At 37.5% G+C, this 576,716-nt stretch overlaps 22 protein-coding genes and 3 long non-coding RNA genes across 52 annotated transcripts in view; 14 read left to right on the top strand and 11 right to left on the bottom strand.

Annotated features, from left to right (window-relative positions):
• LOC128864279 (protein abrupt) overlaps positions 1 to 85,786 on the bottom strand; it is a 134,954-nt gene extending 49,168 nt beyond the window's left edge. Inside the window, exons 1-7 of one of the 7 annotated variants that reach the window (XM_054103862.1) lie at positions 48,568 to 48,868; positions 48,096 to 48,331; positions 26,157 to 26,635; positions 25,756 to 26,101; positions 17,262 to 17,537; positions 17,012 to 17,210; positions 1 to 481 (exon numbers count right to left, since the gene is read on the bottom strand). The exon at positions 1 to 481 is cut by the window's left edge and continues 302 nt beyond it. In XM_054103862.1, coding sequence (XP_053959837.1) covers positions 1 to 481; positions 17,012 to 17,210; positions 17,262 to 17,537; positions 25,756 to 26,101; positions 26,157 to 26,491 — 1,637 coding nt within the window. In that variant the 5' untranslated portion in view covers positions 26,492 to 26,635; positions 48,096 to 48,331; positions 48,568 to 48,868. Of the gene's footprint in view, positions 482 to 17,011; positions 17,211 to 17,261; positions 17,538 to 25,755; positions 26,102 to 26,156; positions 26,636 to 48,095; positions 48,871 to 80,972; positions 81,337 to 83,550; positions 83,962 to 84,990 lie in introns of those variants that run through there. The other 6 variants (XM_054103863.1, XM_054103864.1, XM_054103866.1 and 3 more) reach the window with 6 other exon arrangements.
• On the top strand, positions 71,784 to 184,762 carry LOC128864280 (voltage-dependent L-type calcium channel subunit beta-2). 5 transcript variants are annotated; one of them, XM_054103872.1, is made up of 9 exons: positions 71,784 to 71,875; positions 77,192 to 77,293; positions 113,813 to 113,929; positions 113,995 to 114,216; positions 114,276 to 114,381; positions 125,616 to 126,115; positions 132,049 to 132,216; positions 145,507 to 145,624; positions 183,757 to 184,762. In XM_054103872.1, exons 2-9 carry the CDS (start codon positions 77,228 to 77,230, stop codon positions 184,152 to 184,154), a joined length of 1,695 nt encoding a protein of 564 aa, XP_053959847.1. In that variant the 5' UTR covers positions 71,784 to 71,875; positions 77,192 to 77,227; the 3' UTR covers positions 184,155 to 184,762. The 5 variants fall into 5 exon arrangements, with proteins under 5 accessions (XP_053959847.1, XP_053959846.1, XP_053959845.1 ...); XM_054103871.1 differs by having other exon boundaries at positions 71,842 to 72,297; XM_054103870.1 differs by lacking the exons at positions 71,784 to 71,875; positions 77,192 to 77,293 and adding an exon at positions 105,913 to 106,131.
• A 22,433-nt stretch (positions 184,763 to 207,195) lies between these two features.
• LOC128862939 (uncharacterized) lies at positions 207,196 to 210,283 on the top strand. The gene is made up of 3 exons (XR_008454562.1): positions 207,196 to 207,390; positions 209,516 to 209,577; positions 209,673 to 210,283. It is a non-coding gene; the product is annotated as an uncharacterized LOC128862939 (long non-coding RNA).
• Positions 210,284 to 236,706: 26,423 nt separating this feature from the next.
• LOC128862937 (putative nuclease HARBI1) lies at positions 236,707 to 238,359 on the top strand. The gene is made up of 4 exons (XM_054101777.1): positions 236,707 to 237,011; positions 237,067 to 237,508; positions 237,566 to 237,710; positions 237,777 to 238,359. Exons 1-4 carry the CDS (start codon positions 236,896 to 236,898, stop codon positions 238,151 to 238,153), a joined length of 1,080 nt encoding a protein of 359 aa, XP_053957752.1. The 5' UTR covers positions 236,707 to 236,895; the 3' UTR covers positions 238,154 to 238,359.
• On the bottom strand, positions 238,258 to 239,557 carry LOC128862938 (uncharacterized). 2 transcript variants are annotated; one of them, XM_054101780.1, is made up of 3 exons: positions 239,471 to 239,544; positions 239,206 to 239,386; positions 238,258 to 239,144 (listed from the first exon to the last, which is right to left on the bottom strand). In XM_054101780.1, exons 1-3 carry the CDS (start codon positions 239,485 to 239,487, stop codon positions 238,452 to 238,454), a joined length of 891 nt encoding a protein of 296 aa, XP_053957755.1. In that variant the 5' UTR covers positions 239,488 to 239,544; the 3' UTR covers positions 238,258 to 238,451. The 2 variants fall into 2 exon arrangements, with proteins under 2 accessions (XP_053957755.1, XP_053957753.1); XM_054101778.1 differs by having other exon boundaries at positions 239,206 to 239,557.
• Positions 239,558 to 241,493: 1,936 nt separating this feature from the next.
• On the bottom strand, positions 241,494 to 259,063 carry LOC128862758 (cullin-associated NEDD8-dissociated protein 1). 2 transcript variants are annotated; one of them, XM_054101465.1, is made up of 10 exons: positions 258,898 to 259,063; positions 258,457 to 258,840; positions 249,708 to 249,997; positions 249,484 to 249,646; positions 243,486 to 244,853; positions 242,487 to 243,434; positions 242,148 to 242,391; positions 241,940 to 242,086; positions 241,677 to 241,809; positions 241,494 to 241,603 (listed from the first exon to the last, which is right to left on the bottom strand). In XM_054101465.1, exons 1-9 carry the CDS (start codon positions 258,937 to 258,939, stop codon positions 241,679 to 241,681), a joined length of 3,717 nt encoding a protein of 1,238 aa, XP_053957440.1. In that variant the 5' UTR covers positions 258,940 to 259,063; the 3' UTR covers positions 241,494 to 241,603; positions 241,677 to 241,678. The 2 variants fall into 2 exon arrangements, with proteins under 2 accessions (XP_053957440.1, XP_053957439.1); XM_054101464.1 differs by having other exon boundaries at positions 241,494 to 241,809.
• An 11,295-nt stretch (positions 259,064 to 270,358) lies between these two features.
• On the bottom strand, positions 270,359 to 289,532 carry LOC128863102 (ATP-dependent Clp protease proteolytic subunit). The gene is made up of 3 exons (XM_054102042.1): positions 289,418 to 289,532; positions 282,830 to 283,246; positions 270,359 to 270,833 (listed from the first exon to the last, which is right to left on the bottom strand). Exons 1-3 carry the CDS (start codon positions 289,457 to 289,459, stop codon positions 270,606 to 270,608), a joined length of 687 nt encoding a protein of 228 aa, XP_053958017.1. The 5' UTR covers positions 289,460 to 289,532; the 3' UTR covers positions 270,359 to 270,605.
• A 2,878-nt stretch (positions 289,533 to 292,410) lies between these two features.
• LOC128864725 (uncharacterized) lies at positions 292,411 to 293,784 on the top strand. The gene has a single exon (XM_054104475.1). The coding sequence runs from the start codon at positions 292,411 to 292,413 to the stop codon at positions 293,782 to 293,784; it is 1,374 nt and encodes a 457-aa protein (XP_053960450.1).
• A 9,735-nt stretch (positions 293,785 to 303,519) lies between these two features.
• LOC128865264 (60S ribosomal protein L9) lies at positions 303,520 to 305,252 on the top strand. The gene is made up of 3 exons (XM_054105418.1): positions 303,520 to 303,609; positions 304,548 to 304,807; positions 304,877 to 305,252. The coding sequence occupies exons 2-3, from the start codon at positions 304,567 to 304,569 to the stop codon at positions 305,206 to 305,208; spliced, it is 573 nt and encodes a 190-aa protein (XP_053961393.1). The 5' UTR covers positions 303,520 to 303,609; positions 304,548 to 304,566; the 3' UTR covers positions 305,209 to 305,252.
• A 102-nt stretch (positions 305,253 to 305,354) lies between these two features.
• LOC128865265 (uncharacterized) lies at positions 305,355 to 310,677 on the bottom strand. Of its 2 annotated transcripts, XR_008454777.1 has the most exons (4): positions 310,631 to 310,677; positions 309,489 to 309,729; positions 307,898 to 308,340; positions 305,355 to 305,913 (listed from the first exon to the last, which is right to left on the bottom strand). It is a non-coding gene; the product is annotated as an uncharacterized LOC128865265 (long non-coding RNA). The 2 variants fall into 2 exon arrangements; XR_008454776.1 differs by lacking the exon at positions 310,631 to 310,677 and having other exon boundaries at positions 309,489 to 309,966.
• LOC128865262 (alpha-methylacyl-CoA racemase) lies at positions 308,663 to 317,579 on the top strand. 4 transcript variants are annotated; one of them, XM_054105416.1, is made up of 4 exons: positions 308,682 to 308,770; positions 314,636 to 315,036; positions 315,513 to 315,598; positions 315,663 to 317,579. In XM_054105416.1, the coding sequence occupies exons 3-4, from the start codon at positions 315,548 to 315,550 to the stop codon at positions 316,683 to 316,685; spliced, it is 1,074 nt and encodes a 357-aa protein (XP_053961391.1). In that variant the 5' UTR covers positions 308,682 to 308,770; positions 314,636 to 315,036; positions 315,513 to 315,547; the 3' UTR covers positions 316,686 to 317,579. The 4 variants fall into 4 exon arrangements, with proteins under 4 accessions (XP_053961389.1, XP_053961391.1, XP_053961390.1 ...); XM_054105415.1 differs by having other exon boundaries at positions 314,636 to 315,302; XM_054105417.1 differs by lacking the exon at positions 314,636 to 315,036 and having other exon boundaries at positions 308,702 to 308,770.
• Positions 317,580 to 330,061: 12,482 nt separating this feature from the next.
• On the top strand, positions 330,062 to 350,721 carry LOC128865399 (importin subunit beta). Of its 3 annotated transcripts, XM_054105739.1 has the most exons (7): positions 330,095 to 330,305; positions 340,679 to 340,773; positions 342,864 to 343,105; positions 343,162 to 344,190; positions 346,658 to 347,584; positions 347,653 to 348,074; positions 348,154 to 350,721. In XM_054105739.1, the coding sequence occupies exons 2-6, from the start codon at positions 340,716 to 340,718 to the stop codon at positions 348,052 to 348,054; spliced, it is 2,658 nt and encodes an 885-aa protein (XP_053961714.1). In that variant the 5' UTR covers positions 330,095 to 330,305; positions 340,679 to 340,715; the 3' UTR covers positions 348,055 to 348,074; positions 348,154 to 350,721. The 3 variants fall into 3 exon arrangements, with proteins under 3 accessions (XP_053961713.1, XP_053961714.1, XP_053961712.1); XM_054105738.1 differs by having other exon boundaries at positions 330,062 to 330,164; positions 347,653 to 350,721; XM_054105737.1 differs by having other exon boundaries at positions 347,653 to 350,721.
• Positions 335,098 to 335,868, bottom strand: LOC128864724 (uncharacterized). The gene is made up of 2 exons (XM_054104474.1): positions 335,533 to 335,868; positions 335,098 to 335,391 (listed from the first exon to the last, which is right to left on the bottom strand). Exons 1-2 carry the CDS (start codon positions 335,866 to 335,868, stop codon positions 335,098 to 335,100), a joined length of 630 nt encoding a protein of 209 aa, XP_053960449.1.
• Positions 350,722 to 361,270: 10,549 nt separating the features above from the next.
• On the top strand, positions 361,271 to 392,760 carry LOC128863449 (homogentisate 1,2-dioxygenase). 3 transcript variants are annotated; one of them, XM_054102611.1, is made up of 9 exons: positions 361,271 to 361,580; positions 370,151 to 370,420; positions 370,480 to 370,660; positions 374,675 to 374,795; positions 378,406 to 378,533; positions 383,216 to 383,318; positions 383,379 to 383,497; positions 384,512 to 384,693; positions 392,425 to 392,760. In XM_054102611.1, exons 1-9 carry the CDS (start codon positions 361,566 to 361,568, stop codon positions 392,560 to 392,562), a joined length of 1,257 nt encoding a protein of 418 aa, XP_053958586.1. In that variant the 5' UTR covers positions 361,271 to 361,565; the 3' UTR covers positions 392,563 to 392,760. The 3 variants fall into 3 exon arrangements, with proteins under 3 accessions (XP_053958586.1, XP_053958584.1, XP_053958585.1); XM_054102609.1 differs by having other exon boundaries at positions 361,334 to 361,580; positions 383,216 to 383,497; XM_054102610.1 differs by lacking the exon at positions 361,271 to 361,580 and adding an exon at positions 362,254 to 362,575 and having other exon boundaries at positions 383,216 to 383,497.
• Positions 392,761 to 400,571: 7,811 nt separating this feature from the next.
• LOC128865242 (MPN domain-containing protein CG4751) lies at positions 400,572 to 455,405 on the bottom strand. The gene is made up of 8 exons (XM_054105377.1): positions 455,180 to 455,405; positions 442,215 to 442,276; positions 431,716 to 432,073; positions 422,366 to 422,453; positions 414,996 to 415,165; positions 407,087 to 407,335; positions 404,919 to 406,996; positions 400,572 to 404,843 (listed from the first exon to the last, which is right to left on the bottom strand). The coding sequence occupies exons 1-8, from the start codon at positions 455,262 to 455,264 to the stop codon at positions 404,307 to 404,309; spliced, it is 3,627 nt and encodes a 1,208-aa protein (XP_053961352.1). The 5' UTR covers positions 455,265 to 455,405; the 3' UTR covers positions 400,572 to 404,306.
• A 4,313-nt stretch (positions 455,406 to 459,718) lies between these two features.
• LOC128865184 (actin-binding protein WASF3) lies at positions 459,719 to 484,714 on the top strand. The gene is made up of 6 exons (XM_054105280.1): positions 459,719 to 459,894; positions 475,535 to 476,316; positions 481,716 to 482,267; positions 482,337 to 482,419; positions 484,130 to 484,361; positions 484,422 to 484,714. The coding sequence occupies exons 2-6, from the start codon at positions 475,581 to 475,583 to the stop codon at positions 484,598 to 484,600; spliced, it is 1,782 nt and encodes a 593-aa protein (XP_053961255.1). The 5' UTR covers positions 459,719 to 459,894; positions 475,535 to 475,580; the 3' UTR covers positions 484,601 to 484,714.
• Positions 484,715 to 490,680: 5,966 nt separating this feature from the next.
• LOC128865186 (thioredoxin-2) lies at positions 490,681 to 500,971 on the bottom strand. Its single transcript, XM_054105281.1, has 3 exons — positions 500,824 to 500,971; positions 494,211 to 494,357; positions 490,681 to 491,002 (listed from the first exon to the last, which is right to left on the bottom strand). The coding sequence occupies exons 1-3, from the start codon at positions 500,845 to 500,847 to the stop codon at positions 490,853 to 490,855; spliced, it is 321 nt and encodes a 106-aa protein (XP_053961256.1). The 5' UTR covers positions 500,848 to 500,971; the 3' UTR covers positions 490,681 to 490,852.
• Positions 500,972 to 505,543: 4,572 nt separating this feature from the next.
• On the top strand, positions 505,544 to 506,764 carry LOC128863737 (uncharacterized). 3 transcript variants are annotated; one of them, XR_008454624.1, is made up of 4 exons: positions 505,544 to 505,612; positions 505,783 to 506,035; positions 506,098 to 506,534; positions 506,595 to 506,764. It is a non-coding gene; the product is annotated as an uncharacterized LOC128863737 (long non-coding RNA). The 3 variants fall into 3 exon arrangements; XR_008454623.1 differs by having other exon boundaries at positions 505,593 to 505,666; XR_008454622.1 differs by lacking the exon at positions 505,544 to 505,612 and having other exon boundaries at positions 505,673 to 506,035.
• A 2,624-nt stretch (positions 506,765 to 509,388) lies between these two features.
• LOC128863736 (ER lumen protein-retaining receptor) lies at positions 509,389 to 511,000 on the bottom strand. Its single transcript, XM_054103046.1, has one exon. The coding sequence runs from the start codon at positions 510,859 to 510,861 to the stop codon at positions 510,223 to 510,225; it is 639 nt and encodes a 212-aa protein (XP_053959021.1). The 5' UTR covers positions 510,862 to 511,000; the 3' UTR covers positions 509,389 to 510,222.
• Positions 511,001 to 516,534: 5,534 nt separating this feature from the next.
• On the top strand, positions 516,535 to 518,370 carry LOC128863361 (ubiquitin-40S ribosomal protein S27a). 2 transcript variants are annotated; one of them, XM_054102485.1, is made up of 3 exons: positions 516,535 to 516,619; positions 517,794 to 518,134; positions 518,191 to 518,370. In XM_054102485.1, exons 2-3 carry the CDS (start codon positions 517,814 to 517,816, stop codon positions 518,338 to 518,340), a joined length of 471 nt encoding a protein of 156 aa, XP_053958460.1. In that variant the 5' UTR covers positions 516,535 to 516,619; positions 517,794 to 517,813; the 3' UTR covers positions 518,341 to 518,370. The 2 variants fall into 2 exon arrangements, with proteins under 2 accessions (XP_053958460.1, XP_053958461.1); XM_054102486.1 differs by lacking the exon at positions 516,535 to 516,619 and adding an exon at positions 516,651 to 516,739.
• LOC128863359 (ribosome biogenesis protein NSA2 homolog) lies at positions 516,536 to 517,735 on the top strand. 2 transcript variants are annotated; one of them, XM_054102484.1, is made up of 2 exons: positions 516,536 to 516,619; positions 516,843 to 517,735. In XM_054102484.1, the coding sequence occupies exon 2, from the start codon at positions 516,861 to 516,863 to the stop codon at positions 517,638 to 517,640; it is 780 nt and encodes a 259-aa protein (XP_053958459.1). In that variant the 5' UTR covers positions 516,536 to 516,619; positions 516,843 to 516,860; the 3' UTR covers positions 517,641 to 517,735. The 2 variants fall into 2 exon arrangements, with proteins under 2 accessions (XP_053958459.1, XP_053958458.1); XM_054102483.1 differs by lacking the exon at positions 516,536 to 516,619 and adding an exon at positions 516,649 to 516,739.
• Positions 518,371 to 529,337: 10,967 nt separating the features above from the next.
• LOC128863349 (prolyl endopeptidase) lies at positions 529,338 to 548,007 on the bottom strand. Its single transcript, XM_054102473.1, has 8 exons — positions 547,584 to 548,007; positions 547,260 to 547,530; positions 547,060 to 547,202; positions 540,853 to 541,012; positions 540,678 to 540,797; positions 535,196 to 535,276; positions 530,007 to 530,671; positions 529,338 to 529,939 (listed from the first exon to the last, which is right to left on the bottom strand). The coding sequence occupies exons 1-8, from the start codon at positions 547,964 to 547,966 to the stop codon at positions 529,543 to 529,545; spliced, it is 2,220 nt and encodes a 739-aa protein (XP_053958448.1). The 5' UTR covers positions 547,967 to 548,007; the 3' UTR covers positions 529,338 to 529,542.
• Positions 548,008 to 549,821: 1,814 nt separating this feature from the next.
• Positions 549,822 to 551,475, top strand: LOC128863991 (uncharacterized). 2 transcript variants are annotated; one of them, XM_054103447.1, is made up of 3 exons: positions 549,822 to 550,253; positions 550,320 to 550,904; positions 550,972 to 551,475. In XM_054103447.1, exons 2-3 carry the CDS (start codon positions 550,486 to 550,488, stop codon positions 551,012 to 551,014), a joined length of 462 nt encoding a protein of 153 aa, XP_053959422.1. In that variant the 5' UTR covers positions 549,822 to 550,253; positions 550,320 to 550,485; the 3' UTR covers positions 551,015 to 551,475. The 2 variants fall into 2 exon arrangements, with proteins under 2 accessions (XP_053959422.1, XP_053959423.1); XM_054103448.1 differs by having other exon boundaries at positions 550,308 to 550,904.
• LOC128863990 (2-oxoglutarate and iron-dependent oxygenase JMJD4 homolog) lies at positions 551,356 to 552,735 on the bottom strand. 3 transcript variants are annotated; one of them, XM_054103444.1, is made up of 2 exons: positions 552,137 to 552,735; positions 551,356 to 552,081 (listed from the first exon to the last, which is right to left on the bottom strand). In XM_054103444.1, the coding sequence occupies exons 1-2, from the start codon at positions 552,643 to 552,645 to the stop codon at positions 551,388 to 551,390; spliced, it is 1,203 nt and encodes a 400-aa protein (XP_053959419.1). In that variant the 5' UTR covers positions 552,646 to 552,735; the 3' UTR covers positions 551,356 to 551,387. The 3 variants fall into 3 exon arrangements, with proteins under 3 accessions (XP_053959419.1, XP_053959420.1, XP_053959421.1); XM_054103445.1 differs by having other exon boundaries at positions 551,356 to 552,086; positions 552,137 to 552,229; XM_054103446.1 differs by having other exon boundaries at positions 551,998 to 552,086.
• Positions 552,736 to 562,259: 9,524 nt separating this feature from the next.
• Positions 562,260 to 575,618, top strand: LOC128864417 (glutamate [NMDA] receptor subunit 1). Its single transcript, XM_054104064.1, is given in 7 exon segments — positions 562,260 to 562,756; positions 568,327 to 568,826; positions 568,889 to 569,159; positions 570,517 to 570,806; positions 575,267 to 575,322; positions 575,325 to 575,406; positions 575,460 to 575,618. Coding segments are annotated over 7 exon segments (1,695 nt in total). The 5' UTR covers positions 562,260 to 562,375; the 3' UTR covers positions 575,575 to 575,618.
• The last annotated feature ends 1,098 nt before the right edge of the window (positions 575,619 to 576,716 follow it).

Raw genomic sequence — 576,716 nt, 5'->3', positions numbered from 1 at the left:
GGCAAATTGGTGTCGTCACTAAACGCAAAAGTTTTAGCCATCAAGTTAGTATCCAAAGTGTTTTGGTGTTTAGTTGCTGCTTTCTGGAGTCCGCAAAGATATTCATATAACGGTAACTGTTTTTCATAGCGATTGTTATATTGCTGTTGCTCTTCTTGATGAAATCGAGGGTAACGTGGTTTTGGGTCATTATGTTCAAGTTGACTATTGTGACGATGCTGTTGATGTTCTTCCTTAATAACCATCTCTTGAAAAATAGTTGGTTTATTTTTTAAACGTGCAGTTTTTACCATTAATGACAATGCTGTCGATTTTGCCACAAAACTATCTATAGATAAATTGTTTTGATCACCAGAACTGCTACTATAGCCGTTTTCTTTTCCAGGTATGTCTTCATATTTCGTATTCCAGAAACTGTTGCAGAGAATTGTTGAATACGGATGTGAAGTCTTAAGTTTGCTCGATATTTCACCAGGATGCGCTGTTGTATGAAAGTTATTTACTCATTTGTTAATAACTTCGTTTTTATTAAGGTACTTAGGGCATATAAATTTGGCTATATGGATTATTGTATTAAAAAACTGCATAATCGTAACGTTTATATAAATCAGAAGGTAAATATGCGAAATTTCGATATCGTAATGGTACTTTTTTAGAAACTTATTATGTAAGGTTGCCCCAAGTGAATTAAGCTGTAGTTCTAATATTTCACAACTCACTACATGCAGTATTAAGGTTTAGTCTTGGAGGTAATTCTCCAACGAATAAAAATTGTGAAAATTCTCTGCAAAACTGAAAAAAAGTTTGCAAAATGGTTCAAAAAGTCGCCACGTGTTTTAGTCGTAACAAGACACACGCCCTTAAGGAGAGTAAGCGTAAGTAGCAAATTAAAATATCAGGTTGGTTCGTGACCCTTGTATTTAAAAGTGAGCAGTAACTCCAACAATTGAACCTTCTCACAGATTGTAGGATTTCTCGGTTGAACTTTTCTGAAGGGATAAATAAGTCTTATCTTTAATAGGATTATCTCACAATTGTAAAAAAAATTTATTGGATAATTCCTCAAAAGAGTGCACGTTTGTAAAAAAGAATGAGGCGACTATTGTACAATGACGGTTCTTTCGGGGTTACTTATTGTAACTTTCGTAAAAATAGTTACTTTTACTGTAAATGCAGATGTTAGATTATCTTGAGAAAATCTTTATTTAATCAAAAACAGCAATTGCAGTAATTGCTATTTTAACTTGATAAGACATAAATTAAAGATTATGGAAAATAATAAGAAACCCCTAGTGATTTATTACACAAAATCGGTCTTATATGAATATCTCAACTAAAAGTATTTGTTATAAATACCTCTTAGGAGGTATTACTACAAATTAAAACCCACTAAGGACGATAAATCTTACCTTGGTATCTTTATCCCTCATATTATTATACTTCCAGAACCGATCAGTCACTGGCTAAAAACGAACTCATACGTAATTAAGATTAAGGTTTTTTCAGCAGAGGGAAATTAGCTGTATCTGGAATGTAAAGTACCTCTAATTTACTTTACCTTCTTCGCAAAGAATCTTTAACAACACAATACTATTTCATTTTGGGCTGTATTGATAATCAACCTCCAAGTCACTCTATTTTAAGTTTGTATTAAAGTTCAGTTTCAGCCAAACCTAGAGTGGAACATTTAAAATCTTACACACTCGCATCAGCAAAAGGGAGCTAAGTATTATATGTATATGAATACATTTACTTGGGAGTTAAGGTACTTGAATAAAAATATCACTCAAATTGCATTATCTATCATCCCCAAAAATATTAAAAAATACCAAAATTAATTAAGTCATTTCCAATTTTTCTATTTTATTTAACACTTTACACATTCCTCTTATAGAAAAAAAATTGTATATTTGTTAATAAAGTATTGTGTTCCTCTTCTATAACTTCACCAAATGAACACGGCAGGGTATTGACTCTACCTGCTTTTTCAGGACACATACATTTTGTTCCATTACGCTTGGAAGGAACATATACTATGTAAGTATCATATGTAAGATGAAATTGAGATATGGGCCCAAAACAGGCTACTCTTACAAACTCAATTTGTTGAGAGTTAAACCCTGCCTTGGTATTCTTCGTTACGTGGGTATGTGTATTATGCTGCAGGAAAATACATAATAAATCAGAAGCAAAATCAAAAAGTACGCTTTCCACCAAATCTATGTAAAATTTCTCCATTTCGCTTTGCATGGTCCTACGTGGCCCCAATCTTTATGAAAACCATTTTGTCCGCCGAAATGAATTTTTTTTTTGTCACGGAGATTTGTGACAGATTCGAGTTTCATCTTGTATATTTTTAGAATATTGTTTTACGCACTTGCTTCTCATATTTAAAGTCTAACTCTTGTGTAATTATTTGGTGTACGTGCTGTTTAGTTATATCTGTACCAAGTTCCCCTTTGATTTACCTACAATTTATGTGGTTATTGGTTGCTAACTACTACATGTACACTTCACTTCGATCATCATTTGCGTATATACGGCTGCTACGTAGTTATAAGGCTGTCACAATGTTCCGTCCGTTCCGGCAACGCATTTGACTGATGTGACGTGTAAAACGTATCGTGGTGCCACAAGTATTGCCGCATATAAAAAAAATATGTTCTTGTCGTGAAAGCATATATAATATTTCGTTGTGTATGCGAGGTTTTTCTTGGTTGTGAAATGTATTATAAAATTAATGCTTATTGAAGCGAAAATGTGTTTTAATAAAAATTATGGTAGTCGTAGATGGTGGGTGCCACCACAACTTCGGGATCGCGACGCTCATTCATTTTTCAGTACCACTTTGTATAGGCTGGCCTTTTCTATACTCTTTTAAGCTTTTATTCAAAAGATAAGGGTGCATTTGATTTGAATTAAATTGTGAATTCCATTTATTTTCTGCATTTAATTTGTTATAAAACAACACCATCCATAAAAATTAGAGCGATGCAAAATTGTATTTCTTTAAACAGTTGCCATTTTCGCCGCACTTGCCGTAGGCCAAAAGTAGAAAGTTGCCAGTTTTTGTCCACTCCGGCATGGCGTACGTCAGGTATGTGGCACCTACGACTAAATTACGCATAATCTATTTTGTTGTCAGTCAAATTCGTTCCCGCAATGGACGGAACGGACCCATTGTGAAGGACCTATTAGTCATATGGAATTTTTTTAAACATTTCTAAGCGTATTCCTTTGGTTATTGATCAATCCACACTCCTCATCTGATAATTAAGTTCCGAGTGGCATTTTTCTAGAAATTAAAAAAAAAATTAATTTTATCTTACTGCTACTTTGTTTATTTATCATCCTTACTTTTTACTTCTCCGCTTTATGTGCTAATACAAGGCGAATCCATTAAAGGTGGTTAATTCGGATGTGAGCATAAATTTGAATTATTTGTAATTTGAAAATTTAAATTTTAAAATAATTTCAACGCGACGAATAAATCACTTCTTTGTCTTCTACTTTGACGTGACATTCTAATGTACAAAATATTGTTGTTGGCCTAGTGCTACCACTTTTAATGAATTCGCCTTGGGCTGATATGTTCACTTGGCACCCGTCAAAGACAAATAATTCATTTCGGACATATAAATATTTTATACGGGATTTGCGACTAGAAATGAAGAAAAAATTAACAAATGATATAGAAATACTTGTACATACATAGACACATAAGTAATCGAAACGTTGTGCATACCAAAAACTACTACTGTACCGAGTGAAGAATATAAGTAGATAATTATGTGACTCAAAAACTCGAATTGCGAGCCGTTTTCTTTGCTGTCTCCCTTCTTCCCTTTCTCTTTCAATCCTTCACTTTGAAATGCCCGTTTGCAATTTGAAAAGAGCCAGTGCAGGCACCCCAAAGACAATTGAATACTGAAGATGACGTCTTCTCAAAACAGTTACTTTATTTTTCGGGTCGTTCCGGTTACGTAAACTGTCATGAGAATTTCTTGTGTTTGGTAGTTATATTGGATTCGGAGGGCGCAAACTTAATTTTTATCATCCTTGCTGGCACCCCATTTCCACTTATACATATTGTGAGACTTATTTTTACGAAGTAAAAAGTATGCAAAAAAGAAGCAAGGCAAATCATCGCGATGAGCTGCAGAGGTGATGCATCATGTACTTGCCTCACATAAACGACACAGTGCTGTTATTCCATATATAAAATGAACAAAAAAGGAAAAATGGACGGATTTTGCTAAAAATTTGTTTCGTACTCTGAACCCGAAAATCGAATTTAGTTTATAGCTTTTATATTTTCCATGAAATTAAGATTATTAACTTACTCAACGCTTTACCTATTGTTGGCATTTTTATGCGAATTATTTTTTGCTCTTTAAGCTAATTTTTTACTTCAGTCCTATGCAGACATAATGTATTGTTAACAAAACTATTCACTCGGCCACGGATGCAAAGAGAGTTCAGCTCCCATTCACCACAGAATCAAATAAATAGACGACAACTTAAAACAAATAAGCAGTTACAGTTACCACACCGAAAGCACGTCTTTCGTTTCGCCTTATATGTATTTATATATTTCAGCTCTTATTTTCAGAATTAAATTATAAAAGGTTTTGGATAATTTTTTGAAATGTCTTACATGATAGTTAGAAAATCGAATCGCATAGTAAGCCGAATTTCTCAAAAGTGGAATAAGCCAAGGCGAATATATTCAAGGTGGTATCGGTAAATCAGCTGATTTGTTTTTTTTTTTCTTTCACCGAGTCAATGTAGCTGTCAGCACAGAATGAAACAAAGCGAATTTATTTTTCGTTTTCTACTCTTCCAATACTTTGCTGTGACAATCCCAAGTACAAACCATTATTGTTGGTCTAGTGCCACAACCTTAATGAATGCGCCTTGGAATAAGCAGAGAGAAAAATGTATTGGACTTTTCAAAAAAATTGGCCATATACTTATAAGCTTAGTATAAATCGGCTGTGAAAAACTCTATATATTCGAAAATTGAAAATACGAATATATTATTTTATCTAAAATGAAGAAAAAAACGATTTAAAGGTAATTGGAAAGTCTTCGGGAATGTTTGGTAAGGAATAATTTTAATGCTGAGGTGGAGCCAACGGAAGCACACTTATCCAAGGCTATACCGTAGTACGAAATCTCGGCTATGCATTTAAGCAACTTACACGTAACTATATTTCACTATTCTGTTACAAATTACTTTTGGGTAAAAAATTAACTCCATGAGATATGCGCACATACATACATGTTTTAACGAATAATTTTATGCAAAAGTTAAGCGCCAATTGAAAATTGTCATAATAATTGTGATTTAGTTGGTAATATCATAAAAAATTAAGATATTTAGTCGTGAAAGAAAGTCGTGTTCACCAATCGTAATCATCTAAAATAGAATATTAATATACTTTTGTTGTTTTTGCTTCTTCTCTTGCCTTGGAATAAAAAATATCTACGAAAACACAAAATGTCTGCTCCATTTCTTACAAAGCTTCTTAAATTACAAGTAGGTGACTTCCAAAAGGCATTAATGCAAAGCATTCGTCTCTTTGTTGTTGTACTAACCATATTCGTTGAATACTTGTGTCTAACTCGCGCAACCTAATTGGAAACTTGAATCTCATTATCTCTTATGTTTTAATGTCTTTTTGGTTAATGGTACAGTATTCTCAAATTAAGCATAGGCTAAAAATAACTCGTTATTTTATTTTAGTGAAGAAATGAGGTTGTATCTGTACGATCTTTTAGCCTTTTATAATACACCAACTATTTCGAAAGTAAGAAATTCAAAATCAATTGCTGTTTAATAACGCAAGCTTAAAACTAATAATTTAGAAAGTAATAACTGTAAATTTAACTATATATGTGTGCATGTATAATTGATATCAAAATAAACTTAGAGTTAAATATATAAATAGTCAGACACATAAATAGGTACATACAGAACTAGCCCTGTAAATTCCCTAGATACATACACACGAGTATGTCAGTGGTAGTACGTATACACTAGTTTGTTTGTGTTGGTGAATTTTGCTAAGTAAAATTTTAGTTTTGGGCACGGTTCATGCCACAGTGTTGCCGCGAGCGAAAAAGCAAAATTACCAAACTATGGAAAAAAGTACCCAATACACAACCAAACTTTCAATGAGAAATTAACATTTTATTCAATGAAATTTTATTTCAACAAAAAATAAACATTTATTGATGTATGTACGTGTAAAGTACATATGTACATGAGTTAAGTGAAATTCATCAAACAAATATTAAGTTAAACAAGTTTCGGTCTAAATATACCTTGGTCGATAGGTTTTAAGGAAATAAATGAAGAAATATAGGTTCAGTGCAAAATTAAAACATTTTCTAGATGTCCACATTTCACACACTAAATTACTTTTTGACAGTTTCATTCAAAGTATTATAACTTGTTAAATTTTTTTTAAGTCGACGAACTGCTGCCTGAGCTATTCAAACATAGCGACGAGGAGCTGGTAAGGCATGCATGCATCAGCTCCTGTACAAAATATGGTCGGATGAAAGTATGCCTGATGATTGGAATTTAAGTGTACTCTGCCCAATCCACAAGAAAGGTGATCCTGCAATATGTGCCGATTACCGCGGGATTAGTCTTCTAAATATCGCTTATAAGGTTTTAGCAAGCGTATTGTGTGAAAGGCTGAAGCCCACCATTAACTAACTGATTGGACCTTATCAGTGTGGCTTTAGGCCTGAAAAATCCACCATCGATCAGATCTTCACAATACGCCAAGTCTTGGAAAATACCCATAAAAAGAGAATCGACACACCCCATATTTTTTTCGATTTCAGAGCTGCATTCGACAGTACGAAAGGAAGTTGCCTAAATGTCGCAAGTTCTAAATTTGGTATCCCGGCAAAACTAATACGGCTATGCAAAATAACGCTGATCAAGTCCAGCAGCGCCAGAATTGAGAAGGACCTCTCCGAGTCGTTTGAAAGCAAACGGGGGTTTAGACAGGGTGACTCGCTGTCTTCATTAACCTGATGCTGGAAAATATCGTAGGAGCCGCAGAACTTAATCGCTCAGGCACAATTTTTCATTAGAGCGTACAATTGTTGGCGTATGCTGGTGATATTGAAATCATTGACCTTGGATAAAGAAGCAAAGCTGGGTCTGGTGGTGAACGAGGACCAAACGAAGTACCTCCTGTCATCAAACAAACAGTCGACGCACTCGCATATCGGCACCCACGTCACTGTTGACAGTTTTGATTTCGAGGTTGTAAAAGACTTCGTTTATTTAGGAATGCCAGCCTTGAAATCCAATGGAAAGTCTCTCTTGCCAACAAATGCTGCTTTGGACAATGTGGCAATTGAGCAGTAAAGTCCTCTCTCGACGAACAAACTTAACACTCTATAAGGCTCTCATCATAACCGTCCTAACATATGACGTTGAAGCTTGGAGTGTGTCCCTAGGAGTGTTTGAGAGAAATATTCTGCGTAAGATTTTTGGACCTTTGCACGTTGGTGACGGCGAGCATCGCAGGCTATAGAACAATTAGCTGTATGAGCTTTACGGCGATATAGATAGATAAAGATAACATAAACAAAGCGGATTCGTTGGCTGCGTCATGTCGTCCGCATGAAAACAAACGCTCCAGCTCGAAAGTATTCGAAGCGGTACCAGCTGGTGATGGAAGAGGAAGGCCTCCTCTGCGTTGGTAAGATCAGGTTGGGAAGGACTTGGCTTCACTTAGTGTTTCCAATTGGCGCCGGTTAGCACGAGAAAGAGAAAACGATTTGTTAAACTCAGCGAAAATCGCGTAAGCGCCTGAAAGATCCAAAAACTTTCGTACTGCGCCTATTGATTTGCAGCCGTTCATTTTCGTTTCAAATTCAAAAGTAGCTGTTATTCTCTCAAGCCAGCCATTGGATACAAAATTTGCAAATGCTGTCCATACATTCGATAAAATTCACAGTACACAAATTTTGACAAAGTATGATATCAAAATGCGGAATTTCCATTATACATATTTACAAGTTTTCATCAAAATCACCATTTTAGAAATATAGTAATCAATTAACTAAAGCGTTTGTTAAAAAATAAATATCCCACTTTTAGTTTCCTATGTTGTAAACTTTAAATGGACAAAAACATATTATAGGGGATACGCAAATAGCATTATGAATTTTCACATTGTTAGAAAGTAATTATAGTAACTTTAACTATATATAGTATGTTTGGAAGGAAGAGCAGCTTTGATGAGTATTTGGGGACCGTCAGACTTTGATGTGTTAGATCTTAACTTTTCGTAAAGGTATTTGAGAACTTTTAATTCCATGAACTTCCACATAAATATAACATTTCTAGCTGCCAGATAATCACAAATGTTTGGCAATGAATGACCGATTTTTTACAAATAGCTTCAAGGACTTAGACGTAACGCGTAGCATTATTAAACACATCATCAATTTTGTAAGATGAAGTAGAGTCAAGCTTGATAACTAGGTTCCATCCATCTCTAACGGTGAAAACGACGCTGAAATTCTTATATATATATATAATTGGCGCGTACACCCTTTTTGGGGGTTTGGCCGAGCTCCTCCTCCTATTTGTGGTGTGCGTCTTGATGTTGTTCCACAAATGGAGGGACCTACAATTTCAAGCCGAACGGCATATATTTTTATGAGGAGCTTTTTCATGGCAGAAATACACTCGGAGGTTTGCCATTGCCTGTGCTATTAGAAAAATGTTTTTTTCTTTTAATTTTGGTGTTTCACCGAGATTCGAACCTACGTTCTCTCTGGAATTCCGAATGGTAATCACGCACTAACCCATTCGGCTACGGCCGCTGAAATTCTTAATCTACTTTAAACAGTATACGAGAACACGTTACTTAAAATTTAATTTACATGGGCAGGACAACTCAAAGAATTAATAATAAAGCATACATTTTGTATCACCGAAGCCAACGAAACTAGAGGAGCCTGCCTTGTACATAACCTTTTCAGTTCTTCCTGTGAGCTAGCATAAGCTTGACTGATAACTTTGAAAATACGAAAATAACTGTTTCAGCATTTTGCAACAAAGGTCATGATTTACAAAATTAAATGCTTTAGAGAAATCCATAAGGCAAAAAAAAAGGTGACCATTGTCAAACTTTATCCTTATGTCGTAAAGTATTTCTAACATAGCCGTAGATCAATTATGCTTAGGTCTAAACCATGACTGCTCAATGAGGAGAACAAATTATGTCCCTGCACAAATTATGAAATTTGCCCTGCCATCAGAGACTCGCATATCTTTGAAAAATTGGTAAAATGCTTGCAGGCACTTACAGTAGCAATGCTCTTTCTGGCCACAGGAATGATGACAGCCTTTTTCCACACCCAGAATAAATGGCGGGACAAATTTCAAGGATATCCAATTCTCTCCAATGGCATTCGACTTAGCACGCATGGCAGATATGAAAACTTAAAATTTAAACTATTCTTTTAGAGCAAGAATGTTAATCAAATTTTGAGATGGGGAACATATTATTGCTTTTACAGGCGCTAGTAAAATAGTCATTAAATGTGCCAGAGCCCATGTTACATTCAGACTTCGATTTTCCAGGCACATTTAGGTTTTTTAAAAAACTCCCTAAATCTTTTGATACTAGTGCAGGATTCAATTTATATATGTATATCATATTTAAAGTACAACCGTATCGACTCATACAACTGAGTTTTTGAGCGCTTTAAAGACCGAACTAATGGAACATCCGCCTTACAGCCCCGATTTGGCTCCTAAAATGATAGGTCAACGTTTTTTAACACCTGAAGAATCTTTTTAAACCTTTGAACAGCTTGTTTTGAAGGTATCCACTTCTGAATGGCAAAATGAAAATGCTTTGAAAATTAGTTCAAGTGAATATAAAAGTATATTGACGTCCAACTTCAATATTTTTAAAATCAATAAAGCCATTTTCATTACTCGTATTATTTTACTGTGTGAAAAGCAGCCCTCGTATCCCAGTGAGCATTTGACAGATCAGCGAACAGATCATTAATATTTCCAGACCTCAGATCATGAAGTTCAGGATATTCATGTTCCTGTTATTGAAATTAAAATGTGGTCAAAGTCAAAATATAGATATGATACAAGTATCATAAACGATTGATTCGACCTTTTCAATTGGGAAGTTGTGATCAAAGAAGCTCAATGGGATCGCTAGAAAAAGGGAACGTGTGCATGCAAAATAACATATCCTAATGCACAATAATTCGCTAAAAGGTTTACATCGGTATGCTGAGGGAAAGTATATTACGAATTTTCTTAAGTTAAAATTCAAATAAATCTCTTACAATAACTCCTCTGAGTTCAATCACTAGATTGTCAAATGAAAGTCACAAATTAATGGCAACACACTTTCTTTACTTTACTTCCAACACTTTAATTTCTAGATCTGACAGTTCATATCTTCTGGAGAGTTCTGTTGTTACAGCAGCTTACTAAACCCTGTCTGTGCGATGTAATCACCTGTCATCTTCGTCTAACTCATCGAACGGTCAACCCAGAAAGCGTGCTCTGTCTCGCTAAAGAAGGTTTGTTGGAATATATAGCTAGGATTAACTTAACATATTTCCAAAGAGCCTACGTTTATGAGGATTAATGAAGTAGCTAGCTTGGTTTTGAATTTAATTAATGGCTTGTTTCCTTCGTACGGGGCCATGGCCACGGCGCCAATAACTGGCGGAATATTATGGTCGCCATGTTAAAGAAATTACAAAAATACAATTAGACCAGGAAACCGCCTTTGTTATACAAGTACAAACTACCTTTACTTATACATATGTACATACATACCTGTATGTATTATTAGTTAGTTCTGGACGGTAAACACAGTACGAGTTTGGAAATTGAATGGCGAGGAGTCCAAAGGACTTTCTGATTTCTTCGTATATCGTATTGGGGCCAAAGGGTTTTCGAAATAGCACATGAAGAAATGTAGCTCCATCTTTTCTGCGCTTTCCTGAGAAATAATTTGTACAGTTCCCCTTTAACAACTGTCGGGAGGATGCCGATGACCGAGTAGGAGGTCTCTGAGACCAATTCAGTCCCCTGTCTGGCAAGCTCTTCAGCAATCTCATTTCCCTCTACATATGTTCCTATGTCCTGGAACTCAGATCAGAGAAATGTTAATTGCAAGCCCAAGAGATTTGATCTCCTCCTTACAGCAACTTACTAATTTCGTTCTGTACCATGGCGTCTTCAGAGCCTTAATCGCGACTTGACTATCGGAGAAAATGTTAATATCTCATTCGCTCCCTAAGCATTTTGCATGCCTGCAGGATCGCAAAGACTTCTGCTGATAACTGTAGCGCGTCACGAAAAACTTTTATAACAAATAGTAATTATATTTTTATTTTTGTTAATTAAATATCTAAAATTTTAAAATCGACTTATTTTGTTTCTTGTTTACAGTATGTTACGATAAATTTTAAGCCAGGTTGTCAATTCTACCTATCTGCAGAATTGATACCAAATGAACTGAAAAATATATGATCAACTTATTGTGGTGCTTCCACTCGTTCAATCCTTGCTTGAAAGAGTTACATATACGAGTATTTAGAAATACAGTCTGTATAATGAAAGCATGACCGACATAACGTGAAAACCATTTGACCAATTCGATTCAAACAAACTGTATGAATGGACTTATCATATTTATAAAACGTAATATATTCTACAATGGCTGCACATCTTTGCGTCATACTTTGCGTTGATTTCTGCACACGTTGTGGAGGTAAACGGCTCCAAATCAGCCGAATTTTCCTTGATAACTGTTTGAGCGTCCATGTTTGTTTTTCTTTGAGTTTTTGCTCAACTCTTGCCCAAACATTTTCAATAGGGTTGGCATCAGGCGACTGTGAAGGTCAATCCAACATATCAACCCCATTTTCCACTCTGTTTCCACTTCTTATAACTTCGGCTTCGATACTTGGGATCGTTCTCCTCTTGTAAAACCCAAGGTTGGCTAGTTCTGCCAAATATCTTCGAAACTGATGGCAATAAAGCTTTTTATTAAATTTTTCCATCAAAATTGCATTCAAATCCTTTTTCGGGGATCAGTAAAAATGCAACTTAATTGGATTCTTAACAGTTCGTTGAAGTTGTCGATTATCAGAACAACAGGACTGACGTATGCAACTATACACCCTAGAGGAAGATTCATTCGTGAATATTACGTTTATCCAATTCCGTTGAGAATTTGTTTCAGCCCATGCTAGTCCTTTTTGAATGTGTGATAATGAGAGCAGAGGTTTTTCACCGTGCTCCAGAATTTGAGGTATTCTGCACGTAAACAACTTCGAATCGTGTATTTGGATACATTAATACCTTTTTTCCATATAACTGTTTCAGCTTTAACCAACGATAGGTTCGGCTTTGTCACAAACAAATCAAAGATCTTATGATCTTGCTTTGGAGAAATACTTTTTTAGGCCTCGTTCAGGGAAATCGTCAACGTTTTTAACTTCAGTATACCGTTGCACCAATTTATTTATGAACGTCTTCGACATCTCCTGATATATTGCAGAACGCGTACCTCTTTAGCAACATTTACTTTTTTTCACGGTCACGCTTTCATTTAACAAACTGCACATTTACTTACTATACATATTATTATATTACATACATGTACTATAGGTATGTATATGCTGTAGTAATAGTAGTAGCAGTGTACCTTTGTAGTGAAATCCCTTATGAAATAGTAAGAAGTTGCTAAAGAGAAAGAATTCGTAACCCAACAGAATAATCTAAATTTGAAAATAAGAGGGATCGTATTTTTAGGAATGTAATAATAAATTAAATACCCACCAAAAAACTAGAGACGCAGTGAGGAACAAGACGGACGGTTTTATCAAGATATAAAATATGCAACTATTGCTGTACTCAGTAAATATTTTAAGAAACGGGATGCTGTGAGCTAGTTCGACGCAATAAACACATACAACTATTAACAAAATCCACAGACATTACTTTTTTAAACGGAATGAAGAGTCCATAACGAAAACAAAAACAGTTCAAAGGAGTTTATGTAAGATAGACAAATTGTTTAAAAATACAAAGGTTATCATAAAATTAAATTATTTACGTTTCATTTTATTACACTGTTTCATTACACACAAAATTTTTATATCAAAAATCTAGGAAGTTACGCCGGTTAGGGGCAAGCTGAATTTATCGGCATTTGCCAGAGATCTGTATCAGGTCAAACTTTCGAGGTAAAAGATACCTACCATCACTTAGCTTTTTTCACTAAAAAGATTGAATACATGGTACAAACTTCACACAGCATAATAGGTTTCTAATGAAAGAAGGCAGTCGTGGCAACTGAACAAAAGTCCGATATTAAAATTTTTCTGATGAACAACCTTGAAGAAGAACTGAATATTTCCACCAGCCAAAAATTAATTTCAATATATGCTATTTTTTCTCTCTAATTTAACCATTTTAAATTTTTTCGATTAAGCTAGCTGAATTCAGCTTGTTAACCAAAGTTACAAGATAACCTGACGTTGATTGCCAAGGTGGTCAGTCATCCGTACATTGGCTATAGCAAGCAATACTACGCGATGACCGTGATTGAGGAATGACTGGACCTTGTCGGTTAGTCATTGACTCCGAGGCAACACAGGGGGGTGCGTTGACTGGAGGTATCACTTTCGTTGAAGGTCGCGAGACTTATGCCGATGAAGTAATAACAGTAGCGCAATTGGTAATTCTTAATCTCCATCGCGGTAAAGTCGAGTTTTGTGCTTACGTTGGCGTAACCCAGGTGAACTTTCGCTAGACGCTAGGAAGTTCGACGAAGCGTTACTGCAACATCACGAACGTTGCTACGCTAATGGAGCTTCAAAAAATGTATTACCTCACGGGTTGGCTAGCTATCATTGGTTGGTTTCCGGTAAGGATTTTTGTTAAGTGATACTTTGTCGCGCCATGGTTCCTTTTTAACCAAGTTGTAACGATAGGTATTAATTTATGAAGCCATCTACCTTTAGGCGATCTATTCCTCCGGTCTTTTCAGTGGGTGATCGAATTACATCTTTCTTCTGCTACAATATCTTTAAGCCTTACTCTAATGTGCCGTTCGAATAGCCTTACATATTATCTCTGCATTTCTTCTACAAAAATATGTCCATCGGCGCTAGTCCTGCTGTGGCGAAGGAAGCGTCAGAACCATTAGACATTGTACGGAAGTCGCATATAGTCCCAAAAGCGCTTAGCTGATAGACTGATATTAGTTTTCTTGTGTAGCTATTTACATATATTCAAATAGATGCGGCGTACAAAAGAAGCAAGTGGACTACTTTCTATTTTTTATGACTAGTGCCACCGTTGTTTGGTATTATTCCAGACAAATCGGATTGCATACTCGATGACTTCTTCACAGCAAGGGTATTCGGCAACAGAATTAGATTTAAAATTTAAAATTTCTCCCTAATCGCTGAGCGTATGAGCGGGAGGAGATTGCGATAGCTTCGTGAGGATTATGCAATCACGATGTCGCGATTGGATGGGTGAACAACGTGCGTTCGCAATCGAAGCGTATTTCAAGGCAAATGATTCGTGTACAACTGCTCGTCGTAGATTTTATTTAACGTTTACGTGATGCCACAAGTGAAGATTTGATTTGTTCATGGATATAAAGGTCTCGGGCAACAAATTTGATGGCAAACAGCTCACGGCCGAGGCCCAGCTGGACATCCAGACGAAATGAACAAATGCTTGCAATATAATTCGCGTTAGTCCATGCGCAAGAGATCGGTTGCCCAAAGAGGAAAGATCTTGAACTTCATCCCTTCAAGGTCGAACGATTCGATTTGATGTATGTTAAAAATGTCTACGAGACAATGTTGGAGTAAAAATACTATATTTTGGAGTGATGTAACCGATTTTCATTCAATGGAAGTGTGAGTAAACAAAATTGCCATTATTGGTCACCCAAATAACAAGCCCCACTATTAAAACATCAACCCCCCCTTCACAGTTCCAATGTTGGGTTGGACGGTTCGGTGGGCATTGTCAAGCAGTGGAATAATTAAGCCATATTTTTTTTTTTTTTTAATCGACAAGGGCAAGCAATTCCTCGGAACGGTGTCTCCTATCGACACATGCTGAAGGATTTTTTTGCCAATAATGAGAGGACATCCTTCCTTCAGTGCACACACATGGTTTCACTTTTCAGCGAGTGGTATATAGTGCGGATATCAGATTAAAAGAGTGTCGGGTAACGACCAACATTTAGAGGAAATGATTTAAAAAAAAAAATTAATAACCACACTTGTCTCCTTTGTAATAGTTATTGGCATACAATTTTATCATTACAAATTCTTTTTCAATTCCTTACTCTGCTATCGGCCACCCTAAACTTAATAGCGGGATTCGAATGGATAGTTACAGTCCTTACATTAAAATTTATAAATTCCACTGCCTTTCTGCTGTTTATTAGAACTACATCAGCTTTATGCTCAGATAATTCAAAGTTTGTGGACGTCAACCAAGGTTTTATACTGCTCACTGTTTCACTGGTAATCCTTTCAATTTCTTAGATGCGTTTTGCCGCTATTACCAACGCGATATCATTCAGTACTCCAATATCCTTAGTTCTTATGGTATATATGTAATATACCTTTATCTTCTGCGAATGATGATAGTCAGATACAAATAATTCTCTTAAGAATTTTTCCCAATGTGTCGAGCCAGCAATCGGTCTATAAGAAGTTTACCATGCGTAGGATTTGCCTTTTCCACCTCTTTGGAAAAGCGCCTTCATTAAGGCAGGTTTGGAATACCGCTAAAAATATGTATGGGTGTATGTATACTATTTCTTATACATAGCTACAAGAAGGTGGTCCGAAGATATTGATTGTTCTAATGTCATAAATCTTGTTTTGTACTTGTAGCTCATACAAACATCAAGTCACGCATATCGTTGCAATATCCAAACTAATTGCTTCGGTTGCGAAAGAAATACGCCAAAAACTCCCACTAAATATTGCGAGCTTCAAACTTTTTTACACCAGGGGCCAAGATTTCTACTGCTTTCAGTTGTTGAGCGCGGATGATGGACCTTGGCTTAAGTTGTCGTGCTATTATGTTCAAACGCTACTGAGCTATTTCAATGTGACTGCATGGATGCTTGATATTGGACGGTTGATACAGAGTCACAGTGGGGCTCGGCTCTCTTGGAATCGGAGGTGCGTCTGAATGTGGTAGGGCAGTTTATGCTGTTGGGTCACTTTTATACTAGTACATACATAGTAATTATTATTATTTTCGTGCTTGAATGGTTCAAACCAAATCATTGGTATTCCAAATTGCATGTATATATATGTATTGGCGGTTATTCATCCATCAATTCAACGCGAATGCAATCACTTGAAGTCTACATTTAGAATCACGAGAAGATTGAGTGAGTTTATCTCTTTATCAGGTTTCCTTTCTGGAACTTGGAAACAATCGCAAGTGGAACACCATAACCGATTGATATACCCACAATCCTGTTATATATTTTTAAACACATTTTTGTATATTATTTTAAAATCATAAAAAAATGTTCTTTAAAATAATTAAAAGCTTAGCTTTGAGAAAAAATGGTAATAGCTGAATTTTTTTTGTTAGTGGATAAATTTTGATTATGTATCTGTAAGTTTTTCTTCAGAAGAATTTTGATGCAGTACTTTTGTCCTATTTTTTTATATCCCTATTATAATGCACGTAAAAATCGATTTTCCCAAAAATTTGACGCGATACCGAAATCGGTGAGTATCGATCAACTAAGTAGGGTTGCCCCTAAGCGACAGATATTACTAGACCGTGGAGGTTAAGGTGAAGGTTACTTGTAAATAGTAGTAAAATCAACTCTTATTACGCTAAACTATGATATAGTGACTACAAGCGAAATACTTCGCATATTTATCAAAGATGCACATAGTAAAATTGACATACCAAAATCGTTTAAATTTAAAATAGGATGTTGCTCTAAAGTTTTTGGAACTCGTAGAAACGTATTATGCGTCGCAGGGCGTGGAGGGTCCATTGAGTCATTAATCTCAGGATGTCTATCTATCCGCTCTAAAGTCTCCTCGTCGCTGCTGTTAGACTTATCGTCGGCGCTTTCATCACCCATCGATTCGATATCTATATGCTATGATTTAGAGGTCAAGAGTAATGTTAAAAACTATAAACCAATACTTACTTGATTTTGTAGAGTTTTTTCTTCGTTCATTGATGGTTCCATGTTATTTTCATTAGTTCCTATACTTTGATCGCAGTCACTTATGAAATGCTTTCGATCGCGAGTAAATGAATGTTGTACAATCGCAGGAAACTCTCTTTCAGACAGAGCACGTTCCGAACCAATGCCATGTTGGGCACGAAACAAGTCTGCACTTTTTATACGTTTTTGAGGTGGTGGCGTTAAATGGTTTTTACGACTCCGAATCACATCGGTGTTATCCCATTGAAGGCATGCCTGATAATTAGAAACATGCATATTATTACGCATATTATGTTATGCAAAAACATATATTAAGTACCTATGACCTTATTTCAATATCAAAAATTCGTTTTTAAAATCATTAAAACCAGATTATGTTTATGATCATAGAAATATGATGTAACGTTTTTCTCCGACACAAAGTAAAACAAATAGAAAGAGCAAGGAGTTGGGGCGTGATTCTATAATAAAAGGTGAGCAGCTGTCTCGCTCCTTCTTGACAAAACGTCTTTAGTAGAAAAACTAAAACTTATGACTATGAATAAGTTCGTGCGGTTTTTTTTCGAAATTTGAAACTTTATTGACGTAAAATGGTTACAAATTTAATATTCAAAATATTGTCCATCGCTTACTACTACTTTTTCCCATCTTTCTGGCAATTCACGGATTCCCTTTGTGAAAAATTCGGTCGGTTTTGCCGCAATCCACGAATCGATCCATTTTTTGACTTCATCGTAATTACGGAAGTGCTGGTCAGCCAGGCCATGTTGCATCGATCGGAAGAGATAGTAATCGGATGGCGCAAGGTCTGGACTATACGGTGGGGTAGGACATCCCATTTGAGCGTTTCTAAGTATGTTTTGACCACTTGTGCAACATGTGGCCGAGCATTGTCATGTTGCAAAATAACTTTGTCGTGTCTATCGGCGTATTGCGGCCGTTTTTCTCGCAGTGCTCGGCTCAAACGCATCAATTGTCGTCGGTAGACATCCCCCGCAATCGTTTCATTCGGTTTCAGTAGCTCATAATACACAACACCCAGCTGGTCCCACCAGATACACAGCATAACCTTCAGGCCATGAATATTCTGCGCCGACGTCGATGTTGAAGCATGGCCAGGGTATCCATACGTTGCCCGACGTTTTGGATTGTCGTAATGGACCCACTTTTCATCGCCAGTCACAATTCGATGCAAAAAACCCTTTCTTTTGTGCCGTTGAAGCAGTTGTTCGCATGCCATAAAACGGCGTTCAACGTCTCTTGGCTTCAATTCATACGGCACCCAATGGCCTACCTTTCGGATCATTCCCATGGCTTTTAAACGTTTGGAAATGGTTGATTGATCAACTCCCAAAGTTTTTGCAACCTCTTCTTGCGTTTGAGCCGGATCTTGATCGAGCAATTCCTCCAATTCGGTATCCATGAACTTTGGCGGCGCACCCTCGCGTTCTTCGTCTTCCAAGCCAAAATCACCACTTTTAAAGCGTGCAAACCACTTCTGGCACGTTCGCTCAGATAGAGCATGCTCACCATAAACTTCCACCAAGATACGATGACTTTCGGCTGCTTTTTTCTTCATATTAAAATAATGAAGAAGAATTCCCCGCAAAAACACATTATTTGGCACGAAATTCGACATTTTCAAGTGTGGTAAAAATATTGTTGTTTACGCTTCAAATAAAAAACTTATACTGACGTTTGTGCCTTACGACAGTAGCTCTCCAATGAATGTTTGGAAATGTGGATCGATGGAATAATAATCAAGTTACGCCATCTGTTGTAAAACCGCACGAACTTATTCATAGTACTATTAATAAACTTGCTAATGGGAATCAAAGTTAAAATATTTGATGAACAAAACTTAGAAAACCAAATCCAATTATTTTGTAATTAAGTAGTGGTTTTCATTTAGTAGATCATAATATGTTGCTTCCTACATAAATCAGCAACAACAACAAATCATTGTTTTTTTAAATAATTTTTCCCAATACCTACAAGAAGTATGATACAATGGGAAATGGGGATACACGAGATTACAATGGTGCAACGTTGTATCAGATATAAGAAGCGATAAGGCATTTTTTATATTGTATTACACATAAAAAAACTAAAAATAGTAATAATGGTAATTCGAATATATACAAAAAAGTTTTGAAGTATGTCCGATAATCATTTATGCACAAATACTTAATAAAATCAAAAAACTATAAATAAATCAAATTGGAAAAATTAACATCAGGCAGACAAAACTTGAAATAATTGAATAATAAGAACTAAATGTCGGTCCGCAAGAAAGCTTCGATATCAGTGTCCGTATAGTTCAGAAAGGTTTCATATGTTGCAGAAAAGTTGCACAAAATTAATCACCCTATCGGAAGATATATAATATAATTTACGCACATGGCATCATACGTCAATCATATTTGAAGCTTGTGAACTAGACAGCTACAGTATGCAAACAAACAAGCGACAGAGACAATAGAGCGCTTACCGTCCAAATATAGATTTCTATCACTCAAAATAATTTTTTTTTGTTTGGTAAAAAAGTTATTCGAAAACAAAATTAATGATTAATTTTGAGCTACCTTGTATATATGATACTAGGATGCAGCGCGAGTAGCTCGAAACTCACTCATTGTTCAACTGCTGAAATGTTTATTTGCAATTTTCGAACTTTTGAACAGTTAGAACAGCTAAACAAAATTGTCAATTGTATGTAAATAATTTCCAGTCCCAAGTCAAGCTGAAATTGCCCTTTGATGCTGTGCTGCATCTTGCGATATTAATACGTGCATCAGTGAGTGATCCAAGTTCGAGTCAAAACTTTTAGTATCAAACTGAATGTTCAATCAATCAAATCCCGAATTTATCTTGTATCCGATGGTCAGTCAGTCGGTTTACCAGTTGAAATTGAATTGCAGCCTGCACGCTACTTAGCTTTATACAATACTCGTCCTTATTTCGTAATGAACCTTGAGCCTCATGTTGTGTGCTTCGCGTTTAAGTCGCTACCAATTAAAAAACGACCTTGAAAACGATTTAAAAGGAACAAATAGTCTTGAGATTTCAACTGGTGTCTGGGTAGACTGTAAAGAACATTTAACGTCAATGACTATTTTAAAGTTTAGACGGATACGAATCTAGTTTGGAATTCCTTTGTGCAAATTTCTTCATCTAAATGATGTTTTATTGTACTTTTCCTTAAAACAGCGCTTCCAGCCCTTGCGCTTGATAGCTGTATCTTCAGCAAGGTAAGTTTTTCCTTGCTTGGTAATTTTGTTTTATAAATATTTTATGTGAAAAGATTATTATAAATATGTGTAAAAGGCAACAAATGCAGTTTCGCTTGCAGTTCATGTACTCATGGGACACAACTACTGCTGGAGATGCCTGAGCAATTATGGTAACATGGGTGCAGTCAATAGCGCCTATTACTCCCTTAATGCTAAATTTGTTGCGAAGACTGAAAATGTTTTTGTTCTGGTAAATTTATATTTTGCATTGCATATACAACCTTGTTGTATATATGTAATTTTTGTTGCTTAACTATATTGACACGAAGTTCAAATGGAATTCTAAATTTCCGAGTATTTCCGATTTCGTCTAAAAAAACCTCCTGAAAGTATTCTAACAAAATTTGGCAAGTGGCCAAAACTTTCCTGTGGTCATTTCTAGGAGACAAACAAACTAATTTTTATTCGTGTTCATTAAAATATTACCTAGCTTCATTTTCGAGTTTTTTTTTTAAATCAACTCAAATCCAACGATCTCTCCATATTTTTCATTTTATAACCTTCCAAGATTTCACTGACAAACTAGAGATTATTTTATTAGTGTAGGAACTAAAGAATGCTTACTGATACTGGATTAAGTAAAGCTTAAATTATAAGATTTATTTTTTATATTATTAAAATTTTTTTAACCAGAGGCATTATTAGAGTATTTGCCGTGCTACTTATCCCACAAAGTTGGTTTTGGGTACTGGAAAAATAATAGTGACGCAGGATGATTGGGAGTTATTTGTAACAGACTGTAATCTGTAATTATTGTAAAAAGTTTGACAAGTTTTGACAACTTATTTGTTTCTTGTTTATTTAATTTTTTGTATTAATATATATATATTAATATATCCGATATATATATATGTATATACAAAGTTTCCAACTTAGTGAAAATTATAAAAATTAATAAATTTCCATTAAAATTTCACACTTAATCACAATTTTTAGAAAAATTTCGGATATGTAAATTAGTTTTATAGTTTGAATTTAGAATTGAATTTTATAATAATAAACTGCAAATTTCAAGGGGCTCAAAGACCTTTTTCTTTTTGCGGCGGCCTTGTGTGTACCATATTTTGCGGAGTACTTTTTGATTTTTGCATGTTTTTAGCCTAAATGTTTTTCTTTTAGTATGATAATAAGAGTTGAAATATGGTACAAACAACAAACAGGACTAGGAGAAGATCCTTGTTTTCCATTAGGTGTCGACGAGTAAAAAGGGTGTGCCCTAATCGGAAACGAGTATACATCTAAATATTGATCCTTTCCATATCAACTGAATATACAGGTGCATTATTTGTTTATAATGATGGGAGAAATTAAGCCAATCATTCTTTCGTTAATTAGAGAAGTGGTAAGTTTGTTATGTGACTTAGGGCGAAGTTTCCTCATATCTCAAAATGGCATTATTTTTAATGTACTATCGTGGGCAATTAATAAGCCACAAATTTTTGAGATATTCGCATTTCGATTGCTTTACTTGAGGAAAGAGAGCCGGTACATATTATGTGTTTTCCTGTTCAAGAGCCGTATGTTTTGAGGTCAAAGGTGATTGCTTCAGATTCTACGGAGAAGCCTGATTAATAGTGGTTTATCGAAGCAAGTTATATAATATTAAAATATACATTTACTACCATGGAAACTGTGCCCAAAGAGGTTTTTGAGACGACGTTGTGAGTCAGTTGTGGTATGTGTTCAGCTTTTCATAGAAATGAGCTATCAGGTGATGTTGAGCATTTATGAATGCCACAAATATTTAATAATGAAATTGTTTTTAAGTATTCAGGATAGTTTACAAGATATATGAGGTGATTGTGGGTTATTGCCAAACCTATTTCATGAGCTTGGAAGGCGTTACCCGTGTTGGGGGTATCCGAGTTAAGATATTGCGCTGTTTTCTCCTTCAGGCAATATGTTATAATTATGTGAATAACACGATGTTTGATCTTAGGAAGTTCGGATTCAACGGGTCATTATAATTATCAAATCAGAATGACTGCCTCCATGTAGATCTCTATCAATATCCCATGTTAAAAAAGGCAATACATTATACACACATATGTCTTAGAAAATGTAGACGACAGATCAACGTGAGTTAAGGTAGAATGTGACTAAATATGTATCGGAGAGGAGTTGTTAAGAGAGTAAGATTCTCTTGCGGGAAATAAGTTTTGATTATTTTACCTGTCTTGTCAGTTTTCGGTGAACCCCACAGGGCAAGGATGAAATAGTTAAAGTTTGATCAAACAATTAGAGGGCGTATAACACAAGTCTACATGTTTTTGCATTCTCTTTTTTTTAATATGAGATTGCTTTCCGTAGTAATTTTGGGCGCCGAACATTCTGGTGTCCAAAGTGCATATCACGGCAGGTCGACAGCTATGATTTAAATGTAAATATGCTCCAAGTCCAGTATAAAAAGTATAAATTACTAAATAAAAAGTGGTACAATTAAATAAATAAAGATGCTTATTTCAAGGACAACTCTAATCCCATATACCTGACGTCTGCTCTGTAAGTAATTGTTCATAGAAGCTGTATAAAACAATTCGCGGTGAAGTCATCGGTCAACGATGACTCCACTCCTAAAAGTATGCACGGCTCAACAATTTTTAGCATAATCAAGTTTCCAGAAGTATCACGGCAATGGCTTCAATCTTTGGGTGGTGCAACTTACGACGCTGGTAGTTTTTATTATTCAGTTATTCAACTACTTGAGGAAAAAATATGCAGAAAATTGATTATTGGAAAAATAACGAAAGAAGAAAACCTTCAAAAAAGGTCCTATTATTCAAAATCGGAATTTTTGGTGATGTTGGTATTCTAAAGTTAGTATTTAGATGCATTTCTGCTGAAAGAAGCTTGCACTATAAACCCGATAAAGCTTTTGCTTATCCACGTGCTTTTGACGAATTCACCTCCATTTTTGGACTTGCATCTCAAATTGTTACTTGGCAATATATTATTAATCCTTCAATAAAAAATTACACTTACAGCGCACGCTTTAAAGCGTGAACACAACCAAAACGTGAACAGACATGTTTGTGCATTGACTACTCTAAAACGTGAACAACCCCAAAAAGGTCTATAACATGAGCAATAAACGTTACAGTTATTTGAATGTTGTTTACATTGATCTCAAGTAATTTTGAAATTGGGGAATCCCCTAACTATAAAATAGGCATTTTATTCGTAATTGCATGTAAGGAGTAAAATATTACAGTCGCGGTTTTGGTTTCGCAAAGAGTGTTTCGTCTTATGTTTTCTGGTGAAAATGACTTCTAAAAAACCCGTCTGCTTGACATTAAAACAAAAGGCTAAAATTCTCGGCCTTTTAAAAGAGGCTCATCTGTGAAGATTTTAGCAAAGAAATATGATAAAAACTGGTCAGTAAGTGCTCTAATGTTGGAAGAAAAGGCAAAAACACTGCATGCAAAATTTAAAGAAAATGAAGGCAAATTTCGGCAATGTTTATGCCACCAAACGTTACTCCCCTCATTCAACCGATGGATCAGAATTGAGCCTTCTAGCTTCAATAGCAGCGACAAATTCTGATTTGCTCGAGTCGTTGAAAAAAATTAACTTAAAAACAGCTTATTTTAAATTTTGCGGTAAACAATAGCCCTTGGCCGTTTAAAAAGAAAAATGGGAAGCTGAACTTCGCACCTTGATGAGCAATACCGTCGATCTCCTTAGTAGTTTAAATCCTGAGGTTCGATCGTGTTCGCAGATATGCTCAAAGATATGTACATATGTGGCTTATTGAAAAAACTTTTTTTATTAAAAATTTCAAATTGAATGCACGTTACCAGTCATTCATGAATAGAACGAAGATATCGAGGAGGGCAATGCAGATGACGATCATCAACAAGACGTCGAATCCGATGATGACAGCATATCAGAGCAACTGGAGAAAATTAAGCCGACTGAAACAGTTGAAATTTTCAACAAAGCTTTAATATGGGCTGGCCATGAAGACGTCGATCAAAATTATATGAGTGTGCTAAGACGGTTAAGGGAGAAAGCTGTGCTTCAAGTTTTAGAAAAACAGAAGATACAAAAAAAGATGACTGATTTTTTTAAATAAAACCATCGTATGACTTAATTTTCAATTAATATGTAACGAAAACAAGAATAAAATGTGAATTTAAATGAGAAAAAATATATTTACTTAGTTTTTTTTGGGCATTCCAAGACGTGAACACATTTGTTAACGTGAACTGCTTTAGTTTGAATTAGTTCACGTTATCGAGCGTGCGCTGTACTTTAAATTTTCAATCTACATTTGCTCAGAGCACCTGCACAGCAACCACAAAAATGCAATTGGCAACATATACATACTATGTAACTAGTTCAGTTGGGAACTGTCAGTTGCCAGTCGCCATCTAAATAATTTCAGCAACCCTAATTTAAATACAACGATAAAACAATGAAAAGTACTAAAATATGTATTGATTCTTACAAGTAAGGTCATTTTAAGGTTTTTATTGTCAATGCCGTCAATATTCGAATACAGAACAGAAGTTAACAACACTTTTTCGTTTTCTATCGTTTTCCATACACAAGTCAACATTTTCTAAGAGATGTGAAGCATAAAAGTATACTCGTATACATAAATACGTCAACGATTATCCACCAATGGATACCGATTAAATATTTCAAAAGTGAAGGTGAGTGAAGCCAAATATATTGACAGAATTCACCCCTATATTCCTACTTCCATGATTCATTTTCACGAAGTTTTGTCCTTTTGTTTGTTAGTGCTAGTGCGTTCCAGTTAAACTAAGCTTAAAATTCCAATTTTGAAGGCTTAATCTCAATTTAAATAACTTACCGCATTTATATTAACACTGAAAAAGCGACGTTTAGTGCTTACAATCACAGAATACACGACTAAAGTTATCAAGCAAGGTGTTTCGGCAATTGAGAGCTCGGTGTACGAGTAAATACCGTTATTAAAATTACGAGTCTGTGTAAAACGCAAAGATTAATTTGCTTGAACGATGAGCTTAAATGGTTATAAATGGAATTATGGGGATGTTTTAATTAAACTTAAGCCCAATCGACTGAAATACTAAGTAGAGAAAATTGCCCAATTTTTTTATTATATCTAAATAAAGTTATATTAGCAAGTTTTCATCTTATAATAAAGCTAAAAAATAAATAATGGTAAACAATTTATATTTTCTTACTGTGGCAGATGTTTTTGATTCCTTCATAAGTGGTGTATTATTGCTTGTACTGCTACTGTAGTTGGTCACCATTGTGGACGCAATTGGACGTTCGGAAGTTGGCTTTGAATTTGGAAAAAAACTGCATTTCTCAGCAGAGTTTACTTCACAAATGTCTTTATCGAAATCACGCTTACATTTAGTATCTAAGGAAGTATCAATGGGTTTTTTTTCTGAAGAAATAAATCCAGAAGAATGCCAGCTTTCAGAAACGTCGGTTAAGCCTCGAATTTGCAACAAATGCGCAGTTTTCAAAAAATCGGGTAGTTGATCATGCCTTACATTTACCTCACCATTGTACATGAAACTGTAAAAAAGGTAAACATAATATCTTATTAATACTTATTAAGGTAAATAATTACCTTAACAGACATTCCATGTTCTCAGAGTGAACATCTCGTAAAATTACAATCGGATGTTTGCATGGATTTGATTTCAATAGCTTCCGGAAGTAAGGACTGCAGGCACTAAGTACTACTCTATGAGCATTAAAAGATCGCTGATCACAAGACAAAGTAACATCCACAAAGTCTTCTTCATCTCGCAAGCGTTGAAAGCAGTTAAGAATAGATGAATGAAAATCGCTCCACTTCAAAGCGTACTGTTGATGATGTTGTTGGTGAATTGTAAGTTTTTCTGGTAACGAAATTTCTTGCTTTTGTTCCATTGGTATTAAATTTGGTGATACCGAGCACATCCTTGGGTCTTTAATAAGGAAACCCCTTATAATGTATTAAAGTTGAAATATTACTTATTGATATGTGGAGCAGCTAAACATTGAACACTGGCATTATAAGTCCCACATTTATGTATGTTGTTTTATGTTATTGCCGGACGAAACCTGAAATAAAATAGCAATAGATGTATGTAAGTCTCTTACCTATCTTCATAATATTTGCACAAAGTTTAATTTAAATATTGCTTAAATATACACCTATAACTATTCCAAGCTAACAAACAAGTTTATTTATTCCTAGTTCTTATGTTTTATATCCAAGACATAATTGAGGAAAATTAAACGTTCACTGGGAACATCAGACATGCGAAAGTCACGCTCATTTGGCTGCGGCGGCAATATATAAGTATGTAGATCTCCATCTTCAATTTGGAATTTCAAAGAATAGTTGCTAGAGAAAAAAAGGCACAAATGGTCAAATACTGAACTAATAAACTCATTATTCTCACTTATTTTTCTGAAATGTACTCGTATCGGGAACTAACAAATTTAAAGCTAATTAGTTATGCCAGTGATCAACATCGCGTCGGCGTTTGTTCAGCTTCTCAGTGAATATGCTAATGTTTGACTAAAAAATATAAAGCAGATATACAACACAATACATAGTAAGTACACGGTGGCTGATGAATTTTGCTACATTAAGAAACTCAAATAACTTTTTTTTTAGTGTATGGAATTCATTTATTTATTTTTTTTCAAGTTGAAGGTCATTAAATTTTATTAAATGTATTGTAGCTTAACTAGTTTTAAAAATAATTGAATTTAAATGCCCCCATGCTCGTTGACACAAGTGCGGCATCTTAGTAATCAGTTGTTCATTGCTGCTTTGAGAGTTGCGACAGGAATAGCCGCAATTGTTGCCCGAATGGATTGTTTTAGTTCATCCAAATTTATTGGCTTTGTTTTATAAACTTCTTGTTTACATAAACCCCACAAGAAAAAGTCAGGTGCAGTAAGGTCAGGCGACCTGGGGGGCCAACGAAATTCGGAGTTTCTTGAAATCAGTTTATTGGGAAATTTTCGTCGCAACTCTGTCATAACAGTCTGGGCTATGTGAGACGTTGCCCCATCTTGTTGAAACCACACAGAGTTGAAAGGAATTCTCTTTCGGCGTAGTTCTGGATAGAAAAATTCTTTCAGCATTTTCAAATAACGGTCTCCAGTAACCGTAACGGTGTGACCATTTTCTTCAAAAAAATAAGGCCCGACAATACAGCGTGAAGAAACCGCACACCACACTGTCACGCGAAGAGGATGCAATTCCGTCTCGTGGAGTATCTGTGGGTTAGAAGTACTCCATATTCGACAATTTTGGTTGTTCACATTGCCGTTTAAATCGAAATGGGCCTCATCAGACATGAAAAGGCAGTTTAACTTGTTTTGGTCTTCTTCCACCATTTGCAGGATCTTCTGGCAAAATTCCAAGCGAATCGGCAAGTCTGCTGCATTCAGTTTGTTAACCATTTGAATTTTGTAGGGAAATAAGTCTAAATCTTTGTGCATTATTGTTTGCAAAGACTGTCGGCTGACACCAAGTTGAGCAGATAAGCTTCTTGTTGAAACCCTTGGATTGCTTTGTATAGCTGCAGCTACAGCAGCGATCGTTTCCTCCGTCCGAACTGGTGGGTTTCGATGATAAGGCCTTCTTGCGACTGTTCCTTGCTCAGCAAAATTATTCACCAGTCTCATTATGGTCCATCTGCTCGGGGGATCGCCGCCAAACATCCGCCTGTACTCTCTCTGTACCAAAACTACAGACTCCAGTGCGTGATAGCGGCGGACTATCCAAATTCTTGTTTGCGTGTCCCAGTTATCCATTTTAATAAATTTTAAAGATCAATTTGCAAATAAAACAAAAATGGAACAGATAACTTAAAAAGAAAAAAAGTTATTCAATTTTTTTTTGGTAGCGGCTTTCATCAGCCACCCTGTATATATGTCCGTTAACAGTGTTATGCTTGTCGTCTGCATACATACATATGTACACGTAACTACATATATACTCTTATTACTATTTAACTGTCAATACAGATATCATCATACTTTACTTTGTTATCCCTTATTTTCTATATATGGTTAACTTTTTCTTTCTGATTTATAACTCGTGGAGCTAAGGTTATTTTGAATTGTCTTATTAATAAAATGGCTTAATATTTTAAGGCGCACAGAAATTTATACAAAACTCAAAAATAAAATTTGAATTGCACCGAAAGCCCTAGTAGCCAGTGTGCTAACTAAGTTAGGGTTATATGTATTGATATATACCGTACAAATAATAATAATAGATGCTTTCCATTTCAATTCAACCGGGCTATTCGGGTCATGTTCTTCGATTTCGATGTAACTTAAATATGTTTGTCTCTGGTCAAAATAATGAGTTACGTATTCTTTTGTTCGCCCAAAAAAATTTTTTTCAAGAGCTATCGGCAATTTTGTTTTTCGGCTCAAACACGATTTTTTTTAATTATATAAGAAAACAATTGTTTTAAATGCCCATAACTTAGTCAAAAATGAACCTATTTTAATAATTCTGGGTTCAAAATGATCGTAATTACTTATACGACTTCGTGTAGAAACAATTGCAAAAAAGTAATTGAAAATTTTTTATTTAGCAAAAAAGAAAAAAAATTGAAATTTTTTCGAAATTCAATATTTCAAAAAGTGTATTTTTTTTTTTATAACTTTTTCCAAATCAAGAGGACACCTCAAACTTCAATTAAGCTGAATACCCAGTAGCTAAAATGCGTTGTTTTTGAGTAATGCATTTTTGAGTAAAAAACCTGTTTCGCACTTTTTGTTTTCTGCAAAATAAAAAATTTTCAACTACTTTCTTGCAACTGTTTCTACATGAAATCGCTCGTGTAAGTAATGACGATCATTTTGAACCCAAAATTTTTAAAATCGGTTCATTTTTGACTATGTTACGAGCATTTAAAAAAAAAAAATTTATATAATTAAAAAAAAATCGATTTTGAGCCGAAAAACAAAATTGCCGATAAAGCTTGAAAAAAATGGAAAGAATCTATATAAGAAAATTTTTTTTAATTACTCATAACTTAATCAAAAATAAGCCGATTTGAATGATTATGTGTTCAAAATAATCGTAATTACTTACACGAGCGACTTCATGCAGAAACAATTGCAAAAAAGTAGTTGAAAATGTTTTATTTAGCAAAAAACAAAAAGTGCGAAACAGGGTTTTCACTCAAAAATTCATTACTCAAAAACAACTCATTTTAGCTACTAGGCATTCAGCTCAATTAAAGTTTGAGATGTCCTTTTGATTTGGAAAAAGTTATAAAAAAAAAAATACACTTTTTGAAATATTGAATTTCGAAAAAATTTCAATTTTTTTTCTTTTTTGCTAAATAAAAAATGTTCAACTAAGAATAGGCAAAACAGTATTGCCTTCTAACTTTTTCAGCAAAAGTTTTAATTTCTACGCTTTTGAGTATTTTTTCTTTAGAATTTGCTCTGAAATAAAAAGTAGCTTTTCCAAGAGGACAACACGGATTTATAAAGTAGCTTCAAGATGGCTAACACAGAGTGAAAATTAGGCTACTTACATCACCTTTAATTATTGCTTCATGTATAAATGATTGAATTGAAATCAAAATTGAAATACAAAAGTAATATAATAATTATAAAGAGATGAACACGAAAAACATATGTATACAAAATACGTAAAATCCTGAAATAACTCCGAAAATAGTTCGTTTTTACGTTAATGGAAGTGTCATGAATTACATATTTATAATTATTTGTGTTAAAACAAATTCAAGTAAGCGATTATTTTAATAGAAGTTTTAAATAAAGTTTGCTTTTAGAATTTTCTCAAACCATCTTATTTCCTTTTCGGCGGCTTCTTCTTTTAACCCATGTGGTGTACATACATACATATAGCATTATAGTATGTTTCTTTTGAGAGTACTATCAAATTCAATCACACTTTGCTGAAAAAATTTGCATAAATGTAATTTTATTGAAAACTGGATTTTGGTTAATGTATGTAAATTTTATGTATGTAAATATGTATTTTATTCTTTGCTTTAAAAGCGTAGCGCATTCAATATAATTAAACTAAACTTGAGTTTTGATCTCTTTAGTGTGAGATATTTTAAAAAACTACTTTTGTTAAAATTAAAGGTTATCTTCGTTAATCATTATATTATTTTTATACGGCTTTAACTTATTCTGTTTGTTGTTTGACAAATTTGTTTTTATTACCCACATTTATGTTATATTAAAAATTGCAATATTTTATGAATTTCTTTATAATTATGTTTCTCGAGTTCATTACTTTTGTGTTTCAATTTTGAATAATTTCAGTTAGATCTAAATATTTTATTTATGCATTTTATACTGATTGTGCTTATTTTTATTATAAGATATAACCCTCTTGGTGTGGAAACTGAAAAATCCCAATTTTTGTTTAAGAAGCACCCAATCCATATTTCTTCCGGTGTGGCATCACTGACGAATGTTATAAAAATTTACATTTTCACAGCGCTCTCACGAGAAAAAGAGTTCGCATCTACTTATCTATAGGTCTGAACCATGATGCAAAGAATAATGAGATGGCGCCTATCGTGGTCCCGTTACTTTGCGCTCAGCGAATTTGACAACTAGTTACGTGATTTTAGCTCCAGTATGGCCAGATTACCATTTTCGTAACTTGATTTAGCATTTCTTTTTTGTTATTTTTATTATTTTTTGTCTCGGAGTTTTAGTTCTTTCTTCATGACATTTTTCTAGCTGTTCTAATTAAAATGTTATGTTTGTAATTTTGTAAAATATACATTTTTTAATAATTATTTAAATAATTCACTCAGTTTTATTTAGCTTTACTTTTATTTAACATCTGGTGGCATTGCCCGCGATTGCCGGTGTTGTTGGTGTTCTTCTGCTTTCGGCAGTCAAATCTCTCTCTCGCTACTGCAGAGTTGCCTAGCTTTGGATATAAAAACGCACTAAATGCCCATTTAAAGAAAATTTTGCTATATTTGAAGTTATGTAACTAGATAAGGTACTCTTTTTGTAAAAATGTCAGTATGGTTGCTTTAGTATTTTCTGGTATTTTGTTGCTTATTTTTACAATGAATACACCTCATGTTGACCTATGTCCTACTAAGGATTGATGGCCGGAAGAAACGATTACACCTCTATGGTTTTAATCCGCATTCAGTAAATTCAAACGCCTTTTAAAATGTGTAAAAAGTGTTCAATCTTAAAAGAAGCAAAAAATTAAATTCACACTTTCAAAATATCAAATTTTATAAAAACCAACTAATTTTCATTAGCACTAAAATCTTTTCAGAGTGACCTTTTTTACCCTTTTTTTGTTTAATAAAATAGTTTGTTTTTTAACCTAAAGTTTCGGTAGCCTTAAATTAAAAACAAAAAGAAACAAACACCAAACCTAAAAATTGTCGCATTTTCGGTATAAAAAAGCACTACATTTATTGCGAAGAGCAAATGGTTGGCAATACTGCACAACTCAGCAAACGTGACGTCACGTACGCTCTGATGGGCGCAATCTTCTTTCTATCATTCTTGGGTCTGAACAACGACTGATTGGACGAGTGTGTGAATACATGTGAAATGAGCGGATGGCCAAGCATTCCAATCTAACTTTGGATATGTGCGACAAAAGTGGTACCCTACTTACCATATATCAAACAAACAAATAAAGCGTTGGTGCATTCATTCCACTTAATTGCTTGGCAAATTTTTGAAACCTTAGGATGGTAGGGAGTATTCTTACTGTAAAGGCAGATCAGAGCCTTACTCACGATTAATAGCTGTGCCTTTCTAAAAAGGAGGTCGCAGGGCGTCTCGATATTGAGAGGCATTTTAGTAATGTCATCACGAAGGCAATCACAAAAGCTTCTGAATAATTTGAGAAGCGAAGCGAAAAGAAGCAACAGGAGGATTGTCCACGCGGATGTGCTTTTTTATAGAACGAGTTATTATTCCCGAGGCTTGTGTAGTTGTGCTCTCTAGGTTAGAAAGAGATGTACGTGAAAGCATGTTCGTATTCGCTTTAACAAACTCGATCGTACAGTTGTATTCATTAAGCTTTTAGAAGAGTGGCTGGAGAACTAGCGAATCAAGGAAAAAAATCTGACATTTACGGTCAATTCAAGTACATATCTAGCTTTGTCTTGAATTAGATAACTACTCCCCAAGAAAAGAATATTCTTTGGTCTACACGATGTACAGAATAAAGAGGTGTGACTAACATCAGACCGTTAACCGGCTGACATTATCTGACGTAACCTACTCGTTTACGATAACACTGAGATTTGGTTGGTGATATACAAAAAAAATTAACGTAGCCACTTCTTATATTGTATTACTTCGTTACCGTCTGAGCAACGACTGATTGGGCGAGTGTGTGAATACGTGTGAAATAAGCGGCCAGAATTCTGCTGCCGAACCCCGCATGACATGGCTGTCGAAATTACTGTCACAATTTTACTTCGGATGGCCAAACCTTGTAATCTATCACCCTTGCTTGGCATACACTGGCAAACGCCTTACCTGACAAAGAGATAAAAATAAATTTGAAAGCTTCAAACTTACGTTGGTCAATGAACCGGAAAGCTGCATTAAGCTACAAAACTACAAAGTCCTATTATATAATTCTGTTAAATTCTGTATAAAGCTAATAAGGATGTATGGTGTACAGCTTTGGGTCACTACCTGTTTTACTAAAATTGATATTAAACAAAGATTACAATCCAAGATACTTAGAATAATCTCAGCAGCGCCATTATACGTCTAAGACTCAAACATATATAGAGGTCTTCAAATACCCATGACTGATGACGAAATAAATAATAACAAAGAAAAATATCTAAAAAACACTTACAGTCGCACCGAACCCTCTTACTACTGCTCTCTCATACACAATCGGCGAATCACATGTAGAATCACAATTTCGCAACATTTCGCAAATTTCGCCAAACAAAGCGCATTGAATAAGTAAATGAATTTGGTAAAAAATCAGCACTCTACCCGCACTCAAAATAACATGTCTGAGCTATGTTGATTACTGAACAAAATTGCAGCAACCAGTAAACTTTTACCTAATCAAAATTTTTTGTTCGAAGTATTAATATAGCTTATCTAAAAGGAACGACTACGAAGTCATCGTCTCATAACTGTAAATCATCACCTCATATTTTATAAATATCCACAGAGAAGTTGTATGCAAAGCAGAGTAATTCGAAGAGTAAACGCAACCAACATCAGAAGGATTCAGATTTGTCACGCAGATTTTTAACAGGGGAGGAGTTAACATACTCGCTAGCACTCAGACTAGACTTCTCACGATCAGCCACTACACGTCTCGCAATGTAAATTTTTGTATGTCCATATACGGCCGCGTAGCGGAATGGGTTAGTGCGCGATTCCGGAAATGAAACTCTAAATTGTAAAGCGTGTTATTTATAGCGGTCGCCTTTCGGCCGGCAATGACAAGCCTCCGAATGCGTTACTGCCATCAAAAAACTCATGGGCGCGCTGCCCTAGAAGTAGCTATTTGAAACCAGGACAAGCCTGTTGATCCATGGAACTCCTCACCCTACGGAGTTGTCGCGAAGCATTTCATCGTGTAGGGGAAAAGGCGAATGATTCGTCACTCCTACGCGGTAGAGTTCTTAACATCTTCATCGTCTCTCCTATTACATCGTATTCGTGTCTGAACCGGTGGAAGTATACTTTTGTCCGGCTAGAAACCGGTCAAGTGAAAATCCATTTCTCCATATATGAATATATATATATATATATATATATAATTGGCGCGTACACGCTTTTTGGGTGTTTGACCGAGCTCATCCTCCTATTTGTGGTGTGCATCTTGATGTTGTTCCTCAAATGGAGGGAGCTTTTATGAGGAGCTTTTTCATGGCAGAAATACAATCGGAGGTTTACCATTGCCTGCCGAGGGGCGACCGCTATTAGAAAAATGTTTTTCTTAATTTGGGTGTTTCACCGAGATTCGAACCAACGTTCTCTCTGTGAATTCCGAATGGTAATCACGCACCAACCCATTCGGCTACGGCGGCCGCCGTATACAAGAAGTGTTTATAAAATTTGTTCTCAACTTTTCAGAGTCATTACCTTCATACGATACCCGATATCAGCTTTTGAGTTTAACACTACCGATACTTTATGTATTCCTATTCCTACCAACGTGGGTCAAATGACCCGCCTTTAAAATGTTATATATATTACTAAGTCTAGCGAAAAATATATCAATTAGGCCAATTTGGTACATGAATGAAACAATTGTTTTCAATTAATGATTCAAAATAGTTTATATATTAAATTTAAAAAACATAAAAATAGTTTATTCTTTGCTTTGTTTTTGCTCCTGTTGAAAATCTTCTTTCGGCAAGTTCTTCAGCTAATTAAAATAAAAATTGTTATCTAGAGGTGTTTTTGCCGATTGTTTCTCTATATAAAACTCTTGAGTTGATTCCAACCAGGTCAAGAATATTGAAGAAAATCTGCGCAGGTCATCTTTGCGATTTTGATTTCACTGAGTATTTTCTGGCCATCTGATTCGTCATCTCTACACCGTACTTAGTATTATTGTAAAATCTTATCGTTTCTGGTATACGCTTGCCATATGTTTCAATGCTTACAAATTTATGTTTTGCGCTTAATAAAAGCACTTTTTTGTTTGTCTTACTTTTATAAATGGTAAGTGAATAATGACTCGATTTATATAGTTTTGTTGAGAAGCGTGGCGCACCATCTTTCTTCTACTTGGCTAATTTGGGCAGTTCTCTTATGCTTCCGCGAATCGTTTCCAAAAGAGTGGTTCTTTTCTAATAGTTTCGTAGCGAGTGAAGCGCTTGTAAAGAAATTATCTGTAGTGACGCTTCTTTCGCATCCTGTGAACGGATCCATTAGTTTGAGAACAACGAATTTCGCAAGCGGAGTTGAAGCACCTTTTTTTTCTTCCTTTTCCAAATATGAAAATCCATTTATGATGTATTTAGTGCTGACATCAGATGCTAGCCAAAATTTGATACCAAACTTATTCGGTTTGTGCGGCATATATTGTGTAAATCTACTTTGTTTTCGAAGAGCTGTTAATCGATAGTTACATGTTACACAGGCTTCTAACAATTTTGGCTATTCTTGATGAATTTGTACCATACTTCTGAGATTAGAGCGAATTTATCATTTTGTAAACGTTGGCTTCGTTGCTGGCTAGACCCCATTTAGTGATAGATATGAAATGTTCAAATTTTTTGCCTGATATAAGCCACGTGCATATACATAGAAGACCAATAAATACATTTACTTTTGCAGGAGTAAAATTCCATTGAGCTCCCAATACTCGAGAGGCTTCTTCTTCTGTGCATTTTCTTATGTCTTTCTGAACTCGGTAACGGTCTTTTTCTCGTCTTCGCTTTCTTTACCTGAGGACTCACATTCATCTGTACTGTCAAATGAATTATTATATTGTACTATGTTATCTACTTTACTTTCAGACAGTTGCTCCTCACTGAATTCCGAACACTCTTCATTTATGTTATTTATAACTTCCAATGATTTCAAATATCTTGAATGTTTTGACATTTTTGGGATAAGAATTATACGTAAAATTATCAAATAAGAATTTTTGATTCACAAAATAGCACTATAACTTGAAATATTTACTGTAACGCTCGCTTGTAGTAGAACGAAATTGGCTATTCATCCGTCAGTCTGCAATAAATATAACTCAATGGAGCGAAATATATCACGTAATAGGAAAAACGGCTCAATCAAGAGACACAATCTGTGCATGGGTCAAATGACCCGTTACGGTAGTTAGAGCAGATCACATATATTTCTCGGTAAAACAATTAGCAAAAGAGGAGTAAATTTTGAAAAATACATTCGATGTATTTTTTAATAAAAGTCGTGAAAGAAAACGGCGATTTAATAATGTTATTTCCAAAATCTTCTGAAAAAAAAGTTTAAAATGGGCCATTTGACCCGTCATGGTAGGTTTAGTGTTAACATCACTACACAGTTTAAGAACACTTTTGTCGTGCTCATTTGTGCTAAATGTGCTAACAAGTGAACTTGATTGTACTGATATCTTAAGATCACCTATTAATGAACCTTCTAGAAATTTGCCCCCTTTTGACAAGTTTCATATGCAATTGAAAAAATTCAAGTATGCTATTAATGCACCCATTGCGTGAACCTTAAGTGAACTTAATAATGTCAAAGATGTCGACATGTCATTTACTGGAACAGAATTGAAAAATTTAGTGCTAAATAATATTCAAATATAATTGTATTCCATATTTAATTAATCAAATAAATAGTTAAAACTCCACTCGCCTGTACCCCTATCCCACGAATTTTCTCTTATATGATGTTAGTTTGGAGAAAAGTATATTAACTTTAAGCTTTGTACCTTTAGAACGTGTAGGGCACCAGCACAAACCGTACGCTGCGCCGGTTTCAATCTTATTTTGTGTGATGGAAACCCAAGTATCTATCTACAGTTTGATCGTTTCGAAGCATCACTTCGCCTGTAACAATGCCATGGTGCGCCTCTACCATATTATTAAGCTCTCCGACTATGGACTATGCACATACTGGATACTCAATAACATCAAATCAATCATCCTTAGAGCTAACCAAGGATAGATACTTTTCCTTGGACTCATGGTTTTACTAGCATGATTCCATGAGGAATGTTTTTGATACAGCGCCAGATTATAGCTAATTTCTGCTACATATGTACATATTTGCATCCGTTTTGCAGAAGAAGGATCTTGCGACAGCCACATATTTCAGCCAAAGCTTTTCTCCCCCAAATGACGCTCAACGGACCCGGGCCACTTTCTCGAACAAACACGTATGTGTCGCTAAAGTACATTGTATTGCATTGTATTAATTTGTGTATAACGGCCACCATAGACGAATGGCCATTCGGTGTAGGTTCGAATGCCCGTCCATGAAACACCAAAATAATAGAAAAAGTTTTTTGCAATAACGTACGTCCCTCAGCAAGCAATAGCAAACCTCCGAGTGTATTTCTGCCATAAAAAACCCCTCATTTAAAGAACAACATCAAGGCACACACCACAAATAGGAGGAGATATGGCTCCCTGCGACTTTTTTCTGTTTGATCGAGTCAAAAAACCTAAATCGGCTGCAGCTTACATGGAGAAAAATAAATAAGCACATCCTTAAATGTAGCAAATAGAATAGATAGAATAAACAGATCTAATGAATAAATAAAATATTAAAAAAATAAAAAATAAATAATTTTTACCTTTTGTTACGTTTATAAAGTTTGCAACTTACAAAGTTAGTTTTGGTTTTGTTTTGGTAAATTAATTCTAATCGAACTCTATACAATATTATTTTATATCAGAAACCAACCTACAAAATCTGCAATCGGTTGCAAAATACCAATAAAAAGTCAACTTGCAGGAAGTATTATTTTTCTTCTTCGTTGTATTTCAGTCAACTATTGAACTCTGTGATAAATTTCAATGCACCCTCATCCGGTCATTTATTGATTGTATGAAATGTTTAAAAATACCCTAGATTTTGGAGAAACAAAATTTTTTATACTTTTGTTACCATGCGAGCTAAGTTTTCTATTATTGAAATAATTGGTTTTAGGATAGCATCTATTTTCATTATCGCTATTAATTGCTTCCACAATTTTTTGTTCAATACATGCGGAAATTTTTTAAATTTTTTCTTTCTTTCAACAAATACCATAACTGATTTATATTTTTTACAACAAGCCGTTACATGCGTGTTTGATGGCAACTTGGCACCCAAAATATCAATTTCGGATTTGTCCACTAAAAATATTTATTTCTCAGAACGCAATCTTTGGAATGCCTGATAATGGTTTTACACAAATTTTTTCAATCGACTAATTCGTTTTAAGGTTTTGAACAATGAAATGTCGCAGTCTACTTGTTTGCATGGTAAAACTGGAAGAAGGAAAAGCACATTGTTCCAAATTTCTTGATTCCAGCCATGGCGGAATAATAAAGTCGAAGTAATAAGGCCGCATTCTCTGTTCATTTTCTGACATTCGGCTGCCTTATATTTTCCAATGTTTGCCTGTACTAAATAAAAACGTGGTCTCTAACTTATCTCTAATTAAAACAAAAAAAGAATAGTTACATGTGTTAAAAATTAGTTAATATAATATATGGTTTAAATATTTTTCTTAGTGAAGAATATCCCTTTAAAAAATTTAAAAGGCACACACTTCCAATAAAGCGGTGTCAAATCTCTCGTGCTTCTCTTATTACTTCCAAATTTTTTCCAGGGAATAATTAATTTTTACGTATAGATCAATCAAGCATATAAAGAAATACTGTTTAAAGAGAGTTTAAAATAGGTTTTATTGGAATAAAAATTACAATACTGTACTGTCTGGATATAGCTAAGGTCCTATATAGTGAACACTGAAATACTCCAAATAGTACTATAAGCGTAAATATCTAAATAATGAACTAATGTTAAAAGAAACTCCAAGCAGAAACCAAAGAAAAAACATACAATATAATCAGAAATGAAGGCAGATATTCCTCTAAATTTAACTTGGGTACTGTTATTTGACATTAGCGATTGCGGTTGATTAGATTTTTGGCGAGTGCAAACAGTTTGGGGTTTATGATTGCTATTAGTATTTCAGTATTGGCAAAAATATTTGGAGTATATAAATCAACAATATCGGAAATAAATAGAAAAGCGATGTAATATCATCTCTCACCAAACAACTTAGCATCTAAGAGGGAGACTCTTAGAAAAAAGCGTGTATCTACTCTAATGACAAATAAAACCAGTTTTTAAACAAAAAATGTAACCCTAATATAGTGAACAACCTGGCTAATTATGAGTTTACTGTATTCAGACACAACTGTAACTGCTTACAGATGCTAAAGATCATAGGTTGTTTATAGTCAGCTAAAGAAAACGGGTTTGTCTTAAGGTATATATGTATAAACAGTTAGTCACTTAAGTTAGTATTCTTATTATTATTATTTGCTGGATCGCCGGCTGGGGGCGCAAAGGGCAAGATAGTATACACTAGATATACATATGTATCTGCATTAATTCCGCTATTAATACTTTGAAATGAAACTCATCTTCAATACAGAATATTTACAAAATGTTTAAAAGTAACGAAATTGTAGCATCTTAAACAACATTTTATAAATGTTCATATCACAAAAGTAAGTACACAATGAGCTATATTTCATGATAAACTTATGAAGTAAAAAACATTCTTAAAATAAAGTCCTACTATTTGATTGAATTACCGTTAGATTTAATAATAGCTTTAAGTCATGAAGTCATAGATTTCACCAAGTTGTCAGTTACTGCAGTCATTATCTTATTCCACTCTTGAATGGAATTTTTTAATTATTTCTTATTTCGTATCAAATAAAATCGATTTTAAAATTCTTATCAACGTTCTATAGGACTCCTATCAAAGTTTTATAGGATTGAACTTTGTTTTGACCTTTCTCCATAATACTAAATTTGTCTTCATCTGAAAATATGACGTTGTTTGGTCATACTTTTCAGAATCTTTTGCGAATGCGATCCGTCTACGCCGATTACCACTAGTCACGAAAGGCTTTTTTCTGATATAACGTCCATGATGACCGGCGTACGATTACACTATTTTCCGTCAGCGAAGAGCGTGGGTGCCTGGAGCGCAACTTATTAGAGGTGTTTTCCACACTTTTATAATTATTTACCATCTTTTGAATCATAGTATAATTTTATCCACTAAACGCCCGATTTCACGTAAAGCATTCTGTCAAAAAGTACCGGGAATTGTTCAATAAAACACAAAATAATTGTTTAATCATTAAAATTTATTTTGTCGCCTTCAAAATAGGCTCTATTCGAAGCAATAAACATATGATAACGGTTAGTCCAGTCATCAAAGCACTTTTTAAAAGTGTTTGAAGAGATATTTTTCAGCTCCTTCAGCGAATTCTCCTTAATAGCCTCTATCGACTCAAAGCGGCGTCCGCAGAGTGGCAATTTAAGTTTTAGGAAAACGGAAAAGTCACAGGGGGTCGAAACAGTGTTCTCAATATGAGCCGGTGCGTTGTGGCGCGTTATGGCGCAAGATCAATCAGTTTTCTTTCCAAAAATTGGGCCGTTTCCTATGCACATTCTCTCTGAAACGTCACATAACTTCCAAATAATATTCTTTATTTACTGTAGAACCATTTGAAATGTATTCCGAGTACACAACACCATGTTAATCAAAGAAAACGAGTAGCATGACGTTCACTTTTGACCGACTTTGACGTGGTTTTTTGGTTTTCGGCTCATGTGGATAGCACCATTCAGCCGTCTGTTGACTGGTTTGCATGTCAAACTTATATTCCCATATCTCATCACCTGTTATGATGCGCTGGATAAACATTGTGTCCGAATTCATTTGCTCAAGCATGTCTTCACCCACCTTTTTCCGCTGAATTTTTTGAAAGAAATTCAACTCTCTTGCACGAGTCGAGCAACCACGCGACTCATGTCAAATTGATGGTGTAAAATGTTGCGAATTCTTCCGGGAGCACGAGCTACCTCCCTGAAACCATTTCCTTCACTTTATCGACGTTTTCGTCCGTTGAAGACGATGATGGGCGACCAGATCGGGGCAAATCTTCCGCGACTTCTCGGCCCTCTGCAAAAACCTTATACCTCCCGTAGACCCATGTTATTGATAAAGAACACTCGCCATTGGCTTTCTGCAACATTTTCAACGATTTGGCAAACGAAATCCTGTTCAAAACACAAAATTTAAGACAAATCCATAGTGAAAATTGCAGAGCACACCTGCGGTTGACTAATATAATTAAATGCCAAAACAAGCTAATTGAAAGATCACTCTCAAACGCTGCGGTACTATAGAGGACAATTTTACCAAGACTCCAGCAAAAAAATTTAGACATATGTGTAACACGCGCTTTTTAAATGAAAAATTCCCGATATTTTTTTGACAGAATGTATTTTTTTATGATATTTTATTTGGATTTTTCTAAGCCACAACGAAAAAATCGCGTTGTATTCATCAAACAACTGCCCACTGCATACAAATTTAATGTATACTAAAGTCTTCAGCTAAATTTGAGTGCATGTAGGTACATACGTACATGCTATGTGTAAAACTTTCCAAAGACAGAGCTTATGTATACTTACTTAAGTGGCTAACTGTATACATATGTATATTATATTCGTGTATACACGTATTAGGTAGATTTTACCTATGTTGCAAAATTTGTTTGTCTAAGACGGAAAATTTCTAATAGAAAATGTATAGATATTATTTATTTGTCAAAATCGGAATTGGGGGGAAACGAATTGCAAGTGATGGTTTTAAGTGTCAAAACAACTAGGCTAATCTCCGTTTTGAGTTTAGCTCAAATAAGGAAGATATCCTTAATTGAATCCTGACTTCATTAGGTTAAGATTTTAAATATTCACAGAAAAAGCTTATGTAAAGGTTTTTACTATGAAGAATTGATTTCTAAAGTTGTTTTATTAGCTATCATGACTATTATTAGTAATTTTTTTTCTTCAAATAAATACTCAAATTAGAGGCTTTTCCAGTAAAAACAAGCACTAGTGATGTTATATGGTATTTCATTTATCAGCTGCCATGTACTACTCGTTTGAGGTTCATGTGATTTAGGTAACACAATTTTATTATTTCCTTTGGTGGTCTTAATTTAAAAAATGTTGATTGTTAATTGACCTACATTACTGTGAGAATGTGAATGAGAATTTAAATATACCGCTGACACCCGCTATTCAATTAGTTCAACCGATCCAGGTAAATATAATCTTATTTATTTTTTTAATTACTTAAGATTGCATTGTGTTTGTTTTCTTCATTTGTCAAATGTTTCAAGATCACACAGTAAAGGATATGTACGCAAAAGTGTTTATCATGGTTTAAAGAGAAAAATAATACCAGCAACGATCTATGCCTAGGATAATGGAGTATCCATTATCTCATTGAGACAATTATTCATTTATTATTGAAAAACCACATACAAATGCTGGAGGCATTGATTCTGAAATGTTTACTTACAAGCGCAGGCCGCAAATTACCCAAGCTCGATGGGATCACATCGATAAGAAGCTGAGATTGTCGCAACGTCAAACCGATTGAATATTTTCTTAGTATAAGGACCATAACTCTCTTCTTGATCGCTTTCAATGCAAAGAGCACACATAAAATGCGGTGAAGTGGCATTTTTCGGCTTTATCTTTTTCACCTCACATTTGTCAACTTCCGTAGGTGAAATTGAAACGCCCAAAATATCCACGCTTATATTGTGCTCCGCATTACTAGTACTTTGTTGAGGTATGCCAGTAATGTCTATTGCGTTCTCTTGTTCTCTCCAGTATATTTTGCTCTCTAACCTTGTTACCTTTTGTTTCAGTGCTTGATTCTACTCAGACAACACAATCAATGTGTTAAGCATATCGTTGATCTGCCTTAAGGCAGCAATCTCTCCGTACGTGAGCTGAAAGTTATTGTCTTTTTGTTAGAAGGCTATTGACCTGTATTTTTGCTATTTTTACTTATACTCTTGTGATGCTTTTGATTTTGTTTTTGTTGCTCTATCAATTCGATATCCAGCGCTGAAATGTTAATGGAGTGGTCGGGAAAACATGGTTGACGCGAATGGAGTGTCAATATCTGAAGCAGGTATCACAGCAACATTTATCGCATTTACAGGTGGTACAAGTAGTCAACTATTTGTTCACAAATTAAGCACTTCACTTCGAATAAATGTAAAGAAGATGAAAAACTTAAAAAATAATAAAAACTTGGTTTTAGTGGAAAGTAAGATGAATTTCCAGTGTGTGGACTCCATACATACTAAAAACACATCTACACGTGACGACGATTTTTCAGCACTGACTTTTCCTTAGTACGTCTGGCGAAAAAACATTCCCTTCATTTCCAAAATTAAATTGTTTTGGCTATTGCTTATCTTTTATATCAGCTATCCTATTAGATATTGGAAGGACATCGCATTTGGAGTTATAATTCGGTAACATACTTGTTACAGTTCTAAAAATTTTATCACAAGCTAAAATATGTAAAGTAATTGAAGGTGGGGATTTAGTATCGAAAGCCATATGGTGATATCACTAGAGCAGCCCTGGATTGGAACCCCCAAGGCAGCCGCAGACCTGGCAGACCATCTAACACGTGGAGGCGACTAATAGAAACAGAAGTGCAACAAGCAGGCCGCTCCTGGCGGCAAATAAAATTCCTAGCTTCTAATAGATTTAACTTTAACTTGTTTATTGAGGCCCTTTGTTCCACCTAGGAACCACGGGAAAATATATATATTTAGTATCAAATGTGGCGTTCGCCCAGTTCTGCACAAACACTCTTCTCTTTGGACCTTTCGCTGTCATAAACTGCGTGCGATTTTGAATCCATTCGACAACTGATTCTCTGTAATTTTCCCAAAAAAACCGCTGCTTAATCTTCTCCAACGTTTCAGTGATATCCGGACTTTATATCCGAGCTTGTGGGACATGTAAATTGAGCAAAGGACTTTCGTACTATTCATCTCATGGGTTCCTCCATCGAGGTAGGCTCTTCAACTCCCACCCGATGGACTTTGTGTATTGGTTTGCTAAGGAGAGCCGCTGTTTCCTGTGCTAGTGCAAAAGACTACCTCAATAAACGTCCCCTTTGGTGCTGGGTATACCTCCCGTTTCGTGCCCGAATCGCGCATACCTCTTATGCATTCCACGCATTTCATACAATATTTTCAGTGAAGTATGCTATTTCCTTCGCATACGCAAAATACGCTAAACGCTCGGTCTCTGTTGCGTATTTCTGCTTTTCTCTGCTTTATTTCTCCTTTGACAGTGGTTCGTCAGCCCTGTCTGGAGCATTTGTTGGCTGTGGCAATTCCATTGGCTCCATTAGAGTGGTTACTTAGCCTTGTCAGTTTGTACTTAGTACTTTGGCCGCGGAACTCGTTTCGAACTTAGGCTTAAATATAGAGAGTGGTAGTGTGTGGTCAAAGGATGGAGCTTTTACTGGTTAAAATGTAGTTCACCGAGGTGAGTCTTGACTAGATCTACTTCAGCCTCAATCGCTCCCAGAATTAGTGCTATGTGTACTTATTTTCTGTGTTTCTAACTGTGGTACGCGTGTATCTTGTTATTGCAGCTGCGCGTTCATCTGCGACGGCCACTCCGTTAACAATTGTGAAATCCATTTTAATTGAAGATTCCAGTTGGAACACATGCAGCTCTCATTTATTTCCAGAAGCTGATACACGACGCTCTAGGATCTTGTTTTATGCGACTTTATTTAACAATCGCACTTTTGACATTCGATCACGGTATTGCTAAGTAAATTGCATAAACTAACGGCAACATAACTGGCTGGGTCACACGTTCAACTTAAGACATGAGCTTAACAAATATCGTAATTTCTAGATATAATATATCAACTCGCATTGCTGTTATATAGAAATTACTACTTCTGTTTAGTACCTCACTTGTTCGATATTATTGCCATACGTTTCGCGTATGTTCATGATTCATCACAACATGTTCTGCGATTCGTGTTCTTTTTTTACATATCTTCTTTCTGCACGAAGAAATTGTGGCTCCTTCAGTAGTTTGTAAAAATGGCAAAAACTAAAGCCAGAATCACTTCTACTAGACCAGTTGAGCAAATACCTCAAGGCTTACTTACAAATTCAATTATGCACCTTCCATTATGAAAGTTATCAAATCCCCATTTAATTAACTTAAGCACTTTCTTGGCAAAAAGGTACAAATAATTTGAAAACTCCAAACTTACATTGGTTAATGAACCGGAAATCTAGATTAAAATTAATCTACAAAGTGCCAATATAAATATGTGGTGTATAGCTCTGGGGCACTACTTGTTCAGTATAGAGATCTTCAAATAGCGATAATAGATAACGAAATTAAAAATAGCAGAGAAAAATATTTTAAAAAATTTCAGATGCACCCAACGTCATGTCTACAACGAAAATGTCGCCCTGCTTCGTTGGACATACGGATAAAAAAGTATAAGAAAATCGTTTAAGCCGTTCAAATCAGGAAGAAAAAGAATGTGACGAAATTGACTTGAATTCATCTTAGTACTAAAAACTAGAAACCAAATAAAGAAAAATTAAAAATTAATCCTAGACGTAATCAAGGTAAAATTTATAAAATATATATGATATTGGTTTAGAGTTTTAATAATGGCGACGAAATTATAATAATTAAATTTAAATATTTTTGAATGAATCGATAGATGACACCGTAAGTAATGAAGCTAATCATCCCAAAAAGTTTCTTAGAATCTATGGAACCGTTGATAAAATCATACATGAACATAAGTTAAGTTAAGGAAGTTCTATTAGCGAGCAGCTTAACATTTATAAACATGGCACGATTTCATTAAAATGAAGCGTTAACAGAGCAAACCGGATGAAACTCGTCTGCACTCTTTTCATTCTTAGGGAATGAGAAGCGTAGATTGGATTCGATATTATGAATAAGTATTTTTGTGCTTATTGATGTGCTTAACAAAAGGAGATTCCGAATAAAAGATCCCTCCTACTTCCACAGAGTACTTCAAAAGAATAAGATTTAGATAAGGTCATATAAAAACATTTATTAATATTAAGGACAGTTTATTTCTAATGCTCATATGAATATAAACATCCGACGGGAAGGTAATCGTATTAAAAAATTTCATGTTGTCAGTAAAAAGTAGAAATTTGGAATGACTAAGGCACAAAAATAAATAAAGCAGGACCAAGAATGCTACTCTGGAGCGCACCCGATGTTGCCACGAAAAGGAATGATTTAGTATTCTCGATTTCTACAAAGGATATTAAAATGTTATGCGAGACGATTTCTAATCCTTTTAAAAATCCGAATAAATTGTATTAACTTAAAATACGTTTTTAAATGCAGCGACGCGATACCTAGAAAAGGCTGTCAAATTCATGAGTGCTGGTGACTGTAGGGCCCACAAACAAAACCATGTTGATGTAGTTCCAAAATTATTTTGATAGAAAAGTACACATTTTTATAAAGTGTAAATTTGCCTAAAACTTTAAATATCATCCTTATTACCGGAGTACAAAATCGGTGTAGCCTATAGAAAAAGGGAGATTAAAAATATGAAAGAGAGGAGCTGCAATTCTTAAGCAAGGGAGAGGCTAGCCCATTAAAATATTTTTTAGAGTGTTTTTTAAGGCCAAAATGATGTTGATAACGTCAAGTTCAGTGATACCAAGTGCTGCAAAGTATACAGAGTTAGAAGTGAAATTTGTCAGAGTCGGTGACGAAATTCGATTTGAAAATAAACCGCAAGTAGACTTGCCAAAGTCAAGAAGTCAACTATTAAATATTAGGCCCATGGTAGGTATATATTTAACGCAAATTGGCGAAATTAAAAGTCACTTGAAAACCAGTTTTGTGTAAACTAGTAAAAGCCGTAGTTGTACCCGAAACTGTATAAGTTAAACAAGGGCAACCACCGTAGCCGAATGAGTGTGGCACCGCACCTCGAACTATCTATGGGCATGATATAAAAGGTAGAAATAGTTTTCTCTAATAGCCATTCAGCAGCGGCATAAAACTATAGGACCCTCCAGCAAGGACGAGCTTTTCCTCCAAATTATAGAGCTCGTCTTGATGTTGCTGGAGGGTCCTATAGTTTATAATATATCTATATATATATATTTATAAACTAGAGGACCTTCCAGCAACATCAAGACGAGCTCTATAATTTGGAGGAAAAGCTCGTCCTATATATATATATATATATCTAACAAGACTGCGAATCAAAAATCAATTAAAGCTATATACGTTTAAATAAACCTGCTTCATGTATGGTAAAAAAAGCATTGATAATATTTTATTGTATACAAAAAAAATTATTAACTTTTGTTTTTGAAATATGTAAGTATAAAAAAATGTCGAGAATGTTTCTTCTCAATCAGATAATTAGAGCCCACAAGTATAATCTTTACTAGTCAATTTAAAGTATGTATAGATTCGGCTAGATGCACTAAAAGGCATTTACCCATCTATTTGTTCAGTAATCTCTCAACCTGTTCCTCCTTCTTATAAAGATAATAATAAATTGTTTTTATTGTAATGAATATATATTTACTACACCAAATAATAGAAAAAGTTTTATAATAGCGGTCGTCGTTCTCCGGGCAACGGCAAAGCTCCGAGTGTATTTTGCCATGAAGCAGCTCGTCATAAAAACCATCTGCCGTTCGGAGGCGGCATAAAACTGCAGGTGCCTTAATTTGTGGGAAAGCATCAAGACGCACACCACAAATAGGAGGAGGAGCTCGGCCAAATACTCAATAAAGGGCATAAGAGCGAATTACATAAATATTACGGTTTGTTTAAGCTTAACTAAATTTTGAAATTGAATTACACAATCGTACAACGAGTATTGTTTATGTTTTCCATTAATTATGTAGTAAATAACAGAAAGAAATAATCTACTCACCCCTGAATATATCCTCTCCTTTTTCATTGGTCAATAATGTTTTAGTAATCTATATATTTATATATATTTTCTTATTCAATTCATAGTATTTAATCACAATGATTGTTAAGTAAAAATCGATATTGGATTAAAGCACGAAAAGTTCACAATTGAGGCGTTCGTACGCATGTAGCAAAAATATCTAACACAACTGAATAATGCAGTTTTTGTTAATAATAAGTATGTATATAGTGCCACTGCAAAACAGAATTATGTGATGTAAATTTATTGGAAGTAATTCATATTGGAGCTTGTGTCCATTTAAAAATAGTAAGGATCAATATTTCTTCTAATTTTATAATTTCTAAATCACACTGATGCCGATTTTATAATTATTGTTGTATATATGTACATGTGTGATTAAGAAAAGATATTTTATTAGTCTGCACTATGAATGACCACCTATGTATATATGTATATACTATATATTCACATTTATGTTTTGAGCATACGTCACATATGTATGGCAAATTTTTTATTCGCGTTTAATTTATCTGTGTGTACACGTGCAAGTAAATTTGAAACATTGTATTAAAGTCATCTGTTTTTAGTGAACATAAAAATATACTTTAAATTGCGTTTTATTGAGTTTGTCATATTTTGCGAGATTCAACCGTTGTGTTACAACCGGGTTACAGAAACTTATGTTTGTATGTATGTAGTGCAAACTTCTTTTCGTTTAAAGACCAAAAACGTGCTACCACTCTGCTTTCATTCGGTTTACTGTCGACAACTAATATGCATACATACATAAATATCTCATTCAATACTCGATAATATGTGTATGAGTGTGATGGTTTATACTGATTGTATTCTTCCTTTTCTTAACAACTGTTCTTATACATTCATGTGTGCAAATGAACTCTGGTCAACCACAATACAATAAAACACTGAGCAGTGATATGCTCATTGTCAGTAGCAACGGCATCGAAAAAAATGACAATTATACCCATCTTGGCATCTTGTGGGTAAATACCCGTATCCTGACTAAATACTTGTTTTTGATGTCAATTACCTAACATCAAATGCTTATAGTTTATTCGGGTACACACCTACCCAGTTGATGTAATAAGCCTTCAAGAAGCGCTGCATTCCACAATTTGTTTCAGCGCTGACTTACTATAATTTTCTGTCTTCGCGTTTGTGATACATACATTTGTATAAGTTTGTATCTGAAGCAGATTAATTGTATGCTACTATGATACTTAAAGATTTAGGAACTACGTGTTATACTTTGTCGATTGTTGGAGCGAAATACATATGTACTTATAAGCTTTGGTGATGCGCATGTTTAAGGTTATATAGGTATTATTTTAGAACCTCAACCGGCTTCGGAGAAATAATGTTGGCTCACAAAAGTTAAAATACTTCAAAGTGGGATCAAACGAAATGCAAACGGAATCAAAATATGTTTAATTCCAGTATAAGCGTTAAGAGTGGTTAACACAAAATTTTGAAAACATAACGATTTTAGTTAAATAATTAAGAATAAATTAATGTTCAACATTATGATGTGGGTTATAAATGAAAGTTGCTGTAAAAATTTGTATGTTATTATAATTTCGATCAGCGTATTACCTTCATTAAGCGTTATTATATATATAAGATATATAACTATCTTTTCATGTTGCTGCATCTAATAATTTTTATGCTCTAAGCCAAATATTGTGGGTAAAAAAACTAGTTTGTTTTGTTTAATAAATTAATAGAATATCAAGAATACCATACATGTCATAGTCAATTAATATCAACTACTGAAAGCCACATAAAGCGCTTATTAAGGAGCTACATGGGTTTCGCCGGGTAAAAAAAGGGCTATTTTCAATATTTTTTTCTTCTATGTAAAAAATTGTTTATTTAATTCAAACTTTTTTCTGTCTTTTAGATACATATTTAAAGAATAATTTCTGAAATTTTCAAAAAAAAAAATTAAAACTCCTCCATTGTGACGTCATTTCCGGTGACCCCTCGAAAAAAAGGTGCGTCCGCGTTGTCAGCATAACTCCTGACAGGCTCATCAAAAATGAAAAAACAAAAATAAGTTAAGACCATAAACTCGTGCTTGAACGAAGGAAAGAAAAAAAATAAAAATTGGAATGTTGGCAGACATTTTTGCAAAAAAAGGAAAATTTCGGTCAAATTTGCTTCACTTTTTTTTTTTTTAATAGTTGTAATTGAAAAAAAAAAAAAAATCCTTCGTTCAAGCACGAGTAAATTGTATTTCGAATAAATAAAAATAAATAAATAATTGGCGCGTACACTTCTGTTAGGTGTTTGGCCGAGCTCCTCCTCCTATTTGTGGTGTGCGTCTTGATGTTGTTCCACAAATGGAGGGACCTACAGTTTCAAGCCGACTCCGAACGGCAGATATTTTTATGAGGAGCTTTTTCATGGCAGAAATACACTCGGAGGTTTGCCATTGCCTGCCGAGGGGCGACCGCTATTAGAAAAATGTTTTTATTAATTTTGCCTTCACCGAGATTCGAACTAACGACCTCTCGGTGAATTCCGAATGGTAATCACGCACCAACCCATTCGGCTACGGCGGCCGCCGTGTATTGTATTTCGAATACCTGTGTAAAATTTCATCGAGATCGGTTGAGTAGTTTTCGAAAACATTTGACAACCGACTTTGAAAACACAGTTCCGAGAAAAACGCGTTTAAATTTTGAATAACAATAAAATTGACTTGGAGCGCACACATTCCAAAGGCTGTATCTCCGAATTTATTATTCGGACCGACTTGAAAATTTAGGATAATACTCCTGAGATGTTGTAGAAATTAATAAGCCAAAAAAAAATAAATCGATTTTTTTGAGAGTGGGTTTAAGGGGCGTGTGAATAGTTGGTTAGTAACGTGTGGGGTGCCTTCACATATCAGACCTATGTTGGGTATGTCGGGGTCGATTGTGGATAGGTAGGAGTTTAACCTACTACAATATCCTGAATGTAATTGCGCCAAAGTAACGCGGGTCTATGGAGGCAGTTGTAGCTCTTCGTCTGTGATAGGTGATAGTTAGATTCCGATGGCTGGCGATTTGAGGGCCTCTTTATGGTTTTGGATCTTAGTACTAACTGCGGTTGTATGAGCCGAGAAGGAAATCTAACTATCAAAGATGATCCTCAATATTTACGGGTTATTTACGGTCGATTTTTTCCGATTGCACCGAATGACATTTTTGTTATCCTGAACGAAACTGCGGATTGGATATTAGACCAAGCATGTGATCAAACAATCAAAAGCTAATCTTAAAATTGCTAGAACCCGAAGCAGAGCAACAAACCAATCTTTGGACCTGTATAGGGCAACGAAAAAATTTACGGAAGAAGGATCCATATGTAGAAGGTCATGCAAGTGGGGAAAGTCCCTGATCGCCATTCACTTAGGAGTAGGAAGGACGATTATTGTGCAAGGTTCAAGCAGCAGACTGATTCCATATGTAGAAGTCCACACAAGTCAGGAAAGGCCCTGATCGCGAGTGGCCACGACGATTCTTTCTATGATCCCAGCAGCTCACAACTTATGGGCTTCGCAAATGTATCCCCTGTGATCTACCCAATCTATAGGAAGAGTGATTCTGCAAATTGTGCAGTAAGCGATGGAACAATGAGCTGGATGTGCTTAACGACGACATAAACATAACGCAGCGAATAAAGATCCAGCGGCTACGTTGGCTGGGCCATGTCGACCAAGTGAAAACAGACGTTCCGGCTCTAAAGTATTCGATGCGGTACCAGCTGGTAGTTGCAGGGGAAGAGGAAGGCCTCCTCTACGTTGGAAAGATCAGGTTGAGAAGGACTTGACTTCACTTAGTGTGTCCAACTGACGCCGGTCAGCAAGAGAAAGAAACGACTGACGCGCTTTGTTAAACTCAGGTGAGCGGCTAAAGCGCTAGAGTAGGCGTGTACATTGTACAAAACATTGTACGCTATCCCAGCTGATATTGTTCGAGTTCGGATTTGTCGGAAAATGGACTTCGAGAACCAGCTGGATGACTCCACGCTACTCATCGTCCAGCACCCCGATCCGTCCCGTAGGTACCCCATGGGTGTGGAATTTTTCGAGAGAATACGTCTGTATCTCGCGGACTCATGGCACCCTTCCTCGCTTCCACAAAATCTCCTCCATGAGTCTCGCTTCGCTTTCCTAATTTCGGAGTTGTAAATTTCTAATCTTGGAGGATGGTTCCATATGTAGAAGTCCACACAAGTGGGGAAAGTTAATGATCGCCTTTACTTGGAAGTGGCCAATACGATTTTTCTACCGCTACCATGTAAAGAAGCGCAAATTCGTTGTTGGATTTGTTGTCTACTGCCGTTCACTCAGGTTGACGCGCGTCTCGCTATAATCCGCATCAAAGGGAGATTATTCAACATTTCGCTCTTTTGCTTTTCGCTTTGGAAGACAAGAACGATGCGACCAAAGATTCCTTCTATGAGCGCTTGGAACGTTCCTATGAGCGCTTCCCCCGCCACGACATAATTTTTAAGTCCTATAGTCGGAAACTTCAGCCTCCACAACGAAACATCCGGTAACGGACAGAGGCTGATCGACTTCGCGGGGGCTCGAAACATGGTAGTCTGCAGCACCAGAGTCCAGCATAAAAAATACACAAGTTACGTGGCTTTTTCCTGACCGAAAAACGGAAACCAGATCCATCATGTTCTGATAGAGGGAAAATACGCTTCTCTTGTTTTAGAAGTACGTACGATCCGAGGGCCCGACATTGACTCGGATCATTACTTTGTTGCGGACAAACTACGCACACGCCTCTGTGCAGCAAAAAACGTACATCTAACTACGTACAGAATGTTCGACATCGAAAAGTTGCAATCACAACAGACAGCGCGAAGATTTGCCATTAGACTCTCACTTCTGCTCTCAGAGTACTGCCCAACAATCCGGCAGGCACCAATAGGAACAACGCCCGAAAATTCTACCAGAAAGTTCGGCGGCTACAGAAGGTTTCGAGACCGGGGCGTTTTCTTGTAAAAACAAAGATGGCGATCTGGTGAATGACATTCAGAGCATGCTTGAATTATTGTGAAATAGTAACAGCAGCGCATGTCAAAGAGAATGTGAAACTGAAACGAAACTGAAACTGTGACGACCATTACGAAGTGAGAATAGCGAAATTGGGGCTGAAGAGCAACAAAGCCGTGGGCACCGATGGACTGCTGGCTGAGTTATTCAAACGCGGCAGCGAGGAGCTGGTATGGTGCATGCATCCGCTTTTATGCCAAATATAGTCGAAACTGCATTCGACAGTACGAAAAGAAGTTAACTATACGCCGCGATGTCTGAATTTGGTATCCCCGCAAAACTAATATGGCTATGCACGATAACGTAGCTCAATACCAGCAGAGCTTTCAGAATTGGGAAGATCCACTTCGAACCGTTTGATACCAAACGAGGTTTCAGACAGGGTGAATCTTTAACCTCACGTTGGAGAGGATCGAGCGAGCCGCAGAACTTAATCGGTCAGGCAAAATTTTTTATACGAGCGTACAATTGTTTGTATACTGCTTTTCCAAACTGGATAAAGAGGCAAACCGAATGGGTCTGGTGCTGAACGAGGACGAAACGAAGTATCTCCTGTCATCAAACAAACATTCGGCGCACTCGCGTATCGGCATCTACGTCACTGTTGACAGTTATGATTTCGGCGCTGTAAAAGACCTCGTTTATTTAGGAACCAGAATTAACACTTATAACAATGTCAGCTGGGAAATCCCACGAAGAGTCTCTCTCGCCAACAAGTGCTACTTTGGACTATGTAATCAATTGAGTAGTAAAGACCTCTCTCGACGAACAAAACTAACACTCTACAAGGCTCTCATCATGCTTACCCTAACGTATGGCGCAGAAGCGTAGACGATGACAATATCCGAGGAAGCTTTGGACCTTTGCACGTTGGCAACGGCGAATATCACAGGCGATGGAACGATGAGCTGTAAGATCTTTACAACGACTTAGACGTAGTTGGCTGGGTCATGTTGTCCGAATGCATATAAATGCTTCGACTCTGAAAGTATTCGATGCGATACGACCTAGTGGCAGCAGAGGAAGGCCTCCTCTACGTTGGAAACGTTAGGTGGAAAAGGACTTGGCTTCACTTGGTGTGTCCAACTATATTTTCTTGCGGTGCTTCCCTAAGAACATCCTGCAAGTTTCCGCAATATAGGCTCTAGTCCATACTCCTAAGATTCCTGCAGGAGGGTCTATTCGGTTTGGCTTCGTTTAGCGAAAATTGGATGTACCTGGGATCCCAAAAGGAGTGAGCGCTAAGCACCCGCCGGTCAGAAATACGATATGTCAGTGAGGAAGAAGCCAGAGTGAGGTCAAGCCACTTTTTAGATTGAAATCAAAAAGTGTGTCACCTCTTGCATTAATGTCCGTACCTCCCCAACAAGTGTGGTGGGAGTTCGCATAGGTATCATCGATGAGGCCGGTTTTCCTTTGTCTCGCCTCAGCTAGCGCCTCTGATAGCAGCATTGCTTCACCTCTCTTCGTGCGCCATATATACTAAAATCAGCCAGAGTCTCCCAGTATTAGGCCAGTATTAGGTTCCAAGCGTATTGTAACAATGTCATCATTGCTGAAATAAGGTAAAATAAATGATTTTTAGACCTTTGCTGATGAGTATACAGGATATAGGTTTACCTGTACCACTATGCACCATCAGTAAATAGTCTTTCGTCCTAATTCTATAAATACCGCTACTGCTCACCCACGGCTCCTGAATCAGAATTACGTCGGCTCCACCTTGGTCACAGTGGAATAGTAAACATCCTGATGCTGCCTGCCTCTTACCACCCAGTACCTCTGGATGGCATGTTGGATCTTCCCTGACTATGCATTCCGTCTATACTTGCCATTACAAAATTCACGACCCTCCTACCCTCGAGGTAAGGTAGGGCGAGTACATCCATGCATACACAGATAGCTCAAAGCTCGAGGGCAGGGTGGACGGAGGTGTATATTCCGAACATCTGTAGTGTCAGGCTGAACTGATGGCAATAATGAAAACCGTGACTCTGGTACAGTGTAACCTGGATTTGGTATCTACATTCTCACTGATAGCCAGGCGGCGATAAAATCCCTCACAAAGCAGTCGACATCCTCCAAGGTAGGCATGAAATACCGCACATCTCTTAACGAGATGGCTGATACATTTCACCTAATAATAACATAGGTTCCTGGCTATTGTGACATTGAGGGAACTGCAGAGCCGATGAACTAGCGAAAATCGGCACCAAATTTACCAATGAGTACATAGACAATGATATAGCTATACCCTTGCTAACATGTAAGCTGCTTATCTTAGAGGAAATTGTAAGAGCGGCGAATGAAAGATGGCGTAATGAAGCCATTTGCAAAATCGCCCGACAACTGTGGCCGACTCTGAATGCTAAACGTACGAAACTTCTACTAAGACGAGATAAGTACAGTCTTAGCACACTGATTTCAGTTACAACAGAAGTTGGAAGACGAGGAAGGGAAAATCTTGCCCCTTCGGTGCCATTGTCTCAGTTCTGGCGGAATGAAGGATCTTACAAAATTTTTGAAAAGTGATCACTAGTTTTAGGAGAGATTCTGGCGGCCTGTACATGGTAGCCAGCCACTCATCAACGCACACAATTCGCTTAAATGTACCAAATTTACGACCGACACTCTCACAGCGGAGGTACAGCGGTTCCTCTTAAGTTAGGTTAAATGGTTGCCCTTGCGGGCCCCTTGGACAAAAATTGAAAATTTGTCCGTTTTGGAACCATACAAGGGGAGGGGAGGAGAAAATAAGAGGGGGAGGAACCAGACAGATCGAGAAAAAAAGGAAGAAAAGGTTTGTATTAGAAGATGACGGTCAACAATGACGATTTACGTTTTTAACCGCTTCAAGATACTGATGAATTTCACTAAATGTGTTATATTTAAGCCCGCAATATCCGCCGGTGTAGCGAAAAAGTGAGAGCCCAGATGACCCCAGAGATGATTCCTTGATGTGTTAAGCAAGGGCAAGAATCACCGCATGGATACCTAACGAACAGCGTGCGGTGAATATACCTACCAAATTCGATAGCTGTGGCCGCGGCTAGAAGGATCCCGCGACTTTGTTCATTTGTGCACTATCCCAGCGCTCGCTGAGTTGACACAAGGCCCATATTCCCAATAGCAGACCCCAGGTTCTTAAGAGAACTCCAAACCTCTCATATTGCTCAAGGGTCCCCTTTCTAGCCAACTCATCGGCTCAGTTTCCCTTTCTGCCGCTGTGACAGGTAACCCAAATGAGCCTGATATCGAAGTATTTCTATGCAATCGAGAGGGAAGTCAGGCATTCCACGACTAATTTCGAGAAGACAAACAACGACTCCACGGGTGCCACATTCATGAGTGCTGGAGTAAGAGTGGTCCGAAGCCTCCCACTGATGTCATCCATTCCAGCGAGCTCCACCAGGCAAGGACTCCGTACAGCGAAATTGTGTTATAAAGCCAAAAAGTAATTTTAGAAAAAAGGCCCCATCTTTTGCCGATAGCGCCCCTACAACCATACAAGGCGACTGTGGCCTTCCTAATTCTCTCCTCAATGTTGGGCTTCCACGTTAAACCTCTGTCAGGGACAAGCCCCAGGTACTTAACCCTGTCGGAGAGCACAAACGGGAGGGAAGAAAGACTCTAGGTATTTTATATTTCATCGTAAATAAGACGACATCCGTCTTCAGAGAATTTACCGAGAGACAGCAATCTGCGGTCCATTTCACTACTAGATTTAGATAACACTGCATCAGTTCCATCAGAGTATCTAAAAAATCTTCTCTAACAATAAGTGCCACGTAATCCACGTAAGCAATAACCTTACAGCCTCTCCTCACCAGCTCCTCTAGCAAGTCGTTGAGCAAATTAACCCAGAGAAGCGGAGTGCCTCTGCTCACCTGCCGGCGTAGGGAGGCGCAGCCCCACGCTGCTGCTATCGTTCTATCGCTAAGCATTTTACGTATTAGCCTAGTAAGGTCGGTTCCGACCTCTATTTTATCCAAAGACTTAGTGATTGCCTTACCACTTTCATAAAGACTGCAGAGATAATGGAAGCTACTTTCTTCCATCCTTTCCTCCAGCCCTATCTCACCACGAGTTGCAAGCGGTTCCGCATGCGGCTGCCGACCTAAGTAAAGCTGCTCCCCTAATCATACTAACCTTAGCGCTGCCCCTCGGATCTAGCCAATTAGAGGAAGTGATTCTTCCTCTCTTCCCATGAGTCAGAAGGGTCTGGGGAGCCGCTATCTAAAACCTGGTGTATAGTCGTCCCAAAATGATCCCATGGTTATTTATGCCAAGATAGGAGGTCATGCGAGGGTTTTTTTTTGTTTGTTCCCTTCTCGAAACTACTTTGCATTACTTCGGGAAGGCTCAGAACGGTGTCCATTAAATGGATCCATACTATTCACCCACGTCTGGGTCCATCATATTGGTAGCCAGCTTCATGCTATAGGCTCGTCTTCTAATGTCTCTGCGCCATCATATCAGTGCTCCCAGGCTCCTCTCACATGGGCGTATGGATGTTATACTCTATCAAGGTTTCTTTTGCATCTGCAGCAAAACAGAAACATCGGAAGATGTTACGATAATATTATTGTCATGAGCAAATCACTCAAGCGTCTGTGATTAGTCGTCAGACAGTCCATCTTCTATCGAGGGCTGATTTTTTTTCTCTGCGTTTTGCCCTGCCACTCCGCGCGTTATAGGTGCAGTATTGTCCTCTTTGCAAAACTTTTAACTGCGTTTCAACAGAAGAAGGTCACGTACTATACGCTTTCTATTGCATTGTTGCAGCCTGGACAGAACGGAGTGTTCTCCATCTGAAAACGATGGAGGTACTCTAAGAAACATCCGTGACCGCTCAATATTTGCGTTAAATAGCGATCTATGTCTCCGTGTCTTCTAGTAACCCATTGGCTACTTTTGGGTATAAGTCTATAGGTTCAACGTCCGTTAACAGACGAGTCCGATCTGCTTTAACACTTTTCTAACGAATGCAGACGTTCTGCAGCTTTCGCTTCAGTTATCGACTTTTCTCCTTGTCTGTCATAAAGTTGTCACATTTCCTGCACAAGTATATCTATTGGGAGCTTTCCAGCGGTGACGCAAACCGCGTCATCTGATACGGTCCTGCATGCGCATGCGACTTTTAGTGCATTTCGTCGGTGCACTTAAGCTACGGGTCGAGCATTCGATGACTTTGGTCCTGCCCATAAGTAGCAGCATATAAGATGACTGAATAAACCACCCTTGCCAGGAGGTGCTTTCTTAAGCCTTGCGGTCCACCCATGTTTGGAAGAATTCATGTAAGAGCACCGTTGACTACCGCTGCTTTGGAACCCACACTTGCTAAGTGTTGCCTAAAGCAGAGCCGTGCATCAATCATTACGCCTAGATACTTTATTGCCTCTTGCGACAATATTTCATGCCACCTATCCGCAATTTCATGAACTCTTTTTTTCTTCGCGCAGTTACGAAGGCCGCTTCTGTTTTTTGTACTGCCAACTTCAGCCCCACTGCAGATAGCCATAGTTAAGCTCTAGCTGCTACATCATTATACTTTTCCTGCAGGTGGTCTAGCTTCTTGCCCGTGACCATGAGAGCGGTGTCATCGGCATAGCCTAGGCATAGCTAAGTCAGGATCTGCTGCCTTGTTGTCTTTTATACGTCTCAGCGTGCTTAAGACTTCTTCTGTTGTAACTGGGGGCATGTAGTCGATATCAGTCACCTTTGGTATCGGTCACTAGTTTCCTCCTGTTGGGGAAAAAGCTCCATTACCACTTGGCTGAGCAGGATGTGGCATATAGGTTCCGGCGCTCGCGGTCCTTTCACTTCCTGCATAGCGTTCTGTAGGCAAGGCCCTGGGGATCATTGTCAGCGCTGTTTCGCATTTTCTCAAAGCATCGAGTTTTGCTCTGTTTAGTAGCTGTTTTTTCTCAAACTTGCGTTCACAGTATTCGGCATTCAGCACTGTCCATGTTGGACGATGTCTTGCTCTTTTGCGCGTTTCTTCGTGCTTTATTACAAGCTTTGCGTATACTGGCTATCTCCGTTGTCTACCAATAGACGGGTTTTCTTTTGTTGTTGAATCTGCATTTTGGCATGGCTGCATCACATGCATCTTTCATGTGTTCGAAAATTTGTTCCGCCATATCTTCTGCCGCAGTGCGGGGGACAGTGGCATTTCTTCAAATTAATTGGAAGCTCTCGGCGTTGAAGGCAAGTCTATTCCATTTTTGTCTCGTCCTTCGTTGTTGTGACAGTTCTAAAGCGTTGCTTATCTCAATTACTATAGCCAAATGATCGCTGTACAAATGTACAAATTTTCGTCTACCATCCATTTTGGGCGGTTTGCTGTGGAGCAATCTGCAAAGCGAGGTCGATTATTGATCGCCCGCTGGCGCAGTCGAATGTGTTCACTCCTGGGCTGCTGAACAGGTGTTCACTCCTCGGCCGCTTTCCTCTTAGCTCAAATTCCAGTGTTGCTATCATGTGTTCAAAATCTTCTAAGCTCCACCTAGGTGATGCATAGCAGCTCACATAGTATAAACCATCTAGCTTCGGCCATGTGAATCCGGCATTCGCAACAGATATCCTATTCTGTATTACCACCCAATTACTGCAATTTTGGTTGCTGCTAGCTCGTCAGAATCGGCCATCCAATTGTACGAGTTGATGTCTACAAAAATGTCCAAAAGGGGAGAGCCACGTCCACTTTGTTTTCTACAACCGTTTGCCTTATCAGGCATTGTGCTGCATCACAGTGTTTGATGATTAGCTGCAAAATCTTCAAGTTCTTATTTTGTGTACTCCTTCTTGATAGCGTGAGCATTTGGCGTTACCTGCCGCATGCCCTCGCAAGTATGCATTTTTCAGCGTTTGTGCGAATTGCTGTCTGATGCCCATCCTTGCCGCATGACCTGCAAAGCTTTGTGCGATCTGGTCCATTGCATGTTGTCGCAACATTGTCATACTCCCAACATTTAAAACACCTTTTTGGTGATATAACCTTCGTTACCCGGGACTATACCCAGTCCACCTTGAGAAATCCAAGCGCTAGTACCATCTTAGCCTCTTCAGCCTGGAGCGCAAAGTAGACAGACTGTGTGCCTTCAAATGAAGTGCAGACACTTTTAATGGCTGTTTTATCCGGATTTATCACTTGCACCTGCTCTGTGAGACCTTTGCGTTGTAGTGTTACAGTGTGGATCTTCAGATTAACCGTTGCAAAGCCGTCCAGCGCTTTTCGAAGGCTTTCTGGTAATGGGTAGAGCCCCCGTCTTCCCTTTTTTAACTCTATTATAATCGAGTCAGATCAAGGTCGAAGCGATCCGTGGGTTTTTTAGCCTCTGTTGGCTTCTTTTCCTCTGAATCGTCTGCCATTTTTTTGTGGTCGCAGAAGATGTCGATTTCTGCGCGATTTTGACCTTTTTTTGGAATCAGTTCCTTCGTGTAGAGATGGGATGTAGTTCCTTCGTGTGCTATGGATTCTGGACTGGTTTTAGACCTCTGCCTTTTTTCTGACGAAGGAATGCTTTTTTCAGCCACTCTTGCTGTTTTGCGCGTCTGCAAAGGGCTGCGAATCACTTTAAGTACATGCTTTCCTTCCTTTAACTGCATGGCCACTTCCGTGTGTGCAAATTTTATTTTGCTAACCATTTTCCTTATGTCATTGTGGACATTGCAGTGTGTGTCGGTATATTTCATAAAACCGTCGATTTCCTTTCGAAGGCGCCCAATCAAATCAGTTACGGAAAAAGCTTTTGGCTCCGAATTGTTATTTGATGGCGATGTCAGGTTTTTTTGGTGGCTGTCCGTCACCCGCGGGGAGTTAAGTTGAGGTACCGGAGGTCCACTCAAGGATGGAGCTTGTATATACTGCCACGTCGTTGGCTCGCTTCCAAGAAAACTTAATTATTTTCAACTGCTTTGTTCATCGCCGGTGTGTTACTTGTAATAACTGCTGGTTGCGGTGGAGTTCTACTAATAACAGAACTCCTCTTAACACTGCAGCTCCTCCTTAATCAACAGCATTATTGTTGTTTTCTTCATTGCTTTTGGTTTTTTTGTTCTCAATTTTGTCCATGCTTTAGGGCCCAAACTCACAGCCGCTATCTCTGGACGTGTATGTAGTTTCCGTAAATCCTATGGCTATCTATGGAACAGAGAGGCCATACTATGGTGGACACTGGCCCACACTTCAAGCCCGAACTAGTGGGGAGTAATCTCAACCCAACCTACATGGTTACTTAAAACTACGCGCTTTGAGCGCTTGTAAAGCCTTCCAGGTTTTAATAGGGCGGAGAAGCAATAAACCCTTCTGTAAGTCATTTCAGTTAGATTTCACTCCGCCTACAGAGGTTTACTGCCCCAGCCCGATCACAATCTGCTTCCGATCCAGTATGGCATAATCAGAATCTGCACTGTCATATTATCACCAGCCGTTCCTAACATGGAGAACAGTGGATTTTTTTATGTTAACTGTTACATGATGAAGCGGACACTTATTTGTAAACGGCGGTGACGACTCGCCTCATCGGAACAGCTAGCTTTTATACCGATCCCTCCGTCTATGCCGCTCATTGTCGGGGGTTCCTTCATTTTTAAAACTTATTCACTACTAACCTGCTACTATACCATAGGCCGTCCGGCTATCCGCAACCTGCCGACCCCCAGGGTAGCTTAGAGCCTTGGTTAGTCGTCCGATTCCTAGGGAGCGTGGACCTCCGGGGGTTGATGCTCTTATAAAGCATGCGTTCAGAGCCAGATCAGACGAAAAGTGGGAATCATCTCAACCACACCTACACCAACAATCCAATGGCGATAGGCTTGGAACGTACTCCGAGGCCCGCCAACTTTTAATGGGACGGGGACAGTCACGTCATAAGCCCGCCAGCCATTTACTCGGGTGGCAGAATGCCGCAACCACAAGCTCTGGAATCAGCGATCAAGTTTGAGGTAAGAAAAAGGGTAATCCATAAGAAAGCAGGGTCGACAGTGCTCAGGTTTGGAAGGCCGTCAAGGCCGCAATTCATTTGGCATTATCTGGGGTGTATCGCGCAGATGCAACCTGCCCTACACCTCAAAAGCAGGCGTAACAGACCGCATAAATAATACAAAACAAGCTTTTGGCTCTCTTACAGCTATCTGGAAATCTCCATTTCGCTAGTAACTTTGTTTGACTTTAATGCTTTGTAAGTCTGTAAATGTCATTAGTCTAGTAGTTGGTGTAGTACTCATCTTTTTTTGGATATGTTGTCTGCAAACTTGTTACCTTTAATATCTGCGGGGCTTGAAAACCACATGTTTAATTTTCCGTGGATTATAAAGCTAATAATTTCAGCAGCCTCCATTTCAGTGATCGTCAGATCCGGTGAGCTATAGAATGGAATTAAAAACTAGTTTTGATGTTGCTTTCCTACAATACATGTTTATAGTCAAGCTGTAGTTTTTAAGAGAGGAACCGCTTACCTCGCTTCTCCGTACCCTAGGTTGCTGTATCAGTGCGATATCCACGTCTTCCTCCGATAGGAGAACGATTAGGTTGCCCGTTGTAGTCTTGGAGTGCAGCAAATTGATCTGAGCAACCTTGAGACCCTTACTTAGTAGTAGTTTTTAGGGGTATTAGTGTCGTCAAGCTGTGTGTCCGTATGTTGCTCGTTAGCGCCATCCTTTTTGGCAGAACCGGAGGGATCCTATTGCATGTACGTGAGCAACTTGTTGGCGTCTTCAACCTCGTCCTGCTCATCCTACAGATTTGCAGAACAGAAAAACTTCAGTTTCGCTTTCCTCATGCCGAACCGAAGTTTGTTATTCACTTTTTAAAGTGGCTCGATACTCTCTTCCGAGATTTGGAGAAGGAAGGACACTGTTCTTTTGCGGAGGCTCTGCTTTGATGATGCTCCAGCCATCCATCGGAACGGAATAGGTGTACGCTTGCAAGTATGGGATCCGCTGCTTTGCTTCGAACTCCATGTTGGATATTCTCGGCCATCGATAATCTCGCTAGCTGGAATTTATTTGAGCCTTAAACTTTCCTAGTCGATCTGGATTTTTTGCAGGAAATCAAAAGAGAGCTGATCGTCATATTTGATCATCCTGTCCACGGACACCTCCATTGCCAACGCGAAACAAACCTTATAGGGGAGTACCGAAACGAATGATCGAGGTGACCTTAACAGTATGTAATAGGAGTAGCACTCCGACTTTCACCTTTCAAAACATGGAATGCTATAGCGGATGAGCGGAAGTAATATATATAACATTACTGTCTGAAAATACTTCAGTGGGGCTAAAATATTAAAGGGTATTAAGCAAAAAGTTTTGGAGGTAGATCCACCCTTACCGTATCGTAATCCATTTAGAACAAATTGTACACGGTTTTAAAATGTAGTAGAGAACAAAATAGGAAGGATTCCGATCCATCAAATCACTCTTACAGGAAACATTGAGAGTAGGGTTACAAGATTGGAGAAGACATTCAGCAGGGTCTACAAAATGTCATATCCAATTAAATATAGAACAATCCTATCCTCCTTGGTAGAGCAATGAGCTCTCAAAATTATCAAATTTTAATCTCAGCTACTCCACAGGTAATTGGCAACTGTACAGGTCGAAAGGCAACTAGGGCCGCCAAGAAAAAGAACTGAAGAGATTTCTGTTCCTCCATCGAATCTGCCAGAGATTCTGCAAGGCTCACCCACATTTTGTCCAAAGATCATTCAATGACTTCTTGGGTCAAGAAACATGGTACTTGGACTTTAATACCGAAAGAATCTCTAGAACTTCTCTTAAATACTCATTTTCTGCTTAGGATAGCGATGTTGGGAGAATCCTGCGGAGCCGCTATAACTCCCAGCATCTTGCCGATGTAATAGTCACAAAAGAGAAAGTTGCATGGGCAATCAAATCATTTTCATCTTTCAAATCTCCAGGCTCTGACGAGATTTTCCTAAGATGTTACAGGAAACTCTTGATAGTATTCTACCATGGCCAATCGGAATTTTCAAAGCATTTCTAAGCCTACGCTATATTCCAAATAGTTGGAAACTTGTTAGAGTCGTCTTCATACCAAAGGCATGTAGAAGAGGACATGAATCATCATTTGCACAACATGCTTACCTCAAAGGCAAATCAACGGAGACAGCGCTTCACCAAAAGAAGGCGCTTCCGAATAAAGAAAGGCGCATTTAATGCTATCCAACATTCGCTAATACACTTAGAGGTGGACAATTGTTTCAGCAATTGGATTATCCCAATGCTGGAAACCAGGATCATTAGAGTTAATATGGGTAATATCAACATAAGTAGGTCCATAGAGGTACTCCACAGGGAAGAGTATTGTCTTCATTTCTTTGATTATGTGTGATTAGCAAAATCTTACTAAAACTTAATAGAAGTGGGGAAAGAGTGGTGGTGTACACTGATGATATAGTTGACATGGCATAAGGATCAGTCGGATCATTCAAAAGGCGCTAGGCGAGCTTAACTTTTGGGGCCAAAGGCTGTGGCCTAAGATTAAATTAAAACAGAACTAGTGCTATTTACCACCAGATATAATATAAGATACCAATTGTTACCCTACCAAATATTATTGGACAAACTTTCCCACTTTCAGTTAGTGCAAAGTACTTAGGTTTAATTCTGGACTCCAAACTTAGCTGAATATTAAACATTGAAGAACGGGTAAGAAAAGCAGACATTTCTTTATATGCCTGTAAGCATATGCTAGGAAGAAGGTGAGATTTTCAACCTAAGTATACATCATGGTTGTATAACGATCTGTAGTTTGGTAGAAAGCTCTAAGGAGAGATTACAATATCAAATTACTTAGCAGTATACTAAGATCAATCTGTGCCATAGCGGTTGGTGCAATCAGATCACGTCCTTGGAGGATGTACGTCTGGTTTCTGGTCTGCCGGAGAACAAGCAGCCAAAATTAACATACCTCACAACACACACTGTCACAGTTGTAAACAACCAGAGAAAAAGGAAACGATTTTCGATTTGCTCTGTGAATGGCTTGCCTTATGGAAGGAAATAATGTCAACCCTGGGTTCTTAAACAGAACGGATTGGATATAGCCATGATGTAAATAATTTAACGGTTATTGGTAACGAGCTGGTAACGAAAATGTGGCAACAAAATGGTGCGGAAGCGCTAGTTGGATTCTGGAAGAATCACCACTTCAACCAAACAACTAACAGTCGACGCAAATCGCAAAATTCGTAATTGCTTTGGTGGAAAGAATCGTCCGAATGAGTCAACAATTAAATGGTTGGTGAAAAGTTTCAAGAAACTGGTTCTGTCGAGAATAGAAAATGAGCTGGCAGACCAAGAACTGGACGTCCAGTGCAAGGTATAGTTGAAAAATGTTTAAAATTCATGAGCCGTAACTAAAGAGCTGTATTTTGAACAAATGTGGCGAAACCTGAAAAAATCTAAATTTGTACGTGTTTTATTTTTTTTAAAAGACGCCCCTTGATTTTTCAAGAGTGTTGCTGAAACTGCGCGTATATATCTTTGTAAAGCTGTGCTGCAAGCCACTGAGAGCAATTTTAACTAATTTTTAGTTCGATTTGCATAAACCTTCAAGCCGTACTGATATGTTGATACGAGCTCTTGTGACGTTGATCAACAATGCCGCATGGATAAATGAGCGCTTTGATGTCAGATATTTAACAATTTTAAGTTTCAAATTCAGAAAATCTATACTTATGTATTATCTAGTATTATACCTAAAAACTTTGTTTAAACATAAAGATAAGTAGTAATTTAAACATAGCGGAAGAAATTGAAGTGTCGGGAGATTGTGACCAAGTAGAGATTTGAGAAAGGATTTCTGGGTAAGTCCTCATAACAACTATATGTGCATAATTGGCGCTTATTGGGTGTTTGGCCGAGCTGCTCCTCCTATTTGTGGTGTGCGCCTTGATGCTGTTCCATAAATGGAGAGGCCTACAGTTTTACGCCGACTCCGAACAGTAGATTTTTTTTTATGAGGAGTTTTTTCATGGCAGAAATACACTAGGAGGTTTACCACTGCCTGCCGAGGGGTGACTGCTTTTAGAAAAAACGTTTTCTTCATTTGGTGTTTCACGGTGATTCGGACTTACGTTCTCCGAATGGTAGTCACGCACCAGCCCATTGGGCTCCGCCGGCTGCCTCATAACATCTTCTTGGTTGTAATTTGGTTGTATATAATAATATTAATATGCCGTCAGCGTAAAGCCGACGGTCGCAAATGTCGATAATATTAGAGAGAGCTCATCACACGCAATAAAGCATGGTATATAATCATAGATAAGGGAGAACCTTGTGAGGTACCATTAGCGAGAGAATCTGTTCACCTGGGGCGGAGATTAGAACATTTATTTTTCGGTTTATTAAGTTTATTTATTTATTAAGTTTATTTGAACAAGCATACCAAGAGAGTCTTGCAGCGATTGAGAAATGATTCGAGGTTATAAAAAGTGTCTCGAGGGCGGAAATCAAAGAAGGTAAGGGAAGTTCAATCAACCATTTTACATCGGCCAATGTTTTTTGTTGGGTATTGGAAGATGAACTAACACTGCTAGTAAACTATTTTTGCCATTTTTGAATCTTCTGTACTGGAGAAAATTTGATAGAGACCGGGAGCGATTGAATACGTAACATGTGGTTTTTTCTTTTGTTTTATTTCTGAATCTTCAATTTATCAACCTCTGACATTTGAGATATGGAAGCCCCAAAAAATAATGCACGCAATGAAATTACCTTCTAAATGGATAAAGGGATGTTGGGAAAAGATTTTTCAAATGTGTGCAAAAGCCTGATATGGAAGGGAAAAGGCGCAAGCTTTAGTAATTTTCCAGAGGGATTGAAGAGGGTAGGTTGTAAGTTGTACCCAAATTAGTTAAATTAAATAACGACACCCAGTTTACTGGATATATTGTGCGGTTAGTTGTGGAAAAAAGGAGTGTAAGCCTTAGGACCATAAGGAATGGCATTGGATGCAAGAGGAGTTTCGTTCAGAAGAACTATTTTTCATTAGGATTTCTAGATACTGAAAGTTTGTATACTATAGTACCCGTCTATGTTCGACCAAAGTAAAAAATTCGTAATAGAAAGACTAAAAAGTTGCTGTTATAAATAGCTCTGCGTAGTTAATTGTTCATATGTTCAGGTAAGAAGAATCTGTGAACGTAGTGGGAAGAATGGGAGAGAGGTGTTATCAGGTGAAGTGGTTAGTGAATTGCAAGAAGTATATATTAGAGAAATGGGAGGGAGTCAAACGTATGAAGCGAGAAGGAATATTCGAGGATGATAGACTACCAGGTAAAAAACGAAATTGAGCGAGTAACTTCAGCTGCCATGTCGCCCAGGGATGATAAATTTACCAGGTTTGTCCATTAACTACGTGGAAGAACAAAATTGTGCGAGCAATTGTGTCATGTCACCGGTCAGCAGAGTTCTGCGCACTCATGTTACACGTATTCACAAACAAATTGCTGTCAAGACGCCAGTAACGTCAACCAATCAGTTAATTTTTTCAATTTCCTGAAAGCCGGTTAACGGTCTGATATTGGCCACATTTTCTGAATTCTTTTCGCCATGCTTTAACATTCCAATCACCAAATCGCAAGAAAAAACAAATCCTTGGTAGTATAGAAATTACGACGTTGAGAAATAGAGAGAGAGGGATTGTTGTTCGAAAAGACGGATGGGATACTCGAGTTGTTATTAATTGTTGCTGAAGTATAAGTTTTGTAAAGAAAGTTATTAGTGCTAAAGTTTATTTTGCTTATGTTGGCTTCAGCGGATGGCGAACTTTTGGTAATGGGATTTTGCTTCGAGTATATTGAATTTCTCGCATATTTTGATATTTGTTGTGTATTGATAACAAACATATCAAACAATGATGAATGAACAATGTTAATATAGTTAATGTTAAAAGTTGCGAGCTTAAGAACTTAATAATCATGGGAACAGATATTCCATGGCACAAGTTAGAGTGCGCATTGTTCCAGGCTTATAAGAAATCGTAGTTGGTAGTTGTTGATTGCTATTCTTAATATGATATAATGAGTTGATGCTTTTAAGCTAGAGTTCATCAAGCTCATTTATATTAACCAAAATTAAATCTGTTTTTGAATGGAACCTCTGCTATTTTTATTTTTGAACATATGGCCACCATTCAATTCGAGTGAGTTTTGCTTTTGCTTAGAGAGGTTCAAATAGTATCGGACAGAGTTCAATAAAAACTGTAAAGATAATGATTTATAAGTCAAAAAGAAACACCCCACCCGTAAACATCACACCTTCATTACAAAACTTCCCCAAAAACAATGTATCGGGTTTAGTGGGTTGTTAATATCTCGAAAATTGAGAACGAAAATATCAGCAGTATCGCAAAGTTTTCAAACCAATAGTGTTGATGCATCTTTCGCAATACAATTAGAAAAAATGCAAAATCAGATTAATATAAGCGATGCAGATTTATCTATATCAGCAATTCTCATGACAAGTATTAACAAGCTTCCAGCAAAAAGATCTTTGTGTACGGCGAAGCATGACTGATAATGATAACACATGTTAGGATCGTTTTTTGCAGTCGGTAGAGCTGAATACAATCTTTCTAAAAGACACCAAGACTGTTAATTTTAAATAAACAAAAAGCATCAAATTGATTTATACCTATCAGGTCATTCATCATTTCATATCAGGTATTTTACCCATAATTTTACTTTTGTACGATTTTAGCATACAAAAAATTATTCGCAGAATATAACGGAACTATTTATATTTTCTTTGATATATTGTGCATTCAACAAGTGATTTTAATCGCGTCTAGAAGCACGTGTCGTTAAAAAATAAAATGGCATCTTCGAACGCGTATAAGAGACATATTTTGTATTTTTTTTTATAAAAGTTCTAAAAATACAACAACTGCTGCTGCAGAAATAAACACTGTTCACGGAGAGGATACAGTGAGTGTAAGGACTGCGCAAAATTGGTTTTCAAAATTCCGAAGTGGTAACTGCGACGTAGTGGATGCCCCGCGCGCTGGTCGTCCTGAAGTCTTACACTCCGACGCCTTGCTCGAACTCGTGGAAGCTGAGCCAAATTTGACAGTCGATATCATAGCTCACAGGTTAAATTCATCGCACAGAACAGTTCACTAGCACCTGGTTCAGTTGGGAAAGCTTTCAAACCTGGGAAGATGGGTTCCGCATAGATTTTCCGTCGTCAACCTTCAGCAGAGAGTGAATATGTGTTCTCAGCTGCTGCAACGGCTTGAAAATGAAAGTTTTTTGAACCGTATCGTTAATGGTGCTGTAAAATCGGTCCTTTACAATAATTCTGTTCGTAAACGCCAATGGTTAGATAAAGATGAAACACCAGAACCGACCCCTAGAGATGGCCTTCACCCCAAGAATATCCTCCTGTCTATTTGGTGGGATATGGCCGGTATTATGAACTTCTGGAACCAAACCAGACGATAACTGCTGATTATTATTCCCATCCGTAATCAAACCTGAATGAGGCACTTAACAAAAATCGACCGTCTTTAGTGAATAGTCGCAAAGTTTTGTTTCACCACGAAAACGCAAGACCTTATACTGCAAGGCAAACATTAGGCAAACTGAACGAGCTCGAATGGGAGCTAATGCCGCATCCACTATACTCTCCGGATATTGCACCTTGTGATTATCACCTTTTCCGTGGACTTGAATCCCATATGAGGAGTAGCCTCAAAAGAAGCTATAAAAAGGGATATCGAAGCGTATTTTGGCTCCAAGGACGAACAATGTTTTGAGCAGGGAGTTAAAACTTTGCCTAAACGTTGGAAAGACATTGTAAATAATGAAGGAAAATATCATACTGATTAATAAATACCTTAAATATCTTCTTTATTAATTTTAAAACGATCTTTAAAAAACGCACGAACTTATGGAATGACCTGATATAACTACAACTATAATAAGAGTGAAACTGGAATCCTCTATATATTTTACAAAACTGCTAAATATTGAATGGCAGCCGGGGTTTTAGCTTTATTTAATTTATTAATTTAGGAGGATGGTTCCATGTGTAGAAGACCACGCAAGTGGGGAAAGTTACTGATCGATATTCACTTGGGAGTGGCCAAGACGATTCTTCTGCACATAGTTCAAGCAGCTCCTAGCCCACGTATCCTCTGGGTAGCTTCCGAACACCCGTTGCGTATGCCGATGATATTGAAACCATCGGTCTTAGCAACCGCGCTTTTGGATCTGCCGCCTCCAAACTGAATAAAGTTTGTAATGAGTCTGAAGGTGAACGAGGAATGAGTCTGGAGGTGAACGAGGACAAAACGAAGTACCTCCGGTCTTCAAACAAACAGTCGGCGCACTCGCGTATCGGCACCCACGTCACTGTTGACAGTTATAATTTCGAGGTTGTAAGGGACTTCGTATACTTAGGAACCAGCATTAACACCGATAACAATGTCAGTTTTGAAATCCAACGTAGAATCTCTCTTACCAACAAGTGCTACTTTGGACTAAGTAGGCAATTGAGTAGTAAAGTCCTCTCCCGACAAACAAAACTAACACTCTACAAGACTCTCATCATGCCCGTCCTAACGTATGGCGCAGAAGCTTGGACGATGACAACATCCGATGAAGCAACGCTTGGAGTATTCGAAAGAAAGATTCTGCGTAAGAATTTTGGACCTTTGCACGTTGACAACGGCGAATATCGCAGACGATGGAACGATGAGCTGTATGAGCTGTACGACGACATAGACATAGCGCAGCGAATAAAGATCCAGCGGCTACGTTGGCTGGGTCATGTCGTCCGAATGAATACAAACGCTCCGGTTTTGAAAGTATTCGATACGGTACCAGCTGGTGGTAGCAGAGGAAGAGGAAGGCCTCCTCTGCGTTGGAAAGATCAGGTGGAGAAGGACTTGGCTTCACTTGGTGTGTTCAATTGGCGCCGGTTAGCATGAGAAAGAAACGAGCGCGCTTTGTTAAACTCGGCCAAAATCGTGTAAGCGGTTATCGCGCCAATTAAGAAGAAGAATTTATTAATTTGTGCATTCAAAAGCCGAAACTCTCTCTGACTCTCTGGTTGCATGTGTCAAACGTGTTAAAGGTGCTAGTCGAATTTCCGCAGTCTTTCCACAGGCGAATTTAACGTAGCTTAGGGTTGTCTATGAATTTATTCCCAAAATTGTTCCACAGAAGAAAGAAATGTCAAAAATTCTACCCAATCTCAGCCTAATGATGCCTACAAATGAAACTCTGATCTTCTAGCTTTGGTTCTTTTCCATTGCTGTATGATCCAAATATACATATAAGAGACTATGTCTTATAATATGGAGTTTAGATTTTTTTTATTCATTTAATTTGAGATATTAAAATTTTTTCTTGAGAATAGTATTTTGATCATCCTATAGATATGAAGGTATGATGTCGTTATAGTTAAAATAATTTAACTGTGAGCTTCCCTTATTAAAAATGATTTGAAAGTAGTTCCTACCTTACGTATAATTTTACATTTTTTTATTTTATGATTTTTCAAATGCAAAACACTCTCTTTTTCTTATACGACTTTTATAGCACATAAAATTGCAAGCGCTGTTCTCTCTTGCATCGCTTCCCTTAATAAAATGATCAGCAAACAGTTCATCTTAGCATTTTTGCAGTAGTGGATGTTAATACTCATAAAATGAACAAGTGTATGTGACATTACGGAATAGATTTTGTAATAGCATAAAAACTAGCATAATAAAATTCACATATAAATAATATTAAGTACCAGTTGTGGAAATTATTTACTAGAACGTCTTATAATACATTTTGCGACTTTTGATTTAAAAGTGAAATTGAAAATCAAGTGTCACATGTGTGAATAAACATTTTAATACCAAAGTTTTAAACTAATTTGCGTTAACTAATAATTCTACCTGAGTCAGTGCTGGTGCTTTTTTATATATAATATGTACACATATATCTATACGTCACAACGACGTACATAAATTATAGCTTCGATGCACTGACCAATTCTTTCTGAACAATTCCGAAATAAAAATGTAAAACATTCAGCCACTTTTTGAATCCCCGTCAACATTTACATATACGAGCACATACATATATACAGGTAATATTGATAAGAATAGCATTTCCTCGTGGCTCTGTGAGTCTCATGTGGAATTTGAATTACATACAACATAGCATCGTACACTTTTAAAATCGCTTTGGGTGATGCAAATTCAATGATCCAACATAAAAATAGATTTTATCATACAAAAAATATTGAAAGAAAATAATATTATATATTGATCCTAGTGCACTTAGTATATTACTACACTAATACAATTTTTTAGCTGTATAGTATTAGTATACTATGCACGCAGGAGCCAGGAGAGCCAAGTATAAACGGAACTAAATCGCTAAGCGGACTTCATCGGATGAAAGTTCGCACTGTAATTCATGAGATTGTGCATAATCAAGGCAACGGCGAAGATCGCCTTACGAAGTTTGTCGTGAATGGATTCATTTTTAATTTTACAGCTATCGCCGGTCGACAAATTTAGCTCTCAGTGAAGAATGTAAACAAATATTCTTCCCAAGCGATATTCATCTATCGCTTGTGATGTGAATCTCGTTTTGGTACTGCTGAACTAACTTAACTCCTCACCGTTTTGATCCTGTTTATACTATAACTCTAAAACAGTAGTTGTCAATTCACTTCACGAGTGGAGATAGACTGTGTTTGTCATGATATATGTACATATGTATTGTTTTCTTATGCTGAAATCCGAATAAATCCCTTACAATAGTTCCTCTGAGTTCGATCACTGGATCAAATTAATGGCAACACACTTTCTTTACTTTATTTAAAACACTTTAATTTACATGTACACGTCCACCTTAAGACTATTACCCTCTATTACTTTTCGTTTATTCGCTTACAAGTTCAACTTCCAACTAAATACCCCATGCGCATGCACCTCTGCTTATATTCATGTGCTTAATAACTATCGTAATTTGTAGATTTGGCAGCTCGTATCTTCTGGCAGTTCTGACTCCCCATCTGCTGTCTCCATCAAATCTAATTCAATTTTTTTGTTTTAGCATCTCGTTCGCTCGCCATTGTTGTCAGTCGGTTCGCGAAGCTTCACCGTTCGGAACACTGCCCTCCGCTTAGGTCTGATCGTCCCGAGAGAACACCAAATCCTTCGATCCAAATGGAACCAATTTCTCCAGATGAACCACTTTGACTTTCCCCTGTCCCACATCCTCTTTCCACCTGAGTTCATCTTCGGTTGGCTGGGTGGTTCTTCTGGTTGCCGGCCTTCAGCTTCTGGCTGTTATCAACTTCAACACTTGACGCGACTATGCTTTACTTTACATGTACACGTTCGCCTTAAGACTGAATTACTTTATTAATTCTCATTTACTCGCTTACACGCGCAACCTACGATTGATTACCCTATACGCATGCCCCTCTGCTTTCATATATGTGCTTAACAACTATCGTGATTTTTAGATATGGCAAGTCGTATTTCAAGCCCACCTGGTTTGGTGGGAAGCTCTTCGGAAGGGCTATAATATCACTAAATTGGAGAGGGTGCAAAGGGCTGCATGTATTGGTATCACCGGAGCATGTAATGCTGCCCTGAATGTCGTTTTGCACTTACTTCCCATTGACTTTTACGTTATTTCCCTCGTTGCTCAAAGAGCAATCAGGTTAAAGAAGGTTGGCCTCTGTAGACAATCTCTCAAGGGACATGGTAGCATTTTTGGGTAGTTAACACCATATTTCTGCGAACTTCGGACAGATCTCTCTATCCGCAAACTGGAGTTTGAGGGGCGTCCTAAGGAAATCTTTCCAAATAGGTAGGATTGTCTCGAAGGGAAAATCTGCACCGAACCTTGTACCCTTGTCTTCACTGACGGCTTCAAGATGGAATTGGGAGTCGCTCCGTTTTCTCTAAACCAACCAATTTAACTTTCCTCTTAAAATTGTCGATTACTGCTAGTATATTTCGGGCAGAAGTCCTGCAGGCTTGTAAAATGCTTAGGGAACGTGGGAGCAAGGAAAATATTAACATTTCTCCGATTGGCAAGCTGCAATCAAGGCTGTGATGGCGTGATGGTACAGAACCAAACTAGTAAACTCCTCAAAAGAGAATATCAAATCTCTTGGGTGTGCAGGTAACATTTCTCTGGTCTGAGAGGGAAATGAAATTGCTGATGAGCTTGCCAGGAAGGGGACTGAATTGGTCTCAAAGACCTCCTACTCGATCATCGGCATCCCTTTGACAGTTGTTAAAGGGGAATTGAACAACTTTTTCTCAGGAAAGCGCAGAAAGGATGGAGCTCCATTTCCTTATATGCTATTTCGAAGACCCTTTGGCCCCAGTACAATAGAAAGAAGACTCAGAAAGTCCTAGGGACTCCAAGCCATTCAATTTAGAAACTCGTAGCTGTATTTACCGGTCATTGGACGATCGACACATACGCGGAAAAGCTAGGTTTACTACTTAATCCCCATTCCAGAAGCTGTGGGGACCTTTCAAAGAAGGAGACTATTAAGCACTTTCTCCGTAAATGTCCGGGTTTGGCAGCTAGACGATTAACCCCTTGCCTTACGATTAAATCTCGAAGAATAGTACGCGTGCAAACAATTAAATTTAGTATAATTATCATAAAATAAAACGTAAGTATTTTTTTTAATCTATTACATAAAAGTAAAAACTATTTCATTTGTAATACAACAGGTTTATTAAGTAATGATAATATTAAATAAAAATAAAGACTTTAAGTAATAATAAAATTAAGATGAAACAAAGAAAATTCTTGATATACACAGAAAACCACTAACAACATATTCAGTAATATAATAATAAAATATTGCTTCTATTTTATGGAAATTAAGTTTGTGTTTGTTTGATTTTGAGGGATTTTGTTTGTTATTACTTGGAGAAACGCGTTCTGGAAAATGACCCCAATTCCTAGCCTGTAATCGAAGTGGAGTAATTAATAATAATTGCTCTGCAATATCAAGGCGAAAAGTCGCAAATCGTTGCTTTCTGCCGTGGATTTTGGAATGCAAGACACGAGCATCAATCATATAGAAAAAGATTTGTTTGTATCCTTTCATGAACTTTCATGTAATAGAAAAACATGCGAACAACTGATCCTGTTTATCCACGCCGTCCATTCCCTTATTATAGTCGATGACACACTCTGGTTTATAACATTCTCTACACTACTGGCTTCGTTATATCTTTTTTTCCTCGTGCTTGTCATATGATATTAACATTAGTATGCTTTGTACTAAGGATGTAGATATCTTTTCCCAAAAATCATCATTCAAAACTTCGTTTAATACATATAGGGCATCAGTTTTATTCCCTAGTTTACGTAAAACGCAAGAATTTATACCTGGAACTTCTGTAAACTCAGTTATTTCGGGAATATTGTCTTTATCTTCCCAGATTCATTCGTCCGATAAAGTGCTTGAATCATTATCAACTTCATCATTGTAGCTTCTTAGGCGTTTTTTCACGTTTTCTAATTCTGGGACCTACACTACTATCTTCCCTATTTGCATCTCTTTCACTTTCACATGAATTATCACTTTCACATTCCAATTGTTCTAATGTGTCTTCCTCATATATTTCACAGTTAGAATTATCATTTTCGTATGTATAATAAATTTTGAATTATTTCAGACATTTTTAGGATTATTTTATACGAATTGGATTTAATAAAATTTTAAAACTTCTTTTCAACTCCGAACAATTACGCTATAGCTAAAGAACTGAAGTAAGCTCGTAAAATATTTCAATTAGAAAAACTAACGGTTTATTAAAAAAAAAACTCTTAAAACCGTTATCTGTATTAAGGAAAATTTAGCTAGAATATAAAAAAGACCATGAGCAACAATAATAATATTTTTATTTTTACAAGTTTAAGGAAATTCATATGATTTTAAACATTAAAATATACTGCGGGCGACGCCCGTCAAATTCGAATTTAGTACAGAAAATCTTGGCGGGCGAGGCCCGTCATTTCCACTCAAGGGGTTAAGATCACTGGGTGCTCCTTCTGCGACAGCCTGGGACAGTGCACCAACCTAAATCCCATCAATCTTCTCCATTATATCCACAGCTCTGGCTGGCTGTAGATATCTGCCTGTTGGAGGTCTCATAATGGTATCAAAACGGCGCTTTAGTTCTGCTTAGGGACTACCTACCTATCTAACGCAATAGCGTGTTTTGTACCTACATAAATATCAGTCATTGGAAACAATATTTTCATTTCTTTAGTCTAGTTTTGGCCACCTGACTTTTTAGTTTTTTAATATTTATGTATTTTATACTGATTATGCTTATTTTTATTGTATGTACGCCTATACGGATGATATAGGCCTACTGGTGAACCGAGTATTCCATATTAATCTCGATGGTGGTATTGGAACCGAAAATTTCTAATTTTTGCTTCAAAAATACCCAACTAATGTTTCTTCCGGTGTGACATTGCTAACGAAAGTTATAAAAATGCACATTTTGACAGCGATCTTACGAAAAAAAAGTTTCGCATCTTGTCATTTGTGGTTCAGATGACAACGAAGTAGCATGGAAGTAGGCGGCGTTGATTTTTTCTGATATCACCAACACAATGTCTGTTTTGCTGTAAACAAATCGCTGTCGAATTCCCTGTTTCGTCAGCAAATCAGCTGATTCCTTCAAAGTCGCTGAGACCCGGTTAACAGTCTCGTGTTGGTCACGCCTCTGTATTCTGTACATCGTGACAGTAACTTTGTACCAGAATATAATTGTCCGCTCCAGCGACAAGGTGATTCGTGATGAAGAATAAAAGATTAAAGAAAAATTTTTAAGCGATTAATACTTATCACCAATGTCACCAATAGTCTAGGTTAAAATCACGTAGTACATATTGTAATTTATTTTTTTTTTTCTTGTGTTAAATTACTTTTTATTACTAACTATTCAATTATAATTACTTTTTATTTTCTTTAGTGTTTAGCCCGTAGAACTGGTTGGAACGCATAAATAATGAAAAGGCTGCGTTTAGGTGGAATGCAGAAATCTTCAAAGCTGCTCCACGATAAATCAAGAAGGGTAAGAAATTTGTCTTATTTTCAGTTTTAAAACGTACTTATAATTTAAATAAACGTATAATAAAACAGAATTTAATGATTGCCGCTTTATTTTGGAGGATGATTCCAAACAACAATTAATAAAAATAGAAACTAAGCTTCGAAAATATAATAAAAGTACCACACAATATACGGTGTGTTAAAAACATAAGGCGAATTTTCAAATTTCGCGGGCTACGATTCGACTTTCGATTATTATTTTTTTCTATGTTGGTACACACCTCTCGAAGATATGTTCACAGTTTTAGAAATATAGCATGTTTAGTTTGTTTGTGAGGGGCATAAATAAGACAAATGTTTTGCGTGTTCGGCGATTTTTTTCTATGGACTCTTGGCTCTCCTGGACAAAGTGCAAGCAGTGCTTCGGTTAATGCTTTCTGACCGTCAGTCGCATATGAATTACTATTAAGCCATCCAGAATCCCCACAAAGAAGAGTCAGTCGCATATGAATTACTATTAAGCCATCCAGAATCCCCAAAACGAAGAGAACGATTTTGAGTGGCAACTCAACATGAATACAGAAAATGATATTCTTTTCCACATAACGAAAAATATTTTAAGGGTCGCAATAGAGATTTCCATCACTTAAAATAATTTTTTAATAACGAATTTATTCAAAAACAAAATGGACGATTAATTTTCCGCCACTTTAATATGCAAAGTACCAGCATGTGACAAAAAAGTATTTCACGACGGTTATGAACAAGATCCATGGTTACAAAATATTGGTTGATGATACTCAAATAATGATTATAATTAACATGAAAACCAGAAGAGTTATTTAAACTATAGAGAGATTATCTTATATTCCGTAATGTATTCTTTGCAACCGACCTGCAAAAGAATGCTCAAAGCAGCTTATGTTTTACGATCGTGTAATCTGTCAAAATATACAGCAGTGGACACTGAAATCCGGACACTAAAAAATCCACAAAATTTTTATTGTATTTTTGAATACCTAAGACCTAGGCGAATATCATCGCCAATGTCATGGCATTGCCGTTGCAGATAAAGCGCAGCTTGAAAAACAGGATACATATAGGTATATCATAACTAGTTGGAAGCACAGCAGACATACTTAACGTAACAACTGCAAACATTACCTCGTAAAGCGCTGTCTCCGTCGATTTGCCTTTGAGGTAAGCATGTTGCGCAATTGATATACTAGAGCTCTCCAGCGAGCTTCTCATGTGTATGTCTAAAAGCCGTTCAAATGTTTTTAAAAGGAAGAACGACAGACTAATTGACCTAAAGTCCTTCGCTGATGCATGCCCCCTTCTCCCTACCTTTGTTATGAAGACGACTCTAACAAGTTAACAACTATTTGGAATATAACATAGGTTTAGACAAGCTTTGAAATTTTTTCTTAGCCATGGTATAATATTACCAAAAGTTTCCTGTAACATCTTGGCCTGAAGATTTTAAAGGTGAAAATGATTTGATTACCCATGCAACCTTCTCTTTTGAGACTATTACATCGGCAAGATACTCATTGCTCCGCCGGATTCTCCCAACAGCGCTATCGTGATCGCTACATCCCGGAGTGGTTATTTTATAAATAAGTATATAATACCCAGATAAGTTAAGGAAATGTAAAGTTACGAAAAATGCTTGAAAACTAAGAATTCTTTTTTTGTTGTTGGAACATATATTGGACTACAGAAACCGTATCAAGAAATACTTCCAACTAATAATTAACTTATAAGATTTGTGATAGCGAATAGAAAATTATTGGAATATATTGAAACATTAGAATCAAAGGATCGTGCTGGAGAGTCTACTTCAATAAAACCAAAATGGAAACAACTGGATTTTAGGTATTCTACAATATATTTCATTTAAAATAATAAATAATAAATTTAAATAGGGAATACCTAATAAAGCTTTCTTTGTACTTAATTGGCGGGCTCCGGTTATCCTCTTGAACCATGGAGCATAACGCCATATAGAAGGCTTGTGGTGAAACCAGTGAAGCCATTTGCAGTGAGGTGCATTGTTGAAAGGAGTATCGGCATTTTAAAAGACCTCTGAAGGATATGAGGGTTTGATAAGAGGGGAAGGTAGAACCCTTTTAAATTATCAAAGTTTTCAAATGTGTGCTCTTCAGAATAATTGCAAAAAACCCTTAAAACTAGTAATGAATTTCACTTTCCATACCAAATAATTGAAATTGTATCACATTTCAAATGACTCGGAGCCGAATAACAAAACCTCCTCACTCACTCACACTCTTCTCACTGGCTTGACCCGGGCAGCCTCGTGGGTCGATACCATTCGCAGTGCAAAAGGGTCGACCCCCAACATTGTCCCCGAGGATGTGGGCGGGAGTCCGCTTCTGATAGGAAGAGAGCCGCAAGCGGTTCCGCTTGATGTGGTAGGCAACGATGGGATGACCAGTAACAGTAAGGGTCCCCAAGTCTTCCGGGGGCTTCGAGGACGTCTTTTCAGGGGTCCTCTGGCCTAAACGGCAGCTAGAGCAAGGCAGGAACGCTTTTTCTGATCAGCGTATAGCTACAAAAATCCTGGAATGCTATAGGCCAAAAATGTTTCACAGTTATCTAAAAAGTATTAACGAATGCTTGGGTCGAAAAGGATGATATTCAGTGGTGCAGAGAAAGGCAACGGAGTACCGTCATTGGAATCGGGGTCATACGGCATTGCGCTCAAGAGAAGTAAGTTTCCCTCGTAAGGAGACCTAAGACTGGAGAAAAATTCTCAAATCATTTAACAAAGTCGCTAAGTAGGCGGGGTGCGTTATCCTTGGGGTTTTCGACAACAACAAGGAAGACAGCGCCATTTCAAGGTAAGAATAAAATGAAGTGGTTTAAGACGTTTCTGCAGTTTTGTGAAGAGGGGTCTGTGAAAGGATCGGGTGGCAATTTAGTAATTTCAAGCTGACGATATGCGCGTTTTTTAAGTAATATACAGAGCGGCAGTTGCCTTTGTGGGTGAAGCGAGCCATGCTGAAAGTAGTGAGAAAAAGCTGGTCGCTGTGAAAAAAAGGATCTGTCCCAGCGTCCGCGTATCTGTGTCTGGTTCCCCTATGAGTATTCACTCCAGAGGACATGGAAAAAGTCCTTCGCTATTATAATCCGAAATTTCCCAGCACACGCCTGGATCAGAGAGAAGTCCGTGACACCTTTCGTCAAGCGCCGGTTCTGGTACATGCATAGCCTCTCGAGTCTAAAGAGGACGAGGAGGTAGTAAATGTCTGAGACAAAAGAAAGGAAAATCGGCGTCAACATAGATACCGCCGAGCTATAGGCCGTAGTTCGTCTACCGTTATGCGATCCCAAAGTTTTATGGCGTTTTGCACAGGTTCTTGCTTCCACAATAGACCATACGCTGTAATCTAGTGGATTCAGATCCGGTGAGTAGGGTGGCGATTCTTGGGAAGTAATGAAAGAGGGAAAATTGACTTTGCACCACTCTTGGGTTGTTTTTGCTCTGTGGGCTGGTGCCGAGTCCTGTTGAAACGTCCACTCATCGTCCAGGGGCTTCTGTAGACCAATTTCTGTCGTTTTGATGATTGTGAGCGAGTCCACCGGCAAACAACTTCTCATCCGTAAAGACGATTTTTTCCCAGTCCGTACCTGCGGCCCGAAGTTGGAGTGAGCGACATATTTCGAGTCTTACTTACTTGTTTTCCTCCGTGAGCAGCTGGCATTTTTGTAGTTTATAAGGTTTAAGTCCAAGTTCTTTTTTTGCTGAACTGATTCACTATTGATGCCTGTCTCATGAGCAATTTTCTTCATCGAGACCATAGAATTTCGTTGAACTCTTTCTTTGATAATTTTTCGGTTGTTGGAAGTGTTAACAGTTCATTTTCTTCCTCTTCCAGGACGGTCACCTTCATTACCAAGCTCCTTAAATCGTTTGATTGCACGAGAAACCAATGAATGTGCAGTTCCAAGCGTTCGTGCTATCTCGCTGTTGCCTGCTCCTAGCTGATGCAGGGCTATAATAGCCGAGCGACAGAACACACACAACAATCACAAAATAAGAGCATTCGCTAAAAAAATTTTACATTCATTTAATTGCACAGAGAAGTTGTATACAGTTACATATTTTTTGTTACCCTGTGCAGTGCCCTGTCTTTTTTTTCGCGGCCTTATTTGTTGGTTTATATTCTCATTAAAATTTTGAACCACCAAATAGTATCATAAAAACAAAACGTGTACGAGGTGTGTTCAAAAAATAAGGGGAAGTTTTCAAATTTCGCGGGCTACGTACATTCTACTTTCGTTTCTTTTTTTTTTTTTTATGTTGGTACACTCGTTTCGTTCACAGTGTTATGTTCACAGTTTTAGCAATACAGCATGTTTAGTTTGTTTGTGAGAGGCATAAATAAGACAAGTGTTTTGCGATTTTCTGCTATCCACTTCTGGCTCTCCTAGACTCTTCTATTGGGACCATTGGGCTTTGCTTTCGATGTCATAACCATATACCCATGATTCGTCACCAGCAATGACTCTTTTAAGCAAATCTGGGACATCGTTGACGTCATTCAACAGTTCCTGAGCGATACTTACGCGACCTTGTTTTTGGTCAGCAAAATTCAGTAATTTTGGAACGAACTTCGCTGCCACACGCTTCATGCCCAAATTTTCCCAAATGATTGCATGGTATGAGCCAAACGATATGCTGTCATCCTCAGTAACTTCTCCAATTATTCAATGATTTCCATAACAACTTTCTTCACTTTGTCAACATTTTCATCGGTTGTTAAAGTGCTGGGGCGTCCAGAGCTGTGAAAAGCTTGTACCACATGTAAATATTTTTTTGACTCAGAGTACTCTCACGATATGCCACTTTCAACATTTCAAATGTTTTTGAGCACTTTTTATACAAAAGTTGATGCAACTTCTTTGATCCATTTTTTTCGATAGCAGAAAATTGCCGAAACTGCAAAACACTTGTCTTATTTAATATAATTATTCTCAAAAAAAACTAAACATGCTATGTTGCTAAAACCGTGAACATATTTTCGAGACGAGTGTGTCAACATAAAAAAAAATTATAATCGAGAGTCGAATGTAGGTAGCCCGCGAATTTTGAAAATTTACCTTATTTTTTTAACACATCTCGTACATGTTATTGGCGGTGTACAGAATGCCTAAATGAAACCCGCTACTTTTTTTTCGCCGGACGCCCATTCAAGCCTTGTTCACACTACAACGAGTAACATGAGCGACAGCTGTGCAGAGTTTTTCGTATACCACCAACACAATCTGAATTTTTTCATAAACAAACCACGGTCATGACCCCCGTAAGGCCAGCCAAATAGCTAAATATTTCGAATTCGCTGACAGCCGGTTAAAAGTTTGAGACTGGCTGCACGTTCTGAATCCTTTTCGCCGTGTAGTAAGAGCACGTCTATAAATAAACTTTCTTGCCAGGCGTTTTCCGCATAAAAACGCAAAAAACTGCATTTGGAGCCTTTATATTCATTTGTGGTTTAACAATTTAACACGCGGCTTTACGTTTGTATTAGTTTGTTTAGTTCTAATCTCACAAATCACAATATTACCAAACCATTAACTGAATTTTCACACACATGTAATTTCTCCTCCTTTTGTTTGTTTTGTATTGCGAAGGGTGCTGACGTCAGAGTTAAGTAACTGGGTTTTTTTAGCTACATCTCCAGTACTCAATTCGCCTTGCAATCTTTTATTCTATAATTCTTGATATTTCGTCATTCTTATATATTGTTGCTGCTCTAGCGAACTCACCTTCTATAAATTCGTCTTGTGTGGATTCTTTCATCAGACTTTCAAGTGCCGATACCCAAAAAGGCTTGGAATAAATGGTATCGATACTTTTACTTGGAAGTATCGATTATATTTACTAGTATTTAATTGTATCGGAACGTTCCTATTCGTATTGAAGTTTTCGCAGGATTTCATGTCTATGTATAGTTAATAAATTCTAATTATAATTGTTTTAAATTAAGTGATATGTGTAATTTTTTTAATCTGTGTTGAAAAGAGCCGGTATAGCGTTTTCAGTAATTAAGTGAATAAATAACACAGTGGACAGTTTTATGTTTCAAAAAAGGCATGTTTCCACTCCAAATATAATATAAGAAAAAAATCGTATACATGTGCATATGGATTGCTTTCTATAGGTATTGCGTATATTTATTGTTATATATATATGTATATGCATATACATAAACCCCGTTTTTACATTTAGAGAGACTTGATTCATTGTTTTACCTTGGGGCTATCGCGGGGTGCTATATTCTTTTTATTCAGACTATTTCTCTGAACCCAACTTCGTCAATAAATTTTATTATAAATTCAACTATTTTCCATCGTTACAAGCCGTTTCTGTTCCCGATTCGTCATTTTATTCGCCTAGTAGTGTTTAGTTAATGGTTATCTCACAGGTTGAGGTGTGGATTTTACTGGCCTTTTATGACAGGCATCCGTTATCTTAGGCTGATTCTAAGCCCGTGACCCTCTGGGACAAAGTCATTACCTATGAGTAAAATTCGTGACAACTCTTGTTATTAGAAGATCAGTATAGACAACTTGATTTGATCCTCTTGTATTTGCTTTCTGAACAAGAAAATTAAGAAATTACAAAAAATGTTCCCTTTATTTAGAATTAAAATATTTGTTGTGTTATTATCACCACTTCCAAATTTAAATCAAATACATCGGATGTAATATGTGTTGACTTTAGGGTATAAGTAATGAATACGCACCGTTTCTCTAGAAAAAAAGGTGGACATTTTATATTAATGACACAACTTTTGAAAAAAAAGTGATAAGGGGGTAAGTTTTTTCCCACATTCTAAAAGTGAAAACTTCACTCTCCGGAAAAGTGCGACCGGACACCTTAAAAACAAATAATATATGATTGAAAAATTTTGGCATACAGACCGTAAAGCAGATACTTACCAGTAATATTAAATTCCAATTTTCAAATTAGTTCTTTAATAATAACTTTCGATTCTAAGTAGAAATTGAATACACTACAATATCCTGAACGCCAAAGTAACGTGTTCGATTCTAAGTAGAAATTGAATCTACTACAATATCCTGAACGCTAAAGTAACGCGGGTTGTTGTTGTAGCTCTATAATTTGCCCAGCCAGTGTAGTGTAAATCACCAGTCGTCTTCATCTAACGGTAGACCCAGGAAACTTGCTGTTTCAACAGGTTGGGTCCAGAGGCAGAGAGGTGTTAGATACGTGGGTTTGGTGGGGCATGTGAAAAGGTGGTAGTGTCGTGGCACCCCACCGCTGCCGGACATATGTTTAGTATGTCGGGGTTTAACCTGCTACAGTATCCAGAACGTAATTGTGCCAAGGTTACGCGGAACACTCGGGGAAGCTGGAGTTCTTGTTGTTGTTGTTGTTTTAACAGCATAGGTAGCCCTGTCTGTGTAAGTATATCATCGGTCGTCTTCGTCTAGCTCATCTAAGGGTAGGCCCTGGAAACATGCTATTTCGACAGGTTGGGTCCAGAGGGAGAGGGGGGCTCCGACCCCATGTGTTCTCCCATCACTTCTTTTGAGAGAAATATTACGAATTTTTCAATGAAATTCACAGGAGATGTTCATTTCGTGCTTATTTTGCTAAAACTAGCACCAACACTATTCTGTTAATAATAGTTTTTAAGTTATTTGTTGATAAAATTTGTCTTTTACCTTCACCAAATTTTGATAGAATAAGTGCATTTATCACATTTATTTTAATAAATATTGAAACTATATTAACATACACACACGTTTTTAACTCTTTTTATTTATTTATACCACAAATTAACCATTTATATTGCATTTTTAAATTGCTAACTCCAAATATGCCAGCTAAATTTACAATAACTGAAAAGCATGGCTGAATGGAGTGCTGCCAGAAGCAAAAAATAAAAAAAAAATAATAGAATGCGATTGAAAACGAAGCAACATAGGAACATAATTTCCACACACTCTTTTCTGTTAGAATAATGAAGGAATGGGGGTTTACAACCTCTAAGGTGTATATATTGAGTTCATAAATATATATAAATACAATATCGATATGATTTTCGAAATACAGTTCCGCTTCACGTAAAACTCCTATGTGCAGCGGAGACGGTGTTGCACTATTAAGGGTTATTTTTTTGAAGTGCGGCCGTAGGCCGCCTACGCAGAAAAAAGTTTTACGCAAAATGTTTTAATTATTCTTTTTTATATATAGATATTTAATATATAAAAAAGAATATATATAATATATTCATAATATAGGGAAAATTTGGAATTAAAAATCGCGCGATTTTTTATTCCAAATTTTCGCCTGCGGCGCTTTTTTTTCTTTTTTTTTAAATATATATATGTATATATATATATCATATATTCATAATATAGGGAAAATTTGGAATTAAAAATCGCGCGATTTTTTATTCCAAATTTTCGCCTGCGGCGCTTTTTTTTTCTTTTTTTTTAAATATATATATGTATATATATATATCATATATTCATAATATAGTGAAAATTTGGAATTAAAAATATATATATCATATATATATGTATATCATATTTTCAAAATGCATACAATCAAACATACTTTACTGAAAATCAAGCACTAATATATATATGTATATGAATATATACATATATCCATAAATATACCTATATATATATATATATATATATATATGAATAGAGGTATATAATATAGAAATAATTTGTAAAATTTTGTATTTCTAGTCATTTATTATCTTCTAAAATTGTTTATTTATACGATGTCTGGCAGCACTTCGGCTGGTTGTAGTAACCAAAATAGGAGGATTCTTGGTCAATTTTACAATTTTTAAACTCAAATAACTTAAAAACTATGAGCCTCCGGCAGGTTCTGTTTTCAGTTTTAAGATGGGGATACACCCCTCTACCCCCCCTTATACCCCTTTTTTTAAAAGGGGCGGGAGAACAAATGGGGATTTCCCCGAGAGGGGGGTTAGATGAGTCGGTTTGAGGGGGCATGTGAAGAGGTGGTTAGTGTCGTGCGGGGTACCTTCACATGCAGGACATGTGTTTGGTATGTCGGGGTCGATTCTGGATATGTAGGAGTTTAACCTGCTACAATATCCCGAACGTAAATGTGCCAATGTTACACGAGTCTCACGGGGAAGCTGGAGCTCTTCATCTGCGATAGGTGGTGGTTGGACTCCGATTACGGCATTCACAGGACGGGAGTTCATGAAGGTGGTAACGGTCTCCGGGTGAATGTCGTTTATTGACTGTCTAAATACTGTCCGGTCCAGTAGGTTTCGGTCAGTTTTGTCCTGGAGTTCGTCAGCGTAGTCTAGGAGGTGTCTCCTGACGTGCCTGGAAGGCGGCTCAGGCTCAAGCAGGTGTCTGCAGGGGTGAAACCTGCGGTAACATCCCAGCAGGGACTGCTTGCTGAGCAGTTTGTTGTGCTCCGCTACTGGGAGCATTTGTGCCTCGTTGTGAAGATGTTGGATGGGTGACATCAGGAGGCACCCGGTCGCTGTCCGAATGGCGGTATTTTGACATGTCTGTAGCTTTGTCCACTGCGAATCACTAGTTCCAGGCGACCAGACAGGCGCAGCATAGTTTAGAACCGGCCGGCCAATTGCCTTAAATGTCGATAGCAACAGTTGTTTTCCTTTGCCCCAAGTGCTGTCGGCAAGCGATTTGAGGACCTTGTTGCGATTTTGGACTTTTGTGGCAATTGCGGTTGTATGCGCAGAGAAGGAAAATTTTGGGGTTATTTACCGTCGGAATTGGTGTGTCGTCGACTTTTACCTTAAGGGACAGCTTGACCTCCTTTGTCCAGGTGGTGAAAAGGGTCGCCGTGGACTTGGTGGGGGAAAGTTGGAGATTCCTCGCAGTGAAAAAGGGAGAAAGGCCGGTGAGGTAGTTGTTCACTTTGGAACACAGGCCATCGATGTCATTGCCCGACGCCATTATCGTGCAGTCGTCAGCGTATGAGATCAGGGAAACTCCCGCTGGTGGTTGGGGGAGCTTCGAGATGTAGAAGTTAAAAAGCAAGGGTGAAAGGACACCACCCTGCGGTACACCTTGCCTAATCTTCCTCTGCTTTGATATTTGATCTCGAAAAATCACTGACGAGTGACGACCGCTCAGGTAGTTCGCGGACCACCTCTTCAGCCCTGGCGGGAAAGTCGACTGATAAATATTATCTAGTAGCGTGGAATGGCTGACTGTATCGAAAGCCTTCTTTAGGTCCAACGCTACTAGGACAGTCCTCTCGCAGGGGCGGTTTTGGTTAAGCCCGCGATTTATCTGGGCGTTTATGGCGGTGAGTGCAGTTGTGGTGCTGTGCACTCGTCGGAATCCGTGCTGATGTGGGGCTGGGGCTAGGTGTGTCGTGTAGAGTGGGAGTAGGAGGGCTTCAAGTGTCTTCACTACTGGGGAAAGGAGAGTTATCGGCCGATAAGACTCCCCTGGGTTGGCGGGTTTCCCAGATTTCAGTAGTGGGACCAGTCTCCCTGCTTGCCACTTGTCAGGTATGATGAGAGTGGCCAGGGACAAATTGAAGACCCTTGTGAGGAATCCTACTCCCAGGGGTCCCAGATGCTTCAGCATCAGCGCGTTTAATCCGTTGTTGTTGTTGTTGTAGCAGTACCTTCGCCCTGTCAGTGTAGTGTAATTACCGGTCGTCTTCGTCTAGCTCATCTAACGGTAGGCCCAGGACAGTGGCAGTTTCGACGGGTTGGGTCCAGAGGGAGAGAGGTGTTAGATGAGTGGGTTTGATGGGGCATGTGAAGAGGTGGTTAGTGTCGTGCGGGGTACCTTCACATGCTGGACATATGTTTAGTATGTCGGGGTCGATTCTGGATATGTAGGAGTTTAACCTGCTACAATATCCAGAAGGCAATTGAGCCAAGATTACGCGGGACTCTCGAGGAAGCTGGAGCTCTTCGTCTGCGATAGGTGGTGGTTGGACTCCGATAACGGCATTCGCGGGTCGGGAGCTTAGGAAGGTGGTAAGGGTCTCCTGATGAATGTCGTTAATTGCCTGTCTGTATACTGTCTGATCCTGGAGTGGTCTGTCCGTTTTGTCCTGGATCTCGTCCACGTAGTTGAGGAAGTGTCTCCTGATGTGCCTGGGAGGTGGCTCAGGCTCAAGCAGGTGTCTGCATGGGTGAGGCCTACGGTGACACCCAAGCAGAAACTGCTTGCCGAGCATTTTGTTGTGCTCCTTAACCGGGAGCATGTGCGCCTCGTCGTGCAAATGTTGGATAGGGGACATCAGGAGACATCCTGTCGCGGTCCTGATGGCAGTATTCTGGCAGGTCTGAAGCTTCGTCCACTGCGTATCACTGGTTCCAGGCGACTAGACAGGCGCGGCATAGTTCAGAACCGGTCGGCCTATTGCTTTGAAAGTCAGCAGCGACATTTCTTTGTCTTTGCCCAAGTGCTGCCGGCGAGCGACTTGAGGACCTTGTTGCGATTCTGTACTCTCGTTGCAATAGCGGTTGTGTGCGCTGAGAAGGAGAGCAAGCTGTCAAAGGTGACTCCCAAAATTCTGGGGTTGTTTACCGTCGGTATTGGGGTATCATCGACGTGCACCTGAAGTGGCAGCTTGACCTCCTTTGTCCAGGTGGTAAAAAGGGTCGCCGTGGATTTAGTGGGAGAAAGTTTTAAGTTTCTCGCAGTGAAGAAGCGAGAAAGGCGGGCGAGGTAGTCGTTTACTTTTGAGCATAGGCCATCAATGTCATTGCCCGACGCCATTATCGTGCAGTCGTCGGCATATGAGACCAGTGAGACTCCCTCTGGTGGCTGGGGGAGTTTCGAAATATAGAAATTAAAAAGCAAGGGTGAAAGGACACCATCCTGTGGTACGCCTTGCTTTATTTTTCTCTGTTTTGAGGTTTGGTCTCGAAATATTACCGACGAGTGACGACCACTCAGGTAGTTCGCGGTCCACCTCTTCAGCCCTGGCGGGAGTGTCGACTGTAAAATGTCATCTAGTAGCGTGGCGTGGCTGACTGTATCGAAAGCCTTTTGTAGGTCCAACGCTACTAGGACAGTCCTCTCGCAGGGGCGGTTTTGGTTTAGTCCGCGGTTTGCCTGGGTGTTTATGACGGTGAGTGCCGTGGTGGTACTGTGCACTCTACGGAAACCATGCTGGTGCGAGGCTGGAGTCAGGTGTTCAGTGAGGAGTGGGAGTAGAAGGGCTTGAAGTGTCTTCACTACTGGGGAAAGGAGAGTTATCGGACGATAAGACTCCCCTTGGTTGGCGGGTTTCCCAGGCTTCAGCAGTGGGACCACTCTCCCTAATTTCCACTTATCAGGAATGATGAGAGTGGCCATGGACAGGTTGAAGACCTTTGTGAGGTATTCTACTCCCAATGGACCCAGCTTTTTCAAAATCAGCATGTTTAGTCCGTCGGGGCCAATGGCTTTAGATGGTTTCATGTGTTTGATGGCCTCCTGAACCTCGTCACTGGTGAAAGCAAGCGGTGCACTGTTGTAGAGCAGTTTGTGCAGCCGTCTGGTGGCACAACGTTTGGATCTGTCGACCGGAGGATGCAATATAAATTGCCGGCTAAAATCGCTCGCGCATCTCTTCGGGTCCGACGAAGTACGACCGTTGAAGGTGATATCCACCTTGTCGTTGTGCTTCGTCGGGTTCGACAGGCACCTTACGGTGGACCAGAGCTTGCTCACACCAGAGATGAAGTTGCAGGACTTCAGATGCTCTACCCATTTGGTCCGCTTATGTTGGGTGACCAGTTGCCGGATCTCCAAATTGAGATCCTTTATACGAGGATCCCCGGGATCGGCCTGGCGTAGGCGGTCACGCTCGTTTGCCATTACGGCTGCTTCGGCTGGGAAATTGGGACGTAATTCCCGGATCCGTCCAGCAGGTATGAAGCGAGCCGCGGCGGCTGTAATCGCCTTGCGGAATGCGCGTTCGCCTGCGCGCACATCGGTGGGAGTGGGTAGGGCTGCGAAGATGTTCTCAGTACATTCCGCGAATCTTGTCCAATCAGCTTTGTTGAAGTTGATGTATGACCGGTGATCCGCGGAAACAAAGTCGGCAGGTCTCTCGATCGAGATGATAATGGGCAAGTGGTCTGATGCAAGCGATAGCATAGGTCGCCAGGTTATGCTATTTATCAGTCCAGCGCTAGCAATTGTTATATCAGGCGAGCTGCTACAATTGCCCACTACCCTAGTGGGGGCGTCGTCGTTTACAGTGCCGAACGTCGAATCGTCTATCTGCTCTGCCAATAGCTGTCCCCTACGATCATTTGGCAGGCTTGAATGCTATGAACGCTAGGCCACCACCGTTGTCTCGCTCGCGGTCCTTTCGGTGCACATTGTAGCCGTCCCTGGTAATCAGGGGTGAGCTAGCGTGCAGTTTTGTCTCCTGGACCGCAGCTATCTTGATTCCGAACCGACTCATAAAGTCAACTATCTCGTCAATCTGGCTCGTGAGTCCGTTGCAGTTCAGTTGCAGAAGCTTAAAGCTTCGCGGGAGTGTCGTCGTAATTCGGGGGGTGAGGGATGCGTGATGTTGTCTGCGTTGGTCCTGCTGTGCGTTCCGCAAAATGGGGAATGGCCTGATGTTGTCAGATGGCCGCGCCACGGGGGGCGGTTGCGGGTGCAGAGCTCTGCAGCAGGAGGCAACGTAGTCGCGTGCCCACTCACGGGTGGTGTGCAGGCCGGAGCACCTCCGAAAATGACACCAGCCACTGCAAGAATTGCATTAGACAGTTGTCAAGTTCCGAGGAACTACGGTCTGGCACACGGAGCAGACTGTGCGGGGGACCAAGAGCTGCTGGTTTGTCCCCGCACTGGGGTAAGAGCAGGAGGGTTGTGGGTTGGAGAGGGAGTTGTGTTGCTCTTGGGGGCTCCTGACCGTTGAGGTGTTGTTAGTGGCGGAAGTGTGATGTGCCGACACTGAGGGCAGTGTAGCCGTGGGGGCGGGGACCGCTTGTGAGCGGGAGCAACACGTGGCCACATACCTTGTGGACCACTCCCTGTGTGTCTTAAGGCCTGAGAAGTATTTGGAGCAAACTGGCTGCAATGAGTTGCTCCTGTGACGAGAGATTTAGGGTAAAATACGGTACACTAAACAGGGCTAGTATACTGGGGCGGCAGCCCTTGGTCGGGAATAAAAACCCGAGTCATTCCGGTAACGTAGAACCGGCTGCCACGGGAATGCGTTTAATCCGTCAGGGCCAATGGCTTTCGATGATTTCGACTTGTTGATGGCCCCCTGAACCTCATCACCGGAGAAATTAAGAGGCGCACTGTCGTTCGTCAGTTTGTGCAGCCTTCTGGTAACACGACGTTTGGTTCTGTCGCCCGGAGGATGCAGTATGAAAAGCCGGCTAAAATCGCTCGCGCATCTCTTCGGGTCCGACGAAGTACGACCGTTGAAGGTGATATCCACCTTGTCGTTGTGCTTCGTCGGGTTCGACAGGGACCTAACGGTGGACCAGAGCTCACTCACCCCAGAGGTGAGGTTGCAGGTCTTCAGTCGCTATTTATCAGACCCGCGCTAGCTATTGTTAGGTCAGGCGAGCTGCTACAATTGCCCACTACCCTGGTGGGGCGTCGTCGTTCACAGTGGTGAAAGTCGAGTCGACTATCTGCTCTGCCAATTGCTGTCCCCTACGATCATTTGGCAGGCTTGAATGCCAAAGATCGTGATGCGCATTAAAGTCACCTACAACCAATCGGTTTTCACCTCTGATGAGCGCACCTATATCAGGGTGATATTCTGCCGGGCAGCAGGTCCAGGGGGTATATATACGTTAAATATTTCGAGCTCGGAATCGCCTGACCGGGCAGCTATGCCGTAACATTCTAAGGTGCTGTCCCTGCGGTCGATTCCTTCATCGATGAGACGATACTGCACTGTGTGGTGGACTATAAACGCTAGGCCACCACCGTTGTCTCGCTCGCGATCGTGTCTGTGCACGTTATAGCCATCCCTGGTGATCAGGGATGACCTAGCGTGCAACTTTGTTTCTTGGACCGCAGCTATTTTAATACTGTGCCGGCTCATAAAGTCAACTATCTCGTCGACCTTACTCGTAAGTCCGTTGCAGTTAAACTGGAGAGGCTTGAAGCTTCTCGGTGAGGTCTGTGTAATCCGGGGGGTGAGGGACGCGTGGGGTTGTCTACGTTGGACCTGCTGCGCAATCCACTGTGGTTGTTGCGGCCTGATGGTGGTGGGCGGCTGCGCCCCCGGGGGCGGTAGTGGGTGCAGAGCTCTGCAGTAGGGGGCAACGTAGGCAGTTGTCCACTCACGGGTGGTGCGCAGGCCGGAACATCTCCGAAAATGGCACCAGCCATTGCAGGAATTGCATTGGACTGATACCAGATTCCGGAGTCGGTTTTAGGGGGCATGTGAAGAGGTTGTTAGTGTCGTGCGGGGTGTCTTCACATGCCGGACATATATTTGGTATGTTGGGGACTATTCTGGATAAGTAGGAGTTTAACCTGCTACAATATCCAGAACGTAATTGTGCCAGTGTTACACGTGTCTCACGAGGAAGCTGGAGCTCTTGGTGGTTGGACTCCGATTACGGCATTCACAGGACGGGAGCTTAAGAAGGTGGTGAATGTCGTTTATTGACTGTCTAAACACTGCCAGGTCCAGTAGATTGCGGTCAGTTTTGCCCTGGATTTCGTCGGCGTAGTTTAAGAGGTGTCTCCTGACGTGCCTGGGAGGCGGCTAGGGATCAAGCAGGTGCCTGCAGGTGTGAAACTTGTGGTAACATCCCAGCAGGAACTTCTTGCTGAGCAGTTTCTTATGATCCATTACTGGTAGCATTTGTGCCTCGTTGTGAAGGTGTTGAACGAAGGACATCGGAAGGCAACCGGTCGCTGTCCGAATGACAATATTTTGGCATGTCTGTAGCTTTATCCACTGCGTGTTACTAGTTCCAAGCGACCAGACAGGCGCAGCATAGTTTAGAACCGGCCGACCAATTGCCATAAATGTCTATAGCAACAGTTGTTTTTCTTTGCCCCAAGTGCTGTCGGCAAGCGATTTGAGGACCTTGTTGCGATTTTGGACTTTTGTGGCAATTGCGGTTGTATGCGCAGAGAAGGAAAATTTTGGGGTTATTTACCGTCGGAATTGGTGTGTCGTCGACTTTTACCTTAAGGGACAGCTTGATCTCCTTTGTCCAGGAGGTAAAGAGGGTCGCCGTGGACTTGGTGGGGGAAAGTTGGAGATTCCTCGCAGTGAAAAAGGGAGAAAGGTCGGTGAGGGTAGTTGTTCACTTTGGAGCACAGGCCATCGATGTCATTGCCCGACGCCATTATCGTACAGTCATCAGCGTATGAGGCCAGGGAGACTCCCGCTGGTGGTTGTGGGAGCTTCGAGATATAGAAGTTGAACAGCAAGGGAGAAAGGACACCACCCAGCGGTACACCTTGCTTTATCTTCCTCTGCTTTGATGTTTGATTTCGAAAAATCACTGACGAGTGACGACCGCTCAGGTAGTTTGCGGACCCCCTCTTCAGCCCTGGCGGGAGTGTCGACTGATAAATATCATCTAGTAGCGTAGAATGGCTGACTGTGTCGAAAGCCTTCTTCAGGTCCAACGATACTAGGACAGTCCAATCGCAGGGGCGGTTTTGGTTAAGCCCGCAGTTTATCTGGGTGTTTATGACGGTGAGTGCTATGCACTCGTTGTTGTTGTAGCAGTACCTTTGCCCTGTCAGTGTAGCGTAATCACCGGTCGTCTTCGTCTAGCTCATCTAACGGTAGGCCCAGGACAGTGGCAGTTTCGACGGGTTGGGTCCAGAGGGAGAGGGGTGTTAGATGAGTGGGTTTGATAGGGCATGTGAGAAGGTGGTTAGTGTCGTGGCACCCCACCGGTGCCGGACGTATGTTTAGTATGTCGGGGTCAATTCTGGATAAGTAGGAGTTTAACCTGCTACAGTATCCAGAACGTAGTTGTGCCACGGGAGTCTCGAGGAAGTTGGTTCGTCTGCGATGGATGGTGGTTAGACTCCGATGACGGCATTCGAGGGTCGGGAGCTTAAGAAGGTGGTAAGGGTCTCCCGATGAATGTCGTTGATTGTCTGTCTGTCCACTGTCCGATCCAGTAGCTGTTGGTCTGTTTTGTCCTGGATATCGTCCGCGTAATTTAGGAAGTGCCTCCTGACATTCCTGGATGGACTTGCTACACCAACCTAACAGAAACCGCTTGCTGAGCAGTTTGTTATGCTCCTTCACAGGTAGTATGTGGGCCTCGTCGTGAAGATGTTACATGAGGGACATCATTAAACATCCTGTCGGTTATGGCAGTGTTTTAGCAGGTCTGTAGCTTCGTCCACTGCAAATCATTGGTTCCAGGCGACCAGGCAGGCGCAGCATAATTTAGAATCGGTTGGCCTGTTGCCTTGAAAGTCGACACCAACATTTCTTTGTCTTTGCCCCAAGTGCTGCCGGCAAGCGACTTAAGGACCTTGTTGCGATTCTGTAATTTAGTGGCAAAAACGGAGAAGGAGAGCCAGCTGTCAGAATTTTCACCTTAAGTTACAGCTTGCCCTACTTTGTCCAGGTGGTGAAGAGGGTCGCAGCATTCCCCGTATGTAAGTATGGGTAATGTTTATGCTGCTATAACAACAACAACAACCAGGGAGACTCCCTCTGGTGGCTGGGGGAGTTTCGAGATGTAGAAGTTAAAAAGCAAGGGTGAAAGGACACAACCCTGCAGAACTACTTGCTTTATTTTCCTGTTTTAATATCTGGTCTCGAAATAGCACCGACGAATGAGGACCACTCAGGTAGTTCGCGGACTACCTCTTCAGCCCTGGCGGGAGTGTCGACTGTAAAATGTCATCTAGTAGCGTTGCATGGCTGGCTATGCGAAAGCTTTATTTTAGATCCAATGCTACTAGGGCAGTCCTCTCGCAGGGGCGGTTTTGGTTAAGCCCGCGGTTTTTTCTTTTTTGGTCGGGACGGACTAGCAAGTACAGCACTCTGACACAATTGCCCATTGACCATTGCACTTGGGTTCCCTTTTTAATTTTCTTTAAATCTACTCGACCTCCGAAGAAATCTGAGTAGATCTTGTGAATCCAAGGAGCCAAGGTGGTCGCTTCTTAATACATCAGTGCCAAAGACCTCAAAGCCTGATTCGAGCGAAGGCGGGGAAGACGCACAGAAAGTTGTCCACCGTTTCATCTTCCTCTCCACATGCTGGGCAAAGTGAACTGTTGAAATGCCCCCCTTTTCCATGTGCTTTGCCCATAGAAAGTGACCCGTCATCAGTCCAACCAGCCTCCTACCGCGGATTAGTGACAGGAGGAACTGCGGCAGTTGGTCGAACATGACAGGTAACATCAGTTTTGTCCATCTGCAGCCTCTCTCAGCCTGCCAAGCTCGCTTGTTGGTTAGAGTAACCCGTTTGCTAACCGTGGCTTTGATGGCTGCAGAAGGGAGTTCCAGAACGGACTCCGGGCCAAGAAAGTTGACCTCAGAGGCCAGTCTGACTAAAGAATCAGAGATCTCGTTTCCCGCGAAACCCATGTGTCCCGGGACCCATGTTAGCATCAGGCTATTATGTCTACCGACATAGTTCAGCCTGGATTTACGGGACTCGACTACGTTTGAAGGGGTTGGGGGTTGTCTAAAACCATGAGCGCATCTTGGCTGTCGCTGCAGACACATGTAGATCTGCCTCTCCATCTGTTTTCCACAACAAAGTTCATCGCTTCTTGAACAGCATGCACCTCCGCTTGAAACACATATACATGCATTCCAAGAGCAAAGTGCAGTTTTATCCGTGAAAATGTGAAAACAGTGTTTGCAGAGCTCATTTTCTGAGTTTGACCACAATTGAGCCTCTGGCAGCACCACACTGTATCTCTTCTCAAGCACGACTCTGGATGGCATGGAGTCAAGGGGCATGGCAAGGACCGTTGGATCGAAGTCCATACCTACTCTGTTGTCCAACGCCGTACAGACATTTCACACAGTTAATAAGGATCATTATTTGTGCCGTTTGAAATCGGCATTTTCATTTGGCATTATGAGACGTTTAAGTCAAGCAATTTAAAAGGATTTGTGAGATTTTGCACCATGATAACGCATCGTTGCGCAGCGATATCATTCTTGGTGAAAAGATTTCTAGAGGTGGTCCATGTAGCCCACCATTATTCAGCTCTGAGCGAATTTGACAGAATCGGCTGATGGGCTAACGTTACATGGGATGTGTTTAACAAAATTTAGTTTGCGTTAGTGATATACGAATGCCATGGCATGAACATTGGCTGTGTTGATTTTTTTTTTTCGCATATCACTAACACAAGTAAAATTTTGTTAAACATATCCCACGTTACGTGGGCGCTAAAGTTCCCCTTAATTTTTTTTTACTATAGCTATCAAGCAAACCTTGAAATCTATCATCCCTGGATATCACTATCCGTGAACGAGAACCAAGACCGAAACGAAGGTCATCCAACAGTCATCGAATTCATCTAATCGATTGTCTTATTGAGTAAAAACCACTACGGGGAATGCGTTTTAACAGCCGGAAGAAATTAATGTAAAAATCGAAGACAGCTCTGACGGCTATACCGAAAATAGGGTTTAACTATTAAACTTATAGACTAAAACTTTAAATAGTAAGTGAGAAAAAGAGAAAGATGGTGGGAATGGGAGAAGGGAAGGGGAGTTAAAGGTTAGAAATACAATAGTTAGAAACTGCAGTTTTAAAACACCTTTCTTGTTTTATAAACTTTATTGTAGTTGGTATAGAATTCCATAGTTTTATGGCACTGACAAAGAACATGCGCTCTGATAGTAAGTGTAAGTCGGAACAATCAGATTCAATGTTCGGATGCACTGGCACTGTTTAATGTTTTTATACAGGTACAATGGTTTTTGTGTGTATATAAATTTATGAAGGAACATTAGAGAGCGTATTTTGAGATACGACTCGAGGTATGACCAAGAATCTGTTTTGAGTAGATAGATATATGGTCATATTTCCTTTTTTCAAACACTGAATTATTTAGAGCGATTTGCATTTTGTGTTTCGAGTTATTATCAAGCCTGCAATATACTAATTTAGCGTATGATACATGAGGAACAATGAGTGATCTAACAAGATTTAATTTAGTTTGTCGTGGCAGTAAGTAGGCAGTACAATATACAGGGTTGCTAATATTCGACGGACCCATCTGGCAACCCTGTATCTTTTGACAGAGACGTCAGATCGCTTAGTGACATACCGCATTGGTAGCGTCAGTCCAAGGACCATGGAACAGTACACGCCACGCGAGCGCTCCCAAATTGTTGAAATTTACATTAAACAAAAGAAATCAATTGTGAAAACTCAACGTGCGTATAATGTGAAAAGTGCGCCTTCTACGAACACCATTAAACGTTTGTACGAAAGGTTTTCGACTGGTGATGCTCTTTCTAATCCAAAGAGGCCAAATCAAAACCGACCAAGGCGATCGGTTGAGAATATTGCTCTTGTACGGGCCAGTGTTGAGACGTCGCCAAGGACATCCCAAAATCGCCGTTCTCAGCAGCTGTTACCTTCAATCAGGAGTGTTATCGCGATATGATAACCACTTTTGTGATGCCAATTATTCGTCGAAAGCGTATGAGGTAGTCCTGGTTTCAACAAGACGGCGCTCCACCACACACAGCTCGCACCACAATCGATTTTGAAGAAATTGTTTCCTCGTCGTTTGATGTCGAAAAATGGTGATTTTGACTGGCCACCGCGTTCGCCCGATTTAACGCCACCTGACTTCTTCTTGTGGAGATATTTAAAATCAAAATTTATAACGGGTGATTTTTTAGCTATTATCTTTTTAAATAGTTGATTTAAACAGCTGACGCACGTTTTGTGTTTTGTTTCACTGTCAACCATCTTCAGTTTGGTCTATAATTTAACCATGAATCGTCTTACAAACGAACAAAGGTCACAGTTTGGTGTTGTTTATGGGCTGGAGGTATTATATGCTGCAAATCGTTACGTAACTGTGAATGGTGAGCGCTACCGTGAAATGATATCCAACTTTTTTTTTGCCCACAATGAGCTTGACTTGCATGACATGTGGTTTCAGCAAGACGGTGCCACATGCCATACAGCACGCGTAACAATGGGCTTGTTGAGATGCGAATTCGGTGAACAATTTATTTCACGTTCGGAACCTGTCAATTGGCCACCCAGATCGTGCGATATAACGCCTTTAGATTATTTTTGTTCGAGCTATGTTAAAGCTAGAGTATGCCAAAATTGGACTAAGCGGGTGGACCATTTGAAGCGCAGTGGCGGTCAACATTTGCATGAAATAATCTTCAAATATTAAATTATATGGACTGTACCATTGATTTAAATACGAATTTCATGCATTTTTTCTGAATTTTTCGTGTGTTTTTTTGAAAAACTTTCCTATAGCTCTTAAAAAATCACCCTTTATTAATAAGCCAAAGACCATAGAAGAGCTCAAGAACAACATCTGTGAAGAAATAGCCGCTATTATATACCTTGTTTACAACAAAGTTTACATGGTCAACATATGACAATCTTGAACCCAGGTTAGTTACTAGTTACTATGCCATCAAAGTTAATATTTACTTCATTAAGCAATATTGGCGGCAAAGAGCTAAGGTCATACTTTGAATGAGAAATAGCAATCACCTTCGTCTTTGACTCGTTTAATTTCAAGTTGTTAGATTTGGACCAGTTAGAAATACAAGTGAGGTCTTCACTAAGCCTTGCTATCAAATCTTCAATAAGACGTATTGGCCTTGACAGGTAGATCTGGGTGTCATAAGCATAGAGATTAATTGACGAATTTTGACAACACTCAACAATATCATTAATAAAAATGCAAAATAAAATTGGACTTAAAATAGAGCCCTGCGGCACACCTGACGTAATTGGTTTTAGGCTTGAGTGAAAATGAAATTTGAAAAGGTCGAGCCAAGGAGCTCCAGGAGATTTGGAAGCTCCTAAAACACTCAGGCTAAAAGTTCCATTGTATTTAAAACTCTGGAAAGGGGGTGGATAGTCAAGGAGGGAATGAGAAAGGTATCAGAGAAAAAGACAGGAAAGAATAGAGACAGAGAAAGAGATAGTGCTGTGAAAATTTTCCAGATTCTTTGGCAAATCTGTAAATGTCCTCCAGTTTTAGAGAACGAATATTACTCATTCTCATATGACCCTATGGGTTGTGTCATGCAATGATACCGACCATCAACCGAATGTCTTTCCTTCTAAGTTTTAGTAGAAGGTTTGACAGTTTTCTGTTCGGATTTGTCACAAAACACTTTGCAGTTCTGCAGCGTTTCACACCGGAACATCGCTCTTTATGCAGATTGCCTACATAATCTCTGATCCAATTCAAGATTCTTGGGGAACTGATTCCGATTATTGACTCTGGCCCCTGTGGGGCACCGCTGATCTACGGTTGGCCAATTCGTCAGCGATTTTGTTTCCGTGAACACCGGAGTGTCCCGGAACTCATATAAGTACAAGCCTGTTTCGTCTTGCAACAGAATTGAGCTTCTTCTTACATTCTTGAACAATCTTTGAGGTTTGCTTCGCGTTTTCCAGGGCCTTCAGTGCAGCCTGACTGTCACTGAAAACTCCAATCTGTTTCCCGCTCCATCTCCTCTCGATTATCCATTCGGCTACTTTCAGGATGGCAAAAACTTCTGTTTGGAAAACAGTTGCCGTTGCCTCCATAGCATAGTGATACTTATTACTATCGTTTAAGAATCATCCGGCTCCAGACCCTATTTCTTTCTTGGACCCATCGGTAAAGAAAATATCCGCCAAACCTCCCTGCATGCATTCTGGATTGCTCCATTGCTCACGTAATGGAAATCTGACATAAAATTTCCTTCCAAATGAAACTGTGGGTATCAGGTCGTCTTTAGGTACCAAAAACAGAGGATACTGCTCAGATAGCAACCTAAAGATTTCTCTGTGTCACGAATTTCCATCTTCGTGCCAGAAACCATATTTATGTAGTCTACACATTGCTTTTATTGCTTCCTGTTGCATTTAGGACATCACCAGAGGTGAAGCGTAAGTGATGATTGGTCTGATAAGTGCTGTGTATACTCGTATCCATAGGACCACAGCAGGTTTCGGACCCCAGGTTTTACCAGAGGCTCTACGGCATTGCTGAAAAATCCTCAATGCGCGATTCACTTTCAGTGAAACGTGTGTCTCCCAAGTCACCTTCTTATCCAAGATTACTCCTAGATATTTAACTTCATCGGAAAGACCATGTGACACACCTTTCAGTGTTGGAAGACTGAGTCTATCCAATTTCCGTTTTCTTGTAAACAAGACTATGGTTGTTTTGTTCGGATTAACAGAAAGACCTTGTCTCATGCACCTGTCATCGTCCCCGAACACGCCCATTGTGTATTCGTCAGCTTCCAGCCCGGCTGCAATCTTGCTAACAAGACCATGTAAGGCAGATTCACATGATTTTCCACTCTGGTAAGCGTGTTGATTTCTACTAAGTGTTTCTAATATGTTTCTCCAACACTCGTTCTAGACTTTTCAACACGAACGATGTCAAACTGATTGGTCTAAAACTTTTTGCTAGGGGATAGTCATCTTTTCCTGGTTTCAGAATAAATACTACTCTTACGCGTCGCCATTGGGATGGTATATAACCAAATGCAAGACAGGCTGTGAAGATCCTTTTCAGGGCCTCAATCAGCCTGTCTCCTTTTTTTTAAGCATTGCTGGATATATTCCGTCAGGTCCAGGGGACTTAAAGTTCTCAAAGGAAGACAAGGAAAACCTTATCGATTCTTTTGTCACTATCCGACTAGCAATATACCAGCTGTTCCTAGAGGTTCCACCGTTGCTACCGTTATTGTTGATGCCACTCTCTTCTTCAGAGCATTAAACGTTTCCGATTTTGAAATGGTGTATGTACCATCAGGTTTTCGAACGGAATCCAGCCTTACTGAGCGGTCTAGATGAAGGACCTTACAAAGTCTCTCTGTTTCCCTCATTTCTTCAACGTTACTGCAGAAATTTCTATAGGATTCAATTTGGCTTTCCGTGCTTTTTTCTTATATTCTCTCTACATAAGTCGATGATTAGCCCAGTCCTCTTCTGTTTGGGTCTTTAAGGCCTTATTAAGAAGTTTTCTGGACCATACACGAAGCTTCGACAGTTCAGGGTTCCACTAAGGAACCGCTTTCCCCTGTCTGCTTTGCCTGAGTGTGCACAGTTCCTCAAAGTTCCTCTTCTTTGCCTTTCTCCTCTTCCCGGTCGTTGGCACAGACCCCGTTTCATTTCCGGAAGAGTCCAACGTTACAGAGGAATCCTCTGTTCTGCCACGCTTTCCCGTTTCCATTACAGGTGTCGAAGTTGACGGAGCTTGAGAATTTACCTTAGCTGATGCTTCGGCTTTCTTCGCCTTCTGTCTTCTTCGTTTGATCTGCCTTGCGGATAGACCAACACCTGCTTTCGAATCTCCAATAACTTCAGTCTTTTTACCGGCACTTACCTGATTCGCACCAGGTTTAACCGTTGTCAAAGACTTACTCGGTACCAGAGATCCATTTGAGTCTACTAAGAGATTGTCCGCCATCTCCAATTCCTCCACAACTTGTTCAGTTGCTTCGGATCGTTTCGGCGACGGTGTATCGCACACACTCACTCGGCTCTCGATTGGCATAGCCAATGTGCCATGTTTCACCACTAGTAGTTCGCTTCCTCCGGAACCCTGGGTGTCAGTTCCGGTCATAGGGGGTGTGGGGTTCGGGCCTGCACATCCAACGCCCGGGCCGTCGATTGCTCGATTTGTGGGTTACCTCGTGCAGAGAGATCCCTTTTTAGCCTCCACATTGCAGAAATGCAGTTTATGCCTCCTGCCAGGTTGTCGGTACGGTAATCTCCACATAGTACTTGGGTGGCTTGGTCTGAAGTACTGAGGAGCGGTACAGCATTTCATTTTTGGCACAGGTATTAAATTTGCTATCTTCCAGAGGTATGGACATGTAGATGAGGTGAGTGAAAAGTTAATTATGAGCATAAGTGATGGTATTACAAATGGTAAAATAATTTTAAGAAATTTAAGACAAATGCCGTCCGTCCCTACAGCATTAGATTTGACAGTATGTACACACTGTATCAACAAAGATACAAAATTCAAACTCACCGTCATCAGCATGCTCTCGTAGAGGAACTTTTACAGATATAACGAGTGGAGCCCTGTTAGATGCTAGAAAGTGAGTATTTAAAATTTCTGGGTCCAAACTGCACATGGGCTTATCCTCTCCTGAGACACCTAAGGACTTAAGGGGGGAAGCTGGTCTAGAATTTTGAAAAAATCGAAAAATTTTTTTTTGTCTTAAAAGGTGCTTTAGGGTCTTAGAAATAATATACCAAATGAGGGATGCCAGCAAAAATGTCTAAATGCCCAAATTTTTCATTCGACGGCAGTGCCTCGCAGGTATGCCCCGAACGCTACTTACAACTTTAAACGCGTTTTTCTCGAAATCACTTTTTTTAAACTGGCCGAAGACATAACTCGAACAAATCTTTACCGATTCTTACGAAATTTTGACAATACATTCGAAATACCTTTCTCCGGAGACGTACGTAGGATTTTTTATTTATATTACATAGTTTTTTTTTTAATCAACAATTTTATGTCGTTCTTTATAGTGAAAATTGTAACTTTTTGTTCAAACGTGCACCATTTCGCGAAAAAACAAAATATCGAAAAAATCCTACGTACGTCTCTTTCTGTTGTTATATAGAAACTAAAAAAATTTTATTTTTTGATCCAGGACAAAAATTAAGGAGTTTACGTCTTCGGCAATGGACCCACTAGAAAAAAAGGCGCCTTAGGAGAACTGCTGGACAGCGGCCATTTTGAAATTAATTCAGACGAAAAATTTTGTATTTGTACCATGAAAGCTATATTATTAAACCTATTTCACAGATTTTCGATTGATTCCTTTGTTGAGTCAAAATAAATTCATAAAATATGCCCATTTTTTGCGCTCTAGACCAGCTTCCCCCCTTAAGGTTTTTCCACAGGACTTTCGAAGGTAAACTATCATTAAGATTCCAGTTACTTTATTTCTCACTACACGATATTTTTGCCACGAGTGAGTGTTTCTATCATTTTTCCATTTCTCATATGCTTTGCTACGCTCTCTAATTAAAGACAATATCTCACGTGTAAACCATGGTTTCCTGTTTCCATGGACTTTAACTTTACGCAACGGAACAAACCTATCAAATAGATGGCTGACTAAAGCATTGAAATGTTGCAGTTTTTCATACACTGTTGTGAATAACCGACACATATTCCAATTAAGCTCGGCAGCCTCCTTATTTAAGAGACCATGTTGAATAAGCTTAAAGTCTCTAAAAATAACTCCTTTACTTGACTGTGTCCGTTGAACCGGATGTTGTAGGATAAGAATATCAACTCGTGGTCAGAAACTCCCGCCATAGGAAGCTGATCTCTTGAAATAAATTGATTAAATAAATACCTAATGATTGGAAGCTATCTATCAAACTCCTGGAAGAAAAATTATCACAAAGAAGGTTTACATTTAAATCACCACACACAATAATATGTTCATAGGACATGTGGAATTCCGCTAACTTATCAAATATCACTGAGAGGTCAAATCTATTGCTAGGGTTGTAAATGCATGCAACAAGACATTTGGTATTCTCATCATAAAATTCAACAAAAATGTATTCGACTTCTTGGGAATGATCTGATCTGCAGATCTCTTTCCATTTAAAAATATTTTTAAAAGATAAAGCAATGCCACCTCCTCGAGTCTTATTAGTCTTAACACATCTAATAATAGTGTAGTCGCACAGAGAATATACATTATTATCAATATACTCTTTAAACCATGTCTCTGTAATACATATCAAGTCAATGCTCAAATTATCAAAAACAAAATTTAGATAGTCAATTTTTCAGCATTCAAACTTCGTGCATTAAACTGACAGACATTAAACCCATTGTAGCGATTAGAAATGAGTTTAAGCATTCCTCTTGCATGTTCTTTGTCTGCTTGTTTTGCTATTTCATTACACATTAACAGTTTATAGTTGGGAGGATACGCAAGGTGGAGGAATTTAAATAAAGTAAGGGGATAATGAGATAGATAGGAATGAGATCAAAATAAAAAAGATTCCATTATAAAGCCAAGAATATGAAAAGTACAAATGAGATGAAAGAAATAGAAATGAGACTAAAATAAAAATGATTACAATGCAAAGCAAAGAATTTGGAAAAGATAAATGACAAATAAGAGAATACACTTAACGCAGATATAACATTAATAATATAACGCAGTCTAAATAAATGTTTTTGTTTTTACATATTAGCAGCTGCAATGCTCTCTATACTCGTTTTTTCAGTTACTATTACAGCATCAGCTTGAGCTCTAACAAACACTTGCCCACAAACAGAAAAAACTGACGTTAGACGCTTTTGCTTTTTATACTGCATAGCCAAACCCATTAGTTCAAGATTTTTCTTGGAAGACATTCGTGGATAAATAGCTTCCCTTCAATACTGACGCCGACATCACTAAGGGAAAGTGCCCGTCTCCTACCTATGCAGAATTTTACTCCAGCTTTCAGCAGTTGAGAGCGATCTGCAGCAGAGCTCAATTTGATTATAATAGGAGCTACGCTTTTATTGTTTGGTCGTAACCGGAAAGCAGAACTTGAAGCGGTTGACACAGCTTGGAGAAATCATTTAGAATGTCTTCATCTTGCCTTATAGGCAACCCACTAACAATCACATCTGATGATATTGCGTTGTTCTCATATACATTTAGTGGTTCGGTAAGTGCATATACCTCGCTGCGCAATTTGTCTACATAGGCACATTTCAGTTCGGTTTTTTTTTTTTCGCGCTCTTCCATGTGCTTAACTGCCGACTTCAAGTTCATAACATCCGCTGACAACTCACTGAATCGCTCCATTACTCGCTCTTCCGATTCTCTTAATCGTAATGTTAGCTTTTCAATGATGCTCTGCTTTTGTGATTCTAGGCGACTCTCAAATTTCGCAAACCTCGCATTGAGAGCAGCGCTTGATGCATCGGTACTAAGAGACTTACTTAGTACTGAAGGCTTTTGCGGGGATGGTGATAATTTTTTCAAGGCCGTTGTTCGTGTTGACATTTTTGGCATGTTAGTAAACTCAACAAGGTCTTTTCACAGTATTTCAAATAATTAGTTATATTAAACTTAATGATGATTTTGATTTACCCGGACAAAAGAACCGCTTTTAAAGGATTTACGTAGTATTTTAGCAAACTAACACTCAGTGGATTAAGTAAAAGTATGAATTAAACTGCAACTACTCAAAACACACATCTACTCTGACTGCTGATACATTTCAGTTGCTATAAAAAGTGAAATATTTGGTTCTATAAAGAAGAAGAAAGCAAAATAATTTTACTTTCAATCAATGTTGTACAAAAGTAACCCGAAAGAATATCTGTATCACAATAAAGGGGCATCCTAATGTGCACATGTATTCAATAAAGTGACGTTATTTAACTCTAAATGATAACTGTTTCCTGACTAAATAATAAATGTTGTAAAAATTTTGTTGCAAAACACAGTTAATTATAACATCTTATCACTGTTAATTTGTGCTGAGTTTCGCTGTTGTTATATATATCACCAAAATATCTTTCGAAGAGGATTGTAGGGCCGATCGGCCCATGGTGCAAAGAGGACCGTCTTCAGATGCTCCATTGGTTGCAGGAATTGGCCGAGAACCTAGATTTGGTCTAGGCCACTCGAGTTACCAAAGCGGATATAACAAATTGTTTACGCAGGTGAGAATAACAATATATAATCTTCTTCATTTCATTTCAATTTTTATTTCAGTCTACGATATAAAAATCTTACAGACTAGATTACATATGTATGTTCTTAAATGTAACTTAGTTCAAGTCATAAATTACTTATTTTCAATGATTTTTAACAACAAAACATCTTTTGGTTGTAAATTCTCAAGTTTAACACAATTCTTGGATCAAAAATATTCATAAGTTCATTTAAAATATTTCTCGCCCCAGAAAGTCATGGCTACTTTTGTAACGTAACAATTTCTACGTATTAACTGATTGTTATTAGTTAGCAGTATGTACTACTATACACTAACTTTTATTAACTCAAGTCGGTTTTCATGATTGATTATGACTATGGGCATGGTGAATCTAAACACATTGTCAAAAGATGCCAGAAGTTTAAGAATAGCGAAATACGAGAAACTTCAAGCGTTAAATTTATATGCTCAGGAAATTGATATGGTATGGAAGCGCAACTCCATGAAGCGATCAGATTTATCTTTTGTAATAAGTGGGGGTGCTTATTGTAATCTCTCCCTAAAGGCTTACAAGGAGAGTGCCTCTTTGCTATTTTGTCAAATTATTGATCGATGCAAGTTGGTTTATTAGAATTATGCTATCGTCGACTCCCCCCTCTATAGCAACAATATGATGAGAGAAATTTCTTGTGCGATCTGCAACTGTAGCGCGCAGGGGTTTTTTATCATGGCTTGACAGAAGTTTGCTGTTGCTGACTTTTTGCAGTTGTAGAGCGGTATGTATTTTCCTCTATATAGTCCATCTGGCCGTGAGTGGCGTGACGTCATCTTCCTGAACCATGTGTGACTGAAGGAAGGTGGTTCTCTCATTATTGGCAGAATACAATCGTTCAGCATGAGCTGATAAGAGAAGCGGTCCATGGAATTGCTTGCCCCCGACGATTTTCAAAACAAATATAGTCCAATGCTTGACAATGCACACCAAACCATAACTTTGGGACTGTTAAGTGGCTGTTGATGGTTTAATAGTGTATTGTGTCTTTTAGGTGACCCATAATAGTCCAGTCATTTGGTAAAAAAAAGAGAGTTACCAGGAAAGTTTTCCGGGAGTTTTCAAACTAGGTAATTTTTATAGATTTTGGGATGCTCTTTTCGAATTTCAACTTTGCCACCTCGTATCTATGACGCTAGCGCCGCCATATTGAATAAATTGTGCCTAAAAACAGTTTTTTTTTTACAATATCTCCATTCCGCCGCATTTTATGAAAAAAACATGTGTATACAAAATTAAACTCGAGATAATTTCCTACATTTTATGTTATTACGATTTTTTTGTAAAATCAATAGTTTTTGGCGTATGAGCGCCACAAAGTAATATTCACCTACACCATCACGTTTTTTCGTATATTTTTCTACAATAATCATATTAGAAGAAGCAGGTTTTAGAAAAACAGGTATAAGGGTAATGTGTCGCCTTTATTGAAGGGTCCTTTTCTCTCTCGACCTTCAACGAAACATCTGTCGGTAGAACTGAAGAGAAGTGTCTAGCTTAGACTGAGTCATGTGTTTTTAGAGTCATGGCTTCTGTTGAAAGAAATTGTTTTATTTGTGACAATCCATTATTAGGAAATGAAACAATTGAAGTGAAGGAAAGAGGATTGGAGACTTTTCGTAAATCAAGTGTTGAAAGAAATGACAATAAAGTTAAACTTCTGGCAGGAATAAAATCGGTAGTGGTTCATGATGTATGTCGAAAACGATACAACAATGAAAAGTTAATCGCTGCATCATTGCATAGAGGAAGTTATGTCACGACACCTCAACTACCACTGCGATCCTCGCACCCAACATTTTCTTTCAAATACCATTGTTTTTTATGTGCTGATGAAATAACAGCAGAGTTTATAGCAAAACAAAAACAGAAGCGGTTGTGCAAGCGTAGCGTTGTGTACAGTGTGCGAAAATTATCAATGAAAAATAGTATTTCTGAACTTGCTAGAGCTCGTAATGATGATTGGGGTCGAGCAATTGTGGAGCGTCTTCCGCACGTGAATGATTTGGTCGCAGCCGATGCACAGTACCATAATTCCTGCATGAAAAAAATGTATCAAGCACCACAATATTTGCGACGAAGTTGAAAACTTTTGCAATGAAGTTCGCGGGTTAGTCGCGACAATGAAAATGTTAAATGATGATAAGAAAATGATGATGTAAAAAAATTGATGGATTGGTTGTACAACCATCCACCTTTTCCAGAAATGAGTTGTCGGAGACGAAAAGATAAACTGCCACATGGCTCAAGAAAATGGTTGTACGGGCATTTCTAAAATCATTGGCAGCTTTTTTTATACAGTAAAATTCAAACGGAATGACAAAATAAAATCGCTTGGTGTTATGAATGCAGGCATCGTGATAGAAGGCGACATTGTTCCGATTAATCCATTGTTAATTTTCCAAAGAATGTGCATTGCAAAAGAATCTGAAGAGGAACTTAAAAACTTTCTTACGTACGAACTTGCTCCATTTCCCTTATCGCTTTTCAATGATGAAGGCATGCGTAAATGCGTTAAATCTTCAATGTACGAGTACAAGGCATTTAAGCAACATTCTGGAGACATAAATGTTGGCGATGCAATGTATGTCATCGACGGAGGGCACTTATTACACCGAGTCATTTGGCATCGTGGTCAACCATTTTCATCTATTCGCAGTAACTACATCACGTACGTTCGATCTGAATATAAATCCAATGCCATAATCGTATTCGACGGATATCCTGAAAATGTAGCAAACTGTAGTACTAAATTTGCGGAGCGATCTCGACGATCACGAATAACTGCTTCAGTATACATACTTTTTGATGAGATAAATTTCTGGGAAATGATGCGAACAAGAACAGCCTCATTAAAATGTTGAAAACAAAATTTGAAGCTGAGAATTTCATAGTCTCACAAGCCACGGAAGATGCGGATACGCTAATCATCAATACCGCAATACGTGTTTCACCAGCGTTCGACACCGTAATAGTGGTCGGCGAAGATATAGATATTCTTATTCTTTTGACAGCTCTATCTACGCAATCAAAAGTGTACATTCTCAAAACAGGAAAAGGTAAAATTACCCAACAAATATATTCCACTGAAAGTATTATAGATCAAACAGCTGCAGATCATATTCTATTTCTGCATGCATTCAGTGGCTGTGATACAACATGTGCACTCTTTTATCAAGGAAAAATGAAATTCATTAATGTACTCCGAAAAAATCCTAATTTAAACCAGGTTATTCAGGTATTCAAAAATCCAAACGTCAATCCACAGATTATTGCTAAAGCAGGAGAACGTTTTCTTCTTGAATTATACGGTTACAGTAATGTGAAAAGTAAGAAAATCAAGTGTTTAAATGAGTATAGATATGCATGTTTCACAAAATTAGCATATAAAAATAAATTTAATATTGCGTCCCTACCACCAACAAAGGCAGCAGCACGACAGCATTCATTCCGGAACTATCACCAAGTTCAGCAGTGGTACGGGAATGAACAAAATACAGAACAATGGGGATGGAACAGAAACAAAAATGGGTTAGTTCCTGTTACGACACTCGAGCCCCCAGCTCCAGAATCCTTGTTAAAACTTATTTCTTGTAAATGTAAAAAGGGATGTCAGAAGGCCTGTGGATGCAGAAAAGCTGGGTTAAAATGCTCCGTTATATGCATAAATTGTAGTGGTGCTTGTAAAAATTCGCAAGTGCAATTGGATTACGATGATGAAGAAGAAACTGCGACTATTTTAGAGCAAACGTTTGATGAAACGGGCAACGAAGAGGATTGTGATGAGTCTGATAATCGTATCGCAGATGACGCGAACGAGATTTCAGTCTGCAACGTTTTGATCGGTGCCCAAGACGAACTCGCAACGCCTGGTCCATCAGGAACGGTAATACGTAGGAGATTGCGCTAAATTTTCGAAAGTGTGCATCACATGTGGATTAGGGCTACAGGGGACACCACGATAAAAAAAAACGCGCCGCTTACTCTACCTCCAGGTGGTGTGGAAATGAGTTTTTTTTTTGAAAACGCATATTAAAATTTACTTTGCGGCGCTCATATGCCAAAAACTTTTTATTTTACAAAAAAATAGTAACAACATAAAATGTAGGAAATTATCTCTAGTTTAATTTTGTATACATATGTATGTTTTTCTCATAAAATGCGGCGGAATGGAGATATTGTAAAAAAACTGTTTTTAGGCACCATTTTTTCAATATGGCGGTGCTAGCTTCGCAGATACGAGGTGGCAAAGTTGAAATTCGAAAAGAGCATCCCAAAATCTATAAAAATTATCCAGTTTCAAAACTCCCTCAAAGATTTCTAGGTCAAACTACTAGATGACTGGACTATAATGGTAATTTTGCTTATTTACTTTTCTATTTAAATGAAAATGGACTTCATCACTCCAAAACAAGTGTTTGCCATACGAGATCACTCCAACATTGTCTTGTTTAAGCAAATTGTAATCTTTAGGCTTAAACGCTTGCACGATTTGAGTTTTAAAGGGGTGAAGTCTAAGATCCTTCCTCAATATTTTCAATATTTAATGCTCACAATGTTTTAAAATTGTTATGAACACAATAAAAGACAGATTACATCACAATTATATATGTTTTGTGCATTTTATTTTATGGACAAATTCGAAAAATCCCAAAATATGTGCCCATACTTAGGACTTAGTATGAAAAAAATGTATATTGATAGCGCTAGAATGAAATTCAGAATTTGGTATATTGGACTGTGCGGCCGCCCATATGGTGATCTAACAATACATCGGTAATAAACAAAAGGGTATTAGTATTGACTACCAAAGCTGGAAATTAAAAGGATCAAATATTCTAAAAGTTTTTCAGTTTCTATAAAATAAATTGTTTTCAGTATGTCGTCGCGCCAAGATGTGCTGTACTCAAGTACGAGTAATATATAGAAACGCGAAATACAAAATAACTACATTATGATGTTAATAGGCGCCAGTTAAACACATCAAATGAAGCGAAGTTCTACTCCATTTGATTAATAAAACGCAAGAGCGGGTTTTCTCTTCCTCTGTTCCCACCAATTAGGTACCTCATCGAATACTTTCATAGTTCGAGCGCTTGTATCTATTCTACCGACATGCCCTGAAAGCTGGGTTTTTATTCATTGCTCTGCGTCTCTGTCGCCGCAAAGCTCATAAATCAAATTATTCTACAGTAGCCAAGGGGCGAATTTTTGAGAAAAGATGAGAGAGATAATAGTCTTATAAAGTGTGATTTTTATTCCTCGCGAGAGGTCTTTACTACTCTTTAGATAATGTATTTAAAATATAAATACTTCTTAATAAACTAAATCCTCACATTTAAAATACTCACGATGCGCATGGCCCGCAAAGCTGACGGGTCATGAAGACCATGTGGTGACCGCCGTGTGCTAAAAACAGTTAATTACAAAGTCCGATAGAGTGAAAACCGCTACAAATTAAACTAACCTATACGAATTTATACGGCCAGCCCTAAAGCAATCGGTACAGTCGTTTGAAAAAAGTTCAAGCTAAGGCGCTATAGACCTTTTACTAAAAAACCATATTGATTTGTGTTCAGCTAGACCAAAGAAAAATCAGCTTTGTGTTAACAACAGTCTTAAATAATTTCGAAATTGCCGTCAATTTCTTAATTTCGTATTTATAATATGAAAAAAATTTTCATAAAAAACCATCTGCCTGTTGGGAGCCGGAATAACACCGTAGGCGCTTTCATATTTATTCAGTGCTCAAAATTATGTTCCGTTACCAGAAACAAGTAAATGTATCGAAATCAAGGTGGTATTAAATGGTCACTAGGTATCCACCTACGGGTCGCATCAGGAAGCTCTTCCTATAAGGGTGACTTGTTCTCAGTGTTTCCCGTCCCACTAGCCCCAATAAATTTACCAGAATTTATAAGCAGCTCCTTGCGAAAGCTTCCGACCGTCAAATTCATTCACTGTTTAACGTTCAAGCTGAATTGTGGTAGTTCATGTGGTCGCACACGAAATTCTTTATAAAAATATTTGGACAGGCAAAAAATCGATCGGTTTGTCTAGCTTAGTATGCAATGAGATAGTCACCAAAGCAGCGCATCCAGTGCCAACGAAACTAAATCAACCGACATAATTCCACACCGTTTAAACGAACGAATCTATGCTTTTTGGATTTATCATATAGCATATCTCCGTTAGTAGCTAAAGTTTTGGTAGACAGCATAGTCGAGCGATGCCACCGGATGCAAAAGTCGGCAATATTATATCATAACCTCGGACAATAGACCAGACTTTTAAGGGGTTATACGCAGTTATGACTTTCAAAAAAATCGATTTTTTTTATTGCATTTTTGTAATGTACATATATTCAAGAGTATACGCACGAAATTTGAAAGATCTAAGCAATACTTTCGGAGTTATACCTAAATATGTAGAGATGCCTCGGCATGTTTTAAGGTAGGTATTGAAACTTTAAACGTGTTTTTTTCAAAACGGCATTTTTCAAGTCGGTGTACACGATATCTCGAAAACGGCTTGTTTGATCGGTCAACCGTTTTAACTCAATCTTTAAAGATACATTTTCTAGTAATTAATCGTTCCTTTTGTAAATCTGACACTTATTTTCCATTTTATAATCAATTTACGGCCAAATTTTAACGTAAAAATCGAAATCATTTCTTTTAAAAGTTGCCATTTTGTGAAAATTCACTATTTTGATTAGCCGAACGATTAATTACTAGATAATCTAATATATTAACAAAATTTGTTTGGTTTTTTGATTTCAGATAATTCAATCCTGAGTTACGATGTACACCGTAAATCGTCTTTTTTTAAAGGAGGTTCCAGAAATCGCCTGCAGCGCGCTCTATAATCAACATTTTCATAAATAAAAAATGTTGTTACGTTCTTGAAGGATGCTTTTATAACCGCCAAAAATTTTCAAATTAAAATATTCTGAAGTTTCTTCAGAATAAATCCTTGACAACCCGTCTTTTATTTGCTTCATAACTGCGTATAACCCCTTAACGCTATTATCTCTAAACCTGGAGCCAAAGATCACCTTCAAAGTCTTTGCTCAAGAAAAAGTTGGAAATCCGAGATCAGTATTATTATTGTCATTGCAGAGCTGCCTCGATTTGTGTTTCTTTAAAAGTCGTTATAAGCCCAGAAAGCAATGGTGCGGCGAGGTCGAACTCACAAGAAAAAGGGTCATCCGGGGTGGTCGTATATGAGAAAGTATCTTTATGTTACTGGGTAAAAACTGCAGTTATCGATGCGTAATTTTCTGTTAATTTCTGTCCTATAAACTTTACTCACCGGCAACGTCGTATACTTGATTATATATTATTGCATTTCGCACTAATGGTACCAAATAAACAGAGTTACATATTGGCTGTAGTAAATTAGATATTCAAACTAAATTTTGCTCTAATTTTTTACTTGGTTATAAGCAATGCCCGTTGTCTGATATTTATCTATATAATAATACGATTTTTCTTTCACCTCCGAATTTTTTAAATAATATAAAATTTTTTTTGTACAAACATCATACTATTTGAACAGTCTTAGTAGATTAAACTAAATTCACATAGTTAGTACACCGTACTATATCAAATTTCTTCTTTTTCTGTAATTTTAGAGTTCTGCTGATTCTAATTATTCACAACCCTCATCCGATCTGTCGCTTGACGATGAGAAGGAAACGCTTCGGCGCGAAAGGGAACGCCACGCTTTAAGTCAATTGGAAAAGGCGAGGGTGGGAAAATATTATGCACTTAGAATTTTAACCTTTTACAAATTAACAACAAACAAAAAATGCAGGGGAAACCCGTTGCTTTTGCAGTTCGAACAAATGTTGCCTATGATGCTACAAATGATGACGATTCACCAGTTCAAGGGAGTGCGGTATCTTTCGAAATAAGAGAATTCCTTCACATCAAAGAAAAATATGACAACAATTGGTGGATTGGTAGGTTGGTCAAGGAAGGTTGCGATGTTGGATTTATACCAAGTCCAGTTAAGTTGGAACACATTCGCATGCAGGTATGTTCTAAAATTTTGTAAATGTGTATTCTGGTCTAAGAACTTTATTTGAATACCAGAATCAGACGAGGCCGTCCAGGTTGTACGGTACGAAGGGTGCGTCGACTACCAACTTAGGTACGGGTCAAGGAGAACCAATGCGTGGTGGCACACCACCTACACCTGGTATGTTGAAATATTGTACAGGGTCCGGTACTCGAAGTTTAACCAACTTCCGACCGCTTGCGCAGCTGACGCATGGGCAATCAGTTGTCTGTTAGTTGGCTAAATGGCAGTCCAGAGTGTTGCTTACAAGCGCACAGAAGCATTTTGCCGAGAGTAAACGCGAAAAAAAGAAAATCAGTAATGGATTTCAAACGTAATAGTGTGATTGTATTATATTTGGCTGGAAAATTACAACCAGCAATTGTTCGTGAGCTCGGGCACCTTAAGGTAAATAAAGTTTTTGTTTATCGCACCATTACTCGTTACAATGATACTGGTAGCATCGCGAAACGTCATGGAGGTGGTCATCAAAAGACAGCAACGTCACGTGAAATGGTTCTAAAAGTCAAGAAGCGACTTGAGCGAAATACCCGACGAAGTGTCAATCAAATGGCGAAAGAACTGAAAATACATACTGAAAAATGATCTCCAAGTCAAGCCTTACAAGGTCCAAACGGTGCATGATCTCACACCAAAGCAGCAACAAATCAGACTTGAGAGAGCGAAGGAGTTGCTTCGCTTGGATGAAACCAGTCAATTTCCGAACATTGTATTTTCTGACGAGAAAATTTTTCAAATTGAGCAATTCGTAAACTCCCAAGACGGTAGGGTTTATTTGGTAGGGCCGCTGTAACTGCAGATAGGCGCTCTCCAATCGTTTTTATCGAGCCTGGCGTCAAGGTAATTGCGAAATATTATCGGGAAACTATTCTCGAGGTTGCTTTGAAGTCGTGGGGTGACAAACGTGTCGGTGGCAGGCCATGGACGTTTCAACAGGACTCGGCACCGTCTCACAAAGCTCGAGATCACCAAGAATGGCTAAAAAGCAACGTTCCGAACTTCATAACGTCCACACAATGGCTCTCAAACTCACCAGACGTGAATCTGATGGAATATTCTCTTTGGGCCATTTTGGAGAGCAAGGTCCGAACTAAAAGATTCACCAGTCTCGAGGCACTGAAAAAGCCATTGTCCATGAATGGGCCGAAATACCTGCAAGTCACATTCGGGCAGCTTGCGATTCGTTTCTGGACCGTCTCAAGGGCATAGTCAAGGCAAAAGTTGGTCATATCGAGCAAAAGTAAATTGATTTTTAATTTCGTATTATTTTCACACATTTTTACTTTGAATTGAATAAAAGTAATTTTCCAAGCTGAATTTATGGCCTTTTTAACTGGTTACATTTCAAGTGCTGGACCCTGTAATATTACATGTTGGCTATTATTTGTTAGATCATATTATAAAAAATACTAGTTCCAGATATAACCTATAGAAAATATAATTTTTTTTAGTTATTTAATTCATTTATTTTCAATATATTCTAATACAATATGCATATGCAATAATAATACAATATGCATATTAGGGCGGGTCGATTTATTAATCGCTCATTGCTCTGTGAAAATCATATTCTAGGGATCAAAATAAGAAACTTTGCCGAAGGAACCATATCTCTAAAACGAATTCTGATGTCCCCCCCCCCTTTGGGTCGAACGAAAAATCCCACTTTAACCCATTTAGAGTGCTCCAATCGAGTCCAAATGTATAACCTTGGACGGCCGATCCACCCATGCCAGTGGCACACCCCCTGGAATTCCCCTGGGGGGTTCCCCATACAATCATTTCAAAATATCACCATTTTTGGCCTTTACATGAGAAAAGAAACTGAAAAGTTCGACCTAAATTGGGGGACATCAGAGTTCGTTTTAGAGGTATGGTTCCTTCGGCAAAGTTTCTTATTTTGATCCCTAGAATATGATTTTCACAGAGCAATGGGCGATTTTTTTGCCTCCCCACAAATCGACCCGGCCTAATGCATATTTATTATGTAAATAAGAATAATAGTTTAGTTTCAAGGTATAGTGTTGATTTTGGTCCGAGTAAACAATAAGTTTTTTTAGTTTTGGTTTTGAACTGTTTTGGCTTGAATATGACATTGCCATGTTAGTCGTTCAACACTATCCTATTTAGGCATTACATTGTCATTAATCCGCAAAGGGGGGCAGTCATCTTAATGTAAATAAGACATGTGCAGATTTGTTTATTTTTACTTTTATTTTCCATGGACTTAGCCAAGCCTTTATCTGGCCTTAATTCGTTAACTAGATACGATATATCAGTTGGAGACGTTTGACCGAGTAATAATCTTTCCTAAACTCTCAAATATTTTTGGGAATAGTGGTGATAAATTGATTTTTCTATGCCATACCAAGTATTCGCAACCTTTTGACACTGAAGAGTCAAAAGCTACATTTTACCAAATTTGACAGTTTTTAAAGAACCATTAAAGATTTTCGCTTTACCTATTTATTTTTGCATGTCACATTTGACTTTTGATTTAAAACGGCTTTAAATAAGAAATAATATTTGATTATATAAAAACATGCAAATATTTAAAAAACAAAAAAACATATGTTCCAATAACGGGTGTTATTTTGAATTGGATTGCGCTATCGAGAGATGATTAACGATTTTTTAAGGCCGGAATTGAATGGTATTGATCTGGACAACGTTTATTTTCAACAAGACGGCGCTACGTGCCGCACAAGCAACGAAACCATTAATCCTTTACGGGAAAATTTTCCGGACCGTGTTATCTCTCGAAGAGGTGATCACAAGTGGCCACCGAGATCTTGTGATTTAACTCATTGTCATTTTTTCTTTGCGGCACGTGAAAGAGAAGGTCTACGCCAACAGCCCAGAGTCGATTTAAGACCTCAAAGATGGAATTCGTGAGGCTATCGAGGGCATAGGGCAGTCTTTTTGCAATTCGGCTACGGAAAATTTCATGAAAAAGATATTGTCCTGTAAGCGTGGTCGAGGTGCTCATTTGCCTCTTTATGATGAAATAAACATTATATTAAAAAATAGCATTTTTCGACGTTTTTATCCGTTGAAGACGTTGATGGGCGACCAGATCGGGGCAACTCTTCCACGAATCTCGGTCCTCTGCAAAACCTTATAGCACTCGTAGACCCGTGTTATTGATAAAGAACACTCGCCATAGGCCTTCTGCAACATTTTCAACGATTCGGCACACGAAATCCCGTTGAAAATATTGATATTTTTATCTATAGTGAAAATCGCAAAGCACACCTGCGGTTTTGATATAATTAAACGCCAAAAACAAGCTAATTGACAGAGTTGGAGCGTCTCTGCGACACTATAGAGCAGGGGTGGGCAAAAGCCGGCCCGCGGGCCGGATCCGGCCCTCTTGCTAATTTTATCCGGCCCGTTGAAAAATTCCGCACATAAATTTTTTTAAACTCTTTTATGAGATTTTGTTGACATCAGCATTATTAGTGTGCGTACTGTATATATAATAGTCTTAATAAAATGGGCGGTCGGCTAACTACACTAGTGTGGACGCTTTTCAACCATAGAATATTTACGTATATATAAATTTACATAAACCAACACACAGTTTTCAATAAAATTACATTATGTACACAAGACTAATTAAAAGTAGAAGTCGAAAAGGATATAACGAGCTTTGGACTCTACAAACTCACTTAAATTCAAATTATTACATTTCAATTGAATTAATTTTAAGACCAATAATTATAAACATTTCAACACGTCATTTCTCCATTAAGCAAAAACGAACCGTTTTCGTCTGTTATTTTTGGCGCGTTTCTTCTGGCAGTCTGCCATTTCGCCTATCAGCTGTTCAAAATCCCATAATGTGTGAATGCTGCTAAGTTTTGAAACGTCCTCATGGGCGCGCTCTCTCTCAAAATGAATAAGTTTCACATCTAGTTATCTATGGCATATGCTGCACTCCTCTCACTTTTCGAGGAACGACAGGTCGCACCACGTGTATTGTTAATTTTGATTTAGTACTGATCGCATACTCTTTTTTGTTCGAGTCTAATATTAGTTTGCAAATATAAAATTGAAAAAGTGGACTTTTTGAAGTAAAATTTTAAAACATTGGTTTTATTTTATTGTATTAATTAAATTATAGGTTTGTAGACCTTTGTAAAATGAGTCAATCTAAAAAAAGAAAAGTTGATTTGGAATGCAGAAACTTCAATGAAGCTTGGACGGTAAAATATCTTTTTACAAACATAAATAAGAAAGCAATTTGTTTAGTTTGTCAGGAAACAATTGCAGTTTTTAAAGAATACAATTTAAACAGGCACTTTACAACAAAACATCCAAAATATGCATCACATTCATTAAAAGAACTTCAAACTGTAGCAGAAAACTTGGCAAAAAACTTGAATAAGCAAGAAAATATATTTACCAAACAAAGTAATATAGAGAAATCTACAACAAAAGCAAGTTATGTTGTCGCACACAAAATTGCTAAGTTATGTATAAACATATTTTTGAAAATGTAAGCCTTTCAAGAAGAACAATAGTACGACGGATTGAAAATATTTCAGGAAACTTACTTGACCAGCTAAGAACAAAAATTGCTGATTTTACCTATTGTTCTCTGGCTTTAGATGAGTCCTGCGATATTACTGATACAAGTCAATTATTAATATTTATTCGCGGCATTAACAAGAAATGCGAAATTAGCGAGGAACTTCTTAGTGTGCATCCAATGAAAGATGAAGACTTTTTTCTCGCTCTTGAAAAGTGTTTAGTTAAAGTAAGTTTAACTTGGAATAAAATAGTAAGCGTCACTACGGATGGTTGTCCTAGTTTAACAGGGAAAAATGTAGGCTTACTTAAACGAATTCGCGACAAAGTAAAAAAGTTACAACCAGAACACGATATATTATTTTTGCACTGCATTATTCATCAAGAAGTGCTATGCAGAAAGGTTTTAAAACTGAATCACGTCGTTACTGTTGTGACCAAAGTTGTGAATTTTATTCGAGGACGTGCCGTAAACCATCGACAGTTTGTTGAATTTTTGAAAGAAATTGAAAGTGACTTCTATGAAATTCCTTATTACACTGAAGTGAGATGGCTTAGCATTGGTAAAGTTTTGGACAGATTTCAATATTTGCTTGATGAAATAGTATCCTTCTTGTCGATAAAAGAAAAACTACATGATTTTCCTGAATTGCAAAATAGAGCTTGGCTAAACGATTTCTCATTTTTAGTAGATATCGTAAAATATTTGAATGAACTAAATATAAATCTACAAGGGAAAAAACAATTCGCTTTCAATATGCACTCAAACGTCAAAGCATTTATGACAAAACTAAGTTTATTTGCTGAAAACTTTAATAATAAATTATTAAATCATTTCCCCTCATTGCAAGCACGGCGAGAATCATTGAAAAATACAGATTTTTTTAAATATAGTACAATAACACAAGACCTGCATTCTGAATTCCAAAGAAGATTTCAAGATTTCAAAGCTATTGAAAAACCTTTATCATTAATTAGCCAACCTTTCAATTTCGATGTGCAAGAAGCCCCTGTTGAAATTCAACTAGAACTAATTGACTTACAATCAAATATTTTATATTACTAAAAGAAAATTTTCACTCAAACGAATTGAGTGCTTTCTATGGCGTTTTGAATGATGAACATTTCAAACATTTTTTGAACTATGTTCAAAAATACCTTGTTTTATTTGGTTCGACATATATTTGTGAAAGAACTTTTTCTTTAATGGTTTCCACGAAAAATAAATATCGATCACAAATTACTGACGAAAATCTACACTCGGTATTAAGGATTGCTGCAAGTGATTTGGAACCCAATTTTGAAGAAATAATGTCAGATGAACATTCGAGATTTCACGTTTCGCATTAACTTTAAATATTTATTTTACCGTTTGATGTTTTTCTTTTCTTTTTTGAATTCTATTTACTATTATATTTACGAAATGCAATATAAATGTTAAATTGTAATAACTATGTGTCAATATAAAATAATTTGTATCATTAAGACATAAATAAGTAACAAAATAAAATGTTTCATTGACTGGTTTATCTAATAGGCATTTATTTATAAAAATATTTCTTTAAAAATTACGTGACATATTTTATTCAAATTGAAATGATACTTAGTGTTTTTGTCAAAAAAAAATTGGCAGGGAAAAAACTCCATCCAAAACATCCGCTTGTGCAAAGCATATGCGGTATAGTCCTCCGGCCCGGGAGACATTTTGAAAATTTCATTTTGGCCCGCTCTTTAAAGTATTTGCCCACCCCTGCTATAGAGGACAGTTGTACCAACATTCCAGCAAAAAAAATTTAGACACATGTGTAACGCGCGCTTTTTAAATGAACGATTCCCGATATTTTTTTGACAATGTATTACAATGCAAAAGTCAAAACAAAAGTAATTGTAAAGATCCTTAACGAAGTCCGGATTTTGACAGAGGTTTTATGCTTGATGATGTCCGCAAGATGTTGCACGAATTATGAATGCCAATCCCGAATCGACTAGTGAATGTACATGCACCATTGAGAATTTGAACCAAAACAGCAATACGATCGAGATGCTTTGAAGTAATTTTTACAAACAAATGTTCCAGTTTTGAATAAGTCGCGTACGATACATTGATGAAAGCGGTCACAACAGGCTTCGGTCTTCCTCTATGCTCTTAACTTCGATTTGAGCAAAACCTTAACTACACTAACACTAGCTGTCGCATTCTCTAAAATTGCTTCAACCGCTCATCAAACTATCACTGAATTTGCAAACGACAGATGATCTGATTTTTCCAAGAAGAGAACTTGCATCATACGAGTGATCTAGGAGAAGTAATATCTTATCTTTAAAAACAAGGACTTAAAGCTATCATCGCAGTTAATAAATTGAAATGGAAAACTAAAGAACCTTTAGATATGTTCCTCCTTGATTCCAGTGAAAACATCAAGAAAATATATGTTGTCACTATTGAAGCTGTGAGGCAACCAAAACTCATACCGCAATGCAAATAATGCCAGGCGTATGGACACACGCAAAACTACTGTGGTAAACAACCAAGGTGTGTCAAATGCTAAGGAAAGCATAAAACGATTGAATGCACAAAGCCTGAACAACAACAACCAAAATGCTGCAATTGTGGCGAGGCCCATCCGGCGAACTACAGGGGATGCGTTGTTGCCAAAGAACTGCAAAAGATACGTGACGAATGTGCTGGCTCAAAAATAAATAATGTAAATAGTACACAAGGCAAAAATATAAATAAAATGCTTATAGAAAGCTGCCCAAATAATCTTACCCGTAAACCAATTTTGCAAAACAATGCTACATTACCCACATTCTCACAGGTAGTAAAAAAAAAAAACAATCACTCGGAGAACGCTAACATCCTACAACAAATATTGGAAAAAATAACGGCACAAAACGAGCATATGACTGCACTAGAAAAGAGATTGCAGAAACTCGAAAAAACACTACACCTAGCTGAATAAAAATGACTAAATTTTTAAAAATAATGCTATGGAATGCAAACGGCTAGTTTAAACATCAAAGCGAGCTGGAAATGACTTTAGAAACTGAAAAAATCGACATCTGTCTATACATTAAATTCAAAAACTACAATACATATCATTCAATTCACCCAAACAACGCCTCACAAGGAGGACCTGCTATTATTATAAGAAGCAATATAAAACATTACGAAGATACCTGTATTTCAAGCAATAACCATAACAGTGGAGAGTGATAAGAATTTGTCAGTCACTGCAATCTATAATCCCCCAAAACATCAGATCAAATGCGACCAATACATAGAGCTAATTAATAGTCACGATAACCGATTCTTAATGGGCGGTGACTTCAACGCGAAACACACACAATGGGGCTCGAGATTAATCACTACAAAAGTTAGAGAATTGTGCAAAGCTCTTCAACAGACTGTATGTATCACATTTTCTACGGGAACTCCAACATACTGGCCAACGGATCCACAAAAAATGCCCGAACTAATAGATTTTTTCATTGCCAAAAAAAATATAACTAATTATGTCAGCATAGAAAGCGGGTTGGACATGAACTCGGATCATTCTCCAATTTTATTAACATTATACGAAAATGCGCTTATCAAGAAATTGCCATACACGCTAACGAATAAATATACCGATTGGGAATATTTTAGGAATGTCTTAACCGCGGAAATCACAATGCAGAAATTACCAACACTTCCGATTTAGATAATAAAAGCATAAAAGATAAAGTAGCACTTCGGAAAAAAAGTTTGTTACATAAGGTCATAAATATACCATAGATATTAAAGATATGGTCGCAGAAAAACGTAAGGTACGTAGACGATGGAAGCAAACAAGATCTCCATCCGACAAAAACTACCAAATAAAATTACGAAAGGAATTTCCAAGAAGATAAAAGATTTTAAAAATAGATCTCTGAGTAATTATCTAAAGGGCTTATCAAACGAACGCAGCAATGATTACTCGCTCTGATAATGCACAAAAAACTTTTCACAGTCAGTAACACAGTACCCACCAATTAAAAAAGAAGACAGTTCTTGGGCCAAAAGCAATAAAGAAAAAGCTAATGTTTGTGCTGAGTACCTCGAAGGCATCTTTAAGCCACATGACACATCGAGCAGCCGGAATTCAGCCACTTAACTATGAAACTGATGCCGAAATTCTCCTTGTTACGGATTCCGAATTGCTTGGTGAAATAAATAAGCTAAAATCAAAAAAGGCGCCTGGGTATGACCTTATTACTGCTGAAATTCTAAAACAACTTCCTCAATGCACAATATCCAAGATTACTGAAATAATGAACGCCGCATTCAAACTGCACCACATCTCTATATAATATATTAGAAAACTGCTGAAATAATTATGATTAATAAACCAGGGAAGTCAACGCATGATGTCACATCTTATCGGCCTATCTCGCTCCTACCAATCATATCAAAACTGATGGAAAAGCTTTTATCCAAACGTCTCAACATAATTATTAAGCAAAGAAATATAATACCAGTACATCAATTTGGTTTTCGCACAAAACACTCTACCATTGATCAAGTGCACAGAATTACTCACATCATTGAAAACGCCTTTGAGGAAAAAAAACTGTGCTCTGCTGTCTTTCTGGAAGTATCTAAGGCGTTTGACAAAGTTTGCCACGGTGGACTCCTCAACAAAATAAATGCGCTTCTCCCAACACAATATTTTAATATTCTAAAATCGTACCTATCTGATCGTTTCTTCCGAATAAAATACGAAGACACATATTCCGAACTTAAGGAAATTAAAACTGGCGTCCCACAGGGCAGCGTGCTGGGGCCCATTCTCTATATTATTTTCACATGTGATTTGCCTAATGACACAAATTGCTCCACAGCAACTTTTGCTGACGACACAGCCATCTTGTCGGTAGGAGAAACCCATATTGACTCAATCAAAAACCTTCAAATTTATTTAAATAAAATCTCAGAGTGGACTATTAAATGGCGCATAAAACTAAATGAAATGAAAATCGGTTCATTTAGACTTCACACAGAAGAAAATCCAATATCTGCCACTATACATAAACGGCGTGCAAATCCCGTATCACAACAACGCCAAATACTTAGGTATGACACTAAATACCAAGCTTAGATGGAATGCTCACGTTCAAAAGAAAAAAGAACGTTAGAAATCAGATATAGAAATATGTAATGGCTTATAGGCAACCAATCAGCCTCATCCCTATACAATAAAATTCTTTTATATAAGCAGGTGCTTAAACAAATTTGGACTTATGGGATCCAGCTATGGGGCTGCTCAAGCTCAACCAATATAAAATCTATACAAAGATTCCAAAATAAGGTACTAAGATGCACCTTGGTACGTCCGCAACACCGATATCGAACACGCCCATCGAATCAGTTGCCACTTCGATCAACATAAACGCTAAGTCTCATATGGAAAGACTACGCCACCATGTAAATAGCGAAGCCTCAGCCCTAATTGATCCCGGTAAATGGAAAGGAAGGCTGAAACAAAAAAAACCGCACCCACTCACGCAGTAGCCCACTTCTCTGCAAGCCTTGGGCAGAGCATTATTAAATTTAGTTGTATTGCACAAAATTAAATCCAAATTGTTCGTTAGTTTATAATTTATGAACTAGTTAAAATGTAAATAACAAATAAAAAAAAATCTTATTTGGCAGCGATGAGTAAGAACGTAGATAATTTGAATACAACAATTCAAAGTCTAATCTCTGGCCAATCGCATCCGTATTGATTGAATGGGTTATTGATCCAGATGAAGTTGTCAACTATCCAACTGAATTCCTAAATTCATTGGATTACAAGGAATTCCACCACGCAATTTATACCGCAAGGAAGGCTCGGTGATAATCATGTTAGGTAACCTGAACTAGTCAAAACTGTGCAATGGAGCATTAAGAAGTTGATAAACAACGTGATAAAGGTGATTAGTAGTAGGAAACGATAAATATGAGCATGTTTTGATTTCGAGAACACCATTGATTGATTCCAACCGATTGTAGTTACAATTTAAACTTTTGTGTGCTTGGCTGGGCTGCTCCTCATATTTGAGATGAGCATCTTGATGTTTTCCACAAACGGAGGGACTTATAGTTTCACGCCGCCTCCAAACGACGTATGGTTTCTTTTTTTGGGGAGCTTTTGCATGGCAGAAATACACTCGGGGGCTTGCCATTGTCTACCGTGGAGCGATCGCCGAAAAACAAAAACGTTTTCTATCATTTTGACATTTCTGTGCACCTGTGCGACGGCAGTAGTAAACAAGTATTGAAAAGTATAAGAAACATCAATAAATGTTTTTAAAACAAATTCAAAATCGCACTGAAATTGTTTTATTTAAATTATGGTAAATTTAAGGAAAGATTCGTTTGGGTTAATCCTTTTTCGATGAAATGACTGTCAACACAGTTTAAGAGATATAAATTAACAGTCAAACAGGATGCCGGCATGAGCAGCTAGTTTCACCTAAAATAAGAACTGTAAACTCTAAGGGGGCATAAAATGAAAAACATTACTCATACAAATATTTGGTAAAATTCTTGTTTCGTTATTTTCTAGAACCTGCCGGAAAAATCTTAGGATAATAAAACTGTTTTTAATTTTGTTGTTGTATTATGTTTATCCAGGTACCCGGTGCATCTTTTGTTTTTAAAAATAATTTCCTTGAAAAATAATATTCAGGAAATAGTAATTATTGCTATTAAAAAAATTCCGTCGTCGTAGAGTATTCTAGAAATTGCTAAGTAAGGAGTAAACACAGCAGTATATCTGCTTAAATTATTTTATTTTTTACAATTCTTACAGGTGACGAGTCCGATTCGTTAGGGGCAAGTCGTCAAGGAAAAACACCTGTTCCAAATTCGTTAAACAAAGATAAACGAAAGCCTTTCTTCAAGAAGCAAGAGACTTCTTCCCCCTACGATGTTGTGCCATCGATGCGCCCTGTAGTTTTAGTTGGGCCTAGCCTTAAAGGATATGAAGTAACGGATATGATGCAGAAGGCTCTATTTGATTTTTTAAAACACCGGTTTGAAGGAAGAATTATAATTACACGGGTTATGGCTGATATTTCTTTAGCAAAGAGGTCTATTATGAACAACCCCACAAAGCGCGCAATAATGGAGCGTTCGAGCAGTCGATCAGACTGCCTCACTAAAGTCCAGGAAGAAATTGAACGTATATTTGAACTGGCGAGAACCCTACAATTAGTTGTATTGGACTGCGACACCATCAACCATCCATCACAACTTGCTAAGACCTCATTGGCGCCTACTATAGTATATTTAAAAATAAGCAGTAGCAAGGTATGTAAAGACGTATAATTTTACATTAACAATATTTTTTTATTCGCAACCATATTTTGATTTTGACACCAGTGTCTCGTATCTCATAAAATTATTGTTTTTAGAAAACTCCCTCTATCTTTAGAAAATCGAAACCTGTATTTTGTCTTGAACAACATTCTCATAAAGGTCATCTGTCCTACGTATGTTTGTAGAAAATTTGTTTGGAACCATTTAATCAGTATTAGTAAGCCTGCGTTTATACAGTATAACTTTTGTTGCTTCAACTCGTTATTTACGATGTTGGAGCTCTGTCAACACCATTTGTCTTCTCCTTCCTCTCAATATTGTTGTTGACTGTAGACTAAAAACTAACAATTGAGAGGTGTGTGAATACGACGGGAACATAGAAAGAGAATTCGCAAAGTTGAAGCAACAAAAGTTTCCTGTTATGGATAGAAAAGAGAGCAGCATTGAAAATAATGAGTTATATCAGTTCTTTGAGGATTAACAATAATCGATAGCGGCTAATCTTGCTATCACCCCCACGTATTGGCTGATGTGATAATGCTATTTGCATCATGCACTTTGTAGGTTGAGAAGGGTATACCTACATTTTCCATACCAAGTGGGAGGCAAGGGGTAGTGCCCTCTCTCGCTAATTTGTCTGCCTTACAATTCTGTGGTATGTCACTATGCCCTGGCACCCATATCAAATAGCTGTAGAAATATTCCGTCATCTCATTAAGAGGCCCGCCATTTGAAAGAAATTATGGAATTAGTGACAATTCAGCAAGAGATTTAATCGCCGCTTGGCTATCGGAGTAAATAATGTTGTTTCCCTTGTTCATTTCGTTCGGTCTTCGACAAGTTTCTGTCATCGTGCGCGGTTCTGGGCTGTTGTTTTTGTGACGTCCCATGTGATGTCGGCATCTGCTAGCTCGCGCAACATTGACCTTCTCCAGGTTTTCTTTGGCAGACAGCGACCAGCCCGTAGTCTCTGTGAGCCAAATCTGGCGAATACAGTGGATGTGGGAGCAGTTTGAAGTTCAACCCCCTATAGTTTTGCTATTGTTTTGATTGACACGTTCTAGTTTTTGGCCAACAGTCAGCAAACGCGGCACCCACTTTGAACAGAGCTTTCTCATAGTCAAACGCTCATGAAATTTAAAGCCAAGACAATCTTTTGATATTTTTACAATGTCACCTAACTCACGTAACTTCACTTTTCGATCATTGAAAACGATTTTGTGGGTTTTTATGATGTTTTTTGGTGTTACCGCCTTATTTGGACGTCAACTGCGTTGTGCATCATGGGTGTCTCTACAACCACGTTTGAAGTCAGCAAACCATCGCTTTATTGTTGTTTCTGATGGAGCGGAGTCCCCATAACACTTTTCAAGCCATTGCTTCGCTGGAACGGTGTTTTCCTCATCAAGAAGCAATGTAGAACACGAAATTCTCTCTGATCCAAAATAACAAAAGTAGCGTTACTTTTAGCACAATAACTCACGAACTAATAAACAGAATATTATGCAATTTTAACAACTGTCTTTTTAAGGTTAGTACTAACTGAAAAAGAGGTAAATACAATAAAACTAGTGCGATCTATGTGTTAGGTCCGAAATTTTCTAGCCCTTGTGTAATTTTTATCAAGTCCCGGCAACCATACTCTTATTCCATATAGAACAATCGGTATTACCACTTTTGAGTACAACCAGTGTATTATTTTCGGAGATAAACCCCAAGTTGACCCTATTGTTTTCTGTAAAGTTAAGTGTTGTTGAAATTTCCCTCACTCTGTGTTCTACATCCAAATTCTAATTTAGATTTCTATCTAATATCAAGTCTAGGTAGCGAGCATTTTCGCTGAACGACAAGGTGATTCCATTCAATGTCGGGGGCTTTAGATCCTGTAAATGATGTTTCCTTGTAAATATCAGTTCAGTCGTGGTCGCGTTTACGTCTATTGCACTGACGTCCACCATTGGTCTACCTCACTTAATAAGCTCTGCATCATTTTACAGAGTGTGTTCGGAAATTTTCCTCTTAGAGTTAAAGCAACATCATCCGCATAAGCAACAGCGCAAGGCGCTTATAGTAATTTATTCATTGCCACAACCCAGAGGAGTCGAGACAGTACGCCACCTTGAGGGTGCCTCCGCTCTCCGACGTTCCTAATTTTGAATACGAAAATCCGTTAACGCACTCGCTATTGCCAAGGGAAGAACATTGTTGAAAGCACCTTCAATATTAATATATTCATTATTAACGATTGAACTCTCAATTTCAGTCTTTACCGTATTCAAGGCTGCCTCTGTAAAGTTACCTTTACAATATGCATGCTGTGAAGTGGCTAGCTGAGATCGTTTTATTTTATCTCTTATACTCGTATATGTTTCTAGCAATAGGTATTTCCAGAGTTTTTAGTATAAACGATGGCAGAGAAATAGGCCGAAGGAATATATATGGTATATATATATTCCATCGTCATGAAGCGCTTTTAATACATATTTGTCTACTGATTTTGTCATATCCAGGAGATTTTTTGTTGTTTATGGCCTTGATTTTGCGTCGAATTTCGTCCAGAGTAACTCTCTTGATTGGTTTGTTGGCTGTGTCAGATGTAGCAGGCACATTATAATTTTGAGTGTCCTTTTGATTTGTGAATGTCTTTTTGAAGTGTTTGGCGAGCACACTAGTCTTTTCTAGTGGCGTTTTGGCCCATGTGTTGTTTTCGTTTAACTAACATGTTGGTGAGGTGTTGTTTTCTTGATCTTCGATGTTGTCCGCCAGAGTGAGTAATTGCTGCCTTTTGTTGGATCTAGGTTGGTCAAAAAGTTCTGCATTTTTTTGACCTCCAAGTCCTTAAGCATTTCTTTAAAGTCCTTTGTTAGGTTGCGCTTTATCTGCGGGATGTCTTGTTGTTTACTTCTCTTTCCTTAGTCTTCTTTTCGATTTTATTTCCTTTTTTATGGAGTTTGGGATATCATATTTCTTATTTTTAGTCTTGACTAATGTCGTCGACTTAGATACCGTATCCATAATTGAGTTCGTAATGTGCGCAACGGCACTATCAATCTGCTTTTCAGTTTTAAGTGGAACATTGTGGTTAAGAGCATGTCGTAGTATTTCGCGGAAAGCATTGCAGTCGGTGAGAAATGTCAAAAATATTGGTGAGTGGTCGGATGATAGATCATAGTTTGATTCTACATATTGTCAAGTAGTATCAGTTTACGTTTTTATAGATATAGAAGTCAATCAGGTCTGACTTCTTTTTCATGTCAGTGGGCCAGTAGGTGGGCCCACGAGTGCTTATATGGTCGCTTTTGTTTATTTTAATCGCGTCGAGTAATTCCTTTTTTATTTGTCAGCCTTGATCCCCATGCTGTGTTTTTTTGCATGGTAGTCGCCTCCGGCAACAAACCGGCTACCAAGAGTTCTCAGGTAGTCAAGATATTGGGTAGACGTGTTTTTGTACTTCGGTGGGCAGTAGGTGCTGGATATTGTCAAGTATCCGGATTGATCTTCAATTTGAATCGTCGTAGCTTGAATGTTGTCTCCTTTGTAGGCTTCCATTTCGATGCATTGATGGTTTGTCGTATAATTACGGCTGTGCCACCATGCGCTTTGTTTCCTGGATGATTGGTGTGAAATAATTTATAGTCAGGAATTTTAAGGTAGCTTTTACTTGTCAAGTAAGTTTCGGCGACTAGTAGGATATCTATTTCGTAGTCAAGTAGGAAAGATTTGATTTCGTGAATATGCTGGCACAGGCCGCTTGCGTTCCATAGTGCGATTTTTAATTTATTTTGTCTGTTCATTTAGTTTTGTAACAAGGAGTGTGATTATGGACATCATGTTCGACATTTGTGCTATTAGTTGTTTCATCATATCTTTAATTTCGTGGATTTCGTTATTTGTTGTTGTGAGTTAAAGCTGCTGCTTTGGCAAATGTTATGTTAGGTGTCACGCTTGATGGTTGCGATGGCTTGTCTTTTGTGGATTGTGTGGATGGTTGCATGTTGTCCTCTATATTGTTTGTGGTCAAAGTTTTAAGTCGTAGCACGAGAAAGCGTTAAATTCTTAGTGTTTGGTACACCATACATCCTTTGTAGTATGATACTAATAGCCGCTATTGAATGAAAAATTCTTGTTTTTCAATGATATTTTTAGATATAATTTAATAACCAACGAAATATAAAGTTATTCAAAAATAGTGATTTTTAAATGGAATGGAAAATAAAAAGAGAAAAATTAAGTAAATTATTAATGGAAATGTTAAAGCAGTACCTGTAGCTGCCTTATTCCCTCCTACAGAGTTTCATTTTATATATTTTTCAATTTAAAAATCACAATATTCATACACAAGTAACAACGCCGATATTTTCCTCCGAAGGGTAGTAGCCACATAAAATGATCATTCCTGCCAGAATTTCGAAACCAGATTTATTCCACTGTATTCCTAGATGATTATCCAACCAGATCCCACCCCATTTTAGGAGAGAGCTTGAATGCTTTACTATAAATTGAAAATCAAATTGTGAAATGTTTTTAAAAAGAGACAACTCTCCCATCCCTTATTGTTTGATTAAAGTTAAATGCTTCGTCGCATATAATAGGTCTATTTATAAGTTCGTGCGGTTTTACAACAGATGGCGTAACTTGATTATTATTCCATCGATCCACATTTCCAAACATTCATTGGAGAGCTACTGTCGTAAGGCACAAACGTCAGTATAAGTTTTTTATTTGAAGCGTAAACAACAATATTTTTACCACACTTGAAAATGTCGAATTTCGTGCCAAATAATGTGTTTTTGCGGGGAATTCTTCTTCATTATTTTAATATGAAGAAAAAAGCAGCCGAAAGTCATCGTATCTTGGTGGAAGTTTATGGTGAGCATGCTCTATCTGAGCGAACGTGCCAGAAGTGGTTTGCACGCTTTAAAAGTGGTGATTTTGGCTTGGAAGACGAAGAACGCGAGGGTGCGCCGCCAAAGTTCATGGATACCGAATTGGAGGAATTGCTCGATCAAGATCCGGCTCAAACGCAAGAAGAGGTTGCAAAAACTTTGGGAGTTGATCAATCAACCATTTCCAAACGTTTAAAAGCCATGGGAATGATCCGAAAGGTAGGCCATTGGGTGCCGTATGAATTGAAGCCAAGAGACGTTGAACGCCGTTTTATGGCATGCGAACAACTGCTTCAACGGCACAAAAGAAAGGGTTTTTTGCATCGAATTGTGACTGGCGATGAAAAGTGGGTCCATTACGACAATCCAAAACGTCGGGCAACGTATGGATACCCTGGCCATGCTTCAACATCGACGTCGGCGCAGAATATTCATGGCCTGAAGGTTATGCTGTGTATCTGGTGGGACCAGCTGGGTGTTGAGTATTATGAGCTACTGAAACCGAATGAAACGATTACGGGGGATGTCTACCGACGACAATTGATGCGTTTGAGCCGAGCACTGCGAGAAAAACGGTCGCAATACGCCGATAGACACGACAAAGTTATTTTGCAACATGACAATGCTCGGCCACATGTTGCACAAGTGGTCAAAACATACTTAGAAACGCTCAAATGGGATGTCCTACCCCACCGTATAGTCCAGACCTTGCGCCATCTGATTACTATCTCTTCCGATCGATGCAACATGGCCTGGCTGACCAGCACTTCCGTAATTACGATGAAGTCAAAAAATGGATCGATTCGTGGATTGCGGCAAAACCGACCGAATTTTTCACAAAGGGAATCCGTGAATTGCCAGAAAGATGGGAAAAAGTAGTAGTAAGCGATGGACAATATTTTGAATATTAAATTTGTAACCATTTTACGTCAATAAAGTTTCAAATTTCGAAAAAAAACCGCACGAACTTATTCATGGTCCTATTACAAGATTTAAATATTTATTTATCTCTATTTTGAGTACATCACTTCTTTCCAGGTTCTGCAACGGTTGATAAAGTCTCGGGGAAAATCACAAGCTAAGAATCTTTCAGTTCAAATGGTTGCAGCAGAAAAATTAGCCCAATGCCCTTCGGAAATGTTCGATGTTATACTAGATGAAAACCAGCTGGAAGATGCTTGCGAGCATATCGCTGAATACCTGGAAGTAAGTAATTCTATGCATAATTCAGCATAATATTTATCACTCTTTTTTGGGTATTGATGGCTGTAGGCTCATTTGCTCAATATTAAAATACTGAGGGTGAATATTTAGATGAAGTTAAAGCGTAGTTTTTCTAAATAATTGTCAGATACAGATACTGCCATATCTTAACCTTTGTTTTTAATAAAACGCATTATTTTGCATAAAAAGAACAGTTTTGATTTTATTTAATAATAAGTTGCTGAATAGTCAAGTCATCTGGTAGTTTGACCTGGAAAGTTTTGCAGGAGTTTTGAATAATTTTGGATAATTTTTATAAATTTTGGGATGCTCTTTTCGAATTTCAACTTTGACACCTAAAAACAGTTTTTTTACAATATATCCATTCCGACGCATTTTATGAGAAAAACATATGTATACAAAATTAAACTAGAGATAGTTTCCTACATTTTATGTTATTATGATTTTTTTGTAAAATCGATAGTTTTTGGCGTATGAGCGCCACAAAGTACATTTTAATATGCGTTTTCGAAAAAAAACTCGTTTCACACCACCTGGAGGTAGAGTAAGCGGCGCGTTTTTTTATCGTGGTGTCCCCTGTAGCCCTAATCCACATGTGATGCACACTTTCGAAAATTTAGCGCAATCTCCTACGTTTTACTTTTCCTGATGGACCAGGCGGTACGAGTTCGTCTTGGGCACCGATCAAAACGTCGCAGACTGAAATCTCGTCCGCATCATCTGCGATACGATTATCAGACTCATCACAATCCTCTTCGTTGCCCGTTTCATCAAACGTTTGCTCTAAAATAGTTGCAGTTTCTTCTTCATCATCGTAATCCAATTGCACTTGCGAATTTTTACAAGCACCACTACAATTTGTGCTTATAACGGAGCATTTTAACCCAGCTTTTCTGCATCCACAGGCCTTCTGACATCCCTTTTTACATTTACAAGAAATAAGTTTTAACAAGGATTCTGGAGCTGGGGGCTCGAGTGTCATAACAGGAACTAACCAATTTTTGTTTCTGTTCCATTCCCATTGTTCTGTATTTTATTCATTCCCGTACCACTGCTGAGCCTGGTGATAGGTTCGGAATGAATGCTGTCGTGCTGCTGCCTCTGTTGGTGGTAGGGACGCAATATTAAATTTATTTTTATGTGCTGATTTTGTGAAGACATATTTTCTTACTATTCACATCACTGTTACCGTATAATTCAAGAAGAACACGTTCTCCTGCTTTAGCAATAATCTGTGGATCGACGTTTGGATTTTTAAATACCTGAATAACCAAGAGATGATAATGCATCTATTAATCGCCGAGATCCATACTTATGAAATAAAAATGCAGCTAGTCCAATCTGCACTGTTGATATAAACGATTTTTGTCTTGCTGCTGCAATTATAGAATCGATTTTATTCCCGCCAAAAGTTTAACTTTATTGTCATTTCTTTTAACACTTGATTTACGAAAAGTTTTCAATCCTTTTTCCTTCACTTCAATTGTTTCATTTTCTAATAATGGATTATGACAAATAAAACAATTTCTTTCATCAGAAGCCATGACTCTGAAAACACAAACTACACTGTAAAACGATAGACGTATACTGATGGCTCAGTGTAAACTAGATACTTCTCTTCAGTTCTACCGGCAGATGTTTCGTTGAAGGTCGAGAGAGAAAGGGGCCCTTCAACAAAGGCGACACATTACCCTTATACCTGCTTTTCTAAAACCTGCTATAGTAGAAGATTATATATATATAATATATATAATTGACACGTACACCCGTTTTGGGTGTTTGGCCGAGTTCCTCCTCCTATTTGTGGTGTGCGTCTTGATGTTATTCCACAAATGCAGGGACCTACAGTTTCAAGCAGACTCCGAACGACAGATATTTTTATGAGGAGCTTCTTCATGGCAGAAATACACTCGGAGGTTTGCCATTGACTGCCGAGGGGCGACCGCTATTAGAAAAATGTTTTTCTTAATTTTGGAGTTTCACCGAGATTCGAACCTACGTTCTCTCTGTGAATTCCAAATAGTAGTCGCGCACCAACCAATTCGGCTACGGCGGCCGTAGTAGAAGATTATTGTAGATTATTCACCACAGGATAATACTACTTTGTGGCGCTCATACGCCAAAAACTATTGATTTTATAAAAAAATCATAATAACATAAAATATAGGAAATCATCTCTAGTTTAATGTTTTTCTCATAAAATGCGTCAGAATGGAGATATTGTAAAAAAGTGTTTTTAAGCGCCATTTTTTCAATATGGCGGCACTAGCGTCGCAGGTACGAGGTGGCAAAGTTGAAATTCGAAAAGAGCATGCCAAAATCTATAAAAATTACCTAGTTTGAAAACTCCCGGAAAACTTTTCAGCTAACTCCTTTTTTTTACCAAAGGACTGGACTAGTATTTCCGGAGCCCATCGCCCCATATTTCTAGTATTAGGGCCCTCTCACCGGACATTTGTTGGTACTTTTTCTTATTGCATGAAAGTGGAAGGAATAAATTAATATAAACTTCGCCAAACTACATTCACAGCAAATAATAATAAAAAGCAAAGAACAAGGAAGATACCTGCTGAAATAATTCTGAGTCCCGTGGAAATAGGATTTTTGGCGAACTACCTAGAGAGTGAATTACGTGTCGTGAAAACATAGCATAACATTTTCGAAACGATAATTCTAAAGGGCAATAGTATAAACACACTGGCAACGGTACTTCACGACGTAACAACAGTCAAATTTTTCTTGTCTGCAGGTGCCGTCGTAAGGCCGCTCATAAATATTTTGAGGGCGACAGCGACAGCAAATTAGCCGATTTCGAGGTTTTATGTGTTTTTTTTTTTCATTTAAAATTTGCGTGGCAGCATTTGTGTTGGATAAGAAGAAATTAAACATGAACGACCAGGAACTACACATTCTCATTGCTGCCACTTAACTAAAATTACTCTTATTTAGAATTAAGTTATCTTGTTTCGAATAAAATATTTAATTGTAAAAAAGAAAATAATATATTTTTATGTGTTCAGAATTATCGAGCATTATAAAATTTAAGTGTACATGTATGCTATATCCTTTTTTGATTAAATAACGTGAGATTCATAAAAAGTTTTGTAAAATGTCATATTTCTTACTTCAGTAGCAACACTTCCCTTTCGAGTTGTCGCCAGCAAAATAAGAAATAGATTTAATTTGCTAACAACGACAATTTGCAGTTTTGCAGCTTAAAGTCGTGCTGTCGTCAAAATAATTGCGTTCAAAGAAGGTGTGTATTTTAATATTTGACAGATTCTGCCTACCGCCACCGTGAATTTTCTATGAGCATGTATTAGGACAGCTTCTGTTTTTTAACTCCAGGCCGGCATTCGCAGCCACCGAGTGGTTTGTTAACCACCACTAGCGCAATGTCGTCAGCGTATCCAACAATTTCTGCTTAACTTGATAGCTTCAACTTTAGAACCCCATCCTTATGATCCTGCGGGGGAAATGACTCCAGTACGGTTTTTCCTTCTTATTGCCTATTTTAGCTCTATAATTCGCGCGCGGTATTCAGTGTGTCTACGTGCTCTTTGTGCTTTCCTGTGCAGCTATTTCGGTGGTCCACCAGTTGGCAGGTTGCTGTTTACCGCTATAGTAACACCTTGGCATCACATGCGGCTTCGATTTGTGAGGCCATTTGCTCCACCATTCGTCCGCATTTACGCTGGTAAGAGAGACGTCGTCCCGCAAAGTGCCAAACTCCTCGGCGTTGAAGGCCGTTTCGTATTATTATGGCCCCATGGTGTCTTTGCGTATGAATGGACTTCTCTAGCCTCCATTTACTGTATTTAGAATGTATTTCTACTTTACTGTAGAGTAGAACATGGGCTGCCTGGCAATGTTTGATATTTGCCAGCATAAACTTCATCCCCTAAGTTTGCACACCGCCTCTTAATAGCGGGGACTTTTCCGCTTCCAGCAGCATCTGGACCATCGCAGAACGCGCATTTTTCAACGCTTTTACACGTTGCTGCCTGGTGTCCTCCGAACCACATCGTCTACAAAGTTTTGTACGCTCCTTTTTGTTGCACGTTGTCGAAACAGGGTCAAATTCCCAAGATTTGTAGCACCTTTTCGAAGGTTCTAATCTAGCCAACCTTTATGTAGTTGGGCACAGAACCTTTTTGGTATCAAATGCGTGAATCGATATGTACAAAGACTCCGTGCCTCTGAAAGTGTTTCGCCTACGCCTTACGGTACTATTTTCCAAGCTTCTTAGCTGCGCCTGCTCTGTTATCGCGCTTAGAACTTCATCATCCGTGTTCAAATTCGGAATGAGTTCCCCTACACTGGATTGTGATGTTGTGTGTCCTTAGATTGACCGTTGCTACATTTTTAAGGCATTTTCAATAGGTGTTAGGCAATTCGTAGTCTTAACATTATGGCTCCTCTTGAGTTCGATGAGAAGTCCTCCCTATTGGATATCCTTTTTTTACATCTCATAGGTTTTCTCTTTTGGACTTTCGTCCACTCTTCTGTGTGCCGGGAAGGCAGCAGCTTCTATGTATTAAGAGAATTTTTGTTGTCTCTCCTTAGATGGAAGCTTCGCTACTGCCTGCATTACAGTACTTTTAGGGCTTACTTTATCTCTTGGTCTCTTTGCGGAGGGGGTCACACTGTTTTGCGATGCAACTAGCACCTTCAGTGTCGGCGTCGAGACTAGCCTAGCTCTTTGCTCTTTGACTTCAAGCTGCGTAGTCACATCTGTGTGTGTGGGCTTTACTATGCTGCACATTCTTCTAATATCCCCGAGGTTCGTCATACGACAGGAGTCCGTCGATCTACTGCCCTACACGCTCTACCAGTTCCTGAAGTGCACTAGGTTTTGGCGTCGAGGTAAGGGAGACCACTGTTTAAGTCGTTTATATGGTTTCGCTTTCTTTTGGAGCTGTATGACATCATTTTCTAGATGTGAAGTTGGCGTTCCGACCATTTTGCCCTCTTGATTTGCTGCTGTCTCCGGGAGAGACCTTCTGATAACAGTGCTCCTCTTAAAAACAGTTCAGCAAATTGGTATTAATGTTCGCTTCGTTGGTTTGTTTTTGTTTGTTATTTGTTTAAGTATTATCCATGCTGTATTGGCCCAAACTCATAACCGCTACCTCCGTGAGTCCTATGGTTATCAAGGACACAGGGAGGCCCGACTTCACACCGGAACTGATTTGGAGCACTCTCAAAATAACCTACAGAGTCACTCAAGACAACGAGCTTTGAGCGCTTTGCGGTACCTGTCAGGTTTTCTGTAAGTAATCTCAGCTGGATGTCACTCCGTTTACTTAGATTACAGAAACTCACTGCTCCAGCCCGATGTCAATCTGCTTCAAATTCCAGTATGCCATAATCAGGATCCTTCTGTTGCCAAGCCTGTTGGTCCGAAGACCGCGCCGTCGTGATGCACTCAGCCACTCCTCACATGGAGAAAAGACGCCGGCCAGGATAACCAACCTGAGTTCGATGCTCCTAGATTTGTTTCTGTTTCCAGCGACATGATAGCTACACCAAAGCCTGTGGCGGAGAAAAATTGCTCAAAAAGAAAACCTTAGGTCAGATCAAGTATCTTGTCTGCTGAAAAAAGAACATATCGCAGAGAATGAAAGCTTTAAGAGCTCCTGCCGCAAAATTTAAATAAAAAAATACGGAAAAGAAAGTAAAGCAAACTCTGAAAAACGAAGAGGAGCAATGCTTCAAAATGTTTGTAAATAAATTATCTGATGGAGCACAAAGTTATTCCCTATGGAAAGGGAATAAAAACTTAAAGCCACCAATGGGCACTGAAATGCCACTACGAAGAGATAATGGAATTTGCGCTCGAAATCTAGAGGAAAAAGCCAGTTGCTTTGTAAAACATCTCGAGACGGTTTTTCAGCCTAACAAAGCCTTACAAATTTTCATTTCCGACTAAAACAAACATTGTAGCAGCATGTGTTAATAAGCCATGTCAAACAATAATGCCCAAAATTAAAAACATAAAAGATAAAAACAGAATCCTGGATGTAACCGCATTACTTCAAAGATGCAACGCATGAATTCATAAAATTTCGACTATAGCTCTCAGGCTGTAGTTGTCAAATTTCATAAACAGCAGATGATGCTAATGCAATCGACCCAGATGGGCCAATGCAATCAAGCCTGCCATGTCAAATGTCAGCGAACACGACCACATGATTAATGGAAAATTTGTGGAGCTAATACTAAAATTCCCTTATCATTAAAAGTTGTACGAACTGTAAAAGACCTCAAATGTCTATAACTAACTTCCAACCAGGTATGAATACGGTGTATTAAATAAATAAGGAGAATTTTAATTTTTCTTACTTATTTATTCATCAATTTCTACTTTATCTTGAAAGTAGTCCCCCTCAGATATAATACACTTGTGCCAGCAGTTTTTCCAATCCTCGAAGCAGTTCTGTTATGCATATTTTGGGTTGTCCTTGAACTCTCTCAGCGATTCGGTTTTTATCTCCTCAATCGCCGCAAAACTCCGTTCTTTCGTGGGTCTCTTCAATTTTGGGAACAGGAAAAAGTCACAGCGGGCCTAATCTGGTGAATACGTTGGCTGAGACATGATAACGGTGTTGTTTTTGGCCAAATAACACAAGCAAAGATTAGTGAGCAGATGAGCACGAAGCAAAAGCTATAAATTTTATTTTTCCATAATTCCGGGCGTTTTTTTTTCGTATTGCTTCACGCAAACGGCGCATAACTTCAAGGTCATACTCCTTATTTACCGTACGACCTTGTGGTAAGAACTCTTGATGCACTACACCATGGTAACAACAAGAAAACATTTCATCGAACTGTTTTTTTGGGCTCGGGCTGTTTTTTTGGTCTTGGCTCTCCTGGACTCTTCCATTGGGCCTTCGTCTCAATGTCATAACCATATAACCATGATTCGTCAACGTTATGACTCTTTTTAGTAAATCTGGATCATCGTTGACGGCATTCAACAATTCCTGAGCTATGCTCATGCGACTTTGTATGCCAGTGTCAACATTTCAAGTTTTTTTAAGCACTTGCTCCCACAATTTACAAAAATTTGATGCAGCTTTTTGATCCATTTTTTTTTTGTTTTCAATCAAAAAATTGCCGAATACGCCAAATACTTGTCTTATTTATGCCTCTGACAAACAAACTAAACATGCTATATGGCTAAACCATGAACATATCTTGGAGACAAGTGTACCAACATAAAAAAATAATAAGTCGAATGTACAATTGTTTTTTAGGATCGAATTCTAATAGTGCGAAAAAGTTGCACTGTTAAACTAATAAAGTGTGCCAAATTTCAGCCCAATCGAACGATATCTTCTGTCGCCAGCAGAGGCCTCAAATTTTGAAATTTCAGTTTAAATTCTGAACAATTTTAACTTTTTTGAAAATACTATTTGTTATCATACCGGTACATGTTAAATAGAAATTTTATATGAGAAGGCCCACCGAAACCATTTATTTCACTACACTCCACTCTGTTTGTTTGATCAAGCAATACGTTTATGGGGAGCTCGTTCTTGTAAATTGAAGTTACACCAATTACTTTGTCTATTTTTTCTTCCGCTTTATTTGAAAGATATTGTTTCGCATAAAAGCATTTAATTATAATCTTTTATTAAAAGTTTATATGACGACAATGGCCTTAACTAAATTTTCCCTAAGACAAACGTTTAATTGCCCATTGTTTGGAAGTCCTAAAGATTTGCCAGATCATCGACTACCAAATTCTGAAGATGTAATGAGATGTTGTTTTTTTTTTTTCAAAGACGGAAACTGAGAGTAGAGTCAGGAGGAAACCGACAGTCGGCCTTTTCGATCATAGTCGGACAAGTTGCCAAGAAAATCATTTGTATTTATGACATTCACGCATAATATACATGATAAATGAGTATCATAGAAAGTACAGAGGAATTAAAAAGGGGTTTGTATTCTGCACATAGAAGTCCTGCTTTGAAAAAACGTGCTGATGACTTTAAGGCGAATGCTTCCCGACTTTTTGATATTTCTGCTTGTAAGTGTCAAGATTTTGCAACTTACTCATGTCGAAGAGAAAAAAAGTTCCTCAAAAAGAGCAAGCTTTTCTGTCAGACCAAAGAGGAGCTCGTATAGGCCATATCGGAATAGTGGGCATACCTGAAACAAAGAAACCTATAGAAAGACAACGACGCCGCGATGAGATGACCAAGCAAATTACCAATAAAAAATTCTGTACTCCAGAAAACTATCCCTCTTGCTCGTAAATTCGGCTGCAATACATCGGAAGTGAATGATGGTTCAGAAAGTGACACCTCTAATTCTAATAAGTTCGGCTGTTATTCATTGGTTTTGATTCCCCCTCTACTTCTCAAATGCGTATGAGATTACAGGAAACTGCAGTTATAAGCCAGTGATATGGCGTAAGTGATAGAGCAACGGCAATGCTTGTTAATTCAGTACTTAAAGATGTTGGTTTGATCTCTTCCGAATCACGAAATCATTTAGTGGTCAAATTGGCTCAGAACTAAAGGGTTGCGAAAACCTTGAAGTGGTGAAATATGCACCTGTTAACTGTGAATTACCCGACATTTTAACTATGGATCTCAGCAAATATCAAAAGTACGAGTATTTGCTGGAAATATCAAAGGTAATCCAAAGAGGTACTTGCCCATCGGAACTTATATTTTGTGAAATAATAGCTCTCTTGAAAACGGGCCAAGGCTCCTGTTTGAAATTATCAGGCGGACTCGGTACCTCGCACCTAAATATTTAGATGTTGTTAATGTTTCTAGCCTAGGAATTCCAGCAAAACTTAAACTTATAAGGCTAATCATCGTTACGCTCACGGATACAAAAGCAAAAGTAATCATCCAAGGGAAGCTCACAGAATCATTCGCAATTGAACCTGTTGTCAAACAAGGGGATGCACTATCCTCTGCCATATTCAATTTGAAGCTTCATTTTGTCAAAAAAGAAGTCAACAAAGGTGGTACATTACTAATTAAAACAACGCAAATATGTGCCTATGCAGACAATATCGCCATTCTTTCGAGAAACACGAACGACTTAAATGAAACCTTTTTAAAAATTGACAAAATTGCCAACGATATTGGCCTCTTCGTTAACGAGTGTAAAACAAAATACATGCTGAAATCGAGACGGCACACAAATGCACAAAATCTTCATGTAGGTGCATATACTTCTGAAGCGGTGCAATAGTTTAACACGTTCACGCCGGCGCGTACCACCAGTGGCCCGCACAAGTCTGTTTCATGGGGCGGCGCGTACCACCGGTGACCCGCACAAGATTGCGTCATCTGGCAGCGCATACCACCAATGGTACTTTATTAGACGGTACCTATGAGATGAGATGCCATAAACGACTCCCTTACGAACAAATTTCGTTTTATGACCTGCAATCGCTCCCGTCCGATAGAGCGAAAAGATGTAAACATTGCCGTCTGTGGGCGAAGAGCATGAATAACAGCGCCGGCATGAACGTGTTAAATATCTAGGTGTTATGTTCACTTGTAGCGGTAACTCAACACTCGCAATCAAAGATCGCGTTTGTTCAGGTCTCGTCTTTTATCTAAATCTACGAAGCTGCCCATGTATAAAACTCTTATACGACCAATTTTGACATATGATTGCGAGGCGTGGACTATGAAAATTAATAACAGTGCGCTTATTGCTAACTTCGAAAGGAAAATTTTAAGGAAAGTGTTCGGACCCATTAAAAATGAAGATGGATTCATTCGCACACTTTAGCATCCCGTCAAACTATTCCTCAGTTTGACAACAAAGCACAACACTCCCTCTGATTTGATAAATATGGAATGAACTATTGCTTTACGTTTAAAAAATGCAGAGTTTCTTGAAATACTTTTTATTTTATAATTTTTTATCAATATTACAAAATGTGGACAAAAAGAAAAAACTTTGGTAAACATGAAATGAATTATGGCTTTAAGTTTAAAAACCGCAGTGTTTTCTTGAAATACCTTTTATTTTATTCTTTTTTTACAATATTACAAAACATGAAAAAAATAACAAAACCAGTTAAAAAAAATGAATAAAATAAAAAATAATAAAAATTAAAAAATAAATGAGAATTAAAAAATAAATAAGAATTAAAAAAAAAAATAAAAAGAAAAAAAAATAGGAGCCCAAAGTACAGCAACCTCCACGTGGTGGGTTCTGGGCTACAAAAATATTTATGTACTCGTATTTTCGCAATAAAAAGTAGGCAAAAACCTGCACAATCAATAACGTTTTATTATTATTTTATAGTGTACAGGTGCTTAATCTTGGATAAATTTATGTCTAATTAGTTATAGTCCTTATTTTTGGTATGAAATGTGCTCCGGAATGTATTCATAAAGAAAAAAATGTCCTGAAAAAATAAAATTTTTCAGAATATCAACTGAAATTTCAATATTTGAGGCCTCTGCTGGCGACAGAAGATATCGTTCGATTGGGTTGAAATTTGGCACACATTTTATTAGTCTAACAATTTTTCCGCACTGTTAGAATTCGATCCCAAAAAAAATGTTTTTTCGGCCCACTCTAATGGCCCAGTCGCGAAATTTGAAAATGTACTTTATTTTTTTAACACACCTCATATATAAAAGGCCTAACCTTGCTTTATTTATGGAATTAGATAACAGTCGGCCGAATCTAAACTTGCTGAGATCCCCCTGAAGGGGATCTTAACATAAAATAATAAGGCCTTTGATTATCATGCGTTCACCATATGTGACTGTAACTCCACTGGCAACGTCGTGGCATTTATATTTAATTAAAGTTTGTTGTCATAGGAAGCTATTGAATAACCCATTGCAGCAATCAAGCGCGTTGACGGCCAAGTTGAATGAACTGACATTTCACATACCATGGCAATGGTCTGCTATTATTTCGGAGTTTCGGAAAGCTAAATTCTTTCAGGCGAAACTCAACCGGTATCCAGAACTATCTAAAGGTTAGCGCCGTTAACTCTGAAATGACTTGAACTCATTTGAATAGTTAGTATCTCAAAAAGTTCCAGATTGTTTTTCCTGCAGAGCTGCACGGCACGCAGCGACCACGTGCTATGTACTTCACATCATTGGCGACATCATCAACTCTATGCTGGTGAGCAATAAAACGAATATGCCGTAATTGCTTTTCAATCCTCGAATCCCGCTGCTGGTCTCATCGTACTCACTTCATATATACTGCTTATCTAAAGTCAGACGTTCTGAATATACTGCCGCATAGTGTTCTATGTATAAGTTCTAATCGCAGGCGTTACTCCTAGTTAGTAGCTTTTAGAGTCTGGGAGATATTGCACAAACGGTGGACTCCATGGGCTGAAAATGTAGCAGATGATGCTACTATGGAGCTAAAAACACTTGGTTTCGAAAGTGATTCCGCTGATTTACACACACTAACTCAGCGATGACGAATGTACAATTTCATACAATGAAGAGCTATCTCCGAGTATCCATTAGTCTCGTCTGCTGCGATTGAGTGCATCTGTTCCTAAAGGGGTGGACTGGCTAAACAAGGGACCCCCAACGCACCAAAAAACTTCTGTGGAATCATTTTAACATTTTTTTATTAAGTATGGAAGAAATTGTAGACGTCATAAAGCGGCCGAGTTTTCACGGGAATTTCACAAATGATTACCCAGCAGCTTTAGTGACAGCTTTTCGTGACTAAGCTAAAAAGTCGAGTCTAATATGATTGTAAGTAACATAAAGCACTCTTTTAATTAAAGTATGAGCTGTTTCTTTCCCACCTAGAATTCGCTTTTCGAATCATTGCTGCATGTGCATATATCTAGTCGTTGTTTGCAGAGAGGTGGTTGTATACCGGTCGCGCTAGCAACCGGAAGATTAGCGCCTGCTTTGGCTATCATATCCACTTTCTCGTTTCCTTCAATTCCCAATTGCCCAGGAACCCAGTAAATGGTGGCTTGTTTCTTAGTTCCTAGCTCATCCATTTTGTTTCCATTGTCGTACGCAGTGTGAGCTTGTCATTACAGCTGCGATTGTCTTTATGGCTGCTTGGCTGTCAATGTCTTTAGACCAAAGATGTCAATAATATATGCATATATTAGTAGATACGTGCTTCCACGTACGAATTGTGTAAAACCTCGTTTTGCCATAAGGAGCTCGAAGAGATCCTTCCTAATTTGGACAGAACTTATGGTTGTGCCCAACATCATATAGAACAAGTTTAGCGGGGATCCGCAAATTAGATATATCATCGTATAGGCAACTTTTCTTTTTCAGAGTATTCTAAGAATTGACGATTGTAAAAATGGTGTAGTGAATTGTAGAAATGGTGTATTTACCAGACTTGAAGCCACCACTGGTTCTCTCTCGGTAATTGGAGCAAACTGCTAGATCAACTTTCTTATAATATAGAGTGGGAAAGGTAAACGTGTACGTATTCATCAGACCAAACTTAGCTTAACAGCTAATATATGCGACTCAGCGTCACACGTGCCGCCGGATGTTTTTATTCAAGAGCGTTAAAAAGTGCCGAAATTCTGAAATGGGTTCCATAAGAGAAAATATTATTTCCGATCAAGAGCGTGAGCACCAACAAGGCCCTATTGACTATTTAAATTCTTTAACAGTAAGTCTACTCCCACAAAAAAAGTTATTAGAAAAAATTTGCTTTGTTTCAATAAAAAATACTTTAGTGAATAGAGATGCTATTATTTATAATTCGCTCAACTCAAATATTTGGATTCGACTTTGCCAGATGTTTGCTTATTTTCATTTATGTAACGCCTTTTTAATTTCTAAGATAGCTTTCTAACGCCATAATTTAACTAAATAATAAATACTGGTTATACTTATAATAAGGAAAATATTATGCATGCAGCCTTAAAAAGTTTAGGTCGGAAACTTTTAAATGGTCAATTTTGTTCTCAAATGAATAGAAATGTAGTTTATAGTAGTAAGGGCGATCGGTATTCGGAAAGTTTTGTCTTTTAGTAAGTTGTATTATGTTGGATACATAATCCACTGCTTTTATGTCCCAGCCAAGTATATTTCACCAAAAATGATTAGATTAGGAGCACTGATATGAACATATTCTTAACCTACCCTACTGCAAAATGGCTATCGGATGGCATGGCAGAATAAAGTTAGGTATTTCTATATATTCACCAATAATATATTATGAAGGAGCTTGATGCCATTAAACCCCAAAACTATTTTGATATACATAGTAAGGAGGTGAGTAAAAAATTGATATACAAAATATTTGTCAAAACAGACATACTGGAGAGCCACACACCCTGATATAAATGTGATGACTGCTATACCAAAAACATTGACTCTACAAAGCACATCGCCAATGATAGATCCAAACCGATTCGGCTCATCATCAACAGGTGAGGAAATATTATACATACCCATATATTTCTAATATCATTAAAATAAGTGAAAAATGCTTGATGCTCAACATAGAATTAGAAAATAATAATAAGAGCCCCCAATTTAATATATAAAAACTAGTAGTTAATTGCAAAAATTAGCCGTCTATAGAATAATCTTAAATAGTGAGGTGGCAGCTGGTGTTTTATTTTATAAGTAGATAATGTGCTAAACTTCGCTGATAACTATTCGGAAAAGCAGCGCACAACTACAGGGTATGGCACTCGAATTGTAACCAATTAAAAATACCATACATTTAGTTTAGAAAATTACTTTTATTCAGTTCAAAGTAAGAAATGTGTGAAAATAATACAAAATTAATAATCAATTTACTTTTGCTCCATATAACCACCTTTTGCCTTGACTATGGCCTTGATACGTTCTAGAAACGAATCGTAAGCTTCCCGAATGTGACTTCCAGGTATTTTGACCCACTCGTGGGCAATAGATTTTTTTAGCGTCTCGGGATTAGTGAATTTTTCAGCTCGGACCCTATTCTCCAAAATGTCCCAAAGAGAATAATCCATCGGATTCGCATGTGGTGAATTTGAGAGCCATTGTGTGGACGTTATGGAGTTCGGAACGTTGTTTTTCACTCGAGCTTTGTGAGACGGTGCCGAGTCCTGTTGAAACGTCCATGGTCTGCCACTGAAATGTTTGCCTGCCCACAGCTTCAAAGCAACCTCGAGAATAGTTTCCTGATAATATTTCGTATTTACCTTGACGCCAGGCTCGATGAAAACGATTGGAGAGCGCCTATCTGCAGTTACAGCGGCCCAAACCAATTCCTGTGTCGGGTGCTGCCTCCTGGTGGTCAATCGATGACTCAAATTCTCGTATGAACGGTCGGTCAAATAAAACCTACCGTTTTGGGAGTTTACGAATTGCTCAATTTGAAAAATTTTTCCGTCAGAAAACACAATGTTCCGAAATTGACTGCTTTCGTTCAAGCGAAGGACCTCTCTCGCTCTCTCAAGTCTGATTTGTTGCTGCTTTGGTGTGAGATCATGCACGTTTTGGGTCTTGTAAGGCTTGACTTTGAGATAATTTTTCAGTATGCGGCGAATGCTACGGTCAGATATTTTCAGTCCTATCGCCATTTGATTGACACTTCCTCGGGGATTTCGCTGAAGTCGCTTCTTGACTTTTTGAACCATTTCACGTGACATTGCTGTTTTTTGATGACCACCTCCATGACGTATCGCGATGCTACCAGTATCATTGTAACGAGTAATGGTGCGATAAACACACACTTTATTTACTTTAAAGTGTTCGAGCTCACGAACAATCGCTGGTTGTGATTTTCCAGCCAAATATAATACAATCACACTATTACGTTTGAAATCCATTACTGATTTTCGTTTTTTGCGTTTACTCTCGGCAAAATGCTTCCGCGCTAATCAATACTCTGGACTGTCATTTAGCCAACTAACAGACAGCTGATGCATCATCTGCGCTAGCGGTCGGAAGTTGGTTACACTTCGAGTGCCGGACCCTGTATGATTAAGTATTGAAGAATGGCAGATACAAAGCGTTGCTAAAATTCAATTGCCGCAAACAATTCGTTTTATAAAATGACGTGATAATTAGATCCTGAAAGTATGTAAGCACAATATATTATATTCCTTTATACCCAAGAGCTTGAGAACTTAAAATGTTATACAAAACAAAAATATTGATTTTTTTATTATAATATGGTAGATAATCTTATGGCATTTAATTTTTGAATATGTTATACGGCATATGTCCACCGCGGCTACGAGTTCCATGGCCTATTCGATCAGTCCAATTTTTAACAACTTTTTCCATTAATCTGGGTGTATACCCTCAACGGTGTCTTGAATATTGCAATAAATCGATTGTTAGGCGTGCTTTAAAGCAAGTTGCGCCGATGATGCCGCCAGAGCTTCGCGAACAGATTTTTTTTATTTTTTTCAACGATTCATTTTTAAACGATTTATGATGGCTTACCAAACTTTACTGAACGGAAATGTCAACACAGTTTGCCATCCTCAGCTGTCAAACCATAGTTATCTATATCATTAGTTCTCATTCAGTTAAAGAAACACCCGATACATACGTGGGCATTTATATTACCAACTTTCCATTAGAGAGTTGGACATTTATACGTACGTGGAATGTTTTGTTTTAATCGCTGTTGGTTATGGCGTAATTTATAATGCCCACATTCACCGACGTAAACGTACGTTATGTGCTATCGTGACACGATCAAACTTATTAGAGCGTCATGTAAATGAAACATGCATAATGGAAAGAATAATGAGATGGCGCCTATCGTGGTGCCGTTACTTTGCGCTCAACGAATTTGACAATGAGTTACCTGGTTTTAGCTCCAGTATGGCCAAATTACCATTTTCATAACTTGATTTAGCATTTTGTTTTTGTTATTTAGTTTCGGAGTTTTAGTTCTTTCTTCATGACATTTTTCTAGCCCGTTCTAATTAAAAATTAATGTTTATAATTTTGTAAAATATACATTTCTTAAAAATTAGTTCAATAATTCACTCAGTTTTTTAGCTTTACTTTTTGTAACATCTGGTAGCATTGCCCGCGATTGCAGTTGTTGTTGGTGTTTTTCTGCTTTCAGCAGTCAAATCTCTCTCTCGCTATTGCAGTTTTGCCTAGCTTTGGATATAAAAACGCACTAAAATGCCCATTTAAAGAAAATAAAACACCAAATTTTTATTGAATTACTTAAAGAATTTTATATGCGTGACAAATTGTCTTTAGAATGTGCGTTTTTTTAAACAAATGTGTTATGCTTATGTACAATTTAATTTATGAATTTTTTTGTTAAGCGCCACTCTTTTGTTAAGGGAACGACTTTTTTGCTATATTTGAGGTTATGTATTGTAACTAGATAAGGTACTCTTTTTGTGAAAATGTCGCTATAATTTCTTCATTATTTTCTGGTATTTTGTTGCTTATTTTAAATATGAATACACCTCTTGATGCCCTATGTCCCACTAAGGATTTAGGACCGGAAGAAACGATTACACCTCTATGGTTTTAATTCGCATTCAGAGGGTTCAAGCGCTCTTTAAAATGTGTAAAAAAGTTTTTAATCTTAAGAAGGAGCCAAAAATAAGATTTGTACTTTCAAATTATTAAATTTCATAAGAGTCAAAAAATTTTCGTTAGCACTCAAATCTTCTCAGAGTGACCTTTATTTACCCTTGTTTTGTTTAATAATATGGCTTTTTTTTAACCGAAAGTTTCGGTAGCTTTAAATTAAAAAAAAAAGAAACAAACACGAAACTTCAAAATTTTCGCATTTTGGGCATAAAAAAGCACTAAATTTATTGCGAAGAGCAAATGGTTGGCAACACTGCACAACTCGGTAAAACGTGACGTCACGCACTCTTGATGGGCGCAATCTTCTTTATATCATTCTTGCGTGCGACGGTTACGCGTGACATGAACGTGTGTAATCTGAGAAATTTAGATTTTTGACGTAAAGTCGTGTCAGCTGAATGCTCTCACCCCACAGTGCTGCAAAACAGTACATTTTAAATTCATTAACAAAATGGTTTTTATAGATAATTGAACAATTTGCATTTGTTGGTTTTTGGCTTTGGTTTATTCTACAATGAAAAATTGTAATTGATAAAAAATTGAAAATATAAAAACAAACGAAAACAGGTGCATTTTACGTTGCCATATGAGCATACCGAATGCGGTAACTGGAGGGGCATCATGTGGTTATGCGATACTCTCAAAGTCCTATACAGAATCATCTTCAACTGTATTAGCGTGAAGATCAACCATACATTGCGTAGGCAGCAGGCTGGTTTTAGCCCGTTCAAAACACGCTTAGATCACATAGCAGCTCTTAGAATCATCGCTGAGCAGGTAAATAAACTCTGGAATTCGATTAGTATGGAACACCTGAAAGCATTTACAACCAAAAGCTGAATATTTTGTTAACAAATGTCTCAGAATAATCCTGCGCATATGGCCTACAAACAAGTAGTTCTCGAACGATCAAATCCTTGCAAATCCTTCCGGCGCGACAGCAACTACAGGGTGGGCCATATAGCGTTTGCTTTTTGAACCACCTATTTTTTTTAGAATGGTAACACAAATGACATGTCAAATGTGTTCATAATTTACTTAAAGGTTTGACATTCACGAAATGGGACGCTATACGCTTGAACAAAATTGGGAAATATTGAAAACCTATTCCCAAAGTGGTGAGTCTTTTTCTTTTTTTCTGATTTTCACATCGGTGGCTACGTCAATAAGCCAAATTGTCGGATTTGGGGCTCAGAAAATCGACACGTTGCTGTAGAGAAGCAAATGCATCCACAACGAGTCACTGTTTGGTGCGGTTTTTGGTCTGGCGGCATCATCGGGCAATTTTTTTTTCGAAAATGAGCGAGGAGCCGCGGTTACAGTAAATGGCGAGCGTTACCGCGACATGCTCAACGAGTTTTTGTTTCCAAAAATTGAAGAGGATGACATGGACGACATTTGGTTTCAACAGGACGGTGCAACTTGTCACACTGCCAAAGTTACACTCCAACTTTTGGCTACCGTTTTTGAAAACCGAATAATCAGGCGAAATTCCGATATCAATTGACCGCCTCGGAGCTGTGATTTAAGCCCGTTGGACTATTTTTTGTGGGAAGCCGTTAAGGACAAATGTTATGCGAACCATCCAGAGACGATTGATGCTTTAAAACACAAAATCGAAGTTGCCATTCATGAAATTGGAGCCCAAACAATCGAAAATGTGCTTAAAAATTGGGTTGATCGAATGGTTTACTGTAAAGCCAGTCGTGGCAGTCATTTCAACGATATTATTTTTCATTCATAATTGACAATGTTCAATCTTCAAAATAAAAAAAAAGGTTGAAAAAATATTGATTAATTTTTTTTATAGCCGATTCAAAAAGCAAATTTTACATGACCCACCCTATAATAATAATAATACTACCACGGCATAAGTTTTGCTCATTTTCGTGTATCTCATGTCAAAAATGCATGGCACACGTACAGGTCAGTGAGTGTGGGCACTATTAGCCTCACTTTCTCTGCAATATATTTAAAGATATTCGAAAAATTTATTTATTTACGTAAATTAAATACATATATTAAATATATATTTATATGCTTCCACATAATTGTAGCATAAGTTCATATATGACATGTTCTTCTGCTTTGGCAGTAAATCTTATAACATCAAATGCAAGTGAAATTTATATTAAAAAATGTCCACATCTTATTCAAGTGATATAGTTGACAATTATGACAGTGCGAAATTTTTAAATTCAAAAACTATGAAAAGAGAAACATACTTACTCTGAGGCTAGACACATCCCATTTGTAAGAAGTTCTTTGTAGGAGAATAGGAATTATAGACGTACAAAATAAGTTAAGTTACCGTCATTATAAAATAAGTATGCTAAACTTTTCAACAATACAACAAACACCACTCACCTGACGACACCCCTCATTTGATCATTATGGAAGTTAGCTTTTTTTACATTTCTATAATTTTCATTTATATTTACAATAAAGTTGTGTTGTGTAAGAAAAACTGATAATATACGATAACTGGTATTGCAAGATCGGCATGTTACATAGGATTGCTAACGCGCATGCAATTTTACAAGCTTACTCAGTTGAAAAATATGTATAAGAAAAAATCTCTCATACACCATTCTTAGAATTTACCTCTGTATATTTTTTTTTAATGGAGATCAAAGTTTAACCTTTCTTAATTTGAAATGGGATGACAAGATCCTTCTATCTGAAGTATAAAATGTGTTAACGAATTTTATGTACAAGGATAATTCATTAGAACATCTATTCTATCATCTATCACAAATCAATACTTATAAAGGAAAAACATACAAAATTGGATCATACATACATGCATGTATAAATATATATAATTGGCGCTTACACTTTTTTTTGATTATTTTGCCCTGCTCCTCTTCCTTTTTGTGGCGTGCTCTGCTATTCCACAATTAGAGAGACCTACAGTTTTAAACCGACTTCGAACGACAGATGGTTTTTTATGAGGAGCCTTTTCATTCAAGCTCAGAAATACACTTGGAGGTTTGCCATTGCCTGCCGAGTGGTGATCGCTGTTAAGAAAAACTTTTTCTATAATTTGATATTTCATGCACGGAGATTCGAAGTTGCGCACTTCTAAATGGTAGTCACTTACCAATTCAATCGGCTACGGCGACCACAATCATAACAACTTAAAATATAGTAAAAACATGATCGCCACAAAATCCGTATATAATATTTATAATAGATGTAAAAGTTAATTTCAGCTGGCGAAAATGGTATATACCAATTTGTTAGTTCAATAAGACCGCCGATTTTCTTTTATAAATAAAGCCCAACAAAATTTGTCGGAAATTTAAACTTATTTTTTTAATCTATTGCATTTATTTATAAAGCCGGATTATTGGCATAGACCATACTTTTCACGTAGCCTCTGAAAACGAAGGCCAATGGTGTAAAATCGTAAAACGTTGGCAGCTATTTTGCATCGTTACTTCGATCACAATAATGCCATTGTTACATGCGCTATGTGGCAAGTGGCACCGTCCTGTTGAAACCACATATTGTCCAAGTCATCTAATTCGCCCATAAACATTTTTTTTTAATAATCACTATAATTTCCAAAGAACTGCAACCGGATGACTCTGCCAACCAAAAATTACACCAAACATTTATTCGTTCTGGCTGCATAGTTTTTTCTTGAAAGGCATGTTGATTTTCGAAACTGTGCCAGTTTTACTTGTTAGCATATACGCGCAATCCCAGAATGCGCGAAATGCACTTTCGCAAAATGACCCTTTCATAATCGTTTAATCAACAAAGCATCATTTCATGATGACTAAGTTTGCCAAAGCCTTTAGTACCAATTGTCCGAAATAAAATTAGAAAAAATTGAAAACCAACGTATTGCAAATAATTCCCGTCAAAAATCTTTTATCACACTTGATTCACCCTATAAATTTATGTACAGTACATGTCGTTCGTGTTGCCATGGTAATTACAAATGCTATGCTTATTGGAACTTAATTATGAACTCTCTTATTGTATCTTTAATTAACCCTTAAATTCATTATCCACAATGAAATGCGCCGTTGTGGTACTATAACACGTAAAAATGGGTGTATTTTTTATCAATACTCCTTTATGGGAACATCTAAGCCAACCTGTACAGTTGCATAACCTTAAATTTGTGATAGTTGTACATATATCTCGATGTTAACATAACATAATATAACGCTGGGTAGAGTTGGTTTTCATCAAGACTTCCTTGAACTCGGGTAAGGTGAGGTGTGTTATTGTTCGCAAATTTTAAAATCGCGAAATAATGAGTAAATATAATTCTTGTATTGTATATTCCTGTAACATTTTGTATGTGATTTTTGTGAATTTATAAAAATACTAACAATTGTAAAAAAAATATAAGTACTGTTTGTAGTTCATTAACTAAGTGGTTCATCCGATTGTGATGAAAATTTGATGATTAGTTTTTGCCACCATGTCTGGCCTTACATATAAGTTTGTGTGGACCTGTCAGGTGGCGCTATAAGCGAGATATCCCGTAAACTCGTATAAATGGTTCAATTTGATATTGACTCGGAATATGTCTTGACTGTCTGGTCCGATTTATCTGCCGAAAAATAAATGTTTTCGGAAAAAATAGTTCAGCTATATAGCGCTGTTTATCGTTGGAGTTCGTTATTAATATTATAGGATATGAAAAAGACTGCAAAATATTTAATTGTTAATTTGCCATGTTTATTAGGACTTTTTGATTCCTTTGGTATGGACTATTATGGACTTTGGTATTAGATACCAACACTGTTTTTGCAATATCTTACCATTTTTTCCACAGCTATCTAAAATCTTTCCATGAATTTGAGATGCTTAAAACCCACTTTTCACAGCACATGGCAGATCTAAGTTAGGTTATGTTTCTTTTATCTGGAGATCTTTTCATGCTTGTTGTATTAACCGTATATTAAAGATTAAAAAGGCCTAACCTTCGCTCGTTACACTTCCGATCCGATCCCACCATATCATCCAAGGTGTATGCTAATAAATTCAAACTCCCTGGAGATAAGGATAGAAATACTGCCATTATCTCGATATTATCACTGGAGATAAAGGTTGTGCCTCTGTCCTTGAACATATTCATTTCAATACAACATCAGGGTACGAGTATTGGCATATATGGTTTTTCATATAGGCTCCGTAGAAACGGTATATGCTTTAAATGCTCCTATCACATGAGGTTTAACATACTTTAATTGCATTCAAAGCTTTACTGTTATATAATTTTCTATCAGCGAAAAGGACTTTCTGAATTTGTTATTTTCTATTTTGGATAAATTATATGCAAGAAAAATATATGTATTCGTAGACTAAATTGCACACATAAATAAATAAGAAAATCTTTATTCGCTGACTATAAGTATGTTCACATATACAGTAATTAGCAATAAATCCACAAAATTAATTTTACCGTTCACATATGGCACATTAACTTCAAAATTGACAATCAGCTGTCAGTACTATTTTGAAAGGTTTTTCTTCATAGAAATTGCTGTGGTGGAATATTTTGGAGTTTTGGGTTTGTTTAATTATTATGAACGATATGAAGAAAAGACATGGAGAAGGAATAGCTAATTTTTGCGCAATTGTCTGCTAGTAATAAACAGTTGGAGGAAATCCGTAAACGACGTTTAATGAGGTTTCGAAAAATTATGGCAGCAATATATAATATATATGTATATTACATTTTATAATAAGTAATAAGAAGACAAAGCGTTAATGAACACACGTTTTTTTCTGTTATAGAATGCATAATTAATAGTACCTAATACAAATTTGATTAGAATTTCATATGACTACAAAGCTCTTTCCTTTACCGGCATCCATTTTATTTAGTTTTTACTTTAACGTTTCTCTTTACATTCGTAAAAATAGTTATCTATAACACAGAAAACATAGGGTTGTATTTAAAAAATTATGGGAGAGATATTTTGTATGTGTAATATCGCTTTTTAATTACGGATTGGGAGTTAAGAACGAAAAAGTAGATAATATAATTCATTTCCCTTGACATGGCATCACTTCAGACGTTTAGGGATAACGATTGATCGTTCGTTAAACAAACATTCTCGAAATTTTAAGTTTTTTCAGCAATTCGTAAATCTCACTTGCACTTTTACCATTTATTTATTTTTTTACTTACATATGTAAAGCCATCACTGCAATGCGATTTTCTTTAGCTGAGTATAATTTATGTGTAAACTATGCATACGAACTTTTTTCTGTGAATTTTTTCTCGCCGTATGCATTATAAACTTTCTCACAAAATTTATGGCAAGACTAAGTATGTATGAGCTTTTGTCGCTTTCTGTGCAGTTTCGTTCGAATGGGTGTAGTATATTATATATAATATCATCGAACTCTAGTTGCTGAAAATACGATCTTGTTTAGAACACGAACGATGGAAGTTCTCTACTCTGTTAAGCATAAAACCATGTCAACGTTGGAAAAATGGTTTCTAAGTTTAGAGAAAAAATTGCATCCAGTGAAACAAACATTGGAATTCCATATTGGAAATTGGCTTTTTCTATATATATATATCTTATATTTTTTCGAATTCCCAAAAGAAATTGCCATGAAGAAACCCATACGAAAAGTTCTGCAATTTTTCGTTACGTACCAAGCATAAGATAAATATGGGCTTAAGAAACTTTTAAAGAAATTATTTTCAACAAGCAAACCTAATGTACGTTTCGCTCAAACAGAATACATGTCAAACACATAATACATATAATACTGCTTGGAGATTGGTTACTTAGTTATTGAATGTTCAAGACCAGTCTCTTCTTCTTGATTGAGTAATAAAGCGCACCAGTGTTTCTCTCTCGTGCTAGCCGGCGCCAATTGGGCTCACCAAGTGAAGCCAAAGCCTGTTCCACCTGATCTTTCCAACGCAAGGAAGCCCTTCCTCTTCCTCTGCTATCACGAATACTTTTAGAGCTGGGAATTTTGTATCCATTCGGACGACATGGTTCCGCCAACGAAGCCGTTGGATCTTTATTCATTGCACTATGTCTATATCGTCGTAAGCTCATACAGCTCATTGTTCCATCGCTCAACCACTCCAAGCGAATTCTCATCGGATATTACCGTCGTCCAAACTTCTGCGCCATACGTTAGTACGTTAGGTTTGTTTGTCGAGAGAGGACTTTACTACACAATTGTCTATTTAGTCCAAAGTAGCGTTTGTTGGCAAGAGAGATTATCCGTTGGATTTCAAGGCTGGCATTGTTACCGGTATTAATGCTGGTTCCTAAATAAACGAAGTTTCTTACAACCTCGAAATCATAACTGTCAACAGTGACGTGGGCGCTGATATGCGAGTGCGCCGACTGTGTCTTTGATGACTATTTGTTTGCTTTCGTTCACCACTAGACCCAAAATACTCTGTACTAAAGCATTCACCAACAGCTTCCATTTGATATCCATATTGTACAAACACATCCTAGGGTTACCCGGGTCCACGTTTTGGCCTATTTCTCGAGACCCTGGTATCCGATTCTTAAAATTTCAAAACACAAACCTTCTCCACATGTGTCTCTTCAATGTGGCAAAGTTTGGTTAAAATCGGTTGAGCCATTCTCCGTAAAGTTCATCACAACGCGAAAAACGGCCGAATATATATATAGAAGATATGGGACGAATGCGCAATGACAAAACGTAGGCAGTAGAAACCTCGATATAACCTTGCGCGACAAAGAAAAGATATGACCGGTAACATCATATCAATGGGCGCGGATGAAATGAAGGTCTGTCTTAAAAACTCTGCTCTATGGAGTCGCGTTATATCCCTAAGGATACTCAGAATGCATATATTTCTCAGTTATTTTTTACCAATTTCGGTAAGAGATAGTATAGGCTAGAAGGAGAGAAAGCTATTTTGACCACCGAACCCATGTAATGGTAACGAATTCACTACAAAACGTTATACTTGTAGAAGCAGAAATTGTATCTTATGCTACGCTATAACAATCAACATAGTATAAGATCAGACACTGTAGAAGTGGACCTCAATTTTAGTTGCTTTTTGCACAGTCAATTTTTCGTGTTAGTAACTCCAGTAATCTTTTCGCATACATCCGTGGAGCCTTGCATCGTATACAACCAGACTTCGTTGTAGTATATTTCATTTCATGTCATTTTCATTAATTCATTTACTGTGTTAAGTATTGTACAACTAAGACCTCGTTTAAGAGTACACCAACGGAGCCATTACACTAATAGTGTTTTCTTTTCTCGAAAAAAATGTCCCTTCAATATATGCCGACAATACGAAAATATTTCCATACGCTCTGTGGAAATGGTGCGTATTATAGCAAAATAAAACATGAAAAAGCACGTCCACAAATTATATATTTATTTAATATAACTGAAATAGAACGCTCCATTTTATGTAACAATTAAAGTTTTCATGCAATTATTGTGACGAGCTTGTGTATAAAGATAAACAAAAATCAGCTGAACAATTCTCGCCCGCACATTTTGTAAGGAGAAACTGCCACACATTCGCCTTGGTGCGAATAAAGGAAAACGATACCCTAAGAATATGCTGAGAAAAGAAAACGAAAATTTCACACATCTAGCATAGGGCGGAATAAATGTGACATTATTGCGAATAAGGATTACAACATAAAGTAAATATTTATTAAAAAAGTTAAAGAAATACGGAAGAAAATAGCGTCTATCGTGTTAAAATAAAATTAAAGTAAATTTTCACATCCGGTTTACTGGTTTAAACCTTTGAGAAGTAATAACCGTAATAAATACCGTGCCATTCATGACTAACTATGATGTAAGCAATGTGGAAGTGCGGCCAAATTCAGATCGTTAAACGGCTATCAGCGAATTTGAAATAATCAGCTGATTGCAGAAATTTCACTCGATGACGTGGCAAACGAAGTTACTCTCGCAATTTCGTTTTTCATCTTAGGTGATGGCCAAGCCTGGCAATCTATCATCCTTGTGTAGGATATATAAATTAAGTCGAAATCGGAGCCATGTGAGAGTACTAACGTTTGTCGGAATATACGCAGGTTTTAATTTAAAAAAAAAAATGAAGAACGTTGTGAGGTAAGTAGCAATGTTTCGAAAAGAGTCGGATTTCGTATTTAAAGAGTTCACTAAGAAGTATTTTCATCGCATATGTATCACATGTGGAACAGGTGATGCAGGAGGCGAGCGAGTGGACGTTCAAAAGACAATTGCGTATTGGCGACAGAAAAAGTGCCTACCAGAATTCAGTAGGAATTCAAAATTAATAGATTGGCGAATTTTGCAAAATTTAATTGTTAGAGTCACTTTCTCAGTAAGCATGCTTTGCACCACCTTCTCAGGCAAATCAGGCTTTGTTTAGAGTAAAAGCAAACTTAATACAAATATAAATATTTGGGAATATTAAGCATTCGCATTTTTTAGATGCTAAAAAATCATATCATCGGTGAACATTATACACTTCGTTTACTTAAATTGATTAAGGAAGGCCGCCGTAGCCGAATTGGTCGGTGCGTGACTACCATTCGGAATTCACAGAGAGAACGTAAGTTCGAATCTTGGTGAACCACCAAAATTAAGAAAAACATTTTTCTAATAGCGGTCGTCCCTAGACAGGCAATGGCAAACCTCCGAGTGTATTTCTGCCATGAAAAAGCTCCTCATAAAAATATCTTCCCTTCGGAGTCGGCTTGAAACTGTAGGTCCCTCCATTTGTGGAACAACATCAGGACGCACACCACAAATAGGAGGAGAAGCTCGGCCAAACACCCCAAAAGGGTGTACGCGCCAATTATATATATAATATATATATATGTATAAGGAAGTCATTGATGAATGTAAGAAATTGCTAAGATTCACAGTGTGCATCCGGCAGAATTCCTGACCAACATCAATAAGAAGTGATAACTAAGTGCATCCAATCCAATTATGGCAATCAATTTTCTGTTTACTTTGTCAAATGGTTTTGAAAGGTTCGTATAAATTAATTCCAGCTGTGCATAATTACAAATCGATATAAGAACATCGCCAACCGATATTTTAAAGGGTGCAGGGTTAAGCCGATTATATCAGGCTTTGAAGGCTTCCGTTTATTTCCCGTAGTGTGGAAGTCTTTGTTTACGAAATGCTACGCCATGAAGAGTAGTATCTGTGGTCTTGCCTTCGTATAGTTGCTATTTAGCTAGAGTCAACTTGTCTCAGAACTGTTTTCTATTTTCTAACATAATACTTTCCATGCAAGTCTGGCTGCATTTTTCAATCGGTATTTGTAATCTCTCCAGCAGTTAGATTTATTGACTGCCAACTCCTGAAAAAGAATTTTCCGTGGAAACGTTCGAGTAACAAATTGGTTCACCTGGTGCAGTCACATAAGTGATAAAAGATCTTGTCTTCGAACGGAGGGTTGAAATTGAAATTTGAAAAGGTCGAGCACCAGGAGATTTGGTGGCTCCTAAAACACTCAGGCTAAAAAGCCCATTCTATTTAAAGCTCTAGAAAGAGGGTAGATAGTCAAGGAGGGAAGGAGAAAAGTATCAAAAAAAGAGATAGGAAAGAATAGAGATAGTTAGTCCTGTGAGCATTTTCCAGATTCTTTGGCAAATCTGTAAATATGCTCCAGTTTTAGAGAACGAATATTACTCATTCTCACGACATCGGAACCCAAAACTCGTTGCCGTGCTCTAGCAAAGGTAGGACACTCACAGAGAAAATGCTCAGTGCTATCCGCCTCTTCCAAGCACGACAGTCACATTGGGTCCTTAATGATTCCAAGGGTGGTCATATGCTGACCCCATGGGTTGAGTCCTTCAATGATACCGACCATCAACCGAACGATTTCCTTCCAAGTTTTAATAGAAAGTTTGACAGCTTTCTGTTCAAACTTGTCACAAAAAACTTTGCAGTGAACCGTTGATCCACGGTTGGCCAATTTATCGGCAATTTCGTTTCCGTGAACACCGGAGTGTCCCGGAACCCATATAAGTACAAGCCTGTTTTCTCTTGCGACAGAATTAAGCTTTTTCTTACATTCTTCAACAATCTTTGAGGTTTGCTTCGCGTTCTCCAGAGCCTTCAGTGCACCTGTCACTGAAAACTCCAATATGTTTCCCGCTCCATCTCCTCTCGATTATCCATTCCGCTACTTTCAGGATAGCAAAACCTTCCGTTTGGAAAACAGTTGCCATTTTCCCCATAACATAGTGACACTTATTACTTACGTATTAAGTATTAAGTACCCTCTCGCTCCAGACCCTATTTCATTCTTGGACCCATCGTAAAGAAAATATCCGTCAAGCTACCTGCATGTATTCTGGATTGCTCCATTGATCTGACATCAAAATTTCTTCCAAATGAAACTATGGGTATCAGGTCGTCTTTAGACGCCAAAAGCAGTGGATACTGCTCAGATAGCAACTAAAAGATTTCTCTGTGTCCCGCAGTTTGGTCTTCGTCCCAGAAATAATATTTATGTAGTATACACATTGATTTTATTGCTTCCTGTTGTATCTTAAGATGCAGGGGGAGCATAGCGTTTAGGGCATCACCAGAGGTTGTGCTCATGGCACCCGTGATCCATAAACATACACTTCTTTGCAGCCTGTATAGTTCCCGGAGTGTGGACTTAAGGGGGAAGTCTACTGTGACAAGGGAAAAAACAGGCTTATTTTCCGGATTTTATTTCTAACAAAATATTGCTCGTACATAAAATCTATTTAAACTCTTATCTTTATTATATATTTAAGTTTTTGAAAAAAAAATTTTAAGTCAAAATATTCAAAATGGCCGCTGTGGCACTTCTGCAAGCGCAGGTCCGCTTTTCTTAGGTGCCTAAACGGTGTACATGAAATCTTACGTTTCGGTGATCTAAAACAAAAAAACAAAATATTGTTATCATATACATAGTATTGACTCTCGTCTGACGTAGGATTATGTCGATAAAAAATTTTGGCGTTGAAAAAAAAATTCTTGAAATTTTTTTCTTTTTTTTTGCCTAAAATTGATGTTACTATTGTTTATAACAATTTAACAAATAACGATATCAAAAAAATCCTATGTCAGACGAGAGACACTATTACAGAAAATATATAATTAAATTTTTAAGCTGATTCATTTATCAGAACTCGAGATATCGTGTACACCGTATACAAAAACTTAGTTTCGAGAAAAATGCGTTTAAAGTTTCAGTATAGCAGGTACGCGCTTTGGAGCGCTTCGGGAAAAGGTCGAAATTTCAACGAAGAAAAATTTAGCCAGCTGTAACACATATTGTACCTTATTTAAGAGGGTTCAAAGTATTTTTTAAGCTAATAAAAAAAAAATCGATTTTTTGAAAAATTCACAGTAGACTTCCCCCTTAACCATGCTCCGTCGCCACCAGACCACCGAGGCGTATATGATGAATGGTCTGATAAGTGCTGTGTATATCAATAGGACCACAGCATCGAGTTCCTGCATCTCCGCTAGTAGAGAGTCTACGACCAAGCAGCACAGCAGTGGAGAAAGAACACCCCCATGGGGATATCCTTACTTGGCCCTGACGGTGATTAGTTCGTCACTGTTCTCTCCAGCGGTTAACAGCCTCTCAGAGAGCATGGAATATATCCATTTTACATTGGTTTGATTAACTCGATGTCGTTCGGCAGAAGAACATATTGCGCCAAAAGTGGCATTATCAAAAGCCCCTCAATGTCCACGAACACGCCCATTGCGTATTCGTAAGCTTCCAGCCTGGCTTCAATCTTGCTAACAAGATCGTGTCCACTCGTGATCGTGGTAAGCGTGTTGATTTCTACTAAGTGACTTCTCGGCAATACCCCCACCCGAATATGTTTCTCCACCACTCGTTCTGATTTTTCAACACGAACGATGTCAAACTGATTGGTCTAAAACTTTTTGCTAGGGAATAGTCGTCTACTCTTACACGTCGCCATTGGGATGGTATATAACCAAATGCAAGACAGGCTGTGAAGATCCTTTAAAGTTAATAAAGTTATTCTCTCTGTCGATCGAGATAATTATGAAAATGTTATGCTATTTATCAGCCAGGCGCTAGCAATTATGATGTCTTTTGTTATTTTGCCAGCTTTGGTGCTATTATTTGTTTCGCATCTTTGGTGTTTGGTGGCCTCAAGATTATCATAGGTATATCTTCTTGTACCTTGGTAAAATCTACTTTCGAAACCTATCTTTGACAGAAAATTCCCGCGGTACGTCCGTTGTAGTTGATACAACAAAGACTTCCTGAACACACTCGAGCTTGACTTGTTTACAGTAGCACAGAAAACAAACTATGTGACATATCACGCTGAAATTTCCCATGTAAGCTTATAACAGTCCTACCAAAAAACAAAAAATTTATTTTTGCGATATGTCATCCGCGGACCGTTTTATTGATAACGTCTCGTTCATATTTGAGCAGAAGGTATGCCAACGATTACGATACGCGTTTGAAGAGATATTCTTCAACTCCTTCAGCGAATTTTCCTTAATGGCCTCTATCGACTCAAAGCGGCGTCCGCAGAGTGGCAATTTATATTTTAGAAAAACGAAAAAGTCACAGGGGGCTAAATCCGGTGAATATGGTGGTTGTTCGATGATATTTGTCAAGTTTTTGGTCAAAAAAGTGTTCAAATATGAGCCTTGTGAGACGGTGCGATATCATGATGAAAGATCCATGAGTTTTCTTTCCACAAATTCGGTCGTTTCCTATGCACATTCTCTAACAAACGTCGCATAACCTCCAAATAATATACTCTTTATTTACCGTAGAATCATTTGGAATGAACGCCGAGTGCACAACACCATAATAAACAAAGAAAATGAGTAGCATAACTTTCACCGACTGACTTTTGACCGACTTTGACGAGGTTTTTTTGGGTTTCTGCTCATGTGGATAGCGCCGTCCAGCCGCCTGTTGACTGGTTTGCATGTCAAACTCATATACCTATGTCTCATCACCTGTTATGATGCGCCTGGATAAACGTTGGGTCCGAATTCACCTGCTCAAGCATGTCTTCAGGCACCTTCTTCCAATGAATTTTTGAAAGAAATTTCACTCTCTTGGAACGAGTCGAGCAGTCACGCGTCTCATGCCCAATTGATGGTGTAAAATGTTGCGAATTGATTCGTGAGTCACGCTAAGGTCACAATTAAATTCCAGATCGCGCTCAAACTCTGCGACACTGTAGAGGACAGTTGTACCAACATTCCAGCAAAAAAAATTTAGACACATGTGTAACGAGCACTTTTTAAATGAACAATTCCCGATATTTTTTTTTTTTGTTTTGATAGAATGAATTGAATATGTACATACATATGTACTTATATGCTTTTCTATAATAGGCTTTCATTGGTTTCTCCACGAAATTTTCACTTATATGGGTTTTTTTTCAATATATAAACATATACACTAATTAGGTATTGCTTAATATAAACAGTGGCAGGCTTGGGAGATTTTCGCTCTTTGCATAACTTCATAAGTGTTGGAATTTAATTAAGTTGTAATAAGTAATACAGATTGGATAAGTATTTTATTACCACTAATTTCACAACTAAAAATTAGGATAATTTAGTTACCGGTATGTACTTAGAATACAACGCTATATACACACATTACGCTAAATCAAGAATTAGTGAAAATTGCTGCTTTTAGGGTAGTATTTTAGGGAAGTGTTATTTATTAATAAGAATTACTTAATTCTATTAGGGATGTCTGGATTTGGGCTAGTTAAAATAACGATTCTTAGTAAAATATATTTTCTTAATAACATCATTTGATTTGATTTTTCTTTTTCTGACAGTTACATAACAAGTAATGATCGGCATGATGGAGGCCAAAACTACTCACTGTCTTTGAATTGGATGAAAATATTTAACGGAGTCACAAATTTATATTGTTTGTAATTTTATCTGAATAAAAAATTATGATTTCATGAAAACAGCAGTTTTTTTTTATTTAGTTACAAAAAAAAACTGACAAAGTAGTAGACATTTTTAAAAACTGAATTTTCATTAACGTGTAATAGACTTAAACAGAAATTATTTAAGAAAATAAATAAAGTTAAAAAAATTCGGAAGTGTTTCGAGGTAAGATATTATTTTTATTATAATTACCATTATCATTATTATGGCAACCAAAAATATGCCGTAGAAACATGATTTTAAGCTCTTAAGATATTCCAGAAAGAGTGTAAAAACATGCATAAATATGCCCGAAGAAAAACAAAAATATACTGAAAATATGCGCCTGAAAAATTATAAGCTCAATTTTTTTTTGTATGAAGCGCTATTGAATTTTATTCAAACAGGTGCAAAAATACCTTTAAAAGTAAAATATTAATTGCACAAGTACAGATTAAAATGCAAATTTAGCTTCAAATTTTTTGTTACAATAACTCATAGAATATAAGGGTTGCTTTTTATATTTTGCGCCCACTAATGGAGACACAGTAAAATGAAAATGGCTTTATTGTTTTTTAAAATATTCTTCCAAGCAGTCTTGCCATTGAAAATTGGATACCTTCAAAACGAGCAGTTTAAAAGATTCTAAGCTTCTTCATGCGTTGAACTCGCATTTTGTTTCTAATGTTCGGGAACAAAATGAAATCAGGTGCCAAATCAGGATTGTAAGGCAGATGGGCCTTAACTAGATTTTTGAGTACTCAAAAACTCTTGTGTGAGCCCATACGTGAGATCTCGCATTGCCTTGGTGAGGCATGATTCATCTTGCGTTGTGACTTTTCTTTAATTTAAAAATGTCTTTAATTTATTTAAGTCAATTTTTTCGGGCCACTCAGAATTAACTGTTTCAAGTTTTTCTAGTGTAGAGATGCGACCATTTGCTCAGAGATGCTTCTTCAACGAACAACTTTTGTTGGATTAGGCTCGTCTTGGAGCATCTATATTATCGGTTGGTATATTGTTACCGTCTCTCTCATGCATTAATCCAAGATTCGTGACATGTTACGATGTCATAGGCGTGTCTTGAACCGTCGCGCCTGAATTTCCTCAATTTTTCTTTGCATCAATCGACACGAGTTGTGCTGTATCCAACGAGAACAAATCTTCTTCTCAATATATACATATATATATAAACCATCGGACTAAAATTTTCACGAATTAATCGCATTTTTGGGAAAAGAACAAATAAAGCTCGTAAGTGAGTACGTTATATGTATGTAAGTTGATGCTAAAAAATACAAAACTTTTGAATAAAAATATCGGACTACAGCTCATCACACGTGGCGTTGCAAAAGCGCAAAATCTAAACGGCAACCTATGTATTTGGATAAATTTTCAAAGAGAAAATGGCCTTTCTGCATCTACGCTGGTAACGGATGGGAACTTAAAGACAGAAATTTCAGTCACTCTATATTTTTCAACCGAGCATATTTTTGATTGCCTTAATCATTATTATTTTTCTTGTTTTTGTTTGTCTTGTTATTGTTTGTTTTGTTGTTTTTTTGCTTTGCTTGTTTGTTTCGCTATTGAGTTGTTTTTTTGTTTTGTGTGTTATTGTAGGCTTTGTGTAATATACATTGGCTTACTCAAAAGTTCACCAACGTGCAAAAGCCCATAAGTCTTGCCACATTTTAATAATTGGAAGCACAATTTTATATAGTACTCGTTTTTAGTAGCAAATTTATGAAACCGAGTTTAGCTATGTTATACCGTTAGGTGGTGAATTTTGATTATTTCCTCGATAGAACTTCACAAAACTTCAAGCTATCATCTCGATAATATGGATATTTTTCTCGTCATTTGTATCGAGTAGTCAATGGCTTTTCCATATAAACTTCACTTTTCATTCAAATGATTGTTTTTCCATTTTTGTATCACAAAATAAATGAATAAAAAAGGGCGAACTGTTTTTCGATTATTTTGCTATAACACTTAGAAGAGACCGTTTTCTGCGGCGCAATAAGCTCTTCTTTAGTCGCAATATTCCCATTCGTATATTATTTCATTCGTTTCGATCTGCTTTGCAATCACCCTGAATATAAGCTTCAAGACTTATAGGCAAACACTCTCAAAGGAAGAGACGATCATGCACCTTCGGTGCCACTTTAGGTAAACAATTTTTTATGAGTGAGGAGATCTCAGCACTGTGGAAATCAGGTATCTTCTATAATTTTTGAAAAGTTCACTTTGGTTTTAGGGAGATCAGGAAAAATTCTTATGCCGCATCACAATGGGCTATAAGTCTGCGGTAATCTCATAGTGAATAACCGCTACAATCTAATTTAACGTAAATATCTAGTATAAAAGCTCCCATGGGAATTTACTACCATAATGCGTCGTGTTATTACATTTAAAAGATAATCAGTAGTATGATATACATAGGTTAGGTTAGGTTAGCCTGGTTGGCAATAAGCCACGCATAGACCTTTTGGTCCCTAGCGATACCGATAACTAGGAGACCAACCTCTATGAATACTGAAAGTAGACATCATGTAGGATGTCAGCGCTTTTGGCGAATCTAAGCAGAGCTGGGAGATCCGCTTTTGAGACGTCCTCTAGACCCTCAAACAGTGGGGCTCCCAAGCATTTTAGTCGCGTTTTTAATAATGTCGAATAAACGCACAGAATGTGTTCTAAAGTTTCCTCAACATCCTCTGCATTTCCTGCATTTGTCCGTGTTAGCAATCCCTATTTTGTACGCATGTGCAGCCAATAGAATATGACCTGATAGCATACCTATGATAGTTCTGCAGTCCTTTCGCGAGAGCGTACGTCGAATTGAGTCAGTTTTTTGTCGTTAGTTCTACACATGACTTGCTGTTTCGAATATGGTCAGATTAGTCCTCCTAGCTTCCACTCGCCTTTTCATGTAGTCGTCCATTTCATTGTATATTGTATTTAGCTGTTTTGGTATGTCGTTCTCTTTTTCAAAAGGTAGTCTAACAGCAATTTTTGCTATCTCATGTACTATTTCGTTCCCCAGAATGCTTTTGTGACCAGGTACCCAGTAGATATGCAGCCTACTGCTTGCGGCTAACCTTTCTATGGCCTCCGTGCTCCGTCAAACATTTTTGGACTTAATACAATATGAGCTTTTTGCTTTTATTCCTGCTTGACTGTCCACGTATATACTAATTGTTGAGTTCTTTCTTGTTCTAGTGTAGACTAGCTCCGCGGCTTTACACACCACAAAAACTTCCACTTGGAAAATACTGCTGTGGTCTGGCAGCTTGATAGGTTGCCTTATCCCTAGTTTTGAGCAGTAAATGCTCGCTCCCACTCCGTCTAAAGTTTTAGAGCCGTCGGTATAGATGTGAAAAGTTCTATGACCAGGCTTCATGTCTTTGTGCCATCCGTCCTCTTCAATTGTAGTGCGAAACCTTCTCTCCCAATTAAAGTACGGAGTCATGTAGTCTGTGTAACCTAAGCTCCACTTTCCTATTGAGGTTTGTCCGAAGGTTCTACAAGTGAATACTCCAGCAGCTACTAACCTCCTCGCGGATTTCGCTGCCAGGTTTTCCGCCATAAGCCATAACGCTCAGCATTCTTTTACATTCGTACAGCGTATTACTGGCGTTTTCCACCCTTTCCTCAACATTGTGCTTTCCGCGTTTATCCCTAGCCCTGCGCGAGATGTCCATTGGTGTACCGTTTTAAGTGTGTTATTCATCACACTACTGATTGTGCCCAGGTACTTTCCCGTAACTACTATAGCTATGTCATCTGCATATGCCACTAGTTTTGGTGCCCCTCCGTCAAATTTCTTGAACAGTTCATTTGCTACAAGTAACCATAATAGCGGCGATAGTACCCCACCTTGCGGAGTGCATGCATATTTGGTGACGCTCGTATCGTTCCATTCCCCTCTTATCTTCCTGCTAGCTAACTTATCCATAGATAAATCGCGGATTGCACATTAAGTGTCTCTATGTTATTTAAAATAGCATCTTTCGTCACGTTGTTAAAGGCCCCTGATATATCTAGAAATATTTCTAGAGCATACTCCTTATATTCTAACGCCTTTTCTATGTTTAGTACAAGTAAGTGAAGTGCAGTTTCAGTAGAACTGCCTTTGGTATAGGCGTGCTGCGCCTTGGACAATACGTCCGGCGCAATTGTATCTCTAATATATGTGTCTAGAATCTTCTCTAACGTTTTCAGGAGAAATGAGGTCAGACTAATGGGTCTGTATTCCTTCGAGTAGAGAGGGTTGCTTTTTCCAGCTTTGGAATAAACACAACTCTCGCTTCTCTCCACAATACAGGAACATAGCTGAACCTCAAGCACCCCCTGAATATCGTTCTTAACCATGGTACCACAAGATGGCTTACCTTTTGGAGCATGGCTGGGAAGATTCCGTCCAGTCCTGGCGATTTATTTGGGTCGAAACTTTGTATAGCCCATTCTATCTTGTTGGTCGTAATTACGTTCGTCGGGATGTCGTGCACAATATTTCCGCTCGGTTCGAGATCTGTAGTGTCCGCACACCCTGGAAAATGTGTGCTGACCAGGTCTTCTAGAGAGTCCTCACAGCTGTCAGCCCACTCCCCGTTGCAATCAATTCAACCCCTTTCTCAAGTGCGATGTGTGACCTGTATTTCCGGGGTATGATTGGTGTTTTCGATAGTACATCCCTATACAAGTCCCACTTCGTATTCTTAGGATTTCTAAAGGATATAACTTTATTTTTTTAGCGGAATATAACCTGAAAGCTTATGTAGCTGTGATCAGAGAATGAGGTCCTACTTAACACTTCCCATTCCTGTACCATAACATCCTTGCTTGTGTAAAGTGTTAAATCAAGTACATTCTTCGAGGTTGGTCCAACATATGTTGGTTCTTCACCTCTATTTGGTATTTCTAGGCTACTCTGAAGAATATAGTTAAATAGTGATTCACCTCGGCCGTTGAGCACTACCCCAGATGTGATGTGCGTTAGCGTCAGTTCCTACCACCAGAGCGTGCTTCTTTCTGGCAGCTGTTTCTATCAGCTTTCGAAGTTCTATCTGTGGTGCTTCTTCATCATGAGGCGTATAGCAAGACCCCAAGAGTAACGTCTCATCCTTGCAGCCTTCCAGCGCCACCACTGTCAGATCGTCTGAAAAAAGATTATGATCAATATAAGAACATATACTTTTTTTAACTATTATCGCTGTTCTTACCTTATTTTTTGTAATCGGGATGTAGGTGTTGTAGTTATGTGACTTTAGACCGGATACCATGTTGCCCGATGCTATCCATGGTTCCTGGACTAGAACCACATCGTAGCAGACTCCCTCTATGTTGAGCAGGAGCTCGGCTGAGGCGTTCTTACTTTTGTGGAGGTTTATCTGAAGGACCTTCACAATGATATACATAAGTTTCCATAAGAGTTTGAATTGTTTTAAGTAGAAAGTAGGAGAGAGCGTGGATTTATAGTATTATACTCATGCCGACGAGTTCGGCCATTTTGAATGTTCAGTTAATTGTTGACAGCTGCTTTGCTTGCACGTGTTTCGGCTCGTCTTCAATTTTTACCTATTCAAAAAGATGGATCAAAGAACCTGTTTAAAATTGTGTGTGCAAAAACGAAATTAAGTGCGCGGATGCATTCCGAATGTCGACTGTGTCATACGGAGAAGCTACTTTGGTACCACATAAACGTTTATCGGTGGTACAAAATGTTCTCAGAAGGCCGAGAAGATATGAACGACGAAAATTGTGCCGGATGTCCGAGGACTTCAACAACAGACGAAAAAATTGACGAAGTGAAGAAAATGGTATTGGCCAATCATCGAGTCACCGTTATAAAAGTTGCTGAGGACCTAGACATATCGATTAGCTCGTTCCATTCGATTTTTTCAATGATTTGGGCATGAGACGGGTCGCCGCAAAATTCGTACCAAAACTGCTCAATTTTGACCAAAAGCAGCATCGCATGAACATTGCTAATGAGATGTTGGGCTCTGTCCGCGACGACCCAAATTTGCTCCAGAGAGTTAAAACTGGTGACGGATCGTGGGTTTATGGTAATGACGTGGAAACCAAAACTCAATCATCTCAATGGAAGCTGCCGCACGAATCAAGACCCAAAAAAGCGCGCCAAGCTCGGTCGAATGTAAAAGTTTTGCTTACCGTTTTCTTCGATTGCAGAGGCGTTGTGCATCATAAGTTCTTGCCACAGTGTAGAATGGTCAATAAGGAATATTTCCTGCAAGTTATACACAATTTGCGCGAAGCAATCCGCCAGAAACGCCCGGATTTGTGGAAGAACAAAAATTGACTCTTGCATCATGATAACGCCCCTGCTCACACATCGTTGTTTGTGCGTGACTTTTTGGCCAAAAACAACGCACTAATGACGCCATAGCCATCGTATTCCCCATATCTGGCCCCCTGTGGCTTTTTCTTGTTCCCGAAATTGAAGAGGCCCAGGAAAGGACGACGCTATGCTACGGTTGACGAGATAAAGACGGCATTGAAGGAGGAGCTGAACAAGATAAAGAAAAATGATTTTTTGAAGTGTTTCGAAGATTGGAAAAAGCATTGGCACAAGTGCATAGTATCTCATAGGGACTACTTTGAAGGGGACAAAACAGATATTAATGAATAAGTAAATAATTTTTGAAAAAAAAACACAAAATTCGCGATACTTTTTGAACACACCTCGTGCATATGAAAAATGAAATTAATAGTTAAATATCGATTTTGATAAAATACATTTTTAACAGGTAGTTTTGTTAAACTAGATACAAAAGGGCCGCCATAGCCCGATTGGTTGGTGCGTGACTACCATTCGGAATTCACAGAGAGAACGCCGGTTCGAATCTCGGTGTAACATCAAAAATTAAGGAAAAGTTTTTCCAATAGCGGTCGCCCTTCGGCAGGCAATGACAAACCTCCGAGTGTATTTCTGCCATGAAAAAGCTCCTCATAAAAATATCAGCCGTTCGGAGTCGGTTTGAAACAGTAGGTCCCTCCATTTGTGGAACAACATCAAGACGCACACCACAAATAGGAGGAGGAGCTCGGCCAAACACCCAAGAAGGGTGTACGCGCCAATTATAAATAAATAAAGAGATACAAAAGGGTCAGAACTTAATAACACTCTGTTTTATTTATTGATCAATACTCGAGCCATTTTTCTTGTGTAACACAACCGTCAACTTTTTATGTTTTTATTTTTTTTTTTTTTTACTCTGTGGCTTTCTTAGTCAATTTGATGGAGAGGCTGTAATTGCTTGCTCAATATCCAAGTAAAATCTGTAAAATTATGGCACATCTGTCTGAAATGTCGGATTTGGTTAACAAAAATTGCCATAATGAACTACTTACTCCCAGCTTAGATTTATCTACAAGTAATCCTAATTTTTCTCTGCATAGAGCTTCGACTATTTTCTTTTTATTTGACCAGATAGTCAAAAACGCTGCGGATTTAGATTCATATCTTACCGTATCTAATTTGTAGACGCGTAATTTTCTACGGGAGAATCTCGTCACTATGTGCACTTGATCATATAACTTCCATCCCAGATCTTCGAACTGACGAAAAAGCCACAGGTCCGAGTCACTCCCAACTGCGCTACCAAAAATTGAAATCAATCGCGAATAATTCTGTTCAAAATGCCTTTGAAGTCGAGTTCATCTTTAGTTACTTTAACGATTTGCTCTAAGACATACTAAATTTTCCAACGGATGTTGTAGAATTACATTTCACTTACTGTTAACGAGAAACGCTTGTCCCACCCCACCCAGACATTGGCTTGGCAACAGGCTTTCAAAGCGCTGACTTTCTACATTTTCGCAGCCTAAAGGAATTGTGTTTGTCTACGTGTGCCACGTTTTAAGGCCGGCGGGCCAATTAAAAGGTAAAAAAAATCGATTTTTTTTTCCTGAAATCAATAGCTTAGATATCCAAGAACATGAGACACAAATTTTCAGAGTTAAATTCCAAGTATTTGCAGAGCTACAGAGCCGAGCGTAGTGCGGCGTCGAGCAACCGTGCGCTTATTGTTGACTTTGAAGCGCGTTTTCTCGGCTTTTCATTTTCACGATTTTACCTAATTTATGTACACGATTGCAAAAAAACTAAACGAGCTATCAATTTCATTCAAAATGCGTTATCTTCAGTATTGTTTTCTCTTCTATGTGAACTAAAAAAAACATCCAAAAACTTTTTTTAAGCAACTTTTTTACCCAGTTGAAGAGTTTTTTTTCCTTGAAAAACCACTTTTTTTTCTACCTTCCCCAAAAATTCGAATTTTACGTGTTTCTCCCAATTTTCTTAGTTCACATCGAAGATAATTACATCAAAATTAATAATCTTTTTTTTTTTTTGTTTTCAGATGAAAATTGCAAGTTGTATCTTGTACAGAAGTTGGATACTTCAGTGGCAAGGCGCTCTGGGAATCTATTGATAACTCGGCTTACAATATATTGTTGGAGATTGTACAAATTTTGTTTTTTTTTAGTTCAAATATATATTAAACTATCCCCAAAACTTCATTTGGCTAATTGTTTTTTTTCTCATCCTACAACGCTTCGCGAAAACTACTGAATTTAGGACATCTAATTGGCCCGCCGGCCTTAATGTACTTGATGACGAATCTTCTAAAACGCAGAGAATTTGTAGACGAGGATCTTCAAATGTGTAGTTACCAAACTGTTTTGACAGCTATCGTTTTCAAATTTATGTTTGTTAATTAAACAATACTTGCAAACTTACGACTGAATACCCTATGCGTATGCACCTCTGCTTATATACAGATACTAACAACTATCGTAGATCGTTCTAGATCTGGCAGCTGGTATCTTCTGGCGAGTTCTGTTGTGGTTGTTGTTGTATCAGCTTACTAAACCCAGTCTGTGCGATGTAGTCACCTGTCACGAATTCGTGTTTTGCTTTGACATCTCACTCGCTCGCTATAGTTTCCAGTCGATTCGCGAAATTTCACCATTCGCGACAATACATAAGGGAATTTAGTTGCTCTTAAGTACTGCTCATATTGCGAATGTAGATGAATTATGCACATGTAAAAACTTTTATTTTTTTACGAGCTTCACACATTTATAAAAGTTGCAAGAAAAAGAGCTTGATAATCTGTTTTACAATGTTTTAAGGAAAATGCAATTGGGTCAGTTCTGTAATCTCATAGTGCTATAATTCAACCTTGTGCAACGTACAAATTGTAACCCTCGCATAGGCATCGAGAATTTAGGAGTCTTTCAAACATGATTTTTAATATACTATCATTTATTTATCAGATTAAGTAATGAAGTTGATTTTTTAGGTTTATTCATAAATTTATAAAGCCCCTGTCCTTCATATATAGTCTCAGTGAAAGTAAAGATGACAATTTATGAAATTTTTAGTTTCATACTGTATATTTTGAGAAACGTATGTACGTTTAGCAATTGCTGAAGATTGTTGGAAATGATGATTGGTTTATTCCAACTGATATTTTTTTTCAGACTTTGCAATTCTTATAAGCCTTAAATCAGTCTTAAGAAAAACTTCAAATTGTGATCATGCCATTTAATAACTAAAATTCTTCAATAATTTAATTTGACCTACTCTCCGCCAATTTCGTACAGCTGAACAAACGCTCTACAAATACGAGAACGGAATATATATTAACTTATCTGTCGGTATCGAATCGTCTCGGTACGAGTAGAGGAAGATCTGCTGGTGTCAGCCGAGGTTAATAGAGGTTGCCCCCAAGGCGGTGTGCTGTCTCCATTCCTCTGGTGCATGGTAATCGATCCTCTACTCAACACCTTAAACGATTTGGGAGTCTACGCACAAGCATATGCGGACGATGCTGCCTGTTTGGTAACAGGCCCTTCGCTTATGAACATCTGCAGGAAAGTGCAGAAAACTCTGGAACTGATTGACACTTGGTGCTGTGCGAATGGACTATCGGCAAATCCCACCAAGACTGGTATTGTCTTCTTCACCAGAAGGAGGAAGCTCGATAGACTCGTTCTGCCTAAGCTAAAAGCAGTAACCATCCAGCTATCCAAGGAAATTAAATATCTTGGAGTAACCCTTGATAGAAAGTGGAAATCACACGTTGAAGTAAAGGCATCCAAAGCACTGACAGCTTTCTGGCAGTGCAAAGGTGTATTTGGGAAAACGTGGGGTCTTTCTCCTAGCAAGGTCCTATGAATCTATATGGCTATGATAAGACCTATTATCACCTATGCATCAGTGGTCTGGATGAGTAGACTACCACGCACTGTATCCATCTGTTGCACCGGAGCTTTTCTGACTACTTCAGGCCCGGCATTAGATGTTCTGATTGGTTTGCCACCACTTGATGCTTTCATCCAAGGAGAGGCCTTGAAGGCCATCTGCAGGCTGAAATACCATGGGAACTGGTACAGCCCCTGTCCGGCATTGGAAAACAGAGAAGGCATGGACTTTGACCCAACGATTCTCTCCATGCTCCTTGACTCCATGCCATCAAGAGTGTAGGTGAAAAGAGATACAGTGTAGTACTGCCAGAGGCTCAGTTGTGGTAAAACTCAGAAAATGAGCCCGGCAAACACTGTTTTCGCGTTTTCACGGATGGTTCCAGGACCGAGCATGGCTCCGGTTCTAGGGTGTACGTGGAATCCAGCAGGACAAAAATGTACTTTGCTCTTGGAATGTATGCATCTGTGTTTCAAGCCGAGGTGTATGCAGCTCAAGAAGCGATGAACTTTGTTGTGGAAAACCGATGGAAAGGCAGATGTACATATACAGGTATGTGTCTGTAGTGACAGCCAAACTGCGCTTATGGCCTTAGACAGCCACCCAACCACATTAGGGGTTGTGGAGTCCTGTAAATTCAGGCTGAACTATGTCGGTAGACGTAATAGCCTGATGCTAACATGGGTCCCAGGACACGTGGGTATCGTGTATAACGAGAACTCTAACTCCTTAGCTAAGATGGGCTCTGAGGCCAATTTCTTTGGCCCAGAGCCCGTTTTACCACTCCCTTCTGCGGCCATCAAAGCCACGATCCGATCGACTGTCGCAAACCCTTCTGTCATTAAGCAGAGGGGAGTGCAGACGGCTGGTTGGACTGATGGCGGGCCACCTTCTGTGGGCGAAGCACATGGAAAGGTTGGGCATCTTAGACAGTGTACTCTGTCCAGCTTGTGAAGAGGAGGATGAGACGGCGAACCACTTCCTGTGCGTCTGCCCCGCCTTTGCTCGAATCAGGTTTGAGGTCTTTGGCATTGATGTGTTAAGAAGCGACCATCTTAGCTTCCTTGGCACCACAAGATCTACTCAGATTTCTTCGGAGATCGGGTATATTTAAAGAAAATTAAAAGGGAATCCAAGTGTTGTACAATGGACTTAATAAATGTCTGAGAGCTGCACTTGCTAGTTGTCCCGACAAAAAAAAATTATCTGTCTGCCCATCTTATAAAATAAAGTTTCGAGATACGTGTGCAATGTACTGGGAAGAGAGAGGGGGAAAAACGAATACATTTATTGAAATTTAGATTTGTATTTTATTTTATACCAACCTAATCAAAAAGTTCCCTGAATGTATTCCTAAAATTCAAAGTACAAGTTCATTCCTCAAAAGTGGAATTATCGCCTTCAAAGTACTCTCCCCCAATTGCAACACATTCATCAGCTCTCGATACATTTCTCGAACTATATTTTTGGTATAGCCATCAGAGCGATTTTTTTCGGCTGTTAAAACGTGTTCCCAAGTGAAACAGCGAAATTCGATGGTTGTTGGATGGTATTCGTTTCGGATATGATGACACTATACGACGGTGCGTTATCATGGTTCAAAGTCCACAAATTATCCTTTCTGTTTTGAGGAATCGTTCATGTAAACGCGTCATAACGACCAAATAATAGTCCTTATTAACTGTCTGACCTTCTGGTAAAAATTCATGGTGTATAATATCGCTGTCATCCATAAAAATCATGAACATCGATTTCTTTTTTGACTGAAAACAACACGTTTTTTGACCTTAATTAATTTGGAGCTCTCCACTCATTCACCTGATGTTTTGGTTGCGTACTCGTCGTACTCATAAGCCCACGTCTCCTATAGGGATGTGTTCTATAAATATTGGGTCCGATTAAACCTTGGAAATCGCGCCTTTGGCTATATAAACGTGATTCTTTTTTGCATGAAAAATTCAGGACCCAACCAACTTTGCAGCAACTTGGCGTTCTGAACGATTCATAAGCAATGTTTAAGCCCTCTGTCATCTCTCTGCTGGTTACTTGCGGTTATTGATAAACTATTCTTTCACTTTATTGGTGTTTTCGATGTCCATGACCTGTCACTACGCTCGTGATTCTCGATTTTCTTTTGAGTATCATTACCGAAACAGTTTCCCAGCATTTCTAAGCTTTTCGCAACATAGAATCCATTTTTAACGCAAAATTTGATACAAACTCGTTATTGCAAATTCAAATCAATTTTTAAAACTATAAAAAGTCGAAAGCACGTACAGAGGCGTTTTTTTAGGTATGTGAACAACCAGAAGTCGCTGGGAGCCAAATCTTTCGCATACGGTGGATGTGGAAGCAATTCAAAGGTCAATTCATGTAGTTTTGGCACTCACGTCATTCATCAGCACGGCTTTGTTTTTTGTTAACAGTAAGCAAACGCGGCACCCACTTTGAACAGAGCTCATGCAATATAAAGCCAACACGTTCTTTTGATATCTTTACGATGTCAGCTAACTCACGAAACTTCACTTTTCGATCATTCAACACGATTTTGAGGATATTTTTGATGTTTTTTGGTGTTACCGCCTTATTTGGACGTCCACTGCGTTGTTCATCATGGGTGTCTCTACAACCACGTTTGAAGTCAGCAAACCATCGCTTTATTGTTGTTTCTGATAGAGCGGTGTCCCCATAACACTTTTCAAGCCATTGCTACGCTGGAACGGTATTTTCCTCATCAAGAAGCAATGCAAAATACAAAATTCTTTTTAATCCATTGTTTTGAAAATAATAATAAACACGCTTCTGGGTGAAATAGCGCTCGCAAAGCTTCATCCGGCATCGCATCAACTCTTTTAGCAGGAGGCAAAACTACTAATTCAGACTGCGTTTAAAATCCGCCTTAAATTATTCAACGATGAAAATGCATTCAGCGCAAAAAAGCGCTCGCATTAGCTTCATCCAGCATCGCCAAAACTCTTGTAGCAGGAGGTAGAACTGTATTTCGATGATCGCCGAACACTTCAAGGTCTGTCGCATCAGTTGTTGTTTTTATTCGTGCAGAGAGAATTTGACTACTCAATTGCCTTTTTAGTTCAAAGGTATTCCGAATGGTAGTTGCCCATACAGAATTTACATGTTTGGCAGATTCGGAGCCTCCCCTTTTGAAAAATGATGCTCATAACTTACTAGATGCTTGTGTTTGTTGACTGGTACAATTTTTTTTTTTTACGGAGACATCTCTGAAAAGAGATCATTGCCATTAATTTCGACTAGTATAATTTCAGAAATTTGAAGGTATTTCATTGGCCCACTGATTGTTCTAACGATAATGGTGCACAGGGTTTATAAATGGAGTTGTCTCCAAATTCATACCAATTTTTTTATATACATATCACACCGATCTAGAGTATGTAGCACTTGCTGCATTTTCAATGGCATCTCAATCTTTTAACGGTAACTTTTTTACATTGTGGAAAATATGAAATCCCAAAAATTCTGTCAGCCAACTGATTTTTTTTTGTATGCTTCATTATTACATTATGGAATATTCTCTATTAAATACTTAGATACTAATAATAAGTTTCCAAATGTTAATTCCTAATATTCCAATATTCCTTATTTAGCATTTAACTTGTCCTAGGATTCAGCGGTTGTGCTGGTAAGTCGTTTCTAAATAGCCGGGTGTTACTTGATTCGTTCAAACAGATTTTACAATCTGATTAAGATGTGTTGACAGTTTAATTTCATGTGTTGACATTTCTTGCATTATTTCTGCTTTCACCGTTGAAATTTGCAGAAATATACTACGCTTTCCTATGATTCTTCGCCGTATTCTTTATTACGTTCGTTAAATAATGTCGATATTGCTGTTGCTAGTGATGCCCCATAGTTCAGACTCATACATTCCGATTGGCTTTAGTAAAGTGATATATAGCACAACTTTGTACTCCAAGCAGAGAGGCAAGTAAGAGTTAATCAACAAGCGGAGACTACTAGCTTTTAGCCTTATTTGCATTTTTTTGCTTCGATGTGCTTTCGCCAAGTCGTACGCCTGTCGCCATGGTAAGTTTCACAGTCACTTTGTGGAATTTATACGTTGTTTAGCAATTGTGTTTATTTAGCGTAAAAGTGACTTGCTTGCATTTTTGCTCGTTTATTTGTAAAGATCACTTCGCAAGCCATTGTTCGGCTGACAAGGGGTGCACTAAAGTCGCTGTTAGTTGAAGCGATAAAGTGTTACAGTGACGTTGTTCGGTCATTTGTACGAATACCCGAAGTATTCAAAAGGCCCATCTAATGGACTTAGCATTAAAAATCTTCCTCATGTAGACTAAAGCACAGGTTAAAAACTCAATATTAATTTGAGTTTTCTTTGGATTCAGATCGACTATCGACAAAGACTATTTTTTAATTTCAATTCACAAATATGGTTCCCGTGCGTGCGTTATTGGATGCGGTAGGAAGGCATTTCATAGGTGTTCAGAAAGCCTACGATTATGTCTTCTGGGAGCAAATTTTTCAAAAGATCTCGTATTGGTATTTCAGCTTCCGTTGGTATACTAAAGATTTTATGCGCTTTTCATAGAAAATGTCTTGTGCTATTTTGTGAAAGTTTTGGAATAAACTCGCTTTTGACGGTACTAGTTAAGGCACCTGTATTTTAGATTTTAGTCATTGTTTGGAACCAAAAGAGCGGTGAAGCTGCAATTTCCGTCGTCCTTTTTGATACCTCATGTGCCGGTTGACATGGATGAGTTACACCATCATGTGAGGCTAATAGTACAGGGTGGGCCAAATACGACCTACTAATGTTAAACACAAATAACTTTTGCAATAATCATTTATTTTGGTTAATTGTTTTTATACATTGAATATATTTTATGGAAATTATGTATGAAATATTACATCAGACAAATGTCCACCATCAAATTGTTCGATACAAAGATTGGCTCTTTTTAACGCGTTTTCCATTACACCACATAATGTTTCTGGTTGAAGGCTCAGTATTTCATCTCGAATACTTTGCTTCAGATGTCTAATAGTATCTGGTTTATTAAGATACACTTTGTATTTTAAATATTCCCATAAAAAGAAGTCGGGCGCAGTCAAATCTGGCGAACGAGGTAGCCAAGGGATATCTGAATTTTTGGAAATCGGACGTTCGCCGAAAATTTCACGCAGCAGGTCCATAGTTTGCCTAGCAGTATGCGCAGTTGCTCCATCTTGTTGAAATCACAAACTAGGGTACTGCTTCGCAAAAAGTTTTCAATCAATGTTCTGTAAGGAGCTCTGAAATCGATTCCGGCGTTTCATCCTCATTTTCGAAGAAATATGGACCGATAACTCTAGTGGCCATAACACCGCAAAAACAGTACATTTGGATGGGTGCAACTGATGTTGGTGTGTTGTCCTTGGATTTTCAGAGCCCCACAATCTACAGTTTTGTTTGTTGACATAACCATTTAAATGGAAATGCGCTTCATCCGACATCAAAAAATGTTGCCGATATTTACGCTGCGTTAAAACAATTGATCGTTGACAAGACTTGGAAAACTCGATCATTTTAACGCGTTGTGTTGTACTGTAGGGTTCCATAATAAATTTTCAACAATTCAATTATAACCTACAAAAAGTGAAAAATAAATGCATACATATGTCAAAAAATAAAAAAGTTATTTGTGCTGAACAATAGTAGGTCTTATTTGGCCCACCCTGTATTATAATAAGATGAAGGACCAATTAGACGGTTTTGTGAGCTACGAAGGTATTAAAGAAGGTAACTTGATACTTCTTTATAATCCGCAAAAAAGAAAATGAGCTTCTCCAAAACTGCATGCTGAGAAGGTCCATACAAGGTGATTAAGCTGTTGAATGATGTGGTGTATCGTATACAGTAATGCCAAACTGGACAGGGGAAAGTCCAAGTAGTCCACCAGGAGAGATTGGCTCCATTCGGATCGAGGAATTCGCGAAACCGAACGAATAAATACGAGTTGCCACAGGACTTGGAAGTTTTGAGGTCTTTAGAATATACACCCGTGCTGACGCCGCAATCCATCTCCGATCCATCGATGTAAAGTATTGCATACCGTAAATTTGCGTTGGCTTATAAAGTTCATGACATAGTTCGTAATGTCGGAGCCAAGTTTCCAGGCTTTAAGTTGATCAACAATTGTGTGAAGTAAGTCGCTTGGAAGTATAAGATTATCGAGAGTAACGATGATTAAGCCTGTATAAAATAAGTTTTCGTCGAGGTTTCTTTAATTTTCGCACTAAACTCACTCTTTCTCTGCCGGATCCCCACAACTTCTGCAATGGGGGTTGCACGAAAGTCCCAGCTTCTCCGCATGAGTTCTGATCACCCAGTCACCCGTGACCACCGCTTTAAGTTTGGCAATTGAGTGGCGTGGGACTCCCAGCACTTCAGCGTCCTGCTTCTGTATGAGGCCAAAGTGTTGTTGAATGAAAGCCGCGAAGATCTCTCATTGAAACACATTACTAGTTTTCGGCAGTTTAACGGTTACTGAAATATTGACTGATCTAGAGAAAATCGCCGCTCCAACTTCAGGTTCCATCTTGGATCCATCGGTGAAAACAGAGGTACCTATATCCGTGCAGACTTTCCCCTCTTTCCAATTTAGTCCGCTTGTAAAGATAGCCCCAGCGCAACCCCCAAAACCCAGTTTACGGATGAAGAAATCTGTCTGTAAATTCCAACAATGTCCTACAGGAGATCACCTCCAGAAGCCAACCACCATCAACCTAATAGCGCTCTGAGCGGCAATTAATTCAACTTGAAGATCAACGGATCAGCATATGATTCGAAAAATTATTAACAATAATTAATATGAATTTCTTTCAAAGACGGGTCATACAAATTGATCGCTGAGTTACTTGGGAGGTCCAAAAATTTTGTTGTAAATGCCCTTAAGCCCAAAAACTCCACAAATTGACGTGGTGGTCAAAACAACTTGGACTACTAATAATTTAAGTGTGACTTTTGCCAAGAAAGATCCTTTGAAGTCATCAAAAGCCATTGCAACTGAAATCAACAACGTAGTATCAGCGAGAACTGTACGTCGTCGATTGTAAAAAGTGAACCTACCAGGCAGAGTAGCTCGTAAAGTTCCTCGGCTGAAACAAGCCAATTTAAGAAAGAGGAACAGTTTTGCTCAAGAGTCCTAAAGGATAAGGTGGCGGCAACATAATAATCTGGAGATGCTTCTCCTGATATAGAGTAGAACCTATTCACCTCATAACCAATAAATAACAATAACTTGCTTTTTATGCAAGATAATGATCCGAAACACTACTCAATGTTAGTACGTGAATGGTTTTCACAAAATTCTGATAAAGTTATGGATTGGCCAAGCCAGTGACCCGACATAAACACCATTGAAAATTTTTGGGGAGATTTAAGGAAAGAAATTGGGAAGAAAACATTCAAAAATACGAGGAATTTATGGTAAAAAATTAAAGAATGGTACTCCACTCCCACAGACACCTGCTGTTGGCTTATAATTCTTTACCAAATGGAATACTCGTACAAGCATTCATTAACAATAATAGTGGAAATAGTTAAATTAAAAAAGCATTTTTAATAAAATCACCAAGCTATTTTTGTATCGTATCTATTTCTATTTCGTACCTATTTTAATGAACACATGAATATTTCTTCTTTGTTCCATGGTCACTAGTTTAAGTTTCAAAAAATCCTTGAATTATTATTTATATTTGCTATATTAATCTATGAAATAAAAACCACACATAATTGAATATCTGTTATTATTAATTAGAAAGACTTGCATTTTCCGTATGGACGATGGGGTATATACTTTAATGGTCATATATGTGTATATATGTGTATTAGAGCGTATCACCAAAAAAAAGTCGGCCGTACCTCCCCTCATATGAAGTGTTTTTGAAAAACATTAAAAAAATTGTTTTTTCTACCAACCCTAGATGTCGTCCAATTACATTTTTCTGCATATCTTCGGCATTTATTGTCGGATTTTAAAGTATGAGACATCAATTTTTTTGTCTCAAAGAGGAGGTTTTTCTCAAAAAAGTTCATTGAGCTCATGCGTTTCGTTGTGGTACTTACCCACCATATCTTAGTTTCTACCACCCTAATGTAACAACCTAATGTCAGTTAATTGAAGACCGTAAAAAATCATAAATCTTTTGCGAAAAAAGTATTTCGATTCAATTAGTAGAACCAGAAATATAAACAATTTATTTTTAGTCTAAAGCCATACAAGAAAAAGTAAATTTTATTTATTTTCCTCGCTCGCGAAACAGTTAGTGAATTGTTTGTCTTGTAACGGAAATTTTAGTCCACAAAATTTTGTCGGGATTCAAGCTTGCTGTATTTCTGCCGGCTCTCGAGCTTAGATAAAATGTGGCCCTTGCGTTGTTCATCGGTGACCGCCATTGCAGATTCATGGACTGTATGAACAAATCGCTCGGTATTTTGGGAATGACAAGGATATGCTGTGAAAAAGATCAGTGAAAATGCCGATAAAAGAGAAGCAAAGAAAAATTAATGGTTTTCGTTGTGTATACCTGATAATTCAATTATTTCATTGGAATATTGTAATGCTTCGAGGTGATCTTTCGCGAAGAACTGCAAGCATGGTGGTTCAGCCGGTTCGAATCTATCCCAATCTATTACATTAAAATATTTGTCACTCTCGAGATTTAGAAAATTATCCTCTTTCGGACCAAACATTTGACGAACACATCCATTAGCTTCTCTGCGGGCTGCTAAGATCTTCGTGTATCCATCTGAACGTACGAATGGATCTGTATCGGTTATCATCGATATCAAAATATTTTCTGGGTGCAAAAAGTATGAGTTATTTTTTATGACCCTGACAATATTTTGAATGCATTTTTAAAGTTTTTGCAGTTTTTAACACGCACCAAGTAAAATAACAATTGATTATGATGTCAAGGGCAAAACATAAAACAGAAAAAATTAGATAAACAATAGTCCAGGTAATTTATAAAAAATTAGGTGGAGCATGCCGAAAAATGTATAAAGAAAATAAGGCACCTAATGTATGGTTTTCAACTAAAAACAAAATTGGTTTTATTTCGAGTTCTACTGAATTAATTGAAGTACTTTTTTCGCAATAGATTTACGATTTTTTACGGTCTTTAATTTGCTGTTATTAGATCGGTACATTAGGGTGGTAGCAACTGAGATATGGTGGGTAGGTACCACAACGGAGCGCCGGTGATCAATGAGCTTTTTTAGGGAAAACCCACTCCTTGAGACAAAAAAATTGGTGTGTCACACTTTAAAATCCGACAATAAATGCCGAAGATATGAAGAGAAATGCAATTGACATCTAGGGTTGGCAAAAAAAAATTTTATTTTTAATTGTTTTTCAAAAACACTTCACATGAGGGGAGGTACGGGCGACTTTTTTTTTTTTTTTTGTCTGTAGGGCGAGACGCTCTAATGTGCATATACGAGTGAATATATGTACTAGATATATGTACATAATTTGCGCTTACATCCTTTATCAGAGCCTTGTTATTTTGTAAAAAGATTGATTATGTCGTACCGTGATATTAAATAAAGTTAGCTTAGTGTCTACTACAGCAACTCGGTGTCATAGATATTTTCTTTTAAAAGGGTGTCCCAGTGCAAAAAGACATTCCCAGTCTAAACGTACATATTAATATCTAACAAAAGATATGGCAACAAATATTTTAGTCCCCTAAATAATATTGAGTAAACGGCATATATCACTACGAATTTATTTGCTGAACACATTCTTTTATTTTTTAAAAATAAATTTCACCATCATAAATTTAATAACGACTATTATTTTTCAGAAAAAGAAACATTTCGACGCAGCCAAACCCGGCGCAACCATATAGACCAAGATCTTGCTGATCATCATAATGAACCAAGCCGCTATACCAGGACCGAAATGGCACGTGCACAATATAATGATAGAGACTTTCTGCATTATGAAAAAGATAAATCTCATTTCATAGAGCAAGATGAGTGCAATTATATAGTTGACCAACTTGGTGAGCAAAGCAATCATTCTTGTATTATTAACCAACCGCAAAATGGGGAGGGAGCGCGATTCGGGATATTATCAGATGGTTCTAGTTCAAGAGATCTTCCGACAACAATAATGCATGGCAGTTCTATGGGAGGTCATGATGAGTTTAATTCCAATAGAGGTGTTATTAGCGATAGAATGACGCTAAATGCTATATAGGAATCATGGATATAAGGTTGGAAGTCAACCAAAATAATAGTTTAAGACGAACTTTGTAAAGACCATACTCTAATTGTTTGTGTATCACTAAATATTTAATCAAAATGAGTTAAATAAGTAGCTAGCCTAACATATTCAGTACATAACCGGAAGGTGGATATGTTTTAATATTCCCATCTCTAATTTCTGCTTCATCTCTCCTAAATTTGGTTATAATTATATTTTAGCTATTCAGACTTATAGCAAGTTTTGCATGAAATGCTAAAATAGCTTTCATCCAGCTTTGCGAATTTCGCCCAAAATATTCCATCAAAATTGTTACAATTTTGACGGCTGTATAATAAGTGCAAAGTTATTTAAAATATCAAAAAAGGATAATGAAGAATGTATAACGTATAAAATGAATTCAGTTATAATGAGAGTTCTATGTGAGGGAGAAAGAAATGCGAGAATCAGGGGCAGATTGTGCCAGCCAATTGCTCTCTTCTAGGTATGGTTGCAAGCTTATAATTATTGAAAATAAATGAAACTTATTTATTATATGTGAATATAATTATATTGTACAATCTTGTTATTAATAGGAAAATAAATAATTTATATAAAATTTATTTGAGTTCCGTTCATTTTTACCACGTAAGTGTGAACATAACAAAGGCGTTATGAGAACTGATCAATGGCAACCTGTACTCAGTTAAACAAACAACAACAATAAAGGACAACAAGTACAAGACAAAAGGGCAGCTGAACTGCTGCCATGCGTGTACGTTTCCCTAGAGCACACTTTAATTTTCTTGGACAAACTACATCCTATCCAAAATTATAACAAAAACATAGGGACTTTTAAATGACACGTCTATATGCTGTTTTAAAATTCAATAGAGCATGTAAATATTTAGATTCTTTCAGGTTTCACGGCTCTTCTTTTTTGTCGGTATGTAAACGCTGAATAGCTTTGTCATTGATTTGCCTTCAACAGACCGATTGACTTCAACATACATAGATGTTTTCGATACGTCAATTCAACCATGGATCGCCGAAACAACGCGAAATCGACGCTATAAAACCCGAAATGCTTGACAAGGTGATGACAAACGCAGAAAAAAGGTCGCAGTTTGTGATTGCTAATAAGGGTGGCCACTTGATTGATATTGTATTCAAAAAATAGTTTTAATAAATTGTAAATAACCAAACCAAATAAAAATACTTCACTTATACAAATCAGTTTTTTTTCCAAAGTTATTCAGTGGTTTCATACCGACATAAAGGTGGCGCACCCTGTATGTGAAATGTTTAATCAATTAAATGTCCATCCTCGGCATGTCTACAGGTAAAATCCGCCAGATAGTGGATTCATGAATGTCTAAGGTTGTTCGGCAAACTTTGCGCTACAGCAGCGATATTCTCAACCGAACGTCCAGTTTTTGTCTGTTCTGTCTGCCAGTCCTTTTCTATCCTCGACAGAACCAGTTTCTTGAAATTTCTTCCCCAACCTTTGAATTGTCGACTCATTCAGACAATTATTTCCACAATAAACATCCAGTGTTTTGCGATATTAAGAGTCGACCATTTTTATAATTCATTTGAATAATTTTATCGCGTGTTCTATCGTGTAAATTTGTACATTTATCTACTTGACAAAGATCAAAAATGAAATAAGAAAGAGGTACCGTTTAGGCATTATTCCCTACTGACATCTAGGCGTCACATTTAAAAGGCCCTTTATTTTCAATTTGTAATAAATCTGAATATATTATTTTAGAATATTTTTTAATGTGGATGAAGGCTTCGGAACAGGTGGTGAAGTGTGGCTCACAGAAGATGCTGAAGAGCCGGCAAATATATTCGTGGTAAGAACAGTGGGAAAAACGGGAAAAGACACGAGGGCTCCATAAAGGTCCTAAACGATTTCAAGTCACCAGTTATTCTAGATAAAAGAGCTGGGATTGGAAAATGCCGGAAATGCAGGAAAGCGAAGAATTCCATGTAGCAGGAAGAAAAACCGCCGACTTAATAAGGACTTTGTTGCATGAAGTATAATGGCTAAAAAGAGCTATGAAATTGTTGGAGAAATACGACTACATATTTGACGGATAATTGTGAAAAATGGACCACGAATAGATGATACCCTTTACCACGAATAGATAACATCCTCGATACTGTATGCGGTGTAAAATAGTTCTCCACATTTGATTTAAAAAGTGGTTACTGGTAGATGGAAAGTCAAGATTGCGATCGTGAGAGAACAGCCGTCAGCATAGGAGATGGGTTGTGGAAGTCCTCCGTGATGTCATTCGGATTAAGCAACGCATTAGCAAACTTTGAGCTGAAAACGCGTTTATTTAGTTTATCTCGATGGCATCATACTTATGGGTAAACGTTTTAGCTACCATCTGACAATTTTGGAGGAAGCCCTTCATCCCATTGCCTCCATCAGATTACATTTGAATCCGCAGAAGTGTGCAATGTGTGTGAAAAAATAAGGACAGTCAAAAATTAGCCAGGAGCAGGAAATGTGCACGAAGTGCGAAGTTCCCTACGGCTATGCTCCTATTCTTCTTCTTAATTGGCGCGATAACCACTTATGCGATTTTGGCCGAGTGTTCGTTCATTTCAATTCATACGACATGACCCAGCCAACCAAGCTATGTCTATGTAGTCGTATCGCCTGCGTCATAAACGTGCAAGGGTCCCAAAATCTTCCGCAGAATCTTTTTCTCAAACACTCCAAAGGACGTATCATCGGATGTTGCCATTGCCCAAGCTTCTGCGCCATACGTTAGCACGGGCATGATAAGAGCCTTATAGAGTGTTAGCTTTTTCGTCGAGAGAGGACTTTCTCTACCTGCGTACTCAGTTCACAGTATCAAAGTATGATAGCACTTGTTGGCAAGAGAGATTTTTCGTTGCATTTCAAGGTTGTCATGGTTATTTACTTATATTTTATCAAACACAACCAATAGTTTTTTTCAAGTCTTTGAACTTATGAATACTATACTAGTGCAAGTACATATAAAGGTTGTGAATATGTAGTTAACAGAGGAACTCAGTATGATTTAAAATACCTATAAAGAATGTTGAACTTGTGAAAGTATAGAAATAGAAGACTACAATAAGTTCTGCTACAAGTTAATACCTATTTTTATGAAGTTGGTTTTATTTCTTGATATGGGAATAAGTTTCCGCCATCGTATAAGAGGTGCCGCTGCTTATACCATTTTTTTCATCCCTCTAGTAATATACTGGTGATTTGAAGGTGTATATGTGCGGTTTCGATGACAGTAGTTGACATTCGTTTGGAGCGTAAATATCCTCTTTTATCTGACGTCAAAAATGGCTACGTTGATCCCGAAAAAACAGCATTTGCGGGAAGTCATGCTTCATTATTACCATTTAAAGAAAAGTGCAGGTAAAACCTGTCGTATCTTGTCAAAATTTACGGTATTCACGTAAAAGTGAAAGAGTGGTTTCGACGCTTCCAAAGTGGCAATTTCGATGTGAGTGATAAAGATTGCGAAGGGGCACCGAAAAAATTCAAAGATACTCAACTAAAACAATTATTGGATGAAGACGCATGTCGAACCCTTGATGATATGTCTAAAGAGTTAGATGTTGACAGATCAACCGTCGGTAAACGTTTGCACGCAATGGGAATAGTGCAGAAAGCAGGTAACTGGGTGCCACATCAATTGAAGGAAAGGAATATCGAGAGACGTTTGGTGGCATGTGAGATGCTTCTTGACCGGCAGAAAAGAAAAGGTTTTCTGCATCGCATCGTCATTGGCGATGGAAAAACGTTTTATTATGATAACCCTAAGCGTCGAAAATGTTGGAGCCTGCCAGGTGAAACGGTAAAAAAAATATTTATACTTCAAAGGTTATGTCGTGCATCTGGTGGGATCAGAAGGGTGTCATCAATTATGAACTCCTTGAATCATCTGAAACCATCACTGGCGATCGTTACCGAAGAAAAGCGGCCGGAATGGGACGGTAGACATGACAAACTGATTTTTCTGCATGACAATGACAGGCCACATGTTGCTAAATCGGTCCAGAAATATTTAGTGGGACTAAATTGGGAAATCTTGCTCCATCCGCCGTATTCCCCAGACATTGCACCTTCGGATTACCATCTATTCCGATCAATGCCGTTAGCCCTTATTGGAGAGCGGTTCACTTCTTACGGGAGCATTGCAAACTGGCTGAATGAATGGAAGGACGGAACTTATTCCCATACTCAATAATCATGTAAATATTAAAAAAGCCATCTAAATTTCCATTCGCAATGGTCACCATTTGATTTTACACAAGCTTTCAAACGGTTAGCCTATTGTAGTATGCACGGTTTCCATGAATATCAACGCCGCTACTCGAACCAGATTGTTTGAGATTCTCCAATTCATTCTCCATTCTCTCTTGAAGGGAGTACTACTCAACTGCTTTACCACGCATTCTATGACATTCTCCTGGTTCACTTTTGCCCCGACCTTAATCTCTTTTTCGCAGATATGAAGAGATGTAACGTCTTTACAAGACACTCTCCTCCAAGCCATTACGGAGGCTAGATGGTGGCTGCGCTGAAGCCTTCGAAAAACAGTTTTGGCATTCTTAGAAGTATTTATCATAAATTTTTTCGTTTTGCTTATTAAAAACTTCTTCAGCAGTGAAAATTTTCTTATCTGTGAAAAGAATATTTTCATGGCCGTTGACCGCATGCCACCGAGAAAGCTGCTTGCATCTATCTATTCAGTCTAATTTTCTTCAAGCGCGTTGTCAGAATATGACCAGCTTTCATGTATATGTAGATCGTCTCTAATTCGTCTTGGCATGGATCTGGTCGATACATTCATTTCCCTGGAGATGACTTTCTTTCTTTCGAACCACGTGAGGACGGCCACTTCGTTTTCTGTCTGTCACTTCAGATGTTTAGGAAAAACAATTGATCGTGGAGTCTTGCACTGATCATTTGTACTTTTACCACACTTATGCGATTTTCCTTAGCTCCCCGGACCATTATTAACAAGAAACTGAGTGTGATTCATGAGTAGACAATACATATGAACAAAAGCAAAAATAGCTTTCTCTGCGAATTTGTTCCCGTCGCATGCAACGTAAAATTTCTCATAAAATTTATGGCAAGACAAAGTACATATTAGCAACTATTGGCAACAAAGTAATGTATCAGTTCACTTCTAAAGCCAGGTGTACTTTTGCTTATTTTGATTTTGAGTGGTAGGAGGTTCCAAAGACAGACAGCAAGGACAAAGAACTGACGTTCTGTTATTAGACAACTGTATGTCATACGAAAGTTAAGAGATCTAGACGATTTTGCAAATTTGGTCCATAAGGTATTTGTTATCGGTATTAATGCTGGATCCTAAATAAACGAAGTCTCTTACGACCTCGAAATCATAGCTGTCAACGCGAGTGCGTCGAGTGTTTGTTTGATGGCAAGAGGTACTTCGTTTTGTCCCAGATCACCACCAGACCCATTCACTCTGTAAAGAAGCAATTATCCAGAACTGTCAGCGCGGTAGTTAAGGACGATGGTGTCAATATCATCGGCATATGCTAATGATTTTACGCTCTTAAAAAAAATGTGCCTGAGCGATTAAGTTGTGCGGAGCTCGCACGATATTTTCCAGCATCTGGTAAAAGAAGGCACACGACAGAGAGTCACCCTATTTGAAACCTTGTTTGGTATCAAACGGCTCGGAGAGGTTCTTCCCAAATCTGACGGCGCTGCAAGTATTGGGCAACGTAATTTTGCATAGCCATATTAGGTTTGCGGGGATACCAAGTTCAGACATCACGGCTTACAGGGAACTCCTTTTCGCACTGTCGAATGCACCTTTAAAACCGACAAATAGATGATGTGTGTCAATTCTCCTTTCACGGGTCTTTCCAAGGCTTGGCGTATTGAGAATATCTCATCGATGGCGGATTTCCAAGTTTTAAGCCACACTGATAAGGTCCAATCAGTTGGTTGGTAGTGGAATTCAGCCTTTCACACAATACGCTTGCTAGAACTTTAAGGGCGATATTTAGAAGACTAATCCCGCGATAATCGGCACAGATTGCAGAATCACCCTTATTGTGAATTGGGAAGAGTACACTTAAATTCCAATCGGCAGGCATGCTTTCATCCAACCATATTTTGCATAGAAGCAGATGCATGCACCTAGTCATGGTCGGATAGCGGAACGACAGTTCCGTCGTCAACGATTGGGGTATCGAGTTCTTCACATTCTCCGTGACATGCGTGGCTGTCACTATTTAACAGGTTCGAGAAGTGTTCCCTCCATAATTTAAGTATGCTATGGATGTCAGTCACCAGATCGCCGTCTTTGTTCTTACGCTCCGGTGTTAAAACCTTCTGTAAGCCGTCGAACTTTCTGGTAGAATTTTCGGGCGTTGTTCGTATTGGCCAGGATCTCAAGCTCCTCGAACTCACGTATTTCGGCCTCTCGTTTTTTCTGTCTGATAATACGTATCTCTTCCTTTGTAGCTCTCGGTAGCGATCCGACATGGCTCGCGTTGCGCCCGATCGCAGCGTGACTCTATCATCTTTTCTTTCTGCGGCAACATGACATTCCTCGTCGTACCAACTGTTCTTTCGGGCTCGTCGGAATCCTATTTCTTCTTCGGCGGCGGTACGTAGGGAACGAGAAATGTTGCTCCATTGCTCGTGCATGCCGGTTTGTTAGGCAGTACTCTCTGCGAGCAGGATTGAGAGTCGAGTGGCCAATCTTCTGACTGTCTTTTATGATTGCAGCTTTTCGATGTTGAAGTGGAAGTCGATCAGCCTCTGTCCGTTACCGGACATTTCGTTGTGCAGGCTGAATTTTCTGACTGTGGGGCCAGAAATGTCTTCTTTACCCACCCTGGCGTTGAAGTCACCAAGCACAATTTTTATGTCGTGGCGGGGGCAACGCTCATACGAACGTTTCAGGCACTCATGGAAGGAATCTTTGGTCACATCGTCCTTCTATTGTGTCGAGGCGTAGGCACAAATCAGCGAGATAGTATAAAATCCCGCTTTGATGCGGATTATATCGAGACGCTCGCCCACAGGAGTGGACGATAGTACTTGGTGACGAAGTCTCTCTCCCAATATAAATCCAACACCGAATTTTCGTTCCTTTACACAGCAGCTGTAGGAGATGTCGGAAGACCCAATACTCTTCTTGTCTTGCCCCGTCCATCGCATCTCTTGAATGGCAGTGATGTCAGCCTTTACTCTCACGAGGACATCAACCAACTGGGCAGAGGCACGTTTCCCATTACGGGATCGGACATTCCAGTTGCATGCCCTAAAATCATAGTACTTAGTTCGTTTGCAGGAGTCGTCATCAGAATAAGCAGTATTCATCCGAGGCTTTGTTATCACTTTCATTGGGGAAGAATTTTTAGGAAACGGGTCCCAAATCCAGCCCACCACAAGATATCCTGAGTTGATTTGCCTTCTCACATTAGCTCGCCCTGAAGCAGATGTTCGTGAGCTCTCTAGATACTTGAGCTCTAGGATACTTGGGTGAAGCCCGAAAGTTGTGAGCTGCTTGGTCTATATGCCGAAGAATCGTCCTGGCCACTCGCAAGTGAATGACAATCAAGTACTTTCCCCATTTGCTTGGACTTCTACACAAAGAACCATTCTCTTGTGTACGTATTGCCGTCGTTTTATTGCTGGATTCGAAAATGTGGGCCGAGATAAGAAGAATTCAATTGAATTATGCTGATCTAGAGAAGATCATGGAAGCGAACGACGCTAGAGAGAGACCATCTAAAACTGAAATGGCGATAAAAAGTTCTATGGCTATGGCATTGGGATACCGCGTAAGTTCGAAACTGGGCATGAATTCAAAACTGCGCGCAATGTATGGCAGCGAAAGGTCTAACGGAGAGAAGTCATGCAACACAGGTTCACTGTTTAAGCGAGTAGCCATGAATATAATGGATCCGGCAACAAATATAAAATATACTTGGTGGACTACTTGAGTAAATGGCTGTAGTGTATAATCTACCATACCAAGTGGCCAAAACCATTGCTGTGGTAGTGTGAAAAGACCAGGGAAATTGGGACAAATACATTCAAATGTTTCTATTGGCATCTCGCTGAGCTGAACAGGAAGCTACTTACACAAATGGCGTACAACGTACTGGCTCCCGAATTCGCAAAACACTTCTGCGAGATACCGATAAAGGACCATTTTTTGAAAATCACTGATTTAAGGCTATTGTTATAAACGCAATTTAACTCATTAATTTAGTGTATACATTTAATAAACGTTAATAATAAATGCAATACCTATGTACCTTCTGCTCAAATATGAACGAGACGTTATCAATAAAACGGTCCGCGGATGACATATGGCAATAATATTTTTTTTTGTTTTTGATGGAAATTCAAGTTGAACAAAGAATTTGTTTGAAATTTTGTTATTCCAACAAAATGTTGCAGACAACCTATGGGGACTCTGCACTATCGCGTGCACGTGTTTTCCAGTGGTACAAATCGTTCAAAGAGGGCCGCACATCGGTTGAAAACTTGCTTCATGAACGTCGGAAAAGTAAAGGAAATTGTGCTTGAAAATCGCACAAATCGCAAAATCGGTTAACGCTAAATATTATTTAGACGTTTTAAAACGTTTGCGCGAGAACATTCGTCTTAAAAGGAAGGAATTGTGGGACAAAAAGTCATGGTTCTTGCGTCACGATAATGCACCAGCTCACACATCACGTCTTGTTCGCGATTATTTGAACAAAAATAATGTTAATATCGTTCCGCAAGCACCGTATTCGCCTGATATGGCTCCATGTGACTTTTTCCTGTTTCCCAAGCTCAAGTTGCCGCTCCGTGGAAAACATTTTGAGACAATTGAAGTCATAAAAGAGAATTCGAAGAACACACTCGAGCTTGACTTGTTTACAGTAGCACAGAAAACAAACTATGTGACATATCACGCTGAAATTTGCCATGTAAGCTTATAACAGTCCTACCAAAAAACAAAAAATTTATTTTTGCCATATGTCATCCGCGGACCGTTTTATTGATAACGTCTCGTTCATATTTGAGCAGAAGGTATTGAAATTTGCAATTAGTGCACTCGTTATAGCCCATTAGTATGCAGACATATAAAATATCCTTTACAATTTACGCTGCAAGCTAATCAATTTAATAAATAAATAAAATAGGAGAATTATTTCAAGATATTTCCGTAATCAATTGATAAATTGATAGTCGAAATAATCAGGAATCAGGAAATAATCATAAGGAAGAAAACGCACATAAGAATAGAACATTTTAAAGTATTTATTTATTTCGGCCTTTTATTGTAAAAATTTAATCATTTTTAAGTGTGTAAAAGGAAATAGATATTTGGGACAAAACTAATATTACATTAAATCTTAAGAAAATAATGTAAAATAATATATATACTGCGTTTCTTATAGCTTGGATGTCCTCCGTTATTTATTGTTACTGATACTAGTCGTCGTGGAATCGAATTACCGGACTAACTGAGGGTCATTCAGCACAGGAATATGTTTCGACGCAAAAAACTCCTGTACTTTGTACGTTTAGCGCTGTGGATTGGAGCATTGTCCTGTTATTACGTGCAAGAGTCACCGCGAAATTCTTCGCCAAAATTCAATAAAACATTATCCATCACCTCGACGTCATTTTCTGCGTTCATCTTATGCGAAATAAAACAAATTGGGATTTTGCCATGGTAACCAAAATCAATAATGAGCCTCTGATAACCATCAAGCCAATCGAGATTAATTTTTTTTTGCATGGTTTCAACTTATGGTTATAGGCAAACTCTTCACGACATAACACCAATTTTTTCCCCATATAAAAGACTCCTGAGTATGTGCTTCATATGGAGGAAAATTTTCAACATCGTATTTAAAGAAAAATTTTAACTTCAAACTAACACTTTATTATATACAAATTAAATAGATTATAAAACTGCATACATAAAAATTTTCTAAAGATTCTGATTAAAAAGTTGAACATTTGATTAAAGTTTCGGCAATTTGTCTGCTTATAATTATTGTGAATGCTTTAAAAAGTTTGAATCTTTAATTTATAAGGCTTTTCCTATACAATTTTTATTTTATTATTTGTTGCATCAATTGCATTAATTGGCAGGTACAATAATTTATGGCAGAACAAAATATTACAATTAAATATATATAGAAGGTTTTTAACGTTATTTGCTAAATGTTTAAGCACGAGTCCATGGACTAAGATGATAATTAGTAGTATGTAAACCTTTCTTAGCTTCCACTGATGTTTGACATCGTAGTCTTCTTTGATATCTTCTTATTTTATTTTATTCATTTTTATTATTTTATTTAAAATTAGCATGAAAATATTGCGAATATTATAAAAAGATAAAGTGACTTATTTGTGTGAGCGCACGTGTACCAATGTGTACAACAAATATAAGAAACCTTAAAAATATGGATTCGGTTTGACAAAAGCAGTTAAAGCCAAACTCAGCCTCTTTTTTCGGTACTTCTTTATATATTATTCATACCTTTTTAACTTCTGTCCTCACTGCTTCGCAGCCCTACAGCTCCTTCTAGACTTCTAAATATAATATTTATAATTAGCAAGGGGTCTCGATATATTTAGCTGCATTTTTAGGATGTAGTGCGATAACGAACGTGAAAAAGTTTAAAACTAATAAAATTTTAATTATCAAACGGAACAAAAATTGAGGTGAATATTTTTTTGGGACAAATAACTTACTTTTAACTTTTGCTTTGAAACACTTGTGGCTGATGAAGTATAAATAACGAGGACAAATACTGTTGTTGCTCTTCATACTTGTACATATGTATGTACGCGACAATAGAATACCACCCAAGGCAAAGCAAGAAAATTATAGTTCATCGAACTCTATCTTCTCTCTATCCTCATGTTTCTAGTTCTTTGCTGTTGTAGCATTAATTTTAAAGTATAAATACTTGCAATCATGACGAGATATTAGGCATTTGACAGAAACTGGGTTCCGTATTTTAATGCCACTAATTGCTTATAAGAAAATCAGGTATTTTTAACATTAATAAGCAAACGAAAACAAGAACAATGCTAGGTTTATTGCTATTAGAAAAAAAAAATTAAAATCAGTTGCTGCTGATGTAAAAATACCAGAACCAAAGGGCTTGAACATCAAACACATTTCCTGCAATAGGCCTCTTCGATGCGCCAAGCGTTAGCAGGTGGCGAATAGATGCAGCAACTGGTACAAATAAACATATGATATATTGGTAGCACTGGAAAAGCGCTTCAAAAAATTAAATTTATAAGCACTTAATGAGGGTTAGTAATACCGCGCTCATACAGGAAAACAATTCACAATTTTGTTTTTAACTATAGACAACAAACTAAACAATTGCAAGCAACGGAGTTGCCGTGTATGTACAGGACGAAAGATGTTTTCTAGATTTATGAGGTATAACCACCGCTAGCGAGGGCGAATTTCGCGCGATAACTTTATTATTGCTTTAACATGCAAATTTTCGTCAAGCGAGCAGAGAAGAGGTAAATTGAGTAGTTTATTTGCTCCATCCACTTTAGTTGCTCGCAATGGATAACCATGCCAAGAGCAGAAGGGTAAGTATTTTAAATTTGTTGTACAGGTAAGCTGCAGTTATATCTATGAACCATATACCAGTGAGTCCAGCTCTGAAACGGTGCTCGTAGTAAGGAACCATCCGAACGTTTCAACACAAATTGAGTAAGTTTGTATCATATAATCATAAATTCAACTTAGCCAAACAAAAGATCGTAAAGTACTAGTACTTTTTAATCATTAATATACACAATATATTCAATTTTAAAATTCCGTTTGAACTCAAGTAAGGAAGACTACTCTATGTATTTACCTCCGTTATTACAAAAGGTGATCAGATTGGAGGTTCTTTTTCAAATATGGTTTTTTGACAGATCACGCGAGACTACTGTCAAAATAAATACATAATTTTTGCAGAATTCATTGTCATTTCATCATGGAAAAGCTTACGCCTCAACGACTGTTACAAATCGTACGGTTGTATTACGAAAATCGACACTATGTGAAAAGCGTTCATCGCGCGCTCAGGCCAACTTATGGTGCCGTACTATTCGGAAAACCACCAGCAAAATAGAGAACAATTTTATATTATTAGATGATACTCGACCTATTAGACCACGTACAGCCCGAAGTAAAGATAATATTGCGACTGTAAATGAGAGTTTTGCCGAAGACCCGGAAGAATCGTTTCGGCGCCAATAAAATAACTTGGCCTATCTTATGGCACTACTTGGTAATGGGTCAATATTTATTCAAAGACAAGGCTGGCGCCAATACAACAGTGGAAATCAGTGAATGGCGAACGCTAACGCGCTATGATGAATAACTTTTTGATGCTGGAAGTTGAAGCAAGTGATCTCCACAACATTTGATTCCAACAAGACGGCAATTTACTGCGTCGACGTTTCGGTGAGCAATATATTTCTCGTATAGACCCACATCTATCCCACCTTTGGACTTTTATTTTTGGGGGTATGTAATGTCTAAATGATTTGTTGATAAACCAGCTTCGATTGACGCATTGGAAGCCTACATTACAAAGTTATTCACGGGATTCCGACCTAAGTCCTCAGCGAGTCATTCAAAATTGGTGTTTACGGATAGCCAGATTATGGCGCAGTTGCGGCTAACATTTGAAAAGGATTATCCTCAAAGAATAAATGTCATGAAGGGTTCAACACAAAAATAATACCGATTGCCGATCGATACCTCTAAACAACAAGCAGGACAGAGCAAAGTTCAGATGAAACCGAAGCTAAAAAAGGTTTTACTCGTAAATTTAAAATAATGAAACAGCAATACTTTGAATGATATGCATATCCATTTGGAGATTTATATGCTTTGTTGTTCTAAATTAAGGAAAAAATTCCTATATCTAGGGTGTTATGAAAATATTTTGTTCACCGATGCGAATGTGTATGTCGCTGACGACAAAGCTAGTTGGGGTTGATAACCCTTGAGTATAGCGAATATTTATACTCAGAAAAATTTTGAAAATTGGCCCAGATGATGTTTTAAGTCAAACTATTTTAAGAGAAATTTGTCTATCCCATTTCCCTCTTATAGCTCCCGTTTATTATTAATTGGATTACAGTCGCTTGAGTGCAAAGGGTCGATTCTATAGCTTTCTTTTGAGCATAATTTAATTCAAGATGACATTGATTGTGCATTTCTTTTGCGTCGCATTAACTTTCTTAGTCCGGTGAAAACTTTACGAAGCTCTTACGCGAATTTAATGAGATCTCGTATTCCATATCGTTAGATTTTACAATCACTAAAAATCAATCGGCAACATTGCAAATGACAGTTAATATCTTATGTGGATAAAAAATAATGAACCTTTTAAAGAGAAGAACAAGAAAGTCTGGATGCAAAGCTTGTTTGCACTAACACGTTCGAAATTACATTAATTGTGTTGATATTTCGGTACAGTTTAACATATGTATTGCAAATTAAGATTTTTTTAAACAAATAATTATTTTTTAGTATCAAGGCAGCTAATACCGGTATTTGTTGCCTGAGGTCCATATTTTAATGACAAAACTATCCAATAAGAAAATCAGCTATTCAATAATCTGCGTCTGTCACACTAAATTTTAATCAGAATTAACTGCGCCCGTAATCCCGATTAACGCCGCCGCCTGTCTAGGCTATTACTGTAAACATTGTACTCTTAAGATTGTGCGGACTACTTTACATTAACAGGGGAGATAGTTCTAATAGCTATTACAAACAGTCTTTGCATTGGCCCAGGAAGATTGCACTGAAATTCAACCCCACAAAGACCGAAATGGTGATATTTACAATCATATATTTATAAATAAAATAGCCGCTTTCAAGTACCCCGGATTTATTATTAATCGAAACATCGAATACAGATACAGAAAAGCGGTCATTGGGGCTTAAAACCCCGAAGCATATCCACTCAAATGCGGGCACTGTTTGGTGACCCCCTTGGATTCTTATTAAACATATATATGCACATAGGCGGCCGCCGTAGCCGAATGGGTTGGTGCGTGATTACCATTCGGAATTTACAGAGAGGTCGTTGGTTCGAATCTCGGTGAAAGCAAAATTAATAAAAACATTTTTCTAATAGCGGTCGCCCCTCGGCAGGCAATGGCAAACCTCCGAGTGTATTTCTGCCATGAAAAAGCTCCTCATAAAAATATCTTCCCTTCGGAGTCGGCTTGAAACTGTAGGTCCCTCCATTTGTGGAACAATATCAAGACGCACACCACAAATAGGAGGAGGAGCTCGGCCAAACACCTAACAGAAGTGTACGCGCCAATTATTATTTTTTTTTTTATTTATGCACATAGATGCACTTGCAAAACGAATGTATGATATTACAGACTTCAGGTATTCTTATACTCTAAGTACTATATATAGAAATGATTTCGAGATTTGCATCTTTGTATTTTTTTGTCTGTCCGTTGTTACGTATCACCAAGGAACGGCTTAACAAATTTGCTTAATTTTTTATGTTTTGCTTCTTTCTGATTGTTCAAAGAATGTATTAGAATATTGAATTTAAAAAATATTGAAAACTAAGGCTAGAGTTGCCGCCTATCAACAAAAAAATTGCAAAAGGAATATTCCAGTATACTAACGCATACACATATAATAATATAACAACACTACCATCAAACGGAACGTATTTGAAAAAAAGGAGCATATACGAGTATGTATCTATCGAATTGAGTATCTAAGATGGCGCTATTAAAACACAGTTACTTTTTCTTGCGATTTTGACAAGTCTGACGTCAGCTCCCATCGCTATACAAAACAAACGAACAAAACAAACAAGAGTAGGAGAGATTACATGTTTGTGAAAATTCAGTGAAGGGCTTGGTAGTATTGTGATTTGTGAGATTTAGATTAATCAAACTTAGGAAAACGAAGTGCCGTGTGTTAAATTGTAAAAGCCGGAATTAATATAAAACCTCTAAATGCAGTTTGTTTGCATTTTTTGCGGAAGACGTCGTAGCAAGAAGGTATGTATGTTTGCGTATAATTTCTTGTGTTTCATTGTTTCCATTGCTTTCGGCTACACTTCTTTTCACACAAAAGTAATTCCTCTTCCTCTTGCCTGTTTATTCATGGGCTCTTACGACACGGCGAATTCGGAAGGCGTAATCTTGTATTCGGGCGGCCGCCGTAGCCGAATGGGTTAGTGCGTGATTACCAGGGCGGCCGCCGTAGCCGAATGGGTTGGTGCGTGATTACCATTCGGAAATCACAGAGAGGTCGTTGGTTCGAATCTCGGTGAAAGCAAAATCAATAAAAACATTTTTCTAATAGCGGTCGCCCCTCGGCAGGCAATGGCAAACCTCCGATTGTATTTCTGCCATGAAAAAGCTCCTCATAAAAATATCTGCCGTTCGGAGTCGGCTTGAAACTGTAGGTCCCTCCATCCATTTGTGGAACAACATCAAGACGCACACCACAAATAGGAGGAGGAGCTCGGCCAAACACCTAACAGAAGTGTACGCGCCAATTATTTATTTATTTATTATTATTTTTTAATCTTGTATTCTATCATTCATGCACATATACCATACTTTTGTGTAGAATTACCACCTATCACAAAAACTAATAACAAACTTATAAATCGTCTTTTGTACTGAATTTTGATAAATTTCTGTTACGCACATTCATATATGTATGTATACATCTATAAATGAATTGATATTAGTGGGTAAGTAATTTCTTCTTCTTGATTGGCGCAATAACCGTTTACGCGATTTTGGCCGAGTTTAACAAATACTAACCGACTTCAGTTGAACACACCAAGCGAAGTCAAGTCCTTCTCCACCTGATCTTTCCAATGTAAATAATTTCCACATATCTATAAAATCGAAATGGATTAAATGTGTTGTTCAATAGACTATTGCGTTCTCACTCTGTTTAAAAACTCGCAGTTAGAGAGATTATGTTGTATAACTTTTTTATAATATTGGTATAAAACAACCGTAGTTATTAGTAAAATAACTCATTACGCGATTTAAAAAACAAATTTAAATTTAACAAATTTTTTTAAGATCATACCAATCCATTATGATACTGTTATTATAGGAACGTTTGTGTGCCTATACTATATGCAAGTATAAGGTACTTACACCCTTCATTGTGTGTTTGGCTGAGCTCCTGCTGCTGTTTGTGGTGTACGTCTCAATGGTTTTCCCCAAACGGAGGGAATTACAGTTTTATGCCCCCTCCGAATGGCAGATGGTATTTTATAAACTTTTTGATGGCAGAAATACACTGCTTTTGGAAAAAAGAATTTCTGTTATTTAATGTTCCATGCCCGGAGTTTCAAACCCGGGGACTACAGAATGGTAATCACCCACGAACTCATACGGCTTTGACAAATATTCCGCGTTTCGTTTATTCTGTATTCCCACTTGAAATCGTGTGTTTCATTCAAATTTCGTGTACTTTAAACAGCATTTTTTAGTTTCAGTTCAATATACAATATTAAATACAATATAGAATGAATATACATTTATTTTGTTGGTGATTTCAGTGCTAAGCCTAGAGGTATTTACAGTAAAAGTGTCATGATATGCAGTGATTTTTGTTTTCAGTTCAATTTGATAAATTCTGTTTTGCTGCGCTTCCTACCAAGGACTAAGAAAAGTTTATTGCTACATATTAAACACAAATATTAGATTTCATATACACTGTGTTCAATAACTATAGCACTTCCGCAAATATCCATATTTTCCATTTCATATCCTTTTTATTTATTTAAAAGAATTGCCTATTAAAGTATAATGTATTTAAAAGAAAAAAACAAATCAAATTCAACAAATTGAGTTTTATGAAAAAAATTGCTAATTAAAACAAAGGATTTAAGCTTAAACTTTGAAACTTTAACATACTCAAAACTTTTGAAAGAATTTTGATTTAAAAATTAGTTAAATTTTCTTAATTTTTTTCATACAATTTGAATTTATTATTGTTATTTTTTTTTTTTTGGTTTTTGTTTTTTTTTGATATTCAATTCAATAAATAAAAAAAATGATAATACATACTATTGTTAGAATATAGGTATAAGGTTTTGCGAATGTGCTATAGATATTGAACGTACTGTATGTAAATAGAATTCTTACTAAGAATTAGTTGTGCAATTGCGCTAAAATGTTAAAGAAAACTTTAATTTTGATTCAATATAAAAGTAAATATAAACAATCGAAAAACACGTCCTAGTAAGATTAAAGAGAAACAATGATTTCGTATGAATTAAAAATTTTAAAACATTAAAATTCCATTCTTGTGATAATAGGAGTCAATTTCAGATCACAAAGTTAAATTTCAGTTTAAGAAAAGTTTCTATTGTTATTAAAATTCCTTTTAATAATTGTTGGCCTTTCAGATTTCTTATTCAGAAATATAAAAATCATTATTGTAAAAATTGTTGTATTGTTAGTAATAGTCTTGGCTTTGTTGTAAACTTAATGAATTCTTCGTACACCAAAACTGCATATATAATCTTATAATTAATACTGGCAGAAACTTGCATCATGTCCCGCACAATCATCAGAAGCATTTCTTTAGGAGTTAAGGCAAATAAAATATTTCGTGTTATATTTTTTGCCGTATCATCCTTGCCTCCAGCCACGCTGTCACTTTATTCAAACGGAATATGTCCTGAATGGCATTGAAATGAGTTGGCGGATTGAGTTGTCTTCAGCGCCACCTATCGCACTAATTTGATTATAGAAGTATTTATAATCGCACCTGCAGCGTACGTTTTTAGTTTTTCAAAATCGGAAGTTAAATGCATATTTTATGAATATTTAGACTCTTGCGCCACCTAGCGAATCCAGTTTCCGTAGAAGTATTTCTAATCTGTAATCTAATCTCTAATCTAAGTTCATCAAAATCGGACCATAAATACAGATTTTCCGAAAAGCGTGACTGTAACACCACCTGGCGGATTAAAATATAGCCTATGTCCATGCCAAGGGCCTAAGGAATATACTGTTTAAACTTGGTTCAAGTTTGTACGTTCGTTTTTGAGCCAAATTTGATTAAAGAAAATAGTTAATATACATTTTCTATATTATATCTCTTATGTCAAAAAACAGACTCAAATAAATAGCTTTATTTAAAAAAGTAAGCACATTAACGTATTTTCAATTGTTTGGTCTACAATATAAGAAAAACCAAAAAACATTTACAAATAGTATATTAATACATAAATAATTAAATATCAAAGAACGATTCTGAAGATTGGTAAAAATATTTGAGAATCCAGATCCTTTTGCCGGATCCTCTAGTATATTATAAGCATGTAGAAATATCTGCTATTATCTAGTATCTAAAGAATAGACACGAAAAAACTAGTTGATTGTGTTTATTCATCACTTGCGTAAAATTAACTGTAAATAAAAAAAAATTTACATATTCATAGTGTTTGGTGTCGTTAATTTGGCGTATTCACTTTTTGCAACTTCTACGTATTCTTTAACATGTGTTCGGTTAAGAGTGATCTTGAAGAGAAAATTCCGCGCATAAAGCAAGAAATGTGTCATTTGTCGCACAATGGCATAGCAAAAACTTGAAATTGTCTGAAAAGTGCGGAAACTTACGTGTTAAAAAAGTTTGATAAAACCTTGTCAGTGGAACAAAGGCCTGGGAATGGAAGAAGGAATGGAAATTTCATGTCGCTGTCAAAAGCCAAAGAAGTGGTTTCATTATTTCGAAAAAACCTTGTCTTTCCCTTCGAGATGCTGCAAAACAGGTCCATACGTCGAAAGATTACCTCCAAAAAGTGCGTATAAAGAGATTGTAGCACCAAATCGAAATTGTAAACAAAATAAAAGTTCTAAAACACGTGCGTGAAAATTATACAATCAAGACATAAATAAATACGGATATGTTGTTATGGACGATGAAACATACGTCAATGTAAACTTAAAGCAAGTTGGACATGTTCTCTAAAAAATATTTGGTTTGGCAAGCCATCTACCAGCGTAATATGACCTGCAAAACGTTCATTACCACAGATACAAAAAATGAAGAAATTTATTTGATGAAGTGCTTGCGGAATCGTTTGCTGCCATTCATAAAGCAACATAAAGGTTCCGTTCTGTTCTCGCCCGATTTATCATCGTGTCATTATAGCCGTCTTGCCAAGAACTGTTATGAAAAACACGGCGTAAATATTGTTCAAAAGGACCACAACCCACCAAACTGTACACAATTGCGACCCATTAAAAAACGTGAGGCGATTGCCAAAAGAAAATTACTAAAAACGAAAAAATAAGTTAAATATGAGCAGTAGTTTAAAATGAATTGGCAGAAAGCAGCAGATATATATTTATATTTATAATTGACGCGTACTATACATCCTTTTTGGGTGTTTGGCCGAGCTCCTCCTCCTATTTGTGGTGTGCGTCTTGATGTTGTTCCACAAATGGAGGGACCTACAGTTTCAAGACGACTCCGAAGGGCAGATATTTTATGAGAAGCTTTTTCATGGCAGAAATACACTCGGAGGTTTGCCATTGCCTGCCGAGTTGCGACCGCTATTAGAAAAATGATTGTCTTGATTTTGGTGTTTCACCGAGATTCGAGCCAACGTTCCCTCTGTGAATTCCGAATAGTAATCACGCACCAACCCATTCGGCTACGGCGGCCGCCAAGAATTAGAATCATGCCAAGAAAAGAATCAAATCTAAATTGCGCCGTTTTGTTTATAACAAAAAAAATGTATAAGCGTTTTTTGTTTAACATAGTACACTTAATATAGAAGAAGGTAAAATAAATATTATTTTGATAGCTTATATAAATTTGATGCTATAATGATTTTCTCAAAACCAATATTTTTCGTGTCCATTCTTTATCACTCTGTCCAATTTTTGCTTCAGCTATGATTCTGCCCAATCCAGTTTCAAAACCGAAATACCATATTCATACATATATTCTTACACACAGAATTGCCACAATGGAAACACGTATTGCTGCTCTTAATGCACAGATGCTCGAGGCAAAATCTTTGCAAGCATCAGTTGCAAAATTATTTACTGGCGGTTTATTTAAAAAAGTGGGTTGCCTAACGAAAACAAAAATCAGGAGTAGAGTGATATACCAGTAGCAATTTCTTCGCTCGCCACACCTGGGCACATATACATGTACTTATATAAGTGAACAACTTTCCGTTGACTCATATAAAAATACTTCAATCGTGGGGTCGAGAAATAAGTCTCGAATCGAAACTCCAGAAGATGAACGATTGTGGTTGTGTGTGGTTTGTTTAGATAAAATGAAAGTTGCGAAGTTGTACTAGTCCGATGCGTGGAATAAAATGGTTAAAAACCTATTTAACTTTGTGCAAGTGGTAACGGCTATAAGAATGAAGGATTCGTGTATGGTTAAACAAATTATGAGTAGTACTCGTATCGTAACTGCACTACATGCAGTTGGCTATTATGTTGTGGGGCTCATTTCAAGCATGGTCACGAATAATACAGCGTATTGAAGGTTGGTAGGAGATGAAGGAAGGTTGAAATGTGGCAGGAGGTATTTGACATGATATAGTAAATGGTTCTCTGTATGGATTAGGTATTTTTATTTATCACAAAAATTATGATTTTGTATGATATATCCAGCAGACGATAACGCGAAGAAATTTACGTTTGCAGATATTCCGCATTAAATAGGTAAAGTTGATCATATTCTTGTTTCTGAATTATTTATTGATGGAAAAATAATAGCAGCACAAACCATCAAGTAAATGGCCAATATTGATTCAAAATCAAACGCGTTTGTTTCATATAAAATAAATGACGAACCGTAATTTGCTAAGCTAAAAAGCGCTTTGTTTTTATAAATAGATTAAGAAAGTATCACTATTTTTAGCAATAGCAGTTATTTTGAGATATCACAAGTACAGGCTGTCCGGTGGTAAAATCAGGAATTAAAAGCTTAGTAATAATGATAAAGGTTGATTTGAATAACCATTTCAAATAAGGCAAGTGCGGATTTTATATTTGAAGAATTCTTTCCTATAAATGTTGACCGTTAAGTAGGATACAATCTTTTAATCTGGCCTTCGTACTCCATGCCACTCGCTAGAGAAGTGATGTTGGGAAGCCATTAACTATTTAGTTCCGAGATGTTCGTTGGGTTTGCTTCATGACTTTACTTTTGAGGTACTCCCCCAGAAAAAAGATCGGGAGATTGGGTCACCAGGATATGTTACCGAAACGGTTTATCAGTTTGTTAGGGAAGAAGTCTCACAGAAAATCACAGAAATCACACGTCTTAAAAGTCCATTTCGAAGATTATATGAAGTTACATATATTTTTATAAATGGGTAAAAATGTTTAGAATCCAATCCCTAAAGAAGAAACTGAATTCACAAAAACATAAAACTTAGGCAATTAATAACAAGGAATCGCTAAAATAATTTTATAAATAAATGGGTTGCATTTTATTTAGAAAAACTGTGGTTTTCCTTAAGTTGTATGTATGCATTTCCAGCAACGAATGCAACTGAAGCTGTTATGTGTAATAGTATTTTTTTAATATTATTATATTCACAATTTCAAATTATGCTATTGTAGATTTGAGGCAAAATGATACCAACGCCGTAAAGGCTTAATTTGTTTATTTATTTATATTTTTTGACATTATAGCAGTAATTGATTGTCAATTCTACCTTGTTGAATATGCCTCAATGATATGTAAGCCATACTCGTATCAGCCAAACGAAAGATATATATAAGTTGTTTTAGATTTTTCAAATATAAATCTTCGCACCGAAGAATAAGTTTGATAGTATTCACCGAAAAAAATCAGCATAACCGGCGTAGGGTAACTCTGCAAAGAAATGAGAGAAGCTACGTTAAAGCTTCAGCTCCAATTTGTGAAATCACGATCAGAAAAGCAAGCTCGCCCTTCCATTGGCTTAGCTGCTATATTTTCTAATAAACGATAATAATAATAAATTTTGTTGTTTTTTATAGTGTTTGCTAATTATTATTGTTTTTTATTAAAATGATAGTCATTCTTTATTATTGCAACACGCAAGAATCCCTAGCCTAGTCAATAGCTAAAGTTAATGCTTATAAGAATTGTTTGAAACCAGTACGACATTTTGCATCGCTATTTTTGCACATCATCAACACACTCTTACCATGCGAATTTTTAATTTACAAATCAAATAATAATAGAGAACAGATTCAGTAATTTCAAAAGGCGCTCTTCTAAAACAAAACAAAAAGATATGTTAAATACAAAGTTTATTCTCCTGGCACTATTTCAATAAAATTTAAATGAAATCAAACACAAACAATCATTTAAATAAAACATTCATTTGCTCACAAAAAATAATTCCCTTTGGTTATTTCTGTACTCAACGTTTTTAGAGTACCAGCATACATACACATATGTAAGTACTATTTAAAGTTGAAATTGTTCGAATAACTCTGCGTAAGAATACTAGATAAAACTAGAAATTGTTTTTTTTTTTTTGTTTGTTTTACGGAAATTCAAAAAAGGCAAGGTATTTTAAATGTTTACCTAATTCCTTGGGTTATTTTATTAATTTATTGACTACTCAAATTAACATTATTTCAACTTATTTATGCAAAATTTAAGTTTACTTTCTATTATGTGACAATAATTATGCCTTCTTAGGTGACGAAATCCACGCCATGGAGTTTTTTGTTGCATTATAAATTCTTATTTGTTTTATCTATTCCTAGTGCTGTTAATGTCCAATGATATTTTTACTTTTGTCAAAATCGGGAGTTTGAGGGGGCAATAATGGTTGTGTTCTAAGTTTAGACTCATGAAATTATTGCGACTGCGCAGGAATCGTATAGATCGAATCACATGGCTCTTAGTTCATATATAATTGTATTACATACATACAAGTCGGCGCAGTCAAACGAATGCGTGTGAGTGAGAGCAAATCTGTGGCTCTGGGTTAACGGCATGCGTTTTTTTAACTTTCAGTCTCCGTGTCGATCTCTTTTCTATTATCTACATGTAATGAGATTTTTGAAAGTATAGAAGTACAGTCTATGGTGCGAAGCTAAGTTGAAAACATTAAATCCTTTAGTGCATCATCAATTCTTCTGCCGATCAGTACACGTCGCTGTTAGAAATTTAAAAGATATATGTGTTCCAAAGTGAGTGTACTAAATTTCATTAATAATCAAAGTTAAGGTAAAAAAGCTTTAATTTACTTGAATAAAAATGTAGGTTGGAAAACATGGGAACTAATTTGAAAATTCCGTCTATAGGCAACAAAGTTTGATGACGTGAATAGAACGTTGAAAATATGTTAAATAAAATCAGGAGAAGTGCATATATACACACATATACATATATGTATATATATACACATATGACAAATGAAATGATTTTTGATTAAGTTTTAACTAAAAAGTTTACTGTTAAAGAATATTAATAATTGCAACAACGTAATACATTTAGTCATTGAAATTATAAATGGAAATCAGAAAAGCAGCAGTAAAAAGCGAGGGTGAAAATAACCAAAAAAGTGCTTATTCTGTATTGCGCAATAGTTTATAAACATAAATGGGATTTGCTTCCAATCTTAAATATTACTAAAAAAATTCGTTAATATACGTACACACATACATAGGAAAAATGTCCTTTTGCACTTTTTTAATTTCTTTTATTTAACTAGTTTTTATGTCCAAAACAAATGTATACATTAATTTAATGTTCTAAAGCAAAGAATATGAGAAAAAATCTTATGGAGGTCATTCCATTTATATAACAAGGAAGGCTAAGACTAAATTTTTTTCAATTTTTATTGTTTTTTTTCATACAAAACAGTTGTTATTCTCTGATATAAAATATTTGAAGCAGTTTGCTCTCAATGTGAATTTTTGGTCCGAATTTTAATAGTTTTCGTATGTACATTAGAATTTGGTATTTATAATTATCCTACAACTTTTTTTTATTAAAAATTAAAAGTAAAATCTGTTAAAATTTTTTTTTTATTTAAAATACTTTAAATATATTTTATTTATACGGAAATTGAGTCTTGAAACAAATATTCAGTATGTATCGTCAAATCCTGTTGACAGACTGATATTGCTAATAATTATGTGTGAACAATATACACATATATTTATATTCGTTGAGCTTTGGAAAGCGTAACTAAATTGGAAATAATAAAGATACACTCAATATTCTTTACATTTATATCTATGTATATTTACTACCATTCAGTTGGTCCGAATTTGAAGCCTACTAACGACATAAAATATCAAATTACAGAAAAAGTGTTTTCTAATAACTTTTCAAAAGCTTCTCATAAAAATTATCTGCGGTTCAGAGGTGGTATAAAACTTTTGGTCCATCAGTTTGCACAACACAGTTTGGGAGCTCGGCCAAACATAAAATATGTAATATTATTAACTAATTAAATATATCCTTTTTTATTAAGAAACCTTTCTCCAAAAATATTTTTCGCAGCTCTGGATAGATGGATAGATTTTCATGAATTCGACTCTATCACAAAAATTTGATAAATAAACAAAATTCTGTTTATAGGCTATGCTGAAGCTCGTTGGAAATATAAAAGTAGGTTTGTTCGTTATTTGATATACATACATATTTTTAATTCTAAAATCTGTAAGAAATCTATAATGTGCTTATAATTTATACACAATTTCCAAATTTCTAAATGACTTTCGCTAGTTGATTACAATAGAATAAAAAAGTTACAAAACAAGTGCTTACATTCGTAATATTTCTATTTAGGTCGAGAATTTTTTGTTTCTCAATCGGAAAAACATAATTAAGAATTTTTAGATGGCACGTATACATATACATACAAAGTGAAGACTTTTTACATGGGATTTTATTTCTTGGGACATTTTCAATATCCCAACCAATGCGTGGAAACAATTCAATAAAATGCCAATATTTTATTTATTTGATACACGTATGCAAGCCTGCTTAACTGTATTTGCGATAAATTTATAATTTCCGACCAAGCAAATATCATTAGAACATTTAAAATCTTTGGTTTAATTATGATAATTACGTAATTTATTTTTAAATTTGTTCATATAAATATTTGAAGATACTAAGAAAATTGTACTACATTATTTTTATCTAGAGCTAATATTATCACAAGTTTCTACTAACACAAGTTCCATCATGACGAGTAAATGTACAAAAATAGGTTCGCTTGATTTCACTATGAAAGTGAATTTCAGACTACGCCCGCTTATACAAAATGGTTTGAGATATTTTTCGTTTTTGGTATTTTAGGTATTTTGGAAATTAGGAAATGAAGAGAAAACACTAAGTGAAAATACGACACTGGAACCAATGTAAGAATCAGTGTTGCCAAAGTCTATTTCCACATCATTTTCAACTTGTAGCCGTAAAATTGACTTGAAGTTATATTTTAAATTTTCGTAAACAGGTTTACTATCGATGTGATAATTTATATCAACTGATGTATTACAAGTGTCAGAACAAAAATGTCTCTATTTTAACTCACCGTAAGTTATTAATTTTGAAATACATTGATTGCGCGTTCCATTTCATCAAAATAATATTTCAGCTCTTTAATTTTTTTATTATTCTTCCGATTTTTATTTTGGTTTCTCGCAACTTGCTTTGGAAAACGTATCGCATAGCAATGAGTAATATGTACCAAGTAATTGGACATCTCTTTTGCTCCCGCAGAATTCATGGTAGCCTACCAACGAAATCAGCTGCTTTTTCGTACTGTTTTTGTTGCATTTATTTTTTGCCATTTACTTACTTGGGTGTAATGTTGTCATCGATAAGATTGCATACATATCTTTGCATAAATATTTGGCATGGTATAAAATAATGAGACTCAATTATTTTAATTCTGAATATTTCAATTTATTTACAGCGTTATAAAGAAATAGAAAAAATAAAATTTTTGCAAGCTCATCTAATATAAACTCTTTTAACTCTGAGTTACTAACTTTCTGTAGACACTAAGCACACATAAACCTTGAAAAGGAAAATATAATATACATATTTATTGTAGTGGTTATCTTTAAAAATGATTTTATTTTTACAGTACTGAAAGAACTTTCCACCGTAGCTGGAGTGCAGTGCATTGAAAGCAAAATTTCAAGCGGTTGAGTGATTTTTAGGTGATTTTCCGTTTTCTCATAGGCACAAGTCAGATCCGTATTTTCTTATTTTTGATCAACATTGTGCCTCAATTATATTTGCAAATTATAAAAAACTTTGGCATCGCAACGATATTTAAGCAAAAAAAAAAGGATAAACAAATAATAGTTTCGTGTTCTATATTACATTAAAAAACATCACTCTGAACGAAATATTTTAATGTGGCTGACGTTTTGAAAATATTTATGGATCTGGCTTTAAAACGACATTTTCAGCCAACGATATTTTGTTGTCGTTACGTCGTGAAGTTGCCATCGTAATAGTACTATAAGAAGTAGATTTTGTTTAAATGAAATTAAACAAAACTATTTTAAATGAATTCAGTTATGGAAATCGAAAAATATTTGGACGGGTATGAGCAGTAAAATAAAAACCACATGTAAACGCTAATATTGTGCTTTTATTTTCAAAAACGAACTTTTACAAATAACAAGAATATATTTAACAATAAATTGCTTAGGAATGCCGTTATAAATTGATCAAGATTGTTCAAATTAGGTGAAAGTGATAAATCCTCGAAAGAAATAAGACGCAAGTAAAAATTAAAAAAAATGGGAAATTTGACGCCAATGAATTTGATAACGGCTTAATAAAACTCGTCAAGTTTGGTACAAGTATTGCTCTCAATTATATATTACATGTATATGTACATATAATTGGCGCTTACACCCGTTGCTATTTTAGCCGAGATCCTCTTCCTATTTGTAGTGTGCGTCTTGATGATTTTCCACAAATGGAGAGACTTACAGCTTTATGTCGCCTCCAAACGGCGTATGGGTTTTTATGAGAAGCTTTTTCATGGCAGAAATACAATTGGAGACTTGCCATTGTCTGCCGAGGGCGACCGCTATTAGATACAACTTTTTCTATTATTTGGTGTTTCATACCCAGTGTTTTGAACCCAGGCACTTCCGAATGGTAGTCACATACCAACTTTTTACCTTGATCGCAGAGGTTCTGAAGAATGTATTGATTTTGCATACAACTCGCTTCACTAAACACAAAACCTTAAAATAGCATTTTATAATCGATGAACTGCCAATCGAAAGTGTACACGTTATTGCCATTTTTTCAATAGTTTATTGCGACAATAAAAATTAGATCGTATTTAACTTAATCGCTATCAATACAACTTTATATAACCATCTTAAATGTACAAATACCAACTTCAAATATTCACGATGTACAGAATGCAGAGGTGTGACCAACATCGAGCGTGAACCGACTCTCAGCGATTTTAAAGGAAACAGCTGATTTCCTGATATACTGAAAATATCAATGCTATCTTCACTCATAATACTTCGTAGCCCTCTGAAAAACGACGGATTGGAAGAGTGTGTGAAATGAGCAAACAGAATTCAGCTGCGGAGTCGCCGATAACGTGGCAGCCAAAGTTACTCTCGCAATTTTATCCTTCCACACACTTGTGCACTTTCACATAATAGTTACGCACCAACCCATTAAAAGCAAAAACAAGCAATAAAAAAGGAATTAAATAAATAATACAGAATAATAAAGTAAATTGAGTTTCAATTAAAATTGCAGTTCACGCATCGCCAAAGGTCAACATTGGGCTATCAATAACAAGATATTCGATTAAATGAACATACCATTATTAATCTATACTAAATTATTGACTATTTGTAAATGTATAAACTTAAGTGATATTTTTTTATTTTGTATTTAATCTAGTCTGTAAAATCATTCAAGTCTTAAAATGAATAAACTTGAATGGAATCTAATCGAATCAAATGCTACAGAAAGCGGTTTTGGGTAGGAGTATAAGCTCGACCAAGCACTACAAAGTTCTCTCTTCTCATAAGCTTCCGAAATTTTACAAGTAGGACTGTTAATAGTTAATAATGCAAATATAAAATATCGAACGAATGAATATTGCAATAGCCTATTTAGTTCCATTCTTCCTTGCATTCGATAGTACTGAAATTAACATATGGAATGTAAAGAAGTATGGAGCCATAGAGGGCAATGCTCGCAATAATTTTAAAATATGTTTAAGGCGTTTCCTAGCGGTATAAATATCACAACATGTTGAACAAAAACATAAGGCATTTAATTTCTCAGGCAAGTGGTATGAGTATAAGAAGATTGGATAATAATTATAATAATAATAAAAAATACATTAAATATAGTAGTAATAATAAATCGGCCTCGAACGAGGGTCGCAATGATCAGAGGTGACGCACGAACAGGTCACCTGATTAAGATGAACACTAAAGCACTGGAAGCAAGTGTTTCGCAAAAGCAACCAACTGATGGTACTCGTACAGAAGTGCGAATATAGAACAAATAAAACAGGGCATATTGCAGAAATATAAATATGGATGAAATAAAATGTATCCTGAGGAATTTTTCTATCCATAGCACTACACCCAAAATATATAAACATTGTAGCCATCGGGTTACCAGAAAAGTGTAATAACACTAACTCGCCACTAATCAACAAATTAATAGCAGAATATGCAACCACCGCTTCTCTCACTCGGAAAAACAAACAAATCGAAATCGAAAATGAAAACACTGAACCCATTTAACTGTCAATTCTATTAAAGATAATTAACCCCTTAATCACATCTCAGAACACAATAATATTTGAAGAACAAAAATTGCAGAAAATAATCGTATACCCCATTGTATGCAAGTATAATCAAACACAAATCCAGAAACGTATACTCTCAACATAAGTACTGCACTGACTACAAAAAAACCTTTTGACTCCATTCCCGAAAGCTGGATCTTCAAATTCTTACAAATACATAAAACAAACCCAATAGAGAAGATAAAAATTCGCCAACACACAAAAAATTCTTCCGTAGGAACAATGGAAAAATAAATTCAAAGGGGCACCATCAAGGAGTTCACGAAGTGTGCTATGGTTTTGCATCGCTAAACGAATCTGTAATGATCTCAAAACTAAAACGCAAAAACCACACTGAACGCATTCAGTAAAATACACCAAAAGCCTAAAACACATCTAAAAATATACTAAAAATGCCAAAAATACATCCAAAGTAACAAACACATTTACAATACTTTTATTATATATGTATTTGGGCTAATCAAAACGTCAGAAACAGGCCTAGAAAGATCAAGCAGAATAGACAGAGCAAAGTTAAAAAGCTAACGCAACACGAATATCTACACTCAAATTTTGATCATTGACCAAGTAACGATCAACGGTGCTTGAGCCTACATCGCACGACATGAACATAGAATCAGCAGAAGCCATATGGAAAAAAATTATATACCATATACGAGTATGTACGTAAATGGTTAAGGAAGCAGCTCTATAATCAAGCACCTTTCTTTCAAATAGCTACAAACAGGGCAGTTGCAACGCAGAAAGTTAAACACTCACATCCATGGCCAGGTACACTCGTATGCGGTAATATTGCGCCAACTCGTTTTTTATTTATTCGCGATTATCACTCGAACAATGATAACCCTCTTCGATTTGCCATGCGTTAGTGGGTGGCGAATAGATGAAACAACTGGCATAAATAAACATGCGTTGGTAGCAAAGTAAAAAGGCTGCCAAAAATTACATTTGTTAGGAAACACTTAATGAGAATTGGTAATACCGCTTTCAGACACGGCTAATCGAATTGTTTGTATTTGTTTTTGACTTTAGTATACAGTCAACAATAACATTGAGAAGAACGAGAGCACATAGCGTGTTGCCCGAACACAAGCAACTCGGTGCATTCTCCTTTCCTCGTCAATCTCTCTACCAAAAGCTACAAGTTGCCGTGTCTGAACACCGTCTATTGAGATTTGCCTAATATCAGAAAATAAACTTGGCAGCATTGAAAATAGTGAGTTATACCAGTTTTAAGAGGTATAACCAAAGCGAATAGAATACAAAAGGTGGCGCCTTCCAAACACGGCTACCTTATTTTTCGCGATTTTGACAACGATGACGTTATAAACAACAAAATAAACTAAACAAACAAAAGGAAGAGATTTTACATGTTTGTAAAAATTCAGTGAATGACTTGGTAATATTGTGGCTTGTGACTTTTAAACTAAACAAACTCAGGAAAACGAAGTGTTTTAGTTTTTTTGTGTTTTTGAGTTTTTATGCCGACGACGACGACGAAGAAGCAACGAAAGCCTAACCCCGTCAGTGTAGGACTTTAACCCAAACTAAACCTCCTACCGTCAAAGTACCAATCCCTCGGTACTACCGTTAAATATTTCGTACAGGGGCATGGCAGATGGGGGAGTAGATTCTCGAGCGTGACGCTGCAGCCAATGTTATCTTCCAGTGTTTTTCTAAGTCTTCTGAAAAGGGGACATACGAAAAACACATGTTCCGCATCTTCGTCGTTTTTTAACTCGCACTGCTCGCAGTAAGAAGTTTTTTCAAGCCTAAAGCGATGAAGGTATGCTTTAAAACATCCATGATCACTAAGGATTTGGGTAAGGCAGTAATCGGAGTACGTTAGGTAGTTGCGCCTTTTTTATGTGTTTGTTGGGGTCGCATTGGTTTTTATTGCACCTTATGTCTTTTACTGCACACATCTCCAGCGCTACCATGCCAAGTTCACATAGGTCAGCTATGGTGAGGGTCGTAGAATACGGGACACGTTTGGGCGCTGAAACATAGTTGGATCGTTTTGCCTTATGTAAGACAGAAGGCGCACATCAGCGCGTTTATACAGCATTTACTCTTGTGGCCTTGTCCGCTACTTCTAAAGCAGCAAGTGGTACGATCTTCTTCGCTTTGAAAATTTCTTGCCACATCACTTTCTCTAATAACCGGCAGTAAATCCAACCAATACGAATCTTGGACAACGATGTGCGCATTGAGCGAATTTCAGATAGCGTAATTTTCCCGTCATGGAGACTCTTTTCTTTGCCGCTACAACTTCCTCCTTAGAAACAACCTCTTCGATGTCTTTTATTTCGATAGCAGTTTTTTGGGCTAGAGAGGAACCCCCTGCTGCCTTTATCTGTGACCAGATCGACTTACCGTTTTATCTCAAACAAGAGTTCGTCCTTTAATGTTTTTCTGATGCCCTTTTCACATTGACTAAGTTCATTTAGCTCAGGTTGTGATTTTACCTTTTTCAAGATTTCCGCGTACGAGAATTCAGCAACTTTCCTCAGGACTAGTGCATCTGATTTCGTTGGTTAACATTGCTCAGATCTTATCAACTTTTTCCCAACCTTCGCGTGATGGGGTGGCTTCCTTACATAATCGCACATTCATGCATTTACTTACCGCGCTTGGTTTTCGTATAGCAGCCTCCTCCTCACCTTTTGATTGCTTGGCATATCGTTGTTGCTCATTGGGTTTCGCGTCTATTGATCCTTTTTGAAATTCAAACACTCCTTAACTTTTGGTGCCCCTCTCACCCACTATCGTGAGCCGTGCGGGCTTCTTTTGGGTTTTATTGCTCGGATATTGTTCGATAGCGTAGATAATTTTCTAAATGCCAGATGTCATACACCGGAGCTTGTTCTTTTGCTCTTCTCTCTCCTGCTGGTGTGTAGCTGATGGCATGCAGCTAGCTGAGCACTTGTGCTGATGACAACGAAAAACAAAAATACACTGCTCTTCCTCTCAAAAACACTTTTCAACGTTTATATGCGTCTCTCATTTTCAAACACTGGTTATCAAAGTTTAAAGCCTTAGCTATGGTTTTTATATATATTTAGCTTATAGTGATTATGAAAACCTCTCAATCCAATCACTGGCGCAGAGTTTGGGACTTCATGGCGCAAACAGTATTGTGGGTTGCTTTCCAATACTTATGATCACTTTTATTATAAGCACTTAAAAAACACCTCTTCACTCGCTTCGTATACATTCGCGTCTGATAACGCAGTGGCGAAAAAGTGTGTGTGCGTAATTTCTTGGTAGTTTCTATTGCTTTCGCCCACTCTTCCTCTTCACAAACAAGTAATTTCTTTCCTTTTGTTTGTATATTCTCGGAACAGGACGTCGCAACTAATGGGGAAGGCGCAATCTTGTATTCTATCATTATCTAACCATATTCGCTAACGGCGAATCTTGCTACATAACTTTATTGTTGCCTTCGCATGTAAATTGTTCTAAGGTGAGTAAGCCCATGAATAAACAAGGAAAAGGAAGGGGAATTTCTTATTTGTGGAGAAGAAGAGTAGGCGAAAGCAATGGTAACAAACAAACACAAGAAATTATACGCATATACACACACTTTCTTGTCCTGTGTCTTCCGCATAAAAACGTTAACAAACTGCATTTGGAGGTTTTATATTAATATCGTCTTTCACAATTTAACACATGGCACTTCGTTTTCATTAGTTTGATTAGTTTAAATCTCACAAATCACAATATTTTTTTTGTTTTTTTTTTTTTTTTGTTTTGATGATGTCAATATCATCGGCATACGCCAACAATTGTACGCTCTTATAAAAAATTGTGCCTTAACGATTAAGTTCTGCGGCTCGTACGATGCTCTTCAACAACAGGTTAAAGAAGTCACACGACAGCGAGTCGCCCTGTCTGAAACCTCGGCTCGGAGAGGTCCTTCCCAATTCTGACGGCCTTGCTGGTGTTGAGCAACGGCATCTTGCAAAGCCGTATTATTTTTGTGGGGATACCCAATTCAAACATCGCGGCCTACAAATAGCTTCTTTTCGTACTGTCGAATGCAGCTTTGAAATCGACGAAAAGATGGTGTGTGTCGATTGTCCTTTTATGGGTCTTTTCCAAGATTTGGCGTATTGTGATGGTAGACTTTCCAGATCCAAAGCCACACTAATAAGGTCCAATCAGTTGGTTGACGATGGGCTTCAGCCTTTCACACATTCGCTCCCTAGAATCTTATAGGCGATATTTAGAAGACTAATCCCGCTGTAATTGGCACAGATTGTAGGATCACCCTTCTTATGGATTGGGCAGACCACACTTAAGTTCCAATCGGCAGGCATGCTTTCATCCAACCATATTTTGCATAGGAGCTGACGCATGCACCTTACCAGCTCCTCGCTGCCATGTTTGAATAGCTCAGCCGGCAGTCAATTCCGTGTGGCGAAAGAGTGTGGCAAAATTCCTATTGAACGTTGCCATCGGGACGATGTAGTCAGTCCTCACCGAGGTTAACTGAGTTTGTCGCGATAATAGACTAGCGTGACCATAAGTTTTTCCTTTCCAGCGACCCGCTTCATTTAACCTAAATGCACTCATGGTTGCCGTCTTCTTTATATGTAGGTCTATTGGAATAACGTGTGTCAGTGCATTGGGAGCCTCTCTAGGACATGATCTGATTGCACCGACCGTTATTGCACAGGCTGATCTTTGTATTCTGCCGAGTAATTTGGTATTGTACTCTCTCCCTAGAGCTTTCCACCAAACTACCGAACCATACGATAAAATGGGTCGTATAACCGCCTTATACAGCCATAATGTATGCTTAGGTTGAAGACCCCATCTTCTTCCAAGCATACGCTTGCAGGCATATAAAGCAATTTCTGCTTTCCTTAGCCGTTCTTCGACGTTTAACTTCCAGCTAAGTTTGGAGTCCAAAATTACCCCTTAGTACTTTGCACTGGTTGATAAAGACAGAGTTTGTCCGTTAATATTTGGTAGGGTAAAAGTTGGTACCTTATATCTGGTGGTAAAAAGCATAAGTTCTGTTTTACGCGGGTTTAAACTTAGCCCACATCCTGTGGCCCAAGAGTTAAGCTCGCCCAACGCCCTTTGGATGATCCCACTGATCATATTTGGACACAGTCCTGACACCATTAACACCACATCATCAGCGTACGCCACCACTTTTACCCCACCTCCGTCAAGTTTTATTAAGATTTTGCTAATCACACATAGCCAAAGAAGTGGAGATAATACCCTTGTGGAGTGCCCCCGTGGACCTTCTTGGTTATGTTGATATTACCCATATTAGCTTTGATGATCCTAGTTTCTAGTATGGAGATGACCCAGTTACTGATGCAACTGCCCACCTCCAGGTCTATCAACGCCCGTTGGAGGGAATCTGTGCTAACATTGTTAAAGGCGCCTTCGATATCCAAGAATGCCGCCATGGTATAATGTTTGCTCTCTAGAGAGCCCTCTATTGTTCCGATTACCTCGTGAAGCGCTGTCTCCGTAGATTTGCCTTTAAGGTATGCGTGTTGTGCAGTTGATATACCCGAGCTCTCCAAAGAGCTTCTGAGGTGCGTATCCAAATTTTTAACAGGAAAGACGAAAGACTGATTGGCCTGAAGTCCTTCGCTGATTCATATCCTCTTCTATCTACTTTTGGTATGAAGACGACCTTGACTAGTTTCCAGCTATCTGGAATATGGCCTAAGTTTAAACACGCTTTAAAAATTTCCTCTAGCCATGGTAGGATACAGTCCAAGGTTTCCTGTAACATCTTTGGAATGATCCCATCTGGCCCCAGAGATTTAAAGGGTGAGAAAGATTTGATTGCCCATGCAACTTTTTCTTTGGTAATAATTTCATTTGCAAGATGCTGTGGATTATATTGGCTCCGCCTAATGTTTCCCCTCTCACTTTCGTAAGCGCTGCATCCCGGAAAATGCGTGTTTAGCAGAAGCTCTAGCGATTCTTCTGCTGTAGCAGTCCAAGTTCCATCAGGTTTCTTGACCCAAGAAGCCATTGAGTGGTCTTTGGAAAGAACACGGCTGAGCCCAGCAGAATCCCTGGTGGATTCGATTGACGAACAAAATTCCCTCCAGCTCTCTTTTTTGGCGGCCCTGATTGCCTTTTTGTACTGTCTCCGACTTTCTCTGTACAATTCCCAATTTCCCGTCGAGTAGCTGAGGTTAAACGTTGATCTAGATTTTTCCCTTAGTTTTAAGAGCTCACTGCTCCACCAAGGAGGGTGAGTTTTTTTGCTAAATTTTTTGGGGCAGGACGTTTTGTAGGCCCTACTAAATGCCTTTTCCAATGTTATGACCCTACTCTCAAGGTTTTCCGTGAGAGTGATTTGAGGGATAGGAGTCTCTCCTATCCTCTTGTTTACTACATTTTTGAACCTCTTCCAGTTGGTTCTTAAAGGATTTCGATACGGTAGGGGTGGATCCTCCAAATAAAATATCACATGAAATATAGAGGCATTTGAGGAGCTGATTAATGAAATAAAACATAAATTACCAACTCACTCTTTTGAAGTGTCATCATTAGCTAAGCGACTAGCTGAACTCACTGACATAGAAGATGCAGTTGTAGAAAATCGTGATATTAATTCACTACTAATAGATAAGTATGGTGAAAACGTTTTATTTTCATATTTCTTCATTTCGTTATTTCTTCATGGAGCTATAGATAATAATGATTTCAATGAAGAAAGGTCTATGGTTTGAAGGTTCTTATAAGAAAAAATACATTTCAGGGTGTCATTTAGCTGCTCAATCCCTTGGCGAAAACAATTCTCGTATTTTGCCAGCATTACACTCTCTAAGTGGTTGCGATTCGACTAGCAGATTGGGCCCAAAAAAAAAATTGTTTAAAAGCTGCATCGTTGGATTTTGTGCAAAATGGTCTAAGGCATTTAGGAAATCCATACCTAACAGTCGAACAGTCGGAATTAGAAACCATTTGCACCTATCTTTTCTCAAAAAAACATTAACTGCTGATAAACTTCGCTATAAATTAATTTGTCAAAATATCGGCTTCGGCTGAAATTTATTAAAAGTAATTTGCATATCAGATGCTCTACATTTACATTTGTTAATAGCTTCTGCACTAACATATATATGGATAAATTCTGACCGTACTACAGCCTATTGATTACACCTTATTAGGCTATGAAAAAAGATGGTAAATTGTATCCACGACAATTGCCGAAGCGACCATTACCGGAATTGTTAATTCAACCCTGCAAATGTACATCTAATTGTCAAACAAAGGATTGTTCTTGCAAAAAGTTACAACTAAATTGTATTTCGTTGTGCGAATGTATTAATAATAACTGCCAAAATAAAAGAGATTAATTATTTGTATTTTTTTTGTATGACTTATGTTAAAATTTTCTTTTTCCTATTAAATCATTTTTTATCAAAAATATGTGTTGAATTTTATCACTAAAACAATTATTGAAATGGTTTCAAAGCACTTGTTCAGTCCATTTACTTGAATACTAAAGGGGTGGGGTAAAAAAAAAATGGACCATCAAATCTCCCGGCAACATCCAGAATCATAATCTGCAAGCTTTTCTGAGTTCAAAACTATTTATAGAATGCGGTCCTCACATTTTGCATACTCAATGTCCTTTAGCGCCTGCACTATTGACACCAGACAAGGCGATACAGAAATTGCCAGGATATATGTACAAGTTACCACATCTACAAATTACGATAGTTAAGAAGCACATGTATACGTTCTCTGTATGTATATAAGCAGAGGTGCACGCACACAGAGTAATCGGTCGTAAGTTAAGCATGTGAACGTGTAAAGTAAAGCTGAAATAAAGCAAATTATATTGTCTTTAGATTGTGTCTTTTATTTAACAATCCAGTGGTCAAACTATGAGGAAGTATTGAATATTGAAATCGTTTTATTTGGAGAAAACGTAACATTTTAGTTACAAACTTAAGAAAAGAGCTGGCCATTTCATAGGCACCCGTGTCAAATTTTTCTTTTCTGATTTCATACGTACACGACAAAAACTGCGCTGCTTCACATATAGATTAGAGAGTATGTACTCTGAAAGGAAGTAGTGAGGCCGACGCTTAAGGTGCTAGCCCAATGCAAGCTTGATTTGAAGATGATGCTATGAACCCTACCTAAACGAAAGCAAATATGACAAAATTCATTTGTACATTGAAGGAATGCGTTAGAGGTAATTGTTGTAGATCCTTTGGGAAAACCCGAAATAGTCTTAAAAATTTTCGACCTTAATAATTCAAGAAACTAAGCCTCTGCGCACAGCTAAATTAAAGTTAACTCTCCAAAAATCTGTGGTCGGTGTCTTAACTAACTTATACGAAGAGCACGAAAGAGAGTATTTATTAATAACAGTCTGTTTAACAACGTAATTTTTAATATTATCTACCAACACAGATGTAGAGAGAGATCTTAATTGTAAATATTTCAAGCTATCCTTAAAATCATTAGTACCCACGCCACGTATTTCCTTTTTGTGTACTTTTTTAGCCAAACTAGACCAAAACACTATGTGATCGGGAGGACTTAGAAACTGGAGCTGGCATGAGAGCAGCATTCGTGAGAATAGCAAGGGAACTTCCCACATTGTTAAGAATGTAGCAGTTGTGCTAGCGAGAGCCGGAACAGAAACCTTCATTACGGAAGACGGTAAGGAAGTAGAAAAAAAGACGACGAACGCAAAGGTCAGTGGCTCAGCATGAGAAACATTTGTAGTGGTGACAGTTACATGCGCAGCTTATCTCAGCGAAACTTTGTGTAGGCAGACTTAACAGCATAATTCTCATTGCGATCGGCAATACCATTGAGATAGATTGAAATTGAAAATTATTAACGACAGCGAAAGAGGCTTTTCCCTTCGCCTTGACTTTCGAGCACGTCATAATAAGACTACTGTTATTATTATTAGGAGTAGTCATCACGGCCGGCAGAGAACGTTAATGTATAGAGAAGTTTCAATGACGGGAACGCATGAAATTTGAAGGGGTACTCGTTTTACGCGCGTAGTTCACCACAGACATATTTTTCACCAAAAGTTAACAGAAATATACTCAACTAGTCAAATTAAACAGAAGTAGAGTAAAATACGTTTGTATGAAGGAAGAAAGAATGTTAACGCTTTAGGCTAGCTACAGGCACTTTATCATAGAAAAAAAGAGGTTGTCTGTAAAGTCGGTTTACTGACGATAATCTAACGTGACAACGTCATAAGAAACTACTGATGTAATGGTTGCAATTTTCAAAACAAAATTTTAATTTTATTTGTTTGATAGATATTTTATATGGATATAGAGAAGGTGGTAAATGGAATCGCAATGGAATAGGTCAAGTTACATTTACACAAACGTGAAAAATGACGAAACATTTATAAAATTCAATTTCGATTGTGGATCAGACGTTAATAAGTCAACAACACTAAGAGGCAACATAATCGATTTGCCTTTTTCAAGACACATTACACTCGAAGCACTCCCTTTCATTTCCTACTTTTCTATCATCGTCCTATTCTCAACAGAGAATTGGTTCATTACCGTGCACACAGGAAGAAGGCATATGCAAATACAAATATGTGAATTTATATACATATGCGCATATACATAAACATATATACTCACTCAAGTAGGAGCGAGCCAGATGTCGAACGTTGCCGAACGTGGGGGCCGATTTTGCTCTTGGTCGTTCGTTCCGCGCTCTCGCTTGCAGTTCAAGCAAGGTAACGACGCATGAGCAAGATAACGACGCATCTTTTCGTGCGTACAGCCGGCTAAATCGAATTATAAGACGTTATCACGTCAAAAAATGCTAAGTTCAATTGTGAGGTAGAAAGAGCAAATAATCCAAAAATATATATGTACATATATTATGTCTGTCTTCTGTAAAACTTTGCTGAATTCCCTTCAACCAAATCAAATCCTTCAAAGAGAATTTATTCATTACCAGGCACACAGAGAGATGGCATATGCAAATTTAAATATGTGAATTTATTATAACATATACATATGCGCATATATGTATATGTATATGCTGTGTGTACTTGCCACAGCAAAGCATATTCTGCCCTATCACACAATCCATCGTAGCAAGTCATCTAATATACATAAATGTCCGCTCATGCAACCCATGTGAATTCGAAATAGTTGTTGCCATACGCATATTTTAAATTTACGTTTCAAAATCCGATGTTTTGCAATAAATTGAAATTTTAATAAAGACAAGGGTAAATAAATTTAATTAGACTGAAATATATATTGGAAAAACAAAGATTTTAAGTGTTATGGATTCTTCGTTGGTATTTTCTATAATGTTGATGGAGGCGGAAGGTGAAAGAAGTAGATCAAATATGAAAATTCAACGAAAAATATTAAGGGACGCAAGCAATCCGCTCGATGTTGAGGACACAATGTAAGTATAGGAATATCTTCATAACTTCATAGGTTAACTTTATTTTATGAAACAGGTTTACTAAAAATTGCCGGTCGAATAAGGCGGCCTTTTTGTACGTCTTAAATGTCCTAGATGGGAATGCACGCTCAAAGAGGCCGTGCTCCTTCTCTTCGCTCCATCGTTTGTCTTCCGCATTACGTTTTTTTGCGGAGGGTGGGTACCAACATGGAGTGGGAAAGGACTTTGACATTCCCATGGCTCAATCCACATTTTGTGGCGTATTAAAAGACGTGTTATCCACTCTTCAATGTCATCTACATATGTCCTCAGTGGGTGAATCTTGATTTGAGCAAGAAAAAAGACAAGCAAAGATGTACTTTTATCAAAAATATGGGTTTCCTGGTGCGATTTTAGGTGTAGACGGAACACACATTAAAATTGTTGCGCCAGCTAAAGACAAATTTCTGTATTTTAATCGTAAAGGGTACTATAGCATCAATGCTATGATTGTAAGTCTTGCAAAAACTGATATTTCAAATATATTTCTAATTTTTTATTTATTGCTGATATGCGATAATAAAATGAGAATTCGTTACGGGAATGCGCAGTATCCTGGCAGCAACCACGATGCTCATATTTGGAACGTAAGCAGCGCGCAAAATTTTTTTTGAAAATAAAAACCTAAACAGGTAACGAAACACTTGGCTTTTAGGTATGTGCATACTTATATAGACCGTTTAAATAATTTTTTGCTAAAATGATTTTATTTATTCCACAGGAGACGCTGGATGCGCTCTAGAGCCATGGTTAATGACACCTTTTCGTTCACCTACAACAGGAAGCGCCGAAGGAAACTTCAATAAAATACATGCAAAAGCGAGAAATACTATAGAAAGGACCATAGGTGTATTTAAGAACCGATTCAGATACCTTCTGGGTGCTCGTGAGCTTTATATGAACTCATGAAGGTTTGCCAAATAGTTAACGTTGCCGCAGCATTGCACTATATTTGTATCCATTATTGCGTGGTTGATGATTTTTCAGAAAATGTTGAAGAATACCATTTTAATCAAACGTATGAACCTTCTCCTTCAACATATAGTGATGCAGCTATTCGGATAAGGGAATCAATATCTTCAACATTAACACGACTGTAATATTCAAAAATATTATTAAACTTTTGATAGGCACTTGTATATAATTAAAGGAATGTACATATACATACATACATAGGTATAAATTTCAGTTTTTTTGGAAGTCGCATTTAAGCTTTTTTCCTCAACTAATAACATTTGTTTTTTTATTGAATTTTTACCATTGATCAAATCTTCCATGGATTGGTTGTGTCTACGAGTTTCTACCACTTCTGCATTCTTCAGCGTTTAGAGCGTCCAATATTCGACAAGATTTGGCATTCATAAAAGCTAACTTCATATTCATCGCAGACAAGATCAAAATATTAGAATCGAAAGGACTTGAATTGAAAAAGTGTATAGAGCTGTATAAAGAAGTTCATTCTATCTTGGGCACAATGACCGACGACCGTTTTTTGAAGAAGTTCGAAGAAGTGTTATCTCGGAATGTTGGATATCGTTCTTTGCTTGAAATTAATGATATTTTGAATGGAGATTCACGAGCTAGCGCTTCAAATGAATATATAACAGCATTGACACCATGTGAAATAACATTTTTTAAATTTTCTGTTGCTATATCGGTGGAATTAGAACTCTCCTTTTCAACCTACAAGTCAATTTTAACTGAAAAACGGCGGTGTTTCTCGTTCGATAGTCTTAAACAACATCTTGTTTTGACTTGCAATAATGAATTACTATAAGTATCTGGCTAACTGAAATAAAAATGTTTACTAGCCCAGGAGAAAAAAATACCTTTTTTGCATTTCGGAATTTTTTGAGAGATTTTCGAATATTATTTTGGGCTTTTTTGCATGTTTTCATACATATTTTCGTGCATATTTTCGTGCATATTTTGTCTTTTGTTGAATTTTTTCGTGCATATTCCAGAGTTTTTCATGCATTTTTGCATGAATATTTTGGCCTTTTATTTTGCATGACTATCACAGCTCTAGTGATAAGGCCAATTACGATTCCCTAAAACTTCTCAAGAAATCCAGCGCATATTCATAGGCACAGCATTATATGTACAGTAACCTTCAGATACTCTGATTTCAGAGTAAATTTCTACCTTACAGATATATGCATATGTTTTTATGCACTTTTTATCAATTGAAGAACTACATATACACATATATATATATTTATTTATTTATTTATTTATTTATTTATTTATTTAATTAATTAATAGTCTAAAAATACAATATTTCTTACAGACTATGAAAACAGATTAATGCTGAATAAATTAATCAAAGTAAAATTAAACTTATAATTAACTAGTTTCAATTGTAATGAGTGAAAGAAAAAGAATAAATTTTTTATAATTTACAGAAGAAGATTAGATTAATACTAAGAATTTAGTTCAACAATTCATTTAGAACCAATTTGAAGTGATTCTTTGTGGAACAGAAATCCAGGCCAGTATGATTTGAAAGCGAATTAAAATCACCCAGAGTTCTAGAAATCAGAGCATTGGAAGCATAATTAGCTCGTGCCATCCCTAACCGGAAAAAATCATGATTCCGTAAACTTCGCTGAGGAATATTGAAATTGATTTTCTCGAGTAGCGATGGGGAGTCAATAACCCCGTTTATCAAATCGAAGAGGAAAGTAATGGAGAGAATAGTCCTTCTAATATCTAGTGATTTTAGATTTATAAGCAAGCACCGACTTTTATAGGATGGAATTGGGTCAGTGAAATTTAAAGAACGCAATGCATAACGCACAAAAGCTTTCTGGACACGTTCAAGCCTACTAATATGACAAGCATAATATGGTCTCCAAATAAAGACGGCATATTCTAACTTGGAACGCACCAGAGACGTATACAACAACTTTAGAGTATATGGATCAACAAAGTCTGAACTAAAACGTCGAATAAACGCAAGTACGGAATAAGACTTTGAAATAGTGTGATTTAAATGTTTTTGAAAAGAGAATTTAGAATCAAATACCACACCAAGATCAGTAATTTCACTTCGATGAGATAAGCTAGAACCACAAATGTGGTAGGAAGTGGGTATAAGAGAACAAGATTTAGAATAAGAAATATAAAAACACTTGCTTATATTTAAATCTAACTTATTTCTTTTACACCAAGAATCAACGTTATCTAGATCAGATTGAAGGTTTAAAGAGTCCACTGTACTTGCAATCCTCGAGTATATCTTTAAATCATCGGCATACAAGAGAAAATTTGCGTTATTAAAACAACTAGAAATGTCATTAATAAAAAGTATAAAAAGTAAGGGGCCCAGTATACTTCCCTGAGGTACCCCAGAGGACGCAATGAAAGAAATAGATGACACACCATCAACATTTACAACACATTTCCGAGAGGAGAGATAGGATTTAATCCATTTTAAAAGAGTGGAATGGAATCCTATAGCACTCAATTTGGAAATTAAAACCCTGTGATTAACCTTATCAAATGCTTTTGAAAAGTCTGTGTACACAGCATCAACTTGAGTTTTTTTTTTAAACGATGATATACAATATTCAGAGAACACAGCAAGATTTGAAACAGTAGATCTACCTTTCATGAAGCCATGTTGGTCTACTGAAATATAACGACTAACTACGAAATAGATTTTATCTTTCACTATTAATTCAAATAATTTTGATACCGTGGATAATTTGGCAATTGGTCTATAATTAGTAATATTGTTTTTATTTCCACTTTTGAATACTGGATTAATGGTTGTTACTTTCCAGGCATCTATGAATTCTCCTCGATCAAGGGATTTGTTAAACATTAACAAAAGTGGATAGGCAATTGCAGAGCAGTTTTTAAGAAGATACGAAGATAGCCCATCTACATCAGTTTTTGTTGATGTTTTGAGTTGCCGAATTCCATCTTCGATATCAGAAAGCGTAAAAGTTAACGAGCCAATATTGATTGAGGAATTCATGCTCGAATGAAACTCATCAATTAAATCAGAGTCTACTTGAAAATTTGAACAAAAAAAATCTGCGAAAAGATTGGCTGCATCTGTAGAGGTATGTGCTTGAGTTTCGTTATAGAAGACAACCGAAGGAATACTTGAGCATGATTTCCTAGATCTAACATAACGCCAGAAGGAACTAGGATTTGATTTAATGTCCGATTCGAACTTGAGAATATAATTTCGCTTTAAGTCCATATCCAAAGATTTAAGTTCTCTAGAGAACTGTAGATATTTATCTTTATCTGTGAAGGAATGAGAAAACTTAAACTTTTTGAAATATTTATTTCTCAAATTTTTTAGTTTTCTCAGTTCCTTGGTATGCCACGGTACTCTATAACTAGTCCTTTTTATCACCGGTATATTATTTTTACAGATATCATTTATATTATGCTTGAAAATATCATAACAATTGGCAACTTCAACCCCAGTAAATAAAGAATCCCAGTCTATAATATCAACTGCTGAATTAATTATATTAAAATCAAAGTTTTTAAAACAAAAATTGGAAGTCACATTCTCAAAATAAAAATCATTAAACTCATAGAATTCTATATGAAGGACAAGTGGTACATGATGCAGACCAGGAGTAGACAGAGGGTCTACACATTCTAATAAAGAAAAATTTATATTGTCAGTAATGAAAATGAGATCGAGAATTCGAGAAAGACTATTTGAGAAACTATTTATCTGAACCAGTCCAAAACTTAAAAAATTATCAATCAAATAAATTTCAGATATACTACTAACATTGTTAGGACATAATGCAGTACTATCATCTAAACTAGACCATTCAATATTACTCAAATTGAAGTCCCCAAGAACACAAAAATTGCCATTATTTGAGGTTAGAGCTAAAACATTATCCACATGTGCTTTATACAGTGTATCAATACTTGACGGAGGAATATATGACGCACAAATCAATATATTTGAAGCACCATGCACAGAGACACACAGCTGATCCAGGAGTGTATCATTGTTTTTCAGAGATACTAGTGATGAGCTATACTTCCGTTGAACAGCTATTAAAACCCCTCCACCTCTGCAGAGACCAGTTTTCTCGACATCACGGTCTTTACGATAGACATGGTATAAATTTGGATCAAAGAACTCATTATCGAAAAAGTTCTCATTTAACCATGTCTCGATGAGAACAAAAATATCATAGTCCATGTGCGAACTAAACGCTAAAAGTTGATTAGATTTAGTTCTCAATCCAGAAACATTTTGAAAGTACATTTTTAAATTTTTTTGGCCATTATTGAGAGCACAATTTTTTATTGCTGATGCATTGGTGAATCGTTTTTTTGAAAAAAATGAAAAGGTCGGATTTTTACACTCTCTGGCCATATGTCCGCATTGAGCACCTTTTCAAAAGAGCATTCTGATACTCCCAATTTAAAATTAATTTTTCTAAGTGTATTTAATTCCGTATCTTTTTTAACAAGTTTGTAGCATACCAAAGACTTAGTTTCAATTTCAGCATGCTTCGACACATAAGTCAAAATATCAGTTTCATTGACATTGGGCGAGAATGACGACAAGTGTAGCCATTTAAATATTGGGACCACTTGTAGCTCATTATTGTTATTGGAACCAATCACAATAGGCTTATTAAATTTCCGTCTACTATTTTTTGTTACCATTTCCCACTGGGACGTCTGTCGTATTGCGGGCACAGATTCAGTAGCAGCATTTAAAACAGAAGTCGCAGAGACCTGAGATGAAGCAGCAACAGAAGCAAAGGTAACTTTTGCAGGTGCAGTAATAGTAGCAGCAGCCGTCTTAGATGTAGTCTTAGCTTTCTTTTCCTTAGCGACGGCAGAACCATGCAAAGCAGATGTTTGCGACGCAGGCTTAGACGTAGCAGCAGAGTTCAGCGCATTGTTTTCATGGTCATTAGGCGGACAACGAACAGAAAGAGGAGAGAGCAAGGAGCTCACATATTTTGAATTTGCACTACCGAGAACGCTAGGAGAGTTAGCAACAATGCTTTTGAGATTTTTTACCTCAGTTGTTAATGTAGTCTTTTGCTTCAAGCTTAGAATGCAATGAGCGAATTTCTGCAAGAAGATCATCTGATTTTTGCATTGTTTGTTTTTTTTCTTCACGCAGAGCAATTACAGCAGATAGTATGCGACTGTTTTCCGTTCTAAGCGCAGCTAGTTCTTTAACAACAACAAGCAATGTAATTTGTTGCTTATTATTGTGCACATTTGTATCATCATGATTATTATTTTTTGTTTCGGCCGAAAGTACTGATAATGTTTGACACCTAATGGAAGAGCGTCTATCAGCAGAGCAGGTCTTGCAGAGATACGGTTTATCAGATGAGAGCAAGAAATCCACATCTGCCTGTAGTAAACCAACACAATCAAGGTGAAAGAACTCTTGACATTCAGCACACTGCACTTTCGGTTGAGGACGATCAACTTTTTGTCCACATACACACGGCATATTTGTCTTGTTTTTTATTTAATATAGTTTTTTATTTACACTAATTTGAATTTAGTTCAGACTATAATAAATATAGCTTAAAGTCACTGTCTTTTAATTTTTGATATTAACACTAAAATGCCATTTTATATTATGTCGAAATAACTTTTGTATAGCAAAAATACAGAGCGATTAGAAAAACACATCCGACATATACCGCTGTTACCCACGTATATATATATAATTGGCGCGTACACCCTTTTTGGGTGTTTGGCCGAGCTCCTCCTCCTATTTGTGGTGTGCGTCTTGATCTTGTTCCACAAAGGGAGGGACCTACAGTTTCAAGCCGACTCCGAACGGCAGATATATTTATGAGGAGCTTTTTCATGGCAGAAATACACTCGGAGGCTTGCCATTGCACCAACCATTCGGCTACGGCGGCCGCCAGCATGCATATACTTAGAATTAATTTATTCATCTCACAAGAAATAATCCATTTGCGCATGCAAAATGCCGACGGCAAATAATCATGAAAGAAAAATGTACAAGTCTGCTGTTATTTTCTTTTGCCTAACACCAAATCATGGCATTTTACATTTCAATGCAAACGCTATATTTAATTCTGTTACTACGCTCCGCTATGTTAACTCTCTTCTGTTAACTTTTCCAAGGCGGTGGTGAAATAATAACAATTTTTTACCCGCGTTTTGTTAGCATTTGACATTAAACCTGCTCATTCGTTTCTGAGGCTTCTCTATGAATTTGCGTTCTCTGGTTAGACTTAATTTTTGACAATTCACACTATTCATAGCCCGTGAGACTTCTCCATACATTAACGTTTTTTGCAGCCGGCTTAGCTGATAAAATGTTTTTAATACTAAATATGAGGATCAATTTTAAAGTTGGGAACCGATATCACTATTGGTGATACGACTCAGAATCTAAGAACCACCGGGCCAAGCATTCAATACAAATATAGGGTTTTTCAGTAAGAGCGCTTCAACTTTTGAACTTTTTTGAATAAAACACAAACGGTTTGACTTTTTTAACTAATTTTTTTTTATTATCGAGTTTGAACATATACATTTAAGTATGAAATTCGATTTCTTTTGCATGACCACCGCGTGCACGTTTTACGAAGTCCAATCGTTGAACCCAATTTTCGACCACTCTTTTGCATAAATCGGCCGAAATTCCAGCAATTTCGCGTTCAATATTGGCTCTGAGCTCACAAATCGTCGCCGGCTTGTTACTGTAGACCAATGACTTCACATAACCCCAAAACGGGACGGCTTGTTAAATGGACCGTAAAATGGCTGTAATGCTCTTAAAGTAGCAGCAACAGAACGATTATTTTCATAAAAAATTTGTACGATTTGCAATCGTTGCTCAAGTGTGTAGCGTCCCATGATGAAATGTATACTAATGAAGTTTACAAATGACAAGCGAAAAATAAAAAATATTGCGTCGTTCGCCCTCCCTATCGGAAAAAAGTTGAAGCGCACCTATTGAACAACCCATAGTAAACCAATTCATTTTATAAATTACCAAGGAGCACGGAGCGAAGCATATGCGAGTCCCTGTACAAGTGGTTATGGCTAAATGTTAAGACTGTTGTAAACTGTTGTTTGTTTTATTTAATAATATAGGCTACCATTATTTACAATTACTTTAAAAATTCTAAGATATACCACCGCAATATATATTCGAGCGAGGCTAAGATGGTATAAACAGTGATTAGTGTTTTATAAATCCAACAATGTCAATGCTATTTGTCTATGATATCAGTACGAGTACATGCTCTGTTGATTACCCGTACCTCACTAAAGCTCGTTTTCTTTAGATTTCCTTAGCGCCCCAAAGACATTGACAGAATAGCTTCAATTCAGCTGGATCTGTGGTGTGTTGTCCCATTGGCAGTACTGATCGTACTGACAGCGTTAATCACAACGCGAGACATTTAAACGCACGTATGTTGACAGTTTCCACAAGTATCCTCGCGAGTAGTCGAGTTCGTAGGCCCATGCAACACCCTCAAATTCTGAGGCAGAAATGGTTGTCTGTTTGCCTGCTTTTCGCTCCAAGTAATCCCCTTTGAAGCCACTAATGATTTATATTCGCCATTCTTTCTAGCTTAATTTTTTAAACTCTTTGCCAGGCGAGGATGTTCAAAAAAATATATTTTCCTAAACAAACTTTGTTGGATCGTCTCCAAAGGCCGAGCCTTTATTGAGAATTCTCCCAATGGTACCCTTACAAAATATGGCAACCACAGAGTTCCTCCTCAAATAAATCATTGGATTTAGATCTAGAATGGATCTTGAACACGGGCCCCACCGAGTGTTAATCACGCACAAACTCATTCGGCCACGGCGGAAGCTCTTGAACACTCATTTTCAAATATGTATATAACTTCTCTATATGACTAAATTATTTTTGTCTTATTTATATTTTTTACTTTACAGCTACTGAAACCATCAATGAAGCTGGGCGAAATTCTAGGCGTATCAGTTGGTGAATCCTGCCAATGAAGACAAACAACTTTATCCGAAGCCGTCAGCGGTTCCACCAGTAGCTGGAATTAACCGAATTTTTCATGTTGTGATGTCGATACACCATTCTGCTCTTCCTCGGACTATTTTACTTTCAAACTTAAGATATTCATAAAAAACATGTGTGAAAAACGGTTAGGTTGTTTTGATGAGCAGTTGTTGTTTACCGGGGATATTAAGACCCAGTTTGTCAGTTTTAAAGCAGTTCTTGACTTTTTTTTTAATAAAAAACGCTTCAAATAAAAAAAAAAATATGTCACATTAATGTTCATCATACGTACTTTGTGATAGTAAATACATAGGTATGTGACCTGGTCTACGAAAAGGTACCTCACGTGCGAAAACAAGTTTCGAGAAAACAGCAGTTAAAGTTTAAACTTCTAAAAAACCATCTTTTTCGTATTTGTACTTTTCTTTTTTTTACTTTTAACAAACTTTTAACCAAATTATGACTTTCTGGTTTTCACCATTTTAAAGAGCCTTTCACACACTATTCGAATCAACAAAAAAGTGAAAAATGATTTTTTGACACGTAAGGTACCTTTTCATAGACCAGGTCACATATATTGAATTTAGGCGCTAATATTAATCTAGGACGATGTTTAAGTTATAAGTTTATCCCGAACGTGCTAGTCATGCTGAGTAAAATGTACAATTTCTGGAAGTATACCTATTGTAGTGTTTGGAAATAACTTTGTTTGGAAGATGGCCAGCAACTATAGGCTAAAAACAATCATGACGGTCCATGTCACCAAAGCAAGTGATGAATCAATTCCGATGCACAATTAGCAGGATTGTTGGCTAATCGGACATGGTGCCATTATCGACGAGAGCAAACATCGATTACATCTGCAGCACGGTTACAAACCAAAGTCGTAGCAAGCCAGTTGGCATTGAAAAAAAATGTATACTAGATAAAAAGGAAGAAAAATTAAAGAACAGTCGAAAACAAAAGTAATTAAAAAAACTGTTTGAATAGTTTATACTGCGCTTACAGTATTTTTTCAACAATAACCTTTATTAATTTTTTTAAAATAATTGCACTTTGAGATTTTTTGTTCATTGAATCGTAAAAGAACCGTTTCCAGGTCTCAAGAAACAAGCCGCTTGTGTTCGAATGCAAGAAACGATAAATTATATTATATAATCTATCTAGCATGTCGACTGGCTAACACGGTGAGGCCGCATGTGTAGCAACATCACATTGTAACATACGAACACACATGCATATACTGTTCTCCTATATGTCAGTAGTTTTCGATAGAGTTTACTCTCTTTCAACTAACCTTAATCAGAGAACGTTAATGTACTACTGTGGGCAAAGACTAAGGTGAATTTGGTTGTACTATAAAATGAAAAATCTTTATTTATTCTTGTAAATCAATTTCATCCCCTTCAAAATAATCCCCTCTCGATGAAAGACACTTATGCCAACGATTTTTCCAATCCCCGAAACATGCCAAATAGTCCATTTCCGGTATAGCCATCAGCACCTTCTTCAATTCAGCTTTTTTCTCCTCAATCGATTCGAAACGCGTTCCCCGGAGTGGTCTCTTGAGTTTAGCCAGAAGTCACACGGAGCCAAATCAGGCGAATACAGTGGTTGCGGAACGATATGCGTTGAATTTTTGGCGAAATGATCACGAAGACGGTGCATTATCGTGATGCAAAAACCAAGAGTTGTTGGCCCATAATTCTGGTCTTTTTAGACGAATTGCTTCACGTAAACGAGGTGGAAGGAAATCATAGTGCACCACACCACGAAAATCGAAAAAAAACTGTCATCATGACCTCTATTTTTGAACGACTTTGACGTGCTCTTTTCGGTCTGGCCTCGCCTTTAGCACGATATTCGCTTGATTGGTTGGATGTTTCAGGGTCGTAAGCATAAATCCAAGTCTCACCTCCCGTAATGATGCATTTGAGCTTGTCCTGATAGCCTGAAAGCATTGTTTCACACATATCAACGCGACGACTTTTTTCCAAGAAATTTAGTTTTCGGTACCAAACGAGATTTGACTTTTCGTAGGCCCAAATGGTCTTTCAAAATGGTTTTCACAGATCCTTCTGATATTCCGATCATATCAGTAAGGTCTTTAACAGTCAGCCGACGATTTTTGAGCACTAACTCCCTCACTTTATTGACGTGTTGGTCATCTGTTGACGTCGATAGTCGTCCGGAGCGCTCCAAGTCATCAACACGTTCTCGACCCTCTTTGAAGTCTTTGTACCACTTATAAACATTTTTCTGCGACATGGTCGAATCACCAAATGCCTTCTGCAACATGCTAAACGTTTCCGCAGCCGAAATTTCATTCCGCAAACAAAATTTGATGGCACTTCTCTGCTCAATCAAATCAGACATTGTAAAAATCGAATAATGCACTCTTGGTCGTTTGGTAACCACAAGCGTAAATATATTACTGATAATGACATTCACATAAAAGTTGGACCAGATATTATTAACAGTGCTGCCAACTCATGAAAAAAATAACTAGAGCGAAATTTTAATCCCGTGAAGTTTGAGAAATAAATTCACCTTACTTTTTGCCCACAGTATATACATTAACGTTTTCTGAGTTGGATAAGCCAAGGGCCGCGCGATGTATCATTCAATGCATCTAGATTATCTATGGCATCTAGGCCTCTAATCATAGATGACTAGATTTGAAACTCTTTTTCTCGTGAGAGCTCTGAAAAATGTGCATTTTTTATAACATTCGCCAATATTGCCACACCGGTAGAAACATGAATTGCGTATTTTTTAAACAAAAATTGAGAATTTTTAGTTTCCACACCACCCTTGAGGTTAGTATTTAGGTCCGTATGAAATATGATGTACATAAATAAGCAAAAAAATTAAAAATGTATATGTTAAAGGAAATTATTTAAAACTGAAATACAAAAGTAATTTAATAATAATATAGTAATGAACACGAAAAACATAAGTTCTAACTAAATACATGACATATTGTGATTTTTTAATATAACACAGGAAGTGGGTAACAAAAAAAAATTCTCAAACAACGAACAGAATAAGTTAAAGCAGATTACCTTTAATCTTTCTAAAATATCTCAAACTCAAATTCAATTCCCTTACCTACGCTTTTCAACCATAGAATATTTACGTATATACAAACTTACATGAACCAACACACAGCTTTCAATAAAATTACATTATGTAATATAAATAAGACTAATTAAAAGTAGAAGTCGAAAAGGATATAAGAGGCTTTGGAAAATTTCAAAACTCCCTTCAATTTAAATTATTACGTTTCAATTGAATTAATTTTAAAATACATAATTACAAATATTTAGTTGCGTCATTCATTCATTAAGCAAAAACGAACTGCGAAGAGATACACCAAGCTACCTGGCTGTCTCCTGATCGAAAAACGCGAAACCAGATCGATCATGTTGTGATAGATGGAAGACACGCTTCTAGTGTATTAGATGTACGTACGATCCGAGGACCCAACATCGACTCGGATCATTACCTTGTTGCAGCCAAACTGCGCACTCGCTTCTGTGCAGGAAAAAGCGTACATCTACCTACGCAAAGAATGTTCAACATCGAAAAACTGCACTCACAACAGACAGCCAGAAGATTCGCCACTCGACTCTCACTCCTGCTCTCAGAGAGCACTGCCCAACAAACCGGCATGAACGAGCAACGGAGCAACATTTCTCGTTCCCTACGTACCGCCGCAGAAGAAGAAATCAGATTTCGGCGAGCCCGAAAAAACAGTTGGTACGACGAGGAATGTCATGCTGCCGCTGAAAGAAAGAATACCGCCTATAGAGCCACGCTGCAATCGGGCGCAACGCGAGCCATGTAGGATCGCTACAGAGAGCTAAAAAAGGAAGAGAGACGAATTATCCGAAAGAAGAAACGAGAGGCCGAAATACGTGAGTGCGAAGAGCTTGAGATGCTGGCCAACAGGAACAGCGCCCGAAAATTCTACCAGAAAGTTCGACGGCTTACAGAAGGTTTTAAGACTGGGGCGTTTTCCTGTAAGAACAAAGACGGCGAACTGGTGACTGACGTACAGAGCAATCTTAAATTATGGAGGGAACACTTCTCGAACCTGTTAAACGGTGACAGCTGCGCATGTCATAGAGAATGTGAAGATCCCGATATCCCAATCGTTGACGACGGAATTGTCGTTCCGTTACCCGACCATGACGAGGTGAGAATAGCAATCATGCCTATTATGATAAACGTCGGATGATATGCGGCGGGAGTTAACTCGATCCGCACTCGATTCACTTTTTCACAAAAATGGTATTATTGTTACCGACGGATGCACTGCATTACAATCCGTGAACTGTGTTATCAGCATAATCAGCTGTGCAAAAGACCAATAAATATTTGTTAAATAAAATGGATTCAATAGCTTTTTTTTTGGATTTTAATGAAAGTACAAACAATGATGCAAGACGAACCCGGAAAAAAGTAAGGGATAATGCTGTTGACGTGTTCCAGTTGCCGGATGATGTGTAAGTTCACTTTTTAAGGACAATTGACGAAAATTTATGTGAACTCCTCTTGTAGATTTGTTAAGCAATTCCGTCTTAATAAGATAGCTTTCCAATATGTTCTTAACATATTAAAGAGGGAAATGCTTCCTGTTATTAAAACATGGTCGATATCGCCAGAGCTCAAACTAGAAGCCTGTCTAAGATTTTTTGCTGAAGGGGGTTATCAAAATGGTACTGGGCAGGATTTTAATATTGGCATGGCGCAGTCCACAGTGTCCATAGTACTGTCAGAAGTTTTAAATATTTTAGAGGCAACACTATGCCCCAGATGGATAAGTTTGGCAATGACCGAGACTGAAGAGCTTGAAGCCAAAAGATATTTTTTTGGAAAAACAAGAATTCCCGGCATAGTTATGTGCGTAGATGGCACCCACATAAAGATTTTGAAACCTGCTGGAGACAATTCGCACCTTTATTATAATAGGAAAGGATATTACAGTATTAATGCAATGATAGTAAGTTAATTTCTGAAATTTTAATTGACTAATAAAATGACTTTTTTCTATCTTAAGATATGTGACCATAAGCAGCGAATAAGGTATGTGAACAGTAGGTACGCAGGTGCAAGTCACGATTCCTTTATTTGGGAAAATAGTGAGGCTTCAAGACATTTCCAAACCATGTATGAAAATGGACACAGAAGCACTAGATTGTTGGGTACATATATGACAAAAACGAAACAGTTAACAATACATAAGTAATTTTGATTTAAATGTTCCCTAGGTGACTCTGGATACCCACTTTTACCCTGGCTGATAACGCCCTTCCGAAATGCCGGAGCGAATACACCCCAAAGCCGTTTCAATAAAAGCCATAGCTCGGGTCGCAATATTGTTGAACGCACAATAGGTGTCTGGAAGAATTGGTGTCGATGCTTGCTCTCAGCTCGCCAACTTCATTATTCTCCGGAAAAAGTGGCTCAAATTGTTAATGTTGCGGCGGCACTTCACAACATTCGGATCCATTATAATATTTCAGACGAATATTTAGAAGGGGTTTTTGAAAGTGAAGAGTATGAAAATGGCGAGCCTGTACAACATCAAAGGTATACCAATGAAGCAAACCAAATCCGGAATGAAATGCTACACAGCTTTTTATAAAGAAACATTTTTTTGTTTTCATTTAACGTACATAAATATATGTATGTTTGTATATATTTCTTAAGAACAAAATAAAAACAGCCTTCTTGGCAAATGTTGCACATTAAAACTTAAACTTAAAATATAAAAGCCTTCTTGGCAAATGTTGCACTTTAAAACTTAAGCTAAACAAAATTTCTAATTCACAGTCATTTTTTAAGTCTCAATTGCACATTAAAACTTAAACTTAAAATATAAAAGCCTTCTTGGCAAATGTTGCACTTTAAAACTTAATCTAAACCAAATTTCTAATTCACAGTCATTTTTTAAGTCTCAATTGCTTGTTAACTTCTCCTAATTCAATGCTTAAAAGTTCTTGTTTCACCCTTAATTTTTCAATAGCATTTGTCTCCATAGCCATATTATGTCTTTTTGTCTCCTCAAGAAAAGCTTGGAGAATTTCATTGTTTTTCTTCTGGTGATCACCCAGACGGTCAACCGACCTAGTCAGATCTTTCAGTTCCTTTTTTACATTTTTAAAATGTAGTTCCTGTGCACCAACACCTTCCGAAACTTTTGAATATAACCTCTCCTGCACACCGATTTGCTTGTCTAACAAGTCAAACTGCTCTGGTCTCTTTTTTTTTCGGAGTTCATTTCGAATGTTTTGGTTATTTTCCACATCTTCATTTTCCAACAACTCTATGCAGATGGCGTCTCTCGAAGTATATGAATTTGTACGAGCTCTCTTCGATGTAGATGGAGTAATGTCTTCAACCACCTGCTCTGAATTTAGTGGAGTGGCATGCTCAATAATTCTCCTCTGAGGCACTCCAAACTCTTTTGAATTTTTAATGCCCCCAACACAGGCGTTTAGGCCCACTAGAGCAGCAACATCTTCTTCTAGCGACGATAAAGGTAGTTCCCTATTTTCGCCTCCACCAGTTGCTTGTAATTCCCTTTTATTGTGCGCCAACTTTTTCTTTACTGCTGATTTAAAATCTGACCAAACCTTTAATTAAAACGGAAATAAGTACTTATATTCTCAATGAACTTTTGAATTATCAACAAACCTTTTTCCATTCTGAAATACTCTTCGATGGAGGCCCTAATGAATTCAGTTCCTCACGCACACTCTCCCAAAATTGCTCTACCTCGTTAGGAGCACTTCTGGTAAAATTTTTTGCAATATCAGGATGCTCCTTCATACGAGATATTAAACCTTTAAATTGCTCTCTGGTGGTTGTGCGTTTCCTAAAAAATATTAATTTTGCCATTTGTATAAATTTTGCCAATATATATAATCCGAAAAAAACAAATAAAAATGTTTTTCCTTACATTTTATTGCTCTCCATCTTTATTATAATAATATCCGCAACACAATGACCTGCGGATGAGAAACGAGTAAATTTCTTTGAAACGCGTATTGAGTGCGTTGTTCGTAATGCCATTTTTTTAATCGATCCGTAAACCACATTATCGATCCGCATACTGCTTTATCCGACGTTTATTATGATACCGAATACTGTCGGATCGAGTATAACTCCCTCCGCAACCATCCGTCGGATACCATAATAGGGGTGAATATCACGGCTAAAGAACAACAAAGCCGCGGGCGCCGACGGACTGCCGGCTGAGCTATTCAAACATGGCGGCGAGGAGCTGGTAAGGTGCATGCATCAGCTCCTATGCAAAATATGGTCGGATGAAAGCATGCCTGCCGATTGGAATTTAAGTGTGCTCTGCCCAATCCATAAGAAGGGCGATCCTGCAATTTGTGCCAATTACCGCGGGATTAGTCTTCTAAATATCGCCTATAGGGTTCTAGCGAGCGTATTGTGTGAAAGGCTGAAGCCCACCGTCAACCAACTGATTGGACCTTATCAGTGTAGCTTCAGACCTGGAAAGTCCACCATTGACCAAATATTCTCAATACGCCAAATCTTGGAAAAGACCCATGAAAGGAGAATCGACACACACCACCTTTTCGTCGACTTCAAAGCTGCATTCGACAGTACGGAAAGGAGTTACTTGTATGCCGCGATGTCTGAATTTGGTATCCCCGCAAAACTAATACGGCTATGTAAGATGACGTTGCTCAACACCAGCAGCGCCGTCAGAATTGGGAAGGACCTCTCCGAGCCGTTTGATACCAAACGAGGTTTCAGACAGGGCGACTCGCTGTCGTGTGACTTCTTTAACCTGATGTTGGAGAGGATCGTACGAGCCGCAGAACTTAATCGCTCAGGCACAATATTTTATAAGAGCGTACAATTGTTGGCGTATGCCGATGATTTCGATATCATCGGCCTTAAGAACCGCGCTGTTCGTTCTGCCTTCTCCAAACTGGATAAAGAGGCAAAGCGAATGGGTTTGGTGGTGAACGAGGACAAAACGAAGTACCTTCTGTCTTGAAACAAACAGTCGGCGCACTCGCGTATCGGCACCCACGTCACTGTAGACAGTTATAATTTCGAGGTTGTAAAAGAGTTCGTTTATTTAGGAACCAGCGTTAACACCGATAACAATGTCAACCTTCAAATCCAACGTAAAACCTCTCTTGCCAACAAGTGCTACTTTGGACTAAGTAGGCAACTGAGCAGTAAAGTCCTCTCTCGACGAACAAAACTAACACTCTACAAGGCTCTCATCGTGCCCGTCCTAAGGTATGGCGCAGAAGCGTGGACGATGACAACATCCGATGAAGCGACGCTTGGAGTGTTTGAGAGAAAGATTCTGCGTAAGATTTTTGGACCTTTGCACGTTGGCAACGGGAATATCGCAGGCTATGGAACGATGAGCTGTATGAGCATAGACATAGCGCAGCGAATAAAGATCCAGCGGCTACGTTGGCATGGTCATGTCGTCCGAATGGATAAAAACTCTCCGGCTTTGAAAGTATTCGATGCGGTGCCACCTGGTGGTAGCAGAGGAAGAGGAAGGCCTCCTCTACGTTGGAAAGATCAGGTGGAGAAGGACTTGGCTTCACTTGGTGTGTCCAATTGGCGCCGGTTAGCACGAGAAAGAAACGACTAGCGCGCTTTGTTAAACTCGGCCAAAATCGCGTAAGCGGTTTTCGCGCCAATTAAGAAGAAGAAGAATAATAGAAAATAAAATTGCAAGTTATAAAGCTAAGCTATTAAAAACGACTACTCGGGGGTATTTTGGGTCGCTGATTACCACCTTTTCAACTTTTTAAATCGTTAATAGGAACTTTTAATTAACGTGGCTTCGCGGTAGGCGCTTTTTTATTCTTTTTTTTTTCAAAAACTTTTCAAATTTGGTAGACCAAAGCTCATTAGAAAAATAAAGTGTCACGCAATTTTTTTTATTTGTAAACTATTGTAACTAAAGAAGCAAATAATTAATAAAAGTGTGTTTATTCAAATAAAAACATATCTACATTTAACACGTAGGCAAAAGTTTCACATTTTAAGATAATATGTTTTGGTATCCATATCCGCCGGCAGCCTAATAGGTTTCAGATATGCAAATAAGGCTTTTAATTTATTTAAATTATTAATTTAATATATTTGCCATTTACATTTAACTCTGATCCATTGATGTGCTCTCGGGACTGATTGAATTTGAGTCTTTTTGTACTGAGTCATAAACTTTACACAATTCCGGCGAGTCCTTAATGGTTTTTAAAAATTCCATTAAATTTTGATTTTTATCTGAAAAGGTAAAAATCACATTTATGTTAAAAGACTAAAAATGTTGGCGTTGAGCTAACAAAAACAAAAATAATGCAATAAAAGATATTGTACCACAAACGTTTATTTGGATAAAATAATATGAAATTACCTGCGTTAGGGATTTGCGATAATGCAGATACAGCTCGTAAAGCAGATCTTTTTAATTCATCCTGTTTTTCATGTTCTTGTTTAACAGAATTTGCCTTTACTTTATAAGTACATGTTTCGCGTAACTGTTGTATGAACTGGTCAAGCTCTAAATATAAAATTGTCACTATTTTCGATATAAATATAGCCAAAATTGTAAGGACACCTACGTTGTAAAACTGCATCTGGGCACGAGACAGCTAACCGGGCCGTCATTAAATATGTTAGCATTTTTATGTCGTAGTGATCGCATAAACCAGCTTGTACGTGCCCCAGAAATTGTTTGACATCAACTCTATCAAGCCCTTGTTCTAACAGCGTGTACATACATTCAAATGCTGCTTTACGTATGTCAAGACCATCGTCAACTGTGTGTTTGAAAGGCCCCATTTCAACTTCACGAATTAATTCACACTATAAAATTTAAAAAAATTCACACTATAAAATTTTAAAATAAAATTAAACGTATTTTCAGTGTCTAATTTTTGTACAGAGTGAACGCAGCTTACCTTTACTTTTGTTTCCGAATACAAGAGAGGCAATAAAGTGGGCAAGAGGTCGCGTATCAATGTTGGTTTGTTATGTATTGCAGCATTGAAAGTAACTAATGCTACTCTCCTCACTCCTGGATCTGGATCACGCAAGGATGAAAGAAATTCGCCTAAATTTTGTTTCAATAAGTGATCAATCATCTGTGGTTGATCAGATATTGTGAATTTTATTGAAGAGACCACCACGGCTCTCATGATTGCATTATTAGAATACAGAGCATCGCGAAGCAGTGGTAAAAGTTCACCTGGATTAACAAGAACCAACTTTCCGAGACATTCTGCAACAACGTTTCGAGAACCTTCTTCCGAACCCTCGCAGTGCTTGAACAAATGTGCCCATATTGATGGAACGGATGGTAGTAGTTGAGAAAGTCCATGTTGGCTAGCAGATAATGATGAAATAACTTCTTTTAAAGAATGCAATAATAAGTACTGACGCTTCGGTTGCCCTTCTATTTCTCTGAGTATTAGTGGTAAGTAAGTTTTTAAACTTCCAACCGCCACAGCGCCCAGGGCCAAACTTGAGGCACTCTTTACATCTTCAGAGCTTGCGCCAAAACATTCAATTAAAGTTTGTGGCAACGAAAAAATTGGGCTTAAGTCAAAATTTCGACCGATCTCTCCAATTGACAGAAGACAAAAGCTCGTTTTAGTATCATTAGATTGAGTTGATTTTTGAATGTAATCAAGAAGACGCGATGCCAGAGGAATAGCTTCCCAGGGGCATTTTAGAGTGAGTGCTGCGATGCATTTAGCTAAGGAGTGATGTGCCTGTTTGTGGAGCTGTTCGTTTTCAATAATGATTGGATCCATAAGTTTATTAAGCAAAGAATTGTAGTCCAAATTATGTATATTAGTTTGAACTAAAACTTGTAGAAGATCTAAAGTGCATGAAAGTGCACTACCCTAAAAATAGACGTATTAGTAAAAAAAGCAAGAATTAAAGAAATAACTTACTTGTAACAGGGGAGAGCGTACTAGTAGTAACACAGCTGGCAAAAATTGTCCATGAATACCTTCTAATGCTTTTGGGTGCTTAAGGGCAGTTGTAGTTAAAAGTATTAAGCAATATTGAGCAATGTGTAAGTCAGAATCCGATATAAGTGGCTTGAGCTCAATAATAACTAACTGTAATATTTGAGGATTAAATGCATGGGAATAATTTTCTATCAACTTATTGAGTAAATCCAAGGAATGTAATTTTAGAGCTCTGTGGTTTTTTCTTAAAAATGAGCCTAAAACTGGAATAACTTCTTTTGTTATCAAAGTTAAATCAATTCGCAAAGGAGATGCCGCAATCATATAAATTGCTTTAACGCTGCTTAGGCGAGTTACTTCATTATTTAGACGCTCCATCAAAATTGGGAGGCAAGTTTTTACTTGTGGAACTAAATAGTCCCCCATATTTGCTATTATTTGACCCATACAACTTATAGCACGATCCTTTACTTCTTGATCCACGTCCGCAGTCATTAATTTTTTTAAAGTGGCAGAGTAAAGATCTTGTACAAACGGACTTATATCAAAAGTAGCGGGTAGTAGCTCTGAATGATCTTCTAAAGGCCTAATAACTTTTACAAGTTCTTGCAAAACTTGAAGTGCCTCTGTAGAAATTTTATAAAATGAGTCAAATACTGCATTAACGATAAGTGGTAACAATACAGAAAAGTGTGGTTGAAAAAGATGCGAAGGTGTATGACTTGTTAATAATAAGCATAAAAATCCTAATGCATTGATTTTAATGTTGCTTGTTGAGTTCTTATCACTTAGGGTATAACTAATGCCAGGCACAATATCATCCAAATAGGGTCCTAAACTTCCTGGTAATACACTTAGCAATTCACGTAGCAAACTAAAGCAGTCCTGACGTGTTTTCATTGACCTATCACGCATTAGGGGCTGAATAGTTTTAATGATGTCTTTTAGTTGGTCTTGAAGGAGAGCAATAGTGCGTGGAATTTCTTCCATCGAATCGGGGTCTGGAGATGAAGCGTTTGGCGCCTTTGTACTTTTCAATAAAGTTATATATACATGAAATATGTCCGATTTGACATTTTCTTCTCGTTCTTTAAAACGTAATATTAATATGGGACCTAAATCTTGGCAAAAGCGTTCAAGCAATTCTTTGCGAGTTATTATTAGAGCTTCTAAACATTTTGCGGCAGCGCGCCGAATTTTCCAGCTTATATCATCATCATCACTGTAATCATCACTATCAGCATAATCTCCTTCTTCAGTGTCCATTGCAAGGCAGCTTTGACCATCATCAGATTCGTAGTTGTAGTTTGGATCATAACTCAAATATTTCAGACAGATGTCCAATATCTGTATTGCGAGGAAAAATTAATATATATATCTCCATTTTGGTATTATACTATACAAAATACATATTTTAATATAATGGTACTATAATGGCACTATAATAAAACTGAAATGCATTAGTAAACAAAAAATAAAATTATGTCATCAATATTTTCAAACAAAAAGTGTCTCGTTTAATTATAGACTAACAATGTATAACGGCGGCCGCCGTAGCCGAATGGGTTGGTGCGTGATTATCATTCGGAATTCACAGAGAGGTCGTTGGTTCGAATATCGGTGAAAGCAAAATTAATAAAAACATTTTTCTAATAGCGGTCGCCCCTCGGCAGTCAATGGCAAACCTCCGAGTGCATTTCTGCCATGAAAAAAAGCTCCTCATAAAAATATCTGCCGTTCGGAGTCGGCTTGAAACTGTAGGTCCCTCCATTTGTGGAACAACATCAAGACGCACACCACAAATAGGAGGAGGAGCTCGGCCAAACACCTAACAGAAGTGTACGCGCCAATTATTAATTAATTAACAATGTAAAAGTAGAAAAAATAAATTTCATTGTTCTATGGTAGGCCTTTTTTTATCTACAAAAAACTAATGTTCATAAAGATAGTTTGTTTTTGTTTTGGTGGATAGTTTGGCTAAACTATGCCAGCATATTAGAAATTATTCTGTCGTAAACTGTCTAAATTGCAAGTGTTTAATACGTTTTTATTCAATTCAATACCTCAATTTAAACAAGTGAAAACGCAAGTAAAAACTTTCATTTCTGGCCTTTTTTCTAAGGATCCACTACGTATCCATAAGGGGCAGGGTGGGGGTTTCATTTTTGGAAATGACAGTTCATGTCATCTCTAAAAATCGGGATGAGAGGCGAAACGTCCCCTCTTCCTCCGCCCATTTAATCATCGGCCATATAACATTCATTACAAATTTTTATTATTAATTACTAAAGAAAGCCGAAAAAATATATCGCAAGAGAAAACAAATTTCTAATTTGCTCAACTGCAAATTCTTAATTATCGCGCAACAAGAAATATGTACATATATGACTTAGATCACATTGAAAATTACACTAGGCGCGATTTAACGAACATTAAAACTAGCAATTTTCGTACTTTATATGCAAAACTAGGTATGTTTGTACGTTTTGTTTTTACTATTCGTAAGAATTCGTCATCGTATCCAAAGATGCCACCAAAAGTGCGAATTAAAAAAAGAAAGTCTGCTGTTTTGTTTCAAAAGAATGAGTAAGTATGAGGAATATACCGTATATACAGGGTGGGCCATATAGCGTTTGCTTTTTGAACCACCTATTTTTTGAGAATGGTAACACAAATGACATGTCAAATGTGTTCTTAATTTACTTAAAGGTTTGACATTTACGAAATGGGAGCGTCCCATATGCTTGAACAAAATTGAGAAATATTAAAAACCTATTCCCTAAGTGGTGAGTCTTTTTCTTCTTTTCTGATTTTCACATCGGTGGCTACGTCAATAAGCAAAATTGTCGGATTTGGGGCTCAGAAAATCCACACGTTACTGTAGAGAAGCAAATGCATCCACAACGAGTCACTGTTTGGTGCGGTTTTTGGTCTGGCGGCATCATCGGGCAATTTTTTTTTCGAAAATGAGCGAGGAGCCGCGGTTACAGTAAATGGCGAGCGTTACCGTGACATGCTCAACGAACTGTTGGCTACCGTTTTTGAATTTCGATATCAATTGGCCGCCTCGGAGCTGCCAATTGGACTATTTTTTGTGGGGAGCCGTTAAGGACAAAACCATCCATAGACGATTGATGCTTTAAAACACAAAATCGAAGTTGCCATTCATGAAATTGGAGCCCAAACAATCGAAAATGTGCTTAAAAATTGGGTTGATCGAATGGCCTACTGTAAAGCCAGTCGTGACAATCATTTGAACGATATTATTTTTCATTCATAAATGACAATGTTCAACCTTCAAAAAAAAAAAAGTTTGAAAAAACATTGATTAGTTTTTTTTTATAGCCGATTCAAAAAGCAAATTTTACATGGCCCACCCTAAAGCTTTGAAACTAAATGCAATTCATTTTTCCCCCAATGGAATTATTATATAACGGTACTAGTAAATTGCAAAAATAACAAAATTAAATATTATAATTCTAGAAAAATATTTGTATTAAAGTACAATCCTATTTGAATCGCTAGCCGGTCGAATTTTTCAAATCGATACCTCCTAGCTGAAATTATGGTGTTTTGGATAAAGAGATAATAAAAATCATCGATTGTTAAAATTAACAACAAAAAATAATTTTAATCGAAGCCTTTGGTATATGAAATTAGGATTAAAATTCAGTTAACCTACAGCTTTTGGGGTGGCCACTTCAAGAGTTTTCCCCCATATGAATTCATAATTAACGATAGATATTTCCACCTTAAACACAATTTTTTTCTCAGATAAGATTAAAATTAATATAACACAAGTTTTTACAGAAAAAATTTTAAAGTAAATGGCAACTTTTTGGCAAATGGCAATGGCAAATTTTATAATAATCAAGTTATTGTATATTCTAGAAAAATAAATCAAAGCGCCAAAATTAATTATGTATTCGAAAATTCAATTTGAAAAAAATAGAAATACTTAAGAAGAAAAAACTATGGAAAGTATCTACATTGCACCGACAACAATAACAAAGGAATGATTTGATTTACGAATACACGAATAGTTAATAACAAGTTTTATCACATGTCACATGATTCTTAGATAATAATTAGCTTTCCTTGGTATCTAAACCTTGACTGTTTAAGCTTGGGTACATCACTGAAGGGCTCGGCAGGTTTGCTTAGGCATGCCATAGGGGCGACCGAAACCGCATCTCAACTAGCCGATCTAGTGGAGGTACATTTCCAGGATAGCTAGGTACTAACACCCAAACGGTGGGCAACAAGACTGGCGGAGGGCAACGATACCAAAGTACCTGATAGATTACGACCCGCAAAGTAACAGCCTCCCGGATGGAAAGTGCAAGGCAACTGTGGTCGAACATCTAATAGGGCTAACCCAAAGTCAAGCACTAGTACTGGATAGGGTTCTGTGCTAACTACCAGCTTCGGGGAGGCCAGAAACATTACTGGTCTGATACTGAGGCAGCAAATGATACCTACACTAACTTAAAGAATGCTTAACGCCAGAGGTCGCGAAGCTGTATGTGCTGGGCCGCGCCATATGTTTTCCAAAGGAAAGTAAACGCGACGCTGCGAAAATAAGCCCAGCTGAAAGCAACTGTCCCAAAAAGCGGACCAACCTGCAAGCAAGTGTAAAGTACTTGAAGATTCGAGTGCAATAAATTCTGCACCAAAAGCTGTGCAGAAAACCAAGCCCCAGAGTTTCTATGCTACCATCGTTAAGGACTTAAGACTGGCTGTTCTAACCAAATCTATGAGGAATTCCTTGATGCTAGTCGATTCTTCAACCGAGGAAGCTGTCAACTGGTTGTGTGGAACGGCGACAAAACTATCCGACTGAGAAGGTCCAGAATTAGGCACATGTAATTGGAACAATATAAAGGGTGTACACTTAATGACTGAATACCTACCACGAGCAGCTAGCGTTGAAATGAAGAAGCTTCTGGACTTCAACAGCAAGGAGCTGAAAACTATTGACAATGAACATCGACGACCAGTCAATAATAGCAATCAGGGAGAGCAACTATAGGATCGTTCCCACGACGGTCGGTTCTACGTAACCGGAATGACCGGGATTCATATCCAGCCAAGGACTGTCACTTCAGCAGCATTGCTTGTATATATGGGGAATGTTTATGCTGATACAACAACTGTAGGATATTCTACAATCAAGCCGAAGTCAACATTGGAATCGAAATACCAGATGAGGTAGCGGGAAAGATAGCTGAAGAAGTGCCTGAAATCGAGGTGAATTCGATGGAGTACCACTGTCAGGCATCAATGAGGTCATGATAGTTGATGAAAGTGCAGCGGTGCAGAAGCAGTAAAAACGATGACCAATCGTTCCCACGACTGTCGGTTCTACGTTACCGGAACGAAACGGATTTATATGCATGTAAGGGGAATGTTTATGCTACAACAACAACAACGACAAGCACTAATACCGCCAAAATAATTTCTTGACGGTAATCGTAACGGCGATTCTCAGGTCTAAATTTGTCCAACAACCCTGGGACGTAAGGGTCCAGATAAATGATTTGGGCGCAAACAACACAACTATGAGACATTAGATGTGCTGGTCCAGAGTCTTAATGGTATTCACTTACAATATGAATTTCCTATGTCTGTTGGAGTTTTTATCTGGAGACCTAGTAGCGGTACAAATATCGATTATGGTGTTATCAGGATATTTACCAAGGGATGAAAATCAGCACCACATATAGGGAAGGAAATTAAATCACTGGAATCGTACTACAGATACATAAGCGGACCAAACAGCTGGGTAAACATATTTTACCAGAGAAGGAAATAAAACTCAATATAATAGGGACAAATATATATACTTATACTCAGAGTAATACTTTTAACCCATGAAGGCCAAAATAGACATTTCAAGTCGCAAGGCTAAATCACCTCATAGTAATAACAATAACATTTTGAGTTGTGAAATAAAATAAACTAAAAATGTTCTTACCTTAGACACATGAGGAGTAACGGCGTCTTGGCATCGGTACACAAAGGCTTCAAACGCTTGCAGGCAAAATTCATGGACTTCATCGTCATCACAATAGCTGTACATCTTTAAGTGCTCAATAGCTGGATTGACATGATTACATAAACGTGGTCCAGACTGTCGGCTACGGTTCAAAAATGTATATTTAATCAATAATTGAAAAAATAAATGTGGATATACTTTACCAAATCGATGCTAAACACTGGATGTAAGTGCGAACAGCGCCTGAGTTAGGGTTGTTTTTCAAGCCTTTGAGGAGGCGATCGATAACACTGTCATATATGCAATCATCTGCTAACGAAAGTAGATGTGAAAGAGCAATGATTGAACGTTTTCTCACAGCTTGTCGAGGAGACTCTAGTTGAGGGACTAATGCTTTTAAAATTGGATTGTGGAAAGGAACCAGAAACGGTCCAAAACGTGAAAGCAAATCGGTGAGAATGTCAAGAGCTTCGAGCTTAACAGAAACGTCCTCCTGTTATAATGAAAGTATTCGTTAAATATACGTTATTAGATGCGAACATTAGAGCGACTTATATTTAATTAATATTAAAAAAAATTGTATGTAAAGAAAAAAATCACGCTAGGAAATGCACAATCTTCATATATGTAATACTTTTATATTGGCAGTATCAACAAGTGCAGTCAGCAAACATTCACATATTCTCAGATGTTAGCAATACATGTAAAACCTACGAATGCGCAAAACGTGCATTCGTATCTGAACTAGGTAGGTTACTAACAATAGCCACCTGCGATTCGCCACTTCTCTGATCGATATGTACTACACTTGACGAAAAATTTGCATGTGAAAGCAACAACAAAGTTATCGAGCAAGATTCGCCACTAGCGAGTATGGTTATTTTGAAAAAATAATGAGATGCCGCCTATCCTCGTACCGTTACTTTGCTTCAGGCGAATTTGACAATGAGTGACGTTATATTAGCACAATTGGTGACCAGTTTGGCCAGATTACCATTTTCGTAACTTGACTTTGCATGTTTTTGGTTATTTAGTCTCGGAGATTTCGTGACATTTTTCTAACCTGTTCTAATTAAAATTTAATGTTTATATATTTGTAAAATATATTTTTTGTTAAATTTGTTCAGTAATTCACGCAGTTTTATTTAGCTTTACCATTTTTTTAACATCTGGACACATTGCCCGCGATTGCGGTTATTGTTGATGCTCTTCTCCTTCCTAAAGTCAAATCTCTCTCTCACTATTGCAGTGTTGCCTAGCTTTGGATATAAAAACGCACTAAAATACCCATTTAAAGAAAGTAAAATACCAAATTTTTATTTAATTACTTAAAAAAATTTTATGCGTGCCAAACTGTTTTTTAAATGTGCGTTTTTTTAAATAAATGTGTTATTTTCAATAACATATTATATTATGTACAATTTAATTTATGAGTTTTTTGTTAAGAGAAACTCTTTTGTTAAGAAAACGACTTTTTTGCCATATTTGAGGTTATGTAACAAGATAAGGTACTCTTTTTGTAAAAATGTCGTTATGGTTTCTTCAGTATTTTCTAGCCTTTTTTTGCTTATTTTTACTATGAATACACGTATTGATGATCCCACTAAGAATTGAAGACCGGAAGAAATGATTACACCTCTATGGTTTTAATTCGCATGCAGTAAATTCAAACGCTTCAATTCAAAGGTTTTCAATGTTAAGAAGAGATGAGAGAAAAAGATTTAATATTCTTGCATAACCTTAAGGGGTTATACGCAGTTATGAAGCAAATAAAATACGGGTTGTCAAGGATTTATTCTGAAGAAACTTCAGAATATTTTAATTTGAAAATTTTTGGCGGTTATAAAAGCATCCTTCAAGAACGTAACAAAATTTTTTATTTATGAAAATGTTGATTATAGAGCGCGCTGCAGGCGATTTCTGGAACCTCCTTTAAAAAAAGACGATTTACGGTGTACATCGTAACTCAGGATTGAATTATCTGAAATCAAAAAACCAAACAAATTTTGTTAATATATTAGATTATCTAGTAATTAATCGTTCGGCTAATCAAAATAGTGAATTTTCACAAAATGGCAACTTTTAAAAGAAATGATTTCGATTTTTACGTTAAAATTTGGCCGTAAATTGATTATAAAATGGAAAATAAGTATCAGATTTACAAAAGGAACGATTAATTACTAGAAAATGTATCTTTAAAGATTGAGTTAAAACGGTTGACCGATCAAACAAGCCGTTTTCGAGATATCGTGTACACCGACTTGAAAAATGCCGTTTTGAAAAAAACACGTTTAAAGTTTCAATACCTACCTTAAAACGTGCCGAGGCATCTCTACATATTTAGGTATAACTCCGAAAGTATTGCTTAGATCTACTTCAAATTTCGTGCGTATACTTTTGAATATATGTACATTACAAAAATGCAATAAAAAAAATCGATTTTTTTGAAAGTCATAACTGCGTATAACCCCTTAAAAGAAGCAAAACATTAAATACCGAATTTTTTAAGAATCAACAAATTTTAATTAGCACAAAAATTTTCTCATAGTGACCTGTTTTAACCTTCTTTTGTTGAATAATACAGTTTTTTTAACTTACAGTTTCGACAGCTTTACATTAAAAAAAGAAACAAACACCAAACTTAGAAATTTTCGCACTTTGGGTATAAAAAAAACACAAAATTTATTGCGAAGAGCAAATGGTTGGCAACCCTGCACAACTCAACTAATTTGACGTCACGCCCTCTCTGATGGGCACTATCTTGTTGCTATCATTCTTGGGCTATGCCTCATAAAACTGGTATAACTCACTATATACAATGCTGCCAACTTTCTTTTACTATCTTTTCTGATATTAGGTAAGTTTTATTACTAATACCCATTAATTGCTGCAAAACAAATGCCATTTTCGGCAGCCATTTTCCAGTGCTTCCAACGTACCATACGTTATTTATGCCAATTGCTGCATATATTCGCCGCTCGCTAACGCTTGGCGAAGCGGAGACAGCTAATATATGGCAAACTTGTATTTTATTACTACGTTTATGCGTTTGTACAATTAAGTTAAAAATTATAACATTCATTTATGCCTCTTGCTCTTTTCACCAATTCACGAAAAGATCACAAATTCATTTTCAATTCAAACTTTAACTGCTACAAAAAAATAGGAGTTATGGAAGTGTTGAATTATTCTTGTTCTATTATTATACATATGTATGTGCTCAGAATCATTCTCACAGGACGCATATCAATATTTTTGTAATATCGGCATATAAAAGAAAGAAAAGAAAGCACTACAAACCAATCTACTCAAATTCCTTTAAATTCGAAAATCAGAAGAAGTTTTGGTGTCATTATCTTCAAATAGCTTATGACTATATTTTGACAGTATGAGTCGAAAACTGTTGTTTATCATCGCCAGGTTCATGTTTTTTTAATCATTAATTTCAAAAATACTTTGAATTTGCATTCTGATTAATAATATACGCATGCCTGAATCACAGGGCGAATCCGGGTATACCGGAATTACATTAAAAATATCCCCAAATCTGGGAATGCAAATTTTCAGCTAGCATTGGCATACCTAATTCATAAGTAGAATGTATGTACATAGCGAAGAGCGTAAGTGTATGTTACCATTTCTAACTGTATTTTATGAGATCAACTCCTAAATAGACAAACGCATAAACGTGGTACATCATCTTTGCATATGTTCATATGAGTATATCAACGAACTGTGCTGCTAGAACCGAATTGTCCAATACTGAATTTAGCACTTCCTTATTTCTTTTTTACTTTAACTTTTCCTTCTCAAAACATATTGATTTAATTGTTTCGAAAGCGTTTGCAATGATTGGTTTCAAAAGAAGAACCTCTGTTGGTTTATTTGTCCTCAGCTAGAATCCGGCGTATTGCTCAGAAAAAATCGATATGGTCCAAAGGATCTTTACAAATTAGTCTACACAAATGCAAGACGACATCTGCTTTGTGTTCAGACAGTGCATGATAGGAGAATCTCTACTTCACTACTCTTCTGTAATAACATTGTCAATGACAGAATCAACTTCAAGGATTTTTTATCATCGCCAAGGATAGGATATTAAACGCTTATGTTCCATCGCAGGGTTTACGACAGAAGTTTTCGTGAAATGTGCCCTTAAAAAAAGTATGTCCACTATGAAACTATTAATCGACCGATTTATGCATCACTTTTATAGGGTAGTCCACACAGTAGTTTCTATTTTTCAATTCTAAGAAATGAGCAAAAATCATTTTTTTCCAGTGTATTGTCGGTTTATTCAAAAGAGGTAACATACCAAATACAGTGAAATTCCCCATTACGGACAGTCCTTATAACCGGACAGCTCCAATAACCGGACAAATTTTGGGCACACAGGTTTTTCGTTCATTTTTTCATACAAATATCATCCTAATAAACGGACACTCTAATAACCGGACGCGGACAAAGTATTTCAAACCGTTTTCATAAAAAAATTTCTCATAGACGGACAAAATTCAAAAATATCACAAGCAAGCTTTGTTGTTCATTATAAAAATGAAATAGGTGATTCCCCTTTTAACATGTATGCACACATTCAAGCCCTGTGTTTTAAATTAAGAGTAGTTTTCCATTCAGTTTGTTAAGTCAGTTGCATGCGAATGGTTGCGTTCAAAGTTCGTAACAATATGGCGCCGAAAAAGCAGGTACTTTCTATTAAAGAAAAAATGGAAATTATTAATGTTTTCGAAAAAGATAAATTATCAGTACGTGGAATTGCAAAAAGGTAAAGTAAAGTGAGCCCAAAAATTTAATGGTAGGTACACGTTTCTTTTGCTTTGAAAGATTCAATATTGAAAGGTTTGAAAGATTCAATTACACAAGCTGCTGAAATCAATAAAAATAAAGAAAAAAATCGTTCTAAATGGGAGTCTGGAGTTAATGTTCATCAAAAGCGAAGCTTTCTTAAAGAAGGCGGCTCTAAAATAGACAAGATGTTTTTTAATTGGTTCGCTAAGGCTAGAAGTCAAAACATTTCGATTTCTGGTCCCATTTTGAAAGCAAAGGCAATGGAAATTGCAGGCAAACTGGGTGTACCTAATTTTAATGCTTCAGATGGATGGTTAAACAAATGGCGAATAAGGAATAATGTTGCTTTCAAATGCGTATCTGGTGAAGCTGCAGATGTAAACCAGGATGGTGTCGAACAGTTTAGGACAAAACTGCCATCTCTGTTGACCGGTTACAAGCCTCAAGACATTTACAACGCAGACGAAAGTGGGCTTTTTTTCGTGCCTTACCTGACAAAACCCTCGCTCTTAAACCCGAAAAATGCGTGGGCGGTACACTATCAAAGGAAAGACTCAAAATTTTGTTCTGTGCTAGGAGATAAGAAGCTGCTTTTGGTTATAGGTAAAGCAGCCCGACCTCGATCTTTTAAACATGTTCCAATCGCAAAGCTGCCAGAGGATTGGAAGTCTAATAAAAAAGCATGGATGACTCGAGAAGTAATGAGTGAATGGCTGCAGCAGTCAGCAATCGAAGAATGAAAGCGTAGAATCGAAAAATTATCTTGTTTTTAGATAACGCGGCTTCTCACCAAAAGGAATTAAACTTAACCAACATAAAAATTATTTTCTTACCGCCAAATACAACGGCAGTTAGCCAACCCCTTGATCAAGGTATAATCCAAAATTTTAAAACTTTGTATAGAAGCTTAGTTTTAAAACACTTGCTATCTAAAATTGACAATACAAGTTAAGCCTCAGAGCTTTCAAAATCGATTAATGTACTAGAAGCTGTGTATTTCATCAAAGCATCTTGGGATAAAGTGGAAGCCACAACCGTCCGAAATTGCTTCCGTAAAGCAGGATTTTTGGAAACTTATGAGGATCTTCCAGATTTTGATTCTGAAGATGATATTCCCCTGGCAATCTATACTAGGCTTCAGGAAGGACTAGACTTGGCAAATGATTTGGAAGGTTTTCTCCAAATGGATCAAAATGTTTTCACTGAGGACAACAATATAGAAATTCAATTTGACCAACAAGATGATACTATGGACATAAGTGATTCAGAAGATGAATTTTCAGAAGAAACAAGTGAGCCTATAGCATCATATGATGAGGCTTTAAAACTTGTTGCGGGCTTGAAACAATTTGCAAAAAATGACTATGTAGCTTTTCAGCACATTAAAAATATCGAGAGTCACTTTGAAAATGAACATTTTAAATTAAAGCAATCAATGTTTAAGCAATCAAGCATGACCGAATTTTTTCAATCAAACTAGTATTGAAATGTAAAGACTTGTACAATGTACTTAATCGATATATGTACATATATGTATTTATATGTAATACTAAAGTATGCAAATATTCTTTACTTCCAAAAATTTCTTAAATAAACTATGTACAATACAATTTATATGTGTGGTATATATTTTGTGACTTCATCCCTTATAAGCGGACATCTCTGCGACGGTGAGTGTCCGGTTATAAGGAATTTCACTGTATTTATAGAATACGATTCCATTCATGCTGGTTTAGCAGGCCCGCATCCCGTTAAAAAACTGCAGTACTCGCCGTTGATCTAAAGACGTTTGCAGCAGCAATTTGAAAGAAAAAATTGCTAAGGATGGCACCGCTCCAAAATCCGCACCAAACTGTCACTTTCTAAGGATGCATTGGTTTCTGGAAGATCGGCTGCAGAATTGCCGATCCCCAGATGCGGCAATTTTGCTTGTTAACATAGCTTCGCTAGAAGATGATTTTGACTTATTTTTAATGAACGCACTGTTTGGACTACATAACGAAATAAGTTTGCAATGTTTCGCATCGTTGATGATATTTTCTGTCAAGACCTCCATCGGGAAAGAACTGTCACTGACAAAATAACAAATGATTAAAAAAACACTATATATACCACCCTGTATAGACACATGCATATAATTGGAGCTTACACCATTTGTTGGGTGTTTGGCCCAGCACCTCCCCTCAATTTGCGCATAATTGATGTTTTTCGACAAATGGACGAGCATACAAATTTATGCCGCATACGAACGCCAGGTGAATTTCATTAAGAGATGTTTCACGGCGAAAACACACTCGGAGGTTTCCATTGCTTTCCATGGGGCAACCACTATTATAAAAAACCTTTTCTATCAGCATGGTTCGAAGCCGAGCACTACCGAATGGTATTCAAAAACAATCTCATTCGGCTACGACGGTCGCTATAGTAATGTCTGGGATTTAAATACGAGTTTACATACAGTCAACGCCATACACTGCATATTGACAAGTTTCGACTATCTATTTATTTATTTTGTTATTTCCAATATTTTTTTATAAAAATATAATTCACACTACAAGAACCATATAAAGTAAAAAATTCGAACTTTGTATAAAATTTGTGAAAATTCGCCAAATTTTCATAAAAAATTTTAACTTTTTACTTAAAATTTTTGAAAAATTTTCAAGTATGCAACTTTAAAGCTCATTAAATTTTGGTTTATAAAAGTCAACTTTCAAGTAGGCCAAAACTCTAACTGGTTATTGAGAATTTTTTTTACTCGCGGTCTTATGCATTTTCTCCATTGAACGCCTACTCCACATTTTTTTATATGAAAGAAAATACCCAACACCGTCAGCAAAGAACATGGTTCAAAATCAACGCGATTTTTGAACCCCTTGGAACTTGCAATTTATTTCGATGGTTTATAAAACTGCATACCCGAAATGTTTCTGAAAATTTTGAGTTTAATTTAGCTAAAAAGTACGACTCACGTCATCGTGGTTAATGCAACAAAATGATCACCGTGTTGTTTCATATGCATATACATAGTACCACCTTGATAAAAAAAAAACCGAAATATATTAAGAAAATTTAAAATACTAGTTTATTCTTCAATTATTATCTTTAAAGAACTCCCAAGGCGAATCTATTAAAGGTGGTAGTGGTAAATAAGCTGATTTGTTTTTTTTTTCGCTGTGTACATGTAGTTGTCCGCACAGAATAAAACAAGGCGATTCATTTTTTCGTTTTCTACTTCGCAATTTCCTTGCCGTGACAATCAAACGTACAAAACATTGTTGTTGGTTTAGTGCCACCACCTTCAATAAACGCGCCTTGAGTACTCCCCATCAACTGCAACGCGCTTATGTCAGCGATTGATTCAGCTCTAGGAACATTTCTGAAACTCTTTTTTGGTATAGCCATCATCCTTTCTGCTCCTAAAACGCGTTTCTCGTAGTGGTTTTTTGACTCGATCAAACAGAACAAAATTGCAGAGAACCATGACAGGTGAATCCGATGGCGATTCGTTCTTTATCAAAAATTCACGGATGATGATAGCACTGTTCTTGTGCTCACATAATTAAGTGACTCTAAGTACAAAATTCTCAAAAACGCGATTTGGTATTGTGACAATTACACCTAACTCTCTTTTTACACGATAGATACGTTCCCGAATTCGTGTAAAAAGAGAATAAGGTGAAAACAATTTTAAACAAGTTCTAGAGTTCACTTAAGAATTTATTTCGTGCTTACAAATTTTAATTAATTAAATATATTATAAGAAATAAATTATTAAACGGTGAGAGCAAAATCTACCGAGTGCCAGAGGCTTTGCCTGGCTAGTTTAAACTCTTCCTACATGCGTCTCACTCTATTTGCTCTATTAGATTCAAGAAAATTTCATAAAATACTGAAAATCGTGTTAAAACAAACAATTCGGGTGAAAAAGAATTTTTCTTTTTAATTTGTGTTAAATCAAATTCGTGTAAAAAGAGAGAGAGAAAGAGAAGCGTCACATTTAGACCATCCTCTACCCGGCTTTCAATACGTTTTATCCAAAGTATTTCTGTTTTGGAGTGTGGGTGATGGCTTTAGACTACCTATGAATTTTTCCCAAGCGGTTTTCATTGTTTAAAATTTTCATATTAGTTCCATTATAAATACCTTCTCTATTGCATTATTGAGCTTTCCAGTTATTCTCCGGCACACATTTGGCGCTAACGAATTCGAAGACTGCGGAAGTTCTAATATAACAGTTTTAAGTCCAATACTAGAAATGTCGCGAAGTTGTTCAACATTTGATATCATATTCAAGCATAGAGAATCAACAATAGTTTCTACTTGGTTTTCTTTCACTTTGTTTACTAAGGGCCCCAAACACTTTACCGCCAAATTTTGGACTTCGCCATTTTTATCCTCTAATAATCTTAAGATCATTCGCACAACCTTCTTTTCAGACTCGTCATCAAGCTTAATGCTATCCTTTTGTAACTCCGTCATTAAATCATTTGTTGCCATAAAACGAAAATCTTTGTCACTAGAAGTCATCTGTAAGAAAATGTATTATTTTGGTAGCCTGCAAGCACACATCTATTTTAACATTACTTTTTCCAGTAAGCTGGCAATTTGATGGTATTGATAGGACATGATCACAAACTAAATCAAAACGCTTACAAAATTAGAATCACTGTTAAGTATTTCTTATCAACCTTCCGTACCGGTATATAAAACAAAGACTTCAATCGATGAATAGAAAATCACTTTTCAGTACTGGTATTTCTAAATGACTACTCGATAAACTAACTGTGCACTTACACGTTTATGATTTAGAAGGCATACACCAGTCAAACTGTACAAGTTTCCAGTTTGACCAAACTGTTTGAGTAGTGTATAGAGATCTTTTCATGCTTGATTTATCGTTTGAAGAAAATTTTAAATTATGATGAACATATATATTTAAATTTTGTATTTGAAGGCGCCACGGTTGAGTAGTGTATGGATAAATAAGGAAAGTCGGGTTGAAGTGGGTTTGCCTAATTATTTTTTTTCTTTCAATTTACGTGCACTGACTGGTTGCCAAAAATTATTTGAATTAGCAGAAATAGCCAAGTCGAATTTATTCAAGGTGATGGCACTAATGCAACTGATTTTGCGTTTCGCGTGACAAAGTAGCCTGCTTCTTTGTTGGTACTTTCTTTGTTTGTTTATATTCCCATGAAAATTTTGACATTCAGTATGAAAAACTGTAAAAACCAAATATATACAAGTAAGTGTATTAAGCCCCATATAATATTAATTCAAGAACCGTAGATGGGACCGTAAAGGACTAATACAGGGATTGGGAGATATAACGTAGGGGTCTATCCTTTTTAAAATGGGAGAAGTCCGTCCGCGGACGTGTATTAATATGCCAAAAGTGGTCGATTGCATTCTGTTAAGACAATCTGCTGTCAAGATAAAATATCGCTTAGACGGTAAAGAGATAGAGACAATCGTTGTCTCGGCCTCTTTCCGTGCGACTTTATGCTCCCTACCCGTACGAGGGAGTTTATAGAAGTTGTAAAATACGCTAAATCCATGCGTTTAGGTATTGTAGGATGTGACGCAAATTCACAGAACACTCTCTGAAGTAGCACTAACTCCGGGGGCATAAACTCATGGGTTTCATTCTGTCATCTCGCTTCATATTAGAAGTGACATTATCTAACGATAAAATATCAGATAATATAACTTGTTGGAAAGTTCCTGTCGGACTATCGTTATATAGAGTTTGGGATTGCGGCCGAAACAACCTCAACACCAGCAGGACGGAATCCTCGAAAAGCGGATCCGACAAGATATGACGATCTCATTAAAGAGGAAATCTTCGACGTCTCGAATCGCCGGACAATAACTGCGACTTAAGAAACACAAACTCAGTAAGGCGAATTTTAATCGAGTGTTAGAAGGTTTTTATTTCGTTTATTTCAAGTCTAAAACACAATTACAGTTCTTATGGACCACTTAGAGCTAATACGAGCTTAAAGTATTACATATTATTATAATATAATAAACATATTAATATTAAATAAATACATTTAACAAAAAATTTAGAAATTTATGAAATTCATTCTTTGAAACCGAAAAGTCAAAAGTGAATTCTCTAAAAACGCGGGCAATAGGAGCATTATGCGCATAACTCGTGTTAAGAAATTTAAGATGAAATGTGTAAGTATTGCGTAGAGAGAATATGAAAGTGAATGCTACTTAATAGAGATTAATAAATTCCTCCTTTAATTACACTAAAAACAAAATACAGTGAGAGTATAGACCTTCTACTCTCTAGAGGTTTTAAGTTAATTAAAATCAGATACTTAGATTGACTCCCGCAGTCGATATGTTGCTGTGACCAAGCATCAGCGTTAGTTAAAGAAGCAGTGAGAGTGGGCATAGTTGACGTGTTGATATTAGCAGTGGGTGCAGAAGTCGGCGTGATTACACTTATATCAGTGGCATATGATTTTTTTAATGGATCTGCAGCTATCTTGGTCTCTCCTTACACAGCAACAGCAGCATTAGTTTTAGTGTATTTTCAAATACTAATCACGGGAGAGGGCGAGAGCATTGGCGTTTACAGCAGATATAGTAGAGTTTTTTGATGTTTTTTGATTTAGCTGTCTTATCATGGCACCCACATGCATGTATACAACTACGGAGCTCGTTAACCTCGGTTGTAAGCAAGACAAGGGTAGAGGTGAAAACTTCGATGCTATTTTTATGCATGGCTCTTAATTCTGAGTGCAGTGTTTCTGTTTTTTCAATCATTGCACGGGCATACTCAGCTTTAAGAGAAACAATCTCATCAAGAACGGTTTGTAGCAAGGCGAATTTATTATAGGTGACAGCAACCACATATAAGTAAAACCCTACATGTATTTGTTTTTGCATTTGGTACAAGCATCAAGTCAAAATACAATACAATACGAATGTAAACATACCAATACATACAAACAAACCATATCATTTTGACGTAAGCCATACCTACGGCGAAAAATTCAGCTGGGTGAATGCTGTCACCTATAATAAATCCACCTTGGTTTGTAGGGAAATTATTCTGTTCAGTTTCTTTATCACTTAGCCGCTCAGCAAGAGGCACCTTAGGTAATTTGAGCGGTAGTTGGCGAGTTAAATGATGTTATGTTTTTAGATATTTCTCCACTAACGGAAGGAGTAGGAGAGCGGATAGATTTTCGGCGATCGGCCACACAATTTTTGCAAAATAACTTATTGTCCGAGCTGAGTAAGAATTCTGAATCATCTGGTAAAACACCAACACAATCCAAATGAAAAAAATCGTTACATTTGCCGCACTGCACTTTAGCTTGGATGCGGTCAACCTTTAATCCGCGCACACAAGGAATTTTATAAGTAAGAGTTAGTATAAGGCACTTTGAGAATTATCAAATAAAAGAGTCACTATTTCGAGCACATTAAATTATAAAATTTTGTTAATTGAATGTCCAGTGTAGAATGAAAAAATTTAAAATCGCGGAGAATTGTAAAACTCATGTCTACCACTAATGAAGGTTCTGAAAATAATATTTACGGCATGTCTTGCGAACGCTTATGTTCCACAATTGTGGGGTTTGGTGAAAGTTCTATTTGTCCCAAGCCCAGGCAGAGACAATTTTGCTTCCCAAAAAGTTTCAGACTTATAAGACTTATATCGTTTATGCTTAAAAATGTGGAACGTATAGTGGAGAAGCTCATTAGTACAAAGGCTCTATGTCGAAACTGCTGGCAAAGCTGTTGCGTTGGTTGCCTCGCTGAAAGGGGTAACTATAAGAATCTGAAGGTAGCTATAGAGAGACGTTACGTGACCACTGGCAACAAAATTGTTCAGATAGAACTGACGGTTGGCTCATTTGGCGTATGCGAAAGAAACTGCATGTTTCGAAGAGCCAGGCATTCATAAGAGGTATATGAGATCCGGGCACGAAACGGACAGCACGCTCATCGAACGAATCCAAAGCCGGTCTACGCCTGCCTACTAGCAGAACTGCACATACTGTCAAAAGTGGCCTTATAAAACGCCCTCTCTATTTCCCACGGCCCTCCTGTCGATGGCCTGATCTACCCTAACCGACGGCATTTTGCAAGGGATTTGCTTATGCATTTCTAAGTTCCCTTGAGTAACGAAAATTTATTCAATTTATATTTTCAAACAAATACAATGCTACACTCAGTAGTTGGGCCGCCAGTTGTGGTGTCAGAGTTAACTCTGACAAAACGGAGTTGATGCTATTCACCAGGAAATACAAACCTCCGCCTTTTAAGCTTCCAAGACTAAACAACCAGTGTCTTACACTCGCATCGGAAGTCAGGTATCTTGGTGTAATACTTGACCCCAAGCTCCACTGGAAGCTGCACATAGAAAATCGAGTTAAGAAGGCCAATATAGCCTTCTACGGCTGTAAATCTATGTTCGGCAAAAAATGGGGTCTCAAGCCACGTGTCGTACTTTGGATGTACAACTTAGTGGTTCTGCCAATTTTGACATACGACTGCCTATTTCGGTAGGTAGATCTCCAGAAGGGCCACAACCCCACTAAACTAGAGAGAGTGCAGAGAACTCCATGTGTGGGCATCACTGGTGCTTATAGAACATGCCCTACTGCTGCGCTCAACGTTATTCTGCACTTACTTCCTGTGGATCTGCAAGTTAAATCCATTGCTGCTCAGAGCGCTATCAGGTTGAAGGAGATTAGCCTCTGGAGACAATTTCCTGTAGGACATAGTAGCACCTTGAAGCAGATCTTCTCTTCCTTCTCTGATCTTCGCACTGATCCCTCCTTCCGCAAACTGTTTTTTGAGGGTTGTGCTAGAGCTATCTTTCCGAGCAGGCAAGACTGGAAGGAGGGGAGAGTCGGCACGAATATAGGTACCTCTGTTTTCACTGACGGATCCAAAATGGAATCTGGAGTGGGAGCGAGGGTTTTCTCTAAATCAGCCAGCATTTCGGTCTCCCTTAAGCTGCCGGAAACAAGCAGCGTTTTTCAAGCAGAGGGCTTCGCGATTCTGCGGGCCTAATTTCGTAGCACTTTCTTTTAAAATATTTTTCAAAATATTTAAATAACCATATCGGTCCATAATATTTTCGATAAATACCAAGTTTCCAACCCCGTTCGCAGCCATACATCCCCAAGCCATCACAGAGCCCTCTTCATGCTTCACAGTGCCGGTCATATTGTTTGGATCCAATTCCGCGTTAACTTTTCTCCAAACGTTTTCACGGCCATCAGATCCACAGATACTGAACTTACACTCATCAGAAAATATGACTTGGTTCCAAAACATTTGGTCATATTTTTCATGATCTTTTGCAAATGAAATCCGTTTACTCAGATTGACACTACTCACGAAGAGCTTTTTCCTAACACTGCGCGCATGATAACCAGCACTATGCAAAACCCGGCGAATAGTTTGGGTGCTAAATTGTTTTCCAGCCTCATTTTCTACTTCAGATTTCAATTTGGGGGCACTTGTTTTGGGGTTTGTCCTGATTTTCCGTACGGTTAGCTTTTTTCTCTGGGACTTAAGAGCGGCGGACGCCCACAACGCTCTTTATTAATGGTGCTTCCCGCATTTTGATATTTATTCACAATCTTTTGAACTGTAGCAAAACTCGTATCTATCAAACGACCGGTTTCTCGCAATGATTTATGTCCCTTGTGATATATTATAATCAGTTTTTTAAAGGTCTTTTCCTTTGTGTGCATTACTAAAAATGTCGCAAAAATTAATACAAAACGAACTTCCCTAAATTTTTTTACTCACTTTAATTATTTTCTTTAAATAGCTTTAACTTTTTTAATCAATGTGTAGAAGTAAATGTTATGCTAACTGAACAATCGTTTGCTGTATACTGACTTTTGTGACATAAATTTCGCTGGCATCCAAGGCAAAGCAAAGCATGGATAACGGTACCTAAAATTTACAGGTAAATTAAGGCGCATATGTAAGCTTATCCCAGTACATAATTACCACGTGTGAAATATTTTGATTACATATTAAGGAAAGCGTTAGCGTCAAACAATTCCATAAATCAGGCTCCTGTATACTTACTTATGTTACTAACTGTAAGAGGTTCAAAGCTAAAATTCTATGCCTAGCGAATACAAGAACAAAATGCATTCAGGCGCAGGCGTGGCGGCCATCATTCTAGTTGCCATGGTGCTGAACAGCCTAAAATAGTCGCGGCGGCGCTGAACAGTTTCAACAAAAACTAATCGTCAAAAAATTCATTGGTAAATTCGCGCTCATTCATAAAACGAGCCGCTATATGTCAATCTTCTCGACCATTCGAAAATAGTCAATATTGGAATATTTCGCGTAGAATTATTTGGTAAATCTTGAATTTTTATCAAGTCGAGTGGCCGCGGCTCTGTACATATCTATGCATCAATATATGTATGTAAATAGGTATTTCTGAATGCTCGACAACCGCAGCTGCTGTGTGTCAAGTGCGCGCATGAGCATACAGTAACTTGCAGAAAACAACATAAGTAGCTTATAAAAAAGTTCTGTGTCGGACATTTCAATACTAAAAGTAAATTTGCAAACAATTATTTTATGTTCTCTGATAGGTAAATAGTTAGTATATTACTTTACATATGTAGTTCTTTAATTGATAAAAAGTGCATAAAAACATATACATATATCTGCAAAGTTAGAAACTTACTCTGAAATCAGAGCATTTGAAGGTACCTGTACACATTTCAAAGTTACTGTACATACAATGCTGTGCTTATGAATGTGCGCTGGATTTCTTGAGTAAGTTTACCGTAATATGTTTTGCTGTAGCAAGTGCATATGTATATAAATTGACACATTTAAATTTGTATATGCCATCTTCCTGTGTGCCGGGTAATGAAGAGTTTTCTGCAGAGGATTTTGATTCAATTGAAGGGAATTCAACAAAGTTTTACAGAGCACCAGACAGACAGACATACTATATATATATAATTTTGGATGATTTGGAAAAAAACTCAAATATAGTCATTTTAACCTAACATTCTTTGATTCTAATCACCATGAAATTCTTATCGACTGCTGCTAAATTTACATAATTCAGCCCCTTACTGTTAACTTTTGGTGAAAAATGTGTCTGTGATGATTAGTCTTCGCGAGACGAGTACCCCTCGAAATTCCATACGTTCCTGTCATTGAGACTTCTCTATACATTAACGTTCTCCGTCGATCGTTTACGGGCGGATGTCGGTGTTTGAATGACAGTTCGATCAAACGAGTACGTTCAGCACTCGTTCACATATGCATAGTATGCATTTGATTTGGCGCCTGATGTTTGTCAACAATATATGTACATGTGGCCGCCGTAGCCGAATGCGTTTGTGCGTGGCTACCATTCGGAATTCAGAGAGAGAACTTTGGTTCGAATCTCGGTGAAACACCAAAATTAAGAAACAGTTTTTTCTAATAGCGGTCGCCCATCGGCAGGTAATGGCAAACCTCCGAGTGTATTTCTGCCATGAAAAAGCTCCTCATAAAAAAATATCTGCCGTTCGGAGTCGGCTTGAAACTGTAGGTCCCTCCATTTGTGGAAAAACATCAAGACACACACCACAAATAGGAGGAGGAGCTCGGCCAAACACCCAAAAAGGGTGTACGCGCCAATTATAAATATATATATATATAATTACACAATCTAATTATACTAATATATAAAGAAGTTTTCAGAGTTTTTACCAATTTTGAAGTTAACTTGAGAGATCATTCTAATCCTCTGAATTTACCAAGTGCATTATAAAATTTGTTTAGTCTACTTAGGTATTTATAAATTTAAGTTATTTTTTATTGGTTTGTGCTGCGCTGTAGGGAAAATAAAAATATTTATGTATCTACTAGATGCAATAAAAATGGCATTGCCAAAAAGCAGAAAAGCATATGCTATTCTCATACATGTAAAACTTGCGGCGCACTAGAGATTTATTGCTGAAGGAATATACTAAAAAAGAGTTTCTCGGAGTAGTGAAATTTCATTGGTATAGCCTTCGTTCAGCAGAAAGTTGACAGAAGTGTTGGACGCGCCTGAACGTGAACTGTATCCAAAATGAACTGTATCTAAAGAGGAGACACATTCCAAAAACAAAGTGCAGGATTCTCGAAGTCTTTGGATGTGTTGATGGAACATATAGTGGTCTCACAGTTTATAAACAGATACACCTGATGCTTAGCACGATTTATACAAAAGAACAAAATTTGTATAAATTCGTAAAAAATAATATATTTACTCAATATTTAAGGAACAAAAACTTGCAAATTCATCTCTGGAATTAGAGAACTTAGGGGAATAACGAAGAAGGCACAATTTTATGTAAAAATATTATTCGTACATAGCCATATAAAGAATATTTTATTTAAAAAAATAATAGAAAAAACGAGTATTCAGTATTTTGTTAAACCGCGTTTAGCTTTAATAACTGCTTTCAAATGAGGATGCATACTTTTTATCAATATCTTTGTACATTAGCTGCAATTTTCTCCCAATCAACACTGACGCCTTTGATATATATTGAGTTCATATCCGCTGATTGGGGTGGAGCTTTAAGCTGCTTACAGTGGTAAATAAGCCATTCCTGCACGAGATAAGATGAGTGTTTTGGGTTATTGTTTTGTTGAAACCATTGCAGTTCCTCCTTCTTGCTTAACGATAGGAATACATTTTTTTTTTTCATTCAGTTCTGTATCTTCTTTTCGCCAAACTTTTGGAGGGCCATCTGATCCGAGAACATTAAATTTCGACTCATCACTGCATATAACGTTTTTCTAAAACGAATCTGGCTCATTTATATAGCGTTTGGCGAACTTCAATCTCTTCTTTCTGTTAGTATCTGAAATGTAGGGCTTGCGGTGTGCCATTCCACTATAATAACCAGCGTTGTACAGACGGTTACGAACTGTTTGTGGGCTTACTTTTTTATGCAAAGACTCTTGAATATTTCGGCATAGTAGGTAGGTAGGTAGGTAGGGTGGTTGTCGTAAGACACACTTAGACCTTCGGCAGGTCCATTGTGATACCACTGGAGCTTGTCCTTACTCTACGTGTTCCCTTTCAAACCATCCGGTTGCTTTAATAAACGAGCAGAGCTTCGTTGGTTTTAGATGGGCTATATCCGCTACATCGGTTAGAAATGCTGTATCGAGGGTGCGCAGCCTTTCGGCATAGTAACATGGAGGCTATTTTTGGATTATGCGCGGCTGATGCTACTTTGTTGCGTTCCTCACTTGGAGCCAATAATTATCGCCTTCCGACTTGGTGATGATTAGCTTTCAATTTGCCAGTATTAACGTAATTACCAATAATACTTTGCACCGTAGAATGCGATTTGCCAATTGTTTGGCAGATTTCGCGCTGAGACTTCTTTTCCAAGTAGAATTTAATAACAAGTTTACGCATTTCTAATGGTAAATCCGCTCTTCGTGCCATTTTGTTACTTTCAATCGAGATATTATTCAACTAAAATTGAATCGGCCATAAAAACTAAGAAAATCCAATCTTATTTCGTTTTCAGTAATATTAGTAAAAACACAATCGATTTTTACTGTTACTTTTGCAGCAACAATATCATGAGCTGAAAGTGTTCGAATAAATGTTGATATATTGTATATAGATATATATAATATATAAATATATATATATAATTGGCGCGTACACCCTTTTTGGGTGTTTGGCCGAGCTCCTCCTCCTATTTGTGGTGTGTGTTTTGATGTTGTTCCGCAAATGGAGGGACCTACAGGTTCACGCCGATTCCGAACGGCAGATATTTTTATGAGGAGCTGTTTAATGGCAGAAATACACTCGAAGGTTTGCCATTACCTGCCGATGGGCGACCACTATTAGAAAAATGTTTTTCTTAATTTTGGTGTTTCACCGAGATTCGAACCAACGTTCTCTCTCTGAATTCCGAATGGTAGCCACGCACAAACGCATTCGGCTACGGCGGCCGCATATATAATATAATACCTATAATATAATATATTCCACCTTTTCATATTGATCGCTGCAGTACTTAAGATGTAACATGTTGTATCTCCATATACGTATATAATATGTTATATTTACATATGTATAATACAAAAAAGTAAAGTAAAAAGATGCGACTATTTTCCGCTAGCATTTCGTAAGCCACATCTTGCGAAATATACATTGCATTGGCATTACATTGCATGTAAAACAAAAAGAAAATCTGATACATTTTTAAGTACTGCTACGAGCAATGTAAAAAGTCGGAAAGATGGCTTAAAATAAAGTGCTGTTTATGAAGCCCAACAGTCTGGATTAACGACCAAGAAGGCATTCCCATGGCAGCCGCACCAGTAAACTAGCCCTGTCTGGTGTACCGTACCCCACACTCCGTCTATCGTCACAGGAGCAATCCTACGCAGCATGTCTGCTCCAAATACTGCTCTTCAGGGCTGGTACCGAACCCAACCCCAGACCAGAAGTATTCTATTGTTGTATTGGCCACAAACGGCTCCACCCGAATTCCAACTCGGTTACGTGCAATAACTGCAACGGGTGGTGCCATCTTAAGACCTGCTCAGGCCTTAAGACACATAAGGACACGTGACTTCGTTACGCCCTGCTGCAGAGCTCTGTACCCGCAAGCGCCCCCCGTGGCGCGGCCGCGCACGGCCATTAGGCCGCAACAACTACTGCGGAATGCACAGCAGGGCCAACGCAGACAACCTCAACCGTCCCTCACTCCGCGCGTTACGGCTATACTTCGAGGAGATTCAAGCTCCTTCAACTGAATTGCAACGGACTCATGAGCAAGATAGACGAGATAGTGGACTTTACAACGTGCACAGAAAGGATCGCGAGCGAGATAACGATGAAGGCACAGCGTTCATAGTCTATCATACAGTGCAGTATCGTCTCATCGATGGAGGAATCGACCGCAGGGACAGCACCTTAGAATGTCAAGGTATAGCTGTCCGGTCAGGCGATGCCTGCAAACCCTATCTATCTACTTGGTCTCCTACGCCGACGACTGCACGATAATGGCGTCGGGCAATGACATTGATGGCCAGTGCTCCAAGGTGAACGACGACCTCGCCTGCCTTTCTCGCTTCTTCACTGCGCGGAACCTACAACTTTCCCCACGAAGTCCGCGACGACCAGCTTTACCACCTGGACAAAGGAGGTCAAACTGCAACTTAAGGTAAAAGTCGATGATGCACCAATTCCGACTGTTAACAACTCCAAACTCTTGGCAGTTAACTTCGACAGTTTGCTCTCCTTCTTACCACTAAAGTCCAAAAAGGTCATCAAATCGATTGCCGGCAGCACTTGGGACAAAGAAATGTTGCTACTGACATTTAAGACAATAGACCGGCCGGTTTTAAACTATGCTGTGCTTGTCTGGTCGACTGGAACCAGTGATTCGCAGAGGACGAAGCTACAGACTTGTCAAAATATTGTCATTCGGACTGCGACAGGATGTCTTTCCACTTCAACATCTACATGACGAGGCCCATATGCGCCCTGTGAAGGAGCATAATCAACTGCTCAGCAAGCGTTTCTGTTAGGGTGTTACCGCACATGCCCCATCAAACCCACTCATATAACACCACTTTCCCTGGACCCAACCTGTCGAGTCGAGTCAAGTTTCCTGGGCCTACCGTTAGATGAGCTAGACGTAGACGATGGTGACTACACTACACTGACAGGGCAAAGTTACTGCTACTGCTAAAACACCAACAACAACGAACAAGGTCTTAATATATGTTTGTTGGGATTGGAAGGGGATAACCAAAATATGTAAGTTTATACGTCGAAATAAAGCGAAAACATGCTCAGAACTTTTTACTTGACGTAATACTATTTTCAATAACGACTTTTGTTAGCCACATTATCATTTTAAATAAATTATTCAGTAGAAACACATCAGTGGGCTTTTAACCAAATGATTTTCAGCGACTTATAATTTTCTAGCTGTAAAAAACTAAATTGCTGGGTATTAACCATTCATAGCTGTAGCATAAGAAAATATTTCCATACAAGTTATATCTGAATATTTAGGTATATTTAATTAAGTAAAAAGTAATTAAAACTATAATTGTTAAGACACTAGTAGCCAGGAATATCGGCTAGAATGAATATGTAATCGGTATTAAGGGCCAAAGAGTGAGTATAACACATATATTTACATACACATGTATACACACATAAGCCGATTTTAACCTTCCAAATTATTTCAAATTCTCCTTTAACGACTTATATTTCCTGAAACTTCGTTATAAGTTAACTTTTATGAAGTTCTTGTGTCCGCTTCCGTCGCCGTTTCAGGAGGATGCTCAAGAACATGGTCAATCAAACCCATTTTTTTTGCCTCTTCAGGTGACATAAAGTTATCACGTTCCATACTCTTTTGAAGAGTATCATAGCATTGCTTTGTGTGCTTTACATATATATTTATCAGTTGCTGTTTCAGCTTTATAATCTCCTCCGCCTGAATTTGTATGTCCGTCGCTTGTCCCTGTGTAAGAAAAAAATTAACATTTAGAGAATGCGGACAACAGCTTTCTATTTCTATATATAAATATTGACCAATACATATGTACAGTGATAAAAAATGGGGCTCATTTAGTTTTCTTTGCGCGCAAATATTTCCAAATCTAACTGAAGAGGATATAAGTATTTATTAGTGTTCGTTGCGGAGACACAATTACAAAAAATAACTTGAAACAAGTTTAAGGCCACAGTAGGCATAGCTATAAGCTTATTGTAATTTAAAAGTTATTGTAAATACAATACAATTGTTAATACATAAGAAAAAAACCAAACTTGAAATAATGAAGAATGCAAAATTTTGTTTATTTATTTTCTTTTTATATCATTTTGCTAACTTCGTTAGTTGTTGAGATAAATACACCTTTAGTTCACAATAATCTGTAACGTAAAGCAGTGTAGCTTTCAAAAGTAAGTACTATTACGAATTACGAGATACTTTCCCTGATCTCATACGCTGACGGCTGCACGACAATGGCGTCGGGCAATGACATTGATGGCCTGTGTTCCAAAGTGAACAACTACCTCACCGACCTTTCTCGCTTTTTCACTGGGAGGAATCTCCAACTTTCCCCCGCCTAGTCCACGGCGACCCTCTTTACCACCTGGACAAAGGAGGTCAAGCTGTCCCTTAAGGTAAAAGTCGACGACACACCAATTCCGACGGTAAATAACCCCAAAATTTTGGGTGTAACCTTTGACAGCTTGCTCTCCTTCTCTGCGCACACAACCGCAATTGCCACTAAAGTCCAAAATCGCAACAAGGTCCTCAAATCGCTGGCCGGCAGCACTTGGGGCAAAGACAAAGAACTGTTGCTTTCGACATTTAAGGCAATTGGTCGGCCGGTTCTGAACTATGCTGCGCCTGTCTGGTCGCCTGGAACTAGTGACACGCAGTGGATAAAGCTACAGACATGTCAAAATACCGCCATTCGGACAGCGACCGGTTGCCTCCTGATGTCTCCCATGCAACACCTGCATAACGAGGCACAAATGCTCCCAGTAGTGGAGCACAACAAACTGCACAGCAAGCAGTTCCTGCTTGGATGTTACCGCAGGTTTCACCCCTGCAGACACTTGCTTGAGCCTGAGCCGCCTCCCAGGCACGTCAGGAGACACCTTTTAGACTACACTGACGAAATCCAGGACAAAACTGACCACAACCTACTGGACCGGACAGTATTTAGACAGTCAATAAACGACAACCACCGGGAGACCGTCACCACCTTCATGAACTCCCGTCCTGTGAATGCCGTAATCGGAGTCCAACCACCACCTATTGCAGACGAAGAGCTCCAACTTCCCCGTGAGACTCGTGTAACACTGGCACAACTACGTTCTGGATACTGTAGCAGGTTAAACTCCTACATATCCAGAATCGACCCCGACATTCCAAACACATGTCCGGCATGTGAACGTACCCCACACGACACTAACCACCTCTTCACATGCCCCCTAACACCGACTCATCTAACACCCCTCTCCCTCTGGACCCAACCTGTCGAGACAGCATGTTTCCTGGGCCTATCCCTAGATGAGCTAGACGAAGATGATCGCTGATATGCAATACACTGACAGGGCTGCCATTACTGTTAAAACAACAACACCAACAACGAGATACTTTGGCATCCGAAATTAACCATCTATAGGTATGGTGCGAATTTTGGAGAGTTGAATGAAGTCTTTAGAATTGGAACTTGATATGGATGATTTAGTAGGCTACCTCAACGACGACGACCTTAACTCCAAACCTGAGGTAGAAGTAGAACAGGCATCATCTCGTTCTGACATTCCAGGTAGTTCTAGTCCTTCCGCAACACGGCATAAGCCTAAAAAAAGTATCATTAAAGCTGAATCTTCAGCAGCTAATGTTTACTGCCAGCGAGTCATTATGTTCTGATAATTTTGAAACTCCTATACAGTTCTTTCTTTACTTGTCTTTCACACCAGAAGCAACAGACACTGGAGTATATGGAACCAAAACAAAGCGATCTGTTCCGATTGCCATTCTGGTCGACAGTCAGGGGGCACTCAAGCCGTTGCCCGCATTGGTCCTTGAGTGCATCGAGAAATTAAATTTTCTAGGAATTCATAATCGCATCCGGGTCATATGGGTACCAGGACACAGGGTATAACTGGGAACGAAGTAGCGGATGCATTGGTTAGAGAGGCTGCGGTCTCGTTATTAATAGGGCCCGAACCATGCTATAAAATAACACACCAAGAAGAAGCTTAGAAGTGAAGACTTAGCTAAAAGTCGTGAGCTAGCACCAAATTATGGGACTATAATTGGGGCGGCCGCCATAGCCGCTTGGGTTGGTGCGTGACTACCATTCGGAACTCACAGAGAGAACGTAGGTTCGATTCTCGGTGAAACACCAAAATTAAGAAATACATTTTTCTAATAGCTGCTCGGCAGGCAACGGGCAAACCTCCGAGTGTATTTATGCCATGAAAAAATCTCTTCATAAAAATATCTGCCGTTCGGAGTCGGCTTGAAACTGTAGGTGCCTCCATTTGTGGAACAACATCAGGACGCACACCACAAATAGGAGGAGAAGCTCGGCCAAACACCCAAAAACGGGTGTATATATATATATATATAATTGGGGAGCTATAATCAAAGAAGATTTATACAACTCATAACCCTCCTAAGAATAAACTGAGAATGCACACAGGCATTCTCACAGATCACTGCAGATTGTATACATAGTCATAGAGGATTCGGATATGGTCCATTGACTGATGTCGTTTCTGCGACCAATCCCCGAAGAGTCTAGCACACTCGAATGTGACGCTATAACGTGAAGAAGGTTGAGACATTTCGGCCGGGAAAAAGGCAACCCGGCTCTATCTAAGGTTTATTAAAGGAACTGGGTTTGGATGAGGTACTGTTATGAATAGTGCGCTATATTAAAAAAGTGACCTCTATTAGTACAATATCATGAGGATGAAGTACCAACGTCATATTTCAATCAATTCTTTATTTGCTTCAACCAGAATTTATAAAGAAAATTTGAGAAGGGATAAATCTCTACTTGGTACAGATAGATCCAAAAACACTTTTCGTGTATTTGGGACGCAAATCTGAAATTTACAGGCGCAGTATATCTTATGTCAATGATTCAGCTACCGTAAATCTAATAAATTTATAAAAGACTAGACCATGTCTGCATTTTAATGAATGTTATAATCTAATGCAATGTCACTAATAATATCACATACGTTCACATATATGTAAGTAGATGATCTACTTTTTCGCGCTTAACTCAAAATCCGTAATTAAAAAGCGCGATTTCCCATACAAAATTTCTCTCCCAAAATCTGAGATTATAAAATAATCCTAGATAATAACGATACTTTTTGACATTCAACCCAGTGTTTTCTGCGTTATCGATAATTATTATTACGAATGTGTAAGAAAAAAATTAACATTTAGAGAATGCGGACAACAGCTTTCTATTTCTATATATAAATATTGACCAATACATATGTACAGTGATAAAAAATGGGGCTCATTTAGTTTTCTTTGCGCGCAAATATTTCCAAATCTAACTGAAGAGGATATAAGTATTTATTAGTGTTCGTTGCGGAGACACAATTACAAAAAATAACTTGAAACAAGTTTAAGGCCACAGTAGGCATAGCTATAAGCTTATTGTAATTTAAAAGTTATTGTAAATACAATACAATTGTTAATACATAAGAAAAAAACCAAACTTGAAATAATGAAGAATGCAAAATTTTGTTTATTTATTTTCTTTTTATATCATTTTGCTAACTTCGTTAGTTGTTGAGATAAATACACCTTTAGTTCACAATAATCTGTAACGTAAAGCAGTGTAGCTTTCAAAAGTAAGTACTATTACGAATTACGAGATACTTTCCCTGATCTCATACGCTGACGGCTGCACGACAATGGCGTCGGGCAATGACATTGATGGCCTGTGTTCCAAAGTGAACAACTACCTCACCGACCTTTCTCGCTTTTTCACTGGGAGGAATCTCCAACTTTCCCCCGCCAAGTCCACGGCGACCCTCTTTACCACCTGGACAAAGGAGGTCAAGCTGTCCCTTAAGGTAAAAGTCGACGACACACCAATTCCGACGGTAAATAACCCCAAAATTTTGGGTGTAACCTTTGACAGCTTGCTCTCCTTCTCTGCGCACACAACCGCAATTGCCACTAAAGTCCAAAATCGCAACAAGGTCCTCAAATCGCTGGCCGGCAGCACTTGGGGCAAAGACAAAGAACTGTTGCTTTCGACATTTAAGGCAATTGGTCGGCCGGTTCTGAACTATGCTGCGCCTGTCTGGTCGCCTGGAACTAGTGACACGCAGTGGATAAAGCTACAGACATGTCAAAATACCGCCATTCGGACAGCGACCGGTTGCCTCCTGATGTCTCCCATGCAACACCTGCATAACGAGGCACAAATGCTCCCAGTAGTGGAGCACAACAAACTGCACAGCAAGCAGTTCCTGCTTGGATGTTACCGCAGGTTTCACCCCTGCAGACACTTGCTTGAGCCTGAGCCGCCTCCCAGGCACGTCAGGAGACACCTTTTAGACTACACTGACGAAATCCAGGACAAAACTGACCACAACCTACTGGACCGGACAGTATTTAGACAGTCAATAAACGACAACCACCGAGAGACCGTCACCACCTTCATGAACTCCCGTCCTGTGAATGCCGTAATCGGAGTCCAACCACCACCTATTGCAGACGAAGAGCTCCAACTTCCCCGTGAGACTCGTGTAACACTGGCACAACTACGTTCTGGATACTGTAGCAGGTTAAACTCCTACATATCCAGAATCGACCCCGACATTCCAAACACATGTCCGGCATGTGAACGTACCCCACACGACACTAACCACCTCTTCACATGCCCCCTAACACCGACTCATCTAACACCCCTCTCCCTCTGGACCCAACCTGTCGAGACAGCATGTTTCCTGGGCCTATCCCTAGATGATCGCTGATATGCAATACACTGACAGGGCTGCCATTACTGTTAAAACAACAACACCAACAACGAGATACTTTGGCATCCGAAATTAACCATCTATAGGTATGGTGCGAATTTTGGAGAGTTGAATGAAGTCTTTAGAATTGGAACTTGATATGGATGATTTAGTAGGCTACCTCAACGACGACGACCTTAACTCCAAACCTGAGGTAGAAGTAGAACAGGCATCATCTCGTTCTGACATTCCAGGTAGTTCTAGTCCTTCCGCAACACGGCATAAGCCTAAAAAAAGTATCATTAAAGCTGAATCTTCAGCAGCTAATGTTTACTGCCAGCGAGTCATTATGTTCTGATAATTTTGAAACTCCTATACAGTTCTTTCTTTACTTGTCTTTCACACCAGAAGCAACAGACACTGGAGTATATGGAACCAAAACAAAGCGATCTGTTCCGATTGCCATTCTGGTCGACAGTCAGGGGGCACTCAAGCCGTTGCCCGCATTGGTCCTTGAGTGCATCGAGAAATTAAATTTTCTAGGAATTCATAATCGCATCCGGGTCATATGGGTACCAGGACACAGGGTATAACTGGGAACGAAGTAGCGGATGCATTGGTTAGAGAGGCTGCGGTCTCGTTATTAATAGGGCCCGAACCATGCTATAAAATAACACACCAAGAAGAAGCTTAGAAGTGAAGACTTAGCTAAAAGTCGTGAGCTAGCACCAAATTATGGGACTATAATTGGGGCGGCCGCCATAGCCGCTTGGGTTGGTGCGTGACTACCATTCGGAACTCACAGAGAGAACGTAGGTTCGATTCTCGGTGAAACACCAAAATTAAGAAATACATTTTTCTAATAGCTGCTCGGCAGGCAACGGGCAAACCTCCGAGTGTATTTATGCCATGAAAAAATCTCTTCATAAAAATATCTGCCGTTCGGAGTCGGCTTGAAACTGTAGGTGCCTCCATTTGTGGAACAACATCAGGACGCACACCACAAATAGGAGGAGAAGCTCGGCCAAACACCCAAAAACGGGTGTATATATATATATATATAATTGGGGAGCTATAATCAAAGAAGATTTATACAACTCATAACCCTCCTAAGAATAAACTGAGAATGCACACAGGCATTCTCACAGATCACTGCAGATTGTATACATAGTCATAGAGGATTCGGATATGGTCCATTGACTGATGTCGTTTCTGCGACCAATCCCCGAAGAGTCTAGCACACTCGAATGTGACGCTATAACGTGAAGAAGGTTGAGACATTTCGGCCGGGAAAAAGGCAACCCGGCTCTATCTAAGGTTTATTAAAGGAACTGGGTTTGGATGAGGTACTGTTATGAATAGTGCGCTATATTAAAAAAGTGACCTCTATTAGTACAATATCATGAGGATGAAGTACCAACGTCATATTTCAATCAATTCTTTATTTGCTTCAACCAGAATTTATAAAGAAAATTTGAGAAGGGATAAATCTCTACTTGGTACAGATAGATCCAAAAACACTTTTCGTGTATTTGGGACGCAAATCTGAAATTTACAGGCGCAGTATATCTTATGTCAATGATTCAGCTACCGTAAATCTAATAAATTTATAAAAGACTAGACCATGTCTGCATTTTAATGAATGTTATAATCTAATGCAATGTCACTAATAATATCACATACGTTCACATATATGTAAGTAGATGATCTACTTTTTCGCGCTTAACTCAAAATCCGTAATTAAAAAGCGCGATTTCCCATACAAAATTTCTCTCCCAAAATCTGAGATTATAAAATAATCCTAGATAATAACGATACTTTTTGACATTCAACCCAGTGTTTTCTGCGTTATCGATAATTATTATTACGAATGTGTAAGAAAAAAATTAACATTTAGAGAATGCGGACAACAGCTTTCTATTTCTATATATAAATATTGACCAATACATATGTACAGTGATAAAAAATGGGGCTCATTTAGTTTTCTTTGCGCGCAAATATTTCCAAATCTAACTGAAGAGGATATAAGTATTTATTAGTGTTCGTTGCGGAGACACAATTACAAAAAATAACTTGAAACAAGTTTAAGGCCACAGTAGGCATAGCTATAAGCTTATTGTAATTTAAAAGTTATTGTAAATACAATACAATTGTTAATACATAAGAAAAAAACCAAACTTGAAATAATGAAGAATGCAAAATTTTGTTTATTTATTTTCTTTTTATATCATTTTGCTAACTTCGTTAGTTGTTGAGATAAATACACCTTTAGTTCACAATAATCTGTAACGTAAAGCAGTGTAGCTTTCAAAAGTAAGTACTATTACGAATTACGAGATACTTTCCCTGATCTCATACGCTGACGGCTGCACGACAATGGCGTCGGGCAATGACATTGATGGCCTGTGTTCCAAAGTGAACAACTACCTCACCGACCTTTCTCGCTTTTTCACTGGGAGGAATCTCCAACTTTCCCCCGCCTAGTCCACGGCGACCCTCTTTACCACCTGGACAAAGGAGGTCAAGCTGTCCCTTAAGGTAAAAGTCGACGACACACCAATTCCGACGGTAAATAACCCCAAAATTTTGGGTGTAACCTTTGACAGCTTGCTCTCCTTCTCTGCGCACACAACCGCAATTGCCACTAAAGTCCAAAATCGCAACAAGGTCCTCAAATCGCTGGCCGGCAGCACTTGGGGCAAAGACAAAGAACTGTTGCTTTCGACATTTAAGGCAATTGGTCGGCCGGTTCTGAACTATGCTGCGCCTGTCTGGTCGCCTGGAACTAGTGACACGCAGTGGATAAAGCTACAGACATGTCAAAATACCGCCATTCGGACAGCGACCGGTTGCCTCCTGATGTCTCCCATGCAACACCTGCATAACGAGGCACAAATGCTCCCAGTAGTGGAGCACAACAAACTGCACAGCAAGCAGTTCCTGCTTGGATGTTACCGCAGGTTTCACCCCTGCAGACACTTGCTTGAGCCTGAGCCGCCTCCCAGGCACGTCAGGAGACACCTTTTAGACTACACTGACGAAATCCAGGACAAAACTGACCACAACCTACTGGACCGGACAGTATTTAGACAGTCAATAAACGACAACCACCGGGAGACCGTCACCACCTTCATGAACTCCCGTCCTGTGAATGCCGTAATCGGAGTCCAACCACCACCTATTGCAGACGAAGAGCTCCAACTTCCCCGTGAGACTCGTGTAACACTGGCACAACTACGTTCTGGATACTGTAGCAGGTTAAACTCCTACATATCCAGAATCGACCCCGACATTCCAAACACATGTCCGGCATGTGAACGTACCCCACACGACACTAACCACCTCTTCACATGCCCCCTAACACCGACTCATCTAACACCCCTCTCCCTCTGGACCCAACCTGTCGAGACAGCATGTTTCCTGGGCCTATCCCTAGATGAGCTAGACGAAGATGATCGCTGATATGCAATACACTGACAGGGCTGCCATTACTGTTAAAACAACAACACCAACAACGAGATACTTTGGCATCCGAAATTAACCATCTATAGGTATGGTGCGAATTTTGGAGAGTTGAATGAAGTCTTTAGAATTGGAACTTGATATGGATGATTTAGTAGGCTACCTCAACGACGACGACCTTAACTCCAAACCTGAGGTAGAAGTAGAACAGGCATCATCTCGTTCTGACATTCCAGGTAGTTCTAGTCCTTCCGCAACACGGCATAAGCCTAAAAAAAGTATCATTAAAGCTGAATCTTCAGCAGCTAATGTTTACTGCCAGCGAGTCATTATGTTCTGATAATTTTGAAACTCCTATACAGTTCTTTCTTTACTTGTCTTTCACACCAGAAGCAACAGACACTGGAGTATATGGAACCAAAACAAAGCGATCTGTTCCGATTGCCATTCTGGTCGACAGTCAGGGGGCACTCAAGCCGTTGCCCGCATTGGTCCTTGAGTGCATCGAGAAATTAAATTTTCTAGGAATTCATAATCGCATCCGGGTCATATGGGTACCAGGACACAGGGTATAACTGGGAACGAAGTAGCGGATGCATTGGTTAGAGAGGCTGCGGTCTCGTTATTAATAGGGCCCGAACCATGCTATAAAATAACACACCAAGAAGAAGCTTAGAAGTGAAGACTTAGCTAAAAGTCGTGAGCTAGCACCAAATTATGGGACTATAATTGGGGCGGCCGCCATAGCCGCTTGGGTTGGTGCGTGACTACCATTCGGAACTCACAGAGAGAACGTAGGTTCGATTCTCGGTGAAACACCAAAATTAAGAAATACATTTTTCTAATAGCTGCTCGGCAGGCAACGGGCAAACCTCCGAGTGTATTTATGCCATGAAAAAATCTCTTCATAAAAATATCTGCCGTTCGGAGTCGGCTTGAAACTGTAGGTGCCTCCATTTGTGGAACAACATCAGGACGCACACCACAAATAGGAGGAGAAGCTCGGCCAAACACCCAAAAACGGGTGTATATATATATATATATAATTGGGGAGCTATAATCAAAGAAGATTTATACAACTCATAACCCTCCTAAGAATAAACTGAGAATGCACACAGGCATTCTCACAGATCACTGCAGATTGTATACATAGTCATAGAGGATTCGGATATGGTCCATTGACTGATGTCGTTTCTGCGACCAATCCCCGAAGAGTCTAGCACACTCGAATGTGACGCTATAACGTGAAGAAGGTTGAGACATTTCGGCCGGGAAAAAGGCAACCCGGCTCTATCTAAGGTTTATTAAAGGAACTGGGTTTGGATGAGGTACTGTTATGAATAGTGCGCTATATTAAAAAAGTGACCTCTATTAGTACAATATCATGAGGATGAAGTACCAACGTCATATTTCAATCAATTCTTTATTTGCTTCAACCAGAATTTATAAAGAAAATTTGAGAAGGGATAAATCTCTACTTGGTACAGATAGATCCAAAAACACTTTTCGTGTATTTGGGACGCAAATCTGAAATTTACAGGCGCAGTATATCTTATGTCAATGATTCAGCTACCGTAAATCTAATAAATTTATAAAAGACTAGACCATGTCTGCATTTTAATGAATGTTATAATCTAATGCAATGTCACTAATAATATCACATACGTTCACATATATGTAAGTAGATGATCTACTTTTTCGCGCTTAACTCAAAATTCGTAATTAAAAAGCCAGATTTCCCATATAAAATTTCTCTCCCAAAATCTGAGATTATAAAATAATCCTAGATAATAACGATACTTTTTGACATTCAACCCAGTGTTTTCTGCGTTATCGATAATTATTATTACGAATGTAAAGAAAAACATCAAAATAAAAACTAAATGAAATGGATGCCGGCAAAGAAAACCGGTCTGTAAACATAATTCTAATAAATGTTTGTTAAATATTAATTATGGATTCATTTTATCCTCTTATTACTTATTATAAAATGTAATATAGAATTTCCCATGCGTATTGTTGCCATAATTTTTTGAAACCTCAGTAAACGTCGAATACTTTTCATTACGAACAGCCAATTGCGCAATTAAATTATTCTATTACTATAACTATTCCTTCTCCTTGTATTTTCTTCACATCATTAATAATTAAATACAAAAACAACGAAATATTCCACCAAAATAATTTCTATGAAGAAAAACCTCTCAAAGCAGTATTGACAGCTGATTGTCAGTTTTGCAGGTAATCTATCATATGTAAACGGGTAAATTAATTTGGTGGATTTATAGGTGATTAATGCATATGTGAACGTATTATAATACAGCGTAAACTTTGCAGCATATTTCGGATAATCTGATTTGCTTCCTCGTGCTTTGCGAGAGGAACTCGGCGTTGCATGATGAATTCTTCGCTTCCTGTTGAGGTCTATAAATGTTGGCTATGGCTTCCACCGCCCGGTGTTTCCCAAAACAACTTCTTTAGCTGAAATCAGTTTCTTTAGCAGGAATCATTTAGCACGATTATACTTCTTGTCTCTTCAACAGCTTCTATAACCACTTCACTTAAGGGTGCCTTACTGGACTATAGATTGGGTTCATACGCTATCTCCATGTTCTGGCACGACAAAACCCTTTTACTCAAATCCAATGTAAACCCTGCGGCAGCATGAAATCTACGCCAATTATTACATCCCCGTAATCTCAGCCAGTAAAAATGTGTGAACAACTGACAAAGCTCCAATAACAACCTCGCACACTCCCTTTCCGGAAATCATAGCTTTCGTAACTTGTAGCCAACGACTGATTCCACATTACCCTTATCAAATCTGACCAGAAAATCGCTTTCTTCGCACCTGTAATGGTGAGCACATGTGAGCTGTAGCAGCTTAAACTCCTACCTATCCAGAAACGACCCCAACATATGTCCAGCATGTGAAGGCACACCACACCTTTTCACATGTCCCATCAAACCAACTAACACCCCTTTCCCTGGACCTCTCTGGACCAGACCTGAAGAAACAGCACGTTTCCTGGGACTACCGTTAGATGAGTTAGACGAAGACGACCGGTAACTATATCGCACTGACAGGGTTTAGTAAGCTTCTACAACACAATCCAGAAAATGTGGGGCATTCAGTTGTGGGAACTAGTTCACTCCCCTTAGAGCGGGTTCGTTTTATTTTAACTGATGCTGTGTATCGGGAGCGCCATTGTCAGCAGTTCGCTTCCTTCCACCTGAGTTCGTCTTCGATTATTGTAACACTATATATCCGAACTGCTGGGTCGTGTCATTTGAGATAAGAGATCTCGTAATAGTCTCCTGATGATTTCGTCCATGGAGATACGCTCAACTTCAAATCAATAGACTTTGTATTGATACTTGTTTGAGAGTTTAGCTTTAAGAATATGTATTAGCTGTAATTCAACTTAAAGTTAAATTCAAAAAAATATGAATAAACTTATAAGGCATTAAAAAATAATTTGTATTAGCGCAAACTAAAATAAAATTAGGTTATATTTATATGTTATATACCTGCGCCCCTCCGGATGGTTGGTGTATCATGATACGAGCATTTGGAAGGGAATATCTCATTCCTGATGTTCCTGCTGTTAAAAGTAAAGATCCCATGGAGCTTGCCTGACCAACACACCATGTTGATATTGGCGGTTTCACGTACTGCATAGTGTCATATATGGCCAAGCCCGCTGTTACAACTCCACCCGGAGAATTTATGTACATATGTATTGGCTTATTAAAATTTTCAGATTGAAGGAAAAGAAGTTGTGCTACAACCAATGAACTTAAATCGTCATGTATTGGTCCCATGACACATACTATACGCTCTTTTAATAATCGCGAGAATATATCATAGGCACGCTCACCTCTACCCGTCTGCTCAACAACCATGGGAATCAAGTGGATATTTCTGAATTTTGATGACGTGATTTCCTGAAAATATAAAAAGTATTAAAACTTTAATAGAATATTATTCTTAAAAATAAATACAAACAGTTTTTCTAATTTTTTGCAATACTAGAAAACCTTAATATTACCCTATTGTAGAGAAACTACGTGCACCACAGTCATTAACCTAGAATCCAATATCAGGCGTTACAGGTGCCGTGGCTTTCAGCATTTTATTCCGCTATACGATTTATTAGTTGAATATCATAACGACCGCAACGCTTTTTATGGAGTTCCAGGATTATATTATGTTCACATTGCAATATAAAATCAATTTTAAATTTTTATATTTATGAAAAACTGTCAAGCTTTCTCATTGGGATGTTTAAAAACCTCAGTTTGATTGGACATTTGTTTGTTTACGGTTTCTTATAAACATTCTTATTATCTACCCAAAATTCAATTATTTTATTTATTTATTTTTTACTAATTATATTTAATTACAATTTAAAAATTATAATTAATGAAAGCACTAGAAGAATTAATTATAGCCCTGGCAGTATCGGGCTATATTTATTATTTAATTTTGAATCATGATATTTACCAAAATGCCTTCCAGTACAAAACTTTTTTTGTTAGTTGTGAAAATGCATACATACACATCTGGTCATTAAAATAGGTACGCTGCCTTTATCTATCGATTTCCTCGTTCCGCTCAGAAAAATTTTAAGTTATTGAAATTTCGCTTTATTACAAATTGCAATACTCGTTATATGAAAATGCATTATTGGTTGCGCAGATTCAGCTATTTTCATAAAGTGTAATTTTACGTGGCCACTAAAATAGGTACTTTGCGAATAACTCTTGCATTTTAACTATTTAAGTGAATAATATTGAATGTAACATAAGTAGCAAATCAGATAGCTCATTTATTAACTAATAATTAATATGAATATATATGGTCGCATTGCATAGTTGAGGAGCGGAGTTTTGTTGTCAATCTGCAAAAAAAAAAATCGTACAAATGTATCGCTCAGTTACATGGACGGACCAAAAATTTTGTTGTGAATGCCCTTAAGCCCAGAACATCCACAGAACGACGTGGTGGCAAAAAGAAAATGACTTGCATCCTTTGAAGTCATCAAAGGCCTTTGCAACTGAAACAACAAAAAAGGTATGGGTTTTCCAAACAGAGGTGTTATTTTGATATTCAAAGAAAAATGCTATTTTTTAATACAAAAGATCGGATGTTTATTTCATTATAAAGAGGAAGGTATGCCGTTAATAGTGGAAGATAACATCAGGCGAATGACTACCACGACCACGCTTACAGGACAATATCCTCTTCAGGAAATTTTCAATTACCAAATTGCAAAGTGACTGCCCTATATCCTCGATAGCCTCACGAAATCCATCTTTGAAGTCTTGAATCGACCCTGGGCTGTTGGCGTAGACTTTCTCTTTCACGTGGCCCCAAAGAAAAAAGCCACAAGGTGAAAATCACAAGATCTCGGTGGCCAATTGTGATCACCTCTTCGAGAGATAATACGGTCCGGAAACTTTTCTCGTAAAAGATCAATGGTTTCGTTGCTTGTGTGGCACGTAGCGCCGTCTTGTTGAAATTCCGGTCATAAAAAATCGTTAATCATCTCTGGATAGCGCAATCCACCTTTAGTTATCCACCAATCAGCCAAGCGTATCCTGTAAAATATTACTAGGAAAGGCTTCGGTAAAGGAAAAGTGATATCATCAAAGAACACGGAATTGCTAAATCTGCAGCTCCCACTTCATCAGTCAGGCGGCACTCGAGGCTTTCTCATCCTGCGAGACTAAGATCTCATTGGTCCTTAGTGTACCGAGAAACTGAATATGTTAGGTACGCACAATCGTATCCGACTAATTTGGGGCCCAGGACACAGGGATATAACTGGGAACGAAATAGAGGATGCATTGGCGAGAGAGGCTGTGGCCTCTCCTTTAACAGGATCTCAGCCCTTACTTGCTATGGGACAACACACTAGGGCTAAGGGAGGTTTGCTGGGACCAAACAATGGGGCTACGCCAGACAGAAATCCTTACTGAAAGGGTACAACAATAAGAGGTAAAACTCATAACCCTCCCCAAGGATAACCTCAGAATGCTCACGGGTATCCTCAGAGGCTACTGCAGAGGCTACTTTGTACAAACCCCATGAGTCTACGATGCGCCTTCTCCTTGAACGCAGTACTATAGCTCGAAAAAGATTGAGACATCGGAATGATGTGCAGCCGGAAGAAAGGCACATGCGCTCAGTCCAACTCAGCTCTATCTCAAGATTAATAAGGGAACTAGGTCTGCATGAGGTACTGTGATGAGTAGAGGGCACAAAACACCATTAGGTCGTAGTGCAAACCTCCAATAAATCTAAATCTAGGTTTACTGAGGCAACTGGGTTTGGGTGAGGTATTGTTTTGAGCTAAAGGAGCAAGAAATCTTTCGGTCGAGATGCTAACCTCCAATTATTCTATTATATTCTATTACACAATTTTCAGTTCAGTGAAGTTATGTATTTCAGATGTGATCGATGGTAAATTAGGACTCTATAACAAAGTAAGTAAGTAAAAAGGAATATGACAGGCAAAACACATTCCCATGGCAGCCGGTTCTACGTTACCGGAATGACTCGGGTTTTTCCCGACCAAGGGCTGCCGCTCCAGTAAACTAGCCCTATATAGTAACCAGTATATCACCCCACCTCTTACGTCACAGGAGCAACTCCTCGCAAGAATATTGCTCCAAATACTTCTCCTCAGGGCTGGTATTGAACGCAACCCTGGCCCAGAGGTATTCTATTGCTGCCATAAACGGCTACACCCGAACTCCACCTCGATTAGGTGCAATAATTGCAACTGGTGGAGCCACCTTAAGACCTGTTTAGGACGTGATGCCTCAACGGCTACTACCCCCCTGATAGGCCGGCACTTCCAACCGCCACCACTACCCACACCACCGCGGTAAGAAGCCTATCGGAGCAACACAACTCAGCCCATCCTCTTCCCTTCTGCTCCAACCCCAGTGCGGGGACAAACCAGCAGCTCTTGGTCCCCCGCACAGTCTGTTCCATGTGTCATACCGGAATACCTCGAAACCTGGCATCAGTCAAATGCAATTTTTGGAATAGCTGGTGTCACTTTCGGAAATGTTTCGGCCCGTGCACCACCCGTGAGTGGACAATTGACTACGTTGCCCCCTGCTGCAAAGGTCTGCACCCGCAACCGTGGCGCGGCCGCCCACCACCATCAGGCCGTATCAACAACAGCGGAATGCACATCAGGCCCAACGTAGGCAACCACACACGTCCCTCACCCCCCGTGTTGCAACAGTCTTACCCAGAAGCTGTAAGCTTCTCCAATATAACTGTAACAGACTCACAAGTAAGGTCGACGAGTTGTTGACTTTATGAGCCGGCACAGTATCTCAATAGCTGCGGTCCAAGAAACCCAGCTGCACGCTAGGTCTTCTCTGATCACCAGGGATGGCTATAACGTGCACAGACATGACCGCGAGCGAAACAATGGTGGTGGCTTAGCGTTCATAGTCCACCACACAGTGCAGCATCGTCTCATTGATGAAGGAATCGACCGCAGGGACAGCACCTTAGATGTCAAGGTATAGCTGACCGGACCAAATGGGTTGAGCACCTGAACACCTGCAATTTCCCCTCTGGTGTGAGTAAGGGTACGTTCGCTATGGCATACAGAACAGCAGTGTTGCAAATTTTGCAAAGTATCACGTTCTTCTTGAATCTGTGGCAACACTTACAAAAGTCAAACGTTCTATTTACTCATCACGCGCGCAAATAACCTCAATAACCGGCAACACAAAATTTTTGTCTGCAAGCTTAACACAAATGCAATGGAAAAAGAAAGGTAAGCGTAATTGTTATGTATTTAATGCTGAGTATCAGCAGTGTAGTGCAAAATAAGCAACAGGGTTGCTGTATTGCTGCAGTTATACATTTTCGCGAACGTACCCTAAGCTCTGGTCCACCGTTAGGTCTCTGTCGAACACCACGAAGCACAACGACAAGGTGGCTATCACCTTCAGCGGTTGCACTTCGTCTGACCCGAAGAGATGCGCGAGCTATTTTAGTCGACTTTTTACACTGCATCCTCCGGCCGACAGAAACGTCGTGCCACCAGGGGCTGCAAAAACTGACGAACGACAGTGCCCCACTTGCTTTCTCCAGTGATAAGGTTCAGGGGGCCATCAATAAAGCAAAATCATCCAAAGTCATTGGACCGACGGGCTGAGCACGGTGATGCTGAAGCACCTGAGACCATTAGGGTCCCACTACTGAACCCGCCAACCAACAGGAATCTTATCGTCCGGAAACTCTCCTTTCCCCAGTAGTGAAGACACTTGAAGCCCTCCTACTCCCACACTTCACGAAACATCTGGCCCCTGCCCACATCAGCATGGTTTCCGACGAGGGCATAGCACCACCACTGTACTCATCGTCATAAACGCCAAGATAACCAAAACCGCCCCTGCGAGAGGACTGTCCTAGTAGCGTTGGACTTGAAGAAGGCTTTCGAAACAGCCAGCCATTCCACGCTACTAGATGATATTTATCAGTCGACACTCCCGCCAGAGCTGAAGAGGTGGTCCGGTGAGCGGTCGTCACCCGTCCGTGATTTTTCGAGACCAAATATCAAAACAGAGGAAGATCAAGCAATGTGTTCCGTAGGGTGGTGTCCCTTCACCCTTGCTGTTCAACGTTTATATCTCGAAACTCCTCCAAGCACCAGACGGAGTCTACCTGGTCTCATACGCTGACGACTGTACGATAATGGCGTCGGGGAATGACATCGATGGCCTGTGCTCCAAAGTGAACAACTACCTCACCGACCTTTCTCGCTTTTTCACTGCGAGGAATCTCCAACTTTACCTCACTAAGCCCACGGCGACCCTCTTTACCACCTGGACAAAGGAGGTCAAATTGCCTCTCAAGGTAAGAGTCTATGACACACCAATTCCGACTGTAAAGAATCCTAAAATTTTGGGTGTAACCTTTGACAGTTTGCTCTCCTTCTGTGCGTACACAAACGCAATTGCCACTAAAGTCCAAAATCGCGCGTCAGCAGAAACCTCTTAAACTACTCCCACGAGATCCAGGACAAAACTAAAGGTTATCTACTGGACCAGAGAGTGCTTAGACAGGCATTAAACGACATTCATCGGGAGACCGTTACCACCTTCTTAAACTCCCAACCCCTGAATGCCGACATGGGAATCGAACCACCACCCATTGCAGACGAAGAGAGAGTCCCGGGTAACCTTAGCACAATTATATTCTGGATACTGTAGCAGGTTAAACTCCTACTTATCCAGAATAGACCCCAACATACCAAACAAACGACCTTTTCACATGCCCTTTAAAACCTACTCATATAACGGCAAACAAACTGCGATTTTTCAACTGAACTGAACGGGTTGCCTGAATCATATCAATATCCATTAGCATTGCCTGAAGATTTCACACTTGATTCATTCAAAATTTTTCAATCATCTTGATTTAGTTTTCTTCAAATTAGAGTATATTAACCTTTAAAGGGTTTCAGGACAACAGAATGGTATTTGGTATTAAGACATTTCAGAAAAAAATCCCAAAGACCGTTGAAGAGATCCTTTCAAGCAAACAAGGAGCGACAGTGTATCTAGATGGATTTCTGAACAAGGCAAAAGTTTAAGTGGTCATATCGCTAATCTTCACGTGTACACAATAGAACGAATCAATTTGGATTCAAGCTAAAATACGAAAAAAGTGTACAAGATCTGTTAGATACTTTGGTTATACAATAAACCAACACAGTTTAAACCCAACCCCAACAAAGCGAATGGCGTATCGTACACTCATCCAAAAAATCAAATGAGCTGCTCTTCTGATATCACTTGGGCTTTTGCTCACATTCGCTTCTGAAATTTTCGATGGAGCTAATTTTCAAAGCTGACAAAAATATTTCAAACAGTTTTGTAGTCACGAGCAAAAGGGCAATGATCAGAGAGTTTTGCACACTATAATACTTCCGTTGCATATAGTCAACAGTTTTAAGACATCCATGCACATACGTATACTCGTCAAAATCAACCAAAAATGTATTAAATTATAACCAAAGCATCTAATTTAGTCAAATAATTCCATTTTCATAATTTCTTATATATAAAATAGCATACCAATACAGGTTTTAAGCATCTTTGCAGCGGCTTTCGAAACATATTTAACTATTACATACACTTTAAACTAGATATTCCAAAAATGTGTCGATACATCGATATTTCCTTCGCTATACCACCAAGATTCCACTCGCGATTGAGTTACATCATTATTTATAAATTAGGATTAAATAATATGTGCCATACCATAACCGGGGTCTTAACCATAACGTCATTTACTGTCATCTATTCATTGTGCCATAATCATACACAGCTGGTATTTATATACGCTGCCTAAAAGCCTGCTTCTGCCTTCGTTTCGAGAAAACAGATACTTAAGAAAAAACAACAACATGAGCAGTAACGCGGAAAATAGTAATTTATTCATTAATAACGGGTGATTTTTTAGCTATTATCTTTAACAGTTTATTTAAACAGCTGACGCACGTTTCGTGTTTTGTTTCACTGTCAAACATCTTCAGTTTGGTCTATAATTTATTTATTATTATTATTATTATTTATTAAACATAGTATTAAATACATTGCTTAATATCTAAAGAAATAGAATACAAGCAGCGTAGGCCATCGACTCTTTAGTTTAATGTTAAGTGGTAGATAATATGAAGTACGTGAAATTTAAAGATAATTAGAACTAACATTATAGGTTGCATACATTATTACAAAATTTCATATACATAAATTGCTTTCTTGGATGACATTATATATGCTTAAAATGTTACGCGATGTTACATATTTTAGAATAGTTATAGATATAAAGGGTGATTTTTTAGCTATTAGCTTTTTAAACAGTTGGCTTAAACAGCTGACGCACGTTTCGTGTTTTGTTTCAGTGTCAAACATCTTCAGTTTGGTCTATAATTTAACCATGAATCGTCTTACAAATGAACCACGCTGCAAATCATTGAGTTTTATTATAAGAATGCGTGTTCTGTTAAGAAAGTTTATCGCGCGTCTTCCATTTTATGGTCAGTTTAATCGATCCACTGAAGGGGCTATTCCAGCTATTGTGACTAAATTTAGAACCAAATTTACATTATTGGACATCAAACCACCAACACGCTTACGTAGAGTACGAACTGAAGAAAATATCGCAGCCGTATCGGCCAGTGTTAATGATGACCATCAAATATCGATTCGCCGCCGTTCGCAGCAATTGGGCCTCTGTTACTCAACAACGTGGACAATTTTGCGAAAGTATTTAGGTGTGAAGCCTTTCAAAATACAGCTGGTGCAAGAATCGAAGCCGAACGACCTACCGCAATGTAGTAAAGAATTCATATCTTAAAAAACGTATGAGCCATGTTTCTGTTGAATTCTAAATTTCTTTCCATTTCTAAATACTTAAGTTCGCCGTAGCCGAATGGCTTGGTGCGTGGTTACCATTCGGAATTCACAGAGAGGTCGTTGGTTCGAATCTCGGTGAAAGCAAAATTAATAAAAACATTTTTCTAATAGCGGTCGCCCCTCGGCAGGCAATGACAAACCTCCGAGTGTATTTCTGCCATGGAAAAGCTCCTCATAAAAATATCTGCCGTTTGGCTTAAAACTGTAGGTCCCTCCATTTGTGGATCAACATCAAGACGCACACCACAAATAGGAGGAGGAGCTGGGCCAAACACCTAACAGAAGTGTACGCGCCAATTATTTATTTATTTATTTATTTATATACGAAGAATTTTTTATGTAATATTTTTTACTCAAGTACCCATATTTATATATACATATGTAGATAAAAACAACAAAATATCTGTAAATATTTAACCGATCAATTTGCATCCTGCATTGAAATATTCAAGAAACTATTGACGAAAGTTCTTTGCATTACATGTTAGCGGGTTTGTTTTTACATCCGAACCAGAAACTGATACAGAAGTAAACGTCAAACGCAACGAATGTTGTCGAGAACATTATTGCCGTGCAGAGAACATTTATGTGAAGAGAAGTATAAATGACAGGAACGTATGGAATTTTGAGGGGTACTCGTTTCGCGAAGACTAATCACGACAGACACATTTTTCACCAAAAGATAACAGTAGGGGACTGAATTATGTAAATTTAGCAGCAGTCGATAAGAATTTGTTGGTGATTAGAAGCAAAGATTGTTAGGTAGCTTTTTAATATGACTATGTATTTGCATTTTTTCCAAATCATCCAAAATTATATAGTACATATATTATGTCTGTCAGTCTGGTGCTCTTAAAATCCTTTGAACTGAATCAAAATCCTGTACAGAAAACACTTCATTACCAGGCGCACAGGAAGATGGCATATGCAAATTTGAATTTGTGAATTTATACATGTGCGGCCGCGTGTAAATATAGCAAAAAATGTCCAAGCAAAAGTTGACATATGTATTATGTGTATGTATATGTATATGTTTGTTGCTCAACGAAATTAAAATCCTTTATAAAGAATTGATTCATTACCAGACACACAGGAAGAATAGGCATATGCAATTTGAATTTGTGAATTTATATATATGCGCATATATATATGCTGAGTGTATGTATATATGTGCAGTTGCCACATAAAAAAAAAATAACGGTAAAACTTTTCAAGAAATCTAGCACGCATTCATAGACACAGCGCACATTCATAGGCACAGCATTGTATGTACAGTAACCTACAAATATGTACATGAACCTTCAAATACTCTGATTTCAGAGTAAGTTTCTAACTTTGCAGATATATGCATATGTTTTGTGCACTTTTTATCAATTGGAGAACTATTTACGTAAAATAACATACTAATTCACATTCGATAGTGGGCAACCGCCGCGTTAACACGTCCCGTTTCACGCGTTCTTTTGCGATTGACTTTTTATTTACAGCTACCGCTTCCCTTACAGTGCAGTTAGTTAAAAGTTAAAGTAGTTAAAAAAAAAAACACCTCATAAATAAACAAAACAAAACAAAAAAAAAAAAACAAAAAAAAAACCACAAAGACACAAACACAAATAACCAACACATTGCAATAGTGTACATTTGACGCCATGAACGGGGCTGACCCCCCCGAAAGCAACAGGTTTCGGTTACTCGATCCTGACCTGCAACGCCCGAAGAAAAGACCAGAATTCAACGACTTTGTGCCCCTTCCTGTGCCAAAACAAAACGACGATCACATTCCTCGATTCCTAGTCGCAAGCGCTATCGGACCACTTGTTGACGATAAAATTCGTCCACTATCATCATATAATGTCTTCCAAATAGAAAGAGGCTTAAGACACATTTGCGCCGATAACATCGTTGTTACGGAATTAAGATCAGGTGACCTGCTTCTCAAGGTCGAAAATACCAAATCAGCCGAAAAGTTCCTTAAAGCAACCCACATAGGCATCATTCCTACAAAGATTACATCGCACAAAGGTTTAAACACAACGCAAGGCAGAATTATTTCCAGAAACCTCATCAACCTCTCTGAAATAGAATTAACTGAAGGATTGATAGACCAAAAAGTGATCGAAGTTAAAAAAATCATGCGTAAAGAAGGGGACAAACTAATTTCTACGGGTGCTGCAATCGTGACGTTCGATCTTATCCGGAGACCTGAATTCATTAAATTAGGTTGGGAAAGGGTCCGTGTGCTAGAACACATCCCTAATCCGATGCGATGCAAAACGTGCCAAAGGCTAGGCCACACAAAAAACAGATGTCGCAACATTGAGGTATGTAGCCAGTGCGCCACTCCACCGCCACATCTTCCATGCCCTAGACTATTTTGTGTGAATTGTCAAGCAGAGACACATTCGTCCAACGATCCTTGCTGTCCCACTTTTTTGAAACACAAATCCGTTAACAAAATAAAAATAGAGCGGCGATGCACTATTAGAGAAGCGTGGAAAACTTATAATAGCAACCCTAACGCATACCAAATTCAACCCCCCCAAAAAAATATAACGTCTTCATCCTTTGCACAAATTGTAAAAAACACAACAACGGTCGAGAAAACAACAGTAAACAAACCAAATAACTCGCAAACAAATACGGCACATAAAGCCAACGAAGAAGATACAAACAAAAATGCAACAGCTAATATCAGCGCAGCCAAGAAAACAACATCCAACAACATACCCAAATCCCAGCAGACTAACAATACAACAACACCAGTAAGTCCACAAACACCAACTAATTCGTGCACAACAACTAATTCGTGTGCACTAGAAATACCGACGACCAGCAGGTATACAGCAACTATCGCTAGCCCACTCACACCCACACGCTCCAGTCCAATTAACAGCGACAACGAGTTGACACCTTTTAGTCAACTACAAGCAAAATTCCCCGACATAAACGTTCTCATAACACCAAACACATACAAAAACTCTTTACCTGTACAAAATACAAACAATTATTTAGATAAGTCATAACATTAACTTAGTAATAACACATAAACACACACATACATATTACCTATCCTATGTTAACATTATTACAGTGGAATATAAACGGGTACAACAATAACTACATAGAACTTGAAATCTTAATAAAGACGTATAAGCCCTCCGTCATACTCCTAAATGAGACCCACCTCGCCCATAATCCCTATGCGCCCACTCCCAAAACTTACATAGGGCACTTCCATAACCTTCCCCACATCAACACCAATAAACAAGGAATCGCTATTCTTGTCAAGCGTAACCTACCCCACCGCAACTTTCCCACCCCATCCAATATCTCCTCACTATCCATAGAACTACAAACCTTTTCCAATTTCATAATAACTTGCGCCTATTCTCCTCCTAGTCAATCAATAAGGACCGCTGATTTTTACAACCTTTTTCCCTCCCCACCTCAACCCTATATCCTTGCAGGCGATTTTAATGCTTGGAGCCCCTTGTGGGGTTCTACCTCCTCTAATCAGAGAGGGCGCGCTATAGAAGACGCAATCCTTACTTCCGACTGTATTGTACTGAATGACGGCTCTCCCACCCACTTCTCAACTCACTCAACCTTTACCCATATTGACCTTACCCTGTCATCTCCCTCCCTCTCCAACAACTCATCATGGTCCCTCATAGACGACCTTCACGGCAGCGATCACTTCCCTATCCTCATCAAAATTCACACCTCCCGACCCACTGTTCCTTTTTCCCCTAGAATCAAATTTAAAACAGATAGAGCGGATTGGAACAAATTCGAACTTGCTTGCGAGTCCTATTCCAACTCCTTACCACTGTCTTTCAATATTAACCTGGAAACCTCCAACCTCCATAAAGCGATTCGACGTGCGGCCAACGCCTCCATACCCCTGTCCTCAACAAACCCAGTAAAACCAGCTCCATTATGGTGGAACAAAGAAATTGCCTCCCTTAGGCAAGCCAAGCAACACGCTTGGTACCATTTTAAACGCAATCGATCCACTTCAAATCTCATTCAATACAGAAAATTGAACGCACAATTTCGTCGTGTAATCAAGAATGCAAAGCTGCACTGTTTTCAAAAGTTCACCAGCAGCATTTCTGCATCATCCGACCCTAAGAGAATATGGGCTGACATCAAAAAGCTCACTGGTGCACCTTGCAATTCCCAAATCAACTCCCTTAACTCCTCTCGCGGCAATCTCCTATATCCTTGCGATATAGCTCAAGAATTTGCCAGCCATTTTTCTAATGCCTCTTCAGACCACACTTTTCCTCCCGAATTTATTATCGCTAAACACTCGCTAATTCCCCAAAATCGTACCACTCCTTCTAATCTCTCCTACTCTGCCAGACTCTTAGAAGCCGACATATCTCTCCTTGAGCTCAAACTTGCCCTGGCCGCAACAAAAGGCCAGACTCCCACCATCGACAAAATATCCTATCCCATGATTAAGCATCTCCCTCTTTCGCCGCTTAATCAAGCATTACAACAATATCCTCACCACAGGTTACTACCCACACGTATGGAAAACAAGCGCAGTAATTCCTCTCCTAAAACCCGGAAAATCACCTTGCGACGTCAACAGCTATCGCCCAATTTCACTCCTACCCTGCCTAGGCAAATTAATGGAGAAGGTAATCGCTACCAGACTAACCTGGTATGCCCACTCAAACAAACTCATCCACCCAAATCAAGTGACCTTCAAAAAGGGACAAGGCACAACAGATGTCCTATTACATCTTGACCATTTTATTTCAAACGCGCTTTCCAGCAAAAACCACATCTCCTTGCTTTCACTCGACTTTCAAAAAGCATTTGACCGGATTGGTATTCAGGTTGTACTCAGACAACTCGACAAATGGAAGATCGGTCCCAAATTATACAATTTCATAAAATCTTTTCTCTCGAACAGAAAATTACGTGTCCTTATATCCAACACCCGCTCTCCCATTTTTCCACTCGATAATGGCACTCCACAGGGATCCCCTTTATCGGTCATTTTGTTCATTATAGCCTTTAACGAAATTAGTACCATTTTGTACAAGTTTCCAACAATCCAACATCAAATATACGCAGACGATGTATTGCTATTCTCCAAATCCAAGGATCAAGCGGAAGTAATGCGAACCTTTTCCAAAATCCTACACCTTTTATCCACCTGGTCTCTATCCTCAGGCCCTTCAATTTGTCCTAGTAAAACCAAAATGCTTCATATATGTAAAAAACGGCAGTGCCCTCCTTCTTCCCTTACCCTCAATGGCGTAAATATTGTAAATACAGATAATCTTAAGTTTCTTGGTATTATATTCGATCCCAAATATTCCTTCCAACAACACTGTAAATATGTTAGGGAAGAACTATATGTTAAATTAAATATTATTAAATACTTATCAAGCAAACGCTCGCTAATTAGCTCAACTCTTCTGATCAACGCGGTAAAAGCCCTCATCCTATCAACCATTAATTACGGACTAGCTGTTTATGGATTACACGCCAAACAAAACTTAAAGGTGCTTGCTGCCCCCTACCATGCCGCAGTGCGGAGATTCATACGCGCCTTTCCGACATCGCCCATAAAGGCCATTCTTGCCGAATCGGGCCTTCCGTCTCTACACGACAACATGGAGGACAAAATATTCAGGCTCTATCCAAAGCTTACTCTAAGCCTCAACCTTTTTATTGGGAAAGACTTTCAATCTGCAACCTCACGCGTATCTACACCAAAAATACCCTCATCAATACACACCTGCGCCTTATTTGCTAAGCAAGCGGAACTACCCTCTAAACTACACACTCTGCGATACACCAATCACCCACCGTGGGCGGTTAGCAACAAATTTTTTATCAACGACCTAGTTAATTTACGGAAAGAGAATACCCCAAACGCGGTTTACAGGGCCAAGTTCGCCGAATCCATCGCAGAATACAAATTTAACGGGTGAAAATTGATTTTTACTGACGGGTCAAAAGGATCCCACACTTCTTACGCAGTGGTAACAGAAAATCAGGAAGTTATCGCGTACGGCCTTCTATTTTCATTCTGCTCTATTTTCACCGCTGAAGCAACCGCCATACTACAAGCCGTTCAATACTGCGCCAAAAGTAAGGGTAAGCATATAATTTGCTCCGATAGTTTGTCCTGCTTCCAAGCCATTAAAAACAACAAAAAATCAAGCAAAATAATCGACAGTATCAAAAACATACTAATAACCCATCGGAGTGGCATCAAAATTATGTGGATACCTGGGCACTCCGGCATCCAGGGTAACACACTGGCAGATACAATTGCCAAAGACATGTCCATTACACCAACAGTCACATCACAAATTATTCTACCTAGCGACATACACCGACTCATTCATGTACAGAGGCAAACCAAGTTACTTCGTGAATGGTCGTATTACAAACATCATTATTCCAACATCAACCCTAAACGTTCCAAACCTACATATCCAACATCGGTACCCACCAACCACATTACCCCATACACACGACTCCGTATTGGGCACACCATAATCACCAGCGTACACCTATTGCAGAGTAATACACCCAACACCTGCCCCTTCTGCCAAGCAACAGTCAGTGTACATCACCTACTGGTATCCTGCCCAGAACTTGCTTCTCAAATGCATCACCACTTCAGGAGCACAGACCCTCTTCTACTTCTAAAAGAAGCCACTGAAGAAAACATCAAAAATATTTACAAATTTCTGAAGGACATCGACCTACTCCGTCGTATCTGATTCAACATATAGTACATCACCAGACAGCCGAAAGCCTCTGCTGCTAGCGCTGCGTTTGCTTAGTTTACTTTTAATTTTATTATCATGTAAGCTCTAAAATTATTTTATTATCATGTAAGCTTCAAAATTAAGAAAAAGTTTTTTCTAATATGGTAGCGGTCGCCCCTCGGCAGGCAATGGCAAACCTCCGAGTGTATTTATGCCATGGAAAAGCTTCTCATAAAAAATACCTGCCGTTCGGAGTCGGCTTGAAACAGTAGATCCCTTCATTTGTGGAACAACGTCAAGTCGCACACCACAAATTAAGAGGAGGAGCTCGGCCAAACACCCAAAAATAGGGTGCACGTGCCAATTATATATATATATATATATGATACGCCAGATCATTCAATCTTTTAATCACTTTATATTAACCTTCCCAAAATGCTTACAGTTTTGGAAAAGATCGCTTTCTCTCTTTGCGGATTAAAATGAAGTACTAGATTAGCTTCGCGGAATCCTTCGGAGTTCACAGCACGGTCAAATCTATTCTTCATCTTGTGACCTTTTAGCAGAGTGTGTTGTCTCACATGATGGTGTAATTCTTCCATGTCATTCTGCAGTGTTTCCCAATGACTACCTAAGTCCCCATTTTAGGAGCGGCACCTCTTCCGAACGATAAATCACCCTTAAGAATTAAATCTCTTCCAAAAATGGTCCTAGCAGGCGATTGGCTAGTAGTTTCATGTACAGATAAGCGATAGGCTAACAGGAACATTTGGATGTGTTTGTCCCAATTTTGTTGGCACTTTCCAATTACCTTTCGCAAGTGCTCCTCCAGAGTCCGGTTGAATCTTTCGACCATTACGTCTGATTGGGGATGTAACGTGGTTTGAAGTTCCTTCCTTAGTTTGAATGCAACTCAATAGGTACTCCAAACCGAGTCACCCAATTCTACACAAAAACCTCAGAAATGGTTTTGGCCTCTGGATTTGGTGAAGCGTCCACTTCTGGCCACTTACTGATGTAGTCCATAACAAGGAGCAAATATTTTTTGCCGGAATGACTTGTTGGAAACGCGCCCGCAACATCCATGGCTAATCGCTGAAATGGTAAACCCTTGATGTACTGCTGTAATCTTCCACCACTTCTCTCCTTTGGACCTTTCGCTGCCATACACTCCGCGCAATTTCAAATCCATTCGGCTACTGACACTCAAATGGCCTCCACTTGCCCTATATGGAATTCCGAGATAGTGCATCAGCATTTCCATGTTGTTCCCCTTTTCGATGCTCAATTGCAAAGTCGTAATTTTGCAGTCTTTCGATCCAGTGCTGCATGGTCGGATCTTAACTGGAATCGTTAATCATAGAAGTATTTGTCGAAATGTTTTACGCACTCAACCACAGCTAACAGTTCTCCTCACGCAGTAATTCATCTCCGGCTTTGCGAGGACTCTACTATAGTATGCGATAACTATTTCTTGCCCATTGCAGATTTATGACAGTACTATTCCGTATGCGCTAGCACCTGAATCCACAACAAACTTTTCTCCGGCGACCGGATACGCAGTACAAAAAAACTCTTTCAATTGCTGGAACTGTTTCTCCTGTTCTTTGTGCCACACGAAGTAAAATTGTGTAGATCTCCGAGCAACATTTGCGAGTCCTGGAACAAAACGTTGTGGCCAGGATGACTTGTGTCTTGAACAAGTCCCATTTCTTCGGATTCAATCGTAATCCCGCGGAAGTGATGCACTGAAGGAGTTCTCCAAATTTTTCAGATGGGTACAAAAGTTTTTCCTCATCCCTTACCCTCTTACTTCCGGGAACCCAGTCCCTTTAAAATCCAAGGATTTTTTTGCTGCTTCCTGGAGTTCTTCCCTTTCCTGATGTGGTCCATCGCAGTTTACTATGGGTTCTTCAGCCCGGAATTTCTCTAGAACAGCTCCTTTTGCCAACCAAACTGGAACCCTCTTGTCTTTTTCCGTCTTCAATAGTGTCCTTTCCACGATTATGTATGCCGCTTCCTTAGCACATGAGCCCATATGACTGTTTCAGAGTTTGGCGAAATCCACTACAGAACCCTTTTATCCAAATCGACGGTAAATCCGTGCACTAGCATGAAATCTATGCCAATTATTACTTCATCCGTGATTTCAATCAGTAAAAATGTGTGGAGGATGGTTCCATATGTAGAAGTCCACGCAAGTGGGGAAAGTTACTGATCGCCATTCACTTGGGAGTGGCCAGGACGATTCTTCTGCATATGGTTCAAGCAGCTCACAACTCCCGGGACTAGCCCAAGTATCCTCTTCGGTGTCGGATTTGTTGTGGGAGAGAGACTTCGTCGCCAAGTACTGTCGATCACTCCGGTGGACAAGCGCCTCGCAATAATTCGCTTCAAAGCCCGTTTTTTTAACATCTCGCTAATTTTCGCCCACACCTTGACGGAAGAAAAGGTCGATGCCATCAAAGATTCCTTCTATAAGCGCTTGGAACGTTCCTATGAGCGCTGCCACTGCCACGACATTAAAATCGTGCTTGGCAACTTCAACGCCAGGGTGGGCAAGGAGGGAATTTTTGGTCCCACAGTCGGAAAATTCAGCCTGCACAACGAAGCATCCGGTAACGGACAGAGGCTGATCGACTTCGATAGGCCCGAAACATGGTAGTCTGCAACACCAGTTTCCAACATAAAAAGAGGCACCAAGCTACGTGGCTGTCTCCATAGATAGATGGAAGACACGCCTGTAGTGTATTAGATGTACGTACGATCCGAGAACCCAACATCAACTCGGATCATTACCTTGTTACAGCCAAACTACGCAAACGCCTCTGTGCAGCAAAAAACGTACATCTACCTACGCATAGGATGTTCGACATCGAAAAGCTGCAATCACAACAGACAGCCAAAAGATTCGCCACGCGACTCGCACTCTTGCTCTCAGAGAGTACTGCCCAACAATCCAGCATGCACGAGCAATGGAGCAACATTTCTCGTTCCCTACGTTCCACCGCCGAAGAAAAAATCGGATTCCGGCGAGCCCGAAAAAAGAGTTTTTACGACGAGGAATGTCATGCTGCCGCAGAAAGAAAGGATGCCACTTATAGAGCCACGCTGCGATTGGGCGCAACGCGCGCCATAAGGGATAGCTACAGAGAACTGAAAAAGGAAATACGTGACTGCGAGGAGCTTGAGATGGTGGCCAACAGGAACAACGCCTGAAATTTATACCAGAATTTCGGCGGCTTACAGAAGGTTTTAAGACCGGAGCGTTGTCCTGTAAGAAGAAAGACTGCGAACTGGTGACTGACATCCTGAGCATACTTAATTTATGGAAGGACTTCTTCTCGAACCTGTTAAACAGTGATAGCTGCGCATGTCCAGAGAATGTGAAGATCCCGATACCCCAATCGTCGATGATGGAATTGTCGTTCCGCTACCCGACCATGACGAGGTGAGATAGCGATAAAGCGGCTAAAGAACAACAAAGGCACGGGCGCCGACGAACTGCCGGCTGAGCTATTTAAGGCCGGCGGGCCAATTAAAAGGTCAAAAAAATCGATTTTTTTTTCCTGAAATCAATAGCTTAGATATTCAAGAACATGAGACACAAATTTTCAGAGTTAAATTCCAAGTATTTGCAGAGCTACAGAGCCGAGCGTAGTGCGGCGTCGAGCAACCTTGCGCTTATTGTTGACTTTGAAGCGCGTTTTCTCGGCTTTTCATTTTCACGATTTTACCTAATTTATGTACACGATTGCAAAAAAACTAAACGAGCTATCCATTTCATTCAAAATGCGTTATCTTCAGTATTGTTTTCTCTTCTATGTGAACTAAAAAAACATCCAAAAACTTTTTTTAAGCGACTTTTTTACCCAGTTGAAGAGTTTTTTTTTTTCCTTGAAAAACCACTTTTTTTTCTACCTTCCCCAAAAATTCGAATTTTACGTGTTTCTCCCAATTTTCTTAGTTCACATCGAAGATAATTACATCAAAATTAATAATCTTTTTTTTTTTGTTTTCAGATGAAAATTGCAAGTTGTATCTTGTACAGAAGTTGGATACTTCAGTGGCAAGGCGCTCTGGGAATCTATTGATAACTCGGCTTACAATATATTGTTGGAGATTGTACAATTTTTTTTTTTAGTTCAAATATATATTAAACTATCCCCAAAACTTCATTTGGCTAATTGTTTTTTTCTCATCCTACAACGCTTCGCGAAAACTATTGAATTTAGGACATCTAATTGGCCCGCCGGCCTTAAACATGGCGGCGAGGAGGGGATAAGGTGCATGCATAAGCTCTTATGCAAAATATGGTCGGATGAAAGCTTGCCTCACGATTGGAGTTTAAGTGTGCTCTGGACAATCCATAAGAAGGGCGATCCTGCAATCTGTGCCAATTACCGCGGGATCAGTCTTCTAAATATCGCCTATAAGGTTCTAGCGAGCGTATTGTGGGAAAGTCTGAAGCCCATCGTCAACCAACTGATTGGACCTTTATAAGAAGAGGACCTTCATTGCATACAATTTTGCATTTTGAATTACATATAAAATGCGTCATATTACTTTTACAAATGTTGTATTTCACGGTTACATTAAAAATATAAAAACTTTAAAGAAAACTACGAAATAAAATTTCTTTTTTAACAAAATTTACCATAACACATGTTTATTTATCTATGTTAGTGCTTATTTATTGAGAAATGTCTAAATTCGCATGACTATCATCAAACGATGCGATTTTGTATGATTTATTAACATTTTTAATGTAACCATTTTATAGAAAGGAGCTGTTTGAAATTTGGGGATCTCAGCTGTTCGGCTCTCCTTCTTTATTTTTCTTGTGGAATTGTACAACGGCTGTTACTCAGAACTACATATGTCTATGCGCCATTGGTTTCATAATATATATAAAATTCTTATCTAAAAGTTTTAGTTTATATAAATTTAATCGAATTGGACAAATTGTTCAATTTTAAAAGAAAGACGAATGACGCCGGTCACGTTGACCATTATATTACATAACTGTTATTTCAAATTCGATATAGGCAAGGATTTGCTATAATGTTATATGGGCAATTTTATGCGAACTATAATATCTTATTTAATAAAACTTGGTGGAGAAATTGTTATATACTTTTCTAAACGTCACTTAAATTCACAACATATACACTCACACGCGTGTTTTTACTTATTTTTATACTTGTATTCGAAATATTTCAATCAAAATTAAATGCAAATGAATTTACCCATATCATCACTTTCCAATTTTAAATGCGAATAAGAATTAATTGAAATTGTGAACAGTTAGTGATTTAGTGTTGTTGGTGGGGATGGGGGTTATTGCATCTCCTTACTTCACACACGCATATTTCGTTTTAATTTTGTGTTCAATGGTTTTAACATGGAAAGGAGGTCTATGCAAAAATACTGTGACCGAACCCGAAGGCCGTCCACGCGAAAAAAAGTTCTAAGCAAAAATTCTACAAATTTATCTTTCTAGTCGACGCTCCTGTAAAACTCAATTTTATATGTTTATATTTTCGAAACTGTTTCTCAATTCTAAACTAAAGCAAAAGATACTGCAAATTTAAAAACATCCTTTCCAGTGAACAACTCTGCATAAGAACTTTGTTCTTATTTCAAGTGTCTAGCAGTACCATCTTCTCGCTAAATTACACATCTTTAACAAAAAATTACTTAAAAACTATAAGCCACCGAAGGGTACGGTTTTGAATTTTAAGATGGTTATAGACCCCTCTTCTTCACCTTAAAACTTTGTTTATCCAAGAATGTTACATTATGCTAAATTTTTTCCTCTTTATACTTATCGCACCAGCATGCATGTACGGCAGTGTGGATTAAATGCAATATTTTACGAGAACAAAACGCTTTGAATGGTTCAAAATCATGGTTTCTTTTTCTTATATGAACACTCAAACTTTAATTTCTATAACAGGTGTAGACGAGAGATTAGATTTCAACAGTTTCACTGATATTCACGAAAAAATATATATCGAAACATTCGAAGTCGATAATTACTTATCCCGATACCTTTCGCAAGAAAACTTTTCCCTTTTCTTTCCAAGTGCGCTTCCGGTGAGTCGAGAAATAATATATTGCAAATTATTTTTTGATGTAAATAATTAATTTATTAATGGTGTACAATTTTTTTCGCAACTGATTCGAAATACATATTAGTATTAGTTATGCCACTTCATATTTGTGTTGTTTAAACTACTTAGTTACATTAGAAGCATAATTTTCCAAAGCACTGGTTAAAGCGCGTGTTTTTCGTGGAAGGTGTGCGAAACTAATTCCATAAAATTTCGTGTATAAGGAATTAAAAACTAGAAATGCATCAATTTTGAAAACTACGTGTCAGTTAGATGCTTGATTATATTTCGGTAGTCCTTAGCTTAGCAGGGTGTTAGCGTTAAATGGTAGTGCTTCTTAATAAATACGGTTTTGACAATGAGAGTTATAACTGCGTGAGTAATTTGTTAAACTTTAAGAATCAATTTAAAACCGGAAAAAGGTGCCATGTAATATGTTATCCTTTCTAGATATATGACAAATCAAAATACGGCAACTACAAAAACATTTACCAACTAGCGTTTATTTAACATAAAACATGGTGTTACAAATTCCAAATCCAAAGATTTTTCCTATATAAAAGTATAGCCCTCAATGTTGTGGACATTTCATAAACAAAATTTAACATTTCACTCAATTTTTTATTCAGTATAGTGACAATACTAGGCATTATTTACCAAAGTTGATTTTTGTCGCGTTTTCTGTGTTAACATTTTAGTTATTGAAATAATTTGCGAATATAGCCCTCTTCGCCAAACAATCAAATACTGTGTGACCATATAGAAAGTTTAGCCAAAGTGGTATGCTTTGTCAGCGGTAGTTTGATTTATGAAACTATGGCTCTTGCCTTGCTTCATAAATGACGTTATCATATTACCATCGTTCCCATATCAAAATCGTTGGTCTATAATAATTATACTTGCCTTTCATTTCTATTTAAGGTAATCGGTAAACGTTAAAATGAGGACCATTAACTCAAGCCAATGCGTGAAAATACCCAGGGGAATAAAAGCTTCAGTTAAAGCACGAATTGTAAAAATAACTGGAGCTCGTGGAAGTTTAGTTCGGAGTTTTAAACATTTAGCGTTGGACATGTGTATGGTTAATAAACGTACGCTTAAAGTGGAAAAATGGTTCGGAGCAAAGAAGGAGCTGGCATCTGTCCGTACTGTTTGTAGCCATATTGAAAACATGATTAAAGGTAATCTTAATATTTTTGTAAATATTTTACATAAACTGTTTTATGATTATTTATTTATTTTTTGTGAAGGCGTAACATATGGATTTCAATATAAAATGCGTGCTGTCTATGCTCATTTCCCAATTAATTGTGTTACGTCTGAAAATAATACAGTTATTGAGATCCGGAATTTCCTTGGAGAAAAATACATTCGTCGTGTACAGATGGCTCCAGGAGTGACTGTAGTTAATTCCACTGCTCAAAAAGATGAACTGATTGTGGAAGGTAACGACATTGAGGCTGTGTCTGGGTCAGCAGCTTTAATCCAGCAATCTACAACAGTAAAGAACAAGGATATACGTAAATTTTTAGATGGTTTATATGTATCAGAAAAAACAACAGTTGTAAAACGGGAAGATTAATTTGATGCAAAATAAAGATCATGCTAAATGCTAAAGAATTTAAATATAGGCGTATTTGACTCGCCACTTCTCTCTTCGCTGTTTTTAGGTTCTGCTCCTTCGACAAAAAATTTGTATGGGAAAGCATGTTACGGCAACCGGACACAGAGGTGAATGAAATGAAAACAAAATGGGTAAAGTGAGATTAGTTGAATATTATCACCATCTTACTTTTTGTCGACCTCTGACAAATCTTCCACATCGAAAGTAGTGCTCGTGCTTGGTTGTACTTGTTGTATTCGTTTAGTCTTCACGTTATTTAAATATATAAAAGTTTTGTTTTGCGATCAAGTTAATAATCTACAACCAGCTTCTTATAATGGTGTATGCATAAAGTTACGAATTTTCTTACGTTAAAATTCAAATAATTCTCTTACAATAACTTCTCTGAGTTCGATCACTAGACAGTCAAATGACAAGGCACAATATAATGGCAACACACTTGCTTTACTTTATTTCTAACAACGGGAGTTCTCTGATGTAGGGTCTTAATTTGGAGATTCGGTAATAGGTAAGCACGTCAAGACGATGTGAGCAGACTCTGGGCAATCGTAAGGTGGCTTTCGAACCCGACGAAGCACAATAACAGGTGGCATTGGTTTCGTCCACACTCCATGGCCGATTGTTATCTAATGTTAAACGTCACTGGCAATTCCTCGCCAGATCCTGCGATAGAGAACCATCGAAATGTTTTATTATATGCAGGCTAAAATGGGGGACTGTGCTTTCCATTTCTACCACGATATATAGGGTTGTTCAATAGGTGCGCTTCAACTTTTTTCCGATAGGGAGGGCGAACGACGCAATATTTTTGACGTGATAACGTCTTATAATTCGGTTAAGCCGGCTGTACGCACGAAAAAATGTGTCGTTACCTTGAATGAACTGCAAGCGAAAGCGCGGAGCGAACGACAAAGCAAACGAACGGCAACGTTCGACATCTTGCTATCTCTTACTTAAGTGATTGTATATATGTATGTATATGCGCATATGTATGTACATATATAAATTCACGTATTTGTATTTGCATATGCCTTCTTACTGATTATTATTAATTTGATTTACTTGAAGAATTTAAAATAAAACCAAGTTTGTTAATAATACCTGATGTTTTAATGTTATTATTATTAATTTTTTTATTATATATATATGAAGGAAAAAAAGTATGGTAATATTTACCATATACTTTATAAGATATGTTGTATACTAATATATGTATATAAACCTGCATATACATATACAATTTCGCGCAATTTTCAAAAAGAATAAATCTATATGTAAAGATGCATACAAGTCATGTGGACATATCAAATATACGAATCTATTCCGTACGCAAGCAAATGTAAGCTAATGTGCTTGAACTGCAAGCGAGAGCGCGGAACGAACGACAAAGAGCACAATCGGCCCCCGCGTTCGGCAACGTTCGACATCTGGCTCTGTCCTACTTGAGTGAGCACATATATGTATGTATATCCGCATTTGTATATAAATTCACATACTTGTATTTACATATGCCTTCTTCCTGTGTGCATGGTAATGAACCATTTCTCTGTTGAGAATAGGACGATGATAGAAAAAGTAGGAAATGAAAGGGAGTGTTTCGAGTGTAAAGTGTCTTGAAAAAGGCAAATCGATGATGGTGCCTCTTATTGAAGATATCTTTCATGCTTTTTATTAATGTTTCAACATTTTTCCCGTTTGTGTAAATGTAACTTGACCTATTCCATTGCAATTCCTTTTACCTCCTCCTCTATATCCATACAAAATATCTATCAAACAAATAAAATTAAAATTTTGTTTTGAAAATTGCAACCATTCCATCAATATTTTCTTATGACGTTGTCACGTTAAACTATCGTCAGTAAACCGACTTTACAGACCTCTTTTTTTATTTTTCGCTTGTCATTTGTAAACTTCATTAGTATACATCATCATCATGGAACGCTACACACTTGAGCAACGATTGCAAATCGTGCAAATTTTTTATGAGAATAATCGTTCTGTTGCTGCTACTTTAAGAGCATTACGGCCATTTTACGGTCCATTTTGCGGCGACGATTTGTGAGCTTAGAGCCAATATTGAACGCGAAATTGCTGGAATTTCGGCCGATTTATGCAAAAGAGTGGTGAAAAATTGGGTTCAACGGTTGGACTTCGTAAAACGTGCACGCGGTGGTCATGCAAAATAAATCGAATTTCATATTTAAATGTATATGTTCAAACTCGATAATAAAAAAAAAAATGAGTTAAAAAAGTCAAACCGTTTGTGTTTTATTCAAAAAAGTTCAAAAGTTGAAGGGCTCTTACTGAAAAACCCTATATTTGCTTATAATGTCTACGTGCGTGGACCGAATTTAAAAATTATAACACGCAAATGTAGTCACTATATCAGCCTTTTGATTTATATTACTTTTTATAAATTAAAATTAAGAATTAATAGCAATATTTAACGTTAAAAATGCATCTTTTTTGCATAAGCTTGAAAAAATGCCCTATTACAGACGCTTATTTCACTTAAATACAAACACAGAAAAGTAACAAAATCACTTATACACATTCTTTTTTACATTAAGATTCAATTTAAAACTATTTGTACTAAATAATAGTCCAAATTCTATTTAAATTCTATTATTACAAATGTTCTTCTAACCGTTTGTAATACCGTGCAGAATAAATTTGACGAGCGAACTGTCAAACGAACGATGAGAGAGAGAATAACAAAGAGAAATAAGAAAAACCCAGCCAACCAAAAGGGAACAATTCTTTTATTATTATTTATAGCGGCGCTTTCTTTCATTTCAAATATACATATATATTACAAAAACAAATATTTTTACAAATACTGAAAATTTGGAATAAAAATCGCGCGAAGGAAAGTTTTGCCAAATCGGGTTTTGGTCCATTGTCAGCTAACATGTTGCTTTAAATAATGTTATACTCCTTTTCGCATTTATCCGCACCCTGTCAGAGCTTTCTTGTATACGTTTTTTCCAGCATGTTGTTGGGGTTTCTTGTTTTCCGCAGCTGTTAAGCTGATTTTAGTTTATCTGTGTACACAACTTCGTCATAATGGTAGAACAAAAACTTTAATTGCTGCAAAAAAGTGGAAAAAATCTTTTTATCTAATTATTTTCAACACATTTAATATAAAATTTGTATGCATAATATATACAATTTTTAGTATCTAATTTTCCTTGTTCTATTCTCATATGAAATACGCAACATTAGAGGGAATGACGTACAATGAGGGAGTGGGTTGCTTTTAAAAAAGAAAACTTAAGAATGACTATTATCAAGTGGCAATTCGTTTACGAGAGAACATATCGAGAAAATCGATTAAAAATCTTGGACTCACCCACCACTGATTGGTTCTTTATTCAATCACTAATTGTTATTGTTGAACCGTATATCAAAAATGCCTCTTAAGGATGTAAGGGTTGTGGAATTCGTCGGACTGGCACCAGGGCCGTTTTGTGGCAAAATTCTTGCCGACTTTGGTGCGTCAGTGCTGCGGGTTGATAAGGTACGTGTTTATACTGTTAAGGATATAGGTACGGCGATAACGGTTCTAATCAATATAGGTTATCAGGGAGCGTAATTCTCATTATTTCCAGTTTAAGGGTGGCTAACAATTGCAGATATTGGCTTTTTTGTTATATATTCGCAAATAAATTCTGAACGGTCAAAGTACACAATTTCTTATATATGATATATTCGAACGACAATAGTAGAATGTATCGATAACAGTAGTGATTTGTTGTGAACAAATGCTGTAGTAAAGTATAGCGCTATTAGGCACCTGATAGCCATCGAAACATTATCCCAACAAACATTTAAGGTTGGAGAACGATCAGAAAACGTAATGTGTTTCTCAAAGGTAGAAGGTTAGCAATCTGTGGCTAAGGCTTCTGGGTACAGCGGAAGGTCCAAAAGAGTGAAGTGGAAAATTATGTCAATAAAATGCGGAATCACCATTTGAGCGAGTAGCCATAAATGTGACACTCGTTGTTATGAACCACTTCAGTAAGTGGCCAGAATTGTACGTTCTACCAAACTAACATTTCAAAGCTTTGACATTAGTTGTGACTTTGGCTGGAGTTTAGAACAGTGCCGATCTTGGAATTTCTGGCAAACTATAATGTTTTTTTTAATGAAACTTGGTGGAGATGTTAGTGAGGTGTTAAGGAACACTCTTTATAACTTTAAATTAATCGGGAAATAATAATTTTTTAATTATTTACATTCAAAATGCCCTTGGGAACATCAGTATAATTTGCCACATTACACTCTATATTTTTTAACATTTCACTATAAATCACCAAATATACACTCACACGCGTGTTTGTACCGATTTTTATGCTAATATTCTAATTATATCTATTAAAATTAAATGCAAATTCATTTGCCTATGCAATCACATTCCAATTTTAAGCGCGAACAAGAAGAAGATTGGAATTACAACAGTATGGTGTTGCCGGATGCCTGCAAATGAAAACAAAAATTAAGTACTTGAGTTTAGTGTTAATGATGGGAATGGGGGTTATTGTGCCTGCTTACTACATACACGCATATGACGTTTTAATTTTGGGTTCAATGGTTTTAACACGGAAAGGAGTTTTACGCAAAAATACTGTGGATTGCGTAGCCGGAGTTGGACTGATGAGGGTTATTTTTTTGAAGCGCGGCCGAAGGCCGCCCACGCGAAAAGGAGTTCTACGCAAAAATACTGTGGATTGCGTAGCCGGAGTTGGACTGATGAGGGTTATTTTTTTGAAGCGCGGCCGAAGGCCGCCCACGCGAAAAGGAGTTCTACGCAAAAATACTGTGGATTGCGTAGCCGGAGTTGGACTGATGAGGGTTATTTTTTTGAAGCGCGGCCGAAGGCCGCCCACGCGAAAAGGAGTTCTACGCAAAAATACTGTGGATTGCGTAGCCGGAGTTGGACTGATGAGGGTAACAAATTTACAAAAACCCTCCTAGTCGACGCTCCTGTAAAATTCAAAGGAACCTGCGTATGTATACGCGATAAAGAGTTCCACGCAAAAATACTGTGTTAATTAATTTAATTTAATTTTAATTACTTTATTATTTTTTGTGATACGCTTAATATCATTGTTTTTAAGTTTAAATGAGTTGTATGTTTTTATTTTCAAATTCATTTCTCAACTTTAAATTACAGCAAAAAATACTGCAGTTTTACAATGAACCTTCCACTGAACATCCCTGCGTGCGAACTTCGCTTTCATTTCAGGTGTATGGCAACACCAACTTTTCGCTAAATTATAGAGCTTTAACATTAAATTACTTAAAAACTATAAGCCTCCGGCAGGTTCTGTTTTCAGTTTTAAGGTGAGGATACACCCCTCTATCACCCCCTTTTTACCGTTTTTTCCAAAGCGATCGGCACTATACTAAATTCTAGCCCTTTTATACTTCGGATATTAATAAACATCAAGACGCACGCCTCAAATAGGAGGAGGAGCTCGATCAAACACCCAAAAAGCGTGTACGCGCCAATTATATATATATATATGCGCCAATTATATATATATATATATATATATGCGCCAATTATATATATATATATATATATATATATATATGCGCCAATTATATATATATATATATATATATAATTATATATATATAATCTTGTACATTATAGAAAAAAATGTAATTAAGAACTACGGTATCTCGATTCGACATTTGTTGCCATCTTAGAAAAATACGAAATATGGGGAAACTTGTTACCACTCTATCGCTGCCTTAGTGCTGTACCAAAACCTATACTACTGGCGCCGTAATGTAATTCCATCCCTCGTTCTGGGTTATATGCATATAGGTAATACTGGGTTATTTACTGATATAGACATAAAGTCATTAAAATCATCTACAAGGTCCGGCACTCGAAGTGCAACCAATTGAAAAGGCCATAAATTTAGTTTGGAAAATTACTATCAAAGTAAAAAATGTGTGAAAATATTACAAAATTAAGAACCAATTTACTTTTGCTCGATATGACCACCTTTTGCCTTGACTATGGCCTTGAGACGGTCCACAAACGAATCGCAATCTGCCCGACTTGCAGGTATTTTGGCCCACTCGCGGTCAATGGCTTTTTTCAGCGCCTCGAGACTGGTGAATCTTTTAGTTCCGACCTTTCTCTCCAAAATGGTCCAAAGAGAATATTCCGTCGGATTCATATCTGGTGAATTTGAGAGTCATTGTGTGGACGTTTGAAGTTCGGAACGTTGTTTTTTAACCATTCTTGCTTCACTCGAGCTTTGTGAGACGGTGCCGAGTCCTGTTGAAACGTCCATGATATGCCACTGAAATGTTTGTCTGCCCACCAGGCTGTGATTGTTGTTGTAGCATCATAAACATTCCCCGTGCATATACGAGGAATGCTGCTGAAGTAACAGTCCTTAGCCGGATATAAATCCGGTCGATCAAATAAACCCTATAGTTTTGGGCGTTTACGAATTGCTCAATTCGAAATTTTTTCCTGTCAGAAAACACAATGTTCGGGAATTTAGCGCTTTCGGCCAAGCGATGAAACTCCTTCGCTCTCTCAAGTCTGACTTGTTGCTGCTTTGGTGTGAGATCATGCGGGAAGTTTTGTATAGTATTAATGTGAGAATCAATTATGCCCGATCGAGTGAAACCGTATTCTAAATAGTATATTTTGTCATACTAAAACTTACACTTGCCCAAATTAAATTTCAAGGCGAGGAACTTTAATCCGTAACTTTCATCCCGGGGAACTTCAAGCTCCTACAACTGAACTGCAATGTACTCATGAGTAAGATTGACGAGATAATCGATTTCATAAGTCGACATGGAATGCCAATAGCTGCGGTCCCAGAGACAAAGCTGCATACTAGCTTCTCCTTGATAACCAGAAGGGCTACAAGGTTCACAGAAAAAATTGCGAGCAAGACAATGGTGGGGGCCCAGCGTTTATAGTCTACCAAACTGTGCAGTATCGTCTCATTGACGAAGGCATCGACCGCATGGACAGCATCTTAGAATGGTAAGGTACTAAGGTGATTTTAATGTAAACCATTATTTCTGGCACTCTAGCCTGCCAAACAATCGTAGGGATAACTTTTGGCAGAGCAGGTAGATGATTCGACTTTCTGTACAGTAAACGAATACGCCACAACCAGGGCAGTGGGCATTTGCAGCAGCTCGCCTGACCAAACAATTCCTAGCGCTGGTCTGATCAATAGCGGCGACCTGGCGACCTATACTATCTGTGGCATCGGCCCATTTTCGTCTTAATTGAGAGTCCTGCATACTTTTTTTTTTTGGAAGGAGGTTGAAATCAAAATGTCAGAAACCTCTCAAAGATGCCGTCACACCAATGGCATGTGGGGCACGCTCCCACTAATACTATAACAATCCTGCGCCTCAGCTAATTCTACCCTGGGACCACAAAAGTATAACTTCTGGGTACAGCCGCGTTTATGTCCGAAGACACCTGCATCCAGGTTCCTCTCCTGCAGGCATATGAAGGCTATTCACCGTCGATAGTCCCAATTACTCCCACTGTGTTTATAGGTGGTTCCAAAGTAAAAAAGACATTGGGAAACTTCCAGTAGTGTTATCTTAACTCACCACCGTCTTGTGTTCTGTACGATACTGTATTGGGTGTTTCACTCAAACGTCTGTGCTTCTTGTCGGTTCGTCAGAAACTGTCCGCCTTCTCTGTTGCTGAAACGCTTTGCGTTCCCAATCAATATGGCGAAGTCGTGTCATAATCTTACCTGCCAACTTTTGCGCTGCCTCCCACTTACCGCTGATTGCGCACATATCTCACATGATAGTGCCGGAGGACGGTTGATGACTCAGGGCTTGCTCCTCTCTAAAGCGGTCGCAATAAAACATGGCATGTTCTGCGTTTTCGCATACTTGCTTTCCTCGAATCACGGAACCTATGGTAACTTTACCAAAGTTAATTGGGCTGGCTTCGAGAAATGCACAGAGGACACATTCGCTGCTCTTCCCATCCAAACCGATGTGCGTGCAGGCGAACGCGCATTCCGCAAGGTGATCAATGCTACTTTCGAACTCGGGTACTATCGGTGCGTTGAATTAAGCCTTAAAGTACGTTCACATATGCATTAATTACCAATAAATTCACAAAATTAGTCTACCCGTTCACATATGGCAGATTACTTGCAAAATTGACAATCAGCTGTCAATACTGTTGTGAAAGGTTTTTCTTCATAGAAATTATTTTGGTGGAATACTTCGGTGTTTTTGGTTTGTTTAATTATTATTAACGATATGAAGAAAATACAAGGAAAAGGAATAGATAATTTAATTCCGAAATTGTATTGTTTAATTAGCAAACATGCATATGAACTTCATAGCTATCAAAAAGGTTTATAACTCATCATATGGATAGCGCTCTGCCCTTTTTTGCAAGAACTTTTGCTATCTTAGAATAAAAAATTTCTAGTGCGGGTCAAGGTGAAATTGCGGTAGCTAGTACAGTGTGCGCCATCTCGAGCTTCGGTATGGAAATATTGAATAACTTTAGCAACTAGCAAAATTGAATGTTTGTTGGTGTTTTTTTATTTGATTTTGTCCTTTAGAATCTGTTTCAACTGCACTTAGAACACAACATCTAACAAATGACCACCTTTACGAGCCACACAATATTGTGCTCTTTTTTTCGAATTTTTCATTACTTTTGCTAGCATTTCGGGTGATATTGCCTCTATTTCAGATCTAATGTTGGTCCTGAGCGCTTCCAATGTAGTGGGCTTGTTGGCGTATACTCTACTTTTTAAATAGCCCCACAAAAAAAATCCGGCGGCGTCAAATCCGGCGATCTTGGAGGCCACTCAGCATCGCCACCTTTCGACATCAACCGGCCAGGGAACTTTAGCTTCAAAAAGTTCATCGTTTTGATCGCCGTGTGGCTGTTTCAACAATTTCATTGGAGCGTCTTTTACGAACTGAAACACGTTGATGATTTGCTACAGACCCCGATTCTTCAAAATTTTTAGTCAGATTGCGTATGGTGTTATCAGAAGGCACTTTACGACCGCGGTATTTTCGACGGTATGTACATTGAGCAAGCACAATTGAACGACCATTTTCCAAATACATGGTCACAATTTCCGCGCGTTCTTTAGGTGTAAAGTTATTCATCGTTAAAATTGTACTGAATTGACGTTTCCAAATTATTTTTTCTCAAGTCCTTCTGACAATGGATAGCAAAGTTATTCAATATTTCCATACCGAAACTCGAGATGGCGCACCCTGTATATAAAATCGAATTACCTTGTGTTTCTGCTTGATTGGAGAATAAAAAATGCTAACTATATTAGATCTTCTGCAAAAGTGCTTTGATGACATACGTCTTATCTTTCAGGCAAACATCTAGAAGATATTCGGATGGACATGAAAGTCGACCCCGTTGGCAAGCTGCAGGTGCAAATTTCCAATGGCATCATAGAGAAACTGTTGGTCTATCAGCTGAATAAACTGAGCCCGTGCATTTTTAGGGAATCGTTGTCGAGTACTTTAAAGCGTAGTACAAGTAGAGAAGCTCAAGCCGTTCAAGTTGCTGAAATGTATAAATCTTGAAAACAAATCAAGGAAAATATTTTGTTGCTTTGACCATTGCCTCACTTCGGCCATTGTCTCTATGTGGAAAGAAAATAGTTCAAGCCCTGTGTTATGGATAAACCTAAACTGGGAGATAGTGGTTCACCAAATTATGGCAATACATATTAACCAACTCCGAAATTTCATCGCAAATAACACCAATCGGTAGAACATTGATTGACAGATTTGTCATACTTTTACAGATTTTACGTGGATAAGTTTAAAGTTTTGGATACGGAAGAAATAATTAAAGCCTATCCATGTTAATATCATATCATTGAACATCATGGGTTTACTTCTATTGGCAAATAGACTAGGGAATCCACAGAGTCAAGAAATAAAGACATATAAAGTTATCCGTTGTGCCATACTAGAAAAATGACCCGAGTATTGACTAATAGACTCTTATTAAACAGGGATTTATAAGACCCGTTCGTATCTAGTTTAGTAAAATTATCTGTTAAAAAATGTATTTCATCAAATCGATATTTTCTATTATTCTAACATCTTTCATGTGCATAAATGCTGAACAATGAATACTAGATTCAATAATTTAAAAAATAATTAAATTAATGAATTGAAAATACAATAACTATTGGTTTATCGACGGTTTGAATGACTTCAAATTCTATTTTCAACAGGCTAGCACTTTTCATGAAAGATCTAAATTGTTAGCATGAACGATACATATATACATTTTTTAATAATGCAAATTAAGATGGAAAAGGTATTGATCCTGGGACAAATATAAGCCTATAAGTACTTATACTTTTTTTTTTTAATAATTTTAGGTTTGGGAAACTAATTTCGATGTGTTACAATGCGGAAAAAGTACTCTAAGGATTAATATAAAGGAAGCTGAGGGACGTGAACTTGCTCGCAGACTTGTTCTAACTCATGATGTTTTAATTGATCCGTTTCGACCTGGAGTCATGGAAAATATTGGCCTTGGACCAGATGACTTGTGTAAGGAAAACCCAAGGTTAATTTACGCCCGTTTAACAGGATTTGGCCAATATGGACCCTTAGCCAAGCGAGCCGGACATGACATTAACTACCTTGCTATTTCTGGTGTGCTCTCTATGCTCCGCTCTCAAAATAACAAGCCAACACCACCTATTAATATTTTAGCAGATTTTGCTGGCGGAGGTTTAAGTTGTGCTTTAGGAATTTGTTTAGCACTTTTAGAACGCCATCGTTCTGGGTGTGGACAAATAATTGATGCTTCCATGTGTGAGGGTGTTGCTTACTTATCCTCATGGTTGTTTTTGTCTCGTTCCCTTCCCATCTGGGGAAACTCTGCAGGGCAAAACATGTTAGATGGAGGAGCTTTCTTTTATGATTCATACGAAACAAAAGACGGTAAATACATGTCTGTAGGAGCATTGGAACCACAGTTCTTCAATACATTTAAACAAAAATTGGGATTGCCTGAACTTACTCAGTATTATGAAAATCAATCCCAGAAAGAAAGTGCCAGAGATGCAGTAAAGAAAGCTTTTCTAGAAAAAACACAAGCTCATTGGTGTAAAATATTTGAAAACGTCGACGCTTGTGTTTTCCCAGTTGTTGAATGGGAAGAAGTAGCAACATACAATCACAATAAATTGAGATCAAACTTTCAAGAATTGAATAATGAACTAGCGCCTGTGCCATCACCTATCCTGAGTAGAACTCCTGGAAGTCTAAAAAGTAAATATAAAAATTCTAGCGCCGCACAATTTTTTAAAAATATTGGTTTAAGTAACGATGCTTCAAACGAAATGGTCGAGAATGGCGAAATTTTATTTACCCACTGTAATGCTAAGCTGTGAGTGCTTCTTTTGACATAAAATATGAAGAAATCCCTGTGCAAACTACTTTTTCGAAAAACATATGTATATGTAATCGAAAAAGCAGTTCTAATGCATTATATAGTTAAGTTAATTGTAATGCAAGTGGTTGCATACGTATCCACATAAAAAAAAGCAGATACGCTTCGATTATTCAGAAATTCTCGGTAAATGTGTTGCAGTGCAATTTAAGCCTTAACCTGTTAAGTAATTATGTCAATTTCAAAAGTTCATTTTTTAGTTAATGTCGTATATGTGCATGACGCCGAAAAAGGAAATTGCATTAGCTATGAAATTTAAAGTTAAGCAAAAAACGAAAATTTCCCTGTTATTTTGGCATTATAAAGTAAGCATGAACACTGAATTTCCTGATAATCGTTATCATAATCGCTCAGCCAACAATGCGGTGGATCCAATATTTGGTTGAAAACCGATTTTGCATCGACAGTCCATCGCTTGAAAGTAATTCAGCACAGTAAATCGAGCTGTCTAAGAAAAATTAATCGCTTAACAGGTTAAATAAGCATTATTCGTTATTTACAATGAAGTGAAGCTATGTATACATACATAACTACATCTCGGTTAATATAAACCCCATAATTTTATGTTATTGAGAATGTTAATTTCGTTATTACGCAAATATGGGCGTTTTCTACAATGTATGTACACAATGTAAAAGTATCGCATCAATACTGCATAAATACCTTATCTATACATTGCATCAGTAAATTATTGATACTTTGTAAAGTTATGCCTTGCAACCCTATTGACGTTTTGGAACATTTCATTTTACTTTGAATAATAAAAATTAAATAGTAAAAAAAAATAATCTTATAATGATAAAAACAATTTCATTAAAACTTACCTTCTTCGTTTTCCGCCATTTTGTCCTTTGTACATGTACACATATTGCACCAGATTTTTTGCTGATGCTTTGGTTACTTTTTGTTGCGTATCGCGAACATCAACGATACTTTTAGGAACACGATACATCGACAAAGATTTCAGGGTTGCGTTTAGGATCATCCTACTTTTTTTTTTGGCGCTCTATTCCTGTGGTTTTTACAATTCCATGCTCTCAATTCTCAAGCCTTCGGAATTCTTTGTTTTGCAGGTAAGTATGGTATATAGGTGATTTTTGCAAGTATGCGTTCGTTAACGCAAAAACAATCACTGCCGCAACTATTACACACTCACCTGGTTTTTTGCTTTCAAATCAGTGTTAGGTAAAAATATATTTGGAGTACAGACATGTGTATGTCGCCTAATTTACGGCAAACTCTGACATCGGTTTCTGCTGATAATATTCTTTTTTGGCTCAATAGTGTGGATAAGTAAAAGAATGTGTGAATAAGCAAAAGTGTCACAAGTTTTAAGAAAAACACAAACCAAGAAATAAGCACATAGAAATGTAATAGAAAGAAGGCAGGTAATAAAATTTCTTAATTGCTGTAAATTTTAAAATACAATATATTTATACTCTGTATTTATAATACTCATAGTTGTATGTGTTTTCCGGGTCATTTCTGAAAGTTCTTCCACTTATACAAAACTACGGTAATCCTTAGTGTCATAGCATATTGTAACGCGAATGTTCCCGAAACGACTAGCAATCAAGAATGGTAGAATAGAAGATTGCACTTTCCAAATTCACCGAGTCGTGAGAGTGTGGGAACAAACTGAACAATCCAATGTGGCAACACCAGTATTCGTAAAGGAGTTCTCACGAATTCCTTTTGTTTTCTTCTTCGCAGTTTTGTAGCAAGAACTTTTTGAATAATCATTTTTCGTAACTGAAATTATTAGCTTTCAGAACCTTGAATCGAGTAACACGCAAAGCAGTTTTTATCACTAAATTTATAGTTTGTAAAATTTGAATCGTTTATTTGAATAAAGCAGTTAATAGTAATATATATATATATATGTGTGGCACTTTCATGTCCCCACATAATTGGTGACCCCGACGTGATAATTTTAGCGCAACAAGATGTCCAACACTGAGGACACGATTGAACAGGATGGTGCATCCAACGGAGATTCCGAGGCAGATTTCCAATCCCCCAGAACACATGTAGACCGGTACGAACGCATAGAGCTACCCCCATTCTGGAGCCAGCAGGCACAACTATGGTTCGCTGCAGTAGAGGCGCAATTCCAGCTTCGCAGAATCACATCCGACGCAACCAAATATTATACCGTCATCGCTCGCTTGGATCAAGATGCTCTAATCGTCGTGGAAAATTTAATAACCAACCCGCCTACAAACGATAAGTATAGCACGCTGAAAAACGCACTATTGAACCATTTTGCACTCTCACAGAGTCGACGATTCAAAATGCTGTTATCTGGCGTAGAGTTGGGCGACCGACGTCCATCCGAATTACTCGCGGAAATAAATCGTCTGGGAGGAGATAAACTCGACCCGGCATTCGTTCGAGTTATTTGGTTAGAGCGACTTCCGCCACAAGTCCAAATGGCACTAGTGGGAAGGGACCAAGAAGATAACGTCCAACTCTCCCAGCTCGCTAATCAAGTAATGGAGGTGCAACGCAACGCAAATTACCAAAATCTCATGCCAGTCTCACGAAATGTCAGTACGAATGCGCTACAACAACAAGTCGACAAACTAGCTGAGCAACTGGAGAAGTTAATCCTTGAGCGCAGTAACAATAACAGCAGTGGAACCAGCAATCCATTGCCAAACGCTTCCTATTCCACACCACTTGTATGTTTCTACCACCGCAGGTTCGGGGCACGCGCTAACAAATGCACGAAACCCTGCGCATTCGTCGAAGGCAAGGGAAACGCAAGCAGCCGCCAGTAGTATCGACGAGCACCGGCGGCGATACAACACCTCGTCGACTTTTCGTTTACGATCGCAACACAGGCATGAAACTCCTCGTCGATACCGGCGCGGATATTTCTGTCACCCCACCTCCACAAGGAGTCAAACTATCACCAAGAGCGCTTCGACTACAGGCAGCAAACGGCACCAAAATCGACACGTATGGCGATAAGCCCCTCACTCTTAACATAGGACTACGTCAACCGATTCGCTGGGTATTCTGTATGGCCAACGTACCGTACCCCATAATCGGCGCAGACCTCCTACACGAATACGGGCTTATAGTGGATCTGAAACAAGGCTGTTTAATTGACCGCAACTCAGGTAACCGTAGCGTCGGCTCATATGCAACAGCATCAATCACCGACATTACCACACTCACGCAAACTAACAGATTCAGCAACATTCTGAAGGAGTTCCCGGAATTGTTGGGCAATCCGTCAAACCGTACGGCAACCAAACACTCCGTCAAGCACTTCATACCCACCACCGGCCCACCATGCCTCCAACTATGTCCGGAACGCCTCAAAATCGCAAAAGAAGAATTCCAACTCATGGTAGATTTGGGTTACGCGAGGCCATCGAACAGTCCTTGGGCCAGCCCCCTCCACATGGCAAAGAAAAAGAACGGAGATTGGAGACCATGTGGAGACTACCGCAGATTAAACGAGCAAACTACCCCGGACCGGTACCCAATTTCTCTGCTCCAGGACTACTCTTCGATCCTGGCAGGGAAAAACATATTTACTAAAATCGATCTCAGACGCGCATTTCATCACATACCGGTAGCAGAAGAGGACATCCCCAAAACTGCCGTAATCACCCCATTCGGTCTGTTTGAGTTTACCTCAATGCCGTTCGGGCTCCGTAACGCCGCCCAATCGTTCCAGCGTTTCATCAACGAAGCCCTGTCAGGACTCGAATTCGTTTACGCCTACATCGATGACTTACTGATAGCATCAAACAGCACCCAACAACATGAGCAGCATCTTCGTCTAGTTTTCCAACAACTCAGCAAATACGGACTCTGCATAAACGCCGATAAATGCGTTTTCGGAGCTTCCACCGTTGATTTCCTAGGCTACCGCATAACGCCCAACGGCTCCGCGCCACTTCCAGACCGTGTCCAAGCATTACGAGACTTTCCGAAGCCTAAAACTATTTTAGAATTAAGGAGATTTTTAGGGGCCGTTAACTTCTATAGAAGACACATCAGTAGAGCCGCCTCCATTCAAGTACCACTCAACGACCTTCTTAAAGACCCTAAGAAAAACGATCGGCGACCAGTTCCATGGACAACAGAGTCCGAAAAGGCTTTCGAAGAGGTGAAAGAGAAGCTCGCTCAAGCTACCCTCTTAGCACATCCGATTTCTGGCGCCAAGCTTCGAGTCACGTGCGACGCATCTAGCACAGCGTTAGGAGCGGTTTTGGAGCAACAACATAACGGCACGTGGCAGCCGCTTGGGTTCTTTTCGAAGAAACTTTCGCCAGCACAGAAGAACTATAGCACATATGATAGGGAACTGACGGCGATTTTCGAAGCAATCAAGAACTTCCGGCATTGGGTCGACGCCCGTGAGTTCACTGTCAGAACCGATCACAAACCGTTGATTTACGCATTTCGACAGCAGTCCGATAAAGCTTCTCCACGCCAAATAAGACAACTGGGATTCATTAGTCAATTCACCACAAGAATAGACCACATCTCTGGCTCGGACAACGACATAGCGGACACTTTTTCGCGTATTGACACAATGCATACACCGGTTATGATCGACCACGATGAGTTATCACGCACCCAAGCAGCAGACGATGAGCTAAAACAATTACTTGAGCAGAACGAAACATCACTTAAGTTCCAGAAACTAACCTTTGGTTTGGACGGGCAGGCAATCTACTGCGATGTCTCCACCAATAACATTCGTCCATTTGTGCCGTTAGGGTTACGTCGCAAAGTCTACGAGGCACTGCACAACTTGGCACATCCCAGCGGCAGATCCACCGTTAAAATCGTCGCACAACGATATGTTTGGCCGTCAATGAACAAAGGCATCACCGAGTGGGCCAGAAACTGCATCCCATGCCAACGTTCCAAGACAGCGCGACACGCGCACACAAGATTTGCAGCATTTCCAGAGCCCGACGAAAGGTTCGACCACGTCCACCTGGATCTGGTCGGTCCATTGCCCGATTCGCAGGGGTTCAGGTATTGCCTAACAGCCATCGATCGCTTCACCAAGTGGCCCGAAGCAATTGCTATAAAAGATATTACGGCCAGCACCGTTGCCAGCTTATTCTACACACATTGGATATCACGCTTCGGATGTCCCAAGTTGCTAACCACGGACCAGGGTTCACAATTCGAAAGCGCACTCTTCACAGCACTCTCACGATTGGTCGGGGGTAAACGAATCCGTACTACAGCATACCACCCAGCTTCAAATGGCCTAGTTGAAAGATGGCACCGCACATTGAAGGCAGCAATAATGTGCCATCAGACCCCGCAATGGACCCAGGCGCTACCCACCGTTCTCCTGGGACTTAGGACATACTACAAGGAAGATCTAAAAGCCTCTCCAGCAGAATATCTCTATGGCTCAACACTACAGGTGCCCGGCGAGTTCTTCACAAACACCGATCCGCCAGTGGACCCTCATAGTTTTCTAGACGAATTCCGTTCACATATGCGAAAAATAAGGCCCGCTCCGACAACACACCACAACAAGCAGAAGACATTTTGTTTCAAAGATATAGAGACCTGCACTCATGTATTCCTGAGAGTTGATGCAGTTAAACGGCCGCTCGACCAGCCATACTCGGGCCCCCACAAAATAGTCAAACGCATAGACAATAAGCTCTTTATAATAGACGTAAATGGGCGAGAAGTCACCGTCAACATAGACCGTATTAAACCCGCTCATTTAGCCAGTGATGATATTTTTGGAAGCGCTGCCCACTTTAGACGCGCATTGGTCAACTCGGGGGTACCCCTTCATCCTACAACATCAACGTGTCTACCACTGCAGCAGAGATCAGCACACGCGCCAAATAGCCAACCTTAAATTAGACTTTAAGAAGTCCCATATAAAGCCTCATTTAGGGGGGAGTATTGTGGGAACAAACTGAACAATCCAATGTGGCAACACCAGTATTCGTAAAGGAGTTCTCACGAATTCCTTTTGTTTTCTTCTTCGCAGTTTTGTAGCAAGAACTTTTTGAATAATCATTTTTCGTAACTGAAATTATTAGCTTTCAGAACCTTGAATCGAGTAACACGCAAAGCAGTTTTTATCACTAAATTTATAGTTTGTAAAATTTGAATCGTTTATTTGAATAAAGCAGTTAATAGTAATATATATATATATGTGTGGCACTTTCATGCCCCCACAAGAGTCCATCAATAAACAAACAAAAGGAAGGGGAATTACTTGTTTGTGAAGAAGAAGAGTATGCAAAAGCAATGAAAACAACCAAACACAAGAGGAACGGTATGCTAGACAGGGTTAGTATAAGTTTTCAAATTATAATTAATTTGATGTTTTTAAAAAATAATTAGAGCTTTTAGTTCTTCTTTATTTCACTTCAAACTTCTGACTGACTATACACTTTCAATACTTTCTTATTACAACTTATTTACCTAATTAAACTTATTAGTAAATACGATTCGAATACGTTTGCATTTCCGTTGGTAAATACGATACGAATACCTTTGCATTTCCACTACGCTTTATTATTTTATGTTGACCTAATGTCTGCTTATAATTTTGTTAGTATCGAGTTCACTCGAATTCTATGGGAAAGTAATAAATTGAATTTGAATTTTACTGGTGTTAACTTATACTGGACCACAGCCCGTGTGGTCAGGAAAAATCCGAGTCATTCCGGTAACGTTGAACCAACTGCGATGCGAATGTGAGGGGACACGCGACTGCGGTCTACTACCATCAGGCCGCAACAACAAGGGTATATTCAATAACGCATTATAATGCGCAACGTACTTTTGCAGTGTTGGCAATGCGTTCAGAAATGCAAATATGGCAGTACTGCAAATGCATCGCGTTCCAAAACGCCGTTTTTGTATCAAACGTCGCGCATTATTTGCAGGAAAAATTTTAATACTGCCAATCTATCAATTGCAACACTTGTCACATTGGCAGTGCTGTCAGCGCTGCAATTACTGCGCATTTATAATGCGTTTCTGAATATACCCCAACTGCGGAATACTAAGCAGGACCAACGCAGACAACCTTACGTAATCTTCACCCCCCCCCCCCCCCCCCTTTACGTCTAAACTCCGGAGGGGATGCCAGCTTCTCCAACTAAACTACAACGGACTCATGATCAAGATAGATGAGATAGTCGCCTTATGAGCCGACATGGAATCAAAACAGCTGCGGCCCAACAGACAAAACCGCACGCTAGCTCCTTCCTAATTACCAGGGATGGCTATAACGCACACAGAAAGGATTGCAAGCGAGATAACAGTGGGAGCCTAGGGCTAATAGTCTACCAAACTGTGCAGTATCGTCTCATTGACGAAGGCATCGACCACAAGGGCAGCACTGTAGAATGCTAAGGTACTGCTATCCGGTCAGGTGTTTCCGAGCGCAAAATTTTTTACATCCATCTGGATATCACCGTTAAATTGGTGCGCTTATCAGTGGTGAAAACCGATTGGTAACAGGTTACTTTAATGCGTATCACGATCTTTGGCACTCAAGTTTTCCAAACGGTCGTTGAGGACAGCACTTGGCAGAGCAGATAGACTCGATTTGGAGATTCGGCAACTGGTCACCCAACATAAGGGGACTAAATGGGAACAGCATTTGAATACTGCAACTTCACCTCTAGTGTGAGTAAGCTCTGGTCCATCATAAGGTCCTGTCGAACCCGACGAAGCACAACGCCAAGGTGGATATCACCTTCAACGGTTGCAGTTCGTCGGACTCGAAGAGATGCGTGAAGCTTCAGTTTCTGATAGGGTATTACCGCAGGTCCCACCGATGCAGACACCTGCTTGAGCCAGAGCGGCCTCTTGTGTACGTCAGGAGGCACCTCTTCAATTACACCGACGAGATCCAGGGCAAAATTGGCCGACACTCACTGGACCGAACACAGTTAGCACAATTATGTTCTGAATACTGTAGCAGGTGAAACTCTTTCTTATCCAGAATTGACACCGGCATACTAAACATATGTTTAGCACGTGAAGGCACTATTCACGACACTAATCATCTTTTCACATGCCCCATCAAACCCAATCATCTAACACCTCTCTCCCTCTGGACCGAACTTGAAACAGCAAGTTTCCTTGGCCTACCGTTAGGTGAACGAGACGAAGACAACTAGAAAAACCCCACACAAACAATTATACGCACACACACATACTTTCTAGCCACAATGTCTTCCGGATAAAAACGCAAATAATTGCATTCGCAGGCTTTATATTCATTTGTGCTTTAACTTCTTGTGTTTGGTTGTTTAAATTGCTTTCGCCTATTCTTTCCGTTACAAACAGTTAATTCCCCTCCTTATGCTTGTTTATTGATGAGCCCTTACGACACGGCGAATTCGGAAGGCGCAGTCTCTTTCTCTATCATTCTTGCTTGACAGTAGATGGCGAGACAGAACTCGCCAAAAAGCGTGAATTGAAAAATCTAGAAATTACGATCGTTATTAAGCACATGAATATAAGCAAAGATGCATGCGCATAGGGTATTTATCTGCAGCTATGCATTTAAGCATATAACCTAATAGTAGTGATTCACTAAAGCAAGCAAATTATTTGATATTAGTTTGTGACTTTATTTAGCGTTCCAGTGATTGAACTCTGAGGAATTATTGCGGGACATTTTATTTGGATAAAAACGTAACAAGTGGCCCCAAAGTAAAACTCCCATCCTTCGACGGCACTGTACCATTCCCTATGTTTACGCTCCAGTTCCAAATAACAGCACTGGAGTACTGCAGACAAAGCTTCTGCATTGGTTGTCTCGCTCAAGAGTTCCCCCGCCGAAATACTGTGAGCAGTTCTAGAAGCCCAAACGGGTAACTATGAGAGTCTGATGGCAGCTATAGGGAGATGTTATGGGAGTGACCACAATCAACAAAGATCCTAGATGGAACTGACGAATCCCTTCCAAATGAGAGCTTACACGAATATGCGACTGAGATATGAACGCTTAGCGCATTTGGCGTATACTCATGAAACAGCAGATTTAGTGGAAAAGACGAAGTGCCTAGCGTTCGTAAGATGTATGCGAGATCAGGGCACAAAACGGGCAGAATACTCAAGACCGAAAGGGACGTTTTCTGAAACAGTGTCTTTTGCACTGAAACAGGAAACAATAGCTCTATGGAGCAAATCAGTTCGCCAAGTCCATTAACCCAATTTGAAGAGCTTACCGCTTTGGAAGGAACAATAAGGGGAATACTGACGACTCAGCAGTTCGAGCATAAAGTGTTACAACTGCGATAAGGCCGGACATATCTGAAGCAATTGCAGTATATTACGCAGCCCACAGAAGATGAACCCAGGTGGAAGAAAGCGATGCGCAGAGACTGACAATGTCGCTCCCAATACACAGCTCTACGGTGCGAGAACTGGTTTCCACAAATGTATGCTCCACAGCCTCTGTCTCGTAAATTGGACAGAAAAGCAACAGCTTGACGATAAGAGAACTGTAAATGGTCGTTCCGGAAAGGTCGTTCACACATTTTTATTGGCTTAAACCACGGATGAAGACATAATTAGCGTAAATTTCATGCCGCTCCACGGTTTTATTTTGGATTTGGATAGAAGAGTTCTGTCGAGTCAAAATATGGAGATACCTTTAAGCGCTGGGTATGAGCAACGTACAATCCAGGAAGGCAACCCTAAGTCAGTGTCAAGGGATTCTGTCAAAATTTGAAGATAATGTGGAAGAAGGCTGTGGGACAGGTGAAGTATTGGTCATAGAAGCTTCTAATTATTGAAAGAACACTAGTAAAGACTGGAAAAGACAAGAGTGTTCCAGTAAGGGTCCTAAAAAATTTCAAGTTACCAGTTATTTTGGATAAAGGAGCTGTAATTGGGAAATGTCGGGCTATAGAAGCGATGGATCACAACAGGAAAGTGAAAAATTCCAGAAAGCAAACCCCTGACTTCATTAGGTCTTGGTTGCGACTGATTCTAAAGAAATGCGAGTGTTTAAAACAGAAGCAAAGTATCTTGGACATAAAGTGACAATTGAAGGCGTCAAGACAGACGAAGCACAGTAAAAGAGTGGCTCCGACTAAGAAATATGCGAAGTTTCCTAGGTCTGTGCACATGTTACAGTGGTTTTCTTCGAGGATTCGTACATGTTGTCGGGAGTCTCCATAAGCTCACTAAAAATAATTACGCTTTTGTGTGGCACAACGTACATGAGTCGTCTTCGTCTAACTCATATTGCGGTAGACCAAGACAGCGAGCACTGTATCGCTATCTGCTGTCGCCATCAAGGCTAATTCATGTTTTTGTTTTGTCGGTACATTTGCACGTTTAATATAAATTAGCAAATCATTTAAAATATGTCTTTGCGTTTAATTAAAACTAATTTTTTCACTTGTAAGCGTCGGCAAACAAAAACGCACAAAACCGCATTTGGAGGTATAATTATAATTCGTGCCTCCCAATTTAACAAGCGGCACTTACGGCACATGCATTCAAGGTGGTGACACTAGGTCAACAACAACGTTTTGCACGTTCGAGTAGAAAGCAAAGAATGAATTCGCATTTTTCATGCTGTGCTGTCTGCCGCATGACCACGGCGAAAGAAAAAAAGCAAATTTGCTAATTTACCGATACCATCTTTAGTAGATTCGCATTGACCATTTTGATTAGTTTCTTTAATTTAAAAATCAAATCACAAATTATGAAATCTGAATATTTATAAGCAAATAACTTCTCTTCATTTTGTGTGTTTATTTGAAGAGTCTTAACACATATGAATTTAAAATTAGTTTGGCTTTACCAATTTTTCTAAACGTTGCTTTCAAGTAACCGAAAACGTTCTCTACTACTCTCCTAGACTTGCAAAGTTGGTAATTAAAAATCGTTTCGCTGCATCTGGCCGTTGAGTTGTAAAGCCGAATAGACAATACAATACAATATAAACTCCTGTGGTCAATGAGGGCTAATAAAACCATTCAGTACCAACCCTTATAGTTATAATAGTATACACCATCACTGATTGAGGGTCTTATTTCAATCTATCTGAAGGTAGTTAAATTTATTTGAGATCTTTCAACATTAGTCAAATTATACACACTTACCGACAGCATCCAAACAATGTGGAAATCCAATTCTTCAATTTTTTCTTGGGTAAGAAATCTATTGGGCAAATACGTAGGAGCGAGCTTATCCCAGACCGCTGAGCAAAAGTCATGTAAAATATTTTATATGCTTCCTTTTGATACCCCGAACAGTCTGCCGATCGCCCTGTAATCAGCTGAGGAACCAAGGGCATATAAAGCACTCGCGATACGTTTGTGTAAAGGGATGCAGTTTTGCTAAACATTGCATCAGTTTTTGCAATGGAAGTGACTTTGTTACCTAAAAAGGCGAAGGAATCCCGGCTTATCCTAAAGCGCTGGATGGAAGGAATGTCTAGCTCCCAGAACTTGCCGTGCCTCACCTAAATTATACGGTCACCCGTTGATTATTGTATTAACTAATATAAAAAAAAGCTGACATACTCTCAAATGCTTACGTGTGTCCATAGACGCTTTGGTCTGAATAGAATTGACGTATGTGTATTGCTGCCATAGCAGCTAATTGCGCAATTAAATTAGATATTGATTATATGTATAAACAAACAAAACCTCCAAATATTCCACCATTCCACTATGAAGAAAAACGTTTAAAACGGTTTTGTCAGCTGATTTTCAATTTGCAGGTAATCTCCCATATGTGAACGGGTAGATTAGTTTTGTGGATTTATTGGTAATTACTGCGTCACGTATGCTTTAAGTTAGTGGTTGTCAAAATCGGGAAAAATAAAGTAGGTTTTCGGAAGGCGCTAACTTCCGTGTTCTTTACACTGTGGTAGATAACTGTTCATGAACACTCACCAACGAAGAAATCTGAGTTTTTTTATAAAACGGGGTCAACCGTTTAGTGGTCTCTCCTAAACTAACCTGTAATTTTGTATTTGTTGCAAATAAATATTATAAAAATTAACATTTTTATACATTTTCCTAATTGAGTGAACGCAAGTATAAAGTCTTATTTTAAAACAAATAGATTCTTTACCTAATGGTTTAAACTTTTTATCATTTACATGATATATAATAAATAGAGTGAAAGTATATTTGGACTCAAAATATTTCAAATTTTAATTCCAAAAAATTTAACGCACTGTTACATCTATTATTAAAACATCTACTTTCAAAAAATTAAGCAAATTATGTACATATAATTAAACCTCCAACTTTATTTAATTGTTTAATTAAAGAAGATGTGATACTCCAATCGCAGATGAGAACTCCGCCTTGATCTGTTTCCACATTTTTTAAATTTTCATATTCGTTTTCTCACACAAAACAACTGCAAAAACAACTGTTCTATCTGCTGATGAAAGTGGTACTCGCTAAAGTTCTTGTGTGATATGCAAAAATGAGAACTCCGCCTTGATCTGTTTCCACATTTTTTAAATTTTCATATTCGTTTTCTCACACAAAACAACTGCAAAAACAACTGTTCTATCTGCTGATGAAAGTGGTACTCGCTAAAGTTCTTGTGTGATATGCAAAAATGTTTGCTTAAAGCTCAAAAAATACATATCTTGCCAAATACCTCATTTTCGAACACAGATCTGAAGTGAATAAAAATTGTACAACAGAGCCAGTGAAAAATTTTGCAGGAGCATAATTAAGAAGAAAACCAAAAAAAAGTATGTACACGCATAAAAGATACGTTGACCGAGCAAGTGGAGATTAGACAAAGTACAAAAATAATCCCAGCCGGTATTGACGAGTGTTTCGTTCTAATATTATTGATCCAATTTCTAATATGCATTGATCTCAATTGCAGAAGTGAAATCAGCAAAGACAACTATTTTCAATATAGTTGTTGCATTAAACACACTTTTTCCCCATAGAACTTTTCTACTGAATGGAACAGGCCCTTAGTTGTAAAAAACTTTGCGTGTAACCTATTAATGATAGAATAAAATATAACGCATCTTCACGCCGTGAATCAACACAAATGAAAGCTAATGACGAAAGAGGAAGAATAAACTATAGCAAGGGAAAATAGGATTTGGCGGCTTTATTCTCATTCATTCTTTTACAATTTAACATGCGGCATTTAATTTTTATAACATAGTTTAATCTAAAAAACAAAATATTCACCAAATATTTACAAAGTAGTCGCTTGGACATATAGAGTTTTTTTTTATTTTCTATCAAGACGTCCCACATAATAGCTGGTTCCGTCAATTTCGTCAAAACAATGTAGATGGTGCCACCTTTATATGCACACATCGTGCGTGTAGTCTATGAATAGTGATTTAAGTGGCTTGTATAATACACATGGCATCACTGCGAATTCTAACTACTTTTAGATTGAATTAATTTTCTGGTGTCTTGCAAAGGTTTGTAAAGTTAAAATAGTTTGTTATCCCTGCAATATACGTTTTACTGGAAAGAAATAGGTGGTTTTTGGTATTGTTATAAATATTGGAGTAAGCTGCTATTTACCTGTGTGTACAGTGTTCTTGGTACTGGAGCCTTTCGTAAGTAAAATCGTGTTTTCAATGTGGAATATAATAGGGATCTTGTTAAACTTAATAAGCATATACTCGAATATTGATGTACTTTATATTTCAATTAGTTCTATCGGGAATGGTAATAAGTAATAAGATGTGGGTCGCGTAGCTGGATGATTTGTGCGTGACTACTATTCGGTAGGGCCAGGGTTCGAGACATACTGTGAATATGAAACGGCAAATGATAAAAAATGTGTTTTTTCTAATAGCAGTCGCTACTCTGTAGAGAATGATAAACTTCGAGTGCATTTAAGTCATGAAAAAACTCATAAAAGCCTATCTGCCGTTCGAACGCGACTCAAAACTTAGGCCCGCTCAATTGTTGATCACCACAAGTTGGAGGAGGAGCTGTGTCAAACATTGAACAAAAAATGTACGCGCCAATTATATGTATGTATTAGTGCTTTAGATAAGCTAAACTAATAGTTTTTAAACTGTTCTAACTGGACAGCAAATTATTAATATAAAAACTCACATTGAATTATTGTGTGAAATCCTTAGATTAGCAGACCCTCTTAAGTTACAAAGCTCACTTTGCTATATACATTTAAATTTCTGAGATCTTTTACCCAGCTCATACATATTCTGCTGGGTGGCTTTCGGCAGAGTTACGTTGGTGGATTTTTACCGTACTTAACCCTCCGTTGGGCACCCGGGTCTAGTCAGACTTTTGTACGTGAATTTAATATACTATTTCTATTATAGCTAACAACTTGAGATTCCACGTATATAACCTTCCAAGGATATAACCTTTTAAAAAGTTAAACAAGTTGAAATTCACAATACCGAATATTTTATCATAAAAAATATGTACCCAATCCGCTTAAAATATTTATGATCAATCAGTACCCTGTACATACAGTACTTCTCTCCCTCCAATTAGTGTTGCGCTCTTAATGTTTTTTCCACAAATGGAGGGACCTATAGTTTTAAGCCGACTCCGAACGGCCAATGAATTTTTATGAGGAGTTTTTTTCGTGGCAGAAATCTGAGGTTCGCCAACCGAGAGGTCACCACTATTTGAACAGACTTTCTGTCATTTGATGTTTTATGCACGGTGACTCCGAGCTGTGCACTTCCGAATGGTAGTCACGCACCAACCCATTCATTATACCTTTATATACATACATATATAATTGACGCTTATACCCTTTTTGGGTGTTTGACCGAGCTCCTCCTCCTATTTTTGGCGTGAGTCTTGTTGTTGCTTCACAAATGGAGGGACCTACATTTTCAAACCGACTCCGAACGGCAGATATTTTTTATGAGGAGCTTTTTCATGACAGGAATACTCTTTGAGGTTTGCCATTGCCTGCCGAGGGGCGACCGATATTAGAAACAACTTTTTCTTCATTTTGTTCTTTCGCCGAGACTCGAACCTACGTTCTCCCTGAATTCCGAATGGTAGGCAAATATTAATATTACGAAAATAAAGCCACTGATTATTAAATTGTTCGCAACGTAAGTAACTTTAAGTATTGAATATGTAGCCGTTACTTCTTACTTTTTTAGCACATCGTGTTGACATGGAACTCTAAGATCAGAGAGAAATGTTGCTACTCTACGCTTTAATATACCAGAAAGATTCTGGCACAATCTTTGATAAACTTTGAAGGGGAAAAAAAAGTCACTGCTGCAATAGTCAAGCCGTGGCGTACCATTCGGAGGCTCTTGGATATATGTCACAAGCATAACTATTTGTATTTATTTTATTTAAAGGAATGTATATAAATTTAGGAATTTAGCGCATTCTTCCTTTCGTATGAACCGAAAATATTGCGATTTTCATGTCGACAAATACGTGCTGTATTATTGGACTCGAAATAATAATAAAAAATTTATATATTTTGATATTATTTAAAAATAACATTTGTCACTACATCACATACTTAATAGACATCATGAGTCCAACTTAGAATATGATTAATTATAAAATATATTTTTGTGATAAATGACGATGGTGGCCGAACTACGTTAATCGCTTCAAGCTGCTTATGAAATTCATCAGGTGGCTAATATCTAGGTCTGCCCTATCAGGCGTGGCGATGAAATGAGAGCCAACATGCCTAAATCTTAACCCCGCGAGAGAAGGATAGCTAAGGAAAAGATGCTGAGATGATTCCACCTCATCCTCTACTTAGCTGGAGCAGGGTGCTCGATGACAGAATTAAAAGCTAAATTAAAAAAGAATAACTATTACAAAGAAAGACAAGACTTATTTTATTTTTTAAACTTTATTTCCTATTATATACTCCATAGGCGTGGAATTGCCCAACAGAATTCGTCTAAACCTCGAGGACTCATGGCAGTCCCCCACGCATTATTCACGATGAGTCCATGATGAAGATTTAATTCTTCTATCTTTATTAAATAAGTGCGTACACAAGAGCTGGTTGTCCATTATTAGTAGGGATTTTTTCGTTAGGCAGCGTTCGATGTGATTCCTCCATGAAAGCTAAGTTATCTCCCGGAGTGTAGATCTCAGACCGCTCTCCTCAGGTTCCTGTAGGATATCTTTGGCCGGGTTTCGGTGAGAGAACTGAATGTGTTTCTCCAAAAAGGAGTGAACTTTAAGCATCCTCCCATCGAAAATTCGATATCAGTTTGGAAGAGACCAAAGTGAAGTCAGTCCTGGCCGTGGTAATGAAAGTGGGATCCCTACACCTGTTCTACCATATATAAAGAAGTCTACGATTAAAATCAATTCAAAAAGTGATTCACATCATGTGTTCATCCGAACTTCTCCCGCATGTGGGGTGGGCATTTTGCGTCGGTACCTATTATTAAAATATAAATAAATATTTTATGTTATTTAGGAACAAATTACTTTTTAATGAATTGTTCTTAATGAAATGAAATGAATATAGAAGTGCCTGTCTTTAAAATACGAATATAATATTCATATACTCTTGGTGCTAAGCTAAAAACATTGCTCATAAATTTGATAATGTCTTCGGTTCGAAAGCAGAATAAGATTGCACTAGCAGTGGAATCGTCGAGGAATTTTCTCAACACTACTACTATATGTAACATCAACAAAAATGTATGACCGCCGTTCTTCAAATTTGCCAAATTATGGGATGAATGCACCATAGTTCATAAGAAATCGCTCAAATAACTTGACTAGACTCTGCAAAATTTTCGAGAAAAAGATTATCTGATATGAGGCGGTCTCATACCACTTGCAGGGGAATTTCGCCAATAATTTATGATACCACAGTCAATGCTCGCACATGAATCGAATGCGTACTTAAAAATATCGTATCTGTAGAAGCATGCAGTAAAATTTCACTCTCCACAAATATGTGTGTTGATTTACTGCAAGACACGTTTGCCCAAGGTAGGTAAGTAGGTGGCAGACCGTCTTCAAACCAACTCGTGATACCACAATTTCGAGCTTCTCCTCGTTAAACCATTTTGTTTTAAGCGCCAACCCGTTGGTCTGGCTGACACTTATATCTAAGGTCATCAGTATAATTCAAGATTGATGAGCTAAAGTATCTAAGCATATTGGCATGCCACACAGGGCTGTGACCAAGAAGATGTCTGACTGATTTTTTCTCATTCTTGCAGCTTCTGCAATAGTCGAAATATGATAAATTCAATCTTTGAACATGTTGAAAATGTTGACTTAGGAGACAGAGGCCTGAGATTAGAACGAGACGTCCCATTCTGGACAAATTCTTTTGTAGTGGCACATGTCAGACTATCCACCCACCCAGTTTGTAGGTTGAGAGGGGCATACTTATAATCTCCAAATTAGGAGAAAGGCGACTAGGAGTGCCCTCTCTCGCTTATTCGTCTGCCCTACATTCCCTTGTATGTAACTATGTCCTGGCATCCACATAAAATGGATGCCGAAATATTCTGCCATCTCGTTAAGAGATGTCCGTCATTTAATAAACTTATATATTTAACAGTGATCTACACTCATTAGTTTGGATTATCGAATTGCCACTGTAGCTTGTTTGAAAGGTGGCCTTCTCAAACTTCTCATTAGAATTTCAAAACAATACATACATTTAAGAGTTGTAAAATAAATATGTACAAATGTATGAATGAAGGCGTGATCGAAGACACGCAAGGAGAGAAAATAAAAAAAATAAAATAACAATAAAATTCTTTTAAATCCAATCAATATGGAAGACATTAATTTACACATGTGATTTAAGATTAAACTTCAACCGTAATAATCGTGGCTTAAAATTATAGGTTTTTGTATAAAATATATAAATTTGTATTTGCATAAATGTGTAGGTGCATTTCAAATGTACTCCAAAAGTATCCTAACCTAACCTTATTTAACTGAAATTAAATGAAGAACCAACTTCAGCGAGTGAAGTGCTTGAATGCCGTATGAGAATAATGTTCTCGTATAATAGTACCATAGTTCCTGTGTTCCACTCGCCAATCGAGTCAATCCTTCCTTAACCAAGGAAAACCTACTCGCCTACTGAGGCGATTGATCCATCCTATTCCTATTGACTCCAGACTCGTTTAGCTCATCCCTCATTTCTTCTTCCATACTAATCGAATGGTCGCCATTGCCAATGCTCTCATTTTCGTGGCCACCATTCGTGCCATTTGCACCGCCGTTCATACTATTTGCATTTGGTTCATCTGGCAGCATATCTCTCATATTTTATTTCTCGGCGTATTGGGACTTACGGCACCGGGTGAGGTGGCACCAAAACCTGGCTCCACAGACTGTGTGCGCCTAGCATCAGTGGTAAAGCTCATTGCCGGCGTGCCATAAACGTTATGCCGCTTTGACACTTCTGTGGTCATTGCCATTGTTGTTGACACTACCACCAGACGACACGCCACTGGTCGGGGGTGAATTTGCAATGGCCGAATCACTAGACCTGTCGTTATTGCCATTTATTATGTTACCGCCATATCGATTATGCGCCAAATGTTGGCGTTGTTGATGAACATTCATTAATGCTGCCCGGTTGTTCTCTTCGCGGCGTGCCAATGAATTGATGATGCTGTGTACATCTTCGTCATCTTCTTCATCTTCATCATCAGTGTACGGCGGCAGATTGCCCGTCTGTTACCGAAAATTGGCCGCTGCAGCCATGTTGGGTGGCATATACATGTAAATGGTAAATTCATAGAGCCGCCATTAACGTTCCCATTGGCTCCACGTTTCGACGACTGCGATCGATTTTGAAAATCGTTGGTGGCATACGGTGATGACCGGAAGCGAATCCGAAAGATTTAATGCCTCATTCTGTTCGTTTGGCGTTCCCCCATTAACGCCAGATGCTCGTCCACTAAAGCCTGGTGCTGCACCACTGACACCAGCTGCTCCTTCAATAAAACTAGGTGCTCCACCACTAAAGCCAGGTACTCCACCGCTGCCGCCACATGTTATCCCACTGATGCCAGATGCTACCCCACTGATGCCAGGTGTTCCTCCACTGATGCCGCCTGCACGAACAAAACTCCCTTGAGGGGATGCACTCATCGCCGCTGAATTGCCATTGCCATTGTTGTAGATTTGCATGAAAGCGAGATGAGACATTTCGAACGGATTTAGTCCCCTGCTTCCAAACATCTCTGAACTCAATGAATGTTGACGCTGATGCCTGATACTGACCGAACCACTTGTGCCAGTTTCACCACCTGAACCATTTGGTCCACCATTTGGACCACTGGCACTAGCCAGACTCACGCCCACCCTTCCCGTTGAATCGGCTGCTGCTGCATCGCCTGCACCAGTGTCGGCAGCATTGGCGCCAGCGCCCTCTTATCCAGCTGCTGCAGCGCTATTCTGCTGCCGTAAATAGCCGCCTGTAATTCAGCAAGTGTGCTAATATTCTTCTTTTTGCATTCGTATTTACATACCGCAGTATGTCCTTCCACTTCAATTGCTGATAGGCGAGCAGTGATGAAATTAGTGTCAACCCCACCCCCACCAAGAGATTTAATCGACGCTTGGCTATTTAGAGTCCATTTAGACAGCTTTATTAGAGTGGTATGCATTAGATCGCTTAGAGTTCAAAGATATTTGCCACTTGTGACAATAACTATGTCATTTGCGTAAACAATTACTTTCTAGCCTCGACTATCAAGCATTAAAAGCGATCGTTTACCGCCAGGTTCCACAGAAGTGGAGAAAGAACACCTCCTTGAAGAGTTAATGTGAAAACTGTGTGAGCGTACAGTAGGAAATTATTTTCCGACTAACTAGTAGGTTACGTCGCCAAGTTAAGCAAGCCAAACAACGTTTTATTTGGAGATTGATCCAACGCCCATAGTTTTTAGAAGGAACTATGACGAGGTGATTGGTCTAAAGTTCTTCTGAAAGACACGCGCAATCTTCCCTGCTTCGGGAATAAAAACTATCACGTTGGCGCAAACATTTCAAAATAACTTTTGGACATCGAAATACGGTAAAGTTGATTGCTCAACAAATAACATCCAACTTTTGTCAAATCCAAACCGTCATGAAGAAAGATTTTATCCGCCAACTACCACAATTCAGGTTGGCTCCGAGAATGCCGATTTTAGCTCCAAAGAATGATGTCAACAAACTATTTTGTATTATAGAGTCGTGTATAGTTAAGCGTGTTGACCTCAAACCGCTTATATAAGCTCGAGTAGCTTCTTTGTGTGCTTGCTTTTCATGTAAATTACCTAGGGTTCTTTTGAAGTTCGGTTGCGTCTGATAAGTCGAAAAATAAAATGTATAAAACTAATATGAAAAAATATTAAAAAACTTAAACATATTTTTGATAACAAAACAAAAAACTCGGAAAGAATAAAAATCCAAATTAGCATATTTATGGAAAAGAATTCAACTTGAAATTTAACGGTTCATTTTATTAGTTTCGTTGCTGGTTATTATAGTTTGAAACTAACATTTTTTACAAAATTATCATTAGTAATGATGATTTACAAAAAAATTAACTAACAAAGAGTGGATGTCGATGAAATAATGTACATTGTTTTTTTAAATTCCTTTTATAAAATAAATTCATATTATATAAAATATATCTTTTATATATTAAATTTTGTTAAAATTTGTATATGACTGGTGGAGTAGTTAATCGATTTGATAACTGAAAAAAGTAATAAAGTTTAATTCAGTGTTAGTTATTATATATTTTTGTTACAGATTTTCCATAAAATAAATGTTAACAGTTCAGTTATAATATATCATTTGTGATTAATTAATCAGCAATATAAAAAATGGGTTTGTAACATACATGTATGGGGAATGCTGTTGGAGTGACAGTCCTTGACCGGACATAAATCCGGGTCGTTCCGGTAACCAACTGTCATGGGAACGATGTGTGAAAAATGTCTTCTTCATCAGATGTATGTTAGGACTTGTCTTTTCTATTTCTGATCTATATTTTTCAGAAATTCGGGTTTACCTGATACAGATTTCCTCATAAATATAATATTAAATTCTTAATACAGTGCACTCGCGATAACTCGAACTAATTAAAACAGGCGCTGTTCGATTTATCGAATTTGTTCGACTTATCAATTGAGTGTGCTATGTTAAAAAAACAGTCATCGATATCGATTTTTTTCAATTAAATTTATTTATTTATTTACATATGGATATGAACATGAATATGTTTAAAATAATTAATTCGTTTCAATATTTTTCATCAAATATTTGGCAGTCTTTGTGTCAGTTACACAAAAAAGTCAGCTTTAACAGAAAAGTTAGGCCGAAAAGAAAGTTGTAATGTGTGTTTGTCTTTTCTTGCCTGCAGCAATGTTGAATATGACTTTTTCACGCAGCAATTGAAGAGTGTTAACCTTTGCGGGGCTTACTTGTTCAGTTGTGGCACACTGAATTACCTTATTGATAGAGCTAACTGCCTCCTCAGATGATATCCGCTCACATGTCTCAGTTGTGTTGTTAAACTCAGACTCAGAATCACTAGTTTCAATTATTACTTCTGTGTCGGTAAATTCGGCACCATCATTCCATTTGTTAACATCATAAAGCGTAAATTCGACCTGTAAATTATGTTTTTCATGTTATGTTCTTTCAAGATGAGTCCACTTATTGGGTAATTCTTTTTTCTTTGGGACAGAAACCATTTGTATAAAGCGGCTTTCATTTTAGGAAACTCAGAAGCTTTTAAAGTTCTCCTCTTCCCAGGACCCAAACACGTGTTGTTTACTGCTTTTAAAATTGCCTTGTCTTTCTTTTTTATAAGACTTATGGTGGACTTGGCTACCCCATATTCCTTCGCTAGAGAAGTAACACTACATCCACGTTTAATTTTGTTAAGGACTTCAGCCCTCTCTTTTAATGTTAAACACTTCAACCTTTTACCATCCATTACTCACATGCACTGATACACTACAAATGACAAATTTAAAGCAATTTGGTCAATCCAAGATGTTGTTCCCAGAAAACTAACGGGATATTAACGTCGAAATATTCATATGGACAATACACTAGTATACATATAATTTATATACATATACTATTACATATGTATGTATGTACAAAATGTACATGTTTGAAAAGAATGTGTGTACAAATAAATTTGTTTTTTTGTTCGAGTTATAGCGCTTTAATATTGTTCGAGTTACAAACTAGTCAATAGGGAAAAAAATGTGTTCGAGTTAGCACGTCGTTCGACTTAGCGGCTATTCGAGTTACCGCGAGTGCACTGTATTTATTATATATATATATGTTTACATAAATATAATTGGCGCGTACACCCTTTTTGGGTGTTTGGCCGAGCTCCTCCTCCTATTTGTGGCGTGCGTCTTGATGTTGTTCCACAAATGGAGGGATATGAGATATTTTTATGAGGAGATTTTTCATGGCAAAAATACACTCGGAGGTTTGCTATTGCCTGCCGATTTATTATAGCCGCATTTAAATTGTATGAGGTGGGGCTTGCACCTTTCTAAATTTATCCAGCGTATTTTAAGCCAATTTACTGGGAACCCTGTGACGGTTTCTTTTCTGAAAAATAATAATTTAATGTAGTATATAAGTTTTGTATAAGTAGTAAAAAAATCTCTGTGGGTCATTTGAATTAGATTAAATGGCGCTTCCTTTTTACATGTTTTGATTATATTATATCAATCACCTAGTGAAAAAATTTTGTGAATTGTTTTCGCATGTGACTTAACAATGAAAAAATCTGAATTGCCCAATGATAGGTGATTCAAAAAGGTAGTTTCAATGAACTTAAGACATTTTTAATAGTATATGTTTTGGCCAAACAAACATGTGGCTTGTATTTTTAATGGATTCATGGCAACCAAAATTATAAAACAGCCGTTCGCTAATTTTTAGGTAAATTCAACTTGAAAAAGAAATTTTATTTTTTGAAAGTTCTTGGTGCATTTAAATTGCGTTATTGAAACGATTTTAAAATTGCCTGTGAAATAAATTACTTATTTATTATTCAATGGCTAAAAATGTTGTTTAATGGTGCTAATATTTGTTATCCAGAAAAGTAATTAGAAATATATAAAACTATGACTGTACCACTATGCCTTGACACTTAAATTTTAAGATTTTTCAAAAAGTAGAGTTAATCGATTTGTGCACTGATCGGCTCATACATCAAAGTAACTTTTCCACATACATGCGTATAAGAAATTATAAGTTGAATCAATAGAAAACCACTCTGTTTTATTATTAAGAATATTTTGGGAATGTTTCCTTGAATCAAATTTATTTTGTGTGATGATGTAAAAGCAGATATATACGAGTAAAAATGAAAATGATTTCAAACTTTTTGATATCGCTCGGAATTGAGAACATCATCACGAAAAGGAGTCTGAATGTATATCGTTTTACTTTTCAAATCGAAATGAAACGCAGAACACGCATAAAAATTTGTATGTTGATATGATGGAATTATTTAGCTAAAAAAAATTTTTTTTAGGAAGCGCAGCATTCGTATTTTATTTTATAAAATTTTATTTCATATTTTGTTCGAACATACATATACCGCAGAATTATCTGATATTATTTATTTAGTATATCTTTAATGTTCTTGCCCTTTAATCATATTATTAAAATTGACTTCAGTTTTAAACACTGTGTCTTAGTTAAACTAAAATATTTTATTTTCAATCCAACTAAAAAAAAGTATTTGTTTTAAACATTTTGTAACAAGTTATTATATTTAACATTGGTATTGAGCGCAAAAACTCAAAACATTGATATAGACAAATATTGTGCAGCAAAACCTGTAATTTTGTAGGTGTCCGAATCGTGTTCTGTCATATAAGGCTATCGGATCATATTCCGATGTTTAATGGGTTTCCTGTTGTCAATTTTGGATACTTCGGCATATGAATATGGAATTAATTATTATTTTTATGTCTTCCAGGTTCAAAGGAAAAAATACTCAAAACAACAGTTTCAAAATGAATGCTCAAGTGGCTCTACATTTGATTAGGGTGTTGGAAAAAACGGTTTCGCCAGGTGAGTGAGAGATTTATTAATATTATATTTTATATTTGCAAAAAAGGTATTCGAATAGCATTCAGTATAGTATATTACATCATTTCGTTTTACATGGCAATATGGGCACGAAAGATGATTTTTAAAATACACATAAATGCTAACGAGAAAATATTGTACAAGGAAAGCTAAGCCAACTACAAATTATCACATATGAATTAAAACACATAGAATTTTCTAAAATATTAAGGATTGCTGAAATGGTTAGGTTAGACAAAATCTATTGTAAACGCCTACTGTGTATTATGGGACTTTTTAAGCACTTCGAATGGATAGTAAACAGTGGTTTTGTTGTATTTGCCTCGTTAATTTAAATGTGAACCCCTTTTTCAGAAGTTAATCCAAAACAAAATTTGATTTTATTTTTCAAAGAGGAAAGGAAGACAGCAAAATTTAAGATTACTTCAAAAGCAGGAGAAAACATGGAGAGACGTTTTTAATTATTTGGAAATGGAGGTTAAATTATAAGGAAAATTCTTGAGTGTTGAAATACAGCTCCACCAAGTTTCATTAAATAAATCATTATTTAAATTAAACGTTTTTTAATGGTTCTGTTAGGGGTCCAAGCTCCTCCTCCTATTTTTGGTGTGCGTTTTGATACTGTTCCACAAATGGAGGGACCTACAGTTTTAAGCCGACTCCGAAGGGCAGATGTTTTTATGAGGAGCTTTTTCATGGCAGAAATACACTCGGAGGTTTCTCATTTCCAGCCGAGGGGCGACCGCTTTTAGAGAAAACTTTTCCTATTATTTGATGTTAAATCATTATACTTAGCTTAAAATTGCCAATGCGGCTTTACACTAAACTCGACCCTATATTTCCAGGAGTAGACTACATGTTTTCAAAGGAACCTCAATCCTATAATTTCGTGCGGAAACCATATCACGAGTTCCGTGTACAGTTATCTCATCCGCAGTTCGCCGCAATGCTTCAAGTACTGAAATAAGCCTAATTTCGACGTATTCAGAAGCGGTCGAAAAGGAAATATGGCATTACCCGACCTGTTTCGGATCGAGGGTCCTATTTGGCGTTGGGCTGACGTACTAAATGATTACTTCTCTCTACTCTACTGAACATTAAGCAAAATTTTATATTAACATATCCTTCACTTAGTTTGTGTATATTTGCAGTAATTTGAATTTTTTCCAAAAAAAAAAGAAAAAACAACGCATGGTCATTTATTTTTTGACCTGGTTTTTATTTGTTTATTTAACGATTCGAGATATTCGTTACTCTGAATCAATGTATACCTGTAGTATAGGTAAAATAGAGAGGAAGGTCTGTTAAGATAAGTATCCCCAGGGTAACAAATAGAGTGTGAAGATTTTTCTCACTAGTACAAGGTGATTCAATAGGACCGCAGAAAACACATACAAATTTACTGAAATGATTGATGGCATTTATGTACGAAACTCATATCAAAATTTTCCATGACTTTTGTATATTTCTGGCTGTATATTATTTATAACGCGTGTGATTTGGTTCTTCAGCTCTGGAATCGCCTCGGGCTTATTGGTCATACTTTTTACGTCGCCCCAGAGAAAGAAATAAATTCTGTCAAATCGCAATCTAATTCAGGCCATAAAAAGTTGTTTATCTTGTTATGTTATATGTAACGTTCACCGATCACCGTAGATGCGTTACTGGTATCGTTTGCGACACCAAACTATGACTCGTGGGTGCATAGATTATTCTTAAATGACGTGTGGATTTTCAGTACCTCAAATGTGACAATTTTGCTTGTCAACGTATCCCTTTAGGTGAAATGTGTTGACAGAAAACACGCAATATGCAAAATGCACTTCATATAGAATGACCATTTTCATAAAAACTTTGTATCACTTTGTGCCTTATCTATGACTAAGTTTGCCAATAAATGTGGTGCCGATTGTCTGAACAAAAAAATTAACATGTCACAAATAATTGCAGTCCAAAATCTGCCTAACAGAAATACGTGTACAATATTTTTAATTCAAATTCATTAGTGGACAAGAATTAGAATCAAGTTTAAGAGAAATGCTAAATAAATTGATTTTTTCTTAACTTTTTAGACAAAAATGAGCTTTTATCAGCAAAAAATTTTTTGGAACAAGCTGCTGAAGAAAATCTTCCTGAATTCTTAAAAGCACTTTCGGATATATTGGTATCTGTTAACAACAGTCCAGTAGCACGTATGGCTGCAGGGTTGCAACTTAAAAATCATTTAACCAGTAAAGATGAGACTGTTAATCAACAATATCAGCAACGATGGCACCAATTTTCGGAGGATACGCGCGAGTACATAAAGAAAAATGTATTTGGCTAATTGTATAAATTTTTGTACTTTACTCACGCAAATTTTATTTTTAGATCCTTGCTGCTTTAGGAACTGAAAATACTCGACCTTCCTGCGCTGCACAGTGTGTTGCTTATGTAGCCGTCACAGAATTACCGCTAAAAGGATGGCCAGTTCTTATTCAAACGTTAGTCAACAAAGTTGTGACCGACAATTCCAGCGAAATGGACCGTGAAGCCGCCCTTGAAGCTATTGGATACATCTGCCAAGACATACGTTATGGCGTGCTAGAACATCAGTCGAATCAAATTTTAACAGCTATTATTCATGGAATGAGAAAACTGGAGCCGAGCAATCACGTTAGGCTAGCAGCCACAACGGCTCTACACAATTCCTTAGAATTTACCAAAGCTAATTTTGAAAAAGATCTTGAACGAAATTTTATAATGGAGGTAGTTTGCGAAGCAACTCAATCTCAAGACACACAGGTTTGTGTTGCCGCTCTACAGTGCCTGGTTAAAATTCTGACACTTTACTATCAATACATGGAACCTTATATGGCCCAAGCTTTGTTTCCTATTACTTTGGAAGCTATGAAGTCTGAAAATGATCAAATAGCTCTACAGGGAATCGAATTTTGGTCAAATGTCTGCGATGAAGAAATCGATTTAGCAATTGAAACTCAAGAAGCGAATGACGCTGGACGTGCTCCCATTCGAGTATCAAAACATTACGCTAGAGGCGCTTTGCAATACCTAACACCTGTATTAGTCGAAAAACTAACAAAACAGGATGAATGTGATGATGAAGACAACTGGAGCCCAGCAAAAGCCGCATCTGTTTGTCTGATGCTATTAGCAACTTGTTGCGAAGATGAGATTGTTCCATATGTTTTCCCCTTTATCAAAGATAACATAGAATCACCTAACTGGCGTTTTCGCGATGCTGCTGTTATGACCTTCGGATCCATTTTAAGTGGCTTGGAAACTAATACACTAAAACCTTTAATAGAACAAGCAATGCCTACACTTATACATCTAATGTATGATGAGAGCGTAATAGTTCGAGATACTACGGCATGGACATTTGGACGGATATGTGATGTAGGTTTCTACTAATTATTCAAATAGTTAATTTTTTTGACGTTTCAGATTGCCACAAATTTTTCTTCCCATTTAGATTTTATGTTTTTGCCATACATAGGAATGAAAATTGTTATGTATATTTAGAACATATATTATGATATTTAGAGAATCAACAACTACGCTATCCGAAAATAAGAGTTCTTTTATAATATTTCTTTATCTATGCTAATATTGTAAGAGATTTGTTGTAATGCCACCATATTCTGTTCATGCATACATCTTCTGAGCTCCTTACGCCCATATTTGACTAGCTCTTACAATAGTACATTAGCTTTGGTGCCTTTGCTATTCTCTAGCCGCGTTATTGAATTTCGTATTTCATCTTGAGACCTCAATTTCGTTATCAATAATGTGGGTATCAAGGGTTTCATCTTCTAGGTATGCCAATGAATTTTCGGGAGTTTTTCCTATCGGAAAATTTCGGAAGCACTTTGATTAGCCTCTATTTTTTCCTCAACTTCTGCTAACGCTCACACCTGCCTTTGTTTTGCTGAAATCCGAAAAATGCATCTTGAATGCATTAACTTTAATGACAAATAAATAAATTTCTTTTCCTTGGTTTCTTGGATATACTTTTATTTTCAAATGTTTCGTAGAAAACCCTGAGGATGTTAAGGTTTCTTGCGCCGTCTACTTATCACAGTACCTCATCCAAACTCAGCTCTCTCAATAAACCTAAAATTGAGATGGGGTTTGCTGAGCGCATACGCCTGTTTGCCGATTGCATTTTGTAGAGTTTGGTGCATCGTATGATTGTTGTTCTTGTGGCATCCTTAACCGGATGTAAAACTAGATCGGTCAAATAATGTATGCTCTAATGTTGTATATCGTATCCGTAGTATTTTTCTTTCGTTTTTCATTTAATTTTTTCATTTTATTAAATCTATGATTACAAAACCTTACAGGTACAAAATGAAGATAAGACTTAAAAGTAGTTATCCGTTTCATTTTCATTTCGTTTTATTTAGTCTATGGCATGACTGGCATATATTAAAGACTTGAGGTATACAATTTTACTTAAAACATAAATATTAATAGCATATCACATAATAGAGTAATAGAAACTAACAGTAAAGAGCGTTAATAGAAGCTTTAAAAACAGATCTCGGAGATGAAAAATCATTTTTTTTAATGTTATTAAACAAAGTGCTCAATTATAGGTGCATGAGAAAAATAATTAACTGTTAACACATGGAGATAAAGTAGATTTTGAACAAGAAGAGCCTTGCTGGGTATAGATGAAACATATGATCACGTCGTAAACAATTTTAAAAATTTGCTCAACATTTTTGCAAAGAACTGAAGATTAATTTAAATTTGGAAGGATTTATTTTATGATTTATTATTTTTACTCGAACCTATGCCATTTGCTCAGCAAATCCAAAGAATAGTTTCGAGCTCAGTCACCAATACTGGATTTAAGATTAATATTTATTCATTAATTAATGGCAGTTCGCTTTTTTGTTGCTTTCCATATACACATTTATAATATACCATTCGGTAAGGTTTCACTGGTCTCTCTAGAACTTTGATATACCCAGCAGAATTCACCACAGTGGGTATCAAGTCCAGGGATAATCAAATAGCATGCATAACTTATGACTAAGTTTGCAAAGAGAAGAACATAATTATTTCTTCTTTAGTTCTAGAGAAGATATGTTTAATAAATTCCTTTAATTCACATCTTAATTAACAATTTAGTACATAATCAAAGGGATAATTAAATATTCTGAAGATGCTGTTGATATATTTTGCAAAAAATTGTTTTGGTATATAATATCTAAACTGTATTTATTAGCGAATACGATTATATGTAACTATACATACATACACTATCCATTTTCGAAAAGCTGAATTCTCCGGGAAATTATTTGAACTTTGACTTTATGAATATGCGCTTCATATCTCATTCTTGCTTTTGTGAGATTGTTAAATGCTTGGCGGAGATGTCGTGAGAGAGCTTTTAATTTTGTGTCCGGAGCATTAATGCATGGTAGTCGAAAGATAACTAACGATTGTCTAACATTACTCGGGGTCGTCTTCTTTGCTTTGGCTAATTTCGAAGTAAATTGGTAAACCTCCATTTTTTAGTACTTAATTGTGTTATTCACCTTTACTCTGGAAAAGCTCATCAGCTCTGATCGTAATTTTTGTTATTCCGATCACCATAATGATTCCAATATTCTTATAAAGAATTTTTTCTTTTAAGTATTTTTTTCCTGAGTTCTTTATTCTTGGCGCTCCATATGCTTTTAGCTGTAAAGAATTTAGCAAACTACATTAAATAATTTTCGATTCTTTGTAATGTGTAGGAATGAATGACGAATTTACAAATAGAGTGGTACATCATTACGTGTTTTATTAGTTATTCTGAACAACTTTTTCCTGTTTTAAGCCAATAGTTTATAATGCATACCGTTTTTAGATTGTTCCAGAGGCAGCGATTAACAAAACCTACTTGAATACCCTTCTCGAATGCTTTATCAAAGGACTAAAAGCCGAGCCCCGCGTTGCTGCTAACGTTTGTTGGGCATTTATAGGTTTATCAGATGCCGCTTATGAGGCAGCCGAAGTTAATGAGGGTGAAACTCCAGAAACATATTGTCTATCACCGTATTTCGAATATATTATTACACAGTTGTTAGAGACGACAGATAGGCAAGATGGCACGCAGGCGAATCTACGAGCGGCTGCTTATGAAGCGCTAATGGACATGATAAAAAATTCACCACTGGATTGTTACTTAGTAGTTCAAAGAACAACTATTGTTATTCTGGAGCGGCTTAATCAAGTATTACAAATGGAATCCCATATTGCTAGTCACAATGACCGCCATCAGTTTAATGACTTACAATCTTTACTTTGCGCTACCTTGCAAAGTGTGCTTCGAAAAGTTCGCGAAGAAGACGCTCCCCAAATATCTGATGCTATTATGACTGCACTCCTGACAATGTTCAACTCATGCTCTGGTAAAACGGGTGGAGTTCAGGAAGATGCATTTTTAGCCGTTTCAACACTTGTTGAATTACTTGGGTATAAATTTGTTAAGTATATGGATGCATTTAAACCATTTTTGTTTATGGGACTAAAAGCTCATCAAGAATATCAAGTATGCTGTGCTGCTGTTGGCCTAACTGGAGATATATGCCGAGCTCTAAAGCAACTTATTATTCCATATTGTGACGAAATTATGGCTTTACTTCTTGCTAACTTATCCGAACCAACACTCCACCGCAGTGTCAAGCCACAAATCTTATCAGCTTTCGGGGATATGGCATTAAGTATTGGCAGTGAATTTGTAAAATATTTGAACGTTGTACTAGAAATGCTTCTTGCTGCTTCACAACTTCAGGTAACATAAATCAATTGTATTCAATACATTAAAAATTTATATTTACATTAAAAATTGTATACTTTTAGGTGGATCCAAACAGCTACGACATGGTAGAATATTTAAATGAATTGCGGGAAAGCGTATTGGAAGCATATACAGGAATAATCCAAGGTTTAAAGGGCGTTGAGCAGCAGCCACATCCTGATGTTTTTCATCTGGAGCCTCATTTAGCTAATATAATTGCATTTATCAAACGCATTGCTCTCGAAGGTGAAACCTCTGACTCAATGATAGCTAGCGCTGCTGGATTCATTGGTGATTTGTGCACCGCATTTGGACAACGGTTGTACCCAATGTTAGAAGATGTCACGATTACTCAATTTTTAGCCGACGGTAAGCGTTCAAAGGCAACGCGAACCAAATCATTGTGCAACTGGGCTACGAAAGAAATTAAAAAATTACGTGATGGGCAAGGGATTTCTCAGTAAAACGGAACAAGACACATAAAGTAAGCTTTTTAATTATATTGTAGTATGATATATTCCATGATATGTTATAAGTTCGTATTTCGCTCTCGTCTCAATAAGACTTTTGTGAACAAAACTTTCAAAAGGTGGAATGATCATGTACGCAGATGGAGTTTGATAATTAACTTAATTATATTACACATAAATTATCTCTATTATTATTCGAGTTAAAATGCTTATTTGACAATATCAATCATGTTATTTAAGCGGTTATCTCAATGCTGTATATTATTTTTGAAATGCTATATGTATTTTAATATACAAAGTAAATAGTTATTGGCAGACTTGCAAATGCAATTCTAATGTTCCATATCCAAACAAATCGATTTGCGAAATTTCTTACCTAAAAAGTGAAGTATATTAGGAAAAAGTGTTACGCAGGAATCCATAAGACCATTCGATTTATCGGTAATTATTTAGCTGAAAATTTGGGTGGATTTAGGCAACATATATAAGTATTAAAATTGTGTTGTTTTCTAAATCTTACATACATTAAAAAATAAAATCCACAACTCAACTTCATAGTTTGTTATTTAAAAAACTTCTTTTTTATTGTAAGTATAATGACTAGGCAGACACTTAAATATTAAATCAGGTTTTTTGTGCAAGACGTTTAATTATTTTAACTGAAGGAAACGTTAAGACTAATTTTGTGCTGTTAGAAATATTTCCAAAATTAAAAGATATATATGTAAATCAATATATTCAAAAAATAAAGTTATATAAAAGTTTGGGATATGTCAAACAAATTTAAACAAAATAATTTTACATATCACTAAAATGTCTGTTCTAAACGAGTAATCAAATTGAATGATTTGCAGTTCTTTGGAATCGCCAAAACTTCTCATCTGAAATCTATCTAAAAATTAACAATTTTTTATCCAAAATGCATAATTTGACTCAATTAGAAAGTAGCAATATTGAAAATACGTTAAATATGTCAAACATTTTTGCACTCGCTTCGAATTTTAGGTTATTATTTTCAATAATTGTTTTAGACATGGTTATAAAACAACCCAATATTCGACATATATAATGTGTCCCGTATACTTTAGGAATTTCATGAAACAAACTTTACATCTTTACTCTAAAATCATTTGCAATTGATATGAAATGGTGCTTGTTTGTTTTTGGATCCATAGATTTTTCGGTATAATAGATTAAACTCAAAATTAATAATGGTAAGCATGCGGCCGCCGTAGCCGAATGGGTTGGTGCGTGATTACCATTCGGAATTCACAGAGAGACGTCGGTTCGAATCTCGGTGAAAGCAAAATTAATAAAAAAACATTTTTCTAATAGCGGTCGCCCCTCGGCAGGCAATGGCAAACCTCCGAGTGTATTTCTGCCATGAAAAAGCTCCTCATAAAAATATCTGCCGTTCGGAATCGGCTTGAAACTGTAGGTCCCTCCATTTGTGGAACAACATCTACACGCACACCACAAATAGGAGGAGGAGCTCGGCCAAACACCTAACAGAAGTGTACGCGCCAATTATTTATTTTTTTTAAGCATGAGTTTAAAAAAGTTTAAGACAACGGCATTAGATAAAGGGATTCCATTTGAAGAGGCAAGTGCCATTATTTTATTTTATTTGAATCTATAGCTCAGTTGATTCCGAGCTGTCGTAACTTGAGTGGTAGAATTAGAAACTATTAATTTAAAAACGTGAAAAAACTAATTTATAAAGGAACTAGCTGAATCTTAATATATTACCTACATATATTTTATATATTTCTCATGACTAAGTGGTGGATTTGGATTTTATTAGTGTGAATTTCAAACATATTTTGGTTTTTCACATCTCTCACTTAATGAATGGTTTGAAAGCAAAATTTACTTCGACGTTCGGGTAAATGTCTTATTGCTGCTAGGAAATTTTCTTGCTTTCAATATAACCACATAAAACGGTATTAAATAAATTATTCGGTGCGCAAACAAACACTGATGTATGGAAATGGCATTAGTTTGCACTTTTTCATTTGCAAAATACTTTTTACTTTGACAAAAAAATCGTACTGCATTTTAAGTATTTAATATCCGTTTGTCGTACGATTAGTCATAAGCTTTGATTGAACCATTTTTATATATGTATGTATGTATCGACTTTAAATAAATCCGATCAACAACATACTGTACATAGCGTCAAGCTAATTGTTGATCGCGTTCGTATTGAAATACTATAAAAAATGAAGAAATTAATGGGAACAATTGTTAATTGACTATTACCCTTAGAAGAACAGAAGAAAATATCAGTGCTTTTACAATATATTATTTGTTCTTCTATTATTATCTGCTGTCACTGAAATATAATATGGGTATGGTAATTTATTTGTTAAAATTAAGTAAGACGTGTTTGACAAATCTTGATAAAACAGCTCAAAATGTGTTAAATGTTAGCTTTTATAAGTTTTGAAATTTTGTTCTGAAGGGTCTTATATGCATTTTTCATGTCAAAATATTCATTTTAAATAATTCATGGTTTATAAAAACTAATTATAAGGTTTATTTCACTCAAGTTTTAAATTTTATTACTGAAATATTTGTAACAATGAATTCTTGTGCAGACTAAGGCATTGATTTTTTTAAGAAATAAAACTTGTTACATAATCCTTATGGCATTCAGTACATGATTAAATTGAAAGATGAGTATAAGAATAAATAAAAATATTTTGAAGATTAAGCATAAGAAACGATAAAATGTTTTTAACTCACAAAACTGGAACTACAAATATAGTATAGTTCGTAGAACTAATCTTTCCGGCTGCTTCTTGTTAACATACTAAATTTGTTTTTCATTTACGGCCAAGTTTTTTGTTTTGCCATTTAGAAATAATGAAATTTCCATAATTGGACGTCGAATCCGTCACCAACCAAATGGATGTGCGCACAAATGGGGAGAAAAATAAAAAAGCAATAAGTTTAAATAGCAGAAACAAGGTCAAATGAAGAGAAGGTCAAATGAAGAAACAAATGAGTGGCACAAAAATAAAACCAGCAAATCACTGTGTAATCCAAGAAACGATGAACATCTCTTCAAAGTTGCAAGATATAACATGCATTGTCTGGTAAAAATTGGGAATTTTTTTTTTTTACGAAAACAAAATGAAGTAAGGATTCGGAATGTTCCGCCTTCGAAAAAGCGATAAGAAGCAAGTGCAATTGAATAACGAAGATTTAGAAAAGAAAGGTACTATTAAAAGAATTATTAGGAAAGATTGGTACTATTAAAACAAAACGTAATTTATGAAGTTAAAAATTTAATAATGAGATTGAACTTTTGGAATGATTTTTGTGATTAAAATGAAGCAAATGTTTTTAAGCTTAATTAAAACACATAAAAAATTATTTCTGCCATATAAGAAAAATATAAAAAAGTGCTAAAACAACAAAAGGGAAAGGTAAGGTAGGTGTCTGTAGCGGATCTGCATCCTAAATAAAAACAACAACAACAAATAAAAAAACCCGCGAAACAACATCAATAACATATACCGCTTGAACATAGTAACAGGAGATTCGCAAAATAATATAAGTACCCAAACATACGGCTGAGTAAGTGAACACATGAATTTACACGTATTTTATAAGTATACATTATTCAATTTGTTTTATTTATGATCGCCCAAGCGAAAATTTAGCGGTTAAGAAGCCTTGCCTTATTTAGACAACCCTCCTCACAGTCTGTACTATACGACTCAACACGGCGGTGTATTTAAGAAAGTCAAACATGTTTTACCCAACGCGAGATGTTCCGCACCCCAACTTGATTTCGTTACTTGCTAATTTGAAGGTGTAACAATAAATCTGTGTTGGTTCTCATCCTTATTTATAGTTTTCTTTAACTTATATATATTTAATTGGCGCGTACACCCTTTTTGGGTGTTTGGCCGCGTTCCTCCTCCTATTTGTGGCGTCTTGATGTTGTTCAACAAATGGAGGGACCTACAGTTTCAAGCCAACTCCGAAAGGCAGATATTTTTTATGACGAGCTTTTTCATGGCAGAAATACACTCGGAGGTTTGCCATTGCCTGCCGAGGGACGACCGCTATTAGAAAAACGTTTTTCTTAATTTTTTTGTTTCATCGATACTCGAACCTACGTTCTCTCTGAATTCCGAATGGTAGTCACGCACCAACCCATTCGGCTACGACGGCCGAACTTTAACTTCTTCTTAATTGGCGTGATAACCGCTTACGCGATTTTGGCCGAGTTTAACAAAGCGCGCCAGTCGTTTCTTTCTTGTGCTAACCGGCGCCAATCGGACACACCAAGTGAAGCCAAGTCCTTCTCCACCTGATCTTTCCAACGCAGAGGAGACCTTCCTCTTCCGTTGCTACCACCAGGTGGTACCGTATCGAATACTTTCAAAGCCGGAGCGTTTGTATCCATTCGGACAACATGACCCAGCCAACGTAGCCGCTGGATCTTTATTCGCTGCTCTATGTCTATGCCGTCGTAAAGCTCATACAGCTCATCGTTCCATCGTCTGCGATATTCGCCGTTGCCGACGTGCAAAGGTCCAAAAATCATGTGCAGAATCTTTCTCTCAAACACTCCAAGCGTCGCTTCATCGGATGTTGTCATCTTCCAAGCTTCTGCGGCACACGTTAGGACGGGCATGATGAGAGTCTTGTAGAGTGTTAGTTTTGTTCGTCTCGAGAGGACTTCACTGCTCAGTTGCCTACTTAGTCCAAAGTAGCACTTGTTGGCAAGAGAGATTCTACGTTGGATTTCAAGGCTGACATTGTAGTTGGTGTTAATGCTGGTTCCGAAATAAACGAAGTCTTTTACAACCTCAAAATTATAACTGTCTACAGTGACGTGGGTGCCGATACGCGAGTGCACCGACTGTTTGTTTGAAGACAAGAGGTACTTCGTTTTGTCCTCGTTCACCACCAAACCCATTCGCTTTGCCTCTTTATCCAGTTTGGAGAAGGCAGAACTAACAGCGTGGTTGTTATGGCCGATGATATCGAGATCATCGGCATACGCCAACAATTGTACGCTCTTGCTTTCCAACATCAGGTTAAAGAAGTCACACGACAGCGAGTCACCCTGTCTGAAACCTCGTTTGGTATCAAACGGCTCGGAGAGGTCCTTCCCAATTCTGACGGCACTGCTCGTGTTGAGCAATGTCATCTTGCATAGCCGTATTAGTTTTGGTGGGATACCAAATTCAGACATCGCGGCATACAAGTAACTCCTTTCCGTACTGTCGAATGCAGCTTTGAAATCGACGAAAAGATGATGTGTGTCGATTCTCCTTTCGTGGGTCTTTCACAAGATTTGGCGTATTGTAAATATTTGGTCGATGGTAGACTTTCCAGGTCTAAAGCCACACTGATAAGGCCCAATCAGTTGGTTGACGGTGGGCTTCAACCTTTCACACAATACGCTCCCTAAAACCTTATAGGCAATATTTAGAAGACTAAGCCAGCGGTAATTGGCACAGATTGCAGGATCGCCCTTCTTATGGATTGGGCAGAGCACACTTAAATTCCAATATCCAATCGGCAGGCATGCTTTCATCCGACCATATTTTGCATAGAAGCTGATGCATGCACCTTACCAGCTCCTCGCCGCCATGTTTGAGTAGTTCAGCCGGCAGTTCGTCGGCGCCCGCGACTTTGTTGTTCTTTAGCCGTGTTATTGCTATAGCCGTATTGCACCTCGTCATGGTCGGGTAGCGGAACGACAATTCCGTCGTCAACGATTGGGGTATCGGGATCTTCACATTCTCTGTGACATGCGCAGCTGTCACTGTTTAACAGGTTCGAGAAGTGTTCCCTCCATAATTTAAGATTGCTCTGTACATCAGTCACCAGTTCGCCGTCTTTGTTCTTACAGGAAAACGCCCTGGTCTTAAAACTTTCTGTAAGCCGCCGAACTTTCTGGTAGAATTTTCGGGCGTTGTTCCTGTTGGCCAGCATCTCAAGCTCTTCGCACTCACCATATGAAATATGTACATAAATAAGCAAAAAATTAAAAAAAATTTATATATAAATGAAGTTATTCAAAATTGAAATAAAAAGTAATATAATAATAATAAAGTAATGACTACGAAGAACATAAGTATGAATAAATACATAAAATATTCCGATTTTTTAATGTAGCATAAAAAGTGGGTAACAAAAAAAAAAAAGCTGAAACAACGAACAGAATAAGTTAAAGCAAATAACCTTTAATCTTTGTAAAATATCTCAAACTCAAATTCAAATTCAATTCCCTTACCTGTGCTTTTCACCCATAAAATATTTACGTATATACAAATTTACAGACATAAACCCACACACAGTTTTCAATAAAATTACATGTATGTAAAATGTATTCATATATGTACACAATACTAATTAAAAGTAGAAGGATCTAAGAGGCTTTGGAAAGTAGCTTCATCTATTTGCCAGTTGCTAAGTCTTGGCGAAAGGAAGAGGCCTATAGAAGTCTCAATGGGAGGAACACATGGAGTTTAGAGGGGTACTCATCTTGTGAAGTCCTTTCGCCATACACCCATTTTTCATCAAAAGTTAACAGCAAGAGACTGAATTGCTTAGATTTAGCTGCAGTTGAGTAGAATTCGATTGTAATTAGGAACAAGGAATGTTAACGTGTTAGGCTAGCTATATGTGCCCATAATTATGAAAGTGGTCTAAGTCATAATTTCTTATTTCGAATTAAATATCAATTGAATTGAATATTTTTATATTATGCGACTTTTTAATATATAATTTTCTTAGTCTTGATTAATGGAAATTTATTATCAATAGTTTTTAAAGCTCTAATTGACTTAGATAATTTTTAAAATTAATTTAATGTCCTATTGACTTAATACAATAAAGAACTATGCGTTTCATTTGAAACAATCACTTTAGTGAAATAATTCATGAACATTTATTAATTATTTTTAAAAAGTAATCCATTTTTATATATTAATTTTTAAGACTGTGCTGGGGTATATAATGGAAGTAATTTAATATTTTCGTATATTGTTGGTCTTCCCCTTTTAGGTGAAAGATCCAAAACGTGAAATTTAGAATCATCTAAAGACGCTTTGTTGAACATTTTATAAGATTCATTTTTCAAGAAATGCATCCCCTGAATCTTTAGCCGAGAGACAGATTCGTCCGCGATGTTTTTTACTCTTGTTGTTATTGGTTCTTCTAGTGACTTCATAGAAATAAATTCGTTTTACCGAAAATGACTTTTTCTCTCTACACTTTTCCATCAATTCTTGCCTTTGTCCCTTCGGCTGCAGTTGTGACAGATGTCCTTTCCACCAAGTTAGCTCTTTTGGGAGAGCTTTGCTTAGACCTGGTGCTACTGGTTCATTGGCTGCTGATCAAGTTGTTTCGCTTTCTCTACGAAGGGACTTTGACCCAGGAGGTACTTGAGTCGTTTTCTAGTGGCACCACTAAGACATATCTTCTTCACTTCCGCTTATGTCGAACCTTTGCTTCATGAGGGAGAATTAAGGAGTTTCTTCTCTTCTTCTGGAGATGAAACGGAAGTTTTTCCATTTGGCCCTAGGTCTATTTCGTCAACTTCCATCTCGATTTGCGTTCTAGCAGAGTTCGGCAATCGCTGCTTTTTGTTGCTTGCGGCAGTTGTTGGTGTTCGACAGAGCCTGCCGAGAGATCGCCACTGACCTGATTTAGTAGTCGGCATTGTTGCTTTTGTTTTATTTTGTTTATATTTTTTGGTTTCAAACATATGTAAGTCGTGAGGTCGAGCCGCAACAGTGCCTCAGTGTTGCGGTAAGCCTAATTACATCCAGGGGCGCCCGGTATCTGGAGGTTACCGTTAAAAGGCACACTAACGTTGTGCCCTTATCACTTAGGTAGGGTGCGAATAACACATGTTCCACCGCCATTTTTAGTCAAAAGCAGGGGCACCTCATGCAGGCGTGGCAACTACAGCCCCAGTCCTGTGAATTTGATATGAAATTTAATATTTAATAATATTTCATGTATTAAATTTTAAAAATGAAAAGTGCATATTGAATGAAAAAATTTACGGATTTACGGCTTCGGTTCCTGTTGTTATGAACATTACTGTATGTGAATATAACTCACAGAAGCTTCAGTGATTTCTTCAATGCTGACTCTTTTCTTTAAAATGGCCCACAATTTTTTAATCACGTTTATGTCGGTACTCGAGGTTGGTGTATTTGTAACTTTACCGCATTGGTAGAGAACCCTCCTTATCCTTTGGATCGTTACCTTGGAAAAATGTTACATTTGGTTTATTCTCAGTGATAAACCCAAATTTACCAATTAACCAAAATTTTAGCACTGCCGACTAAGTTTGTTTTCAATATATTGTATTTAAATAATCATTGGCGTCCATTGTGCCGTCAATAAACATTAAGTCTCCTACTAACTTAGTTCAAATACACCTCAAAACCAAAACGTAAATTTTTCTAAATTTAAGCGTGGGAATTATATTTCGATTTTGTAAAGCTGTCATGGGTTTGCGCCATACTTTAATCGGTCCATCATTTTAATACAGCATATCTTTTTCTCAATAATCTTTTGGTTCGGAAATGTGGTTTAAAGTAAAAGAAACGCATTTTTCTTCATTTTGTGCAAACAGCAATGGTTTCTTTCGTGCTGATCTCGATGAATATTTGTGGTGCAGTATGACAGTGCAGCAACTTCATGAGAGACAACAATATAATATTCCTCGTTGAGCTCCTTTGCAAGTGTACTGAAGGAAATTCTCGGGTTTTGATCTAATTTTGGGATTGTCAAGCGTTCTGCACCCGTTCTATACCCACCTGCATGCTTTTGCCCTAATCTAACTTTTTTTTCTGCTTGATTTATAATATTATAAACTGTATCTCGTAATTATAATGTAATATTTCCATAATATCAAAGGATATTTTTTTTCCACGCTCTTGAAAAACGCAGTATTTAAATGAAGTCCGAAACGAAAGCATCAAGGTGATCATGGCAAAGAAAAGATAACCTTAAATCGGAGTTAATCGGGCAACACATTCTAGAGAAATTGAAAAAGCAAAATGTAAAAACAGTTCATTGACAGTGTCGAAATAGTGTGTTATTTGTTTTTGTTGGCTTAAAGTATGTTCACATATGCATTAATTACCAATAAATCCACAAAATTAATCTACCCGTTCACATATGGCAGATTACCTGCGAAATTGACAATCAGCTGTCAATACTGTTGTGAAAGGTTTTTCTTCATAGAAATTATTTTGGTGGAATATTTCGGAGTTTTTGGTTTGTTTAATTATTACTAACGATATGAAGAAAATACAAGGAGAAGGAAAAGCTAATTTAATTGCGCAATTGGCTGCTAATAATAAACAGTTGGAGGAAACCCATAAACGATGTCAGAGGTCTCGTTAGTCGCGATACCCACGTATCCCGGGACCCATGTTAGCATCAGACTATTATGTCTACCAACATAGTTCAGCCTGGATTTACAGGACTTGACTACCCCTGATGTGGTTGGAGGTCTATCTAAGGTCATAAGCGTAGCTTGGCTGTCGCTGCAGACACATATAGATCTGCCTCTCCATCGCTTTTCCACAACAAAGTTCATCGCTTCTTGAATAGCATACACCTCCGCTTGAAACATAGATGCATGCATTCCTAGAGCAAAGTGCAGTTTTGTCCCGCTGGATTCCATATAGACCCCAGAGTCGGAGCCATGCTCGGTCCTGGAGCCATCCGTAAAAATGTGAAAACAGTGTTTGCCGGGCTCATTTTCTGAGTCTTCCCACAACTGAGCCTCTGGTAGCACTACACTGTAGATGGCCTTCAAGGCCTCGCCTTGGATGAAAGCATCAAGTGGTGGTAAACCAATCAGAGCATCTAATGCCGGGCCTGAAGTAGTCGGAAAAGCTCCGGTGCAACAGATGGCCACAGTGCGTTGTAGTCTCGATAAGGTTCTCCTGACTCCCACGAGAGAGTGTCTACTCATCCAGACCACTGATGCATAGGTGATAATAAGACCTTGCTAGGAGAAAGACCCCACGTTTTCCCAAAGACACCTTTTGCACTGCCAGAAAGCTGTCAGAGCTTTGGATGTCTTTGTTTCAATGTGTGATTCCTTTTAGCTTAGGCAGAACGAGTCCATCAAGCTTCCTCCGAAGCTAAGGGCCTGTTACCAAGCAAGCAACATCGTCCGTATATGATTGTGCGTAGACTCCCGAATCGTTTAAGGTGGTGAGTAGAGGATCGATTACCATGCACCAGAGCAATGGAGACAGCACACCGCCTTGGGGCCAGCCTCTATTAACCCCGGATGACACCAGCAGATCTTCCTCTGCTCGCACCAAAACGATTCTTTGGGCCAGCATCGAACGAATCCAATTTACTAGCACCCGGTCTACGCTGCCCCTACTAGCAGAGCTACACATACTGTCAAAAGTGGCATTATCAAACGCCCCCTCTATGTCTAAAAAGATGCCCATAGCGTCGATGGCCACCTCTACCCTAGCAACAAGGTTTTGCAGTTCCGACTCGCAGGATTTTCCACTTTGATAGGCATACTGAAATGGAGACAGAGGGTGAGCCCTCTGCGACTTCTGGCGTATGCGCAATTCCACCAGCCGTTCGAGACTTTTCGGCATGAAAGAGGTCATGGTGATGGGTCTAAAGCTTTTGGGGCTGGTGTAGTCGTCTCTTCCAATCTTTGTGCTGAAAGCGACCCTCACCATCCTCCAAGAGCGTGGTATGTAAGCTAGTGCCAGGCATGCCGAGAAGATTTTCTTCAGGGCTGCTGTCACGGGCTCTGCGTCTTCCTTCAGCATGGCAGGATATATGCCATCTGGTCCGGGCGACTTGTTTGATTGCAATCAAATCTTTTGGCGGCCTCATTCACCACAGATCTGGCAACGAACCAGTCATGCCGAGAAGGTGTAACAGTTCTGACAACTGTCTCTATCAATAAGGGCTGTTGCCGGCTGACGCGTATCTGATTACCAGGAAAGTAAGATTCCAACAGCAAGATGAGTGTCTCACTTACCGCTCCGTGAAGGAGCCATCAGATTTCCTAAGTGACCCCAGCTTTGTAGTTTTGTCCTTTTTCAGGATCCTAACAAATTTCGCCGTGTCACTCAGAGATTCAATACCGCTGCAGAATTCCCTAATGAGGCTCTTTTCGATTCCCGAATAAGCCTCTTGTAGTTCTTCATAACATCACGGTATCGCTCCCAGTCCTCAGCAAGTCTTGAGGGCCCGGTTTAGAAGTTTTCTCGACTCACGCCTCAACTTCTGTTTTTCTGGGGTTTCTAGAGGGCAATGGCATTTGTGCCTCCTCGCCACACTGAAATTCAATGTACCTGTGGTCCGAGCACGAATCTTCGGGAAGGACTCTCCAGTTCTTGATTGACCACCTTAGTTTTGAGTTTGATAGGGTGAGATCAATCACCTCCTGCCTTCTAGCTGTTACAAACGTTGGCTGTGAGCCCTTGTTTTGTATGTCTAGGCAAGAGGACGCGATAATAGATCACAGGGGTTCGTAGAGTTACCAGTGCTGTTGGAGTCGTGTTATACACAGTGTGTAATACATGTCTTGCCGATTTTTAATAAACAGTTTAAAATTCTGTCCGCAATATCCTTCAGAGATGAAAAGTATACCAATCTCAGGCAGTTATAACGAGTTCTGCTTAGACAGGACAGTGGCAAAGGAGGTGTTCTTACGTACCCCTTTCTTCTTGGCATAAGTTATACGCGTCGTTCTGGACCAATCCCATTTAGCTGCGCGCTATGGAGTGAGACAAAGTTTCGTCAGTACTCCAACCAATATTTTACATTCCTTCCTTAGGAGTGATAAAATAAAGTTGGTTGTTTTCGTGTTTCAAGTTCGAATCATTATTTTGGCAATCCTGTGGGAGGTTGGGGCTTCCCATATAGACTGTTCTTTCAGAATTAGTTCCTCGTCTAATGCGATACTTGGATAATTTGCAACTGTGATGCTGTGATTACCATCTCGAATGTACTCATCTACATAATTATGTGTATTTTATTTCTGTGGTTAGCTCATATTTTGTACACAGATGCTCAGGCACTTCCCAAAGGGCTTGTTCGGGCACTACTTATGAACGTTTGAAATGCTAAGTTGCTACTTCTCTGATGTTCGGTATACATTTTGGAGGTGAATACGTAAAAAAGATTTAAAAACTTTCTATAAATATTTTCCTTGATAATTGCGATATTGACGATAATGTATTATTAAAAATGACAAAGAATGACATTATTACTATACTTTTCCCAAAGTTGCAGAATTTCACATCGAACTTTATTCTTTAAGAAATCGTGCAATTCGAACAAGCCCATATATAATATTCATAGGAAACTTCTAACTCTTACTAATTCAATACCGCGCACAAAAAATAATTGGGAAACCTTTAAAAAAGCCATGAATATCTCATTGAATGACTAACTTTAACTAATGCCCTAACTGTTCTGGTTTGTTCAATTTAGATTAGTTCCTACTTCATCGGCTGTGAGAATTAATTGATTTACGAGTTTTCTGAACGATGTGTAAGGCCTTTCTAGTGAACCATTTTTTCAGTGTGGTATCACAATGAACCTACTTTATTCATAAGCCCATACCCTGAAAATTATTTCCTAAAACATTGGTAAATACACAAGTAAATGATAAGTACTTTCAAAACAATTAAACGCCTTATTTTGTACTAATATTTGTATTTACAGATGTTACATTTAATTTCATACGAAATTGTATATTTTTAATTAAATTTTAAACCCGATTTCGGTAATATCTATACAGAAATATGCATCGTGGTTAAAAACTTGGTTATATGTTTTTTTTCTGAGAGACAACAAAGGCCCACATAAAATTGTGGAATAATTTTACACCTCAGATGTAAGGATAGTGTGATTTCGAGTGCGGTTTCCTAAGAAGGGGTCAACTTAAAAAAACGGTGTGTGACATATATGTACATAGGTACTCCTTCCTTGTCCACTGGCGCAACCCGATCATTTTTGTTGCAGAGTGTAATTATTTGTATATTGGGTGCAAAGGTTGAAACATAATGCTAATATTCATATATACACTCTGTGTAAAAGGGGAGCTTCCCAGAAGATTAAAGTTTCCACTTTTTGCATGCCAGCTCGCATCAAACTTACTTTGTGTTGAAGAAGTGTTTATAGTAGTAAGAAGCGAAAAAACAACAATCAGCAATTTTTATTAACAAATACTAATATGTACGCAACATACTAAGAAGAAAAGTGGATACGAAAGTTAAGTTGGCTATTGTTGGCTATAAACGACTGGTTGGCAGAGTCTACTTGCTTTTCAGGTTTTTATTTTAAAAGCTACTCATAAATAAACAAATTGACTTTGTAATGAATTAGTAGTGGACGTTGGATATGGTTTTACTAGTTTCAAACAATTTATAGTATATTTTACAATCAAGCTATCTCCGTATTATTTTATTTCATTTTCATAAACGGATAGAAAAAGGAGCGGTGGTTTAAAAATGAATGATTATAATGTGAGTAAATAATTTATTTAAAAGAAAACAGTTCAACAAATAGCTGAAATTCAAAAAATGTGATGAAGTTATACATATTTATATTTGAAAATAATTTGTACAGTTTTTATATGCTGTGTTATTTATAAACGCATACATACAGTCTGTCTCTTGATTCTTTTCACAATGTAATATTGTATCATTATTTTCTTAGTAGATTCGATTTTGCGATATTACTTACTTTTTATCCCGTAAACAAATATTAGTTTAATAAATTAATTAGTAATAATTATTTGAATGTGCAATGTGAGAAAGCAACAACGACAACCAAAATGCGTCAAATTTTGCGTTGTCTAAAATTTGTTTTCACTACTCCAAGAAACATAAACAAACACCAGAAACTTAACGATATACTACGCTTTTATTTTCTATTTTTTGTTACTGCTGCACAGTTGTTGGTTCAAGTATTTAAAAGTGAATCATTACATCGCATCAATAAAAGAAGTTTTTAAAATAATGCTGTGTTATTGTGCGAGTGAAAATACAGAGTATATAATTGATTTATTATAATTACCATAAAGTTAAATCAGCAAAACAATTGGCTGAACTGCTTCTTTTTTGTTAATGCAAGGATAGTGTACAACATTATAAATCGCGTAGGAAAAGGAAATCGGTTATAGTTAAAATGCTCCTGTGCAGATCAAAAAGCTCACACTAAAAAAGAAAGGCCAATAGTGAAACAACTTTACCAAAAACCGCTGTGCAGCTTTAGAATGTTGACTAGAGATTTGGAAGACCGCCAAGAAGAACTGACTTAAAACTCAAATTTTCATCAAGAAGTCCAAGAAAAAAGTCATTACTATCGCATGCTAACGTTGAGAAACTACTTTCTATTACTCTAACTCACGTTTCGCACTAAGTGGAATATTGAGTTTAGAGTTTAGTGAAAGCCGTTAACAGCCCTACAAAACGAGAACATTATTCCCACAGGGAAATTCGGGAAGCTAAGTGTAATGGTAAGGGTTTATATACTATACAACATGACATTGCATTGCATTGAAAAATTGCAAAAGATTATCCCTCGAATTTCCCATAAAAAATTGGTTAATATTTAATTTTATAACTACTTTCACCTTTTCATCGTTGGATGCAGTCTACCTCCATCCACGGGACTTAAAAATTACGTTCACTCGGGATCACAATCGGATATATGATAATTATTGTTTAACAGTATTTGATGTGTAGGTATATATAATATATTGGTTGTTTTGTTGTTGAAGAGGTGGAACAAAGTATTGAAAGCCGAAAAGGGTGGGACTTGCCTTTCAGCTACCGCACTAAAAACTCAGCTCTGCTCCGTTTCTCTCCTTCCCTTGAAACATCAATAGGTATTACTTGGCAGAGGGAGAGCAGTCTATTGCTTGATTTTGAAATCTTAAGGAGTGACTTCGTGCAGCTTATTTTGGCTAGGTTTTCTACCCTTAGTGGCCTCCTGCTTGTGTTGTGCCTTTCGTTTGCTCCGGAGGTAGTAGTGTGCATACGTATGATTTGAAGTGCTCATGTCCCGTCAGTATTTGGGTTAGGTAGAAATTTGCTTTCTCATTTCACACGTCGTAATCGAAGGAATCAGACAATGTGTCTAACAGCAGATAGCAGCGCGCTCCCATCCCACTTGACATAACATGTTATATCTCTGGATCGTCTATTTGTAGCTCGTTGCGCATGCTGTTTCGCTCACGTGTACGTCAATGGAACAAAGAATGGCCTGTGTACTTTAACAGAACATAACCGATACAGTGACCTTATTTCTAGTGCATGTGATGGTTGTTTTAGAAGAATCAGACCAGATTGGCAGGGCATATAGGAAGTCGCTATGTACGGTGCTTACGTACAGTTGCCTACGTTGCTGTTTGGGGCTTCCCCCATTCAGCATCACCCATGTTGTGTCGCGGCCCTTTTTCGGTCCCTATGTGCTTCTTGAATGTTAATCTAGCGTCCAATATGATGCCTAAGTAATTTATTTCTTCTCTTACTCTTCTCCTTATGAGGATAGGCTCGGCCTTGTTAGAGGTTTTTTCTGTCAGATATAATTGTATACTCCACCATGACTAGTGCTTTATCATCAGCAAATCCAATAAGTCTCAATACCTTAGGTAACTGTAATCGAAGTTTCATACAACATCGTGCGGTACTCCTTCGGAAGTTGTACGTTTTTACTTCTAAACTCTGCCTCATACAATAACGTTCTATTTGGCAGGCAGCTACATATAACATAATTCTTTGGAGGTATACAGGGATTTCTAGTTCGCGAAAAGTGTTGATAATATGCATCCAGCTTCTAATATTGTTCGCATTTATTAAATAAGTGGTAACACGTAGGAAGTATTCTTTATCTCCCCATTTCCATTTTTCGTCACTGAATGCCATCTGCCTCATTTGTTCTTCTTAACTGGCGTTATAACCGCTTACGTAATTCTGGCCGAGTTTAACAAAACGTGGCAGCCGTTTCTTTCTTGTGCTAACCGGCGCCAGTTGGACCCTCCTAGTGTCACCCAGATGTTGTCATCGTCCACGTTTCTGCACCATACGACGGGCTTGATGAAATCCTTATAAAGTGTTAGTTGTGTTCGTTGAGAGAGAACTTTACTACTCAATTGCCTACTTAGTCAGTAGCATTTGTTGGCACGGCAGATTCTACGTTGAATTTCAAGGCACAAATTGTTATCGGTGTTAATGCTGGTTCCTAGATAATCGAAGTCTTTTAGAACCTCGAAATCATAACTGTAAAGAGTGGCGTGAGATGATTCCACGCGAGTGCGCCAACTGTTTGTTTGATGGTAGGAGGTTCTTCGTTTGGTCCATGTCCACCACCAAGCCCATTCGTTTGGAAAAGACAGAACTAACAGCGCGGTTGTAAAGGTCGATGACGCCAATATCATGGGCATACGCCAACAATTGTACGCTCTTATAAAAAATTATGCCTGAGCGATTAAGTTCTGTGGCTGACACGATCCTCTCTAACATCAGGTTAAAGACGTCACACGACAGCGAGTCACCCGTCTGAAACCTCGTTTGGTATCAAACGGCTCGGAGAGGTCCTTCCCAATTCTGACGGTGCTGCTGGTATTGAGAAAATTCAGACATTGCGGTATGTAGGCTCCTTTTCGTGCTGTCGTATGCAGCTTCAAAATCGACCAATAGATGGTGTGTGTCGATTGGCCTTTCATGGGTATTTTTCAAGTTTTGGCGTATTGTGAATATCTGGTCGATTGTGGATTTTCCAGGTGTAAGGCCACTCTGATAAGGTCCAATCAGTTGGTTTATGGCGGGTTTCAGACTTCCTCACAATACATTACCTAGAACCTTTTACGCGATATTTAGAAGGCTAATCCCACGTTAATTAAATTCCGATCAGCAGGCATGTTTTCATCCGACCATATTTTGCATAGTTGCCTTACCAGTTCCTCGCCGCTATGCTTGAATAGCCTACTATGAGATTGAAGTCGCCAAGCACTATTTGTATATCGTGGCATGGGCAGCGCTCAGAGGAATGTTCTGGGAGGTCATAGAAGCAGTTTTTGATCGCATCGTCCTTCTCTTCCGTCGAGAAAAAACCCGCTTTGATGCGGATGTTTACGAGACACTCGCCCATCGGAGTGAACGGCAATGCTTCGCGCCGAATTCTCTGTTCGACTATTAATCTAACCCCAAGTTAGTGCTCCTTTACATGGCAGCTGTATTAGACGCCGCAAAGTCAAATGTTAGCCTTGCCTTGCCCCGTCCATCACATCTCTTGAATGGCAGCGATGCCAGCCTTTGCTCTTACGATAATATCAACCATCTGGGCAGAAGTACCTTTCCCATTAAAGGACTGGACATTCCAGTTGCATGCCCTTAAATCATATTCCTTAGTTCGTTTGCAGCGGTCGTCATCAGAATAAGCAGTTCTCATCTGAAGCTTTGTTTTGTTTTTAATGGGAGAGGGTTTTTACGCGGCGGGTCCCAAACCCAGCGCATAACCAGTATAGTCTGTTGTTTCACCTTCTTACATTAGCTCGGTCCCAAACGGATGTTCGGAAGCTACCCAGAACATACTTGGGCGAGGCCCGGAAGTTGTGAGCTGTTTGGATCTTATGCAGTAATATCGCCCTGGTTACTCCTATCTTTCTCACTACTAAAACCAAATTCCATCTCTGACAGGTTTCGACTGCTGCTTTAATATTGCTGCTAATATATGTATATTGTTGCAAATCATACGTTAAAAAGTTTTCCCGAGATATCTAGCAAGCATACCGAAGGGCGCTTTTCCGGCTTCGGGGAACATACACCTTGAAAGCTATTTATTAAATATGTTCCGCAGTGTCTCGGCTCTTGCGTTCACAATTAGTTTGAAGGAAGGCATTTCTGGGGCAATTGTAAAGGACTCACACTTCGCATTACAAAAAACAAATAGTGCATAAACAATTATTTTCGGCTCCTTGGAGCATAAGATCTTTGATCGGCGCAACACCTACAGCTCTTTTGAAAGTACCTTATAAACCAAAGTCTCATGGATCTTGCTCGATACAATCGTATAGGCTGAATTGGTAGTGCATGACTCATGAATAAGCCATTCGAGTGTACCCAATGAAAGATACTTTTGCTGTCTATAGGTATGTCTTGATGCGATAGTGAAGTATAATTAGAGTTGATCGTTACATTTACCTTATATTTTAGTCGTTGGATGAATTCAAACATATAAGGGACTATCCATTGGGCCGTGGAAAAAGGATAACCGATTCAATATGTTATTATTCTCTTGAATCACATGAAAGGTCTAAATTTTTCGACTTTCTGGGGGTATTATATTGGCTATCAGGGCGGGAAGTCGGGCGATTTGATTAGCTAACTGGGGCCTTTCCACCAAAAATATGAAGTGGCTAGTTGCAGAGTTGAGCGATATCTTGTGCTGAGATTGGCGGCGGTGCTAGCAATGGTTATGGGTCGGCAAGTGGCGGACCCAACCACGTTGACTAATTTTGGCGGACCCAACCACGTTGCAACATAGGTCTTACACGGAGTGGTTTTTCTAATCACGTTAAAACGACAAAACGGTCAGATATAATTTTCGGTTGCTAAGACCTAAAAGCGCTATAACAGCTAGTTTGGTAAGAAGATATAGTCATGAATTACATACATAGTTCAAGTCGCGTTAAGCTTATAGGTTTTAAAAAGATAATAAGCCTTTTCGGAGGTATCGCAAAAGCCGTGAAGCGTGAGTATTTGTGGACTATGAACGGTGACTAATTTGCGGTTGTGTTAGCCGTTTTAGGCTGCTGATGAAGTTCATCAGATTTTTGATATCAAGACCTGCTATATCAGCAGGCGCACAAAAGAAGTGAAAACTAAGATGCTTAAATCTCAGTCCCGCGAGAGCGGGGCAGCTAAGGAGCAGGTGCTGAGATGATTCCACCCCATCCTCCATTTTGTCATCCTCAGAATATCCCTCGAACGCTTCCGATCCAAAGGTGGCCAGAAGGACTTCGCGACCTTACACGTTCGTGTATTTGCCCAGCCCTCACTGAGTTGGTGCAAAGCCCATCCTTCCAGGAGTAGAGCACAGGTTGTCAAGGGGATCCCGATCCTCTCCTTTCACCGGCACACTACCTCACAGGTCCCTTGTCTGGCCAACATTACATTATGTGCTAGAGTAGGAGTAGTTCGAAGCGTCCCACTGATTCCAATGAGTGCAGACCTTTGAACTCTCTAGCATTTTAACTGATGCCAGTCTCTCTAATTAGTTCCACCAATGGTATTATAGAGCCAAAATACAACTCTAGGCGAGAGGCCCGTCTTTTGCCAATTGCGCCTTTGCATCCTCTTGCAAGGCGATTGTTGCCTTTCTTACTCTCTCCTCAATGTTGATTTTCCACGTTAGTTTACTGTCAAAGATTAGACCTAGCTACTTCACCTTATTAGAAAACACCAACGGAGCGCCCCCCATCGAGGGGAGTTGAGCTCTGAGTATTTTAAATTTCCTCGTGAAAAGGTCGAGCTTCGTCTTAAGAGGATTCAATGACAAGCCGCAGCGCGCTGCCCATCGAATAACTACGTTCAGATATCTCTGCATCAAATCATACAGGGTACCTACAAAATTTCCTCTAACAATTAATGCCACGCTATCTACGTAGGCAATCACCCTACAGCCCCTCCTAACCAGCTCCACCTGCAAGTCATTGATAACAATGGTCCAGAGAAATGGTGGGAGATCACCGTCTTGCGGCGTGCCCATACTCACCTGCCGGCGAAGAGAGACGCCGCCCCACTCTGCCACGACCGTTCTGTCACTAAGCATTCTGTAGATAAACCTGGAAAAGCCTACACAGAGATTTAATGATTACCCCCGCAAGAACGTTATTAAAAGTCCCCACAATGTCGAGGAAGGCGCCAACTGCGAGTTCTCTCTGATATAGAGACTCCTCAAAATCTTTAACAATTGTGTGCAGGGCAGATTCCACTGATCTGCTTTTCCAGTAAGCATGTTGGGTATGCGACAAACGCCCCCAAGGAATTTTGCTTCTTATGTGTAGGCCAATCAGCCTCTCAAGGGGTTTCAGCTATGAAAGATGAGAGACTGAATGGCCTAAAATCCTTAGGGGAGACATGTCAGCTCTTGCCAGGCTTGGGTACGAACACAATCCTCACATCCCTCCAAGATCCCGGTATATAATCCCTGACTATGCAACTCGCATAGATAGGGCTCAGCCAGAGGCATGACACCCCCGCAGATTTCTGCAGGTAGGCAGGTATGATGCCATCAGGACCAGGCGACTTGAAGAGCCCGAAAGAGCCAATGGCCCAAGTCAAGCGGTGCTTATCCAGCAGCTAACCCCGGTTTTGAAGACAGATTGGTGTACTTCTCAAGCTGGTGCTGCTAGATACTGGATTCGTCAGAAAATGAGCGTCGAGAAGCAGTTTTAGTGACTCCTCGCCACTCATCTCCCAACGTCCTGATGCGTCCCTCGGGTACCCCAAGGGAGCACAGCTCATCGTGAGTATTCGTCTAAACGTTGAAGATTCATGACAGTCCTCTACGATTCCAGAGAAGTTTCTCCAAGAGTCCCCCTTGGCCTCCCTAATTTCGAACTTATAGTTTCCTAGCCCTATTTAATACAGTTCCCATCCTGAGGGAGACTCAATTCTTTAGTCCTATTAAAGAGGCATCTGCACGAAGGCTTAAGCTCAGCTGTCTACCAAGGCTGTTTCTCCTTCTTAGGGAGCTTTCTAAGTGGACAGGAGCTTTCGAGAGCCTTATTACAAGCTGAAGTGAAGATCTCCACCAGATCATCGATCGCTCCCTCCGAGAGATCTAGATTTTCCTTTGGTGCTTCGGGGAGAAGGTTCATCAGATTCCTGCCGTATGTATCCCAGTCCGTTCTCCTTAGATTTCTGTCGGTGGGTATTTTTGGACGGTTTCAGCGAGAGAAAATTGAATATACCTGTGATCTGAGAAGGAATGAGTGTTAAGTACCTTCCAATTGAAAATTCGGTGTAAAAATGAGGAAGAGGCCAGAGTAAGATATAGCACCTCTTCCCTGGTTGCAGTAATGAAAGTGGGGTTTTTACCTCTGTTGCAAATAAACAAATCTTCGTTTAAAATAAAATCAAAAAGTGACTCGCCTCTTGCACCTCTTCCCCAACAGGTATGGTGGGAGTTTGCGTTCGTCCCAGCGCCTCGCTTCAGCCAGGGCTTCCCTCAGCATCATCGGAGGTGGCTCCACCTCGTCCTCAAGCACCATATAGGCCTACATTAGCCACAACTTTCCGGCAGGGACCTCCAGTATCTAGTAAGTTTGTATCTATTTGTTTATATGTTTGGTAGTTATCTTTCTCGGGAGGAAGCCTGCCGACTTCAGGGGTTGGATTACTTGTAAGAGAGATTTATATCCCGAAGATATATTTTGGCTTCCGGAAAAGATTTGAGCGGGCTTATAGCATTCGAGACGTGAGCGGCTTTGCCAGTGCTAAACATTTACATTACGGCTTGAAAGCATGTTTGTAAGTTGCGTAAAAAATATAGCTTTCGCTTTTATATATCGGCTTTTCAGGGAATTAAGGCGCGTGAGCCGATTTTGTTTAAGTTTTGAATTGCTTTACCGCTCATTCTTTCAAACTTTGAAATTTCTGTATGAAGAGCTTATATTCTTACTGCTTCTGAACAGCACGGTTGTTCTTGGTTATTTTCGGAGTTTTACGTTGTTGAAACTTCTGTTATGTACATTATTGTTACTGGCTTGGGAATTTGTGAAGCTTCTATAAAAATCATTTTGTATTAGTTTGCTCCATAGCAGTAACAGCTTCTTTGGAAATGTCGCGGCACATGTATTTACCCGAATAGGGTGGGAATACTTTGTTGGTAATAATAAACAATTCGTTTCGGTAAACTGTAGTCTTTGAAAATTTTCCCTTGTCTCTTTCTAAATTTTCGCCAAGGGATCCCATATAGGCATTAGGACTGCCTTTCGAATCGAAGAAGCAATTATACTAATTTGTTATATTAAAGTAGCTTGAATTGATTATACTTGTAGAAATTATTTTACTTTGTTTTCCAGTATATGAGTGGTTTTGGCTCCTACTTTTCATCAGAAGATCACAGATGCCCCAAATCATTACCAATTGGTCAAAATTCTCCGCAGAAATGTCCGTACGGTTTATATGCAGAACAACTATCGGGAAGTGCTTTTACAGCTCCACGAAAAGAGAATTTACGATCTTGGTTATATAGGATACGGCCCAGCGTAATGCATGAACCGTTCAAGCTACTCGATTGTAAAACCAACTTGAGTAGCGATTGGAATGAGCAAGTTCCAAATCCTAACCAGGTAAGGTCCACGTTTGCATCAAAGTGAATTATTGAAAATTAACCTTTGATTCTTTTTAGATGCGTTGGATGCCTTTTGATATTCCATTAGAGGGTAATGTTAATTTTGTCGAAGGTTTACATTCAATATGTGGCTCCGGTGATAAACGTAGCCATTCTGGTATTGCTATTCATGTTTATCTCTGCAATACTTCTATGGATAAATCAGCCTTTTACAATAGTGATGGCGATTTTTTGATTGGTAAGATTGCGTTATGTTTTATATATATAAATATTATAAACAGATTCGAATTAGAACCTTCATATTTTTATATGTATTTTAAAACTGGTTAAAATTTGCGTTCTATAAGATATTCCCAGCCTTTCGAGAAAATATAAACTAAACGGAAGGAACTTGTAGAACTTGGAAGATTCTCTTATTCTTCATCTACAAAATTGGTCGATATTTTCTAAAGGAGCATTTATGTATCAAAATCTACATATTTCCAAGAATTTATTTCCAGGCCAACGCTATTAACCTTTTTTAAAATTACAAACACACATTTTCAATATGCAGTGTCCACGCATTCGAACAACTTCTTGCCGTTGTAACAGCCTGAAGCTCCTGAAGATGGAGGAGAAGCAGAGAGCGCGTGAAAGGCGGACTTATTTGCACCGTAGTACCGGGTAGTTATGCTGGAGCTACTGCAGTCTTTGATCATGGGGCGACTGACGAGGGTACCCTAGCTCGGGTCCAGGTGGATTATGAGGCATAGTCACTTCTGATAGGCCAGCTTGGTCGTCTTTATGTGCGATAAATTGTCTGTAATTTTTTTAATGCCAGCATCGAATACGCATGTGGCATAAGTGGCTGCATGTATTCTCCTTTTTGCTGAATGTGTTAGTAGATAATATTTTGTTTAAAGAACCAGCGCTAGGTGTTCTTTTGCCACCTTGGAGGGCAGTGGCTGAAACTCCATGTCGATTTTTAATAGCGAAACGCGAAGAAGAAAATCAGATAACACTAGTCTACAAAGAAAAGTATCCGAAATAATTTAAACTAATATCTGCTTCTCTGTCCATGCAAAATTCGGATTGATAACTAAAATTAATTTATTAGTTTGAGTTTTCGAGATATCCTAACCTAAAAGTGCAAAAAACCCCATTTTTGCCCATATTTGAGGTTATGTAGCCTTGCAGATGTTTTCTTTCACCAAAATTAAAGGATGGCATCTTTAAATACAATCCTTCTTTTTTCAAATGGCGTTTTGTTTGCTCAAATATCATTTTTTTTCGCAGAGATATCGCATTTTGAAATTTTCATGTTTCGAAATTTTCCTACACTTGAAAATCGATTAAGATAACATAGACATGATATATTCGATTACTAATTTTCTTGAATTGAGTCTTATTTTTCTTAAAATTTTGTCTCACACCATAAGTGTGCTGACTCACCACATCCCTACACTATCTAACCTTTGGGTACCGAGTCACACACAGCCCTAACCCCTAGAAACCACCCCTATCATACCGCGAGCAGGCTAACCCACATAACCGCAAGCAGGCTTTCCCACAAACTCCAAATTTACATACTATTAATCCATATATTTCAGGCCCTCAAACCCAAGAAAATTAGTAATCGACTATATCATGTCTATGTTATCTTAATCGATTTTCAGGTGTAGGAAAATTTCGAAACATGAAAATTTCAAAATGCGATATCTCTGCGAAAAAAATGATATTTGAGCAAACAAAACGCCATTTGAAAAAAGAAGGATTGTATTTAAAGATGCCATCCTTTAATTTTGGTGAAAGAAAACATCTGCAAGGCTACATAACCTCAAATATGGGCAAAAATGGGGTTTTTTGCACTTTTAGGTTAGGATATCTCGAAAACTCAAACTAATAGAGCAATTCTGAGGCCAGATTTGGATTCAGCGCATCATAAACCTTCGGAAATATATAGTCTGGTTTCTGGGTCTGAATGTTGGTTAAATTTTGTCGGCCTGTGTAATCCAAGATATGCAGAAAAGTGGAGTTATTATTATTATTAGCCATCAATAAGCCCGTGAAGCTCATCGGTTGTACTGGTTAAAAAGAAAGATCGAAGCGTACGATATTGTGTGGATTACATAAGGCTGGGAGAAGTCACGAAAAAGGAGAGCTACCCTTTACCATGAATAGATGACACTCTTCACACTTTATCCGGTACGAAATGGTTTTTCGCTTGATTTAAAAATAAGAGCCGTTAGCTGTGGTTGAGTGCGTAAAACATTGTGGCTAAGGCGTATTGGGTACAGTGGACTAGTCTTAAAATAACTGATGAAGTTCTGCATTGCGTATGAGAAAGCGAAGTTGAAAATCATACCCATGATCTGATTATAGTTCCTAAATCCAGACTTGTATTTGTGCTAGAGGAATTCCACAATGGGCCAAGTGGAGGCCATCTGGGTATCACTGAAATGCTGGAGAAGATTAAGCAGCGGATTTACTGGGTAACTTGCTGAGAACCAGTAGCCGAATGGATTCGAAATTGTGCGCAGTGTATGGCAGCGAAAGCTCCAAAGGAGAGAAGTCATTGAAGATTACAGCAATACAACGCAGGTTCGTCATTTCAGCGAGTGGCCACGGATGTGGCAGGCCCGTTTCCAACAAGTGACTCCTTGAACAAATATATGGACTTGTTCAATAAGTGGCCAGAAGTGTACGCTATACCAAACCAGGAGCCAAAACCATTGCTGAGGCTTTTGTGCAGAATTAGGTGACTAGGTTTAGAGTTGAATTGATTGAATTGCATTCAGACCAAGAAAGGAACTTCGAATCCGCAGTATTTAAAGAAATGCATTGCTTGCTGGGAATTAAGAAAATGCGTACAACACCCCTGTATCTCCAATCAGTTGGAATGATCGAAAGATTCAACCACACTCTGGAGGAGCACTTGCAAAAGACGGAGAGTGTCAACGAAATTGGGACAAACACATTCAAATGATCCTGTTGGCTTATCGCTCATCGGTACATGAAACTACTGACCAATCGCCTATTAGAACCATTTTTGGAAGCGATTTAAAGTTTCCGGGTGTTTTAATGTTCGAAAGAGGTGGCGCGATTGCAATAGACGAAGATAGTCATCGGGAAACCCCGCAAAATGCCATGGAAGAATTACACCATAATGTAAGGTAGCATACCCAGCTAAAGTGTAACAAGAGGGGGGATCGATTTAACCGTGCTGTCAACTCCGAAGGATTCAGCGAAGCAACGTGATTAAACGGTTGAATGATTCAGTGTATTGTATAAGGATATTGGCTTCATTAGGATCTAACGATTTGGTTATCGAGACGATCAGACTAAGGCGGAGAGTAGTGTAGCAAACTGAGAAATTTCACAAACCGACTGGTGAGAATAGGGAGCAAATGAGATACCAAAACAAAACGATGAATTCGTCTGAAGATACGAGTTGTCAAATCTAGAAATTACGATAGTTGTTAAGCACATATATTTAATAGAGGTGCATGCGCATAGAGTATTCAGTCTTAAGTTAAGCGTGTGAGCGTGTAAACGAATAGTGAAGCAATAAAGTGATTCACTAAAGCAAGTAAGTTGTGTTGCCATTAATTTGTGACTTTTATTTAGTAATCCAGTAATCGAACTTAGAGGAATTTTGCCATTCAAAACTCTGCCAAAAACTCCACGTATAAACATGACCAAACAATATTTTTAAATTTTCTTATTTGTGTAAAAAATAATAACAATTAAGTAACTTCTGAAAATGCAAATTGGAACTTTAATATAATACTTTACTGAAATTTAAAATTTTTTAAGTTTTTACATTTTATTTCCAATGAGGCGCACATATTTTTTTAATGTTTAATACATTTTTCAATATTAGAATTATCATTATAAATGTTTCCGTTTGTGCCTCCAGGGCCCTTTGGTGGTAAACACAAAACCGTTAGTTCAGTTAGTAGTCATTTCTTTCGAGCCATTTTTCTTCACCGCTATCTAGATTCAGCCTGAGATCGATATTTTCCCCTATTTCCCCCCTTGGATCCGCCCTTGATATATAAGATAGTTAATTATAATGACTTCTTTGATAACGTTATAATCGATTAGATAATCTCCAGCTCTTGTTTATGAAGAATTTTTGAAATTACCCCCCTCGTAACCCATTGCTTAATATAACTGTGTATTCAAAACAGTACATTTTTATTTATGCTTGTACATAGGTTTTTACGTACATAAATATAAACTTCTATTAAAATATGTTCAATTATTTTAGTGCCTCAGAAAGGTGTGCTGGATATAACAACCGAATTTGGTAAACTGAAAGTAAAGCCTAATGAAATTTGTGTCATTCCACAAGGAATCCGGTATTCTGTGAATCTAACGGAACCATCCAGGTATGCAAATCTGTTTGTTTAATTTACTAATAAAGTTTTTAATTTTTAAAATTTACCTAAACTATGAATGCTATAACTAAAAGCTATGAGTGGCTACCGTGATATTTCTTTAAAATAGTGCTCAGAAAAGTATTGTTCTCACAATGATCGAGTTTACGTATCGGAGTGATTCGAATTTAAGTAGAGAAATCCCATAAATGCAAACTGCCAACATTATTTAAAAAATAAGAATTATTTTGTATGTGGGTTGCCAGTACTTGTAGAGACGAGCAACGATGTCTTCACTGTATAGGCAAAAAGTTAATGAATTAATATAAAGTAGGCAAAAATAGGGAAATGGATAGTCTTTGCTAAAAAATTTATTTCTTAGTAGAAGCGTATCTTGAACCCGAAAAGCAAATTTGTTTCTTCATAGCTTTTATATTTTCTATAGATTAAGAGAAGATTAAAAATGTATCTTTCTGAAGAGTTCTAGTGCAAGTTACGTACGTGTTTTTTTATTCAAGATCTTTAACAGAACAGCTTTCAAGTAAATATTTGAGGTTTAATACCTTTCTATTTTTTGTTCTTCATAATAGATATACTTGTATTACCTTTCCGAAAATACAAAATACGTCTATATATCGGTCAACCAAAATTTCATTTTAGCTCGCTCAGAAAGCACTGCACGACGCACGGCCGTGTCAATTTATCTTCGCCCAAGCATTGAACAAGCGCTAAAAATGCAGGCATGCTTCATTCACGAATTTGTATGAACAAACAAAGGTAACATACTTGTATAAGGTAGTAGTCTGGTCAAATACTAATTTTTTTTAAGATATTTTTAGGAAGTTTTTTTTTTAAGAAAATAAAATGCGATCGTTTTGATTTTCCAAAACAACTAAAAATCAATTTGATTGGGAATCTGTATTTTTTTTGTTATTTTTTAAAGATAATCGGTTTTAAATGTTGGCTACAACTGCGCTGTAATTCGTCCATTCGTAAAGACCAATTAAACGCTTGAAAACATCGGTCGGTATCTTGTAAATAATTTTAATAATGTTAGCCAATGTCTCAACCGAAGCTAGTTTATCCACAAAGCAATAGACTTGTTGGAACCAAATGTTGTTTAGATCACGGGCTTCCATTCCCGGGATCGAAAAGGCGCGATAGCTTTCCCCAGTCACTGTTACATTGGCACCAGCTTCGTCTTTGAAGAAATATGGACCGTTGCTTTTCCGTCCAAACACGTCAATTTTATTGACGTAGCCATTAAACCCAAATGGGTCTCATAGCTGATCACCATACATAAGTTGACCTGACCGCGCGATGAACACTTTTCACAGAGCGTCGTACGTCCTTCCATGATGAAATGTCAGTGAATACTGAAAAAATTATTTATTTAACTGGACAGTAGTCACGCGTGATCTGTCAAAACAACCCTATTGGAAAAAGTACCTCCAATCTGATCACTCTTTACATGTAAGCATAAATTTGTGCTTTAGCATCATTGATAATTTGGCAATATTTTGATTTTCCTCTTTTTTATTTTTGTAGTTTTTTGTTTTTATTTTAGGATCAAATATGCCAACTATCTACGCGGACGAAAATCAAAAATTTTGTTGCTCCAAATATAAATAAAATATATACGTGTTTGGTATTTATGAGAAAAAATAATTTGTAATATTCTTCTTTATTTTAATTTCATTGAAAATATAAATGCTATGAAAAAGCCAATTTGATTTTTGAGGTTTAGCAAACTCTAGATGTAGTACCAAGTAACACACTTTTAGTAAAATTCATCCATTTCTCTCATATTTGCCCACTTTTTATATGGAGCCGTAGCACTCAGTCCTTCGTTTACTTTTTCTTTTTACTTCATATACGAGCAAATCCAATGTTTCTTTCCTGTATAACTCCTCGCCAAATATTTGTAAACCACGTCTCGCTGTAGATGTTTGGATGTACATGAGGGAACACAGTCTCTAATTTGCCACACAATTTTTTGCTAATTTTACCGTAAGGTACAATTATTGAGTAAGTAATAACAAAGCGTCACAATCTTGAACAAAAATGTTATTTTTGGTGGAGTGCCAGCAGTGGCACATCATGCTCACTCAAATATGTTGTGCGTCTCTCTTTTGTAAAATAAGAAGTATTAAAAAAGAAGAAAAAGCTCCTCGAAGTCGCCTTGAAACTGTAGGCCCCTCCATTTGTGGAATAACATTAAGACGCACACAACAAATAGGAGGAGGAGCTTGGCCAAATACCCAAAAAGGGTGTACGCGCCAAAAAAAAAAAAAATATATATATATATATATATTACATATGTATGATCCCTTTACATAAAAATTCAGGCTGACAAAGACAAATCACTGACTAATTGCATTCATATAAATCGATCGATTGCCTATTGCGTTATTGATCCAGATGAGATCAGTTATTCAACTGAATTAATAAATTCATTGGACTTACCAGGAATACCTTCCCATAATTTATAGCTCAAGAAGGGCTCAGTGATAATCATATTGCACCACCTGTTACAGTTACAACGTGATTAAAGGAACAATAAAAGTAGGAAAGGATAAAGGTGACTATGTTTTGATTTCGAGATGCCATTGATTCCAGCCGATTTGGCGTGGTAAAGTGTCCTGCTTCTTTGATGTTGCCTTCTATGAATTCGCTTTGGCTGATATGGAAAACCCAAATGAGTTGAGAAATATTTTGCCAAGCCATTCATCGATGCTTTCGTTTCCTATTCTAGTGATACCAACAATTTCAATGATATTCCCTACCCGTTTTTCTTCTCGTCAGTGTCAGTGTTGACAAGTTTTGAGTTTCAAAACGCATCAAAGAATACTTTTCTTCACAACAATTTCGCATTTGCAATAAAAAAACCTGGTTTTACTTGTATCGCCTTTGCACGAACACTGCATCAAGTTATAGTGCGGCTCCTACTCTTTCTTATAATTTTGCTGATAATTTCCTCTTTTCCCTACAATTATTCTTTATTAGTATTGCAAATCAAAATAGTTCTACACACTTTAGTGCAAAACCACTAAACGAATTTTTTCATCGTTTCAATTTACAAAAAGGCTTAAAGTACCAAGTTGTTTATACAACTATGCTTGACGATCTCTTCTTGTAAATGGGTTAAAGTTTCAAGGAAATCAATGTTGATTACTTTCAGCTTCATGATCTCCTTCTATAGGAGTTGGAGGGTTACGGTTTTTGTTCACTCTTCTCTATTCTCTGCCTTTCGATGTACCGTATCAGCTTTATTATTTCAATTTTCATTTTCGATGTTATTGGTAACACTGTTTTGTTGTTACTGTGGCACTGCAGAGAACCCGGCTATAGTTGAGGGTTTTGGTTTCTGCTTACATTGTTGTTGCATTGTGAGAATCGGTGGCAATGTATCGAGATGTACTCTTGTTGCAGAGATACTTGACATTTTATGAACTCAATTTCTGCTGCAGTTATTTAACAAACGAATATTTATAGCTTGCAGTCGTAATTTCAAGATCAAATGCTTACGTATAAATTTTTTTATTTTTCCATTATTATTATTAATTTTTATTTAAACTCAGTTAAATAAATATAATACATAACATTAAATCTTTCATTCAAGGGGATACATACTTGAAGTTTACAACAATCACTTCCAGTTGCCAGATCTAGGACCCATAGGAGCAAATGGATTGGCGAATCCGCGTGATTTTCAAACCCCCGTTGCTTGGTTTGAAGATGATGAACAAGGTATGTAAATAATAAAAACATATATAAGTAAAGTGGTTCGCATTAAGAATGATACATTTTTTTTTTTCGAATAATGCCCACCAAATAAGATCTTATTAAACTATAATGAATGCAATTTCGAATTAAATGCCTCTGATTTGTCGATGCCAATTTTCGATCACTCTTCCTTAAATGTCGATCGGGATAATGCTCATAAATGACAAGATCTAAATAGCCAATTTACTATGCCGATTAATGGAGTAAAGCCCAAAGTAGACGTGCCATAACCATAATGTTATAAATTTGCTGATTGAACAAACATATGGGCAACATTGTAATCAATTAGAGGTGACATGCCATAATTCTGTAGTCATAACTATAGCCACAGAGAACAATTGAATTTTGGGGTTTCGCCATTACCATAACCAGTTGTATTGTGATTTGTTGCATTGTGGTATACTTGTTGTTATCTTTTCTTTAGTTTCGCACTTCGGCATGCACAAATATGTGATAATGTAAGTATGTAAATATGAGCTGCTTATGGCTATAGCACCAATAATTGATGACATATATTATATATCATATCTTTATGGTTGTGGTACTTGCTTCGTTGCGTCGCAAAGTGCTTTCTGAGTGGGCAAAAATCAAAAATTTTGTTGTCCCAAATATAGACGTATTTGGTAATATTAATCTTCATTTTAGTTTTAACTCCATTGAAAATGTAAAAGCTATGAAAAAAATGCAAATTTGATGTTCGGGCTCAGCGTGCCCTAATTCAGCAAGAGCCAAAATTTTAGTAAAATCCATCCATCTTCCTATTTTTGTCCAATTTTTATATATCAACCCACCCACTGTGCGTTATTTACTTGTTGTATATACGGGCAAATATAGCCCTTTTTGTCTCTACAGCTCGTTGCATTTCCTCTTCTCCCAATACTTCATACTTTACTTATGTCAAACTTCACAAAAACTGTCATAAACAAAATAATTTTTGTTCGAGATTATGACTCTTTATTATTTACTCAATGTTTGAATAAATAAAACTGTGACACATATACTGATCATTAACAAGGTCATAAGCCGAAATGCATGTCATTGAACAATATGAAAATGAACGACGCTTTGCGTGTAAATTTGCTAAAGCTTTTGAGTTTCCGGTAAACTTTTGAGCACATTATATGAGAACGTTCTTACAGCTGAACCCGAACCTTTGATTTCGTTTTCTAAGCTGATTCCATATTTTTAGTTTTCGTTGCATGTTAGCAATATGGTGTTGAAAGTAACTACTCTATAATTACTGCAACCCTGTCACTTCTTTACTACTCCGCTGCAGACACACAGCTGATATACATATTTATATATGCATTACGAATTTCTTACGTTAAAATTGAATAATTCCCCTCATCTCGGTCACTGGATTTTCGAATAAAAGTCACAAATTAATGGCAACACCACTTGCTTTACTTTATTTTCTCCACTTAACTTCTTTACATTACATGTGCACGTTCACCTTACGACTGAATTACTCAAATCTTCTTCTTTTTCCTAATTGGTGCGATAACCGCTTACGCGATTTTGGCCAGAGGAGGCCTTCCTCTTCTTCTGCTACCACCGGCTGGCACTGCATCTAATACCTTCAGATCCGGAGCGTTTGTATCCATTCAGATCCAGCCAATGCAGCCGCTGGATCTTTATTCGCTGCACTATGTCTATATCGTCGTAAAGCTCATACAACTCATCGTTTCATCGCTTGCAATGGATGTTGTCAACGTCCACGCTATTGTGCGTCGAGAGAGGACTCAGTTGCCTGCTTAGTCCAAAGTAGCATTTGTTGGCAAAAAAGATTCTTCGTTGGCTTTCAAAGCTGACATTGTTATCGGTGTTAATGCTGGTTCCTAATAAACCAGTATTTTACAACCTCGAAATGATAACTGTTATTAGTAACGAGGGTGCCGATACACGAGTACGCTGACTGTTTGTTTGATAACAGGAGGTACTTCGTTTTGCCATCGTTCATCACCAGACCCATTCGCTTTGTCTCTTTATCCAGTTTGGAGAAGGCCTATGTGTTAATATCAAGCATACGCCAACAATTGTACGCTCTTTTAAAAAATTGAGTCATTAAGTTCTGCGGCTAGCAGAGGAATGTTGCTCCATTGCCTGTGAATGCTGGATTGTTGGGCAGTAGTCTGTGAGAGCAGGAGTAAGAGTCGAGTGGTGAATTTTTTAGTAGTCTGTTGTAATTGGAGCTTTTCGATGTCGAACATTCTTTGCGTAGGTAGATATACGTTTTTTTCCTGCACAGTGGCGTGTGCGTAGTTTGCGTGTGGTAATGATTCGAGTCGATGTTGGGTCCTCGGATAGAACGTACATCTAAAACACTAGAATCGTGTCCCCCATCTATTACAACATGATCGATTTGGTTTCGCGTTTTTCGGGGAGGCATTACTCCATTACTTTTCGGTTATTCGCTTACAAGTTCAACTTACAACTGAATACTCTATGCGCATGCATTTTTCTTATATACATGTACTTAACAACCATCGCAATTTTCAGATATGGCGGCTCGTATCTTCTGCAGAGTTCTGACCCACCATTTGTTGTCGCCATCAATACTAATTCACTAATTCACCCTTTATTGGGTGCTTGGTTGAGCTCCTCGTCCTATTTGTGGTGTGCTTCGTGATGTGGTCCCATAAATGAAGGGACCTACTGTTTTAAGAAATTTACAGAAATACACTCGGAGGTTCGCCATTGCCTGTCGAGGAGCGAAACACCTTTTCTATTATTTGAACCAGCATGTGGCTTTAATGTATCTAAGAAGTCTTGTGATTTTTAAATTGGCATGCCTACCTATTAGACAATGTCCTGTTAGAACCCCAAGAAGATTTCCCATATCCTTCCTAAGCAGTTTCAACAGTCGGTTTGTGCGGCCCATGTTCCGTTTTGACCACGTCATCCTACTTGTTGCACAGGTCAGGGACTGAATCCATAGCACGTTAGAAGCTTTGATGGTGTGTTTGTAGCTATGCTCGCTTTATCTGGTCCAATCTCGCTAGTTTATCCGCTTTGCAGTTGTCTGCTATGTCGCTGTGACCAAGCACCCAGAGCAGGTTTATTGCAAAAACTGTGATAGTCCAGTCCAAACGTCGTTATATTCTTTTAGTGTCTTCGAGTTAATATTAGGTGATTGTAATGCTATCAGGGCCGATTGGCTATCCTCCTCTTGTGGTGAGAACACTTTTCTTTAAGTTTGACCATCTTTTCCTGATAGCCAGAAGTTCCGCTTAAAATACGCTACAGTGAAGGCCACCGCCTAATTGTTCATTGCGCTTGGAACCATCTAATGCCACATCTTTTGTCCATTACCCCATTGTCCCAATCTTCTCTCGTTGGGAAAGTTGTGTTGAAGGATGTATTTAAATGCAGCTCTACTGAGTTAAAAAATCTATCGTTTGATGTAAGAAGGGGTATTCGTCTAGTATTCTTACGTGATCCTTCCTGTCAGTGCTAGGTAAGAAGATTATCTTAACCCAAGTGCCGTTCTCGCCGCCATCTGTTTACCGTAGGCCTCAATCGGTAATAAGTGCAGCATGACATTCATCGCTGCCGTTGTCGTGGTCTTTAGTGCCCCGCTTATGCAGAAACTAGTACCCCTTTAAATACTTTCTTTACTATTGTTCTTTTCTCAAGTGTTATCCACCAAACTAAGACACCATATGTCATGATAGGCCTTACCACTGCTCTATATAGCTAGTGTACTATTCTTGGCGTAAAGCCACGTTTTGCTCCCACAACTCTTTTGCATGTATAGGTGCTGTGACTGCTTTTTTTATTCTATCATTTATCCTTTGTTTCCACGAAAGCTTCCTATCTAGGACTAGTCCTAGGTAGCTTGCTTCTTCTCCGATTGATTGGGTAATTCCACAAGGATCCTGCGTTTTACCCCAAGACCACTCGATACAGTCCACCGGCTTACATCATTCGAAGCGTTTTGATTATATTGCAGAGGATATCTGGTAATCGATTCCCTGTCAGTATCCACACCAGAGAAGAAAGTACACCGCCCTGAGGTATATGAATGCATATGTTTTGGTGCGCGTCTTGATGTTGTTCCACAAATGAAAGGAGTTACAGAGCTTTGCAATGGCGGAAATACACTCTGGTGTTTACCATTGGCTTTGGACACAAAACGTCCGCTCTAGACTTCAGTGATCTCTCCACATATTTATATTAAGCTTTTAAGTGCTTAATAAAATTACTCCCCAACGACCAACGAGAAGTAATAGTGCTTGCACTTAGATTTGGCGAAAATCGAAAAACGACAGTGATTTTGTTGTAAAGTTGTTGATAAGCCATGACTGTTAAAGTCTAATGCATGAAACTCATTCCAACAATAGAATCTAATTCTGATTCATCAATGTCATACGAAAGCGTTATAAAGAAATCAGCATAGGACAAGAAGAAGCACGTATGTAGGAAAAAGGACGTATGTGTATAGACCTTGAGCCTAAAAACGTGTAAACTGTGTAGCATTGTTTTTTCGAAAATCCTGTATTTAATGAAAAAAACCTATTCGTATATTTCTTAATGGAAAACCAAATTCATATAAATTATACAATATACTAATAGATAACAAAATATATTATTATATACTATGTACTACATATAATATATTGTATATTCATCAAGTGTTCTTTTAGAATTTCAGATCATTGCAAAATATCAAGGACTGCTTTTTTCTGCTAAACAATTTCATTCTCCATTTGATGTTGTAGCCTGGCATGGAAATTACGTTCCGTTCAAGTACGATTTGTCTAAATTTATGGTTATAAATTCTGCAAGTTTTGACCACTGTGACCCCAGCATCTTTACTGTTCTTACCTGTCCAAGTTGTCGTCCCGGAACTGCAATTGCTGATTTTGTGATATTCCCTCCACGGTGGGCTGTTCAAGAACATACTTTTCGACCCCCTTATTATCACAGTAAGTTGCTTTTAAATATGAGTTAATTAAATTTTTTTGTAAGAACGTATAGTCGTGTAAACTGAAACAAAAATATTAGCATTATGTATAATTATTTAAATTCAACCCCAGCATTATTTCTTGGAAAGAAAGCAATACATCATGCTTAAGCACCATTATCGTAAAAACACGAAGACAAACGCATAGTTTTGATGTTTTGGTTGGCACTATTTTAGGTATATCTTCTGGAAGATAATTTTTGGCCAGTGATTGTATATTTTTGAGAAAAATAAAATATTTAGAAAACTGCTAGCCTTAATTGCAACGAAATTTCGGGGAGGGTTTGTACAAATTTATATGTAAAGTAACGTTTCTTCCCATTTTTCTGACAGAGTTTAAATAATCGATGCAAGTTTTCCTGTTATAGGATTTTAAACTTTTAACTCTTTTAATTTTTAGTGTTGCTACTGTAACCGAATTCGGCCGCCCCAGCCTAATGCAGGAGCTCGGCCAAACACCGAAAACGAGTGTATATATTGTAACCGAAAAGGGAGTTATGGAACAAAAATAATTTAAAATATGTTGAAAAAACTCTCTTCATATTCGCTAGCGGTGAATCTTGCTCGATAACTTTGTTGTTGCTTTCGCTTGCAAATTTTTCGTTAAGCTAATCGAGCATAAAGATAGCGAGCGGAGAAATGGCGAATAGAAGATTCCTTTTCTAGTAGATGAGTCTGCTAACAATCAATTACATGCCTTTTGAAATTTGTTGTATCAAGAATCAAAAGTTTTGAGGTCCATGATCCAATGAACAACGAAAGCAAGTGACGCAGGTGATCTTTCGATCCTGGGAGCAAAATGTGGTATTCCTTCTTCCTACTTTCTAATTATAGGACCCAACTGAGGTTGTTGTTGAAAAATCTTATGTTGAAGCGGTGAAAATAAGAAAGCACCTTAAATCCACTGCACTTTTTAAAATCAAAAAACGTATTCGATCTTTACATTTTTTATATATAACAATATTTACTTTTTTAGGAAACTGTATGACTGAATTCATGGGATTAATTCTTGGGAAATATGAAGCAAAGGAAAATGGATTTTTACCTGGAGGTGCTACTCTTCATTCTATGATGACTCCGCATGGTCCAGATTACAACTGCTTCGAAAATGCATCTAATGCAAAACTAGTACCTGAAAGAGTTGCGGACAATACACAGGTGCATTACTTCATACAGGGCTACAACCCTCTCTTAAATATTGTTCCTCCAACTACCACTTGCTACGAAAATATAAAATCTTTTCGCAAAACGCTAACTTAACCTATAATCTGTAGTGAAGTGTTTATTTTTTGTTAGTTTTAATTATAATATTCTCTCATCTACAAATTAAATTGACGTTTCCCTGTATACACACATACAAACTAATTTACAAAATTTGAAGTTCGCCGTCATTGGTCTGCCGGAATGAGTTCGTCGAGTCGGTTGCGGCAACGAGCTCGACATGTTGTGGAAAACACAGAGCGATGGCGATGAAACTAAAGGTATTTCAAATCAGCCGTTACGTATTGTGTGCATAGCCATCACACAGTTAATCGGCTCTCAGCGTATTTGAAAATGAAAGTGTTGATTTTTTCTTATATCACCATCACTATCTATAAGTTCGTCGGGCAAGATCCGATTCGAATGATGATGTTCTGTGCTCACTGACTGAAATGCACAAGTATTTTTAACACTGAAATCAGCATGATTTTTTTCATTTGTAACACGCTGGCCGCCGTAACCGAATGGGTTAATGAGTGACTACCATCCGGAGTGCATAGGTCTGTCGGTCGTCAGCCACCGCCGTCTCTAGTTAATTGTCCGCAACGGCAAGGAAGTGCAGTCTTAAGCTATGGTACTAATGTTTTTGCTATTCCGCCTACTGCCACTGTTTGGAAGGCAATGATAGATACCTATGGCCTATTGGATCAGGGTTCATTCATCACTATGCTCTACAATGTTCTCGCAAAGAAACTAGAGTTTCGCGAAGGAATAAATCGTATGAACATCCAGTGGTTAGGTAGGTTGGTGACGGGATGGAGAAACGACGTAAGCTGCATAATGTACGAGTATATGTCGTAAACAATCTGCAATTACCACTGCAAAGCCAAGGCAAAACCGATTTACTACGTTTTGTAGACAAACGAGCACAACAGTGCAACCACATTCTAGTGTGGAACCTACATAGACTTCACATTGAAATTGTTGATTACTATTTGAAATTAGCATCCACAATGCACCATTTACCGCCAATACGAAAATGGAATAGCCCCACCAGCAAAGATCGTATTCCTTTTTAGATGACACAGTCCATCTAATCTTTCAACTGCAGCATTCTAATTTTTGACACTTGTAAAGTCTAATATGTGAATTAAAGCACTTTAACTTCAAGAAGCGATTCACATTTTTTGCCGTTAATGAAACAGATCAACCCACGCCATCTAGTTGCCTTTTCGCTAACGTACGTCTGGACCAGTCACTTTGCAACAGGGTCCCCGGCTTCTTCGAGATCGACAACTAGGGTATGACGCTTTAGAACGTATGAGTGAATCTCACATTGAGAAAGTTGTGCGCGGAAACTGGAACAGTGATTGACATCGCCACATACTTGGTATCTGCCGCATTTCACCATGGTAAACTCGAATAAAGAATAAACGACTGGCTTTGTAAAATTCGACCAAAATCGCATAAACGATTATCGCGCCAATTAAAAAGAAAGAGAACCCCGAATAAACCGGCTAAGTTGCTAATCCTTTTCGATGGCTCCGCCTAGGTCTATGACGTCCGCGAAGAAGTATTTTGGCGTGTGGCGTCATTAAGGAGACAGATACCTGTAAAATTTCGAATTTCTTTTTTCATAAAATGTTAATATACTCCTTTAAGAATATGTCAAAAAATTTGTAGAACGTAAATTTAAGTATTTCTTATATTATAGATCGTCAACCGTGACGACTCTATTCTTTGCGTTCGAGCGCTGGGAGAGGTTTTCTCAAAACTATATTTTTCGAATTGGCGTACACGATAACTCAAAAAGTTATTGACCGATCTCCCTGAAATTTTGCACACATTTATGATATTACTTTCTATGTGAGTTTACAATTTTTCGAAAAAATAATTTTTTCGAAGGAAAAATAGTAGGAAAATTCGCCCTAAAATTCATTTTATTTTTGAACCATTTTATTCCGCGAATTTTTTTTTTAATTTTTGTTTAGTTCATATAGAAATTATGACATTAATAAACAAAAAAAATTTTGGTTTTTGTATTCGGGTCACTGATGCCGATGCTACAATGCCCGCCGATTGAGAAGCCCCGCTGCGACCTTCCTGGAAGAATTGAGTGTACATCCGCCATTTTAAATGATTAAAATAAAAAAAATAATTATATAATTTTATTGTATAAATTAACTGTACGCCAATTAAAAAAAAAATATATATATATTGAATTCTTCATTTTAAATAATTTTAATGAAAATCAGGGAAAATATGGCCGTTTACAAGTATCTGTCCCCTTAAGGAGATGTTTCACTAGGTACTTATTCGACTGAAGGATAGATGCGTCGACAGATTTCTACATACTCTGAACAGTTTCCTAATGGAGGCAGAGAATGTCGTCAACTTTCAACCGCTGACTCTCTAGTCAATCAACGTAAACCAAAAGCAGCAGTTAGCTTAATGACTTTTCATTAGAATCACCCAATACTTAGGATAGACCAAAAACCTGAGCCAGTACATGTGATGTACGTCGAAAGTAGTGCATTGTTTGTCAACTGCGGGACAATTTCTTGAAACGCTGGATAACAGCGTACCTTCCTATATTCTCGCGCTGCGTAAAATGGTTAAGGCGAAGAGAATAGGGTTGTGGTGAAGTACAGGAGTTATACTCCGGGGGAAACTAAAAATTCGACAAGCTGATATCCGAACTACTGAAGCCAAGCGTCGAGCCGAGATTGAACATCAGTAGCATCGTGTCCCATGGCATTGATATCTCAGGGGTTATTTAAGCAAGAATATCTAGAAACTTCGATTTTGATGAACACTTGAGGCAATGGTATCATAGTAATTTTGGTGTATCCAATATCCCCTGCAATTGATTAACACATCATGAAAACTCCAATGATATTTCTTGTTATCTCTTCAAAGTGTGCCTTCCATAATAATTTTTGGTCAGATGTTATACCTAGGGGTTTTACTTCATTATTTTTATCTCACTTTCTCACATCTATGTAATTGGCTTAAGATGTTTGAGTCTGTATTTTCCTGTGAATATTATGGTGGTCGTTTTTGTTTTTAGTTTTTATCTTCAGCCCCACATTTTAGTTATTTTTAACTCTAATTGAATTCTATTACATAGAGTCTTTTCAAATTTCCCTTTACATATTGTGCCTATGTCGACAGCATATCCTTGAAAAGATGGACGTATATGCCGTAACGCTACCCGCGTTTAGAACATTGTTCATCCGTTAATCCCTCTTCTATCCCTATTTATGACTTCATGTGAGGTGTTATCAAAGTCAAATTCTATGTCCAAAACCGCACTTATTGCAGTCTCCTTCTTTTTCAAACTGCTTTAGTTGATCGTTCAGACCTATATTCGTTATATCAATATTTTTTTTAGTTCTTAAACAAAATAACAACAAAAACTAAAAATTATTAAAATATTCACATCATTGTTCCATACTAAACGTTAAAATGTGTATGTGAAAATAAGAATTTTAAAAATTTTTACGTGTTAACTAATTTCAAAGATATTCAATATGATTCTTTGACAGTATGTACTTATGTGCTTATAAAGGGTGGTTAATTGGTGGCCAATTGACATCGCCGCGACGTGAGATTATTCGTCCATCAAATTTTTCGCGCAAAAGAGCCATTGTTTCGTTAGCTGTGTGATAAGTGGCACCGTCCTGTTGAAACCACATATCGTCTACATCCATATCTTCCAATTCGGGCCATATAGCCACGATAGCGAACACTATTCACAGTAACTGCCTGACCGGCCTCAATTTGGAAGCAATGCGGCCCAATGATGCCGCCGGCTCATAAACCGCACCAAACAGTCACTCTGAAATCCACTGAGGTGAAAATGTGCCTCATCACTGAAGAAGATTTTCTTCGAAAATTGGTCATTCACTGCCATTTCCTGCAACCATTCTGGCCATTGACGCCCTTGAAATGGTCAAGAGGCTTTAGTTCTTGAGTCAATTGCACCTTGTAAGCGTGTAAATGCAAGTCTTTATGCATAATGTTCATCAACGACGAGCGTGAGAGGTGCAATTGTTGGGCACGACGACGAGTTGAAGTGGACGGCTCTTCAACCACACTATCGCGAACAGCAGCAATATTTTCTGCAGTACGAGCTGTACGACCATGCACTGGTGTTTTCACATCTCCTACAGACCCGGTTTGCTCAAACCTTTGCACAATTTTTCCGATTGTACGCACATTTGGAAGATTAAATTGACCGAAAAAATCGAAGTGCGCGATATGCATTTTGATTTGAACGCCCGTTCTCATAATAAGCCTGAATAACTTTAACGCGTTGCTTGATTGTGTATCTTTCCATGGTTCAAATTGAGTTAGTCTGAAATAAAAAAATTTCAAGCCAAAATATTAGTAGAAAAAAACTTGACGTTTAGGTGTAGTTTACATTCTACTGTTTAGAAAATATGGGAGCAAATTAAACTGCCGATATAATTTATAGCACACATTTTGTATGATACCATAAACTTCATTTCCTAACATTGATGAATTATCCAAATAAATTTAAACCACCATGAAGCCGCTCAAGACTCATTATCACAACCAGTTACAGAAATGAAAACAGATATTTCTATTATAAGTGCAAAAACGACAACAAACGGGCCTACGGTAAGAAGGAATGCGCGGTTATCTGGCTCGTGGAGAACTCGCTTTCGAAAATAAACAAAGTGCCAGTGAATAGTTCATGAGATCGAAAATAAATGGAACCGCCTTCGTCAGTTATTATTATTACAATAGAACACCTCGAGCGGATTCTCAAAAATATTGTATTAGAAACGTTGAAAAGTCGCCGGTGGAGAAGAAATGCTTCTTGAAGCTCGACATTTCTATCGTTGATACCGGGCCAACATATATGTACATATCGCAGGATGAGAATGGCTCAGTCATAAATATCAAGGACAATAGATTATCAGGTTGGGCCTTCAGCTATGGTGAAAGACAAAAATGAGCGAATACGCCTACCACGTATTCACACCCTCGTCCAATCAGTCGTTGTTCAGATTGCAACGAGCAAAGTAGTCGAGATTTTCGTATATCCCCAACACAATCTTAGTTTTTTCGTAAACATCAGCCCATCAGTTGATTTTGTGAAATTGGCTGAGGGGCGGCTAGCGGCCAGTCGTTCTGAACTCTTTTCACCATGGGCAAAACAACATTTCTAGCCGGAAACTGCACTCTGCACATCCATAACCTTAACATTTTCTTCCGTTCCTCACTCGGAATTTGGAAAAACGGAAACATTATGTTTTCACGTTTCTGCTACACAACACACACTTGCCCGTTTTTATTCCTGTATAAAGCACAAACAATTTTGAAATTTTGTTTTTGTGATTTGAATAAGTTAGCAACTAGCTAACGATCTCTCTGCTTCTACGGTTGTTTCTTTGATGTGTCACACGAATATAAACAGTGACACTTGTAAGTATAGAAGTACCTGGTTTTATTTAAATTGTATTAATTGTTTTATGCTTCTTATGATTCATTTTAAAAAGCATATATATATACCTATATATAAAATTGGCACGTACACCCTTTTTGGATGTTTGGCCGACCTCCTCCTCCTATTTGTGGTGTGCGTCTTGATGTTGTTCCACAAATGGAGGGACCTACAGTTTTACGCCGACTCCGAACGGTAGATATTTTTTTTATGAGGAGGTTTTTTCATAGCAGAAATACACTCGGAGGTTTGCCATTGCCTGCCGAGGGGCGACCGCGTTTAGGAAAATGTTTTTTCCTAATTTTGGTGTTTCACATAGATTCGAACCAACGTTCCCTCTGTGAATTCCGAATGGTAGTCACGCACCAACTCATTCGGCTACGGTGGCCGCTAAAAAGGCATCTAACAGTATTATTTATCTCAAACTGTATACCACTGTCCCGTTAATATCAAACTGCTTCTTTCACTAACCGTATACGGGGCTGTTGTCTCACTAATATTCCAGTTTTTTTACATCAAATTAAATATTAATCATATATTATTTATGGAGACTACGCGCGGACTTTATAATGACGTTGTATGCGATGTACTATATTTACATAAATATGTATTTATATGTATACTTCATATAAGTGTTTTTGTTTTGGTTTTACTTTTTCTATTTGTCAATTAATTTGTCTTTAATTTCATGTTTTTTTTTGTTCGACAAATGTTTATTTCGATAATTTATGCGTACGATAACCTATATTTTTATTATCCTGCTTTGACGTGATAACGTCTTATAATTCGATGTAGCCGACTACACGCACCAAAAAATGCGGCGTTATCTTGCTCATGCGGCGTTACCTTGCTTGAACTGCAAGCGAGAGCGCGGAACGAACGACAAAGAGGCACAATCGGCCCCCGCGTTCGACAACGTTTGACATCTGGCTCTCTGCTACTTGAGTGAGCACATATATGTATGTATATGCGCATATGTATATAAATTCACATATTTGTATTTGCATATGCCTTCTTCCTGTGGTAATGAACCATTTCTCTATGAGGATTATTAATTTGATTTACTTAAAGAATTTAAAATAAAACCAATTGTATCATCTTCACCCTTACCGAATTTATAATTAGTGACGACTAGTTGTTAATAATACATGTTGTTTTAATGTTTTTATTATTAATTTATTATTATATATGAAGGAAAAAATGTATGGTAATATTTACCACATACCTTATAAGATATATTGTATACTAATATGTGTATATAAACATGCATACACACATATACTTTGGTGCAATTTTCATAGTCTAATATACATATGTCCTGTGCTAATACATATAAACAATTTTCAAACAAAAAGAATAAATCTATATGTAAAGATGCATACAAATCATATGGACATATCAAATGTACGAATCTATTCTGTACGCAAGCAAATGTAAGCTAATGTACCTTGCTCTTACTGCAAGCGAGAGCGCGGAACGAACGACAAAGAGGCACAATCGGCCCCCGCAATCGGCCCCCGCATTCGGCAACATCTGGATCTCTCCTACTTGAGTGAGCTTATATATGTGTGTATATGCGCATATGTATATAAATTCACATATTTGAAAGGAAGTGTTTCGAGTGTAATGTGTCTTGAAAAAGTCAAATCGATGATGGTGCCTCTTAGTGTTGTTGACTTATTAACGTCTGATGCACAATCGAAATTGAAGATATCTTTCATGAATTTGATAAATGTTTCGTCATTTTTCACGTTTGTGTAAATGTAACTTGACCTATTCCATTGCAATTCCATTTACCTCCTCCTCTATATCCATACAAAATATCTATCAAACAAATAAAATTAAAATTTTCTTTTGAAAAATGCAGCCATTCCATCAGTATTTTCTTAAGACATTCTCACGTTAAACTATCTTTTTTACTTTAATTTTTATTATTATAAAATATGTTAATATTTAAATAGTTATTTATTAAATAATTTAAATATTGGCGGTCGCCATAGCTGAATGGATTGGGGCGGGATCACCATTCGGAAGTGTACAGGTTCGAATCTCCGTCCATGAAACCCCAAATGGTAGAAAAGGTTTTTTCTATATTAATATCGGTCGTTCCTCGGCAAGTAATGGAAAACCTACACTTAATTTTTATTTTCTTATTATTGATATAAGAACTACATACATACATTTATATATTGTTATCCTTTTGTGTTTTGCAGGCCTTTATGTTCGAGACATCACTTAGTTTAAGTGTAACAAAATGGGCAGAGAAAACTTCTCAGAAATTGGACCGGCAATACCAGGAATGCTGGAAGGGACTGAAAAAAAATTTTAAGTTAGATTCAAATAAACTGTAAAATTTTAATATATATAATTGTATGTAATGAGCATCGTAAGTATGTCTGATATATGATTGGTTTAGCAAATTATGTATAATGACTTATTGAATAATTCCACACATTTTAACAACCTGCATTACAAGCGGAAAGCTAATCTTAGATGCAAGGAAATCAATGTTTTATTAGTAAGTATTAAAATTAAAATTTGTAAATGGCTAAAAATATTGCTTTTTATTGTTTGGTTTTACACCAGGTAGCTATCGCTTGGCAAAATGATGAGTATTCTATAATTTTAGAAGTCTACTGTCTTTGAAAGACGGAAGGAAGCATATGCTCTTATATGTTAGGAGGGTTACTATTTATATTTCTGACTTAACAATGGACAATTAAGATTGGTCATTGAAATCTGTTCCATATGTATATTGTTTTTCAAAATATGCTCTAATGATCAATATACTTTTGCATTCGTTTACACCAATATTCGAGGCACTTTGTCCATTCGCGTTTCCAGGGCATTGGTTAAATTGTATGGAACCAACGCGAACACACTTTTCTTATTGATGCTCGTCAAACGAAGGCCCAAGGATGCCTTAATCTTACGATATGTAACATGTTGATCTTGTTCAATAATTTCGCTCAGAGCATAGATATGTTCTAGCACAATAACTGGTTTTGAGCGCACAGCAACTATGAAAAAATTCATTGTACCAGTTTTTTACGCTGCTAAAAGACCCCTGGTTGTTGCTCCTTGTTTAGTTATTTTAATTTATCGATGCACCCTTGCTAGGCTAATCCAAGTCGAAAATTGTAAAAAATTGCACGAAAATATTTTTGGACCTTTGCACGTTGACAACGGCGAATATCGCAGGCGATGGATCGATAAGCTGTATGAGCTTTACGACGACATAGATATAGCGCAGCGAATAAAGATCGAGCGGCTACGTTGGCTGGGTCATGCCGTCCGAATGGATACTAATGCTCCGGCTCTGAAAGTATTCGATGCGGTACCACCTGGTGGTAGCAGAGGAAGAGGAAACCCTCCTCTGTGTTGAAAAGATCAGATGGAGAAAGGTTCGGCTTCACTTGGTGTGTCCAATTGGCGCCGGTTAGCACGAGAGAGAAACGAAACGCCAGTGAAAATCATAACGTGAATTTCATCTGGATGAAGAGTCAAATACATTTGGCCTGTCTTACTAACTTAAATTGTACTTGTGCCACGGCTTTTGGAAACAGTAAAAAAATCTTATATTTGCAATCAGCTAACAACCTATGGCCCGATTCTACAACCACCATATATGTGGATACATTCGGATCCTGCAGTACCAAAGAATTTTCTTCCGATTCGTGTAAGTCAGATTCAACACCGCTTTAGTTTAAGAAATGTATTTCTCTCTTGCTCTTGCTCTTGACACAGCATGACGTATGGTGTTCTCACTAGCTGCATATTGTGAACCACAATATTCGATGGTATGAATCCGAAATTACCAAGGGATATTTGATTAATAGAACTCAGCTAAGGTTCAATGACTAAAAGTGGAAAACTATTAAAACTGCATCTTTTACGCAATACAAAGACGATATAACCCTTAAAATAGTTAATATTTCTTTTTCTGAACGACATCCTGAAACACTACCAAATTGTAATCTTTTCAAAATTCTGGATATTTGTCGAGCTCTTAAGCGTATACTTCACGGTGGCCTAAAAGCTACCCTCAACTACAATACATTCGGGACCAATTCGCCAAACGGGAACAAATGATCGAGCACATTTGTTGACGCATGGCCAAGTAAAACACAAATTATGGGTGGTCTACCAATAGAGCGCTGCAATGTTTCACAACTCTTTATAACAAGCGCAATGTAACCATTTTCATTTGTTTTGCGATTATGATGTGCACATGGGATGTGAATATTTGGACTACGTCAAGTGATTAATCATTATATCTTCTCCTAGCACACACTTCTCAGGAAACAACCCGGTGGAACGGAACGACTCCACTATTAATGAAAGGCAATTCGACCTAAGAAGTCTATTAGTTACAAACGCAAAGATTAAATGGGTTATTAACACTTTTGGTCCATATAAATCGCTAGGACTAGACGGGCATTGTCTTACCGTTTATTAAAATTGTTTTCAGAAGTTCTCTTAACATGGGCCACTTACCGCTAGGCTGGAGAGAGACAAAACTCTCCTTCATACCCAAGGTGGGTAGGTCCTCACACACCAAACCCAAAGACTTCAGAAGTCCACAAAAACTACATTACAATCGCTCGTCGGGTTGGTGGAAAAAATTTTATTAGAAGGCGCCTTCAACAAAATAAATTTAAGCGCTATAGTAGATGTTTAGATTTTGGAGTTGAACCACACGTTGTTGCCTTGATAGAAGTCAAAATAAAGGCCAAATTAGGTAGAACTACTCTAAGTAGCCAGGTCTGCTGAGGCACACCGCAAGGGGAGTTCCTCTCCCCTCTTCTTTGGGTTTTGGCGGTAAACTTCCTATTGCTAACCCTAGAAAGAGAGAATTGCCACGTAACTGCTTACGCAGATGATCTAGCAATTGCCGTTAAAGGCAAATATCCAAACACCCTTATGGATGTTTTGCGCTGTAACATGGCCACACCTAGAAGCTGGACCGTGAGTAGGGGACTCAGTATAAACCCTGCAAAAACTGAAATTATTCTATTTACAAAGAAGCATAGGCTGCCTATAAACTCCTATTTTAAGGGTGGGGAGATTCCTTTGGGAGAGAATGTCAAGATAGCAAACTCAGGTGGAAACCTAATATTCAGGAAAGAGTAAAAAAGGCCAACGTTGCATTATATACTTGCAAAAAGTGATCGATATTAAATGGGGGTTAACCCCTTGCGTTACACATTGGCTCTATACTTCTGTAGTTAGGCCAATCTAAATATATGGAATACTTGTATGGTGACGACCTGCTCAAAATGCGAGTTATGATAAAACCATGAGTCCATAGTCCAAAGAACAGTGTTTTATGCATCTCTGGTGCTTTAAGGACTATCCCAAACAAAGCGCTGGAAGTGCTAATCAATTTGCCTGCACTAAATCTCGTAGGGAAACACCAAGACCGGTGGTTTGGCCACGCCTCTATTTTGCATACTCTGACAAGAAATATACTACATATATTCTATTCCTAGACTCACCTTCGGCAAGCTCTTCAAGACGAGTAGGGAGTGGTATACACCAGAAGAGGTAGAAGAAGGAATTAAATTTTTAAACAGATGGTTCCAAGCTAGATCATAAGGTTGGCTATGGTGTATTTTCGAAGGCATTAAGACTGGACTCTACTACCAGACTACAGCGTCTATCAGGCAGAAGTTCTAGCTATAAAAGAAGTGGATACGTGTCTAAATACGCATACCGTAACAAAAAAGGCTCTAAATGTATACTGGGATAGCCAGGCAGCCATTAAATCAATAAATGCGGCTATACTAAGATCAAAGGTTGCACAGGAACGCCGGGCAGCTCTAAATTATATTAGCGTTGTATTCAAGGTCAGCCTTATTTGGGTTCCGGGGCACAGAGATATTGATGGAAATTGTAAAGCCGATGAGCTAGCCAGGAAAGGTACTACTCTTCAACTAAATATCAAAAACAATGGGTCATGGAGAGGTGAAGATACATGCGTAGCCTAGCTGCATAAACAAGAAAAAATCACAGGAATTACTGAGCCTCTCAAGAGATGATATCTCGAAGGTCGTGGCTTGTGTAACCAGTCATTGGCTATGTGGCGTCATTCCTTGAGACTAGGAGTTTTCTCCCATGAATATTGTAGAAGTTGTAAAGATATGGGCGAAGAAGAAACAGTTGAGCACTTTCTTTGCAATTGTCCAGCCTTAGCTAAAATTAGAGCAGGTTGTCTAGGTAAATACTTTTTCAATTCTCTTACAAAGCTATCTGGCGTGAGGATGGAACCAATCCTGCGCTTATTAAGAGCCGCAAAATGGTTCCACGAAGGAAAGTAAATGAGGTTCCCGTGCAGCACATTGCTATCACAACGAATCTGGAAGGTCTACGTGAGTTGGTCGTACAGACCGACTACCACCATAACCTGACCTATGTGTTAAGTACATATTTATGTACGTTTACAGTACGCTGGCTCAGTGGTAATGCAAAGAAAAAATGACTCCGCGCTTGCTTCGAGTCGCAATCTTTTTGTGTATATGAGCAAAGATATCGTTCTCGCCAATTACAGTTCGTCAGGATATTTTCCCTTCTTCTTCTTTTCTCCCGGCAGACCACCTGAATAAGCTGTTGACGCCTTTCAATATTATTTTATATGATGACATTATTCTTGACATGTTCATTATTATTTTACTGTATTTTTATTAGTGGGCTGAAAATATAAAAGGCAACCTTCGTATTTTCTTTACATCTGGCCCTTCAAAAATACTTTCTTTTATTTGCGCTTCACTCAAAGAAGGAAACCTTTTCTTTAAGTAAAGAAAAGTAAGCAATCTTTCTCCACGACTTTAGCAAAGTTTTTAACCAACTCTAACTTTATATACAGAGGTGGAAGATTAATTTTTTTTTTGGTATTTTGTCGTTCTCATCGAGATGATGGTTCTTTGTCTTTCGTAATTGATCGTTTTTCACATCAGGATATTGTACGACGTTCTCTTTCACCCTATTGCATCCCTCGAGCTTTAGGTTCATTAGACAGAAGCATTAATCGGTAATGTGGACTTTGGGATCTCGTGAAATAACTGGCTGGGTAAACTGTATAGCCCAATCTTTTCCATGAGACCAATCAAGTAAATTTGTGTGTGTTTAATTTCTACCTTGAAAAAATTTCGTCGGCATTCTTTTAAGAATACTGAAAAGGCTTTTACTGCAGCGGGTCGGGGAAAGGAATATATCCGCAGTAAGGGATGCCTCATATACCCCAGGTACCTCCAGCGACAGGGCTGTACATCTCATCAGGATCGAGACCAGTAAGAACCTGATTACGATATACTGGAAAATATTCTTAGATTGGGAAGTCTATGGGCTGGTGAAAGTAGTATTCTATCTCCTCAGTACAGGAAGGTGACATAGGCTAGCGCTACATTCGCCTCCGTCCCGTTAAAACTCTGGCAAGCATTCGGGTACGTTCCTAACATGTCACCATTAAGTTGGTGGTGCAGGCTCAGTTGAGAAATCCTGACTAGTTCCTGTCCTGACTCTGAACCCCATTGCCCATGAAGCGTAGAGTCAACCCTCGCATGACCTCCTTGCTCGCATAGATAACCATGGGGACACTTAGGGAAACTGCACTTTCATGTAAGGATAGCAACATCAAATTGGGACTCAAAAGAATTGATTATGAATACCCAAAATCAAACCACCACATTCAGATGAAGGATGCCTCCAATACCGCCATTGCAGGACTACAATCAACGCAGTATACGTCAACCAGCACTCTTGCAGCGGCAGAACAGCTCGTCACTCCCATTCCACCGAATAGCAACATAGAGACGATTCCCACAAAAGAAAGCGCGTCAATCGACGCTATTGAAATGTCTCCTCTGCTCGAGCTAATAAAAAGCATGAGGAGGATGGAGGAATATGCGGATTTCCAATGTAAACTGGTGATAAGGTCTATGCAGCAGGCGTTCAGACGTCAAAAGAACATTAGCAACGAAGTCGAAGCTGGAGTATCCAAAATCGCTGAGCTGTTGAATGTAACGCTGAACTACAGACGTTCATGGAAGGCAGCAGAAGACGGAAGGACGCTCTCGAGCCCCCCAAAACAACACTACCATCCAGCAAATAACAGATACTCCCCCCTCATTGTGAGTGGCGGTTGAACTTAGAGATTAATTCATTGCCTTTTAAGAAAAATAAATTAGTTTATCCTCTTTTGACATTTGTGTCATTTATGCTTAAAAATTTGTGTACTTATACGAACTGAAATTTGAACAGTGGATATTATTCCGAGGATAGTTACAATATAAAGCCGGGAGTTAACCTTCTTCGTCAGAGGCGTGTCATAAGAAATTGCTCCAATCCAATCGACCGCAATGTAAGTATTTACTGCAGATAATCGATTCGAATAAACATGATTGTTTTTTACATATTTGCATTTGTAGATTCATAACGAACTTTCGGCCAAGTAAGAACGCATATGTATTTGTGCTGGACAAAATTAAGGATAAATTTCACTGCCGCCAGTCATCAACCAAAACGACAATGCTAAAATTGTGTTGTATGCTAAGATTATTTGCTCATGGCAGTTACGAACAAACTATGAGGAACGAGTTTCAATTCACAGTTTCGCTTATATGCAAAGTGAAATTTGCAGTGCCTCGATAAGCACAGAAATGACCAACCAAGAGAAGTAACAAGCAAGGAACAAATATTTCTCTAGATTTGCAGATGGAACGAACTTTACGATTTATGCTCCTACTGCCCCTAGAAGACAAACAGCTGATGCTTTGCTGTAGGATGAATCATTGAATAAATTCAAAATCATTTACCTTATTTCATTGTGTTTGTTTATTTCATTTAAAACTTCTGAATTCTACATTATATACAGGTAAAATTAAGAATTATTCTAGGGTCATAAAAAATAAATAAAAGTTACAAATTAAATTCATTCACTTCATAAAATAACAAACTAACATTACTTCTCATATTCAGCTACTTTTGATTTCATTTTCATTAGCTGTGATTCTTAATTCTAAACCTATGTTTTGTGTTTGAGGTCCAGCTTCTTTTGCTTAATTTCCATCTTTTCATTGTGTCATCTTTTTTTTCTAAATTTTCTTCCTTTTTCCTTTCCCCCTTTATTTCCAACAATTTTAGCTCGTACATTTTTTTGCGTTTGGAATTATTAAAGAGATTATATACATAAGATTAAAGTATACTTACGTCCTTTCTATTTTTGAATGCGAACAGAATAAGCAGTAGCTAAATTTTGACAATAATGGCGAAGCAAATGTAGTTTTTTCGCCAATGGCAATACAGAAAACCCATTTTCAACACTCGTTCGCCATTTTATGGCGAATTTGCTGGTGATTCGTATCTCACAATTCGAGGCTGCTAAATTCGCCTGTATTCTCATTTGCTCCGCAAGTGACAATACTAGCCTTACATTCATATGTATAGGAAATTAAAACAGATCGTTTATTTGTTTATTTTTTAAACCTAAAGCAAAATATAAAATCAAATTCGAAATAAGTTCAGTTCATTAATGTTTTCTTCGATTTGTTGAGTTTAATATAAACATACTGTCAGGAATATCCAATTTGTACATTTATTTCACAATGAATTAGTTCATATATTAACATTTACAGTAATTGTTCTATTAGAATGAACAGTTTCACCACATGAACTGACTACCGTTCTGCTTCAACGTAAACCGAATGCTCTCACAAGCAAACTGTCGGTGACAATACACAGCAGGCAGAAAATAGATAAAAAATGAAACAAAATAAAATGCACTAAATTCAATCCAATTAAAAAAGTAAATAAATATATAAATAAAATTAAGCTACAATAAAATAGAACTCAATCGAATTAAATAAAGTAAATAAACATAAATTAAACTAAGCTACAATAAAATAAAGTGTGTATATCAAAATAAAATTACATTTAATTAATACTTCTTTGATGCTTTTCAATCGCTTCGTATACTATTTGTGTGAACTTTGACCGCAACATATTCGCCGGCAACTCCAGGTGCTGTAAAAAAAACTTGGAATTCTGAGCCATCTTTGCTCTTCTTAACTCCACAATGGTATTCATTTGCTTCACAATTTTCTTTGCTGAAGAGTGCAGAGCTGCATTAGAATACTGGTGTCGACGCTGGAAATAAAACAGGAAAAACCTTCATTAAGTTATTTATGCTAGAAAATGTTGAAGCTTATATTAAACCTTACATAATAATAGCCGTGGTGATTGAAACTTCCGTCGAAGCTGGCGACTGCTCCTAGACGGATAAAGTTAATGTTTGATTGCTGAAAATGTATTGAATTTGACTCTACACCACAATGATGCCATCAAAAGATCGTAAAAGTGTAAGTTTGGTGCAAGCATAATATATTTTTATTTAATTTAATTATAAGATAGTTCAGTATATTTTGCTGTTTTAGTATAAAAACATTGTTCAAAATACTTCATTCGAAATTAAATAGTTTTGTTAATAGCTATAAACTGTAGGACATAAACAAATCGAATTATATAACAAAAATTTTTATATTGCCAGCTTACATATAAATGATATCAACTTATTTAATACTAAAAAATATAGCAGAATATTCAGGGTGCCCTATATAGTGTTTTTTAATCATATGCTATTTTGCCAGTGACACCTCTTTTTCCATGGAAATCTTTGACAGAAGGTTAGTATCATATCCCGGGGGGACAAAATCAGTCGCTTTACGCTTGAGCAACGTAGAGGAATATTGCAAGTTAATGTTATGTAGCCCAACTAATGCGTTTATTGAAAATAAATCAAACCAAGGTGCATCTTCATTTCGGAGGCTAAGTTGCCAAACAAAATTACCTCATCAGGGGATCAGAAAACTCGCTTGTGATCATCGAGAAACCAGTGCATTCTCACGCAGTGGCAGTTTGGTGTAGGTTTTGGAGCGGTAGCATCATTAGCCCATTTTTCCTTCAAGATGCTGCTGGAAACACCATTTCAGTCAACAATGAGCGTTACAAGGCATGATAAATATATTTTGTGGCGGGAAATTGAAGACATGGACTTGGACAATCTTTGGTTTCAGCAGGATGGCGCGTCAAGCTACATAGTCCATGCCACAATCGATTTCTTGCGTGTTAAGCTCGGTAATCGTAATGATGGCCGAGTCCGCGATTTTTTACTCAATTGTCTCGATGTTTTCTCTCCTGCGATGAATTGCCAGTCGCGAATAGTTATGCTCAAGTTAAAGTAACATTAGCTAACAATCGAAACGATCGACCAAAACATCTCGCAGTCGGTCCTGGGCAGCCACTGTTAAAACATCTCGATGGTTTTCTCTCACGATCTCTGGCAACGAATCGCTAGTCGCGTTTAACTTTAGACAACAATTGACCGGCACATCTCTGACTAGCTTGTGGCCGTAGTTGCCAACTTAATGCCTTAAGCACTAAATTTAAGGCTCCTTGAACGCCAAAAAAATAGTTTACTGCCCAATCGCCTTTTATTGCTTTTCTCTGAACTGAAAGGCAGAAGTTGATCGCGTTCTCAGCGCAATGAATACTTTTCAAAGCAAAAATTGTAACCGTATGACTCTTTTCAGTAAATGCATTGCTCCACAGAATTGTTATTGTGACAATTACAACATAATATACCAGATGATGTAAATTGTTACATCGATAGTAAACACGTTCATGGAAATTCAAAATATGACTTCAAGTCAATTTTATGATATATTGTATATTTTAAATGTATTGAGGCTAATTTTTTTACACAATCGTTATGAACGAATATATTTTGTATTGTTGAATTACATAATTCACTATATGTTTATTTTTTACTTTTGTTTAATACAAACTATTGTAAAATAAAAGTTTTCACTGAATACAAAAAACAAAAAGCAAAAATAGTGCTTTTAAAGCGGTAGCGGTTTTCCAAGTTTTGCAGCTTATTGAAAGTGGGCAATACTGCTTGAGGCTCATGGCAACTTCATTTGTACATGTAACAATTTAGGTAAAGAATAACTGGAATCATTGGAATTATACACATAATAATTAGGAAGAAAAAAATATATCCTTGTCGGTTTATAAAAAAAATGAGATCAGTTATAGTAAATATTGCTTCTATGGATTTTTTTTTTTTAATTTTCCTTTCATAAAGTGGGCATAAAACGAGGTGTCTTAGTGTTACGAATAGTAATTACAAAAAAAACGATATTTTCTGTAAATCTTCTTTACTGTGTATACCCAACAATTATCTCAATTAGTATATATAAATTTGATAATAAATATCAAAACAAAGAATTCAAGTCTAAATTCTCACTTAAAAGTAAGAGTTGATCCAGTCTTTATGAGTCCAATCTGTTTCGCTTCAAATTGGTCATCATACCAGCTTTACTAAATATTTGTTCCGAGGGCACAGAAGTTGTAGAAATATTTAGGTAATTAGAAGCTGTATATATGTATATATTTCTGGAAACTTAGAATGATGAATTTCCCAAAGCCGTAATGGATCCTGCTTACGATCGAAATAAGGCATTTCAAATATTGCTTTATCATCAAAATATAAGCAGTTATCGGTGTAGTGGTGGAAGTTATAGCAGCAACTTTTTTTGTCGAAATGGCTTTAATCTTCTGTATTACCGGTCTTCGGAAGCCCTTTGAATCTCAAGTAATGTGCTTAATTTGTTGGTAATCCATTGTGGAGCATTGTCATTTTTTTCTGCAATACTGAACGCTTTCTTAAACCAGTATACGAATGGCCAGTTTTGACTTCTTCGGTTGCCAAAACTAAAAAGTCGTAAATGAAATGTGCCGTAATAGTTATATAGCAACGGTTGCTGTCGAAAGTCTGCAAGTTGGTTCTTAAATATATATAGTTGGCTCCTACAGCATGCTCCTGAAATCCGAACTCATGGGATCATATGGTTCTGCTAACATACTTTTTGATAGAACTTTGGGAGATGGAAGTTTGTGACGTGTTATACATTTTTTGTGAAATAAATGAAACCAAATTCTGCGGAAGATTTTTGGACCTTTACACGTTGGCGATGGCAAATATCGCAGGCGATGGATCGATGAGCCGTATGAGCTTTACGACGACATAGACATAGCGCAGCGAATAAAGATCCAGCGGCTTCACTGGCTGGTTCATGTCGTCCGAAAGGATATAACCGCTCCGGCTCTGAAAGTTTTCGATGCGGTACCAGCTGATGGTAGCAGTGGAAGAGGAAACCCTCCTCTGTGTTCAAAAGATCAGGTGGAGAAGGACTTGGCTTCACTTCGTGTGTCCAACTGGCGCCGGCCAAAATAGCGTAAGCGGTTATCGCATCATTTAAGAAGAAGAATAATTGAAACCACAGTCTTCAACCATGCTTAAAGATTGGCAGACGACGACAACCATATGCATCACAACTTTTCGAAATTCCAAAATATTTTTAGCGCATTTGCACAACTTGCAGTTAGCTGATATTGTGCTGTCACGATCCGATATTTTATTAAAAAACTCCAATACTATTGTTTTTTTTTAAGCGAGGCATTTTAAAAATTTTGAACTCACACCTGAATAAGCTATCGATTGAGTTGTCGTTGATAAATCAGTCTACTCGAAACGGTCGAAAACAGCTCGATTGTACAGTCGTGCAGCGAGTCGTTTCTTGACTCGATTTTACTTTTGCAATGATGGCGATTCTCTCGATTGTTTAAACATCGCGGACTCGCCCATCACTAGTTATCAGCCGTCGCGTCGATGTCTATTGGCCACTTCCGAGCTGCGAATTGACGCCGTGGGATGCCGAGAAGGGCTAATGTTGTACGAATAATCCGTTAAAGATTCAGATCCTTAAGGTGAGTGTCGAGCAAACCCTTTGTAAGATATAGTAGAGCCAGAAACCGTCACCAAGGTCTAGGAAAACTAGGTTAACTGCATATGCTACTGCCACAAGAATGAAATCGTGTTCAACAAATAATGGGAACGTTTGCTCGAATAAACCAATAATCTACCGATAAAAAAAAAACAATTTTTGTTAATTTTTTTGAATTTTCGAAAATAAACCACTATATGGACCACCCTCCACGTAGGTTTTACCAAAATTTTAAATTTTGAATAATTGTATCATTGCAGAACAGAAAGTGTGTCTTCATTTACTTTAGACATTTTTGTAGGCGGAGGAGCCGCTAATTCCGCTATTGATGAAAATTCCATTCGTTTTTTCATGTAACCCTTTCCCAAAGGTGACTGACCTTCACCATAAAGGCAGCTCAGGTCAACAGGTGGTGTATTCGAGAGCCTTCGATGCTTTATTAAATTATTACCAGCTTCTACAGGAACCGAAGCGGATGTGTTAGACTGTATACTGGAAACAGCTAAATCAGTTGCACTAAAATTATATTTCAAATTAGTGGTATTGCATGCGTTTGAGCTTCCAGCGCCGCTTTTTGTTGGCGTTAGACATCGAAGGGCAGGAGATGTTGATGTTTCTCGTGTACGAGATAATGAAGAAATAGTTGATGATGTGGTCTTAGGAGGTTTCATCATCATTGCCGAAAGAGAATCTGTTTGTATTTTCATCATGGCAGCAGGCGAAATGAAAAAATTACTATCATGTTTCTCATGTTGCTGCTGGAGATAAAGATAATCCTGCGGTGTTTCCTGTAAGAAAGAGTAATAGTAAATTACAGAGTCAGTAAGGGCGGATACACTCCCTTAGTTTTCATTGGAGCTTACTGGTTTATTAGTTGTTGCTGTGGAAGTTGCGTATAGTGTACCCAGGTCTGGTGAAATTTTACTTTGATGACAAAACAATAAATTTTCGAACTGGTTTTTATTTGCATTTTGTTTTTCTTGAATTTGCAAAGTGGCATCTTTAGACTTCGGTTTTGTATCAAATACAGATAGTTCGGTATCAGATGAAAACAGAGCAGACAACTCACGACGCGCATTGTTTGCGGTATTTCCTATAATTTCACCGCCCCGAAAACTACTTTCGGGTTCAAAAAGCTTTGAATATGTTTCTAAAATAGAACTGTAGTCGGTTAAGGGTTTCGATTCTGGCTGCTTTTGCTTTTTAGAGGCATTATGTGACGACGATAGGGACACATTAGCTAAAGTAGCAGCTGCAACAGCGCCTATTTGTTGTTGTAGAAAATTATTCAAATCATCAGATTTTGCTAATTGCATACAAGATTCATACCCAAGAGTTTTTGAAACTTGAACTAAGTTATTATAGTCAGCAATTTGTGATGCATTGGCTTTGGTCCCAATACTACTTCCTGTTAAGAAATTTAAATCTGATCCAATCCCAAGAGTACTTAGAGTAGTTGCACCGAGTGCTTCTGCCTGATGTAATAAGAGAGCAGCATATTCCGGAGAACGCATTAATTTGTTTATTTTAGAAGGATCATTTTTAATATTACTTAATTCTTTCATTAGTTTCGTTTTGTGAAAATTTGAGGAAATCGATGAGAAATTTAAATTCGAAGATATTTTCGATGGATCTGTTTTATTTTTAGTATTTATTAACATTTCTTGATTATGTACTAATAATTCTTGTATACGCGGCAAATTGAAGTTCTTCGAGCAACGGCTTGCGGCTGTTTCGCTTAAACTATTTTTTTGTTCTTCACCATTTCCAGAAGCTATTTGATTAAGAGTATAATTTCCATAATTTTTATCACTCTGGTGCTGTTGAAAAAGATTAGCTAAATCATTTTGTAGAAAATTGGGTACTAGCTGACCAGTCAGTTGCGCCAAACTCGCAGCAACCAAATCATTCGTTGTAGAAGGGAATATTGCAGATTGCGTTTGAGATATATTAGGGGTCTCGTACTTATTATTGTTAGAGATATTTTGGGTAATATTACTATTGCTCCTGGGACTTTGTACAGGAGAGTTAAGCAAATGTAGAGTATACAATGGTGTTTCGGATTTAGGTGGTGAAGAACTTTTGATAGGTATCTCAGATTTGGCTGGGCTTGAGGGAACCGTTATCGGACTGTCGTAGATTTCTGTAGCAGACACAGTTGACTTAGTTGCGGTGGTATTATTACCAGCTGTAACGACGGTCGGCAGTGGGGATAGTAGCCCTGAACATATGGTTGTATTTTCTGAACTAATAGGTGTATGGCAAGAAGATGACGGGGTGTTTTGGGTTGGAAGAGACGACCTATTACCGACTCCCAACAGATTTGGTGTTGTCAAAGGTGCATACGTACGCACCGGATTCATGTTTAATCCCGATGGCAAGCAAAGTTGTTCCTGCAGGGTCATTACTTTTATTTCGCTAACCTTTTTATCAAAATCATTTTTTTCCAGTTCAACAATTCTAGTGATATAATCATCTTTTGTTTTTTCATCTTGTGGCGAATTCACCGAATATGGCATAGATATAGTTGTGTCAGTTGTTTCACCCTTATTTACGTCAATGGTTGGTATCGTTTTAGAAGGAATAAATTCTTCTTTTTGTGCACAACCCAAAACTTCACAAATCCAGCTCCATAAGGTCGTATAATCTTGCTTTATAGGAATTTTAGAGCGCAAGGTGTTTTTTAACTTTTCTAAAAAAGTAACATCTTCACTGAATAAACTATTGAATTTCACAAATTCATTTTTAAACAATGCGTAATATTCAGCACACGCCTGAACTTCACACCGCACATATTCTGGTATCTCCTTGTCCATCAAAACTGAGTATTGCATTAGCATTGGACATCCATATTCCGCTATTTGCTTAGTTTCATTTGGTGGCATAATCCAAATAGATTTTACAACTGATTCTAAAGTTGGATTTTCGTCATAATAAGATGCTATTCAAAAATATAGAACAAAAATATAGAAATAAGACAAAATTAAAGTTTGATTTTTTATGCTTTTTATGCCATCTTAGAAATACTTACAAATGATTGTTGAAACACAAGGAGTATAAGTGACATCTGATAAACCACGCATTCTAATTTGAAAGTCCAACTGAGCGTCACAGTCCCGCAATGAAGGTTCCGCTTGAAACTTTGGATGGGAATGGTACCAACCCACGAGTAAAAGCTGATCTTGCATAATCGCGTTTTTTATGTCGCGCTCTTCTTCGGCCACTTTTTGAGGATCATAGCGAGCGTTTCGACATGGATAGGCTTTATTTATCGTGAGTGCTGGGAAATGGATCAAATTTGGTTAGTTAGCTTATATTATAGCATTTACTAGTGTTTTAACAGCATACAACATTTCTTATATATTTTTGGATAATGGTGGTGAAATAAAAAGTTCTTTGTGCCAAACGAATATGACGAACATCTTCCCCGAAGCCCTACCAGATTTTTGTTGGAAAGCGGAGTAAAAGTATATTGTATATTATATGGACTTTTCAGCGAATCTAGTTTGTTGTTTTTTTGAAAGTTACTTATATAAAATTTTTATATGTCTCATGTGTTTGTATTTATAGGCCTTGTATTTCGGAATTGAAGGCGTAAAAATCATCATAGGCTATTTAAATTTGGCCACATTTTTTGCAAGACTACTCTTAAAACATTCAAAATTGCATGTATAGGGTGGGCCATGTAAAATTTGCTTTTTGAATCGGCTATAAAAAAAAACTAATCAATATTTTTTCAAACTTTTTTTTTTATTTTGAAGATTGAACATTGTCATTTATGAATGAAAAATAATATCGTTCAAATGACTGCCACGACTGGCTTTACAGTAGGCCATTCGATCAACCCAATTTTTAAGCACATTTTCGATTGTTTGGGCTCCAATTTCATGAATGGCAACTTCGATTTCGTGTTTTAAAGCATCAATCGTCTCTGGATGGTTCGCATAGCATTTGTCCTTTACGGCTCCCTACAAAAAATAGTCCAACGGGCTGTTGCAACCAAATGTCGTCCTTGTCATCCTCTTCAATTTTTGGAAACAACTGGTTGAGCATGTCACGGTAACGCTCGCCATTTACTGTAACCGCGGCTCCTCGCTCATTTTCGAAAAAAAAAAATGGCCAGATGATGCCGCCAGACCAAAAACCGCACCAAACAGTGACTCGTTGTGGATGCATTTGCTTCTCTACAGTAACGTGTGGATTTTCTGAGCCCCAAATCCGACAATTTTGCTTATTGACGTAGCCACCGATGTGAAAATCAGAAAAGAAGAAGAATATCACCACTTTGGCAATAGGTTTTCAATATTTCCCAATTTTGTTCAAGCGTATAGCGTCCCATTCTTTAAGTAAATTATGAACACATTTTACATGTCATTTGTGATACCATTCTCAAAAAAATAGGTGGTTCAAGAAGCAAATGCTATATGGCCTACCCTGTATATAGATGTGAATTTTAAAATCAGTTTACCATAAGCTTTAAATGGTTTTATTTCATCCCGAGTAGAATCCAAGGATTTTTTTTTTAATATCCTGAAATCCCGCGGTCGATAATTTCCGCTAATATTGGGATCTCTATTCGTTCTATTTTATTATATTAAACTTACATATACATATGTATTTTTTACTATACGAGTAGTCAATCTATACTATAAAGGTGAACGTCTGTACGTTGTCCGCGCATCGCTACGAAACGACAACACCAAATGACGTAAAAATTTTTATACATTCATATACATATTTTCACCCAATGAAGGTTGTAACAACCTACCTATCTGATAATTAATTAATACACGTCAATTAATTCTTATTTTTGACCGCTTGTCTCTTTATTTACGTGTTCGCTTCGCCACTGTCTGACAACGAATACCACTCTCAATACACTCTTTATCGACTCTGACCGCTCTGCACATACAAGTGCATACATACAAGGTGACAGATGTTATTACTTATAAAATGTCTAAACGTCGTTTTCATTTACGGATCTCCACATCCCTCCCTCCTTATAAAGTTTCAAGCGCAACTTGGATTCCTCATCAGGGGCGTCGATTCCGGGTCGGTGGGTGGCGAGGTGGTTTGGGGTTCCTGAAGATGTGTTCTTTGATGGCGCCGATGTCGGTGCAGCTGAATGTAAAGACGTTCCCGGGGCAGTGGATGGAACGGTGTCTTCAACAGTAGTAGTTACATCGTCGGGGTTGTGTGACGTACAATATGGCAGCTTTTTTACCTGGCTTATATTTCGGCGAACTCTTTTCCCATTCCCCATCACTGTAACTTCATTTCCATCCCGATCTAAGACCTCATACTCCGTGGGGTCAAACGTTGGTGTTAGCTTATGTGAGAAAACGACATTTCGAAGTAGTACTTTATCCCCCGGAGCTATATCGGACGGCTTTGCATTCCTTGCCATATCCCCTTTCTCTTTCCCTTTTTGCTTGTTCATTATGTCGAGGTCTCTAGCTGCCGAGTCCAGCATATCATCCGTTATGTCGTGTATTCCAGGTATTTTGTCTCTAATAACGCGATTGTACATGAGTTCTGTTGGAGCTGTCCCTGTGGTGCTGTGTGGAGTGACATTGTACATTAGTATGAACTTGTGAATTGCCTCTTTATAATTTGTTTTGTTGGCATGAGCAATTTTCAGTCGCTTTACTAAAGATTTGTTCATGTTTTCGACCTCCCCATTTGCCTGAGGCCAATAAGGGGGCGTGGTGATTAGGGTTATGCCATTATCTTTGCAGTACTCTCGAAACTCATTACTCACAAATTGCCTGCCATTATCTGCCCTAATAGATTTAGGTATACCCAGGCGGCAAAAGATTTCGTTGAACACCTTAATTATTGCTTCGGATGTAATGCTTCTCAAAAACTTGATTTCTTGATATCGAGAATAGTAATCGATTAGTACAAGAACGTATTCATTGTTAGGTCTAAAATTTTCTTTCGTAACAGTGTTGGTATTACAATGCGAGTTCCGCGCAAGATGATGTCGCCTACTGTTGACAGCTCATGACGAAATGGATAGTATTTATTCTGACCATCGCGTGGCCAAGAATCACTCTTAACAAATTCAATAGCGTCAGTAATTTCTTTCTCTCAAGAACTTTTTCCGGAAATTTCGGTGATGGTTACGGCCGAAGGTATTGAACAAGAAACTATATGAAAAATGGATTGCTCCCCGTTTGCATCGAAACATTTGGTGTTCTCGATTTTACATAATCTCGAAATTGAATCAGCAATATTTTCTTTTCCCGGACGATAAATTACTTTAAATTTATATGATTGAAGCCTAAGCAGCCACCGTTCAATCCTAGCCGGTGGTTTAGACATTGGTTTAAATATAGCTTCAAGCGGCTTATGGTCCGTTACCAATTCAAACTCCAAACCAATTAAGTAAAAGTAAAACCTTTCTACAGCCCAAACCAGTGCCAAACTTTCCTTCTCAGTTTGGGAATACCTTTTTTCAACGTCCGAAAGGCTTTTACTGGCGAACGAAATTATGTGTACTTCGTTGTTAGAGTCGAATTGAATAAGAACGGCGCCAAGGGCTACTGGACTAGCGTCTGCAATTACTCTAGTCCGGTTTTGTTGGTTAAAGTACGCTAAACTTGGTATGGTCGATAAGAGCTGTTTCAGTTTTTCGAACCCTTTTTGTTGTGGGGCACCCCACTCAAACTTAGAATTTAACTTTAGTAAGCTCCTCAAAGGGTCTGTTATATCAGCCACGTCTGGGATGAATTTCGATACGTAGGTAACTAACCCCAGAAAACTCCTGGTTTCTTCTTTTGTTTGTGGTGCCCTAAAATCCAGAATAGTTTTTATTTTGTCTGGATCGGGAAGTATGCCAACATCCGATAGTATGTGCCCCAAAAACTTGAGCTTTGTAACACCCCATACGCATTTCTCATGATTAAGTAATATATTATTTTTTCTGCATACCTCAAGTACCGTTTTTACACATGAATCGTGCTCTTCTTTAGTGCTTCCATATATAATCACGTCATCAATGTAATTTAAACAATTTCTGCATGTTGATAATAACTCCTCCAAAACGCGTTGAAAAATCTCCGGAGCAGAGCTAATGCCAAACATAAGTCTCTTGTACCGAAATAATCCCTTGTGGGTTATGAAAGTGGTAATCTCACGACTTGATTCCTCAAGCTCCAATTGATGATAAGCCCATTTGAGGTCTAGGCGAGAAAAGAACTTGGCTTCCTTTAACTTTGTCATGATGCTATCGAAAGTTGGGAGTGGGTAGTTTTCGCGCAAGACCGCCTGATTAGCCCTACGCATATCCACACATAGGCGTATTTCTCCACCCTCTTTGAAAACAGCAACAATTGGTGAAACCCAACCGCATGGCCCCGTAACCGGCTCAATAATGTCTTTGGCTAGTGCTTCGTTTAACTTGTCTTCGACCTTTCTCTCAAGTGCAATTGGGATACGACGTACTGGTTGCTTAACCGGTTTTATGGCCGGATCCAACGACAATTTGATTTTTACATTTGAAATTTTAGGAAACGGCTGCATCATCTCAACGTTGTTCACCACCAGACCCAATTGTAATACTTTAAGCTGGATGGCAGTATCGCGACCAAGCAAAGATTGCTTGCCATCTTTAATAACGTAGAAAGTGGCGATCTTTTCTGATTGTTTTCTGACCCCCACTGGTGCCTCAAAAACATACAGAACTTTCAAAAGCTGATTGGCCGCGTATGCTTTAAATTGATTTACAGTTTCAGTGCGAATGTTCCACCTAATTGCTTTGCTACTTTCCAATTCGTCCCAGGCTTGTTGACTTAACAAATTAAACCGCGAGCCCGAGTCTATAATCATAGTGACTTCGTGCCCCCCGATGTTGCATTTTATAAATTCATTCATTAACGTAGAAGTTTCTACCTGAAGACAATCATATTCACCTGAGTTGTCTGAAAAATCGTCTTCGAGTTTCCCAATACACCTTACCTTTGATGGTTGAAACTTCCTTTGTTTTGAGGTACCCGACCCCGCTTCTTCATGTTTCCGCTTTAAGCCTTTAGTTTTGCATTTCCGAGCATAGTGCCCCGCTAACCCACATTTGTTACATTTCGATTTCTTTGCCGGGCAGTTTGTGTCAAAACTCACATGACCAAGTTGACCGCATCTGGAACACTCACCACCACCTCGTCTACCCTTTTGCATAGTTGAATATACTTTATTAACCACTTCACTATCCTGCTTAGAAATCATGCTTTGCGATTGCTTTTGGATTTGTTCATTAATCTGGCACGTCTCAATAATTTCATTTAAGCTTTGCTCCTTTTCAAGGAGACGTTTCCTTAAATCTACGCTAGCCCAGGAATCAATAATTTTGTCCTTCAAAGCAATGTCTTCGATTTCACTTTTGGTTTCACCAAAACAACATTTAGAGGATTGGTGTCTTAAACGCAATAAAAATTTGTTAAATGGTTCTCCTTCCAATGGCGCAATGCTTCTAAACAGATGCCGCTCGAACGTTGAATTTCGCTTTGGTGTAAAGTAATTGTTCAACTTTTCGACCAAAACCTTGAACACATCAACTTTATTTTCAGCGTCAGCTTCTACCAGAGCGCCAGGAGTATTGAAAATAACTTCCTGCAGTTGAGGTCCACCTAAATGAAGGAGTTTGCTTTTTTGTTTAACCGCGTCTTTTATATCTTCTGATTGAAGGTACAAAGTGAAGGACCTTAGCCATTTTTCCCACTCACTTCGTAATAACGACTTGTCGATGCTATCGCAAAGGAATGGTCTCATTTCAGTTGTCATATCGCTTGATTTTCCGATCAAATTTGGTTCACAGTTTAACTAACTGCGCCCTTGTTATTAACGCGACCAATTGAATGGATTGCCCCCTGCTCCTTCTAGGACCAATTTAATGGACGCATTGAATTATCTACAACAAAATGTAAAGTTTTAAAATAACTCTTTGCATAATATTATTTCCAATTTAATGGAATGACATTTACCAATTGAATGGTCGATTTTCTAATAATCTTTCGCTTGCTTCACTTTCCGATTTTTCCTTTTCTATTGCGTCACTCTCGTTGCTTTGCGTTTGCACACCAAACCAAAATGGCTGATGCAATAGTATTCGCTTTGTCGGAAAATAAAATTTTTACCACGTGGATTCTTCTTTTTTTTTTCTCATTAACTATCTAAAAGAAAGAAGAGTTAGTGGTTTTAATGTTTTACATATACCTTTATTGTAGAAGATCCCATCCTCGTCGCCAATGTAACAACCTACCTATCTGATAATTAATACACATCAATTAATTCTTATTTTTGACCGCTTGTCTCTTTATTTACGTGTTCGCTTCGCCACTGTCTGACAACGAATACCACTCTCAATACACTCTTTATCGACTCTGACCGCTCTGCACATACAAGTGCATACATACAAGGTGACAGATGTTATTACTTATAAAATGTCTAAACGTCGTTTTCATTTACGGATCTCCACAAAGGTTATAGACATGTCCTTATGATGGAACTCCCTTCCCACAGCCCCCAGCCCGCGCCACCACTCTCATTCGTCACTAATAATCGAATATTTGCTTAAATTTAATCTAAAAAATCTTAGTTTTTCCTATTTCCCACTATTTATAGCACACTATAGACTTCATAGTCCGCATAAGCTGTTCAACTACGACCTAAATGCAAAGTTCAAAAACGGTTTGAGATAGAAAATTAATAAAAATAATTTTGCTTGATATTTTTCTGATTGATTGTTTTGATTTTATTCAACGAGGCATATCAACGGATGTATTGTAATATTATATTATGGTTATCAATAAAAAATTATTTTCTATGAAATTATTGTTTGTAATTCTTTTATATACATATCCTAAATCCCTCAAAACTATTCATACGCGAGCGGGGCCGCGGGTTAAAGCTAGTATATAATATGCGGAAGTTTTAATTTTCCTTGTTTTAATTTCATATGAAATGCTCAACTTTGTGACAGGGCATATGGCAATATTTTCGTAATGTCCACATATAATGCGGTTACATATTTTTACACAAAATAAAGCTATTTTTAATTGACCGCTGATACATACGAGGTGTGTTAAAAAAATAAGATGAATTTTCAAATTTCGCTGGCTATGTGCGTTCGATTTTCAATTATTATTATTTTTTTATGTTGGTACACTCGTCTCGAAGATATGTTCACGGTTTTAGCAATATAGCATGTTTAGTTTGTTTGCGAGAGGCATAAATAAGTTGCATCAAATTTTGTGTAAAAAATGGAATTAAGTGCTCAAAAACAATTGATATGTTGACAATGGTATACGGTGAGAGTACTCTGAATCAAAATAATGTTTACATGTGGTACAAGCTTTTCACAGAAGGTCGAGAAGATGTGAAAGACGACGCTCGCTCTGGACGCCCCAGCACATCAACAACCGTTGAAAATGTTGAGAAAGTATAGAAAATTGTTGTGGAGAATCGTCGAATCAGAATTAGAGAAGTTGCTGAGGATATTGACAAATTTTGGGCATGAAGCGTGTGGCAGCGAAGTTCTTTCCAACATTGCTGAAACCAAAACGTTGACCAAAAACAACGTCGCATGAACATCGCTTAGGAATTGTTAAATGACATCAACGATGATCCAGATTTGCTTAAAACGGTCATAACTGGTAACGAATCATTGGCATATGGTTGGCACTGAAACTAAAACCCAATCGTCCCAATGGAAGTGACCAGGAGAGCCAAGAGTCAATAGCAGAAAAACGCCGAACACGCAAAACACTTGTCTTATTTTGCCTCTCACAAATAAATTAAACATGCTATATTGCTAAAACCGTGAACATATCTTCGAAGCGAATGTACCAACATAAAAAACAAAAATCGAAAGCCGAATGTACGTAGCCCGCGAAATTTGAAAGTTCACCTTATACATATCTTATAAGTGAAATCAAACTTACTGTGTGTATTTATATCCCAATGGCCTCCAAAATAACCGCAAACTTCTCGCATAGTTAAGTGACAGTGAAAATCAGCAAGTAGTAGAGCTGAGGAATTAAACGTAACTAAAAATGGTTGAACTTTGCCCATTGATGTAAATGGCACTGCTTTGATAAGCATATTTCCATCACTGAAAGAAAGAAATTGGTAATGTTTTAGCATGAATTCTAATTCAATTCAAATTAATTTAAAATTCAAGAATTAGTTGCAACTCCTAAGTCAAAAATCCTACTTCGAAAATCTCGCTTTCTAAATGACTGACTTCTAAAACATACCAATGCATTAAGTACGATATTTAAGTGTACTTGCATTAATTATTTACTAGCCCGCTGGTTGCTAAAGTAGTGGTTTGACTACGTAAAAGATTTATTCCGGGGCATTATAAAACACTATACTTTTTAAGTACACATCGCATTGCGTTCAGACGTGTAAGAATTCAACCAATTTATATATCATTAGAATATGGTTCTGTGTGTAAAAGTCTACGCAAGTGAGGAAAGCTTTTGATTGTGATTCACCTGGGTGTGGCCAGGGCGATTCTTATGCATACGATACAAGCAGCTCACATTGAAGTATCCTCTGTGTAGCCGCAGATGACAACTTCCTACTTTAATGATGACTACAGCATCGAACTAAGGACCATGATTTGAGGGCATGCACCTAGAATGTTCGGTCCCTTAATGAGGTAGATGCTTCAACCCGGCTATTTGATGTTTTCGTAAGAGTAAAGGCTGGCATCACCATATAACGTCAGCCATAGATCGACTTTGCCGGGGCGCAAAACATGGTACACTGCAGCACCTGATTCCAGCACAAAATAATTCTCCCGCAAAGTGACTACCTCCTAATCGAAAAACACGCTTTTAGTGTTTTAGATGTACGTACGATCCGAGAGCCCAATATCGACTCGGATCATTATCCTGTTACATTCAAAATATGCACACTCTGTGCAGCAAAGAACGTACATCTAACAAGGCAAAGAATGTTCGATATCGAAAAACAATAATCTGTAACAGTCAGCCAAAAGATTCGCCACTCCACTCTTACACCTTCTCTCAGAGAGTACTACCCAAAATGCCGGCATGCACGAGCATTGCGTACCGCCGCCGAAGAAGAAATCGGATAACGGCGAGCCCGCAAAAACCAATTCGTACGATGAGGAATGCCACGCTGTCTTAGAAGAATAGCGCAGACTATAGAGCCACGTTATGATCGCTATCGGGAGTTGAGATGATGGGTGGGAAGAGCGCGGAAAATTTTACCAGAAAATTCGGCGGCTTACAGAAGATCTCAAAGCCGGCGCATTTTCTTATAAGAAAAAAGATGACGATCTGATGACTGATTTTCATAGCATACTTAAGTTATGGAGCGAGTACTTCTCGAACTTGTTGAATAGTGACGACAGTGTGGATGTCATAAAGAATGTGAAGGTCCCAATACCCCAATGGTTGACGAAGGGGCTGTGGTTCTGCTACCCGATCATGACGAGGTGCGGATAGCCTCTCTTGCCAACAAGTGCTACTTTAAACTAAGTTCAATAAGTCAATCATTTACTCAATCATCAGTAAATTCCTCTCTCGACGAATAAAAACCAAAACTTTACAAGTTTCTCATCTTGCCCGTTCTATTGTACGGCGCAGAAGTTTGGACGGTGACAAAATCCGACGAGTGTTTGAGTGTTTGAAAGAAAGTTTCTGGGAAAGATTTTGGGACCTTTGGTGACGCGTTAAGACATATGTATAAAGTCTCAGCTAGTCTGAATCCATTGTGAAAATGTGACAAATTTCGCAATTCGGCTCTTGCCATTGCCATAATCAAAGCCAGAAATTCACTCGTTTTCCGCGCTACTTTTAAAAACAAAATGCGTAACCAAATGTCCCTTCTTTCAATAAATGCATTCCTCCACACAAAAAAAGGGATTAAAAAAGGAAAATGGTTGTTATGACAATTATAATATAAAATACGAGATGATCCAAAATACATTGATTATAAACACACGTTTATCAAAATCAGAATTTGATTTAAAGTAAATTTTATGGCTACAATTTGAAAATGATGAGGAAATAAACTTAAAAATAAGTGTAAACTGGAAACAGCAAAATTGGATTAAAATGTTGGATTGGCCAATCGCCTGATGCCAACCCTATTGGTTCCGCCAGTAGTCGTTAGAGGTGTTAGAGCTGACGATCGTGAACGCATCTTTAAAAATGTCCTACCTTTGGCTGTATATAAATATCCTGCTCCTTCAAAAAATATATGAGCATTCTTACTTCCCGACAAGGCAATGTACTTTTTGCTGATAATAGGTAGTGGACAGTTTCCAACAGTGGGTACGTCGATGTAACAAATATTTATATTTTGTTGAAAAATGTAGATCTGATTGAAAAAGTATACCCTGAAATTAGCAATTTCCAACTAAGTCATTGGAGTGGTTTAAAGAACAAGCAAGCTAGGAATGCTGTAATACTTTCAAAATGTAATGGGAAGCACAATCTTTCTATTCGATAGACACAGTAGCCGATACTAATAGTAGTAGTACTAATAATAGAATTTTTAAATTTTCTCAACCCTACCGGAATGCCGCCACATAAACTAGTTATTAAAGTAGGAGCTCATAATATTAGTACGCAATATAAGTCCGCTAACATTACATGTAGTATAAAATGGAACTAGGCAACTGATCAAGACGATTAGAACACAATTAATTGAAACAAATGAAACGTAAAATAAAGATAATTTATGTGTTTTGGCTTCTATGGTTAATATTATAAAAACTAACTTGAATACACATGCATATGTATGTACGTATAACTCCGATTGGTCACTACAACGTACGATACTTATGTTACACGTAAGCAGAATAAAAAGGAAGTTGGTCAGTGTGATCCTATCATTTGGAAGCACCCAAAACTATCTTTAGCAAGGATGAAGGAAGAAGTTGGACCAGAACGATTCCATCCGTAACAAGTGGAAGTTATTTTAAGATACAAATGTAATTTTTTTTTTTAATTTTTCGATTTTGAAACTTTCAAAACAACGTTTTAATTGTGAGCTTCCTGATTTGCAAATAAGTAGGACCTTTTTCAAACTGCCTTTTCGAAAAGTTAGGTTTTTGCACATGCTATCGCATCAATTTTTGATATTTCTAACTATTTTTAGTTTTGCAAAAGTTTGAGGTCAAAATAAAAGGAATTGTGGGAAAAGGGAATTATGGGTTTAGATCTTCCCCTATTTATTATATGGTAGGAGCAAGGAGTTGCGGCAAGGAATTTAACTGACCGTAAAATGATTATGTGCATTTGCATCGAAGGCGACACATACGTGCCGTACGCCCTGCCGGAATGCACAAAAATTGGCAACTTTCTACTTTTGACGTAGGTCAAGTGCGGCGAAAATGGCGTTTTTTATTATATCAAATTAAATGCAGAAAATAAATGGCATTTATATTAATTGAGTAAATTCAAATGCACCCTAATCTTTTCAATAAAAGCTTGAAAGAATATAAAAAGGATTCTGTTTGTGTTTATATGCAGCAATCGTTTCATTGTGGCTTCATGGTACGTTTTACTCCGTCCGTCAAATTCGTTGCCGCAACTGACGGAACGGACAAGAAGTGGAGCAAAGAAGTAATTTTTCTTTCTTTTGTTTATTTGTTTTGTATTATTCCAACTCATGACGTCAACGGGTTGTCAAAATCGTGAAAAATAAAGTAGTGGTTTCCGAAAGGCTTTAGCTTCTGCACACCGTGCTTTAGGAGAGCATTATTCAATAATAAAAGGTTTCCCCAGTAAGCAGCTTTCTCGTTCCCACTTGACAAATCGGCTTCCTTAGCAAGACATTGCTTTGATAACTCTAGAAATTTTGAGTAAAAGTGGAGGGAAAGTAAAATTTGTAGAAAAAATATTTCATTTTCAAAATGGTATGCATATGAGAGAGCATTTTTTTCGGACAAACCTTAGTAAAGTAAGATTATTGTTTTGTTTTTAGTCCATTAAATTTATGAAGAATCCGCTTCTACTATGAACGAGTTCTTTTTTTTGTTTTGATAACACTTCAGGTTGGCGAAACTTCGCGATCGGTTATTTATTTTATTTAAAAATTAATTCACAAAATATAATTATTGGATTAAATTACGCCATTTTTTGTTTTCATATCACACTTGGCAATTTCCGTTAATATTACAATATTTATCCGCATGACACTCTTTTATGTTATGAATATTCACAAAATTTAAATGTACATATATTATAGTAATAAATTGTAGAGTATTTTTAATTTGCAAATAATTTGCATTTTGTTAATTTATAAATAAAAAATCGATCCTTAGCACATAAATATTAATATTCCACACAAATATTAATTTATGAAATCTAAAAATTACAATGGAGGCTGTAGTGGAGGATGATTCCATAAGTATTGGGTTAGGGAAAAAGTTCATAGCGCTTGAATTGGCAGAAAAAATGAAGTGCTATCATGAAATGGTTCTCAATCACCTTCATTCCATGGGATTTACCAAAAAATTGGAAGCCTGTGTGTCTCACGAAAATCGCCTTCAAATTGCTTCTCAGCTTCTCGCCCGCCATCGAGCAACAGGCGGTCATAAACAGAGCTTATTGCACCGAATCGTCACGGGAGATAAGAAATGGTGCCTAAACATCAATATGAAGTAAAGAAAAGAGTAGGGGCTCCAAGAAATACGCCAGAGCCGAGAGCCGGATCTTCGTCCAAAGAAGATCATGATGTGTGTTTATTGCACCGAATCGTCAAGGTAGATAAGAAATGGTGCCTAAACATCAATATGAAGTAAAGAAAAGAGTACGGGCTCCAAGAAATACGCCAAAGCCGAGAGCCGGATCTTCGTCCAAAGAAGATCATGATGTGTGTTTGGTGGGACTGGAATGCTCGAAAAAAATGCCACGGTCAACAAGGAGCTCTCCATTGCCCAACTACACCACGTGAATGAGGCTATTCGACTGAAAAGACCTGTTCGACATAGTAAAACCATACTTAAATTTCACAAAACAAAAACAAAAAACTTCACTTCAACGAAGCAGAAAATGTTTCCGTACACATGAAAAAAAGGATTACCCGCAGTATGCAGTAGCATATTCATAACGGTTTTATTTTAGTTTGTAATCGACTTTGCTATGACTACTTTCCTTAGGAGTTATTTTAAAGTTGTTGTGTACAAGAAATAGAGATGGCTCTCATAATTGATTATCTTATTGATTGATTGATAATTATTATTGTTTTTTGTTTAGATAAAAGTCTTCGGTAAAAACGCTACGAACTTATTCCCCAACCTAATAGAAGTCCACGCAAGTGGGGAAAGTCACTGATTGCCATTCACTTCGGGGTGGCCAAGCAGCTTACAACTTCCGGGCTGTCCATTCGAGAGCGAATTAATGTGAGAAGGCGAAGTAACCCAGGATAGTTGGTTGTGCGCTGGTTTTGGGACCCACCACGTAAAAATACCCCCCAATGAAAACACGAACGAAGCCTTGGATGACAACTGCCTATATTAATGAAGACCACTGCGAACGAACTAAGGATTACGGTTTGAGGATAGCACCTGGAATGTCCGGCCCCTTAATGGGGAGAGTGCCTCTGCCCGGCTGATTGATGTGCTCGTACGAAGAAAGGCTGACATCACTGTCATTCAAAAGATGCGATGGACGGGACAAGGTTAGGAAAACACAGGAGCTTTCGAAATCTACATACAACAGTTGCCATGGAAAGGAGAGCAAATTCGGCGGAAGAGAAGGACGAAACATCCGCTAACGGACAGAGGCTGATCGACTCCGCCTGGGCTCGAATGGTGGTCTACAACACCAGATTCCAGCATAAGAAGATACACCAAGCTACGTAGCTCGCTCCTGATCGAAAAACGCGAAACCAGATCGATCACGTTATGATAGATAGAAGACAGAGTGTTTTAGATGTACGTACGATCCGAGGGCCCAAAATCGACTCAGATCGTTACCTTGTTGCAGTAACACTGCGCACACACCTCTGTGCAGCAAAAAAGGAATATCTAACTACGCAAAGAATGTTTGACACCAGAAAGCTACAATCGCAACAGACAGCCAGAAGATTCACCACTCGACTCTCATTCCTGCTCTCAGAGCCTACTGCCCAACAATCCAGCGTGCGCGAGCAATGTAGCAACAGTTCTCGTTCTTTACGTAAAGTCGCAGAAGAAGAAATCGGATATCGGGGAGCCCGAAAAAACAGTTGCAAAAAACATTATTTTTCAAATAATTGTAAATTTATTGTTAACCTTCATGAATTTATATTGATGTGCAGCCATAAACGGGCCCATAATATTTGGCTAAATTTGTTTAGAAATTTCAGTCGAGCATAAACCACAGTCAGACTCGCCTTATTTGTTAAGCTCTTCATAACACTTTTTCACTCGTATTAGTTAAAAAAAACTTTTTTGCCTAGACACCAGACATAAACCCTACTCCAGCAGAATTAGTTATGGAGAAACTGTAAAACTGTCCGCAACTTCTTCGAACAAACAAAATACATTTCGCAGTCAAAATTTCTAAAAGACGGTGATACGTGAAATTTTCAATCTTATACCGCACAATATCGATTTTTTCTGCACAACAACCGATTTTGGTCGACCATTGCGAAAATCGTCCTGCAACGAAGAGACACCATAATTTATTTCGAAAAACCAGTACAACCCGGTGCTTGAAAACGTGACCTATGACAAAACGTTCTGAATATAACCACCATCGAAACTGTCAAACTTTACGTTGACAATTTCACAAAGCGAAACTATTAAAGGTGATATCGGTAAATAAGCTGGTTTTTTTTTTACTTATGCATCCTCAAGAATACATACATTTATATCCATAAATTTATAATTTATTTATATAAGTAAATTACGCGTTCACTTGGATTCAAGTGACCACTTCCAGCAAATGTATGTGGTAACGTTTATTTATTCAGTAATTTGCCTTGTCTTGAATGTCAACCAAGTGTAAAGTTTCTATCGCGATATACGAGTATGAACAGACGTTGAAATCCTTTGTGGTTCGTTTTACAATGAACTCGCTTCTAAAGGGTAGTGTGGTTGCTAAGCAGAGCATATTGAAGCGAACATGGTCAGGAGTTGCGGCTTGTAGCCACTCGCAGGGGAATGATTGCCAAATCCCGTTGACTTCAGAATAACTAACCAACCTCTGCGTAGAGTTCATTTATTTATGGCAAATAATCATCCCAATAATATAATAATACTATGTAATATTCGGTAAAATACAAAATTTACATTTGGATAAAAAAAGTAATTTGATACACGCAAAAAATAATTACTTACTGCGAAAAATTTCTATTGATTACAGTATTGTATGGGCACAAAGTTCGTTTTATTAGTGGTAAAAGAAAATCTGCCTTTTTGTCAGCTTCTGCAAAACAAATAATAACAGTAATTATATTAATTATAATATTTGTATAAAAATACACTACATTAAATATGCTTTTATGCTGGATCACGGAGATTACTCTGTTAAGGCATTCGTTGCGAAAAGCAATCGACACTTCATATCAATATCGAAATTTTTAGAGGTATTTTTCTCTGTGCAGTTTTAATTCTACTTGCTGTTTTAAGAAAAGAGGCTACTATATGTATTGGTAACACCGAGTGTACATAATCGGACGGAACCAATATTATAATAGAACTCCTCTTTTCGGTATAAGGGGTTAGGGGTAGTCAGAATTAAAAAAAATGGATTTTTTTTTGCATTTTCTTAAAGTATAATATCTTAAAAATATTGTGTGAAAATTTGAAGTGAATCCGACAAATACTTTTCGAGTTATTCAACAATTAACATGGGCGCTCGGGCGCTCCGGAGCGTTCGCAAAACTTTAAATGCGTTTTTCTCAAAACTATGTTTTTGAACTGATGATCACTGTAACTTAAAACCGCTTGGTAGATTTCAATAAAATTTATATATATATATAAAATTTGATAAACATAAAAACAAAAAAACTCGTGCCTGATCGAAGGATTTTTTTTTTGTCAAAAATTTCAAATTTTTTACACATAATTGTCGGTTTTTTCTCGAAAATCAGAAAAATATTCCGAGTGCACAACACCATGATAATCAAAGAAAACGAGTAGCGTGGCTCTCACTTTTGACTGACTTTGACGTGATTTTGGGGTTCGGCTCAAGTGGATAGCGCCATTCGGCCGCCTGTTGACAGGTTTGCATGTCAAACTCATATACCCACGTCTTATCACCTGTTGTGATGCGCTGCATAAACTTTGGGTCCGAATTCATTTGCTCAAGCATGTCTTCAGCTACCTTCTTCCGATGAATTTTTTGAGAGAAATTTAACTCCTTGGAACGAGTCGAGCAGCTACGCGTCTCATGCCCAATTGATGGTATAAAATGTTGCGAATTGATTCGTGAGACGCGCTAAGGTCACAAGCTACCTCCCTCAAACTTAAGTGATGGTTTTCCAGTACCATTTCGACGTTTTCATCCGTTGAAGACGTTAATGAGCGACCAGATCGGGGCAAATCATCCACGACTTCTCGGCCCTCTGCAAAAGCCTTATACCACTCGTAGACCGGTGTTTTTGATAAAGCACATCGTCGTAGGCTTTCTGCAGCATTTTCAACGACTCGACACACGAAATCCCGTTCAAAACACAAAATTTAAGACAAATTCTTTGTTCGATATTTTTATCCATAGTGAAAATCGCAGAGCACACCTGCGGTTGACTGATATATGTAATTAAATGCCAAAACCAAGCTAATTGACAGATCAATCGAGTAGCTTCCAAATAAATGGCAAGAATACTTTCTTCGAAAATTAACTAATTTACAGTTGCGTAAGTATGTACGATTAAACGTATTGAGCCACTAAATATGTATCATATATTATATAATACGTTTTTTTTATAATAACCGACCTTTTATAATATATATTTATAACTACCCGGCCTTTTTATAATAATTCTGACCTTCATCACAACACATAAACATATCATATAATTATTTAAATATTTATTTAGTCTAAGAATTAACTTATACAATCTGCAGACTACGAAAAGCCCAATGTAACTTAAAACTAATTGCATGTAATAATTTCAAAAACTAAAAAGCGGAATCCAAAGATAAAAAAGCTGGATAAAAAAGTCTAGGAAGACAGTATGGCTAATTGCATTAAATTCACGAATAGATCGAGTGATAGGAAGGAGAATTATATGAATAATTACATAGTTCCCACGTTATCCCCATATCGCTTCCCCGTGCCCAAAAATACCCAACAAGGGGAGACAGCTTACGTTTGTAACTACTAGAAGGTAAGAAATGCAAAACTTGGGTGGTCAGTCAAGAACTGGAGAGTCCTTGCCGAAGATTCGTGCTCAGACCACAGGTAGTTTAGTGGAAGAAGTTTAGGGGGGCATTGTGGGCCCTTGACGTGACGCCACCAAGACTTCAGAAAGAACAGAGCATTGAGGCGGCTGATGAGAAACTCAACACTGCCTTAAATGAATGTTTTGAGTCAACCTGTCTAATTCGACCTCTCCTTGACCGGGCTCCCGTTCGTTGGTGGAATCGAGAGCTCCAGCTGCTGAGGCGTGAGTCGAGAAAACTTCTAAGTCGGGCCAAGACCAATCTTGCTGAGGACTGAGAGCGATACCGTCATCAAAAAGAGCTTCTTATAGGAAATTCTGCAGCAATATTAGATCTCGTGACACGATGAAAGTGGTTAGGATCCCGAGAAGGGATGGCATTTATCCTGCCATGTTGAAAGAAGGCATAGAGTCTGTGACGGCAGCCTTGAAGAAAATCTTTACTGCATGTCTGCCACTGGCCTATATACCACACTTTTGGGGGATGGTGATGATCGCTTTCATTCCTAAGGTTGGAATAGATGACTACACCAGCCCCAAAAGCTTTAGACTATGACTTCTTTCATTCTGAAAAATCTCGAACGATTAGTGAAATAGCGTATACGTTAGAAGTCGCTGAAGGTTCACCCACTCTCTCCATTTCAGCATGCCTAATCGTGCATGCATGGAAAAACGTGCGAGTGGGCACTGCTAGGGTAGAGCTAGCCATTGACAGGAGGGACTACGCTATGGACATCTTTTTGGGATTAGTGGGGGCGCTTGATAAGGCCACTTTTGACAGTATGTGCAGCTCTGCTAGCAGGCATGGCATAGACCGACTGCTCGATCGATCTAGGCAGGTAAGATAAGACCTATTACACTGTGCGACAGCGATATTATACTTTTATGGAGACCTAGCACAACTTGTAAGTATAGTAAAACTAAGAAAAATGGTTTAGGTGAAATTTCAAATACACCCCCAAAATCTCATTTTATGGCCAAAAAACCGTTTTTCAGTAGGTTGATGTGAACAATCACTCCTAACTTCGCCAATTTCCATCCGATTTCGAATTTGTTGTTTTAGTTCGAAAGAACAAAAACAAGCCTTTTTGACAGAGTGTTGACAATTTTTCTGAAATGATAACTGTCGAGGCTGTAGACGGAAGTATTTGGATTCTTTTTATTTTTTCTCTATTTTTTCTACTTTGACATCATTTTTACGATATTATCCGATATTGAAGATGTTTTTTGGTACTCTACTGTTTTAGTAAATTTAATTTTGCGTCGAATGAGCTATATTTGACTGTAATTGAATTAAAATTCATAGAGTTGTGTGAGTTTTAAGATTTGTTTTTTTTACTAATTTGGTATGTAGGTATAACTGACGCTAAATCGGAACAAGGACGTGTATTGATGCGTTATTATATGATAGATACATAATATTTATTGGAGTATATATGTATACATAAGAGTACACTGTACTGCATACAACAGAACTGGTTAGAACTTTCGAATATATCTAACATATTATCACGCATTTCTTTTTCAATAGAAATATGAAAAAGCTTGCAAGTGTACCTAAGTTCACACTGTACATTGAAGTTTGTTATTATAATATAACCTTATTAAAACGTCAAAGTTGTATTGTTTTGCTTCAGCTTGTGAAAAATAAATGTGCGATAATCGCAATAAGTTTTGTTTCATATGTGGTTTGTTGGTGGATCAAAAACATCGTTTGAAGTTACAGAATAATAAAGCTCTGGTTGATGGCTACAACGATTTCTTTAAGCTTACATATACTACTTCTCATCGCTGGTATGAATCGGAATTTGCTTGTACTGAGTGTTCATTGAAATTCAAGAGATATAAATAAAACGTTGCCAGAAAAAGCGGAATTTCCTTATATTCTCCGATGATATAGCATCATAAACCAGATGACTGTTATTTTTGTAAAACGGACGTACACGGTCATCATTATAAAACTCGAAAGCATATAGCAAGCATACTTATGCTGATGTTGCAACTGTTAAGAAACCCGTAGTCTTGGACGATATGATTGACTCAACTGCAGGTCATGAATTGAAGGAAGTTCAACTCATTGCTGATGATGATCAAACTGATAACAATAAACGTAATGATGAAGAGTACTTTCCGTCTGATTCTAAGTCTTCACATTCTTCACACATTGTATCAAATTCAGATTTTCAGGATCTTTCTCGTGATTTACTTCTATCGAGAAGACAATCTGAAACGCTCGCTTCTCGATTTAAACAATGGAATTTAGTTGATGACGACTTCAGAATTACATATTTCCGGAAAGATGATGATCGAATTTCTTACAGAGAAGTATTCAAAACTGATGAAGAGAATGGTTAAACTTGTTTATTGCTCGAATGTAAAATAATTATTCTACCTCTTGGACTTTTATCACGAATCAAATGAGTGGCGACTTTTCATTGATGGATGCATGAGTAAGTATATATAATATATATATATATATATATATATAATTGGCGCGTACACCCTTTTTGGGTGTTTGGCCGAGCTCCTTCTCCTATTTGTGGTATGCGTCTTGATGTTGTTCCACAAATGGAGGGACCTACAGTTTCAAGCCGACTCCGAACGGCAGATATTTTTATGAGGAGCTTTTTCACGGCAGAAATATACTTGGAGGTTTGCCATTGCCTGCCAAGGAGCGACCGCTATTAGAAAAATCTTTTTCTTAACTTTGGTGTTTCACCGAGATTCGAACCGACGTTCTCACTGTGCATTCCGAATGGTAGTCACGCACCAACCCATTTGGCTACGGCGGCCACCATGCATGAGTAAGTGCTCTCCCAATATTCCTCACTTGCATCTTGAAATTAAAATTTGTATGATATTATTATTATTCTAGGTTTCAAAGTTGTGTTATTACACAACGAAAATATATTACCATCAGTTCCATTAGCATACGCAATTGACATGATGGAAACATATAAAAATTTGGAAAAAAACAGTGCATATAAATGGCAAATAGTAAGTGACCTAAAAGTATTGACAATTTTGTTCGGTATGCACGGTGGATACACTAAGTACCCTTGCTATCATTGTGAGTGGGATAGCCGTGCCCCGAATCGCTATGCAAAAACTAAATGGCCAACACGTCAACTCTACAAAATTGGTCAAAAAAATGTTTTGGACCCTCCAATTCTCCGACCAGAAAATGTTATCTTGTCACCACTGCACCTGAAACTTGGGGGTATGCGAAGCAGTTTTTGAAAAAACTAAAAGTCGATGGCGAAGCGTTCCGTCACCTGAAAGAAGTTGCATTCCCTAAAGTCAGCGATGCAAAGCTAAAAGGAGGTAACACATTATTCTCATATTTGTTAATAGTAGTTTACAGTTTATTACAATTTTAGGGATCCTTGTCGGGCCTCAGATTCGAAAACTCATGCGAGATGAGAAATTTACGAGTAAGCTCAGTGCAGTGGAAAGACGAGCATGGGAAAGTTTTAAATAATTGTGTGAGAAGTTCCTTAGAAATAAAAAGAGCTCTGATTATGTTGAAGTCGTCAAAGAGTTTTTAAGTGCGTACGAAAAAATGGAATGCAATATGCCCATCACTGCACTCACATTTGAATTTTTTCCCGGAAAACCTGGGCCAGATGAGCGATGAACAGGTTGAACGATTTCACCAGGAGATAGGAGTTTTCAAGGGAAGAACTCCATCAACATGCTTGCTGATTATTGCTGGTCCTTGAAACGTAAAACAAGTGATGACTCTTACAAACGGAGCAGGTCTAGCAAGCATTTTTGAAATCAAGATTAGTTTTTCCCGGCATCTTTTAAAATTTTAAACCTGTACTGTTTCATACTGTTCTATTCCGGTTAAGTAATGTTATGTCCTATTTTCTGTTTTACAATATGCTGTACTGTACTATACTGTACCGTACTATACTGTACCGTGCCATTATAATCTCCAAAAAGCCGTTTCCAATGCATTTTTTAGTTTGGAACCAGTTCCGTTGTGTACTGCACCGTACCATACCGTACAGTGCTGCACTGTACTGTATATCTATACTCCAATAAATATGATGTGTTTATACTGACACTTGTATCATTTACATGCTTCGAAACGCGCCGTTCTTCCCATTTAGCTCAGCTATACGTACATACAAAATTAGTAAGAAAAATAAAATCTTAAAACTCACACAACTCTATGAATTTTAATTCAATTACAGTCAAATATAGCTCATTCGACGCAAAATTAAATTTACTATAACAGTAGTGTACCAAAAAACATCTTCAATATCGGATAATGTCGTCAAAATGATGTCAAAGTTGAAAAAATAGAGAAAAAATAGAGAAAAAATAAAAAAAATCCAAATACTTCCGTCTACAGCCTCGACAGTTACCATTTCAGAAAAATTGTCAACACTCTGTCAAAAAGGCTTGTTTTTGTTCTTTCGAACTAAAACAACAAATTCGAAATCGGATGGAAATTGGCGAAGTTAGGAGTGATTGTTCACATCAACCTACTGAAAAACGGTTTTTTGGCCATAAAATGGGATTTTGGGGGTGTATTTGAACTTTCACCTATACCATTTGTTTTAGTTTTTCTATACCCACGAGTTGTGCTAGGTCTCCATAAAAGTATATTTAATTTTTTTTTTGTTTTTTTGTCACACAGTGTTATCTATGCATCAGTGATTTGGATGAGTACACTCGCTCTCATGGGAGTCAAGAGGACCTTATCGAGACTAAAATGCACTGTGGTCAGCTGTTGCACCAGAGCATTTCCGACTACTTCAGGTGCGGCATTAGATAATCTGGTTAGTCTACCAACACTTGAAATGTTTATCCAAGGAGAGACCTTGAAGATCCTCTGCAGGCTGAAACACAGTGGGAATTGGTACGTCCCCTGTCCGGCATTGGACAACAAAGAAGATCCTTTCCATGCCCCTTGACTCCATGTCATCAGGAGTCGTACTGGAAAAGAGATACAGTGTGGTGCTGCCAGAGGCTCAATTGTTGTCAAACTCTGAAAATCAAAATTGCCGCCCGGCAAACACTGTTTTAGCATTTTCACGGATGGACAAAACTACTCTTTGCTCTTGGAATGTACGCATCTGTGTTCCAAGCGGAGATGTATGCTATTCAAGAAGCAATGAACATTGTTGTGGAAAACAGATGGAGAGGCAGACCTGTATGTGTCTGCAGGGACAGCAAAACTGCGCTCATGGCCTTAGACAGCCCTCCAACCACTTTAAGGGTAGTTGAGTACGGTAAATCCAGGCTGAGCTATGTCGGTAAACATAATATCCTGATGCCAACATGGGTCCCGGAACACATGAGTATCGCGAATAACGAGATATCTGTCTCTTCAACTAGGATGGGCTCTGAGGCCAAATTCTTTGACCACCGTGGCTCCTTGACACCACAAGGTCTACTCATATTTCTTCGGAGGTCTGGTAGATTTAAAGAAAATCTAAAAGGCAACCCGGATAGTACAATGGACTTAATGTTGTCTGAGTGCTGTACTTATTATTTTGTCCCGACAAAAAAAAACCCCCATTTAACGGAGGTAAGTTATAAAGAGGATATTGAGGAACTTTAAACCTGATTCGATCCAACAAATACAAGCAATCAACTAAAAGGCTTAGGATAGACCAACGATTTTCAAGAGATTTATGATATGGGTTCACTGAAGTTTAAAAAACGAATTTAATAAACATTTTTTTAACCAGTTCAATCCTATTGGTTGCAAGCTGATTGGCCGGTCTTCATATAAAAACGGTATATTCATGCTGTGGCTTAATAAATGAGATAAAGAGAAGTTTGAAGGTATGCGGAATTTAAAAGCATTACGTCTTACAAAACCTAGTACGGTTATTCTTTTTTTTTCTTTGTTTTGGAGTTATACAATTAATATGCCTAATAAAAGAGAACCTGTTTCGAGAAGGAGCTGATTTACACCACCTATCTACAAATTAAAAACGAGTAAAATGTTCCTACAATTTTATTGATTTGTGATCCCAGTAGAAGTGAAGTATAAGGTGCTATAATATTAAATTTAAGCTATGCTTGTGAATGCAATGGAAAATGTTAATACTTTAAAATGAGAAAACTGTTCCACTTTTTCCAAAATACATACTTGATAGAAACGCGCTGCCATTAGTTTTAATGACTGATATTGAGTGCGGTTACATGACAGTTCGAAGACAGATGTAAATGCCGTATCTATGAGGAAATGAACGGGCATAAGAACGTTAAAATTATTTGGATTCTCTGAAAGAGAGCATAATAGAGAATTAAATGTTGCTCCAATTTTACATACAATTTCAAATGTTCGCAAGTTACCTAAGAACACATTATGAATTTCCATACAATTTAAAAATAATTGTTAGTTGTTTCCTCAAAACATTTATTTAACCGTTAAAGGTACACGTTATCGGGTACTCGGCAGCAGAATCTGCCCTTACGGGGGCTGCGTTAATTTTATTCGTATATCTCCAACTCAATCTCAGTTTTTTTCGTAAACAAACAGGCGTAATGACCCCGGTTACATCAGCCAATCAGCTGATTATTTCAAATTCTCTGAGAGCCGATTAGCGGTCTGACCTTGGCCACACCTCTGAAATCTTTTTACCATGGTTACAAGTGGGTTCGGGCGGCACTGCTGTTTTTGAGGTATTTTTTCGTATTTCTCTTTACTTTTGATTTCTTTGATAACTAAGGGGCTTTAAATTTTCCATGATCTTGAGGACCGCAGAACTTCATCTATAAGACCTCAACAATTTTTATTTTTCTAACTTTTTGGAAAAAAGTCGAATACAAAGTGGAAAAAAGTATGGCTAAATAAAAATTATGTTTTCAGTAAAATTTAAGTAGATTTAGTCTCGCTTGCTGAAGCGAAGAGGCTCAATAGCAACAAATTATATATTTTTCCATTCCTCGGTCACTATGGACCCCTTGTGAATTTTGATTATTCACTAAGATGAAGTCAAATCTCAAGTGTATAGTGGCGTACAGGAGATCAAGAAAGCTGCTACTGCGGTGGTGAACGGGATTAATTCAGAGGATTCAGCGTACTTTCAATCGCGGGAACAACATTAGAATCTTTATGTAGTGTTAGAGAGGGAATATAAAGGTGGATATGACATATTTCTTCTAACTTAATCTACTTGTGTTTAATTGAACTAAAAGTTAAAGAAAACACAGTAGAGCAAAATTGACAAGCTTCCATTTCTATTGAAAGCATCATATTGAAAGCAATCTATCAGCATCAAGCTTAATAAAATTTTTACTTTTATAGCACAATTGGAAAATAATAAAACTCACCTGAGTCCAAATCGTCCACGCTGCTTTCTTTTTGTAACGCGCACTTTCTCAGCCATGAGTTTTTATAAGCATCTAACTTTTTTCCTTTATATTTTACAGATGCCCAACCGCAGCCACTTTTCTTTTCGGGATTAATAATGCGTTTGCAATGCACTGCCCAAGCACTTGGTGTGAGGAAAACAGTTTCTGTTTCTTGTGACTTAATCTTGCCATCCGGCATTAAATCTCCAACAAACTTTTGTCCCAAGTAATCTATTGTCATTAGTGATCTTCCTGGCTGCAAAACATTTGCGCTCATTAAAGTTTGTAACGTAACTGTACGAGTGGTGCCATTTACTCCTTCGTTATTTTCTTTGGCCTATTGAGAGTGAAATTTTTTTATGATTAAGGTTTTAAAATTGGCATTTTTGTGTTACAGTAAAACGTATGGAAAAGAAATTTCAAGAAATAATATCTTTAAATAAGTTAATCAGTGTTTTAGTAAATCATGAAGTGTGAAAACCAAGGTTAATATATTAAATAGCAAACGTTTTTCTGTAAATGCCCTTTGTTGCATTTTATACCGTTGTGACACTTTTAAAAAGTAATATAAACAAGTAAGAAAATGCTAAATTCGGTCCGGACAGAAATTTGTATATACATATATATATACTCGCGCACATTTTAATAAAATTTAATTTGAGCTGTAATCAAACATACTCATAAACAATAAAAGTTATATCTTCTAACATCAGACGGACGGACGGAAATTTATTATTTACATGTAAAAAGTATAGACGAACTCCTCCACATGCTGAATAAGGCAGCATATGAGGATTATTTAGTGCTCTGCAACAGAGACCGGGAGACAATAAAGCACTTTCCGTAAATCCAAAAAATGCAATCCTCGTACCATAGACACAGGCCAACAATTTACCGTTCCTTCCAGAAGACCACTAAATAGATGTCCAACTGCTTCAATTGGAATCTAAACTGATTCTAATTAAAATTTCCCAGACAAGTTTTATTAGCGACATTTTCTTGTCTTTAAATGTTCTTTGATTCATTAACAATTCTTTATATATTGGGTTAAGGAATAAGCTCATAGCGTTTTTATATATTTTTTTACTTTACAACGATTTATTTGCTGTTTGACAAAGAGTCAGTATTCATTCTGCTCTACAAAATTATGTTAATTGTATTCTTGAGTTATTTAATTTTTTACTCGTTTTGAGGCTTAGAAATGGAATACCCATGAGGCAAAAATAAACATTTTCGACATCTGATCTTCTTTACTTTTCATCGAGGTCAAAAAGTTGCCAAAGCAGCCCGCGACATTTGCGATGTGTATGGAGAAACTGTCATAGGTGGGTCTACAGCACGCGAATGATTTGTAATTTCAAAAACGGTGATGACACGTACCGCAGCGGAAGGCCTTCTGAATTCGATGATTCGTCTCAAATCACTTTTGAAGGAGAACGGTCGCCAAATCAGCCGTGAATTGGCGGAAAAAATGAAGTGCTATCATAAAACGATTCTCAATCACCTTCATTCAGTGGGATTTACTAAAAAATTGGGAACATCGGTGCCTCACGAGCTCAACGAAAAAACAAAGAAAGTCGCATTAAAATTGCTTCTCAGCATCTCGCCCGCCATTGAGCAACACGCGGTCATAAACAGCACTTATTGCACCGAATCGTCAAGAGAGATGCACCAAAGCCGAGAGTCAATGGAATTGGATATTCATCCAAAGATCATGATGTGTGTTTGGTGGGACTGGGAGGGCATGATGCACTGGGAAATGCTCGAAAAGAACAGCCACGATCAACAAGGAGCTCTACATTGCCCAGCTACACCGCGTGAATGAGGCTATTCGACTGAAAAGACCTGTTCGACATAGTCAAACCATACTCCTTGACGACAACACCATGTTCCATGTTGCACAAGTCGTCAAAGCCGGCATCCGCCGTATTCTCCGGACCTTGCACCGACCGATTACCATCTTTTCCGCTACCTGTCAAACCATATGAAGGGCGTTACCTTCGATAACAAAGAGATCCAAAAACTGGCTCAACAACTTATCTGACACCAGACCAGGCGATTTTTGGCGGAACGGTATTAACAAATAGGTCGACAGATGGGAAGCAAATAGCAACCATAGGTGGGCACACTGCATTATAAACTTACTGCATTACAAATAGCAGTAATCAGTAAAATTTTACTGATAATGAAGTTTAATTTGCATTACCAGTAAACTTTTACTGATTACTGAAAAAAATTGCAGTAAAAATATTTTTTTACTGATTACTGAAAAAAATTGCAGTAAAAATATTTTTTTACTGATTACTGAAAAAAATTTACAGTAAAAATATTTTTTTACTGATTACTGAAAAAAATTGCAGCAAAAATATTTTTTTACTGATTACTGAAAAAAATTGCAGTAAAAATATTTTTTTACTGATTACTGAAAAAAATTTGCAGTAAAAATATTTTTTTACTGATTACTGAAAAAATTGCAGTAAAAATATTTTTTTACTGATTACTGAAAAAAATTTGCAGTAAAAATATTTTTTTACTGATTACTGAAAAAATTGCAGTAAAATTACTGATAATATAATTTGATTTGCATTATCAGTATAATATTTACTGTTTATGGGAAGTCAAAATGTAATACACTCTCATCACGAGATTCAATCATTTATGTACTCAATAATTCTTTCTTTTTTTTTTTTGGTTTCTCTTATTTTCCTAAATAACAAAATAATAACCCCATAACTGTAACTGTCGTACAATCCAAACAAAAGAATTGGATGAAGATGCAATGAAAAAAATAGGCCAATAAATATTTATTGCACGCTACACATGTCTATACAACATAGAAAGAGTAGAGGTTAAAGATATATTATTTTTACATAAATTATCATATTCTTTGTCAGAATCGATTAACCTACGTTCTTTCGTTTGTCAAATCAAGTTTACTTCAATATAATAATAAGTACACTTTAAATTAAGGAGAATGAATAATTTGCAAATATTTTGCAGGGTATCAACAAGTCAGGTTCGCTAGACTATAAAGTCTTTTGTAATATTTTCCATGTGCGCAATCAATGAATAAAACAAGTGATTATTCTATTCGGTCATAAGTTTGCGAGCGTAATCGTAAAAATTATTTTAAACGTTTAAAGTGCTATATTGGAAAAATTATTAAGTGAAATACTATAATATACATTAAAATGAATGCATTACAGTCCGATAGTGATAATGATTCAGATTTTGTTTGCGCACAAAATATTCCAAGTGGTTCAAACGGTCGGAGCATAGAAACAAGTCACGATATTGGATGTGAAAATTTAAGTGAAACTTCAAGTACACCAGATTCGATGACAAACAAAGAATTGGTTGGTGTCAGTAAAATTCTCTTTAGTGAAAAATTTTTCAAAATTGTGGAGACGGTAAGTTTAAAAAGATACAAAAGAACAACACTGTATATGTTATACTCTTACTAAGGCTCAATTAATTTTGGAATAAAGTTTATAACAAAAAATAATGATAAAGAGGAATTTTTGTTTTATAAAAGTTATAACTGTTGCAGTCTCATCTTAGATAATAAGATACTATTAGGGCTTAGCAAGAGTATATTATCTTCGGTGCGTCGGAGATCTTTTTTCTTGTTTTTTATTTAAAGCTTCACAATTTCATTAAAATGCAGATGAACAAAACTCCTCATCAAAGAAGAATGTGTGGCTTGATTGGTGCTTGTCAAGTGTGTGGAAAAAAAGTAAAAGGTTCGCTTCGTATTAGCTCCAATTTTATCAAGCATTTGAAAAAAGAACATCCACAAAAATTTTGCGACTTCAAGTCAATAAAAGAAGAAAGAAGGCAGAGCGTAGGCCGGAAATCTTCTTTTAACCGTGACATTTTGGACTTTATTTGCAACACAACGTCTCCCTTGTCCATAGTCAGTGAACAAAGTTTCAAAAAATTATTTCCTGGTAAAAGTATTCCGAGCCGTCGCTCAATTACCAGGTTACTTTTGGAGAGCCACACTAGATTGTAACAATTTTGAGCGGATGTCTGTAGCACTGGCTTGTCGGAGGTTTAAGGGAACTCATTCCTTTGATCGTGTGACGAAGATGATATGCGACATAAACAAGCAATATAAACTGCCAGTTGAAAAAATAGTTTATACGATCACTGACAATGGATCCAACTTCGTTAAAGCATTTAAAGAATTTGGAGTTGAATTAAGTAAGTGATAAAGTATAGTATATCAGATACACGTATTTATTCCCAATCAATATATTCAATTAATGATTTACAATGATTTAGGATCTATAAATGAACATGACAGTGATGAGGAAACTTCCACTGACTCCGATTCAGATGACTCGACAATTGTTTCAGGTCCTAAATTTCGATCAGTAACTCCACGTCTGTCGAAACATTTTCCTTGTGCGAGCCACACTCTAAATCTTTTGGCTTCAACCGATTTCAACAAAATTATGAATTCTTCAAGTCAGGATATAAAAGATATTCACAAAAGATCTTTCCAAAGGCAAAAAATCCTTCAATTTAATAGAAATTTTTTATATTTACATATTTTCTTACTGCACAGATGCACACAACTTTGGAATAAATGCAATAGACCGAAATCTGCAGATGTAGTTAATGGAGTGATAAATGCAAATTTAATAACTCCATGCATAACAAGGTGGAACTCGCTTTATGATTCCGTAAATAAGTTACTGGAGCACAAAACCAATTTAGCAGAAATGTGTTTCCGTTTAAAAATTCCTACCATTCTCAGTGGTGAGCTTGAGTACTTAGAGGAATACGTAAAGCTTATGAGACCTATTGCAGAAGCAATCGACTTCCTTCAGGGTGAAAAGACCATGAATTTTGGTTATTTCATACCTACCATAGTGTCCTTAAGTATAAAAATGCTTCGTTTGGAGCCTAAAAGTTTGAAGTATTTAACCGAAAGTAGCAAAAAAATGCATGAAGCTTTGCTTAAAAGATTTGAAAAGTACTTCCTGATTCAGCCTGACGCTTGGGATGCTGTTATTGCCGCTATTTCTGTCCCTGACAGTAAGTTGCGATTTGTGAAAGCTCTTTTAGAAACAGCTAAAACGCAGACAGAAGAGGAAGTTAAAAAAATGTTCAACACTTATGTGGTCAAGTATGGAAAAGTAGCCTGTGCCAAAACTCGTATTCTACCTCAACCACCTCAAAAAACATTTTTTGACTTCGGGGATGAAAGTAATGGTAAACTGTTTACACTTGGTTTTCAATTAAATATTTGTTTTATGCATATATTTACTTAAATAGATATTAGCATACAATGTGGTTCCACTGACTCGGAAAATTATCTTCAAGAAACGCTCTTATACCTGGCCGAACGAGAAGAAACAACAAGTTGCCTAAATAAATATCAGGCTATTAAAAACGTATTTTTAAAATATAATACCCCATTACCGTCATCTGCACCTGTAGAACGGTTGTTTTCATTCGCTGGAATTGTAAATCAGTCTAGAAGACAAAAACTCAGCGATGCAAATTTTGAAATGCTTGTGTTAAGAAAGGCTAATAGCAAATAAAATTATATTAACAGTATTTTTACTGCAATTTTTTTTCAATAATCAATAAAAAAATATTTTTACTGCAATTTTTTTCAGTAATCAGTAAAAAAATATTTTTACTGCAATTTTTTTCAGTAATCAGTAAAAAAATATTTTTACTGCAATTTTTTTCAGTAATCAGTAAAAAAATATTTTTACTGCAATTTTTTTCAGTAATCAGTAAAAAAATATTTTTACTGCAATTTCTTTCAGTAATCAGTAAAAAAATATTTTTACTGCAATTTTTCCAGTAATCAGTAAAAAAATAATAGGACTATGAATAAGTTCGTGCGGTTTTTTTTCGAAATTTGAAACTTTATTGACGTAAAATGGTTACAAATTTAATATTCAAAATATTGTCCATCGCTTACTACTACTTTTTCCCATCTTTCTGGCAATTCACGGATTCCCTTTGTGAAAAATTCGGTCGGTTTTGCCGCAATCCACGAATCGATCCATTTTTTGACTTCATCGTAATTACGGAAGTGCTGGTCAGCCAGGCCATGTTGCATCGATCGGAAGAGATAGTAATCGGATGGCGCAAGGTCTGGACTATACAGCGGGTGGGGTAGGACATCCCATTTGAGCGTTTCTAAGTATGTTTTGACCACTTGTGCAACATGTGGCCGAGCATTGTCATGTTGCAAAATAACTTTGTCGTGTCTATCGGCGTATTGCGGCCGTTTTTCTCGCAGTGCTCGGCTCAAACGCATCAATTGTCGTCGGTAGACATCCCCCGTAATCGTTTCATTCGGTTTCAGTAGCTCATAATACACAACACCCAGCTGGTCCCACCAGATACACAGCATAACCTTCAGGCCATGAATATTCTGCGCCGACGTCGATGTTGAAGCATGGCCAGGGTATCCATACGTTGCCCGACGTTTTGGATTGTCGTAATGGACCCACTTTTCATCGCCAGTCACAATTCGATGCAAAAAACCCTTTCTTTTGTGCCGTTGAAGCAGTTGTTCGCATGCCATAAAACGGCGTTCAACGTCTCTTGGCTTCAATTCATACGGCACCCAATGGCCTACCTTTCGGATCATTCCCATGGCTTTTAAACGTTTGGAAATGGTTGATTGATCAACTCCCAAAGTTTTTGCAACCTCTTCTTGCGTTTGAGCCGGATCTTGATCGAGCAATTCCTCCAATTCGGTATCCATGAACTTTGGCGGCGCACCCTCGCGTTCTTCGTCTTCCAAGCCAAAATCACCACTTTTAAAGCGTGCAAACCACTTCTGGCACGTTCGCTCAGATAGAGCATGCTCACCATAAACTTCCACCAAGATACGATGACTTTCGGCTGCTTTTTTCTTCATATTAAAATAATGAAGAAGAATTCCCCGCAAAAACACATTATTTGGCACGAAATTCGACATTTTCAAGTGTGGTAAAAATATTGTTGTTTACGCTTCAAATAAAAAACTTATACTGACGTTTGTGCCTTACGACAGTAGCTCTCCAATGAATGTTTGGAAATGTGGATCGATGGAATAATAATCAAGTTACGCCATCTGTTGTAAAACCGCACGAACTTATAAATAGACCTATTATTTTTACTGCAATTTTTTTCAGTAATCAGTAAAAAAATATTTTTACTGCAAATTTTTTTCAGTAATCAGTAAAAGTTTACTGGTAATGAAAATTAAATTGCAATATCAGTAAAATATTATATTTACTGCATTTTTACTGTTACTGCAAAGTGCCCACCTATGATAGCAACGGCGAATATATAATTAATTAACTAACTTATTGACATAATTATTATTTTTTGTTTAAATAAAAGTCTGCGGTAAAAACGCTACGAACTTATTCCCCAACCCATTATATATTTAACTAGCGCTTACACCCGTTTTGGGTGATTGGCCAAGCTCCTTCTCTTATTTGTGGCGTGTGTCTTGATGTTGTTCCACAAATAGGAGGGACCTACAGTTTTAAGCTGACTCCGAATGGCAGATATTTTTTGAGCAGCTTTTTCTTGACAGAAATATACTCGGAGATTTGCCATTGCCTGCCGAGGGGTAATCACGCACCAACCCATTCGGCTACGGCGGTCACCGGATTTTGAATTTCAGCAGAACGAAATCTTTATAAATATGTATATAAGTTATAAACGCTAATGATGCTGGCCGACATGGAAAACGCCCAAAATTCCATCATAGAGTTCGGTGACTTGCATGATTGCGATTTCGTGTAAGAATAAAGACGGCGTCCCGGTGGCTGACATATGGTTTTGAACACTACTCCCGCCGACGAGAAGATACCACACACCTAATGGCTAATGACCAAATTGAGCTCCTTTACTCAACTATGAAGAAAAATGTACAACATTATCTCGTATATATAGAACAAAGACACCGCATAGCAGACCGGTTACTTGCTGAGCCATTCAACGACCTCTTCGTCGTCTCCGTTGAATGGCTTGAATTCGGTACGCCTGCAGAACTAATATGTCTGTTTTTAACCTTTTGGTACATTCTGCATAGGAAAATTTGTGCTCTTTACATTTTGGATATATAAGATGGAGCAAAATTAATCACCCTATCGGAAGATTTATAATTTTTGCAAATAGCTTCGTGCATCAATCATATTTGTCACTTGTGAACTAGATAGTTGCAGTATACAAAAAGAGAGCAACGGAGCGCGTAAACAATGCGTAAATCAAAATAAAGATTCCCATAACTCGAAATCATTTTTTATTTATATTAGTAAAAAAGTTATTCAAAAAGAAAATTGGAGTATTAATTTGGTATGATAAGTTCAGTAGCTCTATGTTAAAAACAATTAAACCCTCTGAGTCCTCAATAGATGGGCCTTTTTTGTTTACTTTGCCAGAAAGAGCTAAAAGTCATAACAAAGGGATAGAACGGGTTAAAACTTATCACAAAATTATTTATCATAAATTTGTATCATACTATCTCTCTCTTACTACACCAAAGCTCAAAATTCAACTTGAAATTCTGTGAAAACTGGAAATAGTTGAGATAATTCCCTACCTGTGTCAACTCTTGCGTGGCTTCCCTCCACGCAATTGTATATAAATATATGTATATCTCACTAGACTCTCTACAAAGGTTTAATCAATTTTCACTAATAACAATATCTTTGGACCGATGCGCTGGCCAAAGTTACTGCCCACGTTATCTGGTCCCTGGACACATTGCTGGAATTTCGCATTGCGGACGAGTCGGCTAGGAGGGGAACTGACCTTAATTCAGTCAATTCTGCCCAGTATGTGGGTATCCCTTTATCCTAAAGCAAGTTCTCGATTAGGACGGGGTCTACTTGTAAGGTAACTAGACAAGACTAGCGTAGAAGTAATGAGCACAAAACTATGTCAATCATCAATTTAGGCCGGCCGTCCATTAGTACACCGGTTGGCTTCATCACCGGCCATTGCTTAATGAGAGCACATAGGAAACTTATGACTTCTGTCGAATTTACAAAAACGATGCAAAGATGGAGAGCGTCGAACACTTCCTCCGCCACTACCCCACTCTAGCCAGAACGCGTTATCGCCGTCTAACTCTTACTTCTGCGACGTGAGCGTATTGGCAGCCTTTGCATTTTGTGACAGATCCTTTGAAGCTCTGCGATACGGTCATTCCACCAATACCTCACCATATTCTTCTCCGTGGGAAGACGCATGTATGCAACGCGTCAATATCTTTATTATTATTATTAATATATGAAATATTATTTAATTCGGTGTAAGCAACGCGTCAATATCGTTATTATTATTATTAATATATTAAATATTATTTAATTATATATTAAGGGGTTATACATACTATATACCTTGTGTTGGACTAAAAAATCAAAAAAAGTTGTATGGCATATTCTAAAAGTACATCATCTTAAAAATATAAATTCAAAAAATCATAAAGATCGGAGCACTAGAACGAAAGTTATAGACCGTTTAAGCGCGCGACCTTTTTTGGAACGAGAAGTGCACGCAAAACTTTAGACGCGATTATCTCGAAGTCACGTTTTTTGAAAATTACCGTCGCGGTGATCATTATTTATCAAAAACTATTTGACCGATTTTTTTTTTAATTATTCGAAGTTACAACCTCGTGAGTCTGAACGGTTCACTTTTTATAAATATTTGCATAATTCGCTGGAATTAATTTTTTTTTTTAATTTTTCAACCCCTCAAAAATCGTTGTTTGTTTTTTTTGGTGAAAAGCGGTTTTCATATAGAGAAAATTTTTTTGGGTAAATAAACCATTAAGATTCACTAAAAATCATTTTTCTACAATAATCTTTTAATTTTTTTGATTTCAGTTGAGCTGCTCATGCGCTACCGTGATCACCGCAAGCCTCTTCTAAAAAACAGCGATTCGGGGGAGGGGCGATATCAACAATAAATAAAAACATTTTTTAAAATAAAAGCACCAAAATGTGTTCTTCGAGACTTACCCTTCAGTATGATATATGCCTCATTTGAATAGAACTTCTAAAACATATTGAAAAAAAATTATGACAATCGTCAATTTTTTCGGGCTCACAAGGTATATAACCCCTTAATATATATTAAATATATTATATTATTAATATATATTCGATATCCTTCCACTCTTTTTGACCGACAATTCGGACAGGATTGCTGAAGGACAACACTTTTAAAAGTTGACTTAGGTTCGTGTATGACAACACAGTTTTATTGCGCTTACGAACGGTATGTATTAATTTATGAAACTTTCATATTAAAGTTTTTGATACTTAAATTTAATCCATTGCTCTATCATTTTCTCATGCTGAAATTAGGAGACGAACTGATGATGAATAGGTAATATGCCAGAAACAGCGACATAAATAAATATGACAATAGAAATGATTACATACAAAACATAGATCTGTCTTTTTTATTAAAAAAGTTGCTCGGCTTTAACTTACCTCATAGTCGTTTTCATCTTCGCTCTCAACATCCCTTTCTTCCACATTCTCCACTGATTCCTCTGTAAGTATAATATAAAATTTAATGTAATTTTTTCAGTTTTGCAATTTTCGAACTAAAGCATTAAATTCTACAAAACGTATTTAAATCCCTTTGGCAACGCTTAGAAACAAATTAACTTTCGATAAAAAGAATAATTTTATTCAGGCACGCTTTACTTACATCAAATAATGTCATTTATTATTTTTAGAGCATTTTGTATGTTTAAGTCAATTAACAAAACCTTAATCTAAAAAGTCATTCGAATTCATTTTATTTTTAATTTTACTTTATTTCATAAGCGAAAAACTGACTCTAGGAAACATTTTTAAAATTATGTTCATTTGTAGTATAGAGTTTAAGAGTGAAGAAAAACTCAATTTCGGTACCGAAAATCCAAATTATATAAAAATCGAAATGTTATTTAATTCGCGAAGGGAACAAGTCATTATGATCATAGTTCATTCCGAATCTTCTTAAATGGGTTTACGTAAATACCTAGCAGGTAGGGAAAGACTAATAATTCTTATAAGTCGGGACAGTCAATGTCGGCTTTAATAAACCTAAATAGAAAAGGGGAGACTATAATTTTTCCTCTTATGAAACCCAAGACGGAAAATAATTTAATATAATCGGGATAATTTAATATGTTGCAATACAATATCGGAGATATAGGCGCAGTGTTAACTATTTTGGAAATGGCGAAGTATTAATATTTAAAGATAGGCAGTAAATATGACACCAATTAGCTACTATAAATTATTAGCTTCGGCTTAAAGTTTATGCGAGTCCGTGAAGTTAGTTATAACTGAAAATGTTTTTAAGTCAAAGGCATATAGAAGAAAATAAGCATGTGAACAAGCAACTGGTGTTATCATTGCTAAATAAAACAAATAGCCCAAGATGATTCCTTGTGGAACCCGAAAAGACGCAGTGAACTGTCTAGAGGATACGTCATCAACAGTAACTACACAGAGTCCGTATCTAAAATATGAAAAAACCAACTTTATCAAATTTTATACCCAGATGAAAATGCTGTTTTATAGTAAATTCGAAATTCCAGGAATCAAAGTTGAATACATCTACAAATAAACTTTTGCTATTTCAAATCAATATTATGAATAAAATTGAATTGAATTGAATAAAAACCGTGGAAACGCTGAGCGCTATCCATTGTTCTATTTTTTGACAGGCACCCTTGGTGTGAATTTGAGAGTGTCTTTACTTATGACAGCTTTTTACAGCTGCGAGTGTTTTTACTTATACAATGGTGCTATCTGGTGGTTTTTCGACAACGATATCGATACAATATTTTTGCACGACACATACAAATTAAATAAATCCGAATCCGGAAGCAATCGGATTCTACAGATAAATAAAAAAAAGTATGTTATACTGAAAAATTTTATTTTAATTAAAAAATAAATTTCCCCCTAAAAATACAATAATACAAACCTTTAATTTAAGCATGTTTTCTTATAAATATAAATACTATCTTACCTTAACAAAAAAATGTAATTATCTTGAACAAGACTTCAAAAAATCGATTTCCCAGCCTTAAAAACAGTAACAAATTTCCGTTTTCATTGTAAAACCATGGATGAAGGGGCTCGGGCCAGAGTTCGTGAACCAGCTGAAAAGCACTGTGCAGGACACGGCTTCAATCGCAGAGTTAAAGTCGAGCGCCACGATTGAGATACGAGATCTCGACTCCTTGACGGCCAAGGCGGAGATAGAAACAGCAGTCCGAAAACTGCTCACAAACCAAGAGGAACAGATACAGACGAGGATAACTGCGCCGAATGCACGGAAGCAAGTACGCGCTTTTCTCACGCTATTCACACAGAAACTCATACAGCGCAGGCTTGCAGAGTCTGTTGAGAGTGCAGGAGGATTGTCAGCAAGGCGATACGGTTTCCGACGAGGAAAATCAAAACTTGGCGCAATAGAGGAGGTGGTAAGCAGCACTCAACGCAAAAGCCACTATCCAAACCGTCCTGGCAACGCTTGATGTACGAAACGCCTTTAACAGCCTACGATGAATAGACATTATAAAGGCACTATACCATACCAGCTCGAAACAATGAGGACGCTAGAAGGAAGCTGAACCAAGTCATGATAAGGATGCAAATGTATTGAAGACCATGGCCTGGAACTCGCCAAACATAATACGGAAGTAGTCCTTATGACACGAAGTCACATGCCACTCGAGGTCAGAATGCAAATAGGCGACACGTCCTTAGTCACCTAAAAAGTAGTGAAATACTTAGGTATTCAACTTGACTGCAGGCTTACTTTCTGGGCCCAGATACGGTTTGCGGATTCCAAAGCAGCAAAGGTCACGGGTATGCTAAGTAGATTAATGGCAAACATCGGTGGGCCATCACCGAGAAAAAGAAAGCTAATTATGGCTGCCACAAACTCAATTCTCCTGTACGGCAGCGAAGTATGGGCAATTATGCTAAACTGTAAAGCCAAGCGCAAAGCAGCCTACCGCACTGCCTCAGGTGCAGCAATTTCCCTAATCAGCGGGCAGATACCCGTCGACCTCATGGTCCGGAAGCGAATGGATGCGTGGGACTCCAAGAAGAAACACGTCATCACTAACTTCTCAGAACCGAGATGTCAAACTATGCTGCAGTGGCTAAGCCGATGGGACACTGAACCGAGTGGCGGATGGACGGAGAAACTTATTCCATCAATTGACAAATGGGTCCAAAAGAACTTCGGAGAAATGAACTACTGCTTAACTCAGTTCCTCTCGGGCCACGAATAATTCCGAAGATACCTATACCGCATGGGCAAGGTAACCGATTCCAAGTGCATATACTGCGAAGCGCTGAGCGATGACGCTGAACACACAGTTTTTAGTTGTAACAGATGGCTCGCGGAAAGAAATGCTCTGAGGGAGTAGATTGGCGACATCGCACCGAGCAACATAATCAGCAAACTGCTCGAACGCGAGAACAGCGTTCCCACGACAGTCGGTTGACCGTAACCGGAAAGACCCGGATTTATATACGGCTAAGGACTGTCACTTCAGCAGCATTCCTCGTATATGCACGGGGAATATTTATGCTGCTACAACCACAATACAACAACAACGCGAGGACAGCTGGAACGCGGTAAAGAAATACCTCGCGAACGCACTACGCGAAAAAGGGATTGACCTAGACACAGTACAACAAAACGAAGCCGCACAGATAGAGACACAAGAAGACGAGCCTACAGCATGAAAGCTGGCTACAAATTTGGTGGACCCAGACGTGGGTGAATAGAATTGGTCCTTTATGGATGCCGTTCTGGGCCCTCCCGAAGTAATACAGAAAGAAGTAATACAGTTCCGGGAAGGGTGTCTCCCCAGAAGGAGAGGAGGGATCGTTTTAGCGGCCACACCACACGACGCAGTAGACGACGGTCGCTGTAAGTGCGACGGCATTTTGAACCCTACCTCACCCACCAAAAAAAAGGCAAGTTCGTAAAATGCACCTCTCATTTGGCCAGTATGATCGAGGATTTTCCTAATTCATTGAAATCGCTACTATTTTCGTTTTAATTTGATAACCTGTTTACCATTGTTGGCGTATCTCAAATCATGCGGATACACTGATACGAAAACAATCCGCGAAAATCGTATCCTATCAAGTTATTCACTACATATAAAGGGTTTTCCAATAACAGGTGTTATTTAGATTAGATTGGAGATGATTTTATGGCCGGAACTGGATGATATTGCTCTGGACAACGTTTATTTTCAACAAAACGGCGCTACGTGCCACACGAGCAACGAAGCCATTGATCTTTTACCGGAAAAGTTTCCGGACCGTATTATCTCTCGAAGAGGTGATCACAATTGGCCACCGAGATCTTGTGATTTAACACCTTGTGACTTTTTTCTTTGGGGCCACATGAAAGAGAAAGTCTACGCCAACAACCCAGGGTCGATTCAAGATGGAATTTCTGAGGCTATCGAGGACATAGGGCAGCCACTTTGCAATTCGGTTATGGAAAATTTCATGAAAAGGATATTGGTGTTATGCTGTTATTTTCCACTATTAACGGCATACCTTCCTCTTTTTATTAAATAAACATCCGATCATTTATATTAAAAAATATCATTTTTCTTTGAATATCAAAATAACACCTCTTATTAGATACCCCTATATATACGTATATATATATATGTAATTGGCGCTTACACCCTTTATTGGGTGTTTGACCGAGCTCCTCCCTCTATTTGGGCTGTGCGTCTTGATGTTGCTCCGCAAATGAAAGTACCTACAGATTTAAACCGACTCCAAACAGCAGATAGCTTTTTAAGGAGCTTTTCTATAACAGAAATACTCTCGGAGGTTTACCATTGCCTGCCGAGGGGCAACCGCTATTAGAATACTCTTTTTATTAATTTTGGTGTTTCACGGAGATTCGAACCAACGTACACCGAATTCCGAATGGTAGTCACACACCAACGCCTTCGGCCACAGCGGCCACGTCATAAATATACCCTCATAAATAAAAGTCCAAAGGTATGATATCACACAATCTTGGTGGCCAATTTACTGCTCCGAAACGAGAGATAAATTGCTCACCGAAACGACGGGCGATCGCGGGCTTCAACTTTCGACATCAAAAAGTCGTTTATCATAGCGTTCGCCATTCACTGTTACATGACCCCAGCCTCGTCTTTGAAGAAATATAAGCCGAAGATTTTTCTCGCCAATAAACCGCACCAAACGGTTGTTTGCAACGGCTGTAATGGTTTTTCTTGTATTGCTTCGGAAAGCTCTTCAGCCCAAATACAGCAATTTTTCTTATTCACGTAGCGATTAAGCCAAAAACGTAGGACGGTCATATAACATAACCATAAGTTAGTCTGAGCGCGCGATGAACAGAGCGACGATTTTCGTAATACAGTTGTACAATTTGTAAACGTTGTTGAGACGTAAGTCTTTCTATGATGAAATATCAATGAATACTGAAAAACATTATGTATTTAGTTTGAAGTGGTTACGCATGATCTGTCAAAACAACCGTATTGGTAAAAGCACCTCCAATCTGATCAGCCTTTATAATCGTAAATAGACTGTTAATAATTATTTTACATATACAAATTTTTTGACAGTTGTTTTCAGTGTTCCACAGAACGAGAATCGTGAAGGTTGTGGCAAGGTAAAACATTTCGTTTCATTGCACAATTGTTCATGTGTAACATGTTGAAGTTTAACGCCGAACGTGAACCGAAATCGCCATTTTCCCGTTTCACAGAATGATACTTGACGTCATAAACTGAATGCTCAAGTGTTTCCAGCGAAATAATGGGTTTACCGAGGAGATTTAAAACAAGGTCCACATTCCATTCACATTTTGTGTTTCAAACTGACACTATCACAGCGCATAACAAGGGGTCGGCTGGTCTTTAAAAACATAAATTGTTACAACAAAAAATACCAAATTTAATATTTAAGGGGGCATTCTAGTGTAAAGGCATGAATTTCGGCCGGTTTTTGAAGCGCTGTACAAAGGAAACAAAAAAATGTTTAATATCCATTTTTGATTGATTATTTTGTTTATTGATTATTAATTATTACATTAAAAACTAACCCCAAAATTAATTAATTAAAAGTGACGAAATTATGCGCAGTTAAAGTAGGAGGTCCAAAAAAAAAGAGGGTGTCCTGGCGTCCATGATTCCAACCATCCTGGGGATCTGAAAAATAAAAACCAAACGGATTCTTAATTATTACCGATGCCGCTATCGAATGAGCCTTGGACAAGTTAAAAAGAAATGAAATAGCGACAATTTGAAAACAAAAATTTTTTTTTTTATTTTTGCATATTCTTCCAACAATTCTGATTTTTTTAAATACTAAATGAGAAGTTATAGTTTCGAGCTAAGGCCATCCAATGAAGGAATGTATAAAGAACATCCTCCCCAAATTTGAAGTAAGTCGGTCCTTTAGAACTCGGGATATCCTTAGCGCCAGCTCGAAAAAAGTAGTTTTGACAAAACAAAGTTTTCAGACAAGACGGATAGAAACCGATGCCAAAAAAGCTATAACTCAGAATAGAAACCGGATAGAAACCGATGCCAAAAAAGCTATAACTCAGAAATAATGGAAATTTTAAAAAATCCTCTTAATGCCATATTCTTAAACGTCTAAACTTTGAAAATATGCCAAAAAAATTTCTTAAGATAAAAAGTGTGTCGCCAAGGAAGGTATTGAAAACTAGAGTGAAATGTATCATAAGTATATTTAATTTACAAGACAAGCATATTGATATTGACATCATCGGCCTTAACAACCGCGCTGTTAGCTCTGCTTTCTCCAAACTGGATAAAGAGACAAAGCGAATGGGTTTGGTGGTGAACGAGGACAAAACGAAGTACCTCCTGTCTTCAAACAAACAGTCGGCGCACTCGCGTATCGGCACCCACGTCACTGTTGACAGTTATAACTTCGAGGTTGTAAAAGACTTCGTTTATTTAGGAACCAGTATTAACACCGATAACAATGTCAGCCTTGAAATCCAACGTAGAATCTCTCTTGCCAACAAGTGCTACTTTGGACTAAGTAAGCAACTGAGCAGTAAAGTTCTCTCTCGACGAACAAAACTAACACTCTACAAAGCCAATACCAGCTGGTGGTAGCAGAGGAAGAGGAAGGCCTCTTCTGCGTTGGAAAGATCAGGTGGAGAAGGACTTGGCTTCACTTGGTGTGTCCAATTGGCGCCGGTCAGCACAAGAAAGTATTCCGCATCACCTAATTTAAAAAAGTATCGCACAAAGCATGGATATATGCTTTTCTTAAAATTATACAAATTTTACCCAATGGTCAAAAATGGCTTTCATCTTAGCTGTCAACTCACTGACATTCATGAAAGTCCCCAGGATGGGAGGAAGCAACATATCAATTCCTAAGCTTGTGGTCACACATACTTAACAACTTACAACATACTTAAATTTTTTTGTTACAACAAACATAACAACTTCTTAGTTAAGATGATAGTGTATTATTTGATTACATCTGTCATAAAATCGCTTACCAGCATCACATTTGGACTTTGGAAGGTGCTATGACAAAAGCACAATCTTAAACACGATGAATGTCATGCTTACTTGCATCGTTGTTCACTGATACATTGATCCACCTAGAGCACAAAGACGACTCAAAAACATCAGTTAGAACTTTAATGACGGTGGTTTAGTATCCACCCTCAGCAAAGAATCGTCAAGATGTGCTAATTTTTACAAGCGGAGAAACAGCAAATTTTGGAATCACTGGGTGTATGGTAAGGAGCCCTAATAACCATCGAAGTAACTTATTTACCCGTTAATACCTTTGGTACCTGTAAAAAGAAAAAAATATATGTGTTCTATATACTCTGACAAAAAGATGTGTTGGTATTTACGAGGGTTGCGGCAACTCAATGGCGTTCCTCCTTATAGACCTCTATTGAGCTCCAATTCACCATTTGTTTCCTCAGCTAGCATGCGTTATTTGTTATTTTATCTGAATTTTCCACTATTGTATAAATAAAAAATTGTTTTCTTTTCTTTACTCAAACACAAACAACCAAGAAACTAGACAAACTGAATTGTTCTTATCATCGCTAACAACAGATTACTTTAAAGCAAACCTTTTTGAATATATCTGTCAAGGATATTAGCTACGGTGATCCGACCGGTTTCTACCAGTTTTTTTTTACTTCGCGTCTTTCGGTTTTCTTAAATGCATTTTTTTTTCGAATATTAAATAAGGCAATAGTTTTCTGTTTAAAAATCAACCTGGAATAGACTTACTGATAGTCGATTTGCATCAAGGGCGATAGATTACAATCTCAGAAAATCAGCTGATTCCTTCAAAATCGCTCAGAACTGGTTAACGGTCTGATGTTGGTCACACCTCTGCATTCTGTACATCGTGGATTCGACTGACATGGATCATATTTTATAGCAGTTTTTCTCTCACTTTACCGAGTTACACCATATATAATATATAGGTATAATTGGAGCTTACACCCTTTATTTTATGTGCTTGGCCGAGCTCATTCTCCATTTACGGTGTGCGTCTTAAATGGAAGGACCTACTGTTTTAAACTTACTCCGAGCGGCAGATGGCTTTTTTGAGAAGCGTTTTCATGGCAGAAATACTCTCGGATGTTTGCCATTGTCTGCCTAGGGGCGACCGCTATTAGAAAAAACTTTGTAATATTGGATGTCCAAGCACAGATATTCGAGCCTGTGCATTACCGAATGATAGTCACACAGCGGTAGCCGAATGGGTTAGTGCATGACTACCATTCAGAAGTACACATCTTCGAAATACCAATCGGAAAAGGGTTTTCTAATGGCGGTCGCTCCTCGGCAGATAATGGCTCCGACTGCATTTCAATCATAAAACACCAACTTACAACAAATATTAGACGTTTGGAAAACGTCTAGACGCACACCACAATTTAGCCGGACCTTTCAAATGAACCAATAACACAAATATTTGATTATTTTATAATTATTATTTATTTTTGTCTATATTGCTCTCTTCATTCTTGTTCACAAATTTTATTAAATGAACAAAGACTTGATTATGAATGTTACTATAAGTGGATTTAGGGGGCACATGAATGGGTGGATAGTATCGTGTGAAGTACCTTCATATGCGGGACATAAGTTGAGAATATCGGGGTCAATCCTCGATAGGTAGAAGTTTAACATATAACAATATAGTCACTCTTCGTTATAATGACCGTCGTTGACTTCTCTTACGATTTTCTAATTTTTAGGAAAACATTTTTTTTTTAGTTTCCTTGAAGTAATGCTTAAACTTTCCAAAACAGAGTTCATGCAATTAAAAAGTCGTTAGGGCAGTTGGAATGGCAGCGGTGAGATAATATGAAACAATTCTTCTTTGCTTAGCCGGTACAATTCTAAGTAGTTCACGGAGCTGAAAGAGTTTATTTATTTATTTACTTATATAATTAGCGATTTAATCCTAACACAGCAAAAGTAAACCTTGTATTTATTATATTCCCATGGCAGCCGGTTCTACGTTACCGGAATCACTCGGGTTTTTCCCAACCAAGGGCTGCCGCCCCAGTAAACTAGCACTGTCTAGTGTACCGTATCCCACCCCCAATATTTCGTCACATGAGCAACTCATTGCATCAAATTTGCTCCAAATGCTTCTCTTCCGGGCTGGCGTCGAACCCAACCCCGGACCAGAGGTATTTTACTGCTGCATTTGCCACAAACGGCTCCACCCGAACTCCACCTCGGTTAGGTGTAATCAGTGCAACGGGTGGTGCCATCTTAAGACCTGTTCAGGCCTTAAGACACACAGGGAGTGGTCCACAAGGTATGTGGCCACGTGTTGCTCCCGCTCACAGGCGGCCTCTGCCTCAACGGCGACACTGCCGCCACCAACACCTCAACGGTAAGGAGCTCCCACGAGCAACACAACTCCCTCTCCGACCCACAACCCTCCTACTCCTACCCCAGTGCAGGGACAAAACAGCAGCTCTTGGTCCCCCGCACAGTCTGCTCCGTGTGTCAGACCGTAGTTCCTCGGAACTTGACAACTGCCCAATGCAATTCTTGCAGTGGCTGGTGCCATTTTCCGGGGTGCTCCGGCCTGCACACCACCCGTGAGTGGACACGTGACTACGTTGCCCCCTGCTGCAGAGCCCTGCACCCGCAACCGCCCCCAGTGGCGCGGCCACAACCAATTTTGCGGAACGCACAGCAAGACCAACGCAGACAACATCACGCATCCCTCACCCCCCGAGTTACGACCATACTCCCGCGAAGCTTCAAGCTATTGCAACTGAACTGCAACGGACTCACGAGCAAGATTGACGAAATAGTCGACTTCATGAGCCGGTATGGTATCAAGATAGCTGCGGTCCAGGAGACAAAACTGCACGCTAGCTCCCCCGTGATTACCAGGGACGGCTACAATGTGCATAGAAAGGACCGCGAGCAAGACAACGGTGGTGGCCTAGCGTTCATAGTCCACCATTCAGTGCAGTATCGTCTCATCGATGAAGGCATCGACCGCAGAGACAGTACCTTAGAACGTCGGGGTATAGCTGTCCGGTCAGGCGATGCCGAGCTCGAATTATATAATATTTACATACCCCCTGTCACCTGCTGCCCGGCAGGATATCTCCCTGATATTGGTGCGCTCATCAGGGGAGAAAACCGATTGGTAGTAGGTGACTTTAATGCGCATCACGATCTTTGTCATTCAAGCCTGCCAAATGATCGTAGGGGACAGCTATTGGCAGAGCAGATAGACGATTCGACATTCAGCACTGTAAACGACGACGCCCCCACCAGGGTAGTGGGAAATTGCAGCAGCTCGCCTGACATAACAATTGCTAGCGCAGGTCTGATAAATAGCATAACCTGGCGACCTATGCTATCGCTTGCATAAGACCTCTTGCCCATTATCATCGCGATCGAGAAACCTGCCGACTTTGTTTCCGCGGATCACCGGTCATACATCAACTTTAACAAAGCTGATTGGACCAGATTCACGGAATTTACTGAGGACATCTTCGTAGCCCTACCCATTCCCACCGATGTGCGCGCAGGCGAACACGCAATCCGCAAGGCGATCACAGCCGCCGCGGCTCGCTTCATACCCGCTGGACGGATCCGGGATTAACGTCCCAATTTCCCAGCTGAAGCAGCTGTTCTGGCGAACGAGCGTGACCGCCTACGTCAGGCTGATCCCAGGGATCCTCGAATAAACGACCTCAATTCGGACTGGTAACCCAACACAAGCGGACCAAATGGGTAGAGCATCTGAAGTCCTGTAACTTCACCTCTGCTGTGAGCAAGCTCTGGTTCACCGTAAGATCCCTGTCGGACCCGACGAAGCACAACGACAAGGTGGATATCACCTTCAACGGTCGTACTTCGTCGGAGCCGAAGAGATGCGCGAGCTACTTTAGCCGGCAATTTATACTGCATCCTCCGGTCGACAGATCCAAACGTTGTGCCACCAGACGGTTGCACAAACTGCCATACAACAGTGAACCGCTTGCTTTCTCCAGCGACGAGGTTCTGGGGGCCATCAAACATATGAAACCATCTAAAGTCATTGGCTCTGACGGACTAAACATGCTGATGCTGAAAAAGCTGGGTCCACTGGTTCCTCACCGGGATTTTTTATTCCAAATTTTCGCCTGCGGCGCTATTTTTTTTCATATTAAATATATATGACGTATTTTTGTTTAAAATAAAATATATGTATAAATATATATATATATCAAATATTAATATATGATATTTTTTCAAATACAACATATATATGTATGAAATATTAATAAATAACTTTTTTTTTGTTTGAATACAAATCTAAATGCACCCACCAAATACAAATCTGTAAACTCAAAATGCATACAATCAAACATACTTTACTGAAAATCAAGCATTAATATAATATATATATGTATATAAATATATATATTACATATATCCATAAATATACCTATGTATATGTATATATACATATATATGAATAGACGTATATAATATAGAAATAATTTGTAAAATTTTGTATTTTTATTCATTTATTATCTTCTAAAATTGTTTATTTATACGATGTCTGGCATCACTTCGGCTTGTTGTCATAACCAAAATAGGAGGATTCCTGGTCAATTTTACAAATTTTGAAATCAAATAACTTAAAAACTATAACCCCTCCTCACTTTTAGATAGTAGAGTACCCCTTATAACCCTTTTTTTTAAAACTCATGGGGTATTACATGGAAATTTTCCAAAAAACCGAACAAAAGAACTAATTATCTGAAATGAAGTAGAAAGCCCAGCTCTACAAAGTGATTTATTTTGCTTAAATTCCGATTCAAATCCGTGGAATTACGCTTCTATTTTTTTTCAAGAGCAATTAGGCATATAAGGAATCAGCTCACTTTGACATTGATTTTTTCTTTATTGAATTCTCTAAGATGCCATAGTTCATTTTTGTATACAACAAATTATTCTTCTACATGTAAACAGTTGCGCATAATATCCTGAAAATCATAATTTTTTCATTAAAACCGTTTAAAAAAATACACTTAACTTATAAACTGAATATTTTGCAAAGACTAAAAATTTACAAGTATTTGGAAGCTGGGCGAGCGTGCGGCAAGGATCAATCCAAAGATTTTTCCTTTATATCAGAGTAATGAAGCACAATTCTTTTTCATACCGCTTATGGACTGTTCTTGCTGCTTTCACAACCCTTTTTTTATATTATCTAAAATAAATATTTCCCTTTTGGTTGACTGGGTTTTTTCTGGTTTGTTTTATTCTTTTCTCATTATCGTTCCTTTGACACTTCGTTCCGCACATTATATTATTTCTAAACATTTGTAATAGAATTTCAATAAAATATTAAGTATTATTTAAATATTGTTGTTGTTGTTCCTTTCCCGCGTCTGTATTTAAGTAAAATAAGCGTAATAAGAAATTTTTTGAAACTTAACCAAAATATAAGCACTTTCCACGTTAACTATTCCTATTAATTCTTAATAATTTGTAAAATAAAATACTAGATATTAAAACGCAGATAAATTGGTTAGACTTCTGTGTAATCATTTTTAAATTAGATCTACATACTTAGTAATTATAAGCAAAACTTTCGTAGTAGGAATGGAAAGCCAACCCTTTACAAAATTTAATAAATTACTTAAAAACTGTAAGGCTGTTGCAGAAATTATAAACTTGTGATTACAAATACTCCCCCTTTCCTCCAAGAATCCTCATAAATCCCATAGACTGAATACCATTCACAATTCTCCGGCAATCAAATAAAAAAATAACGTTTGCAGAAATACACCAAAGTAACATATACATATGTATACGAGAGCAAATACAATACATTCATTTTAAATGTATAAAATTTTTTATACGTACGCAGGTCGGTGGATTTCACACTATACATTTCAAGCTCAGAATCACTCAATTTTCGATCATGTTGCTCTGTTTGTTTAATGTTCATACTAATAAAACAAAATCCAACTATGAAAACATATAGCACAAGTAAACAACTTTGTGGAATTCAAGAGCCTGCTGGACATGTAATTTACTGAAATGTAAGACAAACATCGATTATCGGCTTTTCCGTTCGACTTCTGTTAACATGTTAAGGCCCATCTACGCACAACTTTCGAGTCGCGTTGTTTCCGCTTTGAACCAACGCGAGAAACGCGAGTGTTGGCTTAAATGAACACAGTGGCACTTTAAACTGAGAGAAGGTATATTATGCATTAATACAATATTGACTTACAATAAAAATTAAATTTACTAAATGTATAATTACTTCATTAAATTTAACTTGGGGTAAAAAAGTTGGAGTAATTTTAATTGTTTATATCTAATAATTATCCGGGCGCGCTAAATGATAACAGTTTCCTGTGATGTAATAACTCAAGGTGCAGAGAACGTTAAATATAGAGAATTCTCACGAGCTACGAATAGTGTGAATTGTCAAAAATGAAGTCTAACCACCGCCGGGGTGTGGTGAAACTTTTAACAGAGATGTTTTACAGCGATTTCTCCTTTAGCATATTGGCCCTGCACAGTTTTTGGCTTCTGTAGGAAATCAAATTGACGAATAGCCGACGGCATTTTGCAAAGTATTTGCTTGTGCATTTTTATGTTCGCTTGATAAACGAAAATTTATTCATTTTATATTTTCAAACAAAGATGATGAAGAAAAATGATTGAATATTTATTATATGCGCCAACATTTCAAATCAAAGTAACTTTAATATTTTGATTGAATTTAAAAAAATACATTATAAAACGACCTCTCACATTTCGGTATGCGCGTTTTAGTAAATTTAAAACTAAACAAATTTGATGAACATTTTTACTAATTTTTTGAGTCGAAATTAATTCATAGCATACAAGTGTTTTGGTATATCGACATATGTATTTACATTTGAATATGCATTTATTTGTTCCTTTGGCAAACCAAATTTTTTTCAATTTATATTTTATTACAGGGAATAATAATATTCATACATTTGTATGTATGCATTTTGTAGATAGTATAAAACTTTAAAATAAATAAAGGAAAACTTCAAAGAAGCGTATTTGCATATATGGGACAACTAAGTTCAATTGCATCTTTATTAAATATAGTGTTGCACGCATATGTGTGCACTGAAGCAACATGACCTACCTCACGAGCATCGCCTTATATTTCATGTAAATAACCTAATGATCAAATTCCGGCCTCACAAATGCTAAAACAAATTTTTTTTGAATATTCATGTACGTACATATTTGTATGTGCGTATGTACACTTGGTGCCCATATCCCTTCAAACAAATCAAAAAATTCTGTATACAAAACGCTTCATTACTAGGCACACAGGAAGATGGCATATGCAAATATAAATATGTATGTGAATTGAATTCAAGCAAAACAATGCTTATTAATATACACATATGCATGTGCATACAACAGCACACACAGGGCACTCACTTTATTCCTCAAAATGCGTATGTCGTTCAAAGCTAAAATTCTATGCCTAGCGACTACAAGAACAAAATGCAGTCATAGACGCAGACGTAGCGGCCATCATTCTAGTTGCCATGGCGCTGAACAATCTAAATTAGTCGCGGCGGCGCTGAACAGTTTCAACTATTGTACAGTACAAGTAAAACTCATCATCAAAAAATTCATTGATAAATTCGAGCTCATAGTTCTAAATGCAAAGTACTTTCATTCATAAAACGAGCCCATACGCCAATTTTCTCGACTATTCGAAAATAGTCAATATTAGAATATTTCGCGTGGAATTATTTGCCAATATTTGGTAAATCTTGAATTTTTTGTTGTTGTTGTTGTTGTTGTTGTAGCAGCATAAACATTCCCCATACTTACATACGGGAAATGCTGCTGGAGTGACAGTCCTTGGCCGGATATAAATCCGGGTCGTTTCGGTAACGTAGAACCGACTGTCGTGGAAACGTCTTGAATTTTTTGTCATGTCGAATGTTCGCGGCTCGTATATATGATTGCACCCATATATGCATGTTAATATGTATGTCTTCTAAATGCTCGACAACCGCAGCTGCTGTGCGTCAAGTGCGCGCATGAGCATACAGTAAGTTGCAGAAAACAGCACAAGTAGCTTATAAAAAAGTTCGTGTCGGACATTTCAATACTAGGAGAAATTTTCGAAACAATTATTTTATGTTCTCTGATAGTAGGTAAATAGTTAATTAGTATATTACCTTACGTATGTAGTTCTTCGGCCGCCGCAGCCGAATGGGTTGGTGCGTGATTACCATTCAGAATTCACCGAGAGAACGATGGTTCGAATCTCGGTGAAACTAAAATTAATAAAAACATTTTTCTAATAGCGGTCGCCTCTCGGCAGGCAATGGCAAACCTCCGAGTGTATTTCTGCCATGAAAAAGCTCCTCATAAAAATATCTGCCGTTCGGAGTTGGCTTGAAACTGTAGGTTCCTCCATTTGTGGAACAACAGCAAGACGCACACCACAAATAGGAGGAGGAGCTCGGCCAAACACCCAAACAGGGTGCACGCGCCAATTATATATATATATATATATATATAGGGCGGGCCATGTAAAATTTGCTTTTTGAATAGGCTATGAAAAAACAACTCGCTCATTTTCGAAAAAAAATGGTTCGATGATGCCGCCAGACCAAAAACCGCACCAAACAGTGACTCGTTGTGGATGCATTTGCTTCTCTACAGTAACGTGTGGATTTTCTGAGCCTCAAATCTGACAATTTTGCTTATTGACGTAGCCACCGATGTGAAAATCAGAAAAGAAGATGAAGACTAACCACTTTGGAAATAGGTTTTCAATAGTTCCCAATTTTGTTCAAGCGTATAGCATCCCATTTCGTAAATGTCAAACGTTTAAGTAAATTATGAACACATTTGACATGTCATTTGTGATACCATTCTCAAAAAAATAAGTGGTTCAAAAAGCAAACTCTATATGGCCCACCCTGTATATACGAGATCTACCAGAAAGATGGGGAAAGTAGTAGCCAGCGATCGGCAGTACTTTCGCTGATTCACTTGTAACCATTTTTTCAGAGTAAATTTGTATTTTCATCAAGAAACATCGAGAACTTAGTTGCGCACTTAATATTAATAATATAATGAGGGGATTAAGCATTGCGACCTGAAAGATCTATTGTGGCCTTTCATAAAACTTAATATTATATCTGTTAACAGTGTTTTTGTAAGAGCTTGAAAACTTGAAATAATAAATCAAAATTAAAATATTCTTTTAATATTTTTTGTATTATAACCTGGTAGATAATTTCATGGCATTAATTTTTTAAATGTATCACCCGGTCGAATCGATCAGTCCAATTTTTTACTAGCTTTTATAATGAATCTGAATATTGCAATAAATTGATTGCTAAGAGCGTTGTGTGGGAAGTTGAGTCGCCGGTAACGCTCGCCATTCACCGTAACCGCAGCTTTTTCCTCATTTCGAAAGAAATAAGGACCGATCATGCCGCAGCCACTGCTCTACGAACTTCGCCAACAGATTTGTTTTTGGAAGTAAATTTTCACAATTTGGAAGCGATGTTCTAGCGTTGAATGATTCATGATAGCTTGTCAAATCTTACTAGACATAAATGTCAACATAGTTTGAAGCTACAAAAATTCCCGATATTTCAGTGCTTTGCGTTTCCGTTAAAATAATTACTTCGTTTATATTATATCGTTTATTATTAATTATTTCTTTGTTCGTTTTGTTTTTTGTTCATATACGAAATTGGTCGTAACCTTATATCTTTAAACGATAGTTCTTACTAACTTGTCGTTCTGAAAACAATTTTACTTTCTAGCCTAATTCTATATTTATACGGTTTCCAAAATTTTTAGGTCCATTCATTTCGTACGACAATAATGCTATGTTCACATGCTACGTAACTCGCTTTCTCATTCGTAACTCTTCTCCATCAGTCTTTCAAACTACATGATTCGCCATACAAAGCTTCGCCTCATGTTTAAGAAATTCAGTTTCAATTATTTTGCGAATTACAAGCAATTTGTATCAAATGTAAATTCTACCGGAAACTAACTGAAACAGAATATTATGCTTTCGATTCTTAAATTATTCTACGTAAATTAAGAGTCGTGAGCGAATAGAAATGCAATATATTTTTTCATCCATTTTGAATAATATTCTTCCAAAAATACCATTCAAACGAAAAACATATGCAAACTAATCAAATGCACAAAATGAAATATTGTAAACATGGACAGCGGAACATATCGCTTGTACAGCCGCGATGATATGTTGAGTAGCAACTTTTATGTGTATATGAAAACTATGTAAAATCTAAGTCTTGACTAACTGAGCTCATAGTCTGTGGTGTTCGGACTCACTACCAAAGCCAATCAAATAGTTGGCCAACTAAATGTCTGTAGTGTGCGGTGACCCTAATTAGTATTTGTGTGTCATTTTCATATCGATTAGATGTAAAATTATTCCTCTGAAATATTTGTGGTATTGTGGGGCTAGCTAAGATCAGAAAATAAAAATCTAATGTGATTTGATTTCAATAGAAACCGATATTATTATTGGTCAGCAAATAGCTGAGGCTGAACGAAGTAAGGTGTGTATGCATACATAAGAGGTGTTATTGTAAACTGCAACCATTGCGGTTCAACACGATTACTCACAAATATATTTTAAATAAATGTCTACGTTATGAAAACAGTTTTAGTAGACATTTTCTGGTTTAGCTTCGTACAAATTTGTTAAGTGAAATTAGTTTTTTTTAACTATAAAAAGAACCTGGACATCTGTTCATCAGGAAACCTTACCTAAAAGCTATACAACCATTGGGTGTAGTTTAAAAGAGGATTGGTGTCGTGGCTCCGAAGGGGTAAAGACTAGCCTTATCAAAATTGGAACTCCACGAAGGCAAATCCACCAAAGGGGACTTCGCTACTTCAGACGTTTGGATTTTATTTATATTTAATTTTGCGTTTTTATGGTTGGAAGCTGCATACTTTTTGTTGTCTTATTTGTTTGTTTACATTCACATTGACATTTTGGTCATCCAAACCGTGGTAGACCAATGAAAGTTAAAGTAATAAGAAAGCTTCCTATGTTCATTTTCTGATATTAGGCGGGGAATATTCAGATGAATGCCGCATGCTTTGAAAAAAGGATGTAAAAGGAAAAAGAGGGGCGTATCCACATCATAAACTTAAAACCGCACCCTCCGGAAACTTATAGATTTCAACTAATTTGTTGGTAAAATTGTGTTTCGTAGCTGCCACCTCCAAAAAGTACTTTACAGAGAACTTCTCTTCGCATTAGCAACTTTTGGTCTCAATTAAAAAACAATAACTCTCATCAATATAATTCCGACTACGCCATCCACAGAATTTTTGCATACAATTCTTGTAAATATAAAGTGTTATACTCATGTGACGTAGAAAAAGGACTTGGCTAACTTTAAAGCCAATCCTTCATTCATCATCCAACTTCATGCTATTAAAGGGAGTACGTAGGGTGGGGTTCTATCATCCACCTGAGGAACCTAGTTGTTCTTCATTTGCTGACTAACAATGGCATCTGCTGTCGAGGTTACGCGGATGATGTAATCATAGCTGGGTGTAAATTTTGAAAATACCCTTTGCGGTATAGTGCAGAAGGCCCTTGCCTGGAATTAGTCAATATTGGAAAAGGTCAGCGAAGTTAAATATATATACGTATTTGGGTGTTTGGCCGAGCTCCTCCTCCTATTTTGGTGTGTGTCTTTCTGTTGTTCCACAAATGGAGGGACCCAAAGTTTGAAGCCGACTCCGAACGGCAAATGGTTTTTTATGAGGAGCTTTTTCATGGCAGAAATACACTCGGAGATTTGCCATTGCCTGCCGAGGGGCGATCGCTATTAGAAAAAACTGTTTCTTCATTTTGGTGATTCACGAAAATTCGAATTTACATTCTCTCCGAATTCCGAATGGTAGTCACGCACCAACCCGTTCGGACGGCCGCCAAGTTAAATACCTTCGCCTTATTCTGGATGTCAAGCTTAACTGAAAATAAAAACATGCTGGTATGACTATGTCCAAAGTAATTAATGATCTTATGGTATGCAAACCATTAGCGGGAAAATCTTTGGGTTGAAGTCAAAAATTCTGAGATGTATGTATATGGGCCAACGATAATATATGGAGCGGTTGCGAGGGTATCGATAGCCGTCCATTCGATAATACGGGCAGGTTTGATTAAACTTCAGCGCATGATATCATGTGAGCGATGTGCCTAGGAAAGGTTTTGGCAATATAGAATTGTTTAGGTTTACTTAGAAAACTGGGTTTGGATGAGATATTGTGATGAGTGGTGGGCACAAAAAACCTTTAGGTCGAAGTGCAAACATCCAATTATTCTATAGGGTCGCAATCTGAATGGTACAACTTAAAATTGTGCATGGAAAACTAAGTCATGGCAAAGCCAGTGTTCGGTGGAAGGTGCATACCACAAAATGGATAATATGATCAGTTATTGGTTAAAGGAGAATAATTCCCCATTTGAAAATAAAACAATCACCTGATATATCATTACTCGGCATTGAACTTAGAGAGGGACATCCCATTTCGTCATTGCCTAAAATCTTAAATTATATTCAGGATGAGAATGAGCACAGTTATTGAACACAGTCACGACAGTGATGACAATATCGTAGAAGTGGACACGTTGGATATTCAAATTGCTAGGAAAAAACAGCAGACAATCGTGAAATGCAGGATACAAAATTTAAAGTTTCCTCCGATTACTCCCATACATCAGCCAACATAGGAGAATGAGACAATTGCCGTTTTCGATTCACCACTTCTCTGCCCGTTAGAGAATTTCGCTGTATTAAGTGATTATCATGCGACTTTGTTTATAACTGCTTAGAATACAAGGCCAGTGCTTCCAAGTAGGGCTAAGTAGGGATATTTTTTCATTATATTTTGCATATCTTAGGCGAGACGCTTTGAAAAGCAATTTAGTTACATATATTAACAGTTTGAGCGACATTCGGTGCGAAACAGAGGACGCTTGTCTTTTGACAGTACTATGACAGCATCAAAACATTTTGCATACTTTCGGGCAGGACGCTTTGAAACGCAATGGTACTACATAGAAGTTTGTCAAAACGAAAATAATGCAGTGCATATTATATTCATATCCGAATGGATTGGTGCGTGACTACCATTCGGAAGTGCACAGGTTCGAAACCCCGGCCACGAAATACCAATTAAATAAACAAAACTTAAGGTCGACAATAAAACATTGCGGTGGCAGCGTCATGGTCTGGACCTGTAAGTCGACGGCTGGTACTGGGAGGTTGACGCTTACTGAAACAACAGTAGACAAATTAATGTACCTAAAGCGTAAATCATGTTCTACTTTAATATTTTGAAAATAATTAATATTTTGAAACTGTGGCCTGAAATTAAGAAGTATTTTTTTTTTTTTTTTAGATTACAGCTAGATTACAAATATTGTGTTCACAATATTTCGAAAAACTTGAATTGTTTTTCTTTATAATATTCCTCTTAGTTTAGTAGTTATGAACCTTTAAATTTTACTTTCAATTTACGTATATTTATACCAGTTGCTTCATCTATTCGCCACTTGTTACTAATGCTTCTCGAAGAGGCCTTATATATTGGTAGCATTTGAAAAAAGCTGCCAGATTTTATACCTACAAATATTTAAATTTTCTTGCACTCTTCAAAACATTAGAGTTCTGTGATTTGCTGTTTAATGATTCATGCCCAATTTCTTTAAACACTTGCACTTTTTATTTTCGAAATGGAAGATGCTTGTTAACTAATTGTTAAGAAAAAAGAAAAGTAATCTTTTGTCCATTTTGCGCAGTGGTTGGGCTAACTTTTCACTTTTATTCGGATAACTCTTTCAGCAGTTGGTCATTATATAGCTTTGCTGAAAATTTGTACCACTTCGGATGAACTTTTGCGTTCTTCACCTTCAACCTCAACTTGATTTTCAGTATCGCTTTTTTCAATGCATTCCTCTTCCATCAAATAGTTGTCTTTATTCCCGTTGTTGTAGCAGCCTAAACATTCCCCATACTTACGTACGGGGAATGCTGCTGGAGTGACAGTCCTTGGCTGGATATAAATCCGGGTCGTTTCGGTAACGTAGAACCGCCTGTCGTGGAAACGTAATAAAATTATTAGTAAACTCAAGCAAACGCAGCTCTAGTAGCAGAGGCTTTCGGCTTCGAATAGCATTATTATTTCGGTGTTTCGCGTTTTACACAAAAAAAGATATTGAGTATAAGCGTTTAATTATATAGTTCACACATAATCAGTTCATTTTGCTTTTTTTTGGTATTTTCAGCTTATCAATTCTTAGTTTTAGATCGGCAAGAAGTCTTCTTCTTCTGGTATTCCAGGTGCATATCCTCAAATCATAGTTCTTAGTTCGTTTGTCCTAGTCGTCATCAGAGTAGGGAGCTCTCATTCGAGGCTTTGATGGATTTTTTTTTGGTAGTGCTTCATAATCGTGTGTGATTTTGTATGCGAGTATCAAAATTAGCATTTGAAGCTAGAGTACGTAAGCTCCTTATGTAGGTTTTGTTTTACGTTAAATGTTGTCGCAGACGTGTAATAGAGAAAAAAATAAATACTTATTTTCTGAGTGAAAAATATATCACTTTGCCACATTACGTCTTCTACCTTAAAATCATTCTTGTCAGCATTTTCATCATAAATATTCTCAACAAATCCTGTAATTCATACTATATCAAAAGGCGGTATGCAGCACATTATCTAGCATTCGTGTTCTCAAAAATAAATTCTGATTTTGAAAACTTATAATTTTCGCCAATTCATTTCTTTTAGCATCACTTGGAACGCGATTTCCTTTGAAACTTCTGGGAATGAGAACAACAAGATAAATCAAACTATTTCAGAAAGTTGTTGTCGTTAGTCCCTAGTTGTAGCACTATTTATCCGTTTGCCCCTTTGGTAGCATTTCTCTCGTGCTATTGTGGCGTTATGCCCATGAAAGGTCGAGCAGGTTCGTCACAGATGAGCCTTAGTAACTCAATTTGGAACCTATGAGCATAAGATTCAACTTTAAACTTTCTTTAAGATTTTTTATTTCCGAAAATAAATCAGATAAACATGAGTATATATTGTAAGGCTTTATGTTTACAAACTTTGCCATAATTGGCCACAAATCTTGGGAATTGCTTTTATTGAGTGGAAGCCCATCAACTCCTGTATAAATTATTACATTTCCTTCTAGCAGAAGGGTTTGGGGACTTTGGCTATTTGCTTAAAAAAACCTATATGGTAATAACTTTCGTTTGACCCTGTGCTGAAAATTACATTTCCGAAGAACAATTTAGTTTTTTGAGTGTTCTTATATAGGTAGGGGTTGCTAAACCATCAGAGTTCAAAACTTTCACCAATACATTTGTTCTTGCGCGCGTACTCTTTGCGCTATTTAATTGATTTAGTTTGTAGAATTTCTTCCACCCGTTCCTTTGGAGCTAAAGAAACGTCAATTAGCTACCGCAGAAGTGGTCGGAATATCAATGGTCTGTTTGGGAGTTTTAAAGTTTATATTATTTGTGGAGTTGCGACCCACGATTGATTTAAGAGATTTTTTTTTATATTTTTATGTCTATGAAAACTACTTTTACTTATTGATCTCTTATTTATTTATTTACTAGCTTTAACCCGCGGTCCCGCACGCGTAGTTGTAGTTTTGAGCGATTTAGGATATGTATATAAAAGAATTACAAACAATAATTTCATAGAAAATATTTTTTTATTGATAACCATAATATAATATTACAATACATCCGTTGCTATGCCTCGTTGAATAAAATCAAAACAATCAATCAGAAAAATATCAAGCAAAATTATTTTTATTAATTTTCTATCTCAAACCGTTTTTGAACTTTGCATTTGGGTCATAGTTGAACAGCTTATGCGGATTATGAAGTCTAGAATGTGCTATAAATAGTGGGAAATAGGAAAAACTAAGATTTTTTAGATTAAATTTAAGCAAATATTCGATTATTAGTGACGAATGAGAGTGGTGGTGCGGCCTGGGGGCTGTGGGAAGGGAGTTCCATCATAAAAACATGTCTATAACCTTCATTGGGTGAAAATATGTATATGTAATGTATAAAAATTTTTACGTCATTTGGTGTTGTCGTTTCGTAGTGATGCGCGCACAACGTACAGACATTCACCTTTATAGTATAGATTCTTCTTCTTCTTAATTGGCGCGATAACCGCTTACGCGATTTTGGCCGAGCTTAACAAAGCGCGCCAGTCGTTTCTTTCTCGTGCTAACCGGCGCCAGTTGGACACACCAAGTGAAGCCAAGTCCTTCTCCACCTGATCTTTCCAACGCAGAGGAGGCCTTCCTCTTCCTCTGCTACCACCAGCTGGTACCGCATCGAATACTTTCGAAGCCGGAGCGTTTGTATCCATTCGGACGACATGACCCAGCCAACGAAGCCGCTGGATCTTTATTCGCTGCGCTATGTCTATGTCGCCGTAAAGCTCATACAGCTCATCGTTCCATCGCCTGCGATATTCGCCGTTGCCAACGTGCAAAGGTCCAAAAATCTTACGCAGAATCTTTCTCTCGAACACTCCAAGCGTCGCTTCATCGGATGTTGTCATCGTCCACGCTTCTGCGCCATACGTTAGGACGGGCATGATGAGAGTCTTGTAGAGTGTTAGTTTTGTTCGTCGAGAGAGGACTTTACTGCTCAGTTGCCTACTTAGTCCAAAGTAGCACTTGTTGGCAAGAGAGATTCTACTTTGGATTTCAAGGCTGACATTGTTATCGGTGTTAATGCTAGTATAGATTAAGCCAATGAATATAATAAATTCTTATAGTTTTCATAATAAATATTCAAAGAATTCAATGCATGATCTTTTGAACATGAAAAATCTGTCTGAACAAATTTAGAGATTTTATTACTCAATTACCGCTCTAGTAATAGGAGCACTTCGAGTACAATGAGATTTTGAGATATTAAAGCAAATCATCTCAAAAAGTATCGGGCAGTCAACAGCTCCGCAGATCAAATAAAAAATGAAAGACGAATATGAGATTATTATTATTATACTCTTCTGCAATGATTTTAATTTAATCAATACGCATCGTGCTTCATGGGTAGGGGTAGGATCCGAGAAGCGCAAATTACGCAACGCGAAATGTAAGAATACTTTCTGATTTGTTCAATTCTAGCAGCATGGCACGTGTAATACGGAGACTAAATGCCTTTCGGAGTCGGCTTAAAACTGTAGGTCCCTCCTTTAGTGGAACAACATCAAGACGCACACCATAAATAGGAGGAGGAGCTCGGCCAAACACCCAAAAAGGGTGTACGCGCAAATTATATATATATAAATGAAGGATGCATAGCGTGGCATAAGTTTTGGTAGCAATAAAATTTATATGACTAGCAAAAGTAAACTTCAAAAGCCTGAGAGATGTCGGTATAAACGATGTCAATCCGGTACCCTAATTTTAAGGCTAAATCAGACACTTGAGCTGAAGCCATGATGCTCCGGACGCTCCATATTTTTAAAGCAAACATCAATTTGTCCTGGATTAAGCATTCAAAGAGCTTCGCCGTGGGGAAAGCTTTGAAATAGGCTTATACTTGTATAGTAGTTGTTAATATCATTTTTATTCCTGCTCTTGAAAATAGGGGAAATGAAAGTCAATTTCCAGTACCCGAAGTTAGTGATTTACAGGGGTTGATTGAAAAGTAATGAGCCTTCCCGCACGGAGCGTCTGCCAAGCGATCAACCGAATCGGCTGGTGGGGAAAATGATCGTTGGACCTTCCCCTTCCTCTAGAAACCGGTCCCACTTCGCTGGAAACAGCGGTGCAGTCAACATCGCTCCGCGCGTGAAAGCTGTTTTAAAAGTGTGTTAGGATTTTGCAGCGATTGTTGGAGCAACGTTACTCGATCAAATTTTGCGTAAAGCTAAACAAAACGAGTACCGAAAGCATTGGGCTACTCAAGGAGGCTTACGGGGACCAATCTCTGTCCAGTGCCCAGGTAAAACGGTGGCACAAGTCGTTCAAGGAAGACCGGGAGAACGTCGAAGACGAACAGCGATCTGGAAGGCCTTCGACGACACCGCCTTCCTCTGCACCTCTGTATTGGTCAAGATGGGAGTTCCGGTGCTTCCCCACCCTCCCTACAGCCCAGACCTGTCCCCTCCGGATTTCTTCTTGTTCTCGCGCCTGAAAAGAATGCTGAAGGGGAGGCGTTTCGACTCCATCGAGGCGATCCAAAAAACTGTGACAGCCGAATTGAACGCGATTCCGGCGGATGAGTTTAAAAAATGTTTCCTGCAGAGGAAGGACCGCTGCCAGCGGTGTATTGACGCTCAAGGGTCCTATTTTGAAGAATATTAGTTGTATATGCCAAAAGGTTTAATAAAACTGCTTAAAAATAAATAAGGCTCATTACTTTTCAATCAAACCCTGTATTAAAAATTAACAACAGGGGTATACTAAACAATCGCATTGCTTCAACAAAACTGCAGTTCATATTTACAAACTTAGATTAAATTATTGATTTTATTACATAAATTATCTGTTGTGAGTCGCGTTGAGAGAGTAACATAGTGACTTCATGAAGGGTTGCATTCGAAAAGTTATTTTGTAATGCTCTTGGTGTGTACATATATATATTATATATATATTTTGGGTGTTTGGCCGAGCTCCTCCTCCTATTTGAGGTGTTCGACTTCATGTTCTTCCACAAGCCGCCTCCGAACGGCAGATATTTTTTAAGAGAAAAAACTTTTTCTTAATTTTTGATCTTTCACCGAAATTCGAACCGACGTTCTCTCTCTGAATTCCGAATGGTAGTCACGCACTCACCCATTCGGCCACGGCCCACACATATAATTGGCGCGTACACCTTTTTTGGGTGTTTGATCGAGCTCCTCCTCCAACCTCCTATTTATGATGTGCGTATTAATGTTGTTTGACAAACGGATGGACCTACATACAGTTTCAAGCCGACTTCGAACGGCAGATATTTTTTTATGAGGAGCTTTTTCATGGCAGAAATATTCTCGGAGGTGTGTCATTGCCTGCCGAGGAGCGACCGCTATTAGAAAACTATTTTCTTTATTTTCATCTTTCACCCAGATTCGAATTCCAAATGATAGTCACGCACCGGCTCCTGGTGTATACTTCGTTTAATATTATATTATATATACATACATACAGATAATTCCAACAACAAATAAAAAAGCAAACAAAAAATTTATACACACATTCCATTACTGTACTTGTCTACGACTATTAGGCGCTAACAGTTATTAAATAAACACACACATTACAAAAACAACAACCAAAAATATGTTTACTCTATTTAAAAAGTGTCAAAAAAATCTCTGCATAACTGATGAAAACAACAAAGAATGCAGTTATTTTGCGCGAATTTCATTCATTTGGTTGTTTTGCTAATGGTATGGAATGTGAAAGGCGTAAGAAATTATTAAGTATAAAGTGATTGTCCTAAGTGCTACAAGTGTTCTCAGATTTGAAGAAAAAAATTCCAGGAATACGAGTTTCAAAAAATATTATTCAAATAGTGTGTTTCAATCACTACAAAGGCAAATCGGTCAGAGAAATCGCCGATATGTTCTCCCTCAAAATTAGAACTGTATATAATATAATAAACCGTGCTGAATATGAAGAAAGACTCGAGTTGAAAGGATCTACAGGCAGATCCTTCTGTGTTATCAGCACAAAACATTGATAAAATATTGCGATTTGTCACCGAGCACATATCACTTCCCACAGAGTACTGGGATGACGTTATTTTCTCAGATGAGACGAAAATGATGCTCTACTACCATAATGGTGCCCAGGGAGTTTGGCGTAAGCCTCTCACAGCACTACAAAACAAAATTATTATCCCTACCGTTAAGTTCGGAAAACTGTCAGTAATGGTTGAAATCAAAATTTTGGACGAAATAATAACCAAGGAAGTATATCTTGATATTTTAAAAAACGAATTAACTCCCAGTATTAGAAAATTCGGTTTTGTTAACCCGGAAAATTCGAACAAATTTAAATACAAATGCTATCAAGATAATGATCTCAAACATAAATCTTATTTATGCAGGTCCTGGTTACTCTACAACTACACCAAAGTTATTGATACTCCCGCCGAAAGTGCCGACATTAACCCAATCGAAAATTTGTGGGTTCATTTAAAAAGAAAAGTAGGAAAAAGATCGCCAACTAATAAAACTGAATTAATAAGATTCATCAGAGAAGAGTGGGAAAAATACCATTGGAATATGATATTGCTAAACTAATTAAATCAATGCGAAGTCGTCTTCAAGCAGTAATTGATGCCCAAGGAGGATATACAAAATATTAACCCCAAAAGACTGCATTTTTTGTTGTTTGTTTGTTTTGTTGTTTTCATCAGTTATGCAAAGATTTCTTTGACACTTTTTAAATAGAGTAAAAATCTTTTTTGTTGTTGTTTTTGTTATGTGTGTTTATTTAATAACTGTTGGCGCCTAATAGGCGTAGACAAGTACAGTAATGGAATGTGTATATAAATTTTTTGTTTGCTTTTTTATTTGTTGTTGGAATACTCGATCAAAGCTAAAATTTGAAATTTTTCTTCACTATGCAAAGATATTCTTGACAAACTGTATGTGTGGGTTGTTGCTCACATATTGCCAAATGAAGTTGGATTTTGTTTAGATGATGAACCGAACTTACGTTTTATTAATTTAATTTCCTTTTATATATAAATTTTCCATTCAGCTTTAAGAATAACTTATTTGCTTAGCCTAATTTTTATTTACATATGTTATTTAAGTGTTTCTATATACAGGGTGGGTCATATAGCGTTTGCTTTTTGAACCACCTATATTTTTGAGAATGGTAACACAAATGACATGTCAAATGTGTTCATAATTTACTTAAAGGTTTGACATTTACGAAATGGACAAAATTGGGAAATATTGAAAACCTATTTCCAAAGTGGTGAGTCTTCTACTCCGACCGAAGATGAGCATTTTTACCGAAAAATCATCTTTTCTGATGAAGCTCATTTTCACGTCGGTGGCTACGTCAATAAGCAAAATTGTCAGATTTGGGGCTCATAAAATTCACACGTTACTGTAGAGAAGCAAATGCGTCCACAACGAGTCATTGTTTGGTGCGGTTTTTGGTCTGGCGGTATCATCGGGTCATTTTTTTCGCTTAGTTCTTACGAAATGTGAACTCAGCTTTGATAGTAACTGAAAGTGCTTTTGGGCGATAACAATTTGGTTGTGAAATTCTCATATTGCTTTGATACGGAATTTAATATTTTGTTGTTGCAATGCCATGCCACTGTGCATGTGGAACGCTTAATGTGGTGATACGAGTATTGTAAGGGAAACTACTAGTGTGCTACATAACTGCACTTGACATCATAATGTTGTTGCACATCTAAGGCTAGAATAATAACTCGCCCCTTCTCGCTAATCAAATGAGTGAATATATGTATGCGTAATTTATTGCGACTGGTTTATTGGTGGGACGAATCAAATGTTTTGTGGTGTGTTAATATCATGTAATCATTAAGAATTCGAAGTAATGATGGTCCAAGAAGTATTGCTAAAAAGATGTAACTTATGATGGCATGATACATATGGAGGAAGATTAATTTAATTTTTTGCCATTGGTCTGTTAAATTTTTTAGTAGTAAATCGGATGAGGTAAGATTTGGTGCGATGTAGTCTGCTAATTTGTGTAACTCCGGTTATATTGAGTGTTTTTTAAAAGCTTGAGAACTTATAATGATAATAAAGCGTTTTTCAGTAAGAGCGCTTCAACTTTTGAACTTTTTTGAATAAAACACAAACGGTTTGACTTTTTTAACAAATTTTTTTTATTATCGAGTTTGAACATATACATTTAAGTGAAATTCGATTTCTTTTGCATGACCACCGCGTGCACGTTTTACGAAGTCCAATCATTGAACCCAATTTTCTACCACTCTTTTGCATAAATCGGCCGAAATTCCAGCAATTTCGCGTTCAATATTGGCTCTGAGCTCACAAATCGTCGCCGGCTTCTTACTGTAGACCAATGACTTCACATAACCCCAAAGAAAATAGTCTAGAGGCGTCAAATCACACGAGCGCGGCGGTCATTCGACCGGTCCATTTCTGGAAATAATGCGCTCATCGAACTTACTCTTCAACAAATCAATTGTAGGGTGTGCTGTGTGGCTTGTGGCCCCGTCCTGTTGAAACCACATGTCGTCTAAGTCCATACCATTCAATTGCGGCCAAAAATAATCGTTTATCATGTCGCGGTATCGATTTCCATTCACAGTAACGTGGTGATCGTTCTCGTCAACGAAAAAATATGGGCCAATTACGCCGCCGGTATGTAAACCGCACCAAACAGTGATTTTTTCGGGATGCAACGGTGCCTCATGAATCACGTGTGGATTGCTTTCTGCCCAGTAACGCATATTTTGCTTGTTTACAAAGCCATTAAGCCAAAAGTGAGCTTCATGTTAAATGGACCGTAAAATGGCCGTAATGCTCTTAAAGTAGCAGCAACAGAACGATTATTTTCATAAAAAATTTGCACGATTTGCAATCGTTGCTCAAATGTGCAGCGTTCCATGATGAAATGTATTTATACTAATGAAGTTTACAAATGACAAGCGAAAAATAAAAAATATTGCGTCGTTCGCCCTCCCTATCAGAAAAAAGTTGAAGCGCACCTATTGAAAAACGCCTTATAAAACCAAAAATGTTTTTTTATTATAATCTAGAAGATAATTCCATGGAATTTATTTTTTGAATATGATATCCGGCATTTCACCGTAACGGCATTCATTTCGAAAGAAATAAGGACCGATCATGCCGCAATCACTGCTCTACGAACTTCGCGAACAGATTTGTTTTTTTTTTTTTTTTTTTTTTTTTTTTTTTTTTTTTTTTTTTTTTTTTTTTCAAAACAAATTTCCACAATTTGGAAGCGTTGTCCTGGCGTTAAACGATTCATGATAACTTGCCAAACCTTACTGAACAGAAATGACAACACAGTTTATCATTCTCAACCATCAAACCATAGTTACCCATATCGATAGTTCTCATACAGCAAAAAAATCCACTCGAGAGATTTGCTATCAAATTGTATGATAAAAGTGTCGTTTAGTCGACTCATTTTAGATTTTAGTCGTATTTTTATAATTAAAGGTTTCATCTGCATTTAATTGTATTAGTGGTTCATTTTGAATCTGGTACACACGGAATGCTGGGATCTGTGAAATACAATGATTTCTGTCTAGCTTTTGTAATTTACTTCTTTTACAGATTGTTATGTTTTCAATGAAATCAGCTGTCCATTATAATCTAATCATACATTTTCCTTGAATGTTATATGTATCTCACTGTTTGCGATGTGAGGAGACTTTTTAAAGCGAGATGATTTCTGTAAACTATTGTAACTATAGAATGCATGGAGACATAGACCATTTACTTCACTTTTCTGAGGTGGTGCCAAATATATTTCTGTGATTAATGCTTTTAACCAATTTAATCAGAAAGTACCTAAACATTAATGTCCCTATGTATACATGTAGGACGACTTTTTCGCTAATCCGATACATACACTCATCAGAAAAAACTTTCGAACAGTGATGTTTTGTAATGTTCACAATATTCTTTTGCTATAACTTTGCCATAATTTTTTTAGTCTTTATATATAAAAATGAATGTTTGTCTGTATGTCATCGATGAACTCAAAAATTAGTGAACCGATTATTATAAAAATTGGTATATATATGTATTTTTCCACGGAGAAGGTTTGTAGAATATGATCATTGATGCCACTCGCTACCAAGTGGCGCTGCAGAGTAGCAACTTCTGCCCCGTTCAACCGATTGTCGTAAAAATTAGTATGACCATGTATTTTTACACAGAGGGAACGAATATGACGTGTTCATAGATGTAACGACGAATTGGTGCAAAAAGTTTTCCCAAACATTGCACAAAACTACAAAAACCATCAGTGGCTCAGTATGCGTGCTATAATAGCAGCCAAAAGCATGGATGCCAATACCATCAACTTCTCCATTCAGCATGGAATACCCAGTGAAACGACAACATATAAGTCCATCGATACTGTGGAGAATGAAGACGAGGTTGTCAACTATCCAACTGAATCCCTGAATTGGCTTGATTTGCTAGGCATACCCATCATTCTTCTTCGAAACATAAATCCACCACTTTGCAGCGGAACCAGACTCTCAGTTAAGAAAATGATGAACAATGTTATCGAGGCAACAATTTTGACTACAAAATTCAAAGGTGAAGACGTACTGTTGCCACGTATCCCAATGATCCCGACAGATATGCCATTCGAGTTCAAACGTTCACAGCTCCCGGTGCGACTCGCTTTCGCAATGACTATTAACAAAGCACAAGGACAATCGTTACAAGTGTGTGGATTAAATTTGGAGAATCCATGAATCTCACATGGACAGCTCTATGTGGCTTGCCCACATGTCGGGAAACCTTCTGATTTATTCGTCTACGCACCAGATGGAAAAACTAGAAATATTGTGTATCCCACAGCACTTCTATAAACATCGAATTGAAACTAAACTTTGTAATGTCACAATTTTTTCGAAATAAACAAAATCAATAAAATGGTTTAGAATGAATTGAATATATGTATGTGTAATGATTTTTAGATAGAAGTTATTTTTCTTAAATTTATTTTAGTTGTTGGCGTAGCAACGCACGCCGGGTACAGCTAGTCTTCTATACATTTTTAAATGATATGTTTTTGCTATACGGTTAACGAAAACTATTTATCAAATCCAAAGATATCGTGAATATTAACATTTACTGTATGCAAACTCCTGGCGAGCGTTTTTAAACAAGCACTTTTTTTCAAAAATTGAAAACTAAATTAAAAAAACAAACCAAATATTATAACTATAAAACATTAAAGGAAAATTCGGATTTAAAATCATAATTTGATTTTCAGCATTAATATAATTTTTCGTAAAATATTTCTTCTTTGCAGCAATTTAGCGGAGGAGTTCTAGACTTGTTTTCAAACTGCCGTAGGATTTTACACACGAATATGTTAAATTACATTTCACCATAAGAATTGCTTTCCGCGTGTCGACTTTAATTGTGACTTTTCTTCTTTGATCCGCTCCATTGAAGCTCTTGGGCCCGCCAAACAATCTCAATGTAATCACAGTTTTCATCGTGCAAATGCTTAAATATTTCTGTCAAGCGATTTGGCACTCAAACATTATTCCCTCTCCACTCTTTAATTTTGTCTCAATATACCCACATTGCGCTTACAAATTCGTAACAATTAAAAGCTAAATGCCTTTTTGTGAGAAACTTTTTCATGGCACAAATACACTCTGAAGTTTGGCATTGCCTACCGAGGTGCAACCGTTATTAGACGAAAACTAAACTCTACCATTACGTGATTCATGCACGCACGAACCTATGTACAATACTACCGGATTGTAGACACACACCAATTCATTTGGCGGCCACCGTGAGAAGAAAGTACTTGTATTATAAAATAAAACAGGATTTATATAATTTTCGCCGGGTAGGTTTTTGGAAGCTTAAAAAAGGGGTATCCCGCGAATATCGAGAAGCCGAAAAACACCCTTTCTGAGCTAACACTTGAAGCAGTTGCCACCCCTGCGACATATTAAAAATTGTTAAATTTTTTTTGAATTTAATTTAATTTTCCAACAAAAATTTATTTTTGGTTAAAGCCCAATATTAGTTAGTTTTGCCATTTGAGATTTTGTCATACACACAGTAAAAGCTTTGGCAAGTCAACATGATCGTCCTTCTGGGACCGCTATTATAGTCTCGCCCAAGTCGAAGTGGGCAAATTTCAGATTGTCTACAGGTAAAAACCGCCAATTAGCCGATTCTTGACTGCGTAATTGTTGAGAACGTCGAGATATCAATGTTGAAGGTTGTACAGCAACATTTTGCACTGCACTATTCTTAACTGAACGTTTGAAAAAGTATTCCAACTCGCTTTGTACTTATGCGCCGTAACAATACACACTGAAACTATTTTTCAAATGTTTTATCATAAAATTCTATCAGACAATTTTTTTTACTTATTTCATTGTTATTTAAACTTACAATTTTGTAGATAAATATATCAGTATTTACTTTAATTTTTAGATTGAGTATTTAATGGATTCAGAAAATATTTGATTACGATATAAAAATGCCCCTCCCAAAACGATCCATTGAGCCAATTCACGTCTCACGATCCGCTTACCAACAAGATGAGCTTCAAATCATTGAACTGGAAACTGTGACAAATACAGCACTTACTAATATTATTCGCCAGTTATCGTCTTTATCCAAGCATGCAGAAGATATTTTTGGGGAACTTGCTCGAGACGTGGGGAATATTAGTAACCGAGCGAATTCTTTGCAGGCGCGAATAGATCATTTATCAATAAAAGTGACGCAATTAGATAGCACAATGGAAGATGTGCCGTTGACTGATATTACAAGAAAAAAAGGTTTTCGATCCACCAAAATATTCGATCAAAAAATTTTTTCCCATTCAACAATGCCGGCTCCCATGCTAGAGACGTATTCGATGTGCGATAAACCACCGCCATTAAACAAATTGAATAATTACCGAGACGACGGTAAAGATGGCCTTAAGTTTTATACCGACCCCAACTACTTTTTTGAGTTATGGCGGCAAGAGATGCTAAAAGATACGGAGAGGGTTATGCATGATAAAGGAAAAAAATTAAATCGCCCTCGTCAAGATGGTGGAAATAATTGCATTAGTATTGCAGGAAGTAAAAAGCGAGTCAGAAAGCCTCACAATACTAGAGAAAAACAAAGATTGCTTGCCATTGGACAAGGAGAGACTCTGATGCCAAACAATATTAGCTACCAAACTCCAAATTCAATTATCAACATGGAAACCGGATATGGCAGTAAGTAAATAATACTTATTATAATAGTGTCAGAATTTCTAAGAACATAATTAAAAATTGGTTTCCCGTTTTTCTTCAAACTAAAAAAATTTTAGAATTGAAAACTTAAGTTTTAAGAAGTAAGCATACAAAGTAGGGAGTGGAGAATAATTAAGAATGTATATATAAAAAACTATTTTAAGGAGGACGATAGGTAAATTAGTAAACACAAGTTATTTAGTTTGGAATATTCAGTCAGCAAGCGTATTAGTTATGAGGTGTCTCTCCAGAAATAGTTTTTGTTTTTCCAAAAGAATAATAAAATCGATCCATGTTGTAAATGTTGTTTTTCGCAAATATTTCGGATGGATGGATGGGTAAAGTCTCTGAGATTTTGCTACATAGAGTTCCAGCAGTTCACAATTTCCGAATTTCATCCAAGTATCCTCTGTGTAGCTTCAGAGCACTCATATGGATACAAGCTGACGTGAAATGGCCAGGATCTACAACAGTAAAATCCAACGGGCCTCTACGTCTAAAAATCAAAGCTCTAAACATATCACTTCTCGTATGAAACCAAATTAAAAGTAGTAAGCTCCCCGCAGTTTTATATGTGTTTGTGCTTATAGAAACTTTGCTGACTTTCGATTTTTTCGACTCTGATATCTTTGACCCTAATTTGTTTCATGTCTTTCTGTAGGTCAGAGATACTTCCAAAACTGCATGTAACAGAGGAGTTGTTGTTTTGATCGCTGCAAGGCGAAGATTGTGTAATGCTTTGGATCCTCTGGACAACAATGATACGCTGGTAGATCAAGTTTGTGTTCGATTATCGGATTCCTCAGGGAAAGTATTTGTTTGTGCTTCCTACATTTCACCAAGTAGTCAGTAATTATTGTACAAAGCTCATGTCGACCATCAGTTGCATGTACTTAGTGTTTTTAATTTAAGTAGAGTTTAACTGGTCATATTTGGATAACTCCTAATTTCTATCTCTTTTAATGTCAAAAATTTTTTGAATTATATTTAGTTGATAACTTCTTAAGAATCGATCTTTGTCAAGTCAATGGACTTTGTAACAAACGTAGCAGAATATTGGGCTTAATTATTATACCAAGTAATTTAAATTTTAAGCTTTTCTCCAGCGGCTGACACTGTTTTTTTTTAACAAATGCGATTTCAATTACCTTAATAACTCCTGCTAGAGCTTGATAGGGACAGCCACTTTGCAAACGTTTGCATTGCACTTGTGTTGAATTGTTCAGATCTGAGGTTTATACATAATTATTTATTTGTGTTTGGAACTTCTTCCAACGTTTCCCAACGAGATGGTGTTCGTATCCTATGTAGGATACCTCTCAAAAAACCTACTAGAACTGGCGTACTGCTGGTATTCAGTAATTTATACCAGTCGAGCAACTAAATTTGAAATTTTACGTCAGAGACGTATATAGGGAGAGATGTATATAAGGACTGCAATAATTGCTTGAAATAATGAATTTTGTGTTATTGTTTTACGAATATTATAAAAACTGCTAAAAAATTCTTGCACAATTAACTCTCGCTTTAACAAATTTGACAGTTCCTTTTGAAAAGTATGCTTAAAAATAATCTAAATTATTCCTTTTCACTTCATTACCGACACTTTTCAGTGATAGGATTTGCCTTTATTTATACCTAGGCAATCCCCCTAAATCTAACTCTGTGGGTTGCCTCTCTGCATATTGTAGTCCACGAATGCCTATTATCATTCAGTTTGGTATCAGCAGTTCTTCGCCAGGTTCTAGCATGCATCTGGCCGCCCGGATCCTTTTGGGTTCCACCATAGTGCTTGTTTTGCAATATGGTTGTTCCCTTTGTGTGTGTCCTATCCATTGCCATTCTGCTTCTTGATTTCATTGCTTGCATATACTTGATTGGCTCGATCCCAGAGCTCTTTGTTTGATGTGCGAGCAGGCCACCATATTTTTAGAATCTGCCGCAAGCACTTGTTTGCAAAGGCTTGAGTCTTATGATCAATAGATTTTGGGCAATTCCAGGTTTCCGAACCATAATATAACACTGATTTCACGTTACAGTTGAATATTCGCAGCTTAGTTTTTTTGTCTGATTTGACCTGGCCGCCTTATATTGCGCAGCATACTAAACGCACCTTGGGCCTTAACAGTTCGGGTACCACCGTCGGCGCTACTTTTATTTATAATCTTACTGGTTAGTGGTCAGCATTTGTAGTTAGCGTACATAGCTTCAATAATATGAACTTTTTTTGTGGCATTCCTCTTTTTCCTCAGTTGCTAAATAATTTCTCGCTTCAATCTGTCAAAGGCCTTTTTGAAGTCATTAAAAGCGTTTCTCGATCTAAACTAATATAATTGCTCTGCTCAAAAATTATTCTCACGGTGTTAATAAGATCGACACATGACCGCGAAGCTCTAAAGACAATTTAATTTTCACCCAGGTTGGATTCAATAGCAGCAGATGTAGATTTGAGAATAACATAATATTTGTAAAGGTTTTTCTTGGGATCGGTGAAAGCATAAAGCCTCTGAAGTTGTCGTAGTTAATTAAGTCACCCTTTTTTAGTAAAAATTCATTTTCGCTCATTCGGTGCAAAACGGACCACATGGTGGCAGACATCTCTGGGTCGTTTTTAAAAAAATCCGCAAAGATATTCTCTGTACCGGGTGATTTATATATATATATATAATATATATATAATTGGCGCTTACACCCTTTTTGGGTGTTCGTCGATAACGTCGACTCTAGCCGGCGGAGACGCATCTATCCCGTCGAGATAGTTGAGTATATCAATAAAGTATATCATTTCATCATCGTTGTCGGAGTCTGTCGGATTATTCAATTATTATTCATGTCACTTAGAGCTACAGCATTTTGCTTTTACCCAGGCTCTTTGGTCTCTTCTAGCAGATTTTTGAACGCTTTTGTGCGAACTGTTGTATTCCGTTTTTTCATAATGCGTTGCCTCAGATAAAGTGTCTTGCGATACCTACCTTTCCTGCCAAATGTCTTGTGACATCCAAATTTTTCTCTCCATTATTGACAAACCCGATAACCTCATTTACCGCCTCTTCATATATTTTTGTCAAATTTCTAACAGCGTTATTGATTTCATTAAACTGTTCGTAATTTTCGTTCATGCGGGAGAATTTCGACATAATTATGTCTTTTTAAAGCGCAGAGCAGCATTCATCTATAAGCTTTCAGATATCGAAATTCTTTTTGTTTTTTGTATTATTTATTAGAATGACAGCAACCTTTAAACGCAGTTTGGCAAAATCTATGTTGCGGTCACTTCCAATGTCGGTCCCTCTTTTTAACCTTGTATCAGTGATCAAATCCATGTGCTGTTAATTAAGACGTTTAATTTGATTTAATGTTCTGCCGTCTGGTGACGACCATATTTCCCCAACAACCATGTTCTTATCACAGCATAGCTCTACGAGTCTTCGACCGTAATCATTCTGCACACCTAGCCCATGTTTACCCATACCATATATTTCTCAACGCCTATGTTGATCATAAAACTCTACTTTGATATCGTCGGATTGAACTTTAGTGAGTGCATAACAATTTATAATTACCATTCTTCGTGCTTTTGTTTGCAGTTTTAGTACAAGTAATCTCCCATAGGAATCCTTTCAATTTTACTTGTCGATATCTTAGCAGTTATAATAAAAGCGACTCCTCTACTTCAATGATAGTCAGTAGGTCTACCAGAATATATAAAATTAGTACCTCAATCTCTTATTTCACCACTGTCATTCTATCGACCTTCCTAATTTCCATTATGTCAATTTTATAATTATTCATTTTTCGGCGTGGCTGCTCGAATTTCCCAGCTTCATTTGCATTACCTAGTCCCTTTTAAGGTGACTGAATTATCAATAGCATGCTTAACCCTTTGCACTTGAGTCCATTTTCGCGCGGTTTAACCAGCGTTTCGTAGCGCTTCAGTGAATTTTTTATCTCTAACTTAAAATGATTACACACATAAAGTAATACATAATACTGTTATATTTTAATATTTAATGCATCATCTCCAAATGAGAAGTATGTTATGAGAATTCATTTCGAACGTTTTTAAAAGAGTTTTATTTATTTTTTTTTCGCAATATTCAAAATATTTTTCATTAAAAATCTTTTTCGTTAATTTTTATATAATATATAGAACATTCTATAACAAAAACCATAGGGATATTCTCGAAATCTTGCAAAGGTGTAGGCATATGTAAAGAATACGACTCCTTCATATGCTGAAATCTTGGCATTATAAAATCGTCAAAAAGTACGCAAGCTAGTAAGTATTATTAACTAGATGCCAGTATAATATTCTTAACCTGAACTTTCGTCCAAGCATTAGTTGTTGGGTTTTGGGGCAATTTTTAAGATTACAATAATACAAACACAAAAGTTAAAATTTCAAAATGCTAAAACTGGTAGTAAACTCAATATTATTTTTATTTATTTATTATTTCTTCTACTTCATTGGCGCTGCTTACGCGATTTTGGCCGAGTTTCTCATGCTAACCGGCGCTAGTTGGATACACCAAGTGGAGTCAAGTCATTCTCCACCTGATCTTTCTACCGCAGAAGAGGCCTTCATCTTCCTCTGCTCCCACCAGCTGGTACCGCATCGAATACTTTCAGAGCCGGAGCGTTAGTATCGATCCGGACGACGCGACCCAGCCAACGAAACTGCTGGATCTTTATTCACTGTGCTATCTCTTTGCGTAAAGCTCATACAGCACGCCGTTTTGGTGTAACAAGTACTTTGCAGCGAACTCTCTTTTCTATCATAAATCCTATACCGAATTTGTACTCCCTTACATGCCAGCTATAGCAGATGTCCCAAGGTCTTCTTGCATTCCTCTCTCCTTCGCATCTTTTGAATGGCACTTGCAGCCGTACATTTTGGTGGACAAACACAGCTTACTTTAGCCGTAACCTAACGTTCCAGGGTGCACGCAAAAGTCGATTGAAATGCCGCGTGAAATGCTAAGACTGAGCTCTATTTTTCATGTAATTTGTGTTGTTTTTTCCACTTTTCATAACTCAAAAACTTGTACATTCCATTATATTTTTAAAACACTTGTTATGAATATATTTGCTACAATTAATTTCACAACTGTAAAGCTTTTACTGATTATAGTGTGATTTCATTTTGCATATCATTATTTTAATCTGTGTTTTTATTTTCGATGTGAATTTCTTTTTGCTGAACTGCTCAAAATTCAATTTAGTTCATCATTGTAGAATAATCGACTATTTATCAATTTAATATTCTGATAGTCATGCTGTACTTGAATAAATTCTACTGCAGAAAAATGGGAATTCTTAATTTTCACAGTTGTTTATAAATTTAAGCAATAATGATGTTGTAATGTTTTTGTTTTTGGCAGACGTTATAGAGTCACGACACCATCGTCCAAATTCGATTGACCTCCGTAATATCTGTAATTCCGAACAAGCGATCGGCGGTTTTTGCAGTCCCGTTAATTCATCTATTGCTTCGACTGTTATTGCTGACATAATTGGAAGCCATCCATCTACCCTTGGAAAAAATGATAATGGCATTTTGGCAATGCATTCCATGCATAATACTGATCAAGCGTCGCAAATGCAAGATTTATATGACGACGAATTGTATAATATAAATAATGAAAATCAACCATGTTATGAACAATGTGGTTCGTTGGCTCCTGAGGGGATGTGTACTCCAGGTATAATTTCGCGCATGAAAATTCGTCCTTCCCAACCTCCCCCTGCCCCACCATCCAATGGAAGCAGAAATGGTACCCCTGTATCCTCTAATGCGAATACTCCAACACGTGGCCGAAATATTTCCAACAATCGCGATATATTGCCACCTCCACCACCCATACCCGAGGGCGTAATGAATACAACATCACCACCACGAACAATTGCTGTAATAAATGGAACCATTTCCATGGGTACACCTCTTCAATTACTTAGTAATTCAACTATTTGTGATAACAAATCAAATCTTTTACCACACCTAGATAACAATTTTGCCAATATGGTTAACGTTTCCCAGCAACCTAATTACCATGATTTGCCGTCTTCAGCACAATCGGATCATCAGGTTTGTATGCACCTTAGTGAAATAAAGAAAACATTTCGGCGGGAGTCGTTGCAAATGAGATACAAAAAGTATGCCCGTATAACGGAATTGAAAATCAAACTTGTTTTACAATAATGTCATATTCGAAAAAAGTACACAAAATTGCTATTAACCAAATTTCATGCTTTTTTATGTGACTTAAAAGTTGCTTTGTTATAAACAATCGGAGCTCAAATATTATATTATAACAAGGAGTTTTGAAGGATCATAGTAATACCCTAAAACTTCCATAAAATACCGGCGTATGCATGGCATAAATTTATGTATTGATAGCAAACTTGTATTTGTATATTATTTGGATTAGAAATTCTTGAAAGTACGAGTATTGCATATATAAATAGTTAATTTTATAGTTGTTAGGAATTTTAAGTAATTTAGAGGTTTCAGTTTGAAATACTCAGAAATCATGTTTTCCAAATTTTTACTTTTAGTTTTTTGCATTTCATCTACTGTTTCGAAATCTATTAAAATACGGCGTCGCCTGTCTTAGATTTGCTGTTGTTCCAAGTATTCGCGGTTTGATTACTTTACGACTTATAAGTTGTGCACTGATATCGCAAATGTTTTTAAAAGGCCGAGCGAGCACTGTCAATTTTTAGAAAAACTAACTATGTTTAATTTGCTGTTTTATTTAAACTCATATTTTCTGGCTGGGGTAGGTAACAGCTGCACGAATTACCTCACCACTTGTAAAATGCAAGGATTCATTTAGGATTTTCCAGTTTGTCACTGTATATTTAAGAATTTTAACCCTTTGTTGTTGCATCATCACTGGCCTTTCTAAAATTCATTAAAATGGAAAAAAGTTTAAAAACCTTTGAATCATCGTCAAGCTAAAACCATAACAATAAAAAAAGAAAGCCTTTGCAGCAAATAATAACCAGGTGCAGGCTTAAAATATTTATTATACGCAATATATTCCATAAAATGTATAATCACCACTTTTAGTAAAAAGTTATGTCCATGTATGTTAATGAAATAAAAGTGATAAAAAATCTGGGGAAAAAATTTAAAGGGGCTGAAACATCCAATACTATAAGCAGAGAAACAAAAGCTGTTTTGAATCTTCATAAGAACCCGAAAATTAGGACAAAGCATACAGTCCAGGTTGCCCACGTGCTATAAGTGAAACAGAAAAACATTCAACAATACTGCGCAGAATATCATGGCTATTAACTGCCAGCGCTTTGTTCATTCTTTTGAACCCATTTATCATGGCATTAACGATCTAAGAGCCAAATTTTCAGCTACAACAGTTTCAGGTACTCCTAAGCGGAAGAATTAAAAGACGAAGAAGTCTGCGCAGGCAAAAATGTATTAACTCTAACACTAGCAGCGGCAATATAACAGCACTCCTTTCAGAAAGCATGAAAAAATTCGTTGGACGAATCTCTAGTCCATTGCGTAGCAGTAATATAGCATCGGCGATACCGGCGTCACTTGGAGTACAAGCAGTCGAACTTTTTTACTTCACGTAAACATACAATACAAAAATTTATTCGTAAATAAAAAGCTCCAAAAAATGTCCTTAAAGGTTTAGTGTGACAACAAACAAACAGGTTTTTTAACAAGTGTGGTAGAGTAAATTTATATTTTATTGTGCAATCAATTTTATTGTGTAGAATATATTTCTCTATTTATCATGCATAGTGACAATGTATATATTTCCAGCATTCTAAAAAATCGTCAACCAATGTAGCTCCTCCACCGCCACCTCCACCGCCTCCACTTTTGCAGAGTGAATTGGTACAACAAGGTTCTCAGCTGGAACTGAAATCCCTGAATGGAGATATTCATAAGAGGATTATTATTGATGAAACTACTCAGCACGTGATTAGTCAGAAAAGACATTTGCCGCCATTCTATGACTCTCGTACTGATCTTATGAAAGCAATACGTGACGGTAGGATAAAAGTAGTAAATCAATTTGTATGCTCTTATTTTTATAAATTTCTTCTTTAAGGTATAACTCTTCGGAAGGTTGAGAAATCAGAACAAAAGGAGATCGAAAGAAACACTGCTTTGCATGATGTAGCTTCAATCTTGGCAAGACGTGTTGCCATTGAACTTTCTGAGTCGGAAGAGTCAGATACTGATGACGATAGTGAGGGATGGATGGAATCAGTAGAAAATTCAGGTTGAAATCGGTTATTATAATCAGCAAACTCGGAAAAACTTTAAAGCAGTGAAAACAATTTAATTAACTATAACAAATACAACTGTACACCTTTAACGAATTATATTATTTAATCTTAATTTATGTTTTACCAATGGTTATTAGTAATCCATTTTTGAAAGGATGGAGGCATCGTCGACTTTGCTTCTAAGTTTAGGATCTTTGTTTTGATTCGATTTACTATCGCCTTGTTTCCAGCTTCATAAGCAAACATTATTTTTGAATGTTTTTAGTGTTTCAAAAAAAAAGTTATCTCTATAAGACAACATTACGAAAATATTGCCATACGTCCTGCGAAAATGTTGTGTATTTCATTTGAGAATAGAACAAGAAAACTTCAATACTTCCACGAATTATATATTTAATATAATTTTCGTATTTTTATTTTATGCGCTCAAGGCCGGATTAACAATAAAACAGCAAATTAAATTATTTCTTCTATTTATTTGCCGATATTTCGATGGATTCTCATGTAATGAGGTCGAAATAACAACAAATAAATAAACGCATTCATTTCATTTTTGTTGGGAACCGTATGAAGAATTGTATATTTGTGATTCTAAATCATAAAAAGAAAACGGTAACATACATATATAGATTTGTGTTAATCTGCAAATATGCAATAAACTAGATATCCTTATGTATGTAAGTATGCATGCCCATATGCGTATTGGTGCTCAAGTAAACAACCTATTTTATGGGCACGGCTGAATCTGAATTTGCAGTTCCTTGCATCTGACTCTCATGGAAATGCTTGAATTTCAATCTGGAATCGGTAATGGTGGTCTGATGTTCACTACCCTCTCTTTGCCGCCTGAACTGGAAGCGATGTCTAACATAACTCTGCCTAATGACCAATGCTGTGCGGGCAAAGTTGGCTTCATGGATAATGATCATTTGTCCAATTCCGATGTTGACTTCCGGACGAGAGTTTAAGATGGTCTCTACTTCAATCAAGACAATCTGAGCAAACTAGATTTCGTCGGATTTACCGCTGCTTACCATAAGCCACCAAAATGCGAAGCGCAAGGCGGAATGAAGCAAGACTCCAAATGGCTCTTTTATGTACATCATATATCAAATATCTTAGAGATAATTGGTAAAACAGATCGTTTGATTGTATACATATGACAATTTATAATGATAACAATATATATTATGTCAAGATTTTCAAAGCATACCTAAAGCTTTTGTAATGTTACATCAAGTGAAAGCGTACAATGTTATTTCGTCAGCGAAAGACTATGAGATCGAAACTTCTGCAATTTCAATTTTTAGTTTTTACAAATTGTTAATGCTTTCTGCACCAATAATTAATTCGTTAACAAATAGTAAAAGCTCTCACAATTAGAAGAGGATGCTGGAGGCTGGGCATTGACGGCATTGAGTTAAACTGCAAATAGCGATAAATAGTGCAGAAGCGTAATTAATTCGTCGATACATTGTTGATTCAATCGAAAAAATAATATAGTAATGTTATGGCTACTATTGACTAAATCATCTTAGACATACTTCCTCAAAACAACCAAGTAACTCAACCAAGTAAAGTAACCGGACTCAATAATTACAGCAATAATGCCACCCTGTTACTTTTTTTGATGACCTGCGGCCTATACTCCAGCTGGTTAGCTGCCGCAATATTGCAGAAGTAATTGCTTGAACCAATGACTTTGGACCAATAACTTTGTTTATTTGAACTTAATACTCTAAAACCAATAAATAAACAATCTTGAGCTTCAAAGTGGTATTTATTAATTAAAAACTTACTTTTCATCTTCAATGTCATGAGCATCAGATTGTCAACATTTTACTGAGAGACCTCGTGACGTTGCCATTGTTGCAGAAATTTTGTGAGAGAACGTGATGGCATCTCATAAGAAGTAACACCGTCACAATTATTATATCTCGAACACAGTCTTGTTCCCACGGGAGTTGCTTTTCGTACTATCCCACATTGAGTTTGCATCACAACCCATACCATGTAACTCGACCTACTGAGCAATGTCGATAAGCTCCCTCGAAGAAGCAGAGTACCCAATTTCAATCGCAACGACATCCTGAGCACATATTTCCCTAAACATCGTGTATTCGACCGAATGCAGTACTATGAATGAATAAAATTTGAGGGTTGCGCTTTGGCTTCTTGGACAAACGTGTTCACACAGGCTAACAAAAATCAGATGAGTAACACCTGAAGTTTATAATGCCGTTAAGAAATTGTTACGTTTTTATCGAAATAAAACGTTTCCATCCTGTGAGTAACACCTGAAGTTTATAATGCCGTTAAGAAATTGTTACGTTTTTATCGAAATAAAACGTTTCCATCCTGTGTTTACAGGTTCTGGGTTTATGAGAATTTTGAACTGTTTCCACTACGTATTTTATGGAAAAAGGGTAAAAACTGTCATCTTTTATTTACTTTTTTTATTGTGAAGTGTAAATTGCTACAATGCGCAAAAATGAAAACTATTATGTTGATTTTGTCACTTTATTTTAAAATAACAGATAGTGACGACATGTTATTTAAAAAAGATTGATGAAATGCTTTTGGCTATTGTTGCCAATTTACTGGGCCCAACGTTAATGCGTTGTGTGCAAAGTGTGTGCTTAATAATTTGAATATACCATTTCTCGTTTCTAATGGATAAATTTTAGGAACATTCTATTCAGGAACATTAGATCCAGTTTTAACAAATTGTGTAGCCTCCTTCAAAAAATGGCCAAAAGGAACACTAATTATCGGGATGCGACTCCACTAGAAAAGTGCGTTGCAATTCCTCCACATGCATTAGGATCTTCAATGAGAATATATAAATTGCACACTTTTTGTCATATTTTTGATCTACCTAAGTCCGTTTGACTACATAGATATCTCTGCCTGTTAAACGCTTCACTGTTGATAGCGCACTAAACGCAAAACGCTAGTCTCTTGATTTTAGAAATATCCCACCGAAATTAATGCAATGAAAACCATGTAGTTGGGATATTTACTTACAATACATACTTAACTTCCATATAATCTATATTCAGAAATGAGTAGAGCTTAGATTAGATTTTAATATATAGTGGCCGACAGAAGTCTACATACACCCCTCCCTTTCATTGTTTACAAATTACAAACACTTTGCCTAAAAATATTTTTCTTATCGACTTAACTAAAAAAAATCCATTCTTTGACATAAAACAACATAGTTATGCTAAAAAAACGCAAAAACAGCGTTGACAAAAGTGTACATACAAAAACAGTTTCCTAGCTTGTACTCTGATATCCTATGTTTTGATAACGGTAAAATACCGTTTGTCTATTTCTTTCCTATTCTTATGTTTGTTGCTTTGCTAATATTGATTTTAGTTGCGATTTGAATACTTAAGCATCTACAAAGGCTCCTCGAAAAGAAATATCAGTTGACGTTAGAAATTTAGTTATTCAGCACAGGAAAGAAAAAAAAACATATAACGAAATTTCAAAAATCTTAAACTTAAATCGTGCAACAGTTCAGACCATTGTAAGAACTTTAAAAATTGTGGTTCCACCGAAAATAAGCCGCGCAGTGGCCGCCCGAGCAAACTATCTCGCAGAGACGTCAGCTTGATTCTAAAAGAAGTGGACAAGAATCCAAAAGTTACTGCTCCAAAATTGGCCGAGGTGTGTTCATCCAAGAACAATTCAAAGAGCTCATAGTACGAGTAGAACACCACGAAAAAAGCCTCTTATTTCTGAAAAAAACCGTTAACTTCACCTGGAGTTCGCCAAAGCACACAGGGAAAATTGGATGGATTTTTGGCAAAAAGTTTTGTTTACAGATGAGTAGAAGTTTAATATATTCGGTAGCGATGGAAGAGCAAAAGTGTGGAGGAAAAAATTTGGTATCAACAGTGAAGCATGGTGGCGGCAATGTAATGGTTTGGGGAGCTGTTGATGCATCTGGAGTTGGCAAATTAGAATTTATTCAAGGTAATATGCATCGTTATAAATACAAATCACTATTGGAAGTCAATCTGAAATTTTCGGCGGATGATTTGGAGCTTGGTCTAGGTTGGGCCTTTCAACAGGATAACGATCCAAAGCACACAGCACACATTGTGAAGGATTGGTTGTCTTAACATGCTCCAAGGCAATTAAATACACCACCGCAAAGCCCAGATTTTAATATTATTGAACATGTCTGGGAATGTTTAGATCGAAAAATTAGAAAAAATCCGGAAGAGTGCAATGTTACAGAGGAATCCTCTGCCACGCTTTCCCGTTTCCATTACAGGTGTTGTTGTCTTTTTACCGGTACTTACCTGATTCGCACCAGGTTTGACCGTTGTCAAAGACATACTCGGTACCAGAGATTCATCTGAGTATACTGAGAGATTTTCTGCCATCTCCAAATTCGATATAAAATTTCATAATAAGTAATAAGAGGACAAACTCTTTTTTTCTGTTATATGAATGCATGGTTAATAATACCTAACAAAGATTTTATAACAATTATGTCTGCAAACCTGTTTCCTTTGCCGAAATCCATTTTATTTAGTTTTTACTTTGACGTTTTTCTTTACCCGCGCAAAATAATAATCTATTACATAGAAAACACAGAGTTGTATGTCAAAAAGTATGGTTATTAACTAGGATTATTTTATAATCTCAGATTTTGGGGGAGAAATTTTGTATGGGAAATCTTGCTTTTTAATTACGGATTGGGAGTTAAGCACGAAAAAGTACATTATCTACTTATATGTGAATGTATTATTAGACGCGAGAGGAGCTCGTTTTATGAATGAAAGTACTTTGCTCCAAGAAATATGAGCTTGCACTTATGAATGAATTTGTTTATGTTGTGCTATACAATATTTTAGAATCCTGGTCACTGCGTCTGCGCCTACGAATTTATTTTGTTTTTGTAGTCTCAAGGCTTAGAATAGAGGCATAAAATGAGAGAGAGAGCGAGCAGAGAAGTGGCGAATAGAAGAGGCCTAATGACAATCGATCTATAGCTATTGCTGTTGTTATTTAGCTGCGCTTACTTGTAGCTATTGTAGGTTGACTTTCAGTAGTGAAGGATTTTTAGACGGTGCCTCTTTTTATGTCACCTCTGACATTTGTCAAGTAGACAGGTATATAATTTTACACAATAGAACGTGTTAAAATTATAAAAACTTATTATGAAAATGGTCAATATTTAAAAATAAGATATCGCAAAGTTCGTAGGTATTTATGAATAGACTCTTGGCGGATTTTACCTGTACACGTACGCATGGTGAACATTTAAATGATGTAATTTTCACATATAATTGTAAGAGCGTATTTTAAATAAAAATAGCGAAACCTTAAAAAATCTAAATTTGTACATATTTAATTTTAATTTTCTAATTTTCTTTTTAAGACATGTTCGAGAAACACATTTTTTAATATGCCTTTTTTGATCAAAATTTCACGAATTTCGTATTGATTCACATTTGCTGATTCAAGATTATAAAGTAAGCTATAGCTTGAAAAAGATTTTTTTGACAGACCCCTGTTGTCACAAGGCAATTAAAAATATGAAATGTTTGCCAATTTCAATCCAGCGTTATTTGTAAAAATTAACGAGGCCGAACTGTTTTTTATCGACAATTTACAATAACAAACATGAGGTAGAATTTTATATCTAGTATACAAATTAACAACGCGGAAGTTCCGTATATTCGCGCTGGTTAATTAAAATTGTCTGGCAGTTGCATTCAAACGATTTATAATTTCAGTCCTTACAAATATTTCTAACACTAAACCTACCATGGACGGGTCAAATGACTCATTTTAAACTTTTTTTCAGAAGTTCTTAGAAATAACATTATTAAATCGTCGTTTGCCTTCACGACTTTTATTAAAAAATACATCGAATGTATTTTTCAAGATTTACTCTTCTCTTGCTAATTGTTTTACCGAGAAATATATGTGATCTTAATAATATATGTATATAATACTTTAAAGACGGGTCATTTGACCCACTTTGGTAGGAATAGGAATACATAAAATACCGGTAGGTTTAGTGCTAATCACGGAGAAAAATACGTAATATTTAGATTTATGCATAATATAAAAAATAACCGTTTATTGGTTTATACAAATTTCTGTATTTGATCATAATTAACAATTAGAGAAAAATAGAGTTGCATACAAGAATGTACAAAATTTTGCTAAATCCATGGAAAATAAGAAAATACATAATAAAAGTTGTCAGAATTTACATTTATACATTTTTTGCAATAAAATCCGCTAACTTCTCACCGTTTGCACCTGCAAACGAGTTTATTTGTTTACTTTCTTTAATAAATACAAACGTTGGCATGCTAGACACGTTGTACTCCATTGCGATATCTTCACATTCATCCACGTCAACCTGAAATGTTTGAAAAGGTTAATTGATGCCAATCAAAAATTGGGAAGCTTTATAAAATATGCTTGTGTAGAACTAAAATCGATAGCATCGTTCGATACAATAATCGTTAACATCCCAAACGTTTTTGGCAGACAACTACTAAACTAATATTTACAAATTTTTTTAACATTTACTAAACAAATTAAACTTGTTTATTAAAACGGAGAAATATTTGATTTTTTTCTCTTTAATTTTCTTAAGTTCTAAGCAAAAATACTGAATAAGCAATATCCTAAAAACTTATTTATATTATATTTAAGAAATAACTGCATTATAATTGTTAAAAATCTCCAGTGGTTTCGTATGCGAAAAACAGGATTTTTAATTACATATGTCAAAGAGCTCATAGTGAATTATCAGCCTAGGATATTGGTTGATAAATTCGAAGCATTTGTGGTTCTGCAAATTACTGCGTCCAATTGACCACCGTAGCCGATTGGTGGATACGTGACTACCACTTGAAATTCAGAGAGAACGTAGGTTCGAATCTCGGTGAAATAACAAAATTAAGAAAACTTTTTTTCTAGTAACGGTCGCCCCTCAGCTGGCAATGGCTAATCTCCGAGTGTATTTCTGCCATGAAAAAGCTCCTCATAAAAAAATATCTACCTTTCGGAGTCGACTTGAAACTGTAGGAGCCTCCATTTGTGGAACAACATCAAGACGCACACCACAAATAGGAGGAGGAGCTCGGCCAAACACCCAAAAAGGGTGTACGCACTAATTATATATATAGCGTTTTTCAATAGGTGCGCTTCAACTTTTTTCTGATAGGGAGGGCGAACGACGCAATATTTTTTATTTTTCGCTTATCATTTGTATACTTCATTAGTATACATTTCATCATGGAACGCTACACACTTGAGCAAAGATTGCAAATCGTGCAAATTTTTTATGAAAATAATCGTTCTGTTGCTGCTACTTTAAGAGCATTACGGCCATTTTACGGTCCATTTAACATGAAGCTCACTTTTGGCTTAATGGCTTTGTAAACAAGCAAAATATGCGTTACTGGGCAGAAAGCAATCCACACGTGATTCATGAGGCACCGTTGCATCCCGAAAAAATCACTGTTTGGTGCGGTTTACATACCGGCGGCGTAATTGGCCCATATTTTTTCGTTGACGAGAACGATCACCACGTTACTGTGAATGGAAATCGATACCGCGACATGATAAACGATTATTTTTGGCCGCAATTGAATGGTATGGACTTAGACGACATGTGGTTTCAACAGGACGGGGCCACAAGCCACACAGCACACCCTACAATTGATTTGTTGAAGAGTAAGTTCGATGAGCGCATTATTTCCAGAAATGGACCGGTCGAATGACCGCCGCGCTCGTGTGATTTGACGCCTCTAGACTATTTTCTTTGGGGTTATGTGAAGTCATTGGTCTACAGTAACAAGCCGGCGACGATTTGTAAGCTCAGAGCCAATATTGAACGCGAAATTGCTGGAATTTCGGCCGATTTATGCAAAAGAGTGGTAGAAAATTGGGTTCAATGATTGGACTTCGTAAAACGTGCACGCGGTGGTCATGCAAAAGAAATCGAATTTCATACTTAAATGTATATGCTCAAACTCGATAATAAAAAAAAATTTGTTAAAAAAGTCAAACCGTTTGTGTTTTATTCAAAAAAGTTCAAAAGTTGAAGCGCTCTTACTGAAAAACGCTTTACATATGTATGTAATATATATACATATATTTCTTTTCTTCTTCAGGTCATGGAGAATCATGGCTAAATACCTAATAACGGATATAGGCACCTATTATTTACTCTGGGTATAAACAGAAGAAAACAAATTATACACACATACTTTCTTCCCAAAAATCTGCATTTGGAGATAATGTTTTTATATTTCGTGCAAAAGATTAAGAAAAATTTCAAAAGTCAACACATTTGTATCAAAATACAAAAATGATTTATAACTGACCCTAATTCCGGAAAATGCATGATATCATACCATAGAAAGAATTTCAACGAAACTAGGGCTAATTTTCTATTTTACCCCTTTGCAGCACTACGAGTGATGAGCTGTAATTCGATATTTGTATCGAATAGTTTGGTTTCATTTAGCAAAGCCCCAAAGATGGAATTAACTCGTGAAAATTTTCACACTTAGCTACTAGTCGTTAAAAAGATTTGTTTTCGTTGGAAGTAGCATAATTTTACAATTGCCCAGTTTCACAACAGCATGGCTTCCACAGAGTGCACAGTACCACCCTGCACCCACCGCCATAAACACCCAGGTCAACCGCGAGCTTAACCAAAACCGCCCCTGCAAGAGGATTGCCCTAGTAGCGTTGGGCTTATCGAAAGCTTTCGATAGTCAGCCACTCCACGCTACTAGATGATATTCGACAGTCGACCCTCCTACCGAGACTAAAGAGGTAGTCCGCGAACTATTTGAGTGGTCGGCATTCGTCAGACATCCCTCAGCTTGATGAATTCTTTTGTGCTGGAATTTGGTGCAGACTACCATGCAACGAGCCCCGGCGAAGTCGATCAGCCTTAGGTTATCGGATGTTTCTTGGGTAGGCTGAATTTTTCCAACTGTGGGACCAAAAATCCCCTCCTAGCCCACACATTAAAGTCGACAAGCATGAGTTTTATGTCGTGACGGGGGTAAACTCCTAGAAGCAGTCTTTTGTCGCATCGTCCTTCTTGTCAGTAAATTCCGAGTGGTACAAAACCATTTATTTGCCAGAAGCTTTCGGAAAATTAACGAAATGCAACCGGCGCAGACGAACCACCCTTCACCAAGGCAATGCAAGCTCTCACATATGGGCGCACAACTCACACAAGAGAGTTTTGAGCATCGGCCTTACTGTTTTCTTTTTGTTCCCGAACATCGAAAATAAAATGCGAAGTCAACATTTTTAAACGCCTGAAGAAGGTGTTGAAACCTTTGAGCAGATGGTTATGGAGGTACCTTTACACTTCTGAATGTCAAAACTGCTTTTAAAATTTATTCAATTTATTCAAGCGAATGCAGAAGTTGACTTCAAGGAGAATATTTTAAAAAACAATAAAGCCATTTTTGTTATTATTTTACTGTGTTTTCAATCATTCAAAATATTAAAAGTAACCCTCGTATAATTATAAAGTAAGTTAGCTAGACCTTAAAAAAATTTGTTCCGTGCTATAAAAACATTATACATACCTTTAATACAACAACCCTCCCTTCGTATTCTTTTGCCAATTCCTCAAGCTTCGGAGCAATTAATTTGCACGGACCACACCAAGTTGCAAAAAAGTCAATCACAACTAACTTTGCTCCAGCTTCTTTAAGTTGATTGTTCAAATCCGACTGCAAAATAAAAAATAGAAATATTTTCATGAATAATGGACACAGAATGTTTTGATTTAATAAAAATGTTTAACTTTATAGACAATAATCATAGTCCCGCGTTAAATAACGGGTTATAACTAAAAATCTCCACTAATTGAAAATTTGAATACATATATTAAATACAGTGCACTCGCGATAACTCGAACTAATTAAAACAGGCGCTGTTCGATTTATCGAATTTGTTCGACTTATCAATTGAGTGTGCTATGTTAAAAAAACAGTCATCGATATCGATTTTTCGATCGATTGTTGAAAATGGAAGCCAGTAGAAAATTTCTGTAGTATAGTTTCGTTATACGAATCACATTTTGGTCCATTGGCTGGATCAATGGTGTCACATTCGGCGGCATAAACATAGTTAAAATTAAACCATCCTCGGACTTTAATTCGATTTCGTTGGGATGTGATGGGGCATTATCAATTAGAAGAAGAGCCTTCTCAGGTAGTCCCCCATCTTTCAAATATTTTCTTACCTAAATATTAAAGTCATTTAACTTGGTTAAAAAAATTGTTTTAATGAATCTGGATTTTACCTGCGGCACGAACGAATTATGAAACCAGTCTTTGAAAATCGCCGAAGTCATCCAGGCTGATTTGGAATTTTTGTACTCCACCGGACAGTTAAAATTTTTGAAAACACGAGGATTTCTTGCTTTGTCAATAACGAGAAGTTTAAGCTTATGGTTGCCGGTAGCGTTAGTGCAAGCCATAAATTGCCTTATCTTTCTTTTTTATAAGACTTATGGTGGACTTGGCTACCCCATATTCCTTCGCTAGAGAAGTAACACTACGTCCACGTTTAATTTTGTTAAGGACTTCAGCCCTCTCTTTTAATGTTAAACACTTCAACCTTTTACAATCCATTACTCACGTGCACTGATACACTACAAATGACAAATTTAAAGCAATTTGGTCAATGCAAGATGTTGTTCCCAGAAAACTAACGGGATATTAACGCCGAAATATTCATATGGACAATACACTAGTATACATATAATTTATATATATTACATATACTATAACATATGTATCTATGTACAAAATGTACATGTTTGAAAAGAGTGTGTGTACAAATAAATTTGTTTTTTTGTTCGAGTTATAGCGCTTTCTTATTGTTCGAGTTACAAAGAAGTCAATAGGGGAAAAAATGTGTTCGATTTAGCACGTCGTTCGACTTAGCGGCTATTCGAGTTACCGCGAGTGCACTGTATATGTTTTTAAATTAAATTGCATGCAACACTGCCCGTAAGCAATTTTATATAAATAGTAAAGGATATTTCCAAAGACGCACTTGTTGTTTTAAAATTAAAGATATAAAAATTTAGGTTATTTTAGGTTTCAAATTACACGATACATTTACAAATTTTCCGATACATTTTTCTTAAAGATCGACCAATGTCATAATAAGTTTCATAATTTTTACGCATTGTTCTATCGTGTAAAACTGTACATCTGTCCACTTAACAAATGACAAAGATGGCATAAAAACAGTACCGCCTAGGAACTCTTCTAAACGTCACTTTTAAAAGACCTTTTAGTGAGTCCGTACGGTGCTAAATCGCCGCACTTATTATTAAAAAAATCACACAATACGCCAACAATTTGATTCTAGCTTACTAGACCTTGTTATCACGTCTAGTCTGGGCCATATTCTCAAATTTGCCCAAATGGTTGACTAAATGTTATATGTAATGTCTTACCCTGACTTGATATTTTGTGCATGTGTCATTTAATCGGCCTGCTGATAGTGTTACTTGTATGTATTGTGATTTGAAATCTGTAAATGTTAATATGTTCGCTGATCTGTCAAATGCTAACTGGGATACATGTTGGTCCTCAAAACTTGACTAGAATGTCCCCGTCCGTCCCCTTCGGGCTATTAATAGCTCTTGTCCTTGATACAATTATAAAGTGCGTATGGCTCTAAAAACGCGAAACAAATTGTATGCAAAATGGAGAAGAACTAACACTGACCACGCTTGGTGACAATACAAACATGTAAGAAATATCTCTATTATAAGAAATGCAAAGCGATTGTACTTTAAATATAAATTGGATCCCTTGCTGCCATCTAAAGATTTACGGCGTAATTTAAAACATCTGAATGTGCATGGAAAATTGAAGTTTGATTGTGAAATTAACACAGAAATACTTAGACTATTTTACTAGCGTCTCCAAAAGCAGTAATAATCCTCCAGCTCAAAATTTTTGACGTGATACCGTCTTATAATTCGATTTAGCCGACTGCACGCACGAAAAATGTGTCGTTATCTTGCTCATTCGTCGTTATCTTGTTCATGCGGCGTTACCTTGCTTGAACCGTAAGCGAGAGCGCGGAACGAACGACAAAGAGCACAATCGGCCCCCGCGTTGGGCAACGTTCGACATCGGGCTCTCTCCTACTTGAGTGAGCATATATATGTCTGTATATGCGCATTTGTATATAAATTTACATATTTGTATTTGCATATGCCTTCTTCCTGTGTGCATGGTAATGAACCATTTCTCTGTTGAGAATAGGACGATGATAGGAAAAAACGGAAATTAATGGGAGTGTTTCGAGTCTAATGTGTCTTGAAAATGCCAAATCGATGATGTTGCCTCTTAGTGTTGTTGACTTATTAACGTCTGATGCACAATCGAAATTGAACATATCTTTCATGAATTTGATAAATGTTTCGTCATTTTTCACGTTTGTGTAAATGTAACTTGATCAATTCGATTGCGATTCCATTTACCTCCTTCTCTATATCCATACAAAATATCTATCACACAAATAAAACTAAAATTTTGTTTTGAAAAAAAAAAAAAATTACATCAGTATTTTCTTATGACTTTGTCACTTTAAACTATCGTCAGTAAACCGACTTTAAAGACAACCTCTTTTTTAGCACTTTTGGTTTAGAAGATGAGTTTTAATTTGATGGGTTATCGGAATCGGCCGCTCTACCGCTATGACAAAAACTTAATGAAATAAGGCTGCAGTTTAACAACGGTGACCTATCTCTCCAAGGCATTTGATTCAGTAAATCATCATATTTGGTTCAAAAAGCTTAAGCATCTTCTGGGTTTTTTGATGGTTCTGTCAAGCTTATGATCATCTACCTTTCAAGAACTAAAAAGCTTATGTGCAACACTGGCTCTTCTATGTCGTTTTGTTGTCTCCGGTCCGCAAGGATCGATCCTTCGCCCTCTTTTATTTAGACTTTTTGTGAGTGATATATTCTCTGTGTGTCAGTATGTCAATGTCCATGCTTATGCCTAGATATTTAATTGGCCAGTAGAGTTGGTCTAATTGAAGATTTGTGTTTTAAAATTAATAGTGACCTATCTGCACTTTCCCAATGGGTCCATGACAATTATCTAAACTTAAATGTGGCCAAGTCATATTTATTGCCCATTAGTAACGGTTTGGTACATATATAAGATAATCCGAAAATGTTTGTCGATAATGGCGCCTTGATGTTTTCTAACAAGATTAAAAATTTAGACCTTGTTGTTAATTCTGTGCTGAACTGCTCTGACCATGTAAATAAAGTTGTAAGTAACGTGTATACTATTTTACATAGATTAAGAATTTCAGCGCGGTTTACGCTATTTGAAACTAGAAGAAAGCTAGCTATTATACACATCACAAACTCTGAGCTCGCATTGTCTACTCATGAATTATACTCAGTTTCGTGGCAAATTTCGCTTGTTAACAATGGAGTGAGGAACTAAGGAAAATCGCATTGCAGTGATTGCATTACATAATTGTAGTTAAAGTGCAAGTGAGATTTCGAATTGCTGAAAAAACTTAATATTTCCAGAATGTTTGTTTAGCGCACGATCAATCGTTTCTCCCAAACATCTGAAGTGCCAGACAGAAAAGGAAGCGGTCGTCCTCGCACTGGTTCGAACCAGTACAGCCACAAAATCCGTCCGAGAAAGAATAAGCAGAAATCTCCGTAGAAATCAGAAAATCATATCCAGGTCAAGACTAATTAGAGATATGATCTCCAAATGAAAGCCTTCCATTGATCAACTGGTCATCTTTTGACAACGCGCTTGAAGAAAATTAGACTCGTCAGATGCAAGGAGCTTTTTCGGTGGCACGCGGTCAACGTCCATGAAAATATTCTTTTCACAGATGAGAAAATTTTCGCTGTTGAAGAAGTTTTTAATAAGCAAAATGATAAAATCGATGCTAACACTTCTAAAGCCGTAAAAAATGTTATTTCAAGGGTGCAGCGTGGTCACCGTCCAGCCTCCGTAAAGGTTTGGTAGATAGTGTCTTATAAAGGAAAAAGGAGTTAAGACCGGGGCAAAAGTGCACCAGGAGAATATCTTAGAAGGCATGGTGAAGCAGTTAAGCAGTACTCTCTTTAAAGGAGAGCGTTGGATCTTCTAGCAAGATTCCGGTCCAGTCCATAAGGCAAAAACCACCCAGCAATGGCTAAAAAGCAATATACCTGGGTTCAAAGCCGCAGAAATCGGGCATATGGAAGTCCAGATCTGAATACATGGGACTACAGTTTGTGGTCAGAATTGGAGAACATAGCCTGCCGAAGACCTCACAGAAATTTGGAGTCTCAAACAATCTTTGGTTCGAGAAGCGATATTAATATCCATGGAAACAGTGCGGTTTGCAATAACTGAATGGTCTAATCGTTTGAAAGCTAGTGTAAAAGCAAATGGTGACTATTTCGAAAGAAAATTAAAATTGTTTTCTTTAATATTTACATGATTCAATAAAACAACTTCTTTTAAAGGTATTATAATTTCCTATCTATAACGGACTTAGCTTGTAACAGAAGCTATATTAGACTTACTACATGTATACGTATGTTTGAGTTCAAGATTCTATTGTACGAGAATTACGTTTTTTTAATTCTCCATTCTGTAGATCTTTTATAAAAGACTTAAATAGTACCACGTACCTTAGATAAAATAAATAAATAGCCGCCCAGTCATACACTTGACGAAAAATTTGAATGTGTAAGCAACAACAAAATTATCGAGCAAGATTCACCGATAGCGATATGGTTATACCCAAGGCAAATTGAATACGGAAACTAAATAGTGAAAACGAATGCCGCGTGTTAAACTGTGCAAGCACTAGTTAAAGTACCTTCACATATGCAGTAATTAGCAATAAATCCACAAAATTAATCTACCCGTTCACATATGGCAGATTACCTGCAAAGGAGAAGGAAAAGCTAATTTAATTGCGTAACTGGCTGCTAGTAATAGACAGTTGGAGGGAATCCGTCACCGACCTTTATTGAGGTTTCAAAAAATTATGTCAGAAATACGCCAACGAAATTCGTAATTACATTTTATAATAAGTAATAAGAGGACAAAACGTTTATGGACAGTGCATTTAGTGTTCAAGTTCGTGCGTTATAGGCATGTCCCAACAGAACCGTTGTGCCAGCGCATTTGACTGACGTGACGTGAAAAACATACCGTGGTGGCACAAAAAAATTATTGCCGCATATAAACAAAAGAAACACAAGTTCAAGTAAGATTAATGATTATTTAGGCGAAAGAGGGTTTTAATAGAATTTATGGAAGCCGTAGATATCGGGATGCCCATTCATTTTACAGGGCAACTTCGTTAAACCTAGTCTTTTCTCTACTCTTTCAAGCCTTTAAAGAAAAGATAAAGGCGCATTTTAATTAACTTAATCCTATTATTGAATGAGTAATTAGTAATATAAAATACCAGTTTTACGGACCTTCACAAGAGTCGATTCTACGTTACCGGAACGACCGGATTTATATTCGGCCAAGGACTGTCAGCAGCGTTCCTCGTACATGTATGAGGAATGTTTATGCTGCTTCAACAACCAGTGTTATGGAATTGTTTTCAGTAACAACTTTTTAAAAATAATTACGCTCTGTTCTTGGAATACAATACTGACTATATTGGCTATTTCGATAAATTTTTGCACCAGAGTTATAAACTAAATAAATTAACCTCTTTTGGTAAATACAGTTAAAATATATTACTAAGTGTGCAGAGAAAGTAAAGTTTGAACCCTAAGAGCTTAGTCATTGAAAATAGCAAAATAAAGTTTTTTTATTAATAGCTTTTGAACGGAGAAAAAAAAAATCTATTGATATATTTTTCCATGTGCACCATAAACTGGATGACTATCCTAAAAATTCAAAAAGCATTTAAATTGATACTAAAACGACTAAAATTTCTTTCTTTCTAATAAGCATCGATGAACAAAATAATTTAATCCGTCTCAGGTCAATGTGTAGTGCTATCTCATGATTTGATTATTCTACTCATTTTCTTTGAAATCCACAGTAATTGAAATTTTCACAAATGAGGATGATGTCACTATGCTACTATATATGAAAAATTACCATTGTCACCAAAATATTCAAAATTCTACACGCCACCTCCATAACTAAAATGAGTTTCACTTACCGAATCTTTAATTAAATGCGGCATTGTATTGCTTTGCGATAACAAGGAGTTGCAACTTTATGCGTACTAAAAGTTCAGTGAGTACCGATGGACGTAGAATAGAAAGTGATTGTTTGTTAATATTAGGAATCGCTAGTCACTCGATACTCTTAAATCCGATAAACCAATTTTAAAGATTATTTTCTCAATGACTGATTAAAATCCAGTTAGTTTCGACTGAATTTACGTTACTTAACTTAACTTACTAAATGTCAAAGCAGTACATATTTCGACCTTACGTAAATTGAGACATGGTGGAGAACCGGAATTGCCATATCTTCAATCTTATAATTCTTACAAATATATATATGTACAAATTTATTTTTAAAAGCATTTATTTTAATGTGGCGTTATAGGACTATATATATGTATATATGCGGCCCGAGTGCCAGAATTGGCTAAAAATAATTGCTATTGATGACAATCGACAATATTAATATTCCGAAAACGGAGGGCAATTTTCTAAACCATTCATACAAAATGAAGAAACAGTTCTTTCTAATAGCGGCCCCCTCGACAGACAAAGGAAAACTTTCTAGTGTATTTCTGCTATGAAAAAATATCTGCCGCTTGGAGTCGGCTTAAAACTGTAGGAGCCTCCATTTATGTAAGAACCTCAAAAGGCTCGCCACAAATGGAAGGAGGAGCTCGGCCAAACACCCAAAAAGGGTGTAAGCGCCAATTGTATTATATATATAAATATAGTTCCTGGTTTCAATTGTTTGCAGAGCATTACCTTGTGTAAGCCCAAAGTAAGCGCAAAGACCAGCCAAAATACTTGTCAAATCCCATATAAATATCGTTACCCATACTCGTCTGTAACAGCGTGTTTGTATACGGTTTGGTACCACCATGCTCATTTACGTGGTTTTTTCTCATTTGTTATTCCATTATTTATTTATTTAGTCAATGAATTGCAATCCTTACAGAAGTTGCTTAGATTAAACTACTGATATATTACGTGTATTTAAGAACAACTATAACATAGAATTCAAGAGATTTAAAAATGCTACTCTTGAAAGCGAAAAATCGAGAACAACATCATTATGAACGGTATTTAATTCCCAAAAAGCAAGAGTAATAGGAGTATTACTGACATACATACTTAGTTTTAAAGTTTCCCCCGTAAAAAGGGTAGAAGTTCCTAAGATATGGCTGGGGAACATTAAATCCAATCCTTTTCAGCAAGTTGGAAGTATTATGAGTAAAAGACAGACACGGTGTAGACTTACAAATTTCTAAGGACTTGAGACTTGTAAGCATGAGACGAGCAGAATATGATGGCATGGAATTCATAAAATTCATGGGCCGAAAGGCACATTTGAAAAATATTTTGTAGAAATACTGTACTTAGTGCACAAAATGTTAGATATTTTCGAGTAAGATATTTGAAAGCACTTAAACAAATTCAGCGAAAGACGTGAGTTCTGGCACCATAAGTAGAGCCTATCCATATCGGTTTGAAGTTTAATGGCATCCTCAATTTATCAAAAAAGAAACAACTTTTGATGTCATTAATAAAAACACAAATAAAAGTGGTACCATGATACTTCCTTGCGGAAGGGAGGTGGTAGCAAAGGGAGTATATGAAATTCCATCAATTGTTACAACACGACGTCTATTGCTCAAATAAGAGCGTATCCATTGCAGAAATGCAGAATGACCCCAAAACAAGCTAATTTTTTAACTAAGAGAAGCCTTGTCGAAGGCTTTCGAAATGTCAGTGTAAATACAGTCGACCTGGAAACCACCCGAGAAAGAATCAATGCAGTATTCACTAAAAACAGCCAGATTAGAAACTGTAGATCTGTTAGCAACAAACCCATGCTGATTAAAGATTTAACCATAAATCTCAGCTTTGCATTCACCGCGTGCTCAAAAATTAATAAAAATAATAATACTTTCTAACGTCATTTTTATTGCCACTCTTAAAGAAGGGCGTAATGAAGAAGAAAAGTCGGACGGAGGATCGAGATATGGCAACAATGTTTGGCAGCTTGTCAATATCGAGATATTTTTGTCTGCGTCAAGTTTTTCCGTAAATTCTTTGGTAGCCAATTCATCTCCAAACGCAGTTTCTTCGTTGAATTTTATACTATGGAAAGCATGTCTTTAAGAAATCCTTGCAGACATTTTAGGTTGTTTTCGATTGAGACAAAATGTCTCACTCAACTTCTTTAATACATTTATAAATTCTTAATGCTTGATAGCAATTTAATCCACCGGTATTTTTTGTTTTTTGTGATCAGTATAATTTTTCTTAATTCTTCTAACGGTATCTTCTTGAACACCAAAATATCTCCCTAGAGCCGTTGTACCTTTTCCTTTTGCAGGAAATGATCTACAATTTTGGTTTTAGTTACCAAACAGATCACCTTCCTTTTCGTTTTTATTACTGGGGAATTATTTATTAAGCTAATAAATATAATACATTCTTCTTCTTCTAAGTGGACATATTTTAAGGTTAATGGGCAAAAAAAAAGTACAATTAAACTATTTATAATAAATATTCAAAAATTTTAATAGGTGATCTTTTGAAAATGAAAAATCTACCGCAGCAAATTTAGAGATTTTATTAAATGCAATTAAGATTCTAGTAATAGAAGCATTCTGAGCATAAAGGGATTTTGAAAGACAAACATAGAAAAACTCCGACGTAAAGAAAATCCTCTCAAGAAGCGTCGGACAGTCAACTGCACCACGGATTAAGTCAAAACTTAAAGAGGGTTATTCTCCTGCAATGATTTTAAGTTGATTAATAAGCATCGCGCTTCATATGTAGCGATAAGATCCAAAAACCCTAAATTACGCACCGCGAAATATAAGAATACTTTTTGGATTCGTTCAATTCTAGCAGCATGGAACGTATAACACGGAGACCAAGTGAAGGATGCATACTCCCGTTTGGAACGCACAAACGCCGTATACAAAAGCTTCAGCGTATAAGGGTCGGAGAAATCGGAGCTATGCAAGCAAGCATGGCGTAAGATTTGGCAATAATTAAATTTATATGACTAGTAAAAGTAAGCTAAGAATTATGTGACATTGCGATAACGGTACAAAAATATCTCTTATATTAATAATGCATAGATTTAAAAATTATTAAAAAGTTACCTTTTATTGAATAGATAAATTTATACGATTTATTTTACTTATATTTTTTAAACATCCACAAACACTATTGTTACTTTTTACCTCATTTCTACGTTTTTCTTCAAATAACACATCTCGCTAAAATTTCTAAATAAAAGTCACAACTTGCTCGCCTTTTTTAACTTCAATTCTTATGGTGCAGCATTCATCGACGTAAGCGCAGGCCCCTGTCAGCTGTTACGATGAAACTAATGAGAGCCCCATGTAAATAAATTCTCACCACCCTTCCGTTCCGTATTATCGTAGATTTTATAGTAGGATTTTGGAAATTTTCGTAGAATCGTATCAGCTGATTGCTCTCTCACCACACAGTGCTGCCAAACAGTAAATTTCGAAATCATTTACAAAATAAACTTAAAATAACTTAAAAACCATGTTGAATAATGTTAATTATATATAAATTAACTATTTGCATTTGGTGGTTTTTGGCTTTGGTTTATTAAACAATGTAAAATTGTAACTGAAATCGCGGATGTATGAAAAAGTGTGTATGCCAAAATAACAACGGCAACATTGAGTCGATACAGCCAAACACAAGCACACACAAACCGATGTATTGAGTAAATATATAACTAAAAGGACGGAATTGTTTTCCACGGGATAAGTTTTGCCCCATTTTGTATATCCTACGGGCTGCGGTAAGGCACTACGATACGTTTGTCAGTGTGCGCACCATTAATCACTTTACTTCACGTTTACACTTATGACTATACTTTAACCTATACCGAGTGGTATTGATGTTCTGGATAAAAAAAATAGGCATTGAACTTCGAGAAGTGCTCATAGGCTTAGAGTTTATTGTTAAATTATTCAGGTGTTTTATTATTAATATGTCATCTATGTATTTTTTTGCGTACAACTTTAGCTCAGCTTTCAGTTTCCTATATGATTACGCCCATGCCTCCGCATATATCGTAGCTTCATCTTTATTATTTTATTTCCGTTGCGCAATGATCGATGTTTGGCTGCTTTTTCCATTACTTACAGAAGTAATGAACAAAAATCAAGCTAATTAAAATAACACAAACAGCATTCATATATTTCATCAGCTCCTTCCTGTATGCTGTTCTCATATTTAGCCTTCTTTTAACATTTTGCACATTAGCATTTGCATCAACTTTTTTGTATTCCTTCAGTAATGTTTCATTATGTTTCTTCACTATTTTTTTTTTTTTTTTAAAGCTTAAATAACAATAAAATTGCTAAATAAACAAAAAGATAACGCAGCGCTAGCAACGGAGGCTTTCAGCTTCTTCACTATTTATATTCCACAATTCTATGTCAATGGAATCCATGATACCGCTTTTTCTTTGTAAATAACTTAACAGAAAAATGTAAGCAAAACGGGTTGTACAATCTACATATACACGTGCCAACCATTGTACAACTAGTAACTTCACCTATCGAAAATTAAAATATTTTAATTTTCATACAACCGTTGGACCAACATGGAAATTGGTTGTACAACCATACTATACATGATACAACAGTTTCTCCAACATACCCATGTTGATACTACGGTTGCAGAGTGTATATATAGCATTAAGTAGAGGCAGACAATTTTTACTTTGTAGTAAGTTGAAAACTCATTCACAAGGTGGGTTTATTGAGGTGATATGATCAACGTCAAGATGACATGCTTTACATTTGTGTTCGTATATTTACATTTGTGTTTGCTGAGATATTGGTGCAAATGGAACATTTATTCACCTATGCCAATTTATTGACACGCGGTTGTCCTTTAATTTAATTCATTTAAAATTTTAGGGCAATTTATTGGGGCTGTATCATTGCTAGACCGTGGTGAATCATACAAAGCACTGGTTCCACTCGCTGCTTATCGAAAAGACGTACAAAGGACCACAAGAATTGGCAATCATTTCTGGTAGTGGTTTATATACTGCTGCATTGAAGCTGCTCATTGGCTTCAAATTATCACCTCTTCTGACATGGGTACACCGCATTACCAAGGCAGGCGCCAATGAAGCATAGGTGTGATTACAAGAAAATGAAATGTCTGGTGAGAATAAGTTGTTTCTATAGAAACATTTTCTTCGCTTTACGAGTTTTTTTATAATTTAGATTTGCCTTATCGCAATAAAGCAGGCGGTATGGGTCGGTCACTGTTACAAAAACTCATTTATGATTATGAGTTAAAAAATTCTACTAGCGTACGTAAATATATAGCAAACAAGCTGCTAAGTCTCAACGCTTTTATACCGTAATGGCTATATAATGGCTACAAGGTATGAAATTTGCTACAAAAACGTTTTATATCATTTATGCGTACCAACAGTTGGCGAATTGTCCAGAGCTATTGTATTTGTTCGTCAAACATAATCCCTTAATTGAAGCTGCCGAATTACCATATGCCCTGTTGGAAGCTGGAAGCGAATATTTCAGTTTTAAACATATAATGGCGATTATAAACCAGGAAATTGTATTTTCTTGTAAATACATTAGATCTTTTGTTGCATGGATTGAAATTGAATGCTAATTTATATAACGAGTATAAGCAGGTATGCATAATAATAATTCGAATAATAGGCATAAATAAGCAATAGTTTTTTATATTATAGGTGCTCACAGATATAGAGGACGTCATCAGACCTATATCGATACCGCACAGCGCTCAGCAGGGGATAAAGTCCAAATGGATTAAATAAATTAAAAATGATATTAAATAATTTATCAGTCAATTTTGGAAAGCTTAAGAACTTATGTTCTAAATACAGATTATAAAAATCAAGTTTTTCTTATATCCTTTAAAAAAAAAAATGAGGTTGTCTGTAGAGTCGGTTTACTGACGATAGTTTAACGTGGCAACGTTATAAGAAAATACTGATGTAATGGTTGCAATTTTCAAAACAAAATTTTAATTTTATTTGTTTGATAGATATTTTGAATGGATATAGGGGAGGTAAATGGAATCGCAATGATCAAGTTAAATTTACACAAACCTGAAAAATGACGAAACATTTATCAAATTCATGAAAAATATGTTCAATTTCGATTGTGCATCAGACGTTAATAAGTCAACAACATCATCGATTTGCCTTTTTCAAGACACACTACACTCGAAACACTCCCTTTCATTTCCTTTTCTTCCTATCATCGTCCTATTCTCAACAGAGAAATGGTTCATTACCATGCACACAGGAAGAAGGCATATGTGAATTTATATACAAATGCGCATATACAGACATATATATGCTCACTCAAGTAGGAGAGAGCCAGATGTCGAACGTTGCCGAACGCGGGGGCCGATTGTTCTCTTTGTCGTTCGTTCCGCGCTCTCGCTTGCGCTTCAAGCAAGGTAACGCCGCATGAGCAAGATAACGACGATTAAACAAGATAACGACACATTTTTTCGTGCGTGCAGTTGGCTAAATCGAATTATAAGACGTTATCACGTCAAAAAATTATAAATTCTCATTCATCATCGATATAAACTGTTTCAACAGAGATCTTAAAAAATGTATAAATTTTTTTTTTCTTTTATACATATCATGGTCATTAGTAGCGTAGTCGTATTTCTGATAGCCATCAATATCCTATGAGAATAGAGAAGTACACAAGTAAAAATTGCAAATTAAAAATGTGATACAAAAACAATTGAGCTCAATATTACATACATTACTATCTGCACGCAGTGAGACTTTATTTTGCCCTTGTTTGTTGTTTTTGCGTTTTGTTTCTCTATTTTAAACCTTTCCGTGTCCAAACTTCATTCTCTACATTCAGTTTCACCATATTAATGCCCGTGGCAGATACTGCAATATGTATTAATAATTAAAATACCCCAAACGTAGATAATTTTTTTCATATCTACAAGAATTTACAATTCGAACATATTCTACGTACTAAATCTTCAACGAACTGTGGGAATTTTGGCGACTTTTTATATTATGACAATTTCCAGCGTATTTTTCAACTAACTTTTTTAAGTGGTAAATTAGCAAACGTTTCTCCCCTTTTTCTTCTGCTAATCGCTGTAAGTATGGAGAACAATCGTTGCTTAGTTTTGGCGAACGTTTCTAACGCCAATTGTAATGGTATGGAATCCTCCTAGCCGGAGCTGCGCTTAGAAAGAAATATTATCTAAATGCAAGTATCGACAAGTATTCTCTTTACTTACCTACATACACACCCGCATCGCAAATTCTGGTATCTTGAAAGCAATTTACTCAGGCCCACAAATTAATAAATCAATCGAAAGTAGAAAGCAATTTAAACGCGAAGCTTGAATTAATTTATTTACGTTTCACAAGCAAATCGCCCTGAAGTAAACAGCGGATTTTGACGTGATGCCTACACCAAAGGCAACAACAAATACATGTATGTTTTCACTTATATGTGATTGCCATCACCTAAAATAAATTATCCTTGCTCATTGACCTCCGCATCTTCGAACTAATTTATAGACCCGTCACAATGGGTCTGTTGCGGCAATGGATTTGACTGACAGAAAAATACATATGTGTATTTGAGTCGAAGGCGCCACATACGTGTCGTACACTATACATTCTGAAATTTTTTTTTTGTTTTTCCTCTACTGTTACTGGGGAAATTAAAACTTGCGAGTTCCATTATAAAGAAACATTTAAGTGCTGCTAAATAGGCGTATCCTTTTCACAATAAGCGATGTGCAGTTTTTACGTTTTGTGAGAAATTTGGAAAGCGTATGTTGTTTTTTTTTTACAAAATATTCCTATGCACACATCCCAAAGGTAAAAAAATGTCATGTATCTGCAGCAAAATATTTGAAGAAGTCGGAAAACGTGCAATGTTATAACTGAGTTAAAAGCGTTGATGATTTTTTCGGACGGGATTAAAAAAAGTTATCTATCCAAAGCAAGATCAAAAAGCCGAACTGATCGTTACATGAGTCGGTTTTAAGGAAAAGTGGTGTTACTGCACCCAAAGACACAATTCGACTGCATTTATGTGGAACACACTGAAAAAACCGCTGCTCTCGTTATCTCCCAACAAAATGGGATGCAAATGTTAGATTGGCCTTTAGAGTCCCCTGATACCAAGCCAAAGAAAATTTTTGGGCAATAGTTAAGCCAAAACTCAAAGTATGGGCGGTTAAAGAGTTACCAAGGCAAATTCGGGGGATTTGTGTTCAATTGCCTCCACATCTTGCGCAGAATGAGAGGCTTGTTAAGTGAGTGGGTTTAAGGCGACCCGTAAATACATGGTTAGCATCGTAGGTAACTTCATCTGCCCGGCACATCATCCCCCTCCGAAACAGAACGTTTGCTGAACCTACCATTAGATGAGTTAAACGATGGCAATCGGTGACTACACCGCACTAGCGGGGCCTAGTGAACTGCTACAACTTGCGCAAAAATAAACACAAAGTATGACTCGAAGATATGTAGCCATAATAGCTAATGGTGGTGATTGTAGATTTTATTGATTAAATTGCGTTTTATAAATATTATAAGCCCATACAATGCAGTTTGTTAGAATCAAATTGGTCAAATAGTTTCAAAGTTATCGTGGGAACGCTTCTATCAGGTTGACTGTATGTATTTTTTTTTTTCTCTATGTAGATTTTACGCACGTTAATTTGGATCATTTGAACGATCCCACCCATAGATATACCCCTGAACTATTTACCAATGGCTGAAATTTTTTTAAAATATTATATATACTAGTTTTCCGATCAAAATCCGATGTTCTAGTTTATAAATTTGCGGGGCACTTAAAACAGCGAAATGATAAAAATTAAGTTAGAAACCTAACCTTCGAATGCATTTCTTAAATGAAAAAATAAATTCAAAAAGAGGCTTTCAAGTCTTGCAACTATTGCTGCAAGCTAGAAGCTGAATTTAAAAAATATTAAATTTCATACTGTTAGTTTAGAAGAATAATATTCCTTTACATAAAAGCATTAACTTTTTATTATTTTACTGAAGTCTATTTTGGTAGACATAATCTTTCCACTTATTTTCCGATATTCTAAGAAAAGTGGTAATTATTAAAGTAATCTAAACTATACGATTGTTAATAATGAGAACTGACACGAATCACAATTCATTTGGAGAACATAAAATTATTATTACATATATAAAATTTCAAGATATTATAGGTACAAATTTAAAATGCACTCTTAAATATATGCAATTTATTTCAATTTAAAAATATTCTTTAATAACTCTACCTTAAAACTCAAAGCACTAATTCAATTCAAATCGTTTATGCCGGTAGTTGTAGTTTCTTTCCCTTTAGTACTTTGGTTATATACAAATAGAAGAAATCGCAGTATAAAATAGTCTGCACTATTCCAGCAAATATCGCAATCAAATCGTAATGAGTTTCTGCAATATAGCGATGTATCCAGTTCAGTAAATAAAGAGCACGATATGAACCAAGCGCGAAGAGATAGTGACTAGTAATTGATTCTGCTTCTCCTGTTTTGCTAACCATAAACAGCTGCGGTAGAATTGCCACCGACTCCAAATATATTGAAAATGTCCAAAGTATCTCCATTAAAGTAAATTCGTGATTTATGATCATTGCTAGTAAGCCACAAGGAATCAGCAAAAACTCGATGCGGAAGGTGTCATGGTTGTGGTCGTAAGTTCCTCTAAATTTGCCATACATCAAATATAATGTGGTTCCAGAAGCTGACAGGAATAATATCTTCATCAAAGAATTATATAGGCTGACATAAGTAGTAAACAAGTCCAAATAACGTGTTAAGTAAACTAAAGCAAAAAGAATCTGAGATTTTCCCGATATTCCTGCGCACGATCGAGTTTTCCAAATTTTTAACAGGAGAATTATAATTGCAACTACGTGCGACAAATCCCCGGCTAAGCGGAAAATATTCATTTCTTGTGATTGGGCTAAAATGTCACTTCTTATTCCATAAAATCTTTTAACTTTTAAAAAAAAAAAAAACTTTTAGAATCTGCCGTTTCTCACTAAATACATCAGTATATGAAAGGCAATAGAGAAAGATAGATAAGCACACAAATGACGTGGCTGACAAATCATATTTCCTAATTTGCAATACATAACATTAAGCGGTAAACACACTACGCAATGGGATTACAAATTAAGCCAACATTTTTTGTTGGATCAAACTAGTTGAGTAGTGTACATGGATATTGTTTTTTTTTGTTTTATTACAAGCCGTTTGACTCTTGCTTGACTTGAAAAGAATTTTTTTAATTTTTTGTCCGCCATGTCGAGCTAACAAAATTTTCATAGACTGATTGAAAATGAAGAGCCAACAGACATTTCTAGTTTAATTCTTGGAATATACAAGTATATTGTATGGATTCATATATACATATACATATATGTTAGAGTTAGTACGATCAACAAAAAAATAATAATCTGTTCAATTGTCATCCTCTGTCACTTCATCCTTAAATATGTGTCAAAACAGAGTATACCACTTAAATATTGTCAGAGTGTATATGCCGAAGAGCGCTGAATATAACTTGGATATAAATCCAACCAAAACAGCCACCACTCCCTTCACCAGGAATGTAGTCTTACCAGGAATGGGGAAGATCAGTATGGGCGGGGTTGTCATTAGATTGGTCAGCGAAGTTAAGTATCTTGAACTTGTCCAAGCTGATGCCAAGCTTAACTGGAAGAGGCATGCTGACACATCTTTGTCCAAAGAAACAAAGGATCTTATAGTCTGTAAATGTCTACAAGGAAAATCCTGGGGCTGTAGCCTAAGAATTCTGAGATGGGTGTACATCATTGATGCTTGAGCTGAAAACGATTTTCAGTAATCAGCCAAGTGGACCATGTTGAATATAACTAGGGAAGGTTTCGGTTTTACTAAAGTCATTAAATTCGAAAAGAAGTTCGTAAATGGAAATACATCTGCATTTGAAAGGAAGGCATAGGCGCTGAATATATGGCCCCAGAACCAAGCGGTCTGTGCCAATTGGCAGTTTTCCAAACATCTTCCAAGCGAAGGTGTTCACTATCTATCTATGTGCAAAGATAAACTTAGACTAGCTCCTGAATACACGACTGGCCATTCTGAGCGACAGTCAGGCATCATTCAAAACGTTGTCATCCTTTCAGGTTAAGTCCTCATTGTCCACCTTCTCCTTGAATGCAGAGCAATAGCATGGAGAAGGTTGAGATATCTCAGTCATTTTCAGCCAGAAGAAAGGCACATATGCTCAGTCCAACCCAGCTCTATTTTAATTTAATAAAGGAACTGGGTCTGGATGAGGTACTGTGATTAGTAGAGGGCACAAAAGGCCATGAAGTCAAAGTGCAAACTTCAAATTAATTTGATCTAAACATTGCTTTACAACACTTTGACGAATCATGAAAATTCACATAACAATACGTTGCTACTAGAACGAAACTTAAGGGGGTAGTATGGTATTTTTTTTTTTCATTTTTTTTTTTTTTTTTTTTTTTAATTATTCTATAACATCTTAAGATTATTGTGTGAAAGTTTGAAGTGCATTAGAGTAAAATTGACAAAGACACAAAGGATTAAGTATCTACCTCTCCAACCGGATTTCACGCTGTAAAAATCTTCACAAATCTTTAAACGCGTTTTTCTCACACTTGCCTTTTTTACGGTCGGTGTCCACTGTAGATTCATATCTACTGCACCGATTCTTTTCAAATTTGGTTTTTTTGTTTCTTTACTTTATTCACGAGGTAATGACGTCGAGTTTTTTTTTTTTTTTAATTTTGTCATATTTTAAAACAACAAAGTTTTCAAGTTTTTTTTATGAAAAATCGGTGTTTTGACTTCAAAGCGCTTTAAAAAATTAAAAAAAAAAAAAAAAAAATTCGACGTTGTTACCTGCGAAACTTTATTAGCTGATGAAATCAATTTGGTTTTTTGATTTTAGTTGATCCAGTAATGAGTTCTGAGGGACACCGCAATAAAACTTTTTTATGAGACGTCCGCGAAGATTCGCTGCCACCAACTCATTTCTTCATAAAAATCAATGAAAATTTCACACAATATTCTTTAAATATGACTTTATAATGAAGTAATTTTAAAATTTTGAATAAATCAACTGTGTCGACAAAAAAAATTTCGAAAAATATGCTTGTTTTACACCGAATTAACCATACTACCCCCTTAAGTGACAGACGACAAGATAGAATTTACTAGAAGCAGACTCTTAAGGTGAACCTGTAAACGTAAAAAATAACGATTTATAGAATACAAAAGGGCCACCTTCCGGAAATCGCTACTTAATTCTTTGCGATATTGAAATTCAATGACTGCCGCGCTACGAACAAACAAAAGGAAGATATTTTACTTGTTTTATAATTATTCAGTGAATGGCTTAGTAATTTTGTGATTTCAAGATTTGTGATTCTTAAATTAAACAAATTAATTAAAATGAAGTGCCGCATGTTAAATTGTGATAGCAGGAATTATAAAAATACCTCCAAATGCAGTTGTTAGTTTTTTTCACGCCGTGAGAAGAAAGTGTGTGGGGGTGTATAATATCTTGTGATGGAAACTCATTCCGATTGCTTTTTCTCTTCACAAGCATGCTGTTTCTTTTCTTCCTTCCTGGTCTACTGCTTGACTTAGTCTTATATTATTATATATATATATGATTGGCGCGTACACCCTTTTTGGGTGTTTGGCCGAGCTCCTCCTCCTATTTGCGGTGTGCGTCTTAATGTTATTCCACAAATGGAGGGGCCTACAGTTTCAAGCCGACTCCGAACGGCATATATTTTTATGAGGAGCTTTTTCATGGCAGAAATACACTCGGAGGCTTGTCATTGCCTGCCGAGGGACGACCGCTATTAGAAAAATGTTTTTTTTTTATTAATTTTGGTTTCACCGACGTTCTATCTGTGAATTCCGAATGGTAATCACGCACCAACCCATTCGGCTACGGCCGCCGCGTCTTATATTATTACTCGTCTAATACTAAAGCTTTTGAACTGCAAGTGACCAATTACTTTTGAAGTAAGCTCTCTAGTATATTTAAAATATTGTTAAAATCACGGAGTTTCGCAAACCGACTGGCAACAATAGCAAACGAGAGGCCAAAACAAAAACATGAAATAGCCTTGATGGCGACAGCAGTTAGCCAGACATTGGTCAGATAACGTTAATGTATAGAGAAGTCTCACGAGCTACGAATAGTGTGAATTGTCAAAAATGAAGTGAAACCGCGAACACTTTTTCACCTCGCTCAACTCGCCAGCGGGGAACTGCTTAACAGAGCTGATTACAGTGAATTGTGTACAAGTACATTGGCTCAGCTCAGTTTTTGGTTTCTGTATTAAATGAAATTGACGAATGCCGACGGTATTTTGCAAGGAATTTGCTTATGCATTTCTTTGTTCCCTTGATAAACGAAAATTTATTCAGTTTATATTTTCAAATAAATACAATAAATAAAAGATTTGAAATTGCGTCAACATTTAACATTTTCATGTGTGTGATTTAATTAAAAAAAATAATTTAAACAAAATACCTCACATTTTGTGTGTGTGTTTTAGTAAATTTGAAACTTTTTTACTTAAATTTGATGAAATTTTTTACTTATTTTTCGAGTCGAAATTAACTTTAGACGAGAATTCATAGGGCATGCAAGTGTTGCTCAATATATGTATGTATGTATATTATATTGTATGTATGTATATATTGTATATTATGTTAGTTATGTTTGTGCAAAAGTTCAATTGCATCTTCAATTCTTATAGTGTTACATAGTATGTGCATACGCACTGCAGCAACCATGATCTAAATTTATTTCAATTTACATTTTACTACAGGGAATAATATATGTATGCATATTTGTGTTCTGAACTTCCAGCAAGGCAATGCTTATTAGCATACACATACAAATGCATGTAAATACAGCCGCACACACGGGCCACTCACTTTATCCCTGTAAATGCGTATGTCGTCCAAAGCTAAAATTCTATGCCTAGCGACTACAAGAACAAAATGCATTAATAGGCGCAGGCGTAGCTACCATCATTCTAGTTGCCATAGCGCTGATCAGTCTGAAAGAGTCGCGGCGGCGCCGAACAGTTTCAACTATTGACCTGTACAACCAAAACTCATCATCAAAAAATTGATTGATAAATTCGAGCTCTTAGTTTCAGTTATAAAACGAGCCGCCCATATGCCAATTTTCTCGACCATTCGAAAATAGTCAATATTGGAACATTTCTTATAGAATTATTTGCCAATATTTGGTAAATCTTGAATTTTAGTGAAGTCGAGTTCCCGCGGCTCCGTATATATGTTTGCACCCATATATGTATGTATATTTGTCTTCTAAATGCTGTGTGTTTCACTAGGCAGGGCTAGTATACCTTGGTCGGGAAAAACCCGAGTCATTCCGGTACGTAGAACCGGCTGCCATGGGAATGTCTTCTTCTAAATGCTCGACAACCGCAGATGCTGTGCGTCAAGTGCGCACACGAGTATACAGTAAGTTGCAGAAAAACACAAATAGCATTTTAATACAAGGAAAAAATTTAGAAACAATTATTTTATGTTAACTGATAGTAGGCAAATAGTCAATTAGTAAATTACTTTATGTATGCAGTTCTTCAATTGATAAAAAGTGCATAAAAACATATGCATATATCTGCAAGGTAAAAAACTTATTCTGAAATCAAAGTATTTGAAGGTGCCTGTACACATTTCAAGGCTACTGTACATACAATGTTGTGCCTATGAATGTGCGGTGGGTTTCTTGAGAAGTTTTATCATAATGTTTTTTGCTGTGGTAAGTGCACACAGAATATATACATATATGCGCATATGTACATATATAAATTCACATATTTGTATTCGCATAAGCCATCTTCCTGTGTGCATGGTGATGAATCATTTCTCTATGAGGATCATTAATTTGATTTGCTTGAAGAATTTAAAATAAAACCAATTGTATCATCATCATCCTTATCGAATTTATAATTAGTGACGACAAGTTGTTAATAATACAAGCTTTTTTAAGGTTTTTATAATTAATTTATTATTGTGTATGAAAAAAAAATTTATGGTAATGTTTACCATATGTATATCTAATATACCTACATGCGTTGTATACTAATATGTATATAAACATGCATACGAATCTATTCTGTACGCCAGCAATTCAAAGCTAATGCAAACTATATTTTTCCACACTTGCGCGGCACTCTCTCCCTCTGATTTCTCTCCAGCAGCTATATTAAATAATTTTCTACTGTTAACTTGTGGTGAAGTAATTTCTGAGTTGAATTTCTTACCCTTGTTTTGTTAGAGCCCAGTATGAGGAACGGGCCGGAACTGAACTTTCTCTATGCATTTACGTTCTCTGGTTGAGTTAGACGAAGACGACAGCAGACTTGTAAGTTGCTGCTGCAACAGAACTTGGAAGAAGAGACGAGCTGCCATAATTAGAAATTACGATAGGGCACAAATGTTAACCACTTAAAATGCCTTTAGTGTGTGGTAGCTATAAGGGTGAAGTTGTTGGCATAAAAACATTTCGATATTTTATTACACTTTTCTATAAACGCACTAGTGTTGCGTTTGTAGAATGTGATATTTAATGCATTTCCTCTTGATTTAATAGAAACATTTCCTTTCGCATCGTGGCTTTTGCGTATATGGGTGAGTTTCTTTTTTGATGCGTGTATTTGGGAACAAATTTAAGTCGAAATTAAGTTTTATGTGTACTAGAAAAAACTTAATTGTGATATCCGTAGTATTAAATTAATACTATATCTATTTGTAAGTTTAATATCAATACAGATATCAATTGTGTGAGAGGAGTAGTTATCTACATAAACATATTTGGAAGTGGTGTTGTGTTATTCAATTTTTTTGTTTTTAGTTCCAAAAGTAATTCATCATGCCTCAAAATGAGTATATGGAACGCCATGTGAGACTTTACGGTCGGCGATTAGATTATGAGGAACGTATTCGTAAAAAAGAGGCTCGCTTCCCTAAGGAAAGGGCACGCAAAGCACGTAAACTGCGTGGTATTAAAGCAAAATTATTTAATAAAGAACGTAGAAATGAGAAAATTCAAATTGCTAAGAAAATAAAAGCTCATCAGGAAAAAAAATGCAAAAAGCAAGAAGAAAATGTTGAGGAAGGCGCAGTACCTCATTATTTATTAGATAGGGGCCAACAGGCCCGTGCTAAAGTCCTGTCTAATATGATAAAGCAAAAACGGAAAGAAAAGGCTGGCAAATGGGATGTACCACTTCCAAAAGTACGAGCACAATCCGATGCAGAAGTTTTCAGAGAATTAAAAACTGGAAAGACCAAACGAAAGAGTTGGAAACGTATGGTAACAAAAGTTACATTCGTTGGGGAGAACTTTACCAGAAAACCTCCAAAATTCGAGAGATTTATTAGACCGATGGGACTAAGAATGAACAAAGCTCATGTTACACATCCTGAACTTAAGACCACGTTTTATCTCCCCATAATTGGTGTTAAAAAAAATCCTAGTTCCACGATGTTAACTTCTTTAGGAGTAATAACAAAAGGCACTGTCATCGAAGTAAATATTTCCGATCTAGGACTTGTGACACAAACTGGAAAAGTTGTCTGGGGCAAATATGCTCAAGTAACAAACAACCCAGAAAACGATGGGGTTATAAATGCAGTGTTGCTGGTTTAAATTCAAAAACTTAGACTAGCCTGAATTTGTTCAATGTGTTAAAACTTAATAAAGCAATAGAATAGAATAAATACTTCTACATTTATCGTTCACGATGTTTATTGTTTTTGGTCTCTACATTTGGTCCCATTTTGTTTTTGTTTTTTTTAATAGGTTTGTAGAAATATTTAGCCATGCAAATTTTCGTAAAAACCCTAACGGGTAAGACCATCACGCTTGAGGTCGAGCCTTCTGATACCATTGAGCATGTCAAGGCTAAAATTCAAGATAAAGAAGGAATTCCACCAGATCAACAGCGGCTAATTTTCGCTGGGAAGCAACTGGAAGATGGGCGCACATTGGCTGATTACAATATACAGAAGGAGTCTACCTTACATTTAGTACTTCGTCTGAGGGGTGGTGCGAAGAAACGCAAGAAGAAGAACTACTCAACCCCAAAGAAGATTAAACATAAGAGGAAGAAGGTTAAGTTGGCGGTTTTAAATTATTATAAGGTATGAGATTTTATTATATTACAATACAAAATAAATAAAATATTTTCTTCATTTAGGTCGACGAGAACGGAAAAATACATCGTCTCCGTCGGGAATGCCCAGGTGAAAACTGTGGAGCTGGTGTTTTCATGGCCGCTCATGAAGATCGGCATTATTGTGGAAAATGCCAATTAACTTTCGTTTTTTCAAAACCAGAAGATAAATAAAATGTGGAAACAATTTTGTTAAACACGGTATTCAAAAATCTTTCGTTTGAGCATTCAGTTCAGAATACATAGTTGGGCGCCATATGATAATCGTTACTCTTGTTTTCTTTTTACGTCGATAATTAAGTGAAGTCTATAGAAATATCAGACCTGCAATCATTCGCTTTTTGTAAGCATTGGTTGACTAACAAGAAGAAGTACTAGAGAGATATAAATAACAGAAAAACATTCAAGCCTACCCGCTAAACTATTTTACGCGCATATACTAAGGGTATGAACAATAGAGGTGAGATAGGTTTAGCTTGTGTGTCTTTGTTATGACTGTATTGGGTTGGGACGTCTATCCTTTCATTTTGGTTTGGTTTTGAATTCAGAAAGAAAGTCGTTGGAGTTTCCGATGATTGATTGTGGAAACGACAGGGGTCGGTCGTGCACATCCTCATTCTGTCTTTAGGGAGGTTTGTAAAATGAGTATACCCTCCCAATAATCGTTTGGTACTACCCAAGGCGAATTTATTACAGGTGACAGCAAACACATATAAGTAAAACCCTACATGTATTTGTTGTTGCGTTTGGTGCAAGCATCATGTCAAAATCAGCAAGCAAATGTAAACATACGAATGTAAACATACCAATACATACAAACAAAGCATATCAATTTGACGTAAGCCATACCTACGGCGAAAAATTCAGCTGGGTGAATGCTGTCACCTTATTAAATCCACCTTGGTACTACCTTATATCTCTTAGGTATATTTGGGGCATGATGCAAAGAATAATGAGATGGCGCCTATCGTGGTCCCGTTACTTTGCGCTCAGCGAATTTGACAACTAGTTACGTGATTTTAGCTCCAGTATGGCCAGATTACCATTTTCGTAACTTGATTTAGAATTTTTTTTTTGTTATTTTTATTATTTTTTGTCTCGGAGTTTTAGTTCATTCCACATGACATTTTTCTAGCCTATTCTATTTAAAAGTAATGTTTATAATTTTGTAAAATATACATTTTTTAATAATTATTTAAATAATTCACTCAGTTTTATTTAGCTTTAATTTTTTTTAACATCTGGTGGCATTGCCCGCGATTGCCGGTGTTGTTGGTGTTCTTCTGCTTTCGGCAGTCAAATCTCTCTCTCGCTACTGCAGAGTTGCCTAGCTTTGGATATAAAAACGCACTAAATGCCCATTTAAAGAAAATAAAACACGAAATTTTTATTGTGTTACTTAAAGAACTTTGTATGCGTGACAAATTGTCTGTAGAATGTGCGTTTTTTTTTAAATAAACGTGTTATGCTTATGTACAATTTAATTTATGAGTTTTTTTTGTTAAGCGAGACTCTTTTATTAAGGGAACGACTTTTTTGCTATATTTGAAGTTATGTAACTAGATAAGGTACTCTTTTTGTAAAAATGTCAGTATGGTTTCTTTAGTATTTTCTGGTATTTTGTTGCTTATTTTTACTATGAATACACCTCTTGATGCTCTATGTCTCACTAAGGATTGATGACCGGAAGAAACGATTACACCTCTAGTTTTAATTCGCATTCAATAAATTCAAAGGCTTTTTAAAATGTGTAAAAAGGTTTTCAATCTTAAGAAGAGTTGAGAGCGGGGCATTTAATATTTTTGCATAGCCTTAAATGAAGCCAAAAATTAAATTTGCACTTTCAAATTATCAAATTTTATAGGAGTAAAAAAATTTTCATTAGCACTAAAATCTTCTCAGAGTGGCCTTTTTTAAACTTCTTTTGTATAATAATACAGTTTTTTTTTAACCTAAAGTTTCGCTAGCCTTAAATTAAAAACAAAAAGAAACAAACACCAAACTTAAAAATTGTCGCATTTTCGGTATAAAAAAGCACTAAATTTATTGCGAAGAGCAAATGGTTGGCAATACTGCCCAACTCAGCAAACGTGACGTCACGTACGCTCTGATGGGCGCAATCTTGTTTCTATCATTCTTGTATTTGGGGTATATTCAGAAACGCATTATAAATGCGCAGTAATTGCAGCGCTGGCAGCACTGCCAATGAGACAAGTGTTGCAATTGATAGACTGGCAGTATTAAAATTTTTCCTGCAAATAATTCGCGACGTTTGATACAAAAATGGCGTTTTGGAACGCGATGCATTTGCAGTACTGCCATATTTGCATTTCTGAACGCATTGCCAACACTGCAAAAGTACGTTGCGCATTATAATGCGTTATTGAATATACCCTTGTTTCTGTTAAATGGCACTGTTTGTTTGATAATTGGCATTTGAAGGTCAATCATGAAGTTGTAACGGTGAAATATCAGATAGTGAAAAATTAAGCAATTTTCATATTCAGTACGGCATTAGCTTTAAAAAACAGTTATGCAAAGGGGGAATAGAGGAGTGTATTCCCATTCTGAAAATGGAAGCTGGTAGTTTTTAAGTATTTCACCCTGTCGCGAAAATTGTCTGACAGTAGAATATATTCTTCTAGCAGCATAAACATCTTCCTAACATATTTGGGGAATGCTGCTGAAGTGACATTTCTTGGCCAAATATAAATCTGGGTCGTTCCGGTTAAGTAGAACCGGCTATTGTGGGAAGGCTTTGTTATTGTAGCAGCATAAACATTCCCCTACCTACATATGGGGAATGCTGCTGGAGTGACAGTCCTTGGCCAATTATAAATCCGGGTCGTTTCGGTAACGTAGAACCGATTGTCGTGAAGGCATAGTCGTTAGAGCCGGTTCTGTCCATTGTATAGATCCATAATTAAAAATACTCTTAGCTGTTATCAAAAAATGACCACAGCTGAGATTCCTTGATTCTAAAACCCTCTTTTATGTAACATGGTTACATAACAAATTATGAAATGTCAAAGAAAATCGTACCAAAAAGTCTAAAAAAATTACGTAAAAGTTCAGATGTTTTTGAATAAAAAGTATTATTATCGCTAAGAAATATATTAAAAAATATCTTATGGTTAATTTTCCAAGTCAAAGATGTTCTATTTTTTTGTCGATATTATATTGTGTTTAATGTTGTCATAAATATTTTAATTTGGCATATCAACTTCGCCAATATGCCCAAGCAAAAATGCCAAACACTGTCATCATACACTTCATTATCTCCCCAAAAAATAGGAAGAAGAGTGTTCTTGTATTTTTGTACAATGGTTGTACCGATTTTTATTTAGGCCTCTTCTAGTCGTCATCTTCTCGCTATCTTTATGCTCGATTAACTTAACGAAAAATTTCCATGCCAAGTTATCGAGCATAAGTATAAATAAACATGTAGGCATCGCCGGACTAGAGCTGCCTTAAAGTACGTTCACATATACATCAATTAGCAATAAACCCACAAAATTCATCTACCCGTTAAGACTGTTTTGAAAGATTTTTCTTGGTTTTGGTATTTTGATTTGTTTAATTATTATTCACGATATGATGAAAAGCCAAGGAGAAGGAAAAGCTAATTTAATTGCGCAACTGGCTGCTAGTAATAAACAGTTGGAGGAAATCCGTAAACGACGTTTACTGAGTTTTCAAAAAATTATGCCAGTAATATGCGTGCAAAATTCGATGACATAATAACTAATAAGAGGAGAAAGCGTTTATGGACACATTTTTCTTGTAATATGAGTGCATAATTAATAATATTTAGCCTACATTTTATTAGAATTATGTCTACAAACCTGTTTTCTTTTTCGGCGTCCATTTTATTTAGTTTTTACTTTGACATTTTTCTTTACACGTGTAGAACTAATGATCTATTACGCAGACAATACAGGGTTGTATGTCAAAAAGTATGGTTATTATCTAGGATTATTTCATAATCTCAGATTTTGTATGGGAAATCTCGCTTATGATTAATGCTTATGTGAGCGTATTATAAGCAAAAATCTGACATCTGTAATCATCCTCTTGTTACTCCCAGACGATAATTCATACTGTCTCTTCGACCGTCGATAAATGTTATCAAACAGTTGCTCAAACTGCTAAACAATAGTGCACCACTTGACTTCTCCATGTGGTCCAGATTTCCATCCAGCTTTCAAAGCTTTCCCGACGGTAGCAACGTGTTTATGTGAAAAATTTGGGTCCGACGGGACTACCCTATATTACGAAGTTGATCAACCTGTCCATGATCGGTCTCATCATTCGAAGTGTAAATTATTGCAGAATGAAAAATTGCCGCAATTTAAAATAAATTTTAATTTAATTTAGTTAAATGATTTGCTAACATAATGAGTAGAGCAAATTTCGTGGAAATATAGTCCCAATCACACTACGGGATGAAATGCAACCACAATGCGGTATCTTTGCTCACAGCTTATTTCATGCAAGCACTTGTTTATGTTGAGGCGGTGGCTAGTCACTTGGTTAACGGTATTTTGAATTTCTATTTTATATAGCTAGCGTACAGTTATTGTTCTATGCAATTTTTAGTATGTGATCGCCACGTGAACAATATAAAAATATATAAAAAATGGGCCGACGTACTACGATTGAACAGCGAGAACTGGCCATCAAGCATTTTCAAAGCGGAAAGTCGTAGCGGAAAATTCCGAAAATAGTTTGTTTGAGTAGTGCTACAGTACAAAGTATCATTGAGCTCTTCGTTTCTGAATATCGGGTGCAAAATAAAGGCCGATGTGCCCCAATTAAATTTTTGACGAACGTGATGAGCGTTTAATTGTTCGAAAAATGAAAGAACACCCAATGCTATCGGCTTCAAAACTGCTAAACGATATTCAGCAGGAAGTGGGCAAGACATGTTGCGCTCAAACAGTGCGACGGGTACAACGTGAAAAGGACTTTAATGGTCGAGGAGCAGGAAAGAAGACATTCATAAATAAAAAAAATTAATTGAACCGAGTTACCTTTGCCAGAGAGCTCGAAAGTACAAAGTCAATCTATTCGGCTAAGATGGAATGTCTTACGCCCGGCAGAAACCTCATACAGAGCTCCACCAAAGCAACATAAAACCAACTGTGAAACATGGTGGTGGCAGTGTAATGGTATGGGCATGCATATCAGCAGCCGGAGTAGGGTTTGTCGAGGGTAGTATGCACAAAGCAATGTACTTCAATATTCCAAAACAATGTACTTCAATATTCTAAAAGAAAATCTTCTCCAAAGTTCTGCGAAACTTGGAATACCTCAAGATTTCCGTTTCTATCAGTACAATGACCCTAAACATAAGGCGGCAATCGTGCAGACATGGCTCATATGGAACTGTCCACATTTAATACAGCATTCGCAGTTTTAGTAGTTCGCCTGCGATGCGATTTTAAGTCATAACACAGAGGCATGTTAAAGTACTAAAACGATTTACTGAATTATTATAGAAAAATAGTGTGTGTAGCGTAATCACCGGTCGTCTTCGTCTAGCTCATCTAACTGTAGGCCCAGTATACTAGCTATTTCGACAGGTTGGGTTCAGAAGGAGAGGGATATTAAATGAGTGGGTTTAATAGGGCATGTGAAAAGGTGGTTAGTGTCGTGCGGGGTGCCTTCACATGCTGCACATATGTTTAGTATGTCAGGGTCGATTCTGGATAAGTAGAAGTTTCACCTGCTACAATATCCAGAACTTAATAGTGCCAAGGCTACGCGGGACTCTCGGGGAAATTGGAGCTCTTCGTCTGCGATGGGTGGTGGTTGGACTCCGATAACGGCATTCGAGGGTCGGAGGTTAAGAAGGTGGTGAAAAACTCTCGATGAATGTCGTTTATGGCCTGTCTGTACACTGTCCGAACCAGAAAATGTCCGCGTAGTTGAGGAAATGCCTCCTGATGTGGCTCAGGCTCGAGCAGGTGTCTGCATGGGTGAGGCCTACGCAGAAACTGCTTACTAAGCAGTTTGTTATGCTCCTTAACAGGCAGCATTTGGGCCTCATTATGTAGATGTTGTATAGGTGACATCAGAAGGCATCCTGTCAGGGTCCTTAAAGCAGTGTTTTGGCAGGTTTGAAGCTTTGTTCACTGCGAATCACTGGTTCCAGGCGACCAGACAGGCGCGGCATAGTTTAGAACCGGTCGGCCTATTGTTTAAAAGTCGACAGCAACATTTCCTTGTCTTTGCCCCAAGTGCTGTCGGCGGTTTTGGTTGAGGCCGCGGTTTCCTGGGTGTTTATGACGGTGAGTGCCATGGTGGCGCTGTGCACTCTTCGGAAACCATGCTGGTGCGAGGCCGAGGTCAAGTGTTTCGTGAAGAGTGGGAGTAGAAGGGCCTAAAGAGTATTCACTATTGGGGAAAGGAGAGTTATCGGACGATAAGACTCCCCTTGATTGGCGGGTTTCCCAGGCTTCAGTAGTGGGACCACTCTCCCTAATTTCCACTTATCAGGAATGATGAGAGTGGCCATAGACAGGTTGAAGACCCTGGTGAGATATTCTACTCCCAATGGATCCAGCTCTTTCAACATCAGCATGTTTAGTCCGCTTTGGATGGTTTAATGTGTTTGATGGGCCCCTGAACCTCGTCGCTGGAGAAAGCAAGTGGCGCACTGTTGTATGTCAGTTTGTGCAACCGTCTGGTGGCACTACGTTTGGATCTGTCGACCGGAGGATGCACAATAAATTGCCGGCTAAAGTTGCACGCGTATCTCTTCGGATCCGACGAAGCACGACCGTTGAAGGCGATATCAACCTTGGGATTATGCTTCGTCGAGTTTGACTGGGATTCTAAGGTGGTGTCCCTACGGTCGATGCCTTCATCGATAAGACGCTACTGCACTGTATGGTGGACTATGAACGCTAAGCCTAAACCGTGGTCTCGCTCGCGATCCTTTCTGTGCACATTGTAGCCGTCCCTGGTGATCAGGGGGGAGCTAGCGTGCAGTTTTGTCTCTTGGACCGCAGCTATCTTGATACCATGTCGGCTCATAAAGTGGACTAACTCGCCAATCTTGCTCGTAAGTCCGTTGCGGTTTAGTTGTAGGAGTTTAAATCTCCTCGGGAGTGCGATCGTAACTCCGGGGGTGAGAGACGCGTGGTGTTGTCTGCGTTGGTAGTGCTGTGCGTTCCGTAAGAGTTGTTGTGGCCTGACGTTAACAGACGGCCGCACAGCAGGGGGGGTTGCGGGTGCGGAGCACTGCAGCAGGGGGCAACGAAGTCGCGTGTCCATTCACGGGTGGTGCGCAGGCCAGAGCACCTCCGACGTCCTCGCTGAACTTGCGCAGTCTTCAATAAAACTCAAAACGTATGTAAATGCAACTTTATTTAACCGGTAATTTTTGATAAACCTGTTTTAAACCGTATTTAAGTAAACTTTTTCTAAAACAAAGAGGGTTACTTGCATCGCTCAATTCTGAGACTCCATTCGCTTCTTTCACTTTTCTTCTCCATAAACACAGCCGCACATGTCAGCGAACACATTTTAATTTGAAAATTCAGCTAACTTGACCAAAAACTTATTTGCTAAATTGTCTTGTTTACATTGAAGTGAGCTGTTGTCGAAATATCAAAATTTGGCATTTGAGTTTGGCAGCATTTTTTTCGTGTTCACATGGAACCCACGATAACAATTTTTTCGTATTCGTTACAGACATTCGTATTCGAAGGTTTTCTACGACGGATTCTATGATAGGACTGATTAGGATATCGCCTATAATACGAATCGCCATCTAACACTCAAATGAGTCAAGCGTGCCAAGTGTATTATGGCCTGTTCGTAAGCTATTCGGTGTGAATAATTCGATTGGTCGATCACCAAAGCCAGAAGCACAGCGTGTCGTTCCTTCTTCTAATCACAGACGAAAGCCTTGAACCACTGCAAAAATTGGAGTCGGTTCGGCGTACGGAAGGCCCAGCTGAAGATATTCCATTCTGCGAACTCGGAGGAGGAGCAGGGTGAGGCCGACGGCACCAGCGAACTGCTGACCGGCATGCAGTTAAATGACGCCGAGCCTGGGAAAGCAAACCAATAAAAAATGGTTTTAAAGGTTGTCCAAATTAACCTGTAGCACTCACAGACTGCAACGGACAACCTAATCGTTCTCCTAGGGGAGAAGAACGTTGACATAGCCTTAATCCAGGAACCCTGGGTGCGGAGCAACGAGGTGAAGGGGTTCTCGGGAAAAATTACAATGTGTACTATAAGCGAACTCAAGGTGATCCTATATCATGTATTATAGCCAAAAAACATGTAAACATTTTTTTAATCCCATCATAAAGTTCACAGGATATGACAGCCGTTGAGGTGGAAGTCGCTGACGGTGTCAGCATCACACTTGCCTCTATCTATATGCCACATGATCGGCCAGCACCGTCCGAGGAGGCTTGTAGGATGCGACGCCAACGCGAGGCATGCGTTGTGGAGAAGCTCTGAGACAAATGGCCGGGGTGTCTTTTTATAATTTTATTATCAATACTAACTTATCGGTAAGTAACAGGGGTAACACTCCCACTAAAATTTTCCTAGTACGCAGTATTTCAGAGGATGAGAGGAAGTGATTGATTCTACTTTACTGTCTGAAAATAGCTCAGTAAGGGTAGATAATTGGAAGGTATCAAATAAAAGGTCCTTTTCGGATCATAGTTGGATCCTCTACGATCTTAAGGTGGATCCCCCATACCGTATCGAAATCTTTTAAGAACCAACTGGAAGAGGTTCAAAAATGCAGGAGAGATTCCTATCCACCAAATCACTCTCACGAAAAGCCTTGAGAGTAGGGTTATAACACTGGAAAAGGCATTTAGTAGGGCCTACAAAACGTCCTGCCCATAAAATTTAGTAAAAAAACTCACCCTCTTTGGTGGAGCAGGAGCTCTTAAAACTAAGGGAAAAATCTAGATCAACGTTAAACCTCAGCTACTCGACGGGAAATAGGGAATTGTACAGAAAAAGTCGGAGAAAATACAAGAAGGCAATCAGGGCTGCCAAAAAAGGGAGCTGGAGGGAATTTTATTCGTCAATCGAATCCACCAGGGATTCTGCTAGGCTCAGACGTGTTCTTTCTTTTCAATGGCTTCTTGGGTTAAGAAACCTGATGGTATTTGGACTGCTACGGCTGAAGAACGTTTGCTAAACACGCATTTTCCTGGATGCAGCGCTCACGAAAGTGGGAGGGGAAATATTAGGCGGAACCAATATAAACCACAGCATCTTGCAAATGAAATAATTACCAAGGAGAAAGTCGCATGGGCGATCAAATCTCCGGGGCCAGATGGGAACATTCCAAAGATGGTACAGGAAACCTTGGACTGTATCCTACCATGACTAGAGGAAATTTTTAAAGCGTGTTTAAACTTAGGCCATATTCCAGATAGTTGGAAACTAGTCAAGGTCGCCTTCATACCAAAAGAAGGTAGGAGAGGACATGAATCAGCGAAGGACTTCAGGCCAATAGGTCTTTCGTCTTTCCTGTTAAAAACTTTTGGATATACACCTCAGAAGCTCTCTGGAGGGCTCTGGTATATCAACTGCACAACATGCATACCTTAAAGGCAAATCTACGGAGACTGCGCTTCACGAGGTAATCCGAACAATAAAGGGCTCTCTAGAGAAAAACATTATGCCAGGGCGGCATTCTTGGATATAGAAGGCGCCTTTAACAATGTTAGTACAGATGCCATCCAACGGGCGTTGACCTAGAGGTGGACAGTTGCATTAGTAACTGGGTCATCTCTATGCTATAAACTAGGATCATCAAAGCTAATATCAACATAACCAAGAAGGTTCACAGGGGTACTCCACAGGGGGGAGTATTATCTCCACTTCTTTGGCTATGTGTGATCAGCAAAATCTTAATAAAACTTAATAGAGGTGGGGTAAAAGTGGTGGCGTACGTTGATGATGTGGTGCTAATGGTTTCAGGACTGTGTCCCAATACGATCAGTGGGATCATCCAAAGGCCGTTAGGCGAGTTTAACTCTTGGGCCACAGGATGTGGCCTAAGTTTAAACCCGCGTAAAACTGAAGTTATGCTTTTTACTATCAGATACAAGGTACCAACTTTTACCCTACCAAATATCAACTGACAAACACTTTCACTTTCACCCAGTGCAAAGTACTTAAAGTTAATTCTGGACTCCAAACTTTGCTGGAAATTAAATATCGAAGAACGGGTAAGGAAAGCAGAAATTGCTTTATATGCCTGTAAACGTATGCTTGAAAGAAGATGGGGTCTTCAACCTAAGCATACATTATGGCTGTATAAGGCGGTTATACGACCTATTTTATCGTATCGTTCGATAGTTTGGTGGAAAGCTCTAGGGAGAGAGTACAGTACCACATGACTCCATGACTACCACATACTGTCATAGTTGTAAACAACCGGAGAAAAAGGAAACAATCTTCCATTTCCTCTGCGAATGCCCTGCACTATGGAATGATAGAATGCTAACCCTGGTCAAACCGCTGTTCGAGAGTCTCGAGCAACTGTCTGGCTTAGACGTCAACAGCCTAATAAAGCTCAGACTGGATATAGTCTTGCTGTAAATAACTGTTAAACAAGTTGGTAACGAGGATGTGGCAACAAAATGGGATTCTGGATGAATCAACACTCTAACCAACCAACCAACCAGACTTGTCTTATTTAAAACTTTTTAATCTATTGCCGTTTACGTAATGTTTAAGTCAAATATACATGACTTGCATGATTGCCCTACAAATGTACTTCTTTCAATTATGAAAAAAAAAATTTTGAGACCTATGACCTGCCAAACTAAATTACATTTGTCATATATTATATGAGTGGCTCAGTGCCATCCTTGCCTAACCCTCAAAATTTCATATATGGAGTTATTATGCGACACTACTTAGAAATACTCCAAACTATTCGTGCTAAAGTTGCACATCCCTAATTTTTGAACGAGACAAGGCTGACATCTAATTAAATGATTCAAACCTTCCTAAAAAGGCTGTTTAATTTTTAATTACCTATTAACTTTGTCACTAATTATTAGGAAATGACTAAATTGAGGCTTAGGCAAGGATGGCACTGAGCCACTCATATATAAACTAATTTATATTTATGCTAAACATAACACCTATGTATTAAAAACATGCTCGACAAAATTTTAAAACAATTTATTGGTGGGTTTTAACTAGATTTTCTGTAGATTTTCACTATTTTTCAAGAAAGGATAAAGTTTGTATCTCTAAGACGTGAGACTTCAACTTGAACGCAAACTAACTTCATTAAAAAGTTTATTAACTGTACAAATTTAAATTTTTTAAAGTAACAAATAAAACCAAGAAATCGAAAAATACATATTGTTAGAGATTAATAACTTTGACGTTTATAGTCTTGCTTATAAAAGTAAGAATATCAGCTGCTTCTTCTATCCTCTTGGTCGTTGGCTTACCAGCACCATGACCAGCTTTGCTATATACGCGTAAAATAATAGGGTTTCTTTGACAAGAGTTCTGTACTGCTTCCTGAAGAGCTGCTGCAAATTTTAAAGAATGCAGAGGACTTACACGATCATCATGATCAGCGGTTAGAATCAAAGTTGAAGGGTATTCTTCAGATTTGGTTTTTGGAACGTGTACGTTGTGCAAAGGTGAATATTTAAATAAATTTTCAAAATGCTCCTTTGCATTAGGGTTGCCATAGTCTGAGCACCAAGCTTGACCAATTGTAAATTGATGAAAGCGTAACATATCCATAACACTATTGAAATTAAAAATAAGTTAAACACTTAAATATAATTGTCTCTCATATATATATATTAACTCACCCAACTTGAGCTACTGCCGCGCCGAAAAGATCAGGTCGTTGATTAATGCAAGCACCTACTAACAGTCCTCCATTTGATCCACCTTGTATAACAAGACGATCCTTAGTTGTATATTTATTATTGATCAAAAACTCTGCGGACGCTTGAAAGTCATTAAAAACATTTTGCTTATTTAACAGACGCCCTGCGTTGTGCCATTTCTCGCCGTATTCACCTCCACCACGTAGATTTGGATACGCTAATACGCCGTCAAATGTATCAATAAACATTAATCCAGTTGCAGAAAAAGAGGGCTGTAAACTTATATTAAAGCCTCCATATCCATAAAGCAGACACGGCCGTGGATATATTGCTTCTTTCCTTTTATGAATAATAAACATAGGAATTTTTGTTCCGTCGTAGCTATCATAGAATATTTGTTTTATTTCGTAGTCTTGTTGAGTAAAGCCATCCAGTTGCAAATTAATTTCACGGAATATCTTGGGTGGTTCTTCTGGTGTCTTAAAATCATATTGGTAGATAGTACCAGGATTTAAAAATGATGAGAAGTTAAAAAAAAATTCAGAATATTTTTTCTTGCCGGACACCGCCACAACTGTACCAATATCCAAATGAAATTTTCGAATTATCGCTCCAGTTTTTAAGCAATTTACTTGAAGAGCACTCTGAAATGAAAAAATTAATATTAGGGGCTCATATTTGAATTCAATGTCTACCTAAAAAATTTAAATAGATTTTAATAAACAAAATACAAGCGTCCTGCACATCACTACACACACACAAGCGGTTATATAATTCCATTGCGCCTGAAATATGCAATGAAAATCCACAATACATCTATCACATTTTTTTTGCGCGACTTTACGCGCATTTGACTATAAAAACTGGAGGAACCGAAAAGTAATGTCCTCTCTGCACATGCCTTTTTTCCGTTTATGAGTTCATTGCGTAATTCAGGGTCGTGCTACAAACATTTCAAAGTTAAAGTGAAAAATTTTATTTCGCCATTTGGAGTGAAATGGCTAGCCAAATACCAGAAGAGATTCATATCCGCCATTGCATGACTTTGCAGTTTGACAAGGGTAGTAATGCAACATTTGCTACTCAAGTGTCTTAGATTGCTGAAGGTGAATTTCTAAGTTCAGATCCGGTAATTTTGATTTTTCCGACTCCAACAATTTTAGACAATGATGTATTAAGGGCGGAAGTGGAAGCAAATCCATGTCAGACAATCGAGGAACTGTCTAATACTCTTAACCAACCTTGGGCAAGAACCCAAGAACATTTGTAACAAATTGGTAAAACAAACAGAGAAGGTTTTTGGGTTCTGCATAATCTGTCTGAAGAAAATAGAGTTCACCAACCCAAAACATGCAACTTATTGGTTCCTCTGCTACCACCAGCTGGTACCGCATCGAATACTTTCAAAGCCGGAGCGTTTGTATCCATTCGGACGACATGACCCAGCCAATGTAGCCGCTGGATCTTTATTCGCTGCGCTATGTCTATGTCGTCGTAAAGCTCATACGGCTCATCGTTCCATCACCTGCGATATTCGCCGTTGCCAACGTGCAAAGGTCCAAAAATCTTACGCAGAGTCTTTCTCTCAAACACTCCAAACGTCGCTTCCTCGGATGATCACTGCAGATGAGAAATATAAGCTCTCTCCGCATAAACCGCCAAGGAGGACTGTTAAGCTAAACCTTCCCAAATCAATCATTAATTGAATAGTATCTAGTGATTACCAATAGAAAAGGCGTTATTTTGCAACACGATAATGCAAGACAAAAAAATTAATTGATTTTATCGATCCGGCATTGAAACTTTGCACAATTACATCATTGATAAAAAATTTTAAGAAATGTATTTTTTCGAATTTCCTGTAAAAAAAAAGACATTATTTTCCGGTCACCCTAATATTTTCCTTGCCGTAAATCAGAAATTTCGTATGGAATTTTAATAAAGGTGTGTATATATTGGATGGAGCCGGCTGAGTTAATAGAAACAAGCAACCCAGACATAAAAGCTAGAGGAATAGAGGCAGCCGGTTCTACGTTACCGGAATGACTCGGGTTTTTCCCGACCAAGGGCTGCCGCCCGAGCAAACTAGCTCTGTCTAGCACCTTACCTCACCAGAAAACAAGAACTCTACCGTTAGATGAGTTAGACGTAGACGATCGGCTACTACACCGCACTGCCAGGGTTTAGTAAACTGCTACAACAACAACAAGTGATTACCAATAGAAAAGGTATTAGAGGATTAGAAGAAAAAAATAACACGTTCCAGAAAAGTAGTTCAGAACTGCAATATGCGCTCTGAAAGACTTCATAGACTAAAAGTCAACCGGTCGTGCCCACTCTGCGTAACGAAAAAAAAAAAAAAAATTGTTCCAACATTCATTCAATAGGTAACAATGTAAAAATTGTATTTATGTTCTAATTTGGCGCAAATTCAAAATATACGTACTTAGCCAAACTAAGAGAATTTATTCATTCCAAAATTTACAAGATAGGTCGGTAAAGTTGACATATTTCTAAAAATTGTATTTATAGTATAATATAAATTATATTATACATGCAAATTGTTCAAGTAAAAACTACAGTGAACCAAAAATAAACTGGGGCACTTGTTTGTTCTGACTTTAATCCTTATATATAACTTGAGACCACCGGTTGAACCAATTAACAAAACGCAAAAGCTCATACAAAGTATTCAATTCAATATTTTATTTTAAAAAACTAAAATAATAGAATATATTATATGGAATTTTTCCAGTAAGGAAAATATGGAAATAAAGGACAATTGATGAACAAATATTTTGTGCAGTATCCCTTTGCACTAATTACTGCTTGTAGACGTCGTTGCTCGACGTCTACTAGAGTTTTGGTGACATCTCTTGGAATATTTGCCCATATCTTTTCAATGGCTGATTTTAGGTAATTTTTACTACTCATCTGCCGCTTGCGTAATTATCTTTGAATGTGGGCCCAAAAGCGGTCGGTGGGATTGAAAATAGGCTCAGAGGAGTATGAGCCAATACATTGGAAAGCAACCATTCAATTACAACCAGCGCAGTATGCTTTGGGTCGTTGTCTTGCATGAATATTTCGGCAGTTTTGGGAAAGTGCTCCTTCAATATTTCTAGATAACTTATTTTAGTCACGGTGTCTTAAATAAAACAAAACGAGCTCACTTAATTTGCCGTCATTAATCCCCACATCATAAAGTGCCCGTCACTATGTTTAACAGTACCAACCACATTAGACAGATTGAGCGCTGTACGTTCCCTTCTCCAGACAAAACTGCGGTCATTCGACCCAAATATGTTGAATTTCGACTCGTCGGTAAAAATAACGTTGCTCCAACTTTATTTGGAATGCTAACGCATTCTTCAGCTTAGTTCAACCTTTTACGCACTTTAATCCTTGAAGAAGGGGCCTTTTTCTAGGAGTGTACGCTCTGTATTCGTTCTGATTGTGTGTGGGTGTACGTCCACAATTGTCGAATTTCTAAGTGATTTGGCAATATTACAATAAATTCAGAAATTTTCGGGTCCACAGACGAAAACAAAATTAATTTTTTTTTTAATCAAAAAGGTTTGCCTTTGTGAGATTTGGCAAGCGTAAGATACATCATCATTTTGGTAACAGCTTTTTTCTGCTCAATTAGTGTTAAGCTCAATTACATTCGACCGTAAGGAATTCAATGCAAAGAAACGGTATTTTTTTTGTATAAATGTAAACTTCATTGCAGGAGCAAATTTTAAACATTTAAAATTTACTAATTTAAACAAAGTTTAGACAAAAACACAATATTAGTTTAAAATGTGCGTTATGTATGTGTCCCTAGCTGCAAATGCTGGGAGGATGGTTCCATGTGTAGAAGTCCACGCAAGTGGGGAAAGTTACTGATCGCCATTCACTTAGGAGTGGCCAGGACGATTCTTTTGGATATGGTTCAAGCAGCTCTCAACGTCCGGGATTAGCCCACGTATCCTCTGGGTAGCTTCCGAACACCCATTCGGGAGTGAGCTAACGTGAGAAGGCGAAGCATTCCAGAAAAGCTGGTTGTGCGCTGGATTTGGGACCCACCATTTAAAAAGCCCCGCCCCGCTTGACATTGACATCATCGGCCTTAACAACTGCGCTGTTAGTTCTGCCTTCTCCAAACTGGATAAAGAGGCAAAGCGAATGGGTCTGGTGGTGAACGAGGACAAAACGAAGTACCTCTTGTCTTCAAACTAACAGTCGGCGCACTCACGTATCGGCACCCACCTCACTGCTGACAGTTATAATTTTGAGGTTGTAAAAGACTTAGTGTATTTAGGAACCAGCATTAACACCGATAACAATGTCAGCCTTGAAATCAAACGTAGAATCTCTCTTGCCAACAAGTGCTACTTTGGACTAAGTAGGCAACTGAGCAGTAAAGTCCTCTATCGACGAACAAAACTAACACTCTACAAGGTTCTAATGATGCCCGTCCTAATGTAGAAGCTTGGACGATGACAACATCCGATGAAGCGACGCTTGGAGTGTTTGAGAGAAAGATTCTGCGTAAGATTTTTGGACCTTGGCAACGGCGAATATCGCAGGCGATGGAACGATGAGCCGTATGAGCTTTACGACGACATAGACATAGCGCAGCGAATAAAGATCCAGCGGCTTCGTTGGCTGGGTCATGTCGTCCGAATGGATACAAACGCTCCGGCTTTGAAAGTATTTGATGCGGTACCAGCTGGTGGTAGCAGAGGAAGAGGAAGGCCTCCTCTGCGTTGGAAAGATCAGGTGGAGAAGGACATGGTTTTACTTGGTGTGTCCAGGCTAGCACACAGTATAGCTAGCTAGCACGAGAAAGAAACGACTGGCGCGCTTTGTTAAACTCGGCCAAAATCGCGTAGGTAGGTATCGCGCCAATTAAGAAGAGGAAGCTGCAAATGCTGAGTTGGGTAGAAGTAAACAAAGCCAGCTAAGCTAGCTCATATTGAGGCAGCGCCCTAGCGACACTTTAAATGATCTTATATCAAGGATATTGAACAGAAATAGCCAAAAGATGGAAAGACAACACAACTTGAAACGTTGCTATCAAAGATAAAATATTGTAATACCCTTGGGCGCAAAAGGGCGCAGGTATAAAAATCACATCATAGTATAAAGATTTCATATCACAGTATAGAATTTTTACTCACTTTGACATCTTGCATGTAACACAGTAATAATTTATCTTCATCCACGCATTTTGCCCAGTCCAATACGTCGCTTTCTTGTTCCTAAAATGATTAATGTTTTGTTATTTATTCATTTTTTACAAATCTTCATTTATAAATACTTATATTAATTTCTTTTTAGTTTACACTTAACACTGTAATACTTAATTTTGTAATAGTTGAGCCCTTCTGGGAAATGGCTAAAACGTGTCATGTGTACTATTTTTTCGGGGTATATGTTTTTAAATAGTCGGCGGCCGCCGTAGCCGAATGGGTTCGTGCGTGATTACCATTCGGAATTCACAGAGAGAACGTAGGTTCGAATCTCGGTGAAACCAAAATTAATAAAAAAAAAAAACATTTTTCTAATAGCGGTCGCCCCTCAATGGCAATGGCAAACCTCCGAGTGTATTTCTGTCATGAAAAAAAGGTTCTCATAAAAATATCTGCCGTTCGGAGTAGTCTTGAAACTGTAGGTCTCTCCATCTGTGGAACAACATCAAGACGCACACCACAAATAGGAGGAGGAGCTCGCCCAAACACTCAAAAAGGGTGTACGCGCCAATTATATATATATATATATGTTTGGGCGAGCTCCTCCTCCTATTAGTCTTAAATAAACGCAGAATGTATAGAAAAAGTTTCAAAAACGTAATTTGTTATAAATTTTATTTAATTTTGAATATTGTTTCGACACAGAATTTATTCTCGGATTTTTGGATGCTTTTTGAAATAAATGCTTTGAAGTGATTGACTTCCAAAGAGAATATTTTGAAAAACAATAAAGCCATTTTCATTACTACGTACGATATAAAATTCAGCCCTCGTAGTACATCGAACTAAATTAAATATTATTGATAAACAGCTCCGAATACTTAAAATAATTGTTATTTGAAAGCAGGGTTCAGCATTCCCTGCACATGAACATATTAATTTATAATATAGTGTTCATTTCAACATGGGCTAAAAAGACCCGGCCAAACACATAGATGGCAATAGTTTTATTGCATTTATCTCTTTTTCAGTTAGTACTAACCTTAAAAAGACTGCTGGTAAAATTTCATGATATTCTGTTCATTAGTTAGCAATTTATTTGCTCAGAGTGACGTTACTTTTGTTATTTTCCAACAAAACAATGGATCAAAAAGATTTTCGTGTTTTAATTTTACACAGCTTCTTGATGGGAAAAAATACCGTTTAAGTGAAGCAATGGCTTAAAAAGTGTTATGGGGACTTCGCTCCATCAGAAACAACAATAAAACGATGATTTTCTGACTACAAACGTGGCCGTAGAGACAACGATGATGTACATCGCAGTGGACGTTCAAATGAGGCGGTAATACCAGAAAACATCAAAAAGTCCACAAAATCGTTTTGAATGGTCGAAATATGAAGTTGCGTGAGTCAGCTGATATTGTAAAGACATCAAAAGAACGTGTTGGCTTTATATTGAAAGAGCATTTGACTATGAGAAAGCTCTGTTAAAAGTTTATGACGCGTTTCCTCGCTGTTGACCAAAAACAAGAACGTGTAGATGATTCTAAAATAAACAGAAATTTTCGACAGGAGGTACTTCGTTTTGTATTCGTTTACCACCCACTCGCTTAAGGCCGATAATGTCAATATCATTGGCATACGTCAACAATTGTATGCTGTTATAAAAAATTGTGCCTGAGCGATTGAGTTCTGCGGCTCGGACAATCTTTCCCCAGCATTAGGTTAAAGAAGGTCACACGATAGCGAGTCTTCTTCTTAATTGGCGCGATAACCGATTACGCGATTTTGACCGAGTTTAACAAAGCGCGCCAGTCGTTTCTTTCTCGTGCTAACTGGCGCCAATTGGACACACCGAGTGAAGCCAAGCCCTTTTCCACCTGATCTTTCCAACGCAGAGGAGGTCTTACTCTTCCTCCACTACCACCAGCTGGTACCGCATCGAATACTTTCAGAGCCGGAGCGTTTGTATCCTTTCGGACGACCTGACCCAGCCAACGTATCCGTATGGATCTTTATTCGCTGCGCTATGTCTATGCCGTCGTAAAGCTCATACAGCTCATCGTTTCATCGCCTGCGATATTCGCCGTTGCCAAGGTCCAAAAATCTTACGCAGAATCTTTCTCCCAAACACTCCAAGCGTCGTTTCATCGGATGTTGTCATCGTCCACGCTTCTGCGCTATACGTTAGGACGGGCATGATGAGAGTCTTGTAGAGTGTTAGTTTTGTTCGTCGAGAGAGGACTTTACTACTCAATTGCCTACTTAATCCAAAGTAGCACGGTAGCGAGCCACCCTGTCTAAAACCTCGTTTGGTATCAAAGGGCTCCGAGAGGTCCTTCCCATTATTGACGGTGCTCCCGACATAAATAATAATAATGGAAAATTGCATCTATACTCCCAATTTCGGTATCAACCCAAAAAAAAAAAAACGGCACTACACGTTTCTGTTCTTAGCTTTAAAAAGGCTCATGAAAGAATCGATCTACATGACATTCGTCGATAGGTACAAAATTTTATAATTATAACTAATTGGGATTTCAGAGCTAATGGCACTAACAAACTTTCAAAATCAATGCCATCACAATCATGTGGATCCCAAGTCACGCCAACCACTTTTGTTTGAGAAGTTTCCATAAGCTTGCAAAAATACTAATTGTAAAACCTAACCTAGATTAGTGGAGAAATGTATCTTACCACTACTCAGCGGTAAACGTGCGTTCGCAATCAAAGCGTATTTCGAGGTCAATGAATCGTATATAACTGCTGTTGTTGTTGTAGCCCTGTCAGTTTAGCGTAATCATCAGTCGTCTTATTCTATCTCATCTAACGGTAGGCCCAGGATACTAGCTGTTTCGACAGGTTGGGTTCAGAGGGAGAGGGGTGTTAGATGAGTGGGTTTAATAGGGCATGTGAAAAGGTGGTTAGTGTCGTGCAGGGTGCCTTCACATGCTGGACATATGTTTAGTATGTCGGGGTCGATTCTGGATAAGTAGGAGTTTAACCTGCTACAATATCCAGAACTTAATAGTGCCAAGGTTACGCGGGACTCTCGGGGAAGTTGGAGCACTTCGTCTGCGATTGGTGGTGGTTGGACTTCGATAACGGCATTCGGGGGTCGGAGGTTAAGAAGGTGGTGAGAAACTCTCGATAAATGTCGTTTATGGGTGAGGCCTACGGTAACACCCTAGCAGAAACTGCTTACTGAGCAGTTTGTTATGCTCCTTAACAGGCAGCATTTGGGCTTCATTATGTAGATGTTGTATAGGTGACATCAGAAGGCATCCTGTCAGGGTCCTTAAAGCAGTGTTTTGGCAGGTTTGAAGCTTCGTCCACTGCGAATCACTGGTTCCAGGCGACCAGACAGGCGCGGCATAGTTTAGAACCGGTCGGCCTATTGCTTTAAAAGTCGACAGCAACATTTCCTTGTCTTTGTCCCAAGTGCTGTCGGCGAGCGACTTGAGAACCTAGTAGCGTGGCGTGGCTGACAGTCCTCTCGCAGGGGCGATTTTGGTTGAGGCCGCGGTTTCCTGGGTGTTTATGACGGTGAGTGCCATGGTGGTGCTGTGCACTCTTCGGAAACCATGCTGGTGCGAGGCTGGGGTCAAGTGTTTCGTGAAGAGTGGGAGTAGAAGAGAAGGCCTCAAGAGTCTTCACTATTGGGGAAAGGAGCGTTATCGGACGATAAGACTCCCCTTGATTGGCGGGTTTCCCAGGCTTCAGTAGTGGGACAACTCTCCCTAATTTCCACTTATCAGGAATGATGAGAGTGGCCATAGACAGGTTGAAGACCCTGGTGAGATATTCTACTCCCAATGGATCCAGCTCTTTCAACATCAGCATGTTTAGTCCGCTTTGGATGGTTTAATGTGTTTGATGGGCCCCTGAACCTCGTCGCTGGAGAAAGCAAGTGGCGCACTGTTGTATGTCAGTTTATGCAACCGTCTGGTGGCACTACGTTTGGATCTGTCGGCCGGAGGATGCACAATAAATTGCCGGCTAAAGTTGCACGCGCATCTCTTCGGATCCGACGAAGCACGACCGTTGAAGGCGATATCAACCTTGGGATTGTGCTTCGTCGAGTTTGACAGGGACCTTACGGCGAACCAGAGCTTGCTCACACCAGAGGGGAAGTTGCAGGACTTCAAATGCTCTTCCCATTTGTTCGGCTTGTGTAGGGTTACCAGTTTCCGTATCTCGGAATTGAGATCCTTTATCCGAGGATCCCCTGGATCGGCCTGGCGTAGGCGATCACGCTCGTTCCCCAGAACAGCTGGTTTAGCTGGGAAATTGGGACGTATGTCCCTGATCCTTGCAGCGGGTATGAAGCGAGCAGCGGCAGCTGTGATCGCCTGGCGGAATGCGCATTCGCCTGCGTGCACATCGGTGGGAATGGGGAGAGCAGAGAAGATGTCTTCAGTAAATTCCGCGAATCTGGACCAATCAGCTTTGTTGAAGTTGATGTATGACCGGTGATCCGCGGAAACAAAGTCAGCAGGTCTCTTGATCGAGATGATAAGGGGCAAGTGGCCTGATGCAAGCGATAGCATAGGTCACCAGGTTATGCTATTTATCCGACCCGCGCTAGCTATTGTGATATCAGGCGAGCTGCAGCAATTGTCCACTACCCTGATGGGGGCGTCGTCGTTTGAAGTGGGCACTGAGGGCGGCAACACGTGGCCACATACCTTGTGGACCACTCCCTATGATTCTTAAGGCCTGAACAAGTCTTAAGATGGCACCACCCGTTGCACTTGCTGCATCTAACCGAGGTGGAGTTCGGGTGGAGCCGTTTGTGGCAGATGCAGCAGTAAAATACCTCTGGTCCAGGGTTGGGTTCGACGCCATCCCTGAAGAGAAGTATTTGGAGCAAACGTGCTGCAAGGGATTGCTCCTGGGACGAAAGATTGGTGGTGGGATACGGTACACTAGACAGGGCTAGTTAACTGGGGCGGCAGCCCTTGGTCGGGAAAACCCCCGAGTCATTCCGGTAACGTAGAACCGGCTGCCTTGGGAATGCTCGTAAATAACTGCTCGTCGAAGGTTGCGGGTAACAAGTTGAGTGACAATGAGCTTCCGATACTGTGCGATTTCTTCCCTAACAAACTGATTGGCCGTTTGGGTGCCATATTCTGGCCACCCAGGTCGCCCAATCTTACCCCTATGTAGTTTTACTGTGGGGGTAACGAATAAGCAAAGTACAGTCTATGAAACAAACACAGCGAACATTTCAGCATTAAAATAATAATATAATTCCCAGAGAGTGACACGGAGTAAGGAGGCCAGATTCCAAGAATGTATCCGACAAAACGGTCAACATTTAGATAATAATTGAAAAAAAAAAATGAACTTCGCCCTTGTTTTGAAATAGCATGCAACCTTAACCTACTCAATTCCCTGGCGCTGAATGTGTTCAATTACGTACGTGTTAGAAAGAACATCTGTTTTAAAATTTTAAGAAGTAGCTTACCGGAATGATTGTTTCCCAATATTCTTCAAGTGGATTTTCCAAATCAATTATAACAATTCTGTAGTTAGGAGCATTTTTATTTGTCCTGAAATAAATTTTTGATCCCACATTGGTAATGTACTGAAAATATTCTTATGAAGTGCTTTCCTTTGATTTATTCATTTGATTTACTTACCTCGTAATCATACTCAAATACATCTATCACTTTAATAACCTTTAAGCCTGGTCGTATGTTTTCGGCTTCGTTTAGATCAATGTAATAAATAAGGTTATCACGACAACCTTTCACTATTGGCATAATCAAATACCTTCCGCAATCAGATACAACAGCTTGTCTGTAAAATCAACAGATAATCAGATTTAATAAGCGCAAAATTAACATAAATATTATTACATCAACATCAATCAAATGCTAAGAATATAAAATTATGTAATTAATACTGCTATCGGCGGTTGGCGCATGACTACCATTTGGGAGTGTGTAGGTTTGAATCTCCGTGCATAAAACAGCAAAATAATAGAAAAAATAATTTCTAATAGCGGTCGCCCCTTGGAAGGCAATGACAATCCTCCGATTATATTTCTGCCATGAAAAATCTCCCCATAGAAAACCATTTGCCGTTCGGAGTCGACTTAATATTGTATGCCCTTTTATTTGTAGAACAACATGAAGACGCACGCCACAAATATGAGGAGGGGCTCGACCAAACACCTAACAGAAGTGTACGAGCCAATTATTTATTTATTTTCTTATCTAGTTAAAATTACCAAGTAAACCTACAGAGCACTGCCCGGAGTTCATGGGCATAAATTCTAAAAAGAAAGTTATTGTCAAGGTATGCCTTTTAGACCGATCAGATCGTCCCTACATTCCGTCTCTTCCCTTTTCAACATATATAAGGTTAATTTTCATCGATAACTTTTTTCAAAGTATAAAAATCTATATCAAAATAAACGTACAAAATTTAATATTGCGCCAAACATATTTATGTTAAATACTATAGTTTGTTAAAACCGATTATATAATTACTTACTCAATTCAAATTGGCCATAAAAAACATAAACAGCCTAGTCCTGCCATAAGTTCTGTTACACGTTAAGTCCGTTATATTTAGATACGAAATTGTAATATTTTTTTAATGAAGTTAGTTTTATTTAATTATGTAAATATGCAAAACAATATTTTTAATTTTCATTCGAAACAATTAGCTATTGTAGTACGCACGGTTTCCATGGATATTGACGTCGTTGTCCGAACCAAAGATTGTTTTCAAATTTCTGTGAGGCCATCGACAGACCATGTTTTCCAATTTTGACCACAAGCTGTAGGCCAATGGATTCAGATCTAGACTTCTGCCGCTATGAACCCAGGAATACGGTATTTTAACCACTGCTGGGTGGTTTTTGCATTATGGGCTGAGTATAATATATGAGTAGACAATACATACGAACAAAAGCAAAAATAACTTTTTTCTGCGAGTTTGTTATCGCCGTATGCATGGTAAAATTTGTCACAGAATTTATGGCAAGAGTAAGTATATATATATATATTAATTGGCGCGTACACCCTCTTTGGGGTTTGGCCGAGCTCCTCCGCCTATTTGTGGTGTGCGTCTTGATGTTGTTCCACAAATAGAGCGACCTACAGTTTTAGGCCGACTCCGAACGGCAGATATTTTTTATGAGGAGCTTTTTCATGGCAGAAATACACTCGGAGGTTTGCCATTGCCTACCGAGGGGCGACCGCTATTAGAAAACTTTTTCTTAAGAATAAGTATATAGAAATACTATATATTATTGAGAAACATAGTAGAAAATATATTTTGTTTTAGAAGTTGCAATAAGAAGCATCAAAAATAATTACATACAATTGTTATAAGCTACTTGATTGAGCGAAAGCGATAGTGCTATTATTGCCAACAATTATAGTTTTAAATATTACTTTCAGTCGATCCAATAGTCTGTTGAATTTGGTTAAATTTCGTGCAATAAAAGCAAGTTTGAGACTATTTTGTTTATTTCGCTTAGTGACGAAGCTATTTAGAAGAAATTTTCCAATTCCCGTAAAAACTAATTATATATAAGTGTGTACATACATATATAACTATATGTATGTATGTATACTCTCTTATCGCTTCCTTTCCTTATTAGTTATGTTCCAAATACATGGAAGAATTTACAATTTTTTTGAAAATTAGCAAAAACTGTTTTTACTCTAATAACTTTTAATTATTGGCAAGCCGTTTTTTATTACACAGTGCGACAATTTTCAGGTCATCGGCTCGGACCCAAACCAAACCAATTACGAATGAAAGTACTCATGTAGAATAGTAAAACCTCAACTGGGTTTTGGTCTATCAGATTACAATTTTTTTACAGTGTATTAAAGTTTCGCAATATTGATCAAATGCTATATTAAATAATATGGTAAATCCAGTACAAATATTGATTTTTCTTAAATTTCGTCTTAGAAGACTTTTAGTAAAATTCAATGATACACTTTTTTGTAGAACTTTTTAACCCGTTGAATCCCACCATTATGTGACTATTTAACCCATTTTTTTCAAAAATGTTTCAAAAGCCCTCTTAAATAGGGTATTAAAGGGATAAAATGTTCTACAAAAAAAATCCTTGGAATATTTCACTAGGGGTTGTCAAAGACATTGAGCACCTATGGGTTAAACGTACTTGAAAAAAATGTAACAAATAAATCCATATAAATATTGCATGCATTCATTTTAACTATACCAAGCTCCCATACATATGATTACCTGTGTGTTTGCACATAAATATATAGATATTTATATGCATGTATTTTTGTATATGTCACCTATATATGTAAATGTAAAATATAAAAAAAAAATATATTATGTACCATATATGTATATACATTCAAATAATTCCAAAAAAACGTCAACCTAGTAAAAAAAAATTAAAATATCTTATTTTATTTTCCAACTTGATTAAGAAACCGAAATGTTCAAAGTTTACAATTAGAAAATATCCAAAATTGATCTTTAATGGTTCGTAAAAAACAACTTTAATTTTAATGGGCTTTTATTAGATTTGGGGACTGTTTTCCGTGTGCACTTCTCTACAGTGAGAAAAGATAATACTGCAATAACAGCTCATAATTTATCTTACAAGAGGAAAATGCAAAAAATGTTTAAGAGAGTGATAAGAGTCGAAATTCTGTGGACTGTGTTCCTCAATTTATGGTTAGAACTAATGACTGCACTCGTCGCACCAATGCGCTGATAAAATACCGTTGCATATTGTTGTGGAATGGATCAATTAATAAAGTGGACAAAAATGTCAATAATTCGATTTTGATTGGTAAGAGCAGAAAGTATTCGCGAGTGATCATTTAAAGTGACAACTGTTTAATTAAAATGGAAGCTTGCAAAGGAAACATTAACAAGTTTTGTTCTATTTGTGGTCATTTTACATTAACTAATCGCAAAAATGTTTTTTAGTGAAGAGTTAAAGTATGAATATGAGAAATACCTTGACCAAAGTGTTATTACAAATGTCTCGTGAGCTCCCAAAAACAATTGTAAAACGTTCAACAACTCTTTACTAGAATGGCTGCATAAAAAACGCAAATGTATGCCTTTCGGAGTTCCAACGATCTGGATTGAACCCATTGTGTACGAGCCGTCAAATTGTTATTGTGTCAATACTTTTTGGGGCTTTACGAAGAAACACATGAAGAATTTTGTGTACAAAAGCGTTGTTAGTACACAGACTCCGCTGTCACATAGTAGTAACATTCCGCAAACTATGTTGGATGCATTAGAAAAGTTTCAAGACAAAATGTCTCTCAAAATTCCGCGACAGTCGGTTCTACGTAACCGGAACGACCCGGATTTATATCCGGCCAAGGACTGTCACTTCAGCAGCATTCCTCGTATATGCACGGGGAATGTTTATGCTGCTACAACAACAACAACAGCATGGAGAACGATATCATCAGGTATCTTTGCCATTTGAAAAAGGTGACTTTAAAAAAACGATACAATTTTACAGCAATTCTTTTCTTATTGAATTCTTTTATATGTTGGCTAAAATTTGTTGGGGGTCAAAAGCTGTGGAAGGTGTGGCGTTAGACAGCGATAGCGATTCGGAAATATGTCCTCCGAAAAACAGTGAATTCAACCCTGCCTCTAAGTTTAAATTCAGCATCACTAGCTAAATGAATTAAACGGGTTATTTTTTTTCAAAGCCCAGCTCGTTTTCCACCAAAAACATCTGAGAGTTTTATTTGATTTTTGAAAAAAAAAGAGTTAAATAGTCACATAACGGTGGGATTCAACGGGTTAAAATGTTCTACAAAAAAATGTATCATTGAATTTTACTAAAAGTCTTCTAAGACGAAATTTAAGAAAAATCAATATTTGTACTGGATTTACCATATTATTTAATATAGCATTCGATCTGTATTGCGAAACTTTAATGCACTGTAAAATAAAAATTGTGACCCGGTAGACCAAAACCCAATTGGGGTTTCACTATTCTACATGAGTACTTTCATTTGCAATTTGTTTGGTTTGATCCCGAAAATTGCTGTCGCACAGTGTTATTAGTTCGCCTTAGCACAGTCACCTTGCTAGTCCTACTACACGGAACTCAAAAATTTTGTTTAGTATTTTTCTGAAATACTCAATACAAACCCATAAATAAAAATAACCAGACACATCCTTCATTATACTGGTGAAGTGACAAGAGTAGTGCGTAAGTGCCAACCTCCCGTTTACGAATCATTCCAGCGAATGGATTACTCGGCTACGCACTTTAAGTTTTTTGTTCCAATTGCACTCGCGCTCAAAAACAGAACAAAAACCAATGCAACTAGAGGTCCCCATGTTTGGGGTTTAATTGTGTTTTTATCTCTGTAACGGCTTAAGGAATTTCATATGGAATTTTAATAACTTTTGGTAGAATTACAAAAAATTGCACTATATGTTTAGACTTTTTAAAACATTTATTTAGTAGTATAATTGCAGAGGATTTAAAATGTGCAATTGTAATACCACTTTATGAAAAAGGCAATATAAAAGATAAAAATAACTTCAGGCCTGTTTTTCTCAGCTATACAGTTACAGGCATAATGTCGCTCTTTTTGAATTCAGTTCAGTTATATATAAAGCAATGATTGCTAAAAGACATTTCGTCAGCCTTTTTGTGATATACCAAAAGCAATATGGTTGATCATAAAATTTTTTTAACTAAACTTAACTCTGCAGGTTTTCGCGAAAACGTTCTAGATTAGTTTAAATGCTATTTAAGCAATAGAAGAAGTAATATTTACAATAATCTAAGCACAAGCAGACTCATAACATTGGGTTTCCCTCAATGTTCAGTTCTTGTACCAATTTTGTTTTTTTCATAGCCTTTTATGGGAAAAGTTATAGCATTTGCTGACGACTTGGCGATTGCATATGGTTCAATTAATACATTCAATATTTTTGTTGATATTAATCACAATGTGCTACCTGCTAAGAGAAAGGTTCGCAAATCATAAGCTAGTCTTTGTAGCAAGGAAGTGCCGAGTGGCGATATTATTTTTCATTCCATGGAGGGACCTATCGTTTTAAGCTGTATGCGACACAAATTATTTACCCATTCATATATTTGTGACAGTACATTTTCAAGATCGAAGTAGAATTCTAATTTCAAGTATATCTACTCGACCAAATTTTAAGTTCTACGATCATCTTATCATCGCAGAAAATTGTGTTCAAGCAGTCTACTGAAAATTGTCCACAAGGTATTGTACAATCTAAATTACAAAGGGTATAAGCTGCTTGGGTGGAAGCCTTTAAACAATCGCTTTGTAGGCATTCACACTTGAGTGGCAAACGTGTATTTAAAGTTGGTTGACGTTGTCCCACAAATGGGGGGACCTATAGTTTTATGCTCCGGCTAGGGCCGTCCCGATTTACTCACGTGTACTAAAATTAATCAGAGTTTGATGTACCCACATTTGAAATTTTCTTAATTTCATTTTTGGGTTTAGCTGTAAGTATTCCCGCAAACTATATTTAAAAGGCATCCGGATCAGTAAAAATGTTTATCTTCTAGACGCATTGCCCCCAAAAAATGCTCTATGATATTCTGATTTAAGCGGTATGTCAGGGTGCATTCCATATCGTTATGGCCATTAGCACACCCTTTTGAAAACGAAATGTTTTTCCTACAAATTATACTTTTACTCAAAATTTCTGGAGTTAGCAACCCACATCTCATCCACACGCAACTCCATTATTTAACTAAAAGTCGTGGAATTTCGTGGAATATATCGATGACGAAGCATAACGTCAAGGCACACAGTATAGTTACACCATTGTAAAATTAAAAAAAAAAAAAAACAATAACTTACATACGCCAAGATGGCTCCTCGGGAAACTCCACTACCAAGATATCTTCAGTTTGATTTTTTCCGATATAGTGATAGTAAAGCTTTTGATTCTCATTCTGCTTTACTTCAGCGCCGTTAGCAATTCCTTTCTGATCGGAATATTGCTGTAAATAATTCAAATAATTTAGCTAAATAATTATGTAAAAGGAAATCGAACGCACAGAATAAAAAAAACCCTCATTATCAATTGTCCAAGAAATCGCGCTAAATTTAACATTTTCCAAGGTCTCCTTTAGATCGTTACCCGAATTTACGTCGCGTATTCTTATCTTTAGCCAGTCGGATCCATTTTCACTTATGCCATATGCCATGTATTTTCCATCTTCAGAGAAAGACTTTTGAGATAAAGCAATAGTTCCGTCTTCGGACCATGTGTTCGGATCCAAAAATATTTTTGGTTTATCCTCCAGTCCAGTCTGCTGGTATAGAACACTAATGGCGACAACATATTAAATGAAAATCATAAAAAGTCTAGTTGCTGTTACTTATGGTTTTGTAATCCTGTATTCACGAAAAAATAGTAGTAATCTCCATGTTTCGTTGGACAACTATATTTTGGATAATTCCATAACTTTGTTAGCTTCTTTAAAATACGAGACCTTTCATCCCCTTCTTCAATAAATGATCTGCTAATTTTATTTTGCTTTTCAATAAACTCTTTTGTTTCAGCGGAATCAGGGTCTTCCAGCCATCGATAACCATCGGTCACTTTAACACCATGAAAATTATCCACAATTGAAGTGTCCTTCCGAGTAATAGGATATTTCATTTTAGGGATTCTGTTAGGAATTTTTCTTATAAAAGTTAACACTAAAGTTTTGGAAATCTTTTGGATATTCAATTTAGTGACACCGCACACTATAGACATTAGTTGGCTGACTGTATTATCGGGTTGGACTGTATGAACGCAAATTAACCCAACTAAAAAGTCGTGTTGGTAGTAGGTGTGCACACTGAAGAGTAAATCGTCTAGTAATTGCTTGCGCAGGGTTGCATACGTACTAGCTATATATATAATTAAGGTTTTTATTTATAAATGACATCCCCAAATTGGCATTGAAAAATTCGGCAATGTTCGTGTTTGCTAGCTGATTGAGAAATTCTTGGCAAAAAGTGTAGTTATTCCAATTATTAACAGACGAAAAAGAATTAACAAGAAATTAAGATATTATTTTATCCACTCCGTCTACAGCGATCTTTTAGTAATCGCATTATTTTACATGTTCATTCTAGACTGCTGGAATTTGGCGTGATAACGTCTTATAATTCGATTTAGCCGGCTGCACGCACGAAAAAATGTGTCGTTATCTTGCTCATTCGTCGTTATCTTGTTCAATCGTCGTTATCTTGCTCAATCGTTGTTACTTTGCTTGAACTGCAAGCGAAAGCGCGGAACGAACGACAAAGAGCACAATCGGCCCCCGCATTCGGCAACGTTTTACATCTGGCTCTCTCCTACTTAGGTGAGCATGTATATGTATGTATATGCGCATATGTCCATATATAAATTCACATATTTGTATTTGCATATGCCTTCTTATTGATTATTATTAATTTGATTTACTGGAAGAATTTAAAATAAAACCAAGTGTATCTTCATCATCCTTACCGAATTTATGATTAGTGACGACTAGTTGTTAATAATACCTGTTGTTTTAATGTTTTTATTATTAATTTATTATTACATATGAAGGAAAAAATATATGGTAATATTTACCACATACCTTATAAGATATGTTGTATACTAATATATGTATATAAACATGCATACACACATATACTTTGGTGCAATTTTCATAGTCTAATATACATATGTACTATGCCAAATATATAAACATGCATATAGATATACAATTTCGCGCAATTTTCAAACAAAAGGAACAAATCTATATGTAAAGATGTATACAATTCATATGGACATATTAAATGTACGAATCTATTTTGTACGCAAGCAAATGTAAGCTGCTGCTGTTGTTGTTGTTGTTGTAGCAGTATCTTCGCCCTGTACTGTAATTCGTGTAATTACCGGTCGTCTTCGTCTAGCTCATCTAACGGTAGGCCCAGGATACTAGCTGTTTAGACAGGTTGGGTTCAGAGGGAGAGGGGTGTTAGATGAGTGGGTTTGATGGGGCATGTGAAAAGGTGGTTAGTGTCGTGCGGGGTGCCTTCACATGCGGGACATATGTTTAGTATGTCGGGGTCGATTCTGGATAAGTAGGAGTTTAACCTGCTACAAATGTAAGCTAATGTACCTTGCTTGAACTGCAAGCGAGAGCGCGGAACGAACGATAAAGAGCACAATCGGCCCCCGCGTTCGGCAACGTTCGACATCTGGCTCTGGCTGAGCATATACATGTATGTATATGTAGGTGTATGCGCATTTGTGTATAAATTCACATATTTGTATTTGCATATGTATTCTTCCTGTGAGCATGGTAACGAACCATTTCTCTGTTGAGAATAGGACGATGATAGGAAAAGTAGTCCATTTACCTCCTCCTCTATATCCATACAAAATATCTATCAAACAAATAAAATTTAAATTAAATAGGAGATTCATCTAAGAAAAAAAAAACTAAAATAAGACTGGATTGAATTAGAACTTTCTAGTGATGGAGTTTTTTGAATAATTTATGTACAAGTTATCCTATTTTATTTCTCCGCAAGGCTGCGTCGCACCTCAATATGATAAAGGGTAAATGATTCGTGGATTATAAATGAATTAATTAAAAGTAATAAGTGAAGATATATATATAGAATTGGCGATTACATCCTTTGGCCGAGCTCCTCCTTCTATTTGTGGCGTGCGTCTTCGTGTTGTTTCACAAATGGCGGGATCTATAGTTTTACGCCGACTCCGAACGTCAAATGGATTTTTATGAGGAGTTTTTGCATGGTAGAAACACACTTGGAGTTATGTCATTGTCTGCCAAGGACCGACCGCTATTAGAAAAAAGCTTTTTCTTCATTTTAGTATTTCACGGGATCATCTACTTATATGTGAACGTATTATAAGAGGATAAAAAAGTATTGGTAATGAGTTAATCTGTCACGACAATATTTATATTTTGTAGAACCCGCTCAAAAAAGAACTTTTTTCACTTTGTCGTTTATACGATTTGGTGTGATACGACAAATTAGTGAATTTGAGTATTGTAAGAACAACGTTTTGCAACATTTGTTAGTATTAGCTTATAAAGCTTATTAAGTTCTGATTGCAGAGAATAGAAGAAATAATAGGGCTCCGAAGATGCTACCCTGAGAAACACCTGAAGTAGCAATAAACGAATTCCAAGATATGCTTTATTAGAAAAAAAGAAAAAAGCACGCTGCCTGTTAGTTGGCTAAATGACTTCGAGCACCTTAAAATAAATAAATTCACGTGAAATGGCTCAAAAAGTGCGGAAGCGACTTGAGCGAAATCCCCGACGAAGTGCCAATCAAATAGCGAAAGAACTGAAAATATCTGACCATAGCATCCGCCACATACTGAAAAATGATCTCAAAGTCAAGCCTTACAAGATCCAACAGGCGCATGATCTCACACCAAAGCAGCAACTAGTCAGACTTGAGAGAGCGAAGGAGTTGCTTCGCTTTGCCGAAAGCGGTAAATTTCCGCCACAAGTAATGGTTTGGGCCACTGTAACCACAGATGGGCGCTCTGCAATCGTTTTCATTAAGCCCGGCGTCAAGGAAAATGTGAAATATTATCGGGAAAGTTTTCTGAGTGTTGCTTTGAAGCTGTGGGATGACAAACATTTCGTTGGCAGACCATGGACGTTTCAACAGGATCAGATGCGTATACCGTGAGATAAATTTTCAAATTAAATAACCTGATAACAATACGTTCGGTCTTCTGCAAGAATATTTTAGGCAATATGCACGCCTGCTTGGACCTCACCAACAATCACCGTGAAAGCAATTAAGAATGAGCAGGTATTGAATCAAAACATTTAAATAAAATAATACAACTTTAAAAAAAGGACCTGGGGACGTTTAGAAAAACTTAAATTCAGCGGGCTGCTAATCATTATAAATAAAAGAAACTCTTACAATATGTGTACGGAGAGCCGAACAGACAGAAATGGCCAAACTAAATCCTTTCCACATTCTGAGCATTTTGGTATATATTGATATACATACCTTTTTCGATTACCTTATTCTGTTACGTACAACCTCTCGCCGGTATGTGAACCCTTGTGGTCTTGAAAATGTTCGAATCGGTCGTTCTCTAAAATAAAACCATGCATTACTAAATATTGTTATTAAAAACATGTTTTATTTGGCTTCTATGTCCTATTTTTTTGTTTATTACAAGGATTACTTAGATCTATATATCTTACACACCGTTCGTACAACATAGAACAATTGTAAACGATCTTATCTTGCGCCATAACTTTCAAAAGAATATTAATGTTTTTTAAATCATTGTTAATATGGTTTTTATTCAGATAAAAGTCGGATGGTTTTTTGGTCCCGCTTAAACATGATTTTTGATGTCCGTCCTTAAGCAAACATAAACGAGTCTCGGCTATGAAACACAAAATATCAAGGAAACCAGAAATACTTAACCCGAAATTCGCCTTAAGAATTTCTTGACATGTTGATACAAAGTTACAATTTTTCCTTAAATCGTTGATCTCATAAATTACTTTTCTCAAATTTTCCGAAATATTACACCAAATATATTTTATATTAGCTGCATTAAACCAGTTATGGTTGACGGAAATGGTATCAGTAATATTCCATACTTGGTGATACCAACCGCTCGGCACGAATACTGCTTCATTTTCTTTTTGGTAAATCACAAAGAAATTGACATTGTTTTCATATAATAGCTTCTCGCTAACATTATATGCAATATTTCCGAAACGGTCTGTTATTTTATATTGTTCACCGGGAGGTAGAAGAATCCATTTTTTGCATCCGCACACATTAGTAGACCAACTGAATGATCCTAGGACGTCTACATGGAAAGGGGTCCTACTCTAAAATAGTAAAGACTGTATAATTAGTTAAGTATGTGATAATGTTTTACCATGAATTTTTCGGCCCCATATAAACAAATCGATAATCGTCACGGTTATGCTTCACAAGATACTCATTTAACCAATCTGAGCAAAAATAATCTGGCACTTTATAGAACTCATAGCTGGGTAGTTGTGCTTTCAAATGCCAGTCTTTCAGATATAAACTATTGCACTCTTTTTTAGAGTCTACGATATGAGTTCCAGTTTTGTGCTGTCCTTCCCAGTATTCCAAGAAATTGTGAAAGTGCATCTCCATGACACTATTTTGCTTAAAGTACCCGGAACAGTTCGTTACAGGCACCAAACGATTGCTTATTTTATGCTTAAGATAATCGAAATTAATGACGCTTGTCTGGAAACCCTCGTCGGAAAGAAAATTTCGAAGTACCCAGTTTTTACTACATTCCCATTCATTGGACACGTTGGTTATTATAACCGGCCAGTTACTCTCAATATACCTCGCATAAAAACTTCTGTACGGTATTGTACCGTCACTTAATCTTTCAATGGTATCCATCTAATTTTGTTTTCATAATTTGTAAATATTAACTAAATCCAGGAGTAAAAATATTTCTCCTGAACACCTAGTAATGGAACTTATGAGAAAAGTATCGATACTCATAGAAAAATCGATGTCAGTTTTAAAAATATTGACAATACTCACACGTCATATTTTCTAAAGCCTACGGTTTAGTTAAAAACCAAATGATTTCGAGTTATAATACGTTCACATATGCATTAATAACCTATAAATCCACCAAATTAATCTACCCGTTCACACATGGCCGATTACCTGCAAAATTTACAATCAGCTGCCAATACTGCTTTGAGAGTTCATAGAAATTATTTTGGTGGAATATTTTGGTTGGCTGAGCTTTCCTTTTCTACCACGATATATTTGCTTATAATGTCTAAATGCGTGGACCGAATTTAAAAATTATAACACGCAAATGTAGTCACTATATCAGCCTTTTGATTTATATTACTTTTTATAAATTAAAATTAAGAATTAATAGCAATATTTAACGTTAAAAATGCACCTTTTTTGCATAAGCTTGAAAAAATGCCCTATTACAGACGCTTATTTCACTTAAATACAAACACAGAAAAGTAACGAATTCACTTATAAACACTCTTTATTAATTGAAGATTTGATTTAAAGCTATTTTCACTAAATAATACTACAAATTCTATTAGAATTTTATTATTACAAATGTTCTTCTAAACGTTTGTAATGCCGTGCAGAATAAATGTGAGGAGCGAACTGTCAAACGAACGATGAGAGAGAGAAGAACAAAGCGAAATAAGAAAAACCCAGCCAACCAAAAGGGAACACTTCTTTTATTGTTATTTCTATTATTTATAGGGGCGCTTTTTTGCTTTCAAATATACATATATATTACAAAAACAAATATTTTTACAAATACTGAAAATTTGGAATAAAAATCGCGCGATTTTTAGTCCAAATTTTCGCCTGCGGCGCTTTTTTGCTTTCAAATATACATATATATTACAAAAACAAATATTTTTACAAATACTGAAAATTTGGAATAAAAATCGCGCGGGTCCCTCTATTTGGGGAACAACATCAAGACGCACACCACAAATAGGAGGAGGAGCTCGGCCAAACACCTAAAAAGGGTGTACACGCCAATTATATATATATATATAATAAGAGGACAAAGCGTTTATGGACACACGCTTTTTTCTGTAAAATGAATCCATAATTAATAATATTTAACAAACATTTTATTAGAATTATGTTTACAGACCTGTTTTCTTTGCCGGCATCCATTTAATTTAGTTTTTATTTTGATGTTTCTCCTTATAGCTCCTGGGCACGCTCGTGCATGCATGTCCAGCAGCTGTTATGTGTGCGTGTCGGATGCATGACGCTTGCCCGCAAACGTTCATGCAAAAAATGTCATTTGAATTGAGTGTCGTCTTCGGAAGATGATTTGTTGGTGCTGGTAACTGCAGCAGCTTTACTTCAGTTTCTTCCGCACACTTATTCATCTCGAATGTCAGCACAAACTGAGACACTACTGCATGTCATGCAGACTGCGACACGGTCGTGCAAAGTGAAAAAATCTAAAATTTTTGGTTTTCATCATGCAAAAGCTGACATCAAGTATGTGTGACACGAAGCAAGTACGTGTGTCACCCGACACACACACATATAAGCTGCTGGACATGCATGCATGAGTTTCGATCGAGGCTATTACATTCGTAATAATAATTATCGATAACACAGAAAACACAGGGTTGTATGTCGAAAAGTATCGTTATTATCTAGGATTATTTTATAATCTCAGATTTTGGGAGAGAAATTTTATATGGGAAATCTGGCTTTTTAATTACGAATTTTGAGTTAAGCGCGAAAAAGTAGATCATCTACTTACTATATATGTACTCGTATTATTATTGTATCTAATTATCTTATTCAATTGAACAAATTTGTACACACACTGGTAGGTACGAGCCCAAGCTTTAATTTAATACCAAATCTCAAAATTTCTGTACACTATTTATTTATTTATTAAAAACTCGGTTTGAAAAACGGTTCGAAACCCGTTGCTTTATTTTTCGCGATTTTGACAACCATCTGACGTCATGCACCGTTATAATACAGCAACACAAACTATAGGAAGAGAGGTTATTTGGCTGTAAAAGTTCAGTGAATAACATGGTAATATTGAGCTTTACGACATTCAAACTAAGCAAACTAATTGTAAGTCACGAATTATAAAAAAATCCCAAATGTACAACACTTATTTTAAATGTACACGTTCACCTTAAGACTGAATCCAAGGCGCATTTATTTAAGGTGGTGGCAGTAGACCAACAACAATGTTTCGAACGTTTGATTGTCACGGCAAGGTATTGGCGAAGTAGAAAACAAAAAATTAGTTCGCCTTGTTTTATTCTGTGCTGACAGCTACATGGACACAGCGAAAGAAAAAAACAAATCAGTTGATTTACCAACACCACCTTTAATAGATTCGTCTTGACTGAATCACTCCATTAGTTTACGTTTATTCGCTCACAAGCTCAATTTCCAACTGAATACCTCATGCGCATTTACCTCTGCTTATATACATATACATATCTATGCCTCCAAATAAGTGATATAGTATTATCATTATAATTATCATAATTATAAAAGTGCTTAACATACGTCTCATTTTTGTTCAAACCTCGGGAGAAAATTTAGTGCTTTGCTCCTGTCATTGCAAATTCCATTGCTCTACCATTATTTTTTATTCTCTCATGGTTAATAAGTATTAAACTAATACATTCCGTTACGTGTGGGATATTCCAATTAATAAGGATATTCCAATTGATAAAAAGTGCAAAAGAATATTTATAGCCACAAAGTTAGAAATTTATTCATACAAAAGAGAGAGACTTGTTTTTTGGACTGTTAGTTAATGGTCACCTAAAGGATAGAACTCACTATTAAAGGACAGTCCTACAGTGACGATATTGAATGATTATTTTCTGCCTATATTGAGAGAATATCCTTCATTTAGTACACACACATTGTTTCAGACCATAGTGATACGGCATGATTTCTTCCCTACTAATTGATAAGAAACAAGCTGCTTTAATCGAATGTATTAATAAAAACTTATTTTCAATACTTTAATTCCCGCAAATTGTTATGGGAAGAGTTTATAGTTAAGAATTTATATATAATGCATATTTTCGTCACTGTATCTTTTCGGCACAGTTCAACGGGTTTGAAAACTGTTTTGGGCCATTACTCGGACTTTATATCGCAAATTATTTTATGCCAAAGATTTAATTCCATCTCATCTTCCAACGTCTCAAAGATCTCCTTCTAAGCCTTCACTATTAAAAATATTAAATTTTTGAAATTAGAATTTTTTTTTATTTTTTATTAGAACATAAAAAAATTATTTACATTCCATGCTATTACACCTAGTTAAAAAAAAGTAACAAATAATATTTTTTTCAAAACATGGACATATTATAACAATAGGTTAACCACAAGGTCTAGTGGTTTGCCCCTTTTCAATCTTCTTGTGTAATATTGCTTGTTGCAAAGAGAGGTAGCTTCAATATTGATGTGCGTTGTATTAGCATGCTTAGCAGCGAAAGAGTTTATTGGTGATTGTGTTCACCTGCAAACCAAGGTGCTTTTACAATATTTCGGAGCACCTTATTTTCAAGTCGTTGTATTATCTCAACACTACCTTACGCTGTGCACACCCCCATATTGGTTTGGTGCATAAGTCCATACTGGTTTAAGAATCTGGTTGTAAATAAAGAGTTTACAATATTTTAGAATCTGATTGTAAATTAAGAATCTGATTGTAAATTAAGAGTTTGTTTTCGACACTCAGCTTTGAGTTTTTGCCGATAAGCCAATTAAGTTTATTCAGTTCAGCTCTTTAGTTTTAATATGCTCCTTCCATTTCAGCTTGGCGACTAACGTCATGCCCAAGTACTTTGCGCTGTAAGCGTGTGGAACGTTTACTGAAAATATATGGACGGGCTGATAGATATTTTTTATTATTTTAGCTAAAGTTCCATGTATTATTGGAAAAAGAGTGCTTGAAAGCCAAGGAGTATATCTTAATTCTTAAAAATCTATCTTCTATTGGAACCCACAAGGGGGGTTGCTTGCGCTCATGCAAACGTACACACATACTTCCGTAAATAATTATATAGCTCACATAGGGTGAACTAATTAAAGCACACATATTTCTTTATATTGCTCCGTTCTCTCTCATTTTAGCTAGAAACTAGATTTAACTGGGTTCAAGTTAGAATTCGGTCTAACTAAAATGCGTCTTTGAAAAACCGAAGGGTATTTTAGTCTTGCTTTTTGTCTAAATAACTGTTACCCTTGGATTTTTTTCTCATTTCGAAATGGGGTCTTAACTCTATGCTTAATCAATTATTTTAGGTAACGTAAGGCTAGTCTTCTTAGTTAGTAAGAATCGTTGTATTCATTGACTAATAAATAAATAAAGAGTATTTTTCTGCCGTTTCATAAAACCATTATGTGAACAAAATTATAATACCTGAGCGCACAAGTGCGCGCTTGCATAAAAATTAATGGGCTCACCCTAACGAACCTACATTCATACATAAATCATTCAAAAATTAATTGCTTAACACTTATTTTACTGGATAAATTTAATATTTAAGTATTAAGTACATGTTAATATGAAATATGAAGGGTTAATAAAGGAAAATTAATTCCTAAGAAATTCATAGTTAAGAATACTGTCTGCACTATGCTGTCGCCTCCCGGAGTAATTACATTTCTGCTATATATAATAATTCCAAATTTTTGCGTTCAAAGTGACTATCACAGTATCGCCGGATGGATTTTGACAAATTTTTCTGTTAATTTTACAGTGACTATGAATGTGTTAATTTTCGCATGCAATCAGAAAAGTAAGTATCTAGACACGTATACGAGTATATTTAAATAAAATTATCGTATCCGTACTGGTTTTCCACTGAGTTTCAGGTGTTTTTGTATTACACGTTTTAGTAAATAATGTTACACTTGGGACTTGGAAAAAAACTGTCAGTCGTGGATTAGTATTCACAAGGTAGTTATGTTGGGCGCCATAGCCGAATGGGTTGGTGCGTGACTACCATTCGGATTTCACAGAGAGAACGTAGGTTCGAATCTCGGTGAAACACCAAAATTAAGAAAAACATTTTTCTAATAGCGGTTGCCCCTCGGCAGGCAATAGCAAACCTCCGAGTGTATTTCTGCCATGTACGCGTCAATTATATATAATTTATATAGTTATGTTGCGCTTTTCTTTCATCGTCAATTTTGATGGGCGTCCTAAACGAGGCTTGGATTCATAGGATTTCGTTTGCTTGAAGTTGTTAATCAATCTTTGGATTATTGAGTACTGCCTGCCAACAATTTTCGCGATTTCCCGAAGACTCTTACCATTTTTCCGGCAATTAACGATGATATTTCTTTCGCTAATATCAATTTCCTTTCTTTTTTATCCATTGTTTCACAAAATATCTTCCCCTGATCTGTTATAACTTGCTTCTTAACCGCGACTACTCATCGAATGGTAAAAAATTAAAACTAACTTAAAAAGCGTCTTTATCATGCAAATTGCAATGTGAAGTGAACGTACACTTTTTCTGTTCAACGTATTTGAGTATCGCTACTTTAATCCCGTTATCTTATAAAAGCGTAGCTAAAATTCCGCGAATTTTTGCGAATGTACTCTACGAATAATTACCTTTAATTAGTAAAACGAAATTGCATGTAAAAACTTAAATTCTTTCAGCGTTTTCATTTAAAATACGACTCTTAACAATTATATGTGAAAAATTAAATAATTTAAATGTCCACCATAAACAAGTCTACATGTAAAATCCGCCAAAGAGTCGATTATTGAATGCCTTCATGTTGAGATAGTCGTTAATGTTGAAGGTTATTCTGCAAAACTTTGCGCCGTAGCAGCAATACCACCTTTCTTAGCAGAACGTCCAGTCCTTTTACATCCTCTACAGAACCAGTTTTTTGCAATTTCTTCACCAACTTTGAAATTTTCGACATCATTTTCATGGGTGATAGATTTACTAGGTTTGGCCAATGACTATGGTGAAAAACAAAATTGTACGGCAATTTTGGCTGACATGTCACAGGGTTCGCAGCAAGGATGATAGATTACTAGGTTTGGCCAATAACTAAGGTCATAATCATCATCTATTAGTGTTACAGCCCCGGGGTGGCCTTAGCTGCCCCTGCAATCTTCCTCCATTCAACACGACCCAGCGCAAAAGATTTTCAGTTTTTGACGCCCAAGTTTTTCATATCTTCCGTTACGTTATGCAGCCAAGTTGTTTTTGAGTCTTGAGCAAAAAAGGTCGTAGACCATTTGTAGTTTTTACTTTGGAGATCCTCATATATGTATTTGGTTGGTTTATTTGTTTGTTTATTGCCAGTCCTATCAATCTCGCATTTTTTTCTATCGCTAAGATTTCATCTAGGTACCGTCTACTACGGCCGACAATGGCTATATCGTCCGCGTATGTTATAGTCAGTGTGGTCCTGGAAAATAGGTGTCCTGATATCGAGAAGTCTTTATATTTTTGTATAGAAACTCTTCCTTTCGTGCCTTTCAGCGTAAGCATCGTCAAACGAACCAACTTTGATGGGATTCCTAAATCATGTATTGGCGATGGATTCTCTATGGATGCTGTCGAACGCTTGTTTGAAGTCAATGAATAGGAGGTGAACGTCACAGCCCGATTCAGGACATGTGTTGATATTTTAATTAAGGAGAAACGCTTGGTCTATGTCGATCTGTTTGGTCTGAAACCACATTGATATTCACCTTGGACCTGCTCGGCTAGGGCTTAATTGCGCTCCGATAACAACGTTGAAAACAATTTATAACATACGTTAAGCAGTGTTATGCCCCTATAGTTCCTGTAGTTAGTCTTGTTCCCTTTTTTGTAAGGAGGTTAAAATCAAAATGTCAGAAACATCTTAGAGGTGACGTCACACCAATGGTATGTGGGGCACGCTCCCACTAATACTATAACAATCCTCCATCTCGGCTAATTCTACCCTGGGACCACAAAAGTATAACGTCTGCGTTTGTGTCCGAAGACACAACAGTTACCTCCGTCCAGGTTCCTCTCCTGCAGGCATATGAAGGCTATACACCGTCGATAGTCCCAATTATTCCCATTTTGTTTATAGGTAACGGAGACATCGGAAAACTTGCAGTAGTGTTATCTTAACTCACTATCGTCTTGTCTTCAGTACGATACTGAATTGAGTGTTTCACTCAAACGCTTGTGCTTGTTGTCGGTTCGTCAGAAACTGTCGGCTTTCTCTGTTGCTGAAACGCTTTGCGATCCCAATCAATATAGCGAAGTCCCGTCATGATCTTACCTCCCACTTACCGCTGGTTGCGCACATATCTTGTATGAGGGTGCTGGGGGATGGTTGATGACCCAGGGCTTGCTCCAGGATAGCTAGTTCCCCTCTGAAGCGGTCGCAATAAAACATGACGTGCTCTGCGTTTTCGTTAGTATTCGGGCAGTTTGGACAGAAAGGGCTGTATGCCAGCTTAAAACGGTGCAAGTATTCCTGAAAACAGCCATGCCCGCTGAGCAACTGCGAAAGGTGATAGTCGCGGGCATGTACTTCCAGTAGGCAGATTGTACAGATCTTCAAAGTAGGGTTTACACCTCTGTAATATTTGTTCTTTTTCCGTTAGGTGTTTCCCGCTTTGCAGTTTGCAGGTGTTCTATCTTGGCTAGTATACTCGACTTTTTTCTTTGATTCCTTTGAAAAATGATCTGCTCTTTTTGAGGTTAAAGTTGTTATCTTTTTCCATAATTTTCCTTTTGGTGATGTAGTTTTCGAGGCTAGCCGATTGTTGTGTTCAAGCGTTTTTTTTCCTAGCAAGAGGTTTTTCTTCTATTATTTTGACGCATTCGTCGTCAAACCAGTCCCCATTTTTCCGTTTTTTCAGACCGACACATTTGACTGCCGTGGTAAGCAATGCGTTTTTAATCATCTCCCAGCTTTGGTCAACGGATGCGCATATACCATTTTCGTTTTCGTTTTTGTTTAAAGAACCTGGGAGATTTTCTTTGAACGCGTTATTAAACACTTAACGGGTTTCGAGGTTGGACAGCTTGTTCCTTGTCCCATATTTTTTTTTGTACCTTTCGTCTTGGCTACTATGGACAGTTTTTGTTTGAATCTCGCCTTAACTAGATAATGATCAGTATTCGCATCTGCGCTCCGGCATGTGTGCATGTCAGTTATGCAAGATATTCTTCGTTTATTAATCAAGATGTGGTCGATCTTGTTTAGGATATCGAAGCCTGGCATTTTCCATGCTCCTTTGTGAATGGGTTTATGTGGGAAGCTTGTCGATTTGTTGAAAAGTTGTAAACTGCTTGCGAATTGAGTCAATCTTAGTCCATTATTAGATGTAACTTCATGAAGCAAATGTCGGCCGGCGATAGCGTGCACATATTCTTCCTTCCCTAATTGTGTGTTGAAACCACCTAGGACAATCACCGAATCGAAGGAGCTGATTTTATCGCACGCTTTTTCTAGCTCTGAATTTGTCTTTCAATTCTTCATCCGCGTCCTCGGTGGGAGCAAATACTGATACCAATATGATGTTGTGAAATTTGCCTTTTATTCTAAGTGAATAGAATAAGATGTTTCTTAACAGTTTTTAATATCATGAATCCTGTTCCGTTTTGCCGCTCCTTTCTGCTCCACTGTAGAAGAAGGAGAAGTTGGTTTGGTTTATTTCGCTTGCGTCCTTTCAGCGTATTTCTTGGAACGCGAGAATGCCAATTTTTAGTCGTTGAATCTCATTCGCTGTTTCGATGCCTGCTCTCAATAGTGTTCTTACATACCTATATTCCCTGTTCCAATAGTCACATCCTGAGTCCTTTTCGTTGTTGGGTATGGTGATCTTGGTGTTTTTCCGAGGCCGTTGCTAAAGTGTCATAACATTTTTTTTTATGCGAGGTGGATTGCTACTCTTACCTCCGGTGCTCCTCTTCGATCTTACCGGTCAGAGTGGTCCTACCAGTAGCTACGCTACCGCCGGCATCGTTCTTGGAATCATCGCACCTACTAAGCCCCCTCACAACATCAATGTGGTAATCCTCGAGGGGAAAAAACAAATTGTTAGAACACAAATTAATATAATATATAAATAATATAATGTTAGATTTAAACTAAACAAATTAATGATCACAAAGTGCCGCATGTTAAATTGTGAAAACACAAATAAATAAAATCCTCCAAATGTAGTGTTTTTGCTTTTGTATGAGGTGGCAAAAATGAGTGTATATGCGTGTGTGTATCATTTTTTGGGTTTGGTAGTTGTTATTATGAATAAAAGAAGAGACCTATTATAAAGTAATATTTTTTTCGACTAAAATCGAAAAGGGGAACTCCATTCTGAATAATATTTATTAATATAAGATAAATATTTGATGCTTTTATAAAAACTTACTGCTTTTGCATTTAAAACAAGCGAATTTGAAGTTTTTTTATAATATATAATATATTAAGACGTAATAAAGTTGACATTGAATAATATAAAATAAAAACAGATCTTTTGCAGGTCGCAAAAAATGTAGGAAATCACACTCATTTAGTAAAAATAGTTAGTGTGAATACGAACTATGTTCCTCAAATTGTTTTGACTCGTGCAAGTTATAGAAGAACGTCGATAATGATTGATTGTACTTGTACCAATGCTGATTATCTTCTGAGACAAGCATCACTTGGACACTATTTTAACAAAACCTACCAGTGGTTTCTATGGTCTTATGAAAATAAAAACGCCGAAGAAATTGTCCCATCTGACATTAACTATTTGGGGCCGAATTCGCAAGTAACTTGCATTAACGGAACAAATTCTACAATCTGGAACGTTTACTCAAATGGAAGACATTTGCAAAGTCCATTGAAATTTTCTTTAATCTCAAACAGCGTAAGTGTGCCGCCATTTACGAAATTGCCTGATATAAACATCGGCAAATTGATCTTAAAAGCTCAACATGCAAGAACGAGGAATCAATTTGGTGGTCTCAAAATGAGAGCTGTGACAGTTGTAAGTGACTAACAAAATCATCATATATTCGTATAAGTTGATATTAATATACATGTATTACTTTAAAGATTCTTGTGCCCATTGTAGCCCATTTCGCCCGCAGTTATTCCAAAAAATCCCCATAACTCATTAATGAGAACCAATATACATAAGTACATATATTTTAATCGGTGTCAATTCATTTAAAATTTTACTCACTATATGTAAGTTATATTATAGTATTATAAACAATACTGTTTCGCTTACCTATTACTATATTTTGTAAAAAAAACTCAGAAGTGTAAGCGAGAGCGCGAAACGAACGTCAAAGATGTACAATCGGCCCCGCGTTCGGCAACGTTCGACATCTGGCTCTCTCCTACTTGAATGAGCATATATATGTATGCATATGCGCATATGTATTATATATAAATTCACATATTTGTATTTGCATATGCCTTCTTCCTGTCTGCATGGTAATGAACCATTTCTCTGTTGATAATAGGACGATGATAGGAAAAGTAGGAAATGAAAGGGAGTGTTTCGAGTGTAATGTGTCTTGAAAAAGTCAAATCGATGATGGTGCCTCTTAGTGTTGTTGACTTATTAACCTTTGATGCTTAATCGAAATTGAACATATCTTTCATGAATTAGATAAATGTTTCGTAATTTTTCACGTTTGTGTAAATGTAACTTGATTAATTCCATTGCGACTCCATTTACCTCCTTCTCTATATCTGTATTAACTGCGATATTTACAATATGTTTATTTATTAAACACAACTTCTAACACCACAAATAACAAATACAAATTATATCAGATTGATTTCAATCGCCCTCGATGACACTCGCTATCCATTCGACGTGTTTCACTCGTTCACCATACGCATCGGTGTCGTTGCCAGTTGTCATCAATCAGTAGGGTTGCCACATCCCTCCTATTTTTTTTAGCTTCAACTTAATCCCTTCTTGCTGAGCTGACGGTGGGTCGACGGTGCACACGTTTGAAACAGGTGGTGATGTGACCTTAGCCGCTGACTTAGGACGTAGTAACCCTTGGGACGTGCCTGCCTCCTCCGCACCTGAATTCCTGGATAGTGTTGAAATTTGTTCTCTTGGTGGATCTAGCAATGTTTCCGGTGCTTTCCCTGACTCACTGACTTGTTCTTGGTAAGCGGAGGGAATTTTCTTAACATGACTAATATTCCTCCGCAGCACCTTACCATTACCTGAAAGCTGAACCTCATCGCCGTGTCTCTCAACCACAACGTATTCAGTTGTATCAAAGTTTGGTGTTAACTTATGCGGGAATACTACGTTCTTTAAAAGAACAATATCTCCAACTCCAATGTCCGAGCTCTTCGCCTGTCTTGCTGCATCAGCCTTCTCTTTCCCCTTATGTTTATTTATGCAGTCCAAGTCTCTTGCCGACGAATCACCGATTTCTTCTGTTAGATCACGTATGTCTGGGATCTTGTCGCGAATGGTTCGATTAAACATTAATTCCGTTGGTGTAGACCTGGTTGTGCTGTGAGGTGTCACGTTGTACATCATTAAGAATTTCTGTATCTCTGACTTATAGTTCAATTTGTTAGAGTGGGCAATTTTCAAACGCTTCACTAGTGATCGATTCATATTCTCGACCTCTCCGTTAGCTTGAGGCCAGTACGGCGGTGTTGTGACTAGCTCAATGTTATTCTCTCTACAGAGTTCTCTAAACTCATTGCTCACATATTGTCTCCCATTATCGGTACGCAAGGATTTAGGTAACCCTAGTCTAGAGAAGATGGCTTGCATTGCTTTTATAAGAGCTTCTGAATTTATTTTCCTTAAGAACACAATCTCTTGATAGCGCGAGAAATAATCTATCAATACGAGTAAGTATTCCCCGTTGGGAAGTGGACCTAGTAAATCCGTTGCCACACATTGCCATGGTCCGTCGGGGAATCTGTGTCTGTGCATTGCGGTTGGATTGTTTGGTAGCGATACCAGCAAACAGTCTCGGCAATTTTTAACAAAACGTTCCACCTCTCTGTCAATCAGGGGCCACCAAACCTTCGCTCTTAGTCGTCTTTTCATCGCCGACTCCCCAGGGTGCCCTTCGTGTGCAAGTTCCAGTACTCATTGCCGCAGAGATTCGGGAATCACGATGCGTCTCCCACGCAGGAGTATATTGCCTAGCACCGAAAGTTCTAGTCGGAACGGATAATATATATTGGACGTTCCCGAGCTCCACGAATTGTTACTTATGTGAGTGATTGCATCAGTTATGTGATCATCTTCTGTACTTTTCTTATCAATGACAGTTACTGTAAGAGTTGCTGGCACGGAACTACACACGATTTGGAAAACATCATTTTCCCAGCTGCTATCAAATACGTCGCCACTTGAAAATTTGACTAGTCTCGATAAGGGGTCTGCTATATTTTCCTTTCCAGCGCGATAAATTACTTTAAATTTGAAAGCTTGTAGTCTTAGGAGCCAACGTTCAATTCAGGCAGGTGGCTTGGATGTCGGTTTAAAAATAGCTTCAAGGGGTTTGTGGTCTGTGACCAATTCGAATTGTAATCCTGCTAAATAATAATAAAACTTCTCTACTGCCCAAACCAGAGCCAAGCTTTCTTTCTCTGTTTGAGAATATCTTTTTTCAACGTCTGAAAGACTCTTGCTAGCGAACGTGATTATCTTCGGATCCCCAATGGTGTCGAATTGAATTAAGACTGCTCCTAAGGCTATTGGGCTGGCGTCAGCTATTACGCGGGTTCTGTTCTTTGGATCGAAGAATGCTAATTTGGGTATTTGCGCTAGATAAGCTTTTAGTTTTTTAAACGCTTGTTCTTGATTACAACCCCAGATGAAGGTGTTATTTGATTTTAGGAGACTCCTCAAAGGCTCAGTAATATCCGCTAATTTTGGTATGAATTTCCCTATGTACGTAACTAGGCCTAGAAAACTTCTTACCTCGTCTTTGGTTTTTGGTGCTCGAAATTCTCCGATTAATTTCACTTTCTCTGGATTTCACAGCCTTGTTCCGATAACATGTGCCCCAAAAACTTTAGCTCCTTCACTTTCCAAGCGCATTTATCTGTGTTTAATACGACACCATTCGCATGACGTCCCTTACCGCTTCGTCATGTTCTTGTTCCGAACTTCCGAATATGATTACATCGTCGATATAGTTGAGAACGTTCTTGCAAGGTGATAGCAACTCTTCCATTATGCGTTGGAAAATCTCCGGTGCCGCATTCACGCCGAACATTAACCTTTTGTACCGGAATAGTCCTTTGTGCATGATAAACGTCGTTATTTCTCGGCTGGCCTCATCGAGTTCAATTTGGTGATAGGCGTTTTTTAGGTCCAGCCTCGAGAAAAATTTTGCATGTCTTAGTTTTGTCATGAAGGAGTCGAAGGTGGGTAGGGGGTAGTTTTCACGTAGTATGGCCTCATTTGCGCGCCTCATATCGATGCATAGCCTCACGTCCCCATTAGGTTTAAATACTATTACCACCGGTGATATCCACAAACTTGGTCCTGGCACTTGTTCGATTATGTCCTGATGTAATGCTTCATCAATCTTTTCCGCCACTTTCGCCTCTAATGCAATCGGAATGCGTCTTATTGGTTGCTGGACTGGCCGGACACTATGATCTATTGCTAAACTATCTTTAATGTTTTTAATTTTTGGAAATGGCTTTTTATTTTCAATTCGATGGACATTTAAGCCTATTCTCAAAACATTTAGTTTTACTGCTGAGTCACGCCCTAATAGTGATTGACTTCCCTTTTCAATAACATAAAAGGTAGTAATCATTTCTGCATGCGCTGTAGCGATTGGCGCATCAAATACCTGCAACACTCTCAAAAGCTTATCCGCGGCATACGCTTTGAATTGATTGGGAGAGTGGGACCGGATGTTCCACACTACGGCCTGTCCGTTTCGTAATTTCGACCAATCTCCTTCACTTATTAAATTAAATCGAGATCCAGAATCTATTACCGTTAACAGCAACAACGATATCAGCCTGGAGATCAAGCGGAGAATCACTCTTGCTAATAGGTGTTACTATGGGCTAAGTAAGCAATTGAGTAGTCGAGCCCTCTCTCGCATGACCAAACTGACACTTTACAAGACGCTCATCATACCCGTGTTGCTTTATGGCGCAGAGGCATGGGTAGTGTCACAAAGTGATGCAGCCGCTCTTGGGTTGTTCGAGAGAAAAGTTCTTCGTAAGATCTTCGCTCCTGTGCGCGTTGGCGAAGACTACCGTTCAAGAATAAACCACGAGCTGTATGAACTCTACGTCGACATTCACGTAGTTCAACGCATCGCCATCCAACGCCTGCGTTGGCTAGGGCATGTCGTGCGTATGGATGAAGAAGCTCCAGCAAAGAAGGTGTTCGAGGGTGAAGTCCAAGGGAGTTGACGCAGAGGAAGACCATTGCTCCGGTGGAAAGACCAGGTGGAGGAAACCCTATGCTCGCTTGGTGTACAGAATTGGAGAAGGCGTGCGCGGATCAGAGGCGCCTGGAGAGAGCTAGTGAGGTCGGCCGTAACTTGATAACGGGTTGTTATGACCACCTAAGTAAATAAGTAAGTGATGTTGCACATATGCTAGATACATACATATATGCCAAATCCACGACACGGAACTATTTCTGCACAGATTGTCCCAATTTGGAAAATCGGTACATTGCGCATATATTGGGATTGACGCGAACACTTCTGTTAGGTTGGCCAAGCTTCTTCTCCTATTTGTGGTGCGCGTATTGCTATTTTTCCACAAATGTAGAGACATACAGTTTTACGTCGTCCCCGAACGGTAAACATTTTCATTAGAATCTATGTCATGGTAGAAATCCGGTCTGAAAGTTTGTCATCCTCTTTGGGTGTTTGGCCGAGCTTCTCCTCCTATTTGCGGTGTGCGTCTTGATGTTATTCCACAAATGGAGGGACCCACAGTTTTAAGCCGACTCCGAACGGCAGATATTTTTATGAGGAGCTTTTTCATGGCAGAAATACACTCGGAGGTTTGCCATTGCCTGCCGAGGGGCGACTACTATTACGTGTAGAAAAATGTTTTTCTTAATTTTGGTGTTTCACCGAGATTCGAACCTATGCTCTGACTGTGAATTCCGAATGGGAGTCACGCACCAACCCATTCGGCTACGGCCGAAGTATATATAGATCTTCAAGTATCGATGGTTGATGACGAAAAAAAAAATAGCAAAGAAAAACATCTAAAAAAATTACAGACCTACCCGAGCCTTCTTAGAGATGTATCGGCTGCATAAAAATGTATTAATCGATTGCTTGAAGTAATGTTTTTGAAAAAAAAATTTCTGTAATTATAATTTCTCACTAAAAAAATACTACCTTGATGGAAAAGTTCACGGAATATATTTAGAGAATTGAAAATACAAATTTATTCCTCAATACGCACATATGCCAGCATTTATACCAGCTCAAATTTCTATCTAATTCCCATGCAATGTCAAGAGATGGGCATTATGACTTTTTCAATATTTTTTCTGATTATAAAAATAACAGAGGTGATATTAATGGTTGTTATTTTTTTCTCGATCCTATACAGATTGACCTTGACAACATTACAAGCAACACTCAAATAACTGGACTACTTTCCGAAAATGTAAAGCATATTGGTATATCTGCTTTTACTAAGTATTACTTTGAGCTCGTTCAAATTTTAAAAGAGCATATCAATTTCTCCATTGAATTTCGTGTTGCTCGTGGCTGGGCAGGACGTTTGGATAATACAAGCTTCAGGCTAGGATTTTTAGGCATTATGGCCCGGAATGAAGCTGACGTAGGAGTATCTGGTATATTTAATCGGATCAGTCGTTTCGCAGAGTTTGACATAATACATCAAGGCTGGAAATTCGAAACTGCATTTTTATATCGATTCGTACCGGAGTTAAGCAACAATATTAAAGCTGGAAGCTTCTTGGTACCATTTCAAAGACCCGTGTGGATTTTAATTGCATGGTTGATCATAACCACAAGCTTAGTTTTTTGGCTTATAGATAATATAAAAATACGGCATGAGAACCAAAAACAATTATTGGACAATAAGTTTGTACAAAAGATTCTTGTTTACAAGGCAATACCGCAGCTTACGATATATTTCATTTCAGGGAACAAACTTCTTTAGCCAACATATTGCTAATTTCGATAGCCGCCATTTGTCAGCAAAGTGTGAATCCAACATCAAAATGGCTATCAATAAGAATACTATTTCTTTCGGTATTTGTTTTTTCGCTTCTGATATATAATTATTATACTTCTTCAGTCGTTTCTGGATTATTGTCCTCTTCTGCGCAAGGACCCACTAATATAGAGGAAATCATTTGCAGCCCTCTTAAAGTATCTTTTGAAGACATTGGATATTATAAAGTTCTGTTTAGAGTAAGTAATAAAATCTTCTTAATAGCTAAATTTTTACATTAAAATATTCTATCCTATTAAAAGACATGGTGCTCAAGAGAATAACTCTATATTAAAGGCATTGTACAATTTTAAAAAATTAATCATCCAACTCGAACGCAAGGAATGGACGTCATACATTCCTGGCTCTGGCGGGCACCTTGTTAAGCGTCTTGAACACAAAGAACCTTTGATAGTGGTGGGAGGATTGCCTTGTAAATATGACAAATTTCTCAGAGGCTACACTCACTTCATTTTAAACCGAAAGAGGTTATTTAAATTAATTATAGAACACTGAATTACATAAATTGAACAAATGATATTATATGTATTAAAAAACTTAATAGAGTTTTGATAGTTTCTGATCAACCTTCGCCAGAACACAAAGGAAACAATTTATTGCACGAATTTCGTCACATCAAACAGTTGTGCGTTCGTTTCCTTTTTCATTCTCAGAATTTGCGTAAACTTAGCGCTTTTAAACATGGAAACTGTTAGAACCGATAATTGTACCTTCCAATGAAGATCTGTGAAGTGAAGTGAACCTGTTTCGTAGCTTTGCATAATATTCACGTTGTTGTATTTGGCGTAACTCGTTGCTGTAATGACGTTATCTGTTGTCAAAATCGTGCCACCTTTTGTATTCTGTACACTGTGCCTTTGGTTGATGGCACGATTGCGAGCGAAGTTTAGTTCGTTGCTGTTGAAAAGCGATCGAACGTTTTTGGTAGCTGCTGCAGTTTATCCCTTATTTTTTGCTTACTCTAGTCATTTTGAATTCTCTCCGCTGTGGACATTCACTACATACATATTTGTGAATATCGCTATATGACGGCATACCAAGGATGATAGATTTCCATGGTAAGAATTTTTCAGAGGTGTGGCCAAGATCAGACCGTTAATCGGCTTTCAGCGAATTCGAAAGAATTAGCTGATTGGCTGACATAAGAAAGGGCAAGTTTCTGAGGCTTTGCATCATATCATAGGTGTAGTTATGAACCCGGATCTAAGGATTTTACTTTTTAAAAAAACTTTTTAACCAGAATAGCTAGTTGACTTTGTTTTTTCTTATTAAGATTCTGTGTAATAATATCTTTTCGATATGTCCAAGGTCTTTATATAGAGTTTTTAAACATTAGTCAGCATTGCTTCACGCTTGCTATGAACACTTCTTTCAGAATTTTGTTTTTCGTTTTTATCGCGAATAAACCAGATTGTTAGTATATACCCACCATTATGAGTAGTTTTTTTTTTCAAAATAAAATTCAGCCAAAAGATTTGCATAATTTTAACAACAAATCTTCAATGTTTTAAAAATCGAGTACATTGCATTTTTCAGGAAAGTAAATCTGCCACTGTAAAACGTCTTATAAGACAGAAATTGCTACCCTCACGAAAGGAACTTGATGATTTACCAGTTTATACTCACATTCAGAAGGCCATTTCTTTAATTAAGAAAGGATCCTACGCATTCCATTGTGAATTAGCTGACGCCTTTCCAGAAATCGCTAAAAACTTTGATGCCAACGAACTTTGCACACTACGAGTCGTCAAAGGATTAATGGATATAGAATTAATGAATGGGATAGTGCCTAAAAACAGCCAATATACTGAGATTTTTCGTTTCACGTGAGTATATGTTAACGATATTGATTATATTTATAGAAAACAATCGAATATATATGTTCTTCCTATTTAACTTACTTCCTCAAAAACAAAAGAAAAAATATTCTTTTTACAATAGAAAGAACCAATTGTTTGTTTTTATTTTTTTTTATTATTTTTGTTGTTTTAAAAATTTATTTTTGTTGCCTACTTTATATGTTATATTCAAACATTTCAATATTTTATCCATTTCTTTATAATTATATTTCGTGTTCATTACTTTTGTGTTTCAATTTTGGATAATTCCATTTAAATTTTAATTTTTCACTCTTTTTGGGTGTTTGGCCGAGCTCCTCCGCCTATTTGTGGTGTGCGTCTTGATGTTGTTCCACAAAATGGAGGGACCTACAATTTCAAGCCGACTCCGAACGGCAGATATTTTTATGTGGAGCTTTTTCATGGCAGAAATACACTCGGAGGTTTGCCATTGCTTGTCGGCTGGCGACCGCTATTAGAAAAATGTTTTTCTTAATTTTGATGTTTCACCGAGATTCGAACCTACGTTCTCTCTGTGAATTCCGAATGGGAGCCACGCACCAACCCACTCGGCTACGGCGGGCGCTTTTATGCTGACTGGTTTTTATTTTACTTATATGTATACTAGCAACCCGCCCAGCTTCGCACGGGTATAAAATACCATATATACCCTATGTCACTCACTGAAAAAATGATTAAACTCGATCCAGTAGTTTTGGCTTATTCATTATTGCCCGTGGCCCACACGCGTTAAATTTGGAGTAAAACAATTCCCCTTTCTTTATAGCATGAAGATTTCCTGCTATCTTTGGGATATCTAAATTCATACCCTACATTTTTGCATATTAACTTTTTGCATTTTTACATATGTATTTATTTTATTTTTACAACAATTACTATATAACAGAATGTCTTTATATACAACGTTCATAGCTTTCTTGTCATTAGACAATACAAACATGTTTTCTCTAGAGGTTACTCTTGAAAGAGCGTCATACAGTTGGCCATGTGAAAAACAGTCAACACTCAAATCTAAGCCTGCAACGTTGAAGGTTTGACCCTGAGATTTATTAATGGTCATTGCAAAAGATGTCTTTACCGGAAATTGTAAGCGTTTAAATTGGAATGGTAGATCCGATGGTATCAGAGGGATTCGGGGAATCAATACATCTTCTCCGGTACCACATCCTGTGAGTATTGTGCACTCTATTATGAAAGTTTTCAGTGATTTTACCATCAAACGCGTGCCATTGCAAAGTTTAGGTGGACTTAGGTTTCTTAATAAAATAACAGGACAACCTATTTTCAGCTCCATTTTGTGAGGAGGGAGTCCAGACGGTTTCAAAGAATTTAGAAATTCTGTAGGAAATTGAACAGCTTCTTCCAAATCGAGAACAGTATCGACCGAGTAGTATATTTTCGTCGGCGCATCAATCTTTGAAATATTCAAGTTATTTACTTTATCTACTTGTTCGTTAGTTGGTGACAGAATAGCTCTTTCTTTAAACCAAGATATTGTCTTATAAATTATGTTATCAATGTCTGGATAGACATTGTTGACTAACTCTTGGATGTTGTCTATCAAAACACAAAGGTTTTCTAGGTTAATCCTTCCCTCACTTTGTGTTAATTCTCTATTGCCAACTTTTAGCAGCATCTCTGGAAATAGCCTGTTCTCACATGAAGATGACGAAATCCTCATATTAGTTTTAAGCTCTAATTTATTGACATACGACTAAAGGTGGGATCTTTTTAGCGAAGCATTTATTTCGTCAGCACGTGTTCCTCGAGTCACAACTGGTAGGATTTGACGGAAATCTCCTGAGAACAGAATTGTGCATCCACCCATAGGTGCATTTTTGTTGCGCAAATCGCGCATTGTCCTATCCAGTGCTTCCACAGACGTCTTGTTTGACATGGTAGCTTCGTCCCAGGCTATTAATGAGCAGTCACGCATCAATTTTCCTGTATTGCTCTGTCTAGAAACACTACAGACGCTGTTATCATCGTCGGTAGCGATTTTCAGCGGGTGCTTCATTGTAGAGTGTGTGGTTCGGCCTCTTTCCAAAAGACTCTTTCCAAAAGAGTAGCGGCAATGCCGGATGACGCAACAGCTAACGCAATTTTTCCGGTAGATCTCAATTACTAATCACTGTTGTAATATCTTGAAAAATATTGTTTTTAATTATATGCTGTAAAGAGCCATATACATAGATCTATATGAAAACAACAATGTATTTAAGGTATTTAATTGGATAAGGATTAATGTTGTACCCATTTGTTGAAATCGCTTCGAAAATAAGCTATTAGTTGTCGTAAAAAGTAAATGACAAAAAATGTTATTGTATGGAATTGATAGCAAACTAAACGCGCTCCGAATCAATAAAAACTATTCAAAAACTGTATTTTAATTATGTGCGATTTACTAATATAGAACCTGAAAATAGCGTTTTATTTCGCCGTAAAATTGTATGTACATATAATTACATGGAATTCAGTACATACATAGATACATATGTACATATGTCCGAAATGAAATAATGCGAGCAATTCGTAAATACATACATACATACGTCACCATACGATGTAATTCAACATTAATGAGGTGTGGTGAGATTATCGCTTAACGCCTGTTGCTTCATTCGGTTGACAGCGAACACACACACAAACAGCTTTTTTTGGAAAAAGAGCTGCTTTTGTTTAAACAATTTTGGTTAAATAACAAATAAATCAATTATTTTTTTTGATGCAGAACGAAAGTAAATATTTCAAAGTTAAACTTCAAGAAAGTTTCATTTTAATTGGTTGATTCGTTTATGATTTATGGCCGTGAAAACAAAAAAATTATGTTTTTTTGCCACATTTTGACCGATTGCCACGCCCCCTTTATATATTTCTTCACATTATATAGATATAAACCTTCCTCTTCAATCAATCTATCTTTAAAAAAAAAACCGCATCAAAATCCGTTGCGTAGTTTTAAAGATTTAAGCGTATAAGGGGACATAGGGACAGAAAAAGCGACTTTGTTTTATAATATGTAGTGATGTATTTGGGTGATATAAGCCTACTGGGGAACCGAGCACTCACTGCCTACCACAATGGTGGTGTGGAAGCTGAAAATTTCCAATTTTTATTTACAAAATACCCAAATAATTTTCTTCCGGTGTGGCATTACTGATGATTGTTGTAAAAAATATAGGTACACGCTAACCTCAATGTGTGATGTGGAAACTTACAGTTTTTGTTTAAAAAATACCCAATTCACGATTCTTTCTTCGTTCTCACGAGGAAAAAAGTTCGGCCTCTAGTCATCTCTGACTTAGACGGCAACCAAGTAACATGATCAGCTAATTCCTTCAAAATCGCTGAGAGCCATTTAACGGTCTCATGTTAACCACACCTCTGCATTCTGTACAACGTGTAACCGTCACAAATACTCTCTATCGAGAACTGAAGTTTTTTTTCAGTGCTTCAGTACAAAAATACACAAAATTTAATGCGTTTTACGTTTTGAGGCGTATCAAAGTATGTCGGGTAATTGCTATTATTACCTGCATATAAACCAAAAGAAAAATATTGAGATTGTTAATTTTACAGAATTATTTGCATCACTGCATTAACACCAACTTCCATTTTGTTATTTTACAATTCAATTTTCATTTTACCGCGTCATTTGCATGCGCCAATACAGTGTTCTGATTTGTTTGATGCCCTTTTTAATGTCAAAATTTTAATGAGAATGTATAGATGCAGATAAACCAATAACAAAGGAGCAGGGCACTTTGATATTCAAACCAGCAAGACGAAAAACAAATCATCTGCTATAGCGAAGTCAACTTGTGAGGATTCATCTTGACACCAACTGTAATCTTGTTTGTAATCTCTCTCATTTTCAGAGAGATAGAGAGGGATTTGTGGCTGTGTCGTAACAAGAAACAAAAAAAAGTCAGTACAAAAAAAATTAAAACAAATAACCACTTATTACGTCATCTCAATTGCTGATCCTGTCAAATTCGCTGAGAGCAGGATATCGGTTAGCGGATTCTGTATTCTCTCCACCGTGATTTTCAGAGACACTTGCAGGTTAAGTATGGTGGGTCGGCGAATAGCGAATAGAATACAGAAGGTGACAAGATCAGTTGACTGATCTTTGACGCATTCTTAGTTATCGAGTTTATTAACATTAGGGGGGTCCGGGTTTTTTCAAAAGCTTAGGGTGTAGTCTAAATAAATGTATTTTATTAGCCATAACACCCAAACCAAATGAGTACTTACAATTTTGATATTTTTACAACTTTTTATAAAAAATATAACTTATGAAAATATAATTTCACTTAATTCATAAAAGGTACTTAACTACAAATACCGCCCTTGGTATTTTGTAGAAGACACAAACAAAAAATGTAATCGAATGGATTCTAATAATAACCATTTCTTATTTTTAGGCTTATCTGGTTCCGAGAGACTGGATTAATTGGAAGAGTTTTATATAAACGATTGCCGAAAAAACCAACATGTCAAGCAGTGTTTATCGTTTTTCCAGTAACTTTTTCAAATGTACTAGGCCTGTGTTTTTTGCTAGTTGGTATGTCATGTTTATATAAATCAATGGAATATGCAGTAAAATTTTTATTACAGGTGGGATTATATTATCTGTGTTAATCGCATTGTCAGAGATCTCAATTCATGCGTACTTTATTCAGTAATACAATTCTTGTGGTTTGTATCAATTCTTCATTTTTGCTTAACCTAATATCGCTTCAAAATAATTTAAAATAAAAAGTGGTTCAAAAACTTTATACGTGTTTGGCCTTTTTGGGGACCACAAGATTATGAAGCTTCTTGGTAAAATAATTTTTTAATCCTATATTTGGCTCTTTTGGGAAAACGATAAAAAATAATTAAATAAATAAGACAGATGAGTTTGGCGGTGCCCTCATTTAATTTGCTATTTCTTTTTGTGCGTATGTATATTTGTTACTAGCTCAATTTGTTTATTTTACGTTTAATAGGCTAACCCTAAAGCGGATACTTTCTGTTCAACAGTGCAGCGGCCAAATTTTTTGCAATACTCAACTCCCGTCTACCGTCGCGCTGTCATCAGACCCTAACGATTTCGGATATATTATTGTCAAGCAAGATTCGGATATATTATTGGTTAGTGGTTCACTACGTAGCTTATCTGGCCGTTCGTTGGAACATAAAAATATCTGCAGTTTGGATTATTTTGATATGATCACCTTTGTCAAACAGCGTTTTGGAGTCGCTGGTATTCAAACTACTTAAGTGAGTTGCGCGAACGAGTCAACTGGATCTTCAAGAAACCTCATAGTTGGAGCCTTGTTAATAATTCACGACGACTATATACCACTACAGCGCTGGAAACTTGGTCAAATCGAATATACTGTACTTGGGCGAGATGATCGCATCTGCACCTTCTTACTGTTAATGGGCCATGTTGCTGGACGATACATAAATTAGTCATGCTACGTCTATCTTGAAAGGGAGTTCTTTCAACATGGCCGGGATGTTGGACCACCCTAATAGTTTTCCCTGTAAATATTTAGCTCATTACATTTAATTGTCACTCATAATATAACAATTCATATTGGGTTTTTTACAAAAAGTTAGAAAAATTAAAATCATGCAAGATTCTAATAGAAAATCCCTTGGGGATCTCAAGCACATCGAACATTTGTTTTTACAGCTACATTGACAGCGCTCAATTCTCCTTGTGTTCATCGTAAATGAAGCAATATTATCGTCAGCCGAAATTTTCACAATAGTTTCACACAATTCATACACTCGTCCAATCAGCCGTTGTTCACACGGCAACGGAGTGTGTCATTGGTTGATCTCAGTTTTTTTGTAAACACACCCCAATTGACGTCAGCT

Source organism: Anastrepha ludens, chromosome 5 (genome assembly GCF_028408465.1).
Source record: "Anastrepha ludens isolate Willacy chromosome 5, idAnaLude1.1, whole genome shotgun sequence".
NCBI lineage: Eukaryota > Metazoa > Arthropoda > Insecta > Diptera > Tephritidae > Anastrepha > Anastrepha ludens.
The sequence above is the reverse complement of the archived record's forward strand: the minus strand, read 5'-3'. Positions and strand labels throughout refer to the sequence as shown.

Bases quoted from the DNA above. Each gene is read 5' to 3' on its own strand.
- LOC128863359 (XM_054102484.1), top strand. From the start codon at position 516,861: ATGCCTCAAAATGAGTATATGGAACGCCATGTGAGACTTTACGGTCGG.
- LOC128863361 (XM_054102485.1), top strand. From the start codon at position 517,814: ATGCAAATTTTCGTAAAAACCCTAACGGGTAAGACCATCACGCTTGAG. The intron at 518,135-518,190 runs GTATGAGATTTT...TTCTTCATTTAG, and splicing joins CGGTTTTAAATTATTATAAG to GTCGACGAGAACGGAAAAAT.
- LOC128863736 (XM_054103046.1), bottom strand. From the start codon at position 510,861: ATGAATATTTTCCGCTTAGCCGGGGATTTGTCGCACGTAGTTGCAATT.
- LOC128864280 (XM_054103870.1), top strand. From the start codon at position 106,015: ATGGTGCAAAGAGGACCGTCTTCAGATGCTCCATTGGTTGCAGGAATT. The intron at 106,132-113,812 runs GTGAGAATAACA...CTGTAATTTTAG, and splicing joins ATAACAAATTGTTTACGCAG to AGTTCTGCTGATTCTAATTA. The intron at 126,116-132,048 runs GTATGTAAAGAC...ACTTCTTTCCAG, and splicing joins TAAAAATAAGCAGTAGCAAG to GTTCTGCAACGGTTGATAAA.
- LOC128865399 (XM_054105738.1), top strand. From the start codon at position 340,716: ATGAATGCTCAAGTGGCTCTACATTTGATTAGGGTGTTGGAAAAAACG. The intron at 340,774-342,863 runs GTGAGTGAGAGA...TTAACTTTTTAG, and splicing joins GGAAAAAACGGTTTCGCCAG to ACAAAAATGAGCTTTTATCA. The intron at 347,585-347,652 runs GTAACATAAATC...GTATACTTTTAG, and splicing joins TTGCTGCTTCACAACTTCAG to GTGGATCCAAACAGCTACGA.
- LOC128865262 (XM_054105414.1), top strand. From the start codon at position 308,663: ATGCCTCTTAAGGATGTAAGGGTTGTGGAATTCGTCGGACTGGCACCA. The intron at 308,771-315,662 runs GTACGTGTTTAT...TAATAATTTTAG, and splicing joins CAGTGCTGCGGGTTGATAAG to GTTTGGGAAACTAATTTCGA.
- LOC128863991 (XM_054103447.1), top strand. From the start codon at position 550,486: ATGGCTCAAAAAGTGCGGAAGCGACTTGAGCGAAATCCCCGACGAAGT. The intron at 550,905-550,971 runs GTGAGATAAATT...AGAATATTTTAG, and splicing joins CAGGATCAGATGCGTATACC to GCAATATGCACGCCTGCTTG.
- LOC128862937 (XM_054101777.1), top strand. From the start codon at position 236,896: ATGGATTCAATAGCTTTTTTTTTGGATTTTAATGAAAGTACAAACAAT. The intron at 237,012-237,066 runs GTAAGTTCACTT...CTCCTCTTGTAG, and splicing joins TTCCAGTTGCCGGATGATGT to ATTTGTTAAGCAATTCCGTC. The intron at 237,509-237,565 runs GTAAGTTAATTT...TTCTATCTTAAG, and splicing joins ACAGTATTAATGCAATGATA to ATATGTGACCATAAGCAGCG.
- LOC128862758 (XM_054101464.1), bottom strand. From the start codon at position 258,939: ATGTCCTATCAATACCATCAAATTGCCAGCTTACTGGAAAAA. The intron at 242,392-242,486 runs GTAAGCTGCGTT...TAAATTTTATAG, and splicing joins ATTCGGAAACAAAAGTAAAG to TGTGAATTAATTCGTGAAGT. The intron at 241,810-241,939 runs GTAATTTCATAT...TTACCTTTTCAG, and splicing joins ATCGCAAATCCCTAACGCAG to ATAAAAATCAAAATTTAATG.
- LOC128864724 (XM_054104474.1), bottom strand. From the start codon at position 335,868: ATGTCTCATCTCGCTTTCATGCAAATCTACAACAATGGCAATGGCAAT. The intron at 335,392-335,532 runs GTATGCCACCAA...TTTCGGTAACAG, and splicing joins ATTCGCTTCCGGTCATCACC to ACGGGCAATCTGCCGCCGTA.
- LOC128863102 (XM_054102042.1), bottom strand. From the start codon at position 289,459: ATGTTTCGAAAGCCGCTGCAAAGATGCTTAAAACCTGTATTG. The intron at 283,247-289,417 runs GTATGCTATTTT...TTATATTTTCAG, and splicing joins GATGCTTAAAACCTGTATTG to GAAATCACGTCATCAAAATT. The intron at 270,834-282,829 runs GTATATAACATA...TTTCTTACACAG, and splicing joins AACCATCCGGAGGGGCGCAG to GGACAAGCGACGGACATACA.
- LOC128865186 (XM_054105281.1), bottom strand. From the start codon at position 500,847: ATGCCGCATTTAATTAAAGATTCG. The intron at 494,358-500,823 runs GTAAGTGAAACT...TTTATTTTGCAG, and splicing joins CGCATTTAATTAAAGATTCG to TCGGATTTGAACAATCAACT. The intron at 491,003-494,210 runs GTATGTATAATG...CAAACATTTCAG, and splicing joins GGAGGGTTGTTGTATTAAAG to GTTGACGTGGATGAATGTGA.
- LOC128865242 (XM_054105377.1), bottom strand. From the start codon at position 455,264: ATGAACATTAAACAAACAGAGCAACATGATCGAAAATTGAGTGATTCT. The intron at 415,166-422,365 runs GTAAGTAATTAT...TCTTTCTTTCAG, and splicing joins ATCAATAGAAATTTTTCGCA to TGATGGAAATATGCTTATCA. The intron at 404,844-404,918 runs GTAAGCTCCAAT...TCTTTCTTACAG, and splicing joins CAGCAACAACTAATAAACCA to GAAACACCGCAGGATTATCT.
- LOC128864725 (XM_054104475.1), top strand. From the start codon at position 292,411: ATGAACGGGGCTGACCCCCCCGAAAGCAACAGGTTTCGGTTACTCGAT.
- LOC128865184 (XM_054105280.1), top strand. From the start codon at position 475,581: ATGCCCCTCCCAAAACGATCCATTGAGCCAATTCACGTCTCACGATCC. The intron at 476,317-481,715 runs GTAAGTAAATAA...TGTTTTTGGCAG, and splicing joins CATGGAAACCGGATATGGCA to ACGTTATAGAGTCACGACAC. The intron at 482,420-484,129 runs GTTTGTATGCAC...ATATATTTCCAG, and splicing joins CAGCACAATCGGATCATCAG to CATTCTAAAAAATCGTCAAC.
- LOC128863990 (XM_054103444.1), bottom strand. From the start codon at position 552,645: ATGGATACCATTGAAAGATTAAGTGACGGTACAATACCGTACAGAAGT. The intron at 552,082-552,136 runs GTAAAACATTAT...ATTTTAGAGTAG, and splicing joins ATGGGGCCGAAAAATTCATG to GACCCCTTTCCATGTAGACG.
- LOC128863349 (XM_054102473.1), bottom strand. From the start codon at position 547,966: ATGTCTATAGTGTGCGGTGTCACTAAATTGAATATCCAAAAGATTTCC. The intron at 547,203-547,259 runs GTGCGTTCGATT...AATTATTTACAG, and splicing joins ATGAGGGTTTTTTTTATTCT to CAATATTCCGATCAGAAAGG. The intron at 535,277-540,677 runs GTAAGCTACTTC...TAATCATTTTAG, and splicing joins ATTGGGAAACAATCATTCCG to GAACAAGAAAGCGACGTATT.
- LOC128865264 (XM_054105418.1), top strand. From the start codon at position 304,567: ATGAGGACCATTAACTCAAGCCAATGCGTGAAAATACCCAGGGGAATA. The intron at 304,808-304,876 runs GTAATCTTAATA...TTTTTTGTGAAG, and splicing joins TATTGAAAACATGATTAAAG to GCGTAACATATGGATTTCAA.
- LOC128863449 (XM_054102609.1), top strand. The intron at 374,796-378,405 runs GTATGCAAATCT...CTTTCATTCAAG, and splicing joins AATCTAACGGAACCATCCAG to GGGATACATACTTGAAGTTT. The intron at 378,534-383,215 runs GTATGTAAATAA...GTGTTCTTTTAG, and splicing joins GTTTGAAGATGATGAACAAG to AATTTCAGATCATTGCAAAA.
- LOC128862938 (XM_054101778.1), bottom strand. From the start codon at position 239,409: ATGGCAAAATTAATATTTTTTAGGAAACGCACAACCACCAGAGAGCAA. The intron at 239,145-239,205 runs GTTTGTTGATAA...TTTTAATTAAAG, and splicing joins GTATTTCAGAATGGAAAAAG to GTTTGGTCAGATTTTAAATC.